Genomic DNA, 572,469 nt, shown 5'->3' with positions numbered 1-572,469 from the left:
GGGAGGATCACTTGAGCCCAGAAGTTTGAGGTTGCAGTGAGCTATGATCACACCACTGCACTCCAGCCTGGGTGACAGAGTGAGACCTTGTCTCAAATAAATAAATAAATAAATAAATAAATAAAACTAAATTAAATTAAAAGATCAGCTGGAGTATGGGCACGGTGGCTCACGCCTGTAATGCCAGCACTTTGGGAGGCCAAGGCGGGTGGATCACAAGGTCAGGAGTTCAAGATCAGCCTGGCCAAGATGATGAAACCTTGTCTCTACTAAAAATACAAAAATTAACTGGGCGTGGTGGCAGGCATCTGTAATCCCAGCTACTCGGAAGGCTGAGGCAGGGAATAGCTTGAACCCAGGAGGCGGAGGTTGTAGTGAGCTGAGATGGCACCACTGCACGCCAGCCTGGGTGACAGAGTGAGACTCCATCTCAAAAAAAAAAGGCCGGGCGTGGTGGCTCAAGCCTGTAATCCCAGCACTTTGGGAGGCCGAGACGGGCGGATCACGAGGTCAGGAGATCGAGACCATCCTGGCTAACACGGTGAAACCCCGTCTCTACTAAAAATACAAAAAACTAGCCAGGCGAGGTGGCGGGCGCCTGTAGTCCCAGCTACTCAGGAGGCTGAGGCAGGAGAATGGCGTAAACCTGGGAGGCGGAGTTTGCAGTGAGCTGAGATCCGGCCACTGCACTCCAGCTTGGGCGACAGAGCGAGACTCCGTCTCAAAAAAAAAAAAAAAAAGATCAGCTGGGCATGGTGGCACACACCTATAGTTCCAGCTAGTCAGGAGACTGAGGTGGGAGGATCACTTGAGCCCAGGAGGTGGAGACCAGTGAGTTGAGACCGTGCCACTGTATTTCAGCCTTCAGCCTGGGTAACAGCAAGACCCTGTCTCAAAAAAAAAAAAAAAAAAAAAAAATCAGTTGCAGATGTCCATACCTTAGGATGATTAGCCAGGGACTGGTGGCACACCTCATGGCTGATTGATGGCACATCAGGGTCGAGAACCAGTGGCTGAGGACAGCTCTGTGCTCAGACTTGTGTTTCCCCAGCGTGCTGTGCCCTCTGCAGCCCTCTTGCGCCCAGACACAGAGTAGGTAAAAACAGCAGTACAGAGGGCAAGACATGGAACTGCCTACATTTTTGCTCAGTGGGAAAAGTGCTTGGATGAGACAAGTGGCTGTCCATTGAAGGGGACAGCTAGGCTGACTGTGGGTTGGAAAATCTAGGCTGGCTGTCTTGCTGACTGTCCCCCGTTGGCTGGTTTGGTGCTTACAGTGGAGTCCCTTGTCTGCCTGTGTGTCTCCTAATGATTCTGATGTCATCTGTGTGAGGTCAGAGATTGGTTCCTGGGGCAGGCCCATCTTGCATCCTGGGGTTCAGATGGGCCCACCAGCAGCGTAGCACAGGGGGAAAGCACTTGAGCGCGTCGGCCTTGCACATCAACAAGTGAGGCCAGAACATGGAGTGCACCAGCCTTCTCAGAATTCTTGAGCTCTCTGTACCACCGCTAGGGGCTCCTCTGTAGCTCAAGACCCCTCCTGAGGCAGAGGGTGAGGAGGAGGCAGAAAGAAAAGAGAACCGGAGACCTGGAGTGGGCAGCGGCAGAGCAGAACCCAGCAGCCTGCATTTTTGGATTCCTCTGGGGGCTCTGGGGATGTGTGTTGTGGGAGTGGAGAGTGGTGACGAGCAGAGGAGGGACAGCTGCTGAAAGCGATCATTCCTCTCCTTGTGGGGCGTCCTGGGAAGAACATGGGTGATCTCTGCAGTCAGGCAGCACTGTCCTCGTGGGGCCTCATGGGGCGGCTCTGGGTGTCCGCATTCTAATCCCTGGCAACAAATGGGCCTGCAAGGCTGGGCTCCTGGTGGATGCTCAGGAAGGGTTGTTCCACTCCTCACCCCCTCCTGAGCTGCTTTCTGGCCTCACAGCCCCGTCTTTGGATCCCTGTTTGGCACTCTGCTGGGGTCAGAGCTTCCGTGGCAGGAGCAGAGGCTGCTCTCTCCTGGGTTCCTCTGGGAGCTACCGTGGAGCTTGGGCAGTTCCTTCTATTGTCGCGATTCTGGGTTCAAAGCCACAGGCTTCTTAGACAGCTGTGACTTCCCGGCAGGCAGTAGGGATGGGGTGGGGGTGGAGGCACTGGGGCCCTGCAGCTTCCCTTGCTTGCCTCGGTCCTTGCTAGGCAGTGAGTCGGAGGCGCCTGGGCTCAGCTGACGTTCTCCAAGGAGGACTTGGAATGAACCCGAGACACAGAGGGTGAGGTCAGTGGTTTGCTCAGCAAGAAGGCTGAGTTAGTGACAACCTGTCACAGCTCCCAGGATCCCTGGCTGCAGTCCTTGGCTCCGACTCCTCCCCCTGCTGGCCTTACGGGAGATGAAAATCAGTGATGTGAATCTACTGACTGAGTGTCTCCTGTGTGTCAGAGTGGGAGGCTTACGTTTATTTTATCCCAGTCACCAGGATGGCTTTCACATTCTTTTTCATCCATTACTCACTATGTGTGCTATGAGGTGCCTGAGTAAACTAAAGCCCAGAATGATTTAGTCACTGGTCACCCAGGCTAGTGAGTGGCGGATTTGAACCCATCCTCCTCACTGTTAGAAGGCCCATTCCTTCCACTCTACCACACTGCCATGCAGGCAGGATGCCAGGAGGGTGTCCAAAGAACTGTGTGACTGTCCCAGCTCCCAGCGATGCCAGACCAGCCAAATCTGTGATATGGGCAGGGTGGTTTTATGTGTGGACAGTGGGGGCTTTGTGGTGCTGCTTAAAATTGTTTGCTAAAAGTCCCCAAGAGCGTGAGCATGTGCAAAACGTCCTGTTATCTGGTTTTTTTTTTTTGGAGACAGAGTCTTGCTCTGTCGCCCAGGCTGGAGTGCAGTGGCGCAATCTCTGTCCACTGCAACCTCTGCCTCCTGCGTTTAAGCCGTTCTCCTGCCTCAGCCTCCCAAGAGGCTGGGATTACAGGCATGCACCACCATGCTCAGCTAAGTTTTGTATTTTTAGTAGAGATGAGGTTTCACCACCTTGGCCTGGCCAACATGGTTTCGAAGTTCTGGCCTCAAGCAATCTCCTTGCCTCCCAAAGTGCTGGGATTACAAGCATAAACCACCATGCAGGCCTTGAAGCCTCTCTTTTTACCTTACAATTTCACTTGTATTTTGCATTTGACTCGGTAATGTAGCTTTGTTTGTTTTAAGACAATGATTTACATTTCTTGCCCCTGAGTACATTTGATCCTCTAAGTGTTCTGGGTTTATCCTGAGGTGGCTTCCTGTGTCCCCTGGGGGTATGGATGTCCTTGTGTGAGAGTCTCAAACCAGGTGAAAGATGATAGAGGTAGTGGTGGGGCACATTCAGTATTGTGAAGAAAGGCACACGGCGAAAAGGGAAGCAGGGAGCCCAATTTGGCTAGAGACATGGGCTGCAGTGAGGGGGACCAAGGAAGCAGTGAAGGTTAGTTTGGGGCCATATTCTGAGAGCGTCAGGAACAGAATGGCATCCCCAGGGTTTCTGGCCTTGTTTTATAGGCAGAGAGGGCAACAGTGGGTGAGTATTATAACTCCGCCCCATGGTCTGCACACATTCATTCAAGCCCCTCTAAGAGGCCTGTGAGGGCTGGGCACAGTGGCTCATGCTTGTAATCCCAGCACTTTGGAATGCCGAGGCAGGTGGATCACTTGAAGTCAGGAGTTTGAGACAAGCCTGGCCAACAATGTGAAACCTCAGCTCTACTAAGAAAATACAAAAATTAGCCGGGCGTGGTGTGTACCTGTAGTCCCAGCTACTTGGGAGACTGAGGCGGGAGGATTGTTTGAACCCAGGAGGTGGAGGCTACAGTGAGCCGAGATCATGTCACTGCACTCCAGCCTGGTTGACAGAGCAAGACTCCATTTCAAAAAAAAAAAAAAAGGAGGCCTTTGAGGGTATCCATGCTGTGGGGATTCAGGAGTGGGAGGATGTTCCTGCCCACAGAGGGCCTGCAGTCTAGTGGGAGAGGCCAGAGTGAAGTGTGAGGCATGCCCCAAAAAGGCTGGGTGCCAAGAAGTTCGGGCCGATGGTGTCTGCAGGAAGGGTTAGATTGGGAGAACCCAGGGCAGGGGGCTGCAGTCAAGTTCAGGAAGGCACTGAGCATGGATTCGGATGCTAGTCCAAGTGGCTGGCTGTGTGTGATGAAAGGAAAGGAAGGCGAGTGATGACAGGGAGAGGCCCTGCGAGGGAAGAATTGATGTGACTTGGTGACCAGCTTAATGTGGGAGCTATTAAAGGGACTTAGAAGAACTGGGGAAGTCAGGCAAGTGAGAGCTGACTTCAGGGAAATGACCTTGCTGCCTGAAAAAAGGGGAAGGTGCTGGCTGGTTAGTGAGAACCCGACTAACAGAGTGGGTAACATGCTATGAAATCCACAAACATCGCAAAAAAAACTGCAGCTCATCTCAGGAACAGGCAAACTTTTGAACTTTTTGTTCGGGTCTCTGTGGGATGATGACTCACTTTGAGCCCCTCCTAACCTCTGTTGGTGATTAGCAGGGGTGAGAGGCCCAAGGAACCGCCCTGCTCTGCAACAGATCAACTTGCCTGGAAGAGCCCAGATTGCAGGAATGGGTTGGAGTAGATTTGGAACAGCTAAGAACCTTTCCAGCCCATGAGTCTCCTGGGTTTGAGGCTGTCTTTTTGTATGCGAATCTGGGTTTTACCCATTGAAGGAGCTGTGAGTTGGGCCTGGGATGGGGCCCTAGACTTGACCTTAAAAGGTCTAGCATCTCTGGGTGACCTAAAGAGGTGGATGACATCTGACCAATGAAATGTGTCCACAATGTTCTGGGACCTCTGGAGGAGGGAGGGGCCCACTGATTCTGGACAGGAGAGATGAGTCTCTTACAATATGAAAGAGGCTCTGGGGCCGGGCATGGTAGCTCATGTCTGTAATCTCTGCACTTTGGGAAGGCCCAGGCAGGAAGATGGCTTGAGGCCAGGAGTTCAAGACCAGCCTGGGCAACATAGCAAGACCCTGTCTCTACAAAAAAATTTTTAAAAGCTTTTAGTCCTAGCTACTTGGGAGGCTGAGGCAGGAAGATCCCTTGAGCCCGAGAATTCTAGGCTGCAATGAGCTATGATCAGGCCTCCAGCCTGAGTGACAGAACAAGACTTGTCTCAAAAAAAGAAAAAAAGAAGAGAAAGACTCTGGTATTCGGCCAGCCTGGCCTGAACTCCTGTGCCTGTAGCCCAGGGCAGATGCATACAGATGCTCAGAGTCAACCTGGGCGGCCTCAGCCTCGTCTCACCTGCTGTTGCTTAAGCTCCTGGAGCCCAATTTGATGGGGAAGTGGCGGCAGCCAGGAGCCTGATGGGTGGGCCCCGTGTGGGTGCCTGGTGCAGATGGGCCTGGCACAGTTGGGCTTCTGCCTGGAGCTCAGGGTGACTGCTGGAGTTGCCTTGCAGCCTTTATTCTCTCGGGTCTCCGGTTACCTGTGCCCTGTGACCTTGGGCACAAGCCAGGCAGCCAATAAAGCCAGCCTGCCTGCACACTCATATTGTGTCAGCCTCTGCAAGGAAGAGCTCGTCAGCACACAGGAAGCCACCCTCCTAAGCTAGGCCTGTAGGAAGCCACTTTATCCAAATGACCACCCCTCCTCCCCTGGCGGCTGACTGGAAGACTCCCGGGCCTTCTCCCCTGGCTTCCTGTGTGTCACCCCCCAGCCCACACTTCCTTCAGGGCTGTGAGGGTAAAATACAGTTCCTGTTGAGTGAGGTATGAGTCAGCGGAGGAGAATTGGTGGCTGAGTCTTTGTAACCTCCAGGCATGGCTATTAAATATTTACATGACACTATGGTATTGATCGTTTCTCATCCATCCTCTTAGGAGAGCAGTTCCTGTCTGGGATTCAAATAATAGCAGAATCTTGGATTTAGACTAACTCGGAAGAGCTCAAAGGTGCTATATAAATCTCACCCATAATCGTATTATCTCCTCCTCAGAGCGTGCTACTAGGAATGGGGACAAATTGGGTTCTGCCCATTTTCTTGATAGAGAAGACATCCAGAGAGGTTAGAGGATCCGCTGAGGGGCCCCCACTGATCCACTGGGCCCGGGATCAGGGCATCCCAGCCCCCCTCCTCTGCACTGGGCCTGGGATCAGGGCATCCCAGGTCCCCTCCTCTGCACTGGCTGTTTGCTCTGCTCACTGCTGCCTCCCCATCCTCCTCCTCTTCACAGCCCCTCTGTCATTCAGCCATTCATTCTAGCTGCTCGGGATATGGCGTCGAACAAGACTGACAAGGCCGCAGCTCTCTGGAGCTTAATTCTTGGAGAGGAGACAGTTGACAAGAACCCAAATTGGCAGGGAAGACCCCTCAAGGAGACTGAGTTCCTAGTCAGCGTCCAGGCCCTAGGTCCCTGGGCTGGGGGTGGGTGGGGCAGAGTGGATCTGGCCTAATTGTGGATTGGCCCTTACTGAGGACGGACGGTTATCAGGATAAATATACCCAGCTCACCATTCCTGGGGACTTACTCACCGAGTGAAAGCACCCCACTGCGGATTAGATTACCTCTGCTCTAACTGCTCATGTGCTCCGGGCTGGGGAAGGGGAGGGGAACTTGGAGCCGGGGGAGGGGGGAGACCCGCCTTCCCGTTCTGTTTTCCTTCCTAATCTGGAAGAGTCTCACCAAAGGGGCTGAGATGAGACCATCCCTGAGCTGGTCCTGCTGTTTACATAGCTCCTTCCTTAGGAAGGGCCAAGCCCCGCTCACTGCTCATATCCCTGAGCGTGGGCAACTGTAAAGAGGCCGCAGCTTCTCTGACACTCAGAGCTACCAAGGCTGCCCAGGTGGTCATCGGGGAGTTGGGACCCTCCCTTGTCCAGAGTTCTGGACCCAACAGGATAGATAAGCCATGAGACTGGGCTTCCCCAGACCCCCTAGGACAGGGACTTTTCTCTCTGGGAGTCTGGGTTTCCTATCGGATGGCAGGGAGGGACAGCTGGCCCAGGGCTGCGGGGAAGGCCCCTGTGCTATGGCAGCTGGTTGCTGCTGGTGCTGGTGCTTTCAGGGTGGTGTTTGCTGCTCCTTCCTTCGGCTTGTCAGCTCCTAAGGAAGCTGCACTGGCTTCTCCCTGCCTGGGGCAATGAAAGCTGAGTGAAATTGGCCTGCAGAAGAAGGTGGGTGAGGTGGCTGAAAAATACCTTGTTCTTACTGTGGGCCTCTCCTGGGCCAGGCCTCGAGAATACAAGGCGTGCTAAGGTGGGGCCGTGGCCTTAAGAATACAAGGTGGGTTCTGCCTGGGACTGCTGGTGGAGGAGTCCAGAATGGCAAAGGTGGGCAGGGACCACGGGGCCCTGGCGCTGGGGTTGGTGTGGCAGGGCAGCCTGTAAACTCCAGGAAGGGATGGAAAAGCTGGCTCCATGCCCCACATGCTTCCTGCTGATCTGGGACTAGAGGGCAGCACCCTTTGCCCTCAGGGATTGTATGGGACGGGGAGGTGATTTCTTTCCCCTCCTAGGGCTCAACACCTCTCTGGGAAGAAGCTCGTATCTACTTAGTAACTCCCATTTCCTGTGTGCTCTATTCCAGGCACTGTGCTAAGTCAGCACTTTATATCTGTTTTTCTCATGTAGTCCCAATCCTGTGAGTAAAATGGTGAAATTCCTATTGGGCAGACAAGGAAACTGAGGCACAAAAGCAGTTAAGCAGCCTCTCCGAGCAATTCAGTCATTGAGCAGAGTCCAGGTGACTCAGGATTCACCGTACACGTTGTCACACTGAAAATCCTCAGAGCCTGGGAGGAGAGAATGGAATGGCTCTGGGTCCTCCCTCCCCCTCAGAGAGATGGACCTTTATCTCCTCTCTCTTGGCGCCTGTCCAGCTCTAGGCCTCTGGTCTCGATAGTCTTTATCACACACTAAGAAGTGGCAGGGGCTTGGGTAGGAGGAAGAAGCCTGGCTTGTTTCTATGCTGCAGTTGGGGGTGGGGACGGAAGGGTTTCATTGATCCTCTTTAATCTGGTATTGAGTGCCATGTGTCAGAAGCCACGGTCTGGGGGACATCCCCATTGTAGGTACAAAGGGACCCAGGTTTCCTTCCGCCCTGAGCCCCTGGGTGGGTACAGGAATGTGAGGGGCGCAGCTGCAGCACTTGCTCTGGAATGCAGGCGAACCGGTCCCCTCCTCCTCGGAGCAGTGGGCTGAAGGTGTCTGCACCTTAACCCTCCAGCGGCTCCCACTGGAGGATTATGCGGCTCCAGCCAGCAGCTCCCACCGTAAGGATTATGCTCAGTCAGGTGCTGAGGCCCGGGGAAGGGCCTCTTCCTCTCAGCCTGGCGGTGGTGCGCTGTTTCTGCCCAGCCACCTGCCCCAGGGCGGCCTCCCGGCCCAGAGCTGCAGCTGCTCCATGCTGTTGCTCTGACCAGGTGCATCCATGGGGTACAGATGGGGGCCATACAGTGCTGCATTTGCACAGGGCCCTGGAAGCGAGGGCGTGCACCCCTCTGGTTCTCCAGAGCCCTGCATGTCACCCTTGGGTTGCGCCTTCAAGTGATAGCGTGTACCCAGGCCACCTGCGTTCCTCCTAGTAGCTTGCTGTGTTCCTCCAACTCAGCCTTGTTCTCTCAGGATTGAAACTTCCCCACTGCACCCATGGCCAGGGGCTCCCCGGTCTTCCCCTGCTAGAAAATTCTAAGATTGCACGAGGTTACCTTTGGTTACTCCCAGTGGCAGGAAGCCGACGGGCCAATGGTGCCCTCTGGTGGGCAGCAGCAGGCAGTCTGCACCCCTTCCTTGCCAGGGCGGAGCCAGGACATAGCTCCATGGCCTTTGCCCATGGCTCGCTGGGGACTTTGCACCTAGCCCGCCCCCAGCCTCGAGACAGCCTGGCCTACTCCTCATGTTGCATACTTTCGCTGGCCCAGAGAGACAGAAAACCTGCAGAATTCAGGGTGCGTTTCCTCCAGAAAGTGGTTGGGAAACCCCAGAGAGAGCTTCCTCCTTCAGGGTGACTTGGGTCTGGAGGGCCCCAAGCCTGGACCTGGAAACTTAGTAGAGTAATGCCAAGGAAGTTTGAGGCCTTCCTTAGCTTGGATGAGGGAACCTGTCCTCCCAGCATGTGGGAAGGGAGGGTGTATTCCTGGTCTCGAATGGTTTCAGTGGGTACCATTTTCTCTGAAGAGTGGATAGCCTGACACCTTCCTTGGGGTATGAGTAGAAGGAATATTTAGAGCGGAGGGAAAGGCTGGAGCTGGACACTGGGGGACCCTGCTGCGATGGGGCTCTGCCTTCAAGTGGACTCCTGCACAGTGTCTGCCGGCTCTTTGCTCAAGCCAGAGGGGACATTTGCTGACCTTGCAAGGGGACTTTGACACTTAACCATTTTGCAGCCTTGGGGAAGTCTCAGGTATTTGTACCCATTGGAAACCAAAGTAAAGCTAGGAGTCTGCTGTTGGCTTGCCTCCTATATTTCTGGTTCTTTCTTGAGGAGTTTGTTGAGGGGTTTGGAGGCACTAACCCCTACCCCTCTTGCCTAGTTCTTGCCTGTCCAAATCTCTAGGTGAGGATGAAGAGTTGAGAGAGAGGAGGAAGCCATACCAGAGACCCTGTGGCTGGTGGATGGACTTGCTGGGGTTTTTCTCTGTCCCTCAAATGGACAAATCTTTGGAGGAAACTGAATAATGATGTGCTTTCTCCCTGACATCTACACTCTATGGTTTGCTTGTTTTTTTTAAGATAGAGTCTCTCTCTGTCACCCCGGCTAGAGTGCAGTGGTGCAATTGTAGCTCACTGTAGCCTTGACCTCCAGGGCTCAAGCAGTCCTCCTGCCTCAGCCTCTTGAGTAACTGGGACTACAGGCTCCTATCACCACATCCAGCTAATTTTTAAATTTTTTGTAGAGATGGGGTCTCACTATGTTGCCCAGGCTGATCTCCAACTCCTGTTCTCAAGTGATCCTCTCACCTCAGCCTCCTGAGTAGCTGGGACTATAGGCATGCGCCACCACAGCCAGCTAATTTTTACATTGTTTGTAGAGACAGGCTGTCACTGTATTGCCCAGGCTGGGACATGCTGCACTTTGAATATTGCTTTATTACTTTCCTTTCCTTTTCAAGGTTGCCCTCTTTGCCATGTTTTGCTCGTATTCTACCCAGAAAAGACTTAGGAGACAGGAGAAGGCAGTACTTTGCATCCTACCTACACTGCTCTCCCTGGAGGAAGGCCTTCTTCTGGATTTTACAGAGCAAATCAGATCTGATGTTTGTAGCTTCCATTGTGCTATGGAGCTTCCTTCTGCAGAGTGACTTGGGTCTGGAGAGCCTGATATTTGCAGCTGATGTTTGCAGCTTCCAGTGTACCTGCTGGCCCTTATAAACCTCACACCAGTGCTTTGAGGTCAGAGTTATTCAAGAGCTTACTGAGAAAACAGGCCCTGAGAAGCTAAGCGATTTGCCATGTGGCATGGATAGTAGAGAGGGGAGCTGGCGCTTGAACTCAGGTGTGGCTCGACCTCAGAATGAGTGATCTTTTGTCTCTGTGCCCCAGGACTGCATCCTCTCACCAATACTCCACCAACCTAGGGATCTGTGCTCCCAAGAGTCTATTGACATCGTAAACCAGAATCCAATCCATAAACCAAAAGCCCAGGCTTAGAATCACATTGTGGTGGAGCGGGCGTTTGGTGGAGTCCCTGATTCAAAATGTTTGACAAGGAAGCCTGACCATTTGTCTTCTGTTGGGTGTTTGGAGTCCAAGAGACCTGAGTTCAGAGTCCAGCATTCTCACTTCAGCCAGCCGTGGCAGTGTGGGATGTGACTCTGCCTCTGAACCGCAGTTATGCCATCTGTGCTAGTGGCGTTGTGAGGAGGATGGCAGGTAACAAAGGTGAAGTTCCTGGCCCCAGTGGGCCTTCAAAGATGGCAGCTGCTCCTGCCCCTACCAGGGTTGCACTCATTGCCTGCTCTGGGGAGTCCTGTGGGGTTTCTTAGCTGGCCCTGCCCGTGGTGGAGAAAGAGGGACCCGCCCATTGCTGATTGGGCCCAGAGGAAATGAGGACACTGCGTGCAGCCAAGACAGCAGGTGTGGCGCTGGAGAGGCTGTGGGGATTGGCTGGACACTGGTTCCTTTTCTGCTGTTACCTAGATACCTGCCAACTCCTAGTTCCGGTTTGCTAGAGACAGGAAGCCAGGCCTCCTCCATGGGACCTGGAGGGGCGGGGCAGGCTGTAGGACCTGACCTTCTTTGGAGGTCAGCAGACAAGACCCAGGGTCTTAGGCCTTGGAACAGACATCCCCTCTGTTCTACACACCAGGGGTAGGTGTGGCCAGCCTTGAGGGTAGGAGATCAGGACAGGCAGCTGGGAGAAGGTGTGGCCCCATAAACCAAGGCCCTGGGTGAGGGCCTTGCTTCTCTCTTCCCTCCTCTGAACACAGGTTGGGGGACTGGGAGCAAGGCCACAAGGAAGGATCACACTGGCAGGCCTCACAGCTTGGGCTTCCAGCATTCAGGAAGTTGAACCCTTTAAGTGTGGTGTCATCTGGTAGTCATAGTGGTCTCTTACAGGCCAGGTTTTTGGGGTTTGGGGCTTCTGAGGAGTCAGACAATTGTGCCACTCACTGGCTTTGTTATTTGGAGCAAACACGTCTGACCTCTGCCTCTCCAAGCCAGCTTTTTTCATCCCTGTGGGGAGAATCAGAATTCCAACTACAGGGGGTATTAGGGGGATTAACGGAGACCTTGTACATGCCGCTAGAATGCCTAGCAGTGTGCCTGGTACTAATAAGTGGCAATAAACTAATAAGTGACCCAGCAGGTTACCAGGGAGCTGAGAGTGAGCAAGTTGTGAACGGGGCAGGAATGAGGGTGTGGCATCCAGGGCCAGGCTGTCTGAGCTGTGGGGCTGTTGAGGGTCCCAGGAGGGGATGGAGGAGGTGGGGGTCAGCAGGTCCTACCCCTGCCCCTCTATCTATATCCTCCTTTTCTGGAGACTGGGGAGACCTAGTGCCCCCTGTTGGCTGCCAGGTGCCAGGGTAATGGAAGCTTACACTGGAGGGCTGATTTGGCTCCTTTGCTGCTGTTAAAAGCAGAACAGTGGGGGCCTGGAGCCTCTGGGGTCGGGCTGCTTGCCAGACTTCTGCAGAAACAGCCAACGGAGCAGTCTTGCCCCCTGCTCACTGAGCGGGTGGGGACCGCTGCACCAGCCTCACTCCAGCCCCCACCTCCCCGCACACCTTACCCCATAAGCCTGGAGCCTCAGGAGGAACCTGGAGCCTGGGCTTCTGCTTCCACCTGGTCAGGAGGGCAGGGACTATTCTGTGTGCCCCTTCCAGTCGGGGGCTGAGAAAGCCTAAGCTCTTAGAAATCAAGTGAGGGCCTGGCACCGCCAGGGCCCCTCCCTGTGACGTGGGGCCCCTCCCGCCCATTCTCTCCGCGTTGCCCTGCAGATTCAGAGTTCCAGGCAGGCACTTCTCACTCGCAGCTGCGCGGCCCTGTCAGGAGGGAACGCAGCACCAGGTGCCTGACTCCCAGAGGTAGGAGATCCCACGGGGCAGCCCCAGAGCCCACCTATAGAGTACCTTCAGTCCTGGGTGGCCAGAAGAAGTCAGCTTTGGGAGCCGGCTCTTGGTTAGGCTGGTTCGCTTCCTGTCCCGAGGCTAGTCATTTCTCCCATGGGTGGGGCAGGTGCTAGAAGGCATTAACTCTTGAGGTGCAGGCAGGGAGGGCCCTGCCATGGGAGAGTCCCCAGGATCCCGGTTCTCACCTGCTCCCCTTGCCTTCTCTTTGCAGACGCCCTGCTGGCGGACTTGGAGTCCACCACCTCCCACATCTCCAAACGGCCTGTGTTCTTGTCGGAGGAGACCCCCTACTCATACCCAACTGGAAACCACACATACCAGGAGATCGCCGTGCCACCCCCCGTCCCCCCACCCCCGTCCAGCGAGGCCCTCAATGGCACAATCCTTGACCCTTTAGACCAGTGGCAGCCCAGTGGCTCCCGATTCATCCACCAGCAGGTGAGGCGGGGACAGGGACTGGGAAGGTGGAGGAGGCTGGGGGACAGAGGGAACTTACCTGGCAGGGGCTTAGGAAACCAGGGGATGGAATGGAATTGGGGCAGTCGACCCTTCTCAACCAGACACTGCTCTTTCTACTCACCACGTGAGTGGGGCAGTGACCAAGTGGTTAATCACAGGTCTCCTGGCCTGACTGTGGAAATTCCCTGGTGAGGCTGGCTGTGGGCAGGGGCCTCCTGGGGGTGACTCGAGCTGCTCCTGGCCCCTGTTCCTTTTTCTCCCCTTGGGGTAGCCTCTGAGTGTTCTCCTTCTCACAGCCTCAGTCCTCATCACCTGTGTACGGCTCCAGTGCCAAAACTTCCAGTGCCTCCAACCCTCAGGACAGCGTTGGCTCTCCATGCTCCCGAGTGGGTGAGGAGGAGCACGTCTACAGGTACTGCCCCAGTCTGCCCAGGGCACCTTTCCTCCTGCTTAGAAATCTCAGGAACCTGGCCAGGGTGGGAGGCAGCGGAGGCCCAGGAGCAGGCGTGGCGACTGGGCTGTGTGGGGTTCTTCTGGTTTAAGCTGCAGAAGGCCTCTCGATGGGCCCATCTGCCTCATCAGTGCCATCTCCATGCTGTGGACATTCTGGGCTGTCACAGCATCTCTGTGTAGCTGAGGAACTGAAGCAAGACTTCCTTCCTCCCCTCTTCTTACTAGTCCCTTCCCTACTCTCTGTCCTCTTGTGGGGGAAGACTTCACATCTCCTCTGCCTTATTCTCCTTGGGAATTTGGGAACTGCCAAGCCAGTACAAAGCCAGAGAGCATCTCTCACTGTCTTCTTTCCTTTGCCTCTCAAAGCTTCCCCAACAAGCAGAAATCAGCTGAGCCTTCACCCACCGTAATGAGCACGTCCCTGGGCAGCAACCTTTCTGAACTCGACCGCCTGCTGCTGGAACTGAATGCTGTGCAGCATAACCCACCAGGCTTCCCTGCAGGTATGACCGGGTCCCTGGGGCAGGGTCTACCAGGGCCCAGGGCCCAGGGCCCACCTGCTGACCTCTACATCCCAGGAGGGCTCAAGGGCTGAGCAGCCTTTTTCTCTCCTCTCTGCAAGATGAGGCCAACTCAAGCCCCCCGCTTCCTGGGGCCCTGAGCCCCCACTATGGTGTCCCAGAGACTAACAGCCCCCTGGGAGGCAAAGCTGGGCCCCTGACGAAAGAGAAGCCTAAGCGGAATGGGGGCCGGGGCCTGGAGGACGTGCGGCCCAGCGTGGAGAGTCTCTTGGATGAACTGGAGAGCTCCGTGCCCAGCCCCGTGTGAGTACCCACTGGGCTCTCCCCAGGTGGGGAAGGGCTGGTTCAGCCTGCCCTGGGTCCAGTGTCTGTCCCCTTAGTCCTGGTATCACCCATTCCCTCCAGTGTCTGCCGTTTGCCAGGCACTGGGGGGATAGTGGAGAGTCTCATGGACACCATCCCTGCCTTCAGTCAGTCACTACCAGTCAGAAAGGACAGATATTGTGCACGCCGAGGGTGCCTGGAGCTTAGCAGCTCTTAGCATAGGCTTTGGGGCCACACAGTAGGGTTTCACTTCTTGGCTCTGACAATTACTGTCAGCTCTCAAGCCTTAGTTTTCCCATCTGTAAAATGGGACAAGAGCTTATGGGATCACTGGAATAAGACCACCTACCTCAGTAAGGGTGAGAACCAGTAATCCATGTAAAGCGCTTAGTATGGTTTCTGGTGTGCAGTGCGTGGCACGCATGGTGAGTGCCCAACACGCGAGTTCTTACCAGCGCCGTTGTGTTACTGCAGTAGCCTCACCTCCACATCCGGTGTTGTGGAGGAAACATAGGGCGCTTGGGCTTGTTTCACAGGCCACCTTTCACTTGGGCTAGGGGCTAGAGGAGTCTTCCTGGCACTTCCTGGTGCCATTGAGCTGCCCTTTCTTCTGACCCAATGATGGGTCCCCAGGAGAGACTGGGAGCTGGTGGGCCTCCCTGGGCGTGGGGATGGTGAGACCCCATGTCCAAGCTGAGGGATCAATTTGATCCCTGGGAAGTGTGGGGCTGACTTTGGGCTCCCCACTGATGCCATGCCCACCCTGCAGCCCTGCCATCACTGTGAACCAGGGCGAGATGAGCAGCCCGCAGCGCGTCACCTCCACCCAGCAGCAGACGCGCATCTCAGCCTCCTCTGCCACCAGGGAGCTGGACGAGCTGATGGCTTCGCTGTCGGATTTCAAGGTGCCCTGTGAACCCTCCATCTTCCTTGCCCTGCTGCCCCTCCCTCATCCTTCTCCTCCCTTACCTCAGTGTGGGTAGCTAGACCTTGGTACCTCAGTGTTTGGGTGCCTTGCCCCTGAGCCAGGGACCCTGTCATGCCCTGGCCTTGCTGTGATGCCAAGAGATAGGGGAGGGAGGGCCGGGTGAGCCTGCCTGAGGATTGCAGTAGCCAGTGAAGGCAGACAAGCTGGAGAAGTGCTCAGCTGGGACATTCCTTCCTCCCCGGGTGCTCCCAGCCACTCAGGTCAAGGGGATCAGGAGGCTGGGACGCTGGGACAAAGAACCTTGTGTTGATGGCTGCTCTTGGTAGGGGAGGGCATTCTGTGCTGGGCCATGTGGGACTTGGGAGCCTGTGCCTGGGAGGTCATTTGCCCTGGAGCCCCATCTCCCACGCTAGCTGTCCTCAACACATCCTCTTTCTTTCTGCCTCTGCTCCTGAATCCACAAGCCTCCCTCGCTACCCTTCTCCCATCCTTCCCTCTCGCCCTCCAGGGCCTCTGAGTTCCCACGAGCATGTCTGTGGGAAACCGTGGGGCCAGCCTTGCACGAGGTACCTGCCCTTCCCCTCCCTTGCTGGATCTCCCCAGTCCTGTCAGGCCTGGGATGTTTAATTTGGAGGATACAGTGTTTCCATGGGGATTGATATTGACAGAACTCACCAGCAGTTGCTGACTTCACACTTCCACGTGGGTCAGCTGGAGACCTTTGGGGCATGACCTAGGGAATATGAGAGGGGAGTGAGCGGTCCCTGCACCCTTGGTCTTGATGGTGCCTCCTAGCCTCCCTCCAGTTGAGGTTTCATGGTGAGAGATGGGAGTGTGGCTGGGGTGGAGGGTTGAGCCTGGCCCTGTGACCCTTGCATGCTGTAGTTCTAACTCCAGGCCAGTGGTTCTGAGCCACCATAGTCAGAAGCAAGTAAGTTGGATTCAGGGCCTGGCCTGCGGGAGCTGTGCCCCGGTGCTTGTAAGACTGCCGTTTTCTCAGACAGCCTGTGTCCTGATGCCAGAAGCAGCAGTGGTTTTAGTCAGATCCCTGGAGCAAGGACTTGGAAGACGTAGAGGACTCGGGGTGGAGGAAAGCTGGGATTGTCCGGAGGGACATGGCTGAGGTGGGCCAGTGTCCGAGGCGGGCTTAGCAGCCCCCCGGGGCTGGCTCTCCCTCCAATTGTGCCTGGGGCTGTCTTCCCTAGCCACCTGGCTCCCCATTTGTCCACCTCACCATGGTCTTTTCTTTCTCATACCCTCCCGGGGTGGCTCCACAGGCATGACTCGGTGGCTGCTTTCTCTTGCTTGGGTTTGATAAGGGCTAAGCATGTGAAACCCAGGGAAGCCTTTTTGGGATCTGGGTCTCCTTCAAGGGTCAGTCCTGTGTGTCAGCTTTGCAGCCACCTTGGTTAGCCCTAAGGCCGAGCCCACCGCCTGCAGGACGCAGCCATCCTCACTCCCCTCATCTCTCTCTCTTCTCCTCTCTGCCTTTCTCTCTCCTCCTCCAGACCAGCTCCTCCACTGTGACTCTGAGTGCCCCGGGGCTGCTGCCCGGCTCTGCTCCATCCTCATACTGCTCCCTTCCTCCTTCTCCTCCTCCCATACCATCTGTATTCCTGCCACCCACCACTAAACCCTCCCCTCGAGGCCAGGGCCACACTCCGGAGTTCCCTTGTACTGAGCAGAGTGGACGAGACCTTCTGCCTCCTGTGGCCCCTAGCTGGCTTGATTTGGCTGGTCTTGGGGTGATGCCTGATATCCTCAACTCAAGGTCTCCCTCTGTGGAGGGTTCTTTGTGGGCAGTGGGCACAGAGAGCCAGGGTCGAGGTTGGAGGCACCTCCCGACCCTCACACGTGAGCTCTCTGGGGCTCCCCACGGCCACACTGTACCCTATGCTGGGAGCATAGGTCCCCAAGAGCCTGGGGAGCCCCAGGGGCCACCAGCCAGCCCTTCGTGCCCAGAGGAGGCCTTGGCTGCCACAAGGGAGCAGCCATGGGCTTCAGAGGTATTCAGGCCTGAGAGAATGCCCCTTTCTGGAGCTGCTCGAAGCTTCCAAGAAGTAATAGAGCCAGCTATGGTGGCAGTGGACCGGCAGGCTGTCTTCCCAGATACCTGGACTCTCACGGAGGAACGTGGCCTACAGCAGGAGAGGCCAAGGCCAGAGCCAGGGAGGCTGGGAAGCAGCTCCCCTGCCTCAGTTACCATGGAGCAGCTAGGTGCAAAGATGACTGAGAGGGGAAGTGTGGCCAGGCCAACCCAGGGACCTGAAACCCCAGGGAGCCCAGAGGGCACCACCAAAGCTGCCACCCAGGCCGGGAAGGAACAGCCAGAGCTTCCATGTGCCATGGCCACGAGCACACCCAGCACCACGGAGAGGATTTCCACCTCTGGCCAGGCAGGCGCCAGCTCGCATGCCTGCTGGGCATGACCCTTGGCGGGTCTGAGTGTGGGCTGCTCCTCGCTAACTGCATGCAGCCCCTCCCGCTCTGCGCGTGTCTGCTTGGGCAGAAAATTTGAGACACTGTGGCCGGACCTGACAGTCAGCACTTGGCAGTGGGCTTTGTGGACCTGGCATTTCTCATAGCGTCAACACACCTCTTGCTTTGTTAAGGCTTTTTCCTTTCAGATGAGCTAGCCTTGACATTCTGATGTGGTGAAATGGTTAGAAGCATGGACTTTGGAACCAGATAGACCTAGATCCAAACCACATCTCTAACACTTGCTACCTCTGTGACCTTGGGCAACCCCCTCCCTCAGCCTCAGTTTTCTCATCTATAAAGTGGGGAGAATAATAGGCCATTTCCATTAAGATTGTCCAGAGACCTAAATGAGATAATTCCTGGAAAGTATTTAGAACACAGCATGTGGTCCCTCAATAGGCCATGGCTGACAGTAGTTTTATTACTTGCTTTTTACTTAATTAAAACTATGCCGGGCCGGGCGTGGTGGCTCACGCCTGTAATCCCAGCACTTTGGGAAGCCGAGGCAGGTGGATCACCTGAGGTCGGGAGTTCGAGACCAGCCTGACCAACATGGAAAAACCCCGTCTCTACTAAAAATACAAAAAAATTAGCTGGGCATGGTGGCGCATGCCTGTAATCCCAGCTACTCGGGAGGCTGAGGCAGGAGAATCGCTTAAACCCGGATGACGGAGGTTGCGGTGAGCCAAAATTGCGCCATTGCACTCCAGCCTGGGCAACAAGAGCAAAACTCGGTCTCAAAAAACAAAAAAAAGAAAAACAAAACAAAAAACTTTATGCCCCACCCTGGCACAGTGGCTTATGCCTGTAATCTCAGAACTTTGGGAGGCTGAGGCAAGAGGATCGCTTGAGCCCAGGAGTTTGAGGCAAGCCTAGGCAACACAGCGAAACCCTGTCTCTACAAAAAAATTAAAAATTAGCTGGGTGTGGTGGCTCATGCCTATAGTCCCAGCTGCGGGGAAGGCTAAAACAGGAGGATCACTCGAGCCCAGGAGTTTGGGGCTGCAGTGAGTTGTGATCTCACCACTGCACTCAGCCTGAGCAACAGAGCAAGACACTGTCTCGAAAAAAAAACCAAAAATAAAATAACCCAAATCCCCCAAGTTTTATGCCTCTTTGGAAAACAAAACGAAACAATCAAAACCCCTCAAAACACTACCAACAAGTATAATAGCATAATATAAGTGTAATATTAGCATAATAATATAAATAAGAAAAAAACTAGTTAAAAAAGTTCCTGGCCAGCTGAGCACGGCGGCTCACGCCTGTAATCCCAGCACTTTGGGAGGCCAAGGCAGGCGGATCACAAGGTTAGAAGTTTGAGACCATCCTAACCAACATGGTGAAACCCCGTCTCTACTAAAAAAAGAAAAAAAAAAAAAAAAAAGAAAATATTAGCCAGGCGTGGTGGTACGCGCCTTTAATCCCAGCTACTCAGGAGGCTAAGGCAGGAGAATCTCTTGAACCCAGTAGGCGGAGGTTGCAGTGAGCCCAGATCGTGCCACTGCACTGCACCCTGGGCAACACAGTGAGACTCCGTACCCCCCAAAAAAAGTTCTTGGAAGGAAAGACTTTTTCTATTATAAATTAAAAAGAAGAATGGCATGAACCCAAGAGGAGGAGCTTGCAGTGAGCTGAGATCCGGCCACTGCACTCCAGCCTGGGTGACAGAGCAAGACTCCGTCTCAAAAAAAAAAAAAAAAAAAAAAAATTAGAAAGAAAGAAAAAGCCGTACGCCTTGTCAAGGGCATGCACTTACATCCTCTGGAATAATTCTTGCGCAAACCCTGTGTGGTAAGCTAAGAAAATCCTGTGGTTCCATTTTAAGGAAGGGGAAGCTGAGGCCCACGGCACTTAAGTGCCTTGCCTAAGGTCAGTGGCCAACTTGGAGGTGAATGCTGGATCAGAGGTCTCGCTGGCAGCCTGTGCTCCTGGAGCCAGTCCAATCTGCTCCCTCCCCGTGCCTCCACCCACCTCTGCTTGGCTCTTTGGTGGTTTTCTTTTGTGCTGCCTCTCCTGAGGCATCTGAGTGTGGCCTGAGCAGCGTGTGCAAGCTCGGAGTAGGACGGTGACAGCCTCCTCTCCCCTCCCCCTAGATCCGATCTGTGATCAGGAGGAGCCGGGAGACGGGCCACGCACACCCCATGTCCCGGGAGCCCTCCCCTCGCCGCCGGCTGGACCCTGCCACCCTGAGCAGGACCCCATCCCAGGAGCAGCTCATCGCGGAGCTGCAGGGGCGGCTAGGCATCCAGCCTGAGGCAGAGGAGCCGGCGGAGGCAGCGGGGCCCTCTGCCCAGGACTGGCTGACCGAGGGCATCGTCATCACCGTGCAGCCACGTGGGAAGCGGGCCGGGGGGCAGCTTGTAGAGAAGGTGGCGAGAAGATGCCCAGGGCTGGGGCTGGGCCAGAGCCAAGTACCTGGGGTCCAGGTTCTTCTGGCCCCAGTGCTGGCCGGAGGGGAGATCTGGGGAGGGTGGGAGTTTCTTGCCTCCTGTGACCTTGGAAGACTGGCCCCACTCTTGGTGCAGAGTGGGAAGGCCCAGGGGAAGCCTGGGGAGGTGCCCCCACCCCTGTGGGCTGAGCTGGCGATTTCTTCCTCATCGCTGTCCCTCCTTTCTTTTCCCCAGGTTGTCTTCCCTCCTGGCTCTCCCATTCCCCTGAGAAGAACCATCTCTGTCCTGGCTTCTCCTTCTGTCCCTTTGCTCCAGCATCGCACAGACGCCGCGGCCAGCAGCTCTTCTCCCCTGCCCAGCCTGCCCACCTCCTCCCCTCTGGGGCCCTCAGCTTACACCTGTGGTTCTTCTGGGGTCCAGAGTGCAGGGGAAGAGCCCCATGATGAGGGGGTGCAGGGCCCCACCCTTTCCACTCCTGCACCCTACACCATGAGGTCCGTGGGCTGCCAGACCAATGAGGACCCGCTCTTCCCCCCGATGCAGGCAGGCCTTAAAGGAGCCCCTCCCTTTCTGTCCCCTGTCCTAATGCCTGAGCCATCCCCCACTCTGCACACACACACATACACACTCAGATACCCTCCATCCCTCCATCCACTAGCCCCAGCACAGTAACCACAGTCCTGCCTTAAACCTTGACCCTGGTATTCCCCTACTTGGAAGGTCTGCCGCCCTCTTGCTTTCCTGTGGGTTCGCCTGTGTCCGCTCCTTCCTCGACTGGTCCTTGGTACTGCCCTGGGCTCACATCGAGGAAGGAAGCCACTCCAGAAGGAGACCAGAAACCTGTCTCCTCCCTTCCAGCCCCCAGGCCCAGTGCCCGGTGAGGCCTCCTCACTAAGTCTGGCCACCTCCCCTTGCCATGTCCTCTGCCTTTGGTTGACTCCCCTCCCTGTCCTCCTCCTTTTCTCCCTGGGCCTCTCTCTCAGGGCTCTTTTTCTCCAGATTTTTTTCCCCAATTTTGGTCCTGCCGGTGGGGGAGAAACCCTCAGATCTCATCCTAGATTCCCTTTTAGTCCAGTGACAAGGTCCCGTATTCGTTCTTTAATTTTTAAAAAAGATTTCTTATCCTCATCTCTTCCCCTATCTAAGATCCAGGGCCTGGAGCAAAGAGCGGATGGGGAGCGGTGCTGGGCGGCTGGCTGGCCTCGGGACAGCGGGCGGAGCAGCCCCGGAGGGCAGGACGAGGGAGGGGTCAGTGCCAAGGCTGGGCTGGGTGTCCTGCGTGTCGTGCTCTCCCTGGGCTTGGCCGTGCCTGCTGGGTGCCCTGAGCCTTTCTGACCCCAGTGGGCCCCTCCGACCATGAGTCCTGCTGATGTCACTCCCACTTTAGGGCTCCTGGTGGAGGAGGTTGTACTTCTTGTCTCCATCAGCTCATCTGTTCAGGAGGGAGAAAAGTACCCCCATCCCTTTGCTGCCAGACACCGTACCCTGAGCCTCAGGAGTCCTGACCAGCCCCTCCCTGTCTCCACAGTTCATGGCCCAGGGGAAGACAGGGAGCAGCTCCCCCCCTGGGGGGCCCCCGAAGCCCGGGAGCCAGCTAGACAGCATGCTGGGGAGCCTGCAGTCCGACCTCAACAAGCTGGGGGTCGCCACGGTCGCCAAAGGAGTCTGCGGGGCCTGCAAGAAGCCCATCGCCGGGCAGGTGATGAGGGGGAGTGGGCAGGGGTGTGTCCAGTGGACTCCTGCAGGGGTGGGGGTGCTCTGGGGCTGGCCTCGGCCCTGTGGGCTCCTCTGCAGGGGTGGGGGTGCTCTGGGGCTGGCCTCGGCCCTGGACCACATTCCATCTCCTCCTCAGGTTGTGACCGCCATGGGGAAGACGTGGCACCCCGAGCACTTCGTCTGCACCCACTGCCAGGAGGAGATCGGATCCCGGAACTTCTTCGAGCGGGATGGACAGCCCTACTGTGAAAAGGACTACCACAACCTCTTCTCCCCGCGCTGCTACTACTGCAACGGCCCCATCCTGGATGTGAGTTCCTTATCCACTCATTCCAGCTTCACTGCAGCCCTCTGAGGGTTCAGGGGGTGCCGTGGGAGACTCACAGGGCTAGGGAACAGTGAGGCTGGACTCACACCCACACCTGAACCACAGCCTGTCCCGATGTACATCAGGCAGCCCCACCTCCCTTCACCTCCCATCTCACTTCCCTTCTCTGGAGACTCCCAGGAGGTCCCAGGACTCAGGAGGCCTGAGGACATCCATGGAGTGGGACGACAGCGGCCTCACGCCCCCGCTCCGGGAACTCAGGAAATGCCTGGTCTCTCTGAGCCTGTGTCTTCACGTATAAAATGGGAGTCACAGTAGAACTTGTGCCCTCTGCTTGGGGTGAGGATTAGAGAGGGTGTGTGTGTGGCTTGTCCCATCCTCAGTAACTCTGAATTCTTAGAGGCGTTCACAGCACAGTTAGGGGAGACCCCCATGTTGGGAGTGTTTCGCTCTGTCTGTGGCTATGAGCTACGGGTGGAAGGCGGCCTTGCTGGGCATCTCAGTTGTGAGATCTGCCCAGTGGGGTGGAGCTCAGTCTTGATCCCACACTTGGCTTTCACAGAAAGTGGTGACAGCCCTTGACCGGACGTGGCACCCTGAACACTTCTTCTGTGCCCAGTGTGGAGCCTTCTTCGGTCCTGAAGGTACGGGCTGGACCAGCGGACTGACTCGCCGCCTCTCAGGAGGGCCGGGAGGTGGGGGTGGGAGACGCTGCTGAGGTTGCAGTCAGAGTGGCTCCACTTCTGGAAGCCGGAATGAACTGTGCCTCCAAAACCCCCGCTCCCCAGGGTTCCACGAGAAGGACGGCAAGGCCTACTGCCGCAAGGACTACTTCGACATGTTCGCACCAAAGTGTGGCGGCTGCGCCCGGGCCATCCTGGAGAACTATATCTCGGCCCTCAACACGCTGTGGCATCCTGAGTGCTTTGTGTGCCGGGTAAGGAGCCCCTGAACGCATCTGGAGGGGCTAGGAGCAGGCAGTGGGGAGAGAGGGGTGTTGCTCATTGTGCTCTCTGCATCCAGCTCGGAGGCCTCCCTTCGGGTTATTAAGCGGGGAGCAGGCAGGGGTCTCCTTCCTCCAGTCCAGGGCCAGGGTTTGTACTGAGGCTGGGACAAACCAGGAGCAAGGTAGACATGTCCCCCAGTCCAGCCCTGTGCAGCAGCCCTGGGCCATTCCTATTTGGGAGGTGAGTATGTGAGAATTAAATGAGATGATGCAAGTATTTAGCAGACTCGACAAAAGTGGGCCGTGGTTTCCAAAACCACTGCATTCTGGGGGCCCCACAGAGGTTATTAGGGATTCAACAAGGGCTCTGTGACCAAATGAGTTTGGGAAACACTGTTCCCTGCAGGACTTCTCAGAGCCTTTTCTTTTCTTTTCTTTTCTTTTCTTTTTTTTGTAGACGGAGTCTCACTCTGTTGCCCAGACTGGAGTGCAGTGGCACGATCTTGGCTCACTGCAACCTCCGCCTTCTGGGTTCCAGTGATTCTCCCACCTCAGCCTCCCAAGTAGCTGGGATTACAGGCATGCTCCACCATGCCTGGCTAATTTTTTGTATTTTTAGTAGAGATGGGGTTTCACCATGTTGGCCAGAGTGGTCTTGAACTCCTGACCTCAGGTGATCCGCCCCCCCCAACTTGGCCTCCCAAAGTGCTGGGATTACAGGTGTGAGCCACCATGCCCAGCCCCTCTCAGAGCCTTTTCTACCTATATGTGATGTGAACCTCCAATGAGAATCTAGGATGCAGAGTTTAACCACACACCAGTGTCACACCTGTGTTTCTGGGAACACTGTTGCAGCCACCTGGCTAAGTGCTCAGGAGTCAGACCTGTGTGTGAATCCAGGCTGTGAACTCAGTAGCTGCATGACCCTGGGCAAGTCACTTCACCTGTGTGCTTCAGTTGCTTCCCTTGTTGGAAGAATTAAAGAATCCCAGCTCTGCGGGAGGCGAGATGGGAGGATTGCTGGAGGCCGCGTTTGACCAGCATGGGCAATATAGTGAGACCCCCATTTCTACAAAAAAATTTTTTTTAATAAAAATTAAAAATAAGTGTTTAGGACAGCATGGCACATAGTAAATGCCTAGCAAGTAGGAGTCACTCCGAGTGTGCCAACCATGCCCATCTGGGCCCCATCGTACTGGGTGCTGCTCTAGCCCAAGGGACAGCCCTCTGAGCCCCTCTCTCCACCTGGCAGGAATGCTTCACGCCATTCGTCAACGGCAGCTTCTTTGAGCACGACGGGCAGCCCTACTGTGAGGTGCACTACCACGAGCGGCGCGGCTCGCTGTGCTCCGGCTGCCAGAAGCCCATCACTGGCCGCTGCATCACCGCCATGGCCAAGAAGTTCCACCCCGAGCACTTTGTCTGTGCCTTCTGCCTCAAGCAGCTCAACAAGGGCACCTTCAAGGAGCAGAACGACAAGCCTTACTGTCAGAACTGCTTCCTCAAGCTCTTCTGCTAGGCGCCCTGCCCTTGTCTCTGCCCCCCTTCCCCAGCCAGCATCCCCAACTGCTACTGTGACCCAGAGACTTCGCCCGGGGGTGAAGGGGTAAACTGGAACCCTCGTTCTCGGCTGGTGCAGGAGGGACAGGGCTGTGAGGGGTCCCCCTGATTGTCTTCACCCCTGCCGGAGCCTCTGGGCCCCCTCCTCCCTCCTGCAGCTCTCCCCAGGCTGCCCACTCCATCCTTTCCAGGGGTAGAGGCTGGGGGCCCCACCCCAGCCCATGTACGTCCCCATGAACTGGCCTGGCCAGCACCCCACACTGGAGCCATCTCTTCCTCATATTTCCACAGTGCAGCCGGAGGGCAGGGAAGGGCAGGCAGGGTCTGTTGGGGTCTCTTTTTACCCTTATTTCCCCCTGACCTAATTGTCTTCGTTCTGTGATTATTGGGGGACACCCGGCTCCCTCCAGACAATGCCAGCATAAATCCATCCATCCAAAGGCAGAGAACCCAAGGGGCCATGGAAGGTTCTCTGTGCTCCTCCTACCCTTCCAGTGCCCTAGGCCTGGTGACTGCCCCTGCCTTTACCCGCCCTCCCCTTTTATACCTGCTCTGGTTCTACTGAGAAAAGCCTCTCCAGCAATAATGTTTTCTAGTCACTTCCTCCGTCTCCGGGACGGCGTGCCTGGACACTGTACTGACTTTGATAGATTTCTACACTGAGGTTTGAATTCATATCGCCTGAGTTGCTTTTACTTCTCTATACAAAATGATTTTGAAGAGATTTTAAAGACGTTCCCTTTTGTATTCTCTTCTTTGTCCACCGCCACTGGGCCTGTCGCTGATGGTGGCCCTGGTGTGGAGTTTGCTTTGTACTGAGGGTCGGGGTGGGGAAGCAATTTGTATTTTATTTTTTCTTAGCACAAGCAGGTGAACTGGGAGCAGCTCTGTGACTCCCCCTCTTTCACTTCATAGCTCACCAGGACTGTTTTATAAACTGCTGTATTTGGAAACCCCTTCTTTACTTCCCAGGCCAGCAAGCTCTTCACTGAAACTGGTTGAAGGGTGTCGTACCCTTTTGGGCCTAGAATTCTGAACCTCATCTGTTCTGTTTCTGCGGGAGGAGAAGGGGAAAGTATGTTTTGGGGGGCTGCTTCCTGTCTGAGTAAGCCCTCAGGAGCCTCTGCTCCCCTGTGAACCCACTGAACCTTCTGAGCCCCCACCGCTTCTGTGGGGCTCTCTCTTCTGCCTTCTCAGGAAAGCTGGTGTCTGATTTTGGCCATCAGGACTCTGACGTCTCTTTGGTCTTGTTGATTTCCTCTGGGCATATCCCTTCGTCTGCTCCTCCCCTTTCACAGGTGGGATCGGCACTCAGGGGGTCTGGAAAGAAGGTCATAAGGGAGCATGATAGGATTTGGGGCAGAGGGACAGGCTCCTCTGGGGAAAGCCCCAGAGCTCTTTACCGAGGATGAAAGAGGAGCCAGGCCTTGGGCTCCTGATCAAGAGAAAGGGGCCCCACTGGGATCTAATGGTGAGAGTCCAAACCACTCCACTGGCCTCCTGGCAGAAGCCGAGTGTGCTGGGGTCTCCGAAGAGGGTCCCTCCTTTGTTTGTGGGGGAAGGTCAGCCTGGCCCCTCCAAAGGTCTGATGTCTCCACTTCCACCCACAGGCCTTACCGCTCTGTTTACAGTGACTCCCCCAGACTCTCCCCAAGAGGGACTGGGGTTTCTGGGGTCTACTCTCTGAGTCAATGGTTATTTGAAAATTTGATTTTGATTTTATTTTTTCTCTGTAAACTTCTAACCTGGCTTTTCCCATTTCAATTCCTGTGATTTATGCCAATAAAGTTTGCCCATGATTTTCACCTGTGCTAGTGCCATTTCTTGGTGGTCTGAGATAACCTCGTGGTCCCAGCAGAGAGCAAACCCACCCCAGATGCAGCTGGGTCACCAGATGGAGGGTAAATTCTGGATGTTTCCTTTCTTGAGGTCAAAATCCCTGGGGCTGGGGTCCGTGGTCCTTGCCTGTGGTCACAGGTCCTCCCTGTGGGCTTTGCTCTTGCCTGGGCAGTTGGTGAGGACAGGCTGGGAACAGCGGGATGGAGCCCTCGTGGGGCAGAGCCTGCCCAGGGTGTGATCACCTGCGTTTACCAAGGGCATCCTCACTCACAGGGGCCTGTGGGTGGCTTTCCACTCATTCAGAGGTGGGGAAAGAGGCTCCAAGGCAAGAACCTACATGTACAAGGCAGTCTGAGTGAGGGCAGAACCATGATGCGGACCCAGGGCTTGCCTCTGCCTGTATTCCTGCACTGAACCAGGCATGGCCATGCCTGAGCCCACACAACTTGGGTTAGTCCCTTCCCTGCCAAAGGCAGCTACTTAGAGTTGAGGATGGGTCTCTACTGCCTCCTCGTGGTCGTGTCCGGATTTGCATGCCTCCTCTTTGCTCCCGGTCAGATCCAGAGCTCCAGTCCTAGACCCTAGAGCAGGGGTGTCCAACCTTTTTTTTTTTTTTTTTTGAGATAGAGTCTCACTCTGCCCAGGCTGGAGTACAGTGGCATGATCTCGGTTCACTGCAACCTCCACTTCCCAGGTTCAAGCGATTCTCCTGCCTCAGCCTCCTGAGTAGCTGGGATTACAGGTACCCGCCACCACACCCTGCTAATTTTTGTATTTTTAGTAAAGCCAGGGTTTCACCATGTTGGCCAGGCTAGTTTTGAACTCCTGATCTCAAGTGATCTGCCTCGGCCTCCCAAAATGCTAGGATTACAGGCTTGAGCCACCACTCCTGGCATTTTTTTTTTTTTTTGAGATGGAGTCTCACTCTGTCATCCAAGCTAGAGTGTAGTGGCACGATCTTGGTTCACTGCAGCCTCTGCCTCCTGGGTTCAAGTAATTATCATGCCTCAGCCTCCCAAGTAGCTAGGATTACAGGTGTCCGTCACTACACCCAGGTAATTTTTGTATTTTTAGTAGAAATGAAATTTCACCATGTTGGCCAGGCTGGTCTCGAACTCCTGGCCTCAAGTGATCTGCCTGCCTCGACCTCCCAAAGTGCTAGGATTACAGGCGTGGGCTACTGCGCCTGTCTGAGTGTCCAATTTTTTGGCTTCCTGGGGCCATGTTGGAAAAAGAAGAATTGTCTTGGGCCACACATAAAATACACTGATGATAGCTGATGAACTTTAAAAAAAATAAAATCACAAATCTCATAATGTTTTAAGAAAGTTTACAAATTTGCATTAGGCCAAATTCAAAGCTGTCCTGGGCCGCATGTGGCCCACAGGCCACGGATTGGACAAGCTTGCCCTAGAGCTTCCTGGGCAGCTTCGTTTCACCCTGAGCTGTGTCTTCACCGCTTCTCCGTTGTTCGGAACGGTTCTCCAAAAGTAGCATGTTGAATTCTAGTCTAAACCCTTCCCATGCTACAGTGAGCTCAGAAGTGAAAATTACCTTCAACGCTCACCCAAAGAGAATGACGGGGCCAGGCTCTGTGGCTCATGCCTATAATCCTAGCATTTTGGGAGGCCAAGGTGGGAGGATCACTTGAGCCCAGGAGTTCGAGAGAATAACTTGGTTTATTCTTCCAGCCCATATTGGATTTATTTTATTTCTACAAAAGGGTATGGTATATTTCTTTTCTTTTCTTTTCTTTTTTTTTTTTTTTTTTTTTTTTGAGACGCAGCCTCACTCTGTCACCCAGGTTGGAGTGCAATGGCACGATCTTGGCTCACTGCAACCTCCGTCCCCCAGGTTCAAGCGATTCTCCTGCCTCAGACTCCTGAGTAGCTGGGATTACAGGCGCCCGCCACCACGCTAGGCTAATTTTTGTACTTTATTAGTAGAGACGGAGTTTATCCATGTTGGCCAGGCTGGTCTCAAACTCCTGACCTCAAGTAATCCACCCACCTCGACCTCCCAAAGTGCTGGGATTACAGGTGTGAGCCACCATGCCCGGCTGGGTATGGTATATTTCATTGTAATTTGCTTTTCACTTTGCTTTGTGGATATTTTCCCATGCCAATAAATATAGATCTGCACCATTTTCTAATGGCTTCATGGTATTCCATTATATTGATGTGCTACAATTAGAGATGATATTTATATCATCAGAGCCAGGAGGTCCTTGGAAATGTACCTTGTGCATATGTATATACTTGGAAAAGTGCATTCAGAGGGAGGCAGACTTAGGCTTTGGAAGGGACTGTATAGCGCAGTGAGGCCCAGGGGCTTTGAACTTCCTGCTAGATTTCAGTTCTGAAGCCATCACTTACTGGCTGAGAGAGCTGGGCAAATTATTTAACCTTCCTGTGAGTATTCTCATCGATAAAATGGGAGTACTGACAGTACTGTATCTCCTCAGAGGATTGTTGCAAAGATTAGCTTCAGAAATGTGCACAGAGTACTTAGGACAAAAGGAAGTGTGCACTAATACATTGCCATTAAAAAGATATCTCGGGTGTCCGCGAGTTGCCGAATGGAGCTGAGCATCTTGATGAAACCGGGGATCTCAGGGTGAAGACTGAAGCCCTAGGCTATGGTGGAAGTTGGGCACCTGAATTACATGTGGAAATATGCCAACTGAACATTGGACCACCACGGCCTGCCCTCGACTCAGCGCCTAGTGCCAACAGAACACCTTTCAGGATCCACAGCAATGCAGACAACAGAACCCACACAGGCTTCCGTTCTCAAGAGGCCATCAAAACATAACTGCTGGCCGGGCATGGTGGCTCATGCCTGTAACCCCAGCACTTTGGGAGGCCGAGGCAGACAGATCACTTGAGGCCAGGAGTTCAAGACTAGCCTGGCGAACATGGTGAAACCCCGTCTCTACTAAAAATACAAAAAACTAGCTGGGTGTGGTGGTGGGTGCCTCTAATCCCAGCTACTCTGGAGACTGAGGCAGAAGAATTACTTGAACCCAGGAGGTGGAGGTTGCAGTGAGCTGAGATTTCGCCACTGCACTCCAGCCTGGGTGACAGAGCGAGGCTCTGTCTCAAAAAAAAAATAAATAAATAAATAAATAAATAAATGAAATGAAATAAATAACTGCTGACGAGACAATTTACATTTCCTTCCCCTCACTACACTCCCTGATTGTTCTGGATCAGTGTGACTGACACCTTTGGATCTTACATGCTACTTGGGAAAGTTCTTTTTTTTTTTTTTTTTTTTTTTGAGACGGAGCCCCGCTCTGCCGCCCAGGCTGGAGTGCAGTGGCCGGATCTCAGCTCACTGCAAGCTCCGCCTCCCGGGTTCACGCCATTCTCCGGCCTCAGCCTCCCGAGTAGCTGGGACTACAGGCGCTGCCACCTCGCCCGGCTATTTTTTGTATTTCTTAGTAGAGACGGGGTTTCACCGGGTTAGCCAGGATGGTCTCGATCTCCTGACCTCGTGATCCGCCCATCTCGGCCTCCCAAAGTGCTGGGATTACAGGCTTGAGCCACCGCGCCCGGCCCACTTGGGAAAGTTCTATGGAGAAGGCAAAGATTTTGAAGGCGCAGGAGACTATCATAGATACTCACAATGATCATAGATAGTAGTATCATAGTACCATAGATACTCAAAGTGATCATAGATAGTAGTAGTATCATAGTACCATAGATACTCACAATGGCATCTACCTAAAGCATTCGAAAGCTTTGCATCAACCAAAGGAAAAGCACCAGTGAGAGTCAAGATACAGTTCCAGACAGGTGCTACTTCTTATTGTAAAGGTGTCCAGGTCTTGTGCTTATGATGTGTTCAGATCAGTGACGGAAACGATGAAGACAGAGAGACTGGAAGGAAGAACACGACAGTTTAGTAGTACTAAGTATGGTCAGTTAGATCGGGGTCCCTAACCCTCAGGCCAAGGACCGGTACTGGTCTGTGACCTGTTAGGAACTGGGCTGCACACCACGAGGCGAGCAGCAGGTGAGCGAGTGAGCTCCTCATCCTGTCAGATCAGCAGCAGCATTAGATTCCCACAGGAGTTCGAACCGTATTGCAAACTGCACACGAGGGATCTAGGTTGTGCACTCCTTACGAGAATCTAATGCCTGATGATCTGAGGTAGAAGTTTCATCCCCAAATCACTTTCCCCCCGACCCCTGGTGTCTGTGGAAAAATCGTCTTCCACAGAACTGGTCCCTGGTGCCAAAAAGGTTGGGGACTGCTGAGTTAGATCATAATACTTAATCCTGATAATAACTCTGTGAGGCAAGGTTTGTTCAGCCCAATAAACAGCAGAAATATGGGTCAAATCTAGGTTCAAAGTTGATGCTCATTCTATGATACATACTGCCTCTGATAACAGGTATCCTAATAAGTACCTTCCTGGAGAGTTTTGTTGCTATACGACTTTCTGTAGTTACTTTCTTTTCTTTTGTCTTTCTTTCTTTCTTTCTTTTTTATAGTTACAGAGTCTCGTTCTAAATAGTCGATATTTTAAGCTTTGGGGATCATACAGTCTCTGTTGCAACCACTCACTTGTGACAGCCATAGACAATGTGTAAATGAATAGGTGAGCAAGGCTATGTTCCAGTACAACTTTATGTACTTATGTACTTATTTATTTATTTATTGAGATAGAGTCTCGCTCTGTCCCGCAGGCTGGAGTGCAGTGGCGCGATCTCGGCTTACTGCAAGCTCAGCCTCCCAGGTTCACGCCATTCTCCTGCCTCAGCCTCCTGAGTAGCTGGGACTACAGGCGCCCACCACCACACCCAGCTAATTTTTAGCATTTTTAGTGGAGACGGGTTTCGCTGTGTTAGCCGGGATGGTCTTGATCTCCTGACCTCGTGATCCACCCACCTTGGCCTCCCAAAGTGCTGGGATTACAGGCATGAGCCACTGCACCTGGCCTATTTATTTATTTATTATTATTATTTTTGAGATGGAGTCTCACTCTGCCACCCAGGCTGGAGTACAGAGGCACAATCTTGGCTCACTGCAACCTCCACCCCTGGGTTCAAGCGATTCTCCAGCCTCAGCCTCCCGAGTAGCTGGGATTACAGGTGCCTGCCACCGCACCCGGCTAAGTTTTGTATTTTTAGTAGAGACAGGGGTTCACCATCTTGGCCAGGCTGGTCTTGAACTCCTGACCTCGTGATCCACCCGCCTCAGCCTCCCAAAGTGCTGGGATTAAAGCCGTGAGCCACTGCGCCCAGCCACAAATTTATTTACGGAAACAGACAGTAGCCGTATTTGGCCCATGAGCTATATAGTTCGGCCAATCCTTGTGATATACCAAAGATAGTCATTTTTTTTTTTTTTTTTTTTTTTTGAGACAGTCTCGCTCTGTCACCCAGGCTGGAGTGCAGTGGCCGGATCTCAGCTCACTTCAAGCCCCGCCTCCCGGGTTCACGCCATTCTCCTGCCTCAGCCTCCTGAGTGGCTGGGACTACAGGCGCGCCACCTCGCCCGGCTAGTTTTTTGTATTTTTTTTTTAGTAGAGACGGGGTTTCACCGTGTTCGCCAGGATGGTCTCGATCTCCTGACCTCGTGATCCGCCCGTCTTGGCCTCCCAAAGTGCTGGGATTACAGGCTTGAGCCACCGCGCCTGGCAAGATAGTCATTTTTGACATATTTTAGTCTACATAGTTTCAGAGAGCTTTGACTCCTGTAATTCTTGCAACTCCCTAGTTCTGTATCCTGCAGTGATTCCCCAGTGTCCCTCACCGTAGAAGCCTCCATGTTTTATTATAACAGAGCCTTGGAAACAAGGGTGTGAGCCAAGAACTCGAGCTTGTGCCCATCATGGTGAAATTTGCATCATTAGAAGAATATTTACAGCTGGGCGCGGTGGCTCATGCCTATAATCCCAGGACTTTGGGAGGCTGAGGCGGGCAGATCATCTGAAGTCAGGAGTTGGAGATCAGCCTGACCAACATGGAGAAACCCCGTCTCTACTGAAAATACAAAAAATTAGCTGGGTGTGGTGGTGCATGCCTGTAATCCCAGCTACTCGGGAGGCTGAAGCAGGAGAATCGCTTGAACTTGGTAGGTGGAGGTTGCAGTGAGCCAAGATCACACCATTGCACTCCAGCCTGGGCAACAAGAGTGAAACTCCATCTCAAAAAAAAAAAATTTTACAAAGGACTTTAGAGAAATCAGTCAGTACCCTACTGCCTGCAACAGAGCTAGCCCTGTGGTAGGAAATCTCATACAGTGGGGGGGCTCTAATTTCAGAGGATAAGAACCTGGCCTCCCATGGAGGTCTCAGTTGGAGCTATTGATTATATGGTGGAACAAGATGAGACTGACAGCACTTGAGCTACCCGTATCTAAATTCTGTTCAGGGAATTTTATGCCAGTCAGCTGCACCAATATACCCTGCCATGCTAGCAAGTGTCTTGGTTTTAAACCTGCTACCATCCCCACCCCCCACCCACAACTCTATCAAATTATTCATGTTGGCCTGATTTTCTTACTCTTCCATCTTTTCTGGCATTTTTTGGTGTGTGTTTGTGTGTATGTGTGTGTGTGGCTGCTTTAGAGACATTCTGCCACCTTTCTGGACTTAGCTACTTAGCTAGATCAGGGAGAGTAGGCAGGTTGTGATTGGAATCTTTTTTTTTTTTTTTTTTTTTGAGATGGAGTCTCGCTCTGTCACCCAGGCTGGAGTGCAGGGGCACAATCTCAGCTCACTGCAAGTTCCACCTCCCGGTTTCACACCATTCTCCTGCGTCAGCCTCCCAAGTAGCTGGGACTACAGGTGCCTGCCACCACACCTGGCTAATTTTTTGTATTTTTAGTAGGGATGGGGTTTCACTCTGTTAGCCAGGATCGTCTTGATCTCCTGACCTCGTGATCCTCCCACCTCAGCCTCCCAAATTGCTGGGATTACAGGCAAGAGCCACAGTGCCCAGCGTGATTGGAATCTTAATAACCTGTCAAAACAGAGCATTTAAATCCTATTCATGTTATTTTCTATTCTTCCCATGGAGCACAGACAGCCAAAAAGACAAATAAGAGAGGCCCCAGGCCAGGCACAGTGGCTCATGCTTGTAATTCCAGCATTTTGGGAGGCTGAGGCAGGCGGATCACCTGAGGTCGGGAGTTTGAGACCAGCACGACCAAAATGGAAAAACCCCATCTCCACTAAAAATACAAAATTAGCCGGGCAAGGTGGCACATGCCTGTAATCCCAGCTACTCGGGAGGCTGTGGCAGGAGAATCACTTGAACCCAGGAGGTGGAGGTTGCGATGAGCCAAGATCGCACCATTGCACTCTATCCTGGGCAACAAGAGTGAAATTCCATCTCAAAAAAAAAAAAAAGAAAAGAAAAGAAAAGAAATACAATACAGTAATGTGAAATCGGGCTACTTCTGACTTTTTTCTTTTTTTTTTTTTTGAGAGGGAATCTTGCTCTGTCACTCAGGCTGGAGTACATGGCGCGATCTCAGCTCACTGCAACCTCCGCCTCCTGGGTTCACACAATTCTGTCTTAGCCTCCCGAGTAGCTGGAATTACAGGCACATGCCACCATGCCTGGCTAATTTTTTGTATTTTTTAGTAGAGACGGGGTTTCACCATGTTAGCCAGGATGGTCTGGATCTCCTGACCTCGTGATCTGTCGGCCTCGGCCTCCCAAATTGCTGGGATTACAGGCATGAGCCCCTGCACCCTGCCTACTTCTGACAGTTTTATGGTGTGTGATATAGGATATAACATGATGTATGAAGCTCTTTGTGATAATTTTTAATTTTGAAATAGCTGATTCTTTGGGGATCATTTAATACATAATTCCACGGGTTTTTTTTTTTTTTTTGAGACGGAGTCTCGCTCTGCCGCCCAGGCTGGAGTGCAGTGGCCGGATCTCAGCTCACTGCAAGCTCCGCCTCCCGGGTTCACGCCATTCTCCTGCCTCAGCCTCCCGAGTAGCTGGGACTACAGGCGCCTGCCACCGCGCCCGGCTAGTTTTTTTGTATATTTTAGTAGAGACGGGGTTTCACCGTGTTAGCCAGGATGGTCTCGATCTCCTGACCTCGTGATCCGCCCGTCTCGGCCTCCCAAAGTGCTGGGATTACAGGCTTGAGCCACCGCGCCCGGCAATTCCACGGGTTTTAGTGAAAAAAAAAAAAAGAGATCTCAGGGTCGGGCAAGGTGCCTCATTCCTGAAATCCCAGCAATTTAGGAGGCCAGGGTGGGAGGATTGCTTGAGCCTAGGAGTTTGACATCAGCTTGGGCAACATGGCAAAACCCCGTCTATATAAAAAGTACAAAAAATTAGCCTGGTATGGTGGTGTGCACCTGTAGTCCTAGCTACTTGGGAGGCTGAGGTGGGAGGATCGCTTCAGCCTGGGAGGTCAAGGCTGCAATGAACTGAGATTGCTCCACTGCACTCTAGCTTGGGCAACGGAGTGGGACTCCTTCTCAAAAAAAGATTTGATGGAGGTGGAAAAAAAAAAAAAGATTTGATGGAGGTGAATTACTCTATGGATGTTTGTTGGCTAGTTTTCTAGGAAGAGGGAATGGCCAATGCAAAAGCCCCCAAGTTAAGCCTGCTCTGGAAAAGCAGCAGAGCATCATCGGGTGGAAAGCAAATAAGTCAGGAGGAAAACATCTGAGATGATCAGAGTGGGCGTGAGGGGCAGATAGGTAGGGCCTTGTAGGTAGTTTAGATTTTAGGTTTTTACTCTGGAGGAAATGGAAAGTTTTGAGCAGATAAGGAGATGAGTTGACTTAGGTTTTTGTTTGTTTGTTTGTTTGTTTTTTTGAGACGGAGTCTCTCTCTGTCACGCAGGCTAGAGTGTAATGGTGCGATCTCAGCTCACTGCAGAGCTCACGCTCCTGAGTTCAAGCAATTCTCCTGTCTCAGCCTCCTGAGCAGCTGGGATTACAGGCGTGCGCCACCCCCTCCCCCGGCTAATTTTTGTATTTTTAGTAGAGACGGGGTTTCGCCATGTTGGCCAGGCTGGTCTCGAACTCCTGACCTCCGATGATCCACTTGCCTCGTCCTTCCCAAGTGCTGGGAATATAGGCGTGAGCCACCGCGCCCGGCCAGATTTTAAAGATCCCTCTGTTTTGGTAGGAGGAAAAACAAACTAGAGAAGACAAGAGACCATTCGGTTTCTAAGCATGTGCAATTACGTCTCAGCTTCATCTCGTGCCTTTCAGTTTGCCGAGCTCGCCAGGTGGCAGAGGGAACTGGGGACTCCGAATTCGCAGCTCCAGCTCCAGCCCCGCAGGTGGCAGCAGCTCAGAGCAAGCTCCTCCAACGCGAGGCAGCGCCTTCCTTCACTACCCTACTTAAAGGCGGCTTTCCGTTGGTTCGAGTGGCAGCGACATTATCCAATGGTTGCCTGTGTTCGTTCAGCTTTGTCGGACGGGCGATGGCTCCAGCCAATAGACAGGAGCGCTATCCGCGGTTTCTGATTGGCTATTTTGTTCGTATATAAAACGCACGCGCGGGCGCGAGGCCCTTCTCTCGCCAGGCGTCCTCGTGGAAGGTTGGTACGCTGGCCAGATCGGCGTCTGGGGCGTCAGCGGGAAGCATGGAGGGGTCTTTGGGGGCTTTTGGGAACATGGAGTCCTATCCTGTTCCGCCTGGGGCCTCGGTGGCGGCTTGCACGCCCCGAGATGGCGGCGGCTGCCCTAGGGAGAGCCGGCGGGCGCTTGCGCGTGTTTTGCTCCTCGTAGGCCCAGGACCGGGGAATGGGTGTCGGGGTGACCAGGCCTGAGCTCCCTCTCTCTCCTCAGTGACATCGTCTTTAAACCCTGCGTGGCAATCCCTGACGCACCGCCGTGATGCCCAGGGAAGACAGGGCGACCTGGAAGTCCAACTACTTCCTTAAGATCATCGTAAGTGCAGGGTGGGTCGCCTCTGCCCTTCATGTTGCCCCAGCGCAAATAGGGACAGTCACCTGCTATGTGCTGAGGGTCTATTCAGTACCGGCTACTGAATTAGGCCATTTTCGGGAAAATCCTGTTTAGTTAACAATTTCCTGAGATAGGTCCCTTCTGTTGCAGATAAACAGGCTCAGGCAAGTTAAGTGGCTCCTAAGATGACAGCATTCATATCCAGGTCTGTCTGGCTTCCAAAAGAGCGCACGTTATACCTTTTTTGTTTTTTTTTTTAACGGAGTCTCGATGTGTTGTCCAGGCTGGAGTGCAGTGGCTTGATCTTGGCTCACTGTAATCTCTGCCTCCCAGGTTCAAGCGATTCTCCTGCTTCAGCCTCCCAAGTAGCTGGGATGACAGGGGCGCGCCACCACACCCAGCTAATTTTTGTATTTTCAGTAGAGACGGGGATTCACCACGTTGGCCAGGATGGTCTCGATCTCTTGATCTCATGGTCTGCCCGCCTCGGCCTCCCTAAGTGCTAGGATTATAGGTGTGAGCCACTGCGCCCAGCCGCACATTCTACTTTTACTGTATCTTTGAGAAGGTCTGAGGCCAGTAGTGACTCATTGTAAGGAAGCAAGTTGTTGCATATTTAGGACCTGTCAGTCAAGAAACTTAAGTGTCCAGTGACTTGGATGGCCTTTGAGGTGGGTCTTCCTTGCCCAGAAACGCTGACTGTACTGCGCTTAAGCAATTAGGCAGCATTGTAGAGCATAGCTTGTATTACATTTTCCCACACTTAAAAGGATTTCAGACACAAAACTCGAAAGAATTGTACAACAATCCGGATATACACGTCTAGATTCTTTTTACAAGTAATAACGTTGCTCTGTTTGCTTAACGTTGTGCTTTGAATGCTGTGAGTCTAGCCCTCTTGACCAGCTTATTTGGAACATTCCTTTTTTTATCCTGATAACCATTTTAGTGAATCGGAAACCTCCCTCGTAATTGGGAAAAATAAAAAAAAACTAAGTAAAAAAGGAAAGGCCGGGCGCGGTGGCTCAAGCCTGTAATCCCAGCACTTTGGGAGGCCGAGACGGGCGGATCACGAGGTCAGGAGATCGAGACCATCCTGGCTAACACAGTGAAACTCTGTCTTTACTAAAAAAGACGACAAAACTAGGCGGGCGAGGTGGCCGGCGCCTGTAGTCCCAGCTACTCGGGAGGCTGAGGCAGGAGAATGGCGTAAACCCGGGAGGCGGAGCTTGCAGTGAGCTGAGATCTGGCCACTGCACTCCAGCCTGGGTGACAGAGCGAGACTCCATCTCCAAAAAAAAAAAAAAAAAAATTAAAGGAAAAACTCCTTGATCGAATGTAGAAACCTGATTTTCAGCATTCATATCCAGCAAACCAGTCATCCAGTTTGGCAGTGTTACAACGTAGCTCCCACTCTCCCTCTGACTTCAAAAGCTTAGAAGAAAGGGAGTGAGAAGGAAACAAATTGTGGGGTTCAGTTTCTCCTGGCATTTTTTTCCCTCTTTCTTCCTGTTAAACTTGGCTCCTCTGACTTGTTTTTTGTAGCAACTATTGGATGATTATCCGAAATGTTTCATCGTGGGAGCAGACAATGTGGGCTCCAAGCAGATGCAGCAGATCCGCATGTCCCTTCGAGGGAAGGCCGTGGTGCTGATGGGCAAGAACACCATGATGCGCAAGGCCATCCGAGGGCACCTGGAAAACAACCCAGCTCTGGAGAAGTCAGTTCCACTGGCAGTTTTGTCCTCCCTCCCCAGTGCCCGTCTCCCTCTTCCTGGAGAATGGTGCTGAAAGGTGATTTTCTCCTGTAAACTTCTCTTTGCAGACTGCTGCCTCATATCCGGGGGAATGTGGGCTTTGTGTTCACCAAGGAGGACCTCACTGAGATCAGGGACATGTTGCTGGCCAATAAGGTAAGGGGACAATTGAGTTGGCTAAAGAGATTTTGTAGTTGCTTCTTAAAGCAAAATGGACCATTCTCAGGTTGTATGAGTGGAGAGGCTTTTCTCACTGTTTGTTGTCTTTGTCAGGTGCCAGCTGCTGCCCGTGCTGGTGCCATTGCTCCATGTGAAGTCACTGTGCCAGCCCAGAACACTGGACTCGGGCCCGAGAAGACCTCCTTTTTCCAGGCTTTAGGTATCACCACTAAAATCTCCAGGGGCACCATTGAAATCCTGGTGAGTGGACCTGGTTTGCCTGTGCTAACCAGGCAAATGGGGGGCTGCTTTTAGTGGCCATGGGTCTGTTGGTTGTCCAGGTGTTTACTGCCCCACTGTTACCTTGTTCAGAGTGATGTGCAGCTGATCAAGACTGGAGACAAAGTGGGAGCCAGCGAAGCCACGCTGCTGAACATGCTCAACATCTCCCCCTTCTCCTTTGGGCTGGTCATCCAGCAGGTGTTTGACAATGGCAGCATCTACAATCCTGAAGTGCTTGACATCACAGAGGAAACTCTGCATTCTCGCTTCCTGGAGGTACATGCTCTCAGCCTTGCCCCCTCTTACACTGATGGTTGAGAGCATGACAAGGGTCAGACTGAGTCCCTGTAACCAAGGACTGTGTTTTCATCTGTCTACCTGCCTCATCTGTACAATGTCAATAACAACATAAGATTGTTGAAGGATTTAATGAATTAATGGATGTAAAGTCTTAGAACAGTGCTGGGCTGTTATTCTAGGGCCAGGAATAAGACTGTCAAATTTTGCCATCAAAATGCCCTTTAAGAGGCGGAGGTTGCGGTGAGCCGACATGGTGCCACTGCACTCCAGCCTGAGTGACAGAGTGAGACTCTGTCTAAAAAAAAAAATGCCCTTTAAATAATGAATAATAGTGATAGAAAATTTTTTTCTTGGATAAACCATAAATTGAAATTAATGTATATAATTAGATATTATTAGCTACTCTGAGGTAGCTTCATTTACTTGTTGAAAGTTTGACTAGTGAATGAAATTCACATCTGGAAATAGTTGAACATTTTCGTTCATGGAACTCAATGGCGATGTTAGTCATTTATGCTTTTTGCTATGGTAGTGGCTTTGGAAGTAAATGCCATCAATAATGGTATACAGAACACCTGGGTTTGGAGTAAGGGCAAAATTCATTTGATGGGTCTGAATTGGTATGAGATGACGTGGCCTCTCGAGACTGAGCTGCCAACCTGGCAATTATTGTCTGCCAAGGGTTCTCTTTATTAAGCTTTACTTGGACTTCCTTTCCTGTAGGGAATCTCACGTAAAATGAAATCTTCCCTCCCCCAGGGTGTCCGCAATGTTGCCAGTGTCTGTCTGCAGATTGGCTACCCAACTGTTGCATCAGTACCCCATTCTATCATCAACGGGTACAAACGAGTCCTGGCCTTGTCTGTGGAGACGGATTACACCTTCCCACTTGCTGAAAAGGTAAAAGGATCCCACCAGGACCACAGTGGGCCTGACTGTGACAAATTAGGGTGACATATGGTGGCCTAAAGTGCCTTTACAGTTGTATTTTATATAGCAGATAATTTTGTGAGGATATTTGAGAAGTTGGGGGGCAGGGAAGGCGTTTCTCACTTGAGAAATGACAAGAGACCCAAAGGGGGTTAATGGGCAAGAGCTGGGCCTTAGGATTCCCCCCTCACTAGGCCATACCCAAGCTGTCCTGCTTGGGCCACTTGTGACAGGCAAGGCTTCACACTAACTGTGATATTGTTGCTCCTTAAACTCTACCATGGCAGGAGGGTGGGTAGTAGCGGAGTGTGGATGGCCATTTTGACCACTTCTCCCTCCCTTCAGGTCAAGGCCTTCTTGGCTGATCCATCTGCCTTTGTGGCTGCTGCCCCTGTGGCTGCTACCACCACAGCTGCTCCTGCTGCTGCTGCAGCCCCAGCTAAGGTTGAAGCCAAGGAAGAGTCGGAGGAGTCGGACGAGGATATGGGATTTGGTCTCTTTGACTAATCACCAAAAAGCAACCAACTTAGCCAGCTTTATTTGCAAAACAAGGAAATAAAGGCTTACTTCTTTAAAAAGTCTCTGGACTCTTAATTTTGTATTTTTTTTTTTCCTTTTTGATACAGGGTCTGGCTGTTGCCCAGGCTGGAGTGTGGTGGTGTAACTACAACTCACTGCACCCTCGAACTCTTGGGGTCAAGGGGATCCTCCTATCTCAGCCTTCCAAGTAGCTGGGACTACAGGCACACACCATGACGCTCAGCTACTAATTTTGTAGAGATGTTGCACAAGCTGGTCTCATTCCTGGCTTCAAGGAATCCTCCCGCCTCAGCCTCCCAAAGTGCTAGGATTATAGGCTTGAGCCACCGTGTGCCTGGCCCTTAATTTTGAGGCTTTATAGTGCCATATGCTAGAAACCAAAGCCATGGTGAAACCATAGAGCTTTGTATTTAGGTGTTGATGTTTGGGTAACCTCTTTGTATCTAAATGAAGCTACCGGTCAAACATCCTGTATGGTTTTCTAGACACAGTTGTAACTGTATTACACTAGAATTGCTATTTCCATGGTCACTGCAGTAGAGTAGGTTTAGTGCCAGCTGAGATAGGCACCTGGTGGATGCTAGGGCTAGTCCCATAGAGCAGTTTTTCAAACTGGATGGTGCTCCAACTCATTAGTAGGTGGTAAACAGTTTATTTTTGAGACAGTCTCACCCTGTTGCCCAGACGGGTGCAGTGGCTTGGTCTTCACTCAATGCAACCTCCGCCTCCTGGGTTCAAGCGATTCTCCTGCTTCAGCCTCCCAAGACGCTGGAATTACTACAGGCAGCTGCCACCATACCTGGCAAATAGCTCACTGCAAGCTCTGCCTCCCGGGTTCATGCCATTCTCCTGCCTCAGCCTCCGGAGTAGCTGGGACTACAGGCGCTACCACCATGCCCAGCTATTTTTTTTTTGTATTTTTAGTAGAGACGGGGTTTCACCGTGTTAGCCAGGATGGTCTCGATCTCCTGACCTCGTGATCCGCCCGTCTCGGCCTCCCAAAGTGCTGGGATTACAGGCTTGAGCCACCGCGCCCGGCCCGGCAAATTTTTTTTTTTTTTTGGTTTTTTTTTTTTGAGACAGTCTCACTCTGTCACCCAGGCTGGAGCACAATGGCGGTCTCAGCTCACTGCAACCTCTGCCTCCTAGGTTCAAGCTGTTCTCCCACCTCAGCCTCCCAAGTAGCTGGGACTACAGGCATGTGCCATCACACCTGGCTAATTTTTGTATTTTTAGTAGAGACAGGGTTTCACTATGTTGGCCAGGCTGGTCTTGAACTCCTGATCTTGTGATCCGCCTGCCTCGGCCTCCCAAAGTGCTGGGATTACAAGCGTGAGCCGCTGCACCTGGCTTTTTTTTTTTTTTGGTATTTTTAGTAGAGACAGTAGAGAGTCCTGTTGACAAGGCTGGTCAGGAAATCCTGACATCAGGTTGATCCACCCACTTCAGCCTACCAAAGTGCTGGGATTACAGGCGTGTGCCACCATGCTTGGCCCCAATATTTAAAGAGAAAGCATCTGCTGAGAACAGGTGCTTTGTTGTGATTCCTGTATTTCACTTACAGATCTGTCTGCCGGAACATGGTATGTTCATTCTAACTAGGTCTGTGTCAAAGGTTTGAAAGTCACTGCTAACAGGGCCGACAACTAAGCTGTGAGGACCCTATTCTCTAAATTGCAGCCACATCTGCAAGTAGCCTCCTGCCTCAAAACTCCCAGCCTGGGGCATCCAGCATTTCCCCAGGGCAGGGGCCTCCTTCAGTTCTGAACCTTCCCTGATCTCCGTATCTACCCATGTTTGCTAACCCTGTACAAGTCATCCGTCAACTGAACTACAAACTGAGGACAAAAGACTAGTTCGCTGACTCTTTTATCTAGTTTTTAGTTCCTGCTATCTAGGAAGCAACACTTGTTTTTCTAAAGAACGTAGTCATCACTCAGGAAAGGCCCATGTAAGGCTGGCCCTGCGGGCTGGAAGTGGGTCAGGGGCTGCAAGGCGGGCTCATAGCGTTACACCGCGGGCTCACCACGTTAAAAGCGCTAGTCTCCCACGAGGCGCCTGGGGCTGAAGAGAGGGCCCTGGGGAGGAGGCCTTGTGGCTCCGGCGCGGGCCAACTTCAAGCCCGTGATCCGGCTGCCCGGGCTGCAGCGGCCGCCGTCCCGCCCGGTGGCGCCAAGCCCGGGGCCCTGCCCCAGCTGTCTACCGGCCTCGCCCTGCCGCGTGGGCCTCGCTGTGACCCGGAAGCGCTCCGGAAGCGGTTCCGGAGTCAGCCCCGGCAGGATGGCGGCGGACACGCAGGTGAGGCGGGCGGCTGCGGGGCCAACGGGGCCAGGGACTGGGTGCGGACGGTGGCCGTCGGGTGGGGCGGCTCTCGCTCCTCGGCTTAGGGGCGCTGGGGGTGGTGGCCGTGGAGGGCGTAGTCTCGGGGCCGTCTCAGGCCGGACTCTCACGGCTGCGGGCTTGGCCCGGCCGGGGCGGCGCAGGCAGACCGCGAGCTCGAGGAGTCCGGGGCTCCCCTCTCGACTTCGGCAGCTGGAGCTCGGCGGGGCCTTTGCCCGACCCCGGAGTTGCAAAAGTTCACTTTACCGAGCCTCTGCTTCATCTCTCCAAACCCCTCCGCTGTGAGCCCCGGGCCAACGCCAAGTCTTCGTTAAACTTTGTATTCAGATGTTCTTTGAGTGTAGACTTTGGATTCATACAGATCTGGGCTTGAGTTCCTGCTCGTCGATTTCTGTGACATGCAAAACAAGTGACTTAACCCCGCCAAGTCTGCCTTTGCATCTATAAAATGAGGTTAAAACAATACTTACCTTAAAAGGTTGTTGTGAAGGTTCAGTGAGATAAAATAGGGATTGATATATGTTGGTTGTTATCAGATACGGGGTTAGTGAAAAGAACTGTGTCCTGCCCAGGAAGAGTCTTGTCACCCTTGAGTGTTACCTGTGGGTACCTTGTACTTCAGGAAGGACTTGGGAAAACCTTTTCCTCCACCCAGTTGTGGTTATGTTTTAAGGTGAAAAGACATTGTTATGGGGCAGGGGAAAAACAGGTGTGTAAAGGACAGCTGGGCTGATTTGGGGTCTCCAGGGTGATGGGATTGATTTTTATGAGTAGGCCCAGAAAATGACCACTTAACTTGAACATTCAAAAAGACATTTATTGAGACTCTGGTATGCAGGTGGCTGATGTTCAGATTATGTTGTGCTGAATCCTAGAAAGAAAAGCTTAGTATGAGCGGGTTAGGGGAATACATGCTGAATATTTAACACTGATACTCACTTGAGGAAGAATCTTCTCTAGAGCTGCAATGTCCAGTATGGCAGCCACATGGCTACTTAAGTTTGTTAAAATTAAATGAAATAAAAAAAAATTCAGTTTTTGGCTGGGCGTGGTGGCTCACCCTGTAATCCCAGCACTTTTGGAGGCCGAGGTGGATGGATCACCCTTGAGGTCAGGAGTTTTTGACCAGCCTGACCTATATGGCAAAACCCTGTCTCTACTAAAAATGCAAAAATTAGCCGGGTGTGGTGGTGCATGTCTGTAATTCCAGCTACTGAGGAGGCTGAGGCATGAGAATCGCTTGAACCGAGAGGCAGAGGTTGCAGTAAGCCAAGATTGCGCCACTGCGCTCCAGCCTGAGCAACAAGAGCGGGGATTCTGTCTCAAAAAAAAAAAAAAAAAATTCTTCACTTGTACCAGCCACATTTCAGTGCACAGTTAGCTGCATGTAGCCAGTAGCTACTGCATTGGGTGATGCATGATAATATTTCTGTGTTTTAGAATTTTTGTATTTTTAGTAGAGGGGGTTTCTCCATGTTGGCCAGGCTGGTCTCGATCTCCTGACCTCAGGTGATCCTCCCGCCTTGACCTCCCGAAGTGCTGGGATTACAGATGAGTCACCATGCCCGGCCTGAGATTATTTTATTTTGTTTTTTGAGATGGAATTCCTCTCTAGGCTGGAGTGCAATGGCACAATCTCAACTCACTGCAACCTCTGCCTCCCAGGTTCAAGCAATTCTCCTGCCTCAGCTTCCCGAGTAGCTGGGATTACAGGCATGCGCCACCACGCCCGGCTAATTTTTGTAGTTTTTGTAGAGACAGGTTTCACCATGTTGGGCGGGCTGGTCACAAAGTTCTGACCTCAAGCAGTCCGCCTGCCTCGGCCTCCCAAAGTGCTGGGATTATAGGCATGAGCCACCGTGCCTGGCATTGTCTTCAGTATTCTAAAGGAAAAGGATTTCAACCTAGAATTCTGTATTTGGCCAGAACATTTTCATACTTGCAAGGAGTTTACAAAATGGAGGATGTGCTTCACCTAAACACAAGAAAGTACATGTTCAGGGTGATAAACTGTGCCCCTGCTGTAGAGGACCACATGCCTAATTGGGGCAGGTCAGAAAACTGGGAGAGATTTCCTTAGGAAGGTGGAATTTGATGGAATACCTGATCTGACTAAATGTACTGAGATTTAGACAAATGGCAAAAAGCTTGGGGTTTAATTATTTATAAGAACACATTAAAAAAAAAAAAAAAGTCAAACTGAAGCATGGTGAGAAAGGGTAATTATTAACACCAGGGACATAAAAAAGCTGGGAAGAATAAGAGTTTATTAAATGGATGTTGAATGCCCTTTACATATAATGTAATCACTGACTACTTACCTAGCCTATATTACGAAACTGGGGATTTCCACTGGGGAAATGGGGAGAGTGTGCGATGGGGTCAGAGCAGGAAAGGGAGCTGTGGTGGAAAGGTAGCAAAACTGAAAAATCAAGAAGCACACGCAAGTTACCTCCGTAGTTAGAGATACTTAGATATATGGAGGTAACTACCCAAATACCCACTAGATCAACCTAAGGGTTGTCCATGGAGAGTGAGGGCAAGGGACTGGTTTTTATGGCAGACCTCTCAGAACTTTCTGGTTTTGACTTATGTGCATCTATGACAAAATACTTTTTTTTTTTTTTTGAGACAGAGTCTTGCTCTGTCACCCAGGCTGGGGTGCAGTGGTGCGATCTTGGCTCACTGCAACCTCCGCCTCCCGTGTTCACGCCATTCTCCTGCCTCAGCCTCTTGAGTAGCTGGGACTACAGGTGCCCGCCACCACGCCCGGCTAATTTTTTGTTTTTTTAGTAGAGACGGGGTTTCACCGTGTTAGCCAGGATGGTCTCAATCTCTTGACCTCGTGATCTGCCCGCCTCGGCCTCCCAAAGTGCTGGGATTACAAGCGTGAGCCACCACACCCAGCCAAAAACAAAAGACATTTTAAAGTTAAAACAATACATCATTTACGTAGAAGACAGTTTTGGACGTTGCCAATAGAATTATGGCAGGGATTTCAGCATGAAAAACTCAGCATTGTTTCATTTCTGCGTGTACACTTGCCTCTTATGTTACTGATAAGGCCTGCCTGTGAAATACCCTCAAAAGAAAAAGATGATGACCCCACTTTGTTAAGTTACATGAGCCTTATCATGCCCTGCTCTACGGCTTGTGAACCCACAGCCTGCCCACTTGGTAGCTTGTAGAATATTGCTTAGTAGCAGATTTTCAGGGATGTTTGCAAACTGCCCCCAGTCACTGGGTCTTATGCTTATGTCCCTACGCTGGGGACTGCATCTGTGGTAACTCGATGACTGTCGAAAGCCAAAGATTTGTTAGCTTCAGTTTATAGACCTGTTTGGTTTCAAGGTTAGTTTCAAAAACGCAGGTGCTATGGCTCTCAACTCCACTCTGAGCAGTGACTTCCTCTGTAAAGTGGGGATGCTGATGCCTCCCTTGCAGGCTTATTGGTAGTAGTAGCCAACTTTATGCTTGGGATGAGAGTAGACGCCCCTTATACACAATCTCATTTAATCTCTGTAGCAGTCATATGAGGTAACTGCTATTGTCCGCATCTCGTAGATGAAAAAACTAAAGATCAGGGGAGTGACATTATTTGACTAAGTTTCCACAGCTAGTAAAAGGCAGAGCTGGGATCCAATCTCATAACCTTTCACGTTTTAGCCAGTGTGCTTATCCTCTGCCAGCGAGTTGCCAGGATGCTGACATTCCCCTTACGGGGAGGTTAAAGTGAGATAACGTAAAGGGAACATGCTTGGCATGTACTAGGCCCTTGCTAGATTTTGGGTTGTTCTGAAGGGATATTTTCTGTTCAGAGGTCTTTGCTTTTCCTCTTATTGCCCAAGTTTAAGTAAGGTATATTGAGTTGTTGACTAGTTGAATTAAAGCAGTACATCTCAAGTGGGAGTGATTTTGCCTCCCAGGAGACATTTGACAGTGTCACAACTGGGGCGGGTGGGGGAGATGGGCTGCTACTGATGTCGAGTGGGTAGAGACCTGGAATGCTGCTGAAAACACGGCCCCCCACAACAAGAATTACCCGGCCCAAAATGTCTGAGTGGGGAGATTGAGAAACCCCAGGTTAGAGAGATCCCCGAATTCTACACCCACCCCTCAACACAAACATTGTTTTATAGTCTGACTGGTGAAATTTTCTCTGTCGCTTGGCCTTCACAGGTTTCTGAGACACTAAAGCGTTTTGCAGGGAAGGTGACAACAGCCAGTGTAAAGGAACGGAGAGAAATCCTCAGTGAACTTGGGAAGTGTGTTGCTGGAAAAGGTATTTATTTGTCATCCATGTACCCTGGACAATATTCTTTTTTTTCTTTTTCTTTTTTTTTTTTTAAGATGGAGTCTCGCTCTGTCGCCCAGGCTGGAGTGCAGGGACCGGATCTCAGGTCACTGCAAGCTCCGCCTTCCGGGTTTACGCCATTCTCCTGCCTCAGCCTCCCGAGTAGCTGGGATTACAGGCACCCACCACCTTGCCCGGCTAGTTTTTTGTATTTTTTTAGTAAAGACGGGGTTTCACCATGTTCGCCAGGATGGTCTCGATCTCCTGACCTCGTGATCCGCCCGTCTCGGCCTCCCAAAGTGCTGGGATTACAGGCTTGAGCCACGGGCCCGGCCTTTTTTTTCTTTTTTTTTGAGAGAGAGTCTCGCACTGTCGCCCTGGCTGAAGTGCAATGACATGATCTCAGCTCACTGCAACCTCCACCTCCTGGGTTCAAGCGATTCTTCTGCCCTCAGCCTCCCAAGTAGCTGGGATTACAGGTGCCCACCACCACACCTCGCTAATTTTTGTATTTTTAGTAGAGATGGGATTTCACTATGTTGGCCAGGCTGGTCTTGAATGACAGTGTTCCATATAAAAAATAAATTGCGTGTTTTTTTTTTCTTTTCTTCTTTTCGAGACAGAGTCTTATGATGTTGCCCAGGCTGGAGTGCAGTGGCATGCTCTCGGCCCACTACAACTGCCACCTTGCTGGTTCAGGTGATTCTCATGCTTCACTCTCCCCAGTAGCTGGGATTACAGGTGTGTACCATCACACCCAGCTAATTTTCGTATTTTTAATAGAGATAGGGTTTCACCATGTTGGCCAGGCTGGTCCTGAACTTCTGACCTCAAGTGATCCCCCTGCCTCGGCCTCTCAAGATGCTGGGATTTCAGGCATGAGCCACTGGGCCCAACTGAAATTGTTTCTTTAGAACCATGGCCTTGGCCAGGCACGGTGGCTCACGCCTGTAATCCTAGCACTTTGGGAGGCTGAGGTGGGCAGATCACAATGTCAGGGGTTCGAGACCAGCCTGGCCAACATGGTGAAACCCCGTCTCTACTAAAAAAAAAATACAAAAATTAGCCAGGTGTGGTGGTGTGCACCTGTAATCCCAGCTACTCGGGAGGCTGAGGCAGGAGAATTGCTTGAACCCAGGAGGTGGAGGTGGCAGTTAGCCAAGGTTGTGCCACCGCACTCCAGCCTGGGCAACAGAGTGAGACTCCGTCTCAAAAAAAAAAAAAAAAAAAGCCCAGGTGCAGTGGCTCACGCCTGTAATCCCAACACTTTGGGAGCTGAGGCGGGTGGATCATGAAGCCAGGAGTTCAAGACCAGCCTGACCAACATGGTGAAACCCTATCTCTACTAAGAACACAAAAATTAGCTGGGCATGGTGGCACGCATCTGTAATCCCAGCTACTCAGGAGGCTGAGGCAGGAGAATTGCTTGAACTTGGGAGGCAATGGAGGTTGCAGTGAGCTGAGATTGTGCTACTGCACTCCAGCCTGGGTGACAGAGCAAGACTCCGTCTCAAAAAAAAAGAACCATGGTCTTCTTCCCCTCTTCCTGCACAACTTCTGCCTTTACTTTATTTCCTTGCTATAACGTGAATTGAAGCAGTTAAAACTTTTGGGTTAGTGGAGAGTTTATCCATTCAGGTGTGAAAGCTATTTACACTTTTAACCATTTTCATTGGAAATATTTTAAAAAGATAGCTAAAATCTTTCTCAGGTAGTATACTGAGTATAACAATTTTTTTTTTTTTTGAGTCGGAGTCTCACTCTGTTGCCCAGGCTTGGGTGCAGTGGCGCGATCTCAGCTCACTGCAAGCTCTGCCTCCCAGGTTCACGCCATTCTGCCTCAGCCTCCTGAGTAGCTGGGACTACAGGTGCCTGCTAATTTTTTGTGTTTTTAGTAGAGATGGGGTTTCACTGTGTTAGCCAGGATGGTCTCGATCTCCTGAGCTCGTGATCTGCCCACCCCGGCCTCCCAAAGTGCTGGGATTACAGGTGTGAGCCACCGTCCCCGACCAAAAATATTTCATTTATGACTTGGGATATCATTTTTCCCAATCTGTGTTCCATGGAATTCAGCAACATGGTAGTAGGTGATTGTCCAATAAATAAAGGATTCCAAGATCAAATAAGTTGGGAGAGGTTTTTTGTTTTTTTTGTTTTTTTGTGAGACAGAGTCTTGCTCTGTCACCCAGCCTGGAGTGCTGTGGCGCAACTTCGGCTCACTGCAACCTCCGCCTCCTGGGTTCAAGTGATTCTCCTGCCTCAGCCTCCTGAGTAGTTGGGATTACAGGCACATGCCACCATGGCCAGCTAATATTTGTATTTTTAGTAGAGATGGGATTTCACCATGTTGGCCAGGCTGGTCTCGAACTCCTGACGCCAGGTGATCCGCCCGCCTCGGCCTCCAAAAGTGCTGGGATTACAGGCGTGAGGCACTGCACCCAGCCTAGAGGTCATGTTTTTGATGCCCTCTTGGAATATTCACAGCAGCGTGTTTTCATTTTATTAAGCTTCCTTGAATCCAATGTTTTCTTTGAACCTCTTTTTTGCTGAAAATCTGTTCAGGGTCCGGGGAACTCATTTTGGGGAATGCTGAATATATCTAAGTATCCTGATCTGCACCATAACCAAGGGATAGCTCTATGACTTATTAGAGTAAGACCATTTTACCTTCACTCAATAAATTCTAGGTTTTTTTTTTTTTTTTTTTTCATTTCTTTTGGTGTGTTTGTTTTTACTGTATAGCATTGGCTCTCAAAGTGTGGTTCCTGGACAGGCAACATCAGCATCATCTCGGAACTTGTTAGAGATAAAAATTCTCAGCTCCAATGGAGCACCTCAAATCAGAAATCCTGGAGGTGCTGCAATGCCAGCTACTTGGGAGGTTGAGAGGTCGGAGGATCGCTTGAGCCCGGGAGGTTGAGGCTGTGGTGGTCCATGATTGTGCCACTGCTTTCCAGCCTGGGTGACAGAGCGAGACCCTGTGTCTAAATAAATAAATAAATAAAAGGTTGAGCACAGAACCCAGTATCTGTGTTTTAACAAGTCCTTTAGGTGATTCCTATGTTGACTAAAGTTTGAAAATCATGGCCATGGCTGGGCTCGGTAGCTCACACCTATAATCCCAGCACTTTAGGAGGCCAAGGACGATGGATCACCTGAGGTCAGGAGTTTAAGACCAGCCTGGCCAACATGGTGAAACCCCATCTCAACTAAAAATACAAAAAAATTAGCTGGGCGTGGTGGTGGGCACCTGTAATCCCAGTTACTTAGGGAGGCTGAGGCAGGAGAACTGCTTGAACCCGGGAGGCGGAGGTTGCAGTGAGCTGAGATTGCGCCATTGCACTCCAGCCTGAGTGACAAGAGCGAAACTGTGTTTCGAAAAAAAGAGAAAGAAAATCGTGGTTGTATAAATTGGGCCTCCCTTTCTGTCCACTGTTACTTCCTATTTGTACCACTTCACCCAGCTTCTCATTTGCTGCTTCTGACCTACTTATGCCTAGTAAGATACCCAAGCTTGTAAACTTGCTGTTTGTGAGCGTCTCAGAGATCCTCTTGTGTGTTAATGCTTCAATGCATGAGTTTTATGGAATCCTCAAAGGTTTTTCTGGTCACTTTCCCAGCAGAGCTCCCTAGTTAGAAAAGACAGCCATGGGCCGGGCGCGGTGGCTCAAGCCTGTAATCCCAGCACTTTGGGAGGCCGAGACGGGCGGATCACGAGGTCAGGAGATCGAGACCATCCTGGCTAACCCGGTGAAACCCCGTCTCTATTAAAAAATACAAAAAACTAGCCGGGCGTAGTGGCAGGCGCCTGTAGTCCCAGCTGCTCGGGAGGCTGAGGCAGGAGAATGGCGTAAACCCGGGAGGCGGAGCTTGCAGTGAGCTGAGATCCGGCCACTGCACTCCAGCCTGGGCGACAGAGCGAGACTCCGTCTCCAGACTATAAAAAAAAAAAAAAAGAAAAGACAGCCATGTGATACCAATCTTTCCGGTCACAGGCCTCTAGTGCAGCAGTCAGGGATGAAGGGCTCAGACAGGCTGTGCCAGTTACAGGTTCTGTGACCTGCTTCAAGTTACTTCACCTCTCTGAGCCTGTTTTTTTTGCTTTAAACGTGGAGATAGCAGTAGTACTTCCCTGATAGGTTGGAGTAAATGTAACGCATTGTCTGGCTATGGTAAGCTCACAGTGTACATTAGCTGTTGTTATTGTCATTGTCTTAGCCACAGCCTGTTTCTGGCCCCAGTCATTCTTTTCCCCAGTTAGTGAAATAGCCCCAAATCACATGGACCAATGCAGTGGTCAGAGCCCTGGGGAAACTGCGTCCCTGTACCTCATTCATTTCCCTTCCATCATTCAGGTGCCTGAAGTGTGAGGAATGGTATGGACCTCCTGCTCTCAGGTTCCTCCTACACCCAGTATAAGTCTGTCTTACACTGCAGGTTAAATTTCCTCCTCCTCAGAAGCTTCTCCCTTTTGTTTGCATGCTTCACTGTGGCATGCAGTACTTGTCACAGGTTAACTTTCCAACATTATTGAGCACTCTTTTTTTTTTTTTTTGAGATGGGGCTCGCTCTGTCTCCCGGCCTGGAGTGCAGTGGCGCCATCTCTGCTCACTGCAGCCTCCACCTCCTGGTTCAAGCGATTCTCCTTCTTCAGTCTCTTGAGTAACTGGGATTACAGGCATGTGCCACCATGCCCAGGTAATTTTTGTATTTTTAGGAGAAACTGGGTTTCGCCGTGTTGGCCAGGCTGGTCTCAAACTCCTGGCCTCAAGTTATCCTCCCACCTTGGCCTCCCAAAGTGCTGGGATTGCAGGCGTGAGCCACTGTGCCCAGCCATATTAAACACTCTTGTTCAACCAAGAGTTGAACTCTTTCTACCCAGAGTTAGTGTATCTGTTTCACTCCAGAGTTAGGGTGTATCTATTTCACTCTGACTGGCTGGCTTGGTTTCCCGTTACTTGGTTTCTTCATTTAAAAATGGGCTTGATCCATGCGTCGTGGCTCACACCTGTAATACTAGCACTTTGGGAGGCTGAGGCGGGCGAATCACGAGATCAGGAGTTTGAGACCAGCACTGCCAACATGGTGAAACCCCGTCTCTACTAAAAATACAAAAATTAACTGGGCGTGGTGGTGTGCACTTGTAGTTGCAGCTACTCGGGAGGCTGAGGCAGAAGAATCGCTTGAACCTGGGAGGCGAGGTTGCAGTGAGCCAAGATCGCACCACTGCACTCCAGCCGGGGCGGTAGAGCGATACTCTGTCTGAAAAATAAAAGCGGCGGGGGGGGGGGGGGGCTTGATAACAGTGCCTACCTTATATGGATTAAGTGAGTTAATGTGTATGAATTATCTAGAGCAAGGTCTGGCATCTTGTTAGCACTAAGAGCTGGGGTGTTATTAGTCCTCCTCTTTTCTTCCTTATGTGTTCTGAATAGGTATTATGCCTTCTTAATCCTGCACTCCACATGTATCTCCCTCTCTCTCCATTTTTCCACAGCCTCCTAATCTGTCAGGCCAAGCTTATGTGTCCTTCAGACTTTCAGAAACTCTCCAGTTATAGGTGTTCTTCCCTCTTCTGGTCCCTCATAGTACTTCAATGTTGTACTGTTTTTACAACTGTTTATTAGAATGTGTGTAAAGAAAGGTACACCTCCTAATCAAACAGCTCACTGATTCATCACATACTAAACACCAGTATAACGAGCACCCAGTTCAAGTAGAATCATTCCAGCACTCCTGAACCTTCACTTGATGGCATGTGAGGTTTCAAGGCCACTTGTATTTTCTTAGTTTCATTCATTTAGCAAATGTCTACCCAAAGCTTTTCTGTGCCAGGCATTTTCCTAGAGTCCTGTTTTGTTGTTGCTTTTTCCTCTTGGGGAGGAAAGTCTTAAATATATGGGGAGTGCCCAGTGGGCTGAGATCATGTCTGACAGGATACCTGACTCCAGCAGCTTATCAAGTCATTTTTATTGACTAATCTCTGTGTAATCTTTGGTTTCAGATCTGCCAGAGGGAGCAGTGAAGGGGCTCTGCAAATTGTTCTGCTTGACTCTGCATCGATATAGGTGAGTCCCAGCCAAAGAGAGAGGGGATTTAGGGTAGTGGTTAGAGCCCAGGTTAGAGCCAGACGGCCTGGTGCCAAATCTGGGCTATATCACGTCCTAGCTGTTAGATCCTGGGCAAGTTACTTAACCTCTCTGTGCCTCAGTTTCCTTGTCTGCAGAATGGGGATGATGCCATTCTCTATCTCATGGGTGGTTGGTAGTAAGCGTGAGGTGCTTGGAACAGTTGCCTGCTGTGCCATAGTGGTCAGTGTGTGTATGCTGCCATTAGTCATGTGTGTTAAATCGCCTGGCCTACTTTGAGACCCTTATAACTGCTCCATAAATGTAGGTGCTGCCCTTACACACTCCATGGCTTATATGCGCTTATGAGATACTTTTAGAATTCTAGGAGGAGGTGAGTTTATCTAGTTATTTCCTAATCCCTCCTCTGTGATCCACTGAAATATGGTGTGATCACTTTCTCCTGAGAAAGACCAGTGCATGGCCTGAGCAACCTTGCCCCTGCCTCTGCCTGGGGTCTGCATGTTCACCTTTCCCTTTGCCTCTCCCCCTAGAGATGCAGCCTCCCGCAGGGCCTTGCAGGCAGCCATCCAGCAGTTGGCCGAGGCCCAGCCAGAAGCCACTGCTAAGAACCTTCTACACTCTCTGCAGTCTTGTGGTATAGGCTCCAAAGCAGGTGTTCCCAGGTAAGAGGTAAAAGTTGTGGCCCCTTGAGAATTGGTAGAGTCCTGCTCAGGAGAAGCTGATGCAGTTGACCGTGCCCCAGAGGGAGGAGCCAGGATGGCAAGCCTAGTGGAGAAAACCACTTTCCGGAGGAGCAGGGTTGGGAAACAGTGGAAGCAAGGCCATTTTGAGGGGAACCAGTTGCCCACCAGGTCCCTAATGGTAGAAGCCGTCTGTTTGTTTTATATAGTTGTCAGTGCCAAGAGATGGGAGTCTGGCCACTGAAACCTGGACTCCTTGTTCTGAATTGCCACAGATGGTTTGTGGGGAACTGGTTCCAGTTCTGTTCCATGAGGTCAAGGGAGGGTCCTGCATTACCAGGCGGGGCCTTAGGGACAGTGTTTGTCCTCAAAGTGGAGGCTGCTGCTCTGAACTCACCCCCTACTCTGCTCTGCAGTAAGAGCAGTGGCTCTGCCGCCTTGCTGGCCTTGACCTGGACCTGCCTCCTGGTGCGCATTGTCTTTCCGTCGAGAGCCAAGCGACAAGGAGACATCTGGAACAAACTGGTAGGTTCCCTGCGTCTCTGAAGTAGCAAGGATCAGCTTTCTGCCAGGAGTTAGGGCGTGTTTCAGCACCTTCTTGGTGCCAGGTGCTTTTCTGGGTGCTGGGTGACCAGACACTCTGAGTTGTTCCGAGTCGTGTGGATTTGGTGGATGGCCATGAGTGCTTCATAATCACATTCCTTGGTGTATTAGACATTTTGGAGCTTCTCTGTCAGGCATGGTGCTAGGCACTGGAATTGCAGTGATGGACAACAGAAGCGAGGCCCTTGATTTCATGGCATGTGTGGAAGCCGTGACAGGCCAGAGTTGGGAAGACAGTCAAAAAGCAACTAGACTAGAAAATATCATAGTATAGGCCGGGCGCGGTGGCTCAAGCCTGTAATCCCAGCACTTTGGGAGGCCGAGACGGGCGGATCACGAGGTCAGGAGATCGAGACCATCCTGGCTAACACGGTGAAACCCCGTCTCTACTAAAATACAAAAAAAATTAGCCGGGCGAGGTGGCGGGCGCCTGTAGTCCCAGCTACTTGGGAGGCTGAGGCAGGAGAATTGCGTGAACCCGGGAGGCGGGGCTTGCAGTGACCTGAGATTCGGCCACTGCAGTCCAGCCTGGGCAACAGAGCCAGACTCCGTCTCAAAAAAAAAAAAAAAAAAAAGAAAATATCATAGTATAAATCCTCTTGGTTTTTTTCTGGCTAATCATTCCATTCCCTGTGTTTGATTTCAGTGTTGAACTGGTGAATGGAATGGATTTCTTGTCTTGGTTTTGGTTCTTACATTCCCTCCTTCCATTCTCTACCTGCTTCTTCCACATTCTCTTTTTTTTCTTTCCACATGTCTGCTCAGCAGGTTGGGAGGTGAGCAGAGCAGACATGTGCCTGGATACCTGGATAGGCTTAGTGTAGGTCATGAGGAGTGCTTTTTTTTTTTTTGAGACGGAGTCTTGCTCTGTTGCCTAGGCTGGAGTGCAGTAGTGTAGTGTTGGCTCACTGCAAGCTCCACCTCCTGGGTTCAAGCGATTCTCCTGCCTCAGCCTCCCGAGTAGCTGGGATGACAGAAGCCTGCCACCCTGCCTGGCTAATTTTTTTGTATTTTTAGTGGAGACAGGGTTTTTCTTGAAGTCCTGACCTCAGATGATCCGCCTGCCTTGGCCTCCCAAAATGTTGGGATTACAGGTGTGAGCCACTTTGCCTGGCCTTGGATCTGATTCTTATCCATGAGACTTGACTGAGTCACTTAACTTCTGAGCCCATTTCCTCATTTGCAAAGTGGGAAAGAAAATACTACCCACCCTGTCCGCCTTGAAGAGTTGTTGTATAAGGCCAGGTTTAGTTGAGGGTTGAGATGGCTGTGGAAACTGGAGAGTCTCATGCAGGTAGGTGCCAGTGATGACCAGCCTTAGGAAACACATGAAGCAGCCTGCTAGTTAGATAGAGGGCGGCAACCCCAGTAGCTTAACCAGCACAGCTCTGGGGACAAGCATAGAGTGGCTATCAGTATAATTGATGAATGATGGATTAGAATGCTGAAACCTTGAGGGTCAAGGATTATGTATTATTGTGAGCTCGGACTCTCTTGGATCCCCTTCAGGGCATGGGTGTCATTGTTACCAAAAGCCTTCTTGTGAGAGGGGCAAGCTCATTGGCTTATCTCCACTGAGTGGTTTTTTTTTTTTTTTTTTGAGAAACTGAGTCTGATTCTGTCACTCAGGTTGGAATGTAATGGCGCAATCTCGGCTCACTGCAACCTCTGCCTCCTGGGTTCAAGCAATTCTCCACCCTCAGCCTCCTGAGTATAACTGGGACTATATGTGTATGCCACCACACCTGGCTAACTTTTGTATTTTTAGTAGAGTTTGGGTTTCGCCATGTTGGCCAGGCTAGTCTCAAACTCCTGACCTCAGGTGATCTGTCTGTCTCAGCCTCCCAAAGTGCAGGGATTACAGGTATACGCCATTGTGCCTAGTCTACTTTTAAAAAAATATGTTAAAAAAAATTTTTTTTACATACCATGATTCTGCATTTTTTTTTTTTTTTTTTTTGAGACAAAGATCTTGCTCTGTCACCCAGGCTGGAGCACAGTGGCATGATCTTGGCTCACTGCAGCCTTGACCTCCTGGGATCAAGTGATCCTTCTATTGCAGCCTCCTGAGTAGCTGGGGCTACAGGCATGCTGGTGTATGCCTGGCTAATTTTTGTGTTTTTTTAGAGATGGGGTTTTCTTTCGTTGCCCAGGTTGGTCTTGAACTCCTGGGCTCAAGGGAACCACCTGCTTTGGTCTTCCGAAGTGCTGGGTTTATAGGCGTCAGCCACCATGCCCAGCCAGTAATCCTTTCTATACCACACTGTATATAGGGAATCTTCTGTTGTTTATGGTTTTTTATCGTTACTAACAGTGCTGCAATGAATTACCTTGTACATATGCCATTTTGTATATATGCAAACAGAATTTATCAGCATTGGTTTCATTTTTTTTTAATTTTTTTTTTAAGATGTAGCCTCGCTCTGTCGCCCAAGCTGGAATGCAGTGGCACGATCTCGGCTCACTGCAAGCTCCGCCTCCCAGGTTCACGCCATTCTCCTGCCTCAGCCTCCCGAGTAGCTGGGACTACAGGCGCCCGCCACCACGTCCGGCTAATTTTTTGTATATTTAGTAGAGACGGGGTTTCACCGTATTAGCCAGGATGGTCTCAATCTCCTGACCTCGTGATCCGCCCACCTCGGCCTCCCAAAGTGCTGGGATTACAGGCGTGAGCCACCGCGCCCGGCCCGTTTTTTTATTGTTAACTAACAGTGCTGCAATGAATAACCTTGTACATATGCCATTTTGTATATATGCAGATGGAATTTATCAGCATTGCTTTCACAAGCGTATCTGTTTTCTTTTTTTTTTTTGAGACGGAGTCTCGCTCTGTCGCCCAGGCTGGAGTGCAGTGGCGCAATCTCGGCTCCCTGCAAGCGCCGCCTCCCGGGTTCACGCCATTCTCCTGCCTCAGCCTCCCGAGTAGCTGGGACTACAGGCGCCTGCCACCTTGCCTGGATAATTTTTTGTATTTTTAGTAGAGACGGGGTTTCACCGTGTTAGCCAGGATGGTCTCGATCTCCTGACTTCGTGATCTGCCCGTCTCAGCCTCCCGTGTAGCTGGGACTGTAGGCGCCCACCACCACGCCCAGCTAATTTTTGTATTTTTAGTAGCAATGGGGTTTCACCATGTTGGCCAGGATGGTCTCGATCTCTTGACCTTGTGATCCGCCCGCCTCAGCCTCCCAAAGTGTTGGAATTACAGGCGTGAACCATTGCACCTGGCCTTTTTTTTTTTTTTTTTTTTGTTTGAGGTGGAATTTCGCTCTTGTTGCCCAGGCTGGAGTGCAATGGTGTGATCTCGGCTGACCGCAACCTCCGCCTCCTGGGTTCAAGCGATTCTCCTGCCTCAGCCTCCCGAGTAGCTGGGATTACAGGCATGCGCCACCACGCCCGGCTAATTTTGTGTTTTTAGTAGAGACGGGGTTTCTCCATGTTGGTCAGGCTGATATCGAACTCCCAACCTCAGGTGATCCGCCTGCCTTGACCTCCCAAAGTGCTGGATTACAGGTGTGAGCCACTAGGTCCGGCAGCCTCTGAGATTTTTTTAGTCGAGGACCTATTATGTATGTCAATCTGGGTTGGATGGTGTGAACTCCATGCAGTTCGAATCGCCATATCAAGCTGCACTTCTGTATTCACAGTACTCAGCATAGAGCCTGCCATGTAGTCAGTGGTCAGTAAGTATTTGTGGAATTAATGAAGGACAGGTCAAGGCAGATATGAAGTAAATGAGACAGGACCCTTATTCTTTTCCTGGATGGCACTTAAACCTCACTGAAATTGTATATTCATTTGTGTATTTATTTGTTTAATATCATTTTTTTCCCTCTGAATTCTAAGGTACATGAAAGCAGGAACTGGCTGGGCACAGTGGCTCACGCCTGTAATCGCAGCACTTTGGGAGGCCAAGGCGGGCAGATCGCGAGGTCAAGAGATCGAGACTCTCATGGCCAACATGGTGAAACCTTGTCTCTACTAAAAATACAAAAATTAACTGAGCGTGGTGGCACGCATTTGTAGTCACAGCTACTTGGGAGACTGAGGCAGGAGAATCACTTGAACCCGGGAGGTGGAGGTTGTAGTGAGCTGAAATTGTGCCACTGCACTCCACCCTGGTGACATAGCGAGACTCTGTCTTAAAAAAAAAAAAAGCAGGGACCATATCTGTCTTACTCCCCTTGTGGCTTCATTGTCTGACTCATAATAGGTGATCACCAAATACTTATTAAATGAACCCTAGCGGGAACAGTGTCGTTAAAGGACAGAACTAAATGTGTGAGGTGGAGGGAGGAGGATCTGGCTGGAGTTGAGTGGGAGAAGCTGAGTGGAGATGAAGCCAGGATTTGGAGGGGCTGATGGAGGTCTTTGCAGGCTTTGAGGGCCATGGGACCCTCAATCTCGTGTCCCATCTTGACCTGAGTCTTTCCTGGTCCTGGCAGGTGGAAGTGCAGTGCCTGCTCTTGCTGGAGGTGCTGGGCGGCTCCCACAAGCACGCCGTGGATGGTGCTGTGAAGAAACTCACGAAGCTGTGGAAAGAGGTGACAGGACTGCAGGGGCTGGCGGGCATTGCTTCTTCCATGCCACTCCCCCACTGCCATCTTATACACCTGCCTGGCACTTTCCTCTTTAGAACCCCGGGCTGGTGGAACAGTACTTGTCAGCCATTCTCAGCCTAGAGCCCAACCAGAACTATGCCGGCATGCTGGGGCTGCTGGTGCAGTTCTGCACGAGCCACAAGGAGATGGACGTGGTCAGTCGGCACAAGGCAAGTGCCAAGGCAGAGTGACTGTGGGTTTGCTACGCTGGGAATGTTGGGAGTTCGCTGGAGGGAAGGAATAGGAACCTGCTTTGCTCTGGTGACCCTAGCTGTTGACCTCATCTGAAACTTGTTGATTTTCTCATGTAAGACTCTGGCCATTTGCCATGATACATGAACTTTTAGGAGCTGGAAAGTTTCCCTTCTGTTTCTGGCTTGGGTGATAGTTTGCTTGTTCATGCAGTCACTTATTTATCCCAGTTGAGTGGCTGCCATGTTCTAGGCACTGTGCCCGGTGTTGGGGGTATACCAGCGAGTAAGGGAGCTGTGACCCCTGCCCCCATGGAACTGAGTCTGAGAAACTGACATTAAACAGATAGTCTAGTTAATTATAACTAGTATGTGCTACAAAGGGAAAGTGTGAGAAGCTGTGAGACTCTACAACGGAAGGACCTGATTTAGGCTGTGGGTCAGAGAACACATCTCTCTAAAGAAGGAACTTTGAGAGTGAAGAGGAATTAGCAAGGTCAAGAGGTGAGGCAGAGCATTTTGGGCAGAGAAAGCCTGTGGGCAGGAACAGAGAGGAGGCGAGAGGAGTTGGAGTGGCGGGAATGGGTTAGAGTGACACAGCCAGCTGAGTGGTGGGCAGGGCCTTATAAGCCATACCAAGGACTTTGGACTTTATCCCAGAGGGCCATGGAAAGCTGTGGAAGGGTATTAAGTGGGGTTGCATGATCAGTGGGACCTCTATGCTTAACACTGAAATTTGGGGCATTGATTTGTATTTTTTGGAGGCACTCTAGCAAGAGGGACCCCTTAGGCCAGTGATGAGACATTTGAGAATGTCAGGATCTAACCAGAGCTTTGTGTTCTCTAGAGCGCCCTACTGGACTTTTACATGAAGAACATCCTGATGAGCAAAGTCAAGCCTCCGAAGTACCTGTTGGTGAGCGAGAGGTGGCCGTTACTCACCTGGACAACTGATCCCATTTTCAATTCTGGGATGCTGAACTCTTTTTCCTTCTTGGTCCGTTCCCATGAGGGCTAGGTGCCTTATTCCTTTTTCTTTGTAGGATAGCTGTGCCCCTCTGCTCCGATACCTGTCCCACTCAGAATTTAAGGATCTGATACTGCCCACCATACAGAAGTCCTTACTGAGGAGTCCAGAGAATGTTATTGAAAGTAGGTTGCTGTCAACCAGGATGGTGGGAGGGAGACGAGTTGCCTATATCTCTGTTCTCGATATTTGGCAACAAGAAGTGTGTGTGGTAGGGGCGAGGGAAGGGGGATGTATTCACTGTTTACCTGGTTGGGACCTTGGGAGAGAGATTGGGGACCCTTTTGAGATTATGTTGGAAGTCAGCCAGATGCATTGGCTCACACCTGTAATCTCAGCACTTTGGGAGGTGGTGGTGGGCAGATCACTTGAGCCCAGGAGCTCAACTTGGGAGGCCGATGTGGGAGGATAGCTTGAGCCCAGGAAGCGGAAGTTGCAGTGAGCCAAGATGGCAACACTGCACTCCATCCAGCCTGGGTGACATAGTGAGACCCCATCTCAAAAAACAAAAGAGAGGCCAGGCACGGTGGCTCATGCCTGTAATCCCAGCAGTTTGGGAGGCTGAGGCAGGTGGATTACCTGAGGTCAGGAATTTGAAACCAGCCCGACCAACTTGGTTAAACCCCGTCTCTAATAAAAACACACAAAAAAGTCAGACATGGTGGCATGTGCCTGTAGTCCCAGCTACTCGGGAGACTGAGGCAGGGGAATCACTTGAAACCGGAAGGTGGAGGTTCCAGTGAGGCAAGATCACTCCATTACACTCCAGCCTGGGCGACAGAGCCAGACTCTGTCCAAAAAAAAAAAGGGAAGAAAAGGAAAGTCATGGGCTATCTTTTTAGAAGAATGCACAAAAATATATCCACTAAGAATACTGCATATAATTTTAGGGGTTCAAGAACCCACTGGATCAGTTCATAGCTTTATTTAGGTGCTAGCTGTTGTTTTGATTCCCAGAAAATATCAAATGTTCACCTTCAGAGTTGAGTGGAAGAAAACAAAATATCCTCTCACCCCGCCACCTCCCCAAAAGAACTTTCTGGAGACCATTCAGGTTAAGAACCTCCTCTCTAGACATTCTGGACTTAGTATGGAGGTGGCACTTGAAATCATGAGATCTGAGTGTTGAGTCTCTGTCCCTGTGTATCTTAGTAAAATGTGTTGGTGGAATGTTGGAAAGGGAATTTTTGCTGATTGGGATGGGGAGGTATACAGCTTTTCAGCAGAGCTTTGGGACTACTCATGTAGCCTGTAGAGATGAAGGGTGGGCATGGTTCCATGTGGCCGGACAGCAGGCCAAGTGACATTTGCTGGGGAGTAGGGGAAAAAAATTATCTGTTGAATTTATTGCTGAGATTGACATGGTCAGTGCTTTCTGTCCCCCTTAGCTATTTCTAGTCTGCTGGCATCAGTGACGCTTGACCTCAGCCAGTATGCCATGGACATCGTGAAAGGACTGGCTGGTGAGTATCCCAGCCCCTCTTCAGCCCATAAGTGGCACCTTGGGTTTTGGTTGTACTTGTCCTAATTGTTGTAGCGGGGTAGGGGACAGCTCAAGGTAGTAATAAGGCCCTAACCTAAACTACATTGGCACTGGCAGTTTCTTTCTTGAGATTATTTGAATGAAAGCATACAGCTAGTTCTGAAGAGATGGCAGCATGGAAAAGACAAAGACGAAAGTCTGGATGCTCAGTTGTTGGCTGCTTCTGAGCAGTGGCTTTGTGTGTCCAGGTCACCTGAAATCCAACAGTCCCCGCCTCATGGATGAAGCTGTGCTGGCACTGCGTAACCTGGCACGCCAATGCAGTGACTCTTCGGCCATGGAATCCGTGACCAAGCACCTATTTGCTATCCTCGGAGGTGAGCAAGCCTTCTTGGCCATGGGAGTGGTTGAGGCATGGTCCCTGGTATTTCCTTCAACTGGGATCTGAAGGGGACTTGATGCTCCAAGTCTGCTCGTGGCGAGGCTGTGTGGCCAGGAGGACATCACACTGGAATGTGAATGTGTGTGAATGAACAAAACCCTGCACGGGTGGTGTAGATGGGGTGATCTCAGGTTTTTCGTTTTTAAGATGCACATTTTTATAGGCATAGCAGAAAAGACTAAAGGAAATACACCAGAAAAGAAATGTCTTTGAGTAGTGGAAACATGATTGCCTTTTAAATGTTTTTCTTTATATTTTTTCTGTTTCACAAGTTTTCTGTAGGAACATTCCTTCTTCAGTCAGAAAGCAAAAGGCTAGTAAATATTGTTTTAAACCCAGCTTCACAACACAAAGGCTACTTCTGGAATCACAAACCATATTGTGGCATCACACATGTGACTGCATTGTTCACTCTCTTGGGAGCTGTGGCATATGTAATGTGAATCTTTGCTGTCTCTCCTCTCAGGCTCGGAAGGAAAACTAACTGTTATAGCCCAGAAGATGAGTGTCCTCTCAGGTACAGGATTTCTTTCTTTTTTTTTTGAGAAGTCTTGCTCTGTCATCTAGGATGGAGTGTAGTGGTGCCATCTCAGCTTACTGCAACCTCTGCCTCCCAGGTTCAAGCAATCCTCGTGCCTCAGCCCCCTGTGTAGGTGGGATTACTGGTGCGCACCACCACGCCTGGCTAATTTTTTTGTATTTTTAGTAGCGATGGGATTTCACCATATTGGCCAGGCTGGTCTCGAACTCCATGTTCCTGGTGTCAAGTGATCTGCCCGCCTCAGCCTCCCAAAGTGCTGGGATTACAGGCAGATACAGGATTTCTCTGCTGGGAGTAGAGCTGTGATCTAGTAGTAGATAAGCTTTTTTTTTTTTTTTTTTTTTTTTTTTTTGAGATGGAGTCTTGCTCTGTCACCAGGCTGGAGTGCAGTGGCACAATCTTGTCTCACTGCAACCTCCACCTCCTGGGTTCAAGCACTCCTCCTGCCTCAGCCTCGTGAGTAGCTGGGACTACAGGCACGCACCACCACACCCAGCTAATTTTTTTTGTATTTTTAGTAGAGACGGGGTTTCACCATGTTGGCCAGGATGGTCTCGATCTCTTAACCTCATGATCCACCTGCCTCGGCCTCCCAAAGTGCTGGGATTACAGGCGTGAGCCACCACGCCTGGCCTAGTAGTAGATAAGCTTTAACGTAATTCTTAGGTGAGGCGAATCCTTCTTTGGATCTTGACTCCTGTGACCATCTTGGGTCCAGCCTGCCCCCTAGGACCCTGCTGCTTGCGTGCTTGGCAAGAGGGACTTGTTCAGGTCTAGCAGGAGGCTTGGCTTCTATAGAAGGCAGGAGGTGTAGAGGAGGCATTGAGGGAAGATCAATAATGGCCAAAGGAGAGGTATGCCTGCTGGAGACACCGAAGAGGCCTGTGACCCAGAGTGCAGAGGTGGCAGAAGTAGGAAAACTTCCCTCTTTGTGGTTTTGTGCTGATAAGGGACTGAACAGAGAATCTGCCTTTTAGGGATTGGGAGCGTCAGTCATCACGTGGTGTCTGGACCTTCCAGTCAGGTCCTGAACGGGATCGTGGCTGAGCTGTTCATCCCATTCCTTCAGCAGGAAGGTAATTCCATTCATCATGGTGAGCATGCGTTTTGTACTCATCCTTGACCGTGGTTTTTCACAATTAGAGCTTCGCTTCCATAAACCTCTCCTGAAGACACACCTCCCTCAGAGAGCACGGCTTGGAGCTGTCTGAAATATCACTGCTTCCTCCCCCTTGTACTCTGGCCTGTTTTTTGCGCTGCTTGCAATGATTTGACATGGTTATAAGACATTGGACTGACTGGACTTCTGCTTTTTGTCCTAGTTCACGAAGGGACCTTAGTACACGCTGTCTCAGTCCTGGCTCTCTGGTGTAACCGATTCACTACGGAAGTGCCCAAGAAGCTCACTGAATGGTTCAAAAAAGCTTTCAGCCTTAAAACCTCCACATCTGCGGTGAGGCACGCCTACCTGCAGTGCATGTTGGCCTCTTATCGGGGTAAGACACCTCCCAGGGCTAGTGTCCGGGTCTCCGTGCAGAGGTGACCGAGTCTTCAGGGTATTATTAGTGTTCCTGCTTTCCCTGTTAGTTCAGCTTATTTTGCACCATTTATTTCTTCCGGAAATAAATGAGAGCATTCGGCTTAGCTCAAAATCAGAATTCAGTCTTCACAACAAATTCTGACTTCTCCCCCTCGTCAGACTTTCGAAGTACAAAGTTTTATTCAGAGAGGACAAGAACCAGAACTTGTCACTACAGTATCTGAAATCATGGAGAAATGACTCAGATAAGACTGGTTTAAGGGGCCGGGCGCGGTGGCTCAAGCCTGTAATCCCAGCACTTTGGGAGGCCGAGACGGGCGGATCACGAGGTCAGGAGATCGAGACCATCCTGGCTAATACGGTGAAACCCCGTCTCTATTAAAAAATACAAAAAACTAGCCGGGCGAGGTGGCGGCGCCTGTAGTCCCAGCTACTCGGGAGGCTGAGGCAGGAGAATGGCGGGAACCCGGGAGGCGGAGCTTGCAGTGAGCCGAGATCCGGCCACTGCACTCCAGCCCGGGCGGCAGAGCGAGACTCCGTCTCAAAAAAAAAAAAAAAAAAAGACTGGTTTAAGGGCTGGGCATGGTGGCTCACACCTATAGTCCCAGCACTTTGGGAGGCCGAGGCGGGTGGATCACCTGAGGTCAGGAGTTTGAGACCAGCCTGGCCAACATGGTGTAACCTTGTCTCTACAAAAATACAAAAATTAGCCAAGCATGATGATAGGTGCTTGTAATCCCAGCTACTTGGAAGGCTGAGACAGAGTCGCTTGAGCCCGGGAGGCAGAGGTTGCAGTGAGCCGAGATCAAGCCATTGCACTCCTACCTGGGCAACAGAGTGATACTCTGTCTCAAAAAAGAAAAAGAAACATCTAGGAGATTCCAGGGCCTCCTCTTGAGAGGGGACACCCTTCTGTGTGAAATGCCTTGTCTGATGAACTTTGTACTCACTTATTTCTTTTAATGATAAGGGAAGAAAAATGTGACCACAAGAGGTTTTTGCACTGAGTTGAAAGCAATTAATCTTTTTCTGAAATACGTCTCTCAGCTCAGAATCATAGATCATCTTTGTGCAGTGGTTTGTGAGGTTTATTCAAACCGTAGTGCTGACTATGTGCTGACTGAAGTTGTAGATTTTCCATGGTGGAAATGTACAGGCAATACATTGTCAGCTGCCTTAGGATATAGTGAACTCACATCCATGACTTAAAAACAGTCTATGAGGCCAGGCAAGGTGGCTCGCGCTTGTAATCCCAGCACTTTGGGAGGCTGAGGTGGGAGGATTGCTTGAGCCCAGGAGTTTGAGAACAGCCTGGGCAACAAAGTGAGACCCCCCATCTCTACAAAAAATTAAAAAAATAGCTGGGCATGGTAGTACATGCCTGTGGTCCCAGCTACACAGGAGGCTGAGGCAGTGGGATTGCTTGAGCCCAGGAGTTCAAGGTCAGCCAGGGAAAATAGCAAGACTCTGTCTCTACCAAAAGTTATACAAAAAGTCTAGGTACTATATCAGTTTGCATTATTGCTGCATTGAATGACCGTCAGTTGTAGGTGGGACCTTGAATTGTAGATGGCAAAAACTTGGTTTTACCTAGTCTCTTCAGCTTGAGCTAGTTCTGCTCATTGCATTTATTTTTAATTTATTTTTTAAAAAAGGAATGCAGAGTGCCAGAACTCAATGCTCATTGCTTTTAAAATAAACATAAACCTTTTAAAAACCAAACAAAACCTTTATAATAAAAATTTTTTGGATTCGAATCCATAACATTGTCTGGAAAACTGCTTTCATTATAAAATGTACTGATGTGCCTGTTTAGTAGCTATGAAAACATGGAACAACAAACCCAGGTATGGAGGTGCAGGGGAAGAAAACATGGGCTTGAGCTATAGTTTTTTTTGAGATGGAGTTTCTCTCTGTCACCCAGGCTGAAGTGTAGTGGCGTGATCTTGGCTCACTGCAACCTTCGCCTCCCGGGTTTAAGCGATTCTCCAACCTCAGCTTCCTGAGTAGCTGGGATTACAGATGCCCACCACCATGCCTGGCTAATTTTTGTACCTTTTAATAGAGGCAGGGTTTCGCCATGTTGGCCAGGCTGGTCTTGACCTCCTGACCTTGGGTGATCTGCCCACCTCGGCCTGCCAAAGTGCTGGGATTATAGGCATGAGCCACTGCTCCTAGCTGAACTATAGTTTTAACTGGTTTCTCCTTTTTTTTTTCTTTTTTTTTGAGACAGAATCTCACTCTGTCGCCCAGGCTGGAGTGCAGTGGTGCGATCTGGGCTCACTGCAATCTCCGCCTCCCGAGCTCACGCCATTCTCCTGCCTCAGCCTCGCAAGCAGCTGGGACTACCGGCGCCCGCCACCACGACTGGCTAATTTTTTTGTATTTTTAGTAGAGACGGGGTTTCACTGTGTTTGCCAGGATGGTCTCCATCTCCTGACCTTGTGATCTGCCCACCCCGGCCTCCCAAAGTGCTGGGATTACAGGCTTGAGCCACTGCGCCCGGCCTTTTTTTTTCTTTTTTTTTTTTGAGACGGAGTCTCGCTCTGTCGCCCAGGCTGGAGTGCAATGGCGCGTCTCAGCTCACTGCAACCTCCGCCTCCTGGGTTCAAGCGATTCTCCTGCTTCAGCCTCCTGAGTAGCTGGGATTACAGGTGTGTGCCACCACACCCGGCTAATCTTTGTATTTTTAATAGAGACGGGGTTTCACCATGTTAGTCAGGCTGCTCTGGAATTCCTGGCCTGGTGATGCCCCCACCTCAGCCTCCCAAAGTGCTGGGATTACAGGCGTGAGCCACCGTGCTTGACTTCCTTTTTTTTTTTTTTTTAAACGAGTTTAGTTCAGAGGTCAGTGGATTGGTTCTGGTTTTAGAATTTGGGTCCGAAGGTCATCTGGTATGGGGGAAGAGTACCAGGTGGGAATTGATAGGATTGAGGGTGGCACTGACTTGCCTCAGCTAGCTGTGTGACCTTGAGCAACTCACTTAATGTCTCTGCTTATCCATCAATTGAATAACTGGACCACACCCGGCTAATTTTGTATTTTTAGTAGAGACGGGGTTTCTCCGTGTTGGTCAGGCTGGTCTCGAACTCCCAACCTCAGGTGATCCACCCGCCTTGGCCTCCCAAAGTGCTGGGATTACAGGTGTGAGCTACTGCACCCAGCCATAAGGATTATCTTTCTGCCTCTAATTTTGTGGCTGTAGACTTTAAGTTTTGATTTAACTGTACTTCTTTTTGAGATATTTGAAAAATTAACTGAAGGGTTTTAGTCATCTGGTTCACAGCTAGTTAGATAAATCCTTTCTCAGTCCTGTCATTTCCAAGAATCAGGATGTCCTTTAAGGTGCTTGTCCTCTCTCCACAGGTGACACACTGTTGCAGGCCCTGGACTTACTGCCCTTGCTCATCCAGACAGTGGAGAAGGCAGCCTCCCAAAGCACTCAGGTTCCCACAGTCACTGAAGGGGTTGCCGCAGCCTTGTTGCTTTTGAAGCTGTCAGTGGCTGACTCACAGGCTGGTATGAGTCCAGAGATGTCCAGGATGGTAGAGATAGAGACCTCTGACAAGAGTCCTTGGGAGGAGGGTCTTGATGTTCAGGGTTAGCTTGGTTCTGACCACACTGGATCAGCCACAGGTTTGCTTGTCATCTGCAGGATGAATCTTAGGGTTGCATGGGCAGTGGGAATGCAGTCAGGGGACTGTCATCGTCCCACTGTCCTTCTTCGTTCTGTTGCTCCAGTGCTACGTGGGCTTGTAGATGATACCCAGATGGACCAGGGTTTAGTATTGGGACTGTTTGTTTCAGTTGGTTATACATTCATACAGTACAAAATTCAAAAGGATATAACATGAGAAGCTACCCCTTAGCCCTGTCTTCTCCCTTAGCCGTTAAGTTTCCCTCCATAAACAGTGTTATCAGTTTTGCACTTCGGGAGGCCGAGGTGGGCGGGTCATGAAGTCAGGATTTCGAGACCATCCTGGCCAACATGGTGAAACCCCATCTTTACTAAAAATACAAAAATCAGCTGGATGTGGTGGCACTTGCCTGTAATCTCAGCTTCTTGGGAGGCTGAGGCAGGAGAATCACTTGAATCCGGGAGGTGTAGGTTGTAGTGAGCTAGGATCATGCCACTGCACTCCAACCTGGGTGACAGAGCGAGACTTTGTCTAAAAAAAAAAAAAATAAAAGACAAAAAAAAACTGGTATTACCAATTTTATGTCCAGAGATAGTGTGTTCATGTAATTGAACATATTGGGTAACATACTCTATATATCATATTAGATACTATATATATACTATATATCTTCGAAATGATTCCAAATCAGTACATCAAAAAGAGCTTTCTCATTTTTTTGTGGCTACATCGTATTTCAGGCTTTCTTTATTTCATCTCCCAGTCTCTGCACTGGGCCACACCTGAACTTACTTCTTTGGTTAGGAAGGGAGCTCAGCTCTCCTCATGTAGTATGGTGTGCCCACTGTGGCCATGCAAGGCACTAGGCTACCTGGGGGAATGCTAAGATGAACATGACCTTCTACAGCAAATTTCAGGGTGCTTACTTCATAGTAGGAGCGAGGAAATACAAAAATATATCCATAGCTTAAGACAAAATGTGGCATTAGAGCAGTTTTGAAGGAGAGATTGCTTTTAGTTGGGGGGATGGGTATTGGGAAGGGTTTCATGGAGAAAGCATTTGAACTAGTACCCTGAAGACTGGGAAGGATTTCATTATCCTGAAGGGAATGACCCAGCGTGAGTCCAAACAGACCCAGTCAGGGAAGGGCAGGGAAAGCCAGAGTCTGTAAACCTCAGGTATTCCAGCTTGGTGCCTGGGGTGGATGGGAATTCCGGGTGAGAAACAGTTTACCTAGGCTCCTGTAGGTAGCAGAGAACCACCGAAGAGTTTCATACAGGAAGTGATACCAGAAGGACTGAGGTCAGTTCCCCTAAAGAGCACTGAGCCTCCTGCTGCAGAGGAGGGTTTGCCAACAAAGCCCACCCCAGCAGCTTCAGGATGGAGTGGGTCAGCTCTGGGGGACATGATAAGCTGCGTCGTGGGGGTAACCTTTTGTTTCTTGCAGAGGCCAAACTGAGCAGTTTCTGGCAGCTGATTGTGGATGAGAAAAAGCAGGTTTTCACTTCTGAGAAATTCCTGCTTATGGCTTCAGAGGATGGTAAGTTACTCCACGCTTAGTTGAACTCAGGAGTCAGGCAAAGTCTCTGGAAAATCTTCAGAGAAGACCCTTTCTTGACCAGCCAGTCAGGTCTGCAAAAACCTGGGCCAGAGTGATCTGGCCAGCAGCTTAGCTGTTATGGGAATAATTTCATTCCTGTAGGGAATGTAAGGTTAGGGAAGTGGGACTTGGGAGATGTGTGGAGACAGAGCAGTAATGGCTGTGGAGCTACGATATGAGCTGTAATTATAGCTGATTGGGTAATTGGTGCTGTCTCCGAGGTTTTCTTGTGTTGAGGCAGCTGAGAAGCTCTTGTGGAGTCTGGCAGGCTCTACTCCCCCACCAAGAGACACAAAAACTACTGGTTTCTATCCTGGCAGAAAAGGAACAGTTGAATTTTAAATGTGTGTTTAAAATTCTACATTGCCTTAGGGGTGTCTGCCACTAATTGGTGATTTGAAAAGTCTTTTGACTCATAAATCGTAACATCCCATTAATGAGCTACAACTGTTAGTCATTTCCTGGTTTTAGAAAAATTTTTAGTTAAATTTTGAAAAGGAAATAGACTAATGTAATTCAGAAATAGATACAATAGGGTCTACATTGAAAATTATACCCCTGCTTTGATCTCTGGCTACCCAGTTCCTCGGCTATAGAAAACCAATTTTATTAGCTTCTTCTGTAGCCTTGATATTTTATATATATGCAAGTAAATACCTGTATATGTTTGTTCTCTATCTTTTTTACACAAATGGTAGTGTGCCTGCCGTATGTACTGTGCTTTCTAGACCTGGAAAGAGTCCATGTCAGTCTATAATGAGCTTCATCATTTTTTTTTTTTTGAGATAGAGTTTCGCTCTTGTTGCTCAGGCTGAAGTACAATGGTGTGATCTCAGCCCACCGCAACCTCTGCCCCCTGGGTTCAAACGATTCTCTTGCCTCAGCCTCCTGAGTAGCTAGGATTACAGGCATACGCCACTACCACCTGGCTAATTTTGTATATATATTTTTTTTTTTTTGAGACGGAGTCTCGCTCTGTCGCCCAGGCTGGAGTGCAGTGGCCGGATCTCAGCTCACTGCAAGCTCCGTCTCCCGGGTTCCTGCCATTCTCCTGCCTCAGCCTCCCGAGTAGCTGGGACTACAGGCGCCAGCCATCTCGCCCGGCTAGTTTTTTGTATTTTTTAGTAGAGACGGGGTTTCACCGTGTCAGCCAGGATGGTCTCGATCTCCTGACCTCGTGATCCGCCCGCCTCGGCCTCCCAAAGTGCTGGGATTACAGGCGTGGGCCACCACGCCCGGCCTTTTTTTTTTTTTATTAGTAGAGATGGAGTTTCTCCATGTTGGTCAGGCTGGTGTCGAACTCCTGACCTCAGGTAATCCGCCTGCCTCGGCCTTCCAAAGTGCTGGGATTACAGGCGTGAGCCACCATGCCTGGCCTCTTTTTAGAACTTCATAGTAATTTTCTATCGTTGCTGAGACAGGATCTCACTCTGTTGCCCAGGCTGGAGTGCAGTGGCACAGTCATGGCTCACTGCAGCCTCAGCCTGGTCTCAGGTGGTCCTCCCACCTCAGCTTCCTGAGTAGCTGGGACTATAGGTGCACACCACCCATCCAGCTAATTTCTGTTTTTTTTTTTTAAGAGATGGGGGTTTCACCATGTTGCCCAGGCTGATCTTGAACTCCTGGGCTTAAGTAATCCTCCTGCCTCAGCCTCCCAAAGTACTGGTATTATAGACGTGGGCCATGGTGCCTGGCCTTAGTCTTTTTTTTTTTTTTTTTTTTTTGAGACAGTCTCGCTCTATTGCCCAGGCTGTAGTGCAGTGGCACAATCTCTGCTCACTGCAAGCTCCACCTCCCGGGTTCAAGCAATTCTCCTGTCTCAGCCTCCTGAGTAGCTGGGACTACAGGTGTGCACCACCACACCTGGCTAGTTTTTGTATTTTTAGTAGAGACAGGGTTTTACCATGTTGGCCAGGCTGGTCTCAAACTCCTGACCTCGGGTGACCTGCCTGCTTTGGCCTCCCAGAGTGCTGGGATTACAGGCGTGAGCCACTGCGCCTGGCCAGTAATTTTTAATTATTAAAAAAAAGTAGGTTGGGGCTGGACACGGTGGCTCACGCCTGTAATCCCAGCACTTTGGGAGGCCAAGGCAGGTGGATCATGAGGTCAAGAGATCGAAACCCTGTCTCTACTAAAAATACAAAATTAAGCTGGGCAGGGTGGCAGGTGCCTGTAATCCCAGCTACTCAGGAGGCTGAGACAGGAGAATCACTGGAACTGGGAGGTGGAGGGTGTAATGAGCCAAGACTGTGCCACTGCACTCTGGCCTGGACAACAGAGCAAAACTCTGTCTCAAAAAAAGTAAAAATAGGCTAGGTGCAGTGGCTCACACCTGTAATCTTAGCACTTTGGGAGACTGAGGCAGGTGGATCACCTGAGGTCAGGAGTTCAAGACCAACCTGGCCAACTTGGTGAAACCTTGTCTCTACTAAAAATATAAAACTTAGCTGGGCGTGGTGGCCGGTGCCTGTAATCCCAGCTACTCAGGAGGCTGAGGCAGGAGAATCGTTTGAACCTGGGAGGCAGAGGTTGCAATCAGCCGAGATCGTGCCACTGCACTCCAGCCTGGGTGACAAGAGCGAAACTCCATCTCAAAAAAAAAAGAAAAAAAAAATATATATATATATTTAAAGTAAGTAAAAATAGTATATACTTTTCTTACTGCAAAATACATGTGTGCACAATAAGCAAAAAAGAAAAAAAAACTGTAATTTCAGTTCTAAGTGATAATCACATTTATATTTTGTGGTGAATTTTCAGTTCATTCCAGTTATTTCTGGGTATACATATGTGTGTGTACACTTAACTATTTTAAAAACACTTCCACTGCTTTTCTTCCCTCCTAGCCCTGTGTACTGTGTTGCATCTGACAGAGAGACTTTTCCTTGACCACCCGCATAGACTCACTGGCAACAAAGTTCAGTACGTGAGGCTGGCTTACCTTTTCTTTTGGGCCAAATGAGGCGAAGGCTGGCAGGAACCTGAGAAAGGGTGTGTGGCAGGTAGAAGGGTTGGCTGTGGAAGGCCTGCTCCCGGCCTTCCCCCAGACCTGTCTGTCCCTGTGCTTGTAGGCAGTACCACCGGGCTCTGGTCGCAGTGCTCCTGAGCCGCACCTGGCACGTCCGCAGGCAGGCTCAGCAGACGGTTCGGAAGCTGCTATCCTCTCTTGGGGGCTTTAAGCTGGCGCACGGACTCCTGGAGGAGCTGAAGACTGTCCTCAGTTCTCACAAGGTGAGGGCATCTGGGCTCTAGAACTGGGGCTTTTGGATCCCCTTAGCTGCCCCTGCTTATGCTGTGGGGTTTTGGCTGGGCCACTCCCTGACTGTTCTTTCTTACTCTGTGTGATGCCAGCATCTTCTGCTCTGCCGTTGAGCTCCAGTAACATCTTTCATAGGATTCCTTTTCCTTTTCAGAGACTTTTTTTCCACATGTAGCTTCTTAACCTTTTTTCCAGGGTCTTTTGGGTTTTTGTTTTGTTTTGTTTTGCTCACTGCAACCTCAACTTCCCAAGCTCGAACGATCCTTCCACCTCAGCCTCCCAAGTTGCTGGGACTATGGGTGCACATCACCTATAGTGGCCACTAATTTTTTTATTTTTTATTTTTTGTAGAGATGGGGTCTCGCCATGTTGCCCAGGCTGATCTCGAACTTCTAGGCTGAAGTGATCCTCCTACCTCGGCTTCCCAAAGTGTTGGGATTACACGCACAAGCCACCGTGCCCTCCCCCTTTATGCTTGATTAATTGAATAATACTTTATGTTTTTAAAGCACTTTGTACTTTTGAAGCATTTTCTACCCATTTTTTCTTTTGATTTTTTTTTTTAAACAATGCCTTTCAAAGGCAAATAGAGCTTGGTATTCTTGTGTCATGTGAATTGACCGGGGTTCCAGGAGCTCAAATGACTTGCACAGTGTCTCCCCCGATGGAGGGAGACCTCCAAAGACTTGGATTTTATTTCTGTGCTCTTTGTGCCGTGTTCCCCTGCTTTCCTTCCTCCCTACGCCTGTTGAGGAATGTGGGCCAGTGACAGACTTGCCATCACAGGCTGGGTCTCCTGGACCAGTTCCTGTTGCCTTCTTTACTCCCGTAGGCTTTTTAGATGCAAAGTCACAGGTGCTTCCTTCTTCCAGGCACATCTCACAGCCTGTGGGTCCCATTGCAGGAAGCTGGGTATCCATCTCCACTCCAGCAAGGACCCCAGGGAAGAACTGAGTGAGGAGACGCTGTGTCCATGGCATGTTTGGTTCCTGTGTTCCAAGCCTGCACAGGGCTCTTAGCAGTGGGGTTCTTATGTTTTATCTCACGTGTCTCCACACAGGTGCTGCCCTTAGAGGCTCTGGTGACTGATGCTGGAGAGGTGACTGAGGCGGGCAAGGCCTACGTACCTCCACGGGTCCTGCAGGAGGCTCTTTGTGTCATCTCCGGTGTGCCAGGGCTCAAGGGTGATGTCACTGACACCGAACAACTGGCCCAGGAGATGCTGATCATCTCCCACCACCCATCCTTAGGTCTGTGGCTGCAGTGGGTGAGGGAAAGCCTGGGGCTTTAGGGGATGGGGTAAGAGCAGGCCAGGCAGAAGGCCTCAAAGAGCTCCCTTCCCCTTCAGTGGCTGTGCAGTCTGGACTTTGGCCAGCACTTCTTGCCAGGATGAAGATCGATCCTGAAGCCTTTATCACCAGGCACCTGGATCAGATCATTCCCAGGATCACCACTCAGAGTCCCCTAAACCAGGTGATGGGCACATGAGCTGGTCTGGCCTCAGGTCGGGGAGGGGCCCTCTCATCACAGGGTATAGGAAGAGAGGATTCAAAGAAGCAGGTGAAGGTGGGTAAAATGTAGGCTTGGACCCTTGCACGTGACAGAAATGTAAACTGGTTTAAGCACAAAAGGGAACTTACTGCCTCATTTACCTGCAAAGTCCAAGGATATGACTGGCTTTAGCTAATGCTGACTATAGGGGTTCAGATGTTGCCCTTGGGACATTGTAGGTGATGTCTCTCTTACTCTGTCCCATCCATATTTGTCTCTTGGCTCTGTTTTTCACGATGTGGGCTCCATTCTCAGGCTTTCCCTTTCTGGTAGTACAAGAGCCGCTAAAGTTCCAGGCTTTGTCTCCCCATCCGCTCCTGGGGGAAGAGCTTGCATATTTCAATAATGTTTACTGGCTTGGGGTCGCTTTGACCCTGATTAATCTGACTTGGGAGCCATGCTCATCTCTGCGCCCCTCCTTCTGCTCTGGGTCACATGCCTACCTCTGAAAAAAGTGAGGGCAGCTCCACCTGAACCACGGAGATTGAGAATTGGGAAGGAGTGTATCGCCTCACGTCAGGTGCTGTGTCAGACAGAGGGGCACTGCTCGTTGAGGAAAGCAGACACAGACTCCAGCCGGCCGCTGTGATGGACAGCGCCCAGGAGTAACAAGGCAGTGGCATGAAGAAGGGGAGCCAGTGCCAGGGGCATTCAGGTGTGGTGGCCCTTTTGCCAGTGCCAGCCTTGGCACACACTGACCATGTCTGCATTTGTCTGGCAGTCCTCCATGAACGCCATGGGCTCCCTTTCCATCCTGTCACCGGACCGGGTCCTCCCACAGCTCATCAGCACCATCACCGCCTCCGTGCAGAACCCTGCACTGCGCCTGGTGACGCGGGAGGAGTTTGCCATTATGCAGACCCCTGCTGGGGAGCTGTATGACAAATCCATCATCCAGAGGTGAGACCTCACTTGTGGGCTCGGTTTCCTTTGCTCCCCAAGGGAATGCGTGTAGGATGGAGCCAGCACCTCTTGTGGGTCGAATGCAACAGCCTATCCATTCATTGGCTAAGGGCCTGCTGTGTCCCCGGCATGGTGCGTAGGTCCTGGGTACTAAAGTGTGTCCAGTATCCGGCACTTTGCTGGCGCACAGTGCTTAACAGCTAGTTGGAATTTCATGGCTGGCGGGAGACTGACAGGCCTTGCGGTTCTTTTCAAGCTGGCTGATGACCCACTCTGGTGTTTCAGTGCCCAGCAGGACAGCATAAAAAAGGCCAACATGAAGCGAGAGAACAAAGCTTATTCCTTCAAAGAGCAGATCATCGAGCTGGAGCTGAAGGAGGTGAGTACACGAAGGCACTCGCAGAAGGTGGCTGCTGAGCTTGGTGGCCTCAGGCTGGTGGCTTTCCCTACTGCATATATGCTGTTCACTTGGATCATCCTGAGGCCCATGGCACACTCCTCTGATGTCTCTGACCAGTGTCTGGTGCACCGGCACACTCTCCCTTCACCCTTGCTCCATAGCTTCTTCCACCCACAACTCAAATCCAGCTTCTTCCTCTGCTGGGTGCTGGCGGCAGTGCACATGTCTCCTCTGCTAAGTGGTGTTGCTGAATTCCATGTCTGTCCCCCAACTTCCTTAAAGGCTGGGACCCATCTAGACTCCTGATAGTAGGCACAGCGCCTGGTACAGTGGGACTTCTGGGGAATCCTGGCTTGATTGCTGAATTCAGCTTTGGGCAGAGCGGGTTCTGACAGGAGCAGAGCACATAGGACTCTTTCCTGTCTCAGCGTTGGCCCTTCTCTGTGTCTTCACAAGGCAGGATTCTTCTTGTCTTTCACATCTCAGTCCACATGTGCCCTTCTCAGAGAGGTGGCCAGCCTGTTCACTCTGTCGAAAGTAGACTCCACCCTTCCTCCCTGTGACTAAGCATCATATTTGTTTCTTTACTAACAGTCGTCGTGACCCAAAAGCATCTGGTTTATGTGTTGGTTTACTTGTTTATTGTCTATCTTCGCTGGCTAGATTGTGAGCTCCGTGAGGGCAGGGACTTGATCTTGTTCCCTCCGGTATTCCTGCCGTCTGGAACAGTGCCTGGCACAATGCAGGTGCTCACTAAATGTTTGCTGAATGAGTGAGTGAGTTCTGTGGCTTCTTGTTTTAGGCCACTATAGCAGGCCTTTTCTAGGCTCAGCTTATCCTGTGGGAGAGCTTACTTCTCTATTACTGTCTCCATTCTATAGAAACGAGGTGGCTCTGGACTTTGTGGGAGGTTGGGGGTGCACATGGTGGGTTCAGAGGCCCAACTCACAGACTTAGAGCTGGCGTGGTGCTGTTTGTGTGGAAGCAAGCTCGCCTTCCTCTGTGGGGGAGGGAGGTCTGTTCCCTGGAGATGAGATTGGTTGGTTTGCCCATCCCCTTTAGGAGATAAAGAAGAAGAAAGGCATCAAAGAGGAGGTGCAGCTGACCAGCAAGCAGAAGGAGATGCTGCAGGCCCAGCTGGACAGGGAGGCGCAGGTCCGGAGGCGGCTGCAGGAGGTGAGTGGCCACCCCCGCCACATACTCACGCCGGAAGAGTGCTGGGTAGCTTGGTCCCGCTCCTTGCTGTCACAAGCAGGGCCCTGCTGACCTGCCTCCTGGGCAACTCTGCTTGCAGCTGGATGGGGAGCTGGAGGCGGCACTTGGACTGCTGGACATCATCCTGGTCAAGAACCCATCCAGCCTGACCCAGTACATCCCTGTTTTGGTCGACTCTTTCCTGCCCTTGCTGAAGTCTCCCTTGGCTGCTCCCAGGATCAAGAACCCCTTCTTGTCCTTGGCTGCCTGTGTCATGCCCTCTAGGCTCAAGGCTTTGGGTTAGTCCTTGTTTGCTGGCTGCAGGGATGGTCCAGGGGTGCCCCTGAGTGCTTGTGGGGAGGTGGGTGGTGGCCTCAGCTGCTGAGTTTTGTTTTCTTGTGGAAGCAGCCTTGGAGGCTCAAGCTGGATGTGCTCAGGAGAGACGTGGTGCCTCCTCTTCTCTCCCACTTCACATCTGTGCCTTCCCTCTGAGGAGCAGATTTTAGATGCTAGTCAGTGTTCGATCTTTGTGTACCAGTTTTAAAACTAAGAAGTCAGAAGTTCAGTGGCAGCGAGGATGGTTTGGTGCAGTGTGGTGGCTCAGCCCAGCCCAGGTCTCCTGAGCAGCCACATGACAGCAGTGAACAGAGGACCCTGTGACCTTTAGCTTCCTGTTAGCTCTGGAGAAACAAACACCAGGCAGGGTGGCTGGCAGTTCTGGTGGCCTTGCTTTTGTGGGTTGGTTAATGGCCTTTAGCAGACTTCTATCCTGACCTAACGAGGATGTTCCCATGAGTGAGGCCAGAATCTGGGAACTGTTCTGAGTGGAAAAGTCAGCTGGTGCGTATGGAATCTGCCAGAAGTGTCACCTGGCTGTCTGGGCTTGTTGCTTAGAGGTGGAGGTGCTGCACAGATAGAGCTGTACTCTTGGCTGGATGACCCTTCCGGTGGCCCTTGTCTCCTGTCAGCGTAGTCATTGTTTGAATGTCCAAAGGGAGTTCCTACCTGCCCTCTGAGGTTGTCACAAAGATCAAGTAAGAAATTAGGTTGGGGACATTTTGGCGAAGCAGATTTTTTTAAGTCAGAAGAGTGAGGCACTGGGTCCCCTGTTTGAACCTGGGCTGGATTCTGCACCTCTGTGTGTGTCATCCCCTGCCGGGTCTCTCCTCTTCAACACAGGCACTTTGGTGAGCCACGTAACCCTGCGCCTGCTGAAGCCAGAGTGTGTCCTGGATAAGTCCTGGTGCCAGGAAGAGCTGTCGGTGGCTGTGAAGAGGGCAGTGACGCTGCTGCACACCCACACCATCACCAGCAGGGTGGGCAAGGGGGAGCCAGGTAAGGGCTGGGACGGGATCAGGGGCACCAGGCCGTGTGAGCTGGTGCCAGGAATGCTGCTCGAGGCACAGCGTCACCCAGGGCCTCCTGAGCCTGGGGGGGTTGGACCAGATGGAGAATTTCTGAGTTGAACCCTGGTAGTCTGTGAGTTGCTGTGAGCCCAGTTGAGTGTTTACTTTTTGTCACTGGCGTCCCCTTCTTTGTTTTAATGCTCACATCCTGGAACTGGGAAGTGTTTGGCAGTAGTAGCAGAACTGGTTTTAGACTGGACCACCAGCTGCTGTCTCCGTCCTCGTGCCCTGTGCTTCCAGGTGTCAGAACGGGCTTCTGGCCTATCCCTTCCCTACCTTCCCTGAGGATGGAAATAGGCAGCAGTGGCCCGGGTCCCTGCCCTGCCTGCAGGATCTTATCTGCTTCTCACTCTCACAGGTGCTGCGCCCTTGTCCGCGCCAGCCTTCTCCTTAGTCTTCCCGTTTCTGAAGATGGTGCTGACCGAGATGTCCCACCACAGTGAGGAGGAGGAGGAGCGGATGGCCCAGATTCTTCAGATCCTCACTGTCCACGCCCAACTGAGGGCTTCCCCCAGCACCCCACCCGGACGAGTGGACGAGGTTGGCAAGGAAGCTTTTCTCTCCCCTTGGTTTAAAGGAGATCAGGGAGGCAGGGCCTGTGGATACTTTCTGTCTCATGAACAGTTCTGGTGGGGAAATAGAGGGTGTATGTTTATACCAACAGCAGCCTCACACAGTGTTGTGGGTTTTTCAAGGCAAAAACGGGTCAGACTGCTTCTTTCACATGACTGTAGACTCTGGCTCTCCTGCCATCCCATTGCATATCAGTCCACCTGATTGAATTTGTTGGCTGCATGAGATTCTGCACTATGGATGTATCATGTTTTACTTAATTCTTTACCTGTTGATGAGTATCTTAAGGTTGTTTCTAACTTTTCCCTGTTTTGAGCAGCACTGTGATGTGCCCTCTGGTATATATATGCCGCTTACTTACCCAGTGTGAGCGTTTCTTTTTTTTTTTTTTTTGAGACGGAGTCTTGCTCTGTCGCCCAGGCTGGAGTGCTGTGGCCGGATCTCAGCTCACTGCAAGCTCCGCCTCCCGGGTTCCCGCCATTCTCCTGCCTCAGCCTCCCGAGTAGCTGGGACTACAGGCGCCCGCCACCTCACCCGGCTAGTTTTTTGTATTTTTTAGTAGAGACGGGGTTTCACCGTGTTAGCCAGGATGGTCTCGATCTCCTGACCTCGTGATCCGCCCGTCTCAGCCTCCCAAAGTGCTGGGATTACAGGCTTGAGCCACCGCGCCCGGCCGAGCGTTTCTTTAGGACAGGTTCATTGGACATGGAATTACTAGATTATATGGCATATTCTGAGCTATACTGTCACCAAGAGTTTTCTTTTTCTCAAAGCCTAATGCAACCTCGGATAGTATTAATATCGTCAGTGATGGGTGAAAGAATGATATCTCATTTTATTTTGCATTTCTTACAAAGTTGAATGTCTCTTCATATGTTTATGGTCTTTCTGGGTTTCGTAGTGTGAATTTCAAGCAAGTTTCAGAATTTAGTTTTTAGTTCCTGAGGATCATGGTTGACCGGGGTTAGCACCTGTGGACCTAACTGTAAACCTAATGAGGTTTCTATGGTGGGGCCGGTATGATCCAGAATGTTCCCCTGTGGGTGAGGGGATGCCCTGTCATTGGCCGCCTGGGTTACAGACCTCCCCACAGCCTCATCTCGACTTACCTGCCGTTCTTTCCTAGAATGGTCCAGAGTTGCTGCCTCGAGTGGCCATGCTGCGTCTTCTGACTTGGGTGATCGGGACGGGCTCGCCCCGCTTACAGGTGACCTGGTTTTCAGTTGGCTGTTGCTGTGACTCAGTTTGTGACCCAGACCTCAGGTCCCAGTATAAAGGGTGGAGTCCTAGTTTCCTTTCAGCCCTCACTTTTGGACTTTGGTAGAAAGACTGCTTTAGAGAGCCAGCCTGACTGTTGTTAGCTAGTGAGGGGTTTTGCCACTGGAGCTGGAGTCTTAGCCCTTGCAGTGCTGTAGGGGTGGCCATTCTCAGTGCATATCCCTCTCTGGCCCCATAGTAGTAAATGATTTGCCGACTGAACCAGTGGATTGGTGTTCTCCTTAGGTTCTGGCTTCAGACACCCTGACTACCCTGTGTGCCAGCAGCAGTGGTGATGATGGCTGTGCCTTTGCAGAGCAGGAGGAGGTGGACGTGCTGCTCTGTGCCTTGCAGTCCCCGTGTGCCAGCGTGCGGGAAACCGTGCTCCGGGTGTGTGCTCAGTCTCTCACAGAGCCTCTGCAGTGTCCCTTGTCACTCTATGCAAGTGCAAATTGCATGATGAGCATTTAAGAGAATGTCCCTCACCCTGGCGGGAGGCCTAGAGGCAAAGAGAAGAAGTCACTTGGTTGGGGTCTCTCTCAGAATCAGAAAACTAAGCAGTCATGATGTATCACTGTATTTTTTCCTTTACCTTGGAACACTTCACTTAATTTTTAAACTGGAATGTAGACTTTGGTGCTTCCACAGACAGACCTAACTTGCAGGAGGAGTTCATTTCTTTTTTTTTTTTTTTTTTTTGAGACAGAGTCTCGCGCTGTCGCCCGGGCTGGAGTGCAGTGGCCGGATCTCAGCTCACTGCAAGCTCCGCCTCCCGGGTTTGCGCCATTCTCCTGCCTCAGCCTCCCGAGTAGCTGGGACTACAGGCGCCCGCCACCTCGCCCGGCTAGTTTTTTGTAGTTTTTAGTAGAGACGGGGTTTCACTGTGTTAGGCAAGATGGTCTCGATCTCCTGACCTCATGATCCGCCCGTCTCGGCCTCCCAAAGTGCTGGGATTACAGGCTTGAGTCACCGCGCCCGGCCTCGAGGAGTTCATTTCTTTAGCCCGTTGCCATGTACTTGGCTTTTTTTCATGGCTTTTGGACCAAAAACTAGAGCATCCCCTTGGAGTGGTAAGACAGTGGTTCCTACCTGCTGATCCATAGCCTCCTGCTATTGATATGTGACAGTTTTCACTGGCTTTTGGTAAAATGTGAAAAATGATGACAATATGGTAACTTTTTCCTTAAAAATTATTTGAACTAAAGGAACACACTTTTTCTGAAGTTTTATCTGTCTGGTTTATTTAACGTTTTAATTTTCACATTAAAAAACATTTTACCACTTCACACCCTAAGGAACTTAGAGTTAATTTTAATTGATTTCACTTTAGCCACTTGTGGTTAGTGGCTCCATCTTGGACGGTACAGCCTAGAGAGAGGTGAGGAGGCAAGTCAGAGGCTCTTCGGAAAGATGGTGCCTCACGTGGTCCAATCCCACCCCTTCCAGGGGCTGATGGAACTCCACATGGTATTGCCAGCACCTGATACTGATGAGAAGAATGGCCTGAACCTTCTGCGGAGACTCTGGGTGGTCAAGTTTGACAAGGAAGAGGAGATCCGGAAGCTGGCTGAGAGGTGAGAGAGCCAGCATGTCATTTTCTCCTGCTCCATCCTCTCTTCCTTTAGGAAATAACGGAACCCAGCGTATTCAGCCTCCAGTGGGAAGAAGGGCCGGGCCGGCGGGGGGCTGGACCGGCAGGGGGCTGGGCCGGCGGGGGGCTGGGCTGGCGGGGCAGATGCTGCGAATCGTTGTCTAAGCAGTCCCCACTGTGCATCTCCCACAGGCTCTGGTCAATGATGGGCCTAGACCTGCAGCCAGACCTCTGCTCCTTGCTGATCGATGACGTGATCTATCATGAGGCGGCTGTAAGGCAGGCGGGGGCCGAAGCCCTTTCCCAAGCAGTGGCACGTTACCAGCGGCAGGCAGCGGAGGTTATGGGCAGGCTCATGGAGATTTACCAGGAGAAGCTCTACGTGAGTGACTGTGCAGCCCTGATGCAGTCTGGGTGTGTGTGGTTGGGTGGGTCTCTGCTCAGCCCCTTACTGCTCCAGACAGGAATCTCAGGGCTCACGGTGGCTCAGGGTAGCTGTGGCTAGTTTCCCACCTACAGTCCTGGTGCCCAGGTCATTGATCTGCCCGTTGCAAAGCATTTACCAACTTGTCTGTTGCAGCGGCCACCCCCAGTGCTGGATGCTTTGGGACGAGTTATTTCAGAATCTCCTCCAGATCAGTGGGAAGCCAGGTATAACAATTGTTCTAGCCTCGTTCTACTCCAACCTTTCTGAGATGTGGTAGGTTGGCTGGGTGGGTGCTGAGAGGAGGCAGCATGGGATAATGAAAGAGCAGGACCTCCCTCAGAGTCGAGGAGGCGTGAGTTCAAGTGTTGGCCCCTCCTGCGCTAGCTGCGTGACTGCGAGCATGTTTCTCCTTTTCCCCAGGCCTCTGTTTCCTCATCTGTATGCAGGGCACAATAACAGAAGCTACCAGCCTTTCTCCACAGAGCCCATGAGTAGCAGTTGGAGGATTAGACAGATGTCTGGGAGCAAGTGGGACCTTGAAAGACGCTTGCCTCCCACAGAGCAGGCACAAAATAGGCGAGGGTGTTAGTTTTCTGAATGGCTCATCCTGGCCATGTCCACTCCGTGAGGCCTTGTGTGTCAGTGTAGGGTGGTGTATGGGCCATCCTGGCTTATTTTTCATTCCAGACCATCAGCCAGGGATAGGACACAGATTCTTTGCTCCATGACTGGAAAGAATAATACCACTTTGCCCTTGGAGAGTGTGTTCACTTCCACAGGCCTCTGCATCTGGTTCCTTTACCTCTGTCTTCTCTTACGACCTGCCTTGCAGGTAGAGGGGTGAGCACTGCACTCACATTCCTCTCTGAGGGAACCGATGCAGGGCTGCTCACCCAGTAGGAGGTAAAATCAGGGCAGATGGCAGGTCCCCATATGACAAGCGGGTTGTTCCAGAACATTGGGTGAGCACTGGGTGGTGGGCTTCATGCTGTTCTCTGCCCGCAAAACAGTGTTTACCTCAGGCAAGCTCCCTGTCCTTACCATGCACCAGCAGAGGTTCCACTGGCGGAGGAGGCCCATTAGCTGTCCCTCCTGATGTGCTCCCACTTCTTTCCCAGGTGTGGCTTGGCATTGGCCCTCAACAAGCTCTCCCAGTATCTGGACAGCTCTCAGGTGAAGCCACTCTTTCAATTTTTTGTCCCTGATGCCCTCAACGACCGACACCCAGATGTCCGGAAGTGCATGTTGGATGCAGCCCTCGCAACGCTCAACACTCACGGAAAGGTAAGGGGGTCCCAGCCGGGGAACACCCACGGGAAGGTAAGGGGGTCCCAGCCTGCTAAGGAGACACGGGGGAGGCAGGCTCTAGGGCTGAGCAGGGGCCAGAGATGCTGAGTGCCAGGAGTCCTGGCAGAGCACTTTGAGCCAAAAAGACCACGATAGTATGTTAAATTCTTTTAAGTCTGTAGCAGTCCTGCCAGAAAACGGGAAGAGCCGCTGGCTGGCATGTCAGGATGCCTGTCCCGGAGCTAGACTTGGTCCTGGTCCTCAGGGCAGGGACTGTTGTCCCCAGATGCAGCCTATAGGGTTGACCTGAGGCTCTGAGGGGTTTGGCTTTCCAGGAGAACGTCAACTCACTGTTGCCAGTATTCGAGGAGTTCCTGAAGAACGCGCCCAATGATGCCAGCTACGATGCTGTGCGACAGAGTGTGGTGGTCCTGATGGGCTCTCTGGCCAAGCACCTGGACAAGAGTGACCCCAAAGTGAAGCCCATTGTTGCCAAGCTCATCGCTGCCCTCTCTACCCCCTCCCAGCAGGTACCTGCCATTTGACCTGGGACCCACATGCCAGTTAGAGAATTGGGACCCGGCTGTGGTTAGGCAGTGGGATACTAGGGGAGGAATCAGACAGTCAGGGCCTGGAAAGCCCAGTTCTTGGTAAGGATTCACCCGTTCTCCCAGGGGAGAGCCCGGTTTATAGTCAGGAACACTCCTGGAGAGGGAGTTTTTTGTTACTTTGTTCTAGTAGACCTCCCAGATAGTTTCATTTTTTTTCTACTCACCTGGTTTATAGTCAAGAATGCCCCTGGGGAGGGAGCTTCTTTGTTACTTTGTTCTAATAGACCTCCTAGATCTATTTTTTCTATTCACTAACATACACTGGGGATCCAAAGGGGGAAAAAAAATTAAAAGATCAGGCTTTGTCTTATGTCAAGCCTTTCCCTGGCCCTTTACATGTGTTGATTATGTGTTGCAGGTGCATTTTAATGTAGCCTCTAAGCTACAGTGCAAAGAAATTTATTTTTCTTTGTTTTGAGAAACATGCATATATATATATATATATATATATATATATGTATGTATTTTGTGTGTGTGTGTGTGTGTGTGGTTTGGGTTTTGGACCACTGAGAGTATCCTCATAAAATGAACAGTTGGCCTGGACGTGGTGGCTTATGCCTGTAATCCCAGTGCTTTAGGAGGGTGAGGTGGGTGCTTGAGGCCAGTAGTTCAAGACCAGCCTGGGCAACATAGTGAGATCATGTCTCTACAGAAACTTTAAAAATTAGCCAGAGGTGGAGGCCATGCCTGTGTTCCTAGCTCCTCAGGAGACTGAGGCAATAGGATTGCTTGAGTCCAGGAATTCAAGGTGATAGTGAATGAGGATCGTGCCACTGCCCTCTAGCCTGGGTGACAGGGTAAGACCCTATTTCTAAAAACAAAACAAAAAACTTTACCAAAAGAATGCACAGTTGAAAACCAGTTTCCAAAATTGTGGTCAAATACGGTGTCAGAAAGCCCAAACAACAAAAGAGTTGCATCTGGGCACCTGCCAGCGTGGCATCAGGGTTGCTGCTCCCAAGCTGGGCTTAGTGAGCTACAGCTGGGAGACAGGATTGTCTTCTGGTTCCGCTCAATTTGTGCCTGGTCCTGTAAGGCCCTGCCCAATTTCTCTGTGATTTTGACAAGTTTGGAAACAGAGACACGGGCTGTTTTTATGGAAGCAAAGCAGCACACTTTTCTGGAAGCTTGCTTTCTGAGTGGATTTAGTCTTTAGAATCCCCTCCTTGGCTGCCTACCCCGCTGCCCAGGCCTGGGTTTTCCATTCAGACCAGAAATGGGACTATATGGGCTGAAGCTTTTGTCGTCAGCAGATTGTAGTATGCACCCTGAGGGGTATACAACACGGTGTGTACCTGTTTGCTTCTCTGGTGTCCTGTGACACCTGCAGGCAGTGGCTGAGATGGGGCGTGGGACATATAGTTGTGGGTGCTGTGTAGGATGGTCAGACCCCATGAAACTGCTGCAGCAGAGCCACAGGATTGACAGGCAGGCCCTTCCCCAGGTCCAGGAGTCCGTGGCCAGCTGTTTGCCACCCCTTGTGCCAGCCATCAAGGAGGACGCTGGAGGGATGATCCAGAGGCTCATGCAGCAGCTCCTGGAGTCAGACAAGTACGCAGAGCGCAAAGGGGCCGCGTATGGGCTGGCAGGCCTGGTGAAGGGCCTGGGCATCCTCTCGCTGAAGCAACAGGAGATGATGGCAGCACTGACTGATGCCATCCAGGATAAGAAGAACTTCCGCCGGCGAGAGGGTGAGCATCTCTGAGCTTGGGGCTGCCCAGTATGGGAAGTCGGTCCCCAGGTTGCCAAAGGAATCTGACCCTGGCACCCCAAGTGGAGGCTGCTGCTTGTGTGTGTGTGCCCCTGGCGGAGGGGCCCCTGTGTGTGGCTGAACCAGCGGGTCCTTGCCTGCTTCCGTGGACTTGGAGGCTGCTCAGCAACACCCACCCTGCTAGAGAGGTTTGGCTTTTGGGGGCCGAGGTCCCACCACTACATAGCCGAAGTAGCGATCTTGGCTCACTACAATCTCTTCACCTCCCAGGTTCAAAGCGTTCCTCTCTACCTCAGCCTCCCTAGTAGCTGGGATTACAGGTGCCACCACCACACCAGCTAGGATTTTGTAAATTTTGAGGCCAGTCTTGCTCTGTTACCAGGCTGGGTGTAGTAGCCACATCTCGGCTCCTGCAAGCCCCGCCTCCCGGGTTCTACATGCAGTTCTCCTGCCTCAGCCTCCCGAGTAGCTGGGACTACAGGCATGTCCCATGCACCTGCAGCCAGCTAGTTTTTTGAGACTGGAGTCTGGCTCTGTCGCCCAGGCACAGATCTCGCGGTGGCGGATCTCAGCTCACTGCAAGCTCCGCCTCCGGGTTCCGCCATTCCTCCTGCCCCTCCAGCCTCCCGAGTAGCTGGGGACCACGGCCCGCCACTTTCCTTGGCTAGTTTTGTATTTTTAGTAGAGGCGGGGTTTCACCGTGTAGCCAGGATGGTCTCGATCCTGACCTGCGTGATCCGCCCGTCACCGGCCTCCCCTAAAGAGATGCTGGGATTACAGGCAGGCCACAGCGGCCTCGGCTAGTTTTGTAGTTTTTAGTAGAGCCCAGGGGTTTCACCCGGGTTAGGCAGGATGGTCTCGATCTCCACCGGCCTGCATTGATCCGCTCGTCGGCCTCCTGGTTCTGGGATTACTGGAAAACTGAGCCACCGCGCCCGGCCCGATTTTTGTATTTTTAGTAGAAACGGGGTTTCACCGTGTTGGCCAAGATGGTCTATATCTCCTGACCTCGTGATCTGCCCGCCTCAGCCTCCCAAAGTGTTGGGATTATGGGCGTGAGCCACCGTGCCCTGCCGAGGTTTGGCTTTTCTAACTGTAGTGAAGGCGGCTCCCCTGCACTGTCCTCCCTTCCGCCCAGCCACATTCCTGCTCTAGGGCTTCTTGAGCTGAGGCAGAGGGTGCTGCTTCCTCATGGGGCAGCCACTAGTCCCACGGCTGTCCTGCTTCTAGAGGGGTGGGAGGTGGCAGGGAGGTTGCTGTCCCTTCTGTTCTCTGTGGCTATCCCCAGGGGACATTCTCTTCCCAGCCGTCCCACCTTCTTTTACCCTAGGAGCCCTCTTTGCCTTTGAGATGCTCTGCACCATGCTGGGGAAGCTCTTTGAGCCGTACGTGGTTCACGTGCTGCCTCATCTGCTCCTGTGCTTTGGGGATGGAAACCAGTATGTGCGTGAGGTAAGTCCCCAGACTGCTTGGGAGAACAGCATCGACACTTTATGAGAGGTGTTCCCAACTGTGTTTGCAGGCCTTGGCACAGGGTCTGACATAGTAGAACTCCAGTAAGTGTTGGTCACAGGAGGAACACTAGGACTGGTGTCAGGCTTGCCCCTTGCTTGGGTGAGGAGGCCCCTGAACGTCTTTTCTCCTCCCTTGAGGCTGCAGATGACTGTGCCAAGGCTGTGATGAGCAACTTGAGTGCTCACGGGGTGAAGCTGGTGCTCCCCTCCTTACTGGCTGCCCTAGAGGAGGAATCCTGGCGGACCAAAGCTGGTAAGACTACTCCCTCTGTCTCTCTTCCCAGCTTCATGTTGTGAAAACCAGCCTCAGCAAGGATCCTGGGTAGCCACAGCTCTTGTCCTGTGAGTTCCCCATGCCAGGGATAGGGTTAAGACTGCCTTTGTTAACATTTGAGATGGAGTCTTGCTCTGTCCTCTAGGCTGATCTTGAACTTTGGGCCTCAAACCATTCTCACAGGAGCACGCCCCCACACCTGGCTAATTTTTGTATTTTTTTTTTGTAATGATGGAGTCTCGCTGTGTTTCCCAGACTGGCCTCGAATTCCTGGGTTCAAGTGATCCTCTTGCCTTGGGCTCCCGAAGCACTGGGATTGCAGTTGTGAGTCACCATGCCTGGCCAACTCTCCCTCTGGCACTTGGATCTTTCTATAGTTTGTGTGCTTTCATGCCAAGAAATAGGCCTCTGACAAGAGCCACAACCCTAAGTCAGGAATCTGAGAGCTGTAAAGCTCTTCTGTGGCTTTAAAGTTTCCCCCCTAGGAAAACTCTTTTTAAAAAGAACCTTAGGCAGGACAATATCTTGAGGGCAGGAGTTTAGACCAGCCTGGGCACTATAGCAAGACTCTACCTCTACAAAAAAAAAAAAAAGGCCAGGTGTGGTGGTGCATGCCTGTAGTCCGAGCTACTCAGGAGGCTGAAGTGGGAGGATCTCTTGAGCCCTGGAGTTTGAGGCTGCAGCGAGCTATCATCATGCCACCAAACCCCAACCTGGGCAGCAGCGTGAGACCCTGTCTTAAAAATAAATAATTAAAATACCTGGCACCCTATTAAGCAAACAGATAAAAGTAGAGCTGTTCTAGTTGGGGGAGGATCACCATCTAAGGCCCTCCCACTCAGCCTCCTTCTCAGTCCTTCAGGCTTCACCCTGTAGTTTGAAACAACACAAATCTAAATCAGTTTCCTCATTTGTGGATGAAGAAACAGTTGAGAGAAATTCAGTGAATTGGTCTTGAATCTCACTGTAAGGATTAAATCAGGTCTCCCCTATCCTGGTCTCTTTTCTCCCATACTGCCCTGCCTCTCACCTGGGATCCCACTGCTCAGCAGGCAGCAAGAGCTTTTTTGACCCCAACTCTGCTGGAGCCAGCCCCCTCTCCCCTCCTCCCAGTGACTGCTTTAGCACAGTCTGCAGGGGCCAGGGTAGCTGTCCCTTGCCCATGTAGCCAGCGCAGGTGAGTTGTTGGACTGTGCTCAGTGATTCAGTGCTGGGCTTGTGTCTGCTATCCACAGGGTCAGTGGAGCTTCTTGGGGCAATGGCGTACTGTGCTCCTAAGCAGCTGTCGTCCTGCCTACCCAACATCGTGCCCAAACTTACGGAGGTGCTGACCGACTCCCATGTCAAAGTCCAGAAGGCTGGACAGCAGGCGCTCAGGCAGATCGGCTCTGTCATCAGGAACCCGGAGATCCTGGGTAGGCCTCTGCCATGAGGGTGCTTGCCCTGGTCTGCTGCCAACCCCGCGGCCTTTGGACACTGCAGGGAACTTGCACCCATTCAGCTAAGATCTTTGCCTCTGAGGACAAATATGTTCACAGTGAAATAGCCTCTAAATCCTGGGAAGCCCTTTCCTAGAATAATTATTTGAAGGTAGTTTGGAAGCATTCATTCTGTCTTCCCACTGATCTGGGGCAGATGTCATTGGCTATACAGATAGGGACATTGAGTCATTGGCTCAGGAGCAGTTTGACTCCAAGAGATCCCTGTGCACGAAGCTGAGCATGAGGTCAACAGAACTGAATGACATTCTCTGGACCACATCAGCACCATTCAAAATGTTAGGGCCTATGAAAACTTTCTATTCCGTCTCACTCCATGAGGCCTTTGATAGAGCGGAGGGTAAAGGAAGGGTTAGGATTAACCTGACTTCTCTGGATGTGGTTCTTTCTTAGTACTGGGAAGAGGTCAGTCGCTAGGAACACAACCCAGCCAGGCACCTTGACCAGCGTGTCACTCGTTAAATTCTAAGCTTCACCTGCCAGCACCCAGTCAGTGTACTTCAGTCTGGAAAGTATGGAATAACCTCAAAATACATAAAACAAAATTCATAAAGCTACAGGGAGAAGTTAACAAATACATTATATTGTAGTGGGAGATTTCAGCACACTTCTCCATTACCGATAGGGCAAACCAGAAATTTACTAAGGATACGTGCTTTAAAAAAATTTTATTTCCGTGGCTCATTCCTGTAATCCAGCGCTTTGGGAGGTTGAGGCGGGCGGATCACCTGAGATCAGGAGTTGGAGTGAAAGAAGGATTGTTCTTTGTGGGTTGCCTGTCTTCCCCAGCTGGTGACTTGTGGGGCTTCAGGGAGGAGGTGCGCCAGACCCCCTTCTCTTCTGATCCATTCTAGTTCTGGGGGTCCAGGGCCTTGCTGCTGCATGGGTGCGCATCAGCCAGGCTCTCTTCTCTTGGGGTGTGCACAGCCATCGCCCCGGTCCTCCTGGATGCCCTGACGGACCCCTCCAGAAAGACCCAGAAGTGCTTGCAGACGCTGCTGGACACCAAGTTCGTCCACTTCATTGATGCCCCATCCCTGGCCCTCATCATGCCCATTGTCCAGAGAGCCTTCCAGGACCGTTCCACGGACACGCGGAAGATGGCAGCCCAGATTATTGGCAACATGTACTCCCTGACAGACCAGAAGGTAGCAACCCAGCTGGGGCTAGTGTGGGACAGACCAGAAAATGGCTGAGTGCAGAGTCAGAGGTGCAGAGTCCCCACATTAGACATGGAAAGAGAAGGGCGTTAGTCCCTAATTATTTTTATGGAGAGAAGTGAGCCATTTTGGGGTGGAAGTCTGGGCTCTCTTAGCATCTTAGAGAGTGCAGTGGTTCAAGTCCTTGTTAGCTTAGTTCTCAGCTGAGGCTCAGAAAGGCATGTCTTCTCTTTTGCCCTCTCACGAGTGTTGAAGTGCTTGCCACTTGGACTACTTGCTCTTGACAAGAATACACCTGTCTTCAGAAGAGCCTGTATTCTTGTCAGGAGAGCCTGGTTTGGAAGATTTGCTTTGTTTGTTTGTCTGCTCCCAAGAGCTTGTGTGTGTGGTCTCACTGTCTACCGTAGCTCTGCTTTGCTTACTGAGGCTGTGGGCAAAAAAATATATAAAGTGAAAAAGTTATATTAATCCTAGAAAATTTGGAAAATTAAAAAACCAGAAAAACAGACCAGGCTTGGTGGCTCATGCTTGTAATCCCAGGACTTTGAGAGGCTGTAATGGGAGGATTGCTTGAGCCCAGGAGCTGTGATAATACCACCGCACTCCAGCCTGGGGCGACAGAGCAAGACCCTGTTTTAAAAAGTAAATTAATTAATTAAAAAAATTAGAAAACCAAAATTTTTTTTTTTTTTTTTTTTTTTTGAGACGGAGTCTCGCTCTGTAGCCCAGGCTGGAGTGCAGTGGCCGGATCTCAGCTCACTGCAAGCTCCGCCTCCCGGGTTCATGCCATTCTCCGGCCTCAGCCTCCCGAGTAGCTGGGACTACAGGCGCCCGCCATCTCGCCCGGCTATTTTTTTGTATTTCTTAGTAGAGACGGGGTTTCACTGTGTTCGCCAGGATGGTCTCGATCTCCTGACCTCGTGATCCGCCCATCTCGGCCTCCCAAAGTGCTGGGATTACAGGCTTGAGCCACCGCGCCCGGCCTGAAAACCAAAATATTTTATCCACAGTTCCCCACCATGAAAATAGTTACTGTTAATTTTTTTTTTTCTTTTTTTTTGAGATGTAGTCTCACTCTGTTGCCCAGGCAGGAGGGCACTGGCACAGTCTCGGCTCACTGCAACCTCTGCCACCTGGGTTCAAGCGATTCTCCTGCCTCAGCCTCCCGAGTAGCTGGGATTACAGGCACCCACGACCACGCCTGGTTAATTTTTGTATTTTTAGTAGAGACAGGGTGAAACCATGTTGGCCAGGCTGATCTCGAACTCCTGACCTCAGGTGATCCACCCGCCTCGACCTCCCAAAGTGTTGGGATTACAGGTGTGAGCTACCGTGCCTGGCCAATTATTGTTAATTTTTTAAATTACATTTAAAAATGGCATTCCTAAACTTAAAACTTATTCCCAAGTTATAACAAGTTATTCACAAAACTGATTTTTAATAGTTACATAATATCCCGACAAGTTTATATACCATAACTTACATAATTCTATCATTGGTCATATAGTGTCCAAGGTTTTTGGCTATTTTAAGTGATGCTGCAGTGAACATAAGGCATTTTCTGTTTTTAAAATTATTTCCTAAAGCTGAATGCTCTATCGAGAGACATAAACACTTTGAGATGAATAAAGGGAAGATGTTAATAAAAATTCTGAAAGGAAAGTACCAGAAGTAATTTGCTAAAGATTCCAGAGTTGGACAGGCCTTGGTCCTAAGAGAAGGGTGGGAGGTGCAGGAGCATTGAACTCCTGTCTGTTGAGGATGGGCCTGAGGTCCCTTGTAGGAGTCCCTGAGCAATTGCACAGGGCCTTCAAGGAACCAGTTGGGGAGAGGACTTACTTGCCAGTTGCCCTTCCCTCCCTGTTCTGTGGGCAGTGAGGTTTGCATGCTAGGTGCCCCTGCTGAGCACTCCTTGCCAGCAGAATGGGGAGGTCAGGGTCCACAGTGGAATGGGCCTGGAGAAAGCAGGAGTTGGGCCTCACCTGAGCCACCTCCTGTGTTGTTGCAGGACTTGGCTCCATACCTGCCCAGCGTGACGCCTGGCCTGAAAGCATCGCTTTTGGACCCTGTGCCTGAGGTGAGTCTGAGGTAGGCTGGAGGATGAGCCAGGCCCCTCATCCAGTCCCCATAAATGGATTCCTGAGAATTCCCCAAAGCTGCTTTTGTGTCTGTTGGATAAAGGGAAGGAGGCCCTCCGTTCCCTTCCCTGCTCCCATGTGGCTACCGTGTTTTGAGCCTCATCTTCTCACACCATCTCTGTTCTCGGTTACCTGACAGGTGCGGACGGTATCTGCAAAGGCCCTTGGGGCCATGGTGAAGGGCATGGGGGAGTCATGCTTTGAGGACTTGCTGCCGTGGCTGATGGAGACACTGACCTATGAGCAGAGTTCTGTGGATCGCTCAGGCGCTGCACAGGGTAAGGCCAGAGCAGGTCCAGTGGCCAGACTGGGAATGCTCTATAAGAGGCCCTCAGATCCAGTGGGCTCATTCTGTCCTTTGTTGCAGGGTTGGCTGAGGTCATGGCCGGTTTAGGGGTGGAGAAGTTGGAGAAGCTGATGCCAGAAATCGTGGCTACAGCCAGCAAAGTGGATATTGCACCCCATGTCCGAGATGGCTACATTATGATGTTTAACTACCTGCCCATCACCTTTGGAGACAAGTTTACTCCTTATGTGGGGCCCATCATCCCCTGTATCCTCAAAGTAGGTACCATGACCTTGGCAAGGGTAGAGTCCATCAGGAGGGCAGGAGGCAAGTGCTCTCCTGGAGAGCTAGGGATCCCTGCTGGGTGGGGTCGGCTTGCACAGCGCTCGGCCTTCGGTGAGCCCCATATTTTTTGGGTTGGGGGCCTGGGAGTGGCAGCTCTGGCCGACCCACCCTCTGTGTGCCCAGGCTCTTGCTGATGAGAATGAGTTTGTGCGTGACACTGCCCTGCGCGCGGGCCAGCGGGTTATCTCCATGTATGCTGAGACAGCCATCGCCCTGCTGCTGCCCCAGCTAGAGCAAGGCCTCTTTGATGACCTTTGGAGAATCAGGTGAGAACTTGGGCAGAAAGACCCAGTGGGGATGATGTGTGGTGGCTCATGCCTATAATCCGATCACTCTGGGAAGCTGTGGCAGGAAGATTGCTTGAACCCAGGAGTTTGCAATAAGCGCTGGCAACATAGTGAGAACCTGTCTCTACAAAAAAATAAAAAATTAGCTGGGAATGGTGGTGCACACTTGTAATCCCAGCTACACAAGAGGCTGAGGCGGAAGGATCGCTTGAGCCCCAGAGGTGGAGGTTGTAGTGAGCTGAGATTGTGCCACTGCACTCCAACCTGGGCAACAAGAAGATGCTGTCTTTAAAAGGGAAAAAAAAAGATCCAAAGGGCTCAGCTTTGCATTTTGATAACTCCAATTGAGAAACGAAGAGCAGAATGTTGCCAAGAACTCTCTCAACTTTTTCCAGACCCTTGCTTTTAACCATTTTGTAACTTTTCCAGTTTCCTGTAGCCATGTCTTTATTCTTATTCTTTTTTAAAAAGTCCTCTCTATACAGGCTTCCAATTTGTGTTCAGATTTTCATGTTAAGGACTCTTTAAAAATTTCACTTTTGGGAATATATTTCAAGGATGTATTGAATGGTCAAGTGCTTAAAGCTGTTAGACATAAGGATGTTTGTTGCAGTATCGCTTACCATTTGAAAAATTGGAGATTGATTTAAAAATATAGCACATTCATACAGTGGTCTTTTTTTTTTTTTTTTTCCCCCTTTTTGAGACGGAGTCTCTCTCTGTCGCCCAGGCTGGAGTGCAGTGGCATGATCTCGGCTCACCGCAACCTCTGCCTCACGGGTTCAAGCGATTCTCCTGCCTCAGCCTCCCGAGTAGCTGGGATTACAGGCGTCCGCCACCATGCCTGGCTAATTTTGTATTTTTAGTAGAGATGTGGTTTCTCCATGTTGGTCAGGCTGGTCTCGAACCCCCGACCTCAGGTGATCTGCCTGCCTTGGCCTCCCAAAGTGCTGGGATTACAGGCGTGAGCCACTTCGCCCTGCCTGAAATAGTTTATCCTTCTAAGGCCTCTCCTGGTTCTTCCACTTCTGATGATCAGTCTTCCTACTTGCCTGTTAATGCTTCCCCTTTTGTACTCACTTTATTTTTTATAACCTTTGTTACAGAAATTTTTACGTTTTTTAAAAAAACTTTTTCCCCCAACATTAATGTATGTTCATTAGTAGAAAACCTGGAAAATATGTGGGCGAGTGTAAAGAAATGAAAACCGCCTGACTTCCCATTCCAAGATGACCGTCATGAGTATTTTGGGTGCACTACTTTCCATCTTCTGTGCAGTGCTCAGTTGTGCCGAGCCCACTCCTTGCAGCTGTGTGACTGTGTTGTTGGCCTCCTTCTCAGGTTCAGCTCTGTTCAGCTCCTTGGGGATCTCCTGTTTCACATCTCAGGAGTCACTGGGAAGATGACCACAGAAACTGCCTCCGAGGATGATAACTTTGGAACTGCCCAGTCCAACAAGGTGCCTGCCCTGCAGTGGCTTTCCTGCCCCTGCTGATGGCAGGGTGTGCCCTGATGCCCGTGCCCTAGAGGCTTCACTACTCTGTGTTCTCTGTCCTCTTCCACCGGCTGCAGGCGATCATCACTGCCCTGGGGGTAGAGCGGCGGAACCGGGTGTTGGCAGGGCTGTACATGGGCCGCTCAGACACCCAGCTGGTGGTGCGGCAGGCGTCCCTGCATGTCTGGAAGATTGTTGTCTCCAATACCCCCCGTACCTTGCGTGAGATCCTGCCCACTCTTTTTGGGCTCCTGCTGGGTTTCCTGGCCAGCACGTGTGCAGATAAGAGAACGGTGAGTTTCCTGGGCCTCGTTTTGGACCAGCAGTCCCAGTGCCTCCTTTCAGAGCCTAGAAAGCTGGGTCTGCAGAGCCTGGGAAAGTACCCATACACCCTGCCTAACAGAGGAACATTGTGTTCTTTACTTAGTCATTCTGCAAATTTTTTTAATTATTTTATTGTATTTATTTTTTTGAGATGGAGTCTTGCTCTGTTGCTTAGGCTGGAGTGCAGTGGCGTGATCTCGGCTTACTGCAAGCTCTGCCTCCTAGGTACACGCCATTCTCCTGCCTCAGCCTCCTGAGTAGCTGGGACTATAGGCATCCGCCACCATGCTCAGCTATTTTTTTGTATTTTCAGTAGAGATGGGGTTTCACCATGTTAGCCAGGATGGTCTCAATCTCCTGACCTTGTGATCCGCCCGCCTCCGCCTCCCAAAGTGCTGGGATTACAGGTGTAAGCCACCGTGCCCAGCCTCTGCAAATATTTATTAGCATCTACTGTGCACTAAGAGAGACCTAGCACCTGGGGACATAATGGAGAAGAAAGGCAGCCTCATTCCTTATCCTCGTAAGAGATAGTCTGGTCAAGGAGATGAATATTAATCAGCTAACCACACAAAGAGATGTAAAATACGACTGTGGCCAGTGTTGTGTGGCACTGCAAAGCTTATAATAGCTGCATTTGACCTGCTGGGGAGGGATGGGCCTGTGTTAGTGAACACTTCTCAGAAGAAATGATGCTTGAAGATGAAAGATAAGTAAGCACTAACCAGGTGAGGAGGTAGCGAAAGACCATTCCAGATAGAGGGAATAAATAATGCTTTAGATACAAAGACAGGATATGCAGAAGTCCCGTGGTGGGCAGGAACATAGCACCAGTAGGGGCTGAGCAAGGCCAGTGTAGCTGGAGTGAGGAGGCAGGGAGGAGCAGTGTGGCATGAGATAAGGCTGGCGCGCTGGCAGGGGCAGACAGGTCCGTGGTCCCAGAGGAGGTGCCCAGGCGGGCTGGTGATCATTTCTGCCCATCTACTTTGGCCTACTTCCAACGGCCATCCCTGGTAAGCAAATTGTGTATTTGGCTCTAAGGAAGGGTTTACATGAGGTCTCAGAAAGTAGATGGTTTTTTTTTCCTTAAAACTTTGTTCCAGATTCAGCTTGCGCTGAGCCACGGCACAGTGTTAAGGCTTCAGTCATCCAGGGAAATTGCCCTTGACTGTGCAGCAGCAGATGAATTGTTTTGTTCATGTGTAAGGTGCTGGCTCTTCATGTTAGGTTGTGTAGGTGTGTGTGAAACATAATTTTTTTAGTGTTTTGCAAGCACTACAGAGAGTATTTGGGGGCTCTTTAGCGGTAAGAGCATTTGGGGAAGTTAAGTCAGTGATTCAGATAAAGCCTGGGAGGTTTCAGGGCCCTCATTCTGGAGTCCTCCTCCAGGTGTCCTGGGCTTTGTAGGGACTTTACTTCCTGGCTTGGTCTTTGTTGACAGATTGCAGCGAGAACATTGGGAGATCTCGTGCGGAAGTTAGGGGAGAAAATCCTCCCCGAGATCATCCCCATCCTTGAGGAAGGCCTGAGGTCTCAGAAGAGCGACGAGAGGCAGGGTGTGTGCATTGGGCTAAGTGAGATCATGAAGTCCACCAGCCGGGACGCCGTGAGTATCTTGCAAGGACTGCAGGCGACCTGACCCAGAGGGCGGGGGATGGTTACTGGAGGAGCTTCACCTCTAGGGGGTTTGCGCTGCCCTCAGGGAGGAGTCAGCCTCACTCTGGGCCACATGGATTTGAGTCTCTGTCTTCTCAGGTTTTCTGTCAGTTTTGCAGACTAAGAGCTAAGTGATTTGGATGCCTCCTTGAGTGGCCTTTGGAAACGAGATGATCTCTCTCTCACAACTGTGGAGGTTGCTCGAGATCAGTCCCTTTTGTGATGCTTTATAAGTGCAGTTAAAAAGTGTGCACCTCCTTCTGGGAGAGGGGATGGACAGCTGTGTGAGTGGGTAGGGCAGGAGGGAGCAGGAGGGGTGTGCACTCACCCTTAGCAGGAGGGGAGCAGGTAAGAGTTCTGGTGTCCACTGGGAGGAAGCGTATTGTGTCTGGCAACAATACTGTTTCCATAACAGCAACATCGAAGGGGTGTGAAGTACATTACTTTTACTTGGTTCCTGAGGTAATTGATCCTGGAGACCCCCCTGGGGAGTAGGTTAGGAATACTTATAGGCACTGCCTTCATGTTTAGATGAAAACGCCAAAGCAGTTAAGTAGATGGCCCGCTAGAAATATAAGCGAGCAGCCAGTTGCTTGGCTTGGGCATCCTTGTCTGAATCCCTAGGATACCGGATCCCTCTTCTCCTGTATTGATGTTTGTCGTACGTTTGGTTTTTAAAATTTACATTTAGCAAGGAATCAAAAGAAATTCTGTCATTAAAAAGAGTTGTGATTCATTGGAGAGGCAGAGTTCCACAGAGGCTGAGTTCTTGCCTGCAAAGTCCCCACAGTCCGGCAGCGAGTCCCACATGCCAACCAGTCATTAGAATGCAGGATGGGTTTGCTGTGCTGGAATCGTTACCGAGGGAGCAGAGCCATTATTGGCTCCATTGTAGACCCAAGACTTCATAGAGCACAAAGTCTGGATTGAGACTTGAAGAAGGACTTGGAGTTTTCCAAGAGAATAAGCAAAAGAAAGAGTCCAGGGAGAGAGGGGGCCAGATGCCATGGGAAGGAGTTTGCTGTTCTTAGAGAAGATGGGAGGTATATTGAGAATTCACCTAAAAGATTCAAGCTGTTGATTATTAAGTCTCAGTGAAGGATACATGGGGGTGCATCATATCCTCTCTGCTTTTTTTTTTTTTAAATTGAGACAGGGTCTTATTCTGTCACCCAGACTGGAGTGCAGTGGTGCCATCATAGCTCAGTGTAACCTTGACCTTCTGGGCTCAAGTGATCCTCTTGCTATGGCCTCCTGAGTAGCTGGGGACTATAGGTGTGCACCACCACACCTGCCTAATTTTTGCATTTTTGGTAGAGATGAGGTCTCAATATGTTGCCCAGGCTGGTCTCAAACTGCTGGCCTCAAGTGATTCTCTTGCCTCTACCTCCCAAAGTGTTAGGACTACAGGCGTGAGCCACTGTGCTTGGCCCCTCTCTACTTTTTCATTTTTTAAAAAATTTTTATTTTAAGACAGTCTCCCTCTGCCGCCCAGGCAGGAGTACGGGGGTACCATTTCTGCTGGCTATAGGCTCTGCTTTCCGGGTTCAAGTGATTCTTGTGCCTCAGCCTCCTGAGTAGCTGGGATTACAGGTGTGCACCACCACCCCCAGCTAATTTTTGTATTTTTAGTAGAGATGGGGTTTTGCCATGTTGACCAGGCTGGTCTCGAACTGCTGGCCTCAAGTCATCTGCCCGCCTTGGCCTCCCAAAGTGCTAGGATTACAGGCATGAGGTACCGTGTCCGGCCCCTTCTCTCCTTTTTTAAAATTTCACAGTAAAGAGTTAAGTTAAAAGACAAGTCAGGCAAAGAGAGTTAGGGTGGACTAGCTGGGTCAGAGTCCCCTGCCTGTGCTTCTTGTCTGCTTCTGCTCCTTCTTTGCCTTTCCTGCATCTGGTACAGTTATAGCTTGCCATTGCAGGTGCTGTATTTCTCTGAATCCCTCGTGCCTACGGCAAGGAAGGCTTTGTGTGACCCACTGGAGGAGGTTAGAGAGGCGGCAGCCAAGACTTTCGAGCAGCTGCATTCCACCATTGGCCACCAGGCTCTGGAGGACATTCTCCCGTTTTTACTAAAGCAGCTGGTGAGTGGATCTACCACACACCTACCTACCAGTTTGGCTTTTGCTGTCTTTGTAGATGCAAAATGCAGGGCGATTATTCTGCCAAGGCAGTCGGAATGTGGGCCTTCCAGAGGGAGTGGGTACAGCAAGATCAGACTTGACTTTGTGCTTCGTCTTTGACAGTGAGGAAATGTGGGTGCAACAGGAGGGAGGGAAACAAGTGGAGAAGGAAGTTGGCGGTGGCTGGTTGAGACAGCAGAGATGCAGATTCCTCAGGGTTGTCCTCAACACCCTCTGCAGGATGATGAGGAGGTGTCAGAGTTTGCCTTGGATGGTCTGAAGCAAGTCATGGCTATTAAGAGTCGTGTGGTGCTACCCTACCTCGTGCCCAAGGTAAATCCCAACATGTGGTCAACACCTTCTGGCTCCAGGGCATTGACATTCCAGGGCCTGCAGTGAAGACCAGTTCTGAACGTAGATGTTGGGGGGCTGGGGGAGGAGGGTGCAGTGCAAGCATTGCACCCTTCCCCTGTTGTCCTCCAGGATATGCTGGAGTAGATGCTTGGCTCTGAGCAGTGGGCTTGGGCTCTCTTGCCCACCCATCTGTTCCCAGAGCCTAGCGCAGCACCTGGCACAGTATTCACTGAGTTAATGTTCGTCATTCCACCAGCTGACAACGCCACCTGTCAACACCCGGGTGCTGGCTTTCCTTTCGTCAGTGGCTGGTGATGCCCTCACCCGTCATCTTGGCGTGATCCTCCCAGCGGTCATGCTGGCCCTGAAGGAAAAGCTTGGGACTCCAGATGAGCAGCTGGTAAGGGGCAAGCCTGCTCCTGTTGCTTTCTTATGTCCCTTCTGTCCGGAGGATCCCTGCTCAGCACACATGGCCCTTGTGGTTTGCAGGAGATGGCCAATTGTCAGGCTGTGATCCTCTCCGTAGAGGATGACACAGGGCACCGGATCATCATTGAGGATCTGCTGGAGGCTACCCGCAGCCCTGAGGTGGGCATGAGGCAAGCTGCTGCCATCATCCTCAACATCTACTGTTCCCGCTCGAAGGCAGACTACACCAGCCACCTGCGGAGCCTGGTCTCGGGCCTGATCCGCCTCTTCAACGACTCTAGCCCTGTGGTTCTGGAGGAGAGCTGGGATGCCCTAAATGCCATCACTAAGGTGAGGGGACTGCTGACCCCACAGCCAACTTTTGCTTATAGAAAATTCCAGACGTTTACTGGAATAGACTTATAAGAATCCCCCACGTACCTGTCACTCAGCTTTGGCGTTTACCACCTCATGGCGAGTCTTGCTTATACTCCCACCCATGCTTTCCCCATATATTTTTTGGAAGCAGTCTTGAGAGGGCTCTACATCCTCTCGCTTTTTCCTGGATTCTTGCAGAAGCTGGATGCTGGCAACCAGCTGGCACTCATTGAAGAGCTGCACAAGGAAATCCGGCTTATAGGGAACGAGAGCAAAGGCGAGCATGTGCCAGGGTTCTGCCTCCCGAAGAAGGTAAGCCAGGGCCTCATGCAGGGGGCTGTGGGCATGCAGTCTGCTGTGCCCTTCTGGCCCTTACCCCTGTCCCAGGTCTGCAGTAGGGCAGCTGGAGCAGCAGCCGTGGTGGTTGGTTTCAGCACCTTTACAGACAGCGTGTTTTCTTCCATGGCAGCCAGATGGGGACAGGGTTCATGCTGCCTTTGGTTTAAGCTCTACAGGTCACCTTGGCCAGAGTGAGTGGGCCACAGGGTAATAGCACTGCATGTTCCGTCTGTGTGATAGGCCTGTTGGGGCCCTTGTCTTCTCGTTTCTGCCAAGACTGTTCCATAGCCAGCCCTCTCAGGCTGTGATCCTGAGATTCAGCCCGAATCAGTATCTCCCATGGAGTTGAGGGGAGGACAACTGTTAGGACCAGCTTGCTTGCATGGGAGACACCGGGGCCCAGGGTGTTTGAGATTTGACTCTTAGTTGTGGTTCTCTTGTCAGGGAGTGACCTCCATCCTTCCAGTGTTACGGGAAGGAGTCCTGACCGGTAGCCCTGAGCAGAAAGAGGAGGCAGCCAAAGCCTTAGGCTTGGTGATCCGCCTGACCTCGGCTGACGCCCTGAGGCCCTCCGTGGTCAGCATCACTGGCCCTCTGATCCGCATCCTGGGGGACAGGTTCAGCTGGAATGTGAAGGCGGCTCTGCTTGAGACACTCAGCCTCTTGTTGGCTAAGGTGAGTGGCTGATGAGTTTGTTCAGATCTTAGAGAACAGGATTTGTTACATCCTGTTCTGTCTGCAGGATTTGTTATAAGGTGTCATGTAGCAGCAGGGCAACAGGTTTATTGTGGAGAGCAGCATAGCAGAGGGAGATAAGACCTTGGACTCCAGACATGCTACACCATGGGTCAATTCCAAGTCCTTAGTAGCTGTGTGACCAGGATGACCTTGGGAAAGCCGTATAACCTGAGCCTGTTTCCTCACCTATAATGTGAGACTAATAATACCAGCTGCCTCATGAAGGGCTGCTAGATGTGGGGATTAGATGAGATTATGTCCGGCATGATGCCTGCTACATACTAAGCACTCAGTACATGTGAAATGCTATTATTTTGAAAAACTACTTTTTCAAAGGAAAAAATTCAGGACCACATAAATACAAGGAAAACATTGTTTAAAGATATTGCAGTTCTTCTTCTTTTTTTTTTTTTTTTTCCCGAGATGGAGTCTAGCTCTGTCGCCCAGAGCTGGAGTGCAGTGGTGCAATTTCGGCTCACTGCAACCTCCACCTCCTGGGTTCAAGCAATTCTCCTGCCTCAGCCTCCCAAGTAGCTGGGATTATAGGTGTCTGCCACCACACCCGGCTAATTTTTTTGTATTTTTAGTAGAAACAGGGTTTCACCAGGCTGGTCTCGAACTCCTGAACTCGCCCAGCTCAGATTTACCAGCTCCCCCTAGCCCCTTTGGGTGTCTGCCACAGCCTGCACACCCACCCAACTCCAGTATTTCCAGACCTTCATTGGCACTGAGCCTCCGAACAGCCACTCTGGTTTTCCTAATTAACAATAAGTAAGCCAGCTGGGCGCGGTGGCTCAAGCCTGTAACCCAAGCACTTTGGGAGGCCGAGACGGGTGGATCACGAGGTCAGGAGATCAAGACCATCCTGGCTAACACGGTGAAACCCCGTCTCTACTAAGAAATAATAAAAAACTAGCCGGGCGAGGTGGCAGGCGCCTGTAGTCCCAGTTACTCGGGAGGCTGAGGCAGGAGAATGGCGTGAACCCGGGAGGCGGAGCTTGCAGTGAGCTGAGATCCGGCCACTGCACTCTAGCCTGGGCGACAGAGTGAGACTCCGTCTCAAAAAAAAACAAAAAACAAAAAACAAAACCAATAAGTAAGCCGGGCATGGTTGCTCACGCCTATAATCCCAGCACTTTGGGAGGCCAAGGTGAGCGGATCACCTGAGGTCAGGAGTTCGAGACCAGCCTGACCAACATGGAGAAACCCTGTCTCTACTAAAAATATAAAATTAGCTGGATGTGGTGGCGGGTGCCTGTAATCCCAGCTACTTGGGAGGCTGAGGCAGGAGAATCGCTTGAACCTGGGAGGTGGAGGTTGCGGTGAGCTGAGATAGCGCCATTGCACTCTAGCCTGGGCAACAAGAGTGAAACTCCATCTCAAAAAAAAAAAAAAAAGTAAATCTTTACTCTTGGACCCACCTGTATTTTATCAGAAGTGTACCTGTGTTGCTGTATAGTCGGGTTGAACTGGATTTTTAGTTAGGTGGCTGCACATTGGTGCAGTGAGAACTCTCCAAGGTCATTTGTTTCACAGGCCTGTTCTGAGGGCTGAATGTGGAGTGTGTATCCCGCTGTCAGTTGCTCAGTAGATGGGCTCTGCTATTATACATTGAGTTTCTTTCCCTGTCTTGGCGTTAGAACTGTGCTTCAATACTGCCGACAGTCTGCCCTGCTCTTTAATGTATTCAGAGGAGGTTTTGAGTCACTTATCGATATGGATGGGTCTCCACTAAGCCAAACTGCAATGCAGCCAAGGCTTCGAGACAGCTCCCTCAGATCGCGGCTGCCGCCTCCTCAGCCTCCTGCTCCTCCAGTACATCACAGCATGCTGGATATGACCAGGAGGCCAAGCGAAACCTGTCTGTGCTCAGCCTCTCTGACGGGCTGTCTGTCTCTAGCCCTGTGTGAGAGCTGGACTCGTTGTGGTAGTTTGGGATTATCATTTGTTCTCATGCCTGTGGTACACTGTGGCTTTGGGTCCACCACAACTGTCTTTCACAGATGTGGGTTCCTCCCACAGGTTGGGATTGCCCTGAAGCCCTTCCTGCCCCAGCTGCAGACCACTTTCACCAAAGCCCTGCAGGACTCCAACCGGGGGGTGCGCCTGAAGGCCGCAGATGCTCTGGGGAAGCTCATTTCCATCCACATTAAGGTGGATCCCCTCTTCACAGAGCTGCTCAACGGCATCCGTGCCATGGAGGACCCAGGTGTCAGGTACGGCTTTAGCAAGGGAGCATTGTGGCCTCCAGGAGGCCAGGGGTTGCTCTGGGCCGAGCCTGCACTGGCAGGAGGGGTGGTGGTGGAGGCACCCAGGGCTTAAGTCGGTGCGTCGCTTCTGCAGGGACACCATGCTGCAGGCCCTGAGGTTTGTGATTCAGGGAGCAGGGGCCAAAGTGGATGCCGCCATCCGGAAAAACATCGTCTCGCTCCTGCTGAGCATGCTGGGACACGATGAGGTACGGCTGCAGGCAGGGCTAGTGGCACCACTGGTTTCCCTCCTCCTTAGGTTGAGTTCTTCACTTTGTGTTAGAACCAGTACAGCTCAGTAGGAATAAGCATTCCAGACATTTCTATCACCCTGTATGCTTCACCAACATTTCCTCAGGTTTCGAGGGAAACGGGGCAGGTATTGTGGATATATTGGTGGTTTGTTTTTTTTTGTTTTTTGTTTTTTTTGGCTGAGTCTGGTTCTGTCGCCCAGGCTGGAGTGCAGTGGCACAATCTCGGCTCACTGCAACCTCCTCTTCATAGGTTTAAGCGATTCTCCTGCCTCAGCCTCCTGAGTAGCTGGGATTACAGGCGTCCGCCACCATACCCAGCTAATATTTGTATTTTTAGTAGAGATAGGGTTTCACCCATGTTGGCCAGGCTGGTCTCAAACTCCTAACTTCAGGTGATCCACCCGCGTCAGCCTCCCAAAGTGCTGGGATTACAGGCGTGAGCCACCGCGCCCGGCCGGTTATTTGTTTTGTAGATGAGGCAAGTAAGCTTTGTAGAGTCCCAGACCTCTCACCAATTTGCTCTCTGATCTTTAAGAAGTCATTTTGTCTGTCTGCCTCTCATTTCCACTTTTGTAAAATGAAGAGGTTTATTGTTTTGTGAAACATTTGCCAAGCTAAAGGGTCTGTCCCAGAGGTGCATAGACCTCATGGTCACAGACCTCAAGAAACTTAGTGTGTAGTGGGATAAACGGTCTCCAGGGTGCATCCCAGTGGGAAGTCTTAGAGGTCTGTTTTCGAGGGTGAGACCTGTCTGGGCCATACCCAGCAAGCAGTAGAGTCCAAACCAGAAGCCCTGGACTCCTGCTTCTGTCCCAGTTCCATCAGCCTCACCCAGTCTGGAAGCATCTGTCAGATATTTGGCTGCCAGCACGGTGGGGCCAGTAGGGAGTTGAGTCTATGGAGAAGAGTTTTCTGTTCCCTTTCAGACAGCCTCTGTTGTAGCCTAATTTACATTTGTAGGGCCAATCTAGGAGGAGAGGGCCTTTGGGCTCACGTGGTTTTACACTTCATTGACACACACATATGCGCGCACACACACACACACACACTGCTCCTGCCCACACCCCTGACACACACTTGCTGCTGCACTTCCCATGGCTCCGAAGTCCTAGTTCTGGTCCCCAGGCGCCGGCTGTGGGACTCCAGCCCCAGCCTTCTCTGTGGGGACAGATGGGAAAGTCTGCTGTCTTGGTCACAGTCTGCCAGGGCTTCCACAGAGTCATGTACAGCGCAAGCAAAAGTTAGTATTGAAACATAATTTGCATTTCACCACAGTGCAGCTTAAAATAGATGAAGTTGGAGAGAGTGGGTGTCAGAGCCAGCTTTAGCTTGGCACCTGGGCTTCCGCTTCAGGCTCAGAGGCCCAAACTGCTGGCAGCCCATCCTCTTACCCTCTGAACCTCCACTCAGATTGAAGGTGGCAGTTCAGGATGCCAGCCTGGCATTAGCTTTTTGGGTTTGTTTGTTTTGGGGACATGTTGAGTTGGCACCTATAATAAGGAACATAACTTAAAATCCTTTCTTGGGGCCGGGCACGCTGGCTCAAGCCTGTAATCCCAGCACTTTGGGAGGGCGAGACGGGCAGATCACGAGGTCAGGAGATCGAGACCATCCTGGCGAACACGGTGAAACCCCGTCTCTATTAAAAAATACAAAAAACTAGCCGGGCAAGGTGGCGGGCGCCTGTAGTCCCAGCTACTCAGGAGGCTGAGGCAGGAGAATGGCGTAAACCCGGGAGGTGGAGCTTGCAGTGAGCTGAGATCCGGCCACTGCACTCCAGCCTGGGCGACAGAGTGAGACTCTGACTCAAAAAAAGAAAAATCCTTTCTTGGTATTCCATAGTTAGCTGGCCAGGGAGGAGCACGGAGCTGCTCGTGTACCTGGCTCTGATTTGAACAGGAAGTGCATGCCTTTCCTTATCTTCCTTGGCTTGATTAGTGGCTTTAGTTTGACTTCCTAGGATGAACCCAAGTACTTTTGGTGGCAGTGGGGCATTCATGCAGTAGGGAGATAGCAGGGGTCATTCTGGCCGCAAGATGACACAAGCTCTGTGGGAGAAAGGAGCTCAGAGTGGCCGTCTCTAGCCGGCTTCCCTGGTGGCTGTGGGCAGGTGCCACCCCTCCTGCCCCTCCCTGCCTCACAGGGCTGTTGATAGTAATTGAGATAATAAATATGAAACATTCAGCCTTCCTAAGAAGAAAGGTGCTATGTAAATACAGTTATTACTGCTATTACGAGGATGATTACCATATGCATACACACTGGGGTTTTCTATAATTAAGTGAAGTGCTGGGTGTGTAATGTTTAACTCCATACCAGTGGCAGTTTCAGTGAATGGCAGCCCCAATCTGGCAGGGGAGCACGAGTGCCTAGAGGAAGGACTGGATCTTAAGTCCCTGAGTTGGCTTGTTCCACCTTCTTTGTTGCTATCCTTCCTGGGCTCTAGAGCTGCCTGCCCTGGTTCCCCACAGAGCTCTTGCTGTTCCCTGCACCCCGTCACTCCCTTCTCTTTCCTGTCAGGACAACACTCGCATCTCCTCAGCCGGGTGCCTAGGGGAACTATGTGCCTTTTTGACCGAAGAGGAGCTTAGCGCCGTTCTACAGCAGTGCTTGCTGGGTAAATACACTGGAGAGTTCCTCTTCAGGGCCCTGGGCCTCTCAGCCCTAGCGAAGAGTTGATGGGCATCTCTCTCCCTCCCTCAGAGGATCTTTTAGGAACTGGACTGTCCTTTCCTTGGGAATTCAGCAGTTAAAGCAAAATCCAGGCCAGGTGTGGTGACACTCACCTGTAGTCCCAGCTCCTCAGGAGACTGAGGTGGGAGGATCATTTGAGCCCAAGAGTTCAAGGTTGCAGTGAGCCTTGATCACGCCCCTGCACTCCAGCCTGGGTGACAGAACAAGGCCCTGTCTCTAAAACCAACCAACCAAACAAACAATAATGAATTTGCAGTGGTCTTGTAGCCCTCAGTGTCTCTGCTCAAAGAACACAGCTGTAAGTGGTTCATGGGCAGGCTTTCCTTACTTAATGTGCCGCTTTGGGGAGCTTCTGCCAAGATAGCAAGGAGGTCCATGTGAGTGTGGCCTGGGTTTTCCTTGTGCTCCGGGTCAGCATGCTGGTCTCCAGTGGGGTGGGCTTATGGGCCTCATGGGTGCTGGGGACATGCTGGAAAATACCGGTTGATCCTAGTCGTGTCCTTCCACTCAGCGGACGTGTCCGGCATTGACTGGATGGTTCGGCACGGGCGGAGCCTGGCACTTTCCGTGGCTGTGAATGTGGCTCCTGGCAGACTCTGTGCTGGCAGATACAGCAGTGATGTTCAGGAAATGATCCTGAGCAGTGCCACGGCGGACAGGGTAAGGCATCTGGGCAGCCAGACCAGTCCTCTCCCTCCCCTAGGCCATATCCCATAGGCAGCACCTTGTGGACATAGCATGGGTGGACCCCAGACTGGGGCTTAAGAGACTTGGGTATAATTTTAGCTTTGCCGGTAACTTGCTGTGCCCTTGGACTAGCACTTGATCCCTTTGGGCCCCAGTTTCATCACCTAAACAAGGAATTTGGGTTGAAGAATCCAGATGCCCCTTCTGGGTCAGGACTTGGATCCCTGTTCCTGGGAACCAGTGACTATGCTCATCTGCCTCAGCTGGGGCAGCCTACCTGAGTGAGAGCTGTCATAGTGTCCCTGGTAGGGATAAGGGGTGACGTGGTGGAGGGTCCTGGAGATTACTAGGAACTGGGATTTCCCTGGCTCTGGGGAAGGGGCGGGGGGCCTCCCATCTAGCACTGTCTGTTCTCCACAGATCCCCATTGCGGTGAGCGGGGTCCGGGGCATGGGCTTTCTCATGAGATACCACATTGAGACAGGCGGAGGGCAGTTGCCGGCCAAACTCTCCAGCCTGTTCGTTAAGGTGAGTGGGGGCCAAGCACGTGTTTGACCCCTAACACCTGGCTTGTGAGGAGGCCCTAGGACCAGAGAACACCAGCAGTCTGCCCTCAACTAGTTGTGTGCTAGTTCTCCGTGGACGGCCTCCAGGAGATCGCTGAACCCTTAGGGATGGAATGTGAGGGGTTTCTGTGTGTGCTTTACACTGCAATGGAGCCTAACTTTTTGTCAGATTCTCAGATTGACCTGTGACTCTGAATCAAGTTAGGAATCGCTATTTTAGGCATTCTTTCTACGCACCCTAGTTTTGTAAAATTAGGTATAGACCTGGGTTCCCATCTTAATACCTCTCTCTTCCCACTTCCCTCTTCTAGCTGACCCAGCATTTCTTGGTGTGGTTATTGTGCTGTGTGCCAGGCCCTAGTTAGGAAAGCCAAGGAATGTGCCAGCAGGGCTCCTGTGGCCCGTGTGATATGGTGTGCTTCTGAAGCGTTACTGTGCACAGAAATCAGAGCCAGAGTGCATTTTAGTGAGATGGGGCCATGCCTGGGACTCTAACTAGCTATCAGGCAGTGTCAGTGGTGCTGTGCATGGACCTTGCCTTGAGTAATGAGGTTCCCAAGGGTGACTGCTTCCCCCCGCAGCACCGGGAACCCACGGAGTTTCTGAGGGGCCTGATTTGATTGAGCCTGGTCTGTGATGACATCAGCCTGCACCTGCTTGTTCACCTGGCACTGTCCTGAAGGTGTAGAGATGAACAAGGCAGACAGGATCCCTGGAGCCCATGGGGAGGACCCTGATATAGATAAGGTTGGCAGGGGGCACCTCTAAAGGATGACATGGGAGCTGAGAACTGCAGGATGAGAAGGAGCCAACCTAGAGAGGATCTGGGGCAAGCACCGCCCAGCTGGTGGGACCAGCCAGGGCAGAGGCCTGAGGCCCTAGGCCCTGGGATGTTCGAGGAAGTAAAAACGCATGCGGGCTGAGAGTAGTGAGCAAGGGGAGAGTGGCACAAGATGAGGGTGCAGGAAGCCAGGGCCAACTCATGCTGGGACCCTCCCACAGGAGCAGTGGGGTCAGTGTCCATGCTGTAGGCAAAGTGTCGAGGCTGGGCATTTGGGCTGCTTCAAGGAACAGATGATGTGCCTATCCAAAAGCCTGTTTGTGGTTCTTTTCACAGTGTCTGCAGAACCCATCCAGCGACATCAGGCTGGTGGCTGAGAAGATGATCTGGTGGGCAAATAAGGACCCGCTGCCTCCCCTGGATCCCCAGGCCATCAAGCCCATCCTGAAGGCTCTTCTTGACAACACCAAGGATAAGAACACTGTGGTCAGGGCCTACAGCGACCAGGCGATTGTCAACCTCCTCAAGATGCGGCAGGGCGAAGAGGTGTTTCAGGTAGGAGCCTGGGGGCCTCACCGGGGCATGCTGTGAGCATCTGTCTTTCAGCTCTTCTTCAGCACGGAAATATTTAAACCGCAGGTTCTTCTCTGCCACCGTGGATGTGCTAGCTTTCAGGAGCAGATTAAGATTTGGGTGACTGGGGCTGGGCGCGGTGGCTCACGCCTGTAATCCCAGCACTTTGGGAGGCTGAGGCGGGTGGATCATGAAGTCAGGAGATCGAGGCCAACATGGTGAAACCCCGTCTCTACTAAAAATACAAACAAATTAGCTGGGCGTGGTGGTGGGCGCCTATAGTCCCAACTATTAGGGAGGCTGAGGCAGGAGAATGGTGTGAACCTGGGAGGCGGAGGTTGTGTTGAGCTGAGATCGTGCCTTTACACTCCAGCATGAGTGACAAGAACAAAACTCCGTGTCCAAAAAGAAAAAAAAAAAGCCCAAAAGCTGCAACTCCCACTGCCTCGTCTCATGAAAAGCATGATGGGGCCAGGTGTGGTGGCTCATGCCTGTAATCCCAATACTTTGGGAAGCCGAGGTGGGAGGATCACTGGAGCCCAGGAGTTCAAGATCAGCCCGGGCAACACAGTGAGACCCTGATTCTATGAAAAAGGGAAAAATAGAAAAGCATGATGAGTGTTTTAATGGGCTTTCCCTGGATCCATCTGATTCCCTTATTTTGCCAAATTCCACCTCAGTGTCTCTAGTTCTGGGGTTAATTGATTTTTGTCTTTCTCCGATTGGAGAACGTGGCAGCTGTATTTTCTGACTATGTTTCCTCCCACTCATCCTTCCCCACAGTCCCTCTCCAAGATCCTGGATGTGGCCAGTCTGGAGGTGCTGAACGAGGTTAACCGAAGGTCCCTGAAGAAGCTGGCCAGCCAGGCCGACTCCATGGAGCAGGTGGACGACACCATCCTGACATGAGAAGCCTGGGCCCACAGCAGCATTTGCCGCTCCACATCTTTGCTCAATGTTTTCATTTTTGAAAATACATTTGTTCCGATGGGGAGCTTGGAAGATGGCGTTCCCAGAAAGTATTTTAATATATCAATAGACCACAGCCAAAGCCTTAAATCAAACCCACACACAACTGAAAATTGCCTCCTCCATCTCTCACCTTTTCCTGTGGAGAAGAGAAGGAAAAGCACACGCATGCGCCTCAGCAAATGGCAGCCCAGGAGCTGTTTGTCCAGTTTAGCATGGCTAGGTCTGGAACTATAATAGCAGGGTCAGACTGCGGGTTCCTCTTCTCCTGTGCCTGAGCTCTGGTTTGAGAGCGGGCGCTACCAACCTTTTGCCTAGATCCTGAGTGGGGCACAGACGGTGGACGTCTGCCCAGTGTGGTGTGTCTGGCTTGGCTTTTCAATATTGTGAGGTCTGATTGGATCTGACCCCTGTCAGATGAAAATGATCCACAGCTCTGGCAGTTCCCAAGTCTGGGGAGGGGTATAGGTTTGAAAGGCTGTTTGAAAGAGGAATGTTTAATAAAGGCTTTGATTTAATCTTGATATAAACAGATTTTTAAAAATCTCCAAACACCCATTAAACATGAAGCTTCCTGCATCAGGAATAAGGAAAGGTTTGCAACTGTTTTTGTAAGTATTCACAGTTCTCTGATTGCTGGGCATATCTCTCCCCTGCTTTCAAAAGTCTTAGGAATCCGTGTAGACTTCTGTCCTGTGGCTGGGTTTTGAGAGGTATGCAGCCCAGCCTATGATCTCCCTCAGTGTGGAGAATGCAAAGGTCAAATTAGCCACTTTCCTGTTCTGTTCTGACTTGGAAAGGTAGGGAGCTTCTGGTACTCAGGTTGTAAAGAGAAATCCAGCCCCCCTGTGAATAAGAGCCACATTCCTATAGTTGAAGGACTTGCAAGAGGAAACCAAAGTTGCATTTCAGCATCTGCCTCCTTTATGAATGACTTCCTTCCTCCTGATTCTTAGAAGGCTCGTGACACACACATTCTGTCTGATGAAGCACACCCCACTGGGCCTAGTGACGCAAGTTTTTCTGGGCTGTTCCCTGGCCACAATACAGGACAAACCTCTGTCAAAATTACTGGCCTGAACTGTAAAAGGAAGAGAAATAAAAAGTGGTGGTGGCAAACTCAGTTTATAAAAGGTATACAAATGCTATGCCAAAAAAAGCAAAACTTTGGTTATTAATAATGCAGCCAAGGTAGAAAGTAGGCCTGTGACTCAACACTTCTGATGAATAAGACAAGGTGACCTCTAAGGCACTTCTCACAAGCCCTATTTTCTTGCAGCAGACATGGTGTCAGCTGGCTCGAGGTAATTGTAGAATCCCAGGGCTGGAAGGAACCTTGAGAGGTCAGCTGAGTCCTCGTAGCCAAAACAGCCAATGGCTACAACTTTTGGTAGCCATGGTAACCGTTCTCTGCCTGTGAAATTCGGATGGTCATCAGCATCCTCCCAGCTGCCAAGGGCATGTGTCCATCAGGCTGTCTGCAAATGTGTTCCCCTCCACCGGTCAGCTGTGGGGAGAGACGGGCAGTTTCTGTTGAGGGCATGGGCTGGGAAACCTGTTAAGCCTGAGGCCATCTTCACTGTTTCCTCCAGGGTCTTGGATCAGATGCTGATATCCACCTGTGGCTTTTAGCCCCCATTCTGCAACTGGGAGGGGAACCTGACATACTTAGAGGTATCAGACACTCATTAAGCAAAATCCAAAGGAAAAACACCAGATTCCAGTTCCAGAAACTGGAGGAGGATGAGCGCTCTCTGTTCGGAATGGATGGAGCTTGACTGACAGTTGGGATGACTCAAAGGCTCCCAGAGCATATTGAGTTGCATTCCAAGTCTGGAAGGACAGTGTGAGCTCCCAGGAAGTGAGCCATGAAGGGCTGTTGTGGACATGCCAGGGGAGCCAGCAGAAAGGACCTCGTCAGCCCAAAGTCCTAGCAATCCTGAGAACAGCAGCCCAGACCAAGCACCCTGGGGACACTGAGGTTAGCAGCAGAGAAGCAGAAGCTATTTGTCCTGGAGGCTGGTACAGCTGTTTTCCCTTGGGCAAGTCATCTGACCTCCCTGGGCCAGTTTCCTCATTTGTACAATGAGGAATTTGGAAGAGAAGCTCTAAAAATTTATTCTCAAAGTTATTCTCTAGGTGGTGGTACTCTGTAGGTTAATGGTACTTAACAACAGATGACATTTGGTATCATTTCATTTAATCCTCTTAACAGTTCTATGAAGCAGGTTCTCAATACTATTTTCTGGAGGAGGAAACTGAGGCACAGAGAGGCCACTCACCCAGGGCCATATGGCTAGTAAATGGCAGTCTGTCCCCAGACCTCTATTTTTAGTCTTTCTCTTCTCCTATGACAGCTAGTTAGCCATCAGCATTTTTCATTCTTTAGAGCGGAGCCTCCAGAATTTTCCCATCCAGGTACATACAGGAAATGAGTATGTGTACAGCACACTAGGTGAACGGCTCCAGCTGCCTTGCCCAGGGACGCCACCCACCTCCAGCCCTACCCAGCTGCTCTGCAGGCTGTGGGGAGGACGACCTCACTCCATTTAACAGGACACTGGCTGGGAAAGTCTTTAGAGAAAGCAGAGTATTCTCAAAGACTCACAGTGATCTTCCAGAGGAGACTGTCCGTCTTTTCTCTTCCTTGAGTCTGAAAGTCAGTGATGAAGTCATATTCTCTTAACTAATCCAGAGAAAACTGAAAGAGTTATAAACTGAGCATTCCCAAACCTTCGCCTAACTCTGGGAGCCTCAGGAATCATGGGCAGCAAGATGATTTAAAAAGTAGGGGAATCAGGTCGAGGCGGGTGGATCACCTCAGGTCAGGAGCAAGACCAGTCTGACCAACATGGTGAAACCCTGTCTCTACTAAAAATACAAAAATTAGCTGGGCTTGGTGATGGGTGCCTGTAGTCCCAGCTACTCAGGAGGCTGAGGTAGGAGGCGGAGGTTGCAGTGAGCCAAGATTGCGCTACTACACTCCAGCCTGGACAGAGCGAGACTCCGTCTCAAAAAATAAAGGCGGTGGGGGGGTTATTGTTAAAACATGGTTCACGCAACCCTTCAAGGAACCAGACCTTCAGGTACATTCTCTTTGTCCAATACTGTGATGCTGGAAGACAGGAGAGTGGCAAGGAGGCTGCGGAGTTGACAGTTTTTGGGTGCAGGGATTGGAAACGTTATTTGACAGTAGATTTTTCTTTTTCTTTTTCTTTTTTTTTTTTTTTTGAGACGGAGTCTCGCTCTGTCGCCCAGGTTGGAGTGCAGTGGCCGGATCTCAGCTCACTGCAAGCTCCGCCTCCTGGGTTTATGCCATTCTCCTGCCTCAGCCTCCCGAGTAGCTGGGACTACAGGCGCCCGCCACCTCGTCCGGCTAGTTTTTTGCATTTTTAGTAGAGACGGGGTTTCACCATGTTAGCCAGGATGGTCTCGATCTCCTGACCTCGTGATCCGCCCGTCTCAGCCTCCCAAAGTGCTGGGATTACAGGCTTGAGCCACCGCGCCCGGCCGACAGTAGATTTTTAAACACAATTGGCAGTTAGCAATGTTTTTCCTCAATGTGTGGCTCTGTGGATGTGTTTCAATGAGGAAAAAGGAACCAATCTAACTTAAAAGGTCTAGGTTCTAAAATATTGTAAAGGAAATGTAGATATCGCTTTCAGGTTCTAGTGCAGGATAGTGCAGCCACAGGGACTTCCAGGACAGGTTGGAACCTTAATTTCTCTGCTTAATACTAAGCTGTGTGACCTAGACCATGTTCCTTAACCTCTGAGCGCATCTCCTCATCTTGACAGCTAAGTCTCACCGCGTTGTCATCTGCGTTGAATGACATAATGCACTTTGCACAGAGCCAGGCACACATAGGAGGTTCTGGATACATGGATGGTGACAGTGAAACAAGGATGATGGGGAATGAGATTTCTTTTTTTTTTTTTGAGACGGAGTCTCGCTCTGTCACCCAGGCTGGAGTGCAGTGGCCGGATCTCAGCTCACTGCAAGCTCCGCCTCCCGGGTTTACGCCATTCTCCTGCCTCAGCCTCCCGAGTAGCTGGGACTACAGGCGCCCGCCACCTCGCCCGGCTAAGTTTTTGTATTTTTAGTAGAGACGGGGTTTCACTGTGTTAGCCAGGATGGTCTCGATCTCCTGACCTCGTGATCCGCCCGTCTCGGCCTCCCAAAGTGCTGGGATTACAGGCTTGAGCCACCGCGCCCGGCCGAGATTTCTTTTGAGAAATTATGATGGTGGCTATGTCTGATTCTCCAAAATGCTGAGTGTACATACACCAGCACACAGATGGTCTCCACTGTGCATGGGCAGGAAGGCACGTTACCTCCACTGTTAGATCGGTGCTTCCTACAGTCGTGAGAGAGGCTGGCAGGACGTGGTCTTTATTTTATGAAGAGTAAAGGTGAGGTACAGGTGGAAAGGAGCATCTCTGAGGTCATGTTGGCAGAACTGGGAAAAACCCGTATTTCTTGATTCTCTGCTCACCAAGCCCCAGGGGCATGCTATAAAAATAATTTGGAAGGTGAATGTAACAAAAGAAACAAGTTCTTGGCATGTGACTGGGTTTCACTTTTTAAAGAGGTGGAGCCCAGTTATTTCACAGGGTGACTGAGTTGCCCCTAGGTTCTGTTAGGAGGGGTCCCTGCTGCCTGCCCCAGGGGAAGAGGTGTTGATGTCAACACAGTTCAAGAAACTGGAAAAACTGGTCCGAGGGATGATTGCCTTAGTGGGATTTCTAGGTGAGACCTTCCTGATTGTGCCTGAATGGATACCCCAGTCCCTGTCAGGTTCCCTCCTGTGAGCTGTTTCTCTAGTGAGATGGAGGCCTGGTCACAGGGACAATTAGTGCATGATAATTCCTCTGAGCTGTGCCCCGAGCTGTTCCCCGCAGTCCCACAAGAGAAAGCTGTGGGTTTTGAATGTATTTACATTAGCTCCTTCTTACCACTTAAGATTCCCACAAAAAAAGGGAGCTAGGAAGCTGGGGTGCTGCATTGAATCTAGTGTTTCACAAATATTTTGCCCTCAAGACTCCTTTATTTATTTACATTCATGGTACTGCTCTGTCACCGGGCTGGAGTGCAATGATGTGATCACAGCTCACTGCAACCTCGAGCTCTTGAGCTCAAGTGATCCTCCTGCCTCAGCCTCCTGAGCAGCTAGGACTACAGCCATGCACCACCACTCCTGGCTAATTTTGTTTTTGAGATGGAGTCTCACTCTTGTCGCCCAGGCTCTCCTCAGCCTTCCGAAGTACTGGGATTACAGGTGAGAGTCACTGTGCCCAGCCAGGATCCTTTTATATTTTGAATTTTTTTTTTGACAACACCAAAGAGCTCTTGTGTGTATCTATCTTACCAATTAATATTTAGCATCTTAGGAGTCAAAACCGGGCTAGGCATGGTGGCTCACGCCTATAATCCTGACACTTTGGGAGGCTGAGGTGGGAGGATGGTTTGAGGCCAGGAGTTCAAGACCAGCCTGGGCAACATAGTGAGACTGTTGTCTCTACAAAGAATTTAAAAATTAAAAAATAAAAATAATTAAAAAAAAAAGCAGCCAGATGCAGTGGCTCACACCTGTAATCCCAGCACTTTCGGAGGCCGAGGTGGGCAGATCACCTGAGGTCAGGAGTTCAAGACCAGCCTGGTCAACATGGCGAAACCCCGTCTCTACTAAAAACATAAAAATTAGCTGGGCATGGTGGCATATACCTATAATCCCAGCTACTCAGGAAGCTGAGGGAGGAGAATTACTTGAACCCAGGAGGCAGAGGATGCAATGAGCTGAGATCATGCCACTGCACTCCAGCTCCCGCCTGAGCAACAGAGTAAGACTCCATCTCAAAAAAAAAAAAAAAAAAAGCCAGGCATAGTGATGCATGCACCTGCAGTCCCAGCTACTCAGGAAGTTGAGGTGGGAGGTTCACTTCAGTCCAGGAGATCAAGGCTGCAGTGAGCCATGATCATACCACTGCACTCCCAGCTTGGGCAAGAGACCTAGTCTCAAAAACAAGCAACAATAGGCCGGGCGCGGTGGCTCAAGCCTGTAATCCCAGCACTTTGGGAGGCCGAGACGGGCGGATTACGAGGTCAGGAGATCGAGACCATCCTAGCTAACACGGTGAAACCCCGTCTCTACTAAAAAATACAAAAACTAGCCGGGTGAGGTGGCGGGCGCCTGTAGTCCCAGCTACTCGGGAGGCTGAGGCCGGAGAATGGCGGGAACCCGGGGGGCGGAGCTTGTAGTGAGCCGAGATCGGGCCACTGCACTCCAGCCTGGGCGACAGAGCGAGACTCCGTCTCAAAAAAAAAAAAAAAAAAAAAAAAAAAAAAAAACAAGCAACAACAACAAATCAAAACTGTTCAAGTGGCATTGTTGCACATTTTTTTCAGGTTTCTAATGTCTGGATTCGCATGTCAGCTCTGCATTTGGTCTGCTGTGATATCACGCGTCATGTAGGCTCTAGCAAACACTGTACACTGTAAGGAAATGAAAGTGAAAAAGGCAAATCACATCTTAGTACTGTGAACCTGTTTTGACTTTGCAGATCCTTTGAAAGGGTCTTAGGGAGCCCTGCGGTCCTGACAACACTTGCAAAACCACTGATCTAATAATATAAAAGTTGAGTGAGAAAATTTCTACTAAACGGTTTGAGGTCAGGGGAAGAAGTTGACCCTGAGTTAGACCCCAAGTTTGGCCCACACCCAAAAAGTGAACTCAAGAGAGGGTTCAACTAATTGTGTCTGACATTCTTTCCAACTCTCACGTTCTGTATGTGGCTTCACTTTAACTCAACAGGTATCAAACACCTACCAGGCACTGGGTCTCCAGAGGATACAAAGATAAAGAGATGGTCCCTGGAATCATGGCACTTACATTCATTTAATTTCTGGGAGCTACATAAGGGCAGGGCAAGGCCTGCTGCCAAGTTTCTTGGTGTGGCATCGGGCTTGCAGGTGTGGAAGGGGCCCATTTCCACTTCCATCAGAGGGAGAGACCAGGCGTCATATCTCCTTCCCTCTTGGACCAGTATGCTGAGTGGTCCCCATCTTGCTCCTAATTTAAAGTCCGTCAGCCGGTTTACCTGCCTTCTCTGAGTTCTGATTCACCAGCCACTGCTTCCTTCCTGGATGATCACAGCACACATTCCCTCCCTTGCTACCTAGCACTTAGCAGCTTTGAAGTCCATGTTGCTATCTGATACATGGATTTCACAGGTCCCTCCAATCTCCACTGTACTGACCTTCATCCCTGACACTGCTACCCTTGAGGGACTGAGGTTCCCCTCTCCTTGACCCACTTAGCCTTCTGGTTGGTGACACCTTACTTCCCAAAGCTCTTTGAAGTGCCCTTAGCTCATCTTCCCTCCAAATATTCACTCCTTATTTCCTGGCTGCTAATCCTCTGCTTCCACTATCCTGAAAAATACTTCATGAGCCCCACTGCTCTCACCACCAAGCATTGTTTCTCTTTTCATCCACTGCGAAACTTCCTGCCACCTCTGTGGCTCCACCCTCTGCTTCTGCAAACCTCAGTGTGCTCCCTGCTTTACTTTTCTCCTTGGACATACTTGGATATTCTCTATCAGAATGTAAGCTCTATGAAAGCTGGGATTTTAAAATTTTACTTACTGCTGAATCGTTAGCTCCTAGATCAATGTCTGGCATAACAGTAGGCCCTCAAGTATTTGTCGAATGAGCGAATGACTTGTTCCCCACTAAACTACAAACTCCATGAGGACAGGAGCTTTGTTTTGTTCAGGTTATAGCCTCGTGCTCGGCACAGTGCCTAACACCTAGTAACTGCAATTTTTTTTTTGAAATGGAGTCTTACTCTGTTGCCCAGGCTGGAGTGCAGTGATGCGATCTTGGCTCACTGCAACCTTCGCCTCCCGGGTTCAAGTGATTCTCCTGCCTCAGCCTCCCGAGTAGCTGGGACTACAGGCATGTGCCACCGCGCCCAGCTAATTTTTTTGTATTTTTAGTAGAGACGGGGTTTCACCATGTTAGCCAGGATAGTCTCAATCTTCTGACCTCATGATCCACCCGCCTCGGCCTCCCAAAGTGCTGGGATTACAGGCGTGAGCCACTGCACCAGGCCACTGTGCAAATATTTACTAAATTAAGGAATGAATCCAGTTACCAGGTAAATTATGTGATTTTTTTTTTGGAAGCTGCTTTGTCTGCTTTATAAGTTTGCATATTTTCTTTTGCATCTGTCCCTGTTACCTTACACCCAGTCTTCAGCAATAACCTTTAAAGCTCTGCAGCTGAAATCCATCCTGCATACTCCTGCCAGATTACTTCGCTAAAATATTTTGAGATTGCATCTTTGCTCAAAAACTTTCAATGCCTCCTCATCGTATTAACAGTTTCTAATGTGCAAACAGGTGGTGTTGCAAAAGTTCATCTGTAAGTTAGCTGTTCAGAGCAGTGGAACAGTTTCCCATTATGGGACACACTGATCCTTTAGGTCACAAGTTTACATATGTATATGGTGACAAAGAGAAAGACAGCTTAACATAATTCATCATTGAACTGTAGTTTAAATAAATGTATAACAATGTTTCCAGAGGAAAATGTGCTGAAAGATTCATTTTGAGATGCCAGGCACATACCCTGGCCTGCAGGGAATTCCCCCTCCAAGCCAAATGATTCTCATAGGCTGTGACAGGGACTGTCTAAATAAACACTCAAAGCTCTCCTATTCCAGCGCCATCATGATATTTTTATGATGAAATCATCTCCCCATCATTCTAACTAAAAGCTATAGCTTTCCTCCTCTGAAGTCTAGACTACATATTTGACAGCTTTTCTATCTACTGTATTGTCTTACACTTTCAATTTCCTCATGAGTATGTCTTAACTCTGATGAGGCTGTAAACTAGAGGGAAAAGGCTGTTTCTTTTTTTTTTTTTTTTTGAGACGGAGTCTTGCTGTGTCACCCAGGCTGGAGTGCAGTGGTGCGATCTTGGCTCACCGCAACCTCTGCCACCCGGGTTCAAGACATTCTCCTGCCTTAGCGTCCCGAGTAGCTGGGATTACTGGCACCTGCCACCGAGCCTGGCTAATTTTTGTATTTTTAGTAGAAACGGGGTTTCACCATCTTGGCCAGGCTGGTCTTGAACTCCTGACCTCGTGATCCTCCCGCCTTGGCCTCCCAAAGTGCTGGGATTACAGGCGTGAGCCACCGCGTCCGGCCTAAGGCTCTGTTCTTATACCCTCTGCAATCCGTGGCACATAAGTACTCATTAAATAGTTACCAAAGAAATGAAGGAATTCATGCAGATTGCTTTCCAGATGACACATCCAGGCAAAGTCAGGAATCTGGTTTTAATGGCCAATTTGGATTTATTTCCCAAAAATATCCCACAACCCTATTATCAGGAAGCTACCTTGAAAATGTGTCCGAGTCTACAGTAGGAAATGGCTCAAAGTATGAATCAGTGCAAAATGACCTTGAGTAACATTGGTTACAGTCTGTCACATGCCTGTATGTGCCAGGTAATTTACCAACATAACTCTAAAACAACCATTCTGTGAGGAACCGGGGACTCTGAGATAGTGTGATGTGACTTACCTAAGATCACAAAGCTTTTAAGGGATGGAGGCCAGGATTCCAAAGCTAGCACTGGAACAAAAGTCTTCCCCACTCCAGCCCAGGTTGTGAAGATGAGCTGGGAGGACCACTGGCTGGTCAGGGCTGGGTGTGCCTCCCTGGTGGCTCCACTGAGGCTTCCTTCTCAGTTTCCTAAAATTGCTGAGTCAGAGGATAGCCCTAACCTTACAGACCAAGGGGGACTTTCTATTGGGAGCACATGAGCAGCTCTTCCCCCCTGGCCACTACCTTCAGATTCCAAGTTCGTCTTCTTTCCACATCACACTGATTCTTAGCTCCTGAAAAAACAACTCAAAGGCTTGAGTCAGACACTCCATGTGTTGTTCAATGATCTCGCCTGCAACAATGTTTATAATAACCAAAAAATACAAACAACATGAATGTCTATTAATAGCGGAGTGATTAAATAATAATATAACCATCGGATGGAATACTATACCACGCAGATGTTAAATGATAAAAGTGTGCTGTTAAACAGAAAAAGCAAGGTATGTACATATATGTTTGTAACGGCAAAGGAAATTCACTGAGGAGCATTTATTCATTCAACAATTACGTGTTTTAAGCATTTTAAGGTTACCTGTAAGGAGTACTTCAGAAGGAAAAATAGTAACTTGTACTTTTCAGTAAGCTTCTGCACATAATTTTAAGGACGAGCATTTTTTTTTCTTTTTTTTTTTGAGACAGAGTTTCGCTCTTCTTGCCCAGACTGGAGTGCAATGACGAGATCTCAGCTCACTGCAACCTCCGTCTCCCGGGTTCAAGCGATTCTCCTGCCTCAGCCTCCCGGCATTGCTTTTTATAAAGTCAAAAGAAAAGGAAGTTTGATAAAACAAGTAGAAATATCCAATAAATACTCGCCTGGAAAGGGACAGGGTTATAAGAAACAGGTAATAAGGAGCTTAAAACCCTCTGCAGTTCTGCAGTGAGGACAGCCGTGGGGGCATACAACTTTCCGTTTCAGGTCAGTTTAGGTAGGGCAGGTGGGAACTCACTCTAAAACGAGAAACCAAGGGCCGATGATAAAATGCACACGCTTAGCTTCTGGAGGCCCAGGTCTTCCTAGCCGCGGATTCTGAGATGTGTATCTGCAGGTGGTGTGAAATTGAAGCCGGGGGAGCGGTTGCTTTCTGTCTCCGAGGTGCGCCTTGCACACTGGGTCATTCAGCTCCCAGACTCCGCTCCGAACTGCAAGGGACTCTGAATCTGGACCACTCCCTCCCCTCCACCAAAGAGGAAACGTGGGCTCCAAGAGGTCACAGCGCTGGGATGGGATTTCGACCCCGCGCTGCCCTCAAAGGCCATCTCCTCGCAGCTCCGCTCCCGCCGGCAGCTTCCGTGCTGCCCAACTCGGCAGCCGCCCGCCGCACTCGGGGTCCAGTCCACAGGCCTGGGGCCTGGACCAGCTCCGCGGGGGAGGGGTCAGTGCGGAAGGGGCGGGGTACCGGGCCTTCCCCGCGCGACTCTGCCTTTCACGGCCCCGGCCCGGCCCCGGACTCGAGAAACCCGGAGCTCGCGCGAGCACCGCCCCACGGTCACGGCGTGCCTGTCATTTCCTCTCCGTAGGGCGTGCGGGTCTCGAAGATGAGGGAGCAAGAACGTCCACGACTGGGCTTCTCCGGCACCTTGGGCTTCTTTCAGCTGGGACTCGACAGCAGCTCGGCTCCGCAAGCTCTCAGCGCCGAGGGCAGCGGCGGCGATGCTCCCGGAGGAGACGCGAGGAAGACGGGCCCGCGCTCCCCAGGACTCCGTCAGGGCGCGTGCGCGACGCGCGTGCGCGGCGAGGGCGCGGCTGGCTCGGGCTGCGGCTGCGCAAGGCGGTGCCAGACGCTGCGCCTGCGCAGTGGTGGGGCGGGGCGGGAAGGAGGGAGGCGGTGGTAGCAGCGGCGGCTGCTGAGGAGGAGGAGGAGGGGGAGCGGAGGGAGGTGTTTCTGTCAGTTCCGGCTGTTTGTTCGGGAAGTGGATCCGCCGCTGCCGGAGCAGCCCGGAGGGAGCTGCGGATCGCGAGGCCAGTACCGACCCCGCCCGCCCGCGCGCACCGCCCCCGCCCGCCATGGCCCGGGACTACGACCACCTCTTCAAGCTGCTCATCATCGGCGACAGCGGTGAGGGCCGCAGCGGCCGGGAGGCGGCGCGGGCCCTGCCGGGCGCGGCCCGCGGGGGCCTCGGGGTGGCGGGCGGGCGGGGAGGTGCCGGCCCGCGCGGGGCGGGCGGGCGGGGCAGCCCGGCGGTCTGGGCCCCAGGGGTGCGCCGAGGGGCTCCGGGCCGCGCCGAGGGGAGGTTGGGCGCGGGGCGGAGGGGCGGAGGGGCCGAGCGCGCCGGGTCCAGTCATCGCGCCTGCCCGTGCCTCACGTGTGACCTTGGTCAAGTCGCGCGATCGCTGGAGTTGGAGAGACCTGGGTTCGAGTCTCAGGACTAACACCTGCCGCGCGCTGACCTTGGGCAAGTTGCTTCGCCGTCCTGAGCCTCAGTACCCTAATCTGAGAAGTGGGGACGTGCCTTGCTGGGTGGTGTGAGGATTCGATGGGATAAAGAAGGAAAAGTGCTTAGCGCCCTACTCGGTAAAGTAAGCTCTAAGTAAATGTTCACAATTGTCGTTATCATCAGTATCCTTTGTAAGCGTCAGTTTCTTCCCATCTAAAATGAGGACGTTCTCAGAACCTGCCTCATGGGATTGCCCTGAGTTTTAAATGAGGTAAGTCGGATAAAGGGCTTTGCACAAGGCCTGGCATATTCCCGCTGAATTATTATATCTCTGCATGGTTCAGTTTCCTCATCTGTAAAATGGAATGATAGTTGGATCTGCCTTATGGAGTTGATGTGAGTATTAAGTGAGATTGTGCAGTGTTGCGCACAGCTCCTGGCACATAGTGAGTTGTCTCTGTTTGCTGTTACACTACTATATACAGAGGGGTCCTGGGGATGGGACAGCCAAAATTATAAAAGCGCTTTGGCCACACACACACACACACACACACACACACACACACATATTGCTTGAGGGCTCCTAGCCCTGATCACTGCTCTAGCACCAGTGCCTAGAACAGTGCCTGGCACCCAGTAAGTGCTTAAGACGTATTTGCAGAATGAATGAATGAATATTAAGTGTGCTTCGAAAAGGTAGACTGGTTTCTGGGAAAATGTGGAGGGTTTTAGAGCTGTTTGGAGTGTGGCAGGTGAGCAGGTTTATGGAGTGACCAAGAGGTCAGGGAGGCAGGCCCCAGAACGTTTATGGGAGCGAAGCTGAGATGCTGGGGTTATACGATGTTCATGAAACAGTCTTGGGAGCATGCTCAGTTTGTAGACCAGACCTGAGCTGAGTGTGGGGAGGATGTCTTGTGATTGGGAGCAGAGGCCAGGCTCATGGTAGAGCCCATGGACTGTTAAGGGAAAGGGATCAAATCAAGTGAGCAGTAAGACTTGGATGTAGAAGTGTTGGGTAGCAATGTCAGAACAGGGTCAGGGAGGTGGGTGGTTTTGGCCTCACTTGTAAAGCTGGATGGAGATGTGGTTGGTGGTTTGGATCAGGTGAAGGATGGCTGAGGTTTCCGTGGTTGCTGGAGGAGGGGAGAGGTAAGGGGGAAAGTTGGGGGCTAACCAGGGAGATAGAAGATTAACTGAGGTTGGGGAAAGAGGTAGAAAGGTGGAGGACTGATTGGTTATGGTTTGAATGAAGGGAAACCAGGCAAGCTGTGGAATGTTCTCTTGGAGATGGCCTTTGGCATTCTTCAGGGTCTTGAGGCTTCTTCCTTTACATGATTTCCTTGCAGCCCTGGCCTGGGTTCTGAGGGACTGGCACTGGGGCCATTTCTGTCTTTTTGGAGTGACAGTCAGCCCGCCGTGGTCAGGAGCCTTTATCCCTCTGCAAGACATCTTGGACCTCTGTGTTGATGCCCAACTGTGAAAAGCCTAAACTCAGCAGGAAGATGCAGCTTTTTGGTTCTTCTCCTCTGTAAAGCCCAGGGGATGGGTTGGCCCGCTTTCCAACAGTACTTTTTTTGTGATGAATTGATTTTTCTCTCCAAAGTCAGGTGTGGGAGAAGACTCATTGGGTCGAGATTGATGTGGTCTAGCTCCTAGGTCAGCCATGTAGGTGTAGGTTGTTCAGTGGAGATAGATACTGTGCTCTTTGATTTCTCCCGACATTGAGATACTCAAAGCTGGGAGATGGTAGCCATGGAAGTCCAGACTAAGCTTTGGCAGCTGAGCACAGAGACTGACATCACACACTCCTGAACTGGGCTCCTTCTGTGAATGCCTCCTTAAGAACGATTTCACAGACGCTTATTTTCACCCGCGGCCTGTGTGTTTTGTCAAATAAGGAAACTAAGGCTTAAGGCCCGGCATGGTGGTTCACACCTGTAATCCCAGCACTTTGGGAGGCTGAGGCCGGCGGATTACCTGAAGTCAGGAGTTTGAGACCAACTTGGGCAACATGATGAAACCTCGTCTCTGCTAAAAATACAAAAGTAGTGGGGCATGGTGGAATGTGCCTGTAATCCCAGCTACTTGGGAGACTGAGGTGGGAGAATCACTTGAACCTGGTAGGCGGAAGTTGTAGTGAACCAAGATCGCACCATTGTACTCCAGCCTGGGCGACAAGAATGAAACTCTAAAAGAAGGAAACTGAGGCTCAGAGGAGGTGACTTACTTGCCCCAAATCACACAACTCAGCAGGGGCAAAGCTGGGAGCTACTGCACCTCAGTGCTAATACGTGTGCGAGCAGCTGGTGTCAGGGCTGGCAAACAATAGGCCCTCCATGAATGCTGGTTTCTTTCTTCATAAATCTAGAGTTCTGCCCACTCTGCACATTGTGGATGCTTCTGCAATGGATTCCCTCGACCTCTGCATCCCTTCGTTATGCTGGAGGTTCTATATTTTCTTTTCTTTTTTTTTTTTTGAGACGGAGTCTCGCTTTGTCACCCAGGCTAGAGTACAGTGGTGTGATCTCACTGCCGACCGCGCCTCCCGGGTTCACACTGTTCTCCTGCCTCAGCCTCCCGAGTAGCTGGGTCTACAGGCGCCCGCCACCACGCCTGGCTAATTTTTTGTATTTTTAGTAGAGACCGGGTTTCACCGTGTTAGCCGGGATGGTCTCGATCTCCTGACCTCGTGATCCGCCCGCCTCGGCCTCCCAAAGTGCTGGGATTACAGACGTGAGCCACCGTGCCCGGCCAGTTCTGTATTTTCTGTACTTTCCCTTACACTCTCTGACACTGGCTTTGATTTGTAACAGCATTTCGTCTGCATCCCTCAGGCCAGCCATCCTCATTAGGAGATGGAGTTAGCCCTTCACTTGACAGATGAGTAAACTGAGGCTCAGAGAGAGGGTGTGACTTGCATGAGTTTATACAGTGAAGTAGTTGCTGAGGCAGGATTAAAATTGAGAACATGGCCGGGGACAGTAGCTCATCCCAGTGCTTTGGGAGGATGAGGCGGGAGGAACACTTGAACTCGAGACCATAGTGAGAGCAACATAGTGATAGTGAGACCCCATCTCTTAAAAAAAAAAAAAAAATCAGTTGGGCATGGTGGTGCACATCTATAGTCCCAGCTACGTGGGAGGCTGAGAAAGGAAGATTGTTTTAAGCCAGGAGTTCAAAGTTACAGGGAGTTAGGATCACACAGCTGCACTCCAGCCTGGGTGACAGAGTGAGACACTGTCTCAAAAAAAAAAAAAAAAAAAGTCCAGGCACGGTGGCTCACACCTGTAATCCCAGCACTTTGGGAGGCCAACGTGGAGGATCGCTTGAGCCCAGGAGTCTGAGACCAGCCTGGGCAACGCAGGGAGGCCCTGTCTCAACAAAAAATAAGAAAATTAGCAGGGCATGGTGGTGCACGCCTGTGGTCTCAGCTACTTGGGAGGCTGAGGTGGGAGGATCTCTTGAGTCTGGGAGGTTGAGACTGCAGTGAGCTGTGATCATGCTGCTGCACTTTAGCCTGAGCAACAGAGCAAGTCCCTGTTTCAAAAAAAATAGAGAACACTTCACTGAAAGGTCTGGGGCTCTTCAGGAGGTGGAACTGAAGCCGACAGGAGTGAGGGGCCAGAGCCCAGGCAGGAGCAGGGGGAAGGGAAGACGTGTGTGTGGCTTGCGTGGTGGGGACCAGACAGCAGCCAGGGATAAAAGGCTGGGCGCAGTGGCTCGCTTCTATAATCCCAGCACTTTGAGAGGCCGAGGCAGGCAGATTACTTGAGGTCAGGAGCTCGAGACCAGCTTGGCCAACGTGGTGAAACCCTGTCTCTACTAACAATACAAAAAATTAGCTGGGTATGATGGTGGGCGCCTGGAATCCCAGCTACTCGGGAGGCTGAGGCAGGAGAATCGCTTGAATCTGGGAGGTAGAGGTTGCAGCCAAGATCGCGCCACTGCACTCCAGCCTGGGCGACAGAGTGAGACTCCATCTCAAAAAAAAAAAAAAAGAAAAAGAACGACGGGCTGGACTGGTTGGGGTCACACTGATGTGGCCCTTGGGCAGCCTCGCGGTGGCTATGGTGAAGGTTGACTGGTGCCCTCTGCCTCTGCCCTGACACTGGTGGTGTGGGTAATGGCTGCAGCTTGTATTTCTGAGAAAGCCTCTTTCGGGAATATTTAGGAGGTAGCATTTCTTGGGGTGGGTTTCTGTTCCTCTCAAAGGGAGAGCAGTGTCAGAGGTTGATGTCAGGTCCAAAGCAGCAGATAATGTGGTGATGGTTGTGGTCTTTCTGCAGCCTAGTGGCTTTTTTTTTGAGATGGAGTCTGGCTCTGTTGCCCATACTGGAGTACAGTGGCATGATCTCAGTTCACTGCAACCTCTGCCTCCTGGGTTCCAGCAGTTCTCCTGCCTCAGCCTCCCAAGTAGCTGGGATTACAGGCGTGTGCCACCACACCTGGCTAATTTTTGTATTTTTAGTAGTGATAGAGTTTCATCATATCGGTCAGGCTGGTCTGGAACTCCTGACCTCGTGATCTGCCTGCCTCGGCCTCCCAATTTTTTTTCTTTTTTTTTTTTGAGACGGAGTCTCACTGTGACACCAGTCTCTAGTGCAGTGGCACTATCTTGGCTCACTGCAACCTCCACCTCCTGGGTTCAAGCAATTCTCCTGCCTCAGCCTCCCGAGTAGCTGGGACTACAGGTGCATGCCACCACGCCCGGCTAATTTTTGTGTTTTTAGTAGAGATGGGGTGTTCACCATGTTGGCCAGGATGGTCTCGATCTCTTGACCTCGTGATCGGCCCACCTCGGCCTCCCAAAGTGCTGGGATTACAGGCGTGAGCCACTGCACCTGGCCAGCCTGGTGGCTTTTAACTGCTCTGCTGAGATACCTGGGGACAGTGTGTGGGGACCTGGAGACGCCAAGCTAGAGGGGATACTGCTGTGTCATTGCAGAGAGAGCTGTTTTAGACATGGGATTTGGGTAAAGCTTGGATGAAGAAAAGGATTCTGCTGCCCTGCAGAAGTTTGGAAACCCCTGCTTAGGCGCCTGCTGTGTTGCAGTGGTAGCGCTAGATAGCAGAGCTGTCAGTGTGGCGGACGTTTGTTTAGGCAGAAATTCATTAAGCAGTGTTTGGTTGGCACCTACTAAGTGCTGGGCCTGGCTTACAGCACTGTGAATGCACAGGGCGGGTGAGGAGAGGGCTCTGTCCTAGAGAAACTCCCAGATTCAAGCTTTTAGCTGAGTAAGCTGGACCCAGAAGGCTCCAGGAGGAAGCAGAGGAGGCGGCGAGGCCAGTGGGGTGCTGGTGTTGGGCACAGTGCCGTGAAGGACCCAGCCGGGGACTCGGGCTCTCCTTGGGCTCAGCAGGAAGCCTTACGGCGGAGCAAGGAGGAAGTGGCCCTGAGCATGAGCACTGCAGGCCCGGGGCTGAGCAGCATTTGCCTGCCCAGGAGAGCCTCACCCTGGCCTGTCTTTAGGAAAGTAAGACTCAGGCTTACTCAGTGAAACAAGTTCTTCTGGGCATCTCGGGGCAGCTCACTCACCAGGAGAAGCTCCCAGAAAGGGGTGTTTAGAGGATTTCCCAGAGAGGATGCTGGGCTTCGGCTTAGGGAAATATAGCTGCAACAGTGGTTTGCCACTTTGGTTACTTGGCAGAGTGGGGGTGGAGGCAGTGCCCTTCTTGAGAATCTATTAAAAGTTGTGGGGCCAAATGCAGTGGCTCAGGCCTGTTAGCCCAGCACCTTGGGAGGCGGAAGCGGGCAGATTGCTTGAGGCCAGGAGTTTGAGACCACGAGTTTGAGACCAGCCTGGGCAACGTAGTGAGAGGCCATCTCTACAAAAAATTTTTAAAAAGTTTGCTGGGTGTGGTGGCGCATGCCTGTAGTCCTAGGTACTTGGGGATTTCAAGGTTAGAATGAGTTATGATCACACAACTGCACTCCAGCCTGAGAGACAGAGTAAGACCCTGTCTCTCAAAAAGAAAAAAAAAATGCTGTGGGCTTCTCCCATGAATAGACACCTCGGCTCAAATCTGCACTTTGTGTCAGGGGGTTTCATAGCTGTCATTGCATTTTCATTAAAAATCGAACAGGAGTGAGATGCAGGAGCCCCCGCGGGCCATTTTTTCCCCTCCTGAACCAGACGCAAGACTCCCAGCAGTGTGCACTGGGAAGAGTGTTACCACTCTGGAGGAGTCGGGCCTGGCTGCGGATCTCAGCTTTCCGGCTGCTCGCAGAGGCACTTAGGCCGGCCACTGTGGGCCTGGGCTTCCTCATCTCAAGAGATGTGGCCAGAATTATCATCAAAGAGGCATCCAAGGGCTCACCACACACACAGCCCGATGCCTGTGAATTCTTTGTGGTCAGTTAACCTGGGTGGCCTCAGGGGTGTTGAAGATTGGGGACAGGATAGGAGGACATGGAACAGGTGCACTTGGCAGGCTGAAAGCACTGTGAGTTGAAGTCAAGGGGAGAGGTCCGGGCACAATGGCTCATGCCTGTAATCCCAGCACTTCAGGAGGCCCAGGCGAGAGGGTTGCTTGAGGCCAGAAGTTTGAGACCAACTTGGGCAACATAGCAAGACCTCGTCTCTACAAAAGTTAAAAAAAAAATAAGCCTGGGCAACATAGCAAGACTCTGTCCCTACTAAAAATAAAAAAAATTAGCTGGGCATGGTGGTGTGCACGTGTGGTCCCAGCTACTCAGGAGGCTGAGGCCGGAGGATCACTTGAGCCTAGGAGTTGGAGGCTGCAGGGAGACATGATTGCACCATTGCACTCCAGCCTGAGTGACTGAATGAAACCCCATTTCTTTACAAAAAAAAGTGGGGGAGGCCAGATGTGTACCTGTTTGTGCTCTAAGTAGCCAGGAGCTGCTGTGGCTGGTGCACGGTCTGAGCACATGTGGGCTGCTGCCCTGATGGATATAAGGCAGACCCTCCACTCCACCAGTCCACCCAGTGGGGATATCAGCCAGAAAGATGGTGGCCATTAAGTTCTAGCTATGTGGGCCTCGGTTTCCTCACCTGCAAGATAGCCCTGATGATCTCAAGGGTGCTTTCATGCTCCACAGCTCTGCATTTTGGGCAGCTCCCTAACCGATGGGCCGTAACATGCTGCGCACTTTTCTAGGGACTGTGTTGTAGACGGACTTGGGGGCTGTTTCGTGTGGTTGACCTTCATTCTGCTTTGTCGTCTGGCATCTCCCTTTGGGCCAGCCCTCAGCCCAGGACCTGGGCACCAGTCCCTTTCTCATCTCTCCCTCAGGGGATTTGGAAACAGCTTGTCTTACACAAGGACGAAGGAAAAGGTCAGGGATCCAGTGGAAGAGATGTTCTTGGTGTGCGGCCTCTCAGGGAGGTGGAAAGAGCATTGAGAAGTGAGCTGGGTCCCACTAAGCTTCTTAAAAATTGGTACTGAGGCATCCTGTCCCGGAAGAAGGGCCGGGACTGGAGGGAGGGGACCCACCTGCCCCCCTCATCACAGTGCTTTCTCTCTTGCAGGTGTGGGCAAGAGCAGTTTACTGTTGCGTTTTGCAGACAACACTTTCTCAGGTGAGTCCTCCCCTGCAGTGCTGCTGTGGTGTCATTTTTGTTTGTTTGTTGACATCCCCTCCCTGGCACTGGAGCACAGTTGCCTCTGCCTAATGTTGGGAACGGTCTCATTCTGTTTGCCAGAGGAGGGAAGAAGATGGAGGGGGGCTTAGGACCTTGTGGCATTTCTGTCAGAAGCCTCTGTGGTCTGTCGAACGCACCTGCTCACCAAAACCCTTCGGCTGGGCCATCATTTTCCCACCCAGGGTCCAAACAGGAAGATTCCCATAACAGCATCTATGGTGCCACCCAGGATACAGTCCCTGCTCCTGCCCCCTGTGCCTCCCTGGCAGCCTGTGGTCAGCGTGTGTCTTTCCGATTTCTGTCTGCACTCCACATGTAGCCTTTGTGGCTCATTTGAGTGTGGTGGGGCTTTCTGTGCTTGGATGCACCACGTGGTGCATTGACGCTGCTGTTACTTCGTGCCTGGCTTCTGGTTGTGTTTTCAGTGATGCTTAGCTACTTGCAGGCGATACTTATTCTTTTTTTTTTTTTTTTTGAGATGGAGTCACGTTCTGTTACCCAGGCTGGAGTGCAATGGTGCGATTTCAGCTCACTGCAACCTCCACCTCCTGGGTTCAAGCAATTCTCCTGTCTCAGCCTCCCGAGTAGTTGGGACTACAGGCGCCCGCCACCACGCCTGGCTAATTTTTGTATTTTTAATAGAGATAGGATTTCACCATGTTGGTCAGGCTGGTCTCGAATGCCTGACCTCAGGTGATCCACCCACCTGGGCCTCCCAAAGTGCTGGGATTACAGGCGTGAGCCACCGCGCCCAGCTGATATTTATTGTGCACTTCTGTAGAAGTGGGGTTACTGGCTTACAGGGTGTATGCACTGAGAATTTTCTTTTTTTTTTTTTTTTTTTTTTTTTTGAGACGGAGTCTCGCTCTGTCGCCCAGGCTGGAGTGCAGTGGCGCGATCTCGGCTCACTGCAAGCTCCGCCTCCTGGGTTCACGCCATTCTCCCGCCTCAGCCTCCGAGTAGCTGGGACTACAGGCGCCCGCCACCACGCCCGGCTAGTTTTTTGTATTTTTAGTAGAGACGGGGTTTCACCATGTTAGCCAGGATGGTCTCGATCTCCTGACCTCGTGATCCACCCGCCTCGGCCTCCCAAAGTGCTGGGATTACAGGCTTGAGCCACCGCGCCCGGCCGAGAATTTTCACAGGTACTGCCAACCTGCTTTTCAAAGAAGCTGAAGTCATTTGATCCACAGTCCCACTGAAGGGTGGAAAGTGCCCCTTGTCAACCCTGATCAATGCTGGATCTTAGTAGCTGTCTTCATTCTTGCTGAGCTGATAGGCAAAAAGGGCTAACTTGTTTATATTTGTATTTCCCTCATCACTGGAAAGATTGAACACATTTTTGTTTGTGAAATACATTAGGTTTAGCCGGGCACGGTGGCTCACGCCTGTAATCCCAGCACTTTGGGAGGCCGAGGTGGGTGGATCATGAGGTCAGGAGTTCAAGACCAGCCTGACCAACATGGTGAAACCCCATCTCTACTAAAAATACAAAAATTAGCTGGGCGTGGTGGTACACGCCTGTAATCATAGCGACTCGGTAGGCTGAGGCAGGAGAGTTGCTTGAACCTGGGAGGGGAGGTTGCAGTGAGCTGAGATTGTGCCACTGCACTCCAGCCTGAGCGACAGAGCGAGACTCCATCTCAAAAAACGGCTCAAGCCTGTAATCCCAGCACTTTGGGAGGCCAAGGCAGGTGGATCACGAGGTCAGGAGATCAAGACCATCCTGGCTAACATGGTGAAACCCCGTCTCTACTAAAAATACAAAAAAAAACTAGCCGGGCGTGGTGGCGGGCGCCTGTAGTCCCAGCTACTCGGAGGCTGAGGCAGGAGAATGGCGTGAACCTGGGAGGCGGAGCTTGCAGTGAGCCGAGATCGCGCCACTGCACTCCAGCCTGGGTGACACAGCGCGAGACTCCGTCTCAAAAAAAAAAGACAAACAAACAAAACAATCAGGTTCATTACAGATGCTTTGGGTGGGGTTGGCATCTCTGATTATCTTGTGGAGAATTCCCTCTGACATGGCTGGGCTGCCTTTAGAAAGTGATTCCATTGGCCGGGCGCGGTGGCTCATGCCTGTAATCCCAGCACTTTGGGAGCCTGAGCCGGGTGGATCACAAGGTCAGGAGATTGAGACCATCCTGGCCAATATGGTGAAACTCTGTCTTTACTAAAAAAAAAAAAAAAAAAAAAAATTAGCCGGGCGTGGTGGTGCGTGCCTGTAGTCCCAGCTACTCGGGAGGCTGAGGCAGGAGAGTCTCTTCAACCAGGGAGTCGGAGGTTGCAGTGAGCCGAGATCGTGCCACAGCATTCCAGCCTGGCGACAGAGCGAGACTCAGTATCAAAAAAAAAAAAAGAAAAAAAAAAGAAAGTGATTCCATAGCTGATGTCTGTCTTGGTGGAGAAGTGGGTTTTGCCCCCTTTGTTTCCTTGATACTGGCCCTGCAGTCTCACTGTTGGTGTGGTGTTGGAAGGAGATGGCTTCTCTGTGTGACCTTGAGCCAGTTCATGTGTAAAGTAGAAATCATAATGGGCCTTTCCCCATGGGGTTGTTATATAGGATTACCTGAGATAGTGCAGGTTGCAGCGCCTCGGACTAAGTGTTCAATAAATACCAGCTATTTGTTGCGACTGGCTGTTAACCTTCTGTTCAAGAATGATAGCTGATTAACAGCCTCTAATTATGTTGAAAAATGTTCATTTTCCTCCGTAATGGCCCCCTCCCTCCCCATCCCAATCAGTGTTCAATGCTTGGACGACTCATTGTTGCAATCTCTTCCCACCTTGCCATTTCTACTACCAGCATCTCAGTTTACTGTTGGTTCTACCTGGAAGCATTACGGCAACCCCTACCCACCCTGAACAGCTCATGTGTGTGTCTGGCAGGGTCTTTTCTCTAGTTAAAAACTTCAGTGGCCCCTCTCACCTACACAGAGTTTACAGTAAGATTTCTTCACTTGGACACTGTTGACTCTTTGGGCACTGTGATTTTTTTTTTTTTTTTTTTTTTTTGAGACGGAGTCTGGCTCTGGCGCCCAGGCTAGAGTACAGTGGCGCGATCTCGGCTCACTGCAAGCTCCGCCTCCAAGGTTCACGCCTCAGCCTCCGGGTAGCTGGGACTATGGCCTACACCATGCCCGGCTGTTTTTGTATTTTAGTGGGGTGGAGTTTCGTGTTACTCCAGGATAGTCACCGATCTGACCTCGTCCGCCTGCCCTTAACCTCCCAAAGTGCTTTCCGGATTACAGGCGTGGGCACGCTTTTGACCTGGGCCCTCGGTGGCCTGGGCCCACAATGGTTTTGGGGGCGGAGTCTTGCTCTGTGCCCCAGGCTGGAGTGCAGTGGCTGATCTCGGCTCACTGCAAGCTCCATCCCAGTTCCGCGCCATTCCTCCTGCCTCAGCCTCCTGAGTAGCTGGGACTACAGGCATGCATGCCTGCGCCCGGCTAATTTTCTTGTATTTTTAGTAGAGACAGGGTTTCCACAGTATTGTAGGATGGTCTCGATCCTCCTGACCTCGTGATCCAATGCGTCGGCCTCCCAAAGTGCTGCTGGGATTACAGGCAGGCCGCGCCCGGCGGCCCGACCCTGTGGTTTGTTGTGGGGCTATCCTGCGTTTTGAAGGATATTGAGCAGCATCCTTGGCCTCCACCCACTAAATGCCAGCAACACTTCCCCTCCTCCTGCTATGACAACTAAAAATGCCTCCAGACATTGCTGAGTGTCCTTTGGAGGGACAGTCATTCCGGCTGAGAACCACTGAGGACCACTGCGCTCGTAGTCTGTTTTCAGTTCACCTTTCTGGCTTCCTCCTACCCCCTGGTCATTCTTTTGTTCTTTGGCTTACTGGTTCGTTAGCCACCAGCTGTTTCTGGAGAGCCTAACTGTGCTAGGCGGTGGGCCGCACTCCTTGGCGTTCCCCTGGCTGGAAGAGCCCGGGTGCCAGCTGGTTTTCTGAATGTGTTCTGGTTGCATGTTGTCCTCAGCTATTTGCTTTTGAGTGGGATGTGGTTCCCCCACCTAATCTCAACCTTTTGAAGTCTTACCTGTTCCTTCAAGCTAGGCCCAGATGTGACGTCCTCCCTGAAGCCTGCCTTGTTCCGCACCCCATCTTGGAATTTGACCTTTCCTACGCCCTTGCCACATTTCACATAATTGTGTGTGTGTGTGTGTGTGTGTCTCCTGCACTGTTACAGTGTAAGCCCCAAATGGAGTGATAAGCTGTGCTCTTCCTAGTGTCAGGCTTTGGAAGACTGGACTGGACAATTACGCCAGCTAGAAATTCTCCTCAGATCCATCTTTCAGGCCAGGCACAGTGGCTTGTGCCTGTAATCCCAGCACTTTGGGAGGCTGAGACAGGTGGATCACTTGAGGTCAGGAGTTTGAGACCAGCCTGGGCAGCATGGTGAAACCCCATCTCTACTAAAAATACAAAAATTAGCTGGGTGTGGTGGCGTGTGCCTGTAATCCCAGCTGCTCGGGAGGCCGACGTGGGAGGATTATCAGACCCTGGGGAGGGCTAAAGGTGCAATCCCACTTCACTCCAGCCTGGGTGACAGAATGAGATGCTGTCCCCACCTCCCCAAAAAAACAATTTTTTCCCACAGATGCTGCAAGAGAGCCATTTAATATGCAGGAGCTCATGCCCCGATCAAAACTGTTTGGTGCCTCCCCAGCACACACGAGAGAAAGTCCACGTTCTTGGAAGTGGCACACTGATCCAAGATCTGGCCTCACCACGTTCTGTCTGCCTTGGGCCCTGGGCTTGAGCTCACGCGACCACCCCCACCCACGGCTGTTTTTGCTACTATCTCCCCTGCCTAGAGCAGTGGTTTTTGGACTGTAGCTCATGACCTATTTGTGTGTTTTGAAGTGAATTTTGAGGGCCCTAAAATTTCTTTGAATTGAAAAGAAAAACCCAGAGTGCCTGTAGGTCTACCATTCTCAGACATAGCTGGTGTGTCCCCACCTAGCCACTCTAAAGGAGCCTGTCCCGCTCCCACCAGTCCCATCCCATGTTATTTCCTATGTGTCACTATTCACTCTTGGAAATTGTCCCCTTTGTTTGTTTCCTTGCATCCTGTCTCCCTCCTTCACTTGTGTGTGGAGGGACCTTGTGAACAAGGATGTTCAGGGCTGTGTCCCTGGGACCTAGAATGTGCCAGGCACATGTAATGAGTCGGGAGAGTGGGGGAGCCTGGGGGTGTGTTGTGTGCAGTGTGGGGCTCGGGGCCTGGGAGGATACCGCCTCGGGCCTCATTAACTGCCCTGTGTGTGCAGGCAGCTACATCACCACGATCGGAGTGGATTTCAAGATCCGGACCGTGGAGATCAATGGGGAGAAGGTGAAGCTGCAGATCTGGGACACAGCGGGGCAGGAGCGCTTCCGCACCATCACCTCCACGTGAGTCTGCCCGCTCACTCCCACCCAACCCACGCCACTGACCTGTGCCCGCCCACTCCCACTCAACCCACATCACTGACCTGTGCCCGCCCCCTCCCACCCAACCCGTGCCACCGACCTGTGCCCGCCCCCGCCCGACTGGTGCCTGCATGGTGGAAATGTCACTGAGGGTCCCTGAGGCTGTCGGGAAGTGAGCCTGTTGTTGGCTGTAGTAGATGGCGTTTGGTTGCACCCTTCCCAGTCCTGAAGGTGTGAGGGGAATGCTGTAGGGGGAGTCGCTGAGCACCCTGGCTGGAGTCTGGCCGGATGGCCGGACAGTGGCCATGTTCAGCCTCCTTGGAGAGTCAGCCGACCCTCCAGCCCACTGCGCCGTCACCTTACAGAGGGAGCAGAATAGCGTTTGCCTTACTAGGGGGTTGCAGAGTGCCCTGCCCGCCCAGGACTTAGTCACTGACAGTTCCTCTTGGTAGGTGTCAGTTATGGCAGCTGGAGTTGGCCTGTGCAGGCTCCCGTCACCCACCCTGATGCCTTGGAGGTGACGCTGTCCAGAGACCTGTTGGTGCATGTCAGCAGGCCCTTCCCTCCCCTTAAAGCTGTTCCTGGGAAATCTGGCCGCCCACCAGTTGCCCGCCGTTGTGGCTAAGCTGCAGGCCGGGGGAAGCTGGGCTCCAGCGCAGATGGGCAGTGTCCTTCGGAGCAGCTCCTGGTTATTGCGTTGTTAATGGAGTAGGTTTTAGGGAAGAGCGGGGTCTGAAGGGACCGATTTGGAACTGTTGGACTGTGTGTCCTTAGGCAAGTTGCCGAAGCTCTCTGCGCTCGTTTCCTGGAGGGACTGCCTCTGGGATTGGCTTCCATGTGGAGGGTGCTGGGTGCTCTGCCGCAGCCGTCAACGTGCGTGGCCGGGGTTTGGTGTCTGCAGCTCCGTGTGCTTGGTGCTGCTGTCATCCCATTTGACAGAGGGTGCCCTGGAGGGGTCCCTCCCATCGGCCGAGCCTGTGCTCCACACAGTAGCCTGTGAAGAGTGAGGGGCGCTGTCTGGCTCCAGAGACACCTCCTCAGCTCTCTCTGGAAGTGACCTCAGGAAGGCGAATGAGGAAGTCCCGGCCAGCGGTCCCCTCCCTCCCCACAGCATGAAAGCTGGGTACTCCCCAGGCTGGCTGCCCACCCCGGACCCCTCGGCATCTCCCGAGGGCGGGAAGTGTGGGGTGCAGCGCCCCCATGGGTGGCTGGGAGTGTGGGGGAGAGCAGGGCTGCTGGAGGAGGGACAGGTGCACTGGGCGAGCAGCTCTTGGGGCTGGAGTCGAGGCAGAGGGCTTGTCACTGGGTTCACCCTATGCTGAGCGCATTTGTGCTGCGGCCTGTGATGCCCCGAATCCCTGGGAGCTCCCAGTCCTGGGGTCGCCCGGGTGTGGTGCTGTGTGGTGACTGTTGATGAGTCCCGTGAGCGAGGGCTCTGTGGCCTGCATGTCTTGGCAGCTGCCAGTGAGAACCTGCGGAGGACGCTGGGGCAGGGCTGGCATCAGTGCTTTGGGCAGCGCAGACCCAGGCGAGACAAGCCCTCATGCTCTGGCCAGGGCTGGTCTGGGTGCTGACCTCTTGCATCCTTGCTCTGGGTTGGGCCTGTCGCTAGGATTTCAGCTGCTTTATTTCGGTTAATCCCGGTAGAGAGACCTGTGACTATCTCCATTTTATGGACAGGAAAACAGGCCCAGGGAGGAAGAAGCCTCCTAACTCGGGGGGCGGGGGTTGGGGGCACTCAGGATTGGCCCTGAGGCTGCCGAGGCCCTGCACCAGCTGGTCAGGTGGTACCCCTGCTTTCCCGCCCCATCCTGTGCCTTCAAACCAGGTGGAGGTCAGGGCAGCAGAGGTTTGGAGGCCCGTGGCCATGAGGAATGAACCCTTTGGGCAGGGCTGTGGGGCCTGGGGGGGTCTGAGGCTCTTTCAGCAGGAGGAACCACAGCCCCTCCCTGTCACCATGCAGTCAGCTGCTTTCCAGGCTGGGCAGGGCGCGAAGAGGGTGAACTGGTTCCTCCATCTGTGGGGAGGTGGGGAGGAGTCACTCGGCTTCTTGGGAGCAACATGGGTTTTCCCAGGAGGCTTGGGAAGGGGCAGCCTGTGGGCAGCTGCTGGGCCCCAGACGGAGTCCCACCTGTCTGGGGAAGCAGAGAGGTAGCTCCATCTTGGAGTCCCACTCTGGCCCTCATGAGGCAGGAGGCCCAGCAGGGCGCACTGAGGGGCCCCTGGAAGTCTCGATGCCCTTTGATGGTCACTGGCAAAGAAGGAAGGAGTTTTGGGGAGATGAGGAGTTTTCAGGAATGGGGCAGTCAGGATGTAGTAGCGTGACTTTTTCCGATGCAGGGCATTCAAAGAGAAACCGAAACCGCATCCTGTTAGCCTGGCGAGAAAGAGCCCTGTGGTCACCCCCTCTCGAGTTCTTGCTCTCAGAAGCTGAGGTTTGCCGGCCCTGAGAGGTGCGGGTGGGGTGGAGGTGAGGGGAGAAGTGACAAGGAAGGCAAGGCCCTGGCATTGGGCCTGGGAGTCAGCCCTGAGCGCCAGGACTTCCAGCTGGCCGCCGCACTCAGCCTCACGTCCTCGCTGGTCACATGGCCAACCTGAGGTCTGCTGGATCAGGTGGCTGCAGAGATTAATAAGGTCATGGATCCCAAGCCCCCAGCTCTGTGCCTGGCCTAGAGCAGAGTCCCCATGAGTGAAGGCGATTCCTGGTGGCCATGGGAAGCCTCGGTGCTCTGGTTCCTCCTAGCCAGAACTCTGAGCCCCTGACTTCATCCCCAGACACATTTTCTGCTCTTACATAAAGCCCCTGTCCTGGGCCCCAGATGAGGCGGAGGCGCCCAGGGAGCCGCGGGGGCTCTGTGCCGGGGCCATGGTTGTAGGCGTTTCTTGGCATCTCTGATCATCTTCAGCAAAGGAGAGTCTGCAGAGCCATCCACTCCTTGGGCTTCCTCTGCTGGCAGGGGACAGTCGCCTGTTCCTGTGGCTCTGGCGCGCCCTCGCTCTGGAAGGCGTCTGACACGCCGTGCTGTGTGCTGACCCGGCGCTCTCAGCAGCAGCTGCCAAGGCTAGAGCTAGTTCTTGGGCTCAGTGCCAAGACAGCTACCCCAAAGCCAAGGAGCGATGCTGCCCTGGAAGCAAAACTGTGGGCAGGATGAAGTCCTGGGAAGAGATCCCAGCGGTCGTGTTGAGGGTGGAGCAAGGATGGGGCAGGGGAAGGGGCAGGGGTAGGGGCAGGGGCAGTGGCAGGGGCAGGTTGGGCTTTGCCCCAGGCCTGGGCAGGAGGAGCTCCTCCAGCTCCACAGCCTCAGGGAAGATGCTCAGGGCCGCCCCCAAGCTGCCTCTGGGTTTCCTTCCGCCACCTCTGTCTGGGACCACAGATTGTCCTTGAAGGCATATTGATGATGCTGAAGAACTGATACTGTTTACTGCTCCCCGCCCTTGGGGGAATGCTTAGCTCCTTTCTTCCTCCTGACCGCCCCAGCTAAGGACCAGCCACCTGCACTCCGCAATTGTTGAAGCTGCGAGGTGTGGCAGGGTGAATGCAGGCGCCCTCTAGCCTTTCAGAGGTGGAGCCAGGGGTGGGCTTTTCTCCTTGGATCAGGCCTCAGATGTGAAGCATTGGCCGGAGAGCTGATAGGCAGGTGGACAGGAACGGAGCCGCAGCCACCGGCCTGGCTGCCCCATTCTCGCTCAGCCTGTGCTGACTTGGGCTGTTCCTGAACTGGGGCTTGGGCTGTCCCCATGAACCTCATGGGGGTGGAGGTAATTAGGGCTGGGGCAGGTGGCAGCCAGAAGGCCTGGAGGAAGCAGCCTGTCCACTCATGGTTTGTCTGTGTGGTGTCCTGAGGAGCCCTGGGGTGGAGGTCCCTGTGGCTTTGGGGAGAGGGGACAGAGGGATAGCTCTGGCTGATTGCACAGTGCGGGGCGGGGCTGCTGCCTGGCCTCTGGCTCTGTGACAGCTCTCGGGGAAGTGAAGAGGCGGAGGCTGTGGTCCCCCTCTTCCCCCGGGGACTGATGTCCTCCTGCGCCATTGGGATGAATGGGGACCTGGGGTCTGGAGAGGAGAATTGGGCGTCCCCTTCCTTCCGGTCCTCCTGGCTGACCCTGGGCTCTGCATGTTCAGGTGGTGGCTTTGCTGGGCACCCTCTCCCCAGCCATCCCTGGATGCTTGTGTGGCTTCCACGCTTTTCCTGCCACCTGCACAGATAAGCCAAGAGTAGCAGGAAGGGAGGGGCCTACCTGCCCCGGGGGAGGGACACAGACTTTGCCAGGGCGTCATGATGGTGTGGCTTGTTGGAAAGGCGTTCCTCTAAAACAGGTTTGAGGAGAAAATATTTTTTTTGAACGTTCAAAGACAGTGATAACATGATGTCAAATACAAAAACTGCCTGAGTTCCCAAAATAAAGCAAGAACTTCAAAGATGTTTCAAGCCCGCAGCAGACTCTCAACAGCACGAGAGGACTCCTCAGACCTGCTCTGCTGCCCGGGGGCTGGTCCTCCCGTCCTGCTGGTGCTCCAGGCAGGCAGGGGGAGCCAGTGCTGCCGCAGTAGCCTCTCCTGCTGGCCTGGCGTGGCTCGGGCGTCTGCCGCGGCTGAGTGAGAGTCCAGGCTCTAGGGCCACCCTCACCTTTTCCGGTCACTGTCCTAACGGGGGCAGGCGGGTTCTGGCAAGGAGGCAACTCCTGCTGGGGTTGACGTGCTGCTGCACACTCTGGCCCTGCAGGTATTATCGGGGGACCCACGGGGTCATTGTGGTTTACGACGTCACCAGTGCCGAGTCATTCGTCAACGTCAAGCGGTGGCTTCACGAAATCAACCAGAACTGTGATGATGTGTGCCGAATATTAGGTGAGGCTGCACCCAGGGCCGGGGTGGGGGTGGGGTGGGGGAGAGGGGCAGCCGGCTCCGCCCCTCAGGGCTGCGCTGACTCTGCCTTGCTTTGAAGTGGGTAATAAGAATGACGACCCTGAGCGGAAGGTGGTGGAGACAGAAGATGCCTACAAATTTGCCGGGCAGATGGGCATCCAGTTGTTTGAGACCAGCGCCAAGGAGAATGTCAACGTGGAGGAGGTGAGGCCCCGGGCCGCTAGCTCTGCCACATACCTGTGGCCGTCTTCTCCCTGCTGCTGACCTGCTTGAGGCATCTAAATGACCGACAGAAAATGTCATAGTAACTGCCATTTATTGAGTGCCTACTGTGTGCCAGGCCCTTTAATGATCTTAGTTGATAGCACAACAGTCCTCTGAGGTAGGTACAATTATTCCCACATTTCAAATAGGGAAACTGAGGCTCCAAGTGTTGAAGTCACTCAAGGACCACCACCCAGCTAGTGAGAGACTGAGTAAACCTCTGTCCCACACCAAAGGCAAGCACAGTTTCCACTCCAGTCCTCTGCCTCATTGGCCACCTTGTGGTGTGTGGAGCCCAGAGGCCTATGGGAAGTTGAGGATCCCACTGCTTCAGGGCAAATGGGCCACACAGTGGCAGGGAGCACAGGCTCCTTTGTAAGTCAGGCTGGTGTCCTGATGCTGGCCTATCCACCTGGGCCTGTGGGCAAGGCTGGTATGACCTTGGGTGGTGACTTCACCTCTCATGCCATGAGGTGGCGTGGAGCAGGCAGACCGCGGGTCACCTATGTCCATGAACAGCAGGGGCACTTTCATCTGTCATGTCATAAGACTCCAGCTGGGCCAGGCGTGGTGGCACACGCCTGTAATCCCAGCACTTTGGAAGGCCTAGGCGGGTGGATCACGAGGTCAGGAGATCGAGACCATCCTGGCTAATACAGTGAAACTCCGTGTCTACTAAAAATACAAAAAAATTAGCCGGGCGCCTGTCGTCCCAGCTACTCGGGAGGCTGAGGTAGGAGAATGGTGTGAACCAGGGAGGCGGAGTTTGCAGTGAGCCGAGATTGCACCATTGCACTGCAGCCTGGGCGATAGAGCGAGACTCCGTCTCAAAAAAAAAAAAAAAAGATTCCAGCTGAAGGAAAGGGGTTGGTCTCTCTATATAAAAGAAGGACTGGAAAACCCCTGTGAGTTTGACTTCCCCAAGTCCACACAGCTCATGGGCCTCTGATGGTGTTCCTTTTTTCAGACTTATTTATTTGTTGAGTCAGTGTCTAACTCTGTCATCCAGGTTGGAGTACAGTGGTGTGTTCACAGCCCACTGTAGGCTTGATCTCCTGGGCTCAAGTGATCTTCCACCTTAGCCTCTCAAGTAGCTGGGACTACAGTGTGCACCACCACTCCCAGCTAATTTTTGTATTTTTTTTGTAGAGGTGGGGTTTTAGCAATGCTGTTCGTTTTTGACCTTTAAATAAAATAATTCACCACCTCCTTCTGGAACAGGCTTTAGAGACATACATGCCAAAAATTCCAGGTAGAAAGACCCAGGTAGAAACAGCTGGGCCCCGGAAGGCAGGGAGGCGGCCGTGCAGGCCAGCAGGGGCCTCCTGGCCAGGTCTGAGGCTGGCCCTTCCTCTTTCCTCTCCACAGATGTTCAACTGCATCACGGAGCTGGTCCTCCGAGCAAAGAAAGACAACCTGGCAAAACAGCAGCAGCAGCAACAGAACGATGTGGTGAAGCTCACGAAGAACAGTAAACGAAAGAAACGCTGCTGCTAATGGCGCCCAGTCCACTGCAGAGACTGCACTGCGGTCCCTCCCCCAGCCCGAGGCCCGTGGAGGTTCCTCGGGGGACAGTCTCAGTTTCGTGCCGTTATTTAAAGAATTCTCTTCATGTTTTTGTATCGGGAGGTGCCATCGGCACTTCCTCCCCCGCCCTCCTCGAGTGCCAAGAAGGTGTTGGACCAGCCCGCTCTTCCCTATTGGTGCCCCCTTCTCCCTGGCCAAGGCGCCTGGACCTGGCGAGGACGCTGCCCGCCGAGCGGACTGATTCGCAGAGTCTGTACATAGTGTATATTGCTCTATCCGGCCGCACACCACGTCCTGCTCTGGCTTTTGCCTCCTTGGTGCCAGCCTGCTGCAGCGGACTCTCCCCGCGCCCCTCCCCAGCCCATCTTACTGCAAGCAGCGTCCTGAGGAGACAGTGTCACTAGCTGCGTCTTCGGCCAGCCTGTGCCAATGGAGTGGGCTCCACGTTGCTCATTCTCTCCGACAGGCTGTCAGCTTCTGTCCCTGGCACGCAGGGTCTTGCCCCTTCTCCGGGGCCTGCGCCAGCTCCCTTCCCTCCCTGTTCTGCCCCCACAGCCATTCTGGGAGCTGGGGAACCCGGTCTCGAGGCAGGCCCTGCAGTTCCACAGAGGTGGCCAGTCTTGCCCTTTGGCCAACAGATTTCTTGTCCTGCCTTCTAGATGCCTCTGAACTCCAAACCCAGGGGAGCCATGGCTTCTCATTTCTATCGACGGTTTTCAGTTCCAACAGAAAGGTCGGGGTAGGTTCGTGCAGAGACGGGGCTGGCAGGGGGGCTATGGGAGCATTATTTTAACAGATCAAGAAAATGAAGCCAAATCAAGTGAATTAAATTCCTCACAATTATTTTCTTTCCCTGAGGTTTGATTGGCACAGCAGCAAAAGTTGAGGCCACCCCACTTTGTGTCCACTGTTTTTAGAAAAAAATGAATGGCTTCCTGCCATTGTGGGGCTGGGCTCTTTGGCTTTTCTTGGTGGGAACGGAGAAGGGGCCTCCCACCCTTGTCCGAGTTGCCTCCCACTGGAGGTCAGGAGTCTATGCTGCAGCCTCAGGCACCTGTGGGGAGTGCATGCCTGGGGCCTCTGGGCTGGGACCGTGGACAGGCCTTGGTCACTGTCCTAACCTTTGTCAGGACAAAGGTAGCAAGAGGATTTCCTAGTGGGTGGGAAGGAATGGCTGGGGCGGCCAGTTTTGACACGCCCCAGTCCCCTGGAGAAAAACCAGGGTCAGTCATCTGCGCTTGATGACTGCTGCCCTGCCCCCAGCCCGGACACCTCATTCCCCTCCCCCTACAGGGATCAAGTGACCTGGGAAGAACTGAGTTCAACACCAGGACGTGTTTCCTTAGATTTCCTTTCCTAGGCGATTTCCAGGGAGAGCCCTGATCGGACAATCACATCACAGATCACACTGCAGTTTCCATGTTAGCACTGTGGATGGATTTTTAATCAATAAAAACGGGGTTTCTTCTCACCCGTCTCTCCACTTGCCCAAACTGCCAAAGGCCGGTGGTTCTGGGACAGGCCTTCACTTTGGAGCCACAGGATGGGGTGGGGGAGCTCCGTGGGCCTGGGAAGGAAGGTGCTGTGGAGGGGGCTGCAGGGCTGACCAGCAGGCAGCCTCATCTGGTCGGTGGGGTCAGCAGGAGCAGAAGCAGGGTCTCTGTCTTTGGGACTGTCCTGGTTGGCCATGGGCCCTGTGAGGATGCACGGTGCTTGGGGCTCCTGTGCCATTGGGTGTGGGGCATGCTGGCCTCTGAGCGATCAGGTGAGGCCAGCAAGGGTGTGCTTGCAAATTCAAGCAATAAGAAGGGGGGAGGGGTCCCTGGGAGCTTCCAGCCCAGGCTAGAAGCCCCCATGGCTTCTGGCAGCTGGACATCAGCCCCAGGTGTTGGGGTGATTTTGGTCATGACAGTGTGCCTGTCCCACTGTTACACGCATGAATGGGGGTTATGGGGTGGGGGTGGGGACTCAGGGCTGGACCGATGTCCTAGTGGACCTGATGTGAAATTCCTGTCAAACACACACCACTTTTAAATGGTTTGCTAGGAGTATTTCTGTATTGAAAGTTTCTAATTATGCTTTTTAAAAAAATACTAAAAATAAAGGTTCAAGCTGCCAAATTTTCTTCCAGGATCTGTTTGCTCTCCCTCCCGCGATGTGCTGAGTGGGCGTGGCTTCTTCCCACTCACTGTGTCCAGCTCTTCCCTGTTCTTGGCCTAAGCCTTGCACAGGAGCCTGTCGAGGCCCTGGGACACTTCCAGAAGCCAGGTCCATTTTCTCCATGAACAGGTGGTCCAGGGTTGAGTTTCCCCCTAGTTGGACTGGGAGCACATGTGGTAAGATGCCAGGGGAAGCGCCATGTTTATCCTCCACATGCCCGGAAGGATGCAGTGGAAGCCTCTGCCTGGAGCGGTTTCTTTCTGGCTTGAAGTTTCTGCGAAGCTTTAGGGCCCTGCTAGCCTGGGAAGCAGCGCTGGCAGGCCTGCCTTGCGGATGGCACGCTGCAGCACTGGCAGAGGGCAGTGCCAGGCGGGAGGGGCAGGGCAGGATACCCTTCCTGGCCAAATCCCTTGGTTAAGTACCAGCATCTGCGGTGGCCCAGGTGCAGGGGCACCACTATTGCTACCTCTCCAGCAGCAGCCAGTGGTGAGTCTGATATGTCAGTGGCATTCAGACCAAACCCGCCCCCGCAAATACCCAGAGACTGAGGCAGGAAGCTCTGTAGAAATTCATTTTATTCTTATTTGGACTATTTTCAAAAGAAGCAGTGGTGTGCTGTTTTTCTAAAAATATGCCTTTATAATTTTTATATATGTATATTATAAAATCCATACATGTATTTACATGATTGCTACATACAAAATTACAGCACTGTGGTATGTACACATCTACAGGTACATTCTTGCCGCGCATCCCTGCTGTGCTTTCCCCATGTGAGGGAGGGAGACTGAATCAGTTGTGAGCAGCTGAGGGCTGGCCGGCTGCAAAGCCTCTGAGGTGGGGCCTGGGTGGAAGAGGTGGGGCAGCTGCAGAGGCAGGAGCAGCAGCTGCTACAGGTTTGTCCTGCAGGCCAGCAGGCATCTGGAGGCTTCCAGCAGCTTCCCCCTCTCTTCCACCCTGTGGTGCCTGTGCTGCCCTCAGGGTGGGGTGGCTGATCAGACCCCTCTGGTTCCATTCTGTGGCCTGGGCTTGTTTGGCTGGGCCAAAAAGATATGTATGTGAGGAGTGGAGGAGAGAACTGTGGGAGGAGGAGACCCCATCCAGCCCCAGCCCTGAGCAGGGGAAAGGGTTGGATGGCTAAAGCCTGCAGATGACTGGTGACAACATTCTGCCTGGCCCGGCCCTGCTAAGGGGCAGAGACTGGAGGCTGGGAGGGAGAGCAGTGGCGACCGGGGGACAGGGCCTTCTTCCTCCCTGGGGCTCGGGTGGCCTCAGCTGAGCTTGGGTAAGCGCCAGCTCTTAGACCTTGCGGCCAGAGGCTTGGCCTCCTGCCAGCCGAGGTGCATGCACGCAGGGGAGGGGCTGCCATCTCCCCTTCCACCCTGGGCCAGGGGCTGGGGAAGGAATGGAGGCTTAGGCCTGGCCCACTGCCCCCACAGGACTAGGCCCCCGGGGCTCGGGCCTCCTGAGGCATGCAGAGAAGGGCCTCCATTCCTTCTGTTCCCCATTTGCTAAAATCGAGGAGGCAGCAGTGCCTGGGGGTGGGCTGCGATCTGTTAGGGATGAGCGGCAAAGCCCAACACCACAGGGCCCCTCTGGGAGGTGGCCTAACCCTGCTCAAGCAGGGGATCCTGGAGAAGCCCAGGCGTGGGCTTGGCCAGGCGGTGGGCCGAGGGAAGCCTTCAGTGGCCAAGGCGGGCCCCCACCTCTAGGTCTCCATTCTCACCAATGAAAGGGAGCAGGCCCTCCCAGACCCATGGGGCCCCAGTATGAGGGGGAGGGCAGCTGCTGAGGTGTGAGCCGCAGGGGAGGCCTCGCCAGCACTGCCTTTCCAGCTGCCTCCAGTCCACCCATCTTTGGTGGCCTCACTCCTCCCAACTTAAATTTTCCTGAAGAATGAGAAGAGTCGTTTGCCTTCAGCGGTGCTGGGCTCATCCCCCCGCCCAGCGCTGTGGCCCCTGCAGAGGGCAGCAGCTGGCTGGCTCCGTTCCTTCAGGTGCGTGTCCATCAGCTGCCGGTCAATGACCCTGTGCATGTCATCCTGCAGAGGGGAGGGGACAGTGGCCAGGACTGAGTAGCTGCTCTCACCTAGCCCTGGGGGTGGACAGGGAGGTGGCAACGTCAGACAGATGAGAGATGAGGATGTGATGAGAGGCTGCAGCTAGGACTGCCCTGACCAAGAAAGCGGTGAGCGTGGGCAAGACACCAGGCGCACGCAGGAGCCGCATGGCACCTCCAGCCTCCTCAGGCTCGGGCTGGGGTCTCCTCAACAGTGTTACCCTGCTGGCCTGCCTCGGTCCTCAGCTGACGGCTTGGGTGGTCTGTCCCTGCCGTCTTCACACTAGCACTCCACCTGCTCTAACCAGGCCTCACAGCTCTGCCTCCCGTGTCCTGTGGGCCTGGCTGGTGCCTCCAGTGTGGCTTGCCACCCCCAGCCCCAGCAGGCCCTAGGGCCACCTCGGCTTACCAGCTGCCCAGCCCAGTGGCCTGGCCTCGGGGGTTCCTCCTGCCTTTTCCAATCATTGCAGCCTGAGTTGCTGATGCCCAGGCACCAACAGCAGCCCCACGTGGCAAGGATGCCCTGGGTGCTGCCCTAGACCCCGCTGCTGAGGCTCCCATCTGCACCAGAGGCCAGGGGCCGCACGGTCTTCAGGGGCTGTCCCGCACCAAATCAGGCCCATTTCTTCAGCCTCCTCACTGGGGCGGGGCCGTCCCCAACTCGAATTCATTCACGTGGCCCAGAAAATGCCCCCCGACAGCCCGCCCCGCCATGTTTTACAGAGCAGCAGCCTCTCCCATAGAGGAGTCTGCGGACAGGGCAGCTCCACTCTGGTGGCTAGACTCTGACCCTGGGTAAGACTCCATTTGACAAAACAGTTCTGCCACTAAAAAGGTTTGAAGGCCGGGCGCGGTGGCTCACGCCTGTAATCCCAGCACTTTGGGAGGCCGAGGCGGGCGGATCACGAGGTCAGGAGATCGAGACCATCCTGGCTAACACGGTGAAACCCCGTCTCTACTAAAAATACAAAAAATTAGCCGGGCGTGGTGGCGGGCGCCTGTAGTCCCAGCTACTCAGAAGGCTGAGGCAGGAGAATGGTGTGAACCCGGGAGGTGGAGCTTGCAGTGAGCCGAGATGGCGCCACTGCAGTCCAGCCTGGGCAACAGAGCGAGACTCTGTCTCAAAAAGAAAAAAAAAAAGAAATATGCGCAGCCTGTGTAATTAGTATCATCCATAAACATAACACGCGTCTGCTCAATTCCTCCATGACTTGAACCTGGCAGGCTCTGCGGCATCCTGGTAAGACCCCAAGCTTTTCTGGCTAAACCCTAGAGTGAGTCAACCTGCGGTGTCCAAGCACAGGACAGGTGAGGCCTGCGTTCAGGGCAGGCTCCCTGTGGCCGGGGCAGATGACCTCTTTGGTTCCGAGCAGCCACTCATGAGATGAGGGCATGAAGTTGGGCTGGCCAGGCCCCTCCATCTGAGCAGCTTGTCCACTCCTCCTCCCTCCCACCCGTGGGTGTCATTCTAGTATCTCTGCAGGTTTCAGCATGAAACGAAGGGGCCTTCTGGAGTCATCATGGCGTCGCAGTGAGTGTGGACCCCTCAGGCTCTCCGGCTCAGGGCCTGCTCTCCAGCCTCCCCATCCTCTCAACCCTGTCCTTCAGACTCAGCTTGTTCCTGGTCTTCTCCTTGCCGTTGTCTTCTTCCCTTCTCTTCCAACCCCTTTTCTGCTCGCCCCTCAGAGCTGACACCGTGCCAGGTATTTGCCAACACACGGTCCCTACTTATCAGGTTCCAGCGTATGGTCCTTGGCACGGTGCCCTGCAGTCACGACGCGCTTGATAAAATCTACGTTAAATCCAACGTGGGAATGCTAAAGGGCCTTTCAAAAACCAACCTTTCAAAGCTGCCAGTGTTTTGTTTGGCACACTGAAAACTGCATTTTTAAACTTTAAGCAATCAGGTCTATCCAGGTCGCCCTTTAGTTTCCCAGACACATGCTGCTCATCATTCCATGCCTGCTGGTCCCTCAGTGGACGGAACAGCCATCTATGAGAAGATGGCACCAGCTGTCAACACTGGGCCACATGCTGCCGAGGAGCTCACTGGACGCGCCTGTGATGGAGGAGGGAGCTGGGACTCAAGGGCATGTCACACTGCACAGAGATGACGCCAGGCTCCAGCACACAGAACACAGTGGGCCATGAGGGGAGGCGGTGGGGCGGCACAGCGATGGCAGGGCGAGAGGGTGGATGGGGTGCAGGGCTCAGGCTCACCTCAAAGGCAGGAGGGGTGTACAACTAAAGCTGTTGATACGGGAACTGAGAAAGGCCACTAGATCAGAAACCAAAGGAGCCAGATAGTAAAAAGCCCTGAGGAAGCAAACTGTAGCCGGGAGAGAAGAGAGAGAACGGCGGTCAGCCAGGGCGCGGCCAGCTGGCTGCTGTGCAGGAGCTGATGAGCCAGGGACGGGCACCCTGCGGTGGGGCCAGTGCTCTGGCTGCCAGCCCCATGGGGCCCTGGGAGGAATGGTCACCAAGAACCTGCCCTCCACGGGGGGCTTACCTTGTAAAGCCACAGACAGCTTTTCATCTGTCTAGATGAGAATTCTTGGGGAGAAATATTAATGTTTATACCCATATCCTAAAACTGTGCTACCTAAACCTCACCAACAAAACCCAGCCAGCCACAGCCCGGCCCAGTGAGGAGCCATGCTGGACTGTGCAAACAGTGGGCCTAGAGAGGGGCCCACTGATCCCTCTTCCCCAGGGCCTGCACCAGCACAGTGCTCTTTGGAAAAAGGAGGCTGGCCCTTGAGAAGGGGAAGGGCGGCAGCTGCTGGCTGCAGGAGGGTTGCTGAGCCGCATCCAGCTGTGAATTTTCATGCAATTATATTGAGCTTCCTGGGCTTCCATGTTAACCAGTTGTTTCTTTCCAGCTTAATGCCCAGACAACCAGCTGAAAGGGGAGCCCCACTCCAAGTCTGGAGATCACTACATCTCCAGACAGCAGCAGCCTGGGCACTGCCGCTCAAGAGCATCCTTAAGCGTTCTTCCCCAAGGACTCAGGGACGTGAGCTCTGGATCTTGCCAGGTGAAGACTGGGATGCGCTGCTCACCCAGTCACATGGGACCCTGCAGTGACAAACTCCTTACTCTGCCTGGCTCAGAGATTCCTCTCGGAGTCTCCTCTCGCCCTGGATCTCAGGCTCTGGTTTACCTGCCAAGCTTCCAGCTGCTGCGAGAGGTTCAGTTTCTGCTGAATGGCATCCAGCAACTGGCTGTTCAGAGACATCATATCCATCCTGCACTTGGCGAGTTCCAGCTCCACAGCGTTCTTCCTGAGAACAGACAAGCCAGGGTAAACATGAACACCTTGTGCCAGAGGCATCTGGGTCTTTACTTGGGGTACCTGGAGTCCACAGGATGAGGAAACAGGCTCTGATCCTGAACTCACAACAAACAGCAGCTGCAACAATAACTATGATGTTGCCTGTAGAGGGCTAGTTTGCAACATGTTTTCACATATATTCTCTCAGTTTTCATGACCAACCTGTAGGTGAAAGGAGTATTTGTCATCCCCACCTCACAGATAAAGAAACAGAAGTTGAGGGTGGGCGTGGTGGCTCATGCCTGTAATCCCAGCACTTTGGGAGGCCGAGGCGGGTGGATCACCTGAGGTCAGGAGTTCGAGACCAGCCTGACCAACATGGAGAAACCCTGTCTCTACTAAAAATACAAAATTAGCTGGGCATGGTGGCACATGTCTGTACTCCCAGGTACTCAGGCTGAGGCAGGAGAATTGCTTGAACCCGGGAGGAGGAGGTTGCAGTGAGCCGAGATCGTGCCATTGTACTCCAGCCTGGGCAAAAAGAGCAAAGCTCCGTCTCTCTCACACACACACACACGCACACACACAAGTACACACACAAATAGAAGTTGAAAAAGCACAATACTAAAATGAGGACTGGAACCCAGAGGGGATCAAAGGCCTCACACAGCATAAAGGAGCTACTCATCCTTCCCCAAAATGGCCCATTCCCCACTGGAAGACAGGAACCTTGTCCTGCTGGTATAGAAGGGATTCCTTGTAGTTAGCAACCTCCCTTAGGGGAACTGTCCTGAAGATACAGAGGTGTGCAAAGGTAGCCACACAGTGGTGATCATCACAGCTTAGCTAATCAGAGTAGCCAAGCGGTCATAAATGATATAATGGAATACAGTCACCAGTAAACACCATAACGTGTGGCCGGGCGTGGTGGCTCATGCCTGTAATCCCAGCACTTTGGGAGGCCGAGGTGGAAGGATTACCTGAGATCAAGAGTTTGAGATCAGCCTGGCCAACATGGCAAAACCCCATCTCTGCTAAAAATACAAAAATTAGCTGGGTGTGGTGGCAGGTGCCTGTAATCCCAGCTACTCAGGAGGCTGAGGCAGGAGAATCGCTTGAACCTGGGAGGCGGAGGTTGCAGTGAGCCAAGATCACGCCACTGCACTCCAGCCTGGGCAACAGAGCAAGACACTGTCTCAAAAAAAAAAAAAAAAAAAAAACAACAAAACCCCACAAAAAACCCATGAGGTAGAATATTGACAGTTCATAACATATTGCTGAGTGGAAAAGCACCAGAAAACAGGATCTAGTATAACACTAGTTTTGTAAAACAAAAACTGCCTGTGTCCACTGGGTGCAGTGGCTCACGCCTCTAATCCCAGCACTTTGGGAGGCCAAGGTGGGCGGATCACTTGAGGTCGGGAGTTCGAGACCAGCCTCACCAACATGGAGAAACCCTGCCTCTACTAAAGATACAAAAATTAGCCGGGCGTGATCCCAGCTACTCCGGAGGCTGAGGCAGGAGAATCACTTGAATCCGGGAGGCGGAGGTTGCAATGAGCCGAGATAGTGTCATTGCACTATCTTGTTGCCAGCTTGGGCAACAAGAGCGAAACTCTGTCTCAAAACAAAACAAAACAAAAAACTGCCGGTGCGTTCAATGGATATGCACAAAAATGTCTAGCTGGTTATCTCTGGGTGATTACTGATGGGTAACTCCTCTGACATAATTTTGCATTTTTTATTATCACATTTGTATTTCACGTATTACTTTGTTCACCTTTCCCAACATTCCTAAATCACAGCTGTTCAATGCAAAAGAAAATTAATTTTTTTCGAGGGCAGGGGAACGAGAATAAAGGCGGAAGGACCTCTGCAGAGGCAGCCCTGGTTGCCCAACTGCAGAAACGTGTATTATTTAGCCCTTGCCTTCATTAATCGCTCCCTCAAGGACTCGAAACAGCAAAGCTAACAAAAGCGTGCCCCTTGTACAGGGCCAGCGACTAATGTGCAGGACTCAAGGGCAGCTAGAGGATCCGCCTGCAGGGGCCGCCTAGCTCCAGCTTCACAACACCGACTGCATTAACCGAAGTGCGGCCGGAAAAAGGAACAGGTGGATCCCACTCGCAAAGTGCTCAGGCCACTGCTGCGACCAGCACTTCTTCTTTGGTTTCAGGTCTACCGAGCAATTAGCCACCTGTGCCGACACCGCAAAGGGCGCCCCGCCCGCCTTCCCTAGAGAAACCGCTCCAGACAGCTCAGCCACCGCATCAGCCCCGCCCACTGCGACAGCGATAGGACTCGAGCCCCGTCCAATGGATGCTAAGGACTCAGATGCCAAAGGCTGCCTCCGTCACACCACTGCTATTGGCTGGCAGCAAGCAGCGGAAATCCTCACGCGGCATGGGTTGCCATGGACACCCGTCCAGCAGCGTCAGAACCCCTGGTGCCGCACGGCAGCCGCTGCCTCCTGAGCTTTCGGCGTCCCCCGGCAGGTGGCGCCCAGAGCAACGGGAGCCCCAAGAATGTGCTGACTAACGCTGCCGCCGAGGGGCCGAGCGGCCGAGGGCTACAGCGGCGGCGCAGCGCCGGGCATGGTAGGGTTCCCTTCCTTCCCAAAAAGGCCCTGAGGCAGGGTCTGTCTGGACGACCTCCAATCCTGGCCACACGCTGCACCCTTGGGACATTTGCTCACCAAGGAATAAGTGCTTGTCATTCATGGGAAACCCCAGACCAGGATCAACACATTAATCACATTTTAAAAATAGGAATATTTCCAAGGGCTCGAATAATTCCTTTTTACAAATGAAACCACCACTAACTGAGTTGTTTTTGTAAGGCAGATTGCTAGCGCAAGATTTTTTTTTTTTGGTTTTAGTGAAGGCCTTTCACCTGCAAGGAGATAAAAAAATTGCTACTTAATTTTCCTGAAACTCATTTATTGTATAGGAGAAGGTGCACCTTAAGGTTTCTGCAGCCCAGTGACGAGAAGGAAGTTATTTTTCTTAGGGATTCTCACCCCTCACTACACATTAAAATCAACGGGGAAAGAAGTGGGCCCCAACTGACCCCACCCAGTGATTTCAACTGTATTGTTCTGGTGAGGTTCCTGGTGTCTCAGAGCTTCCCAGATGATTGTAATGTGTGGCCAGGATGGAGAATCAGAGATAATGTATATGGAAGAAGTATCTGGTAAAACCAAGGTCCTACACAAATGGAGGGTGTGGTTTCCTCTTTAAATGATTCCTTAGGCTTGTTGTCTCAATTCTTGTGTAACAAAAATTCATTTCTAAGGTATAGGAAAAGAACTGTCCTCCCAGAGTAACCTAACTGCCCAGCCAGCCCTGTTCTATAGGAGTCCAGGAAGGACAGGACCCTTACTCTAGAGTTCTCCCTACTGGTGGAATCTTTCCAGAGGGGAGGATTTGCAAGTCTAATCAGGCTCCTGGATAGTAACTGGGCCTCCTTTGAAAGCAGGCAAGGGCATACATTTCAAGGTTTCATGTAGATTTGCTCACCTAGGTGGCAGAGCTAGGTTTTACTTTTTTTTTTAAAGGGAAGAAGACTGGACAACTTGCTTCTTCTCTCCTGCACCCTGATACTTTCTGTTTGTATCCCCCACCTTCCATCCCACCTTCCATGCTGATGACAGAATATGATCTTAATGTTCAGCTTCTTGTCTGAGAGAAGGTAACCAATCCATGTGTACTTCTATCTTCATTCTGCCTTTTGTTTTGTTTTGAGGCCGGATCTTGCTCTGTCATCCAGGCTGGAGTGCAGTGGCATGATCACAGCTCACTGCAGCCTCAACCTTCTGGGCTCAAGTGATCCTCCCACCTCAGCCTCTTGAGTATCTGGGACTCCAAGAGTGTACCACCACACTCAGCTAATTTTTTTATTTGTATTTTTAGTAGAGACAGGGTCTCGCTATGTTGCCCAGGCTGGTCTTGAACTCCTAGGCTTAAGCAATCCTCCCATCTTGGCCTCCCAAAGTGCTAGGATTACAGGTGCCTTGCCTGGCCTCCTTCTGCTTTTGATTTCTAATGGACTTCCATGATTAGCATCTTCACTTTACCATTTTATTCCATCACACAATTTCACTGTTATTCATAAAGGTATGCTGCCTCCTCTATCACACTGTTACTTTTTTTCGAGGCAGGGCCTCACTCTGTCACCCAAGCTGGAGGGCAGTGGCAATCTTGGCTCACTGCAACCTCCGTCTCCTGAATTTGTGATCCTCCAACCTGGCTACTTTTTTTTTTTTTTTTTGGTAGAGATGGGGTTTCACCATGTTGGCCAGGTTGGTCTCCGACGCCTGACCTCAAGTGATCCACCTGCCTCAGCCTCCCAAAGTGCTGGGATTGCAGGCCTGAGCTGCCGCACCCCAGCCTCATCACACTGTTTACTTAAGTATCCATTAACTAAATATAATGGAAATCCAAGCAGCAAAGATACATCCTTATGTGGACTTCACCAAGAACAATTTCTAAAATGAACTACAAACTGACAGACACCACGACATGAGGTTCTGACCAGAAAGAAAAGGGGACCCAAAAGTAAAACAGAAATGGAGATAATCAAAATGATGAAAGAGAACAGAAGGGAGGGGAAAGTGTGTGTGGAAATGAGAAGGTTAGAGTATGAGTAATTTTTTTTTTTTTTTGAGACAGAGTCCCCATTCTGTTGCCCAGGCTGGAGTGCAGTGGCGCGATCTTGGCTCACTACAACCTCTGCCTCCCGGGTTCAAGTGATTCTCCTGCCTCAGCCTCCCAAGTAGCTGGGATTACAGGCGCCAGCCACCATGCTCGGCTAATTGTTGTAGTTTTAGTAGAGACGGGGTTTCATTATGTTGGCCAGGCTGGCCTCAAACTCCTGACCTTAGGTGATCTGCCTGCCTCGGCCTCCCATAGCGCTGGGATTACAGGTGTGAGCCACTGCAACCGGTCTGAGTATAAGGAATTTTAAAGTCAGAAGTGAAAATGTATGTCATACTATTTTTTTTACAAAGGCATATAGTATCTTATTTACAAATTGTTTCCAAGGAGCTCATTTTAGCTTCCCAACAAGTAGCAGTGTAGCAGAGGGAAAAGGGTGTCAGGAAGATGGGAATCAGAAGACCTGAGGTGGAGGCTCATGAGTCACTGCTGGCTGTGGCCCTGGCAAAGTATTTCTTAGTTTCCTCATCTGTAAAATTGGGATTAAAAATTTTTACTTCTTACTGTGGCTGGGAGGATTAAAGAATAAAAGTGTTGGCAGGGTACTGTGGCTCATGCCTATAATCCCAGCACTTTGGGAGACCAGGGCGGGTGGTTCACAAGGTCAGGAGATCAAGACCATCCTGGCTGACGTGGTGAAACCCCATCTCTACTAAAAATACAAAAAATTAGCCAGGCATGGTGGCACATGCCTGTAGTCCCAGCTACTCGGGAGGCTGAGGCAGGAGAATCGTTTGAACCTGGGAAGCGGAGTTTGCAGTGAGCCGAGATTATGCCATTGCACTCCAGCCTGGGCAACTGAGTGAGACTCCGTCTCAAAAAAAAAAAAAAAAAAAAAAAAAAGAATAAAAGTTATTTGTAAACTATAAAGTGATGTATAAATATTACTATTGGCTGGGCACAGTGGCTCACACCTGTAATCCCAGCACTTTGGGAGGCTGAGGCAGGTGGATCACTTGAGGTCAGGAGTTTGAGACCAGCCTGACCAACATGGTGAAACCCTGTCTCTACTAATACAAAAATTAGCCAAGCATAGGCGGCGGGCGCATGTAATCCCAGCTACTTGGGAGGCTAAGGCAGGAGAATCGCTTGAACCTGGGAGGTGGAGGTTGCAGTGAGCCGAGGTCGTGCCATTGCTCTCCAGCCTAGGCGACAGAGCAAGACTCCATCTCAAAAAAAATAAGCAAAATAAAGAAATATTACTATTAATATGTTGTAAATGACCCCAAAGTAGATACATTTTTGGTAACTATCTCCTCACACTCCTTGAACAGGGTGGGGCTTGGCACACTGACTCATGCTTATAATCTCAGCACTGTGGGCAGATCCCTGGAGCCCATGAGTTCAAGACTAGCCTGAGCAACAGGGCAAAACTTCGTCTCTACAAAAAACAAAAACAAAAACTAGCCAGGTGTGTGGTGTGCACCTGTAGTCCCAGCTACTCGGGAGGCTAAGAGATGAGAGTATTGCTCCAGCCCAGGAGGTCAAGGATGCAGTGAGCTGTGACTGGGCCACTATAATCCAGCCTGGGTGGCAGAGTAAGACCCTGTCGCAAAAAAATAAATACATAAAAAGTAATTCACAGGGGGATGGGGGATATGTAAGTATGTTTGTGTCCAAAGATTCTGAATGTAAGATAATGCATTTATGAAGAAAATGTGGCCAGGCCGGGCGTGGTGGCTCATGTTTGTAATCCTAACACTTTGAGAGGTAAAGGTGGGCAGATCACTTGAGGCCAGGAGTTCGAGAGTAGCCTGGCCAACATAGTAAAACCCCAACTCTACTAAAAATACAAAAATTAGCCAGGCGTGGTGGTGTGTGCCTGTAATCCCAGCTACTCGGGAGGCTGAGGCACGAGAATAGCTTGAACCCAAGAGGCGGAGGTTGCAGTGAGCTGTGAGCATGGGTGACAGAGTGAGACTTTCTCTCAAAAAAATAAAGTAAAATAAAAGAAACACAGCTGGGTGCAGTAGCTCACACCTATAATCTCAGCATTTTGGGAGGCTAAGGTGGGTGGATCACTTGAACCTGGGAGTTCAAGACCAGCCTGGGTAACACGGTAAAAACCCATATCTACAAAAAAATACAAAAATTAGCCCGGCATGGTGACACAGCTACTTGGGAGGCTGAGGAGGGAAGATCACTTGAGCCCAGGAGGTGGAAGCTGCAGTGAGTTATGATGGTGTCACTGCACTCCAGCCTGGGTGACAAAGAGAGACCCTGTCTCAAACAAACAAACAAACAAAAAAACACAAAACATTTTTAAAAAGACCTAGTTGGCTGGGCACAGTGGCTCACGCCTGTAATCCCAGGACTTTGGGAGCCTGAGGTAGAAGGATTGCTTGAGCCCAGGAGTTCAAGACCATCCCCGGCAACATGGCAAAACCCTGTCTCTAACAAAAATACAAAAAATTAGCCAAGTGTGGTAGTGTGTACCTGAGGTCCCAGCTACTCGGGAGGTTGAGGTGGGAGGATCGCTTGAGACCAGGATGGGGAGGCTGCAGTGAGCCAAGATCATGCCACTGCACTCCAGCCTGGGTGACAGAGTGACACCCTGTCTCAAAAAAAAAAAGAAAAAAGAAAAAAAAAGACCTAGTTTATTGGAAATATGAGGGACAGAGGAAAATGCTAAATGACGCTATGGTATGCAATCAAACCCAGAATGCAGCAAATCTATGAGACAAATGATCCAGTTTCTTCAACAAATAAATATAATATGAAAAAGAAAAAAGAGGAGATGTTACAGACTTCTGGGACACATCAGTTAAATAGAATATGTAGGCTTTGGAGTCTGACTCTAAATCAGTTATAAAAAGATATTTATGGGCCAACTGGGGAAATTCTAACATCAACTGGATACTGATGTTATTAAGAATTATTTTTTTCAAGTGTGATCACTGTATTGTGGGTTTTTTTTTGTTTTTTTTTTTTAAAGTCTTTGTGGTAGAGATGTATACTGAAGTGTTTATGGAGGAGATGACACTATGTCTTGTGATTTAACATAATCCAACAGGGAGGTGGAGGAAGTGGGTGAGGATATAGATGAAATAACACTGACCATATGCTGATTAGTATTGAGACTGAGAGATGAAGTCGTCTTACATCTTCTATTTTTGTGTTTGCTTAAAAATGTCCATAATAAAAAAATAGAAACAAAAAACAAAAAAAACTAAAAAAAAAAAACATGAGGTAGACGTATACATGCGATAAAATTGGAGGCCGGGCGTGGTGGCTCATGCCTATAATCCCAGCACTTTGGGAGGCCAAGGTGGGTGGATCACCTGAGGTCAGGAGTTTGAGACCAGCCTGGCCAATATGGTGAAACCCTGTCTCTACTAAAAATACAAAAATTACCTGGGCATGGTGGCAGGCACCTGTAATCCCAGCTACTTAGGAGGCTGACAGGAGAATTGCTTGAACCCAGAGGCAGAGGTTGCAGTGAGCCAAGATGGCACCATTGCACTCCAGCCTGGACAAGAAAGGCGAAACTCCTTCTCAAAAAAAAAAAAAAAAAAAAAGGAAAGTTCTTTAAGATATAAGTGCAAAAGAAGGCAAGACATGTAGAGTATCATCCTATTGATGTCTAAAAACACCTAACAACTACATTGCCTATATACCTACATATGCATAAGAAAAAGAGCTGCAAAAAATGCACACTTAACTTTCAATACTAGCATGTGTCTGGGGAGGAGAATGGGAATGGGGGTGGGGGTGGGTAGTGTGGAAACTCTAACTTTTACTTTCGTATTCTTTTGTATAATTTAATTTAAAAAATTGAGCATATGCTCAATTCTATATACTCAACTTTATCTTAAGAATAAAGTGAAGCCATCCCTACTCACTTTGCAATGGCCTCGTCACGGTCCTTGATGGCCTTCTGAAGCTGCTCCTTTGGCTCCTTGTCCTCAGATGTGACTCTGAGTCGGTCTCTCTCCTCTTTTAGGGCAGTCATCTCCACACTCAGCAGTGTCACCTAACAGGAGAATGAACATGGTATCACTGCTGCTATCCTGGGTGGTTTTCCCTCCAAGAGGGAAAAAGGAACAAAGAGACCCCAGGCAGACCCAGGGTACATGTGCGGGGGTGCAGCTGGTAGCATTCCACTGCCATCTTGCTCCAAGGAAGGGCCTGTCTCTCTTGAAGAAAGGGTACCACATCACATGCTAGGTTTCAGCTCCGCAGCAAGGGAGCTGTGGGAGTTCAGCCCTGGGCCTGCAGCTGTAGGCCAGATCCCCTTTGCACTCAGCACAGCATACTACCTCCTCCATCTCCAGGCACTCCAGGTAACAAGTGAACGAAGACCATAAGTCATCATGACACACATTTTTTAGGGTAGGGAATCCCGTTTCCTTTCCCACCATCTCTCACTCAACATGGATGCTGCTATCAACAGAGCCCTGGATGGTTCCAAAGCTGGAGACCCTGCTCCCCCGTGACAGCCCTTGGCACAGCCCAGCTCTCTTTTGTTCTTCCTCATTCAGCTCTCCAGGTGAAAGCCACAGGGAACTTAGACACCTAAGTGACATTATCATCTTTCACCTCAAACCTGTTACCTTTTCTGTGGCCCATGCTTCAGCAAAGGGCACCACTGCCTTCTCAGGTCCTCGTGCCCCAGCTGGGAGTCAACCTTTGACAGTGAGACACCCCTCCAGTGGCTCTGTCAGGGACCACAGCTTACCCTGCTCCACAGTACGGTAACCCTGTGTATACCATGATCTGTGTGATGGCAGGAAGCATGTCACATCCATCTGTGCATCCCAGAGCCTGGCCGTGTAGGGTGCTTAATCCCAAAGCAGTAGACAATTGTCATTTTTTGGCTAGTCATCATCCAAAATCTCTTCCCATTTTGGGGGCACTCCTGGTTGTGTGAGACTCTGGTGTGACACAAGGCTCGACCTCCAACTAAAGAAGCCAACAGGTGATAGACATTTCCTTTCCCAGGCAGCCTGGGCACAGGCCTGTGACCAAACTTGCCAGTTACAACCCCTTCCAGGGACTGCAGCTCTGAGCACAGCAAAGCCCCAGGCAAGTGGGGAATTAGTGACAAGGGTGGCAGTTTGTTTCTATTGTCCCTTTTCTCATGGCCCTTTCTTGTTTTGGAGCCGAGTTCTCCTACTTTCCTGTTGATTCTCTAAGCTATCAGGTCTAATACATTCTCTTTCGGCTTACATTAAGCGGAGTACATTTTTTGCTGTTTGCAACTAGAAACCCTGCCTGGTAGAGCTTTCAATAAATATTTATTGGAAAATTGAATAATGAAAGGGTGGGAGCCCCTTCTTCTCAGTTGGTAAGATCAGACATGAGTCAGGATGCCTAACCCTGCCTTCATGTTAAATATGACACATACTTTGACATTTTTCCAAGGGAGGATCCATCCATACAGGTCTGCCTCCCTCCCACAAGGGGACAGATGCCACCTTTCAGTATACTCCTCTGTTCTTCAAGTCCCAGGTCTAATCCTCTTCAGCTAGAATGAAACTGAGCAAAGGCCCCAGGTGTAAGGCTGAAGATCAAGCTTCCCTTGAAGTGTCTGAAAATCAATACACTTCAGACATTCCCCAGAATGAGACGGCAGAGCTGCCAGCCCCTGGGGTAGCAGCCACTCTGGAGGAATTCAGAGGACACCCAACAGTGAAGAGGGATAGAAGGACAATTTGTTGCCACCATAAGCAATGGGTTTTATACTCTGCACAGTCTGGCAGGAAACATCAGGGCCAGATGCTCCGTACTGAGAACAGCCCAAAGCGGCAGCTTTCCTGGTAGGGACAGCTGGGTGAGGAGGGCAGAATTCTCGGGGAAGAACAGGCTGGAGCACCTGCGGCTACCCAGCACACATATGCATCCAGCCCTGAGGCACACAAGGCACCAGGGCAGAGCCCAGCCCCCCTCTATTTAGCAGCAGGCTCTGCAGCCTGGTAGGCCAGGACTCAATACCCACAAAGCACCCAGTAGAAACAGCCAGACCTCCTCTTAGACCAAATGAGCCCTGACATGGCTTTGGGCCAGCTGTGGGCCAGTCAGACGTTCTTACCTATAAGGGACAGGTAAAACTACATGCTAGGCAGGAAAAGCCAAAATTTAATATGCTCCAAATAAAACTCCAGAAGAACTTTTTACTTTGGCCCAAAAAACCTGGTCGAGTTACAGCCTACCAGACATGTGCCTTAGGAGAGGTGACAAGGCACTTGCCATCTTTGAGCTATACATACTTTTCATAAAAAGCAGGAATAAAAACAACTATTTCTCACCACTAAGTTGTCGTTGAGGATTATGAGATAAATGATATCAAGGGCTCAATGCAGTGCCTGGTGTATGGCTGTAAGCTCTACTCTCTCCTCCCTCCTGCAAGATGGGACCTAATCACTGCTGTCGTGATAACTGATCTGGCTTGTTTATACAAATACTTAGGTTACATCCACCCCCAAATCCACTTTTCCCAAATAAGGTGGGTGTCCCCGCAATTAAATAGCAAAGAAAACATTCAAAAGTCAGATATTGAGGGCTTAATTTGCTCTTTTGTTCAACAACATCTGAGTGCTTATTCTCAGCAAGGCACTGTGCTAGATGCTTTAGGAGAGGACACAGCTAGATCAGACCTTGAGCTTATCCTCCTGGGGTCTGGGGTTTGACTGAGAAGATGAGATGTGAGCAGGGTGACTGTGACAAGACAGAGCCAGGGGTGCTCCATGAGGAAGGAAATCAAGAGGGTTTCAGGAGGAAGTGACACTAGATTGGGAACTTGAAGGCTGAATAGCATGGAGATATGAGTAGGTGGGAGGGAAGGCCTTCTGGGCACAGAGAAAGCTGGGGAGAAGGCCCAGATGTGGGTAGCATGGGGTGCATGTGCCACCGCCCTTTATATCCTATGTTCAGTTCTGCTAAAGCAAAGGGGGCAAGAGGGAAACCAGAGGGATGGAGGCTGTGCAACAGGAATGCAGCCAGACTGCACAGCCACAAGGGCTCAAGGCTTCCTGCCATTTGATAATGGGAACCCACCCAGAACTTGTAAGGGGCGTCCCACTTTCAAGTCACGCTTCAGGAAGATCAATCCAAAGCATGTGAGGGTGGGCGGGCTGGGGGAAGGCAGATAAATTGGGAAGTGGTGACCACAGCCAGGGTGTGAAAGGATGCAGGTCTTGAAATAGGGCAGAAGCTAAGAGGATGGAGGATGGAAGAGAGGGCCATGCTGAGATTTCCGAGGAGAGGCACCCAGATTTGGCGAGTGAAGCCCACAGGCTCCCAGCACTCTCTGAATGTTCATGCCCTTTCTGGAGTAACAAGTGTGCACTCGAGTCAAGCATGAAGGATCCAAACAACAGAAATGGGATGCTTCTGACTGAGCCTCCTGCGACCTGGGTGACAGGCCTGAGAACTGGCTGAGGGCCTCACCGATAATGTGTTCATATTCTACAGACTAATCGCAGAAGACCCCCCTGCATCCTAGCAGCTGCTCCACGCATACCAGAGGTGAGGGGCGGGCCACATGGGGAACAGAGAAGGAGGCAGTTCCTTGCCACTGATGGGGGTAGGGTAGGAGGGGGCACAACACCACATGAAGGACTTTGTTCCTTAAGAACAGTAACGGGTGCCAGCAAGTCTTCAGGTCTGGCTATGGATTTTGCTTCTAAAAAATAATTACCAGTCAAATTAAACCACCTTCCTTTATTTAAAAGTTTGGGTAGGCTTCCAGCCCCCACACCTTTGACCTTTGGCCTAGTTTTCAAGAGAGAAAAGAACACTCTCAGGTAACAGGCTCAGAGACTGGGTCAGCCATCAGATGAGGTTTGAGCCCAGTCCAGGAGCTGTGTGCTAGAACCTTGGTCCCACCTAACTACATCTGGGTCCTGCTTCCAAAAGGGCTCAGAGATGGCTCTGACTGTCCTCACGGCACTGTGGGGTCCTGGAGAGCAGGGGCCCTGCACATCCATCTGTTGCTTCTCAGGATCTAGTGCAGCACTAGGCACACAGTGAGTGTCAGTGGATGCTGAACCAACCTTGCATGCAGAACGCCATGCCTGCTGTGATGGCTGCAATTTCTGCAGTCATTCTGGGACTCAGTCTGCACCCTACCCCTGCCTTGGGAGGCCAGTGTTACTTCCTGTGAGGTGGCTGGCTTTGCTAGGTTCAGTGCGGCTGAGGGGTTTTCTGCTTTGACTGAGCATTTGGGAGGAGACGGCCTACAGGAGAAGTCCAATTCTATACCCCGTGTGGGACGTGAGTACAACCTTCCACTTGGTGAACCATTTGTAAGAGAATCCATAGGAATTGGCCTAAATCATTATCAGCTGAACTTCTAAGAAAAATTTCCACGTGGAAATGGGTTCCTAAATATTCTACAATAGAATCTTGGCAACCTACAATTTGCTTATGTTTCTGAATAAAATAATGCTCCCCCCGCATCCACTGTGGAGTTCTAGTTTTACATTTCTGAGAAACAAAACAACAAAACCAGTTAATATTAAAGAACTCATAAACAGAAGCACCCTATGGAAATTTAAATAGGCTTTAAAATAAACAAAACTTTTATTAATCCAAAGACCTTACAGATCCAACGTTCTCCTGCATTTTATTTTTCCAGTTTAGAAGATCTGTCTCTGAGTCTGAATCACTCTCTGGCCAAATTACCTGCTGAAGAACTTAGGTTTCAGGCGGGCGAATGTCTGTGGCTGCCTAAGCCAAGTCTCCAGCGTTTGGCTGCAAGCAAGCCACAGCTTTATGAGACAGAGTCTCACTCTCTCATCCAGGCTTGAGCACGATCTTGGCTCATTGCAACCTCTGCCTCCTGGGTTCAAGCAATTCTCCTGCCTTAGCCTCCCGAGTAGCTGGGATTATAGGCGTGTGCCATCACACTGGGCTACTTTTTCTATTTTTAGTAGAGACAGGGTTTTGCTATGTTGGCCAGGCTGGTCTTGAACTCCCGATCTCAAGTGATCAACCTGCCTTGGCCTCCCAAAGTGCTGGGATTACAGGTGTGAGCCACCATGCCTGGCCAAGCTACAGATTGAAATGGCATCTTTGTGTCCTTGTTATCTGGTCACTCACAGAAGGAAGAGGACAGTAGATGGCTGAAGGTGGGTCTCCTGATATTTTCCAAGAAAATATTAGGAAGACTAATGGGATGACCCCCCAAAAAGGGGAGTTTCTTTCTATAAAGATATTTCAAATGTAGGAAATACTGACTGGGGCCGCATGTGGTGGCTCACACCTGTAATCACAGCACTTTGAGAGTCCGAGTTGAGTGGTTCTCTTGAGCCCAGGAGTTCGGGACCAGCCTAGGCAACATGGCGAACCCTCATCTCTACAAAAAAATGAGTTGGGCATGGTGGCGTACGCCTGTAGTCCCAGCTACTTGGGCAGCTGAGGTGGAAGGATTGCTTGAGCCTAGAAGTCAAGGCTGCAATGAGCTGTGACTGCGCCACTCTAGCCTGGGCGACAGAATGAAACCCTGTCTCAAAAAGAAAAAAAAAAAAAGAGGAAATACTGACTGAAGTGAAAGGCAGACTTAAATTCCATCTCAAAGAAACCTCATGCAGCAGCAAGGAATGAACAGCTTTGAGCCAGGGAAGGAGAGGGGCAGGAGCAAGGTTTAGATGCTACTTGTTTGGTGCGACCCCAGCCCCTACTCCCAAGCAGCACAGAACCTCTACACATGACCACAGTCAACAGGAAGAGTCTTTATTTATCTCCTAGGACAGATTTTAGAAGCTCCGTTTTGAGTGGAGCTGCCTATAAGTCCTTTAAAGTTTCTCAGATCAGAATATAAATGTCTTTCTTCAGTGTTCTCTAGAAAGATGAAATCATGATCAAATGAGAAAGGAACAGCAAGGGTAGCAGTAAGTTCTTCTAAAGCTGAAGAACAGGCTGAGAGAAGTGACGGCACTTACAAAAGGGAACTGTACGGTAAAGATCAATTGTTCCTTGGTTTGCAAACTTCCCTGCCCAGCAGCTGCTGGAAAAGCACCCACAAGTAGCCCAGGGGCTGTCAGCATCTATCAGTCAGATTAACTTTGGCTCTGTATAAGGCAGAGTGTCACTGGAGGAAACGGAGGACCAGCTGTTCTTATCCTTGCCAATTTTACTTCAGGCTAAACTAAAGGACTGGGTTCTTCTCTTGAAGACACTCAGTTTACCTCAACTTCAGGTCACCATTCCCTGATGATTTGACGAAGGCGAGCCACTTCTCATACAGAAATGGGAGAGAGAAACTCACAAGGGTCCCAAGGAAGCCAGGGGCAGGTGCACATGCCCTGCACTGGACTGAAGGTGGGGGTGCTCACCTGACTGTGGAGTCGCTGCAGCTCTTCTAGGCTTTGCCTCAGTTTACCCCTCTCTCCCTCCATGAGCTCCCTTAGGGCTCTCGAGTCCTCACTGGTCTGCCTTATCTGTTCTTCTAAGGAGTCATCATCAAGTCTCCGGGAGCTCTGACAGCAAAAGAAAGACAGCCACAGATATGGTAAGGGTACAGAAGACATGGGGCGGCAGGAGAGAGATGGTTAGTCGGGGGAGAGAAGTAGAGGAGAAACGGGGGAGAGTGGAGGAATGATGTGGTGAAAGATAGTAGGGAAGATGGAGGGAAGGAGAAAAAGGAGGAGAGAAGAGACAAAACGTGCAAGGAAAGAAGGGGTCAAGAAGAGAGACTGCTCAATTTCAACCTGCAAGCAGATGTTCCCTTTTGTTTCAGGCTTGAGGGAAAGGAAGCAGTGTGGCGCGAATAGCACACCACACTCTGACAGTTCTCTTCTCCCACAATGACCTGGCCTCATATTACGATACCGCCCACAAATCAATACAGCATGGTCAGACAGAACAGCTGCCCTTCATATTACTTTACCCAATACAGGTAGAAAGACACAACTTTTCTGTAGGAGGATGAAACGTGGGGAGAAATAATAGCCCAAAAGCTGGGAGTGTGAGTGGAGGGGAAGTCAGGGAGAAATGTATCATGAAGCTGGAAGAAATGCCAGACTGCCCAGGATGCCATTGGGAACAGTCCTCTCCTCCACAGGTGGCCACATGTGGGATTCTAAAAGGCCCTTAGAGCTGATCTTCCCAACTTCCTGTGCTCACTTACATTCTTTTGGCGGAAGCTTCAGATCTTTTACTTTTGCCAATTCACAGCTAACCCTACCACTAGGACCAAAGGGCTACAGAATAGCAACTTACAGTTTTAACTTAGATACAAACTTCTATATGCAAAGTTTCCAAAGAAAGCCCTTAAACTGGAAGCCCCCATTGTCTGTACATCACTACCTGGAGAAAAAGGCTCCATGTGTACCTGGTGTGTGCAGGAAGCTGACTTTGGAGCCCTGGCACTTGGCCCCTCTGCCTCATCACGGCTGTAGTTGGTGTTCTCAAATAAGGGTTCATGGCCAGGCGCGGTGACTCACGCCTGCAATACCAGCACTTTAGGAGGCTGAGATGGGTGTATCACTTGAGGTCAAGAGTCAAAACTAGCCTGGCCAACATGGTAAAACCCTGTCTCTACTAAAACTACAAAAATTAGCTGGGTGTGGTTGATGGTGCATGCCCGTAATCCCAGTTACTCAGGAAGCTGAGGCACAAGAATCACTTGAACCTGGGAGGCAGAGGTTGCAGTGAGCCGAGACTGTGCCACTGCACTCCAGCCGGGGTATCAGAGCGAGACTGTCTCAAAAACAAAATCCAAAAAAATCAGTAAGGGCTCAGAAGAATTTTTGCAGATATTTTATAGGGTTCCAGTTCCAGGGCTGACCTCACCCTATGCACTGGGTTCTAACCCCCCACTGGCCAGCTCCTGTGGGGTAAGGACCATCTCAGACTGGCCTCTTACCGTGGGCTCCATGCCATCCACAATGCTCTGTATCAGTCTCTTGAGCTCATTGAGGGCAGTGCGCAAGCTGCCGGCTGGCACATCCTTGGCGGATGAGGTTTCTGAAGATTCGTCCATGGAGGAGTCCGTGGAGACGGCTGAGTCAGCGCTGTCATTGCCTCGAAGGTGTGAGCACAGGTAGCGAACCTGGCAGTAGGCTTCCCAGAGCTGCAGTCTCAGCTGTTCCACAGAGAATTACTATTCATTACAGACTCTAGAGAAGACTGCTACCCGGCCATCTTTTTCTAGCATCTGAACCCAAAATACTGATACCCAAGACACCAGTTCTAGGAGAAAGGGTTTTTTGTTCTGTTGTTGTTGTTTTTTTTTTTAACTCATTGGTCCCAAGAAATAATACTTATTCTGAACCAAGTACATCTATACAGACTCCAAATTCTTATTCTCCCTGTTCTCTAGCTGCTTCCATTTGCAATATAAAGCACTTCTTTATGTAATCAGTTACTTTGGTGGGAGTCAGAAACCATTCAGGGGAATGAATGGTTCTGGGTATTATGAAAAGTGTGAAAAGAAACCAATTAGATGGAGAAGATGGATCATGACGGCTCTGGAACTCTGTCAATATAACAGGTATGGAGCTGATGGCACAAGCATTTCCTAAGAGGAATTGGGGTGACAATGAGTGGGAATTGGCTGTGCCTATGATACTCTGTCCTCTAGCAATTCTGCTCAATGCCTTAATGGATAAGGTGGGTGGAAAATGGAGGGCCAGGGACATGCTCCATCAGGGCCTGCTTCACGACACTCTAGCCAGCAGGCCAAGGGGCTAACACAGGCACAGGGGCACAGCCTTGCCAGGATGGCAGCTGAGTGCTAGGGAGGAGGACAGGCCCTGAGCAACCCCAGGTAGCCTCGCCTGTGGGGTGACAGGCAGGTCAGCACCTGTTCTCGCTCTTGCTCCAGCTCCTCAGCCTCCATGCTCTGCTCGATCTCTGACAGGAGGGATGTGCTGGTGGCGGCAGAGCTCTGCAGACTCCTCTCCTCAGTGAGTTCTTCCACCTTCACCTGCAGCTGTCGGCAGGAGAGACGCACCTCCTGAAGCTCCAGGTGGCTTTGGTGCAGCTTTCAAAGAAAGAGCAAATGGTTTGAGGTTTACGAAACACAAAAACCAAGACAAACTGACCCCTCAACCTGATCATGCTTCTGGGTCCAACCACCAATTTACAGAAAAATAAAAAGGAGAGAGGAATATGTTAAACTACATCATGAGACGCACTCAGCAAAATCCAGATCTAGAAAATTCTGACCGGGCACAGTGGCTCATGCCTGTAATCCTAGCACTTTGGGAGGCCGAGGCAGGCAGATCACCTACGGTCAGGAGTATGAGACCAGCCTGGCCAACATGAGGAAACCCTGCCTCTACTAAAAATACAAAAATTAACTGAGTGTGGTGGCGGGCGCCTGAAATCCCAGCTACGTGGGGAATGAGGCAGGAGAATCGCTTGAACCCAGGAGGCGGAGGTTGCAATGAGCCGAGATCACACCACTGCACTCCAGCCTGGGTGACAGTGTGAGACTCCATCTCAAAAAAAAAAAAAAAAAAGAAAAAAGAAAATTCTACAGGACAAACAACTCCATTTCCTTAACAAAAACATTGCAAGGGGAAAAAAAGATAGAGGAGGAACACAGAAATAAAAAAAGACTTGAGTTATACCAACCAGGCCAGGCGTGGTGGCTCACGCCTGTAACACCAGCATTTTGGAAGGCCAAAGCGGGCAGATCATCTGAGATCAGGAGTTCAAGACCAACCTGGCCAACATAGTGAAATCTGTCTTTATTAAAGTACAAAAATTAGCTGGGCATGGTGGCGGGCGCCTGTAATCCCAGCTACTCAGGAGGCTGAGGGAGGAGAATCACTCGAACCCAGGAGGCAGAGGTTACAGTGAGCCGAGATCACCCCATTGCACTCCACCCTGGGCGACAAGAATGAAACTCCGTCTAAAAAAAAAAAAAAAAAAAAAGAGTTATACTAACCAATCGCACTGTGTAGGCCCATTTTAATCTGTATCTTGATTCAAACAAAAATGTGAAAAAATTATGACATTTATAAGACAAGTGAAAATCTGAACACTCACTGGGCATTTTATAGTATTAAGAAAATATGCTATTTTTTTGGTATAATAGTACTGGAGTTACATTTTTTAAAGTTCTTATCTTTTAGAGGTTAGTACTTTTTATTTCTAGATGAACTTATTAAAATCTGAGATTTACTTCAAAATAACGTGAGAGAAAAGGAAATGGATGTTATGAAGATGGGGCAGCACTGGGCAGGGACTGGTGGTTTTCAGAGCTGGACTTCATTACACTGTGCCACTGTGGAATGTTTGAAATCCTTTGCAATAAAAAATCAAACACACACAGGCACACAAAGTGAGATACCATTAGAGTCTCACCAAGATGGCTAACATAAATAATACAAATAATATCAAGTGTTGATGAAGATGTGGGGCAATGCTGGTGGGAGTAGAAAATGTACGAATACTTTGGAAAATTGGCAGTTTCTAATAAAATTAAATATATATTCTATGATCCAGCAATTCCACTTTCAGCTGTAGACCCAACAAAAACGAAATGTGCACAACAGACACACACAGGATGTTCAAATAACCACAAATGGGAAACAATCCAAATGCCAATAAAAATAGAATAAGTAAATTGTGGTATGTTCACATGTTGGAATACTACACAGCAACAAAAGAATATACTACTACCATATGCCACAACATGGTTAAATTTCACAGACACAATGTTAAACAAAAGCCAGACATAAAAAGTATACATGAGTCTATTTATAAAACGTTCCCAAACTTCACTGAGGTAGAAAAAAGTTGGAGTAGAGGTTTGCTTTTGAGGAAGTGGCAAGTATTCTTTTTAGGGTGCTGATCGTGGTCTGTAGATTGATCTCCATGATGGTTACACAGGTATGTATTTGTAAAAATTAATTGGGCTGTCCCCTTAAGATTTGTATGCTTTACTATATATATTTTTTCATGAAAAAAAATTAAGGGAAAAAAGAATAGCTTGGAAAGGAGCTGGAGGTGGAAACGGGAGTAGCATCTGGATAGTAATACCAAGAGTTTCTACCCCAACCCAACCGTTAGAGGCAAGGCCCTAGGCTGGCCCCTCGCTTCCACATCAGGTAGTTGAGCCACAGGTGAAAAGTGACTTTCCTAAAACCCTTGTGAAGCAGAACTGGTCTGATGACTCCCAGTCCAGGGGTCTTTCCGGTTTCCACATACCTTATTTGTTCCAGAGAGACATTAACAGATGAGATAGTAACTTATTTTGAAGATCTCTAAGGGAGGAAGTCCCACAGCTTCAGTTCTAACTCTCATGGGCAGACATGTCCACAGTTTTGCCATGTCTAACATCAGTCCTTCATCCTGCACGTTCACCTGTTTGTTCTCTCTCAGTCCTTTTCTGAAGACTGAAAAGAGCTAATTACTTGAGAGACATTCCTTTTCGATAGCTTTCCAAATAGCTCTATTCTGCAAGCCAAATATTATATATATTATATGTCCTTTAGACTTTTCCCAGCCTCTCTATCTTGATTTTTAAATGATCTCAGAGATTTTCACATAAGCCTACATTTTTAGAGCTAGCAGAGCCACAGAGATCAATGAGTCCAACTATGTCAGGATAAAACTGAAGCTTAGAAAAGGGGAATGGTGCCAGTGGTAGAGAGGAGACAGCCGCACAGGGGTCAGGAATTGTGGGCAGTACTCTTTCCTTCTCTCTCCATGCTGCGACTTCACCCCCTCCACCCCACTGCATTCTCCATGGCCCCTTCTGTGTGGAGTTCACAACAGGGCACAACTCTCTGGGGAGGTCACTAATGCTGAATATAAGGGGATGACCCAGCCACAACTGCTAAATGCTATTTTTTGAGTCTCTGTCGCCCAGGCTGGAGTGCAGTGGCGTGATCTTGGCTCACTGCAACCTCTGCGCCCTGGGTTCAAGCAATTCTCCTGCCTCAGCCTCCCTAGTAGCTGGGACCACAGGCATGCGCCACCACATCCAGCTAAATTTTGTATTTTTAGTAGAGATGGGGTTTCCCTACATTGGCCAGGCTGGTCTCGAACTCCTGACCTCAAGTGATCTGCCCATCCTGGCTTCCCAAAGTGCTGGGATTATAGGCATGAGCCACCACGCCCGGCCTAAATGCTATCTTCTCATCTGTGCACTCCATCACTAACCTGCTTTTAATACAGCAGACTCTAATTGTGGAATTGTCATCAGTTTGCTAGCAGTTAGGAACATGGCCACATGCCACATGCCACATCTGCCCAGAAGCAATGTTTCCCACTCTTCATATCTGTGGACTGCAACACCCCACTCCAGGTCCTTAGAAGACTTTCAGGAAGTGGTGGTGGAGGGGAGAACTTCTTGGGATTTAAATTAAGCTAATTTATTCTGTTATAAAACAGCATTTCTGGGGTCACCTCTGTTCCATTAAAAAGAAAGTAGATACTGCACTGGTCTTTTCCAGACTCATGGCTGAGTTGGCTTGTGGCTCCTGCAGAAGTGCAGACTGGGGTGGCTGGCAGCCACTTAGAGCTCTGTAGTTCTCATGAAGGAAGCTGCCTTGCAGAGCCTTTGACCAATCACTTAGGTGTCCCGGGAGTCTCACCTTCACCATCAGCACTTGGAAATGATTGACTAACGGCACCAGTGATCTGGAATAGCCCTAACTAGGAAGGGTTTGGAGCCTGGCTGCCCAGAGAATGAAGAAAGGATTGGCAAGCCTGCTCTGCATAGTTCTGGTGGATCAGCAATACCTGCTGGTCCAGTGGGAACTTCTCCAACCTGTTTTGAGGAGACTCAGAAAGAAAAACATCAGGGTTACAGGAAAAAAGGAGACATTCCTAGGAAGCATTTGGCACAATTACAAATGGCATATTAAATTGGCAAAATGCTTCATAATTATTTTTTTAGACAACTCCACACACATCGCAGCAGGAGGAAGTTAGGCACAGACAAGTACAAGTTCTTACATACTGGACAAAATTAGTTCAATTACTCATGCACACTCAAAGGTGCTTAATTAATGATAACAGCAAGGGAACAAAAGACCAGGAGAGGTCTGCACTCTCCAGTCAACAACTGATTCACCAACTGGATAGACACAAGAAGAAAAACCAAACCAAACAAGGGAAGTCTATTACATTTAAGAGGCCTTTAAAATAAGAAACATCATTCTTTATATGACAAAGGTGACACTAAGTATACTTGTATGTATGAATGAGAATGACACCAAGTGCTTTGTGTTTGTATAGTACACTACATTTACGCTCATCTGAGGGAACTGGGATGGTGTGATGTTACGTGATTTGCCTAAGGGTACACAGTCAGCATTAGAGCAAGGTCTAGGCTCCAGGTCACCTGCTTCCTGGGTTGCCCCACAGTGAGCAGGGCCTGTGCTCTGCTGATGGAATCCACCCAGTCGCTGGGACTAGGCCCTGCACACATCTGTAAAATGCCCAGCTCAGTATGAGACAGGGCAGTGAACTGGCCCTTAGAGGAACAGACAGATTTCCTTTACTGGATAGTAAGAGTTTGGCAAAATACTTGATATATACTCGGTGCTCAATAAACAATAATTTTTATGCTTATTCTCAGGTCTGAAAAAACTCAGAGTTGGATTTGATCAGTTGTTTAAAAATCTGTTTTTGACAGCAGGACCCCAATTATATGGTGAAAGAGATCAAAAGGGGGCTCCTCTGGTTGTGACAGGCCTGTTGCCTTGCCTGCTCAGCCATCCCTCACCCTTGTCTGAGGATTTAAAATCAAGGGATTAAGTACATTCCAAGGCCACTAGCTTTACATTTTACAAGTATGGTTTAGGATCATTCAGCTGCTACCTGAGCAAGCTGTATTTTTTATTTCTGTATCAGTACAGGCCATTTTAGCAACAGAAAGGACTTTCTGGAGGACACTGGTAATTAGTGGCAACTTGAGAGTTTCACATGAACTGAAGGACTATAATGATAAATTGTTAGGGAAGATGAGAATTCAGCCTGTAAATGAAGATTTTCCAAATCAACTGAGTACTGCCTGACCTGCTGCAGGTCCTTAGGTGAATGACACCTTCTCAGTCTTGAAGTTCAACAGGAAGACAGTGGATGTGCACATGGTGAGCAAGTGCATGTGGCATGATGGGATTCTCGCTGCTAGAGAATGTACAGCCCACAGTGCTGGTCAGGCCTCTGATGGCCTACTAGTCCTTCCTCTTTCCTGCTACCTAGGCCCCTAATTTTTGATTTGAAATAAGGACTTTTCACTGTAAATTCATGCTGAACTGAAAGTTTCTTTTAGGCAAGGGCCATTTTTCTTTCTCCATACTTATATTCCTTCTCCTCCCATACTGTATGTCAGCAACCCTCAGGAAAGCAGCCTGATAGGGTAATAAATGCTGGTCAGGAACTGACTTTCGGAGGTCAGTGATACCAGGAAGTTATTACTGAGCTACAGGTAAAGCAGATGAGAGGGTTCCAGTCTCGATTCTACCAAAGACTCACTACATGACTTTGGAGAAATGATTCAGTTTTTCTCAATATCAGCTTTATGACGTATGCTAAAAGCACCCTGTATGCCAAAGAGGCACGCAAATGTTCACTGCTATTATCATCATCAACCTTGAAAAATCAGCAAACTCTTTTCCATCTTGAAAACTTCTGTAAAGCTTTAGCCAGCACCATTTTCTACTCAACACTTACTGAGGCACTACTATCAATATATGAAAAGTTACTAGCTGAAGATACTAAAAACATGGAGAGAGAAAAGCCATTCATTTTCCCTCAAAGAGGTTCATCACTCAGGTGTCAGCCTAGCTGATGGTGGCAAGGACAAGTAATCTTAGCCCAAGATACTATATTTCCTTATCCCATACCCCAAGGCTTTCAAACGGCCTACCTATGAGCCCAGTGGGACCTTCTGTGGCCTAGCCTTTGGGTGGAGACCCATCTGGTGCTTGAGTACACCTGGATGACCACCTCTGCACAAATATCACTGTTGCAATCTAGTGCACTCCCTGGCATGAACAGAGAATGCCAAAGGGAAGCAATGCACTCTGAGTTTCTGACCCCGGTCCTCCTAGGCCAGCCCAGCAAAGCATCTTGGTAGCAGATGCTGTACTCTATTTCTGGGAAGACTGGAGTGATGATATCTTTTTGTTTTGGGAGTTGTTTCTTGTCAAGCGTGAGCTTGGGGATTCAGCTGAGGCCCGGTAGCAGTTCCCAAATAAGAACAAATATGGCCATGAAGCAATTTCCTTCGGGAAGGAAAAAAAGAGACTGATTAGGTTCACAAAGGGTTCAGTCTATGCCTTTTCTGGCAACTGGCAGAAGCAGAATATAAACCTTGCTGTGTTCAGTGGGCAGCTTCGGGTTTCTGCTCCATGCCAACCAACTAAATCCATGAGCTTGGGAAGACAGCAGCAGAGAGCATTATGAGCTGAGTCAGAGAGTCACAGGCTCTCTCTGAAACCTTTTAGCAGATTTCACAAATGCTAGGAGGCCAGAATAGCACTCCTGGTGTTCCAGTCATGTTAACCCAGAGAGAACTCTGTGAAACTGCTCCATGGGCCAGTGGCTCAGAACACATTGGAGAAATGATCTGTGGGTAGCAGTGCACTTCCTTTAGGCAGAGTCAGAAGAGTCAAGTTAGTGAATGCCTCAGGCCCCACCGTGAGACCTAGGCATCATCCACTCCTGGCTTACCCCAGCAGTGATGCTGGCCTCCCAGCCTTTTCTTTTTGGCTAAGTGCTCCTTTTATCTGGCTCTAGTCCTGCAGGACAGCTTCTCTACCCCAGTACCTGTAGGTCCTTGTCATGGCCCTGCCTCTCCAGGATTAGCACCCGGTCCTGTAGCTCCTCCACGGTCCCTTGGAGCAGGTCATTTTCCTCTAAAGTAGCGCTGAGACGATGCTCCAGCTCCCGTTTCCGATCTGACAGCATCTTGATCTGAAAGGGTTGGAGAGCCACAGGGGTGGTGTGGAGTTACACCTGGGCTGACAAGTAGGAACTAGGGACTAGCCCCAAAACATGAAGGCAAGTATCTTTCAGTGTTCTGCCCAATGTCACGGTACCCCCATCTCTGAGAGAATAACTATGAAACTCTAAGCTGAAGAGAAAACCCCTCCCCTCTAGAAACCTGTCTGGGAAGGGGTGGGAGTTGATCTCTGGGGAAGCTGGAATGTGGGATGCCAGGCAGAGGAAGGGAAGGCTAGTGCTCTGGAAATTCCAGAGATAAGATAAAAAAGGGCTCCACCTTGCCTGCTCTCAACTTTACCCCATCCTTACAATTGGCAGGAGGAGTGGAACCTAACCTGCTGCACTGCTTCTCCTCCTCAAGTCACGAGCACAAGAAAATGCCCAGGAAATCCTCTGGAGCGCCATGTTTTCACACCCCAGGATTCGTCTCTGTCTTCCTTTCCCCGCTCCTGGCTCCAATGGCACTAGAGGTCACAGCTCAGACCCAGTGCCTTGAGTTAAGGGAAGAGCTCCCAGGGTACAAAAAGCAAAGTAGTGCCTGCATCAGCCTATGTCCTGGGACAGAGCAGGACACAGATACAAGTGAATGCTGACTTTACTCAGAATAACTTTTACCTGAGGGAGTCATTCGTGAAGAGGCGCAAATTCTTTTCATGAAACAGGTTGATGTGTTTGTATACACTGAATACCTAGTCAGTCTCCACATACATAAATCTTTTAGGAAGGTCTGCCTAATCTCTTCAGTGTCAGTGAGAAAACAGAGGCAAAGAGGAAAGAAATGCCAAGTCTCCTCTGGCCTCATGGTTTGTAGGGTGAGAAGCTGAGCCAGTGCTCCCAAGGCCAGGGATGCTTCATTCAAAAAACCATCACCCTGGCTCAGGGGCTCCAGAAAGCCTTGCCAATTGGATCTGACTCTTAGGGGACCTTCTGGAATCCTGAGGTCCTCGTGGATCCTCCCATTTATTTAGCAGTGCCCCGCTGGACTGATTCTCAACCAGCTTCTTGCTTGTAAATATTTTCTTGACATGGTTAAAATATTCTCCAGGCTCTCCATTCCAGCTTTGATAACAATTCCTTAAAGCTTTTACTTGGGCAAGTTTTGGGGACCAATCTTAGAACTTTTCCAGGGGAAATCCTGAAATGAATGTCTAGCTTGTTTCAAGTCCTATGAAATACAATTTTCCCTTTACTTTTTAGCTGTTCTCACTCTCTGAACTAGAATTCTGCTCGCAGGGCACAGATCTTCTCTGGCCACCAATCCAATCAGATAGGATGTTGTCCTGGAGAAACAAAGTATGTGGCCTTTGTCCAGAGAGATCAGGTATCTGGCCAAACAAAGAAATATTGTCTCTCAAGTGTGCACCTGGGTAGGGGACCAAAAGGAGCAAGCCCCTTTTGTGAATGGGTCCACTATTTCCTACACTGAAGCAAAGTCACCCATGTGAAGAGAATTCTTACTCTAGTTGATTTTCATTTAAATACCCTCTGACCTTTAAATTTTCCTTCCCATGAATCATTTCTGTTTCCCAAGTTTCACTCAGTGAGGTGATGGGGTAATAAGATTCTGATACACAACTGACCCTAAAAAAACTTAGTTCGGAGCGGCCGGGCGTGGTGGCTCAAGCCTGTAATCCCAGCACTTTGGGAGGCCAACGCGGGAGGATCACAAGGTCAGGAGACCGAGACTATCCTGGCTAACACTGTGAAACCCAGTCTCTACTAAACATACAAAAAAAAAAATTAGCCGGGCGTGGTGGCAGGCGCCTGTAGTCCCAGATATTCGGGAGGTTGAGGCAGGGGAATGGCATGAACCTGGGAGGTGGAGCTTGCAGTGAGCCAAGATCTTGCCACTGCACTTCAGCCTGGGAGACAAAGCGAGACTCCATCTCAAAAAAAAACAAACAAACAAAAACAAACAAAAAAACACACACACACTTAGTTTGGAGCTACACAAAGTAACTTACTTGAAACAAACAATTTTCATAGCTTGCCTTTTAAAGGTAGCAGTGTTCACGGACAAAGCAGGGAATCAGCGTTAGGCCACTAACTCCCTCACCCAACCCTACACACCCTGAAACTTCTGAACAAATCTGGCAATAAACATTCCTGGGGATGACCCGGTTCATGAGGGTCTAGAAAAAGTGAACGCATGGGGGAAAGAGGAAGACAGAAAACTTGAAGGAGTCAGAGGCTGGCAGAGGCAGGTGAATGGCAAGTCATGCACACAAATGGTCACATACAGGCATGCCAAACCCCACTGGAACAAACTCTACTTACTTCAAGGACCTGCTGCTCAATACCAGTAGGCATTCCAAGGGAAAGGGGGAAGGAAGGGAATGGGAGGCAGGAGAAAACAGAAGATATTGACAGACTTTAGGAAAAACATCCTCAGGTCATTTACCAAGCAGGTGAGCAGGCTATCTGGGTTTCTCTGGCCTGACCATGATGGCTGATTGCTTCATCACAGTGGAAGGTTACTTGTTCAACCTGGCTCTAGACTGTCCTTCAAACTCTGACTTAGCAAAGGGGCTGCTGTCCAGATACTTGGCTAAAGGGTCCTCAAAAGCAGACCAGGTGGAAGCCTCCCCCGGGGGCAGGCCTGGTTTGGGCTGGTGATAAGATCCTTACCCTCTCTTCACCTTCCACAACCAGATTCTCACAGTATTGTTCCCCTGCCGATACTTTCTTTTTCCCCTCATCTTGGCCCTCACGTTCTGGCCTCCCTTATGGTTTCAATAACATCACTGTGTTCCAGGTATCATATAAAGTGCCTCGTATGCATTAACCCATAATATCCTTGCAAAAACCTGTGAAGTAGAAACTTCTATTTCTCTCATTTTGCAGATGAGAGTAACAGCAGACCTTAGTAAGATGGACTGAACTGGGCCTAAATGGAATAGAGAAAGGCGAGATGTCCTTTCCCACCTCCTATTTCGGATTGGCAAGGATATTTTGAGAGAGATCAACATATTCAGTAAAATGTAGGTCATCTGTGATTTCAATACACCCGGCAGTAACTCTGAGCAACTTCATTTTTCCAGACAACGACCTACCCAAAGAAATATAGATCAAATGTTCCCCATTTAGTTTTGCACAGAAATGTCTTTCTGTAGAGATTTTAGTCCCTTTTACATAGAGCAGTTTTTTGTCTCTCAGTGAGAAAAGCATTCCACCTTCCAGCACTGCTGTGTGGGGAGGCTCACCTCAGCCTGAAGACTCTCCAGCCGGATGATGTGCTGGTTGGTTGACGAGTTTTTCTCCCGAAAGTCTTCTCTGAGGGCGTGGACCTGCATGGAGAGTTGTCTCTCAACTTCTGACGCCTGAAACAGAGGAGACCTGCAGAGCTGATTCAGAGGTTATGCAAAGAAGTCTGCTAAGATTTCTGTCTTTCAGGCCGGGCGCGGTGGCTCAAGCCTGTAATCCCAGCACTTTGGGAGGCCGAGACGGGCGGATCACGAGGTCAGGAGATCGAGACCATCCTGGCTAACACGGTGAAACCCCGTCTCTACTAAAAAATACAAAAAAACTAGCCGGGCGAGGTGGCGGGCGCCTGTAGTCCCAGCTACTCTGGAGGCTGAGGCAGGAGAATGGCGTAAACCCGGGAGGCGGAGCTTGCAGTGAGCTGAGATCCGGCCACTGCACTCCAGCCTGGGCGACAGAGCCAGACTCCATCTCAAAAAAAAAAAAAAAAAAAGATTTCTGTCTTTCATTTATCAAGCATCTCTTTGCACTTTCCATTCTATAAGGAGCACTAGATGAGATGCTGGTTTCCCACGCACCATTTATTTGTTCTCTAGTGCTAAAACAGGACAAACTCCCACCCCCACCTCCACCATTAATGACTCTGTCTAGGTCCAAGACCACTTGACTGATCAGAAGAAACAGCCCTAGGAAATAGTATGCTCTCAAATGTTAGTTATCATTATTACTCTACATATAGAAGAAACTCAGCAAATATCTACTAAATTGAAAGTCTGAATATTTTACATGAAAGAATAAGATGGTTATACCTACTGCCTTAGAAATTCCTTCATTTCTCCCATCAATTTCCTCAAGTGGGCTCAGTCAAATCACACGCATCTGCATTTCTCTCCTCTACTTAACACGGGCACTATTTGAAATTGCTTGTCATACCTGTTAAGATTTTTGCCACTCATTCCTCAAGGACATTTTTGCAACTTTTAATTCTTTGGGGAGTGCCAGCAGAGGTGCCTATTTCCCACCTCAATCCATTTATGATCTAATGCTAAAATACATTAGCTCATAACCATAACATAACACCAAAATATCATTTGGTGTTGTAGGAGGCTAACTTGGTAACAAAAATTCCAGCCCTCCTCCTGAGGGTCCCAGGCCAGACCCTGCTGAGGGAGCGCTGCTCACTGTCCTGTGGAGAGGAGAGCCATGGGATAAATTAAGTAACTGCCTCAATGCTTTTTTGAGGCCAAATGGGGTCAGTAAGCTTTATGGGTTCTTGGGAGAGATCACCGTGTGCTGGAACGGCCAGGAAAGACTTTCCAAGGAGGTGGGACGGTAATAATGTTGAAATGGTAGACTAGCTGTTCAATGAGGCTCTCATAGTAATGGTTACATGTTCAATAGTTCTTTTTATCTTCAAGTACTCTATAGTCAATTGTCCATCTTTTTTATTTTTGGTTCCACATATTCAACAAATGTTACCTCACTGGACTACAGAGCCACAGAAGATTCTTAACCTACTTGCTATTTTTAAAACAATTACAAAACACAGAACAAAATAAAATAAAACCATACTCTAGCTGATTTTCATTTAAATACCCTCTAACCTTTAAATTTTCCTTCCTATGAATCATCTTTGTTTCCCAAGTTTCAGTCAGTGAAGTAATGAGCTAATAAGATTCTGATATACAACTGACTCCTTAAAAAACTTAGAAGTTCAGAGCTGCATGAAGTAACTTACTTGAAATGAACAATTTCATAGCTTGGCTTTATGATGCAAGGAATCAGCATTAGGCCGCCAACTCCCTCACCCCACCCTACACACCCTGAAACCTGTGAACAATTCTGGCAATAAACATTCCTGGGAATGTTTCCCCTATATTATTTCTCCTTCATATTCTAAATTTAATTTCAGATACCCACTAGGCTGTTTTAGACTTCTCAATCACTCAGAAACACAATTAGTCATTCACTCTTGCCGAAGAATCACATTAGTAATATTTACTGAGTACATACTATGTGTCAAGAACTGTGCTAAATGCTTTCAACGCATTATCTTGATTGTTACCCCCAATTTACCAACAAGGAAATTGGCTCAGGAAAGTGAAGGAACTTGTCCAACATCTCAGTGACAGAATCAGGATGGTAAAAACCTTGGGCTAGGCTGGGTACGCTGGCTCATGCGTGTAATCCCAGCACTTTGGGAGGCTGAGGTGGGCGGACTGCTTGAGCCCAGGAGCTTGAGACCAGCCTAGCCAACATGGTGAAACCCAGTCTCTAGAAAAAATACAAAAATTAGCCAGGCATGGTGGCATGTGCCTGTAGTCCCAGCTACTTGGGAGGCTGAGGTGGGAGGATCACCTGAGCCCAGGGAGGTCGAGGCTACAGTGAGCCATGATTGTGCCACCACTGTACTACAGCCTGGGCAAAAGAGTTTGAAAGCCTGTCTCAAAAATAAATAAATAGGCTGGACAGGGTGGCTCACGTCTGTACTCCCAGCACTTTGGGAGCCTGAGGCACCTGGATCACCTGAGGTCAGGAGTTCGAGACCAGCCAGGCCAATATGGCAAAACCCCATCTCTACTAAAAATACAAAAATTAGGCCGGGCATGGTGGCTAACACCTGTAATCCCAACACTTTAGGAGCCAAGGTGGGCGGATCACAAAGTCAGGAGTTCAAGACCAGCTTGGCCAACATGGTGAAACCCCATGTCTACCAAAAGTACAAAAATCAGCTGGGCATCATGGGGTGTGCCTGTAATCCCAGCTACTCAGGAGGCTAAGGCAGGAGAATTGCTTGAACCAGGACACAGGAGGTGGAGGTTGCAGTGAGTTGAGATTGCGCCACTTACACTCCAGTCCGGGCTACAGAGCGAGACTCAATCTCAAAAAACAAACAAACAAACAAAAAAATTAACCAGGCATGGTGGTGCGTGCCTATAGTCCCAGCTATTGGGAGGCTGAGGCAGGAGAATCGCTTGAACCTTGGAGGCAGAAGTTGCAGTGAGCCAAGATCACACCACTGCACTCCAGCCTGGGCGACAGAGTGAGACTACATCTCAGAGAGAAAAAAACTTTAAAAAAATTAAATAAACCGCCCGTCTCGGCCTCCCAAAGTGCTGGGATTACAGGCTTGAGCCACCGCGCCCGGCTTGAAATAGTTTTTCATATGTATTCTCACTACTAAAACCAAACTTTACACAAGTCCAATTTAGCAAGGCTTTTCTTCTTTCCTTTTTTTTTTTTTAATGCTAGGCATTTCATTTCAGACTCTTAAAATTTCTTCTAAGGCCAGCTGCAGTGGCTCATGCCTATAATCCCGGCACTTTGGGAGGCCGAGGCGGGTGGATCACCTGAGGTCAGGAGTTTGAGACCAGCCTGTCCAACACGGTGAAACCCCACCTCTACTAAAAATACAAAAAGTAGCCAGGCGAGGTAGCGGGCGCCTGTAGTCCCAGCTACTTGGGAGGCTGAGGCAGGAGAATGGCGTAAACCTGGGAGGCGGAGCTTGCAGGAGCCGAGATCTGGCCACTGCACTCCAGCCTGGGCAACAGAGCGAGACTCCATCTCAAAAAAAAAAAAAGATACCAAAATTAGCCAGGCGTGGTGGCGGATGCCAGTAGTCCCAGTTACTTGTTAGGCTGAGGCAGGAGAATCGCCTGAACCCAGGAGGGGGAGATTGCAGTGAGCCGAGATCGCGCCACTGCACTCCAGCCTGGGCGACAGGGCAAGACTCTGTCTCAAAAATAAAATAAAATAAAATAAGATAAGATAAAATAAATAAAATCTTCTAATAGAAGGTAGGGCCCATCAGGAAACCATATGCTGTAGTTTGAGTGCCTGTACTGAATTCAGTTGACTGTTGAGATTTCAAACATACTTAGATTTGCAGAGCACTGGGTAATTCAGGTAGCTGATCTTATTCTTAGCATCACCACTTTGACATGAATCACTCAACAACGAAGCCACAGAGATGCACCGAGGGCTGCAAATCTAGTCCAGCTGGTAAGAAATGCTCCTGCAGACTATCTCCTCTCAAAGCGATCTTCTTAGAAATAGAAATTTGTCTCTTCCTACCAGAAAGTTAAACTCTAGAGCCTGAGCTGTTAAGCACTAAGCTATAATGTTCCCTTTAAATGTCTGACTCCTCAACTATGCCTAGGGATATGCACAGCAAAAGCTTTTAACCTCCATTTCTCATCTGAATTTACAATAGCCTTAAGGCTATTGTAGAAGCAGGAATCACTGGCCTCCCTTTGCAGGCAGGGAGATAGAGGCTCCAAGGGTGTGTATGGCACTGGCCTTTGGCCACCACACCACAGTCACCTCCCAGCCAGGGGGGCACCAATCAATTGCCTGTGACGGTGATGGAGGGGATGGATCAATCTGAGTTATAAACCCACCCTTTGCAAGGAGCTAATGCACCTTCCAAAGTAAATTGTTTTCTTCTTTTTCAGAGACAGACTCTGGTTCACACCTTGGACTTGACTAACACAATGAATATTAGCTATTTCTGCACATAAATTAAATAATAACCACTTAAGTTTATATGTAACTCTTATGTTCTAAATGCTTTCTGGAAGTTAAATGCTAAATAAGGAAGCCTTAGCTCTGGAATGAATTTCAGAGGTTCTTTGAAGAACCTCTGAAGAAATGGGAGCGTTAGCTAGGGTAACTAACAGCAGTCTCTCTGAAGGGATACACTGTGCTCCTGAGAGGAGGGATATCGTGGAAAGATAAAAAAATTGAGTCAAATGGGCCAGGCGCAGTGTAATCCCAGCACTTTGAGAGGCCAAGGTGGGAGGATCACTTGAGCTCAGGAGTTCGAGACCATCCTGGAGAATCTGGTGAAACCCTGTCTCTACAAACTTCAAACTCCTAGTAGTACTTGTCCATGAAACTTCTCTGTAATAATTGGGAACCTGTCATCCATGATAATGTCCTCTAAATATACAACCACAGCATCAAATTCTGCATCAGAGGTGGAGGAGGAGAGCCCGAAGCTCTCTTCCTCTAAGGCATCCATTGCTGTTACCGTTCCCACCTGTGTGGGTGAGAAGACCACTGGGCTCCTATCCAACCCAGGGCTTGGCGCAGGGCCCAGCCTCCCCTCTGCTCTGTGGAGCCCTAACCTGCATTAAGGGCAGGCGGTTGGCTGGGAGGAGGCATTGCTGCCCAGGCCACAGACTGCTCACTCACTGCTCAGCAAGGTCACTGCTTATGCTCGAGGCCTGGCCGCAGGCTCCCCAGCTGCAACCAGTCGCCTGTCAGGTCCCCACATCCATCTAGGACACTCTGCCCAAATCTTTCTTTCTTTCTTTCTCTCTCTCTCTCTTTTTTTTTTGTTTGAGATGGAGTCTCGCTCTGTCACCCAGGCTGGAGTGCAGTAGTGTGATCTCGGCTAACTGCAACCTCCACCTCCCAGGTTCAAGCGATTCTCCTGCCTGAGCCTCCGAGTAGCTGGGATTACAAGCGCACTACCATGCCCAGCTAATTTTTGTATTTTTAGTAGAGATGGGGTTTCACCATGTTGGTCAGGCTGGTCTCGAACTTCTGACCTCATGATCCGCCCGCCTTGGCCTCCCAAAGTGTTAGGATTACAGGTGTGAGCCACTGCTCCCAGCCTCAATTCATTCTTATAGCAGAAAATGGCAGACACAAGTCTTATAGTTCACTTATCAAAATGATGAGTTTTGGCTACCATGCCTAACTAAGCAGCCAGTAATTAGTTGTGGCAAAAAACATTTGAAATCATAGGTGAATATAAACTAGATGGCAAGACTTTAATTAAAGCATTTTTCTTTCCATTTTAAACTCAGGTTTTTTTCTATGATAAAAGTTACAAATGTTCAAAGTAAAAACAAAAAAAAAGTAAAGAAAACTGAAGAATTAAAATGATAAAATCTCTACTTACTCCTAGTATTACTGCCACCCACCAGAGGTAATCACTATTAGATCTTTCTTGGGAGTCCTTCTAGAAATTTTCTATTCATATATATGTATCTATGTAGATCTACCTTATTCTTTTTAATGGTTATCTAGTATTTATATCATAACTTAACTAGTCCCTACTGATGAGCATTTTGAGTCTCCCAATTTTTTGGCTATTATAAACATTGCTTCAAAAAATATCTTTGTTCACCCATCTTTGTGCTTGTGGGTAATTTTCCATAAGTGGAATCACTGGGTAAAAGAATATGCACATTCACTCTGAACAAGGTATTGCAAAACAGTCATCTAAAAAGGTTGCATCAATTTATATCTCTATCAACAGTACAAATACACCTGATGCCTGTTTCTCAATACTCTGCCACCATTGGGTATTATGAAATGTTTTAATCTTTAGATACTTCTTTTTTGTTTGTAGATACTTATTTCTAATATCCTCAAAAACTTAAGTCTCTTTTACTTTCACTGAATACAGACTGCATGATGAAACAAGACATTTGAAAAATATCTCTAGTTCTGTTACAGAATACTAAAAATTTTAACGCACACTCCCCAAACTATCTGAAATAAACTCTTTTTATAACTTGCTTGGGCTACTATTATTTAATGAATCCTCAAGTTGGCAAAACAAAGTAACAGTGTGTTCCTTTCCCTGTTGGTCAGAGTACCATCTAGGACAGATTACTTCCTCCCCACTGGGCAAAGCTGTTCCATCCTTACTTTGGTTATGGACATGATTAGTAACATATGAACATTTCCCCAAACTAGAACTTTTAGATTAAGCTTGTTTAAACTTGCCAAAGCAGAACCGTTTACTATACACTTTCTTGTTAAATGGAGGGAAAGAAATTGCACTAGTTACACGTGAGTATCCATTTTACTTATTTGTTGAAAGGAAACAAATGAACTAATAAACTTATAAATTATCATAGGAAAGATCTACTATTTTCATATTCTGCCTGAATAATTGAGTTTTACCTTAAGAGAGAAATTCTCAAACTGTCTTCTGCCAGGGCATGATGGATAATGGGCACCTTTTGGGGTGGCAGTGACAGTGACAATAAGGATGATGACATTTATTTTAAAATTTAAATGTAACAAAATCCCACAGCAGAATATGGGTATTTTTTAAATGCTGCTAGCCTTTATTTTTTCCCCAATCTTTCTACATATGTGTGTGTGTACAATTACTTACAATCCTACTGTTATAATTTTTTACTTAGCATTATATCAACAGCATTTCTACATTATTATTATTATTTGAGATGAAGTCTTGCTCTGCTGCCAAGACTGGAGAGTGGTCGTGCGATCTCGGCTCACTGCAACCTCTGCCTCCTGTGTTCAAATGATTCTCCTGCCTCAGCCTTTCGAGTAGCTGGGATCACAGGTGTGTACCACCATGCCTGGCTAATTTTTTTTGCATTTTTAGTAGAGATGGAGTTTCGCCATGTTGGCCAGGCTGGTCTCGAACTCCTGATCTCAAGTGATCCACCCGCCTCAGCCTCCCAAAGTGCTGGAATTAGGCGTGAGCCACCATGCCCGGCCTATTATTATTAATAGGCATTTTATGTGGCTGTAATATTCCATCAAGTATTTCCTTTACCATTCCCTTATTATTAGGCACATGGGATTTCCCCATATTTTGCAACTATAATGCATCGATGAAGACATGTCACTAGCATAGTGGTAGAAGAACTTACCTGAGTAGAAGTAGACTGGACAAGCTTACTATGTCAGCAAGGTAGATTAATACTCTTCAGAAAAGAAAACCTGGCCAGGTGGCTCATGCTTGTAATCCCAGCACCAATTTGGGAGGCTGAGGCGGGCGGATCACTTGAGGTCAGGAGTTCCAGACCACCCTGGCCAACATGGCAAAACTCTATCTCTACTAAAAATGCAATAAAATTAGCCAGGGGTGCTGGTGCACACCTGTGGTCCCAGCCCAGCTACTCGGGAGGCTGAGGCAGGAGATTCGCTTGAACCTGGAAGGTGGAGGTTGCAGTGAGTTGAGATCATACCACTGCACTCCAGCCTGGGCAACAGAGCAAGACTCTGTCTCAAAAAAAAAAAAAAAAAAGAAAGTTACGATTTTTTTTAGGATTATAGGTGCCCGCCACCAAGCCTGGCTAATTTTTTTGTATTTTTAGTAGAGACAGGGTTTCACCATGTTAGTCAGGCTGGTTTCAAACTCCTGACCTCAGGTGATCCGCCCACCTCGGCCCCACAAAGTGCTGGGATTACAGAGGTGAGCCACTACGCCTGGCCTTACAATGTTTTATATATACAAATGAGGAGTCTGATAAACATACATGCGTTTATGAGCATACATATACTTATTCCCTAGCTCTGTCCTCTGAGAGCACCTAAATACAATGACACTCTAGTAGCAATACACACATAGCGCTCAAATCTTGCTTTCCAAATACCATTCTCTAATAAATGAACAAAGGCTCCTTGGAGAAAAGGCTAGTTTCAGGGTTGGGGCAGGAAAAATACAGGATGAGCCTAGAACATCTCATGGTACTGGAAAGTAAGAAAGTGCTTAAAAAATGATGGTGGCACATGAAAAAATGATGGTTGACATAGTAGTCAATCTGAAGGAGCTCCTAATGGCTAAGGCAAGGACCATTTAATCAATAAACAAATAATGACAGTAATGGATTATAACATATAGGATAAACATTCATGAGTCTACACTGATAAACAATTCAATCAGCAAACCGGGGGGGAAGGGCTCTTCTCCCTTACCAAATAAAGAAGAAATGATGAAAATAGAAGGCGCAGTAGCCCACGCTCTAATCCCAGCACTTTGGGAGGCTGAGGCGGGTGGATCACCTGAGGTCAGGAGTTCAGACCAGCCTGACCAATATGGCGAAACCCTGTCTCCATTAAAAATACAAAATTAGCTGGGCGTGGTGGCGCATGCATGTAATCCCAGCTACTCGGGAGGCTGAGGCAGGAGAATCGCTTCGCTTGAACCCAGGAGGCAGAGGTTGAGGTTAGCCGAGATTGTGCCACTGCGCTCTAGCCTGGGCAACAAGAGCGAAACTCCACCTTAAAAAAAAGAAATGAAAATCAGGTTGGCTGCAGTAGCTCATGCCTGTAATCCCAGCACTTTGGGAGGCCAAGGTGGGCAGATCACAAGCTCAGGAGTTCAAGACCAGCCTGGCCAACATAGTGAAACCCCGCCTCTACTAAAAATGCAAAAAAAATTAGCTGGGTGTGGTGGCAGGTGACTGTAGTCCCAGCTACTTGGGAGGCTGAGGCAGGAGACTCGCATGAACCCGGGAGGTAGAGGTTGCAGTGAGCCGAGATCGTGCCACTGCACTCCAATCTGGGCAACACAGTGAGACTCTGTCTCAACAACAACAGCAACAACAACAAAACAAAACAAAACCCAACAACAACAAAGACTGAGAAACTGGCAGAGATTGGAGGAGAAAAAAGAAACATGACAACTAAGTGCAACATGGAAGCCTGAACTGGATTCTGGAGCAGAAAAAGAACATTTGTGGGAAAACTGACAAAATTCCAATAGGTATGTAGATTAGTTAATAGTAGTGTCTCAATATTAATTTCCTGGTTTTGATAACCGCACTATGATTACAAAAGATGTAAACATTAGGGGGAGCTGGATGAAGGGTATTTGAGAATCCATATTATTTTTGTAGCTTCTTTTTAAGTCTAACTTTTTAAAATCCCAGACTAGTTGTGCCCCCAAGACACTTAACAGAAGAAAACACAAATCCTCTTTGGAGGATGGTACCTTCAATCCAAAGATCAAATAATCTCCGTGAATAATTTTCTAATAAAAACAAGATTATAGTAAAAAAATTAAAAACATGTACCCATGGAAACAAGGACTCATTAGGAAGTACTGGTAGAAACAGATTCATAAAAACTTCAGATCCTGATATTATCAGATACAGATTTTAAGACAATGCTGCTATGTTTAGAGAAATAAAATATTAAAAATATCTCCAGGGGGCTGGGCTCAGTGGCTCACGCCTGTAATCCCAGCACTTTGGGAGGCTGAGGCAGGCAGATCACAAGTCAGGAGCTCAAGACCAGCCTTGCCAACATGGTGAAATCCTGTCTCTACTAAAAATACAAAAATTAGCTGGGTGTGGTGGTGCACGTCTGTAATCCCAACTACTTGGGAAGCTGAGGCAGGAGAATTGCTTGAACCTGGGAGGTGGAGGTTGCAGTGAGCTGAGATCACGCCATTGAACTCCAGCTCTGGGCAACAGAGCAAGACTCTGTCTCGGGGAAAAAGAAAAAAAATCTCCAGGGAAGAGGAAAATGTAAAATACAATCTTCTCAGATTTGGAAAAGATCCAAGATATCTAGAAATACAAAATACTAACTTAAAATTAAAAACCCAGGCCAGGTGCAGTGGCTCACGCCTGTAATCCCAGCACTTTGGGAGGCCAAGGTGGGAAGATCACTTGAGGCCAGGAGTTCAAGACTAGCCTAGGCAACATTGAAAAACTCTGTCTCTAATAAAAATTTAAAAATTAGCTGCACGTGGTAGCACACAACTGTTAATCCCAGCTACTTGGGAGGCTGAAGCACGAGAATTGCTTGAACCTGGGAGGCAGAGGTTGCAGTGAGCCAAGATCATGCCACTGCACTCCAGCCTGGGCAACAGAGTAAGACTCTGTCTCAAGCAAACAAAAACAAAAAATGTCACAAAACCCAACAGGTAGTAGCAAAATTAAAGACTTCTAAGCATTAGAAGACATCATTAAGAAAATAGATCTAGGCCAGGCGAGGTGGTTCACACCTGTAATTCTAGCACTTTGGGAGACCAAGGCAGGTGGATCATGAGGTCAGGAGATCGAGACCATCCTGGCTAACACAGTGAAACCCTGTCTCTACCAAAAAACACAAAAAAATTAGCCAGGCGTGGGAGCGGGCGCCTGTAGTCCCAGCTACTCAGGAGGCTGAGGCAGGAGAATGGCGCGAACCCAGGAAGTGGAGCTTGCAGTGAGCCGAGATCACGCCACTGCACTTCAGCCTGGGTGACAGAGACTCCGTCTAAAAAAAAAAAAAAAAGAAAGAAAATAGATCTCTAAAGCTCAGACTGGGAGAAAATGTTTATAACACATATATCTGACTTGTATTCAGAATATATAAAAACCTCTAACTCAATAAAAAGACATAATTTTTTATGAGCAAAACATTTGAACAAATACTTCAAAGACAAAAATAAATGAATGGCCAATAGGCAAATGAAGAAATGCTCCACATCTTTAGTGACCAGAGAAATGTAAATTAAAACCGCAATGAGATACCACTACATACTCACAAGAAGGCTACAATTAGAAAGAACAACAACACAAAATACTGGGAATGTCAACAACTGGAATTCCCACACACTGTTGGTGGGAGTGTAAAATGGCATAACCTACTTTGGAGGAATAAAAAGCTTTGCAGTTTCTTCTTAACTTAATGGACAGAGTTTAAGAACACAAGTGACAACTGAAGAGAAAATTACCAAATTAGAAGACTAGTCAGAAGGAACTATCTACACTACAATACAAAGACAAAGATGGAAAAGAGAAGCGCTATGTTAGTATAGTCCCCGTAAGTTTAAACTGCAGTTCCAGAAAGGACAGAGTGAATGTGACTGAGGCAATACTTTATGAGGTAATGGCTGATAATCTCCTAACAATGAAAGACACCAATTCACAAACTCAAGATGCCCAATGAACCCAAAGAAATAAAAAGAAATCCACACCTAGATATATCATAAAGAAACTGCAGAACGCCAAAGACTAAGTAAGATGATCTTAGAAGATAAAAGATGACCTTTCCAGAGAAAACACTTGGTTCCCCTAATGACCACGAATAGGGCCCATATTAGCAGATCGCTTTAAAATAAAAAGACACATATAAAAATGTAATATGAAAAGATATTTTCTTGCTGAAATCTTTTAGTAGTTCCCTATTACAAACAGGCACAAAAAGCCTTCCAAGGCCAGTCCCCTGCCAACCTTCTATCTCCTGTAACTCTGTTCCCTTTATCCTTGTTCTTTCCCTAGGCATGCTTCTTCCCTATTTTTCACAGGACTAACTCTGTCTTTCTAGACTTAGCTATAGCATAATTTCTTCCCAGAAGCTTTCTGTGCTCCTAGGCATTCCAGAGTGACCCTCCTTTGCGTTCTCATAGCACCCCAGGTACAAACTCTAGCAGAGGACATATTACATTTTATGAGTTATCTTCTTATGAGTCCTTCACCTCATCTGAAGCTTTTTAAGGATAGTGACAGTGTCTAATTCATTTTTGCACTCCCAGTAGCTAGTCCAGTGCCTGGCCAAGAAATGCCTGAACTGAACTGAATGAAGGATCTTTCAAGGCTGAAACAAACTGTCCTTGAGAAATAAAAGTTTAAATGTACAGTAGGTAGCTACAGAATGAAAATAAGAAAAAAAATCCAAGAAACTAGAGTAGACACACAGACCTCAAATTTAAAATAAATGTCAACAAAAGTTTAATAAGCCTTTCTGTGTGACTAGATTTATCCTAGGTACTGGGGATGAAACAGAGAAGACAGATCTGGTACCATCTTAGATTTCAAGAATGTCAGAGCTGGACCTTACCAAAATAAAAGAAAATCAGTTATCTGAACTCCTTCATTACACAGATGAAGAAACTGAGGCCCAGAGGAGATGCCTTGGTCACAGAGCAAGTGAGGGATAGGTAACCAAATAAGATACCAATTTAGGGAGAAAGGGAAAAAATGGAAAAGCAAATCACAGGAAACAAGAACCTGTAATTTTTTCTTCCCACATCAGACAGGTAATATGCTGACATTATAATAAGGTTTGAGGAAGGCACACCTCAAACAAATGTGAAAGCCCAATCATTATGTTTATGAACTACAAAAATATCAAGGACCTGTAATTTTAACAGCAATGCACTTGACAGTGAAAGGCTAAAGAAGGAGAAGAAACTACAACAAAACTTAGGCTGAGCAGAATCCAGATGTTTGCAAATATGTATTTACAGGAAAACATTTTCTTTTCCTGTTCTCTCATCCTAGGCTTCAATTAGTTTGAAACTTATTTTATTACTTTAATTTCTCAACTGCTAGACTTTGAGCTCAAGCATTCAGGACATTTACTTAGCACATCATTGGTACTCAATGCATATTTGGAGAGTAAATGATTAACTTTTTTTTATTAGAATAAGTCCATTTTCCTTTCGAGTTCTATCTTCATTTAAAAAAACAGGTCATCTTCTTTAGACTGTGCACAGCACTACTTTGCTACCAAACGAAAGCAAACACATAAACAACAATTTGTTCAGCTGAAAAATTTGAGATTTTAACAAAACAATGCTTTGCATTGTTCAAGCTTATTTTATTTTTGTGTTTAACAAGTATCTGTTTTCTGAACAACCCAAAGTTTGAAGCCCGAGAAGGCAGACATTTGCCACATAGCCCACACTGAGTTCCTGGGTTCCTGCACCTTTATGCTGCTATGTGAGAATGGCTGTGACTGTGGGCATCTGCTGTGCTACCTTACTAATGCTACCTTAGTCCAGACATGAGATGCAGGCACATGAAACCCACCCTGTGCCCAAGATGTGTGTACAGGTATGTTCACTGAAGCAATGCTTCTGATAGTGAAAAACTGGAGGCAATCTAAATGTTCACTGTTAGCAGACTGGATTAAAAACATTATGGTGTATCAGTGCAATGAAAATGCTACACACATTTACCCCAACATGGAAGGACTTCAACAATGTAATGTTAAGTAAAAAAAAAAAAAGCACGTTTGCTCCCACTTACATGCTATTATGTGCTTATATTTATTTAGGTGTATACATGCATAGAAGAATGCTTGTAAGGCTATTCATCAAAATGTAATCAGTAATATCACCTCTGGGGGATAAGATTCCTAGGAATTTTTACTTTGGATAAGTTACTTTTTAAATAATAGTTATTATTATAAATAATATTTTAAAATTACTGTTTAAATAATGTTTGAGGCCAGGTGCTCACGCCTATAATCCCAGCACTTTGGGGGGCCGAGGTGGGAGGATTGCCTGAGGTCAGGAGTTCAAGACCAGCCTGGCCAACATGGTGAAACCCCATCTCTACCAAAAACACAAAAATTAGCCAGGCATGGTGGCACATGCTGTAATCCCAGCTACTCAGGAGGCTGAGGCAGGAGAATCACCTGAACCATGCAGTGGAGGTTGCAGTGAGCCGAGATCACACCACTGCACTCCAGCCTGGGCGACAGAGCAAGACCCTGTCTCAAAAAAAGAAAGAAAAGAAAGAAAGAAAAGAAAGAAAAACACCCCCAAAAAACTAAAAAACAAACAAACAAAAATAATGTTTGAATATTCTACTGAAGTACGTATTATCTTTTTTTTATTTTTTCTTTCTGAGATAGGGTTGCACCCTGTCACCAGGCTGGACTGTGCAGTGGTGTGATCATGGCTCACTGCAGTCTTGACCTCCCAGGTCTCAGATGGTCCTCCCCTCTCAGGCCCACAAGCAGCTGGGACTACAGGCACACGCCACCACACTTGGCTAATTTTTGTTTTTTGTTTTTGGTAGAGACGGGGTTTCACCAGGCTGTTCTCAAACTCCTGGGCTCAAGCAATCTGCCGCCTCAGCCTCCCAAAGTGTTGGGATTACAGGCATGAGCCACCACGTGCAGCCTGTCTCATTTTTTGATGCAAAATATTTCTTTATTTTTCCATCAGACTACTGATTCATTTGGTATGCTTTTGGCTGGAGGTTGTATTTCTTAATAATCAGAAGAAATAAAGCCTAAAGTTCAAGGCTACGGCAAGCTATTATCGTGCCTGCAAATAGCTACCATACTCCAACCTGGGTGACACAGTGAGACCTCCGCCTCTTCAAAAAAGGCAAATTTGGCCGGGCGCGGTGGCTCACGCCTGTAATCCCAGCACTTTGGGAGGCCGGTAGGCGGATCACAAAGGTCAGGAGATCGAGACCCATGGTGAAACCCGTCTCTACTAAAACTCTAAAAATTGGCAGGCTGTGATTTGTGAGCCTGTAGTCCCAGCTACTGGGAGGCTGAGGCAGGAGAATGGTAGGAACCAGGTGAGCCTGCAGTGAAGCTGAGATCAGCCACCGCCAAGCCTAGGCTGACAAATGAGACTCAAATCTCAAAAAAAAAAAAAAAAAAAAGGCAAATTGATAAGACATCAACATCTACGGAGAAAGTCGAAAGAAAAAAATTGTGTTGGTAACATCAAACAAAGATCAGGAATTTCAGTAATAATGAGGCTGGGGAGAGTGATATAATAATCACAACAAATTTCAGAAAGTATAAGCTTAGAAAGATTGAGGGAAGAAAGGACTCATTTGTTTTTTTTCTTTTTTCTTTTTTAAAGGCCTTCAATTTTGAAAATGTACAAAGTTTCATGTCCCTGTGAGAGATATAAAGAATAAGACAAAATCTTCTTTAGATTTTGAGAAGGAGTCTCGCTCTGTCACCCAGGCTGGAGTGCAGTGGCGCAATCTCGGCTCACTGCAAGCTCCGCTTTCCGGATTCACACCATTCTCCTGCCTCAGCTTCCCCAGTAGCTGGGACTACCGGTGCCCGCCTCTGTGCCCAGCTAATTTTTTGTATTTTTAGTAGAGACAGGGTTTCACTGTGGTCTTGATCTCCTGACCTCGTGATCCATCCGCCTCGGCCTCCCAAAGTGTTGGGATTACAGGCGTAAGCCACCACACCTGGCCCGAGAGTGATATAATAATCAAAACAAATTTCACAAAGTGTAAGCTTAGAAAGATTGAGGGAGGAAAGGAGTCATTTGCTTTTTTTTTTTAATTTTTAAAAGACCTTCAATTTTGAACATGTACAGTTTCATGTCCCTGTGAGAGATATAAAGTATGAGACACAATCTTCATTCTTAAGTAGCTGAAGATGAGATGAACCCTTATGAAGCAGCCAATATAAAGCAAGAATAAATATTTGTATAAACTGGCAAGTGATTTGAGAAGTACACAAATAAGGCAAAAATATAGTAATTATTTTAAGGGAAATAAAGTACATACCTGTACGACCTTCAAAAAATTATCTAACCACTCTATACCTCAGTTTCCTCATCTGAAAGATGGTGATTAAAAAAAACTACCTTTCAAGTTATGCTAGCATTAAAATGCAATAATATATATGAAATGTTTAGCACAGGTTAACTATGTAATATACTACAGCTAATAATTATTTATGATAAAGTGAAAATTCCAAATAGAATATTGGCTTTAGCTCAAAGGAAAACATGCAATTTGAGAGCTGAAACTTCAGAGATAATCTGGTTCAAAGCCCTAACTTTGCAGGTGATGAAACTGAGGCATGGGTCAACAAAGTTCAACCTGTAAAGATACAATTTGCATGAAGGTCCCTGCCCAAGATCACAGAACTTGTTAGCTCCTGACTCCCATTTCAGTTTCTTTCCATTTCATTACCCCTTTTTAAGTCAAAAACAAATAGTCACATATTGGATGATTTCCAGGCATGACAAAAACTCATCCCCTGGAATGAGGAAGGTCTGATGCTCTAACAATGTTATTAATCATGTGAGGGAATGCCTGATAAAGTCAATGTTTTCCTGGTCATACTGTTTACAGGAGGCATGTATACAAGCTACTATGTGACATTCAGATGGTATACATCCACTAGATAGGGCCATGTTTAATTTTGTTTTATTTGAACTAATGTCTAAATTAGAGCACAATGAAAGTTTTGTTATTATCCTTTCGGTCACTATCAGAAACTTAATCCCCCAGCATCAAAGACCAGCAAGTCCAGCAGCACCAACTTTAATTGAAAAAGAAAAAAGGACAAATGTTAATACTGCTTTTGTTTCTGGAAGAGGACTGTTATTCAATGTCAGATCCCCACTGCTGGTTAATAAAAACATTTCAGAAGTCAGAATAGATCTTTTAATTTTCTTTTTAAATGTTCTATCAGGACTCATAATAAAACAGGCCCCAGATACTTCCAATACACTACACTGTACTCGCAATTGGAGCTTTTCATTCAGTCTTTTTTTTTTTTTTTTTGAGATGGAGTCTTGCTCTGTCGCCCAGGCTGGAGTGCAGTGGCCGGATCTCAGCTCACTGTAAGCTCCGCCTCCCGGGTTTACGCCATTCTCCTGCCTCAGCCTCCCGAGTAGCTGGGACTACAGGCGTCCGTCACCTCACCCGGCTAGTTTTTTGTATTTTTTAGTAGAGACGGGGTTTCACCGTGTTAGCCAGGATGGTCTCGATCTCCTGACCTCGTGATCTGCCCGTCTCGGCCTCCCAAAGTGCTGGGATTACAGGCTTGAGCCACTGCGCCCGGCCCAGTCTTTCTTTTTTCTTAACCAAAATGACACTATTCCCTATGTTAACTTAATGGCCTGGCACCTTGCACTAATTCCAACATGGATGGAACACTACTATGCTTTGAACTGAGGATACAAAGACAAAGAAGACATAGTTCTTGTGGAAAACTCAAGGTCTAAAAAGAACATAGTCTCTTCTCTATCAGTTACTGTACTGTGTGACCACAGGCAAACTGCTTAATTCTCTGTGTCTTAGGTTCTTCCCTTACATTTAAGAGAAAGTAGTACCTACCTCACAAGGTTGTATGACTGAAATAAATATATGTAAAGTGCTTGGAACAGTGTCTGGGGCACAGTAGGCAGTACATGTGTTAGCTGTTGCCATTACTGTATTCACCTTCATCATTATTATAAGCCAGCTCTAATAACCTGAAAGATCAACTCTGACTTTAGAGCTGATGTTTAAGTCACTGGCACAGAAAAGTCTAACAGATTAAATGTAAATAAGAGCAGACCTTAAAGAGCCTGAAGACAGAGCTTAAGAAAATCTGGCACAAGGACTGATGGAGGGTGGAGAGAAGGACACCCGTAACAGGCAGAGCTGTAAGGAATTTAGGCACTTGCTTTCATCCATGAATGGTAGTTAGTAGTAACAGAGAGGACTTAAAAGGTCTTGCAGCTAAATGGAGAGAGTAGATATGAAAATGCAGCCAAGCTAAAATGATTACCACCCAGCTAAACTGAGGCACTGCATAGTTCCTAAGAACATGTCCACCTTGGAAGGGGCTTCGGTTTCTTCAAGGGTGGAAATACTATGACTATCTTGGGCTTCCTGGAATGTGAAATGTTTATACTTTCAAAAGGAGATTTCATGAAAATTTTTGGAAAAGAAATTGAGAACCTTTTCATAATAAACAGGAAGGCTAGGGGAAGATGGGCAGTTGGAATGACATTCTACTTAACAAACTTTAACTTAGAACAGGGATAGAAATAGACTGGGGTGTACCCTGAGGAGCCCTTCATTGGAGACAAGTGATGACACAGGGACATATTCAGCATTCTCTCAGGAAAGAGCAGTCATGTCTAATCCTAATAAAGAAAACTGTAGCATTTTTAATACTTCCCCCGCTACATCCCGCCATCACCTGTTTTGGTCACATGGCTCACCAGGAGACTTCTTAGACCTAAAAAGAAGGTTACAAAGTTAAAATGTTCTTGTTTGGAACTGGAGAGGGTTAGAGAAAAACTGTTTTCCAAACTGGTGGTCACTTTCTTCTTCCCACCACCATAAAAACAAGACTATTAATCAAAGTATGGCTTTTTCTTCCCTGAACGTGCCTCTTTTACTTTGTTCACAATATACCCTCTTTTGGAATGACTTTCCTCAAATTTTCACCTGATAAATTCTTAACCTTAACAGCCCAGTTCAGACATAACTTCTATATCGCCATTGTAAGATCCCAGGGTAAAATGACTACATTATTTGCAGTGCTGCAATACTCTTATTAGAGAACTTATCACACACTCTGTTTAGTTGTCTGTTTTCTCTTAGACTGGAAAGGATTTAAGGGCAGAAATTATATCTCCTATTTATCTTTGTTTCCCTAATAAAGTACATGGCACATGGCAGGTATTCAAATGCGTACTGTATGAGATAAAATCTGAACACCTTAAGTGAGGGCTTCTTGCAAAAGTCAAGCTATGACTGTAGAAAATAGAAGTGGGATTAACTTTAAGCCCACAAGTGCCTCTTTAGCAAGGTTCCACCAGGATCACCAGAGAATTAATGAGATAATTCCCTTTGATTTACATAGCCCATCCCTAGGAAAGGGCACTATTTCCTCCTATAGGTCATCTCCATGGCTCAAGTAGATTTACTTAGCCTTTGATGTAAATTACACATGACTGATCCATGGATTTGCTGCTCAGTGTTTCTACCTATACCTCACCCTGCTTTTGCATGTGGAATCTTTTAATACTCAGAACCCAGGACTATTTTCCCCGTTCCCTTTACAAACCTCACTAAAGTCTTTTCTTTTATAAAGTCATTCTCATTTGATAAAGAGATGGATTTGAAATTCTTTTTTTTTTTTTTTTGGAGCTTATCATTAAATAGGCACGCCCCAAAAAACATGTACATGGGAGTAGGCTGTAAATTCAGACTTCTTTCATCCTGGAAGAGAAGCTCTTCTTCTGTTAGTCTGGGTTGAATTCAACAAACTAAACCCAAGGAAAAGGAAGATGAGTATTATTTAGCATTTTCTAAGTCCAAGCACTGCTCTAGGTAACATACATATGCTATTTCATTTTATCTTAAGAATGCTGCAGGATAAAGAAACTGAAGCTAGCCCAGATTAGGTCACATAATTGAGGTCACTTAGCTAGTAAATGATGGAACTAGAATTCAAATGTAGGTCTGATCCCAAAGCCAATGAGAGTGCGTGCTACTATACCACCACACCCAAGATAAAACACAGGTCTTTTGTCCACTTCTGGTTAGGTTTAGCAGAAAAATAGATACCAGGTTGGTACTTCTTCCTGAATGCTTTGAGATCTCGTTTGTAATTTATCTCCAGCCCTCAGCCCTGACCACTCCTCTGACTTAGGTTCTTCGTCTTTTTTTTTTTTTTTTTTGAGGTGGAGTCTCGCTCTGTCGCACAGGCTGGAGTGCAGTGGCACAATCTCGGCTCACTGCAACCTCTGCCTTTCGGGTTCAAACAATTCTCCTTCCTCAGCATCCTGAGTAGCTGGGGTTACAGGAACCCACCACTAAATGCAGCTAATTTTTGTATTTTTAGTAGAGATAGGATTTCATCATGTTGGCCAGACTGGTCTCAAACTCCTGACCTCAGGTGACCCGCCTGCCTTGGCCTCCCAAAGTCCTGGGATTACAGACATGAGAGACCGCACCTGGCCTGACTTAGGTTCTTAGTATCTAACTGCCTACTTACCACATCCACTTGAAACACTAATGTGCGTCACACTCAACATGTCCAAACCTGAACTCCTGATTTGAGGGCCTCCACCCAAACACGCTCCTCCTTGACTCTTCCCTTCTCAGGAGATGGCAACTTCATTCTTAGGAGTTTTGGTCCCCAAACAGGAATCATCTTTGATTTTCCCCTCACAACCCACATCCAACCCAGCCACATATCCTGTGGAAATAGGTGCTATATGATATTTATTAAAATTAATATCCAGGATGTTAGCATTTCCCCCCACCTCCACTCTCCCATCCTAGTCCCAGCCAGCATCGCCACCCACGAAGACTACTGACTATGCAGCCACCTACTTGGTCTCCTGCTCCTACCCTTGCCCTCCTATAGCCTACTTTTTGCAGCAGAACAATCCTCAGAAACCCAAGTCAGACTGTGTCATTGCTCAAAACCCTCTAGAAGCTTTCTTACTCAGAATAAAATATAATAAAGTCCTTACCATGACTTCTAAGATTCTACAGGATTCCTCCCTGCATCCCAATCTTATCTCAGATCTCCTCTTTTCTCTGCTACATTCTCTTTGTTCCACTCACACTGGCCTCCTTGCTGCCCTCAGACCTGCTGAGCAGCCTCTTATTTCAAAATCTGTGCATATGATTCCCCTCTGCCTCGAACTGCTTTCCTCAGGCATTCACGAGGCCTGTTTCTGCACTCCACTTGGGTCTCTTCTCAAATGTCATCTTATCAGAGAGGCCTCCTTTGTTCGCCCTAACCCTACCTGTGCCGACCTCCATTCCTTTCCCCTGTTTAATTTTTCTCTGTAGCACTTATTACACCTGACAGATAGTTCTTTGTTAATCGAGCTGTTGCCCCTCCCTCTGCCCTTGATGTAAGTTCCAAAAGGTCTGGGCCTTTGTTTTGTTTGTTGCCATAACCCCAGTACTCGGAAGTGAGCCAGGCACATAGCAGACAAATTTGAATACAGGAAAAACATGTCTATATTAACTCATTTTTGGCCTAAGGTTGTCTGTAACAGGGAACAAAACAAAGCCTGTAAAACCCCCATATTACATAATAAGTTCAGGTTTCAGTGGTAAAATTTAAATATTAAGAATTTTATCTTTCAATCTTCCCTTTAGAGTAAAACTGACAGAAGAGGAATCACGTTGATTTTTGGCCCTTGCCCCTAACTATTACCAACAGTCACAAATTCTACATAATTAGCTATAAAACCTTTCTCCTCTCTCTCAGTTTTACCTTATTTGTTATGTCCACTTTATACAAACTACTCAACAAGAATTCAAGCATAATGCTATTTCCTTACAGAAAAAATTCATGGCAAGGTTTTTTCTTAAAGTATTTCCTGCTGGCTGGGAGCGGTGGCTCACACCTGTAATCTCAGCACTTTGGGAGGGTGAGGCAGGTGGATGACTTGAGGTCAGGAGTTTGAGACCAGCCTGGCCAACATGGCAAAACCCTGCCTCTACTAAAAATACAAAAATTAGCCAAGTGTGGTGCACATGCCTGTAATCCAAGCTACTCGTGAGGCTGTGGCACAAGAATTGCTTGAAACTGCGAGAGAGAGGTTGAAGTGAGCTGGGATCATGCCACTGCACTCCAGCCTGAGCGACAGAGTGAGACTGTCTCAAAAAACAAAACAAAACAAAAAAAGCATTTCCTATTAAATGTTACAACATGAAAATATGGGGCCAGGTGTGGTGGCTCACACCTGTAATCCCAGCACTTTGGGAGGCTGAGGCAAGGCAGATGGCTTGAGCTCAGTAGTTCAAGACCAGCCTGGGCAACATGGCAAAACTCTGTCTCTACAAGAAATACAAAAAAATTAGCCGGGTGTGGTAGTGTATCCCTGTAGTCTCAGCTACTCAGGAGGCTGAGGTAGGAGGATGGCTTGAGCCTGGGAGGTGAAGGTTGCAGTGAGCCAAGATGATGCCACTGCATTGCAGCCTGGGCGATAGAGCCAGACCCTGTCTCCAAAAAAAAAAAAAAAAAGGAAAAGAAAAAGGCCAGGCCCGGTGGCTCACACTTGTTAATCCCAGCACTTTGGGAGGCCAAGGTGGGGGATCACCTGATGTCAGGAGTTCAAGACCAGCCTGACCAACATGGTGAAACCCTGTCTCTACTAAAAATACAAAAATTAGCCGGGCGTGGTGGTACCTGTAATCCCAGCTACTTGAGAGGCTGAGGCAGGAGGATGGCTTGAACCCAGGAGGCGGAGGCTGAAGTGAGCAGAGATTACACCACTGCACTCCAGTGTGGGTGACAGAGCAAGACTCTGTCTCAGAAGAAAAAAAAAAAGGAAAAGAAAAGAAAGAAAAAGAAATATGGAATAGCAGAGTTTAGATTTTGGATATAGCAGCTAGGTAGTCTGGTAATGTCCCAGGGGGACATTCTACCAGTAAAATTGGGTATTTGTTGATGAAAATGCTTCTTACATTCTGCCTTACTATAAGGTTCTGGATTGGCTGATGGTTGCCATGGAAAGAGTTGTAATGCTAATATGGATTAGCCCCATAGGGTTTTACCACTGGTTACAAAATTATTTTTTGTGAAGTCACTGAAAAGGTAACATGGTATGTGGGGCTAAAAAATTGGTGACACTCCCTGAAAGTGGGGGAGGACGGAAGAGCCCAAACTCCTCCTCCAGGCCAGAATCTGTCCATTCCTTTTCCTTATAATACCTACAGTTTGATAAACTAAGTTCTAGAGCCTCTTTAAATCGTACATCCTCCATGAAGCCTCTTTTTTTTGGAGACAGAGTCTCGCTCTGTCACCCAGGCTGGAGTGCAATGGCGCGATCTTTGCTCACTGCAACCTTCACCTCCTGGGTTCAAGCAATTCTCCTGCCTCAGCCTCCCGAGTAGCTGGGATTACAGGCACATGCCACCACACCGGCTAATTTTTGTATTTTTAGTAGAGACAGGGTTTCACCATGTTGGTCAGGCTGGACTTGAACTCCTGACGTCATGATCCACCCACCTTGGCCTCCCAAAGTGCTGGGATTACAGGCATGAGCCACTGTGCTCAGCCCATGAAGCCTTTTCTAATAAACTCCAGCTCTCAGTTCTTATTTTCTTTTTTTTTTTTTTTGAGATGGAGTCTCACTCTGTCGCCCAGGCAGGAGTGCAGTGGCGCTATCTTGGCTCATTGCAACCTCCTCCTCCCAAGTTCAAGCGATTCTCCTGCCTTAGCCTCACGAGTAGCTGGGACTATAGGCGTGTGCCACCAAGCCTGGCTAATTTTTGTATTTTTAGTAGAGACAGGGTTTCACCGTGTTGGCCAGGTTGCTCTCAAACTCCCGACCTTAGGTGATCCGCCCGCTTCTGCCTCCCAAAGTGCTGGGTTTACAGGCATGAGCCACCACGCCCAGCCTTGTTTTCATCTTCTAATTCATATTTTTTAAAAGCAGCTTTCGGCCGGGCGCGGTGGCTCAAGCCTGTAATCCCAGCACTTTGGGAGGCCGAGGCGGGTGGATCACGAGGTCAGGAGATCGAGACCATCCTGGCTAACATGGTGAAACCCCGTCTCTACTAAAAATACAAAAAAAAAACCTAGCCGGGCGTGGTGGCGGGCGCCTGTAGTCTCAGCTACTCGGGAGGCTGAGGCGGGAGAATGGCGTGAACCCGGGAGGCGGAGCTTGCAGTGAGCTGAGATCACGCCACTGCACTCCAGCCTGGGAGCACAGCGAGACTCCGTCTCAAAAAAAAAAAAAAAAAGCAGCCTTCATATATTTTAAGAATCTAATGAGTCTCTTGCATGGTTCTCTAGATGCAAGTGGAATTAACAACTGCACTGAGTACCCACCCTGAGCCAGGCACCAGTGCCAACTGGTGTCACATGAACTATTTCATTAAATCCTCAAAATAATCCTTTAGACAGGTATTATTAACCTACTCTTTAGATGAGGAAACTGAACTTCAAAGAGGTTGTGACTTTCCCAATACAGTAAGTTATCTCCCTAAAATAAACCTTAATACTAGCATTAAACTCAGACTCCTCAAAGGAAAGGGTTGCTCAACTTCTGCAACCTCTCCAGCATTCAGAAAAGTCTTGGCTCACAACAGTCAATCAACCAAAACATGATTTAAAGAAAAAAATCAACATACTGATTTAAAGAAAACCAACAATGAAAAAAATTCACTACATTTAATGTGAGCAGGTGGGATGGGAGAGACTTTTTAAAAAAGAAATCAAACATATTAAGAGACTTCTAACAATGCCCACGTACTGTTTTGAAAAAAAAATTACGAACACTTATATAAAGCTCTAACTATGAACACACTGATGTTTGGTCATAATCAACTGTGAGATGTGTTATAAGTCATTTCTTATTACTGATAAAGTAATACAATAAATCCTTTACTTCAAAAAATAGCACTAAGAACAAATTCAAAATGCTCACTATGTTTTCTCAGGCGGAAGGGAAAAGGTGGTTATGGCTAGCCCTTTGGGCAAACTGAAAGCAACAGAAGCATTTGAGCATGTGTCTTGATAGAAAATAGGTTAGGAACCACTGATTTAGGAGTAAGTATTGGGACAGGGATCACCTATTTTTGGACTCCATTCCCAACTGCTGCTGGCTCATTGGATGGACATGAGCAATGCATGAAGAAACCTGGCCTCTGTCTACTCAGGGCTTCAAAAGCATGGGACAAACTACCCACTGCCAGGTCGCCCTTCTGGGGCAATTAGACACTGCTTAATGTTCTGAGCAGGCATCTGTTTTCTTGTTTCTCCAGGATAGTGAGGGAGCAAGAGTAGTTTGCTACTTCTGGAAACTGCCAAGTGAATTGGCTTGTGGAAATGAAACCAGTAGACTTTGAAGTTGATTAACTCAGTTGCCTACTTCTGAGAAGGAAGGAAGGTCAAAGGACGAGTCTGTTAAAACAAACTCATATTTTTAAAAAGTAGGAATGTATTATGTAGACAAGGTTACAAAGAGTGTCTTTATGATTTTAAACAAATACAGTTGCTTCTAAGTGATCATCAACGTAAGAGTTAGGAGATTAAAAGCATATTCCATTTGCTCAGCTATTAAATACATAATAAAAATCTATTTCCTACTTCTCCAAGGTGTTGGAAATCGATTAATGTCTGTGGAAGCTTTCAAGTATAAAGTTCTCCCTCACTGCTGAGCACTATTCTATTTAAACTCCTCTCTGCTTGCTTACTGTCAGTCAACTTCTTATGTCTATCTGGGATGCCAGGATGGAGAATATCAATGAACTGCACGCAATCTTATAAGCCTGAAAATTCTCGGGAGCAGGAAAGCTTAAAAAGACAGAAATGAAAATGTGAAACCTCCAGACCAAGGTTTATTTAAATGCCAGAAAAATTATTTCAAGCAAAAAAGAACCAGTTCCAAATAACCTGTCTCCTCAGATCCCTAGGTGAGAGAGAAGGTGCTTTAGAAACCAAAATGAACATTTATTAATAAAACATACCAGAGAAGAGCACAAATACAACAAAGACAATAATTCCAAATAATGCTGTACCCATTTCATTCAACATACGATTACTGAACACCTACTACAGGCAAGACAACATGTTAGGCACTGAGTAACTTGTAGCACTGCATTCAAGCAGGACATGAAACCCAAGTGAAACAAATTAGGCATCACACTTGCTAATGTAAAAGCAACAACACAGAAACACACATGTTAAAACACTCAACTGATAGAACTTAAGTTCTGGAAAGTGAATCCTCAAAGCATACTGAATTAATTCCTTCATTATAGATTTGATTTTGGTAAACTTTGATATACGTCTATGCGATAAGATTCATCAATAGTTGTTTGTTTGTTCTGTTTTTTGAGACAGAGTCTCGCTCTGTCACCCAGGCTGGAGCGCAGTGGTATGATCTCGGCTCACTGCAACCTCCGCCTCCCGGGTTCAAGTGATTCTTCTGTCTCAGCCTCCTGAGTAGCTGAGACTACAGGAGCACACCACCACGCCCGGCTAATTTTTGTATTTTTAGTAGAGATGGGGTTTCACCATGTTGGCCAGGATGGCCTTAAATTCCTGACCTCAGGTGATCCTCCCACCTCAGTCTTCCAGACTGCTGGGATTACAGGCACGAGCCACTGTGCCTGGCCTAAGATTCACCAATAGTTTTACGCTTTCCAGCCAATCAGCCATAATCACTACCTAAACCCAAAGAACAGGCTTTAGACCAGATGAAAGAAATATAATTCCAGAAAAAATTTAAAGAAGTCTAAACAAGTCTAACACTCCCAGTACAAGGAAATGGCTTACTGATTCTATAGCTTGTTTCCACAGACTGAACAAAGTATAGCTGGTTTACACTGCAGCAGAAAGAATTAAACTAGAATAAAGGCTATCCCATGGATAACTGAGTGAATTCATAAAAGTCTTGAAATCACCTTCCATGGTTACACCTTCTGATCCATTAATTTTATGCTAGGAATCTATCCTTAGAAAATAATTGGAGAAGCTGTCAAAGATATATGTACCCAACAATTCCCTAGGTGTGTATCCCATAGTAATGTGTGCTTATTTGCACCAGACTGTATGTCCAAGACTGTTTATAGCAGCATTATTTGTTAATAGCTAAAACCTATAAACCATCACCAGTGAAACAGATCTGTTAATATTCATACAATGAAATATCATACACCAAAGCAAAAGAATTTACTAAGCTACATGCATAAACAAATTGTAAAAACTAAATGTTAAGTGAAAGAAGACACAAAATAATTCACAATGTATGATTCCATTTATATAAAATTCCAGAAAGGCAAAAAAAAAATGGTATTATTTATGAACATATACTTAGCAGGTAAAACTCACTATAAAGCAAAGGAAAGGAATGATTACTATAAAAGTCAGGTTAGTGGTTCCTCTGCGGGGAAGAAGAGGTTGTGCTTACAGAGGGGAAATACAGTTGTGCTGGCAACACTATTTCTTAACCTGGGTGGTGGTTACACAGGTTTTTCTTTTATTATAACATTTCATTAATATGTATATTTATGTTTTATACTCCTCTGTATATTCTTTTGAAAAATTTTAAAAAAAGATTTTTGAGACGGAGTCTCGGCTCTGCTTCAGGCTGGAGGCAGGGCCGATCTCAGCTCACTGCAAGCTCCGGGCCTCCCGGTTCACGCCCATTCTCCTGCCTCAGCCTCCCGGTAGCTGGGACTACAGGCTTCTGCCACCGCTACCGCTGTTTTTTTGTATATTTTAGTAGAGACGGGTTTCACTGGGTGAAAGCTAGCTGTGGGATGGTCTCGGGATCTCCCTGACCTCGCGGATCCGGCCTGCCTCGGCCTCCCAAAGTGCTGGGATTACAGGCTTGAGCCACCGCTACCGCCTTTTTTTTTGAGACGGGAGTCTCGGCTGTGTCGCCCCAGGCTGGAGTGCGGTGGCTGACACGGCTCACTGTAAAGCCTCCTGGCCCTGGGTTTACGCCATTCTCCGCCAGCCTCCGCAGCTGACTACAGGCGCCCGCCACCTCGCCCGGCTAGTTTTTTGTATTTTTAGTAGAGACGGGGTTTCACCGTGTTAGCCAGGATGGTCTCGATCTCCTGACCTCGTGATCCGCCCGTCTCAGCCTCCCAAAGTGCTGGGATTACAGGCTTGAGCCACCGCGCCCGGCCTAAAAAAAGATTTTGACACAAGGGCATTTCTCAGAGCTCCATTTACAGTAAGTAGTTTAGCAGGGGTTTAAGAGCAGGATTTTAGAGTCAGCTGCCTTTGATGTGAATCCCAGTTCAGCCACTTGTTCACTATACGTGGTGACCTTAGGTGATAAATTTAGCATCTCTGAGCTTCATTTTTCTCATTTCAAAGAAATAAGATAAGGCTACATATCACATAGGGTTAACATGCGATCGAATGACAGAAAGTGGTGTCTTGCATAATGCTTGGTACACAATAAGCAGTCAATACTTTTTCTCTATTTATTTATTTATTGAGATGGAGTCTCACTCTGTTACCTAGGTTGGAGTGCGGTGGCACGATCTCGGCTCACTGCAACCTTCACCTCTCGGGTTCCAGCAATTCTCCTGCCTCAGCCTCCCGAGTAGCTGGAATTACAGGCGCATACCACCACATCTGGCTAATTTTTGTATTTTTAGTAGAGATGGGGTTTTGCCATGTCGGCCAGGCTGGTCTTGAACTCCTGACCTCAAGTGATCCACCTGCTTTGGCCTTCCGAAGTGCTAGGTTTACAGGCCTGAACCACCATGCGCAGCCTCTCCTTTTATTCTTACTCTGGAGCAACAATTACGAAACAATCTAACTCTTAAGTATCTTTTTGTGCATAACACAGTTATACTAAGAGCTATGGGGGAAAAATACACAGCAAGTGGAGCTAAGACAGACAATCATAAAAAATAAAAATTTAAAGGTTACATAAAACAGAGACTGGAAGTGGCAGGGGTGCACTGCTGCTGGCCTTGAGGAGGCAATCAGCTGTGTTGTGAACTGCCTATGGACAGGGTCAATGTCTAGGCGCCACAGGCCTCAGTCCCATGGCAACAAGAAATGGGATTTGGCCAACACCCTGAATGAGCTTCCAAGAGGACACTGAGCTCCAGATGAGAACCTGGCCTGGCCAACACCTTGCATGCAGAATTGTGAGACCCTGAGCAGAGAACTCAGTTAAGCCATGCTAACTCCTGATCCTTGGCAATGGTGAGATAATAATTAGCTGACCCCTGCATCCCTCGAAAGAAACTGGCATGTGAAGCCAAATCCCAGTAAGGGAATTTCTGGGATGATCTTACATCCCAAACAGGGTCATAAAGTCACATGTCCTGCCCTCTCCAGGGATTAACTGCCCAAGACCAGATGCCTCTGTTCAAGCTCAGTGCCCCACTCCAAGGAAGGAGACCCACTTGCTAGACAGCCGCTCTCAAACCCCTCTGTGTTAATTTTGGTATCATAATTTTAGTTATAAAAATAGTCCAGTTACGCCTTCTTGAGTTACACTCAAGTAACCTTGATTGTATTTTGCATGTTCCTAAATCTGTACTCATTAAAAGACAATTCTTAGTTTGTTATTTCTACAGATGGCAGATCTCATCCATATTTGCAGCCTTCCTAATTTCATTCGTAGGGATAAAGTATCATTTCTTTTTTTTTTTTTTTTTTTTGAGACGGAGTCTTGCTCAGTCGCCCAGGCTGGAGTGCACTGGCACAATCTTGGCTCACTGCAAGCTGCGCCTCCCGGGTTCACGCCATTCTCCTGCCTCAGCCTCCCAAGTAGCTGGGACTACAGGTGCCGGCACCCATGCCTGGCTAATTTTTTGCATTTTTAGTAGAGACAGGGTTTCACCGTGTTAGCCAGGATGGTCTCGATCTCCTGACCTCATGATCCTCCCGCCTCGGCCTCCCAAAGTGCTGGGATTACAGGTGTGAGCTACCGTGCCCGGCTGGGATAAAGTATCATTTCTATTAGTCTATAACTAAACTACTTCATTTTCCAAAATGAGAACGGCAAGTTTATGAACCAAAAACCATGTTGTAAAGTTACTTGTGAAAACTTTCATCAAAATGCTCAATGACTACAAAAGATGAGAAATTATATGCCTGTATCTGGTTGTGTTGAAATAAGTATCTTCCAAAAGCCAATGCCTGAACACTCCATAGATTACTTTCCTTGTCAATGGGGAGAAAAAACTGAGTAAGGAGGATCTCACATCACCACCACAGTCCAGGGGTCTCAGCACTGGTGACAGAGGGATGCCAGCTATGTGTCATCTGATGTAATACATCAGAAGTGCACATCTAGCCAAAAATGTTTGACCTAAATCTATCAAGCTTTTATATGTATAGTCTCCAGTTAATAGGAAATATCAGGGAATAGAAGAAGGAGCTAAACGTCATTATGAGGAAGCAACCAGGTAAATCTAAAAGCAAGAACTCTCGGCCGGCCGCGGTGGCTCACGCCTGTAATTCCAGCACTTTGGGAGGCCGAGGTGAGCGGATCATGAGGTCAGGAGCAGGAGATGGAGACCATCCTGGCTAACACAGTGAAACCCCGTTTCTACTAAAAATATAAAAACAAAATTAGCCGGGAGTGGAGGTGGGTACCTGTAGTCCCAGCTACTTGGGAAGCTGAGGCGGGAGAATGGCGTGAACCCGGGAGGCGGAGTTTGCAGTGAGCCAAGATTGTGCCAGTGCACTCCAGCCTGGGCGACAGAGCGAGACTCCGTCTCCCCCACCCCCACCAAAAAAAGCAAGAACTCTCCACAGGAAAACTGGCCCAGTTTCTTCAACATGTCATTGGCATAAAAAAGGAAAAGGATTATAATAAAATAAATAACACTTAAAGGACCAGGCATAATGCACCAGACATAGAACATAGTCCTGGTTTGGGTCTTGATATGTGAACCAGTTGTAAAGGACATCTTTTGAGGTTCACTGGGGAAATTTCAATTTGACTTGGAATTACAATAATGAAAAATTACTGAAGTGGAAAGGTGTAGATCACTGATCTAAAAAGCAGGTTACAAAGTAATACATGCAGCATATTATATGATTTTGGCTTAAAAAAATTATAGGCCGGGCGTGGTGGCTCACACCTGTAATCTCAGCACTTTGGGAAGCCGAAGCCAGTGAATCACGAGGTCAGGAGATCGAGACCATCCTGGCTAACATGGTGAAACCCTATCTCTACTAAAAATACAAAAAATTAGCCGGCATGGTGGCGCCCGCCTATAGTCCCAGCTACTTGGGAGGCTGAGGCAGGAGAATCACTTGAACCCGGGGGGCGGTGGTTGCAGTAAGGCAAGATTGCGCCACTGACTCCAGCCTGGGTGACTCCATCTCAAAAAAAAAAAAAATTATAGACGTATTTAGGTATACCTAGAAGAAGGTCCCTAAAGATTTGTACTAGGCTATTTTCAGTAGCAATCTCTGGAAGGTAGAAATATGATGTTTTAAAATTATTTGGCTTGCCTCTATTTTTAATTTTTCTTCAGTGCACATGTACTGCTTTTGTAATAAAAGGTTAAAAATAAGTTAAATAAAACAAAATCTCCCAAGGCAGTGCCATATAAATGATAGTGACTTCAGAAAGTGAAAGAATGGTGAGGAAAGCCTTCATGGAATTAATTCATCAGCTGGTCTTAGAAAATGGGACAGGCAGAAACTGTCAATTCTTTAACCCACCAGTCAGCCTAAGAGGGATAGGGCTGTGACAACTTGGCTAGGCCATAAGATACTTAGGCCAAAAACCAAAATTTTTTTTTAAAAATCTCCCTTTAAATCCTAGCTAGTTGCTCCTTGTTTCTGTCATTCTTCAGGACTCCAAAGCTACCCAATTCATCCCCACCAGGAGAGGAGCACCAACTTATTCTGGACTCATTTTCTCAAAAACATTCTTTCTTCCTGACTTCTGAGAATGGAATGTTCTAACACAGGTATGTGTGAGGTCCTGTATACACATAATGGGGTGAAGGGAAGATACAGTAGGAAGTATTTTATTTTTGAAATAGGATCTCACTCTATCGCCTAGGCTGGAGTGCAGTAGTGTGATCATAGCTCACTGCAGCCTCAAACTCCTGGGCTCAAGCAATCTTCCCACACCTAAGCCTCCCAAGTAGCTGGGACTACAGGCACACACCACCATGCCTGGCTAATTTTTTTTATTTGTAGAGACAGGGTCTCATTATATGGCCCAAGCTGGTCTCAAACTCCTGGGCTCAACCAATCCTCCTGCCTCGACCTTCTGAAGGCTGGGATTACAGGTGTGAGCCAATGCACCCAGCCAGGAATTTTCTTTTGAGACTGTCAAGACAGCAGACAAAAATGGCCTTTTCGAATTACACAGGGATCTACCACTCTCATGAATGTGCAGACTCTAGTCTTGATCTTGTTTTTTGATCTGATTAAGCCATTTATGCATTCAACAGACATTTGCTAAGTACCTATCAAGTGCTTGGTGCACAAAGAGCTACACACACAAAAAGGAAACTGAAGTATGTAGGAATAAAGTACACTGACTGATACCTTCAACTTACTTTGAAACAATTAAAAAATAAGATGAAGTGATTGAAGAATACAGATGGATAGATGTGTGATAAAAATAATAAAGTAACATGTTAATTATAAAATACAGGTGATAGGTATATGGTGCTCATTGAATGGTTCTTTCAACTTTTCCATAAGCTTGAAAAATGTTTTAAGAAAATGTTGGGGAAAAATATGTATACCTTGGTGCTTTCCTGTAGCTGGTGATCAATTCTCAGTAAATGTTGGTTGAATTTATGAAAACCAAAAGAGGTTAAACACAGCAGGTTCTAAACTCATATCTGGAAACATGTTCTATAAGAGAAATTTTAAATTTGGTCAAATCCAAGGTTTTTGATCCTCTGAGGCCAAAACTCATGCCTTGAGGCAAACTGGTTATTTGTCATGCCCAGGCTGTGCTCTTCACTCAGTTACTGTTGAAAGTAGCAAAGACAAAAATAGCCCAGGGGTAGAAAAGTAACTTCAAGTATTATAAAGAAGAAAAATAAAGTGAATAGGAGATGTGCATATTTCTATAAAAGAAACACTCATTAGCATATAGCTCTAGGCAACTACTTTAGTGATGTGGGTCATCCTGCACTTGCAACCTGAAGCCCAGGGTTCCAGACAACCAGTCTTGCTACTTATCAATCATGTCATGTGACCTTGGACAAGTCATTTAGTTTGAGGTTCCTCTTTTGTAAAACAGGAGACAATATAAGCCTTTCTACTTCTCGGGGTTCTAATCACGGAAATGCACATTTTGTAAATCTTAAAGCACAATACAAATGTGAGGTGTCTTCATCAACCTGTTAGCTTCAAGTGATGCAAGCCTGTCTCACTTTCCAAAATACACCCATCTCTTCAGGAAAATAGAGCAGATAGTCATTATTAGGCTCTTTCTTGGGTTGAATGAAGGGTTGACCTTTCCTCTAAATAATGGGGCTACATTAATAATCTACACCTCTCCTCATTTCCAGATCAATCCACTTATCATATAGCTATTATTTCCAGGAGTATGTTCTGCCCCAACAGTTGTTTACTAAATATAGTTACTAATACAGTATTGTTTACTTGAAATTTGCTTACAGATGATTTTAAGTGTCCTTACCACTCACTCACAAAAATGGTAACTAAGTGTAGTGATAGATGTGTTAATTAGATTGTGGTAATCATTTTGCAATGCATACATCTATCAACTAATCACATTGTACACTGACTATCTACAATTTTTGCCAGTTATCTTTCAATAAAACTGGAAGAAAAAATACTACTTTAAAAGAAGGTTGATGGGTATTAGCAACAAAAAACAAAACTCTGGGCCAGGCAAGGTGGCTCACTCCTGTAATTCCAGCACATTGGGAGGCCAAGGCGGGCAGATCACCTGAGGTCAGGAGTTTGAGGCCTGCCTGGCCAATGTGGCGAAACCCCATCTCTACTAAAAACACAAAAATTAGCCAGGTGTGGTGACGGATGCCTGTAATCCCAGCTACTTGGGAGGCTGAGGCAGGATAATTACTTGAACTGGCAGGTGGAGGCTGCAGTGAGATTGCAACACTGTACTCCAGCCTGGGCCACAAAGCAAGACTCTGTCTCAAAAATAATAATAATAATTCTGGGGTCAAAAAAATTTGGGAAACACCGGGTTAAACAGATTTCCTTACTACTAAAACTTACAAAAGCTTTTAGTGTACTAATATATCCTGCAAATCTTCAAGAGATCAATTTATTTGACCATAAGACATTTTTAATTCTAGGATACACTTGACATTGATACTATTAAAAAAAACTGCTGTAAATACTTTGGAAAATTCTAAATCGATCTACATTTCAATTCAGGGTCCATGAATGGCAACCAAGTTAAAAATAAAAAAGAACACGAAGTTATAATAATCAGAAAGTCACAGACTGTGTTCTATAGAATGAAGCTGAAGGGTCTTTGTCCTATTGAGGGGGAAAAAATGGTGCTAACCTTTAGGTAAAATTATAGCCCTACAATTCAGGGCACAGAGCAGAATACCGCCCTGGGGTTGCATAGTACATTCTGTTCATACCTGTGGAGATCTCAACACGTCTTCCCTTGTATTACTTAGAACAGGGTACACTTTGGGCCTCTAACCACATGCATTAGAAGCCATGAGTCTAAAGACCCTGCACCTTCAAGCTCAGGGCCTGCGTTTGCTCAGCAGGCAACGTTAGAGGCTCCTCACTGACTTCTTGGATCACCACCACCTCAATGATCATTGTTACCTGCCTGCTTTTTTCTAAGTTGGCTGCCCTCCAATCTGACTCCTTGCTTACCTATAACTTAAGGGATCTGCAGATTCTGCCTAAATAGCTAGCTTTCTGGCCAGTCTTAACTCTTTGTGGCCTATTTCATAAAATAATACATTTTCTTGGTTTTTTCTTTTTTGTTTAGAGACAGGGTCTCACTATGTTGTCCAAGCTAGACTTGAACTCCTGGGCTCCAGTCAGAAGCTCCTGTAGCCTTAGCCTTACAAGTAGCTGGGACTACAAGTGTACAACACCACATTCAGCTATTTTCTCGCTAATTTTCAATATCTCTTATTTTATTTATGATGATTATTATTATTATTGAGTCTGAGTATCACTCTGTTGCCCAGGCTGGAGTGTGCAGTGGGCGATCTCGTCTCACTGCAACCTCCACCTCCCAGGTTCAAGTGATTCTCCTGCCTCAGCCTCCAGAGTGGCTGGGATTACAGGCACCTGCCAGCACGCCTGGCTAATGTTTTGTATTTTTAGTAGATACAAGGTTTCAGCATGTTGGCCAGACTGGTCTCACACTCCTGACCTCAAGTGATCTGCCTGCCTGGGCCTCCTAAGGTGTTGGGATTACAGGCGTGAGCCACCGTGCCCAGCCAATATCTATCTTTTTTTTGGAAACCAGTTCTGGGATACGTGATTGACAATGGGCCTTTGTAAAGGCCAATGAAAGAGAAAAGCCTAAGAAGTAGAGAACAAAACAAAATTAGAGATACTTTCTTATGTATTAAAACTCGAGTGAAAATGAAACTTGAAGATCTACCAAACCAGTGTTTCCAATAAAGTGTGTAGTCCCAGATCATGACAGAGCTACATTCCAATTCTAGATCCCTGATTAAATTGGTAGTCATGACCCTGATGATCAGACATTGTGAGAAAAACAAAGGCATTTAATAGCTAGCTTTCAAAATAGCCAATTTCCCAAAGAATTCTGAATCATTAACAGCATAAGGGTATGGTAATGCAGAGTGAGATTAATACCCACCATTACCTCAATTAAAACTCTTGCCTTAAAAACACCCATTTAGGAACATGACAGTCAATGTTGTGGTGCCTCTGGACTGAATCTTCTTGCTGTTGGCCTATCTTGTACTGCACTATAATTGCAAATTAAGAGTAAACAGATCTGTTAATTAGGAATGATGGTGTTAAGTGATGTTAGCCTCTGTCTTAAGATGAAAATAGCTAACCTAGTTCTGTGGGGACCAAACATATTTTGGATGCTTACTACACTATACCCAAGAGAAAATTCTAGTACATAAATTGTTCTACAAGAAAAGTCATATTTTCATCATCACCTGCAGAGTGCAAATGGGATTTTTAAAGATCTCAAAGAAATGTGAGGAAAAACAGATGACAGAACACAAGAGACAACAGTATGAGTTTGCACAGGATCCGGATGATCAACTTTGGGCAAATCACAGCCTCTCTGGGTCTCGGTTTCCTAACCTGTAAAACTGGGATAACAACACCTAATTCAATCTCCTTACCTGTAAAAGGGTAGTATCTAATACCACCATTGTCAGTCTCAAATGAGATTAAATATATGAAAATAAAAATGTTATTATTCCTAACCATTTTCAAGGTAAAGTGGTACCTCAAGAGGAATAGGGTGAGATTCAACTTTATTTCACAAAGGGATGTGAAATTACACCATTATTCCTGGCTGGGCGTGGTGGCTCACATCTGTAATCCCAGCACTTTGGGAGGCCCAGGCAGGCGGATCACGAGGTCAGGAGTTCGAGACCAGCCTTGCCAACAAAGTGAAACCCGATCTCTACTAAAAATACAAAAAATTTGCCAGGTGTGGTAGTGTGCACCTGCAATCCCAGTTACTCAGGAGGCTGAGGCAGGAGAATTACATGAACCCAGGAGGCGGAGGTGGCAGAGGTTGCAGTGAGCTGAGATCGCGCCATTGCACTCCAGCCTGGGTGACAGTGCAAGAACTCACCTCAAAAAAAAAAAAAAAAAGAAAAGAAAAGAAATTACATCATTATTCTCATTCTTATTTCAGGTACTGGAATAGCCAATAATTCATATTCTTTCTATGATCCCAGTTTTCCCATGAAATTCCCACTTCAGTTTAATACCAACTCCAATTCAGTTGAATGTGGTGGTGGGGTAAACCAACTTCCTATACTGCCAAGTCTTTGTCATGCCACAGCACCGAGGCCTCACAGTAATGCTGGGCAGATTAGTGGAACACATCCACAGACGCAGTAAAGAGAGCAAAAAAGATGGCTGACAAGCTAAAGCCTATTACACTGCAGCAGAAAACTCCTGCTCACAACCCATACCAATAAGTGCTGGGAAGCTGCATCAGGCAATGGTCCTTCCTGCCACAGAAACCCATAGAACCCTCTGAGCTGAAGCAGCCCTTCGCCTCCATTATTAGTGTATTTCCTTGTTATAGGTGCTTTAAATAAATCTTCTGTAGTTTTGTCCTTTTCCCTCAATAGTGATTAGCTCCTGTTGGTCTAGACTTGGCAAAGCCTTCTGTTTCATTTTATCTTCCATGTTCTTATCTACCTAGCTTCTCATCCACTGCTCTAAATGACAATATTATTTTTTTAGAACTTCACTTAAAAACTTTTGTTAGGAAGAAAACTTAGGCCTACAGGAAAGTAAATATTATACGATACAAAAGACCATATGTCCATCACCTAAAAGTGTTAATGTTAACATTTTCCTCCATTTGCTTTGTAAATTTTTTCTAAAGTATTTTAAAATAAATCACAGACATTAGGATAATCTTCTCTATAAATGCATACTTATATGCATTTCCATGTAAATTTCAGAATAAATTGATGAACTGCACCTGTCGATTTCTACAAAAAATACTTCAATATGAAACTCTAAATAAATAAATGTGGGCTGGGCACGGTGGCTCACATCTGTAATTCCAGCACTTTGGGAGGCCAAGGTGGGTGGATTGCTTGAGGCCAGGAGTTCGAGACCAGCCTGGCCAACATGGCGAAACCTCATCTCTAATAAAAATACAAAAATTAGCTGGGTGTACTGGTGCACACCTGTAATCCCAGCTACTCAGGATGCTGAGGCAAGAGAATCGCTTGAACCCTGGAGGTGGAGGTTGCAGTGAGCTGAGGCTGAGCCACTGCACTCTAGCCTAGGTGACAGAATAAAACTCTGTCTCAAAAAAAAAAAAAGTAGTAAAGGGCTGTGGTATATATAGAAATACATACCACAATACTATTAATATTTCACATACAAAAATGAAAAAGAATTCCTTAATATCTGATACCCAGTGAAGATTAAAATTCCAACTATACTATACCTCATTTTGAAAATAGCTTTACTGATGTATAATTGATATATGGTAACCTGTACATATTTAAAGTATACAGTCTGGAGTGAAGGTGATCGGCAGTCAATGCTATGCAGTAGGGAGTCTGAGTGCCAGTGGGAAAAGGAAGCCTTCAGAGTATAGGGTCATGTGGAAGCCCCGCGGGACAGGTTGAGCGAGCTGAAGAGAGAACAAGGGTACAAACACTGCATAGGGACCATGTTCTGGGGCAGGCTCCATGGGGTGTCCTCATACCCACAACTCTGACCCCCTGGTCTACACCAGAAACAAGAGCTTCTGTCTCCTACATTGTCCCTCCAGTTCCCTGTACTAACAAAGTATAATATCACACACACTTTAAAGAAGAAGGACTCGGCTGGGTGCGGTGGCTCACGCCTGTAATCCCAGCATTTTGGGAGGCTGAGGTGGCAAGATCATTTGAGGTCAGAAGTTCGAGACCAGTCTGGTCAACGTGGTGAAAACCCATTTTTACAAAAAAAAAAAAAAAAAAAAAGCCAGGCATGGTGGTACATGCCTGTCAATTGCTTGAACCTGGGAGGCAGAGGTTGCAGTGAGCCAAGTTCGTGCTACTGCACTCCACCCTGGCCAATGGAGTGAGACTCTGTTAAAAAAAAGAGGACTTAAAGAAATTACTGTATTTGAGAGTGCATACTGAAGGGTACACTGGACGGTGAGAAGCAATAAACTTAGATAAATGACACAGTGTAGTTTTCTTCATGTTTCTTGTGTTTGGCATTCAATGAACTTGGATCTGTGGGTTTACACATACCTTTGTATAATTTTCAGCCATTATTTGTTCAAAAGTTGTTTCACAGCTCATTGCTAGATGTTTTTTTCTTTTCTGTGTTTCACTGTGGATAATTTCTATCACTATGTCCTCAAATTCATGAAATCTTTTCTCTTGTAATGTCTAATCTGCTATTAATGACATTTAGTGCATTTTTCATCTCAGACATTGTCATTTTCATTTCTAGAAGTTCGATTTAGGTCTGTGTTTTTTGTTTTGTTTTGTTTTGAGATGGAGTCTTGCTCTGTTGCCCCGGCTGGAGTGCAGTGGTGCAATCTCAGCTCACTGCAACCTTTCCATCCCAGGTTCAAGTGATTCTCCTGTCTTAAGTCTCCTGAGTAGCTGGGATTACAGGCATGCACCACTATGCCCAGCTAATTTTTGTATTTTTAAGCAGAGATAGGGTTTCATCATGCTGTCCAAGCTTGTCTCAAACGCCTGACCTCAGGTGATCCGCCTGCCTTGGCCTCCCAAAGTGCTGGGATTACAGGTGTGAGCCACCACGCCTGGCCTTAGGTCTGTGTTTTAGATCTTCCACGTTTCTACTTAAGTTTTGAACACACAAAGTACAGTTATAAGAACTCTCCTGATGTTCTTCTATGCTAAGTCTAACATGTGTGTCAGCTCTGCATCAATTTCAACAGATTGATTATTCTCTTTATTACAGACCATATTTTCCTGCCTCTTTGCATACCTGGGAATCTTTATTTTTTTGTTTGTTTGTTTTTCTATATGGAATTTCACTCTGTCACCCAGGCTGGAGTGCAGTAGTACGATCTCAGCTCACTGCAACCTCTGCCTCCCAGACTCAAGTGATTCTCCTACCTCAGCCTCCCGAGTAGCTGGGATTACAGGTGCCTGCTCAGCACGCTAATTTTTTGTATTTTTAGTAGAGACGGGGTTCACCATGTTGGCCAGGCTGATCTTGAACTCCTGACCTCAAGTTATCCATCCAGCTCAGCCTCCCAAAGTGCTGGGATTACAGACATAAGCCACTGTGTTGGGCCCATACTTGAGGATCTTTGATTGGATGTCAGACCTTTTGAATTTTACCTCGTTAGGTGTTAAATATTTTTGTGTTCCCATAGCCCTTTTTGATCTTTATTATGGGATAGAGTTAAATTACCTGGATATAGTTTGATACTTTTGAATTCTGCTTTTAAGATTTGTTAGGTAGGCCCAGAGAAGTATTGTTTAGACGCAAGCTTGCCCAACCCGTGGCCCATAGGCTTTGTACAGCCCAGGATGGCTTTGAAAGTGGCCCAACATAAATTCATAAACTTTCTTAAAACACTTTGAGGGCCGGGCGCGGTGGCTCAAGCCTATAATCCCAGCACTTTGGGAGGCCGAGACGGGCGGATCATGAGGTCAGGAGATCAAGACCATCCTGGCTAACACGGTGAAACCCTGTCTACTAAAAAATATAAAAAACTAGCCGGGCGAGGTGGCGGGCGCCTGTAGTCTCAGCTACTTGGGAGGCTGAGGCAGGAGAATGGCGTAAACCCGGGAGGCGGAGCTTGCAGTGAGCTGAGATCCGGCCACTGCACTCCAGCCTGGGCGACAGAGCGAGACTCTGTCTCAAAAAAAAAAAAAAGCTTTTGAGATTTTTTTGCAATTTACTTTTTAGTTTTTATTTTTATTTTTTTAGCTCATTAGCTGTTAAGTGTATTTTATATGTGGTCCTAGACAATTCTTCTTTTGATGTGGCCCAGGGAAGTCAAAAGATTGGATACCCCTGGTCCTGAGCTAATTATTCACTACTACTAAGGCAACACCTTGCCAAGTACTGGCCGGTAGTAACAATCACTGTGCAACTACTGTCTGAGCATGGGACCCATTCCTTCAAATCCCCAATTCCACACATGTTTATGTTGGTCAGTCTGATGAATATTCAAGAGACCTACAGATCTCCGGGGTTCTCTCTGTATATCTTTCTTCTTTCTGCTACTCCCTCCTATGAACTGTAGCTGCACTGGTCTCACTGGATTCACTGTACCATGTCAACGTAGAGAGTTCACCAGGCTCTGCTTCATTTTCTGCTTCTGGTGCTACAGCTTTGAAAGTAAAGGCAGTTTGGGGGCAATTGTAGGCCTCACCTCTTTTGTTTCCCCGTTTCTCAGGGATCACTGTCCTGTATTACCTGATATCCAGTGTCTTGAAAACACTGTTTCATATAGTTTGTGTATGTTTTTATAAGTGGGAAAGTAAACCTGGTCTCCGTTATTCCAGCTTCACTGGAAGCAGAAGGCCCCAATATACCTTCTAAAGCTAATTTGTTTACACTAAGATCCACACATTGCATTTGCTTTTTATGCCTCTTAAGTCTCCTTTAATATATATATATAACATATAAATATATAATATATGCAATACATATATATAATACGTAAAATAAATATATATATATATTTTTTTAAGAGACAGGGTCTCACTATGTTGCCTAGGGTGGTCTGGAACTCCTGAGCTCAAGCAATCCTCCTGCTCCAGCATCCCAAAGTGCAGAAATTACAGGCATGAGCCACTGTGCCCAGGCTTTTCTAATCTTTAACAAATTTCCATCCCATATATTTCTGCTTTTCTGTGAAGCTGAATAGACCTAGCTAGTTTTCCTACAGGTTGTCCACTTTCTGGATTTATCTGATGTGGCTTCCTCATTAAGTCAATTAACTTGTTCCTCCAACCCAGAGGCTGACAAACCTTCTGTAAAGAGCCAGAAAGCAAAACTGTGGTTTTTGTGAGCCACATACTACCTCTGTCATATACTCTTCTTTGGTTTTTGGCTTTTTGTTTTTTTTGTAAAAGTCCTTTATTTTATTTTATTTTAATTTTTTTGAGACAGAGTCTCGCTCTGTCGCCCAGGCTGGAGTGCAGTGGTGCAATCTCGGTTCACTGCAACCTCTACCTCCCGGGTTCAAGCAAATTTCCTGCCTCAGCCTCCCGAGTAGCTGGGATTACAGGCATGCGCCACCACGCCCAGCTAATTTTAGTATTTTTAGTGGGGACAGGGTTTTACCATGTTAGCTAGGTTGGTCTCCAGTTGGAGACCTGACCTCAGGTGATCTGCCCACCTCAGCCTCCCAAAGTGCTGGGGCTACAGGCATGAGCCACCACGCCCAGCCGATTCTTTTTGTTTGTTTGTTTGTTTTTTGAGACGGAGTCTCGCTCTGTCGCGGCCCACGCTGGAGCGCAGTGGCCGGATCTCAGCTCACTGCAAGCTCCGCCTTCCGGGTTTACGCCATTCTCCTGCCTCAGACTCCCAAGTAGCTGGGACTAGAGGCGCCCGCCACCTCACCCGGCTAGTTTTTTGTATTTTTTTTTTAGTAGAGACGGGGTTTCACCGTGTTAGCCAGGATAGTCTCGATCTCTTGACCTTGTGATCCGCCCATCTCGGCCTCCCAAAGTGCTGGGATTACAGGCTTGAGCCACCGTGCCCGGCCTTTTTTTTTCTTTGAGACGGAGTCTCGTTCTGTCGCCCAGGCTGGAGTGCAGTGGCACAATCTTGGCTCACTGCAACCTCTGCCTTCTGGGTTCAAGCAATTCTCTTGCCTCAGCCTCCCTAGCAGCTGGGACTACAGGTGCGTGCCACCACGCCCAGCTAATTTTTGTATTTTTAGTAGAGATGGGGTTTCACCATGTTACCCAGGCTGGTCTCCAACTCCTGACCTCAGGCAATCCACCTGCCTTGGCCTCCCAAAGTGCTGGGATTACAGGTGTGAGCCACTGTGCCCCGCCTATTCTCTTTTTTTGAGATGGAGTCTTTCTCTGTTGCCCAGTCTGGAGTGCTCTGGTGCCATCTCTGCTCACTGCAACCTCTGCCTTCTGGGTTCAAGCAATTCTTATGCTTCACCCTCCCAAGTAGCTGGGACTACAGGCGCACGCCACCACACCTGGCTAATTTTTTGTATTTTTAGTAGAGACAGGGTTTTGCCATATTGACCTCGCTGGTTTCAAACTCCTGGCCTCAGGTGATCCGCCTGCCTTGGCCTCCCAAAGTGTTGGGATTACAGGTGTGAGACACACGAGACCAGTGGGTTTTTCTGTAAAAGTCCTTTAGAAATGTAAAAACTATTCTTGGCTCAAGGGCCAAAGATGGCCAAATCCAGCACAAGGCCTATCTAAAGCCTTTAATAGATCCAGGTGAAATAATTTTCACAAGAACACAGCATAGATGAGTTGTTTACTTCATACTGCCTGGTTGTCCCCACCATTCATGATGCCAAGATGGAGCACTACGTTAAGGTAACCCCTCCCATTGTAAAGCTGTGTCTCTCCTTGTAATCATCGAATGATCTTGGGATATGTCCAGTTCTCCATCTACTCTTCACCTAATAGTTTTACCATCTGTAGATGATTTTTGCCTGAATCAGTTATTTTATTAGGAGTTGAAATGGTTATTCTCCAATCGTATCATTACTTCTATAAATATGAGCAGGCATTCTTATGTAAAGAAGATCATACCCTCATCACCCAGAGTTATTTGGTTACCTTAAAAAAAAAAGGTTGCTCCTGGAAAAATGCTTAATTTTTTTCTTTTTATCAATATTTAGAGTAAGGAGTTAATGTTTAAGTAATTTTTAGTGCTGACAACTGTGGGGGAAGCTTTCTCTTTTCTGAGTATTATTATAGCAGACTCTGGAGTTCTATATATTCATGTGTTTAAACCAATTGCAGCCAATTCTCCAACTGTCCCACCTTTGGCCAATTAAGAGTCCCTTCCAACTGGCTTCTCTGTCCTTTTGACACAATTCCATTAGTTCATCTGTTTTAAACTGCGGTATAATTATTCCATTAGATTTTAATAGTGTTCTTATTTCTGGCACAAGACAATGTGTCAGGCTCGCCCTATCAAGTTCCTGTTTCAGACTTGGAATTAGTCATTTCTCCAGGGAGTCCTGGTTATTTAGAAATTAAAATATGGGCACTGGGGGTGCTCACTACTACTAGTATTTCATTGCTTCTAAGCCCTTTGAGAAGTGAACTAAGAAAAAAAAGACATATGAACAGCACTTCTATATTCTGATACTAGTTTGCCTATACATCCTAACCTCTTTTGACCTCTCTCTCATTGCTTGCCTGGTGGTTCTTCTGGTTTGAGGAGGAGCTGCTCCTCAAACCCATTCCCTTGCTTACATCATACTTGCTATAATTACTGAAGCCTCTCTTGCTAAACACTAAGGTGCTACTATATTTGTTCTTGGGTTGTATGATATTGCATGACTTTGACCATGAATCTTAGTAGACAAAAATGAAGGGATATTGCCATTAAAATAATGTGTCTGCCAGTTGCAGTGGTGGACACCTGTAGTTCCAACTACTTGGGAGGCTGAGGCAGAGGCATCTGTTGAGCCCAGGAGTGCCAAGTCAGCCTGGGCAACACAGAGAGACTCCCAGACTCCATCTCAAAAAAACAAACTAACAAAAAACAATGTGTAGCAAGATTTACTTGCTGAGCACTAATGATATAATGCCACATCTCTGTTATTTACCTATGAAATCAGCAAAATTTTTTAAAAATATTAAATTTTCTGTTTTCTGAATCATCAAACTTTATAACCTTCTGCACACAGGGCACTATTATAGGCACTGGAGATATAAATGACTCTAAAACACAATCTCTAACTTCATAGTCCTTTCAGCTTTAACACCCAGGTGATGAGACACAATATGAGTTACAGTAGAGTCAGAGGATAAAAAGAAAAAGATAAATAAATGAGTAACAGTACAAATGCAGTTACAATTTACTAAGCCAGATAAAGACTTTTTTTTTTTTTTTTTTGCCAAAGAGACAGAGTCTCACTATGTTGCCCAGGTTCGAGTGCAGTGGCTTTTCATAGGCACAATCACACTACTAATCAGCATGCAAGTTTTGAGCTGCTCTGTTTCCAACCTGGGCTGGTTCGCTCCACCTTAAGCAAGCTGGTGGTCCCGCACTCCTGAGAGGACACCATATTAAGGCCATGGACACAAGACATAAGACTTTTTTATTATTTATTTATTTATTTATTTGAGACAAAGTCTTGCTCTGTCACCAGGCTGGAGTGCAATGGTGCAATCTCAGCTCACCGCAACCTCTGCCTCCCGGGTTCAAGCAATTCCCCTGCCTCAGCCTCCCAAGTAGCTGGGATTACAGGCATGTGCCACCATGCCCAGCTAATTTTTTGTATTTTTAGTAGAGAAGGGGTTTCACTATGTTGGCCAAGAAGGTCTCGATCTCCTGACCTCATGATCCACCCGCCTCAGCCTCCCAAAGTGCTGGGATTACATGCGTGAGCCACCACGCCCGGCCAACACAAGACTTCATATGTAGTCTACAACCCTAACAACCCTGTAAGGTGTATAGTATGATTTTTTTTTTTTAAACAATGCCTATTTTCCAGATGAGGAAAATGTGCAACTGCAAACTTTCTGAACCACAACCAACACAACCAGTAATCAACAGAGCCAAAATAAACCCAGGTTCATCTAGTGCCAAAACCTGCATCCATTTCACTATAGCATGCAGCCTCCTGGAAACAGTGATGGATGAAATATAGCCTGACTTCAAGATTTAAAGCTTTTGCTTTCATTCCATACAATCTCCTTCTCAGACACTGACTGTGCTACTTAGGTGGAAGACAGGCTTACCGGAAAGGTTCCTCCAGTGCCTTGCAACTCTCAGATTTTAATAGAGAATCTGAGAGAGTCCCTTTTGTTCAATTTCCTTACCGATGAAGGAATTAACTTGTAACATTGGCTACTGATACTAAATTAGGCAAGAACAGCTGTCTCCAATCCTGGTTTCACATTAGAATGGTAATTCTCATCTTTGCCTACACATTATAATCACCTGTTTTTAAAAATCTAGATGCCCAGATCACATCCCAGAGCAGTTAAGTCAAATCTCTGAGGGTGGGACCCAGACATCAGTATCCAGAGCAAAAGCTGCCCAGGTGATTCTAATATGCAATCAGTGATGAGAATTACAGCTTTAGAATACAGGATTAGCATTTACTAAATGACTGTGACAGATTGCTGGTGGGGAGGAGAAGGTTCCTATCCAAAAAGATGAAACCAAAGGAAAGGAGTAGATATAAACAGCAATCTGAAGTCAGCAAGAATCAAGCACGGAAACAGGTGTTTGCAAGTAGCCATACAGTCCCCATTTCAAAAAAGTTTGCGAAAAAGCAGACTACAATTAATTTCACCTAATTTAGGTTAAGTTAGAATTCTCGGCCGGGCGCGGTGGCTCAAGCCTGTAATCCCAGCACTTTGGGAGGCCGAGACGGGCGGATCACGAGGTCAGGAGATCGAGACCATCCTGGCTGACACGGTGAAACCCCGTCTCTACTAAAAAATCCAAAAAAACTAGCCGGGCGAGGTGGCGGGCGCCTGTAGTCCCAGCTACTCGGGAGGCTGAGGCAGGAGAATGGCATGAACCCGGGAGGCGGAGCTTGCAGTGAGCCAAGATCACGCCACTGCACTCCAGCCTGGGCGGCAGAGCGAGACTCTGTCTCAAAAAAAAAAAAAAAAAAAAAAATTCTCAGCTGTTGGTTCCACGGCCTATACTCTATTAAATCACAGAGCTTTCTACTAATACTAGCTACCACTAAATGAGCAACTATTATGGGGTCAAATCTTGACATATTTTCTTTTTCTTTTTTTTTCAGGCAGGTTCTCACTCTGTCACCCAGGCTGGAGTACAGTGGCGTAATCATAGCCTACTGCAACCTTGAACTCCTGGGCTCAAGTGACCCTCTTGCCTCAGTCACCCAAGTAGCTACAACTATAGGCCTGTGCCACCATGCCCAGCTTATTTTTTAAAAAATTTTTGTAGAGACAAGTCTTGCTATGTTGCCCAGGCTGTTCTCAGACTCCTGGGCTCAAGCTGTCTTCCTGCCTTGGGATATATTTTCATTTAGTCTTCAAACAACTTTATGAGGCAGGTCTCCCTTTTACAGATGATGCATAAAAAGACACAAAATAACTTACATTTATTTCTAAACAAGTCATCTGGACCAGTGGCTCCCAACTTATAAACCATGAATCCTTTGGGGACACTGAGTTGCTTTAACAGCATCGCCTGTATACTGAACACATCATGTTAATACATGGTGTTGTGATTCTAGAATATAAATCCTTTTAGAAGTATTACTCAATCCCTGTGTCATTTTATCAATCTGCTGATATTAAAACATCTAGGCCGGGCACGGTGGCTCATGCCTGTAATCCCAGCACTTTGGGAGGCCAAGGCGGGCAGATCACAAGGTCAGATCTAGACCATCCTGGCTAACACAGAGAAACCCCGTCTCTACTAAAAATACAAAAAATTAGCCGGGTGAGGTGGCGTGTGCCTGTAGTCCCAGCTACTTGGGAGGCTGAGGCAGGAGAATGGCGTGAACCCGGGAGGCAGAACTTGCACTGAGCCGAGATCGCGCCATTGCATTCCAGACTGGGAGAGAGAGAGAGAGTCCGTCTGAAAAAAAAATTAAAAAAAAAAAAATCTATGACCATGTGAAGGTCTACAATTTTTTTTTTTTTACATAATAAAAAGGAGTCCTCTTGTGGAGAAACTGGAACCCTCATGCATTGTTGGCAGGAATATAAACTGGTACAAGATTCTTTGAAAATGTTTGGCAGTTTCTTAAGAAGTTACAGAGAGGCCAAGTGTAATGGTTCATACCTGTAATCCCAGCACTTTGGAAGGCTAAGATGGGCAAACTGCTTGAGCCCAGGAGTTCAAGACCAGCCTGGGCAACAGGGCAAAACTGTCTCTACAAAAAATACAAAAATGAGCTGGGCATGGTGGCGCATGCCTGTAGTCCCGGCTACTTGGGAGGCTGAGGTGGGAGAATCACCAGAGCAGTGAGCCATGATCACACCACTGTACTCCAGCATGGGTGACAGAGTGAGACCCTGTCTCAAAAAACAAAAAACAAAACAAATAAAAAAAAAGTTAGACATACCATATAGCAATTCCACTCCTAAATATCTACCCAAAAGAAATGAAAGTGTAAGTCCAAAGACTTGTACATGAATGTTCCTAACAGCACTATTCATAATAGTTGAAAATTGGAAACAATCCAAATCTCCATTAACTGGTTATGGATAAACAAAATGCAGTATATTCACACAATGGAATACTAAAAAAGGAACTATTATGTGCTATAACATGAGTGAACCTCACAAACGTGATGCTAAGTGAAAGAAGCCAGACACAAAAATTATACATTGCCTGATTCCATCTATATGAAATATCCAGAAAAGGAAAATCAAAAGAAAGAAAAAACAGACAAAGCAGATCAGTGTTTTCCTGGGGCTGTGGGTGGGGACAGGAGTTAAGACTGAATGCAGAAAGATATGAGGGAACTTTTTGGGGTAGCAAAAATGTTCTAAAATTGGGTTATGGTGATGGTTGCACAACTCCATACATATGCTAAAAATTGAATTATACATTTACAGTGGGTGAATTGATAAACTGTAAATTATACTTCAGTAAGGCTGTTTCAAAATATTGTAGAAGGTCCTTGGATTAGGTTTTTAAAAGGGGATTCCTTATACTAAAAGACTGGGAACCAGTGATCTGGACAATGGAAAAGGAATTCAGCAAGAGCAAGTATATATTAAGAGAAGTGAAATAATTCTCTGGGTGAGTTAAACCTTTTAGTAAATGGTTAAGTTTGCTATACATTTGAATCACAGAACTAAGTAACATATGCTTAGCTGGCTTGTGAATCTAGTTCTAACACATACGAAGTTTCCAGATAAGGTGCTCAGCCCTGTAGGGGAGGTACCCTGAGTGCATAGTCCTTGACTCAACGGAGTCAAATATATGAATTAACCCTAGGAGATGACAGAATGTGAATGACAAGAAGAAAGGTACTAAAGCACTCTAGTTGGTAAGTAGGAGAGATCAAAGTTGGTGGGAGAAGAACTGCAAAGTTCTCATGAAGGAAGCGGCAACTGAGCCTGGCCTTCAGGACTGGGGGAAATTCCAACAGGTAGTACAAGTAGGAAGCAAGAGAGACAGGGCTGGAAATGTGTGCTAGGTCCAGAAGGTACAGGGCTTTGAATGCCATACCCTTTCTTAACTATTTCTTATGCCAAGGGGGTCCCCTAAAGGCAGTAAGAGCTGTTTAGAGCTTCCAAGGAGGAAGGTATCTGACAATGGGAAAAAATGGAGGAGCAGAGCTTAAAGGCAGGGAGATGTTTCAGGTATTGCATAAAGTTAAGAAAGCAACAAGGCAAGTCGCAGTGGGAAGGGAAAGGAAGGGGCAGACTCTTCAATTCTCCCGTCCTGGGGCAAGGGAGGGAAGATGTATCTTGAATTACCTGTTCTCTCCTGAGGGCTTCAGCTTTGTCACTTTCCCTGACTCTCATGAGACTTGTCTGTCTCTCCCACTGACAGTTAAAAGTCCAAAACCTATAACTTTAGCAGGCTGTATTTTCAGAAGACATGTTTTCACTCATTTTTTTTTTTTTCCAAACAAAGGATTTTCTTTGGTAAATAAATTCCTTTCATTTTAGGGAAGTACCATGACATACAAATAATGTATTTTTATTTTTAATTATTTTTTAGAGATGGGGTTCCCACCATGTTGCCCAGGGTGGTCTCGAACTTCTGGGATCAATCCTCCCACCTTGGCCTCCCAAGTGTTGAGATTACAGGTGTAAGCCAGCATGCCCAGCCAAGAATGGTTTGCTCTTTTTTTTTTTTTTTTTTGAGATGGAGTCTCACTCTGTGGCAGGCTGTAGTGCAGTGATGCCATCTCGGCTCACTGCAACCTCTGCCTCCAAGGTTCCAGCAATTCTCTTGCCTCAGCCTCCTGAGTAGCTGGGATTAAAGGCACGCGCCACCACACTGGGCTAATTTTTGTATTTTTAGTAAAGATAGGGTTTCACCACGTTGACCAGGATGGTCTTGATCTCTTGACTTTGTGATCCACCTGGTTCAGCCTCCCAAAGTGCTGGGATTGCAGGCGTGAGCCACTGCGCTGGTGCAAAAATGGTTTTTTAATTCAAATTCTGCTGGTTTTCAAAACGGATGTTACTTTTGAAAGATGCCTCAATCCAATGCACATTAAATTTTAATTTGGTTTTTGAGGAGTAATTCAAATACTAAGTAGAATGCAAGGCTTCGAGTTTAACTGGTAGGTAGGCTCTATGCAGGGCTCCTTTTAAATACTGAAGTTCCTCTTTAATAATAGCTGTCTGTCTGCTAAGTTTTTAAGTAAACAGACTGCATAAAACAAAACACAATTGTTTAAGTAAAGAGAATCACTTTGCAAAGATTTTTACACCTTGTTTTTCACAAAGATTTTTTATAACACGCATTTACCTAAACCACAGTTTTACTGGCTGTGACTTTAGATGAGTCACATCCTCTTACGGCCTTAGTGCTTTCTTCAACTGTGAGATCAAAGGGTCACACTAGACAAGAACTAAATAAATTACATGGGTTAACCTTGCCCTTCAACAACTGTAATATGCAGGGGTTTGCACTATCTTAAAACACTATGCTAGAAATCTAAAGTCTAATGTAGTTATTACCTACATTTCAGTCTTCAGAACAAATCAATGAGACTTCTCTGGATCCCTGCCATGTGCATGGCACTAAGTGTTGTTGGGGATAAAAACTGGTTCAAGGCTGGATACGGTGGCTCCATCCCAGCACTATAATCCCAGCACTTTGGGAGGCCAAGGCAGGTGGATCACTTGAGGCCAGGAGTTCGAGACCAGCCTGACCAACATGGCAAAACCCTGTCTCTACTAAAAATACAAAAATTAGCTGGGTGTGATGGCGTGTGCCTATAATCCCAGCTACTCGGGAGGCTGAGGGAGAAGAATCACCTGAACCCGGAAGGCGGAGGTTGCAGTGAGCCGAGACGCGCCACCACACTCCAGCCTGGGCGACAGAGTGAGAATCTGTCTCAAAAAACAAAAACAAAAACAAACACACACACACACACACACACACACACACACACACAAACACAAAACTGGTTAAAGACACAGTCCCTGCAATTCATGGTGTCTAAAACCTAGCAGAAAAAGAAATATAATCATGTGACATTAAATGACAATAACATTTAGACCACAGGCTTTATAATTCTTTTTTTTTTTTTTTTTTTTTAATGGAGTCTTGCTCTATCCCCCAGGCTGGAGTGCAGTGGCGTGATCTTGGCTCACTGCAACCTCTGCCTCCCAGGTTCAAACGATTATCCTGCCTCAGCCTCCTGAGTAGCTGGGACTACAGGCATCTGCCACCAGACCCGGCTAATTTTGTTTGTATTTTTAGTAGAGACAGGGTTTCGCCATGTTGGCCAGGCTGGTCTTGAACTTCTGACCTTAGGTGATCCACCCGCCTCGGCCTCCCAAAGTGCTGGGATTACAGGCGTGAGCCACCGTGACCGGCCCACAGGCTTTATAATTTAGATAAATTAAGAGTTTGACAAAAAGCATTCCCAAATGTTCCTACCATTGAAGGCAATGTCAAGGATAATGATATTCCATGTATAGCCCACCCTATAGGAGGTGGGGTGCTGGTCTGTGTAGGGAATGAGCTGGACACAGTATAGCAGGTCTTATATTCATATTTTATAACCTGTTAGTTCCATTTCTGCAGAATAACAATGGAATAAAGGCTTTCCCCTTCCTTTCCCTTCCCTTTCCTTTAAAAAAGAAAAAAAAAATACATAATGGAATAAAGGTTCTGAGTGGGGGACTATTTGAGGGATTCAGCTAATACCTCATGTCCTTAATTCACACATGAGAACACATAGAATTGGTATCTATTACTTAGATCTTATCATTAATGTAGAGAAAGACATATGCCAAAACATCTCTGACATCATAGTTACGTCTTGCCTGCCCTCTGAGCCTGACCAGAACAGTGTCATAGGAGGAGGAATAACTGGGTATCCATGGCAACATCACCAGACTGGGACAATGTGAAAAGCTGTAACCTAGCAATTGATGACGAGAGGTGTGTATAGGGGGAATTCTTACAGTTCTGCAAATGACAAACATGCAGCACTGAATGCAAATAATCACACGAGGGCAATGCGGAAAATCTGACTTATTCGTGGAGAATTACAGAATGTCAACCTCATAAAACCTTAGTACTATGATGCATAATTTTAAATAGGAAAAGCACATAAACACCTCCTCACTCCCCACACCGTCAGTCGTGTGCAGGGAAAGTACCTTATGTGTCATGACTGGAATGGAAAATACATTTTGTTGTGGCACCAATCATCTCAACCTCTATTTCTCATTACACAGAGGAGTAAATTTGGGTGAGAGGAGAAGCCGCCCCCGGTCCCAGAGAAGGATGAATATGTTCTGCATGCAAAGAAGGCAGCATTACAAAACTACCAGACATGATATACCACATCATGTGAGAACATCTCCCTAATAATTTTCTTTCCAACAGAGATCGCATATGTACATGTGGACATTTAGAGAGTGAAGGAATCATCTCGTTCAATCTCTGTGTTTTACTGACAAACTGAAACCCAGAGTGAGGATTTATTCAAGGTCAGAAAGTTAGTGACAGAACATGGGCTAGAACCTAGGTCTTCTGTTTTCCAGGCCAATTTGTTCCATTAAAACACAATGCTATTTTTCCTCATGTTTAAACAGAAATGCTGATTGGACTTTATGGGAATGAGAAAAAAACCTCTATTATGTAAAGCCATTGAGAGCTTAGAGTTTATGTATTATAACAGTTAATGTTATTCTACCTAATATAACCATGAAAGGGTCTATCCCACCCTAAGGCAATCCCTGAAAAAGATACCAACTTTCTTTATTTTGGGGATTCTGGATCAAGTTATAACTTCAAAGGAATTTACCCAACTCTGTGATTATCAAAGATACTACTTGAGTACAAAAAGACCAAACAGCTTCTCTATTTGGGATAGAATGGTGAATATGTACCAAAAAAAGGTGATACTGTTACAACTATAACTGCCTTGGAATTCTACCTAGTTAGAATTGGAAGGATCTTAGCAATCAGCCACTCTAATCGCTTCAGAAAATTGAAGCCCAGAAAAGGAGAGTCCAGGACTCTTTCTACTGACTCCATTATGGCTGACACTGGCTAGTTGTTCACCAACCCATTTCTTCTCCTCCCTGGGCACAAAGCTGGTCTACATTTCCCAGGTTTTCTTGTAACTGAGTATGGCCATGTGACTGAGCTCTGACCAGCAAATGAGCGGAAAAAACAGGCACCATTTCCAGGCATGGCCCACAGAAATCTTCCAGGTGCTTTTCCTTCTGCTAGGACCTTAGAAGTCACCTGTTGAAAACAGCCGAGTCACAAGATGGAAGATGGCTGGAGGAGAACTGAATCACTGCCTGAATTGCGAGCCACTGACCACTCATGAATACCAGCTTTTAACTCTGGTTAGGCTACTAAAATTTGGTGATTGATCTGTCACAACAACTTCAGTATTAATGAATAAAACTGTAACTAGGGTTACTCTTCCACAAATAATGAATACCACACCCTTTTTCTTAATCAGTATAATATCATTTATCACCAAAGGGATGGCTTGTTTTACTTGTTAAGTCAGTAACAGCCCCACTGGAAGCAGAGGACTGGGACCGCAGACTTGGGCAAATCACAACTTCCCCGGGGCTCAGCTTCCTCAACTAGTTGTAGATTAGTGACTGCAAATCATTTTTCCGTAAACACAGATTAAAAAACCACTTTTCCCTCAAATAAAATATTAAACAGAACTTCAATACATAAAACATTAAAATGCTCAGGGTGAAGTGCAAATGGGGAAGGGGACAGGAATCCACCAGATTAACAATTCCTTCAGCTCTTCCTTGCATCTATTCCCTAAGGCACCTCTTAGAGACCTATGGCTCCTCAGAATATAGTTTGAGAAAAGCTGATTTAAACCAATGGTTTTCCAAATTATATGGGATTTTTTTGTTGGCACCCACAGCCCTTTTCCATATGAAATTTAATGTGACGCCTCAATAAACAGAACAGATAAACAGAACAGATAATCTTTTATTAAGTATTTTATAAATGTAAATGTATAAAATTTATAAACTCAAGAACAATTAGACCTTTTCAAAATAATTTGAAATTGGAGGACAAGGATGATGGTGGCAATCTTACTCAGTATTGATGTATTTATGAATTTAGTTGATTTTAAATATTGAAAACAAATTGTTTTATTCACCCAGTGAAGCAGTTACAAATCCAACCAGTTTTACTCAGTCCACCTTACAACTGCATAATACTCTTTAGTTAATAGAAGTGGCATGGAGGCTGCAGGCTGGCGTCTCCACACATTCAGGTAAAGCTGACAGCACAGGCTGAGGCACTGGTGGTCTCGTGCGTGTTCTATATGACATCTATCTCAAGAGGGTCCATGATGACTCTTTTGGTAATGGTTGTTTGGAGTGTTACAAATTTTAGAAACACATTTAAATTTGCAGAATCCCTGAAGAGCAAACATTTCACAAACCACTGGTCCAGATAGACCAGAAGTTCTCTTTTAGCTCTAAAACACATATAATAGCACTGGACTATTGGCCCAGACGCCAATGAAGAGAAATGGAGAAGATGCTATCAGTGTCAAAACATTACTTGCTTTTCTGTTGACAGTTCATTCACTGGATACAGATACTTTGTTTTTCAAAGCAACAGTACTTAGGAACCAGAACTATGGGCTAACCAGCGTAAGGAACCAAAGAGTGTAGAGTATGCTGCCAACTTTTTGTCTGCCTGTCAACTCCAACCTTCCTACCATCTGCAACCTTCTTACCATTTGCCAAGGACAAAATTTGGGGGCCCCACCTCACATCAGGCAAGGGTAGCTCATTAAACTCTGTTTTTATCTCTCCTACACAATATACCAGGCTGTCTACAGGGATTAAGTGAATCCAGATTTCAAGGTAAAAGGAAAGAATGACTGCCACATTAAGCTAAATCTAGAAGCATTAAAAAGATCTACCCCTACAGTAATTAATCCGAATCTTGGGCCTTACAACCTCCAAAATTTAGGCCCAATATACTAGAACTTTAGGCGTTCCTCTTTTGAAAAAGAAAACCAGAACTATTGGGAGGCCGAGACGGGCAGATCACGAGGTCAGGAGATCGAGACCACCCTGGCTAACACGGTGAAACCCCGTCTCTAATAAAAAATACAAAAAACTAGCTGGGCGATGTGGCGGGTGCCTGTAGTCCCAGCTACTCGGGAGGCTGAGGGAGGAGAATGGCATAAACCCAGGAGGCGGAGTTTGCAGTGAGCTGAGATCCGGCCACTGCACTCCAGCCTGGGCTACAGAGCGAGACTCCGTCTCAAAAAAAAAAAAAAAAAAGTGGCCGGGCGCGGTGGCTCAAGCCTGTAATCCCAGCACTTTGGGAGGCTGAGACGGGCGGATCACGAGGTCAGGAGATTGAGACCATCCTGGCTAACACGGTGAAACCCTGTCTCTACTAAAAAATACAGAAAACTAGCCGGGCGAGGTGGCGAGTGCCTGTAGTCCCAGCTACTCGGGAGGCTGAGGCCGGAGAATGGCGTGAACCTGGGAGGCGGAGCTTGCAGTGAGCGAGATCCGGCCACTGCACTCCAGCCTGGGACACAGAGCCAGACTCCATCTCAAAAAAAAAAAAAAAAGAAAGAAAGAAAGAAAACCAGAACCAGATACTTGTAGCCCACACAACCAACCTAAGACTCTTGAATCAGGCATGGCTCTTGGTAAATAACTAAGAACAGGCTCAGCCGGGCACGGTGGCTCATGTCTATAATCCCAGCACTTTGGGAGGCCGAGGAGGGTGGATCACAAAGTCAGAAGATCGAGACCATCCTGGCCAACATGGTGAAACCCCATCTCTACTAAAAATACAAAAATTAGCTGGGTACGATGGCCTGTGCCTGTAATTGCAGCTACTCAGGAGGCTGAGGCACGAGAATTACTTGGACCCAGGAGGAGGAGATTTCAGTGAGCCGAGATTGCACCACTGCACTCCAGCCTGGCAACAGAGGAGCAAGACTCCATCTCAAAAAAAAAAAAACAAAACAGGCTCAACTAATCAATACCAAGAATCTACCAAAAAAAAAACAACCCTATGCTAGAAGAATAAGCAACTACCACCCTAATGTGTTTAATCTACTAATTAGCAACAGTACAATCTGGACATGCTGGAAAATCTGTCTTCACAGAAGAGAGTTCCTATGTAAAAGGCCCTTTTCTGTTTTAGCTGAAGTGGTCCTCTCAACATACCATTTTTAATCCTACTAGTACATCCTGAATATAACAAACATTGCTAAAAATGAATTCCAAACCTTTGGATTCATTTTACCTAGTGATGTAAAAGGCATCCAAAACAATACCACCCAGCAAATATCAACCAAAAAATCAACCAAATCAATGAGATAGAAATACATATGAAGTGGTTTTTATTTCCGATTGACTACCCATCCTGGAAAATGTACAAAAAGCCAATCCTCAAGCCAGTGGTTAACACGTAACCTTTGCAAGGCCTTGAGCAAGTGTCACCAAACTTCTGTCTGACTCTCAGTTTTCTTATCTGCCAAATAAAGAGTAATTATTGGCTGGGCACAGTGGCTCACGCCTATAATCCCAGCATTTTGTGAGGTCGAGGCAGGCGGATTGCTTGAGCCCAGGAGTTCAAGACCAGCCTGGGCAGCATGGTGAAAGTCATCTCTACAAAAACTATAAAAAATTAGCCAAGCTAATTTTGTGTGTGTGTGTGTGTGTGGTGGCGTACAGCCATAGTCCCAGCCACCTGGGAGGCTGAGGTGGGAGAATCACCTGAGCCCAGGAGGTCAAGGCTACAGTGAGCCACGATGGTGCTGCTGCACTCCAGCCTGGACAACAGTGTGAGACCCTGTTTCAAAAAAAAAAAAAAAGAAAGAAAGAAAGAAAGAAAGAAAAAAGAAAGAGTAATTATCTTGACTTCCATCATAGGCGGGAATGGGATCAGAAGAGGTCACATATGAGAACATCCTTTGGAAATTTAAATTGCTGTTATTTGGTTGAGAAATTATCTTGTTTTCATAACCTCTTTCAAGAATAGGATGACTAAAAATCACCAGCTTCTGTAAATGAAGCAGACTTTTAAGAAAAAAACAAGTAATACAGACCCCACCTCAAAAGAAACAAAAGCCCATTCAGCAATTAAAACTTCTGATGCGTAGCTGTTGCTCACCGTAGTGTCCTAGAAACAAAAATGGTTCTGCATCACTCAACAGAGGCAGAGTGGCGGTGACACTTATGGACACTGTCTTTAACTTCAAGAAAGGAACCTGGGAGAAATTTGCTTCAAGAAGTGTACCAGACGCAGAGCTGCTAATCCAAAATGAGCTGTTTAAAGAACAAGGATCTGTTTACCCTTCAGAGGAAAATTAGTCTTTTCAGAGAAGATTAGTTTCAGCTAGTATGCAAACTGTATTCTTTGTGTGTGGATAAGGCATTAGAGGCTGACTGAGGAAAACAGCTCCAAACAGGCAGGAAACAGAAAAAGCACCTGTTTGCATTAACTTCCTCCTACACATCTCACCTCACAGACATGAACTCAGAAGGTGGTTCTTCTAGGAGCTGAGTGTGTGTACGTGGGGCGGGTGGGGGACACTCTTGTCTGAATTCAGCTTCTGTCACTATGAATGAGGAAATTCTTGGTGACAACCTCACGAAAGGTACTAGAACAGAGTCTCAGGTCCTGAGAGACCTCAGAAGGCTGCAGAAATTTAACTCAGTATTTCATCTCAATACAACAGAATTCTCATTTGTTCTACTTATGTGAAACTAATATGGATATGTAAAGTGCATCTCAACCTTAATTATCCACACAGTCTAAGATGAATTATTTGACTTTAAATTCCAATCTATCCCTTTCTTTCCTCTAGCCTTTGGTCTCTCAAGTTAATGATGCCACTATTCCAGTAGCTCAAGACAAAAACCTAGGAGTCACATTTGATTATTTTTTCTTTAACCTTCCTTCCCACAACCATTTATTCCATTAGTAAGTCTTGTTGGTTCTACCTTCAAAACATATATCCAACCTAACCCGTTTCAACACTTCCATAATCAAAGCTACTATCAATTCTACCTGGGGAGTCACTTCTTCATCCATCTGTATCCCTCCACCCTCAGCCCAATAATCCATCCTCCTAGAGTAACTAGAGTAACCTTTTAAAAGTTGTTATCAATCAGGTCATGATGCTCCCCTGCCAAAAACATATCACTGGCTTCCCAGCACACTGAATAAAACCCCTGGTAGCTGGCAAGGTCCTATGAGATCTGGCTGCTGATTACCTCTCTGATCTCATCTCCTAACCCTTCCCAAGCTGACCACACCCCAGTCACAGCATCCTTCTTTCCACTGTTCCTAGGCTTTTACATGTTTTTTTTTTTTTTGCCGGGAATACTCTTTTGCTCCTTTTTATCCTGCTCAAACTTCACCTCCCCAAAGGTTCCTTCCTGAGAATCCTATCAAATATTGAGTTGTCTCTACAGCTACCACTTTCTTCTCCTTTCCTGGTTTTATTTTATTCATAGTACTATCACTAGCTGATTTGTCTGTTTACGTATTTCCTTCTTCACTGTCAACCTCCTGCATTATTTTCAGACAGGGAATTCACCTTGTTCACTGCAGTATCACTTACTCAGAACAGTGACTTCACATATAGTAGGTGAACATTATAAGTATTTGTTGAATGAATTAATGATTTTTAAAATTGTGAAATATAACATATATAAAGATAAATACATAAAACAAATATGTCTTGCTTAACAAATAATTATAAAGCAAACACCCACATAATTCCCACCAAGGTCAAGAAACAGAACACTGCCAGCTTTCCAGAAGCCTCCTCTCCAGGCACCATTCCATGACGACAGGCATCCTCCCTCTCAACCACACACATTCCCCAGGTAACCATTATCTTGACTTTTGTGATGATAATTACCTCAGTTTTCTTTATAGTTGTACTATGTATGCATACAGAATGACAGGTTTTGCACTCTTGATGAAGGTAGATATGAGGAGAGTATAGACTATTAAAACATTCTCAGAGCGATATGATAGTATCTGATAAAACTTTAAATGGACATACCCTTTGACCTAGCCATCCTGTTTGTAGCAATCTATCCTAGAAAAATGTTAAGAGTGCAAAAATATATGAACAAGGATGTTCACTGCAGCAGTGTTTGTAACACTAAATCAGTATAACCAATACATATGGCCTTCAATAGCACAGCTGTTACATTAGCCATGGTACCTCCATATGTGCTATATGGAATACTATATCAACCATTTTAAATGCTTTAAAAAAAAAGTCCAAGATATAGTAAGTGAAAAAAAAATTTTAAAAACCTTTTGTTTAAAATGAAAGCAAAAACAGCTGGGCGTGGTGGCTCACACCTGTAATCCCAGTACTTTGGGAGGCTGAGGTGGGAGGATCACGTCTTGAAGCCAGGAGTTTGAGACCAGTCTGCCAACATGGCAAAACCCCATCTCTACTAAAAACACAGAAATCAGCCAGGCATGGTGGCACTCGCCTGTAATCCCAGCTACTTGGGAGGCTGAGACACAAGAATCATTTAAACCCAGGAGGCAGAGGTTGCAGTGAGCCGAGATTGTGCCACTACACTCCAGCCACTGTACTCTGGGAGACAGAGCAAGACTCTGTCTCAAAAACAAACAAAAAGAAAGCAAAATAAGTAGAAAAGTTATGTATAACGTGTGTGTGTGTGTGTGTGTATCACATATGAAAAAATACAAAACAAAAAACTAACACCAAACTGTGGCTAGTATTTTATTCGGAAGAGGATCATGGGAGATTTTCACTGTTTACACTGAATATTTCGCTATTGTCTCAATATTATTTCCCAGTGAACATGAATTCTTTTTGCCATCAGGAAACACAATAAACGTTTTTTAAATTTAAAAATCTATAGGCCAGGTATGGTGGCTCATGCTTATAATCCCAGCACTTTTTGAGGCCAAGGCGGGCAGATCACCTGAGGTCAGGAGTTTGAGACTAGCCTGGCCAACATGGTGAAATCCCGCCTCTACTAAAAATACCAAAAATTAGCCGGATGTAGTGGCGGGCGCCTGTAATCCCAGCTACTCAGGAGGGTGAGACAGGAGAATCCCTTGAACCCAGGAGGCTGAGGCTGCAGTGAGCTGAGATTGTGCCGTCGCACTCCAGCCTGGGCAACAAGAGCGAAAATCCTTCTCGAAAACAAACAAACAAACAAACAAATCTATAAAACTTAAACTTAGGATACAGGCAAAACTAGAATTTCTGAATATCTGCTAAGGAATATTCAGTAAAGCTAAGTTCCTTAAGAAGCCGACCCTATCCTAGCCAGATAAATCAAAGTTCATAAAAAGAACACCCCATTGGGAGCCAATCTTTCATAAACATAGATTTCAAACTTCCTGGCTTCACCTAACTATAACCGATCTTTGTTTCTTTATTTCAGTCTCTCCTTCACCAATCTTTAGACCATTTCTCCAGGTATCTCTTGGTCTAATTCCTTCTAGTTTAAAGTACAGGCTTTGGATTCTCCTGGCCTTGGACCTAGGCCTAACTTCCTGTTGAATGCTCTTTATCACCCACCCTATCTCAGTGACTCTGTAGTAGAAATCCATCTTGGCAAGGCCGGGCACGGCTCACGCCTGTAATCCCAGCACTTTGGGAGGCCAAGATGGGTGGATCACGAGGTCAGGCGATCGAGATCATCCTGGCTAACACGGTGAAACCCCGTCTCTACTAAAAAATACAAAAAAAACTAGCTGGGCGAGGTGGCGGGCGCCTGTAGTCCCAGCTACTTGGGAGGCTGAGGCAGGAGAATGGCGTAAACCCGGGAGGCGGAGCTTGCAGTGAGCTGAGATCCGGCCACTGCACTCCAGCCTGGGCGACAGAGCAAGACTCCGTCTCAAAAAAAAAAAAAAAAAAAAGAAATCCATCTTGGCTTCATTCAACCTTTGAAACAGCCCCTTTTATACACTGCTACCAATACAGCTTCTCCTTTTGGGTATTAGGTAGTAATACCCAAAGCCATAGTGACAAGGCACATGACCCCAATTCTGGATGTGAGAAATTGGGGAGAGGTTTGTTAGAGACACTTGTAGCACTGTGATGAGAGGAAAGGGATAAATGGAGGGGGCTCTGGGAAAACAAATGCAAAAAGGATATAACACAATACCTAAATAAATAATAAAAGAAAAAAATAATTATTTTAAGGTGAATTCTCAAGAGTTTCACTCTTGAAGAAGCCATCAGGGCTGTACAGTGAGCAATCATATATCCTACATGAGGCTCTGCTCAGATGCAATCACCATTCAGCTTTCCAAAAGAGAACCTCTGGCTGCCTCCTTCTCCATACTACAGACCATTTGGAGCATGAGAACAGATGAGATGACACAGAGTTGGAGACAGGGAGTTTTTTTGTCCAGTGTACGCTCCCAGGAAGGACAGGAAAGCCATAATGACACCTAAACCCAAATAATGGCCAGTCATCCCATGAGACAAGAATTTTTTGTAAAAGCTGAAAGGCTCATTTCCATACCTATCAGCAGAGTCAGAGAACTACAGAACCAGTCTCTCTGTAACTGACCAACCTGCAGACCATGGAGAAGCACAGTGCAATGCAAAAGGACCTGCAGACTTTAAATCAATGCACAAAAGCTCTGTCCATTCTCATATGTAGTCACTCTTCTCAATTCATTGAAGACTGGCTTTTTATGCAATTCCAGGAATATCTATGATAATAATATTAGGTCTCTAGGCAACTGAGTCACCATTAGCTATGGGTTGCCTGTCAAAGCATTGACATTCATGGCATCTTTTGACAACTGGTTTTCAAACAGTATACACACAGCCTAAGACTGAGTGTGAAAGTCAGGCGTGCACTTCTACAGAGTACATGGAGGGGTAGTGTATTCTTGACAGTTCCTTATTGGGTATTTTAGATAATCATTTAACAACAACCACAAAACCAACCATCTTTTATTGAATGCCCACTCTGCTAGATACCTGTTTATAACAATAAACAAGACAGATGGAGTCCCTGTTCTCATAGAGTTTACAATCTAACAGTATTCATCAAAGAATGCTGTTCCCCTGGCTCTTCCACAGCTGGCTCCTCACCCGTGGGGTCTCATCTCAGATACTGTCTCCCCACAGAAGCCTTCCCTACCGACTTTTTTTTTTTTTTTTTAGGATGTGGTCTTGCTCTGTTGCCCAGGCTGAAGTGCAGTGGAGCAATATCGGCTCACTGCAGCCTTTGCCTCCCAGGTTCCAGCAATTCTCCTGCCTCAGACTCCCGGGTAGCTGGGGATTACAGGCTCACGATACCATGCCCAACTAATTTGTGTATTTTTAGTAGAGACGGGGTTTCACCATGTTGGCCAGGCTGGTCTCGAACGCCTGACCTCAGGTGATCCACCCACCTTGGCCTCTCAAAATGCTAGGATTACAGGTGTAAGCCACCATGCCCTGCCCCCTACCGACTCTTTCTAAGGTAGAAAAAGCTCCCTGCTTTCTAGTCAGTCTCCATCAAATCACCCTTCATAGTACCTAATGCAATCTGCATCTTGTGGATTGTTCAGTTATTTATACATCTTCTCCTACTAGCTTCGTAAAACAGAGGACTTGTGTTCTCCACTGTATTCCCAGTGCCTTGACCAATAAATATTTGCTGAATGTTGAATTAAAGAAGATCTAAAAAAATAATAAAGGCTTTCATATTTTACTCTAAGGAATAGAATGCAGGTTAGTCATTAGAGGAGGGTAATGAGAGAGGTGGATTGGGACTTTCTCAAAGAATAAAATTAAAGGTTCTAAGTATCTTCCCATGAACCATGGCAGCTCTTAGTCATATGGCCAAAGGCTTATGTATCTTTGGTATGTAAATATGTTATTAAGTGTATGGAATCCCCAAGAAAATTAACACTACTGTGAACACCTCCCACAGACAGCACTGATTAAGATCCAAGGGTTGTATCTGTTGGTAAGAAAACCCCAACACATTTCTTATGGATTGAATTATGTTCCCCTTCCCCTATCCATATATTGAAGTTCAAACCCCAGTACCTCAGAATGTGACCTTATTTAGAGACAGGGTCTTTACATAGGTAATCAAATTAAAATGAAGTCATTAGGGTGGGTCTAATGCAATATGGCTGGCGTCCTTATAAGGTTAGGAGAAATGAGTGACTGCTATGGGTACAGGGTTTCTTTTGGGGAGGGTGACATGTTCTGTAATTAGATAATGGTGATGGTGGTACAGCTCTGTAAATAACTAAATCTATCTAATTATACGCTTTTAAAAGTTTTTTTTTAAGAGACAAGGTCTCACTCTGTCACTCAGGCTGCAGTGCAGTGGTGTGATCATAGCTCATTGCAGCTTCAGATTCCCAAGCTCAAGCAATCAGCTAGGACTACAGACAGGCACGCACCACTACACATGGAGAATTAAACATTTTTTTTTGTAGAGATAGGGTCTTACTGTATAGTTCAGGCTAGTCTCAAGCTCCTGGCCTCAAGTGATCCTCTTGCCTCAACCTCCTGAAGTGCTGGGATTACAGATATGAGCCACTGCACTAAGTCCCAAATTGTACCTTTTAAAAGGTAAACTCTATGGTATGTGAATTATATCTCAATAAAGCTGTTATTAATAAAGAGAAGAGCAGCCTTGGAGGCCAAGGAAGCCAATGAGATGTATGTAAACTCTGGATGAAGGTATCAAAGAAATATTGTACTACATTTTAGATATTAGATATTATACATTTCATATTTATAAAAACACATTATAAACACTACAAGAAAAGTACAGCCTTCTACTACCTCTGTTGATTATGTTGTCCTAGGAGAATCTTAATTCACTTCAAAATATTTAACTCCTCTAGTTCCTGGATACTCAGTTAATAAAAAGCTATCTAAACTTGCTGCTGATAGAAACCCCAGGGGCTGGTCCTGCTTGAAAAAAGGGAAAAAGCTATAAAACCCAACAAGGGCCTATATTCAAGGCCAGAGAGAAAAACAAAAATCTAGATTTAGTAGAAATGTTATCCTCCTACATTCTTTTAGGAGCAGCTTATCAGGATTTTCTATAAAAAATTAGGCAAAGTGAACAAATTATAAAGACACTGCTTTAGTAAAATAACCAACAACACTGAAACAAATCCTTACCTTCACACACTGTTTAACATAAACACATTATCTCATTTTTCATTTCAACAGTACTTGTATGAGGCATAAATTTTTATACCCATTTTAAAGAAAAGGAAACTGAGGCACAAACAACGTCACCCCGTTAATGAGTACCAGAGTCAGATTCCAAGCTCCATGAGCTTTTGCTATGTCACGCTGAGATCTGCTTTTTCCCTTCATCTCTCTTGGTCACCTATCTTTCACAGGGCTGAGTCTGCTTTAGCTCATGTTATTTTGTAACATGAACTTAGCCCCGAAGAAATTTTAAATTCCCCTTTAATTTTTCTGGTTTGTGGCATTCATTCTATAAGTCTCCATAAGAAACACTTACTCAAAGTATGTATTAAATGTTTTTGAACAAACAAATCAATCTAGCCAGGCCTCTCTGGTTGAATCTTTCATAAATAATGAAAGAAAATAGTCAAAAACAAACATTTTTACAAGGATAGAGATTCCATTCCCAGTTGCTGAAAAAAGGTTTTAGAACTGAATCAGATTCGAGCCCACCCAGGGACGCTATGGTTTTGGCCGGGCGCGGTGGCTCAAGCCTGTAATCCCAGCACTTTGGGAGGCCGAGACGGGTGGATCACGAGGTCAGGAGATCGAGACCATCCTGGCTAACACGGTGAAACCCCGTCTCTACTAAAAACATACAAAAAAACTAGCCAGGCGAGGTGGCGGGCGCCTGTAGTCCCAGTTACTCGGGAGGCTGAGGCAGGAGAATGGCGTGAACCCGGGAGGCGGAGCTTGCAGTGAGCTGAGATCCGGCCACTGCACTCCAGCCTGGGCGGCACAGCGAGACTCCGTCTCAAAAAAAATAAATAAATAAAAATAAAAAAAAAATAAAAAAGAACTGAATCAGAAATCCTGTTACTGAGCTGGCTCTGTGAAGTGACTTCCTGAGCTGTCCAATTCCTACTTCCCAGACAAGCAAACGGCGACTGGATTCTCCAGATGGGAAACCTGCAGGCGAGATCTTTAGCTCTACCTATTGCCTGAATCCTCACCTCTCACAAACATTCTGGTATTTCCCTGCAACTATTTTCCTATAACTAAGCATCATTTTCCTTCTTTCTTTCTCCCTCTCCTCTACCTTTCCTTCTTCTCCTCCCTTCCCTACTGTTGGCATTTACTTCCCATATTCTTGTGAGACGTGTTTTTTCACTGGCCTCAGAATAACTACAGGAAGCAACTACAACACAAACTAGTGAAATAACTTCATACAGCATCACCCATCAAATTAGTGGAAGATCCAGGAATTTATGAAATGCTGCCCTATTTACACTTTTCCCTAAGACCAAAGCACCAAACACTAACCATGCAGACACGGCACTGCTCCCATGAGAACATCAGCACTGAGGGATGATATCAGAGAAGTTCTTTTTTCTCTGGTAACTGAAGAGTTGGTTGTTTTATTTTCAATATACAAGAAGGGCTGAGGAACAATAGTAAATCCAAGTCTTAATTTTCTAAAATAAGTGGATTTATAGACCAGGGTATTAATAACCTTCCTGCATTTGTTTAAAAGGTATGTTCTGTATTTAAATTAGATTTCCACCTATTCTGCCTCAACCTCCTTCCTTGAAATTATTTTACAGCCTTGACTTTGGTTAATACTTCCACGACACCACCTTAGAAAGGTACAAATAAAGAATGTTTACTAAATGTGGAAAAAAACAAATTTTCAATACAGATACACATTTCTTTTCATATTTAAACAATACAAAAAATGTACATTCACAAATGCAACATCAATAAAACTCAATTGTTCTAGAAATTTTCCCTAAGCTTAAAAAGTTTAAAGACAGTACCTTTTAATATTTTAACTAAACATAATTTTGCCAGTGATAGACTTTCTGTAGGTAAAGTAATCATGAACTTTCATAGCTATAAAAATGTCAGAAGTCATTCAGCACAACCCCTTCATTTTAAAAATGAGAAAACTCCCAAGTTAAGTGATTGTTGAAGTCTGTTAACCACAAGCATGCATCTTGGCTCCTGACCCCTAGTTCAGTAATACCAAAGTTCTTGTAGATAGAAATACTAAACTTTGTTAAAAACAAAGGCATACAAAATTAGAATTGTTCTTATCATCTATATGACTGACATTACACAGAAGCTGTATTTCAACTTTTTGTTTTTTTCGAGACAGGTTCTCACTCTGTCGCCCAGGCTGGAGGGCAGTGGCATGACTGATCACAGCTCACTGCAGCCTTGACATCCCGGGCTCAAGTGATCCCCCCACCTCAGCCTCCCAAGTAGCTGGGACCACAGGCAGGTGCCACCATGCCTGGCTAATTTTTAAAAAACTTTTGTAGAGATGAGGTCTCCTTATGTTGCCCAAATTGGTCTAAAGTGCTTCTCCCGCCTCGGCCTCCCAAAGTGCTGGGGTCACGGGCATGAGCCTCCATGCCCGGCCTATTTCAACTTTTAGTATTTTACATCTTAAATTCTTAATTTGTGACTCACCCTGCTGAGCTGATCCAATAGCCTTTGGTTCTGTTCCGACAGTTCCTGGACAGCCCGTGTTTTTTCTCGATCTGCTTCCCGCAGATGAACCTGCTGCCTCTCCAACTCATCCTGCAGCTGCTTCACATCACTCTCCAGCTCTGACACGCGGCCTTCCCACTCCCCTTCTCGGTTCTCAAATCGTCTTCTCAATTCATGTTTCTCTTGTTCTAAGTGCTGGGTGAAAAGTAAAGAGGATTTAAACATTGATAAAAATTCCACAGCTTTTTATTTTAATCTCCACACTCTCCTAACTTCTTTTTCCGAGTTAGTCGACACAATAAAACACCCTACCACGTAGGACAAGTTACCCAATTCACAGCTACAAAGATATTCCTTCTTCCACATCAGGGAAGAAGCTGGCTTCACAAAGAGAACGCCATTCTTACTGAAAATACTTAAAGTTATTATGTTTATTCTTATCCTTAGGCATGAGGTTCTAGACTAGGGAGTTCACTTGAAATTTGCCAGTCATCTAATCAACTGGTGAACTACACATTTAAACAACTAAAAATGAGTCCCATAACTAAAATCCTTTTTGATTTTTTTGAGGTGGAGTCTTGCTCTGTCCTCCAGGCTGGAGTGCAGTGGTAAGATCTTGGCTCGCTGCAACCTCTGCCTCTCAGGTTCAAGCAATTCTCCTGCCTCAGCCTCTCAAGCAGCTGGAATTACAGGAACGCACCATGACACCAGGCTACTTTTTGTTTTTTTTTTTTTTTTTTTTTGAGATGGTGTCTCGCTCTGTGGCCCAGGCTGGAGTGCAGTGGCCGGATCTCAGCTCACTGCAAGCTCCGCCTCCCGGGTTCACGCCATTCTCCTGCCTCAGCCTCCCGAGTACCTGGGACTACTTTTTGTATTTTTAGTAGAGATGGGGTTTTACAATGCTGCCCAGGTTGGTCTCCATTTCTTGACCTCGTGATCCCCCCGGCCCGGCCTCCCAAAGTGCTGAGATTACAGGTGTGAGCCACCGTGCCCCGCACCCTCCCTACTTTTTATAAGGAGGCTTCCTATTATCCATGGAGTCACCTATTATCCATGGCATAATATCAGGCTCTTACTATCACAGAATTTTTCAGAGATAAAAAGAACTCCAGATATCTTTTCAATTAACCATCTCTTCTTACAAATGAAGCAACAGAAGAGGTTAAGTGACAATCTCAAGGTCAGTACTAGTAAATGGCAAAGCAGGGCTTGTCTAAGTCAGTTGACTCTGTCTGGTTCTCTAAGTCACAGCTCAATAAATACGTGCTGCTATATAGAGTAATGTAATTCAAAATCATTAGGGCAAGTTCAGGTTCAGGGCTACTTTAAATCATGGCCCATTAAGCCTTGCATATTTATTTCTGGTACATTCATTCATTCTTGAGCACCTACTATGGGCCAAGCACTGTCCTAGGGACATTCTTTTTTTTTTTTTTGAGACGGAGTCTCTCGCTCTGTAGCCCAGGTTGGAGTGCAGTGGTGCGATCTACGCTCACTGCAAGCTCCGCCGCCTCCCAGGTTCACGCCATTCTCCTGCCTCAGCCTCCCTAGAAGCTGGGATTACAGGCGCCCACCACCACGCCCAGCTAATTTTTTTGTATTTTTAGTAGAGACAGGGTTTCACCGTATTCGCCAGGATGGTCTCGATCTCCTGACCTCGTGATCCGCCCGCCTCGGCCTCCCAAAGTGCTGGGATTACAGGTGTAAGCCACCGCACCCGGCCCCTAGGGACGTTCTAATAAGCAAAACAGACATGGTCCTTGCCTGTACACAGTTTTCATTCTAGTGGGAGAGATTGATAAAACAAATTGCATATGAAAGATGGTATGCAGGAAAAGTACATATGGTCTAATGTAGCAGCTCAATAAAACAAGATTCCTTTGGATTGAGGGAAATAAAAACATCTTTTTGTGGCCGGGCACAGTGGCTCACGCCTGTAGTCCCAGCACTTTGGGAGGCTGAGGCAGGCGGATCATGAGGTCACAGGATCGAGACCATCCTCGCTAACACGGTGAAACCTCATCTCCACTAAAAATACAAAAAACAAAATTAGCCAGGCTTGGTGGCAGGCACCTGTAGTCCCAGCAACTCAGGAGACTGAGGCGGGAAAATGGCACGAACCTGGGAAGCAGAGCTTGCAGTGAGCTGAGATCGCACCACTGCACTCTAGCCTGGGCGACAGAGCAAGACTCTATCTCAAAAAAAACCAAAAAAACAAAAAAAACCTTTCTGTCTCTGAGATAAATATGCACGCCTCTGAAAAGAGTATGTTCTCCTACTTAAAAAGCACAGTATGTACAACAGCCAAATCTATACTTCAAAGACTCTAGGAAATCTAAGTGAAAGTAATGGTCCTGAACTTTTGGTGCTCTCAGAAACATTCTCATGTAACTATTCAAAATACACCCTGGACCCCAATTCCTGAGATTGTGATTCAATAAATAATAGACTGAAGTCTAAGGCATCTACGCATGTGTGTGTGTGTATATCTGTATATGTATATATACTGAGTTCTACAGGAAATTCTGACACACTGAAGGTTGACATCAAGCACTGAGATTGTTTGAATGAGCTAAAATGCACATATGAATCTTCTCTTTCAGACTATTCAGTCATCTCCTTATCTTGAGAGGCTATACTCTCACTCTACTGAAGTTCTCACCATTCAAAATATCTTTCAGAATGCTTCTTTTGGAAAGCCATAAGGGACAGCTTACAGTCATGCAAGAAAATAAGTTCCATTACTTCACATCTGGGGTGTGTCTAAAAAATGATATTAGCCTCCTTCATCCTGCCATCTTATTCTCCTTACTTTGTTGAGTGACTTTTGAATCATTCTGAAAGTCATTAACCCCAAAAAGATGAAAATTTGCCATGACTGAGAGCAGTCAAAAGAATGTGCCAAAAGATAAAAACAGCAATCGAAAATTAACATTCTGAGCACACTGGCAAAGGCAGTTTTCACCGAAAACTCCCAAGTTGACAACTTTAAGGGGACAACTCATTTGGAAATAGCCACTCGAATGTACCTGTTGAAAAAGACACATTATATTCTATACAGTCTGTTTGGAGCAATGTGGGAAAAGAAATGACAAGGGAGGGCCTTCTCATCAGTATGAGAATTTTTTGCTCTATGCATCCCTTGTAGTGCTTAACTTCCAAAAATGAGAATGTTTTAGTCACTGTAGAAACTTCAGCAAGATGGAACGCAGGAACAAATGCTAATTGCAATCCTAAAATTGTGATACTTGGTTTTATTCAATTTTTTCAAAACGAAAAAGATTGAGCAGAAGGCAATGGCAAGAACTCAGTAATCACAGTGTTACTGAGAGGCCAGATAAATTAGGCTTGTGTTCTAAAAGAACAGAGTGATTTAAAAATATTCAGCAAACAGCTGTTAGTGAAGAGCCCAACCAAGCAACTAAAACAATCCAATCCACTTGGGGGCAGGGCTGAGGACAGGTGGTGCTGATCAGTCTATTCAGTTCTTGTATTTCTTTGGACATGAGACAAACTTCCTATTTCGTGTTTCCCAATCCTGTGAAAATTCCAGGCTTTCCTATTAATAAACATACAGAATTTACCACTTTGTACAGAATTTAGCATCTGCCCCGAGAAAAGTTTCTCCTAGAATTATATTTTCAATTAAGTGCTAAATTAACCAGAAAACTCTAGGGAGACTGTCAGGAAGTGTGAAGGTCAAGTTCTGCTTATGCTCTCCTTCGTTTCTCAGGGTTATATAGTATTTTAGAAAGTTAATATCAAAATTGTCAAGGTTATCAAAAATAAGGTTAAGAAACTGCCAGTTACAGCTAAGAGGAGCCTAAAGTGACACAAAAACTAAATGTAATATGGTATCCTGGAACAGAAAAAGGTATTAGATAAATGCTAAGATAATCTGAATAAATTGAAGACTTTAGTTAGTAATCACATGAGTACTGGTTCAATAATTATGGCAAAGGTACCATACTATTGTAAGATGTTAGTAAGAGGAAGCTGGGTGCAGGGTATATGCAAACTCTCTGTACTATCTTTCCAGCTCTTCTGGAAACCTAAAACCATTTTAAAAAATAGTCTATGGCTGGGCGCAGTGGTTCATGCCTGTAATCCCAGCATTTTGGGAGGCCCAGGTGGGCGGATCATGAGCTCAGGAGTTTAAGACCAGTCCGACCAATATGGTGAAACCCTGTCTCTACCAAAAATACAACAATTAGTCAGGCATGGTGCACACCTATAGTCCCAGCTACTCAGGAGGCTGAGGCAGAAGAATCGCTTGAACCTGGGAGGCAGAGGTTGCAGTGAGCCAAGATGGTGCCACTGCACTCCAGCCTGGGTAACAGAGTGAGACTCTGTCTCAAAAAAAAAAAAAAAAGTCTATTTAAAACTAAAAAAAAAACCCCACCACCCAAAATTAAGATCATTAGCCTACATAAAACAGGTCTTTACAGAAATGGATTTCTGCAAAAAAAAAAAGAAAAAAAGAAAAAACCAAAAAAGTGACAATATGCTCAGAAGTCCAGTGCATGGTTCTGAAAAGTACTGTTATTTAAAAGGTCCAAGTACTGAATGCAAATCAGAACCTCTGGGTTTTCTTCCCTAAATCTACTAGTGACTCCCATTATATATTCATTTTCATCTTTTGTTTTTCCTTTAAAAAAAAATAGTACTGGACTAATGAGAATTGGCCTGGCTTAGGGAAGGAGGACGAAAATATAACTGAGGGAAGAGGACAATCTCTGCAGTAAAGGGATAATCCACTCAGCCATGATGGAAAAAAGGAAGATCCTGTACATTAACAACAAATATTTAATTCCTGAAGAAAAAAAGTATATAAATACAAGTTACTGTCTTACTTCATATTTTGGGGAAAAAGCTAAGGACATGACTGGATATAAGTTTTAAAAGCAAAAGGGCTAATTGTAGATGAAAAGAAAAGAAATTTTTAAAAATGCCTTCAGAACGTTAAGCATCTGGGCTGGGTGCAGTGGCTCATGCCTGTAATCCCAGCACTTTGGGAGGCTGAGGTGGGAGGATCACCTGAGGTCGGAGGATCACCTGAGGTCAGGAGTTCAAGACCAGCCTGGCAAACATGGTGAAACCCCATCTCTAAAAAATACAAAAATTAGCCATGCCTGATGGTGGGTGGGTATAATCCCAGCTACTTGGGAGCCTGAGGCGGGAGAATCGCTTGAATCCGGGAGGCAGAGGTTGCAGTGAGCTGAGATCATGCTATTGCACTCCAGCCTGGGCAACAGAGCAAGACTCTGTCTCAAAGGAAAAAAAAAAAAAAAAAAAGAACTTTAAGCATCTGATTCAGTGAATGAGTAATAAAATACAGTCAACTCAAGAGCGGAAAAAAGTGCCCAAACCTTACAGTTTTTCCAATTAACCTGAATTTTCATTTTAACCCCAAGAGGCATATAACTAAAAAACTTCTATGTTAACCTTTAAACCACTGAAGACTTTAAATATTAATAGTATGGCTTTAATGACACAAAAGTGTAGCATCAAGTACTTTAACGTTTGAAACGAAAAAAACAAAATCTTGGGCTTAGCACACAGAACCAGAGAGGTATTTAATATTAACTAATGAATACGTAGAAAAGATCTTGAAAATGCCTTGTTTGTCCCGAAATTAGAAAGGTGCCGGCCGGGCAGGGTGGCTCACGCCTGTAATCCCAGCACTTTGGGAGGCCGAGGCAGGCAGATCATGAGGTCAGGAGATTGAGACCACCTTGGCTAACACGGTGAAACCCCGTCTCTACTAAAAATACACACACAAAAAAATTGCCAGGCGTGGTGGCAGGCGCCTGTAGTCCCAGCTGCACGGGAGGCTGAAGCAGGAGAATGGCATAAACCTGGGAGGCATAGCTTGCAGTGAGCCGAGATCGCACCATTACACTCCAGTCTGGGCAACAGAGCGAGACTCCATCTCAAAAAAAAAAAAAAAAAAAAGAGAAAGGTGCCGATTTTGTAGTAGTGGAGAAGATGGGACTAAAATAAAACCATTCTTATTTTCAATAGTGAAAGTGGCATTCTCTCAGTCCACTCACATGTTTCTCTCTCAAACCACCCTGTAAGAAAAAGTGTTTGAGTCCAAATGTCTGACGGTTTGTGGAATATTATAAATGTTTTTTTTCTGGTCAAGTTCTCTCGTGAATAAATGTGTCTTAAAGTATTGGTTTTATACTCCTAAGTGTTTGATTTAATTGAAAATACACGCCAGGCTCAATGGTTCAATCCTGTAATCCCACCATTTTGGAAGGCCAGGGTAAGAGGACTGCTTGAGCCCTCTAGTTTGAGACCAGCCTGGGCAACATAGTGAGGCCCCATCTCTAGGAAACATTTTTACAAAATTAGCCAGGCGTGTAATATGCGCCTGTAGTCCCAGCTACTCAGGAGGCTGAGTGGGAGGGTCACTTGAGGGTGCAGTAAGCCAAGATCAGCCTGGGGGATACAGTGAGATCTTGTCTAAAAAAAAAAAAAGAGAGAGAGAGAAAGAAAAAGGTACAATGTACAGTAGTTTGCACTAAATGTTAGAAAGTACTTTGTCTAAACAGACATTCTAAAACTTAGGTTGTTCAAAAAATGTACTGTGGGGAAAACTAAACTGGAGGTGTCAAATAAAACAGTACTCTGTAAACCAGGTCTGTCACTCACATTAATACTAGAAGAATTAACAAGCAACTAAAAGTACTCTCTTAGTATCTTTAATGTACGTTTTTAAAACTTTAAAATTTTTTGTAATTGTCAAACATACCTAGAAGAAATAATATAACTGACTCCCCTCATTACTGAATTTTAACAATGATCAATATTTGGCCTTTAAGTATATGTTAAGTATATGTTAGTTATATTCACATTGTTGTGTGACTATCTCCAGAACTTAAAATTGAACTTTTAAAACTAGAGTTCATATGCTGACCTGCAGAGGAATGAAGATTTTAAAAAATAGTTTGAGTGTTAAACTATTGTTGTCCATTAAGTAAATAAAATATCAAAGATAACTTATTCTTTTACAATACAACCTTTTTTTTGTTACAATTCTGAAATCTTTGCCCTCTGTTGAAGAAAGGTATAAAGGCTCCACATGGAACCCAGGATGTATGTAACTGCACACTCAGGATTACTATGAAATCTGGCACTAATCAAACTGATATGGTGTTCCTTTCAAGTTAGCTGTCCCTTCAATGAAGTCCTTCACAGAAGAAATTTCAAATCACAAGTATAAATCTCTGTAGTTGTGCTTCTTTACAAAGTCGTATAATTGAATCTCTTTATATATATATAAAAAAAAGGCGGCTTTTTATTTCTAGACCTCTACTTCAAGTGAAAATTAAACAATTCAATTCATTAGGCTGCTTTTTGGCAGTCTAAATATAGGTTTCACAAACGACTTTTCAGAGAGGTATCTCAGGAGTTCATCGACTGGCAGACCTAGTTAACAGGCCAACCAAACTACAGGGCACTCACAGGTTTCCTTTTTATATCCTGGATTTACTTTTATGTCGCTGGACTACAGGTATACTTAAATCTTACTATGTAATATTTCTGAATTTACATTCTGACTGTTCAACCAGTAGCAGTGATATGGAACCTGATTAGGGTCAATTTCAAACCTCATTCAGGTCTGTAGTATTCTCTTGCTGTAATAAGAATGAAAAGAGCTAGTTGCAACTAAACTAGGTAACAATAATAGTAAATGCACAGGCAGAAAAGGTAAGTCACAGGTGACTCCCTTTCCCCACCCCCCGCCCCTTTTTTGGCAATCTAATTTTTAGAAATGCTGGCATTCTGTACTGCATTCAAGGCCCTTTTCTAGTTAAGGGCAAGAAAACAAACAACTCTTAAAGACTGGCCCAGGGAATTGGCAGAAATATTACAGATACCTTAAGAGGTATTTTATAACAGAAGTTAAAGTAATATGGTTCTCATAGGTTGCATTTGGTCATTCAACTGCAAGCCTGAGACCCAGAACACAGAAAAGTACTGTTCAAATACATATAAATACTGAGGCCCAAATTAAATCCACTACCAGCGGTCACATGTTGAGCCCTGGCTCGCCTGATTTCTGCAATGGAACCACAATTCCTAATCCCTGAGCATCTGAAGGCTATATAAAGCTCCTTTAGAGGCACTTGTTTCCCACAACTCTGAGCTGCCAGGAAGTTAAGACAAGGGCATCTAGAGGCCTTAACGCCCAAACTGGAAAGCTTTAGGCTAACACCCTGATTAGAGATTAACTACTCTGAAAACCTGGAGCATATTTTAAATGCTTCCCGACTTTCTCATTTCTCTGTATGCAGACATCACCTCAGTGCTGTATAAATTAGTCATACTGTAAGCTCTATTTTAGATGCTGGATACAGTACGTATATAGAACGGCCCACAGCGGCTGGAGCCATGCATGGACCCATTTGCTGTGAGCAGGGTGGGGAAGTCAAGTGGGTTCAATGAAATCTGATAATCCTCCATCCTCCCTCCCCCATTCATTCCAGATTTTCTGCGAGGTAGGATGAGCAATGAAGTGGGGGTGAGTGGCTCCCAAAACTGCCCGGGGCCGGGCGCGTGCCTGGGCGGCCCCTGCTCCCCACCCATCCCGGGCGGGAGGTCCTCACCTCAAGCTTGTCTGTCAGCTCCTTATGCATCTGCTCGTACTGCCGGCTCATGTCCTGGTTCCTCTCAAGCAGCGCCTTGCCCAGCCGGGCCGCCAACACCAGATCCTTCTCCTTCTGCCGGATCACCGACAGCAGCTCGGGGTCCTGGGAGGGCGGCGGCTGCGGTCCGGCCCCTTCGGCCAGAGACCCAGGCTCGGCCTGAGGGTGTTCCCCGGGGTCCGACGGCCGCTCCCCGGCCGCCAGCAGCGCCAGCTCCTCCTCTAACGCCAGTTCTAGTTCCCCGGAGCCCCCGGGGAAGGAGATGAGGGCGGCGGCGGCGGCGGGACTCTGGACTGCGTCCCGGGCCGCGGCGGGCAGCTCCATGCAGCAGGCGCTGTCCGGCTCGGCGGGTGCTGAAGCGCGGCCGGCCAAGCCCAGGCAGAAGGCGGACATGGCCCGCGCGCGCGGAGCCCGCAGCGGTGCGCGGGCTCCGGCCGGCGCGCGCCAGGCTGCAGGGGAGGGCCCCGCCGCGCCGCCCCGCGCCCCGCGCCTCGCGCCTCGCCTCGCCGCGGCACGCGCCCCCGGGTCCCCGCGAGCCCTGGCGCGGCGCGCGCCGGCCCGCCCCTCCCTCGCGCCGGCGGCACGCGCCCCCTCCCCCGCCCCCGGGCTCAGCTGCTCACGCGCGCGCGGGAGGAGAGGATGGGGATGGGGGTGGAGGCGGAGGAGGTGATGGAACGGGAAGGCTGGGGAAGGAGACTCGCGGAACGGAGGCTGAGGAGAAGCAAAGGGGAAGCTGAAGCGAGGAGGAACGCCGCCGCCGGGTTCTCAGCCGCCCTGTTGCCGCTGCCGCTGCTGTTGCTGCCGCCGCCGGCCGGGCAGCCCCTCACGGGGCGGGCTGCGCCCTACCAGTCGCCGAAGTGACGCTCAGCGTTGCTGCTGTTGGCGCTGCCGGCGGGCTGCCTCTCGCAGCCGCGCTCCATGACCCTCGGCTCGGCGGCAGCCCCAGCAGCAGCGGCGGCGACGGCGGCTGCTGCTGCAGGGGCCGAAGCGGCGGCTCCACATCGCGCGCCGTGCAACCCGGCGAGCTCCTTCCTGACTTCCCCGGCTCCTCCCGGCTCACCGGGCCGGCAGAGCCCCGCCCCGGGCTTCCGGCCGCGTCCCCTCGCCCCGCCCCTTGCCGCCGCCTGACGCGCGAGGGCACCTGTTCGCCCCGCCCGCGCGGGATTCGCCGGCTCGCGGGTCTCCTCAGCGACGCCCAGGTGACGCCGGCGGCCTTAACCCCTGCGCTGCCTCACGCCTTGCGGGCGGCTGCGCGCGCCGCCTACGGGGCGGCTGGCGCATCTAACGGTCCTGGCCGCCTCACGGGCGCGGCCACGCCCCCAGCCTCGTACCCACTTCGGGGCGCGGTTCCGCCCTCAGCCTAGCTCTCAACACGGGTGTGGCCACGCCCTCAGCTCTCGTACCTCGGGGTGTGGCCTCGCGCCCGGCCTCGCTCCCACCTCAGAAGGAGCGCGGCCCCGCCCACCGCCTGCTGCTCACCTCCGGGCGCGGCCCTATCTCCAGCTACTTGGAAGCCAGGGCGCGCCTCGGAGTCCTGTCGCCGCCTGCCTGGTGGTCTCTGGGTCAAAGGGGACTGAGGACATTCCTCCAAGACTGGTGGCCCGGCCGCGAGAAAGACATGCCGTCACGAAATTTAGGTCTGGGCCCCCAGGAGAACTAAGCAGTCAGGAGAGGGAGCCCTAGAGAGCAGTAGGAGGAGGGAGGACTTCGGAAACCCGGCATCTTCATGCTGATGACTCAGGGATATGAAGGACCAGATGCTTCGCATATCAGCAGCCCGGAGAGAAAGGGTTTCTGCGGAGAAATAACGGAAAAAAACTGCTCACAGATGGGAATACGAAGCAAAGAATCTCCCTAATAATAACTACCGTTTATTCGGCACTCATTGTGTGCCATGTCCTATGTTAAGTGTTTGATAGTCATTATTTTAGATAAACCTCATAGGAACCTTATAAAATCAGTACTGCCGCTTGTCATTTTAACAGAGAAGGAAATTAAAGCCTGAGAGATGGCATCGTCTGCCCAGGTCATTACAATTGGTAGAGTCAGGATTGAGATCTAGCCAGGCCGACTTCAGGGATCACGTGAATCATTATTCTTTATTTTCTTCACATAGGAGCAGTCTTGAGGAAGCTAAATGGTGTTTTGTGACCAAGATGGATTGGGTGGATGTGGAAGGAACACTTTCTCAATGATTAAAGGAAGGTTTGGAGAGCCTACTGGGTGACTTCCACTCATTCCTTGGCGTTGACCTTGGTGGTGCTTCGTGTCGCCTATTTCCAGAAACAATCCCATCTAAAGCTAGAATTCATCCCTATTGCTTCCTTTTCCTGTTGGACAGACAACGCATTTTTTACTTGGATCATGCCTTTCTTCTTTTCATCTCGGTGAGATGGAAATTTCAGGCCATCAAGAGGCTGAAATGGGTCAAATAGTTTCTCACGGTTTTTATTGCTTATTAAATTCAGAGCCTAAACAATATTCAAGTTTTAACATCGTTACCCTTAGACTGAAGGCCAGAATCTGAAAAGCTCCTGGGCCTCAGGGCTGGCATTGTTCACTTGTTGACTGGAAAGGAGACAGACAGTTGGGGGGTTCCCACATCAATCTTAGAGCTAAATTTCTGCAGTTGACCATGGTACCATTCCAGCAAGGAAATGTTCTAACAGTCTTTATTATGACCTCCCACCTTGAGCTGGAATTGTGGGCCGGAGGTGAGATCCAATTGCCATCCCCTTTTGTCTTATTTGAATCACAGAAGGACAAATTTCTCCCTAATCTGTCTGGAGACACATCAGGAACAAACAGGGCCAGGCTCTGTGACTCATGCCTGTAATCTCAGCACTTTGGGAGGCTGAGGCAGGAGGATTGCTTGAGCCCAGGAGTTCAAGACCAGCTTGAGCAATGTAGCAAGTAAAAAGTTTCCTCCTCAAAGTTTCCCTTATTGTTAAAGAATAAATAGTAAGTGTTTGAAATAATAGTTTCTTTTAAAGACTAACTTCCTTCAAGCCACCTTACTTCATGCTAATAACTCTTTGTTTAGCCCTTTCCTATGTAGCTGTTAGATCTAAGGGAATGAGTACATTCTATGTCCGTGTACTTTAACCAATATGTATATGCTGGACGTGCTCACAGGCATGTCCCAGCTTGCAGCCTACGCCCCCTCCTTATTTGGGAATGTTACTACTTTTCTAAGCCTTTTCATAAATAATTTTCTCTTTTCCTTTGTTCTCCATTGCTTTTACCTATTTAGAAAAGTTTTAAGTTGTTAGCCTATCAGGTTCAGTTTAAATTGTAAGGTCTGGCTGCAGCCAATGTAGAGAAGACACAGTAACAGGGTCAAACTGTGTAAGGGATAAAAATTGCTTCCTTCCTTTATTCAGGTATGCTCTCACCATTGCTCCATCTGTGAGGAGCACCCTTTCTGCAGAAAGTAAAATTGTCTTGCTGAGAAAAATTTTGTCTAAATGCTGATTTTTCCATGCAGTACGGAGGAACAAGCATTCTGTTTCTAAATAAACTTTTTTTTTTTTTTTTGAGATGGAGTCTCGCTCTATCACCCAGGCTGGAGTGCAGTGGCTGGAGTACAGTGGCTGGATCTCAGCTCACTGCAAGCTCTGTCTCCCGGGTTCACGCCATTCTCTTGCCTCAGCCTCCTGAGTAGCTGGGACTACAGGCGCCCACCACCTCGCCCGGCTAGTTTTTTTGTATTTTTTTAGTAGAGACGGGGTTTCACCATGTTAGCCAGGATGGTCTCGATCTCCTGACCTCGTGATCCACCCGTCTCGGCCTCCCAAAGTGCTGGGATTCTAAATAAACATTTTACTTATAACAGGCAACATGGCAAGATCCTGTCTCTCCACTGGCTGGGTGGCTCATGCCTATAATCCCAGCACTTTGGGAGGCCAAAGTGGGAGGATCGTGTAAGCCCAGGAGTTTGAGACCAGCCTGGACAACATGGCCAAAACCCCATCTCTACAAAAAATACAAAAAAATTGGCCAGGCCTGGTGGTGTGTGCCTATAGTTCCAGCTACTCAGGAGGCTGAGATGGGAGGATCAGTTGAGCCTGGGAGATCAAGGGTGCAGTGAGCCCTGATCACACTATTGCACTCCAGCCTGGGTGACAGAGCAATAACTTGTCAAAAAAAAAAAAAAAAAAAAAAAGCAATGTTTCAGTTCTTTTTCCTTAATGCAGACATGCAACCTATCTTTCAAAAAAGGACTTTGTTTGCCTTCTTGAGCCCAACGGTCCTGATCTATTCCACTTATCTGTTACTGTGAAAATGAACTGTTACAATACTAACTCCAGCTTCTGAGTTTCCTCCCTAACAATGTTCCATTACTGAACCTTACTAGGAAATGATCACTTCTTACAGTAGGTTTGGCTCTAAGTACTGTCTTTCTGGGAGAACCAGACCAACTTTGCAGAACTATTTAAAATAGTGGTTCTTAAACTTTTTGGTCTCAGAATCTCATTACACTCTTGGGCCGGGTGCGGTGGCTCATGCTTGTAATCCCAGCACTTTGGGAGGTTGAGGCGGGCAGATCACTTGAGATAAGGAGTTCAAGACCAGCCTGGCCAACATGGCAAAACCCCGTCTCTACTACAAATACAAAATTAGCTGGGCATGTTAAGCCACACATTATAGAGCTTTACAAAAATGAAGAATAATGCCATTCTTCTCACTAGTTTTTTTTACATTTAGGACCATATAGTTACTGTTCATAAAAATTCATTATAGTTACATATAATAGGTTTATTATAAATATTTAAAATGAATTATTAAAAAAAATTTTTTGGAGATGGAGTCTCACTCTGTCACCGAGGCTGGAGTGCAGTGTCGTGACCTTGGCTCACTTCAACCTCCGCCTCCCAGGTTCAAACGATTCTTCCGCCTCAGCCTCCAGAGTAGCTGGGACTACAGCATACGCCCCCACACTTGGCTAATTTTTGTATTTTTACAAAATTAGGGGTTTCACTATGTTGGCCAGGCTGGTCTTGAACTCCTGACCTCAGGTAGTCCACTCACCTCAGCCTCCCAAAGTGCTGGGATTACAGGCGTGAGCCACCATGCCCGGCCAACAAGTTGCAGTTTCTTAAAGGTTAGTTGCAATGTGAAATCTAAAATCATGTCAAGGAAATCCCATTGATCTATTTTTCACTTTGAATGGATTTTTTTACATATGTATGATTGATTGTATTAACAGCATGTATTTTCATTTGGAACATATCTGAGTTATTCAGATCTTACAAATATTGTCACATGTCATTACACAATATCAGCCTAATCACATTCATTAATATCACCACCATTGATCTCATCATGAAAGTCTTTAAGTATTGAGAAGCTATAAAGCTTGAGTTTTTTCATTCAGACATACTTCATTAATTCTTGAGAAAATGTCTGCCAAATACCCAAATCTGAATACCACAGTTTGTGTCATTCATTCAAGTAAAAACAGTGTTCTGTGAAAAATGTGGCTAGTTAATTCCCAACTCAAACGGAGGAACAAGTGCTTCACCTCAAGATAACCGTCATACTTCAGTACACAGCAGAAGTGCTTAATGGGTACTTCCCATTTCATCACATGAAATATTAAAAAGATGTACACTCAAGGGTCTGGACTTAATAGAAGTACTGCTTCGTCAGGGACATTGGTTAATGAAACTAGCTTCTGTTTTTTCTATGAACACATGAAAGTGACGACTACTGTGTGTACCAGCACAGCTGGGTAACACTGCCTTGACTCATGCTAAGGTATCAGTGGTGTTACCTACCATTGCTTTTGCACTATCAGTGCAAATGTCAACATAATTGCAAACGAAAATAGTATTAGACAATTAGCATTATTATGAAATTCTTTGTTATTGTTAATAACATTAGAATGATAATCGTTACACTTATTATGAAAATAGTTATTTTCTTGGTAGCCCTCTGAAGGTAGGACCTTTAGGCGCTGGGGCACCACGCTCTGGGAATTGCTGATTCAACTCCATTAGGTCAGCCTTGAGGTAACAGAATGAGTATATACCTGCCTACATGGAAATTAGCACCAGGATTTAAAACTCATTAAAGCCAAGTCAGGAAAACCCTCAGACTTCTAAGAAGGTTATTAAATTTATTATTATTCATGCTAGAACAATAGCCGCTAAGATATATTTAGCACGGTGCTCCTTAAATCCTTTATGTAACACTATCTCATTTAATCCTCACAAGAACTCTATAATGGTAATGTGTTACACCAATATATACTAATACATAATACTATGATGCTGGTGTTTTAGACCTGTCTGTCTCTAACGGACTTGCTCTTAGTTACTCTGCTGCACTTCACATTTTATCACTTACGTATTCCTTTAAAATATATTTTCATTATTGTTAGTTTTAGTACCTGGATAGTACTGGTAAACTTGAGTATTACCACAGTTTACATACTTAACATACTGTGGGTGAATTTCCACATAAGTGCTATTACATCACTAAGGGTAAAACATGACATTTCTCCTTCTTAGAGATCCTGATATTTACAAATATGACAACACTCATCTGATTTCCCCAAGTTGTTTACTTTTATTAACATCTTGGTCTGTGAAAACTGGAAAGTGTAAAAGACAAAACATGTCCCAAAAATTTGTTTTTGTAAAGCCAAGTGTTGAAGAAACATGAGGTGCTGGCAAAATGTGTGGTAAAGCAGTTCTATGCTTGGTATTTTCATTTAGCTATGATGTGTATGTGTGTGTGTGTTTGTGCACTAGGAGATCACGTGTGTTTTAAGTTGTATATTTTGTCTATGAACTAGTCGTGGAAACATACAAGTCTTGAAAATTCATAAAATGTTACCCAAAGCACTTTATATTTTTCAGAGAGGAGTGATCTCAACATTTTGCAAAATGTGGTGGTTCTCAAGTTGGTTTTTAGGGAAAAATATTAACATCAGTGGCTGGTGCTCACTGGTATCAGTCTTCAGCAGAGACCCTGCCCCTGCCTGGTGTCGGGAAGTTCCTTTTCTGCTACTCAGAAGGTCAATAGAAGCCTCATCTTGTCCCTACATGGATACACTGTGTGAGTTCCCAACTTCCTCTCCTCCAGCTTCTAGCCTTTCCTACCAACATCCCTGCCCAACTTTTCCCTTCCGGGTGAGAACTCCCCTCTCCCAAGGATTTGCCTAATACCCCAGGTCTAGCTGCCCTGTTACCTCAGCCAGTTATTCTCTAATCACTGTCATTTCCAGCCTCTGACCCATTTTTCCTCCCTTCTGATTCGGCATCTTCAGTCTTTCCCCTTAATGATCATGAAGCAGACTTCCTGGGCTGCATCACTCCAGCTCCCATACTTAGGAGTTGACACCTTTGACCTCACATGCCTCCAGCGCTCTTCATTTATAAAATGGGGATAAAGGTATAATTTCTACCTGGCTTGGGCTGTGGTTCACGCCTCTGTAATCCCAGCACTTTGGGAGGCCGAGCGGCTGATCACACGGAGGATCGACCACGTGAAACCCCTGGCTCACTAAAAATAATAAAATTAGGCCGGGCGCTGCTAGGGCGCCTGTAGTCCCAGCTACTCGGGAGGCTGAGGGTGGAGAATGGCGCGGAACCGGAGGCGGAGCTTGCATAGAGCCGAGACTGCCGCACTGCACCCAGCCTGGCGACAGGAGTTTGCGACCTGGCCCCAAAAAAAAAAAAAAAAAAGGTAGTACTTACCTGATAAGGTTGGTCTTAAGACAGAAAGATTTCAGATACATACAGCTCTTAAAAATGAAGCCTGGGCCGGGCACGGTGGCTCAAGCCTGTAATCCCAGCACTTTGGGAGGCCGAGACGGGCGGATCATGAGGTCAGGAGATCGAGACCATCCTGGCTAACACAGTGAAACCCTGTCTCTACTAAAAATACAAAAAAAAGAAATTAGCCAGATGTGGTGGCGGGCGCCTATAGTCTCAGCTACTTGGGAGGCTGAGGCAGGAGAATGGCGTAAACCCGGGAGGCGGAGCTTGCAGTGAGCTGAGATCTGGCCACTGTACTCCAGCCCGGGCGACAGAGCGAGACTCCGTCTCAAAAAAAAAAAAAAAAAAAAAAAGAAGCCTGACAGGCCAGGTGTGGTGGCTGACTCCCATAATCCTAACACTTTGAGAGGCCGAGGTGAGCCAATTGCTTGAGCCCAGGAGTTCAAGACCAGCCTGGGTAACATGACAAAACCCTGTCTCTACAAAAAAAATAAAAATAAAATTAGCCAGGCATGGTGGTGTGTGCCTTTCATCTCAGCTACTGGAGAGGCTGAGGTGGGAGGATCACCTGAGCCCAGGAGGTTGAGGCTTTAGTGAGCTGTGCACCTGCACTCCAGCCTGGGTGACAGAGCAAGACCCTGTCTCTAATAATAATAATAATAAGTAATACTTACCTAGTAAGGTCAGTCTTAAGACAAAAAGATTTCAGATATGTAAAGCTTTTACAATGGAGCCTGGCAGGCCAGGTGCAGTGGCTCACTCCTGTAATTTCAGCACTTTGGAAGGCTGAGGCTGGAAGATCACTTGAGGCCAGGAGTTTGAGACCATCTTGGGCAACACAGAGAGATCCTCTGTCTCCCACCTGTAGTCTTAGCTACTCCTGAGGCTGAGGCATGGAGTTTGAGGATGCAGCGAGGCAGTGAGCTACAGTCGTGCCTCTGCACTCCAGCCTGGGTCACAGAGCAAGACACTGTCTCTAAAACAAACAAAGAAACAAACAATCTGGACTTTCTGAATTAGATCTGTCATTAACCAGCTGTGCAGCTGTGTACAATTGAACAAGGCATTTAATGTGCCTAGCCTTTGACTTCCTTATCTGTATGGTACGAAGTTGGCCTGGTAATCACCCCATTACGCTCTAAACCAGTAGTTCTCAACTGGGGGTGATTTTTTTTTTTTTTTTTAAGATGGCATCTCACTCTGTCACCCAGGCTGGAGTGCAGTGGCGTGATCTTGGCTCACTGCAACCTCCAGCTCCTGGGTTCAAGCGATTCTCCTGCCTCAGCCTCTCGAGTAGCTGGGATTTCAGGTACATGCCACCATGCGCAGCTCATTTTTGTATTTTTAGTAGAGACAGGGTTTCACCACGTTGGCTAGGCTGTTCTCGAACTCCTGACCTCACATGATCGGCCTGCCTCGACTTCCCAGAGTGCTGGGATTACAAACACGAGCCACCGTGCTTGGTCTGGGGGTGATTTTGACCTCCTCCTAATACCCTAGGGATATTGGGCAATGTTTGGAGACATTTGGGGTTGTCATAACTGGGAGGAAGGAGGTATTATTGGCATCTAATGGATGGAGACTAGAGATGCTGCCAAACATCTTTTAATGTCCAGGACAGCCTGTGTGGCCCCAAATGTCAATAGTGCAGAGTTGAGAAACCCTAGTTTAAAATGACAGGCTTTGGGACAGGCGCAGTGGCTTATGCTTGTAATCCCAGCACTTTGGGAGGCTGAGGTAGGCAGATCACTTAAGGTCAGGAGTTTGAGACCAGCCTGGCCAACATGAAGAAACTTCATCTCAACATGAAGACAAATACAGAAATTAGCCGGCGTGGTGTATGCACCTGCAGTCTTAGCTACTTGGGAGGCCGAGGCAGGAGAATCATCTAAACCCGGTAGGCAGAAGTTGGCAGTGAGCCAAGATTGGGCCACTGCACTCCAACTTCAGTGACAGAGACTCTGTCTCAAAAAAAAAAAAAAAAAAAGGGAGAAAAAGAAAAAGAAAGAATGACAGGCTTCGGCTGGGCATGGTGGCTCACGCCTATAATCCTAGCACTTTGGTAGGTCGAGGTGGGTGGATCACTTAAGCCCAGGAGTTTAAGACCAGCCTGGGCAATGTGGCGAAACCCCGCCTCTACAGAAAATCCAAAAATTAGTCTAGCACAGTAGCTCGAGCCTATAGTCTCAGCTACTATGGAGGCTGAGGTGGGAGGATCACATGAGTACGGGGAGGTTGATGCTGAAGTGAGCTGTGATCACGCTACTGCACTTTAGCCTGGATGACAGAGCAAGACCCTGTCTCAAACAAACAAACAAATAAACAAATAAATAAATAAAATAAAATGACAGGCTTCTACAACTTAACCATGAGGTTTGTTGCCTGAGAAAGATATAAATGGGCTACACACATGATGGGCTATGATGCAAACCCAAGGGTGCTTCGGCTGCTTTTAGGGATTCTCTTCTGGAAAACCAGCCCATAACACAGCCATACCACTTAGGCAAATAAATAACCAAAAAGCTCCTCTGCTTTGAGGCGATTGCTGCCAACATTAACTAAATTGCTTTCTACTCTCCCCTACCCTCTTAGAATGATTTGGCTGTCGCCGTTGCCCAAACTCATCAGAAAATGACTGCTTTATGCTCAGGTTGGCTATTTTTGGTTCTTCCAGTGCCCACATCTAGAAAGATTTGTGGTTTCATTTTCTATGTGCTCATGTTTTCCTGCTTCTTTTCAATGATCTTGGCTTTAAATACATTGTTGATGTGTTTTGCTACATGTATCATTCATCTCCAGCTATGTTAAAACATTTCCTAGTTTTTTTTCATCTCAAGAATTTGCCAAACATTTGTTATATCTTATTCCTTCCACATTACATTCTGGTTTAATCTGTTGGCAGGCAAGTTATTTATACCTATTGATACTGCTCATACTAACACTGTTTCTTAAGTGAATTTCCTCCCATTAGTGTTCTTTGTCAATTTCAGAGTAAACTGATTATGGACATTGTATCTCATCCAGGTCCCAGGATAACTAAAAACTTTTGCTGGTGGGTAGGTAAAATGTCCTGTGAATCTGTTTTCCATGGTTTTGTTAGCATTGCTACTGCTACCCTTCTAACTTTATGTAAAAAGGCTCTATGGGTTTCATGGTGCCTTCCTATGATCAGAGGAATTGTCATCTTCTAAAGGGTCAAAATTTAATCGCATGTCCTAGAAAATGTAGCTATGTTTGTGTGGGGGGCACATGTGTAGGTGTGGGATATATATGCATATTAAATGTTCTGTAAAGATAGTTGGTGTAATGGAACTATCTTAATAGTTAATTTTCCCATTAAGTAATGTGTGTGTGTGTATGTATATATATATGTGTGTGTGTGTGTATATATATATATATATATATATACACACACATTTTTTTTCTTTTCCTTTTTTCTTTTTTTTTTGAGATGGAGTCTCGCTCTTATTGCCCAGGCTGGAGGGCAGTGGCACGATCTCAGCTCGCTGCAACCTCCGCCTCCTGGGTTCAAGCGATTCTCCTGCCTCAGCCTCACAAGTAGCTGGGACTACAGGTGTGCGCCACCACACCTGGCTAATTTTTTGTATTTTAAGTAGAGACAAGGTTTCACCATGTTGGCCAGGATGGTCTTGATCTCCTGACCTCTTGATCCGCCTGCCTCAGCCTCCCAAAATGCTGGGATTACAGGCTTGAGCCACCTCGCCCAGCCTATACTTATATTTTTTAGAGACAGGGTCTTGCTCTGTTGCCCAGGCTGGAGTATAGTGGCTTAATCATAGCTCACTGCAGCTGTGAACTCCTCAGCTCAACCAGTCCTCCTGCCTTAGCCTCCCAAGTAACTGAAACTGCAGGCATGTGCCACCACACCCAATTAATTTTAAAATATTTTTTGTAGAGATAGGGTCTCACTATGTTGACCAGGCAGGTCCCAAACGACTGGCTTCAAACAATCTTCCCACTTTGGCCTCCCAAAGCACTGGGATTATAGGCATGAGCTGCCACACCCAGCCAGCAAAATAATTTTTTAAAGTTTCTAAACTATAAAGAAATATATTGAATTATATAGTTACCAAGGCAGTTGACCAGTATTTATTGAGACACCATTGAAGGTTGGTGGGGTTTGGTATTATTATATCATTATATGAGAATTTCAAGATTTTAGAAAATTTTAGAAAACATGCTGGGCACGGTGGCTCACGCCTATAATCCCAGCACTTTGGGAGGCCAAGGTGGGCAGATCACTTGAGGTCAGGAGCTCAAGACCAGCCTGGTCAACGTGGTGAAACCTGTCTTTACAAAAAAACACAAAAATTAGCCAAGTGTGGTGGCTCATGACTGTAGTCCCAACTACTCGGGAGGCTGAGGTAGGAGAATCACTTGAGCCTGGGAGGCAGAGGTTGCATTGATCCGAGTTTGTACCACTGCACTCCTGCCTGGGTGACAGAGTGAGTCTCCATCAAAAAAAAAAAAAAAATTTTAGAAAACACGATTTCTCATCCTCAAGGAGTATTCCATCAGTGTTTGTGTAAGAGTGTGGGCCGAGCACAGTGGCTCACACCTGAGCGTGACTCTGTCTCAAAAAAAAAAAAAAAAAGAGTATGGGCAAAATGAACATGGCCTCACCAAGACATGTCCATAATTCACACAACAGGAAATTTAATATAGTGGTTAAGAACATGGTTTCTAGAGTAAGCTCTGGTTTCAAGTCAAGGCTCCCTCAGTGACTAGCCAAAATAACCCTAGGAAAGTTAGTTAACCTTTCTATGCACTATGTAAATCAATAATTTTGTCACTAGTGGGTCTTAAGGTCCAGCACAGTTCCTAACATATAATAGGAACTTGATACTTTTTTTGGAGATAGAGTCTTACTCTGACATCCAGGCTGGAGTGCAATGGCACAATCATTGTTTACTGCAACCTCTGCCTACCAGGCTCAAGCCATGCTCCCACCTCAGCCTCCTGAGTAGCTGGTGCTAGAGACAGGCACCATCACACCTGGCTAATTTTTGTATTTTTTGTAGAGGTGGGGTTCACCATGTTGTCCAGGCTGGTAGGAACTTGATACATTTTTATGATGATTAATAATGTGTCTAAAGCACTTAGTACATTGCTAAGACACAGTCAGAGGTTACTCAATAAGATGTTAAAGACAGAAAACCAACAATGGTTTTTTATTACAATAGTTTGTATTAACCTCTATACTCATACAGAACATTTATCACATAGAGGCTATTATGTGATAAGTTGAACAGTATGTGGGGGAAACAAATATGTGTACACTGTGATCCTTACCCTCGAAATGTTTATAATTTAGTAAACAATAGAAAACATAAACCAGAATTAGCTGGCCATGGTGGTGCACACCTGTAGTTCTAGCTACTTGGAGGCTGAGGCAGGAGGATCGCTTGAGCCCGGGAGGCAAAGGCTGCAGTGAGCCGAGATCACACCACTGCACTCCAGAATGAGACCCTGTCTCAAAAGGAAAAAAGAAGAAGAAGAAGAACAACAACAACAACAAAAACATAAACAGGACCGGGGGCAATGGTTCATGCTTGAAATCCCAGCACTTTGGGAGGCTGAGGCAGGAGGATTGCTTGAGCCCACGAGTTCAAGACCAGTGTGGGCAAGATGGCAAAATCCCGTATCTTATTTATTTATTTATCTGTTTATTTTTTGAGAGAGTCTTACTCTGTCACCCAGGCTGGAGTGCAATGGTGCAATCTTGGCTCACTTCGAACTCTATTTCCCACGTTCAAGCTATTCTCTTGCCTCAACCTTCTGAGTAGTTTGGATTACACGTGCGTGCCACCACGCCTGACTAATTTTTGTATTTTTAGTAGAGATGGGGTTTCACCATGTTGGCCAGGCTCGTCTTGAACTCCTGACTTCAAGTAATCCACCCGCCTTGGCCTTCCAAAGTGCTGGGATTACAGGCATGAGCCGCCACACCCAACCTGTGAAACCCTATCTCTACAAAAAATACAAAATTAGTTGGGCATGGTGGCATGTACCTGTAGTCTCCACTATACAGGAGGCTGAGATGAGAGGACTGCTTGAGCCCAGGAGGTGGAGGCTGCCGTGAGCTGAGATCTTGCCACTGCATTTCAGCCTGGAAGACAGAGTGAGACCCTTCCTCTAAATAAATAAATAAATTAATTAATTAATTAATTCAGAGAAGGGAGATAGTGGTAGACATAATGGGGAGCCACTGGACATGCTGAAACTGTGAGGAAAGCTGAATAAATCTGTACTTCAGGAAGACTAACCTGGCACTGGTGTGAAAGATAGATTCAAGGTGAGAGTCAGGAGTCAGGGAGAACAATTACAACACTGCTGGAAGAATCTAGATGGAAGTTCTGATGGAAATGGAAAAAAGAGGTCAGAGATGTTATAAACAAGAGAAATAATTGCTAATTTTGGAGTCTGATTGGTCACTACACAGTGAGAGTGAAGAAAAAGGAAGATTCAGAGATGCCTCTGAGGTTACCAATGTGGACAACACACAGAATGATGGTGTCTTGCCAGAAACAGGAAAACTGGAAAAATAGCGAGAATCAGATAATTAGGACCTTTGATTTGGCTATGGCCAAGGACCTCTCACCTATATAGGAAAATAAGGCAAGCGTGAAATCAATATACACAGCAATGATGAGAGTGAGCTGTTCAGACAGACGCGGTGGCTCATGCCTGTAATCCCAGTACTTTGAGAAGCTGAGGTGGGAGGATCATTTGAGCCCAGGAGGTCGAGGCTGCAGTGAGCAGAGGTTGTACCAGTGCACTCCTGCCTGGGTGACAGAATGAGACCCTGCCTCAACAAAACAAAACAAAACAAACAAAAAAAGAGTGAGTTGATGACAAATATATCAGTGGAATTGAAAATGTAAAGTTCTTCCTCATCTAGCAGAAAGCATCCTAGAGAAAGCTACAATTGACACAGGAGAAGAAATGAGAATACTTGACAGGAGGAGGAAGATCGTCCTCTGTGTTTGGAAAACCATTGGGGTAGGCCTGGCAGTGGAACAGGGAACTAAACAGGGTTCCATGCCTGTGGGTCAAGTGACCATTTCCCCATTTTCCTCAACTCCCATCTATAGCAAAGTGCATAGGACTCCTGTTCCTGACAGCCAGTTTCTCCCACCCACTCCCTATCTAATAAAGGAAGGGATTATGCAAAGAAGCAGGCCTTCCTGATGGGTTTAGAAAATAATTGCATAGAACAAAGCTATATGCGTGTTTTATTATGCATTTGCATTTACAGAAAATCAAAACTTTGAGAAGGCTTATATTCAAGAAGGCATATGAAATCACCCAATTAAAAGAAAGATGGCAAAGACTCAAAAACTGATTATAGAATTTAATTTAAGAAAAATCAGGAAATACATCAAAGGTATAAATCTGCATTTCCCTGGGGTCTCAATTTAGTGATTCAGCTTCTTTTTAGTAAGTGGGTCAGAAAACTGCTAATCCTGTAATGATTTTGTTCAACTGCACCCAGCTGGTAGATGTATTTCTTGCAAATCTAAAAAAAAAACCAAGTATGTTAAAATTGTCAAAGTTAATATCAACCCAATATCCAATTGCTTTGTTTATCAACCATGAAACTTGATTGAAAGTCTGTTCTTTTAATTGGCAAGTAGTAATGTTGTTTGTAGTGTATTTTTGAGATGCTGTGTTCCATGTTGCACATTTCTATGGTATAGCTGATACAATGACACCACATAATAGGAAGTCTCAGGCAGGGCGTGGTGGCTGATGCCTGTAATCCCAGCACTTTGGGAGGTCGAGGCGGGTAGATCACAAGGTCAGGAGTTCGAGACTGGCCTGGCCAATATGGTGAAACCCCATCTCTACTAAAAATACAAAAATTAGCTGAGCGTGGTGGCGCATACCTGTAGTCCCTAGTCCCAGCTGCTTGGGAGACTGAGGAAGGAGAATCGCTCGAACCCAGGAGGCAGAGGTTGCAGTGAGCCGAGATCACGCCACTGCACTCTAGCCTGGGTGACAGAGCAAACTCTGCCTCAAAAAAAAAAAAAAAAAAAAAAGGGAGTCTCAGATTGGATGAAATTCAACAGGACAAACCAGTTGCACTACAATACGAGGGCAAATATAGGAGCTGATGTATTGGCCTTGCAAAAACAGCTCAGGATTAAAAACAAAAAACAAAAGGCATAAGTCAACATAGAGAAGCTTTTTTTTTTTTTTTTTTTTTTTTTCTGTGCAGTGGCCTGATCTCGGCTCACTGCAGCCTCTGCCTCCCAGGTTCAGGGATTCTCCTGCCTCAGCCTCCCGAGTAGCTGGGATTACAGGCATGCACCACTATGCCCTGCTAATTTTTTTGTATTTTTGGTAGAGATGGGGTTTCACCATGTTGGCCAGGCTGGTCTCGAATTCCTGACCTTGTGATCTGCCCGCCTCAAACTCCCAAAGTGCTGGAATTACAGTAGTGAGCCACCGTACCCGGCCTTTTTTCTCCCCCCTTCTTTCTTTCTCTTCCTTCCTTCTGGCCTTTTTTTGCCGCTTCCCTTCCCTCCCTCCCTCCCTTCTTTCCCTCCCTCCTTCCCTCTCTCCCTTCCTCCCTTCCTTCCTTCCTTCCTGTTTTTCTTTTTTTTGTTTTTTTTTTTTGAAATGGAGTCTCACTCTGTTGCCCAGGCTGGAGTGCAATGGCATGATCTCGGCTCACTACAACCTCTGCCTCCCAGGTTCAGGCAATTCTCCTGCCTCAGCTTCCTGAGTAGCTGGGATTACAGGCGCCTGCCACCATGCCTGGCTAATTTTTTTTTGTATTTTTAGTAGAGACAGGGTTTCACCATGTTTATCAGGCTGGTCTCGAACACCTGACCTCGTGATCCGCCTGCCTTGGCCTTCCAAAGTGTTGGGATTACAGGCGTGAGCCACCGTGCCTGGCCCCTGTTTTTGTTTTTGAGATGAAGTCTCATTGTGTCACCCAGGCTGGAGTGCAGTGGCACAATCTCGACTCACTGAAGCCTTTGCCTCCCGGGTTCAAGCGATTCCCCTGCCTCAGCCTCCCGGGTAGCTGGGACTATAGGCATGCGCCACCACACCCAGCTAATTTTTGCATTTAAAATTACCCCAGTGATGGGATTTCACCGTGCTGGCCAGGCGTGGTCTTGAACTCCTGAACTCAAGTGATCCACCTGCCTCAGGCATTAGCCACTGCGCCTGGCCCCATCTTAACCATTTTTAAGTGGAATTAATTAGTTAGGAATATTCACATTGTTGTGCTACTGTTACCAAAATTCATACACAGAACTCTTTTCATATTGAAAAACTGAAATTCTGGCCGGGCGCGGTGACTCACGCCTGTAATCCCAGCACTTTGGGAGGCTGAGGCGGTCGGATCATCTGAGGTCAGGAGTTGGTGACCAGCCTGGTCAACGTGGTGAAACCCAGTTTCCACTAAAAGTACAAAAATTAGCCAGGCATGGTGGTGTGTGCCTATAGTCTCAGCTACTTGGGAGTCTGAGGCAGGAGAAGCACCTAAACCTGGGAGGCGGAGGTTACATTGAGCTGAGATGCCTCCATTGCACTTCAGCCTGGGTGACAAGAGCAAAACTCCATCTCAAAAAAAAAAAAAAGAAAGAAAGAAAGAAACCTGAAATTCTGTCCCCATTAAACAATAACTCCCCTTTTCCCTTTCCCTCCAGCCCTGACAACTGCCATTCTACTTTCTGTCTCTAGGAATTTGATTCTAGGTGCCTCATGTAAGTGGAATTATACAGTATTTGCCCTTTTGTGACTGGCTTATTTCTTTGGTTGTTTTTTTTTTTTTTTGAGGCAGAGTCTCGCTCTGTCTCCCGGGCTGGAGTGCAGTGGCCAGATCTCAGCTCACTGCAAGCTCCGCCTCCCGGGTTCACGCTATTCTCCTGCCTCAGCCTCCTGAGTAGCTGGGACTACAGGCGCCCGCCGCCACCTCGCGCGGCTAGTTTTTTGTATTTTTTAGTAGAGACGGGGTTTCACCGTCTTAGGCCCATGTCAGAAAGAGAGTTTTATGCCATTTTCAGGAGTTTGGGTGAGACTGGGGAAATTCTGGGGCTAAATTAGGGGCTCAGGCATGGGTGATAACCACTCTATAAGATATTTCAGGGCTTAGTGGGGCAGAAATAATAACATGAAATAAAGCTGATCAAAGCCTGGGACAGGTACTGACTGTTTCTTCTGGAGCAAAATTAGGCTTAGCCCAGGGGAACTGAAGCAGGGAGCTGGACTAGTTGCCATTTATTTTCTAGTTACTTTCTAATTATGTGTTAATAGTTATTTTCTAATTATGTGTTAATACATACACCAAGGCCGGGCGCGGTGGCTCAAGCCTGTAATCCCAGCACTTTGGGAGGCCGAGGCGGGCGGATCACGAGGTCAGGAGATCGAGACCATCCTGGCTAACACGGTGAAACCCCGTCTCTACTAAAAAATACAAAAAACTAGCCGGGCGAGGTGGCGGGCGCCTGTAGTCCCAGCTACTCGGGAGGCTGAGGCAGGAGAATGGCGTGAACCCGGGAGGCGGGGCTTGCAGTGAGCTGAGATCCAGCCACTGCACTCCAGCCTGGGCAACAGAGCGAGACTCCATCTCAAAAAAAAAAAAAAAAAGAAAGAAAATGTGAGTGAATAGGATTATCTAACCTGAGAGAAGTAATAACATACTCTGCTATTTTACAGAAGGTGGTGATCAATTACTCTTTCTTTTTTTTTTTAGATGAAGTCTCGCTCTGTCGCCCAAGCTGGAATGCAGTGGCCTGAGCTCGGCTCACTGCAACCTCCACCTCCTGGGTTCAAGCAATTTCCAGCTAATTTTTTGTATTTTTAGTAGAGACAGGGTTTCACCATGTTGACCAGGCTGGTCTTGAACTACTGGGTTCAAGCGATCCACCTACCTTGGCATCCCAGAGTACTGGGATTACAGGCATGAGCCACTGCCAGCCCAGACACCAGAATTATTTACCAACTTTACAGGCTCTGGGCTGCTTTAAAAATTTAAAAATTGCTAGAATGTGGTTTAAATAGGATGGTTTGGGTGTGGTTCTGATGAACATCCAGATTTGAATGAATGATACACAAATGAGTTTATCATTCTATTATAATTAACCATAAAAGCAGAATTTAATCTGTGATGACTTAAGCTCATCTGCTATATTGGTAATTTATGTCAACCTGTAGTAACAATATTTACAGAAAGTTCTTGCCTTTAATTTAACACTTAGGTTATTATGGTAACTGGGCTTCTTTGAGATATCTAAAAATAAATCTGGATGGTTTGTTTCAGTGAGAGGAAGTTTTGAAAGTGAAAAGTGAAGGGTACAATTTTATATCAAAGACAGCTGCAACTTCCATGATAAAAATTACTTTTCTTTTTATACAAATGGAATTTGACTTAAAGGCTAAGATTAAGTCTCCAGGACTCAAGCTAGGTTGTGGAATCTCATTAGACTCTTGTGTTCCAAATTTGGTATGACCACAAACTGTTACTATAGGAAACCAACCTCTGACAATTTCCTAAGGAAGGAAGGAGCTTTTTGTTTTATTTTTTTGTTTGTTTGTTTGTTTGTTTTAAGACAGGGTCTCACTCTGTCGCCCAGCCTGTAGTACAGTGGTGAGGTCAAAGTCCACCGCGGCCTCAGCCTCCCGGGCTCAAGCGATCCTCCCACCTCAGCTTCCTGAGTAGCTGGGGCTGCAGGTTCGAGGGAAACTTTTCTGTTTTGAAGCTACCTGGAGAAGAGTGAAGAGTACATTACTTGTATGGGCCCGGGCTGCCAACCTCACTTGCTTTTCGTTCACTTTTCCCCTGAAGTTCTCCATGACTGGCACCCACTTTTGGGTGGTTGCAAATACAGGAATCAAAGGAGAAAGAGCAGAAAGATTCAATGAGGGAATTGTTTGAGTAGGATGTCAAATCAGCAGCAACTGTCTCAGTAAGCTAGGAAGCTTTCACAAGATCAGAAACTCAGAAACCTAAATTTTTCAACCTGGCTTTTTTTTTTTTCCTTGCTTTTAGTTATTTCATTTGTTTACTGGAATAGCTTCTTTTGAAAATGACAGATGATCTCATTTTTGCTAAAGGGAATATTTTATGTTTGTCCATGGTTAGACCAATGTTGAAAGGGAGAACTGTGGAGAAAGAGATGTACTGGGTTTGTTTGTGTTTTATTATTATTTGCCAATTTCTTTTTCTTACTGAAATGAACCTCGGGCAAATCATCTAAGGTACAGAACCCTGATACAATACAGAACAGGTACAGCAGCACACACAATTGCTCTCACAAAAATGGATATCCCAAGAAGATAATTTTACCAAAGTTGGTATCCTACAGCTCACTAAAAATTGAAACCCAACAATGTAACCTTTAGGGTTGACTGATCTTTTCAGAACACATTCTTGAGAGGTCCAGCATAGTCATCTAGTATCATTACAAATGCTGGTTAAAAATTAGTCTTTTACCAGCCTCAGTAACATGGCAAAACTGTCTCTACAAAAAAATAGAAAATATTAGCCAGGCATGCTGGTATGTGCCTGTAGTTCCAGCTACTTTGGGTACTGAGGTGGGAGGACTGCTTGAGCCCAGGAGGTTGAGGCTGCAGTGAGCTGTGTTCGTGCCACTGCACTGCAGCCTGGGTGGCAAAGTGAGACCCTGTCTCACAAAACAAATTTGTTTTTTAGCTGGCTGGCTAAAAAAGCTGGTGGTTCGTTGTTGTAATCCCAGCTACTCGGGAGGCTGGGGCAGGAGGATCACTTGAGGCCAGAAGTTTAAGACCATCCTGGGCAACATAATTAGACTCCTCATCTAAAAAGAAAAAGAAAAAAAAAAAGGGTAAAAAATAATTATCCCAGAGAACTGCCATGCGCCTGTAGTCCCAGCTACTCAGGAGGCTGAGGCAGGAGGATTGTACCACCACACCCTAGCCTGGACGATAGAGTGAGACCCTGTCTCTAAAAAAAAATGAGTCTTTTGCGGTATGAAGATCTTTCTGTTATTTATTTTTTAGGCTTCTTTCCAACTACCCATGGTACAATTCTGCTATTTTAGGAAGCATGAAGACAATTTTGCCATTAATGTATTCAGTATCAATTATCCACTCGCACATAGCTCTGTGTGGGTGAATTTCCGAGTTAAGAATTTCCTTAAGAAAATGAATTCTAAGGTTTTAAGTTTACTTTGATCACTTTCCCATTCCAGCTGGCTACCTGCAGTGAAGTAAAACTCAAAAGACCTGACGCCTCTTTCAACTTTTGGTTTGAGTCATGCCGATTAGGTTTAACCTTAACAAAAAAGAGAAGAAATAAACCCTGACGTGTATGTGTTCTTCCAAATTTAAAGATCCTAGACCGGAAGCCTGAGTTGTTTTTTAGAAATTCATAAGGAGCACACTTTTCATTTTTTTGCTATTTGAAATCTGAGGCTGGCTGGGTGCAGTGGCTCATGCCTGTAATCCCAACACTGGGAGGCCAAGGCAAGTGGATCGCTTGAGGTCAGGAGTTCAAAACCAGCCTGGCCAAAATGGTAAAACCCCATCTCTACTAAAAATACAAAAATTAGCCAGCTGTGGTGGCACAGGCCTTTATTTATTTATTTATTTATTTATTTTGAGACAGGGTCTTGCTGTGTTGCCTCGGTTGGAGTGCAGTGGTGCAATCTCAGTTTATTGCAGCCTGAACCTCCTGGGCTCAGGCAATCCTCCCACTTCAGACTTTCAAGTAGCTGAGACTACAGGCTTATGCCAACACACCCAGCTAATTTTTGTATTTTTTTGTAGAGATGGGGTTTCACTGTGTTGCCCAGACCCATCTTGAACTTCTGGGCTGAAGTGATACACCAGTCTTGGCCTCCCAAAGTGCTGGGATTACAGGTGTGAGCCACTGCGCCAGGCCTAATGTCTCATTTAATGAGCCTGTCTCTTAGCCTTATTTTCTTTCATCATAAAGGCTGTTTCTCAAAGTTCTGTTTGTGATTAACTAACCTTGGGAGTTGGGATAACAAAAGGTGAAGAAGGTTGCAGCAGCATGTGGGAAATTTCCTTTACGGGTGGTTTCTTTTTCTTTGGTGGATAAAACAGAAACTATTGGATGGCATATGCTGGCTCAAAATTAATCATGAACCAGGTTTTATATTGATCAACTTGACCCAACTAGGGTGTTCACTTTTTTTGTAGAGACACGGTCTTGTTATATTGTCCAGGCTGGTTTCAAACTCCTGGCCTTAAGTGATCCTATTGCCTCAGCCTCCCAAATTGCTGGGATTACAGGTATGAGCCACTGCGCCTGGCCCAGAGTGTTCTGATTTATCAGACTTGCCTCTCTACGGAAACAGTAGACAGTTCATCCTCACCTCTATCTGGGCCTAAAATAAATTAAGCCAATGACAGATAAACCCATCTTGGATAGAAACATTGTCGATAAAGGAATATCCAAAGGAGTTGAAAGCAGGAACTGGAAGAGATATGTATTCATGTTCATAACAGCATTATTCACAGTAGCTGAAAGGTGGAAAATTTTAACAAGTACAATATGGATGAAACTTCATGTCATTATGGTGAGGAAATAAGCCATTCTCAAAAATATTACTACAGTAGGATTCCACTTACATGAGGTATGAAGAGTGGTCAAAATCATAGAGACACAAAGTAGAATGGCGGTTGCCAGACTCTGGGGGGAGGGAGATTGGGGGGTTCTTGTTAATGGGCGTGGAGTTTCAGATTTGCAAGATGAAAGCACTCTGAAGGCTTATTTCATAGCAATGTGAATTCACATAATACCACTGAACCGTACACTTACGAATGGCTAAGATGGGCTGGGCATGGTGGCTCACACCTGTAATCCTAGCACTTCGGGAGGTCAAGGTGAAAGGATTGCTTGAGCCCAGGAGTTCAGGACCAGCCTGAGCAACATAGTGAGACCCTGTGTCTACAAAAAATACAAAAATTCCCCGGGCTTGGTGGCTTGTGCCTGTAGTCCCAGCTACTTGGGAGGCTGAAGTGGGAGAATTGTTTGAGCCCAGGTGATTGAAGCTGCAGTGAGCTGTGATTGTAACACTTCACTGCAGCCTGGGCAATAGGGAGAGACCCTGTCTCAAAAAAGTAAATAAGGCCGGGCGCTGTGGCTCACGCCTGTAATCCCAGCACTTTGGGAGGCCAAGGCAGTTGGATCACTTGAGGTCAGGAGTTCGAGACCAGCCTGGCCAACATGGTGAAACTCCGTTTGGTGAAATCCCAGCTACTCGGGAGGCTGAGGCAGGAGAATCACTTGAACCTGGGAGGCAGAGATTGCAGTGAACTGAGATAATGCCACTGCACCCCAGCCTGGGTGATAGAGCAAGACCCTATCTCAAAAAAAAGTAAATACATTAAAAAAAAATGACTAAGATGGTACATTTTATGTTATGTGTATTTTACCACAATAAAAAAGAAATCTGGAAAGAGGAGTTAGTGAGGGACAACTCCGATAAGGAGCTGGAGAGGCAAAGAAAGACAAGAATTGAGTCATGGATGTGGATGGAATTTATTGTGGTTGGCGCCACTCCAATCTCCCCTTTAGGACTGAAGGACTTTTGCCCTAGCCTCTGGGAATGCTGCTGGCAGATGCCACAGTTGCCAGTCTCAGCTGTCAGCCCTTTCTGGAAATTGCCCTTGGCTGAAGAAAGGCATCACACCCAGCATCACATTCAATCTCCCATGGCAGCCTGTATTTAAGGAGAGGCTGAGGCAGAGATAATCAAAGCCTGGTCCTCTTGTCCCAGCAGAGACAGCTCTGATAGATGAGCACAGCTTCAAAGCTCCCTGTGGTGTCAGCTGAAATCTACTTGTGATATATCCCAACTTCTCTTTCTGTCCAATCCTGCTTCCTTCACTTCCCCCACAGATGTTGATGCTGAGAATGCTCCCTAAAAAATGTCCTGCTTGTTAAGCTCTAGAGATGAGAGTTTGAATCATATCACCAGCTAAGACACTAAATCCAGCAAAGGTAGTAGCTGAGGCTTGGGGAGGCATCTAGAATGGGTAGTAGAGGAAAGAGAGAATAAATGTGAATTGCAACCTTGAGACCAATCGCAGTGGCAAAGGCTGTGGTTCATCCCAGTAATCTTTGTCTGAGTTCTTCCTTAGGAAGAGGGGCCCATAGCCGGGCACAGTGGCTCACATCTGTAATCCCAGCACTTAGGGAGGCTGAGGCAGGTGGATCACTTGAGATCAGGAGTTCAAGACCAGCCTGGCCAACATGGTGAAACCCCATCTCTACTAAAAACACAAAAATTAGCCAGGCATGGTGGCACACACCTATAGTCTCAGCTACTCAGGAGGCTGAGGCAGGAGAATCGCTTGAACCCGGGAGGCAGAGGTTGCAATGAGCTGAGATTGTGCTACTGCACTCCAGCCTGGGTGACACAGCGAGACTCCATCTCAAAAAAAAAAAAAAAAAAAAGGAAGAAGGGCCCACTGGACCCATGGAAGGGAGGGGCTGGTCCCTGAAAGTATATGGAGGCCTGGATCTGTGCATAGCAAGAGGTGGACTCTGGTAGACACAGACATATACTACTCAAATCCTTTAAGGAAGAACTTGCCACCCAGCTGTGGGGAGTGTGGTCAGGAGATGGCCTCCAGCTGGCAGTTCCTTTAGGGTCAGCCTCATTTAAGGTTAGGCCCTTCCTAGGGCAGCCTACATCTGGACTGAAGGATGAGGGCATATAAAGAGATGGCTAGGCTGTGCGCAGTGGCTCATGCCTGTAATCCCAGCATTTTGGGAGGCCAAGGTGGGAAGATTGCTTGAGCCCAGGAGTTCAGAACCAGCCTGGGCAACGTAACGATATCCTGTCACTACAAAAAATTAAAAAAATTAGCCAAGCGTGGAGGTGCACGCCTTAGTCCTAGCTACTCGAGAGGCTGAGGTGGGAGGATTGCTTGAACCCCAGAGTTCAAGGCTGCAGTGATCTGTGATTGTGCCACTGCATGCCAGCCTAGGCAACAGAGTGAAACCTTGTCTCAGGGAAAAAAAAAAAAAAAGTTAAAAAAAAAAAAAGAGAGAGATGGCTATCTTGCCCCAGGAGTTTCCTGCTGGGTTGACCAATACTCTGTTAGGCTTGCATTGCAGACTGACTTCTGCCTCTTTCCATTCTTTAAACACCTTGTCCCCCAAACTCCTTCTCAGTGTCTGTGTCCAGAGACCCCAACCTGCAACACAGGACAGATACTTTAGTTGGTATATATATATTTTTTATTTTGTTTTATTTTGTTTTGCATTAACATCTGAGCAAACCAAGTTGGTATTCTTTTTTTTTTTTTTTTTTTTCTGAGACGGAGTCTTGCTCTGTCACCCAGGCTGGAGTACAGTGGTGTGCTCTTGGGTCACTGCAACCTCTGCCTACCGGGTTCTAGCAATTCTCCTGCCTCAGCCTCCTGAGTAGCTGGGATTACAGGCACACGCCGCCACGCCTGGCTAATTTTTTGTATTTTAGTAGAGACGGGGTTTCACCATGTTGCCCAGGCTGGTCTCAAACTCCTGAACTCAGGCGATCCCCCCGCCTTGGCCTCCCAAAGCAAGTTGGTATTCTTAACCTATCTCATTGTCTATCACATTGTAGGAGTTCAACAAATGTTGAATAAATAAATCAAATTCAAAAATATTTATTGAGTAACCACTATGTAAAAGGCCACATACTGGTTAAACAAAAAGAATAAGATATTCACACACACTGGGGTCTGTTGTGGGGTGGGGGAAGAGGGGAGAGGTAGCATTAGGAGAAATACCTAATGTAAATGACGAGTTAATGGGTGCAGCACACCAACATGGCACATGTATCCATATGTAACAAACCTGCATGTTGTGCATATGTACCCTAGAACTTAAAGTATAATAATAATTAAAAAAAAAATTTGGCCGGGCGCGGTGGCTCAAGCCTGTAATCCCAGCACTTTGGGAGGCCGAGACGGGCAGATCACGAGGTCAGGAGTTTGAGACCATCCTGGCTAACACGGTGAAACCCCGTCTCTACTAAAAAATACAAAAAACTAGCCGGGCGAGGTGGTGGGCGCCTGTAGTCCCAGCTACTCGGGAGGCTGAGGCAGGAGAATGGCATAAAAACCCAGGAGGCGGAGCTTGCAATGAGCTGAGATCCGGCCACTGCACTCCAGCCTGGGCGACACAGCGAGACTCCGTCTCAAAAAAAAAAAAAAAAAAATTAGACATTCTATCTCCAATGGATCTGACTGTCTGACGCCCTCACAGCTTGCAATGTGGGCCCATGAACAAAGTGGCCATGATGGGAGGGATAGAGACTATGTGTGGATCCAACAACATGGGTCCACCAAGGATGCTCTAGGTTTGCCATTGCTAAGTATCCAACTGTTGGCAGGAGGGATCAATATGGCCCCAATCTTCAGAGAGATCAGCATGGCCACCAGGTGGTAGGTCCAGGACATCTGTCTGCCCCTCTCACTTTGGAGAATTAGAAATTTATCCTTTTAAGCTTTAAATTGATCCCTTAAGCAGGTTTGCCTCCCCTTTCCAAGTGTCTCTACTAGCACCAGCATCTGGTGGTCTGCAGATGTCATATAGTGGCATACTATCTATATTAGTCTGTTCTCACACTGCTAATAAAAACATACCCAAGACTGGGTAATTTATAAAGGAAAGAGGTTTAATGGACTCACAGTTCCACATGGCTGGGGAGGCCTCACAATCACGATGGAAGGCAAAGGAGGAGCAAAGTCACGTCTTACATGGTGGCAGGCAACAGAGAAAATGTGCAGGGGAACTACCATTTATAAAACCATCAGATCAGCCAGGCGCAATGGCTCATGCCTGTAATCACAGCACTTTGGGAGGCCGAGGTGGACAGATCACCTGATGTCAGGAGATCCAGACTATTGTGGCCAACATGGAGAAATCCTGTCTCTACTAAAAATACACAATTAGCCGGGTGTGGTGGTGTGTGCCTGTAATCCCAGCTACTCTGGAGACTGAGGCAGGAGAATCACTTGAACCTGGGAGGCAGAGGTTGCAGTGAGCTGAGATCTTACCACTGCACTCCAGACTGGATGACAGAGCAAGACTCTGTCTCAAAAAAAAAAAGAAAAGAAAAGAAAAGGAAAAAAGCTAGGCACAGTGGCTCATGCCTGGAATCCCAGCACTTTGGGAGGCCGAGGTGGGCGGATCACCTGAGGTCGGGAGTTCGAGACCAGCCTGACCAATATGGAGAAAACCTCTCTCTACAAAAAATACAAAAAAAAAATTAGCCGGGCGTGGTGGCACATGCCTGTAATCCCAGCTACTTGGGAGGCTGAGGCAGGAGAATCACTTGAACACAGGAGGCAGAGGTTGCAGTGAGCCGAGATCGCACCATCGCACTCCATCCTTGGCAACAAGAGTGAAACTCTGTCTCAAAAATAAAAATGAAAATAAAAACAAACAAAACCATCATATCTCATAAGACTTACTCACTACTATGAGAACAGTATGTGTGAAACTCCCCTCATGATTCAATTATTTCCACCTGCCCCTGCCCTTGACACTTGAGGATTATCACAATTCAAAGTGAGATTTGGGTGGGAACACAGCCAAACCATATCACTATCACACACAATCTTGGGAACCAAGAGACTCCTTTTACAGCAAAGAAAGTGTGGTGTGGCATGATAATGGGCCTATGGCCATGGGCTTCACTGATCTTACCATGTACCTATCATTCAGAAATAACTGGTCTGATAGAATAATGGGACGGCCTGTTATATTAACTGTATGTTTCCGATTTTTTTTTTACAAGAGCACAAATCCACTTTTATTTAATTTTCATTAGTTTAAATACTTGAAGGGTACAGCATCACATGGACTCCGTGTCCAGTGGCCTTAGCAGGAAGATTGCTTTGGAATTTGGCACAAACTATGCCACTGTTTCCAAAGGTCTGAGTTACCTTTCCCCAGATTACTCTGGTTTGGTTCGGTTTGCCACCAGGAGTCACTGTGTTATTCTTTGCTTTGTATAAATAAGCAGATCTCTTGCCCAAACAGAATTCAGTTTCATCTTGGGCATAAACATCTTCAGTTTTAAGGAGAGCTGTGTGCTTCCTTTGGTTCCAGAGACCCCGCTTATAGCCAGCAAAAAGGGCCTTAGGACCACAGCCTTCCAGACATATTTGCCTTTTAGAAGTCCTGTTCCCAGGCAGAGCACAGTGGCTCATGCCTGTAACCCCAGCACTTTGGGAGGCCGAGGCGGGCAGATCACCTGAGGTCAGGAGTTCGAGACCAGCCTGACCAATATGGAGAAACCCCATGTCTACTAAAAATACAAAAATTAGCTGAGCGTGGTGGTGCACGCCTGTAGTCCCAGCTACTCGGGAGGCAGAGGCAGGAGAATCGCTTGAACCTGCGGAGGCGAAGTTTGCAGTGAGCCGAGATTGTGCCACTGCACTCCAGCCTGGGCAACAGAGTGAGACTGTCTCAAAAAAAAAAAAAAGATTGAGTCACTCTGGTTCAAATGCCTCTGACACTGGTGCTTCCCCTATGTGGCCATGCATGGCCTGGTGTGCCCCCTCCTCTTGGGCATAGTAAGATACTATCTTTTCAATGTCAACTGCCTCCTATATTGGCCTCACTGTATCTGCATAATAATAAAATGTACATTTAATAGCATCTGTTGAAGGCCCAGTTAATGTGCTGGAAAAGTATATCTTGCAGGATAGGTGCCTTTTTTTTTTTTTTTTTTTTTTTTGACACAGAGTCTCACTCTGCCACCCAGGCTAGAGTACAGTGGTGGGATCTTGGCTTACTGCAACCACTACCTCCCAGGCTCAAACGATTCTCATGCTTCAGCCTCCCAAGTAGCTGGGATTACAGGCATGTGCCACCACGCCCGGCTGATTTTTGTATTTTTAGTAAAGATGGGGTTTCGCCACTTTGGCCAAGTTGGTCTCAAACTCCTGGCCTCAAGTGATCTCCCTGCCTCGGCCTCCCAATGTGTTGGGATTACAGGTGTGAGCCAATGCACGCAGCTATGGCCTATCTTGAAGGATGTGGCTTATTCCTTGAGCTAAGAAGTGATATACTGTACTATGCCTCTCTAGTTAGTATACTGGGGTTGGGAAACAGGGGCTGACCTTTCTCACAACTGCACCCAGTGACCCACTTGCAGATTTTGCGCTTCTCATCCCTGTAACCTTGGGCTCTGTAGGATAAGAGTTTCTAATTTCTGGAAGAACTCTTAGGCCTGGGGACACAGTAAGCATTCCACTGAATTGGATATTGTGACTATATAGTACTTAGTTTGAGTTCCTTGTATTATTGAAGTGACAAGCAGAGAAGGGAGTTACTGCACTGCCTGGGATAATCATTTCTGATTGTTCTGGGAAATTAAGGTAGCTGCTTCTCAACAGGTGCAGCAGACAAAATGTCTGGAACCCAGAAGATTCATTGTGTGTCATTTGATACTTTCATGCTTGGGATGACTATTAATGGGCAGTTACAACTGTGACCTGGCAAGGGTCCCTAAACACCTATACTCCTTGGGGATGAAGGTCTGGGTAACCCCAGTTGGGTCATGAAAGAGAGGGATGATAAATTTCAATCCTGAAACACCTTTGCAAAAATTATAGCAGTGAGAAAATTATGACAGTGAAAGAGATCTGATCTAACCAACCCCCATCTTGCCTTTAACCTCCGAACTGCCCTTAATCATTCCTGGGATTGGGTCAAGCTAACTTTGGGAGACATTTAGTTTATTGTTTAAATGGCAATTGCCTTCTCCCAGACTGAACCACTTTGTAAAGCTAATGAAAGACCACTAGCATAGGAGCATGAGGGGAGCCTGAATTCTGCTAAGATCTATGTGTAAATGATTGCTGGCCATTATTCCAGAGGTCACAAGATTTGCCACTTCCCCAATGACTCCTGCAGATAACATCACTATTGTTGAATCTAAGATTGGCCTTTTGAGATGTATTTTCAGGTTTTTGGATTTTCGGTAACGAATAGTTCCACCCAGACCTGCCAAACAGTCCTGTGGCCCCACCCAGAAGTGGACTTGGTGCACAAGGACCATTTTCCACACCCCTATGTTTGCATCCCCAAATAATCAGTAGCACCCATTCCCTGGCCAACCAAACTATCCTTGAAAAACCAAAACCTCCAAATCTTTGGAGAGATTGATTTGAGTAATAAAACTCTAGTCTCTTATTCAGCTGGCTCTGTGTGAATTAAACTCTTTCTCTATTGCAATTCCCCTGTATTGATAAATTGGCTCTATTTGGGCAGAGGGTAAAATGAACCCACAGAGTGGTTACAATTGTGGCCCTAGAACTAGCTATAGTAGTAGAGACTGTGTATCAATTTCCTCTTGGTGCTATAACAAATTACCATAACTTAATGACTTAAAACAATGCACATTAATTTTCTTCTAGTTCTATAGTCCAGAAGTTCAACATAGATTTCACTGGACTAAAATCAAGGTGCCATTAGGGCTGTATTTCTTTCTGGAGGCTCTAGTGGAGAATCTGTTTCCTTGCCTTTTCCAGCTTCTAAAGGCTACCCCCATCCTTTGGCTAGTGGCCCCTTCTCCTTCTGCAAAGCCAGCAATGAAGCATCACTCTGGCCCTTCTGTTGTCATGTCTGTCTCTGACCACAGCTGGGAAAGGTTCTCTGATTTTAGGGACTAATGTGATTAGATTGGGCCCACCTTGATAATTCAGACTATTCTTCCCTAGGTACAGTGGCTCATGCCTATAATCCCAGCACTTTGGGAGGCCGAGGCAGTCAAATCACCTGAGGTCAGGAGTTTGAGACCAACCTGACCAACATGGAGAAACCCTGTCTCTACTAAAAATACTAAATTAGCCAAGCGTGGTGGCACATGCCTGTAATCCCAGCTACTCAGTAGGCTGAGGTTGCAGTGAGCTGAGATCACGCCAGTGCACTCCAGCCTGGCCAACAAGAGCGAAACTCTGTCAAAAAAAAAAAAAAGAATAAAAAGAAATAAATCTTCCCAGATTCCTTCGATTATCTTCTTTCTTCTCTACTAGTCAGCACCCTAATTCAGCATACTGAATTACCTCTCTACTTCTGGATTTGTAATGCTATGCCATTGGAATTTGCCAGCCTGGATGGCTGTAAGGTGCTAGGTTACACAACCAAAGAGTATAGCGGAGTTAGTTTCCCCAGGGATGAATCTTCGCCACTGAGAAATGGAAGATGGGAGAGAACTAAGCAAATACATTCCTTCTCCTTTCTCACTTTTGAGGACTTGTTCCTAGATGTGGCTCCTCCTCGTGGTCTCCCTGGAAAAGACTATGCGCCAAGCAAACAAGGCTGGTGAGCAACCTGCTGTGCAAGATTGGGATTGGTGGCCAGTATGGCAACATTATACGACCAACAGACTCATGTGCCTGATGTACAGTAACACACCAATTACACTGAGACAGCAGGGCTTGCAGCAGAGAAAGAGTGTAATGGTTGCATGGCAGCCAAGGAAGGAGATGAAAGGAGACACAAATCCATCTCCTCAAGGAGTTCTGGGCCGGAGTTCTTAAGGGGATCATGGAAATTGGAGTCATTGATCAGGGTAAGGGGGATAAAATCATCAGGACATAGAAACTGAATTCTTTTGTGACTCAGCTTCAAAGGGATCCTTCAATACAGCTGATGTCAGTAATTTCACTGGTATGCAGGACCTGAAATATCTCAAAGGCAGAACTTAACATTTCACCATGTTCAAGTTGTTACAGCAGTTAAGGGGAACTATACACACACACACACACACACACACACACACACACACACACATATATATATATATAAAACCTCTGCCTCCTGGGCTCAAGCAATTCTCCTGACTCAGTCTCCCGAGTAGCTGACATTACAGGTGTGCACCACCACTCCTGGCTAATTTTTGTATTTTTAGTAGAGATGGGATTTCACCATATTGGCCAGGCTGGTCTTGAACTCCTGACCTCAGGTAATCTACCCACCTCGGCCTCCCAAAGTGCTGGGATTACAGGTGTGAGTCACCGTGCCCAGCTGGGAACTATAATCTTTTAACTGGGTATATATGATTCTAGGACAATAGGAGACAAACAGCTATGAGGAAGCAGGTCAGAGACCAAGCTACCTAATGATTAGTGCTGAGTGTGCTGCAAGCTTGGTTTATTTTCTTTTCTTTTCTTTTTTTTTTTTGAGACGGAGTCTTGCTCTGTAGCCCGGGCTGGAGTGCAGTGGCCGGATCTCAGCTCACTGCAAGCTCCACCTCCCGGGTTTACGCCATTCTCCTGGCTCAGCCTCCGGAGTAGCTGGGACTACAGGCACCCGCCACCTCGCCTGGCTAGTTTTTTGTATTTTTAGTAGAGACGGGGTTTCACCATGTTAGCCAGGATGGTCTCGATCTCCTGACCTCGTGATCCGCCTGTCTCGGCCTCCCAAAGTGCTGGGATTACAGGCTTGAGCCACCGCGCCCGGCCGCTTGGTTTATTTTCATCTTTCCTTCTCTCTCCCTGACTAAATTTTTTTTTTTTTTGAGACAGAGTCTTGCTCTGTTGCCGAGGCTGGAGTGCAGTGGCGCGATCTCGGCTCACTGCAACCTCTGCCTCCCGAGTTCACGCCATTCTCCTGCCTCAGCCTCCCACATAGCTGGGACTACAGGCACCTGCCATTGCGCCTGGCTTTTTTTTTTTTTTTGTACTTTTATTAGAGATGGGGTTTCACCATGTTAGTCAGGATGGTCTCGATCTCCTGACCTCGGGATTTGCCCGCCTCAGCCTCCCAAAGTGTTGGGATTACAGGAGAGCCACTGCACCCAGCCTGATTAAATCTTTTTTTTGGAACAGGGTCCCCCTCTGTTACCCAGGCTGTAGTGCAGTGGCACCATCATGGCTTACTGCAGCCTTGACCTCCCAGGCTCAAGTGATCCTCCCACCTCAGCTTCCCAAGTAGCTGGGACTACAGGTGTGAGCCACCATGCTCAACTAATTTTTTAATTTGTTGTAGAGATGGAGTCTCCCTCTGTTGCCCAGGCTGGTTTTGAACTCTTGGGTTCAAGCAATTCTGTCTTGACCTCCCAAAAGTGCTGGGATTATAGGTGCGAGCCACTCCATCTGGTCCCTTGATTAATTTTATAACGTTCACAGGGAAAGTTTTGGAAACACATCACTTTTTTTTTTTTTTTTTTTTTTTTGGAGACAGAGTCTACCTCTGTCTCCCAGGCTGGAATGCAATGATGCAATCTTGGCTCACTGCAACCTCCGCCTCCCAGGTTCAAGCAATTCTCCTGCCTCAGACTCCTGAGTAGCTGGGATTACAGGCACACGCCACCACACACGGCTAATTTTTGTGTTATTAGTAGAGACAGGGTTTCACCATGTTGGTCAGGTTGGTTTCAAACTCCTGACCTCAAGTGATCCCTCTGGCTTGGCCTCCCAAAGTGCTGGGACTATAGGCATGAACCACCGTGCCTGGCCAACACATCACATTGGTTTGTATTTCACCTCACCTCTTTCCTCTTTTCTTCCTCATTCTCACCTCTATAGGCTTTCAACTCCTAAATAAAGTGTTATCACTTTAATCTGTCTCAGGCTCTGTTTTCTAATCAGGCTAGCAAAGTAGGTCCGAGAAAAACAGAGTATGATAAAGGAAAGGTCTATAGTATTAGGCTTCTAGATGCTTAGAAAGAGGGTTGTAAGATTGTAGAGACCACTAACAAGAAAGGTCCTAAAGACATACCCCTATAACCTCACACTTCTGTTGAGGTATGCCTCTAGAGTGGAGGTGAAAATAGGGAGGTGGCTCAGTCATATGTGACAGTGACACAGAGAAAGTCAGGATAGTAGGAATTCAGAGCCTGGAGAGAGAAGTTCCATGAAGCCTTCCCTCCTATAACCTACAACTAGTTTTATTATTTTCTTTTTTCCCATCTATTCATCCATCCACTCATCCTTCCCTCCCTCCCTCCCTCCATCCCCTATTTGTTGGGATACCTTCTACGTGTTGGGCATCACACTAGGTTCTAAAGACACAGCATGGAAAGATAAACGATGATGCTTTTCTTCCTGGAGCTCACTGTTTAGCAGAGAAGACAGAAAGGATGCAACTAAATGAGAAGTGCAGGATGTAAGGGGAGAGTTTGTTTTAGGAGTTTTTGGTGCCAAGAAACAGATGGTCTCTTATTACCGTAAGGATATTAATGGAAATAAGGAAGGCAGGGATTTCAAAAGGCTGCCAGGCCTCATGGGAACTCAGGTACTAAGTGTGCAATTCAGCCTCCCTCAGTGTATCAAACCTGAATCCTGCTGGGTTTCTGAATGACTACATCCTGGGCAGGAACCACACAGCCCTTCAGATCCAACACAGCAATCCCAGCTCTATTATTTCATAGATAAGCTACTGCAACAGACTCCAAAATACAGGGGCTTAAACAAGTTAGAAATTTCTTTCTTTTTTATGTGCTAGTCCATAGACAGCGGATGGTTGAAGGAGATTAGGCTGCTTTTATGGTTTGAATATTTGTTCTCTTCAAAACTCATGTTGAAATTGAATCCCCAAAGTGGCAGTATTGAGAGGTGAGGTCTTTAAGCGATTCTTAGGTCCGATTAATCCTTTCACAGATTAATAAATTAATGGGTTAACGGGTTATCATGGGAGTGGAACTGATGACTTTATTTTATTATTATTATTATTTAGACAGAGTCTCGCTCCGTCGCCCAGGCTGGAGTGCAGTGGCATGATCTCGGCTCACTGCAACCTCTGCCTCTTGGGTTTAAGTGATTCTCCTGCCTCAGCCTCCTGAGTAGCTGGGATTACAGGCATACGCCACCATGCCTGGCTAATTTTTTTATTTTTACAAAATACAAAATTTCACCATGTTGGTCAGGCTGGTCTCAAACTCCTGACCTCGTGATCCGCCCACCTCAGCTTCCCAAAGTGCTGGGATTACAGGTGTGAGCCACCGCACCCGGCCTATTTATGTTATTTATTTATTTATTTATTTTTGAAGTGGAGTTTCTCTCTGTCATCCAGGCTGGAGTGCAGTGGGATGATCTCTGCTCACCGCAACCTCTGCCTCCCAGGTTCAACAGATTCTCCTGCCTCAGTCTTCCAAGTAGCTGGGATTACAGGCACCTGCCACCACGCCTAATTTTTTTTTTTTTTTTTTTTGAGAGACAGAGTCTCGCTCTGTCACCCAGGCTAGAATGCAGTGGTGCGATCTTGGCTCACTGCAACCTCTGCCTCCTGGGTTCAAGTGATTCTCCTGCCTCAGTCTCCTGAGTAGCTGGGATTACAGGTGTGTACTACCATGCCTGGCTAATTTTTGTATTTTTAGTAGACCCGGGGCTTCACCGTGTTGGCCAGGCTGGTCTCGAACTCCTGACCTCAGGTGATCTGCCCACCTCAGTCTCCCAAAATGCTAGGGTTACAGGTATGAGCCACCGTGCCTGGCCTAGTTTCTTCCTTTTCAAGGAAAGTTTAGTTGTCCAACTCTTCCTTTGCTTCCATAAAATGCCTCCAATATCCTTTCATTAACTTCCTCCTTCCTTCCCTCCCTTCTTCCCTCCCCTCCCCTCTCCCCCTTTCCCTTCCCCTCCTCTGTCTTCCCTTCCCTTCCCTTTCTTTCCTTATGCTAGCCATAGGACATTTCCATTACTTGCAATCAAAAACTTGCAAACAAAATATTGCATACAGCCAAGTTTAACCTTGAAATAGGCATAAATGACAGCAACTCTTTTGGGAGTATGTGTCATTTCTTTTGAAGCATCTATAAAAGCCATCACTTTCATCAGCAACAGGATTGAATGTGCTACCATGGTTTGTATTTTATTGTTGTTCTTGTTTTTAAAGAAACTACCCAAGGCCTATGTTATGAATAAGTAAGAGAGGTATAGATTTATGCTGATAGCTCTCACCTCAGTAAGGCAGAATTTTTTTTTTTTTTTTTTTGAGACATTGTCTCACTCTATCACTCAGGCTGGAGTGCAGTGGTGCAGTCTTGACTCATTGCAACCTCGGCCTCCCAGGTTCAAGTGATTATAGGCATGTGCCACCACACCCACCTAATTTTTATATTTTTTAGTAAAGATGGGGTTTTGCCATGTTGCCCAGGCTGATCTTGAACTCCTTAGCTCATGCAATCCGCCCACCTCATCCTCCCAAAGTGCTAGGATTACAGGCATGAGCCACTGCTCCCGACCAGAAAGGCATAATTTGAGTACATTTCTACTATTGGGCTGGCCAAGAAAAAAGTGGCAAATGGAAATTTTATTTTACTCTTCTCTCCGATCTGATAAAGGAGAGAGCCCGGCAGAGAGAGGCCAAGGTGTGTGGAACACCTGAGGCCAGGAGTTTGGGACCAGCCTGGCCAACATGTTGAAACCCCATCTCTACTAAAAATACAAAAATTAGCTGGGCATGGTGGCGGGCGTCTGTAATCCCAGCTACTCAGGAGGCTGAGGCAGGAGAATCACTTGAACCCCGGAGGCGGAGGTTGCAGTGAGCCAAGATTGCACCACTGCACTCCAGCCTGGACGACAGAGTGAGACTCCATCTGAAGAATAAAAATAAAAATCACAAAGGAGAGAGGGGAAAAAATGTAAAGGGCAAGCAAGAAAGAAGAACAAGGAGAAACAACCAGGCAATTTACAAATTGGATAATTATTATTATTTTTTCTTTGAGATGGAGTTTTGCTCTTGTTACCCAGGCTGAAGTGCAATGGTGCCATCTCAGCTCACCGCAAACTCCGCCACCTGGGTTCAAGCGATTCACCTGCCTCAGCCTCCCGAGTAGCTGGGATTACAGGCACCTGCCACCATGCCCAGCTAATTTTTGTAGTTTTAGTAGAGATGGGGTTTCTCCATGTTGGTCAGGCTGGTCTCGAACTCCCGACCTCAGATGATCTGCCTGCCTCCTCAGCCTCCCAAAGTGCTAGGATTACAGGTTTGAGCCACCATGCCCAGCCACAAATTGGATAATTATATTGAGATGTAGAAGCATCAAGAATGAGAAAATACTAAAGAGTTATTTCCAGGTAAAAGGCCCTGACATTCAGGGAGCAGCCATCATTAAATGATATCTGACTTAGCAGAGAGGTTTGAAAGATCAACTAATAAGAGAGGTTTGGATAAGACTTAGAGAAACACTTCTTGACACCCGAGAGGTAGGATTCAGTGCAATGAGAAAACAAGGGCTGTTGTGGATCGTTATCTCTTGGGAGTTGAAAGAAAATGGCAAATTGCTTTTATTCATCCGGGATGGACCAGGTGAGCTCATCAGATACTTCAGAGTCTAATGAACTATCCTTGGGGTTCTTAAGGTTTGACGTCCCTAATCATTTTAACTGCTCTTTTTATATGTCTTACTACCAGCACGGTCCCTCTGTGTGAGCTCATTCCTCTTCTCCTATTCTGCAGCTCTCTAGAGGCGAGAGCTTCAGGGAAACATGATATGTCGCTTCTTGAGAGACAGACCACTGGCTGCTTCTTTTTCTTTTTTTGTAGAGACGGGGTCTCATCATGTTGCCCAGGCTGGTCTCAACCTCCTGGGCTCAAGCGATTCTCCTGCCTCAGCCTCCTGAGTAGCTGGGACTACAGGCGTGTACCACCACGCCTGACTAATTTTTTTGGCGAGATGGGGTCTCCCTATGTTGCCCAGGCTGGTCTTCAATCCTTGGGCTCCAGTGGTCCTTCCACCTTGGCCTCCCAAAGTGCTGGGATTATAGGCATGAGCCACTGCACCCGGCCCAGGCCAGTAGCTTCTTGATGCTTCATGCCCTTCAGAAAAAACGATTACAGAATCACAACCTGCTCAGAAATGTGGCAAACCCAACAGTCTGTCACTCCAAACGTGCTAATCATGTGGAACAGTAGCAATCAGATTCATGGCTAGCTCTTGTGAAACAGAAACGTGATACTTCGGTGGCTGCCAGGTGGTGCTTAAACTGGGACACTTCACCTTGAAAGCTTTTGGCAAGTGCTGGGAAGTCAAAACAGAAATAAATGATTTAAAAAGCTATACACGTTGCATAGGAATAGTCAAGTCACGTGTCCTGTAATGCCATAGCCTAGTGCTATTGAGCACGTGGACTGGGGCTACATTGTGACTAAGAAACTGAGGTTGGAATTTTATTTAAATTTTATTAATTTTAAGTTTTATTTTACATATATATATATTTTGAGACAGAGTCTCACTTTGTTACCCAGGCTGCAGTGCAGTGGCATGATCTCTGCTCACTGCAACCTCTGCCTCCCGGGTTCAAGCGATTCTCCTGCCTCAACCTACTGAGTAGCTGGGATTACAGGTGCCTGCCACCACGACCAGCTAATTTTTGTATTTTTAGTAGAGATGGGGTTTCAACATGTTGGCCAGGCTGGTCTCAAACTCCTGGCCTCAGGTGATCTGCCCACCTTGGCCTCCTAAAGTGCTGGGATTATAGGCATGAGCCACCGAGCCACTGCGTCTGGCCTATTTTTTATATTTTTTTAGAGACAGGGTCTCACTCTGTCACCCAGGCTGGACTGCAGTGGTGGATCAAGGCTCACTACAGCCTTGACGTCCCAGGCTCAAGTGATCCTCTGGCCTCAGCCTCCTGAGTAGCTGAGACTACAGGCATGTGCTATCACGTCAGGCTAATTTTGGAATTTTTTTTGTAGAGATAGGGTCTCACTAAGTTGCCCAGGCTGGTCTTGAACTCCTAGGCTCCAGAGATCTTCCCACCTCAGGCTCCCAAAGTGCTGGGATTATAGGCCTGAGGCACATGCCTGGCCCAGAACAAACTTTTATATTATGTTATGCTATGTTATGTTATGTTACGTTATGTTATGTTATGTTATTTTTTAACTTTTTTGAGACAGAGTCTCGCTCTGTCACCCAGGCTGGAGTGCAGTAGTGCAATCACGGCTCACCGCAACATCTGTCTCCCGGGTTCAACCAATGCTTGTGCCTCAGCCTCCCAAGTAGGTGGGATTACAGGCATGTGCCACCATACCCGGCTAATTTTTGTATTTTCAGTAGAGAAGGGGTTTTGCCATGTTGGCCAGGCTGGTCTCAAACTCCTGACCTCAAGTGATCTGCCCTCCTTGGCCTCCCATAATGTTGGGATTACAGGCGTGAGCCACTACACCTGGCCACAAAATGAACCATTTTAAAATGAACAATTTAGGCCGGGCGTGGTGGCTCACACCTGTAATCCCGGCACTTTGGGAGGCCGAGACGGGTGGATCACGAGGTCAGGAGATCGAGACCATCCTGGCTAACATGGTGAAACCCCGTCTCTACTAAAAATACAAAAAAAAAAAAAAAAAAAAATTAGCCTCATGTGGTGGTAGGCACCTGTAGTCCCAGCTACACGGGAGGCTCAGGCAGGAGAACGGAGTGAACCCAGGGGGCGGAGCTTGCAGTGAGCCGAGATTGCGCCACTGCACTCCAGCCTGGGCGACACAGCGAGGCTCCGTCTCGAAAATAAATAAATAAATAAATAAAACAAAACAAAATAAAATAAAATAAAATGAACAACTTTATGACATTTAGTACATTCACAATGTCATGTAACCACTGCCTTTGTCTAGTTCCAAAACATTTTTATCACCCCAAAAGAAAAACCCCATACTTATTAAACAGTTGCTCCCCATTCTCCTCTCCTTCCAGCCCCTGGCAACCACCAATCTGCATCTTGTCTCTATGGATTTACCAATGGATATTTCATATAAATGAAATCATACAATATGTGATATTTTGTATCTGGCATCTTAGGTTTAACATATTGTAATTAATTTCCATTTTAAATTACAAAACCTAGGCTGGGCGCGATGCCTCACGACTGAGGTCAGGCGTTCAAGACCAGCCTGCCAACATGATGAAACCCTGTCTCTACTAAAAATATAAAAATTAGCTGGGTGTGGTGGCGTGTGCCTACAGTCCCAGCTACTTGGGAAGCTGAGGCAAGAGAATGTCTTGAACCCAGGAGACAGAGATCAGATCTCAGTGAGCTGAGATCATGCCATTGCACTCCATCCTGGGCAACAGAAGGAGACCTTGTCTCAAAAACAAACAAACAAACCAAAAAAACCACCAAGACTTATTTGGCTAAGTTTGAATGAGTGATGTTTGAGGACAGTGGGGTAGCTATCACTCAGATTAATTATCAGGACCATTCCTTATTGCCTAACCCATGCTTGAGTTTTATGTGATTATGGCTATAAGTTAAAACTACAGGAATTTTAGGGGTTATTTAATGAAAATAGGATTGCTTAATGAAGACCACATTTTGGCCCCCAAGCAATGTTGTTCTGTCATCTTGTCCAAATGGCAGAACACAGTATGGGTACCCTCTACTGAACATCACCATCGAATGTCATATAGCTTTGGCATCTTGGGCCAGTCAGTACCCAGTAAAAGCCAACAGTGCCTGATATCAAAGACGGTACCCAATGGTACGAGGTGGAGATGTTCTTTGGATAAAGTGGAAGTCAACCAAGATAGTCAAAACCAGCAGAAATAGGCCAGGCATGGTGGCTCATGCCTGTAATCCCAGCACTTTGGGAGGCTGAGGTAGGCAGATCACTTGAGGTCAGGAGCTCAAGACCAGCCTGGCCAACATGGTGAAACACTATCTCTACTAAAAATACAAAATTACAAAACTTAGCAGTGCGTGGTGGTGGGTGCCTGTAATCCCAGCTACTCTGGAAGCTGAGGCAGGAGAATCACTTCAACCTGGGAAGTGGAGGTTGCAGTGAACTGAGATTGCACCACATCACTCCAGCCTGGGTGACAGAGTGAGACTCTGTCTCAAAAAAAAACAAAAAACAAGAGAAACAAACAAACAAAAACACCCAGCAAAAATAGCAGCATGCCTGGTTAATGTTGGTGTATCCAGAACAGGAAGAAAGGAGGAAAAACCCACAAACCTGCAGCTGACGAGACTCGTTTCTATGTGTGATCCTCTCCTGTGCATTCCTGGAAATTCTGACAGCGAACAAGCTGCAGGAGCCTGGAGTGCTCCATTAAATAGCAGATGAGGGCATAGTGCATTGTCTTGGGTTGGGTTTCCCAGGAATCCTTGCCGAGACAATAATTCAATTACAGGTTGTTTATTTGGGAGGTGATCCCAAACAACAGTGCGGGGACGGAGAAATGGAGACAGAGAAAGAAGACAGCCAACAAAACGTGTGTTACCAAGCAGGTTACCACTGTGGGCAGCAGGAGCTCACTGGGGAGCCCTGGAAGACTGTATAGAACATGCCTGAGGGTTATCTCAATGGAGGATAAAAACAGAGCTGTTTTGTTTTTTTTTCCTTTTTCTTTCTTGAGATTGAGTCTGGCTCTGTCGCCCAGGCTGGAGTGCAATGGCACGATCTCAGCTCACTGCAACCTCCGCCTCCTGGGTTCAAGTGATTCTCTTGCCTCAGCCTCCTGCGTAGCTGGGATTAAAGGCACCCACAACCATACCTGGCTAATTTTTGTAATTTTAGTAGAGACGGGTTTCACCATGTTGGTCAGGCTGGTCTCAAACTCCTAACCTCAAGTGATCCACCCACCTTGGCCTCTCAAAGTGCTGGGATTATAGGCATGAGCCACCGCGCCTGGCCAGGAGCTGGCGTATTTATCTAACAACTCCCATCCCTCACTGGGTAGGGTTATTTCTAGGGACTTGAACTTTCTGGGACTTCTAGGCTATCCTGCTTGCAGACCAGGTGTGTGTCCATAATCAGAACAAAGCCTTCATTCAGAGTCACAAGGAACATCCTTTGGCATTTAGAAATGAGTGTTTAGAGCTCTGGGCAGGGCCTTAATAGCATCCTCCACACCCGTGATTGCACCAGGCTATGAACACAGAGGAACTGATCATATTTATCCCTGTGTTAGTCTCATCTCTGGCCTCATTTCAATCCTCACTCTTGTTTTGTTTTTCTCCTTCCTTCTCTCTTATGTATAATTTATGCTGTCTGGCTATGTTTTATGTATCCCTGTAAGCTGCCTTCAATTTTTTCTGGAACACAGCAGGGTATAAATAAATAAATACCAGTGAGGAGTAACATTTTTCCTTTATTTTTGACCATTGCCTCCCATTAAGTGTCTTCTTGGAACAGAGCCTTATTCATCTATGCCTAGCATTGTGTTAAGCACATTGAAAGCATTTGATACTGTTCTGTAAAATAACAGGTAGCACAAAGATACACAGAATGGTTTATAAGCTGACCTATGACCAGATGCAGATACAGAGGCACAGTCCTCTCTGCCTCTGACTTCTTAAACTCAGTGCCTAGAACAGTGTTTGCCACATAGTATACATGTCCAGAAAATACGTGTTGAATGAATTAATGAGACTTATAGGACCTACATTGTATTAGTCCATTTTCATACTGCTGTGAAGAAATGCCCAAGACTGGGTAATTTGTAAAGAAAAAGAGGCTTAATGGATTCACAGTTCCACATGGTTGGGGAGGCCTCACAATCATGGCAGAAGGTGAAGGAGAAGCAAAGGCATGTCTTACATGGCAGCTGGCAAGAGAGTGTGTGCAGGGGAACTGCCTTTTATAAATCCATCAGATTGGCCAGGTGCAGTGGCTCACACCTGTAATCCTAGCACTTTGGTAGGCCAAGGTGTGCAGATTGCCTGAGTTCAGGAGTTCAAGACCAGCCTGGGCAACATGGTGAAACTCCATCTCTACTAAAAATACAAAAAATTTGCCAGGTATGGTGGCACATACCTGCAATCCCAGCTACTCAGGAGGTTGAGGCACGAGAAGCGCTTGAGCCTGGGAGGTGGAGGTTGCAGCAAGCCAAAATTGCACTATGGCACTCCAGCCTGGGTGATAAAGTGAGACCCTGTATCAATCAATAAATAATGTATTTATTTATATTATTATATTTGTTACACATAAATAAAAATAATACAACTATCAGATCTCATGAGACTTATTCACTATCATGAGAACAGCATGGGAAAAACCCGGCCCCATTATTTAATTACTTCTCACTGGGTCCCTCCCACATCACATGGGGATTGTAGGAGCTACGATTCAAGATGAGATGTGGGTGGGGACACAGCCAGAGCATACCATACACACAGTAAGGCCTCTCTTAGACCACCAATTAGAAATCCATCAACATACTGGAATAGTGTTGCGTTTTTGTTTGTTTGATACAGGGTCTCACTCTGTCACCCAGTCTGAAGTGCAGTGGCATGATCACAGCTCACTGCAGCCTTAACCTCCTGGGTTCAAGTGATCCTCCCACCTCAGCCTCCTGAGTAGATGGGACAATAGGCATGCGCCACCACATCTAATTTTTTTTTTTTTTGGTCGAGACAAGATCTCACTATGTTGCCCAGGCTGGTCTCAAACTCCTTAGCTCAGATGATTCACCTGCCTTGGCCTCCCAAAGTGCTGGAACTACAGGCATGAGCCACTGTGCCTGGCCGGAATTGCATTTTTTGCAAGGTCAAGGTTGCCCTTGAAATTACTATCATGTGGATGTACTTAATTTCATGAGCACAAGCTGAGGGGTAAGGACTAAAGATAGATCTAGAGATGGTGCTTTAAAATGTATACCCAGCAGGCTATGTGCATCTAAGAACACCCAATGGCAATTCAGAGGCAGTCTGTTTATGAGCCCTAATCTTTGCTTGTAGATGTCTTGGCAAATTGTTCTTAATAACACCCCTATTGAGCAAAGAATTACCAGCAATGCTGGAAAGTGAGCTCCCCAGGAATCTCATATGCTAGAAATTGAGGGATTGCTTTACATTCCATGAATCTCTGAGGAACATGTTCTATTTAACTCCCTGTTTCCCCACAGGCATGGTTTGGGGCTAGGTCCTCTAGAAGCAGATGCTTACATGGAGTTTGGGGTACAAAATGCTCATTAGGAATCAATCAGGCCAGGTGCGGAGGCTCACGCCTGTAATCCCAGCACTTTGGGACTCTGAAGGGGAAGGATCTTTTTTTTTTTTTTTTTTTGAGACGGAGTTTTGCTCTTGTTGCCCAGGCTGGAGTGCAATGGTGCAATCTCGGCTCACCGCAACCTCCACCTCCTGGGTTCAAGCAATTAACCTGCCTCAGCCTCCTGAGTAGCTGGGATTACAGGCATGTATCACCACGCCCAGCTAATTTTGTATTTTTAGTAGAGACGGGGTTTCTCCATGTAGGGGGTGGATCTCTTGAGTCCAGGAGTTCAAGAGCAGTCTGGGCAACATGATGAGACTCTGCAAAAAATACAAAAATTAGCCAGGCATGGTGGTGTGCATGTGTAATCCCAGCTACTTGCGAGGCAGGAGTGGGAGGATCACCTGAGCCTGGCTGGCAGATCAAGGCTGCAGTGAGTTGAGATACCACTGCTCACTCTAGCCTGGGCAACAGAGCAGGACCCGATCTCAAAAATAAATAAGTAAATAAAGGAATCAGTCCCTATGAAAAAAATGAGAAGAAGCAGGATTGGGCAGAGAGAAATATCCAGCTACAGTGCAGGCTTGACCAAGGTTTGGCTAACCCAGAGGGGAGCTTCAGAGCAAGGACTGCCTGTCAAAGTGTTCCAAGTCAGGTGGAATCGGTGACCTTTATAAATGACTTTCCTGGCCAGGTGTGGTGGCTCACACCTGTAATCCCAGGACTTTGGAAGGCCAAGGTGGTCGGATCACTTGAGGTCAGGAGTTTGAGACCAGCCTGGCCAACATGGGCGAAACCCCATCTCTACTAAAAATACAAAATTAACTGCATGTGGTGGTGAGTGCCTGTAAGCCCAGCTACTCGGGAGGCTGAGATAGGAGAATCACTTGAATCTGGGAGGTGGAGGTTGCAGTGAGCCGAAATCATGCCACTGCACTCCAGCCTGGGTGACAGAGCGAGACTCCATCTCAAAAAACAAAACAAAAGAAAACAGACTTTCCTTGCTCAGTCAACAGATGCAGACTACCCCAGGAAGGGCATGGCCTTGGGCTGGACAGGGTTCTGCAGCTGAGGCTGACCTTGAAGGAGGTGACAGCTGTAGTCCGTCTGCTGACTGCACTCCCTGCAGTCCCTGGACAGCAAGTCCTCCCTTGAGGGGGCATGTGGGTGGCCCAGCTCTGTGGCCAGCACAGGGATCATGTGGTGGTTGCCCATAGTAACAGCTAGCTTGATAACACTCTTTTTTTTTTTTCTGAGACAGTTTCACTCTTGTTGCCCAGGCTGGAGCACAATGGCATGATCTCAGCTCACCGCAACCTCTGCCTCCTGGGTTCAAGCGATTCTCCTGCCTTAGCCTCCCAAGTAGCTGGGATTACAGGCACGTGCCACCACACCCGGCTAATCTTTCTATTTTTAGTAGAGACAGGGTTTCTCCATGTTGGTCAGGCTGGTGTCGAACTCCCGACCTCAGGTGATCTGCTGCCTCGGCCTCCCAAAGTGCTGGGACTACAGGCGTGAGCCACACTCTTATTGGCTGCCTTTCTTTCCTTATCTTACTTTCCTACTCCCCTACAAGGTGCTTCCTTCACTTCCCAAATTAACCCAAATCCTTGTCTCAGGATCTGCTTCTGGGGGAGCTGAAACCAAGACCTATCTTGCCTTCAGAATCGTTCCTAGGGGCAGGGCTGTCAGTTTCTGGTTTTGTAAATTTACTTTTCTTGAGTTGCACAGACTTAGAGTAACTTAAGTACTGTTTTACTCAACACAATTCCTGTTTAATATGTGGCCTTGGTGTTCCATTCCCTAGATGTTCCCTTTTGCCTTAAGAGTATCCTGGTTTGGCTGGGCACGGTGGCTCATGCCTGTCATCCTATCACTTTGGGAGGCTGAGGCGGGCGGATCGCTTGAGCTCAGGAGTTCAAGACTAGCATGGGCAACGTGGTAAAACCCTGTCTCTAGCCAGGCATGGTGGTGAACGCCTATGGTCCCAGCTACTTGGGAGGCTGAGACAGGAGGATTACTTGAGCCCAGGGGATCAAGGCTGCAGTAAGCTGAGATTATACCACTGCACTCCAGCCTGGGCAACATAGCAAGATGCTGTCTCAAAAAAAACCACATTTTTCCCCCTTTCTTTCCAGATGACACTTTCTTCTTCTTCTTTTTTTAGACGGAGTTTTCGCTCTTGTTGTCCAGGCTGGAGTACAGTGGGGCGATCTAGGCTCATGGCAACCTCCACTACCTGGGTTCAAGCAATTCTCCTGCCTCAGCCTCCCGAGTACTTGTGATTGCAGGGGCCTACTACCACTCCCAGCTAATTTTTGTATTTTCAGTAGAGGCGGGGTTTCACCATGTTGGCCAGACTGGTCTTGAACTCCTGACCTCAGGTGATCCGTCTGCCTCAGCCTCCCAAAGTGGTGGGATTACAGGCATGAGCCACTGAGCCTGGCCCCGATGACACATTTTATAATCATCCTACAACTGTTTGAAGTGAGTGATCCTTGGTCAGATACGTGGACAGGGAAAAGTGGTTAGTTTTGATCTGAATGCCATCAACTCATTGTTTGCTTTGGGTGAATCATCCCATTTTAGAGCTGGAAGCAGTTTTCGGAACTGGCTATTCTATGGACTCTCCACCTTTTTTTCGGTTGCGCTGCACATGGTCAGGCATTCATATGCATAACACTCCCAGGGGAAGTCTCAATACACCAGCTGTAACTCTGCTCCTTTTTCTCCCAGTAGGGAAAGCATATTAAATGGTGGCAAGAATTAGGTTGTTATAGGGATGATGTATTATTTAAAAATATATGAATCGTCCTCCAGCTAATGGTACTTTAACCATTAGCATCAGATCACTCATGGCACAGGTCATGACCGATCGAATTTGAGAATGGCTGATCTCTTCCCAAATCCTTGAATTACATAAAAAAATCATCTACCCTCATGGTGTCCTCATTTTCTCACCTGGAAATGGGGATGGTAAAATCTCCTTCTCTGTCTGGTTGGGATGTGGTGGAAGGCAAATGAGATAATGATCGTGAAAGCCTGGGGAAGTATAAAACCTTAAAGGAGTGGACGCGGTGTGGTGGCTGTCTGGGTATGCCACAAGGCAAATGTATCTACTAAGTTTGCAAGCGTCACACCAGGATTTACACAGTAGGCTCTCAGGGGAATTGGATCCATCTAGTTTGCACAGGGATTCTTTCCTCAAGACATTTACAAGTCAAAATTTTACCAGTGCTCCTGGTCATTACAAAAATTATCTACATTTTTGTCAAGATGTGTTAGTCAGTGGCCAGGCGCGGTGGCTCATGCCTATAATCCCAGCACTTTGGGAGGCCGAGGCAGGTGGATCACGAGGTCAAGAGATCAAGACCATCCTGGCCAACATGGTGAAACCTCGTCTCTACTAAAAATACAAAAATTAGCTGGGCGTGGTGGTGCATGCCTGTAGTCCCAGCTACTCTGGAGGTTGAGGCGGGAGGCAGAGATTGCAGTGAGCCAAGATTGCGCCACTGTACTCCAGCCTGGCAGCAGAGCGAGACTCCGTCTCAAAAAAAAAAAAAAAAAGTGTTAGTCAGAACCCAACTGTTGCAAGATACAGAAATCCAATATAATTTAGCTTGAATAAAAAGTGAGAATTGGGGCCAGGAGCAGTGGCTTGTGCCTGTGATCCCAGCACTTTGGGAGGCTGAGGGGGAGGACTGCTTGAGGAGTTTGAGACCAACCTGGGCAACATAGCAAGACCCCATCTCTACAAACATATTTTTTTAATTAGCTGGGCTTGGTGGCATGCACCTGCAGTCCTAGCCACTAAGGAAGCTAAGTTGGGAGGATCGCTTGAGCCCATGAGCTTGAGGCTGCAGTGAGCCATGATCGTGCCACTTCACTCCGTCCTGGGTGACAAAGTAAGACCCTGCCTATTAACAAAAAGAGGAGGTGGGGTTATTTATTGGCTTGCACGAAGAAACTATGGGAATGTCCCGGTTGGAGCTAGCCACAGATCGCCAAACTCCAGACTTGAACATCGCAAGGATTTTCTGTGCCACTTACCCATCTTGCTGTCTGTATACTGGTTTCATTTTTCTTAGAACAACTTCTTTCTTAGGTAGGGGCATGGCTCTTGGACGCTGGGCTTCCATCTTTATAGCCTTGTGACCAGGGAGAAAAGATACCCTTTTCTCTGACCCTAATCCCTCAGGTTAAACTAGAAGAACTCTAGGGAAGCACTCTGATTGGCTCATCCTTGGACCAATCACTGCAGTCTGAGCCAGTTGAGCCTGATGCCAACACCTCAAATGAATTATCCAGTTTCTCACGTACGAAGCTACTTCGAGGACTGTCGGGAGCTGGCAGCTATCACATCTGTGTCTATCACTTGGGGAAACTACAGTCTTATACATCATCAAACCTTTATTCCTAATGAATCTATTACACTTCCAGGGCTATAAATAATAAATTCTCTCCCATTCCTCCAATGCAAATATTTTGAATATTTTAATGATTGCTTTCCAAAGCCTACTTTCAAAATCACCCCTCTAAGATTTGTGCCAATATATACTCCCACAAACAGATGGTGGTGGGCATCCTTGAACTATAAGCTGTCATTGATCTATACTGGTGGTTCTCAACTGAGGATTTTGCCTCCCCAGGGCACAGTGGCACTGACTGCAGACTTTTTTTTTTTTTTGAGGCAGTTTCTCTCCGTCGCCCAGGCTGGAGTGCAATGGCGCGATCTCGGCTCACTGCAACCTCCATCTCCTGGGTTCAAGCAGTTCTCGTGCCTCAGCCTCCCAAGTAGCTGGGATTACAGGCCTGCACCACCATGCCCAGCTTTTTTTTTTTTTTTTTTTTTGAGACAGAGTCTTACTCTGTCACCCAGGCTGGAGTGCAGTGGTGCGATCTTGCCTCACTGCAACCTCCGCCTCCCAGGTTCAAGTGATTCTTCTGTCTCAGCCTCCTGAGTAACTGGGATTGTATGAATGCACCATTATGCTCATCTAATTTTTGTATTTTTAGTAGAAACGGGGTTTTGCCATGTTAGCTAGGCTTGTCTTGAACTCCTGGCCTCAAGTGATCCGCCCGCATCAGTCTCCCAAAGTGTTGGGATTACAGGTGTAATCCCAGTTACTTGGGAGGCTGTGACAGGAATCCCTTGAATCCAGGAGGTGAAGGTTGCAGTGAGCCAAGATTGGGCCACTGCATTTTAGCCTGGGTGACAGAGCGAGACTCCGTCTCAAAAAAAGAAAATGCCTCATTGTTGGTAAAGGAATATAAAAATGTAAGAAATTATTTACAGGTTGCCTGGTACAGAACCTTGAACACAGTAGGTGCCACATAACTGTTGGATAGAAATTTTTCCGGTGAGAACTGCTCCAATAACATCCACCAGATGGCAGCAAAGAGTAAGTTTCCCCTCAGAAGTTCCCGCTGGTTAGCCCATGGGGTTCGAAAGGGGGAAGAAAGTGATTGATTTCTTTTCTTTGCATTTTCTTTTATTGTTGTTGTTGTTTTTTGTTTTTGAGATAGAGTCTCGCTCTGTTGCCCAGGCTGGAGTACAGTGGCACAATCTGGGTTCACTGCAACCTCCGCCTCCCGGGTTCAAGCAATTCTCCTGCCTCAGCCTCCCGAGTAGCTGAGATTATAGGTCACCATGACCAGCTATTTCATATCTTTAGTAGAGACGGGGTTTCACTATGTTGGCCAGGATGGTCTCGAACTCCTGACCTCAAGAGATCCACCCGCCTCCGCCTCCCAAAGTGCTGGGATTACAGGCGTAAATCACAGCGCTCGGCCATAAATTTTTTGTAGAGAGGTGGTCTTCCTATGTTGCTCAGGCTGGTCACAAACTCCTGGGCTCAAGTGATCTTGCCTCGGCCTCCCCAAGGGCTAGGATTACAGGCGTGAGCCACCATGCCTGGCCCCTCCCTGATGCTATCAAATTGATTCTCCACCGCTCTCTCCTCCCCTTCTCCTCAATACTTCCCTACCTCAAACCCACTTGTGTGTGTGTGTGTGTGTGTGTGTGTGTTTCTTTCTTTCTCCCAATTTCTACCATGGGAATGATTTATTTAAAATGCACTGAGGGGCAAATTGAAAGTGACAACAATCTTTGTGTTCAGAGCCTGACGTTAATGTGGTCTGGCAATGGGGATTAAACCTGGGGAATTCACAAAACATGTTTCAGGCAAAATGAGTGAAAATGGATGAAGCGATGGGAAAGAATGAAAATATTTAAACAGATTACTTATGCTCTAAGTGCCTGTCCCAGGTGGGCCTTCCATCCACCCATCATCCGTTCTGCAAATATTTATTCCTGACTTGGGAATACAGATACAGTCTTAATCCTCATGGAGAAAGGGAAGACAAATATTAGAGAAGTAATTAATTACACATGTGATGTAGGCTAGCCTGGGGAGGGGACCGGGACCATGGTGAATGTAATGGGGTGACCTAATTTTTGGACAGAGTCAAGACAGGCCTCCCTGGGAAAGTGATGTTTAAGGTGAGACTCAAGTATGAGTAAGAGTTGGCAAAGAAGGAGGGGGAGGGGGAGGCTAAGCCCTCTTGGCTGAGGGAACAGGGCACTTGAAGGTCCAATGATTTCCACGTAATTTTAGAGCACTCTGGTTGAGAAAATACATGACTAAAAGCTACCATGATTTAAGGACTCTTCAGATTCCTGTTTTATTTATTATAACATCATTTACACATTTTGAAAAATTCTTGGCTGGGTGCAGTGGCTCATGCATGTAATCACACTTTGGGAGGCCAAGGCTAGAGGACTGCTTGAGCCTAGGAGTTCGAGACCAGCCTGGGCAACGTAGCAAGGCCTTGTCTCTACTAAAAATAAAAAATTAGCCAGGTGTGATGACGTGCTCCTGTAGTCCCAAATACTCGGGAGGCTGAGGTGGGAAGATCACTTAAGCCCAGGAGTTTGAGGTTGCAGTGAGCCGTGATCACGCTGCTGTAGTCCAGCCTGGGCAACAGAGTGAGATCCTTTCTCACACAAAAAAAGAAAAAGAAAAAAGAAAAAGTCTTATGTGGGTGTGCAGGAGGCAACATTGATTCAGTCTATGAATAGATGTGGTGATGGGTTGCATTGATTTCATAGGGTCCTTTTGACTCTACAACCCCAGTCCGTGGAATACACAGGACACAATCCCTGTCCTTAAGGGGCTGATAGTTTAGTCGGGACAATGGTTGCCCCTCCATGCACTCCCTTTGTCCTAACACTTCAGGGCATCTCTTATGAAACATTTGCATGTTTGGTCACGTTTTTCTTGGATCTGTCCCTATTCCTCTGATCACTCTCTGTCACCTCATCTCCAACACTCATTAAACTAGAAGTTCCTAATTCAGATCCATGAACCCCCAAAAGGGGACAGTGGATAGAATTCAGACATCCAGGGCCGGGCACGGAGGCTCACGCCTGTAATCCCAGCACTTTTGGAGGCCGAGGCAGGCGGATCACGAGGTCAGGAGATCGAGACCATCCGGAGCTTGTAGTGAGCCAAGATCGTGCCACTGCACTCCAGCCTGGGTGACAGAGCGAGACTCCATCTCAAAAAAAAAAAAAAAAAAAAAAATTCAGACATCCAAGAACGTGGGAAAATCACTTCTCTATTTTCACCAAGTTCTAACTTAAAGACAGCATTTCTCTTCCATTGTGAATGCAGACAGCAAACCACGCCTATGATTTTTTTTCTTTTTTTTTTCTGGACATGGTCTTTCTCTGTTGCCCAGGCTGAAGCACAGTGGTGTGATCACAGCTCACTGCAGCCTCCACCTCCTGGGCTCAAGTGATCCTCCCACCTCAGCCTCCCGAATAGCTCGGATCACAAGCACACACCACCACACCCAGATAATGTTTTAATTTGTTGTAGAGACAGGGGTCTCACTATGTTTCCAGGGCTGGTCTGGAACTCCTGGCAGTGCCTGTGATTTTGTCACCAGTAGAAGTCACAGATATTTGTACACTGCATGTACAGCTGCTGTTGATGTCTCAAAATTAATGCTCATAGCTACTTTAAAATCATGGCAGTTTTTAGACTTGCTGCTAGATCTTGTTATTTCATTCGTTAATAGAGACACATATTGCTATAAAATGTGTTTATAGCAATATAAAAACCATGTTGCTATATCCCAAATTGGTTTTGTAAGTATTTTGATAACTTGTATTTCAATATAATTGGTTCCTTTGTAATCCTGTGTGTTTTCTTTTGGGCATTTAAAGCTGTTATTCTGACCAGGAGTGGGTGAGGTGGCTCACATCTGTATTCCCAGCACTTTGGGAGGCCGAGGTGGGTTGATCATCTGAGGTTAAGCGTTTAAGACCAGCCTGGCCAATATGGTGAAACCCCATCTCTACCAAAAATACAAAAAATTAGCTGGGCCTCATGGCAGGCACCTGGAATCCCAGCTACTCGGAGGCTGAGGCAGGAGAATCGCTTAAACCCGGAGTGGAGCGTGTTAGTCTGTTTTCATGCTGCTAATAAAGACATACCCGGAAGTGGGAAGAAAAAGAGGTTTAATTGGACTTACAGTTCCCCGTGGCTGGGGAGGCCTCAGAATCATGGCGGGAGGCAAAAGGCACTTCTTACGTGGCAGCGACAAGTGAAAAATGAGGAAGAAGCACCAGCGGAAACCCCCGATAAACCCATCGGATCTCGCGAGACTTATTCACCATCACGAGAATAGCAGGAGAAAGACCAGCCCCCATGATTCAGTTATCTCCCTTGGGTCCTTCTCACAACACGTGAAAATTCTGGGAGATATAATGCAGTTGAGATTTGGGTGAGGACACAGCCAAACCATATCGCGGAGGTTGCAGTGAGCTGAGATCGCACCACCGCACTCCAGCCTGGGTGGGAGACTGAGACTCCGTCTCAAAAAAACAAAAACAAAAACCAAAAAACACACGAAAAACCCATTATTCTGAGAAGAGTCCTTCAGCTTCACAGGGTTGCCAAAGGGAATTCACACATAGAAAATGCAAGAAAACCCTGCGAAACTCAAGAGTTCTTTGAGGTACGTTTTGATTCTTCTCTCTTTGGGTGGACTCAAGGTTCCATTATGACTTTTGTGGGCCTGAAGCACTTTTGTTGCCTCTGTGAACCCATCTTCTGTAAAAGATACTAAAAATTATATTTTAGCCAGACAAGGTGACTCATGCCTGCAATCCCAGCACTTTGAGAGGCCAAGGCAGGAGGATCACTTGATCCCAGGAGTTCAAGACCAGCCTGGGCAATGTAGTGAGACCCTATCTCTATTGTTTTAAATAAAAATAAAAAAAAAAAATAAGCCCGGTGGGGTGGCTTATCCCTATAATCCCAGCACTTTGGGAGGCCGAGACGGGCAGACCACTTGAGACCAGGAGTTTGAGACCAGCCTGGCCAACATGGTGAAACCCCGTCTCTACTAAAAATACAAAAATTAGCCAGGTGTAGTGGCGGGTGCCTGTAATCCCAGCTACTCAGGAGGCTGAGGCAGGAGAATCACTTGAACCCGGAAGGCAGAGGCTTCAGTGAGCCAAGATCACGCCACTGCACTCTAGCCTGGGCAACGCAAGACTCCATCTCAAAAAAATATTAAAAAAAAATTTATAACTGCATTGTAATCTGGACTGGATTCATTCTTCTTCTATTTATTTGTTTTCTTCTGCTTTCAAAAGCAAAACATTTTTGTGCCAGGCACGGTGGCTCACGCCTGTAATCCCAGCACTCAAGGTGGGTGGGTCACTTGAGCCTAGGAATTTGAGACTAGTCTGGGCAACATAATGAGATCCTGTCTCTACAAAAAATACAAAAATTAGCCAGGCGTTTTTTTGGTGCGCGCCTGTAGTCCCAGCTCCTTGGGAGGCTGAGGTAGGAGGATTTCTTGAGCCTGGGAGGTTGAGGCTGCAGTGAGCCATGATCTTGCCACTGCACTCCAGCCTAAGCAACAGAGTGAGACCTTATCTCAAAAAAAAAAAAAAAAAAAAAAAGTACAGATTTCTGGGTCCCACCGCAGAGATGGGCTTTTCTCATTTACTGTCAGACGGAGAGATCTGCAATCGAGGCTGGAGTGCCGTGGTGCAATCATGGCTTAATATAACCTTGAACTCCTGGGCTCAAGCAATCCTCCTCCCTCAGCCTCCTGAGTAGCTGGAATCACAGGTAGGCACCACCACTCCTGGCTAATTTTTAAATTTTAGTAGAGATGAGGTTGCCCAGGTTGGTCTCAAACTCCTGGGCTCAAGTGATTGTCCCACCTTGGCCTCCCAAAGTGCTGGAGTTATATATGCGAGCCACTAGGCCCAGCCTGGAATCTGTCTTTTAAGCCAGCACTCAGGTAATTCTTTGTTAGGTCATTCTTAGACCATATGTTGAGAAACAGTGTAATACTGGCTAAATACAGCATGACATTCAATTTTCTTGCAGACCTGGCTGCAATCCACCTTTTAGACCTTTTTCTTGTCCCACACTGTAATGACATCATAGTACCCACCCCCTCGTCCCTACTGTTTACCCCTCTCTATCTTTGCTCATTCTTCATGTCTAAAATGCCTTTATTTTCCTTACCTAGTCAGAGCCCCTTATCTTTTGGGGTTTACTTTAAGGCTACTTACTTTTCAAATCCTTCTTTGACCCCTCCAGGTAGAATCAATCATTCTCTTCTCTATATTTTCATACTGCTGTGTGCAAACATCCAGCATGAAAAATTTGTTACAGAGAGCAATGGGTGGGTTATATTTTCTTTCTATTTTTTTGAGATGAACTCTCACTCTTGTCACCCAGGCTGGAGTGCAGTGGCACAATCATGACTCATTGAAGCCTCAAACTCCTGGATTCAAGAGATCCTCCTTCCTCAGCCTCCTGAGTAGCTGAGACTACAGGTGTGTGCCACCACTCCCAGCAAATTAAAAAATATATATTTTTTGTAGAGACAGAGTCTCACTATGTTGTTCAGGCTGGTCTTCAAATCCTGGGATCAAGCTATCCTCCCACCTCAGCCTCCCTAAGTACTAGAATTGCAGGTATGAGCCACCACACCCGGCCAAGGGAAATTTATTTATTTGTTGGGAGATGGAGTCTCGCTCTGTCGCCAAGGCCGGAGTGCAGTGAGCTTGGGTCACTGCAACCTCCACCTCCTGGTTTCAAGCAATTCTCCTGCTTCAGCCTCCCAAATAGCTGGAACTATAGGCATAAGCCACCACACCTGGCTAATTTTTGTGTTTTTTCGTAGAGACAGGGTTTCTCCAAGTTGGCCAGGCTGGTCTCGAATTCCTGGCCTCAAGTGACCAGCCTGCTTCACCCTCCCAAAGTGCTGGGATTACAGGCACGAGACACTGCGCTCAGCCTCAAGGGCCATTTAAAATATTTAGCAACAGTATGGCTCAATGACCAGACCCGTGAGAACTTAGAAGATTGAGATGCTCTTGTGCCTGGTTTGTGGGGAGAGTCCTTCCACGGAGGGACTGAGTAGTCCTGGCATGGAAGTGGATAGGGAGGAATAAGGTCTTGAAAGTAGCAGCTATTGACTGGGTGCGGTGGCTTACACCTGTAATCCCAGCACTTTGGGAGGCCGAGGTGGCCAGATCAGAGGTCAGGAGTTTGAGACCAGCCTGACCAACATGGAGGAACCCCGTCTCTACTAAAAATACAAAATTAGCCTGTCGTGGTGGCACGTGCCTGTAATTCCAGCTACTCGGGAGGCTGAGGCAGGAGAATCGCTTGAACCCGGGAGGCGGAGGTTGCAGTGAGCTGAGATCGTGCCATTGCACTCCAGCCTGGGCAAACAACAGCAAAACTCTGTCTCAAAAAAAAAAAAAAAAAAAAAGAAAGAAAGAAAGTAGCAGCTATTTATTAGTTGGTATGGACGTATTTCTGCATTTTAACAATCATCAGTACGAACATACTGGGTGAATGTAGCCACTCATGTAGAAGCATGTGTGCATGTCCATTTGTGTCTGTGTCCTGCTAGGTTGAGAGCATGGATAAGTGCAATCGTCCCAAACCTCTTCATAGTCAATAGCTTCACCTAGCTAGCTCCCTCAATGTGTTTTGGCATGTCTGCAAAACTAATAGATTCAAATGTCAACTCCTTTTCCTCTCTGTTGCAACTATGACTCGGTACGTTAAAACAAACAAACAATCACCTTAAAGTAACAGAAGAAGAGGGCATTAGAATATTTGGACTGGTTGTTTAAAATGCGTATTCCAGGGCTCCTACACCAAACCCACCAAATTTGACTCTCTGGGTGGGAACCAGAGCCTCACATTAAAATTCCTCCAAATGATTTGAACTCACATTAAAGTTTTCAGGCTTTGTTGCACATTAGAACTACCTAGAGAGTTAAAAAAAATACAGATTACTAGACCCCATTCAAACCACTTAAAGTAGAATTCTGTGAGTGCGGCTTAGGCATTTGCAATTTTTTTTTTTTTTTTGAGACATGGTCTCAGTCTGTCACCCAGGTTGGAGTACAGTGGCATGATCTTGGCTCACTGCAACCTCCCACTGCAACCTCTGCCTCCCAGGCTCAAGTGATCCTCCCACCTCAGCCTCCATAGTAGCTGGGACCACAGGTGTGCGCCTGTGTTGTATTTTTGGTAGAGATGGGGTTTCGCCATGTTGCCCAGGCTGGTCTCAAACTCCTGAGCTCAGGCAATACACCGCACTCGGCCTCCCAAAGGGCTGGGATCATAGGTGGGAGCCACCGCACCCAGCCGGCATGTACATATTTTTTGTTTGTTTGTTTGAGACAGAGATTTGCTCTCATTGCCCAGGCTGGAGTGCAATGGCGTGATCTCGGCTCACTACAACCTCCGCTTCCCAGGTTCAAGCCATTCTCCTGCCTCAGCCTCGCGAGTAGCTGGGATTACACGTGTGTGCCACCACGTCTGGCTAATTTTTGTGTTTTTTTTTTTTTTTTTTTGAGACAGAGTCTCGCTCTGTCGCCCAGGCTGGAGTGCAGTGGCGCAATCTCGGCTCACTGCAAGCTCCGACTCCCGGGTTCACGCCATTCTCCTGCCTCAGCCTCCCGAGTAGCTGGGACTACAGGCGCCCGCCACTGCGCCCGGCTAATTTTTTCTATTTTTAGTGGAGACGGGGTTTCACCATGGTCTCGATCTCCTGACCTTGTGATCCGCCCGCCTCGGCCTCCCAAAGTGCTGGGATTACAGGCGTGAGCCACCGCGCCCGGCCAATTTTTGTGTTTTTAGTAGAGATGGGGTTTCGCCATGTTGGTCAGGTTAGTCTCGAACTCCTGAACTTAGGCAATACACCCACCTCGACCTCCCAAAGTGCTGGGATCGTAGGCGGGAGCCACTGCGTCCAGCCGGCATCTACATTTTTAAAAACTTCCCTAGGTGATTCTAGTTTGCATTCAGGTTTGAGAACTACTGGTTTAGGAAATTCTTACACTGGTTAAACAGTCCCTGAACAATGGAGTAGAATGTTTACTGGAGTTAATAGGCAGTTTTCTCTCTGGAACCTGATCTCATATGTTGCTTTTTTATTGGGAAGGAGAACTCATTCTTATTTTTACTGCTATCAGTAGGAAACTGCATAGACAGTCACATCACGCATTTCTATTCTGTGCTAGGCACGATGATTATTAAGGTCTTGAGATTGTCTTGAGTGTTGGCAGAACTGGAGTCTGCGACTTAAATTCAGTGACTTCTTGTTAATCAGGAGGGCAGATGGCTCTGAGCCTTTCTGCAGGGCCTGATGTGCATGGACTGCTTTGCACAGCCCCCTTGTGAAATAATATACCTCTTCTCCTGCCCAGTTCATGAAAGAAAAACAAGGCACAGAAATTTAAGGGAGCTGCTCAAGGCTGCAAGCGCCATAGTGAAGGATAGTGTCTGACATTAGGTTATACAACACGAAATGGTGTGCTGATAAAATTCGAGGCAGCTGGGCATTCAGGATAGTATTTTGGGTGACATAGTCTCTTGCTTTCACCTGTTATCCTTGCTCCCTTTCAACATTTTTATTATACAAGTTGAACTCATAGGCAAATTTATGACTCGTTTGTTGCCCACTTTGTTAACATAGACCAAATTTAATGAGAATAGGTTAAGTTCTCACCATCAGATGTAGAACTTGGAGGCTGGACATGGTGGCTCATGCCTGTAATCCCAGCACTTTGGGAGGCCAAGGCGGGAGGATTACTTGAGGTCAGGAGTTCGAAACCAGCCTGACTAACACAGTGAAATCCCATCTCTTCTAAAATTACAAAAATTAAGTGGGTGTGGTGGCAGGCACCTGTAATCCCAGCTACATGGCGGGCTGAGGTAGGAGAATTGCTTGAACCCAGGAGACGGAGCTTGCAGTGAGCTGAGAATGTGCCATTGCATTGCAGCCTGGGAGACAGAGTGAGACTCCGTCTCCAAAAAGTAAAAATAAAATAAAAACATAATCAAACTCACTAACGATTAGAGAGATGCAGGCTAGGGGCAGTGGCTCAAAAAAAAAAAAAAAAAAAAAAAGGAACAATGAGGGAGATACCATGGAATATAACTTTTCACCTTTTAGATTAATGAATATTTTAAAAAACTTATACTACCCAGTGTTGACAAAACAGTAGAAAAATAGGCACTGTCATACTCTTGGTGAAAGTGAAAGCTGGCACCTACTTTTGGAGGGCAATTTGGCAGTATCTAACAAAATTAAAAATGTGTTATTAAATTTGTATTTTATCAACTTATTAATTTTGTACCTAAAAATTTACAGATTTGCAAAGTATTCATAATTAAGTCAAAGGAAATATGCAATTTAAATTTTGGTAGATATTGCCAGTTTTTTTGTTTTTTGTTTTTGAGATGGCGTCTCACTCTGTCGCCGAGGCTGGAGTGCAGTGGTGCAATCTCAGCTCACTGCAACCTCCATCTCCTGGGTTCAAGCGATTCTCCTGCCTCAGCCTCCCGAGTAGCTGGCACTACAGTTGTGCACCACCAGGCCTGGCTAATTTTTGTATTTTTAGTAGAGACGGAGTTTCGTTATGTTGGCCAGGCTGGTCTCGAACTCCTGACCTCAACTGATCTGCCTGCCTCAGCCTCCCAAAGTGCTGGGATTACAGGCATGAGCCACCGCGCCCAGTCGATATTGCCAAATTGATCATCTCCATATATATATTACCTATAAATACATATGAAGAAGTACACACACACACAGAACGTTACTATATGTGAGCACTGTTCTAAGCATTTTACAAGTTATACATATATATGTATGTTTAATATATGTGTGTATAGCGAGAGACAGAGTGAGAGCGCAAACATTGCATAACTGTATGTAATATCAAAGAATTAAGAAATATGAATTTTTCATCAAGTTTCCAGGCATGGTGGTTCATATCCTGTAATTTCAGCACTTTGGAAGCCTGAGGCAGGAGGATCACTTGAGCTCAGGAGTTCAGGTCCAGATTGGCAACAAAGCAAGAGCCTGTCTATTTATAAAAATAATAATAATAAAAAAATATATTGCATACTTACATAACAGAACACCATACAGTCATAGAAATATATTTACAATGTGTTATTACGTTAAATAATTAGTCGAACAATAATATTGTGTGATTCCCTTTGTGTATATAAAAGCCTAGAATATTCTGGAAAGATATACAATGCAAGAAACCTTTAGTGATAGAAGTGTTATGAAGTTTATTTTTCCTTCCTGCTCTTCTGTTATGTAATAGTTTTTACCATGATGTTTTTATATAATTTAAAAGTATTTAACTAGATTATAATATATAAATATTTTATAGAAAAATATTAAATAAATAATATCCATCATATGCCACTAAGTGAAAAATTCTACTCCGAAATATTTTATATGATACAAATTCATTTTTAAGGCATTCATAGAAATAGACTGGAAAGTACCCGCATCAGAATATTTCACTGTTTGGAAGATTAGTGTTTCCTTTTGTGCTTGTCTTTATTTTCCAAATTTTCTGCAATGAGCTTGTGATTCTTCTGAAATTAGAAATTCTAAAAACCTACAATAAATGTTATTTTCTTCCTGAAAGCACTTCTACACATGACTACAAGGATATTGTGCACAGTTCTAGTGTAGTAATGTGCAAAAATAATGTGGCCGTTTGTACAATATTTTGCTAGGCAACTGCAGTGAGGTTGCAAAGTATATCAGCTGAAACAGTGACCCTGTAAGTCCTTTGTTAAAAATGGCACTTCCTCGCCACATGGTTGCCAGATACACTTCATTTCTGGATCTGTTGATTTCATGTGGAAAATGTGGCTGCTGCAGAAATTGTTATCTTAATTTATAAAGAAGGTGTTTTCCTCCCACAGAGCACAGTGTCAATATCTCAAAAGAGAAGCAGAGCCCTAAGCCCTTCATTCAACATACACTTATAGGGTGCAGATGTATACTTCGGGCATTGTTCTAGGGCATTAGGTTCCAGGGATAAAGGAGACATATAAGGTCCCTCCTCTTAGGAAGATGACGTTCTGTAGGTGGTGAACAAGACTTCCTGGTTCATAGACAGCCATCTTCTCACTGCATCCTCACATGGTGGAAGGGGCAAGAGAGCTCTGTGGGGTTTGTTTTCTCTTCCCTCTCTTCTCCTCTCCTCTCCCCTCCCCTCCCCTCCCCTCCCCTCTTCTCTTCTTTTCTTTCTTTTTTTTTTGACGAAGTCTCGCTCTTGTCCCCAGGCTGGAGTGCAATGGTGCGATCTTGGCTCACTGCAACCTCCGTCTCCCAGATTCAAGTGATTCTTCTGCCTCAGCCTCCCAAGTAGCTGGGATTACAGGCTCACGCCACCCCTCTCCACCCCCACACCTGGCTAATTTTTGTATTTTTAGTAGAGACAGGGTTTCACCAAGTTGGCCAGGCTGGTCTGAAACTCCTGACTTCAAGTGATCCTCCTGCCTAGGCCTCCCAAGGTGCTGGGATTATAGGCGTGAGCCACTGCACCCGGCCAGGGAGTTTCTTTTCTAAGGGCACAAATCCTAGGCTGGGCGCAGTGGCTCACGCCTGTAATCTCAGCACTTTGGTAGGCTGAGATGGATGGATCACTTGAGGTGTTGGAGACCAGCGTGGTCAACATGGTGAAACCCCATCTCTACTAAAAATACAACAACAACAAAAAAATTAGCCAGATGTGGTGGTGGGCGCCTGTAGTCCCAGCTACTTGGGAGGCTGAGGAGGGAGAATCGCTTGAACCGGGGAGGCTGAGGCTACAGGGAGCCAAGATTGTGCCACTGTACTCCAGCCTCGGGCGACAGAGGTAGACTTTGTCTCAAAAACAAAACAAAACAAAACAAAAAGCCTCTTCATGAGAGCTCCATCCTGTGACCGTGTCACCTCCAGAGACCCCACTTCCAAATACCATCACATTGGGGATTAGGTTTCAACATATAGATTGGGGGGAACGCAGACCTTCAGCCTATAGCACAGTGAATGTTGAACCCCTTCTCTACAATTCCTGATTCAGCAGGTTTGGGGTAGAGTCCAATAAATTGTATTTCTAGCAAGTTCCTGGGTGCTGCTACTGCTGTGGCTAGTATCAGATTATCACTTTGGGAATCATGACCTATCCCACCCTTACCAATTCAGTATTATGTCAAGGGAATCAAAGCTTAGGCAAAGCTTTTTCCTTCCTTCATGTGCTCAGGGAATATTTATTTATTTATTATTTTTTAGACGGAGTCCTGCCCTGTCACCCAGGCTGGAGTACAGTGGCGCAATCTCGCCTCACTGCAACCTCTACTTCCTGGGCTGAAGTGATTCTTATGCCTCAGCTTCCCAAGTAGCTGGGACTACAGGTGCGTGCCATCATGCCGGCTAATTTTTGTAATTTTAGTAGAGACAGGGTTTTGCCATGTTGACCAGGTTGGTCTCGAACTCTTGAGCTCAAGTGATCCACCCGCCCTGGGTGGATTGCTTGCTAGGATTACAGATGTGAGCCACTGTACCCAGCCAGGGGAATCTTTATTTAAAGCCTGCTTTGTGCAAGGAACTATCCTAGGTGCTCCATAATCGGTGATAAAACAAAGTTCTTTCCCCCATTCTTAGAGACTAGTGATTTGCTTGAGGTAGCACTAGCACTTGAATTTGCGGCTTCTTACTCAAAATCCGGTACTCATTCCATTATGCAACGAGCAGCATTAACAAACACCTTGGTTGCTATTAATTACTCCCTTTGGAATCGCTTGAACTTGGGAGGCGGAGGTTGCAGTGAGGCGAGATTGCACTGCCGCACTCCAGCCTGGTCGAGAGAGCAAGATTTTGTCTCTAAATAAATAAATAAATAAATACTCCGTTTGCTGTCTTCTAAGGAGATGTCCTTGGAGGTGACCTCAGAGGTGGCGTGCAGGCATTTTCTTTGTAGATAGGTTTGCATTTATAAGTGTGGAGAAAAAAGCTTCAATGGGAGCAAGGAATGTGAGGGTGCCTTAGCACTCTGAAGAGGCAAGAGAAAAAGGGAACTCTCCCTTCTGACAACTGTGGGAGAGAAATGACTAAGAAAAGGAATGACTAAGGAGGTGCTGAAGACACCATGATGTCCTACCCAGATCACCCTTCAAGGATACAGGACTTATTCTGCCAGATACTGGAAGTGTTGCAGGCTGGCAGCCTCCTCTGGGGACTGCCTTTACTAAATAAATAGAGTGGTTTCACTCAAGTTCACACTCCCTTCCTGGGAGGCCCACAGCCAGTAATCAATGGGGGACATAAATCTCTCAGGTTCAAGCAATCCCCCTGCGTCAGCCCCCCAAGTAGCTAAGACTACAGGCGTGCGCCACCAAGCCCAGCTAATTTTTGTACTTATTTTTTGTAGAGATGTGGGTCTTTCCATGTTGTCCAGGCTGGTGTTGAACTCCTGGACTCAAGTGATCCACCCGCCTTAGCCTGCCAAAGTGCTAGGATTACAGGCGTGGGCCACCATGCCCAGCCTTCTAGAGCTTTTTGAGGGGTCATCTAAGACCTTTGGTGCGGCTGCATCACAGCTCAACTTTCCCCTGTAAGTCCTGCTTCCTTCCTCAACCTTCCCAAGGACTGGGATTCCACAGTACTCCCTAATAAACATCCTGCATGCTAATCTCCATCTCAGAGTCAGCTTCCCAGGAACCCAACCCACAACAGGGATTTCAAGGTGTCTAGGGTGGGTTGAGTAACTTCAACCTTCTCTTCCTTCCTTTCAAAAACATCCGTGAAATTGACGTTGCTCACTCATGTTTTGTGACACAGTATTTGTAGTGGATTAAATAGTGTCCACCAGGAACTCCGAAATATGGCCTTGTTTGGAAATAGGGTCTTGGTAGACGAAACTTAAGGATCTCAAGGTGAAATTATGACAGGGTCTCACTCTTTCACCCAGGCTGGAGGGCAGAGGCATGATCATGGCTCACTGTAGCCTCAAACTCTCATGCTCGAGCAATCCACCCGCCTCAGCCTCCTAAGCAGCTGGGACTACAGGCATGCACCACCATGCCTGGCTATTTTTTTTTTCCCTTTGTAGAGACAGGGTCTCAATATGTTGCCCAGACTGGTTTTGAACTCCTGGCCTCAAGTGGTCCTCCTGCCTCAGTCTCCCAAAGTGCTGGGATTACAGATATAAGCCACCGTGCCCGGCCCAGTATCTTATAAGGAGTAGAGAGACACACACAGATGATGATCATGTGAAGACATAAGGAGAGATTGTTGAAGTGATGCAGACACAAGTTAAGGAACAGCTAGCACCACCAGAAGCTGGAAAAGCCAAGTAACGATCCTCCCCTAGAGCCTTCAGAGGAAGCCTCCCCTGGTGACACCTTGATTTGGGACTTCCAGCCTCCAGAACTGTGAGAGAATAAAATTCCATTATTTAAGCCACCCAGCTTGTGCTACTTTGTTATGGCAGCCTTAGGAAATGAATACAGTATTTTATTTGGAAGCGCTTAAAGGGGAAAATGAGGTGACAGCTGACCATCATGCAAATGGAAATGCAATGCCCAGTGCACGTCATGTAGCAAGCATTCAAAAAGTGCTTGTTGAACTCAACTGAACTGAATGCTAATAAAGGGAAAAGCAAAGTTTATTGGAAGTCATCTTAGGATAGCTGCTTGATTTATTTTCTTTAGACCCTGGGCCTGTGGGCACCTGCTAATTTGCATACTTACTCATGGTATTTGATTCTATGCGTGGAACTGTGGAGGGAACAGTCTTCATTTCTGGACAATTTTAGTACCTCTTTAGAAGTCAGTCACTAATGAGGTCCCTGCACTGTATCACTATAATCCATGTCCTGATCATTTAAACTAGATTTATAATTTTAAAATGCTCCTGGCCTTTTTTCCTCTGTTTTGGGCTGCTCCTCTTGGCTTCTGAGGAGCCCCCAGTTCTATTTTTAGGTGTCTATGTAGGTAAATAATATGTGATTTACAAAAGTGATTTAAGAGCTCAGCAGAGCATCAGATGTGAGTGTCCTCGCTAGTTCTTTGTTTTTTCTTTTTTATAATCAAAACTTTTAAATTTTCTTTTCTCTTAAAGACAGGGTCTTGCTATATCACCAAGGCTGGAGTGCAATGGTGTGCTTATAGCTCACTGCAGCCTCAAACTCCTGGACTCAGTTGATCCTCCCACCTCAGTCTCCCAAGTAACTGGAACTACAGGCGTGCACCATCATTCTTGGCTGATATGTTATTTTTTGTAGAGACAGGGGTCTCACCATGTTGCCCAGGCTGGTCTCGAACTCCTGGCCTCAAGTGATCCTCCTGCCTCACCCTCCCAAAGTGCTGGGATTACAGGTGTGAGCCACCGCCTTTGCTGGTTCTTATCTTGTCACTGTAGCTGATAAATCACCACCATAAGCCTCAATTTGTCTTATCTATAAGATGGAGCTCTCATTGCTTTTTTTAAAAGTTACCAATAGCAGGAGGTGTTCCTCGGATCACATTTGAGGTCCAAAATCACTTTTGAATCCTGCAGGTTGAGCCTTTGGATCAGCATTGTGCAGAGGAGAGTTGCGTTTTTTTTTTTTTTTTTTGAGACAGAGTCTCGCTCTGTCGCCAGGCTAGAGTGCAGTGGCACAATCTCGGCTCACTGCAAGCTCTGCCTCCCGGGTTTAAGCGATTCTTTTGCCTCAGCCTCCTAAGTAGCTGGGATTACAGGCGCCTGCCACCACGCCTGGCTAACTTTTGTATTTTTACTAGAGATAGGGTTTCACCAAGTTGGCCAGGATGGTCTCGATCTCCTGACCTCGTGATCCGCCTGCCTTGGCCTCCCAAAGTGCTGGGATTATAGGCGTGAGCCACCGCACCCGGCCGAGAGTTGTGTCTATCCATGGCCAGGGGTACAAAAAAAATGAGTTCTGAGCTTTATATATTGGTTTTTTTTTTTCAATGTTTTTTTGAGACAGGGTCTCAGTCTGTCACCCAGGCTGGAGTGCAGTGGCATGATCACGGTTCACTGCAACCTCTGCCTCCCGGTCTCAAGTGATTCTCATGCCTCAGCCTCCCAAGTAGCTGGGACTACAGGCTTGTGCTGCCACATCCAGCTAATTTTTTGTATTTTTAGTAGAGACGGGATTTTGATATGTTGGCCAAGCTGGTCTTGAATTCCTGGTCTCAAGTGATCCGCCCACCTTAGCCTCCCCAAATGGTGGGATTACAGGTGTGAGTCACCAAGCCCAGCTCTGGCCTCTCCATTCTAACTCCCATACTGCTGGCATCATCTTCACAGTCCACCCAGTGGTCTTACGGCTGCTCCAGATTTTACTTTTTTTTTTTTTTGAGATGGAGTCTCACTCTGTCACCCAGGCCGGAGTGCAGTGATGCAATCTCGGCTCACTTCAACCTCCGCCTCCTGGGTTCAAGAGATTCTGGTGTCTCGGCTTCCTGAGTAGCTGGGACTACAGGTGCGCACCACCACACCCAGGTAAGCTTTTGTATTTTTTGTACAGATGGGGTTTCACCATGTTGGCCCGGCTGGTCTCCAACTCCTAACCTCAGGTGACCCAGTCACCTCTACCAGACTATCCAGGGGAAGAAATAATGTATTTTCTGGTATCTCTTATGTTAGTCCTAGGATTCAGTCTCTCTTCTTGACCTGAATGCAGCCATTTGCTGATTCCTGAACCAATTGCTGTGGCCAGGAGACAAGAACTAGGGATCAGAAAGCTCTCAGGAGTAAACATCTCTCAGGCTTCCTTTTTTATTTTATTTTATTATTATTATTTTGAGAGAGAGTCTTGCTCTGTCACCCAGTCTGGAGTGCACTGGTGCCATCTCGGCTCACTGCAACCTCTACCCCTGAGGTTCAAGCGATTCTCCTGCCTCCCGAGTAGCTGGGATTACAGGTGTGCACCACCACACTCGGCTAATTTTTTGTATTTTTAGTAGAGACGGGTTTTCCCCATGTTGACCAGGCTGGTCTCAAACTCCTAACCTCAAATGATCTGCCTGCTTCAGCCTCCCAAAGTGCTGGGATTACAGAGGTGAACCACTGCACCTGGCCAGCTTCTTTTCTTAGATGCCACGCCATCTCTCATTTCTATTCTCTCAGCATCTCTGCTCCTTCCTTCTGCATATCAACCATCTCTATTTTTCTCTGCATAGGGTGGAAAGTGACCATCCTCAGTCTCTGAGTTTATGTCGCCTCATTCAAGGGATAGTATAGTCTGACAGATTCTCATGTTCTGATTTTAAATCCTGGGGGAAGTAATCTGATTGGGCTTAGTAGGATTAGTTTCTTTTTTCTTTTTTCGAGACAGAGTCTCACTCTGTCATCCAGGCTGGAGTGCCAGTGGCATGATATCAGCTCATTGTAACCTCCACCTTCCAAGTTCAAGCAATTCTCCTGCCTCAGCCTCCCTAGTAGCTGGGGTTACAGAAGTGCGCCACCACACCTGGATAATTTTTTGTATTTTTAGTAGAGACGGGGTTTCACCATGTTAGCCAGGCTGGTCTTGAACTGCTGACCTCTGGTGATCTGCCTGCTTCACCCCCCGAAGTGCTGGGATTACAGGCGTTCGCCACCAGGCCCGGCCAGTAGGATTAGTTTCAACTCTGATCCTAACAAGTATGGTCAAGGAGTTGGGATTACATTGTCCAGACATGGCCAAAAGGAGCCACCATTGGAGTTGGGAATGGGGATAAGACAGGTCTCAGGGACTTGGTGTTGGTCCCTTATCTCCAATGAGAAGAAGTAAATGTATACCCTGATATGCCAAAACCTGAGAAAGGCCTTCTACTCGATAGACCTGATACGTGTATCAGTTATTTTGGTTGTAAGTGACACAGAAATCAACTCCGGCCAACTCAAACCAAATATTTATACATATATGTATATATATACACATGAACACTCGTACACACATGTATGTATCTGGAATCAATCCCAACAGACAGTGTCTAATTGGAGTGGCCTGGGGCACATGATGTGCCAGATCATTATAATAATGGCTCTCTGCAGTGTTTTTTTTTTTTTTTTTTAACTTCCCTTGGGTAATCTCAGCCCGTAATCTCAGCACTTTGGGAGGCCGAGGCAGGAGGATTGCTTGAACCCAGGAGTTCAAGACCAGCCTGGGCAACATGGTGTAACCCATTTCTACAAAAAATGCAAAAGTTGGCCAAGTGTGGTGGTGTGCACCTTGTAGTGCTAGGTACTTGGGAGGCCGAGATGGGAGGATCACTTGAGCCTGGGAGGTTGAGGCTACAGTGAGCTTATGATTGCATCACTGCACTGCAGTCTAAGAGGCAGAGTGAGACCCTGCTCAAAAAGAAAAGTAAACAAATAATGGCCCTTTACCCACCCCTCTTTGCAATGTGATGTTGCTGTTCCTCCCTTCAAGAAGTAGACTCAATTTTTCTACTCCCTTGAATTGATAGTGGCCTCATGGCTCACATTGACCAACAGAATGTGGCAGACTTGATGCTGTTTGAGCTTCAGAGCTCAGGTTTTAAGAAACTTTGCAGCTTCTGCCTGGCCTCCTGGGGGACGAGCAGTCACACGGAGGAAAACTGAGGCTCCTCAGGGCACAGTCAGCACCCACTGCCAGATACTGAGGGAGACGGTCTTGAATCTTCTAGCCCAGCCAAACTTCCAGTTGAATGTAGCTGTGTGGACAAGCCCAGGCAAGACCAGCAAATTTGCCCACATGGCCAACCCTAGAATCATAAGAAATTAACAATGATCATTTTAAGCCTCTGAGTTTGATGTTGTTTATTACACAGCATCAATAATTGGAACACATGCCCATCCCCCCTGGGCCTGGAGAGAAAGGATCTGCTAGGAAAAGCCTCTAGAAACCTCTTTTGGCTTCCACAGTGTGAGGGCTGCATACTTAGACTCCCTGCCCTGTGAATTTCCCACAGCCAGGCAGAAGCAGTTCTTCAAAATGCAAGCAGGGTGCTGTTTGGAAGAGAAAAATATACATACCTGGCAGCTCAAAAACAACAAATATCCACTCTATTTTGCTTTGAGCTTCTTGTAAGCACAGCTGTATAAACACTCCAAATACCTATTACATGTTGTCTTAAACTCATACTTTTGAAAATAAATACCACCAGGATGGGCTGATCTGAATTAAATAGACAAGAGACTACAGTTTGTACCATCTGCAGTCCCCCACTTCTCTTGGCCCAATTTGAGAACAAACACATACACACCGAACCACAAGAGAACGACTGATTTAGAACAAATTAAATAAAGTAACATGTAGGATGTCAACGCCACACGCTCCAAGACAGGACCCAGCACACCTACTCTGAGTGTGGAAGACGGGCCAAGCCATATGCTAAACCACCAGATACCCCCAGGTCAGAAGCAGGATTGGCACCGCTTCCACTTACTGAGTGAATTCAAACTCTGTGATTCTCATCCAGGGGTGACTTTGCTCCCGAGGGGACATTTGACAATGTCTGAAGACATTTTTTTAAAAAAAGTTTTTTAAAGGCAGAGTCTTGTTCTGTCGCCAAGGCTGGAGTACAATGGCATGATCTTGGCTCACTGCAACCTCCACCTCCCGGGTTCAAGTGATTCTCCTGCCTCAGCCTCCCCAGTAGCTGGGACTACAGGTGCCTGCCACCACACCCAGCTAATTTTTGTATTTTTAGTAGAGATGGGGTTTCACTGTGTTGGCCAGGCTGGTCTTGAACTCCTGACCTCAGGTGATCCGCCCACCTCAGGTGATCGGTCTGCCTCAGCCTCCCAAAGTGCTGGGATTGCCAGCGTGAGCCACGGCGCCCGGCCTTGAGACCGTTTTGGTTGTCACAACTAGGCAGCGGGTGGGAGTGCTACTGGCATCTAGTGGGCTAAGGCCAGGGGGGCTCCTCAATGCCCAGGGCATCCCCCCACAACGAGGAATTATCTGACTTAAAATAGCAATGGTACTGAGGTTGAGAAACCCTGATTTAATAGAAATAGAATTTCCAGAGGGAACAAGAGTCATAACCACATCCCTGGATGTCAGAATAATCATGGATGAATACAAGCCCTGTTATTCAACCCAGCATTGTGTATAACACCCTACAAGGTTCTGGAATATTGCTGCCCACCAGCGATCCCACTCCTAGGTATTTACCCAAGAGAAGTGAAAACATACCTCCATACAAAGCTTTGCGTGTGAATGTTCATAGCAACATTATTCATAAAAGCCCATATGTGGAAGCAACTCAAAATGTTTACTGTGTAAACAAAATGTGGTCTCCCCTTACCACTCAGCTATAAAAAGAAATGAAGTACTGATATACGCTACATCGTGCCTGGGCCTCAAAGACGTTATGCTCAGTGAAAGAAGCCAGATGCAAACGACCACATAGTATATGATTGCTTTTATATGACATGCCCAGAAAAAGCAAATTATAAAGACAGAAAGTAGAGTCGTGGTTGCCTGGAGCTGGCGGCAGAAATGGGGATTAATTGTAAATGGGCATGAGAGACCTTATTGGGGTGATAAACATATTCTGGCCGGGTGCAGTGGCTCATGCCTGTAATCCCAGCACTTGGGAGGCCGAGGTGAGCAGATCACTTGAGGTCAGGAGTTTGAGACCAGCCTGGCCAATATGGTGAAACCTTGTCTGTACTAAAAATAGAAAAAATTAGCCAGGCATGGTGGTGCGCACCTGTAGGCCCAGCTGCTTGGGAGGCTGAGGCACGAGAATCGCTTGAACCTGGGAGGCGGAAGCTGCAGTGAGTGGAGATTGCACTGCTGCACTCCAGCCTGGGAGACAGAGCAAGCTTCTGTCTCAAAAAAAAAAAAGAAAAAAAAATTCTAAACCTGGGTTTCAGTCATGATTGCATAAACAAACTTCCCAAAATATATTAAACTGTACACCCAGGATGGGTCAATTCATCTCTTGGTGTTCTTTGTTGCATCATCTATAAAACGGAACTGACATATAGTACTTACCTCACAAGACTGTTTTAAGAAATAAAATTTATTTTCCAGGTATAAACATAATGGCCAACCCTTCTTCTTTTTTTTTTTTCTCTAGAGACAGGGTCTTGCTATGTGGCCCAGGCTGGTCTTGAATTCCTGAGCTCAAGTAATCTGCCCGTCTTGGCCTCCCAAAATGCTGGGATTACAGGTGTGAGCTACTGTACCTGGCCTGGCCAACCCTTCTTGAATCTAAGTTTAAGTTGCATCAGAGATGCTCTCCTTCTACATTTTGCTGGGATCAGCAGGCAATACTCCTGGGTCCTATTATGATATGGATAGGAGTCATTCTTGCTCAAAGTTATGATTGGAATGGATTTGCCCCCACATAATTCAACCAAAACAGAATTGGAAAAAAAAAAAAAGTTTTTGGGAGGTTATGTTCTGTAACAAAAACCCTCTCTCTAAACAGACCCAACTGGTTTAGGTGACATTCCAGGACTTGATTCCTTCCTATAAGTGCCCCCTTGCACTTAAAGAAACTCTGCCATGTTCTACTGAGTATGGTAAGAAACTTCTCTCAACTCTGTGCTGACAGAATTATTTGAATACGATAATACACGCTCATTATTAAATAAATCAGGCGGGGCGCATGGTGGCTCACTCCTGTACTCCCAGCACTTTGGGAAGCCGAGGTGGAAAGATTGCTTGAGTCAAGACGTTTGAGACAAGGCTGGGCAACATAGTGAGACCTTGTTTTTACAAAAATTAAGATGTTAGCCAGGTATGGTGGCACATGCTTGTGGTCCCAGCTATTGGGGAGGCTGAGACAGGAGGATCACTGGAGCCCAGGAGTTTGAGGCTGCAGTGAACTGGGTAACAGTGTCTCTAAAAATAAATAAATAAATAATTAAATAAATAAATAAACAAATAATTTTTAAAAAATCAAACATGACTAAAATATGTATAACCTAAATGCAGCAAGGCTCCCAGCGTAGCCACAGCTCTTTTCTTGGGTCCACTTTGAGGCTACATTCAGCACTTAATTGCAAATTCGAGGAAACCGGGTCCCAGTTCCCTAGACATCACTAAGAATTATGGCTTTTGCTGAAGATTTTTTGAAAAAGTAGGGAAGAAAGTTTACAATGCATACAACATGAAAAACTTTATAGTAATTCCCTTTAAACATCTTTGTTCTGCTAAAATTTCCCCTCTAAATGTCAGCCTTCTCTCCCGCCTCGGCTCCCTTCTTCCTTGTCTCTGACTTTGTTGCCCCATCACAATCTCAATTCTCCTCAATTCTCTGGAACAACTCAGTTCTGGCTCTCAACTTGCCTATTCCACTCAAAAAGATAAAAGCTCAGTAGATGACTGATCTTACTCTGACCTTTTTAAAATGGAAAGCTCAATATCAATCAATTATTTGTCAGAATCGCTGAAAAGGCTGGGCACAGTGGCTCACGCCTGTAATCCAACCACTTTGGGAGGCTGGGGTGGGCGGATCACTTGAGGTCAGGAGTTCAAGACCAGCCTGGACAACATGGTGAAACCCCATCCGTACTGAAAATACAAAAAGTAGCTGGGTGTGGTGGCATGTGCCTGTAATCCCAGCTACTCGGGAGGCTGAGGCAGGAAAATCACTTGAAACTGGGAGGTTGTGGTGAGCCAAGATCTCACCACTGCACTCCAGCCTGGGTGACAGAGCAGGAGTCTGTCTCCGAAAAAAAAGAATGTCTGGAGATGGGTGTGGAAACTGGCTCCTCAGGCTTAGGAGACCTAATTGGGTGCTTCTTTCCAGTTCCACATTCAGTGAAATCATGCCGATAGCTTGAAATTGGCTGTGATTGGAATATTTATACCCCAGGAATTGGTAAGCACTACAAATTAGGTCTTTAAAAAAAGAAGACAGTGAATTATTATTATTATTTTTCTTTCGAGACTGAGTCTCACTCTGTTGCCCAGGCTGGAGTGCAGTGGCACGATCTCAGCTCACTGCAAGCTCTGCCTCCCGGGTTCATGCCATTCTCCTGCCTCAGCCTCCCGAGTAGCTGGGACTATGGGCACCCACCATCACGCCCGGCTAATTTTTTGTATTTTTTTTTTTTTTTTTGAGACGGAGTCTCGCGCTGTGTCACCCAGGCTGGAGTGCAGTGGCGCGATCTCGGCTCACTGCAAGCTCCGCCTCCCAGGTTCAGGCCATTCTCCTGCCTCAGCCTCCGAGTAGCTGGGACTACAGGCGCCCGCCACCACGCCCGGCTAGTTTTTTGTATTTTTAGTAGAGACGGGGTTTCACCATGTTAGCCAGGATGGTCTCGATCTCCTGACCTCGTGATCCGCCCGCCTCGGCCTCCCAAAGTGCTGGGATTACAGGCTTGAGCCACCGCGCCCGGCCAATTTTTTGTATTTTTTAGTAGAGACAGGGTTTCACCGTGTTAGCCAGGGTGGTCTCGATCTCCTGACCTCGTGATCTGCCCGCCTCGGCCTCCCAAAGTGCTGGGATTACAGGCATGAGCCACCGTGCCCGGCCTGAGTTACTTCTTAAACAATTACCAGCATACAACTGACTCACTCTGCAAGATGTACACCAAAGTCTTTTTTTCATTTCTGTGGAGAATGGGGTCTTGCTATGTTGTCCAGGCTGGACTGAAACTCCTGGGCTCAAGCTCTCCTTTTGCATCTGCCTCTCTAAGTATTGGGATGCAAGTGTGAGCCAATGCACCCCGCCCAAAGTTTTTACCGAACAAATAGGTCCTGTTCTGCAGAAGTCAGTGCCAGGGGCTTGGGTGGGTAATAATTTTTGATGCCAAGCTTAAATAATTGGAAGCATCAGAATCTAGTCTTAAAGAGTTTATTCAAGTGAAGAGCTGGGAACAGCCAATCTGGGAGACAAAGACTCGAGAGAAATGAGATGAGAGTTCCGAAGTCGAAGTCGAAAGTTAAGTTCTTGCTTATAAGTGGAAAACAGAGTCTAGTAGAATGGCAACATTTTCTACACAAGCCTGGTTTATGAGTTACAACAATTTAATTAGTTACAGTTTGTTTTCTTTTCCTTAAGGCTTGTTTTCTTTTCTTTACAGCTGGCTTGCATTTCCTTTCCAATTTAAAAGTGTATTTAGCATTCCATCTTAAGACAGTGTGACAGCTATGAAGTCTTTGTGTGAGAAAGGTAAGCAGGAAGCTAATCTATAATGAAAATCAACAGTAAAGAGGGAAAGAGTCTTTTCTGGTGCCCTTTAGTCATTTGCAACATTTTACAAACAACATAGGTTAGGAAGATGGCTAATCTGGCTGGGCACTGGGGAGCAGTGGCTCATGCCTGTAATCCCAGCACTTTGGGAGGCCGAGGAGGGCAGATCACAAGGTCAAGAAATCAAGACCATCCTGGCCAACATGGGAAAACCCCATCTTTACAAAAGTTAGCTGGATGTGGTGGTGTGTGCCTGTAATCCCAGCTACTCGGGAGGCTGAGGCAGAAGAATCACTTGAATCCATGAGGCAGAGGTTGCAGTGAGCTGAGATTGCATCACTGCACTCCAGCCTGGTGACAGAGTGAGATTCCGTCTCAAAAACAAAACAAAAAGGCCTGGCACGGTGGCTTATGCCTGTAATCCTAGCACTTTGGGAGGCCGAGGCGGGCGGATCACAAGGTTAGGAGATCGAGACCATCCTGGCTAACATGGTGAAACTTGGTCTCTACTAAAAATACAAAAAATTAGCCAGAGGTGGTGGCAGGCGCCTGTAGTCCTAGCTACTCGGGAGGCTGAGGCAGGAGAATAGCGTGAACCCAGGAGGCGGAGCTTGCAGTGAGCTGAGATCCGGCCACTGCACTCCAGCCTGGGTGACAGAGCGAGACTCCATCTCAAAAAGAAAAAAACTAAAAAACAAAAACAAAAAAAGAAGATGGCTAATCTATAATCACAAAAACAAAGGTTACAGCTGTCTAGGTTACAGCTGCCTATCACATGACTCAGGCTCCATAATCACATTCCTTTAAGGATCAAAATAGAGTTTCAATGGCTTAGATTTTGAATTACTTATTTTTACATTTTGTACATAACGGATAGAGTGTAATCCTCATTTGTTTCCCATACCACAGTATGCATTTCACCCAAGATAACCACTGATACATTTTATATATATTTCCCTAATTTTTCCCAAGTATATATCAATAGATCTTTATCTTATCTGTAAGGGATGACACTATACATCCCATAAGATACCCTGGTGTATGTATCTTAGATATTTTTCTTTGTACACACAGAGTCTTTATTTATTTATTTATTTATTTATTTATTTATTTATTTATTTATTTATTGAGATGGAGTCTTGCTCCGTTGCCCAGGCTGGAGTACCGTGGCAGGATCTTGACCCAGTTATTATTATGATGTTAGGAAAAGTTTTTTACTGTAAAGCAAATTTCTAGAGGAAGAATTGTTGGGACAAAAGGTTAAAACATTTCTTATTTTCATAGATGTTGCCAAATTGCTCTCCAAAAAGGTTTGTGCCAATTTTGGTTTCTACCAACAGTGTATGATAAGAATTTAAAAAATATATGTATATTTTTAGGCCAGGTGTAGTGGCTCAGCCTGTGACCCCAGCCTTTTGGGAGGCTAAAGCAGAAGGATTAAGGCCAGGAGTTTGAGACAAGCCTGGACAACAAAGTGAGACCCCATCTCTAAGAAAATATTTTAAAAAATGATTTTCTAGATAAGATTTAATGCTCTAACGGTTGTTGGCAACCATAGCTGAGACTTAGTAGTGATGATGATTGATTTCCTCATGAGCCTTTTGTTCTCTTTCCCCGGTACCTTTATTCATATAATTATCTCTACTCAAAATTCCTTTCCCACATCAGTACATCCCACCAAGTCTTGCAGATTTATTACAAATACCACCTCTAACACAGTGGCTTTCAACTGGGGACATCTGGAAATATTTGAAGACCCCTTTGGTTGTCAGAACCAGAGGGTAGAGGGTGTTGCTGGCATGTAGTGGGTAGAGGCCAGGGATGTTGCTAAGCATCCCACAATGTGCAGGACAGCCCCACCAGAATTATGCAGCCCAAAATGTCAAAAGTGCTGAGGTTGAGAAACCCTGCTACAATTTTTTTTTTTAAATAGGGTCTCGCTATGTTGCCCAGGCTAGTCTCAAGTTGATTTATCCTTTCTCTGCACACTTGATGCTTACTGTCCATTCTTCAGTTTTGGCATATAATAAATTGCTTTATATTATTGATCACTCTCTGTGTCAGTTCAGATTCTTTTGTCGGAAGTGATAGGACAACATTTAAACAGTGATAGGATACATTTAAACAGTAAATTGAGCTTACTGGCTCACATAACTGAGTTTCTGAGGTCATGCCGATTTCAAGTGCAGCTTGATCCAGTGACTCCAATGATGTCAGTGAGGACCCAGTTCTTTTTTTCCCATTAGTTGTGGTCAGTTTCATCCTAAAGTCCTCCTTTTCCACCTACTTGTGCTATGGGTAAAGAAGATCAAGTTTCATATTCTTATGTTTTACTGTCCAGGGCTTCACAGTAGCCACTAGTCACACGTGGTTCTTGAGAAATCTGTTTAGGTCTGATTTGAGATGTGCTGTAGGTATAAAATACACATGTCAGATTTCAAAGACTCACTATGAAAAAAAAGAATGTAAAATATTGATTTTTTTCTACCATTGACATACTGAAATGATAATATTTTGGTTTAATGGTTTAAATAAAATATATTATTAAAATTAATTTCACCTTTTCCTTTTCCTTTTTAAAATGCAGCCAATAGAAAATTGAAATCTACATATGAGGCTCACATTATATTTCTATTGGATAGCACTGGTATAAGAGATCTTATTGAGATAGAGTCTCACTCTCTGAAATCTTCCTCAAAAGAGAGGAGGCGTTTCTTTCCCAAAGACCACAGCAAGCATCTCTTTACCTATCGTTGGCTTTGGTTGAGTTTCTGCTTCAATAGTGAACCAATCACCATAGGGAAAATGTATGGATAAGTTGATTGGCTGATGCTGGATACAGGCCCACCCCTGGAGGAGGAGTTGGATCAATATCACCTAAAATTTATGGTTGCGAAGATGAGGGAGGGAGGGAGGGAGGGAGGGAGGGGGTTTCACACAGGATTTGATTTTTTTTCTTTTTGGGATGGAGTCTCCATCTGTTGCCCAGGCTGGAGTGCAGTGACACGATCTCGGCTCACTGCAACCTCCACCTCCCGGGTTCAAGTGATTCTCCTGCCTCAGCCTCCTGAGTAGCTGGGCTTACAGACGTGCGCCACCATGCCCAGCTAATTTTTGTATTTTTAGTAGAGACGGGGTTTCACCATGTTGGCCAGTCTGGTCTCGAACTCCCGACCTCAGGCGATCTGCCCACTTCCGCCTCCCAAAGTGCTGGGATTACAGGCGTGAGCCACCGCGCCCGGCCCACACAGGGTATTTTTGATTCTGTTTCAGAAGGTAGGATAAAGGACGTCGACTCTCAGCTCCTAGCTTATGCTCTCAGTTGCAAGTAATTTATAAAAAAAAAGTTTTTGTTATTATACAAATGATGTATGTGGATTATTTATAACTTCAAGAGCTGTCCACTGTGCCCTTTAGGTTCACAGTTCTCCCTTGAGTAAGACTGTAAAGCAGTTTTCATCTGATTGTATATGTCTTGAGTACCATGTCTCATTATTCTTTGTGTCACTGTTCATGTCTGACACTGTGCTTTGGCCCCGTGGAGCCAATGAGCAGTAATGGTGATGAACCTGGCGATGGTGGGGACCTCCACGTGCATAGTTAACATTTCTAGAGTTGGGTGCACCCCCACTGGGAAGCATCCAAGCAATGCTCAGGGAGCTGTGCCCACCAGAGCAGCAGTGTGGATTCCTGGTATTTGGAGGGGAGGAAAGAGGGGAGCAGATAAGAAAATACAATCATCCAAGATCGTCCTCAATTTGGGGTAAATGCTATATGGGAATTAAAGGATTCATGGCAGAGGATGGTATATCTGTCAGCCAGGGGATGGAGATCTTGGCATTTATGCTAAAGTGATGTTGGCAACCAGTTTGGACAGTGTAGAGGACGGGTTGTAAGGTGGCCAAGGTTGTCCCCATGATCCTCATCTCCTGGTGTTTATATCCTGTGTGATCCCTTCCCCTTGAGTGTGGGCAGGACCTGTGACTTGCTTCTAACCAGGTGACTATGGCAAAGGTGATGGGTTATCACGTTACATAAGATTGTCATGTGTGTCTTGCTGAGAGATTCTGTCCCTTGCAAGCTGCCATCTTGTGAGATGCTCTCTGGACAGGGCCACAGGGCAAAGGGAACTGGGAGTGGCCTCCACTGACAGTGAGCAAGAAGCTACAGCTACAGCCTTCCAGGAACTGAATGTTGCCGGCAATCATGTGGGCTTAAAAGCAGATTCTTCCCCAGTCAGACCTTGATATGAGACCCCACTGCCCTGGCTGGGACTTGGATTGCAGCTTTGCAGAGCACCTACCTAGGCTATGCCTGGACTCCAGACTCACAGAAGCTACCAGATGATAAATGCAGGTCGTTTTATGCTGCTAAGTTTTGGAAATATTGTTACATAGCCATAGATAATGAATACAGATAGATCTGACTCGGAGTGGCAGCTCATGCCTGTAATCCCAGCACTTTGGGGGGCTGAGGTGAGAGGAGTGCTTGATCTCAGGAGTTCAAGCCCAGCCAGGACAACACAGCAAGATCCCATCTCTTAAAAAAATTTAAAAATTAGCCGGGCATGGTGGTGTGCACCTGTAGTCCCAGCTACTCAAGAGGCTGAGGTGGGAGGATGACTTGAGCCCAGGAGCTCGAGATTACAGTTAGCTATGATCATGCCACTGCACTCCAGCCTGGGAAACAGGATGAGGGCCTGTCTAAAAACAATAACAAACAGACCTGAGTGATATGTCCATTTAATTTTCAGCAGGGATTCAGAGCACCTTATAGGGTTGTTCTCATTTTATTGACTAGTATCAGTGAATAGAGAGACACTCTAGTAGCTTAGAAAACACAAGACTCTCTCCATATGTTATTTTATGATGGAGCGACCCCAATATCTGTCATTGATTGGCTGTCATAAATATTTCCAAAAGATGTTCAATCTTAATGATTTCTTGTTCCTTGAAGAATCTTAGTTACACAGAGTGAAAAACTGGTGGAGAATCTTAGGTGAATACCCTTTTGTTAGTGATAGAATTAGTTTTTACTTGGCAAAGGAAAGGGAGCTAGAAATTGTGCTCTTGAAGGCACACAACCTGAATTTTCAAAGGCTGTTTTTTCAGATCCTGCTAATGGGGAACAGAGAGAAAACTGCCTTGGAAGGGCAATCAGCTTCAAACCACACCACCCCCGAAGGAGAAATTTCAATTCTAAAAATATACTACCAAGCACGCCAATTGAAAGAGAAATGCCTAATGGTTGTGGAAAATCTTTATGCCTAGAGAAACTGGTCACATTAAGGTTCTGTCTTGCTTTTATCTGCTGTGAACACAATGTATGTTGATGCATCAACCCATTGTTCTCCCTTTTCAGGAGTTTCATCTTAGATAACATCAAACCGTGGGAGTTCACAAAATCAATGCATTGCTGTTCTCTTATTTCCTATTTAGTATGTGCTAGAATCTGCCCTACCATCTAAGGTTCGCACATTGCTGCTTTTAAATTTTTAGAATTTATTTTGCTTTTTTTATTTTTTTGAGACAGGATCTCACCCTGTTGCCCAGGCTGGAATGCAATGGTGCGATCTCGGCTCACTGCAACCTCCCCCTCCAAGGTTCAAGTGATTCTCCTGCCTCAGCTCCCCGAGTAGCTGGGATTACAGACACCCACCACCACGCCCAGCTAATTTTTGTATTTTTGGTAGAGATGGGGTTTCACCATGTTTGCCAGGCTGGTCTCGAACTCTGGACCTCAGTTGATTCATCTGCCTTGGCCTCCTAAAGTGCTGGGATCACAGGCGTGAACCGCCACACCTGGCCTATTTAACTTTGTTTTTGTTTTACAGACAAGGTCTCGCTGTGTCACCCAGGCTGGAGTGCAGTGGCACGATCATAGCTCACTGCAGCCTTAAACTCCTGGGTTCATGCGATCCTCCCTCCTCAGCCTCATGAGTACCTGAGACTACAGATGTGTACCACTAGGCCTAGCTAATTAAAAAAAAATTTTTTTTGTAGAGATAGGGTCTTGCCATGTTGCTCAAGCTGGTCTCAAACTCCCTGACTCAAATGATCCTCCTGCCTGGGCCTCCCAAAGCACTGGGATTACAGGTGTGAGCCACTGCAGTCAGTCCATGTTTTTATACCATGAAATGATATATTCTTGAAGACCTCCATGATATAAGGTGCATGCCAAAGGAGTTTGATCTTTTTTCTTGCCTTTTATGACATAACAACTCTGGAGGAGGCAGCCAGGGCTCAAAAGCTGATAAAAAAGCTTCATGGGCTCCATGTTCCAAAGAAAGAAGAAAATAACTGGAGTCCCCTCTTCCATTAAGAAGTAATCAAATAGGCCAGGCATGGTGGCTCATGCCTATAATCCTAGCACTTTGGGAGGCCGAGGCGGGCAGATCACTTGAGGTCAGGAGTTCAAGACCAGCCTGGCCAACATGGAGAAACCCCGTCTTTACTAAAAATACAAAAAAGTTAGCTGAATGTGATGGCATGCACCTGTAATCCCAGCTCCTCAAGAGGCTAAGGCAGGAGAATCGCCTGAACCCAGGAGGCAGAGGTTACAGTGAGCCAAGATTGCGCCATTGCACACCAGCCTGGGCTACAGAGTGAGACTCAGTCTCAACAACAACAACAACAACAAAAGTAACCAAACTACTTTGCTATCCACAGCCTCACTGTATCCCATCCTGCACCCCCGCCTGTGTACTGGGGGAGGGAAGATGTTATCAAACCGAACTGAGTTCTGCTCGCCTGCACAGTAAGGCCAGATATCCACACGGAGGTTTGCAGCAGGAGAAGGGAAGGCATTTATATGCAGGGTGCCAAGCAAGGAGAATTGAGAAGCTAATGCTTACGTCCTGACCTCCCTGATGGCTTGCAGCTAAGGGTTTTTAAAAGCAGGGGTAAATTTTAAGAAAGAAGTTATGGGCTAAATCGTAAATCAGTACATGGAGGGTACACCTTGGTGTTTGGCCTAAAAAGGCAGGATACCTTGAAGTGGGGGCCCACAGGTTATAGGCAGATTCAAAGATTTTCTGATTTGCAATTGGTTAATGAAGAGAAGCTTTGTTTCTAAACTTGGGGTCAGCAGAAAAGAACGTTAGCTTCTGGCTTCCTCCAGGCCCTTCAGGAAGAAATTTAGAACAAAGAGTGGTGGTCAGAGGTTGGTCACCAGTCTCCCCTCATCTGAGGTCTGTGTGCCTCTGGATTCATTTGGTAGGGGTCTCGGTTTTTGAAAAACAACTCTGGGATGTATGTTTTTTATTTTATTTTTTTCTGTTTTTTTGTTTTTTTGAGATAGGGTCTCACTCTGTCGCCCAGGCTGGAGTGCAGTGGCGTGATCTTGGTTCACTGCAACCTCTGCCTCGTGGGTTCAAGTGATTCTCCTGCCTCAGCCTCCCAAGTAGCTGGGATTACAGACATGAGCCACCGGGCCTGACCTTTTTGTTTTCTTTTCAATTGAGATAGAGTCTCACTCTGTTGCCCAGACTGGAGTACAATGGTGCGATCTCAGCTCACTGCAACCTCCACCTTCCAGGTTCAAGCGATTCTCATGCTTCCACCTTCTGAGTAGCTGAGACTACAGGCATGAGCCACCACTCCCAGGTAATTTTTGTATTTTTAGTAGAGATGGGGTTTCACCAGGTTGGCCAGGCTGGTCTCGAACTCCTGACCCCAGGTGATCTGCCTGCCTCGGCCTCCCAAAGTGCTGGGATTACAGGCATGAGCCACTATGCCCAGCCACATTTCAATTGGAATTACATTTTATTTTTTCCCACTTTATTCAGCCATAATTTACATACAATAAAGTATACCATTTTAGGGCTATATTTAGATAAGTTTTGACAAATGCATACACCATGTCAATTAAGCTATAGAACATTCTTGTTAGACCCCCCAGAGATCCTTTTGCAATTAATCCTTACCTTCATCTCCAACCCTAGCTGCTGTCATTGTTTCCCTTCTCTAGAATTTTATATAAATGCAATCATACAGCATGTATTCTTTTGTTGTTTGTTGTTATTGTTGTTTTGAGACAGAGCCTTGCTTTGGCTCCCCAGGTTGGAGTACAGTGGTGTGATCACAGCTTACTGCCATCTCGACCTCCCAGGCCCAAGGGATCCTCTTACCTCACCCTCCTGAGCAGCTGGGACTACAAGTGCATGCCACCATGCCCAGCTAATTTTTATTTTATTTTTTGTAGATACGGAGTCTCACAATATTGCCCATGCTAGTCTCAAACTCCCGGGCTCAAGCAATCCTCCTGCCTTGGCCTCCCAAAGTGGTAGGATTACAAGCATCAGCCACTGCCTTCAGTTTCGTGCTCTCTTCTCAATCTGGCTTCTTTCACTGAGCATAATGGTTTTAAGATTCATTTAATTTCACTTATTTTATTGTTTGTATCAATAGCACATACCTTCTTTTTTTTTTTTGAGACGGTCTCACTCTGTCACCCAGGCTGGAGTGCAGTGGTACAATCTCAGCTCACTGCAACCTGCACCTCCAGTGTTTATGTGATTCTTCTGCCTCAGCCTCCTGAGTAGCTGGGATTACAAGCGTACACCACCATGCCTGGCTAATTTTTGTATTTTTAGTAGAGATTGGGCTTCACCATGTTGGCCAGGCTGGTTTCGAACTCCTAATCTCGGGTGATCCGCCTGCCTTGGCCTCCCAAAGTGCTAGGAGTATAGGCGTGAGCCACCATGCCCGGCCGCACATACCTTCTGATTGTTGAGTAGAACTCCACTGTATGGATAGACCACCATTTATTTATTCTGCTTTTCCTTTTTATGTTAAATTGGGAAGAAAAGGAATTCTTACAACAGTGGCACTTATTATTTAGAAACAGGTCATCCCTGTCTTTTCTTACTCAGGCCTTGTTTTTAAGTCTGCAGTCAAGCTCTTTACAGTTTTCTTTATGAGCCCCCTTGCTCTTTTCTTATTGTGTTGATTTCTAGGAACTTGATAGTTTGTTAGTGGAAGAGAATAATTTCTCTTTAACATTAGCTTAATGGTTGTTGCTAGTATAATGGGAAGCTATTGATTTTGTGTGTATGTGCATTCATCTTATATTGGGCTATAATTTGGAATGCTTGGTGGTTCTAATACCTTTTTTAGTTGAGTCTCTTGGATTTTGGGGGATTTACAGTCTCATCACCTGTAAATAATGACGACGTGACCTCTTTTCTATTTTTTTTTTTTTTTTTTTTGAGACGGAGTCTCACTCACCCAGGCTGGAGTGCAATGGTGTGATCTCAGCTGACTGCAACCTCCGCCTCCCAGGTTCAAGTCATTCTCCTGCCTCAGCTTCCCGAGTAGCTGGGAATACAGGTGCATGCCACCACGCCAGGCTAATTTTTGTATTTTTTAGTAGAGATGGGGTTTCACCATGTTGGGCAGGCTGGTCTTGAACTCCTAACCTCAGGTGATCCACCTGCCTCAATCTCCCAAAGTGCTGGGATTACAGGTGTGAACCACTGTGCCTGGCCTTCTTTTCTTTTTTTTTTTGACACACTATCTCGCTCTGTCATCTAAGCTGGAGTGCAGTGGTATGATCATGGCCACTGCAAACTCAACCTCCCAGGCTGAAGTGATCCTCCTACAGCAGACTCCCGAGTACCCAAGTAGCTGGGACTACAAGTGCATGCCACCACATCTGGCTCATTTTTAATTTTTTTTGTAGAGAAGGTGAGGGGTGGGGGGTGGTCTCACTTTGTTGCACAGGCTGGTCTCGAACTTCTGGACTCAAGCAGTCCTCCTGCTTCAGCTTCCCCGGGCTGTGATCTTCTTTTCTAAGAGTGACACTTACTCCTTTTTCTTACATGTGTAATCTCTGAGGAAAGGGAGAAAAATGGGAGGAGATGGTTGGGGTGCAGTTGTAGAGAGACAAAGAGAAGAGGCAAAATGAAGCAGCTTGAACTCCTGATGTTGGGTGGGACAAGAATGAATTAAGTGGACTCCCTGGAGCTTAGTTGACAGAAGGGTAGTTGGAAAAGTCCAAGCAAGAGTCCATTTCCTATGTCAGTAAATTGTATAAGGTGTGGCCCTTTTCCTTTATTTCTAGTCTCTGCCCCAAGCATCAGAGGAGCTTTGAACAAAGGAGGGAGGGGGCAGCATGTAAGAGCAGACCACTCCCCACAGATCAATCTTTCTCCCCACTCCAAAGCTGGTCCTATCGGGGAGGGGAGTAGGAGATGATGCATCAGAGTCCAGGCACTATCAGGGACTGTGGGGCTGGGCGCAGTGGCTCATGCCGGTAATCTCAGCACTTTGGGAGGCTGAGGCAGAAGATCGCTTGAGCCCAGGAGTTCTAGATCAGCCTGGGTAACAAAGTGAGATCCCATTTCTACAAAAAATATTAAAAAATTAGCTGGGAGTGGTGGCGTGTGCCTGTAGTCCCATCTACTCGGGAGGCTGAGAGGAGAGAATTATTTGAGCCTTGGGAGGTCAAGGCTGCAGTGAGCTGTGATCACACCACTGCATTCCAACTTGAGCAACAGAGCACTATCGTATCTCAAATAAAGGGGTTGGGGTGGAGGGACTTTGGGAAAACTGAGGACATGAAAGCCACGGGGTTTGCTAGGGATATCTCTTTTTTTTTTTGAGACGGAGTCTTCTGTCGCCCAGGCTGGAGTGCAGTGACCTGGATCTCAGCTCACTGCAAGCTCCTCACTTCCCCGGCTCACTTATTCTCTGCCTCAGCCTCCCGAGTAGCTGGGACTACAGGCGCCTCAGCCTCGCCCGGTAGTTGTATTTTTAGTAGAGACGGGGTTTCACCGTGTTAGCCAGGATGGTCTTGATCTCCTGACCTCGTGATCCACCCGTCTCGGCCTCCCAAGGGATGTCTCTTAATGGTGGAAAAGTAAGGTTCAATAGAGAGTGGTTGAAGGAAGAGACTGGAAAAATAATAAATCGGGTTTTTTTTTTTTTTTTTTTGGACATAATGTTTAACCAGTTGCTTTTACAATGTCAACTGTATTTCTATCATCCCTGTTTTAGGAAGGGTGCAGTTAAGACTAGAGAAGACATTGTCATTTGGGGCAAAAGGCCATCTATCTCATCATTGTAGAGACATCCTTCTCTGAGTCAGACTTGGATTTTGACTTTCTTGGCACTACCAGATGGGCAGCACCAGATAGAGCATATCAAGGACCTTGTTACTAAGACAGGCACTAGTGAAAATGGGGGCTGCCCCTGCAGCTACTCTATTGGGCCACTAGATAGCGCTTCTGCTTCGAGGAGGTAAAATGCTAAACCAAGCAATGGTGCTTTAGATGGTTTAAAGATAAGGAAACAACTAATGGAAGTAATTTCCGGGGCAGGACTCTAAAAAGCCTATTTGGAAGAGAAGTATAGGCGCTCATTAGGCAGTGTGGAATGAGTATGGTCTAGAAAATTGCTTGTATTCCATATGAAAAATTTATATTGCTAAACAAGGAAATTAAAGACACAATGAGATACCACTTCATCCCTATTAGGATGGATATTATATATAATATAGATATTAAGTGGAAAAATATACATTATTTATTTATAATATATAATATATAAAATTTATAATACATTTATTATTATATAATATAATGTATTTATTACATATATTTTTATATATAAAATGGAAAATAATGTAAATGTTGGTTAGAATGTGGAGAATTTGGAGCCCTGATTCATTGCTGGTGGGAATTTCAAATGGTGCAGCCACTTTGAGAAACAGTTTGGTGGTTCTTCAAAAAGTGAAACAGAATTGATGTATGATTCACTCCTATGTATATAAATATACCCAAAAGAATGGAAATCAGGGACTCAGACATTTGTACACCAACATTCTTTCAAAAAACAGAAGCAACCCACGTGTCTATCAACAGATGAATGGATAAACAACATGTGGTATATACATGCAATGAAATATTCAGTCATACATGGAATGAAGTTCTAATACATGCTACAACATGGATGAACCTTGAAAACATGCTAAGTGAAATATGCCAGGCACAAAAGGCTGCTGTATGATATCATTCCACTTATATGAGGTACCTAAAATGGGCAAATTCATAGAGACAGAAAGTAGAACAGAGGTTAATAAAGCAGAGGCTGGGTGCAGTGGCTCACAACTGTAGTCTCAGCACTTTGGGAGGCCAAGACAAGCAGATCACTTGAGGTCAGGGGTTCGAGACCAGCCTGGCCAACATGGTGAAACCCCATCTCTACTACTACTAAAAATACAAAAATTAGCTGGAGGTGTTGGTACATGCCTGGAATCCCAGCTACTTGGGGGGCTGAGGCAGGAGAATCACTTGAACCCACAAGGCGGAGATTGCAGTGAGCCAAGATTGTGACACTGCACTCCAGCCTGGGTGACAGAGTGAGAGCGAGACTCCATTTCAAAAAACAAACCAACCAACCAAAAAACGGAAAGCAGAACAGATGTTGCCAAGGGAAAATGAAAAGATGTAGTTTAATAGGTCCAGAGTTTGTTTGGGATGATGACAAAGTTCTGAAAATGGGCAGTGGTCATGATTCATTGCACAACATTATGAATGTACCTAATGCTACTGAGCTGTATGCTAAAGAATAGTTAAATAGGCCAGGCGCAGTGGCTCACGCCTAATCTCAGCACTTTGGTAGGCTGAGGAGGGCGAATCATCTGAGGTCAGAGTTCCAGACCAGCCTGGTGAAACCACGTCTATACAAAAAAATACAAAAATTAGCTGGGCATGGTGGCATGTGCCTGTAATCCCAGCTACTCAGGAGGCTGAGGCAGGGGAATTGCTTGAACCCGGGAGGCAGAGCTTGCAGTGAGCCTAGATCGCTCCATTGCACTCCAGCCGGGGAAAAAGAAAAAAACTTTGTAAAAAAAAAAAAAAAAAAAAAAAAAAAAAAAGAATAGTTAAATGGAAAAAATTATGCTGTGTATATTTTACCACAATAAAAATAAATAAATAGCTGGCCAACATGGTGAAACCCTGTCTCTACTGAAAATAAAAAATACAGGCCAGGTGCGGTGGCTCACGCCTGTAATCCCAGCACTTTGGGAGACCAAGGCGGGCAGATCACGAGGTCAGGAGATGGAGACCATCCTGCTAACATGGTGAAACCCCGTCTCTACTAAAAGTACAAAAAATTAGCCAGGTGTGGTGGCCGGCACCTGTAGTCCCAGCTACTCAGGAAGCTGAGGCAGGAGAATGGTGTGAACCCGGGAGGTGGAGCTTGCAGTGAGCCGAGATGGGCCACTGCACTCCAGCCTGGGCAGCAGAGCAAGACTGCGTCTCAGAAACAACAACAACAATAACAACAACAAAATTAGTCAGGTGTGGTGCCACATGCCTGTAATCCCAGCTACTTGGGAGGCTGAGGCAGGAGAATCACTTGAACCTGGGTGGTGGAGGTTGCAGTGAGCCGAGATCGCACTGCTGCATTCCAGCCTGGGCAACAAGTGAGACTCCATTTAAAAAAAAAAAAGAAAAATATTTATTAATAAAGCTATGCCCTCTGATATTTGTTTTTGGCCAAGAAAGCTGCTCTTGACATTTTATTAGCTAACTTGCAGTTGGATGTAAAGGCCTATAATCAAAATATACCAAGGTGGGCAGATCACTTGAGCCAGGAGTTCAAGACCAGCCTGGGCAATATGGTGAAACCTCATCTCTACAAAAAGTACAACATTTAGCCGGCCCTGGTTGTGTGTGCCTGTAGTTCAAGCTACTTGGGAGGCTGAGGCATGAGGATCACCTGAGCATGGGAAGTCGAGGCTGCAGTAAACTGAGATTATGCCACTGCATTCCTGCCTGGGTGACAGACCAAGACCCTGTCTTAAAAAACAAACAATCAAAACAATAAAAGACAAAGATAAAAGAAATACAAATGGCTTTTAAATACATGAAAAGATGTTCAACTAAAACTATACTGAGATAGCATTTTTTTCATCTATCACATAGCATAGACAACACATTTAAATAACATGCTGCATCAGTAAAGGTGAATAAAAGGCACCTTTGTACAACTCTAGTAGGGCTATAAACTAGTACTGCCCCTCTGGAGGGCATTTTAATCTACCAAACTATGCTGTAAGAGAACATTTGACCCAACGAAATTGCACTTAAAAATTTATCATACAGATAAACTTGCAGGTGTGAAACATATACATAAAAGTCACTCTTTGCAGCATTGTTTGATGTAGCGATACATTAGAGACAACCTAAATGTCCATCATTTGGGGGCTGATTAAATAAAGTTTGATATAGCCATTCCATGGAATACTATGCAGCTATAAAAGATACATAAATTGTAGCACTATCAGAGGCAGGAGGATCGCTTGAGTCCAAGAGTTCAAGACTAGCCTCAGTAACATAACAAGACCTTGCTGCCACAAAAAAAAAAACACAAAAAAACAAAAAAAACCCACAAAAATTATTCGGTTGTAGTGGCAGGTGCCTGAAGTCCCAGCTACTCAGGAGGCTGAGGTAGGTGGATTGCATGAGCCCAGGAGGTCGCAGTGAGCCATTATCATGCCTCTGCACTCCAGCCTGGGTGACAGAGAGAGACCGTGACCACCCCAAAACAAAAAAAAGAAGGAAATAAAGCAGGAAGAAAGTTAGAAGCTCTTTACGTAATGATACAGTTGCCATATCTCTATGTATAGATTCTGAGTCAGGGTCTCCCTCTGTCGCCCAGGTTGAAGTGCAATGGCATGATCATAGCTCAATGCAGACTCCAACTGTTAACTCAAGCAATCCTCCTCCACCTCAGCCTCCTGAGTAGCTGGGTCTACAGGCGCATGCCACCATGCCTGGCTAATTTTTGCATTTTTAGTAGAGACAGGGTTTCACCATGTTGGCCAGACTGGTCTCAAACTCCTGGCCTCAAGCGATCCTCCTTGGCCTCCCCAAGTACTTATAGATGTGAACCATCATGCCCGGCCCAGATTGCCATATATATATATATATATATTTTTTTTTTTTTTTGAGACAGAGTTTCGCTCTTGTCACCCAGGCTGGAGTGCAATGGTGCAATCTCGGCTCACTGAAACTTCTGCCTCCCAGGTTCCAGGGATTCTCCTGCCTCAGCCTCCTGAGTAACTGGGATTATAGGCGAAAGCCACCACACCTGGCTATTTTTTTTGTATTTTTAGTAGAGACGGGGTTTCACCATGTTGATCGGGCGGCTCTTAATCCCGGGCCCTAGGGTGCTCCCCCCCCTGCCCCCCCAAAGTGCTGAGATTATAGGCATGAGCCACCATCCCCCTCCTGTTTTCAATACATTTTTACTACAAATTATAGTACACAGTATAATGTGTACTATAATTTGTAGTAAAAATGTATTGAAAACAGGAGGGGGATGGTGGCTCATGCCTATAATCTCAGCACTTTGGGAGGCCAAGGCAGGAAGATCACTTGAGCCCAGGAGTTCGAGACCAGCCTGGGCAATATAGTGAGACCTTATCTCTACAAAAATAAAAATAAAAAAATTAGCCTGGCATGGTGCTATGTACTTGTAGTTCCAGCTACTTCGGTGGCTGAGGTGGGAGGATCACTTGAGTCCAATGGGTTGAAGTTGCAGTGAGCCATGATTGAGCCACTGCACTCTAGCTTGGGTGACAGAGTAAGACCCTGTCTCTTAAAAAATGTATTAAAAACAATATATAAATATGTGCTTTTTACTTTTATTTATTCATTTAGAGATAGTGTCTCGATCTCGGCTCACTGCAATGTCTGCCTCCCAGGTTCAAGCGATTCCCCTGCCTCAGCCTTCCAAGTAGCTGGGATTACAGGTGCCTGCCACTATGCCTGGCTAATTTTAGGGGGGAGATTTTTAGTAGAAATGGAGTCTCACCATGTTGGCCAGCTGGTCTCAAACTCCTGACCTCAAGTGATCCACCCACCTTGGCCTCCCAAAGTGCTGGGATTACAGGGGTGAGCCGCTGTGCCTGGTCGCAAACTTCTGGTTTAATGAGTGTTAAGGATGAGGTGATGGGGAGTGATCAGAGCAATAGAGACTGATCAAAGAAAGGCGTGACCAAACGTGCAAATGTTTCATAAGGGATGCCCTGAAGTGTTAAGACAAAGGGAGTGCACGGAGGGACAACCATTGTCTTGACTAAACTATCAGCCCCTTGAGGACAGGGATTATGTCCTATGTAATCCAGGGATTGGGGCTGTAGAGTCATACGAACTCTATGAAATCAAGGCAAGTCATCACCAGCTATAGACTGAATAAGTGTTGCCTCCTGCATACACACAGGAGAATTTTCTTTTTTTTTTTTTTTCTTTTAAGACAGGGTCTCTTTCTGTTGCCGAGGCTGGAGTACAGTGGCACAATCACAGTTCATTGCAACCTCGAACTCCTGGGCTCAAGAGATCCTCCCATCTCAGCCTCCCAAGTAGCTGGCAGTATAGGAGCACATCACCATGCCTGGCTACTTTTTTTATTTTTAGTAGAGATGAGGTCTTGGTATGTTGCCCAGGCTGGTCTCAAACTCCTAGGCTCAAGCAGTCCTCCCTCCCCGGCCTCTCAAAGTGCTGGGATTACAGGCATGAGACACTGTGCCTGGTCAAATATGTTTTTCTGTGGAACATAATTCTGGGAAGAATCACATAAAAGTCGCTCATTGATACTTCCATGAAGAGGAAATGGTAGTCTGGAGGGAGATATTCTCTTTGGAGGTGCCTTTTGAGTTTCAACTATGTAAATGTACATTTTGCCCAAAAATAAGTAAATAAATCAAAAAGCAGATGACTAATCCCTAAAATTTTGCTCAAGGCTATTTGCGTGGAGTTAAGGTAAAAAGGCAAACAAGATATCTTAGACAGTAATGATTTTGACATTGGTAATGATACTAGTAGCCAATATTCAATGCTTTCTGTATGCCAGGCCTTGATTATAAAGTGCATTTTTATGTGGTAGGCTGCAGAATAGTCCCTCAAAGGATGGCCATGTCCTAATCCCTGTAAATGTTACCTTATTTAGAAAAAGGGTCTTTGAATGGCCGGGCGCAGTGGCTTACACCTGTAATACTAATACTTTGGGAGGCCGAGGCGGGTGGATTGCCTGAGCTCAAGAGTCTTAGACCAATCTGGGCAACACGGTGAAACCCCGTCTCTACTAAAAAAATACAAAAAATTAGCCAGGCATGGCGGTGCGTGCCTGTATCCCCCACCTATTCAGGAGGCTGAGGCAGAAGAATGGCTTGAACCTGGGAAGCGGAAGTTGCAGTGAACCTTGATCGTGCCACTGCACTCCAGACAGGGTGACAGAGCCAAACTCCGTCTCCGAAAAAAAAAAAGAAAGAAAGAAAGAAAGAAAGAAAAAGGGTCTTTGAAGATGTGATTAAGGATTTTGAGATGGCCAGGTGTGGTGGCTTATGCCTGTAATCCCCGCACTTTGGGAGGCCGAGGAGGGTGGATCACCAAAGGTAAGGAGTTCGAGACAAGCCTAGCCAACATGGCGAAACCCTGTCTCTTTTAAAAATACAAAAATTAGCTGGGCGTGGTGGCAGGTGCCTATAATCCCAGCTATTCAGGAGGCTGAGGCAGGAGAATGGCTTGAACCTGGGAGGCAGAGGTTACAATGAGCCGAGATCTCACCACTGCACTCCAGCCTGGGCAACGAGTGAGACTCTGTCTCCAAAAAAAAAAAAAAAGGTCTTGAGATGGGGAGATTATTCTGGATTCTATCATGTATATTCTTTTTTTTTTTTTTTGAGACACAACCTTGCTCAGCCATCCAGGCAGGAGTGCACTGGTGCAATCATGGCTCACTGCAGCCTCCACCTTCTGGGCTCAAGCAATCCTCCCACCTCAGCCTAGTAAGTAGCTGGGACCACAGGCATGCACCCCCAAGCCCAGCTAATTTTTTGATTTTTTGTAGATAAGGTCTCACCATGTTGCCCAGGCTGCTCTCGAACTCCTGGGCTCAAGTAATCCTCCCAAAGTGCAGGATTAGAGGCATGAACCATCATGTCCAGCCACATATATTCTTTTAAGAGGGAGGCAGAGGGAGAATGGACAACATACAGAGAAGGTGACATGAAGACAGAGCAGAGGGAGACTTGAAGATGCTAGGCTTGAAGAGTGCAGTGAAATGGCCACAAGCTAAGGAATGCTGGCAGCTACCAGAAGCTGAGGGAGGAAAGGCAAAGATTCTCCTGCTGGAGCCTCCGGAGGGAGTGCATCGCCTGCTGACGTGTTGACTTCGGCCCAGCAATAGTGATTTCATATTCCTAGCCTCTAGAACTAGGAGGGAATAAACTTCATTTGCTTTTAGCCACCACGTTGCTGAAAATTTGTTATAGCACCATTGGAAGTGGACACGCATTTCAAAACCAGAGTATTCAACTAAGTCCTCATCTTCATCCTTCACTGTGTTCAGAGCTTTAGGGACACTGCTTTCTTTCAATTTGATACTCAGGGCTCTCTTGCCCCTCCTCCTCCAGCTTTATTAAGGTATAATCAACAAATACAAATTGTGTACATTTACAGTGTGCAACATGAGGTTTTGATGTATGTATACATTGTGAAATGATTAAATCAAGCTACTTAATATATTCATCACTTCACCTTTATTTGTGGTGAGAACATTTAAAATCTATTTTTTTTTTTTTGAGACGGAACCTTGCTCTGTCACCCAGGCTGGATTGCAGTGGTGCGATCTCAGCTCACTGCAATCTCCAACTCCTGGGTTCAAGTGATTCTCATGCCTCAGCCTCCTGAGTAGCTGGGATTACAGGAGCCCACCACAATGCCTGGCTCATTTTTGTATTTTTAGTAGAGACGGGGTTTCACCAGGATGGACCAGGCTGGTCTTGAACCCCTGCCCTCGGCCTCCCAAAGTGCTGGGATTACAGGCATGAGCCACCGCACCTAGCCAACATCTACTTTTTTAGCCAATTTCAAGCATACAATACATTGTTATTAACTAGAGTCACCACACAGTATAATAGCTCTCCTGAATTTATTCATCCTATCAACTGAAACTTTTTACCCTTTGACCAACATCATCCTGTCAGGGCTCCTTTTCGCTACTGGGTCTTTGAATGTGCTGTTCCCTCTGCCTGGAATATTTTCTCCCACTCTTTCCCTGGTTAACTCCCACCATTCCTTCTGATATCAGCTCAGAGAGCACTTTCCCAGAAAAACTTTTACAGCTTTATTTCCTAGCTTTGGGTTTGTATACTTCCAGATGGACATTCTCTAAGATAAAGACCCCTGGAAGAAACCCAGGTCGGAGGCAAATTATGTAACATATTTCTTACAACAGCCCAGGGAGGTAGGTGTTATGATCTTATTTTATAGATGACGAAATGGAGACAAAAAGAGGTTACATAATTTGCCTACACACAGGTAATAAGGGGCATAGCTAGAAGTTAAACCCAGGTCTGCCAACTTCAGAGATGTGTGCGTGTATAGGTGTGTATGTATATTGTGTATGTGTGTATATATGTGTATGTATATAGGTGTGTACGTATGTGTGTATAGATGTTTATATGTATATGTGTGTGTGTATATGTGTGTATGTATATATTGTGTATGTGTATATGTGTATATGTATATTTGTGTATATGTGTGTATAAATATGTATGTGTGTATACATGTATGTATACACATATGTATATGTGTATATATGTGTATGCATGCATGCATATGTGTTTCTGTATATGTGTGTATGTATATATGGGTATATATGTGTGCATATGTGTATGTGTGTATATATGTGTGTATGTGTATGTATGTGTGTATACATGTGTATGTATGTGTGTAAGTATATGGATATGTATGCATGTGTGTGTGCATATGCATATGTTTGTGTGTGTGTATATATATGGGTGTGTATGTATAATGTATGTATGTATATATATGGGTGTGTAAAAAAGGATGCTCTTTTAAAATTATTTGAACATTTAGAAATATTAAAATAAATATTATTTTTAAATAAAATAAAATAATAGAACCAGGTGCTGTGACATGCATCTGTAGCCCCAGTTACTAGGGAGGCTGAGGCAGGAGGATTGCCCAGGAGTTCAATGCTGCAGTGAGCTATGATCATTCCTGTGGATAGCCACCATACTCCAGCCTGGGCAATATAGAGAGGCTCTGTCTTTAAATAAAACAAAATAAAATATTATAAAACAAAAATATTATAAAATAACATTAAACATTAAAAAAAGTTCTTATTTTGCAAAATAAGTCGTTGCAATCCTATATCAGTCACACACACACGCACGCATGCACACACACACGCATGCACACACACACATTTGGAAATTTGATCATCTGTAAAGTCTCCTAGCCTAGCTTGGGAACCAGCTGGCTTAAACCTGTTTCCTTGTGCTTCATTTTGGAGAACATCACGGCTCCTTCAGTTTCTGTCCAGTTCTCCCTGGGTAGACCAGGAAATGGAAGTCAGGAGTTCAGAATTAAGGCTATGGAGGGCATATGCTGGCACTCTCCCTTTATGTAATATGTGGGAAGTAAAGGGCTGATGTGACAGCTTCAAAGAACTATGCAAGGAGATGCCACTTCCCACCCATTAGGACGCCTACTGCCAAACAGAAAACAACAAGTGTTGACGAGGATGTAGATAAATTGGAGCCCTGGTGCATGGCTGGGAATGTAAAATGATGCAGCTACTGTGGGAAACAGAATGGTGGTTCCTTAAATAACTCAAAATAGAATTTCCTTATGATCCAGCAATTCCACTTCTGGAGATATATTCAAAATAATTGAAATCAGGGATTCAAAGAGATATTTGTACCTATTATTCACAATAGCCAAAAGGTAGAAGTAAACTCAAGTGCTCATCAACAGATGAATGGGGGCCAGGCACAGTGGCTTGCACCTGTAATCCCAGCACTTTGGGAGGCCCAGGTGGGTGGATCACCTGAGGTCAGGAGTTCGAAACCAGCCTTGTCAACATGGTGAAATCCCCATCTCTACTGAAAATACAAAAATTAGCTGGGCATAGTAGTGCGGACCTGTAATCCCAGCTACTTGGGAGGCTGAGGCATGAGAATTGCTTGAACCTGGGAGGCAGAGGTTTCAGTGAGCCAAGATCACACCATTGCCCTCCAGCCTGAGCAACAGAGTGAGACCTTGTCTCAAAAAAAAAAAAAAAAAAAAAAAAGCACAAAAAACAAAACAATGTGGTGGTGTGTGCCTGCCATCCCAGCTACTCAGGGGGCTGAGGTGGGAGAATTGCTTGAGCCCAAAAGTTGGAGCTTGCAGTGAGCCCTGATCACACCCCTGCACTCCAGCCTGAGTGACAGAGCAACACCCTTTCTCATACAATAGACTATTATTCAGTCTTTAAAAGGAAGGAAATTCTGACACATGCTACAACATGGATGAACTTGTGTTAAGGGAAACAAATCAGTCACAAAAGAACAAATACTATATGATTCCACTTATATGAGATACCTATAGTAGTCAAAATTCCAGAGACAGAAAGTAGAATGGTAGTTTCCAGGAGTTTGGGGAGTGGAGAATGGGGAGTTTGTGTTTAATGGGGATGGGGTTTTAGTTTTGCAAGATGAAAAGAGTTCTGTGTACGGAGGGTGGTGATGGTTGTACAACCATATGAATGCATTTACTACCACTGAACTGTACACTTAAAAATGGTTTAGATGGCATGGCGTGGTGGCTCACCCCTGTAATCCCAGTACTTTGGGAGGCGGAGGCAGGTGGAGGACCTAAGGTCAGGAGTTTGAGATCAGCCTGGCCAACATGGCCAAACCCTGTCTCTACTAAAAATACAAAAATTAGCTGGGCATGGTGGTGAGTGCCTGTAATCCCAGCTACTACGGGGGCTGAGGCAGGAGGATGGCTTGAACCTGGGAGGCGGAGGTTGCGGTGAGCTGAGGTCATACCACTGCACTCCAGCCTGGGCAACACGGTGAGACCCTGTCTCAAAAAAAAAAAAAAAAATTTAAGGAAAGAGCTATGCAAGACTGGACAGTGTTTTTGCCAATATATACATGCCCCAAATAGAAATATTTGGGTTCTGTAGATCTTTCTCACACAGAAAGCTGAACTAATGCCTCTTGCAGTCAGCCTCTCCAAGTGTCTTCACTTTATTAGAAGTTGGGAAATAGAGAAAACATTACAAAAGCAGCCTAAAAGCAAAAAGAGTAGAAAAGTGCAACCCAATATCATTGATCATGGAAAAGGCCAATTCAGTTAGTCTTAAAGAATGAAATTGCAAAGATAGTTCTTTGTAACGCATAAGCGTTTAGTCATTAAAAAGGAATGTCTTTGACCTCACCTATTCTTGCCTGCACTAACTTTTCTTCAACCTTTCTGGTAGGCCCAATAGCAGTGCCTCAAAGGTATCCACATTCCATTCCCTAGAATACAATTTCTTCTGCTATGGTGCTAGAGGTCAAAAGGGTATATTACCTTGTAGCAAAAGGGACTTTGCAAATGTGATTAAATTTAAAATCTTGAGATGGGGGAGTTATTCGGGATTATCTAGATACAGAGATACAAGAGTCTTTATAAGAGGGAAGGAGGGACTGGGCACAGTGGCTCACGCCTTTAATCCCAGCACTTTGGGAGGCTGAGGTGGGTGGATTACTTGAGGTCAGGAGTTCGAGACCAGCGTGGTCAATCATCTCTACTAAAAATACAAAAATTAGCTGGGTGTAGTGGCGCATGCCTGTAATCCCAGCAATTTGGGAGGCTGAGGCACAAGAATTGCTTGAACCCAGTAGGCAGAGGTTGCAGTGAGCTGAGATAGTGCTACTGCACTCCAGTCTGGGTGACAGAGTGAGATTCTCAGAAAAAAAATTTAAAAATATAAAAAATATTTTTAAGAAAGAAGAAAGGAAGAAGGCCAGAAAGATAAGGAAATGTGAATGTGATAAATAAAGGAGTCAGAAAGAGAGAGGAAACAGGAGAGAAGGAGAGAATCAAGATGCTCCATTTGCTACATTATTTGCTTTGAAGATGGCAAATGAAGCCATGAATCAAAGAATGTAGGTGGCTTCTAAAAGCTGAAAAAGGCAAGGATAACGACTTTCTCTGAGAGACTCCAATAATTTGACCTTAGTATGTGATACCTGTGTCAGTCTTTTGACCTCTAGCACCATAACAGAAGAAATTGTATTCTTATAGGCTGGATATGGTGGCTTATGCCTGTAATCCTAGCCCTTTGGGAGGCCGAGGCAGGAGGATTAAATGAAGCCAGGAGTTCAAGATCAGCCTGGGAAACATAGCAAGACCCTTCCTCTAAGGGAGGAGACCACCCCGTCTTATGCCCAGTTTCTGCCTCCAAAGAAAGAAGAAGTAAAAACTGAAAGGCAGAAATGAAATCCACAGGCAGATAGCCCTGCACGCCCTGGGTCTGGTAGTTAAAAATCAACCCCTGATCTAACTGCTTGTGTTATCTATAGATTCCAGACATCGTATGGAAAAGCATTGTGAAAATCCCTGTCCTGTTCTGCTTCCCAGATTCAAGCTATTCTCCTGCCTCAGCTTCCTGAGTAGCTGGGATTACAGGTACCCACCAACGTGCTCAGTTAATTTTTGTATTTTTAGTGGAGACAGGGTTTCACAATGTTGGCCAGGCTGGTCTCGAACTCCTGACCTCAAGTCATCCACCTGCCTTGGCTTCCCAAAGTGCTGGGATTACAGGTTGAGCCACCGAGCCTGGCCTCTATTTGTCTCTTGAAAGGCTTTTACTGATGTCTTTCTGTGTTTTTTTGTTCTTCCCCAGGATGACTGCTTCTAGATATTTATTCCATGTTTTGATTCAAACCCATCAACGGTCACAAAATTCTTACATGAAAACTTAAAGCAGAGTGGCTTTTACACCTGACCTTTATATCTAGCACTTTATTGAATTATAGGTGCATGGATTCATTTATTCACACATTAATTCAGAGAATACAAATTTATTGAGAGCCTACCAAAGGCCAGGCACTGTGTAAGATATTGAGGATTGTCACCTGCACCAAGAGAGGCATGATTCTTGCTCTTGATCAGGCGAGGTGGCTCATGTCTGTAACCCTAGCACTTTGGGAGACTGAGGTGGGAGATCACTTGAGCTCAGGAGTTTGACACCAGCCTGGGCAACATAGTGAGATCCTGTCTCTGAAAAGAAAAGAAAAGAAAAGAAAAAAGAAAAGAGAAAAGAAAAAGATTACCCTGTGCAGCTCGAGTGCGTGGGCATAGGAGAGGGACTTGAAAAATAAATATTAGGGGCCAGGTGCAGTGGCTCACGCCTGTAATCCCAGCACTTTGGGAGGCCAAGGCTGGCAGATCACGAGGTCAGGAGATCGAGACCATCCTGGCTAACATGGTGAAACCCCATCTCTGCTAAAAATACAAAAAATTAGCTGGATGTGGTGGTGGGTGCCTGTAGTCCCAGCTACTCGGGAGGCTGAGGCAGGAGAATGGTGTGAACCTGGGAGGCGGAGCTTGCAGTGAGCCGAGATTGTGCCATTGCACCCCAGCCTGGGTAACAGAGCGAGACTGTCTCAAAAAATAAATAAATAAATAAAGATAATAAATATTAGGTTGACAGGAAAGGTTGAGGGTCAATTAAATTAATTAATTAATTAATTAATTTTTTGAGACAGAGTCTCACTCTGTCTCCCAGACTGGAGTGCAGTGGCCTGATCTCGGCTCACTGCAAGCTCTGCCTCCCAGGTTCACGCCATTCTCCTGCCTCAGCCTCCCGAGTAGCTGGGACTACAGGTGCCTGCCACCACGCCGGGCTAATTTTTTGTATTTTCAGTAGAGATGGGGTTTCACTGTGTTAGCCAGGATGGTCTCGATCTCCTGACCTCGTGATCCGCCCGTCTCAGCCTCCCAAAGTGCTGGGATTACAGGCGTGAGCCACCGCGCCCGGCCTATTGTTTTGAGATGAAGTCTCACTCTGTCACCCAGGCTGGAGTGCAGTAGCGCAATCTCGGCTTACTGCAACCTCTGCCTCCTGGGTTCAAGTGATTCTCCTGCCTCAGCCTTCCAAGTAGCTTGTATTATAGGTGCCTGCCACCACACACAGCTACTTTTTTTTTTGTATTTTAGTAAAGGGGGTTTTCCCCATGTTGGCCAGGCGGGTCTTGAACTCCTCACCTCAAGTGATCCACCCGCCCTGGCCTCCTAAAGTGCTGGGATTACAAGTGTGAGCCACCACGCCTGACTGAGAGTCAATTTTATTAAAAAGTTATTATTATATGCAGGCCTAAGATAAGCCCAGATGAAAGATATAAGGCATACATATGTGTGTATGTGTGTATACATATATACACACACATATATATGTGTATATATATACATAATTTTTTATTATTTTTGAAATTATATATATATAATTAAAAAAATTTTTTTTAGACAGAGTCTTGCTTTGTCACCCAGGCTTGAGTGCAGCTCACTGCAGCCTCCCCCTCTGGGGCTCAAGCAATAGTCTCACCTCAGTCCCCCAAGTAGCTGGGACTATAGGCACACACTACCATGCCTGGCTAAATTTTGTATTTTTTTGTAGACATGGCGTTTTGCCATGTTGCCCAGGCTGGTCTGAAGCTCCTTGCCTCAAGTGATCTGCCCACCTTGTCTTCCAAAGTGCTGAGATTACAGGTGTGAGGCACCGTGCCCGTCCGACGTAGGGCATGTTTAATCATATTCCTACGACAAGATATTTGGCTTCTTGGAGCTTAGCCAAGGCATGAGACACAGTTTCCAATAAGTATATGCTTTGCATCAATTTTGAGAGATTGACATTAATCTAGTCTCTTTCTAGTAGATTAGACATCAGTAACAATTATGTTAAGTATACAGAGCGGGGACCTGGACCACTGTACGAATTTGATGCCTCTTTTTTAAGCTGTCCTTAGAGAATAGTTGGTGTGAATCAGGTGCCTGAGTTTCTCGCATTATAAATGGATTGGGAATTATAAAACACTCCTGAAGTCAGTGGGCTGAAGAATTAGAGGTATGTTTTTATACCTTATAACATTTTGAAGAAACACAATTAATGAACATATCCAAGCACCGTAGAAAAATTGCCTAAATCAAATGGCAGGGAGGCTAATTACTATTTAATTGCGTTTTGAAAATTTAGCTTTTCTCGTTAAAAGCTTTGTCTCAGGTCAAGGAGGGAAAAAACCATTGGAAATCATTTGTTCAAACTTGGAGAAAACACTGGGAAAGTGATGGGATCAGAATGAAAGTTCTAATAATCAGTTAAAATTGTCATAATACTTAAAAACTGAGCGACGTATTTTGGTTGTTTTGTGAGCTCTGCCGGCTTAATTAAAGTATATTTAATGAATTCATTGAGAATGTTCACATCATACAGTTATAGCAGGTGCTTTTCAATCCCGGGTGATTTTGTCCTCCAGGGGATATTTGACAATGTCTAGACATTGCCATGGCTGGGGTGTGTGTGCTAGTGGGTGGAGGCCAGGGATACTACAATGCACAGGACAGAGCCTCGACAACAAAGAATTATCTAGCCCCAAATATCAACAATCCCGGGGCTGAGAAACCCTGAGTTACAATGATGTTTCACATTTATATACTGGCTTTAGAAATTTTTTTACATTACAAAAATTGAGGCCAGGCACAGTGGCTCATGCTTGTAATCCCAATGTTCTGGGAGGATCCCTTGAGGCCAGGAGTTCAAGACCAGCCTGGGCAACAAAGCGAGATCTTCTCTCTACAAAAACAAACGAACAAACAACAAACAAACTGGGTATAGTGGCATGCACCTGTAGTCCTAGCGGTTTTGGAGGCCGAGGCGGGAAGATCACTTGAGCCCAGGAGTTCGAGGTCACAGAGAGCTATGATTGTGCCACTGCACTCCAGCCTGGGTGACAGAGTGAGACCCTATCTCTAAAAATATTTTCAAAATTGAGATATAATTCACATACCACAAATTTTAATCTCAAAAAGTGTACAATTCAGTAAGTTTTAGTATATTTACAAAGTTGTGTAATCATCACTACTATCTAATTCCAGAACATTTTTGTCACCCCAAAAAGAAACTCTGTACATACCTATTAGAATGGACAAAATCCAGAACACCGACAATATCAAGTGCTGGCAAGGATGTGGAGCAACAGGAACTTTCCTTCATTGCTGGTGGGAATGCAAAATGGTACAGCCACTTGGAAGACAGTTATGTGTTTTCTTATTAAAAAAAGTGCCAGGCGCAATGGCTCACGCCTGTAATCCTAGCACTTTGGGAGCCTGAGGCAGGCAGATTACAAGGTCAGGAGATCAAGACCATCCTGGCTAACACAATGAAACCCCGTCTCTACTAAAAATACAAAAACCAGCCAGGCGTGGTGGTGGGCGCCTATAGTCCCAGCTACTCAGGAGGCTGAGGCAGGAGAATGGCATGAACCTGGGAGGTGGAGCTTGCAGTAAGCAGAGATCGTGCCACTGCATTTCAACCTGGGCGACAGACCAAGACAACATCTCAAAAAAAAAAAAAAAAAAAAGTAAACATATTCTTACAATATAATCTGGCAATCACACTCCTTGGTATTTATCCAGAGGAACTGAAAACATGTCCACACAAAAACCTGTGCATGGCTCTCTATAACAGCTTTATTCACATCTGCCAAAACTTGGAAGAAAACAAGAGGTCCTTCAGCAGGTCACGAATAAATAAATTGTGGTATATCCAGACAATGGAATATTATTCAGTGTTAAACAGAAATGAGGTATCAACTCATGTAAAAAACACAGAGGAAACTTAAATGCGTATTCCTGAGTGAAAGACACCAATCTGAAACGACTACCTACTGATTCCAACTATATGACATTCTGGAAAAGGTAAAACTATGGAGACAGTAAAAATATCAGTGGTTGCCAGGGATTGGAGAAACGAAAGAATGAATCAATAGGCAAAGCACAGAGGATTTTTAGGGCAGTGAAAAGACTTTGTATGATACTATATTGGTGGATACATGTCATTATACACCTGTTCAAACCCACAGAATGTATAATACCAAGAGTGTAAACCATGGATTTTGAGTGATAATAATGTTTCTTCCTCTTTCTCTCCTTTCTTTCCCTTTCTCTTTTTTCTGTCTTTCTTTCTCCCTCTCTTTCTCCTTCTCCCTTTTCCCTACTTCCTTCCTTCCTCTTTCCTCTCTCTTTTCCCTCCCTCCCTCCCTCTCTTTCCTTTCTTTTTTGATAGGCTCCTGCTCTGTTGCCCAGGTTGGAGTGCAGTGATGCAATCATAGCTCACTGCAGTCTTGACCTCCCAGGCTCAAGCGATCCTCCCATCTCAGTCACCAGAGTAGCTGGGACTACAGGTGTGTGCCGCCATGCCTCAGTTAATTAAAAACAATTTTTTTTATACAGACAGGGTCTTGCTATGTTGTCCAGGCTGGTTTTGAACTCCTTAGCTCAAGCAATCCTCCCACCTCAGCCTCCCAAATTGCTGGGAGATAATAAAGGTTCATTCAATTAATCAATTATAACAAATGTACCATCCTGATGGAGGACAGTGATAATGGGGCAGGGTACGTCTGTGTGGGGACAGGGGATATAAGGGACATCTTTGTACCTTCCTCTCAATTTTGCTGTGAACCTAAAACTTCTCTAAAAGAATAAAATCTGAAAACAAAAACCACAGTGGATCCACTAGACACCCATTGACGTCGCTAAAATAAAATACACTGACAATACAGGAAAAAAAAGAAAGAAGGAAACTCTGTACCCAGTACCCATTAGTAATCACTTCGTATTTCCCTGTCTCAACAGCCCACTAATCTACCTTTCGTCTCTACGGATTTACATACTCTTAGATATTTCATGCAAATGGAATCTTACAATATGTGGCCTTTTGCATCTGCATTCTTTCACTGAGCATAATGTTTTTGAGGCTCATCCACATCTTAGCATGTTTAAGTGGTTCATTCCTTTTTATGGTCAAATAATACTCCATTGCATGGTGATACCATCTTTTGTTTATCCTTTCATCAGTTGATGGACATTTGGTTAGTTTCCACTTTTTGGCTATTGTGAATAGTGCTGTTAGGACCACATGTATACAAGTTTTTGTGTGAATATATGTTTTTATTTCTTTTTTTTTTTTTTTTTTTTTTTGAGATGGAATCTCACTCTGTTGCCCAGGCTGGAGAGCGGTGGCGCAATCTTGGCTCACTGCAAGCTCCGCCTCCCGGGTTCACGCCATTCTCCTGCCTCAGCCTCCCAAGTAGCTGGGACTACAGGCGCCCGCCATCATCCCCGCCTAATTTTTTTGTATTTTTAGTAGAGACGGGGTTTCACCGTGTTAGCCAGGATGGTCTCGATCTCCTGACCTTGTGATCCGCCCGCCTCAGCCTCCCAAAGTGCTGGGATTACAGGCGTGTGCCACCCCGCCCAGCCATGTTTTTATTTCTTTTGGTTATATGCCTAGGGAGGAAATTGTTGGGTCATATGGTTGCTCTATGTTTAACTTTTTGAGGAACTGCCAAACTGTTTTCCAAAGTGGCTCATCATTTTACCTTCCCACCAGCAGCTTAGGAGGGATTGATTTTCTTACACCCTCACCAGTACTTGTTATTGTCTTTCTGTTTATTTATAACTATCCTAGGGGACATGAAGTGTTATTGTGATTTTGATTTGCATTTCCCTCATGACTAATGTTGCTGGGCATCTTTTCACGTGCTTTTTGGCTATTGGCATATACTTTTTGGAGAATTGTCTCTTCACATCTTTTGCTTGTTTTTAACTTGGGCTATTTGTTTTTTATTGTCAGATTGTAGGAATTCTTTATACATAATGGATGCTAGTTTCTCATTAGATATTAGATTTACAAATTTTTCTCCCAGTTTGTGAGTTGCTGGCTTTAGATTTTACAAAGTGTTTCACATCTCTTAACTTCTAAATCTCACAATAGCTAGGCATAAATTTAGGCTCAAAGAGGTTAAATAATGTGTGTAGAATCAGAAGTTTGTTCATATGTGAATTCAATAAACTTTTACTGAGAGCCTACAAAGTTGACTGTTGCTAGGCTAGAAAGAAGATCAAGTGTCTAGAATTTGATTTCCATTTCAGTTTATTTTAATTTTTAAGTTTAATGTTTAATTTTATTTAAAAAATAAAAATAAAATAAAAATGTCACCCAGGCTGGAGTGCAATGGTGAGATCTTGGCTCACTGCAACCTCTGCCTCCTGGGTTCAAGTGATTCTCTTGCCTCAGCCTCCTGAGTAGCTGGGATTACAGGTGTGTGCCACCCTGCCTGGCCGATTTTTTTACATTTTTAGTAGAGACGGGGTTTCACCATCTTGGCCAAGTTGATCTTGAACTCCTGACCAACCTCAGGTGATCCTTATGCCTTGGCTTCCCAAAATGCCAGGATTACAGGCTGAGCCACCATGCCTGGCCTCCATTTCAGTTTAAAACCTCAAATGGAACCCCACTGGGATGAGAGAAAGTGAGGGGAAAGAAGAGAAAAGGAGAGAAGAAAGAGGAGAGGAAACCAAGTTGCATGTCTTTTGCTTGTGTGTACTGCTTGGGAATCTCTTCGTTTTGTATACCCATCTTCACTTAAGGCTCCAAATATGAAAACATGAAACACTTATTTTAGAATTCAATCCTTACTTAAGCTGAACATAACCCATACTCCCTGGTCTCCTTCTGTTAAATTACTTAGCCATCACTCTCTTTGGTTTCACTGTGGTGGATCACAGAGCAAGGACTGGAAGGCCCATTCTGAGGTCTCCACTTTACATCTGAGCCAGCATGAGAGTGGGTCCTCTCCATAGGGGCAGACTCTTGTTAACAAAGACTGATAATAAAGTCATATTGTCAATTTGTTAAATTACAATGAAAAATACAGTTTGACATTTAGTTAGTAGTATATTCGCCCTTTCTGGGCAAGTAGTTCATGACATTGGCTGCACAGTGGAGTCACTTGGTGTATTAGTCTGTTTTCACACTGCTGATAAGGACATACCTGAGACCGGGCATTTACAAAAGAAAGAAGTTTAATGGACTTGCAGTTCCACATGGCTGGGGAAGCCTCACAATCGTGGCAGAAGGCAAGGAGGAGCAACTCACATCTTACGTGGATGGCGGCAGACAAGAGAAGAGAGCTTGGGCAGGGAATCTCCCCCTTATAAAACCATCAGATCTCGTAAAACTTATTCACTATCACGAGAGCAGCACAGGAAAGACCTGCCACCATGATTCGACTATCTCCCACTCAGTCCCTCCCACAACAGGTGGGAATTCAAGATAAGATTTGGGTGGGGACACTGCCAAACCGTATCACTTGGGCAGCTTGACCAACTCCCAATTCCTAGGCTTGATTCTGGAACAATGAAATGAGGATCGCCAAGGATGGGGCCCAGGTGTCAATGTTCTTTTAAAGCTTCCCAGGTGATCTCAATGTGAATGCAAGGTTGTGAACCACTGCTTCTGGAATACCTGCACCCTGAGAAGGTATAATCAGTAGTGTGTAGAATCAGAAGGCAATTCATTTGTAAATTTAATACACTTCTATGGAGAGCCTACAAAGTTGATTGTTGGTAGGCTGGAAAGAAGTAATTAAATTGTAATCAAATAGACATGGAGTTAGAGTTCATCATTTAGTCCACAAATATTTATAAATATTATGTGCTAGGTGCTGGGATAAACATAAGTCGATACAGTTTGGTGGTTATCAAAATGGGCTTTAGAATGAAATTTCAGGTCCTGGCTCCACTGTTTACTAGTATGTGACTTTATTTCTCTAAGCTTGAATTTCTCTGCTGGTAAAATGGGGTTGCTAACAATAGTGCCTACTTCAGAGACTTGCTTGAGAATTATGTCAAATGATGCGGTGTTTCCAAAATTTCAAGATTTGTTCTAAAGCTATACCCATGTGCAACCTGTACTACTGATTACTTAATATTTCATTTACTGGCTCATTTTTTCTTCTTAAATATTTCCTTTGGTCTCACTCCAAGTGGTATCATCTATAAAATACTTGGTTTGATGGGCTAGCTATAGTTTTTCCTAACACATAGTAAAATATATAATTTAACAAATAAGTGACTTTTGTTTGCCACCTGAAAGTGTTGCTCATATCAGTTGTGGGAACACATCTTTGGGAAACAAGGAATATCTGGGATATTTGCATCTGAGCCAGCATGAGAGTGGCTCCTTTCCATAGAGGCAGATGCTAATAATAGTGCCTACTTCAGGGGCTATTGAAGGAATATGGTTCGCACCTAGAAAGCTCTCAGCTCACTCAGCTGATGATAATTTTTTTTTTTTTTTTTTTTTTTTAAAGACAGAGTCTCACTCTCTCACCCAGACTGGAGTGCAGTGGTGAGCGACATCTCGGCTCACTGCAACCTCCACCTCTCAGGTTCAAGTGATTCTCCTGTCTTACCCTCCTGAGTAGGTGGGATTACAGGTGTTTGCCACCATGCCAGACTAATTTTTGTATTTTTAGTAGAGATGGGGTTTCACCACATTGGCCAGGCTGGTCTCAAATTTCTGACCTCAAGTGATCCGCCCACCTTGGCCTCCCAAAATGTTGGGATTACAGGCACGAGCCATTGGGTCCGGTCAGTTATTTTCTTTATATAGAAGTTTCTGGTGCAGTAGCTCACACCTTAATTCCAGCACTTTGGGAGGTTGGACAGGATGATTGCTTGAGTCCAGGAGTTTGAGATCAGCTTGGGCAACACAGGGAGACTCCATCTCTCCAAAAAAAAAAAAAAAAATAATTAGCCAGGCATGGTGGTACATGCCTGTGGTTCCAACTACTGGGAGGGCTGAGGTGGGATGATCACTTGAGCCTGGAGAGGTGGAAGCTGCAGTAAGTCGTGATTGTGCCACTGAACTCCAGCCTGGGTGACAGAGTGAGATTCTGTCTAAGAGAAAAAAAAAAAAAAGAGGTGCTTGATAAATAGTAGCTATCCTTTATTGGCCCCGGGAACAAGAAGTAAGTTATGTTTAGCGAAGGAAAACAAACAAACAAATGTGTACTAAGCAAGCCTGTAGCTTTAATCAAGTGCTGGTGTGTGTGTGTGTGTGTGTGTGTGAGTTGTGAGAGAACACATCTCCAGTTCTATCTACTATAGAATTAGGAGCGTACGAAAAAGACTTTACATTTATAAACAGAACATACACATACACACATGTGTGCACAATTATACACACAATTTAATCATTATAAAACCACATCCATATTGTTGCTACCTAGGTTAAGAAATAGATCATAGCAGCACCCCAACACGCTGAAAGGCCTCCATCAGGTAACTACTATTCTGACTTTTGCTTTCTTTATGGGTTTGCCATTACTTTTAAAAATGGCAAAAACCTCAATGATTTGCATCAACCTAAATACATCCCTCCTTAAACTACGTTGTTTTGTTTTGTCCGCTTTTGGAATTTATATGAATGGAATCATATGTCATTGTCTTGCTTCCTTCATTAGGCCTTGTTTTGAGACTCATTATGCCATTGTGGTTAGTTGCAGTTTATTCTTGTTCCTTGTTTATGAAAACACTGCAATATACAATTTTGTCTTTTCTACTGCTGATGGACATTTATGTCGCTTCCAGTTTTTTGCCAACACTATTTTGTATTCTTATACACATCTCTTGGTGTACATAAGTAGGAGTTTCTCGCTGGGAGCGGTGGCTAAGGCCTGTAATCTCAGCACTTTGGGAGGCAGAGGTGGGCGGATCACTTGAGGTCAGGAGTTCAAGACCAGCCTGGCCAACATGGTGAAACCCCATCTTTACTAAAAATACAAACAATTGGGCATGGTGGTGTGTGCCTGTAATCCCAGTTACTTGGAAGGGTGAGACAAGAGAATAGCTTGAACCTGGGAGGCGGAGGTTGCAGTGAGGCGAGATCGTGCCATTGCACTCTAGCCTGGGAGACAGAGCAACACTTCGCCTCAAAATAAATAAATAAATAAATAAATAGGAGTTTTTCTTAGGTAGAGAAACTACTCCTAGCAATAGTCATAGAATGCACAAATCTTCAATGTTAGCAAATAGTGCCATACTTTTTTTTTTTAAATTTCAGAGATTGTGTCCATTTACACGTCTACGGGTACTGTATAAATGTGTGTACCTCCACATCTTCGCAAACACTGTCACATCCTTTTTTTGTTGTTGTTCTCGAATTTGAGTGTTATTGTTTCTCATTGTGACTTTATTTTTCATTTTTTCTGATTATGAACGAGGTTGACACCTTTCATACATTTGTTGGTCATCTGGATTTCCGTTTTGGTGACGTGCCTGTTTTAAGTATCTCTTCTATAATTTATTTTAAAGTGTCCTTTCAGACAGCCTCAATGACTTTCATCAACTCCTTGCAGGGCAGTCAGCCGGGAGATAGAGTAATCAAGGTAGGTTGAAGTCAACCTCAAAACATTCGCCGCCTCAGCTGTAGCAGAGAACCATTGGGTTTCCCCAGGTGACAAGTACTTCTACCTTAGCCGCATGAGAGAGAAAGAAGACCAGGCTGAGTAGCCTGGCTGCCTACCTCCTCGCAGGTGGCCGAGAGCAGGGGACAGCGCCCAGGCGACTTCCTCAGGGATCCTAGATAAACAGTCGCGTCCCCAAACGCAGCATCCTGCTTAACCGCCAATTTCAAACTTCCAAGACCTGCCCAGCCGACTTTGCCCTTCCCTTTATCCCATTGGTCGCGAGTCAAAGGAAGATGCAATTTGATTGGCTCTCCTTTTCACTTTCTCCATCACTTTAAAGACGTGGGCGGGGCCTGGTTGAGAAGCCCATGTCTATCATAGGAACGGGCACGCTGATTGGTCCAGACACGGCTGAGACCCGCCCGCGCCGTTCCTCTGGTTCAAACGCGGCGGCGGGAGGCGCGGGGCGGAGCAGATCGCAGACCAGCCGGGTCCGCAGAGCGTGAGTCTGAGCCCCTAGACCCAATTCTACCGCACCCTGCTCCGCAAGGCCAGGGGAAGGCCGCCTCCACCCACACCAGTCCCGGCTTTCCCTCCCGCCGCGGGGAGGGCGGTGCTTCCACCCCTAGGGCTGCGGGAGGCCTGGAGGGTCTTCCCAGGCTGGCTGTGCGCGCGCCCACCCTCCTCAGGAGCCGAGGGGTCTGCCGGGTGGTGCCGGGGCGGGAGGCTTGCTCCTCCCCTAAACCAGGAGGAGCCCTATGTCTCTTCAGCTCTGCCTCCTGTCAGTACTAACTGCTTTATTCTGCCCAGTGTAGTCAGCCAGTTCCTTATTATCTGCGTGATAGCAATTTTCTTAACCTGTCTGTTTCAGTGTCTTCATACCTCGTGCCCATCCCACCACCTCCTGATGCCCCCGCCTCCTGATGCCTCCCTGTTATTGTTGGAGAGGCCAGGTCCTGCCTCAGTGCTTTTGGCTTGGCTGTTTCCTTTGCCACGGATATCTTTCTTTCCCCAGATATCAACATGGCTTGCTGGTCACCCGCTTCAGGTCTTCAAGTCTTGGGTCAAATGGTGTCTTCTCTGTGAAGTCTGGCTTGACCACACTAAAGATTGCACCGTCTCACCCCCATTGCCCTTATCTTACTTGGTTTTGTTTTTACCTCATAGCACTTAACACTTTCCAACAAACTATATATAGTTTGCTTATTTCAGTCATTCATTTAATAACTATTTATTCACACCTATTTATGTGCCAGGCTATGTGTGCCCCCACTGCGTGGGGGCAAAAATCTCTGCCCTTGTGGAGCTTCCATTCTAAGGGGGGAGATAATAGACACATTGATAAGTAAGAGAGTATGTCAGATAAGTGTATCACCTCCTGTTACGGTGAGTTAAAAATCTGGTGTTTAATCTCCATGATTAGACTGAGCTTCCTAAAACTGTAGTGGTAGCTAATTTTCATCTCCTTGTCCCTGATACCTTGAGGGAGATCAGGATCTCTCAAGCCCTTCCTGCTCAAAACATAGGACATACTTGACTTTTCTGATATCCTTTCAGCACCAATGGGGAGATGTTGAAGTTCAAATATGGAGCGCGGAATCCTTTGGATGCTGGTGCTGCTGAACCCATTGCCAGCCGGGCCTCCAGGCTGAATCTATTCTTCCAGGTAACAGGCTACCCTGCCAACTTTGCTCACCTGTGTGTTTCCTTGGAATCTCCTTGTCACTCACCTTTGCTTTTATTTTATTTATTTATTTAGAGTCTCACTCTGTTGCTCAGGCTGGAGTACAGTGGTGCAATCTCAGCTCACTGCAACCTCTGCCTCCTGGGTTCAAGCGATTCTCCTGCCTCCGCCTCCAGAGTAGCTGGGACTATAGGCGCCTGCCACCACACCCGACTAAGTTTTGTATTTTTTTTTTTTTTTTTTAGTAGAGACGGGTTTCACCATGTTGGCCAGGCTGGAGTCAAACTCCTGACCTCAAGTGATCCTCCTGCCTTGGCCTCCCAAAGTGTTGGGATTACAGGCATGAAATGCGCCAGGCTTGCTTTCATTATAGGACCAAGGATAATATTTTAGGAGAAATTCTGTTTTGTTTTGCTTGAAACAAGGTCTTCTGTCGACTCTAGGCCTGTGCCACCATGCCCAGCTAATTTTTAAATTTTTTGTAGGGATGGGGTCTCACTATGTTGTCCAGGCTAATATTGAACACCTGACTTCAAGTGAGCCTCCTGCCTTGGCCTCCCAAAGCACTGGGGTTATAGGTGTGAGCCACTGCACTGGCCTTCTATTTGGAGTTTTATATGCACTGATTATTTTGGAAAAAGGACACTGTGCAGAAGTAGATAGCTGAACTTGCCTTAGGAGGGAGATCTTTTCATGTTTCTCACACTTTACACTTCTGTACTAAAGTTCATTAATTGATTGATTGACAGGGTCTTGCTCTGTCGCTCAGGCTGGAGTGCGTTGGCACAATCATGGCTCACTGTAGCCTTGACCTCCCGGGCTCAAGCGATCCTCCCACTTCAGCTTTCCAAGTAGCTGGGACCACAGGTGTGTGCCACCACACCTGGCTAATTTTTGTATTTTTTGTAGAGATGAGGTTTCACCATGTTGCCCAGGCAGGTCTCGAATTCCTGGGCTCAAGTGATCCACCTGTCGCAGCCTCTGAAAGTGTTGGGCTTACAGGCGTAAGTCACTGCACCAGGGTAAGTTTGCCCTTTTATTGGAGAAAGAAAAATAAATGAACAAAGATGCTTTTTAAAACTACAATTTCTGTGGGTATCATCCTATTCATTTTCATTGCAGGGATGTTTATTTTTTAAGATTTAAAAAAAAGTTTTGATGAATATCACACCTGTTTAACCCTCATTCCTCTGAAGATAACACATTTCCATCACCCCAGGTGTGTTAAAACTTAATGTCATAAGATTACTTCCAAATAGATTTTTAATTCTTTTGTTTCTGATGTATATGGAACACTGGTGAAGTAGAAATCCTTGTTTGATTTATGTATTCATAAGTCAGGGGGACAATAGAGACTGTGAAGATTTAGAATTGAATCCCAGTCCCAGCACTAGTTAGCTGTGTTACTCTGGGTGAGTCAGTTACCTTTTCTGAGTCCATTTGCTGTTCTTTAAAATAGGTTGTAGCCTGTAATCCCAGTATTTTGAGAGGCTGAGGTGGGTGGATTACTTGAGGTCACGAGTTTGAGACCAGCCTGGCCAACATAGTGAAACCCCATCTCTACTAAAAATATTGAAAATTAGCTGGGCGTGGTGGTGGCATGCACCTGTAATCCCAGCTACTTGAAAGGCTGAAGCAGGAGAATTGTTTGGACCCGGGAGGCGGAGGTTGCAGTGAGCTGAGATCGTGCCACTGCACTCCAGCCTGGGCAGCAGAGTGGGTGAGACTCCATCTCAAAACAAAACAAAAGAAAACAAAAAAATAACGTAGAGATTGTAGTACCTAATCCACAGGGTTGTTGTGAGGATTAAATGAGATTACATATAAAGCATTTAGCACCTTGCCTGGCTGTTAGTAAACCCCTTATAAAAAATGGTAAGTATTGTTAATACTCAGCATAGAATAGTATTAGTTATAATATTAATACTAAATTTCTGTATCCTTAATAGGAATTATGTTTAGGAAGGTAGTTGTGTAGGATACCTGTAAGATGATGAACAATGAAGTATTCTTGATATCTTTTTGTTTTTTCCAAAATATTAGTATTGGGTGTTTAAACAGATCAGAGTGGAAACAAATTGAAAGCTTAGGTTGTTCTGTGGGACCATCGCCATCAGCATTTTAAGTCTTGACATATTTTTTACAAATGAATAGTCTGTCTTTAGCCTTAGATGGCTGGAGTGCTGCTACTTTTCAGCCCCTTTATCATGCTACTTCAAAATATCTCTAACTTGCTGGGCGTAGTGGCTCACGCCTGTAATCCTTGCACTTTGGAAGGCTGAGGCGGGCGGATTGCTTGAGGTCAGGAGTTTGAGACCAGCCTGGGCAACATGGTGAGACCCCTTCTCTACTAAAAACACAAAAAATAGCTGACTGTGATGGCGGGTGCCTGTAGTCCCAGCTACTTGGGAGGCTGAGGTGGGAGGATCGCTTGAGCCCTGGAAGCAGAGGTTGCAGTGAGTTAAGATCGTGCCATTGTACTTCAGCTTGGGCGACAGAGCAAGACCTTGTATCTTAAAAAAAAAAAAAGAAAAAAACATTTCCACCTTACTTATTAAGGGCTTATAATGTGCTGAGTATGTAATAGTTATGGCTTCCAATGTGTCTGGTATAGAACTGGCATGTTTCTGAGTATCCCACTTCAGCCTCGTAACAGAGGTAAGGACTATTTTTATTTAAACTTTAAATAAAAAGTTTTTATTTAGGAGACAACAGGCCAGGTGTGGTGGCTCACACCTGTAATCCTAGTACTTCAGGAGGCTGAGGCAGGTGGATTGCTTGAATCCAAGAGTTCAAGACTAGCCTGGACGGCCGGGCGCGGTGGCTCAAGCCTGTAATCCCAGCACTTTGGGAGGCCGAGACGGGCGGATCACGAGGTCAGGAGATCGAGACCATCCTGGCTAACACGGTGAAACCCCGTCTCTACTAAAAATACAAGAAAATTAGCCGGGCGAGGTGGTGGGCGCCTGTAGTCCCAGCTACTTGGGAGGCTGAGGCAGGAGAATGGCGTGAACCCGGGGGGGCGGAGCTTGCAGTGAGCCGAGATCGCGCCACTGCACTCCAGCCTGGGGCACAGAGCAAGACTCCGTCTCAAAAAAAAAAAAAAAAAAAAAAAAAAAAAAAAAAGACTAGCCTGGGCAAAATAGTGAAACCCCATCTCTACAAAAAATATAAATAATTAGCCAGGCATGGTGGTGTGTGCCTGTAGTCCCAGCTACTCAGGAGGCTGAGGTGGGGGCATAGCTGGGGCCCCGGAGGCAGAGGTTGCAGTGAGCTGAGATTGTGACACTGCACTCCAGCCTGGGTGACAGAACGAGGTCCTGTTTCTAAATAAATACATAAATAGGAAGCAACAGATATAGACATATATGGAGGTAGACAAGGCCTTGCCCAAGATCATACACGTTGAGCTTTGCAGATGGAGCCAAGATCAGACTCCATCTTTGGTTGGTCCGACTCCAAAGGCTGACCACATAGCCATTGGGCCATACCGTCTGTGCACGTCAGAGTTTATTAAGTATGTCTTGTATTTTGTCATTATAACAGGAAGAATTATAGGTAAACCCTCAGTTCATCTCTTTTTAATGCTGAGTTCCCCCCACCCAGTAAAGCTATTATTGCAAGTGTATTATATATCTGTCATTTGCCTTGAGTGATCAGGTAAGGATGCTGTTTGTTCTTTTCCCATATAGTGCTGTTTGAATGAGATTGAGATACAGTAGCAATTTTGTTTCCCATTCAGGTGAGTACTTTACACTGAGTGTCATTTTGTCTTTTTTACTTCTACTCAACAGGATTTCCTAACATGTTCGAGGTCAGTGATTGTCAGACTTTCAGAGCCAGCAAAATTTCCCAAATTGCTGGGTAGACACAGGTTTTCTTATTTTGCCAAGTAAGGATATTTAAAAAAAATAATAAAAAGAAAAACCTATTATTTTCTTGCCCTTTTATTTCATAAAGGGCATTTTAAGAAACAACAAGACAGGAAGAACATCATCTCAGAATAAAGGACCATTTTTAAATTTGAATACATTTAGTTTTATGAAAAAAGATATCATGTGGCATTCATTTTTTCTCATTTCACTGCAGGCTGTTGAAAACTTTGTTAAGACCTAGTACTGCATTTGGGAACCCCTGCTTTAGTTGGTCTAAACTCTTGAAGAATACAAGAAACAAAGCGTTTTATTTTCCTGAGTTAGTGGCAACTATTACTAAAGTGACAGATATGGTGGCCTTGAATGCAGTGCTTCCCAAACCTGACTGAGGTCTGACTCTCTTGGGGACCAGGGTCTTATTCCGTTGCCCAGGCTGGAGTGTGGCAGCACAATCTTGGCTCACTACAGCCTTGACTTCTTGGGCTCCAGTGATCCTCCTACCTCAGTCTCACGAGTGGCTAGGACTACAGGATCATGCCATTACACCTGGCTAATTTTTTTTGTTTGTTTGCAGAGATGGGGTCTCGCTGTATTGCCCAGGCTGGTCTTGAACTCCTGGGCTCAAGTGATCCTCCCACCTTGGCCTCCCAAAGTGCTAGGATTCCAGGTGGGAGCCACCTCGCCCTGCTGGGGAACTTGTTAATAAAACAGATCCCAGGCTACAGTCTGGAAAATTCTAATTCAATAGGTTGTGGGGGAGGGGAGGCATAGGACCAGATAATGTGTGTGTGTGTTTTTTTTCCTTAAATTCTCCAGTGCTCTTGTGATTCAAATGCAGCAGTCCGTTTCTGTTATCAAGTGCTGTGTAACAAAGCACTCATGACGTTTAAAGCAACAATGATTTATTTTTCTTAGGATTCTGTGGATTGGCTGGACTCAGCTAGGTGGTTCTTCTGCTTCATCCTGTGATGTCAGCTGGGGTTACTTGTGGGGCTACATTCAGCTGGGATTATGTCTGGGACTGGAACATGTGGGTGCTGACTGCTGGCTGGGGCACCTTAGTGTTTCTTACGTGGCCTCTCTTCTCCATGAGGTCTTTCAGTAGTGTAGCCCAGGACTCGTAACTTTTGTTTTTTTTTTAAGACAGAGTCTCGACCCGTTGCCCAGGCTGGAGTGCAGTGGCATGATCTCTGCTCACTGCAACCTCTGCCTCTTGGGTTCAAGCGATTCTCCTGCCCCAGCCTCCTGAGTAGCTGGGATTACAGGCGCTTACCTCCACGCCCGGCCAATTTTTGCATTTTTAGTAGAGACGGGGTTTCACCACGTTGGTCATGTGGGTCTCCAACTTCTGACCTCGTGAGCTGCCTGCCTTGGCCTCCCAAAATGTTGGGATTACAGGCGTGAGCCACCGCTCCTGGCTGACTTGTAACTTTTTTTTTAAGTAATAAATATTTTAGGCTTTGTGGGTCCTGTAGTCTCTGTTGCAACCACTCAACTTGGCCATGGTAGCACAAAAGCAGTTAAAAACAATATGTAAATGATGGATGTGGCTGTGTTCCAGTAAAACTTATAAAAAGTCCGTGGGCTGGATTTGGTCCAAGGGCTATAGATTGTACACCCGTGGTCTAGCCCAAGCATCTTTGCATGGTGGCTGGCTTCCCAAAAGTGGAAACTGGTAAGCTGCTTTTTTTTTGAGAGGGAGTCTTTCTTTGTTGCCCAGGCTGGAGTGCAGTGGTGTGATCTCGGCTCACTGCAACCTCCGACTCCCGGGTCCAAGCAATTCTCATGCCTCAGCCTCCCAAGTGGTTGGGATTACAGGCACCCACCACCATGACCGGCTAATTTTTGTATTTTAATAGAGACAGGGTTTCACCATGTTAGCCAGGGTAGTCTCAAACTCCTGACCTCAAGTGATCCACCTGCCTTGGCCTCCCAAAGTGCTGGGATGACAGACATGAGCCACCATGCCTGGCCGCTTGACAAGCTTCTTAAAGGCACTGCCCTGAACTGGCACAGTATCTCTTGTGTCACATTCTTTTGGTTGAAGAGCATCTCAGAGATGGCACAGATTCAAAGATAGGAGAAATAGACGCCAGCGCTTAAAGGAAGGAATAGCATGTGCCTACCGAATTGGAGGAACTGTTGGAGGCCATCTTTGCAGCGAGACCACACTATTCATGGCTTGGCACGTGGGACTCACTGCTCTACACCAGGGTCGCAGACTCATGTCTTTGGGGGCCGGGCAGTGAGTATAAATGAGTTAGGTGGGCCAGTTGGAAGATGGAGTCAGACCTGCAGTGAACTCCGGAACACATCTGCTACCGGGAGGGGCAGCATTACTCAGCTCCAGCTCAGCGTCATCAGGCAGGAAGGCGAGGCAGGAAGACGAGGCAGTGTTGCTGGATCTGCCAGTGTTTCAAGAGAAGCCAGAGACTCCATTTTTATTTTTTTGTATGGAATCTCCTGATTTTGAAATATTGGCAGATAATTCAAATTATCTTAAACACTACAGGCCAAACAAAACATATCTGTGGGCTAGAGACAGTCTGCCAGTTTGTAACTATTTCTCCAGATCATGAGTAAATTTGGCTTTATGATAGTCACTCAGTTCTCATTACTCTAGGTTGTTCAAATGAATTAAAAAAGCTGAAATTATATGAATAAACCCCTGGGCACACGTGAAAGAAGTGAAAAACCCATGTTTCCTATTGTAGAAACATGGAAGCATGTCAGAGCCAGAGGATCCAGAGGAAGTATTCTCACTAGCCTCAGACCCTCAGGAGTGAGGGACCTTTTCTTGTTAATGGCCATGCTTGTGCAGTTTTCCCTCCCAGGTGCTGGTGAAAGAAACCCACAGTCCTGGAATCATGGAAGTGATACCATAATGACTGTCAGTTGACGCTGCTTTAAAGAATGAAGCCACAGAATTGTGCTGTTAGCATGTCGTGAGCAGTTAGTTGAGTTGGTGGCTTGTAATTTACTCTGTGTGGATGTTATTGATCAAAGCTTTTCATTATTGACAGTGTCTCCATCTGCTGTTTGCTGTTTTTAGGGGAAACCACCCTTTATGACTCAACAGCAGATGTCTCCTCTTTCCCGAGAAGGGATATTAGATGCCCTCTTTGTTCTCTTTGAAGAATGCAGTCAGCCTGCTCTGATGAAGATTAAGCATGTGAGCAACTTTGTCCGGAAGTGTAAGTTTGGGGAACTTTTTCTTGAAAACCATCCTGAGAGAGAAAAGTAGAAAGATGCTTGAGGCAGAATGAGTTACTGGTTGATAGTAGTGGGTAAGAACTCTGGTTCTATATAGGACAGATCTAGGTTCAAGTTCAGGCTGCACCTTTTATAGCTGGGAGACCAGGTAAGTTGGGCTACTTGGTTGCAAGTGACAAACTCAATTCAAAGACTGAATTTAGGACAGGTGCAGTGGCTCATACCTATAATCTCAGCCCTTTGGGAAGCTGAGGTGGGTGAATCGCTTGAGCCTGGGAGTTCAAGACCAGCTTGGGCAACATGGTGAAACCCTGTCTCTACAAAAAATACAAAAATTAACTGGGTATGGTGGCTTGCACCCGTGATCCCAGCTGCTCAGGAGGCTGAGGTGGGAGGATCACTGGAGCCCGAGAGGTCAAGGCTCAATGAACCATGATTGTGCCATTGCATTCCAGTCTGGGTGACAGAGTGAGACCCTGTGTGAATAAAAGAGTGAATTTATTGGCTTATGAAACTGAGAAATCCAGGAATGAGTTAAGTTTTAACTTTAGGCATAGCTGGTTCCAGAAACCTCAATAATACCCTGTGACCTCATGCTTATACTCACTCAGGACTGACTTTCTATTAGGCAATGTAGGCACGGTGCTTAGGACCTGTGATATTTAATTTTAATGAATTTAATTAGTTTTAATTAACTGAATTAAATTTTAATTTGTTTTAAAATTACAGGAAAAATGAATGTAATAATGAATAATGATTCTGGATTACATTCATCTTTATACCAATGTAGTCATAGAATAAAATTTTTGTTTTTTTTGGAGACAAGGTCTTGCTCTATTACCCAGACTGGAGTGCAGTGGTATATCACAGCTTATTGCAGTTTCAACCTTCTAGGCTCAAGCAATCGTTCTACCTCAGTGGCTGGGACTACAGGCTCACACTACCATGCCCAGCTAATTTTTGCTTTTTTCTGTAGAGATAGGGTCTTACTATGTTACCCAGGCTGGTCTCAAACTCCAGGCTTTAAGCAGTCTTCCTGCCTCAGCCTCCCAAAGCTTTGGGATTACAGGCATTGAGCCACCATGCCTGGCCCCATGAAACATAATTTTCGAATTCTTTTTTGTTTTTAATGGAGGAAGGGGCTGAGGAAGGCAAAAGTACCTAGGGCCTATGAAGTCATATATCGGCCTTGCCTTCACCCTGTTTCTGACTTTGCTTGACTTCCATGTGATGGGGCAGTTGACTGGTGGTGTCCCAGTTTCATACTCTCACATTAGTGTTTTTCAACCAGTGGGTGACTTTGCCCCCTAGATGTTTTCGGTTGTCAGAGCTGGCTGGGGATGGTGGTGTGTGAGGTTGGGGGGAGGGTCCTAGTGTCAGTTAATGGGTGAGGCCAGAGATGCTGCCAAACACCTTACAGTGCACAAAGCAGCCCCTGTAACACAGAATTATGTAGCCCACAATGCCAGTAGTGCTGAATTTGAGAAACCCCGCCTTGTACAACATTGCTGTGCAACCAACCACCCTAAATATTAGTGACTTAAAACAATAGTCATTGTGGCTGGGCGCGGTGGCTCATGCCTGTAGTCCCAGCACTTTGGGAGACTGAGGCGACGGATCACGTGAGGTCAGGAGTTTAAGACCAGCCTGGCCAACATGGTGAAACCTTGTCTCTACTAAAAATACAAGAATTAACTGAGCGTGGTGGTGGGCGCCTGTAATCCCAGCTACTTGGGAGGCTGAGGCAGGAGAATCATTTGAATCTGGGAGGTGGAGGTTGCAGTGAGCCAAGATCTCACCATCGCACTCCAGCCTGGGCAATGAGTGAGACTCTGTCTTAAAAAAAAAAAAAAAAAAGAAGTTATTGTATTACCTCTCGTGTGTGTAGGTTGATTGGACTCAGCTGGGAATTCCTCTGCTCTGTATTACATTGGCCAGGATTGCCGTCACCTGGGACTCTCCTGGGCTGGAATGTGTGAGCGGGCTTACTCACTGTTTGGTGCCCTGGCTGGGAGACTGGGCCCAGCTGGGCCAGTCTCTCTTCATGAAGTCTCAGGGCCTTTTGCTGTCTACATGGCAGCTCTATGTGGTCTCTACATCAGAAGTCAAGGAACTACAGCCTGTGATGCCTATTTTGTAAACAAAGTTTTACTGGAACAGCCACACCCATGTGTTTGTACAGTGCCTATGGCTGCTTTCACATTATAACAGCATTTTATTTCATTTTATTTATTGTTTTAGAGACAAAGTCTCACTCTGGCTGGAGTACAGCAGCACAATCATAGCTCACTGCAGCCTCCAACTCCTGGGCTCAGGCAATCCTCCTGTCTCAGCCTCCTCAGTAGCTAGAACTACAGGCCCATGCCACCGTTAACGGCTAATTTTTAAATTTTATGCAGCGATGGGATCTTGCGAGATTGCCTAGGCTGGTCTTGAACTCCTGGCCTCAAGAAATCCTCCCACCTTGGCCTCCCAAAATGCTTGGATTACAGGCATGAGCCACTGTGCCCAGCCCACAACAGCATTTGAGTAGTTGTGATAGAGATCAAATGGCCTACAAAGCCCAAAATAATTCCTGTTTGGCCCATTTCGAAAAGGCTTGCTGACCTCTGAGCTACATGGTCTTTCTAGTAGGACAGCCTCGATGGTAGCTCAGGGTTTCCAAAACACAAAAGTGGAAGCTGCCAGGCTTTCTTAGGGGTTATCCTAGGAGGAACATAGGATCTCTTTGGCTGCATTCTATTGTTTGATGCATGCTCTGGGGCCGCTCAAATTCCACCTGAGAGGAAACTACACAAGGGCATGAATCCCAAGAGGACTGGGGTATTGGGTGCTATTTTTGGAGACTGGCTACCACACCCTGCCCAATGGTTATCTTCCCTTGTCTAGGTTAATACAATCCCAGGGAAGATTCTAACTTGGCTCTGCGTTGGGTCATTTGCCTCCCTGGAGGTGAAGTATTGTGATCGGTTTTGTTGGAGTGCCCAAAGGGGTCAGGGCAGTGTGATTACTAGCACCTCATGGGATGGGGGATGCGTGGTTATGCAAAGGAGCCGGGGATGCTGAGTAGAAAAGAATCAGCATATGTTCACTATAGTGCCCTTCGGTATTTTACATGTACTTTGTTCTTAGTTTTCTCATCTGCAAAATGAGAATAATGTATATCCTTTTTTTGGAGTCTTGCTCTGTTGCCCAGGCTGGAGTACAGTGGCACAATCTCAGCTCACTGCAATCTCCACATCCCGGGTTCAAGTGGTTCTCCTGCCTCAGCCTCCTGAGTAGCTGGGACTACAGGGGTGCACCACCACACTCAGCTAGTTTTTTTATTTTTAGTAGAGATGGGGTTTTGCCATGTTGGCCAGGCTGGTCTCAAACTCCTGACTTCAAGTGATCCGCCTGCTTTAGCCTCCGGAAGTGCTGGAATTACGGGCATGAACCACCGCACCCGGTGGGAATAATGTATATCTAGTGAGGCTGTGTTGGGATTGAGTGAGTTAATGCACAGACCAGACTTGTCATGTTGCCTGTCCCATAGGAGACAATAAATGGTACCCAGTAATCATAACTCTGAACCTCAACAACATTTAATATATTGTATATCTTCAAAATGTACTTGAGATATTTGTTCATCATTCTGTTTTTGTTTGAATAAGCTCCCGCCTTCTTTTTTGAATATTTAAATTTATAAGTAGGGAGTGGGAGGGGAAGGAAATTATGCGACGAGGCTAGCTTACTGAGCCATCTGCAGGCACCTTCATTAGTCTTGAGGCTGTCCTCTGGTTACTTAACAGCAGTGAATTATCTAGAACCATATAGTGATCAGAAGACTTGGTTTAGTGGAATGTAGATGTTTTTCTAATAGAACTCTCTTCCAGGGAAATGTTTCATATGTTCGAAGAAGTTTCCTGGGGAGTGGTTAAGAGGCCATGATTGAAAATGGGTGATTACATTATGTTTTTTTTCCTCCCCTTTTTGAGTGTCTGTTTTGGAATGTAAGCTTTGTTTTTCCATGTGGAGAAGGGTCCATCAGCTGCTTCTGCCCAGGTTTTTTGAATCTTCCTATAGGGATGGAGATTTTCTTTGGGGACTGTTAGAGAAAATGGAACAGAGAGTAGTTCTGAAGGATGTCTCCAGCAGAAGTACCCCTAGCCTTGGGCCAAGGGAGGGAAGGGAAGGGATTTTTGTCTTTCTTAATTTCTCTTACATCCCCAGTACCTAAAATAGTATCTGGCATATGTTAAGTACTTAATAAATACTTGTTGAATGAGTGTATTGCTCAGTGAACAAAATAAATGTCAAACATTAAGCACAGTATCAGATAATTTGTGTAAAAAATATACAGCAGTGTGATATTAAAACTTGCACAGAGGCCAGGTGCAGTGGCTCATGCCTATAAGCCCAGCACTTTGGGAGACCGAGGTGGGCGGATCTTTGAGCTCGGGAGTTCGAGACCAACCTGGGCAACATGGTGAAACCCTGTCTGTACAAAAAAATGCAAAAATTAGCCGGGGCATGGGGGCACACGTCTGTGGTCCCAGCTACTTGGGAGGCTGAGGCTGGAGAATTGCTTGAAGCTGGGAGGTGGAGGTTGCAGTGAGCCAAAATTGTGCCTAGCCTGGGTGACAGAGTGCCAGGTTGCAGTGAGCCTGTGCCAGGTTGCAGTGAGCCAAGATTGTGCCCAGCCTGGGTGACAGAGTAAGACCCTGTCTCAAAACACAAAACAACACCCCCTTCAAAAAAAAAAAAAATCCAAAACCACCACCACAACAAAAAAACTTACACAGAAAAGTGTTGATAATTGTGAAAGTTGGGGCTGTTACTGGCAATTTGACAGTAGCTGAATTACTACCATTTCAGCTATATCCACTATAGATAACACCTTCAATATATTTACAGCTTTAGTTCCAATAGCAAATGATAACTTTTGAAAAGTTGTTTTTTTTTTTTCGTCCTTTTTGCAAACATAATATGCAATACAATGTTAAATATAGAAGGTTAAATATGTATCTGAGTCTGTTCGGGCTGTGATAATAGATACCTTAGACTTGGTAATTTATAAAGAATAGAAATTTGTTGCTCGCAGTTGTGAAGACTGGGAGGTCCAAGATCAAGGCACTGGCGAATCTGGTGTCTGGTGATGGCTCCCTGCTTCAAAGATGGCGCCTTCTTGCTGCATCTTCACCTGGCAGAGGGGACAAACATGATTCCTTCAGCCTGTGGTTTTATTTATTTATTTATTTTTAATGTTTAAAACTTTTGGCCTGGCGTGGTGGCTCACGCCTGTAATCCCAGCACTTTGGGAGGTCGAGGAGGGCGGATCACGAGGTCAAGAGATTGAGACCATCCTGGCCAGCATGGTGAAACCTTGTCTGTATACTAAAAATACAAAAATTCGCCAGGTGTGGTGGCTTGCACCTGTAGTCCCAGCTACTCAGGAGGCTGAGGCAGGAGAATTGCTTGAACCTGGGAGGCGGAGGTGGCAGTGAGCCAAGATTGCGCCACTGCACTCTAGCCTGGCAACAGAGTGAGACTCTGTCTCAAAAACAAACAAGCAAACAAAAAACAAAAAACCTTTTATTTTAGGTCCACAGGTAAATGTACAGGTTTGTTATGTAGGTAAACTTGTCTTGGGGTTCGTTATAGATTATTTTGTCACCTAGGTACTAAGCCTAGTAACCAATAGTTATTTTTTCAGATTGTCTCCCTCCTCCCTTCCTCTGTCCTCTACTAGGCTCCAGTGTCTGTTGTTTCCTTCTTTGTGTCCTTGTGTTCTCATCCTTTAGCTCTCATTTATACGTGAGAACATGTGGTATTTGCTTTTCTGTTCCTGCATTAGTTTGCTACGGATAATGTCAGCCTCTTTTTTTTTTTTTTTTTTTTGATACAGAGTCTTGCTCTGTCGCCTAGGCTGGAGTGCAGTAGCGCAGTCTTTGCTCACTGCAACCTCTGCCTCCCTGGTTCAAGTGATTCTCTTGCCTTAGCTTCCTGAGTAGCTGGGACTACAGGTGTGCACCACCATGCCAGGCTAGTTTTTCTATTTTAGTAGAGACAGGGTTTCACCATGCTGGCCACGCTGGCTTCCAACTCCTGACCTCGTGATCCACCTACCTTGTCCTCCCAAAGTGCTGGGATTACAGGTGTGAGTCACTACGCCCGACCCAATGTCAGCCTCTTTTTTAAGGGGACTAATCCCATTCATGGGGATGGAGCCCTCATGATTTAACCACTTCCCTAAAGGTCCTACCTCTTTTTTTTTTTTTTTCGAGACAGAGTCTTGGTCTGTCACCCAGGCTGGAGTGCAGTGGTGCAGTATTGGCTCACTGCAACCTCCGCCTCCCAGGTTCAGGTGATTCTCCTGCCTCAACCTCCCGAGTAGCTGGGATTACAGGTGCCTGCCACCATGCCCGGCTAATTTTTTTGTATTTTTAGTAGAGTAGCGGTTTCACCATGTTAGCCAGTCTGGTCTTGAACTCCTGACCTCAAGTGATCCGCCCAAAATGCTGGCATTACAGGTGTGAGCCACTGTGGCCAGCCCCTAAAAGTCCTACCTCGTAATAGTATTACACTGGGGATTACGTTTCAACATGAATTTTGCGGGGGCAAGGGGCACAAACATTTAGATTATAGCACATCACATACATAGTAAGAGAAAAATCCCTCCAAATCTTACCTGAGATAATCACTGCTAACAGATTGCTGTATAGTATTCCAATTTTGTGTGTGCCTTAAAAATATTTATTATGGAAATTTAAAAACATACCCCAAGGTGGCCAGGTGTGGTGGCTCACGCCTGTAATCCTGGCACTTTGGGAGCCCGAGGTGGGTGTATTACTTGAGGTCAGGAATTTGAGACCAGCCTGGCCAAAATGGTGAAACCCAGTCTCCTAAAAATACAAAAATTAGCCGGGTGCGGTGGGCACTTGTAGTTCCAGCTACTCGGGAGACCAAAGCATGAGAATTGCTTGAACCCTGGAGGCGGAGGTTGCAGTGAGCCAAGACCACGCCACTGCACTCCAGCCAGGGTGACAGAGTGAGACTGCATCCCAGAAACAAACAAACAAACAAACGTTATTTTTTCAAATAGTTATTTTTTTCAAATTGTCTCCCTCCTCTCATCTTGGTTTGTTTAAACCAGAGAAAACTCCCTGCCTGTAAGGAATATGTGTTCTAATGGAGACTGAGCCGTCTTGTTATGGGCAGACTTGTAGGCTGTGTCAACTTTCCTCTTGATAAACCTTTAGGTGGTTTCTGATTATTTTTCTGTTACAACAGTTTTTATCGTGCACATCTTTGTATACATCTTTTTTGAGCACATGTGCAAGTATTTCTGTAGACAATGGATGATTCCTAGAAATTGAAAGGTTGAATTACCATGTTCCAAAAAAGGAAGCAATACACCCCGCTATGTTGGCTTTTGCTCTTGGGTCCAGATGATATCTGACAGAATTATTCTCTGATTGCATTTTCTTTTCTTTTCTTTTTTTTTTTTGAGACGGAGTCGGAGTTTCGCTCTTGTTGCCTAGGCTGGAGTGCAATGGCGTGATCTCAGCTCACTGCAGCCTCTGCCTCCCAGGTTCAAGTGATTCTCCTGCCTCAGCCTCCTAAGTAGCTGGGATTACAGGCATGCACCACTACACCTGGCTAATTTTTTGTATTTTCCATAGAGATGGGGTTTCACCATGTTAGCCAGGATGGTCTTGAACTTCTGACCTCAGGTGATCCACCTGCCTCAGCCTCCCAAAGTGCTGGGATTACAGGCGTGAGCCATGGCGCCTGGCTCTATGACTGCATTTTCACAGTGCTTTGGGTCCTTATCTCTACCTCAGTACCTCAATATTCAATGCCCACTGGGCCCTTAGATACTGCAGCTAAAAGTGCACAGGGGTGAAGAGTGATGTGACGGTTTTAGGGTCACAGAAGTAGCTGGTATAGAGAGAAGTTGTGAAGTTCTTTTTTTTTTTTGGAGACAAAATCTCACTCTATCCCCCAGGCTGGAGTGCAGTGGCTCGATCTCAGCTCATCACAACCTCTGTCTCCCTGGTTCAAGTGATTCTTATGCCTCAGCCTCCCGACTAGCTGGGATTATAGGCATGTGCCACCACACCTAGCCAATTTTTTGTATTTGGTAGAGATGGGGTTTCACCATGTTGGCCAGGCTGATCTCGAACTCCTGACCTCAGGTGATCCACCCACCTGGGCTTCCCAAAGTGCTGGGATTACAGGCCTGAGCCATTGTACTGGTCTTTTTTTTTTTTTTTTTAATAATCATAGGCTTGAATGTAGCCTCTCATCTGTTTGCCTTAATAATCCAAAAGTCTTTAGATAAAGAAATGGAGATTTGAAATGGCTTCTCAGAATTCCAAGATAGTATTGTCGTGGTTTTGCCTGCAAAGCAACGTGGTCTGTCTCCTTGTGCAGTTGAGATACCTGGTGGTCGCCAGTGACAGACCCAGTTATTAAGTTGGACACCGCTGTAAGCAACTTTGTAAACAATCCAAGCCATAATGAAGAATTAGGAGAGATTGACTTTGTGTATGAGCAATAAGAAAATCCAGTTCAATCCAGCAAGTTTTTGGGGAATTATAATTCAAAACTCAAATACTTGATCTGAAAGAAACTTGGAAAGAGACAGGGAAGGAAGACGGGCTTGTTACAGCATTGTCAGGGCAAAAGGAAAATACTGTATAGCTTTTAATTTTGCTTCTTCATGGCGTTCCCCATGTAGATGCCCTAGATTTGTTTTTTACAGTGGTCACGACTTCATGTGGATCCACCCAGCACTCTTGCCTGGTTCCCCAAGGGACCAAGGGAAGGTGTATTCAGGATGACTGCTGAAGTGAGGGGTGGGGTCTGTGGCTTAGAAGACTCTAATACTGTGGCACTCATTATATATGCCTTTGACCCAAGAGATTTCAACTCTACCCGTGCAACAAAGGAAGAGGGTGGGCAAGACCAGTTACAGTTGCAGGCTGAGTGTGATAGTTCATGCCTGTAATCCTAGTGCTTTGGGAAGCCAAGTTGGGAGGATTGCTTCAGTCCAGGAGTTTGAGACCAGCCTGGGCAGCATAATGAGACCCTACCTGTACATATGGTAGTGTGCACTATAGTCCCAGCTACTCGGGAGAATGAGGTGGCTGAAGATCCCTTGAGTCCAGGAGTTCGAGGCTGCAGTGAGCTATGATTCTATGATTTCACCACTGCATTCCAGGCTGGGCAACAGAGCAAGATCATGTTTTTTTTTTTGTTTTTTTTTTTTGAGATGGAGTCTCACTCTGTCACCCAAGCTGAAGTGCAATGGTGCGATCTCTGCTCACTGCAACCTGCACCTCCCAGGTTAAAGTGATTCTCCTGCCTCAGCCTCCTGAGCAGCTGGGATTACAAGCAGCCACTCGTGCACAGCTAATTTTTGTATTGTTAGTAGAGATGGGAGTTTCACCATGTTGAACTCCTGACCTCAGGTGATCCACCCACCTCGGCCTCCCAAAGTGTTGGGATTACAGGTGTGAGCTACTATGCCTGGCCAATTGTGTCTCTTAAAAAAAAAAAAAAAGAAAGAAAATGAAAAAAATGACATTGGCCAACTCATTAAAATGCCAGTCACTGACTGTGGTATGAAATGGCTTTTCCCTTTGATGGACCAAGTCCGTCTCATTGAGTGAGCCACTTGCAGGGCTGAGTATGACTCTAGAATGTAACTGCTAACCTTATCTGCTGCCCAGCCATTGAAATGGCCATCCCTTCCAGTTCCCAGAAGATTCCAGTGTGTGTTTGGGATTTTAAGACAGTCCCGTGGTCTTTAGTGTGGCATCATTCTGCCGGATTCTCCAGGGTAATTTTGATTATAAGAATTGCTTGCCTGCCCATGTTGTGTAATGCCTGTATATGATGCTGTTCCCTTGTAATGTACAGGATTAAATTTTTGGGTCAGCCACTGCTGCTCCCCTTCATTCCTGCAGGTCATTAGGGTCATCGCACATCTAGCGATGTATCAGATCAGTGTATCTAGAGTGTTAATAAACATGTTAGATTCCAAATCTGCTGTCCATTTAGTCCATACTTCATACGTTGAGGATCTCTGACTGAAAGATTAGACTTGGAAAAAGAATGAGACTGTATGGTAAGAAAAAGATAGTTGCAAATCCATTTGGACATGTGGCATGTCAGCCCTGCAGAGCAGATGTCAGGGCCCCATTTGGTTCTCTGAGTGCTAAGCCCTTCTGCCTACCACGCTTTTTTTTTTTTTTTTTAAATTTTTATTTATTTATTTATTTTTGGAGATGGAGTCTTGCTCTGTCGCCCAGGCTGTGATGCAGTGGCAAAATCTCGGCTCACTGCAAGCTCTGCCTCCTGGGTTCACACCATCCTCCTGCCTCAGCCTCCCGAGTAGCTGGGACTACAGGTGCCCGCCACCACACCTGGCTTATTTTTTTTAGTAGCGATGGGGTTTCACCATGTTAGCCAGGATGGTCTTGATCTCCTGACCTCGTGATCCGCCCACCTCAACCTCCCAAAGTGCTGGGATTACAGGTGTGAACCACCGCGACCGGCCTCCATGCTTTGTTTTTTTAGAGACAGAGTTTCACTCTGTCACCCAGATTGGAGTGCAGTGACACGATCTCAGCTCATTGCATCCTCTGCCTCCCAGGTTCAAGTGTTTCTTGTGCTTCAGCCCCGAGTAGCTGGAATTACGGGCATGCACCACCACACCTGGCTAATTTTTGTATTTTTAGTAGAGATGGGGTTTCACCATGTTGGCCAGGCTGGTCTTGAACTCCTGACCTCCAGTGATCCACCTGCCTAGGCCTCCCAAAGTGTTGGGATTACAGGTGTCAGCCACCATGCCCAGCCCCCTCTGCCCCTTTAAGCACTGCCACATATTAAATCTACGAAGGCATTACTGATACAATCCAAGGAAGGTGAACCTTGGGCTAGTGGGATAAAACTAAGCACATGTAGTTTGAATGGAATGACCTGGAAGCCAGGTCCCAAGTTGGTCTAAATTAGACTCTTGTTGACTATGTCACACTGTAAACCAGTCTAAATGCTGATAAGCATGCTTGACCAAACACTGCCCTGCAGCCTTCAGAGAGGAAGAAGGAAAACATAATTTGTATCCTCTCTCCCTATTTTCTGAGTCTATGGGATTCAAATTGTAGCTGCCATGGAAACTGTACTTTGGAATTTCTGGAGCCCTTAATTTTAACTTAACATATAAAAACACTTTTGTACTGATTTTATAATTATTCATGATGGATGAGAAAGTGAATGTCTTTGACAGTGAGGGAAGCTATCCGAACGCTATTTTCTTTTTTTTTTTTCTTTCATAAAGATGCATATATTTGCATGCTTTATTTACCTGGGGATAACTCTTGCATCTTTTGCAGATTCCGACACCATAGCTGAGTTACAGGAGCTCCAGCCTTCGGCAAAGGACTTTGAAGTCAGAAGTCTTGTAGGTTGTGGTCACTTTGCTGAAGTGCAGGTGGTGAGAGAGAAGGCAACCGGGGACATCCATGCTATGAAAGTGATGAAGAAGAAGGCTTTATTGGCCCAGGAGCAGGTAGGAGGATTTTAACATCATGCTTGTCCACTTTCTGTACCGGAGTGTTCATTGCAAAGACGAGAATCTGCTGCACTGGCGTCTAGGATCGAGCACGTTTTCCTCTGTGACTATATTTAATGATGGTTGGGGCAAAAAGGGCTCTTGTGTTCTTAGCTCATCTTCTTGAACTGATGTTGGCTAATTTTGAAGGCTCACAAATTCCTCTTGATGTATCATGTTTCTATAGTTGTGATTTATTTCAGTACCAAGTTGGCCTTTTAACTAATGAATTTAAGATGATCTTTTATGACCGCTAGCTGGGGACTCAGGATATACATATGGTGGGGTGAATCGCATTGCTTTTGTACACGCTTTAGATATTTGTGTTGTGGGCATATGGATTTGGTTTTAAAACAGGCCTTTGAAGAAATCAAATAAAATTCTTTGTTATGTGGCTAGGGAGTTGCTTGTTTGAGAGCAGGTAGAACGTTATCTTTTTTGTTGTGGTATTTTTCTTTCTTTTAAACAAGGCTACTGTCTCTCGACATTGATTCTTTTGCTGTGTTTTAGAGAGATGGCCATCAGCCTTGGAATTCAGAGAGTAATTTATTACTTACAGACATTTTAGTGCACATGATATGTCTGATAATGTACCCAGCTCTGCAGGAAGCTCGCAAAAGGAATAGAAGTCCCATGGCTGTTATTTTCAGGGTTTAAAAACAACCTTGGAAAGTGGAGGAAAAATGCAAATGTATAAAGCAGGTGCTTACCAGCTAAAGTATCACAGAAGCGGGAGAGCAATTAGCAAATTAATTAATGATGATGTGAGGGGAGATGTTGTGGGTGAGCAAGGGACAGTTAGGGACAGTTCTCACTGATGGGGGGAAATGTAGGTTCTGGGCAGAGAGAAGTGATGAGAACATGTTGGGTAGAAGTGTGACATTCTGGAGTACTAGAATGCTATGCAAGTGTGTGTGTGTGGGTGTGTGTGTGTGTTCAGTGGTTCAGAACAGACTGGGAAATGGCGAAATGAGGACATTTGGGTGGGGAGGGGGAAATGGGTGGGAAACTCAAGAACCTTTTTTTAAAAAATTGTGGTAAAATATATATAACATAAAGTGTACCATTTTAACCATTTTTAAATGTGCAACTGAGTGGTATTCAATGCATTCATGATGTTGTACAACCATGACCACTATCCATTTCTAGAACTTTTCTATCCCAAACAGAAACTCTCTATCCATTATACAATACCTCCCCATTCCCCCAAGAACCAGTTTTTGAATTGCAGTTTACTTTGTGAGGCTGTTGGGGATTATTTAGACCTCTGGAAGGAGGAGGTTGGGATCAGAGTCTGGCCCTGTGGACTTCAGTGACTTTGTGTGCCCTCCAATCAGAGAAGTGGTGGAGGGCAGGAAGCTGCTTGTCAGGATCTGAGAGTGGCTTCTGTGTTTAGCAATAAAATGTGAGCAACATAATAGAAAGGAAAAGTGACGACATGGCAGATAATTTGGAAGAGAGGAGTGGAAGATGCTCACTCAGCCTCCCAGCTCCTGAGAAAGAACTGTGTCTCATCAGTTCACACTACCTGAGCATCTGCTGTGTCTGGTATGTTTCTAGGTCCTGGGGAAGAGGCATTACATGTAGCCCTGACCTTGTGGTACTTATGTTTTTGATGGGAAATAGTGCATGTAAAAAGAAAATAATCCAATAGACCACACGGCAGGCAAACAATAGAGACATTCAAATAGGTATGCCTTCCTCCAGGCGAATGGCCTGAAATGACCGTGTGGAAGTGTGGGCTGGGGGCTTATAAAATTATACACATACAGGCGCTAACTAAAGCCGCCTATTCATTCCTTAAGAGGATGCATAGAAAAGAAAAGTAGGGTCCTTAACTGAGCCATTTGGAATTTAAGGGCATGAGAGGAGAGAAGCTAGCACAAGGAGCAAAGGAAAAGAAGTGCCCGAGAGGAGGGAGGGATGCTGTTCTGCAGACAAGTCCGAGGCCTCTCCTGGGAGAGGCCCGCACACCTGCCCAGGTTCTCTGATAGCTGGAAGGGGTCCTCAGAGACTGTTTATTTATTTATTTATTTAGAGACGGAGTCTTGCTCTGTCGCCCAGGCTGGAGTGTGGTGGCACGATCTCGGCTCACTGCAAGCTCCGCCTCCCGGGTTCACACCATTCTCCTGCCTCAGCCTCCCAAGTAGCTGGGACTACAGGTGCCCACCACCACGCCCAGCTAATTTTTTTGTATTTTTAGTAGAGACGGGGTTTCACCATGTTAGCCAGGATGGTCTCCATCTCCTGACCTCGTGATTCCCCCGCCTTGGCCTCCCAAAGTGTTGGGATTACAGGCGTGAGCCACCACGCCTGGCCGACTGTTTCTATTATTTTAGAGACAGAGTCTCACTGTCATCTGTGCCGGAATGCAGTCGTGCGGTCATAGCTCACTGTATCTTCAAACTTCTGGGCTTAAGGGACCCTCCCGCCTCAGCCTCTCAAGTAGCTGGGACCATAGGCATGTGCTGCCACACCCAGTTCACTTTATTATTTATTTATTTATTTATTTATTTATTTATTTAGAGAATGAGTCTCACTCTGTTGCCCAGGCTAGAGTGCAGTGGTGCAAACTCGGCTCACTGCAACCTCTGCCTTCCAGGTTCAAGTGATTCTCCTGGCTCAGCCTCCTGAGTAGCTGGGATTACAGGTGCCTGCCACCACACCTGGCTAATTTTTGTATTTTTAGTAGAGGGGGGAGTTTCACCATGTTGGTCAGGTGGCTGGTCTCGAACTTCTGACCTTGTGGTCTGCCTGCCTTGGCCTCCCAAAGTGCTGGGATTACAGGTGTGAGCCACTGCGCCCGGCCCACTTTATTATTTTAAAAACTCTTTTTATTTTTATTTTTTTGAGACAGAGTCCACTGGAGTTCAGTGGCTCGATCTCACTCACCGCACCCTCTGCCTCCTGGGTTCAAGTGATTCTTGTGCTTCAGCCTCCCTAGTAGCTGGGACTACAGGCGGGCACCACCATGTCTGGCTAATGTTTTTTGTATTTTTCAGTAGAGACAGAGTTTTGCCATGTTGGCCAGGCTGGTCTCGAACTCCTGACCTCAAGTGATCTGGCCACTTCAGCCTCTCAAAGTACTGGGATTACAGGCGTGAGCCACTGTGCCCAGCCCCCAACTAACTTTAAAAGAAAATTTTGTGAGCCAGGCGCGGTGGCTCACACCTGTAATCCCAGCACTTTGGGAGGCCGAAGCAGGCAGATTACTTGAGGTTGGGAGTTCGGGACCAGCCTGACCAACATGGAGAAACCCCATCTCTACTAAAAATACAAAAAATTAGCTGGGTGTGGTGGCACATGCCTGTAATCCCAGCTACTCGGGAGCTGAGGCAGGAGAATCGCTTGAACCTGGGAGGCAGAGGTTGCAGTGAGCTTAGATCATGCCATGCACTCCAGCCTGGGCAACAAGAGCAAACGCTCCATCTCAAAAAAAAAAAAAAGAAAAATTGTGTAGAGGTGGGATCTCCGTATGTTGCCCAGGCTAGTCTTGAACTCCTGGCCTCAAGTGATCCTTCCATCTCCCCCTCCCAAAGTGTTGGGATTACAGGCATGAGCCACGCCTCCTGGCTGAGACTGCTTATTTTATTTATTTTTAATTTTTTTTTTTGTTTGGAGACTGCTTATTTTAATGGAAGCTTCAGGGGTCAGACAGAGTCAGTGGTGAGCAAGCAAAGGTGTAGACTGTTCAGTTCAGCCTTCCTTGGACACCTTTTATGTGCCAGACAAAAGAAGGATCAGCATCAGGTGTAGTAAATTACTGGGGTTAGGTTGCTGTTTCCCAAATGCGTTAGATTTATCTCTGGTAGTGTTAAATCTCATGATTTTAGGTAGTACGTGGACAACCTATGTAAAAATATTTAATAGTTTAATATTAACTAACATATCAAAACCTGTAACTTTGCTCACACCTGTAATCCCAGCACTTTGGGAGGCCAAGGCGGGAGGATGGTTTGGGCCCAGGAGTTTGAGACCAGCTTAGGTAACACGGCAAGACCCTGTCTCTAAACAAAACAAAACAAACAAACAAACAAATAAACAAATCCCCTGTAACTTGTTCTAACAATAACCTAAACAATTTTTTAAATTTAAAATTAAATAAAAAAAATTGAAACAGTAACCATTTTTTTTGTTTTTTTTTTGGAGACAGAGTCTTGCTTTGTCACCTAGGCTGGAGTGCAGGGGCACAGTGTCTGCTCACTGCAACCTCTGCCTCCTGGGTTCAAATGATTCTCCTGTCTCAGCCTTCTGAATAGGTGGGATTACAGGTTCTCTCCACCATGCCCGGCTAATTTTTGTATTTTTAGTAGAGACGGTGTTTCACCACGTTGGCTAGGCTAGTCTTGAACTCCTGACCTCAAGTGATCTGCCTGCCTTGGCCTCCCAAAGTATTGGGATTACAGGCGTGAGCCACCACGCCTGGCCAACAATCACAAATTTATAGAAAAGTTGCAAGTACAGTATAGTCAGGGTTCTTAAGGGAAATGGAACCAGTAGGAGATAGATATGTAATCATCTAGGATTATAAGTTGACACAAGACTAACCATCACATACAGTATAAACAACTTTTTTTCTTAAACCATTTGATAGATACACAATGAATATATATGTAGAATATATATATACACACACAGAATGTATATACACATAGAATATATATTGCATACAGAATATATATACACAGAAATATATATGTACACATGCATAGAATATATTTACATATATATGCATATATATAATTTATTTATTTTAAGCAGTTGATTTACACAGTTTTTTTTTTTTTTTTTTTAAGACACAGTCTCGCTTAGTCACCCAGGCTAGAGTGCAGTGGTGAGATTTCAGCTCACCGCAACCTCCGCCTCCTGGGTTCAAGTGATTCTCCTGCCTCAGCCCCACAAGTAGCATGCCACCACACCCAGCTAGTTTTTGTATTTTTTAGTAGAGACGGAGTTTCACCATGTTGGCTAGGCTGGCCTCGAACTCCTGACCTCAAGTGATCTGCCCGCCTCGGCCTCCCAAAGTGCTGGGATTTCAGGCACGAGCCACCATGCCCAGCCCCCATAATGTCTTTTAGAATAAAACAATCGAGTTGAGGATCACACGTGACACTTAATTGTCCTGTCTCTTTAGTCTCCTTCAATCTGGAGCAGTTCTTTGATTTTTCCTGGACTCTCATGACCTTGACAATTCTGATGATTATAGGCCAGTTATTTTGTAAAGTTTGAATTTGTCTGATGTTGCTCATATTTAGATTCAGGGTCTTGATCTTTGGCTGGAATATCACAGACAAGATGCTCTGTTCTTTTTTTTTTTTTTTTTTTTTGAGATGGTGTCTTGCTCTGTCGCCCAGGCTGGAGGGCAGTGGCCGGATCTCACCTCACTGCAAGCTCTGCCTCCCGGGTTTACGCCATTCTCCTGCCTCAGCCTCCTGACAAGATCCTCTGTTCTTATTGCATCCAAGCAGGCGACTCTCAGTTTCAATTTATCATATTCATGTTGATGCTCACTTTGATCACTTGATTAACGTGATGCCAGTTATGCTTTTCTGCTTGTGGAGTTACTCCTTCCTCCTTCGTAATTTTATTTATTTTATTTTTCTTAGAGACAGGGTCTTGCTTGGTTGCCCAAGCTGGAGTGCACTGGTGCGATCTTGACTCACTGTAGCGTTGAACTCCTGGGCTCAAGTAATCCACCTGCCACAGCCTCCTGAGTAACTGGGACTATAAGCACACATCACCACACCCAGCTAATCTTTGTATTGTAGAGATGGGGTCTCACTATGTTGTCCATGCTGGTCTCTAACTCCTGGCCTCAAGCAGTCCTCCTGCCTTGGCCTCCCAAAGCGCTGGGATGATAGGCATGAGCCACTGCACCCAGCCTCCTTTGTAATTAAAAAAGTGTTTTTTGGAGAGTTACTTTCAAATGATGGAAATATTTTGTATCTATGTGGACTTGCATTTTCCTATTTCAGTCAGTGAGTTATAATCCATTTCTGTCACGAGTTTTATACTTAAATTGTTCCCAGTTTGGCCACTGAGAACCTTTTTAGGTTAGCTTTTGTGTCCTTTTCACTTGTCCCCAAGATTCATTGAATACTTTCCTGCTTTCTGGTATAGCAAGATGTTCAGGTTCTTTTGGTAATTTTACTTTCTCTGCCCTGGCTCTGGCATCAGTCATTTCTCAGAGGAGCCCTGTTCCTTTCAGTGGACAATGGTGTTTAGAGGCCGAGATCTGGACATTGGGTATTTTCATTGCTACTGGGGTGTCACTACTCCCAGACCCCTTTCAGTGGACAGCACTAAGGAATATACATATGTATATACAGTATATATCCACCTACACGTGCACGTGTGCACACACGCACACACACACGCACATACATTTACATCTATATTTGTGTATCTATGTCTATATATTGAAAACTGTGGCTGGGCACAGTGGCTCATGCCTTTAATCTCAGCATTTTGGGAGGCTGAGACAAGAGGATCACTTGAAGCCAGGAGTTCAAGACCAGCTTGGGAAACATAGAGACTCTGTCTCTACAAAAATAAAAAGGGAAAACCATGAGTTCACACCAGTACCCCCAGTTCCAATCCAACTTCACAGGGTTCATTTTAGTTTTCACCCTTTCCATGTTTGTAATTCTCTTCTCTGACAGTATACCCTTAATATGTTCACTTATTTTATGCATCTGTGTGCATCCAATCTACTGTCTTTGTTGGTATCCCACCTCCCCTTGGTGGGTCCAGATAATCTGCTCTGTCCAGATAAGTTGCCCTTTCACGTGGATGTCTTCTTCACCCTGTGTGGGCCTGTGGTATTGGGCTGCGCCCACACGTGGGTGCCGCCCTCCTCACGTTGCTTGGGACTGGCACCCTGTCCTGGGCCACCGTGACTCTCCCCATAACCAGTATGGATGCTTACCTTGTTCCATACCAGCGAGTGGCTTTAGGACTGAATTGTTCAGAAACAGAAAAGGAAGAGAAAAATATTTACATTTAAAGAAAGGGAGTTTAAAGAAATATGTTAAAGAGTTGAGCAGGTAATATATGGAGCTGGCAAAAATTGTGACCAAAGTAGGTGAATGATTGAGATTTATGCAATTCTGGGCTAAGTGACAGCCCCTTCCTTGCCTCCTTCCCTCCCTCCCTCCCTTCCTTCCTCCCTCGTTTCCTCCTTCCTTCCTTCTTCTTTCTTTTCTTTTCTTTTTCTTTTTTGTTTTTTAAGCTAGAAATATCTGTTTAGGCATAAAGACAGAGGAAAATACTTTTTTCTCCCTCTCACACTTAATTCTTTATAATTTTCTAAGCAGTTTCTTTTTTTCCTAGGTTTCATTTTTTGAGGAAGAGCGGAACATACTATCTCGAAGCACAAGCCCGTGGATCCCCCAATTACAGTATGCCTTTCAGGACAAAAATCACCTTTATCTGGTGAGTCTTTACATCTGTCTCTCTGGAATTAGCCTAACACTCTGACACTCAGATGCCTGTGGTAAAACTGAATGTGGTTCTTGCCCATGTGGTCTCATTCATTCAAAGGCTTTCTTGCCTTACAGGTGTCTCCCTGGTTTCCTCTTTATAAAGATCAAGAGCTAACCCATTTAGAAACAGCCTCATTGATTGTTGCATATTGTAGCTGTGGCTTTAAGGCAATAATAGGAAATCATTTATTGGGGGAATAGTCTGTTATTACGTATAAGAGAATGTTGCTTTAATTTTTAAAAACTTCCTGTGTTAGCTTGCTTAGGATAAAAAAAAAAAGATAATAATTCATGGTTGTGATAAGAAAATGCAAACACTGTAGAAATGCATGAAGTTGAAGGGAAAGCCCCCCATTTTCTTTTCTCTTCTTTTTTTATTGACACAGAGTCTCGCTCTGTCACTCAGGCTGGAGTTCAGTGGCGCAATCTCGGCTCACTGCAATCTCCGCCTCCTAGGTTCAAGTGATTCTTCTGCCTCAGCCTCCCAAGTAGCTGGGATTACAGGTGCGTGTCACCACGCCCAACTAATTTTTGTATTTTTAGTAGAGATGGGATTTTATCACATTGACCGGGCTGGCCGCAAACTCCTGACCTTAAATGATCCACCTGCCTCAGCCTCCCAAAGTGTTGGGGTTATAGGCGTGAGCCACTCTGCCCAGTCCCTCTGTTTTATTTTCTAATCCTCTTCCCTAGGGGAAGAAATGTTAAATGGTTACATAAACTCTTCCCTTCTGACCCTTAACTATGCTCTGTGGGAGCATGGTGGGGATATTTTTCTTTTCTTCTTTTTTTGAGACCAGGTCTCGCTTTGCCACCCAGGCTGGAGTTCAGTGGCATGAACATGGCTCACTGCAGCCTTAACTTCCTGGGCTCCAACAATCCTCCCACCTCAGCCTCCTGGGTGTACACCACTGCACCTGGCTAATTTTTTTTTTTTTTTTGAGATGGAGTCTCGCTCTGTCGCCCAGGCTGGAGTGCAGTGGCCGGATCTCAGCTCACTGCAAGCTCTGCCTCCCGGGTTTATGCCATTCTCCTGCCTCAGCCTCCCGAGTAGCTGGGACCACAGGCGCCCGCCACCTCACCCAGCTAGTTTTTTGTATTTTTTAGTAGAGACGGGGTTTCACCGTGTTAGCCAGGATGGTCTCGATCTCCTGACCTTGTGATCTGCCCGTCTCAGCCTCCCAAAGTGCTGGGATTACAGGCTTGAGCCACCGCGCCCGGCCAATTTTTGTATTTTTAGTAGAGACGGAGTTTTGCCATGTTGCCCAGGCTGGTTTTGATCTCTTGAGCTCAAGCGATCTTCCTGCCTTGGCCTTCCAAAGTGCTGGGATTACAGGTGTGAGCCACCGTGCCCAGCCCCGGTGGGGGATACTTCTATATCCTCATGTGTATAGTTGCTTTATAAAAATGGTATGTCACCCTATGCTTGGCTCTCCAGCTTGCTGTTGCCTTTCACCAGTGTATCCCAGACATCCTTTCTTCCTTGTCAGTCATGCAGGTCTACTTTATTCTTTGAGCAGTGACATAATTTTCCCTGATGTGTATATATCATAAGTAATAAAATGCTAAAATTCATTTTGGGGCCTTGTTTAGGTTCTTGAGGGATTAAATTCCTAAATTTAAAGAGTGTATCCTAGAAACAATTTTTGTTCCTGATTCAGCCCTCAAAAGAAGACTGTCATGTTACCCTGAATGGAGATAAACAGGCTCACGTGAGAGAAAAGGTACGCGAGAGATGAACTCCCACGTATCTTAAACTTCTACTGGCCAGTTTTTGAGGAATTTGCTGCTTTTATTTCTGACCTAAAATAAATAAGTTTATTTGTCTTGGTTTCATATTAGTTGAGAACCCAGTGCCTGGAGAGAAGTTTTCCTTGTCCTCTGAGTGAGGACATTCACATACGAATCTATTGGAAGACTGGCTTTGACTGACCACATGTGCCTTCAGAACCAATGCCATGGCTCTTAGGTGTATGGCCTGAAACACCCTTTCTTAAATATTGCCTTAGAAGCTTTCCTTCTTTGAGACTTGGGACATGGAACCCTCATCTTCACAGATGACTTTAGTGTGTTTCTAGGGTTGCTGGTGTTCCAGGACATTTGTTGCAGATGCAATATTTACCTTGTGCTCTCTGCATCTTAGGGAGCTTCTCATGTTTGAATGTATTAACGCACTTTTTTTTTTTTTTTGAGACAAAGTCTCGCTCTGTCACCCAGGCTGGTGTCACCCAGACTGGAGTGCAATGGCTCAGTCTCAGCTCACTGCAACCTCCACCTCCTGGGTTCAAGTGATTCTCTTGCCTCAGCCTCCCAAGTAGTTGGGATTACAGGTGCATGCCACCATACCCTGCTAATTTTTGTATTTTTAGTAGAGACAGGGTTTCGCTATGTTGGTGGGGCTGATCTCAAACTCCTGACCTCAGGTGATCCTCCCGCCTCAGCCTCCCAAAGTGCTGGGATTACAGGTGTGAGCCACTGCGCCTTTTCTTTTTTTCTTTTCTTTTTCTGAGACGGAATCTTTCTCTGTCACCCAGGCTTGAGTGCAGTCGTGCATTCTCGGCTCACTACAACCTCCACTTCCCGGGTTCAAGTGATCCTCCTGTCTTAGCCTCCTGTGTAGCTGAGACTACAGGCGCATGCCACCACGCCCAGCTAATTTTTGTATTTTTAGTAGAGACGGGGTTTCGCCATGTGGGTTAGGCTGGTCTTGAACTCCTGACCTCAGTTGATCCACCCATCTTGGCCTCCCAAAGTGCTGGGATTACAGGCGTGAGCCATTGTGCCTAGCCTCAGGCTTCTTTATTAAGAAAAGAAGTTTGGGCCAGGCGTGATGGCTCACACCTGTAATCCCAGCACTTTGGGAGGCCGAGGTGGGTGGATCATGAGATCAGAAGATCGAGACCATCCTGGCTAACATGGTGAAACCCTGTCTCTACTAAAAATATAAAAAATTAGCCAGACACGGTGGCGGGTGCCTATAGTCCCAGCTACTTGGGAGGTTGAAGCAGGACAATGGTGTGAACCCAGAAGGCGGAGCTTGCAGTAAGCCGAGATTATGCCACTGCACTCTAGCCTGGGCGACAGAGTGAGACGCCCTATCAAAAAAAAAAAAAAAAAAGAAAAAAAAGAAAAGAAGTTCCCTTGAAACAATAGGGCTTTTGTTTGTTTTGGTTCATGTTTGTTTGTTATTGTTGTTTTAGGTACGTATTTTTTTTTAAGCGATGAGGTCTCTGTTACAGTGGCATGATCATAGCTCACTGTAACCTCAAATTCCAGGGCTCAAGTGATTCTCCTGCTTTTGCCGCCTGATTAGCTAGGACAACAGGTACAAACCACCATGCCTAGCTAATTTTTAAATTTTTCAGAGACTGGGGTCTCACTAGGTTACCTAGGCTGGTTTTGAACTCCTGGCCCCAGGCCATCCTCCTGCCTTGGCTTCCCAAATTGTTGGGATCACAGGCGTGAGCCACGACGCCCAGCCTGTTTTAGAAATTTTAATTAGAGCTCTGCAAGAGGTTTAGAACACTAACTTGTGAAGATAAACTTCATTTTCAATGCCACACAGAATCTAAGAGGTCCTGGAATTAGGAAGGGCTTTGCTTTTTGAACCAAAGTTGAGAGTCCACAGTTTTCTGGTCTACCTTGCAGTGTTCAATAAACTCATATTTCTCTTCTCTGAGTTGAAGAGCTCCTCTTCTTGGTGTCTAGTCTCAGGCAGCTTATTCTTCTTAAAAGTAAGCATTATTGAAATGCTTTGGGATTTTCATACCATCAAGGTCCATTTTGGTAGAGGCGTTGACAAATTTTCAGTGTTCTGTGTAAAGGAACTCAGTTGAGGATTTAGTGGTCTGTGTGGCAGGCTACTGCTCAGTAGCTTCAGGGAAACCACTGCTTGCCTCCCCTGTGGCCAGTGAGGTTGATCAGAGGAGCCCCAGCAGGGATGCCCAAATGTAGTTTTCTTACATGTTGATGGTAGTGCTTTGTTTCATGTCTGAACAGTTCTCAAATCACATCTTCAGGAGAGTACTGTCTAGGCATTTTGATAATTTCTCACTTTGATGTCACCATTCTTATTACCACCACCTAGCTTTGTCATAGTAGAAAGAACTTTCCTTTTTCTTCCGTGTGTGTGTGTGTGTGTGTGTGTTTGAGATGGAGTCTCATCCTGTCACCCAGGCTGGAGTGCAATGGCGTGATCTCGGCTCACTGCAACCTCCGCCTCCCAGGTTATCCCGTTTCAGCCTCCCGAGTAGCTGGGATTACAGGCGTGTGCCACCACGCCTGGCTCATTTTTATATTTTTTAGTAGAGGTGGGGTTTCACCACGTTGGCCAGGCTGGTCTTGAATTCCTGACCTCGTGATCCACCCGCCTCCACCTCCCAAAGTGCTGGGATTGCAGGCGTGAGCCACTGTGCCTGGATTTTTTTTTTTTGAGACAGAGTCTTGCTCTGTTGCCCAGGATGGAGTGCAGTGGCGGGATCTTGGCTCACTGTAGCCTCCACCTTCTAGGTTCAAGCAATTCTTCTGCTTCAGCCTCCTGAGTAGCTGGGATTTTCAGGTGCCCACAACCATGTCTGGCTACTTTTTGCATTTTTAGTAGAGACAGAGTTTCACCATGTTGGCCAGGCTGGTTTGTGGCTCCTGACCCCAGGTGATCTGCCCGCCTCAGCCTCCCAAAGTGCTGGGATGAGCACTTGGGAGGCATGAGCCACCGCGTCCGGCCACCTTTGTCTTCTTAATTGTGGATTTAACGGCTCGGCTGTGGACATCTGCTTGGGCATAGTCTTCCTGGAGTACCTCTCGGATTGGGACTCTGCAGATTTCTATGCTAGGACAGGCTCCCAGATGTAGGGGGCTTCCCCATTGATCTCACCACTGGCATCAGCATCCTTAGCTTCTACTCAGCTTTTCCATCCGCCATCTTGCAAGATGGAAGTCTTTTTTTTTTTTTTTTGAGACCGAGTCTCGCTCTGTCGCCAAGGCTGGAGTGCAGTGTTGTGATCTCGGCTCACCACAGCCTCCGCCTCCTGGGTTCAAGCGATTCTCCTGCCTCAGCCTCCGGAGTAGCTGGGATTATAGATAGGCGCGCACCACCACGCTCGTTTAATTTTTTGTGTTTTTAGTAGAGATGGAGCTTCACCGTGTTAGCCAGGATGGTCTCTATCTTCTGACCTCATCATCCGCCCGCTTCGGCCTCGCAAAGTGCTGGGATTACGGATGTGAGCCACCGTGCCCAGCCTGGGAGGGTTCTTAATGCAGCTGTTTTTCGGAGTTCTGGTTGCCTCAGCACATTGCCACTTGGGTCAATGACATTTTTACTCCCTTCTTTTGTAGCTCAATTGGGTATTACTGATGGGATTTTGTAATTATTAATATTTTCTTGTCTCCATTTTCTTCTCAAGTACTTTGTTGCTTTAGAGTAAAATGCTTGCTAAGGGTATAGTTTTCACATAAAAGCACAAACTTAGCTTGGAAATTAAGATATGATCATACCTCTGCCATCCCTTATGTGTAATTCTGAAATACCTAGAGTTCTGAATAACCTCAAGTTCTTTCATTACTTGTTTATCAACAAAATCTGACTTGAACTCAGTTTTTGGCAAAACTTGATCCAAGCTGTCTTAAGGCTCTTTTTAGTCTTTATTCATTCCCTTTAGAGTGACTTCACATTTTACTATAAAATTATGAATGTGTTTGATTACGAGGTGATGTCCCAGACCCTACTGAGGGTGTTACATAATATAAAGTGTATGTATGGCTGGGCACGGTGGCTCACGCCTATAATCCCAGCACTTTGGGAGGCCGAGGCGGGTGAATAACCTGAGTTCAGGAGTTCAAGACCAGCCTGGCCAACATGGTGAAACCACATCTCTACTAAGAATACAAAAATTAGCCAGGTGTGATGGTGGGTGCCTGTAATCCCAGCTACTCCTTAGGCTGAGGCAGGAGAATCACTTGAACCCAGGAGGTGAAGGTTGCAGTGAGCCAAGATCATGCCAGTGCACTGCAGCCTGGGTAACAGAGCAAGACTCTGTCTCAAAAAAAAAAAAAAAAAAAAGTGTATGTACCACTTTACCTTTACTTTTCTGAAATCTGAAAAATTCTGAATCTGGAAGCCTATTCTGTTGCAAGATAAAGGGATCCTAGATTTATATTGGTACTGTACAGTCCTGAAATTCCATCCTATCTATTGGCCACTTTTACATCAACAAACATTTGAAGTTTGGGGAAACTTACATATCATGCTCCCCTGGCAGTTGAACATTATTTTATTTTATTTTTTTTTTTTTGAGACGGAGTCTCGCTCTGCCCAGGCTGGAGTGCAGTGGCGTGATCTCGGCTCATTGCAACCTCTGCCTCCTGGGTTCAAGCAATTCTCCTGCCTCAGCCTCCTGAGTAGTTGGGATTACAGGCGTGCACCACCATGCCTGGCTAGTTTTTGTCTTTTTAGTAGAGATGAGGTTTCTCCATGTTGACCAGGCTGGTCTCGAACTCCTGACCTTGTGATCTGCCTGCCTCGACCTCCCAAAGTGTTGGAATTACAGGCGTGAGCCACCGCGCCTGGCCTTGAAGACACATTTTAAATCAGTGAAAAAAACAACAGGATTCTGCCTCCTATGGTCTATCCCTCCTGGCTGTCTCTTCTCTCCATTCTTGCCCCTGCTGTGTGGGTTTCAGGCCTCCATCTTCTCTACCCTGCATTGCTGTGATAACCTCTGAAGTATTCTCGCTGCCATCTGTCTGGCCCTCCTCCCAGGTCTTCCACATACTGCAGCCAAGACATCCCACTATTGAAACCCTTCAAGACTCCCTGCTGTCCTCTGGATGAAGTCCACCCTCTTTCACGTGACTTACCAGGCCTTTCTTGCCCTTGCCTCCAGCCTCGTCACTTACTATTTCTCTTTCTACTTTACATCCATCCTGAACTTCCTTTGGTTCTTTGACCTTGCCTCTGACCTTTTTGCATGCCGTTCACTCTTTCCCTGTTCACCTTGCTAACTCCTCTTTCTCTTTCTGGGTTGGATCAGATTTCACTTCTTCCAGAAGCCCCTCCTAGAACCTGTACTTCTGGGACGGCGCCTTTTGACTGTACTCTCATTGCACCCTGTACTTCTCCTTCATGAGTGGGTGCTGCTCTGTCCCAGTAGGCGACTTCATCCTTAAGGGGTGAGCTTTACCAAGTCAATGCTTAAACAATATTTATTGGATGAATGTGTGATTAATTTCATAGAAATTTGATGTATGTTCAAATTTACTTACTGTATTACAGAATTTGCATTATATTCTCAGCAGAGTTATTTTCTTTAACGTGTGTAATTCAAGATAGACTCAGTGAGATTTTCAAAATTTGGAATGCGGTGCAAAGAAATTGAACTTGAGTTCTTTTGCATTTTGATGGCTAAACATTTCCCATTTGTGGTGACATACCAGTGAGTTTGGTTTACTGTTTTCTGGTCTATAGAAAATTGTCACAAACTCCGTCATAATATCTGGTTCTATATAACAAGGCTAATCCTGTATTCTGCAGGTGGCTCATGGAAACAGTGCTCTGTTGATCTGGTTCATGAAGAAGTCTGTTCAATTCTGCATAACAGATGCCTTTATCAGTGTCCTTCCATGAAGGAGCTGATCTTCACAAAGAACACGTAGTTTTGCATCCCACCACTTGTAGTATTTTTTTTTGTTGTTGTTGAGACGGAGTCTCGCTGTGTCACCCAGGCTAGAGTACAGTGGCGCGATCTCAGCTCAGTGCATCCTCCACCTCCTGGGTTCAAGTGATTCTCCTACCTCAGCCCCCTGAGTAGCTGGGATTACAGGCGTGCGCCACCATGCCCGGCTAATTTTTGTATTTTTAGTAGAGACGGGGTTTCACCATATTGATCAGGCTGTTCTCAAACTCTTGACCTCATGATCCGCCCACCTCGGCCTCTCAGAGTGCTGAGATTACAGGCGTGAGCCACTGAACCCTGCCAGTGTTGTTTTGTCTAAATTCTTTGTGCTAATGTTTTTCCTGCTGTGGTTTTCTTCAAGTTACCCTTGCTCTGAGCCTGCAATTGACCCATGAAATCCTTTTCTGTGCTGTAACCTTACAGTGACTTCCTTATGTTCACTCCAAATGTTTTTCCCTAGTTGCATGTAGAGATATATCAGCTAAAGTACACGCTTAGCTGCTGTATCAAAGAGACCCTAATGTACAGCCCAGGCTGGCAGAGCAGCTCTGCTGTGTGTGTTAATTCAGGGATCCGGGTTCCTTCCGTGTTGTGACTCCCCCATTCCTTAGGATGTTGTCTTCTTTTACACGGCTGAAGTTGGGCCATTTCATGTCTCTGTTCCAGCTGGCTGGTAGGAAAAAAGAACAGAAATTCAGAGTAAGCAAATTCTTTCTCCATAGATTGATGTGGAAGTTGGACACATCATTTCCTCTCACATTTTCTTGGCCAGAACGTAGTCATGTGACTGCGCATCTAACTGCTAAGGAGACTGGGAATTTACTGTCGGCTGTGTGACCTCTGTCAAGCTAAAATTCTTATTACTGTGGAATAAGGGAAGGATGGATTGGGGGACACAATTAATAGTCTGTCACAGAGGCTAAAACAGCTGCTTTTGTCTGGGCACGGTGGCTCACACATGTAATTTCAGCCCTTTGGGAGGCTGAGGCGAGTGGATCACTTGAGATCAGGAGTTCCAGACCAGCCTGGCCAACATGGTGAAACGCTGTCTCTACTAAAAATACAGAAATTAGCCGGGCATGGTGGCTGGCACCTGTAATCTGAGCTACTCCAGAGGTTGAGACAGGAGAATTGCTTGAACCTGGAAGGCAGAGGTTGTAGTGAGCCAAGATGGTGCCACTGCACTCCAGCCTGGGCGACAGAGTGAGACTCCATCTCAAAAAAAAAAAAAAAGCAAAATAAACAGCTGCTTTTATAGGTGATACAAGGTACAGCTGAGTTTTGAAGCCAGGCCTGTGGTTTCACCTTCCATATTCTTACTCAAGGCATTATACTTCTGGATCTGAAACCACTGCTACTAGGATGCCCTGCTTGAGATGAGTTCTTTATATTTCTTATCTTGCTTTCAACCCACACCTGTGCAATTTTATGGGCAGTGTTTGTTTCCTATGTAGGAACAATTTGAAAGTGGGCTGTTTCTAGGCTTTCATGAATAGCAGCCTATGCTGTCATTGGGAATCTGGAGGGAGTTAATGAACACAACTTCATTGTTTACTTTAGTGAAATGTGGCAGCTTATGATAGTTTTGACAGTGAGACATGTGCTGTTTTGATCTCTCGGCTAAGATTATCTGATTTTTCAGGCATGTCTCAAAACTCACCAGGCCTGTTCACATGCTGCTGCTTCTGAAGCCAGGGTTTGGAAGCCAGCTGCCCATCAGAATGAGGCTGTGACTTAGAATATTGGTTCTTGTTTTATTACCATTCCTTGTTTGGTCTCTCCAGAGTCACTGGCCTTTTCGGCTTCAATTTTCTTATTGGTGAAATGAGATATTAATTCCTCTTATTGACTTCAATTGCTGAGTGTATTGTTGCCTTTGGGAGGTTCTTTGAGTTTTCTGTGCCTTTCAAATAGTTTTTTAAAAATTTTTTTAGATTTTTTTTTATTCTGGTGTTTTGAGGCATGTAAAAGTGCATTTACACTTTTACCATTTTAGGAGCCACAATTTAATTATGTCGTCCCAGCTTGCTTGGCCTTATCCCCAGAGTTTCTGATTCAGTAGGTCTGGGGTGGGGCCCAGAAATTTGCATTTCTTCTTCTATTTTCGAGACAGAGTCTTATTGTGTCATTTAAGCTGGAATGCAGTGGCACAATCATAGCTCACTGTAGCCTCAAACTCCTGGGCTCAGGCCGTCCTCCTACCTCACCCTCCTGAGTAACTGGGACTACAGGCATACACTACCATGCCCGGCTACCTTTTTCATTTTTTGTAGAGATGGGGGTCTCCCTGTGTTGCTCAGGCTGGTCTTGAATTCCTGGGCTGAAGCAATCCTCCTGCTTCAGCCTCCCAAAATGCCGGCATTCCAGGCATGAACCACCACACTTGGCCAAGACTTTGCATTTCTAGCTAGTTTCCAAGTAATGCTGCTGCTGGTGTGCGGACCTCATTCTGAGAACCATTGTCCTATAACTGTAGCTATAGTTAGTTTCTGGTTATAGCTTCTTCCTTTTGTCCCTTCAGTAATAGCGTACACATCCAAAATCCCTGTACTTGCTCTTTCAGGCCCAGGCATGGTGTCTGGTCCCCTTCTGTTGCTAGCCCTGGGGTGCTTCATCACCCCAAATTTATTTTTCTTCTCCTAACCCGAACCTTTGTAAATAGCCCCTTCCCTAATGAATGTCCTCAATTCCCTGGTTTGCATGTCCTGTCTGTTTCTTGGCAAGACTTTGGATGATCCAGTACTCAATGAGGATTTTTTTCATAGATGGATGAATCAGGCTGGGTTTCATTTTTTCTAAGATAAAGGGCCTTCTCTCTTTTTCTCTTGATGACTTTGACCAAGAAGAAAATAACAGTTTTTATTCTAAAGAATAATAATATCGGGGCCCCTCTGCTCAGAGGCCACTCTGCTTTAAGGACCCCTTCTCTCCTCCCTCATGCCAAAGATCAGGAACACTGGGCAGAGCGGATAATGATGCCGCTGGCACCATTACATTTTCATGGTACTTTCAGTTGTGCTGAGCGTGCAAGCATTTCAAGGAGACATTTCTAAGAGGTGGCTAGCACAGCATGCCTCTAATGCCCTATGTGAATTGGAATAGAGTACTAAAGAACTGTTCAATATTCACCCCATCCCCACATATGCAAGCATGCACGTGGGTGCATTGCATATGTGTGTGTGCACACGTGCACACACACATTTGTCCTTTGTTTCAAATGCAACACAATGGATGGAAATTGCCTTCCTAGTACTGGGGTATGGATGCAAACACCAACAGAGAAGCAGCCGCTACTTCCAAACTGAACACATGTGAGATTTGCCCTTTAATTAGCATCTGCAGCTGCTGCCATCAGAAGGGTCTGTCTCTGTTGGCCTGAAAGTCTTTGCTTTAAAAGAGCAAGTCCATTATAGCTCCAAGCTAGGCTCGTCTGTCAGCTGCTGTGCTTTCTCTGCCATCAGCGGGGTTGCCACATTGTTTTGGGCTGTTTCACTCTAGGACTCTTTCCTCCTCCTGTGCCCGCAGCCTCTGATTACTATGCCTTGGTGATCATCATTTGGGTGACCTGCAGCTGCTCATTGTGTGTGCAGGAGACATCTCCAGTCCTTGCAAGGAGGGAAGATCACTGGCTTCAGTGCTGATGGACTGGTTATTTTCCAGCTCTTTGTTGTCAGTGATCTTGTCTTGATATGCAGAAAGGCTCCAGGTAGTCACTGAAAAAAATACAAGCAGCAGAGGTGATGGCTATATGAAAGCCATGTTTCATCAAGGGCATTGCTGCTATAGAAACTTTTAATTCACTTGGAGAAGGGAGCCATATTTGTTCCACAGCCTCCTCAGCAGTGGGTCACACGGTGCTGGGCTGGCTGCATCTAAATCACCCCAGTAGCTCCTTAAAACTGTAGATTCCCATCCATGGAGTGTGATCCATGAAGTCTGGGCTTATTCCCTGGAATCCTTTAAGCTCCCTAAGTAGTTGGGATGGGAAAGAGATACGCTTTACCTTACTATACTGCTTATTATTATCATTTTAAAATTTTTGCCGGGCACAGTGGCTCACACCTGTAATCCCAGCACATTGGGAGACCGAGGTGGGTGGATCACTTGAGGTCAGGAGTTCGAGTCCAGCCTGGCCAACATGATGAAATCCCATCTCTACTAAAAATACAAAAATTAGCCGGGCATGGTGGCGCGTGCCTGTAGTCCTACTCTGGAGGCTGAGGCAGGAGAATTGCTTGAACCCGAGAGGCAGAGGTTGCAGTGAGCCGAGATCGTAGCACTGCACTCCAGCCTGGGCAACAGAGCGAGACTTCATCTCAAAAAAAGAAAAAAAAAAAGAAAAAAAAAGAAAAAACAGAACTCTTTTTCATTATACCAGAACGTCAGCTGTATGGAGGTGGAGATTTTTTCTGTTTTATTCACTGCTGTTTCCCTAGTATCTAGAATAGTGGCTGGCACATGATAGGCACTCAAATATTGATTTAGATGAGTCTATCTTATTTTCTTTTAAATTTTTTGTTTTTATTAGAGGTGGGGTCTCGCTTTATTGCCCAGCCTGGTCTCAAAACTCCTGACCTCAAGTGATTCTACTGCCTCAGTCTCCCAAAGGGCTAGGATAGGCATGAGCCATCATGCCTGGCTTGTCTTATTTTTAAGAAACACTTCTCCTGGTGATTCTGATGGACAATCAGGCTTGGGAAGTTCTAACCTAGAGGACCTATAGTTGTCTTGGGGTAGAAGTCAAGGCTATCCTGGTTTTGAGGATCAGTGCCTTACTGAGCATCTCTGAATAGTAAAAGTCAGGGACAGAGTTACATTTTTGGACAAAACCAGATGCTGTGAATGGACTCTCGGTCACAACCTGGGTGGCGACTTTGTCCTTAACTTCTTCATCATTTTCTGCTGACCCTGGTCTTTGGTTCACAGCAAGTCACCTGGTAAGAAGAATTGAAGACGCCTAGTTTGTTACTTTAGATGATGCTTTTGGAACCTCTTGGTACCATTTTAACAATCCAAATGTATTTTCTGAAAGCACTGAAGTCCTGGGTCTGTATTGTATCTTTAAGCTCTAACAGCATGATGATTGAATAAGCCTTGGTTGGCCACACACAAGCCATCTTCCCCGTGGGCTCCATTCATACTAGAATGAGCAGCTATACCCAGTAGTATAGTTTTGGGATATGGGTAACATCTTGGGATAGCCACATTGACTCAGTAAATGTCTGAACTACATTCTTCTAATGGTGCACTGTTGGAATTTTTGGTGTGGTAACCTGGAATGGTGGGTCAAGTTTGATTAGCATCTTTGATAAAGACCCGGTCTATTTAGAGGTTTGTCATTGAGTGTGTCTGTTTTGGCCTCATGTTGTGATGCATGCTGTGTAGCAGCTGTGGTAATTTTTGTTGCTTGTTTTCTCAATCAACCCTGGTTTTGAAGAAATGGAAAGTTGTTCCACTCTTAGACTGATCTGATTTGGGAGGGGATTTTCAGTCAGGAAGTTGGATCTTCTGAATAGAAGCAAAGAATACATGTCTTTCTGCCTCTTTACGAGCTGGCTCTTGTTTTCTGAACTATTTTACTGGTCACTGCAAATAGAATGTCAGGAGTAGCTGCCAAATACTAAGTTGTGTTCAGTTTGTCAGTTCTTAAGAGTTGCCGGTGGCTGCTCTGCTATGCATATGACTTTCTCAGCCTTAAACTCACAAGCCATACTGTTTTTTTCACATCTTTAATACAGCCATAGGAAATTTATAACTGTGGTGTGTCGTCATAAATATGCATTGTTGTTATTTTAAGACATTTCAGTACTAAAAGTATAAGTACTTCTGTTATTATCTGTGAATTTCTTTCCTTTTTCTTTTTTTGGATATTTAAGACCTTTTTAATGGCAATATATATTTAAAACAGACATATAAATTAGCATTCACCCACATACCCAGGGCCTGTGGAGAACCAGGTTGGGATGAGTGGGTGAGCTAAAGGCAGCCAGGTGGCTCCCGTGGGCTCCTCGAGGACTGGGGTGAGTAACTAATGTCTGCTAGGAACTTGGGGGAAAGAAAGTGCGTATGTGAGGTGCTGCCCCTTCTAAGTGTTCCTCTTGTTCATAAATCATATATATATATATATATATATATATATATATTTTTTTTTTTTTTTTTTTTTTTTGAGACGGAGTCTCGCTCTGTCGCCAGGCTGGAGTGCAGTGGTGTGATCTCAGCTCACTGCAACCTCCGCCTCCCAGGTTCAAGCGACTCTCTTGCCTCAGCCTCCCGAGTAGCTGGGACTACAGGCATGCACCACCATGCCCAGCTAATTTTTGTATTTTTAGTAAAGATGAGGTTTCACCATGTTGGCCAGGGTGGTCTCGATCTCTTGACCTCGTAATCTGCCTGCCTCAGCCTCCCAAAGTGCTGGGATTACAGGCATGAGCCACTGTGCCCAGTCCATAAATCAAAATTTTTTCAGCAATTGTTGTGCAAATGGAACCTTACTCTTCAAATGCAATTGTCCGGTGTCTGGCTTAATGTCTGCTGTTGTCAGAAACCATGTGAATGGAGTAGACTCCCAGGTTATAAGGAGCCCTTGGGGAGGATGCGCGAGTCACTGGCTTCTCCAGGGGTCTCTGGTTTGGGGTTGCCTTGGTGCTGGGCACACTTGCTGGAGATTTTACTAGACCAGCCTGAGGCCTTTGGGGCTCTGTGCAGATGCTCTACTTCTGACTTGTCTAGAGCTTTCTTCTAATTCTGGACTAAAAGCAAGCAGGAGTTTGGAGGATGATGGTGAGAATTCACATCCCCGAGTTGGCTTTTGGAATGCAGTAGTTTGTGAGATTTAGTGTTTTTTTAAGAAGTATATTCAGATCTTGCCTTTTCCCAGAAAGCATATGAGACAACTTCCAAGACATTTATAGCATGGCTAATAAAATGGGAAATCAGGGCGAAGGACAGGAGAACTCAATAAGGGTTAACATGGCTACGGCGATTGTCTCAACGGGTTCTTTTTGCTGGACAGAGCAGAAAGGATCATGCAGTAAAGTAGTGGGGAAGGATCGGAATTGAATGGTAGGTGAAGACTTCATGTTGGTGCCAGGCACTGTGCCAGGCCCTCAGAGGACCTTGTCTTACTTAATCCTCACACAGTGCTGCAAGGGGATTAGTCTTTTCCCTGTTTTGGAGAGGATGAAACTGAAAGGCAGAGAGGTGAAGTCACCAGCAGGAGGCTGAAGCCACCCAGGCTAACTGGCCTTATAGCCACCTGGGGACTCAGGAATATCACAACTGTTTATCATCAAAAGGAGAAAGGATTTCAGTTCCTTGGGGTAGAGGAGTTTCTTTTTGCTAATCAAACATTTTACTTGAGGCTTAATATTCTTCTTCAAGATTTTTTTCCTGTGTATGTACAAACACATGTAATAATTCCTTATTTATTACAAAAAAGGGGTTGTACTTTCTTCTTTACAGGATTTCACTTTATATTGTCATGGACAATTTTCCATGGCAGTATGAATAAATGGAATCCATTTGTTTTTAATATCTTCGTCTTATCCCATTGTTTACATATGTCATATTTTAGCCTGTCTTTGATGGATAGCTGAATGATTTCCATGGCTTTTTCTCCTGTTACAAACAATGCTGCAAAGAATCTATTTATCTTTCTATTTATCTGCAAACTATTGTAAGTACCTGTAAAGTAAATTGTTAGAAGTGAAATTACTAGGTCAAAGGGGATATTTTCACATTTAAATTTTGAATAGAGGCTGTCAGTTGCCTTCCACACTGACTATAAAAGGAAAAGATTGTATCACATTTATTGCAAGCCTTCTGAATTCTGCTGGGTGCTGAGGGGAATACAGAAAGGATATAAGAGAGTGGTTGCCCTCTAGGAATATCCGTCTACACTGTACCTAATCCTAGGGAATGTCTGGGGTGTCAACTTGTGGGTGGGGAAGTGGGTGGATTTAATTCAACTTTTCAAGCTTGCCTTGCAAACACTGTGCATGGTGTCTGGGACTAGTCTTTCATTATATTGATTCCCCTGAGTAACAGATGTAATTTTCTTAGGGCAGGGACTTCATCCTATGTGACTTACAGTGTGCCTTACACATCTTCTTTGTTTTGTGGAGACCTTGTTATTGTAACATGTCAGGTGATATTTGAGGATCTAATTGAGGCATTCCCTATTTTTGGGTGTGTGAATAATTAATAACTTTGGCATTCTATACAGGTCATGGAATATCAGCCTGGAGGGGACTTGCTGTCACTTTTGAATAGATATGAGGACCAGTTAGATGAAAACCTGATTCAGTTTTACCTAGCTGAACTGATTTTGGCTGTTCACAGTGTTCATCAGATGGGATATGTGCATCGGTAAGTGAGACTCTGGTAGCATTTTTATGCTGAGGATTTTTCTGTGTTGCATAAGAGTTCCTGCATGGAAATGAGTGGATGAATGATTTCAGGATCAAGATAACGCTCCATCCAATTTTTAGCCAGTCTACCAATAACTGGCTGAAAGCAGACTTTCCAAAAGGGAGGACATTTCAGCTTGCCCATCCAGCAGTGCAATAGATCTAGAATTGTAATGTGCTCAGGTTTGCTAGTAAGATCTGGTAATGTAGCTAAGTAAGACTGGGAACTCTTGCATGGGTTATTTGGATTATATGATAGAAGAACTGAATTTGGTTTGCAGAAGGAAATGTCATACCACACAGTAGTGTAAGACCATGGAGCTGTACTTCTGTAACTCTGCACGTTAGAATTTACAAAGATTTTTTTTTTTTTTTTGAGATGGAGTCTAACTCTCTTACCAGGCTGGAGTGCAATGGTGCCATCTCGGCTCACTGCAACCTCTGCCTCCTGGGTTCAAGTGATTCTTCTGTGTCAGCCTCCCAAGTAGCTGGGATTACAGGCACGTGCCGCCACACCCAGCTAATTTTTGTATTTTTAGTAGAGACAGCGTTTCACCATGTTGGTCAGGATGGTCTCAATCACCTGACCTCGTGATCCTCCCACCTCGGCCTCCCAAAGTGCTGGGATTAGAGGCATGAGCCACCGCACCTGGTTTACAGAATCTTCAGTTGATAAGTAGTTCTTCATGTCTTCACTCATCTGTTGTTTTGTGTACATCTGAGAATGTTGTGGGAATACAACGATTGTTAGGCCAGGAATCACAAAATCTGAGATAGAGTCTCAGCTTTTCCATTGGCTAGCTACATAACCTTGGGAAAATTTCATAGCTCCTTTTGGCCTTAGTTTTCCTAATGTAAAATGTGTGTCTCTAGGAGAAATAATCCATTGAATAATATGTGTTTCATTTCTCTTTTCTTTCCCTCCTATTCTTCCTCTCCCCCTCCCTCCCTCCCTCCCTCTCTCTCTCCTTGCCTTTTGGTTAACTTTGTTTCGCAAAATGTATGCTAATCGTTTATATCCATCAATAGAGGAGGTCTATATAGCAGAATACATAAACAAAGATTTTTGGCTCAATTGAAATTCTAGTTTAGCAGTTGCTTGCTGATTGGGATGGAGGAGGCAATTCATGGTCCTGATTTTCTTACAGAGACATCAAGCCCGAGAACATTCTCATTGACCGCACAGGACACATCAAGCTGGTGGATTTTGGATCTGCTGCAAAAATGAATTCAAACAAGATGGTAACAAAATGGAATAAGATAGCTTAATAGAGTTAATACTAAAAAGTATTCTTGGTCCTCCTAAGTTTGGGAAGTGTTGGGATAAAATGGTGAACAACGTTCACCTTTGGCAGTGTATGGGGGTCGGGAGGGGACACAGAACTATTTCCCAGATGGTGGCACCTTTTCATTTATAGTGCCTGTTAATACCCTACAGGACATTTTTAGGAGCATTCTTATAGTTTGGTTAGAAATAAAGGAAAAAGCTTATTTTGTTTCTCCCTTCATTTTCCTTGCCTGTTACAGACTGTCTTCTGTTATGTTATCTTTTTTACTTTAAAATATTTCGATGAAACGGAAACTCCTGTATGTCAAATCCTCTATTTCCTATGCAGCAAAATTGAAATTAATCACTGGAGCATTTGAACCAAATATCCTTAAGTGTTAAGAACCAAGTGCTCAAAATGTCATTTTTAAGTCTTGGATCTTTGGTAGAAATTGCACTCTATTCCACATGCTAAGTAGGACGGCAGGAGGGTAGCTACTGAGATCAAGAGCGAGAATACTTTAGGAAAAAGATGACAAAGTAAAAAAAGATTAGAGTTTAAAAATCGTCTAATAAAGTTGGTATGTACTAAAATATGAATTTTGAAGTCAACTCTGCAAAAAAGGATATGTCTAAGAGAAAATCGACTTAGGTTTTAAGACTGATTTTACAACTGAACCACTTGGTGACCTAGACAAATCCTTGGGAACTTGATCTTTTATACTTTCTCTACAAAAAACTGATGCTAGTTAAAATGCACAATTTAAGAGGTTAGAGAAGCTGCTCTTCAAAACGCCCCTCAAGTCTGAGAGTTAAATCCTTTATATAAAGGACAATATGTAAAATTTTCTTTTTTTCTTAAACTGCTTTCAGAAAGGTGGGTATTGTTAGGCTGATGTTAAGAAAAGGCTTGGAGTTGCGTGAACTTTTTGCTCTCTAGCATGTGGCCTGTGTGTTCTGCAGACCTGAGACCTACCTGAGAGAATTTTCTTGGTGTTCAGGCCCTTGGAAAAATAAGTTCCCCATGTTGTCCAGTGTCAGAGTTTCTCAACCTCAGCACTATTCTTTATTTCAGGTTATTTTCTTGTAATCTGTTCACTTGATCATTACATTAAAAATTAGATTATATTGCTATAACTACAAAGCATTTTATGTTTTAAAAATTATGTACAATTTAGAAACAGGCATGAAAACTTAGGTATTAATCTTAGTGGAATAAAGCACAGAACAAAAGTTAAAATAATGCAAAGTTTTATCACTTAGGATTAAAAAATTTATATGGGCCGGTAGAGTGCCTCACACCTGTAATCCCAGCACGTTGGGAGGTCGAGGCGGGAGGATTACTTGAGTTTGAGAACAGCCTGGGCAACGAAATGAGACCTAGTCTCTACAAAAAATAAAAAAATTAGCCAGACGTGGTGGTACATGCTTGTGGCCCCAGCCACATGGGAGGCCAAGACAGGAGGATCACTGGAGCCCACGAGGTTGAGGCTGCAACGAGCCATGTTTGCACCACTGCATTCCAGCGTGGGTGACAGAACCAAGACCCTGTCTTAAAACAAATTTATATGCTGCATTCGTGAAATTAAAAAAAATCATGAATTTAGAAATAAATTGAAGCATAGGTACATTGACGATGTAACCTCAGCACTACTGACATTTTGATCTGAATAATTTTTTGTTGTGGGGCCTGCCCTGTATAAGATATTTAGCTGCATCCCTGACCCCTTCCTCCTAGATGCCATTAGCACTCTCCCCTCCAGTTGAGAAAACCAAAAATGTCTCTAGACATTGCCAGATGTGCCTGGGATGGGATGATTGGGGGAAGTGGGATTTGAGAACCCTTAGTTGATCATGCCTGCAGTAGGTTGAGAAGCATCAGAAAGCTAATTAATTAGACAGGAATATGCGTTTGCAGTAAGAAAACCTGCTCAGAAAACTAATCAAGATCCAAAGTTACTGCTTGGTAAATAAAGAGGAATTAAGAATAAGACCCTATCTCTGTATCTGAGGTCATTCTCTTCAGAGCTTTTGATGGAGAGACAGGGTTCCCAGTTTCTATTTTTCAGTGCTTCAAACCGCCCTTTTCAGTTATAATTGTAACAACCTTCACTCCAGGTGAGGAGCCTCCCGGGTTTATTTGCAACAAAGGCTCAATCTCTGATTATTTTGGTCAAGGAGATATGACACTCAATACCACACACTTGAGAATATTGCCTCTCTTTTTTCCCTTGTGCTTTTAGGGTTGGAACGTGACAAGCAGATAAAAAGGAATTTTTTGCATTAAGTACAAAGTCCCTTTTGTTATAGAAGAGCAATAATCTGCACACTAGATCAAGTCAAGTGTGGATATAAAATTATGATTTTTGGGGGGATATTTTTAATAGTGGTATTGGGTTAAACATATTTCCTTTGAATGAAATGTCTGTAGGCCTAAAGTAGGTTCTAAATGTTACCTGTACTCATAGTATACCGTATAAAATATAATCCACATTTACTGAAACTATCATATATTACTTACCCCAAATCAATCAGTCCCTTGCCTATTACCCCCACATATTATCTTTGTATTTTGGATACCTGTGAATCTTAGATCTGTTCGGTTTTCCATTATCCATTGTCTTATTTCAAGCTTCTCATTCAGAACGTTGCTTTGGAGTATTTTCTGTTAGTAAACACAGGGCCTAGTGACTGTAGGACCTGCTGTGTGACTTAGGTCACCCACTTCTCTTTATTAGAATCTCAAAGAATGGTGAACAGCTGAGTTCCAATCTATCTCATTTGGCTATCATGAAAATGGTCGTAAGGAGATTGTAGATAAACCACATTATATAGCATGGTAAGTGATAACCCCATTTAGCAGTTGCAACCCCAGAAGAGATAGCCCTTTTTAGATTTATGTGGGAGTCAAAAGCTTTATTTTCCATAAGAGGAACAACGTAGTGAGAACTCCTTTTCCCCCTGCTTCTGCAGGTATACACTTATGCCCTAGGCAGCTTGATGGGTAAAGCTAGGTTTAAATAGTTTTATGTTTAAGCATTTCTTTTTTTTTTTTTTTTCTTTTTCGAGACAGAGTCTTGCTCTGTCCCCCAGGCTGGAGTGCAGTGGGCGATCTTGGCTCACTGCAACCTCCGCCTCCTGGGTGCAAGCGATGCTCCTGCCTCAGCTCCCCAGGTAGCTGGGATTACAGGTGCCTGCCACCATGCCCGGCTAATTTTTGTATTTTTAGTAGAGATGGGGTTTCACCATGTTGAATGAAGCATTTTATGGAAAGGAGTTAGGAGGAGAAAGACACTGGTTTTCTTTCATCCTCATCTGCTTTTTGTTAGTAAAAGAATCTGCTAAGTTCACTCTTTTCTTTCTCCTTCCCTCTCTCCCTCTTTCAGTTCTCCCCCGCTTTCCTTCCTTCCTTCCTTTCTTCTCCTTCTCCCCCTTTCTCCCAAAATATGGCAGACTCTTCTGTTCCCTAGTCATTCTCATATAGTCTTCTGAACTTGTTTATTTTCTTCCCTGTCAATACAGTAAAAATTAACTAAGTTGGCCAGGCACGGTGGCTCATGCGCTTTGGGAGGCTGAGGCGAGCGGATCACCTGAGGTCAGGAGTTTAAGACCAGCCTGGCCAATGTGGTGAAACCCTGTCTCTACTAAAAAAAAAAAATACAAAAATTAGCTGGGTGTGCGTGCCTGTAGTCCCAGCTATTCAACAGGCTGAGTCAGGACAATTACTTGAATCCGGGGGGTGGAGGTTGCAGTATGCTGAGATTGCACTTGCACTTCAGCCTGGGTGACAGAGCAACACTCTGTCTAAAAAAAAATTAACTAAGTTAAGTAGTACCTGGGCCCTATCAGATAGTGTCCTCCTGCAGGCAGGCTGGGCCCCTACTATAGGTTCACTTTTAACATCTCACTCAGATTAACTGGCTGAATTGCTACCAGAGGAGAGTGAAAGCATATTGCAAAATCATAATCAGGACATGTGAGATTACATGTTGAACAGGTTTAATGTGCTTGGGGGTCAGTGACTAATGGGAACTTAGCAGTCATTAACTGTCATTACAAGCCTTTGTTAATTACTATTACACACTTAGAGATTTGTTAATTAACAAAGAGTAATGCCTTTGCTAATCACTATTATGCACTTAAAGAGTAAGCCAGTGGGTATTTTTCCCTTTATAGCTTTCTAGTACAAATTAATAAAATGTAGAAAATTAGAAAATGATTGTGCGTAAATGTGTATAATCATGTATCTGTTAGGGGGCAAAAATTCGTTGGGGAATTATCTTTCTTTGATAAGTCTCATCGTTAGTTTGAAAATGAGGCATTGGCAATTCATACTGTTTGGCTGGGTCATCCTGAGAAACGTGCCCCAGTCAATTCTGTTTTTGCAATTCTTTGGTTGTGAACAAGTGACTGTGCCCTGTGAGCTGCAAATAAGGAGAACTGAATATTCCTGAACAGTCTGTGGCAATAAAACAAAATCCAATAAATGCAAATGGTATGTATTGGACAATTGTGTAGTTAGGTCCTGCAAGGTCATTAGACATAAAGGATAAGTATTTAATCAACAATATAGTAGCATTTTCATTACCTAGTCAAATCAAGATGTTATAGTTTTCCTTCTCTTGTTTTGTTATTTAAAAAGTATCTATTGCGGCCAGGCTCCATGGCTCACATCTGTAGTCCCAGCACTTTGGGAGGCCGAGATGGCTGGATCACGAGGTCAAGAGATCGAGACCATCCTGGTCAAACATGGTGAAACCCCATCTCTACTAAAAATACAAAAATTATCTGGGTATGGTGGCACGCACCTGTAGTCCCAGCTACTTGAGAGGCTGAGGCAAGAGAATTGCTTGAACCTGGGAGGCGGAGGTTGCAGTGAGCTGAGATCACGCCATTGCACTCCAGCCTGGCGACAGAGAGAGACTCCATTTCAAAAAAAAAACAACAAAAAAACCCAAAAACTATTGCTTATTGTCAGTGCATTTTAACCAAAATCCTTTAGTTTAATCCTAATCCTGTGCTGAGCTCTTTAGCATTTACATACATATTAAAAAAACAATATCAGCCCAGATTTCCCAACATATTAAGGCTTCTCCTTGACTTAACCTATTTTCAGTTCTTCAAGCTTAAGTCACCCTGTGGTTTTGTCTTAGACCAAATATTTTCCCCTTTGTCTCCCCTTCTGTTCATCAAGCCAAACCTGCTTGTAGGTTTCTTGGATGGTGTGACCATCTGACTTTCTTGAAGGGGCATTTATAGTGGAAGTTTTATTGCCCAAAGCAGTGGACAATCTATGTCAGGAATGGTCGTATCACACTGCTGTCTGAGTTTAGGGCTTGGTAAAACCTATATCAGAATGTGGGCCCGAGGGAAGGGGTGAAAAGAGAGGAGAGGGAAGAATAGGTCTGTTTCATATAATGAGAAAGTCTCATGGTTGAGGAATGGACGAGATTCAAGTTACAGGCTGGAAGAGCTTCATCCAGAATCAGCCCTGGGGAGAGGAGACCTCATCATGTCCTCACTAAACATTCACTTTCCTTTCCACACCCGGTTAAAGCAAAGCAAATTTACTTTCTTGGTGTAAAGCCCAGCCTTCGAGGTATGTGGCCTTACCCACAAAATCTCTTGGCTCACTCAGGGGCACTTACTATCGTTTAATGAGGAAAGAGTTCTTTTGCACCATATATACTGCTGACCTGAGAGAAGCCCATTATGATAGAGAGTTATAGGACAGCTGGTCAACATACTATATAACTAAAATCAGGGCCTCTCTGTTTTGATGGGGAGAAAAGTTAGAGAAAGAATCTCTAGACTTCAAATTTCATGGCTCAGTAAAACGTCAAAATAATTTTGAAGACCAAAGGGGTTGCCAGCTTACTAAGCTGCGTAGACAGGGGTGGGTATGAGGGGAAGAAAATCTACTACTTTCATCAACAGCATATCAAGAAACAAAGGACATTTAAACACTAAAAAAGTCAGAAGGACAAAGTCTCAGAAAAAAAGGTCGGTCCTTTAAATGGATTATATTTAGCTTTATAAAATGCCCTCCTGTATTGTCCTAACCTTTCTTTGCCAAGGTCAAGTGCTTGGGTGTCATTGAATTATAAGCCCCTGGGTTCTGAACAGTGGGGGAGGGAATCATAGGAACAAGCATTAGGGATGAGGAAAAGGAACTCATTAACCTTGGGCCCTGGGTGGAAGTTAATTATCATGTCTTGCCCTGTGGGTGGGTTGAAGTAGGAACATTAATTCCAAAGGCAGTTTTCCAAATTTTTGAACTTGAGATTTGTAATATTATATTGCCAGTTAGCCACCAGTTTTGTTTTGTTTTGTTTTCTTTAACAGTCTCGTTGTCACCCAGGCTGGAGTGCAATGGCTCAATCTTGGCTCACTGCAACCTCCGCCTCCTGGGTTCAAGCGATTCTTGTGCCTTAGTCTCCCGAGTAGCTGGGAACCACAGGTTTGCACCACCACGCCTGGCTAATTTTTGTATTTTTAGTAGAGATGGAGCTTCACCATGTTGGCCATGTTGGTCTCGACCTCCTGGCCTCAAATGATCCACCCACCTTGGCCTCCCAAAGTGCTGGGATTACAGGCATGGGCCACTGCACCTGGCCAACCACCAGTTTTCTAGTAACGGTTAGGTTGATCTTTTAGATTCATTTTTTGAGTTTATTATCATTTTGCTGTTATCATAAGAGAAGTTCTATTATATCAAAAACTTATATTAGAAAAGACATCTTCCATTCCCGGTACGTATCCAACTCTCATTCGTATCACCAAAGGGTGTATGTGTATCATCCACAACTCTTGCCCTTTTGCCCTTGGATTGCATTATATGCTTTGTGCTTTTTTTTTTTTTTTTTAAATTAGTAAAGCATTTGCATTTCCTGACAGTGTGCCACTTGACAGCAGGTTTCAGTGCCTGGGAGAATAGTAATCAGTGGCAAATCAGCTTGTGTCTGAAATGTGGCTGTTGGCAGTCTACTTGAGGATAATTGAAAGTTTGCTGTATTCGTTTTATTGATGGGATTCTAGGTGAATGCCAGACTCCCAATTGGGACCCCGGATTACATGGCTCCTGAAGTGCTGACTGTGATGAATGCGGACGGAAAAGGCACCTACGGCCTGGAATGTGACTGGTGGTCAGTGGGCGTGATTGCCTATGAGATGATTTATGGGAGATCCCCCTTCGCAGAGGGAACCTCTGCCAGAACCTTCAATAACATCATGAATTTCCAGGTAAAGAGTTCTTAGAAGATTTCGAGGTCATATTGAGAGACGCTATTTAAAAATTGTGCAAATGAGGCTGGGCGCGGTGGCTCACACCTGTAATCCCAGCACTTTGGGAGGCCGAGGCGGGTGGATCACAATGTCAGGAGATGGAGACCATCATGGCTAACAGGGTGAAACCCTGTCTCTACTAAAAAAAAATACAAAAAATTAGCCGGGCGTGGTGGCGGGTGCCTGTAGTCCCAGCTACTCGGGAGGCTGAGGCAGGAGAATGGTGTGAACCCGGGAGGCAGAGCTTGTAGTGAGCCAGGATCGCACCACTGCACTCCAGCCTGGGCAACAGAGTGAGACTCCACAAAAAAAAAAAAAAAAAAAAAAAATTGTGTGAGTGAATGTTTATAGAATGTTGTTTAAAAATTGTGTGTGTGAATATTTTATAGGTATCGTGTGAATTAATGTTTATAGAATGTTAGATGTTATTTAAAAATTGTGTGAATGAGGGTTTCAGCAGTGCTAGAAAATAATAATAGCAAATACTTATATAGCACTTAACTCTGTGCCAAAGGCTATTCTAAGCATTTTATTAATTGTATTTCACGGAATCTCAGCTGCCAGTAATGATAAGACTACACCATTATTTTATGTACTGCTAAGAAAGAAAAACTGCTGCCAGTGAGTCTATGATACTTTTATTGATTATAAAATACATCTTGATTTCAGTGCTGTTAACTGTGAATAACTGTGAGTCTTAGAATTGAGGAGATATAGTGTTAGTTAGTTAATCTTCAAGCAACCCTGTGAGGTAAGTATTATTATTTTCATTTATAGATGAGAAAACCAAAGCACTGAAGGTAAAGTAACTTGCCCAAAATAACATAGGCAGTCTGGCTCTGAAGTCCATGCTCTTGATTTTTCAATATACTCCTTCTTAGTACTAACTATTGAATATGGTATTAAAATTGAGGAAATGAATTAGAAATACAATTATATATAGATATGTGTTTTACTCTGTGTATGTATATATATACATATATAGTAAAACTATTTTCTAATAACTGTACTTTCTACTACATTAAGCCTATTTATTTATTTATTTTTTTGAGATGGAGTCTCGCTCTGTTACCCAGGCTGGAGTACAGTGGCACAATATCAGCTCACTGCAATTCCTGCCTCCTGGGTTCAAGCGATTCTCCTGCCTCAGACTCCTGAGTAGCTGGGATCACAGGTGCCCACCACCATGCCTGGCTAATTTTTGTATTTTTAGTAGAGATGGGGTTTCACCATGTTGGCTAGGCTGGTCTTGAACTCTTGACCTCAGGTGATCCGCCTGCCTTGGCCTCCCAAAGTATTGGGATTACAGGCATGAGCCACTGTGCCCAGCTCATGAAGCTCATTTCTTAAGGCTCTGATAAATGTGTATTTTTTAGTTTCAACTAAAAGGAAAAGGAACGTATTTCCTAGGTTTTTGTATCTCACCCAGTTTTCATCTTTTGGGAACGCTTAATACATATTTTTATGTAAATACATTATTAGTTATTCTTGTGCCTCCTCTTGAGTGAAAATTTCCCCTTAGATGACTCTTGGAGCTAATTTATTTCCTTCCCTTTAGCTCACTCACTCATTCAATCATTCAATAACGAGTGCATTATCATACCATGCACTGTTAGGTACCAGGTTTACAGGGATGAGCAGAAGAAGCAGGCCCTCTCTGCCTTCTTTATTTTTCATCACACTGAAATCACAGCACAATATGTAGGTGCAAAAGTAGAGTGCAGAGGGAACATGCAGAAAGGAGTTATAGGATAGAAAAGGTAGCCAAGGAAAGCAGCGAGAACAGCGTGATTTGTTCAGGGAGCTTTAAATAGCTCATCATTGTTGGACAGCAAAGAGAGAGATGGGGAGCGTGGCGAGATGAGATGGGAAGGGGAGCCGGGGTCAAGCCATGGAGGATGCTGAACCCCTACAAAGGAACTAAGCCTATTGATGTGAACAGGCCACTTATTTTGGGAACAGGCCTTTGGTCCAGAGGGAAGAGGGCACGAAACTTCCTTCTCTAAAAAACAACAACAAAAAAAGAAACTTGCATATATGAGAAATACTTTCTTCACTTTGAGGCATGAGAAATGGAATCCCTGCTAAGGAAATTCTTTTGTTTTTTTGGAACAGCGGTTTTTGAAGTTTCCAGATGACCCCAAAGTGAGCAGTGACTTTCTTGATCTGATTCAAAGTTTGTTGTGTGGCCAGAAAGAGAGACTGAAGTTTGAAGGTCTCTGCTGCCATCCTTTCTTCTCTAAAATCGACTGGAATAACATTCGTAACTGTAAGTAGGGCTATTTTCCTTAATTTGGGATGTTGGGATTATGAAACACTCAAGAGAGATCTGAGATTATTCTGGCCCAAAGAAGCTTCGGTAAATTATATAAATAAAGGCTGTAATTATCTACACGAGTAGTAAAGGCTAATGATATAGCCGTCTTTGAGTAATAATTCTGCTTTAAAATTGTTTATGTAGAACTGGGTCATTTATCAAACTCCGTGTTTATGTGGCCTTTAGAATATTATCCCTCAGTAAGTTAGAGGCACAGATTAATGGAGTTTGAAGGTTATCACTTGGTTTGACACAATTTCTTCCAAAAAAGTGGATATAGATATTTCATTCACATATCAGGAAAAAGACTCAGATTAGGCAACATGCCCAGGTTGTTCTGCTAATGGCTGAGTTTAAACGAAAACCATAAACACCTCCCTGTGTTTATTCATTTGTTTCCCTCGATAATATTTGTCTTTGCTCACAAGCATGTAAAACCTATAATGTATATGCACAGTAGATTCATTCATACATCACTTTTTATAATCAGTTAGTGCACACTGAATGAATTCATTAAAAACGAAGACTGGGTTTATTATCAACAGAAACCACACAATGCTCTTTTTTTCTTTTACCAGTTGGTGATCTTTTAAAAATCTTTTAAATTCTTGGATGTGTTGTTGATTGAATGTCTTCTAATAACTGGACCCAATGATCAACATGGATTAGAGCCAGTAGGAAAGCAGTTTGAGTATGTGTTTTGTTTTTGGTGATGGAGGGAGGTTGGGAAATGGAATCTGTTTCTAGGTGTCAAAACCAGGCTTCTGATTGGAGATGTGTTATAATTGCTTGCACCTTCAGCTAGGACATAGTATGGTAAAAATTCAGTATTGTCCAGTTGTAAGCCATTTTGATGATTTCTCTAACCTGCTGAAATATTTAAGTAGGTCGCATTTCCATAAATCTTTCTTGGCAAATGTTTTTATTATTCGGGTGGCCACATTGCTTTATTTTTCTAAATAAATAGACATCTCCCCCCAAATCTCCAAGGTTCAGACCTTTTAATCAGTAATATATTTTCAGGGCATTCTTCCTTTTATGCTTTTGGAAAGATCTGATAGACTTTCTTTTAGATGCTATTCAAGTACTTAACCTTTTCTTGTCTTGCCTTTTTATCTCTGTAATCTTCTTGAATAAGCACTTAATTTTTTTTATTCATGAACTTGCTGATCATGCCTAAGAATATATCTCCACCTAAGTAAGTCAGTGAATGGTGATTACCTGAGTAAAGTTATAGTAGTTCCCCACCCTCCTATCTGTGTTGCATATGTTCCAAGACTCCCAGTGGGTGTGTGAAACTGATGATAGGACTGAAACCCAGTGACACTGTTATGTATAACACTGGGGGCCGGGCGCAGTCACTTACGCCTGTAATCCCAGCACTTTGGGAGGCCGAGGTAGGCGGATCATCTGAGGCCAGGAGCTCGAGACCAGCCTGGCCAACATGGTGAAACCCTGTCTCTACTGAAAATACAAAAAGTAGCTGGGCATGGTGGCGCATGCCTGTGGTCCCAGCTACTCGGAGGATGTGCATACATATCTGTGTTATATAAAGTTTAACTTATAAATTAGGCATAATGTATTTGACTCCCAGCTTCCAGTGTAGTGACTCTGAAGACTCACAAAATGTATTTTCTTTACAAAAATTTTTTTTTTGAGACGGAGTTTTGCTCTTGCTGCCCAGGCTGGACTGCAGAGGTGCGATCTCAGCTCACTGCAACCTCTGCCTCCCGGGTTCAAGTGATTCTTCTGCCTCAGCCTCCCAAGTAGCTGGGACTACAGGCGCTGCCACCTCGCCTGGCTAGTTTTTTGTATTTTTGTAGAGATGGGGTTTCACCGTGTTAGCCAGGATGGTCTCGATCTCCTGACCTTGTGATCCGCCCGTCTCGGCCTCCCAAAGTGCTGGGATTACAGGCTTGAGCCACCGCGCCCGGCCATGCCTGGCTAATTTTCTATTTTTAGTAGAGACAGGGTTTCTCCGTGTTGGTCAGGCTGGCCTTGAACTCCTGACCTCAGGTGATCCACCCGCATTGGCCTTCCAAAGTGCTGGGATTACAGGCGTGAGCCACCGCGCCCAGACCCCAATGTTAACTCTTACATAACAGTGTCACTGTCAAACTAAGTGTTTGAAAAACTATTTGTCAAAACTAATATTGGTACATTACTGCTAACTACACTTGAGACTTTTTTTGGATTTTACCAGTTCTCCCACTCATGTCCCGTTTCTGTTCCAGGAATCAATCCATGGTACCATATTGCAGTTAGGGTATTTATATTTGATGGGACTACTCCTAGTTTAGATACTTAGTGTAGCTCAGTCAGCAGGTGGGATCTTCGTGCCCACTGAGGATTGGTAGTGCGTTTTCCTGGTGGTTTTATGGAGTTTCCGACTATGCAGAGAGGCATGGTATTAACTTCACTGTCTCCTAGCAAATTTTCCTGTTTTTCACCAACCTCTGGTCCCTGCGTTATTTGCAATCAACTCAGAGATTTGTGATTGAAAACATTGCTTGAGTCCATGCTCTGTAAGCTATTTTCTAACTAGATAACTGTAACATAAATTATGCTTTTATCTAGTATGGTTTTTCATAAACACATGTGGAGTGATTTTCATCAACCAAAATACTTTGAATCATTAAGTTTCCCAAGTTCATGGTTGCTGCTTAAATGCCTGGTAGTTCCAGGCTGTTGAATATTTCCGCCTTTTGCAATAAGAGATTGTCCCTTGTTAAAAGCAACATTAGCCTTTGTGCGGTTTCACCCCCAATTCTTCTTTTTCTTGTTGTAACCAATGAAAGGAAGTACTGCTTAACACAGCAGGTAATAATCTTCTAAAACTCATTATCTCAAGAGGTGGTCTCGGCAGGATATATAAATATAATTTAAGAAAGGTCTCGGCAAATTTATGAATGACAGAACTGGGTGTGGCTACCAAGAGAAACTAGGATGTGCCTTTGTATTGACACTGAGGTCAGGTGTAGCTTCTGTACCCTCTTGGGTCCTGCCCTTTGGGGTTGCTGCAGGCAGCACCCCATGAACCAGGCATCTGACCCAGTTCCAGGATACTTATTCTTCCAGCAAGTCGAACACTGTGATGAGTGACTGCCACGCTCATGGGTCACCAGGCTCTCATTATTCTGTTTCATTTCCAGCCTCCCACAAGATTGGTTTTTCAGCTGCTTATTTATTATTATCATTATTTCAAGGCTGCTTTCCAAGTTTCAGTGGGGGGTTTCCTAAGCGTACCAGCTGCCCTGGCTGTGCCGTTCCGGCGATGTTTCAGATGCTGGGCCGGATTCTGGCTGTAACCAGCCTGATCTTTCTGGGCTTCAGGAAAGCTGAAGCCAATCAGAACTCCTCTTTCTTCCCTTTGGGATTATGCCTACCTTGCCTGGCATCGTGTACCTGCTCCCATCCATGGGAAAGTTTTGCTATCTTCTGTCAACGTCTTTTAAAATATCTTCCCCCAAGGCATCGCGACGTCAACGGAACCAGCACACTTGTACCTTTTATCCGAGACTGCCATACCTCAACAGTGAGAAACACATAATGCAAGTGGTGATCACAGATTATTTCCTAGGACATTTATGGCTAACGTGCTAGAGAACTCAGATGGTCTGTTGCGTCTGACATGGGCTTTTTCTCTTGAGTTGTCTTTCTTTTGCTATTCTCAGAAAGACAGAAATGATCCTGATTTTTCAGGTCTTCAGCATTTGTTAGCAGAAAATACATTTTGTTTCCATCTGGCAGTGACTCAGTGGTGGTCCCATGCTGATGAAACGCTGAGATAGTCTTCTTCCAAATAGGTGTCGTTTTGATTGTTGCTGCTTATTTGCTAACTGGCCCTGAATGGTGCAGATGAAACCTCAAGTCTATAATATGGTTGCTCAGTAATCCTGAGGGAAGACAGTCTTTGGTTTAGGGGAGAGGGATTCTGTGCCTACTTAGCTTCAGGTGAAATTCGTTTTTTTAATCTATATATATTTTTTATTATACTTTAAGTTCTAGGGTACATGTGCACAATGTGCGGGTTTGTTACATATGTATACATGTACCATGTTGGTGTGCTGCACCCGTTAACTCGTCATTTACATTAGGTATGTCTCCTAATGCTATCCCTCCCCCCACCCCATGACAGGCCCTGGTGTGTGATATTCCCCTTCCTGTGTCCAAGTGTTCTCATTGTTCAATTCCCACCTATGAGTGAGAACATGCGGTGTTTGGTTTTTGTCCTTGTGATAGTTTGCTGAGAATGATGGTTTCCAGCTTCATCCATGTCCCTACAAAGGACATGAACTCATCCTTTTTTATGGCTGCATAGTATTCCATGGTGTATATGTGCCACATTTTCTTAATCCAGTCTATCATTGTTGGACATTTGGGTTGGTTCCAAGTCTTTGCTATTGTGAATAGTGCCGCAATAAACATATGTGTGCATGTGTCTTTACAGCGGCTTGATTTATAATCCTTTGGGTATGTACCCAGTAATGGGATGGCTGGGTCAAATGGTATTTCTAGTCCTAGATCCCTGAGGAATCGCCACACTGTTTTCCACAACAGTTGAACTAGTTTACAGTCCCACCAACAGTGTAAAAGCATTCCTATTTCTTCACATCCTCTCCAGCACCTGTTGTTTCCTGACTTTTTAATGATTGCCATTCTAACTGGTGTGAGATGATATTTCATTGTGGTTTTGAGTTGCATTTCTCTGATGGCAACTGATGATGAGCATTTTTTCATGTGTCTGTTGGCTGCATAAATGCCTTTTTTTTGAGAAGTGTCTGTTCATATCCTTCGCCCACTAAACAATATTGCCGACCATACTAAAGGACTAGAAAAAAAAACCCAAGGAGCTACATGGTGCTTAATTCTACATACAAAAATTTGTAAGAATTTCACCTGAAGCTGTTACAGATTTTTATGTGTGGAATTAAGCACCATGTAGCTCCTTGGGGTTTTTTTTTTCTAGTGCTTTAGTATGGTCGGCAATATTATTTAGGGAGTACGTATTCTGTGCTATCCACTAGTCATTCAAGTACATTACACTATACTCCTTCAAAACACTTCTGTCAAATGTAAGGATTATTATACCCATTTTACAGATGTGGATACCGTGGTAACTTGGTCAAGGTCATATGGCAGGTAAATAAGGGATTCTGGATTTGGGTGGAGGTCTGTGTGATTCCAAAGCCCATACTCTTTCTATAATACCATATATGTCTTTGCATAAATCATTGTTATAAGTAATAATATTTGTGATGATGGCAAATAATAAACCATGTCACACTAGGGAGTAATTTAATTTCTAGGTCTATTTAAGAACATTTGGAATGGCAGGAATTGAATTTTTTTTTTTTTTTTTTTTAAGTGATGGAGTCTTGCCATCTTTGCCCAGGCTGGTCTCAAACTCGTAGGCTCAAGTGATCATCCTCCCTCGGCCTCCCAAAGTGATGGGATTACAGGCATGAGCCACCATGCCCAGCCTAGAATTGCAGGAATTTTTGAATTGATGATTCATTCTGATATTTGAATTTCCACAGTATGTTAAGTGCAGTGTCAGGTGCTGTGGCTCCATTGATGAACACATTTGGGTATGGCCCTACCTTCACTGAATTTAGAGTCTAAGAGCCTAACTGGTCTTTTGCTTGAATAGAGCTGTGGTCCTGTTAAATTGCTGTACCTCCAAATGATGGGAAGTTTAATGCTTCGTAGGCCTCCCCTCACTGGTTTACTGAACCACATGTGCTTGATTTTAAGCAAAATACAGACCATAGGCTGTGACCTGGTGATCCCTTCCCCACATACAGCATCCTGCTAACCTATAACACTCTGCATGTCTCAGATCTAGTCTGGGAAAGGACAATGTTGGATCAATGGCCCACTTCTAATCTTGGGATTCCTAGTCTTAAGATGAATTGAGAAGACTCAGGATGTGTCCTGTTTTCTGTTTATTTAGAACAGGGTTTCTCAACCTTGGCACTGTTGACATTTGGGGACAGATAATTCTTTGCTGTGGGGGCTGTTGTGTGGATTGCAGGACGTTGAACAGTATCCCTGTCCTTTCTCCATGGATACCAGTAGCACCCTCTCCCTGCAGTTGCAACAACCAAAAATGACTCTAGACATTGCCCGGTCTCCCCTGGGGGCTACAGTCACCTTCACTTGAGAACTGTTGATTTAGAAGAATTGGCCAGGTTATTATCAGGAGAGGGAACATCACAGTAATCTGAATCTGTCAATACTGCCACTGTTAACAAACAGCGAAACTATTACGTGGAGGCAGTAGGACCTTGCTACTCAGAGTGTGGTCCCTGGACCAGCAGCATTGGCATCACCTAGGAGCTTGTTAGAGCTCCAGAGACTCAGGCCTGCTGAGTCAGAAGCTGCATTTTAATAAGGATCCCGAGGGGATTTCTGTGCATATTAGAGTTGCATAGCCCTGCCAGAAGAAGAGATTAGATGCTAGCCTCAGAGTTTCTTGCTCATCTTTGTGGGTCTTCCTTGTTTTGTCTTCGGGCTTAAGGTATAGGGAGGCCACTTTTTGGCTCAGGAGTCCTATGGGTGAATGGGACTACTTAGAACTGCTGGGTTTTAGGCCTTGCTTTGAGGAATTTAAAGATTTTCTCTTAGACAGACATTACATCCTTCATATCCTTCAAAATGGTGGTTTGACCTAATGTCTGCCTTATGATAGCAAAAAGACATTTCCTTGACTCTCCGAACCCCACTTTACTGTTGTCCCATATTGGCTTTTAATTAAGGATGGAATAAGTGTTCTTCACTAACATGTTTATACAGGTATGATATTACCATGCCATTTATTGAGTGCCTACTATGTGCCAAGAGCTCTGCAAAGTGCTTTATGCTTACTATTGTTCCATTTATTCTTCCCAAAACCTCTGTGAGGTAGGTTCTATCACTAGTCCACAATACAGATGAGGTCATGGAGCCCGAAGTTGGCAGTGATAGGAGTCAAACTCAGGTCTCCCTGACTCCAAATTCTCTTTGCTTTTATTTGAAAAAGTGGTATAGCCCATAGCAGAAAATTCACATTATACAGAAGGTTATACAGTGAAAAATGCCTCCTTCCCACCCCACACCCAACCCCTCTCCCTCAAGCAAACCACTATTGTTAATTTCTCATAGAACTTTCCAGAATATTCTATGCTCCTATAACACTAGCACAACCTATCCTGTTAACAACATCTTTATGCTGCCTCCCCAAGAATTCAGTAATTTTTTTTTTTTTTGAGACGGAGTCTCGCTCTTGTTGCCCAGGCTGTAGTGCAATGGCGTGATCTCGGCTCACTGCAACCTCTGTCTCCTGGGTTCAAGGGATTCTCCTGCCTCAGCCTCCCGAGTAGCTGGGATTACAGGCATGCACCACCACGCTTGGCTAATTTTGTATTTTTAGTAGAGATGGGGTTTCTCCATGTTGATCAGGCTGGTCTTGAACTCCCAGCCTCAGGTAGTCCACCCACCTCAGCCTCCCAAAGTGCTGGGATTACAAGCTTGAGCCACCGTACCCAGCCAAATTGAATGAAGCAGTCTTTATACTTCATTCATTTAAGCATGGCCCTGCCATGCTTATCCTTCGAATCTGCCACTCTACCATTGGTTTCTGATACGCAGTGCTCTTCTTCCCAAATGAAAACCCCTCATGGCTTTTTTTGTTTTAAACAAGGCCACAGCTAATATCATGATTTTAACATTAGTTTTTCGTTTATTTTATTTAGTGTCCTGCCTGTAGAATTGCATTATCTCAATGGCTTGTGCATTGTGTGTGTGTGTGTGTGGTGTGTAAGCACGCACGTATTTGTTTTGGGCCTTTTTTTTTTTTTTTTGAGACAGACTCTCGCTCTGTCAGCCAGGCTGGAGTGCAGCGGCATGATCTCGGCTCACTGCAACCTCTGCCTCCTGGGCTCAAGCAATTCTGCCTCAGCCTCCCGAGTAGCTAGGATTACAGGCATGCACCACCACACCTGGCTAATTTTTTGTATTTTTAGTAGAGACGGGGTTTCACCATGTTGGCCAGGCTGGTCTTGAACTCCTGACCTCAGGTAATCCGCCTGCCTTGGCCTCCCAAAGTGCTGGGATTACAGGCGTGATGTTTTGGGCCTTTAAAAGTTCATCTTGTTTGTGTATTCATTTGTTTGGGGCCTTTTAAAGTTCTTCTTGTTTGGGGCTTCCTGTCATTTGAGCAGTTATCTGGTCATGTTTTGTTTTCTAAGCTAGTTCCATGAGGATGGTAGATATGCTTCTCTGTTAGGCTTGGTTGGCCCTTAAATGTATCTTCCTTTTGGACACTCACTTACTTCAGAGGCAGGAGGAAGTGAGGAAGAGGAGTTGAGTCTGGACTATCAGCGTGGACGGGAAGGGGAGCAAGAGGGGTGGGGTGGTAAAGTAGTGATGGTAGAAATTCAACTTACTAGACCAGGAGTGTGTGGGCACCACCTACTAAAACAAAAAAGGAATAATGAAGAGATATAGTCAGTAGCTCTTATTATCTCTCATGGGATATGTAGGCAAATATTTGTGTGTCTCTTGGGGGCTGTTCTGTTTTTAGAAGGCAAATTATTGATAAGAAAAAATAGGCCAAAAAGAGCTAAATGCTTATGAATTGGGATTACAGGATTTTCCCCCTCTAGTCTGAATTTAGAAGCTACTTCTGGAGATGTTAAAAATATGTAATATTCTACTTTATTCCAAGATAAATTGAGGACAACTTATTCTAGAGATAATTGCAATATTAAAAATATAACAATGAATAAATAGAGAAATCTAGATGAAAGGAGTATGAGGATAGGGAAATAAAGTCAGGGTTAAAAGTAAAAACAAGGAAGTTTCTGTCAAGTTGCCAAAGGAAGAATGATTTGGGACTCTCAGTCTCCCAGTGACCAAAACAGAAAGGAGAATATTAACAGTTACAAGAGCCCCAGTCCCATGAGAAAAAAGTCCAGAATGCTTTGCTCAGAGGAGACGCAATTTTCTGAATACTGAGCCCTGAGGAATTTCACCACTGGGTTTCCCATAAATGAGACCCCCTGTCACCTGGTGGGCCCCATCCTTTGGAAACGTACCCTGGCAATTTCCATAGGACTGCTTCCTTCCGGGCCTCTTAGTGCAAGCCAACAGTGCAATGCCAAATCCAAGTTTGGTAAATCATTTCTAAGTGAGATAAATTAATGCCTTTTTTGGGGGAATATGGGAAACAGAGAGTGGGTTTGTTGGAGAGCCCATAAATTGGAGTCTTCAACCCTTAAATTCTCACTTGCGGGAAAACCTTTCACAACCAAGCAAACGTGGAAATGATTTGGCCAAAGATTCAAAATTGTATTAAACATCTGGGACTATATTCAGCAGCCAACTTTCTAATCAATTCTGTGAGTATGGTGATTGCAGTTATGCTCATTTTCTGAGGGTGAAGTTTGGATAGAACTAAAGAGGGCGGTTGGCAGGAATCAAAAGAGATGAAAGCCTCAGGACAAAGAGTTAGAGGCCCAGGTGGTTCATGACTGAGAATTTGGAAATGATTTCTGGTGTCTCACTTCAGAGAAAATAAATATAGCCAACTCTGTTCATCTGTGGTGATGGAACATTCAGCTACAGCATTGGCAGTTTGGGATCTAAGACCACCCTTCCAGCACTTCAAAATTCTGACTTATAAAGGACACACACAAAGAACAGATAGCCAGATAGGGACCAAAATACCCACTTTATTCTTGGCAAGGCAAGCACTCAGTAAGCTCTGATGCAGGGCTCTGGTAAATTTGCCCATCCTACCGACAGAAAAGAATGGTGGCCTTCCTTCATGAACGGGGGGGGCCTTGCCACAACAGGGGGCCTGATGGTAATAAGGAGGACAAGGCTGGTTGGTTGAGTGCCTGCTACGCCTGTGCCTAGGCAGTAAAAGAGGAAGTTTTAAGTTTGGCCCTTACTTTCAAGACAGAGTAATTCTGCCTTCTACTATAACATGGCCAAATAAATGTCTACTTTTCATGAGCCAGATAACCTCCTTCTTCCTTATTGGAGGAGTGAGTAGAAGGGTGAGACCTAGCCAGGTGCGATGGCTCACGCCTGTAGTCCCAGCACTTTGGGAGGCTAAGGTGGCCAGGTCACCTGAGGTCAGGAGTTCGAAACCAGCCTGGCCAACATGGCAAAACCCCATCTCTACTAAAAGTACAAAAGTTAGCTGGATGTGGTGGCATGTACCTGTAATCCCAGCTACTCGGGAGGGAGGCTGAGGCAGGAAAATCTCTTGAACCTGGGAGGTGGAGGTTGCAGTGAGCAGAGATCTCACCCCTGCACTCCCACCTGGGCAACAGAGCGAGACTCCATTAAAAACAAAACAAAACAAAACCAAAACAACAACAACAACAAAAAAAAACAGAAGGATGAGACTAAATGTGTGTGTTTCTTCAACACTAATGCCTTTTGGAGTGAAGGAACCTGAGTGTAAGCTCCTTAGACCACAGAAGGATTGGGGACAAAATATCTCACTTCCCAACAGTTGCAAACAAATTTGTTGAGGAATAATAGACATATAATATGTCACATGTATGTTAAGTTTGACATGAACCTGTGAGATTATCACTAGGCTCAAGATAATGAACATATTTGTTCATCACCCCAAAGAGTTTCCTTCTGCCCCTTCTGCTCCTCCCCATCCCTTCCCTCATCCCCAGGCAATGACTGATACCCTTCTTCTTACTGTAGTTTGTATTTTCTAAATTTCAACATACATTGAAGCATACAGTATTTACTTATTTTGTCTGTCTTCTTTCACTCAACATTATTCTGTGATTCATCCATACTGTGGGAGGTATCACAGTTCATTTCTTTTGATTGCTGAGTAGTATTCCATTGAATGGATATACCACAATTTGTTTATCCAGTCCCCTGCTGATAAACAATTTGGGTTGTTTATAGCTTTTGGCTATTTGAAACAAAGTTGCATTTATCATTCCTGTACAAGTCTCTGGACATGTGCATTCATTCCTCTTGGGTAAGCATCTAGGGGTGAAATGGCTACATCATGGGGTAGGCATATGTTCAACTTTTCAAGAAACTACCAAACGTTTCCCGAGTGGTTGTCCCATTTTATATTCCCAGCAACGGTGTATATGTAAGAGATCTTCCTCTACTTCCTTGCCAACACTCCTCAACAGTTGGATTTAAAGTCACTCATATTCTGGAGTATAGTCAGCTATGGAGATAGGCTTAAGCTTTTTCAAATGAGAAAATTTGGAACATTCATATATATATATGTTTGTGTGTGTGTGTGTGTGTATATATATTTATAAAATGTGTGTGTATATATATATATATATATTTTTTTTCATGCCATTGACTTGATGAAGAAGCTAGGTCATTGTCCTTTAGAATATCATCCACCTCCTGGATATGTCTCTTAGCTTTCTCAGTAGGGGGTGGTGGTGGTGGGTTTGTATTTTTTCTTTTAGCCCCTGTAAACCAGAAAACAGCTCCAAAGGCTAAGATAGATTCTGACTTTGCTGGTTTTCGGTAAGAATATTTGGTAGAGGGGCTTCCACTGGCCTAAGAGGGAACAGTTTTTTTGGTTGTTGTTTTTTTGGTTTTTTTTTTTGAGATGGAGTCTTGCTCTGTTGCCCAGGCTGGAGTGCAATGGCATGATCTCGGCTCACTGCAACCTTTGCTTCCCAGGTTCAAGTGATTCTCTTGCCTCAGCCTCCTGAGTAGGTGGGATTACAGGCTTGTGCCACCACACCCGGCTAATTTTTTGTATTTTTAGTCGAGATGAGGTTTCACCATGTTGGCCAGGCTGGTCTCCAACTCCTGACCTCAAGTGATCTGCTCACCTCGGCCCCCCAAAGTGCTGGAATTACAGGTGTGAGCAACCGCAATGGACCAGGGAACAGTTTGAGCAGCAGAAAGATTACAGTGGCTTGGAGCATATCAAATATATAAAAATTCATGAGTCTATAATGATGCCGAAAAGACATCTCATTGATCACTCCTGAAGGTTGCTGAGGCCCCAACTCATTACTCAGAATGTTGCTAAATACAGGGAAAGCACCAAGCATTTATCCTGCCTTTCTATTTGAGTTGTATGCTAGGGTATCCAAATTGTTGATGTGCTAATAAAGGTAGAAGGAATGATTAAATTAGAAAAACCACCGTTAAACCACCGTTTTGCAGCCTTAATGAAATAATAGCTTTGGACAATGATCATAAATGGCTGCTGAATCCATTAAGTGATTGGAGGGAACTTTATGTCAGAGGGATCAGGCTGATACGGTTGGAACCTGTGAATCACTCAGTATCACAGGAAAGAAGACAGGCAGATATTGTATGTCCCCTAATGTCATGCAGTAGGAAGCAGAGAGCACATCCTGGGCAATATCCTTGCCAAAAGAATTCTACATGAATGCCCGGAAGGCCTTGCATTTAACTGCCAATTCAACAGAAAACACAGGGGACAGAGAAACGTGTTAAATGATGCCACAAGGTTGCAATCAACCAAGTCCAGAATGTGGGAAATTCTATGAGAATGCATGATCCAGTTTCTTAAACCAATGAATGACATTAGAGAGAGAGACAGAGAGAGAGACAGAGAGAGATAGTGTTATAGGTTAAAAGAGACATATGAACCAAAACATTGTGTGGACCTTGGTTGGATCCTGATTTAAGAAACCAATTATAAAGAGACATTTTTGGGACACTTGGAGAAAACCAAACACAGGCATGGTATTAGATAATGTTAAGGAGTTACTGTTAATTTTGTTAAGTGTGATGAGAGTTTTTAAAAAGCGGTTATGTTTTTAAAAAAGTCATTATATATATATATATGATGTGTTTTATATGTTAGAGCAGTAGATCTCAACTGGGAATGATTTGGCCCCACAGGGGACATCTGGCAATGTCTGGAGACTTTTTTTTTTTTTGAGATGGAATCTCGCTCTATTGCCCAGGCTGGGATACAGTGTGGCATGGTCTCGGCTAACCGCAACTTCCAATTCTGGGTTCAAGCTATTCTCTGGAGATATTTTTGATTGTCATGACTTGGGGGTACTATTAGCATCTAGTGGGTAGGTAGAGGCCAGGGATGCTGTTAAACACCCTGTAATACACATGACAGTGCGCCACAACAAATAATTTTCCAATCCTAAATGCCAGTAGTGCCACAGCTGAGAAATCCTATATTAGAAGTACTTATTGCAGTTGTTATGGGCGAAGTGATATGATGTCTGATTTTAATAATGAACAAACAAGCAAACAAGGCAGGGATGGGTGTGGATGAAATGAGAGTGGGCGTGGCTAGTTGTCGAGGCCAATGATGGGCACGTGAGAGTTAATTTTATATTACTACTTTGGTGCATGTAAAAATTTTCGTAATAAAAATTTAAGAATAAATCTTCTCGCTGTTGGAGGAAAGTTTTGAGAGGCCGAGGCGAGAGATCACTTGAGGCCAGGAGTTCGAGACTAGCCTGGGCAACATAGCAAGACCCCTGTCTCTACCAAAAAAAAAAAAAAAAAACAAAAACCTAGCTAGGTATGGTGGTGTGCACCTGTAATCGCAGCTACTTGGGAGGCTGAGGTGGGAGGATTGCTTGAGCCCAGGAGTTCAAGCTTTTAGTGAGCTATGATTGTACCCCTGCACTCCCTCCTGGGCGTCAGAGTGAGACCCTGTCTCTAAAAAAAAAAAAAGCTTGGAGAAAAAGATACTAAAGAGATTGGGAAGGCAGCAAAGAATGAATCTAGTCTGATATGTTATTGGGTATAGGTAATTCATGGGGGAAGGTGCTGAAAGGGAAGGTTGCCTGGGCCTACAGCAAGCAGGTGCTGATAAGCTAGCTCCTTTGCTATTATTTAAATGTGTCCTGGTTGGGCCAGGTGTGGTGGCTTACGCCTGTAATCCCAGCACTTTGGGAGGCCAAGGTGGGCGGATCACTTGAGGTCAGGAGTTTGAGACCAGCTTGGCCAACATGGTAAAACCCCATCTCTACTAAAAATACAAAAAAAGTATCTGGGCATGGTGACGCACACTTGTAATACCAGCTACATGGGAGGCTGAAGCATGAGAATTCCTTGAACCCAGGAGGCAGAGGTTGCAGTGAGCCGAGATTGTGCCACTGCACTCCAGCCTGGGCAAAAATAGCAAGACTCAGTCTCAAAAAAAAAAAAAAAAAAAAATTCCCTGGGGAATATCCACTGGGGTGAAAAACTGGGTATATCCAAATTCAGCTTTGCAAAGAAATGCACTCATGACTAGTTGCAATTTGAAATGTTCCTCTTCTGAGTATTTCTAGCCTATGTAGGTGTTTCACAGATTGCTGAGTACCTAGACTGAGAGGGAGAGAAAAAACAAAGTAAAGCTAAAATGTTAAGAAGTCTGGTTAAAGTGCTATCCAGAAGTGAGGGAAAGCATCTCTAAAAGTATGAAATCTGTGGGGAAGTGTAAGTTGATTACCAAAAATTTAATATTAAGCAGCTTCATTGGGACATGGCTTTTGAGTATGGCGAGAGTCAGCTAGAGCTCACATCTCCATTGAAATCCACCACCAGAGAGGTTATCTGCTTAGCTGTTGGCAGCCAGACCCTGACATTGTTTAGACTGATTGATGGAAGACTACTTTGGGAATGCTGGCTTCTTTATTCATTGACTTTGAAGACAGCATTGTAAAAATTGATCACCAGCCCAAATCGATGTTACCCTGAAGTATTTTTATGACTTTTTGGGGAGGCAAAGATATGGGATAATTTTTAATTTATTTAAGTCTATTGCAAACTGGATCTACTTTATCTTCTTTTTGAACTACCTTTTTTTGGTTTTTTGAGAGAGAGTCTTACTTTGTTACCCAGGCTAGAATGCAGTGACACACTCACAGCTGACTGCAGCCTTGACCTCCCAGGCTTAGATGATCCTCCCGTCTCAGTCTCCCTGGTAGCTGGGACTACAGGTGTGCATCACCACCCCTGGCTAATTTTTTAATATTTTTTGTAGAGACAGGGTTTTGCCATGTTGCCCAGACTGGTCTTGAACTCCTAGACTCAAGTGATCCACCCGCTTTGGCCTCCTAAAATGCTGGGATTACAGATGTTAGCCACCAGGTGCAGCCTTGAACTTCTTATATGCAATGTGTCGTGTGGGCAAGTCATACCTGACCACTTCCCAGTGGAAGGGGAGAAACTAGGGGGCTTGGCTGAGGCCTTGGCTGAGGCCTTAGGCAATGTAATCTGTTTTCATGGGATCAATTACTTACGTGTATTTAGTAGCCAGCTCTATTTGCTGATCCCTAATCTGTTCTCTTGGTTCATTCCCATGAGACTTCAATATGGGATATCTTCCTCTTCTTCCCATTGCAGCCTTTTCTCTCAGAGTTGTTCCCATGATTAGAGCTCCCATCAGAATCTCTGCTCTAACATCAGTTGTCACATTTTGCCACTCTTTTTTTTTGAGATGATGGAATCTCACTCTGTTGCCCAGGCTGGAGCCAGTGCCACCACCTCAGCTCATTGCAACCTCTGTCTGTTGGGTTCAGGGAATTCTCCTGCCTCAGCTTCCCGAGTAGCTGAGATTACAGGAGCACACTCCAGGCCAATTTTTGTATTTTTTTTAGTAGAGATGGGCTTTCACCATGTTGGCCAGGTTGCTCTCGAACTCCTGACCTTAAATGATCTGTCTGTCTCTGCCTCCCAAAGTGCTGGGATTACAGGTGTGAGCCACTATGCCCAGCCACATTTTGCCACTTCTTTCTATAACCTGAATGTGGAAAAACTCAAATTGTCTTTCCTCCACTCTCACACCACAACCGTCAATACCACAGAAGACTTCTGTGACCAGATGTGTGGGGGCTTTCTCTCCACCACCAAGCAAGCAGTCAGTTCTGCAGTGGACACCACTGGGCGTCCTCCCGTTCAGTCCCGGCACTATCCGCCTGGAGGTAGGGCTCAATCCCACAGGCGGGGGGCTCAGTCCCCAAGAATGTCCCCTCTTCAGACACCAGTTGCAAGTCCAGGCCTCTGGAACTTCTCACTGACTGGTTTCAAATTGGGGTTCCTGCAACCCCCTCTTTGAGTTCAATTAATTGGCTAGAGCTGCTGACAGAACTTGGGAAAACACATTTACTGGTTTATTCTAAAGGACATTGCAAAGGATAAAGATGAAGAAATGCATAGGGTGAGGTATGGGGGAAGAGTTGCAAGCTCCACGCCCTCCCTGGTCACCCTCCAGGAACCTCCACGTGTTCAGCTATTCGGAAGCTCTCCGAACCTTGTCCTCTTGGGGCCTTTCATGGAGACTCCATTGGATAGGCATGATCAACAACCATGTAGAAATGGGATTGCACAAAAAGGCTATCATCTAATCCTCATAGACTGAGTGGGGGATCCCAGCAAGGCCTGTCTGTTCAGATCCTTCTTGGCCTCTTTGTGTAGCATTCATTCCTCCAGGTTATGGGGAAGGACCCCTTCAGAAATAGGGTCTTCTGACCTGTAATCAGATAAGGCAGAGGAAATTTCTTTATGGCCAGCTCCAAGTCAGAAAGGTGAGGGAAGATTAGAGTCCTGCCTTGAGCAGATGAAAGGAGGGCAGGAGGAGGTCAGAGAGAGAGAGATTCTGTTTTTCAAGGCCTGCTTCTAAATCCTGGAGTGCCCCTAAATAACAAAAGATTGTAACAAGGACTATGGGAGTCATGAGCCAGGAACTGTGGATGAAAACCTATATATATCTCTCTCATAGTATTACAAACGTGTCTCCTGTTAATCCCATCCTCTCTGTTTCTGTTATCAGTTCCTTAGTGTAGAATTTGTCATGTTGACTATTGTAGACTTGTCTTTTGGAGGTTTCTAGCACCAGCCTCTTCCACTCATCACTATCGAAATGATTATATCTGTCTCAGTACTGACACTAACCCAGCACTCTATAACTCTCTGGTCTTACCTCTGTCAATCCACCAATACTTCACTTTCACTTTCTTCCCTGCCTCATTATTCACTCTGCTCTTGGGCCACTGCTCTGGCTTCTGGGGCTTTTCTAAAGTAGCACTTTTCCCCACTCCATCCCACGAAGATACCTTTTAACCAGCTCTTGAGATTAAATCCCCTTCGTGACACTTCCCTGCAGGAACTCGCAAAAAACTGCATTCCCCATTGGCAAAACTTGCCATCAGTCAGTTTATGTATTCTCTGCTTTTCACACCCATATCTTGACCTCTAAACAACACAAATATTCTCCTCTTCATTTATTTCACAGTTCTGTCTTCATAACATTGATAAGTATGATCACATTAGTGCTCCAGATTTTAAGCAACTGGAAGATAGCTGTTTTTTTGGGTAATCTTCCTTTAAATTTGAACATAGTGTCTAATTAGTCAATTAACATTTTTTTAAAAGGGTGAGGGACATCATGGTAGGGAGAATGAAGTTGAACGTGTTTTTGGTTGAATATTAGCACGTGCCCACTGTATTCTAGGCACAGTCCTGATTCATTATATCATCACACAATAATTATTTATGTGCCTTCATCCTTTGTGACACAGTGCTGGCTCTTATTCATCTCCCACTTCTGCCATCCGTGGTGATGATTAAAAGTCTTAGAGGAGTTTTACTAGGCTCAGGTTTGTTTGTTTGTTTGTTTTTAATATGCTAGTTCTTCATGAAGAAATTGGGTACTCTGAAGCATATCATTTCCTGGGTTTCCTAAAGTGGCATGTTGTGTGGAATGGCACATTAGGTCTGACTAATTATTCTCCATGTAAGGTTCTTGCTTTTCATTCATTCTCTTAAAAAAATAGATATTAAACATTGAATGAGGACAGCCAGGTATTGTTTGAGGTGTTAGTGGGCTATGCTGAAAAATCAAAATCAAAGGTGGGAATGAGGCAGCTGGAGCTCAAAGGAGCATGTTAGAAGGAGTCCCAGGAGGACAAATCCATTTGGTTTTTCTTTCCTTGTTTTTTTCGCATATTTTTGAGGATGATAATTTTTTCCCCCAAAAGCTTTTAGTGAATGTTAGGATTAAAAAAGAGAGAGAGAGAGAATTTATAGAAGAGAAATTATCTACAGCTCCTAAAATAGCTCTTTGTTTCTGAAAGCCTTGATTCTGCTATCAGTCTTATAACTGGAAAAAAAAAAAAAAAACAACAACCTCAAGAAGTTACTTGTATATATAGCCTGTGCCACTAAGGAGACCGTGTTCTGATGTTACCTCAAACAGGCTGATTTATTTAATTAAAAAAAAAAAAATATATATATATATATGGAAATATTTTTTTCTCTTTTTTTAGTGGCTTTTCCCAGTGAACAATAGATCTTACTATGTGATTTCTTATTTGTCGTTAGTGAATGTGGTGGGTATGTGGCAGCAGCGGGAGCTGATGATTTCATAATACTGTATCAGAAATGATTAGTGTAGGTACTCATTAACATATTTCTCAGACAGAGCAATCTCAATTTTTAAAACCTCTTCATTTAATTCAAACATCAAGTACCCTGTTTGTGGCCTGTGTTATGTTAGTGCTGTCTTTACAAGACCTATTTTTTTGGCCATTTAATTATATATTTGCTTAGCAAATATTTACTGTGTACCTACTATGTACCTGTCACTGTGCTGCGTACTGAGGAGCCATGTGTACCTCCATCAGCATAGACTCAAGATCAATATGATTTCGGTGAACTAAAAATACCTTTATTGAAGCAAAAAAAAATCACACTTTGTAAGGATCAAAAAAGAGACATTTTATATAAGGTATAAGAAATAGAAGAATTATATCCCCAAGATATATGTGATCACATACTTGTTAGTTTTTGGATGTGACCAGATTTTACACAATCCTTAAAAAATGCAGCATCCAGATTTTAAAGTAGTTCTCTAATTTCTCTTTCTGTGCCCCATTAGATGAGTATTGGATCTTCTCATTCTGTCTTTGTCTTCTGACCTCTCATGTTTTCCATCTCTTTGTCTCTGTGTGTTGCATTGTATACAAATGCTTCTTGAACTGTGGTGTGCCCATGAATCACCTGGGGACCTCGTTAGAATGTAGGTTCTGATTCCGTGGGTATGGGGCAGGGCCTGGGATTCTTAAAGAATTAAATTCTAACCAGTTCCTGAGTGATGGTGATAATGCCAGTGTACAGATCATAGCTTAAGTATCAAGCGTCTATGTGATTCCCTCAGCTCTAACTGCTAGTTCATTAAGTTTCTCTTCAGCTGTATCTAGTCTGCTGTTTAACACATTCAGTGAACTTTTAACCTTAAATTCAAGAACAAGACTTTTTATTTATGGAAGTTCAGTTTGGTTCCTTTCAAATGTACCTGGTTCTTTTTCAAAGTGTCATGTTCTTTCATTAGAATTTCTACTAATTTACCTTGATAATAAAATTTTATTTTATGGCTCATTTTAGATTGTTCTTTTATCTGCAGTTTTTGGAGGGCTAATTCTCCCCATTTCTTGTATCTGTTGTTGCACCCGTAAAGTGTAGTTGTTGATTTTTACTTTTTAATTGTGAATTTATTTCTGGTAGGGATTGGAAGGAGGGTGTTGGGGTGGGGCCGGGGGTGGGGAGAAAATCCTGTGTGCCCTGGGTTGCAAAAATGCCCCTACAAGTTGTTCTCCACTTGTATCTGCCAGTGCTCCAAGGGCTCAGTGATCCTGGACCAGTATTCATGTTCATTTCTTGAACTGTAACAGGATACTATAAATGTGGACACTCTACCTGAGGTTACTGTTTCTTCCTATCTGCTTTATTTCTTTCCTACTGAAGGGTCCTGGACAAGGGTAAACATCCTCATCACTTTCTGGAGGGCAGAATATTTCCAGTTTCCCCACTTCTTTCTGGCTTAAGGCTGTGGCTTTTTCCTCTGCCTGAATGTGGCCCTAAGAAGCCCTTCTTTTCAAACTTTCCTGTTGTACTTGACTGACTAGCTGTCCAGAGGTTTATATCCCTAGCTTTTAATCTTTGCTGTGAATATCTTACCTGTTACCAGCTAGTATATTTCACATTGACTTCTCTTTCCTTTTTTTTTTTTTGAGACAGAGTTTTGCTCTTGTTCCCCAGGCTGGAGTGCAATGGCACGATCTCGACTCACTGCAACCTCCACCTCCCAGGTTCAAGCGATTCTCCTGCCTCAGTCTCCCAAGTAGCTGGAACTACAGGCATGTGCCACGTCTGGCTAATTTTGTTGTATTTTTAGTAGAGATGGGGTTTCACCATGTTGGCCAGGCTGGCCTTGAACTCCTGACCTCAGGTGATCTACCTGCCTCACCCTCCCAAGGTGCTGGATTACAGGCATGAGCCACTGTGCCTGGCCTATTTCTTCTTCCTTTTAACTTGAAGATTATCTGCCCCTTTTTCTAATCTCAACCACATTAAGCTAGCTTTGAGCATGGCAAGAGTTTTATAGACAAACCTTATTTTATCACCGAGGGTGGCTTTTACCCTCCATTAGTTATACTTCTCACTCAGAAATTGAATTCTATTTTGGTCTCCTAAAGATAAATTAGAATATAATGGAAAGGAATTAAAGTTCTACTAGGAATTAAATGATATTAACACAAACATCCACATGGATGTGTCTCTGCCCTGCGCAGGGAAGACGAACATTCAATACAGATTCTGCTGTATCTCACTAGCCTTCAAGAACTGCAGGTTCTGTCTTAAACATGCAGCTCCTGTGAGCAGCAGCAATAATAGCAGGTCATCTTTGTGGAGTGATTATTGTATGCTAAGAACTGTGCTAAACACTTTATATGGATTATTTTATCTAAACCTCCTAATAGTCCATTGAAATAGATATTGCCATGTTGAAAACTGAGGTTCAGAGAGGTTAAGTGACTTACCCAGTGTCCCACAACTAGTAAATGGTGGAGCTTGGATTTGAACTCAGATGTCAGAACAATTGCCATTAACCACTTTGCTTCCATATTAGTATCATCTGCAAATCTCTCTCCATAAATCTCCTCAGTTGTTATCTCAGTTTCCTTATTTCAGGAAGGAAAACTTCTCTTTTTGATCCTTATGAAATACAATTTCCATTAAAACTTTTTTTTGCTATTAAAAAATGTACTGGATAATTGAAATCAGATTGGATTTGAGCCTATGTTGTTGGAAGTACACATGGGATGTGGGCTGAAGCGTTCAATCTAATTTTTCTTTCCATCAGCTAATTTTTAAAGTATTAAGCAAGTAGATTCTACACTAACAGGGAAGATTTAAATTCTCTTGAGAGGCTGGAGGTGTTAAATAATTTTCTAGTAGTGCACATTTTACATCTTAAATCTTCCTCACTCTCCCACCTCATCTCAATGTACCTGAAGCTCTGAGAATGTTCTTTTGTACTTCTCAGGAACAGCCAGACCTCTGGCTTCATCTCCTTTCCCCTCCACATCCCTTCCCTGCTCCAATTACTTCCCAGCGCCACTTCGGATGTTGTTGTCATCGGGGAACTTTGGAAACAGCCAGATTTTTTGGAGTCTGTAAGCAGAAAACAGACTGCTTGCTGCTCATATCTGGCACCCAGCTTTGTCCAGAAAACGAGGAGTTAAAAAGAAGTCTGAGCTGTGAAGGGCTGTGACAACTGTCCTAGGGGGAGCTCTAGCGAGCCCTGGCGGGCAGTGACTCATGCTGCTCTGTCACTGGGATCAGCACTGGCCCCTGGCACGCAGGCGGCAGCCAGGTGGGGTTACAGCCAGAGCACGCACGCCGGGAGCATGCAGCCTGCACTGCGGGGGATGTGATGCTCGGCTCTCCAACTCGCCTGGCTGGCCCGCCACGGACGCCTCAGCCCGCAGCCATGGTAACGCTTCTGGCTGGGGACACCCCCGGGAGCCCACCGCGATGGGCAGCCTCCTGGTGACTGATGGACGAGTGTCCACCTCCCTGACCGAGAGCGCTTAGTAGGTCGGCAGGAAGTGGAGAGGATGTAACACGCCCCCAGCCGGGAGTGAAGCCCTTAAGGAGGTAGGAGCCGCATACGTCCATCCGTGCATTCCCACCGTCAGCGCGCAGGGGTGCTGTAGATCACCGGTAGGAACTTTATTTGGCTGGTGCTTCATCATGCTGATTAAACTGCAGTGGATTTGATGGGCATGATTGCGCTGGGGAAGAGGCATAATGAACTTAAAAAAAAAAAAAAAAAACAGTGGTTAATAAGATCTCGGAGTCGACTTGTCCGGGTATGAATGAAGTAGACTGCAGTGGTATCCTAACAGGAGTTCCAGAACCTCACACATCCCTTTTCTTGGTCCTTCCTGTTATCCCGGTTAATCCACAAAATGTAGAAGTTCCATCTTATTTCAACAATTAATGCTAATCGTTAATAATTTAGACCTGTCTGGAGGAGTGAATCCATAGGTTTAGGTCACCTAGCATCCCGGCACTAGCCAGCAGCTGCTCTGTTAGGAGCCTTCTGGAAACAGCAGGAAGGAGCAGCTTCCCCAGGAGTTCCCCAAGTGCTTTCGTTGGCCCAAGTGACCTGTTTGAGTTTGCTCTTCAGTTTACCCCAGGCGGGAAGGCAGCCTGTCTGCGGGTTGGTGGCCATGTTGGCAGAGAAGGGGTTAATCTCTTGTTGCTGTAGGAGCCGAGGTTGCGAGCTAGATTGAAAGCAGGCGCTGCAGTGCCATCGCCAGCGCCGAAGGAGTAAGAGGATCTTCTCCGCAACAGTGTTGAATCCGGCTGAAATTTTTTTCCTCCCCCCCTCCTTTCTTGTTTTTCTTTAACCAGCTCCTCCCCCCTTCGTTCCCACCCTCAAGTCTGACGATGACACCTCCAATTTTGATGAACCAGAGAAGAATTCGTGGGTTTCATCCTCTCCGTGCCAGCTGAGCCCCTCAGGTTTCTTGGGTGAAGAACTGCCGTTTGTGGGGTTTTCGTACAGCAAGGCACTGGGGATTCTTGGTAGATCTGAGTAAGTGAACGTTTGACTTTTTAAGGGTACCTGCATTGATGCAAGGCTTTTGGAGCCAAAGGTGGTGGTGGGGGGTGGGGAAATAGGTGGGGGGAGTACAGTGGAGCCAAGCTGCTAGTCGCCTGCATTGGGAAAGCAGTCTACCTGTTAGGGCTTTGCCGGGGTAGCGTGTTAATATTCTCATTTTGCAGTGTGTAAGGTACCTGTTCCTGTCTGTGGTATCATAATTGTCAATTGGGTACTTTGGGTTAGTTTTCCAATCTTTGGTCTTCTTTAGAGGGGAGACAGTGCGAGATTTCCAGCAGTGCAGATCCCCGGTCAAAGGAGAAATGTGCAGGAGTTAAGATGAGCTGCCCATCTCTCTAACCATCTATGTATCTGTCTCTCAAGTGGGTGGATGGGGGTTGCTATCTTGGCTGTATCGAAAGAATCCTAAAAACCTTGTCTCATAAGCTAGAGGTTTCCTGATGGGTTTAACTGAGCTGCAAGTGGCTGAACCAGAGCTCTAGCAGAGAGATGGTGCTCGGCTCCTCTCCAAGTATGCTGCAAGATCAGGGATCTGGCAGCTGAGCCTCTCTGAGCTGGTAGAGCTCTGGCGGCCAGAGAAAGCCCGGTTACTGTGAGCCACCAGGAGGGAGTGTGATGTAGCCGAGTCATTGATTCACAGAAACTGGGCTTCATAGGGGGAAAAAAACAGGAGACTAGAAAATTGAAATATAAATATCACTGTAAACCTCTTGACCTGGTAGGTCTTTCTCCATTCTCATAAAAGCTATTGAAAAATGCATTAACATAGCACTTGGAATTAGAGGGTCCAGGCTTCCAGGAGCCTCCTGGAATTTCTGTAAAATGCAGTAGCTTCTGTGGATGTGGGAGGTCAGTATCTTGCCTCATTCTCTCATGATACAATGACATTCTGTTTTCAGAGGAGTGAGTTCCCCAGAAGATCTGGGACTGGTGGTGTTATTCCCCAGCCACCCTGGTCCCTGCACTTTCAGGTTCTCAGAGGGTAATGTTGGGTTAGTTGCTGCCCACTTAGGAGACGAGCAGAATTTGATATTCTTCTTGGCAGCATCTTTCCCTCCTTGTGGTATTTGTAGCTTAGATATTGATTTATAGGGATGTTATGTTGGTTCCTGGATGGTGTCTCCCCATGGGTGCTATTTTGACAGTAACGTTCCTGAAAAGATTTCAGAGTATTGTGGGGAATTGGGCATTTGATATGAAATAAGGTCGTGGGCTGTGGTTGAATGTGAGAGAGGTTTTTATGTTGCAAGATGTTGAAGTTGTCTTTCTTGATCCCCTCCCTGGGGGCTGGGTTTCAAATTCGGGTTGGATTTTGGTAGTGTTAGATGTGCCTCTCTGTCTGATTTGCTCCACAACCCCAAAGCAGTCTGGATGGTGGTGGTAGAGGCAGAGAGCTAACTAGCTGTTGAATGTGCCATCAGATGGGTTTGAAATGGCTCAGCAGGATTGGGAGGTTTTGCCATTGGCATCAAAGAGCAGGGCAGAAGTAGAGGCCTGATGCTGAAGGATGCATGGTTAGTGGGCAGCATAACCTTGACACACGCAGCACACTGAAGGTCACACATCAGACTGGAAGGACATGTGTGGAGAGTTCTAGTTCTGGTTAGCAGTGGGCTGGCTGGGTCAGAATGCAAGCTTGCTTTGGGTATTAGTCAGTGATCTGAAAGGCCAGGGAGGATTCGAGGGAGTTAGATTTCAGGGGAAAAGGCAGAATGATGTGGGAGATCTTAGGCATTGCAATTAATCTGAAGCAGTGTATGATTAATTGCTTATTTTTTGAGAAGACTCGAATGACATCTTTCTGTTTCTCACAGAAAGCTCAGTTTAGGGAGCTCTCTGACAGGGACATCACAGTATTAAGGCTGAGGCACTCGATAAATATTTGTTGATTTAATTTACTCATGATCTTTTCCTCCAGAAGTGTTTATATTGCTTATTGTATTTGAAGATGTGCTTTCTCACCTCTGGTAGTTTAAACTATATCCTTAGAGTACAAAACGAGCTGCTGTTTCTGACCCAAGAGAATGTTTAATAAGATTCTTATTTCACAAAAGGTCCATGCACATAAAACTGTGTATTTCTTATTTGGATGATGGCATCAGAGTATTCCTATTGTTGGGGAACTTTAATGTTTTTTCAAAGCTGGCAGCGGGGTTGGAATCCAAAAAATTTGCTTTCATCTTGCGTCTTGTTATGTGATGTTGCTATTGGACTTGGCTACTCTGCTGTCGGCAACCCTGTGAGTGATACCTACAAGCATCATTTTAGAAATTCATCCACCTGTTGGATGTAGATGACCCTGGACATATCAGATTGTAATTAATTAGAAATCTAATAAAAGAGAGGCAGTGATGAAATTACTTAGCAGCTCCTGCAGTTTTATTGACAACATTTACTTGGAGAGAGGGGGAGACATTTTCTGGGGGTACCACCTTTGCCGCCAGCGACCCTGTGTTTCTTCCTGAGTTTCTTTTTCTTTTCTCACCGTTTTCAGCATCACAGGTTATTATTTACACACACTGATTACCTGTACTGTTACTCATTCTTCACACCACTGAGGAAATTGCAGATGCTGCTGTACTGTGCTAGGTAAATTGACCTCAGATTTGTTACCAATGAATTGAATGAAATGTTCAGAGGTGGAGCTGAATGAATGAGGAGTTTTCGTGGAGAAATTGGCAGTGAGAATGATTTAAATTCTGTGATAACTCCTCATTTTTTAGGATCCTTATTTTGGGACCCCAGACTATTTTTAAGCCATTGAGTACATCATTATTTTAGGCTGAGCAAGAATCTTGATGACAGCGTTTCAATGGCTGAGGCGTAGTGGGAGTTCCTTACAGCTTGAGTTGGTGGGAGCCAGAGAGTTTCTAGAGAACTAGGTTTGGTTGTCTTTGGGGTGGGGTTATGGTGAAGTTAGTCTTGGAGAGTGAGTATCTGTCTGGTGCCTCTTTTCCTTTTTAACCAGCAAGAACCCAAACCGAATCCCCAAACGCTGAATGCCTGGCTGTTCCTCTGAGCCTTTCTTTGCTTAAACTTGACAATAGTAAGGTAGTAACAGGAAACAGCATGTTAAAGTTTTAAAAATAAAAAGATCTCAGCTCTCTTCCTTCCCCTGTTAGCAAGGGGTACATTTCTGTAGGTTTTTCCTTCTAGATTGAGGCACTACCTCATTTAAGTTCTTGGTGAAGCCGTGCATTTCTGCAAACCGTAAGTATAAACTCTAAAACAGGGGTGTCCCATCTTTTGGCTTCCCTGGGCCACGCTGGAAGAAGAATTGTCTTGAGCCACACATAAAATACACTAATGATAGCTGATGAACTAAAAAAAAACAAAAAAAAAAAAAAAAAAAAAAAAACAAAATAAAAAACCTCATAATGTTTTAATAAAACTTACAAACTTGTAAATTTTGAGCCACATTAAAAGCCATCCTGGGCTGCATGCAGCCCCCGGGCCCATGGGTTGGACAAGCTTGCTGTAGAAGGTAAAAATCATTTGGTTTTATGTTTTTGTTTTAAACATGCTGGTTGTATGCTTTTGGAAGAGTTGGAGAACATTGAGGGTAATGGGATCTTAATGGAGCTGGAATTTGTGGAAAGATGGTGTCTGGGTAGGCTGTTTTTAGGAAGCGGCGTTCTCTTCCTTTTGATTCAGGGATTTTTCCTTTCTTTTTGGGTGGTTCTGAAGACACAGTGATGGATCCAGCCATTCAAACACCATGGAGGAAGGAAGAGTGGCTGTTGCCATTGCTTCCCAAATTTTCAGAGAACCAGTTTTTGGTGTCTCTTCCTTGCTCTATTGGGGCTTCTCTGCATGTCAGGTTCCTCAACTGTGAAGTGGAGTGACAGCGATACTTTTCTTACAGGACTTTCCGGGGGATGAATGAAATATGTAAAACACTTGATCTAGCACCTGGCACATGAAACCTTGACAAACGTTCACTGTTGTTATTTTTGTTATTATTAATACACTAGTCCATGTATGTATAGTGTCCTTCTATATACACCATGAGAATATGGAAAGGACTCAGCAATGATTAGGTAGTCCAAAGTCATACCAGATTGGAAACCAAGCTTCCCAGGCCCTGGGACTTTTCTGCTGGAGACACTTCACTGTTCTGACCAACTACAAAGGGTTAATATGCAGTTGCCAAATACCTGTTGGTAAAAGGTGGTTGTTGGGGAGGAGTGGATTGGGGAACAGAATTAGAAGGTCCAGTCCCAGAATGGGTACCTTTCGATCAAGTTAAACAAGTCAGAGCAGGTTATGTTGAAACAATGGAGAGAAAACAAAGCAAACACCATTGCAGCAGAATATCATGGTACAAATTGGACATCTTTGGGAGTTAGGAGAGTAAGGCAAAATCCAATGAGGGACACTTAATGAGTAATGCCAATTCACAGTGCTTGTTAAATTACTGATTCATCGGCAATGAAGATCATTGCTGGTCTTCCTTGGAATGTCTGTCCATTCCCCCAGGTAGACTGTGATCTCAAGGCAAGGCTGGGTCTTATTCATCCTGGTTTTCCTGGAGCAGTAAATACATGTACTGGGACTGGGCTTATAAGCATACTAATGGAAAGTAAAATATTTGGGTTGGCTTTTTAAAAAGACAGTGGATTTGGATCAGTGGAGAGGAAGGTAGGGGGAATTTCAGGAGGGCAGGGTGCCAAAAACAGCCCATCCTTACAGGGCACCAACTCCGTACTAGGCTCTGTTCCAACCACTTTACACAGATTAACTCATTTAAATTGCACAACCAGCCCAAGAGGAAGGTACCATCATTATTCTCATTTTACATGTGAGGAAACTGAGGCGTGGTGAGATCAAGCAACTTGCCTAAAGTTATGTAGCTTTGAGTGACTTAGCTGAGATTTGAACCCTGTGGGTATAAACACCACAGATGGGAAAAGTTAGGAAATTTTTGTGGGGTACCCGGGTTCATGTGCTTGTCAGAAGCAGAAGCCATTTGTGAATCACGAATGATGAGGTTGGGGCAGGGTGTGATGGGAGCTGACAGGCAGGTCTAAATGCTGGGATTCATTTTCAGTCTCTGTGAGTTTATTGAGTAGGTAGACTGTATAGCTCTTAGATTTCTCAGATTTTTTCCTCTTTTCATTTAGAGACTTTTATCTGGTGTGTGTGTGTGTGCCCGTGCACATACATAAACCCACGTGTATATACTCTTTCCCTGAATGTTCTTATTTGCTAAAGCTTAAGCTCGGGAAAGAGAGGAAACTGCACTGACCTTACTCTCCACCTTATCTTCAGGCTGATCATACACAAGTTGCTTAATAAGCATTTGGTTAATCCAGCTAAATCATTTTTGTGGCTGCAACTCTCATTTTGTTGATGACTCTACCATTTATGTCTATTTACATCTACATTTTGTACTTTTGTTTGCCTCCCATCTATCTTGGGATGGCTGATTCCAGTGGAAGACAGCCTGAACTCTCCTATCAGTCCTGTTTCCTTTTTATGAAATACTTGGAGACTGGAGGATCTTCCCTTAAAAAGTATTTTCTTTTCTACCTCCAGCCAAAGGCTCTTGGTCCTTGTGTTTGCTACCTAGATCCCTATTGGAAAGAGTCTTGCCTGCAATTTGATTTTTTAAATAGCAGCAATAACAGAGTCTTCTCTGGTACACGAAGGCATGCATCTGCTGTATTTCCCAAACAAGTTCAAAAACCTTAACTAGCTTCTGCCCATGGTTATTGCTGTCAAGTGCCTTGTTTTGTTCCCATCCCATCATTTTCTGGATTAGATGTTTAACATTCGCCTCTGTGTGTTGTGTTGGATTTTCTCCTCTCCTCTTGCTCATTCAATTTCTTCTTTCTCTTAGTCAAGCACAGCTTGTTCTCCTACTTGCCTTATTCTGTTCTCTATTTAGACTGTGCGTGCCTGCCTTGCAGCCCTGGCAGGACCATTCCACCGCCTTCTCATTTGTCTTAAAGATACCTTGAGGAAATCTAATCCAGACGATCCTAGCCCAGTCCTGAAGATTAGGCTCCAGAAGATCTGTCAAGTGTGTTTTTTGCTGGCCTACACATGCTAATTTGCATGGTTGCCTGGGATCCCTTAAGAAGACAGTCATTGACTAAATGGCGCTACATGTTCCCAAGCTCTGCGCCAGTCTGGCAACTTTTCCTTTGCCTACGTGAATTTCTCCCAGTTCTCTTTGCTTTGCTTGCTGTTCATCTCCCGACCTCTCTCCGACAAACTTCCTGAAAGAAGAGCCTGCACTCAACACCTCTTTTTTCCACCTCTTCAGCGATACTGAAATGACTGTCTCAGAAGCCATTGATTGTACCTAACCACCAAATCTGGTGATTTCCATCTCAGCACGTGTTACCATTAATTACTGCATTTCTTTGGGACAACCTTCTACTTTCTTCTCTTCTGTATTATGGACACTTGGTTTCCCTCCTACCTCTCTGTCATTCTCACTCTTTTGTGGCTGCCATCAGGCTCTTGCAATGTACGCACCATCCCCTCAAGTTCCATCCTCAGTTCTCTTTCTAGTTGGTTCTTGGTGATCTCATTCAGTTCCTTGACTTTAGTTCTAAACCCCTTTGGCCTCCTCCCGTCGTACACTGTGTTCCTCATCACCAGGATGTTTTACCAGTTTCTCACCATCCCTTCCTCTGTTCCCTTCCTACATAGACAGACCCACTCGCTCCCTCAGTAAGCCACTAGGTGCTAGTTTTGGCTTCCTCATTTTATGTAAGAAACTACCACCTTCCCTACCCTTCTAGGCAAGAAAGCTGAGTCATCGTAAATTCTTTTCTGCCTCCCCCGCCATCCCATCAGTTGCCAATTTCTCCAAGTGGTGCCTCTAGGATGACACTTGCATCCATGCCCATCTTTCTGTCCTCACTGACACCCATCATGGACTCTTGCTTGGACTATTGCAGTAGCCTCCTCACTGATTCCCTTGCCTCTGGTTTTCCTGGCTGTAATCCCTTCTCCACAAAGGATGGAATTCTTCCAAAGCACAGGTTGGATGATGTCATTCGCCGGCTTACACCTGCAACAGCATCCCAGTGTGCTCAGAATTAATGGCTGCTCCTGAACTTGGTATTCAGTCCTGGTATGCCAAGACCCCAGCCTGCCCTCTCATTTGTGTCTCCTTCTTGTTGCCTACTGAATCACTTCAATAGTGTTGTCTGGCCAAGCTATTCAAGGCTCATTAAGGACAGGACCAGGTCTTCCTTCTTTTGCCTGAAACAGTGCCTTGCCCCTGGCAGGTCTTCAGTGAACATTTGTTGAATTGAATTAGACTAAAATGGCCAGGGATTATACCAATTCCATCTGCACAGTTTAGACAACTGCTAATGGAACCTGTTTTCTGTAGAGCACTTCTTGTATTCCCAGAACTATGTGAGTACTTTATGTGCATTAGCTCATTAAATCCTCACAATCTCACTGTAACTCTACGAGGTAGCTGGTATTATCCCCATTTTACAAATGAAGACACTGACTCAGGAAGGTTAGATTATTTTCCTGAGGTTCTGAAGGTAGAAACAAATCTAAGACTTGGAGCAATATCTGGTTGCCTCTAGACCACTGTACTACCTATCCTGCCTCTAAGAGTCATGACTTTGCTAGATTATGCAGGAATTATGGACTTGTCTAATAATAAAGGTGAAAGAATTAGTTTCACTGAGAATCTACTCTTCCAGATACTATTCTGAGTGCCTGACAAGCATTCTTACGTAGCCCCAGCAATAACGCATTATTTTACAGGTAAAGAAAATGATGATCGGCCGGGCGCGGTGGCTCAAGCCTGTAATCCCAGCACTTTGGGAGGCCGAGACGGGCGGATCACGAGGTCAGGAGATCGAGACCATCCTGGCTAACACGGTGAAACCCCGTCTCTACTAAAAAATACAAAAAACTAGCCGGGCGAGGTGGCGGGCGCCTGTAGTCCCAGCTACTCGGGAGGCTGAGGCAGGAGAATGGCGGGAACCCGGGAGGCGGAGCTTGCAGTGAGCTGAGATCCGGCCACAGCACTCCATCCTGGGCGCCAGAGCGAGACTCCGTCTCAAAAAAAAAAAAAAAAAAAAAAAAAGAAAATGATGATCGTGATGCTTGGGTTACTTCTTAGGTTCACTCAGCTCACACCTGGCAGAGGGTGGTCAACTTTTCCCAGTTTTAACTTATTTATTTATTTATTTATTTATTTACTTATTCTGAGACAGAGTCTCATTCTGTTGCCCATGCTGGAGTACAGTGGTACAATCTCGGCTTACTGCAACCTCGCCTCCCAGGTTCAAGCAATTTTTGCGCCTCAGCTTACTGTGTAGTTGGGATTACAGGCGCCTGCCATGACTCCCAGCTAATTTTTTTTTTTGTAGTTTTAGTAGAGGCCAGGTTTCATCATGTTGGCCAGGCCTGTCTTGAACTCCTGACCTCAAGTGATCCACTGGCCTCGCCCTCCCAACGTGTTGGGATTACAGGTGTGAGCCACCATGCCTGGCTCAACTTTTAACTTTAGAGCTGATATAAACATGTTATTTTTTTGGGACTGACTGTAGCATACCCGTTCAAAGTCCAGGCTTTGGAATCAGATAGACGTGGGCTCAACTCTGGGTTTCACCCCTTGCTTGTTGTGTGAATGAGACATTTAACTGCTTTCAGCCACAATTCCCTCATCTGTAAAGTGGAAGGTGTAAGGTCACCTATCTGATAGGTTTGCCATGGGAACACGAAGCGCACTTAGTGTTGGTGCCATGATCTGAGTGAGTGTTCATTTCATATTTGTTACTGTTATTTAGGTCTGAGGACGGGTATGGGGTGCTTTTAACTCTGTTTTTCTCCCTGCTTCCACCTTATAAAGACATCTTGCTGGTTTCTGCCCATTGAGAGAATCCAGCTCCACGTGGGGGGCCTGACAGATGTCCTAATATCTCCATCCAATTTTTTACTCTGAATGGAGTCTGTGATGTATCACTTAAACCTGCACTTTCTATAAAATGCTCTCCAGGCTTCTGGTAGGATCCAGTGCCAGTGGGAAGTGTGCATGTTCCCAGCCTAGATGTCACATGCTCCCACCCACCTTGGAAGCACTTGGGTATCCCCTGGGTGGGTAAGTCTGTGTGTCATTGTGACATTCCTGTCTCAGAACCAATGCTGGGCGTCTCTACTGCAGGTGCTGGAAAGCTTTTTCATGCCAGCATACATGCAGCACACTTCTCATTTTGGATTCCTTTATCCCACGGTGACCTTTAAACTGGCTGCGTGGGGGCACAGAAGTACTGGCACACCATTCATTCATTCATTTGTTCATTCATTCATCCATTCATTCACTCAACAAATATATTGTTCTAGTCCTTAAGGCACAACTCTGAGCAAGCCAGGTAAGGTCTTTACTCTCAAGAAGCTAGGATTTGGTGGGGAGAAACAAAGGAGAAATAACTACTGTACACACGTGAGGCAATTGCAGACGGTGGTCAGGGCTCTGAAGGAATCTGAACTGGGATTGGGACTGCCTGGGGGTGGCCACTTTAGACTGGGTCCCCAAGGAAAGGTTCTCTGAGCTGAGCATGAGTATTTATTCAAGAAGGTTGAGTTGCATCCCAAGGTGACACAGCTTTTAAGCCCACACTGAGCAGCTCTGAGGTCCTAGAGGCTGTTCGAGAAGCTGGGATATAGCACTGACTATGCGACAAAAATCCCTGTCTTCGTGGAGTTTACATGATGGGACAGATTCACATTCATTTATTTGTTCATTCATTCATTCATTCATTCATTCATTCATTCATTCATTCATTCGGCTGTTTGAGAGCCTACTATGTGCCAAGCACTTTCTAGGCACTGGAGAAGTAACAGTGAATGCGAAGAAGCAAGCATCCCTGCCCACACAGAGTGCATTCTTTCAGAATGTCAATAAGGAGTCGGTTAGCAGAAATAAGTGGGAAGAGTACTCCGGAGAGGGGAAAAAAGGACAAAGGTCCTGAGGCTGCCACTAACCTATGGGTGCTCAGTGCACAGAGGGCATGTTTGGGTAGGGGGAACTTAAGGATACACAAGGAACGTGGTCTGAGTTGAGGTCATCAGGGCCTTTAGGTTTGGACTTTGCTCTAAATTGCACTGAGTAGGAAACTTTTGCAGGATTTTGAATAGGGACATGGAATATCTGGGTCTTATTTCACAAAGGGTGCCTCTGACCATTGTGTGGAGGGTGGATAGTGAGGGACAAGAGTTGGATCCAGGGAGGTAAGTGTGGTTATTGCAGTCATCCAGGCGAGAGGCAATGAAATTAACCTGCAAAGTGGGGCACTGGCTTAGAGGTGGGAACTGAATTAAAAATCATGGGAGTAGCTATTGTTTTATTAATAGCATGATTTTTGATAAATGATTCTAGAGCTACATATTAATCATTTCAAAGCAAATGCTCTAATTTAACTAGAGACCACTGCTGGTTGTGTGTGTGAGTGCATATGTGTGTATGTATATGAGTACGTGTGGTGTGTGTCAGTATGTGTGTGTGTGTGGTATATATATAAATATATATTTTGTGTGTGTGTGTGTTTGTGTCGGGGGGTGCCCCAAAGCTAGACAGACTCTGACTGTCTTTAGGAGAATAGTGTTTTTGATATTTCCAAGTGTTCCTGATGGGCACCATTGTGTATTTTATTTTATTTTTATTTTATTTTTGAGGTGGAGTCTCCCTCTGTCGCCCAGGCTGGAGTGCAGTGGCATGATCTTGGCTCACTGCAACCTCTGCCTCCCAGGTTCAAGCAATTCTCCTGCCTCAGGCTCCCGAGTAGCTAGGACTACAGGTGCGTGCCACCACACCCGGCCACCATTGTGTATTTTTAAGTGTGCTTATAAAATTAGTTCAGAGGCCAGATGCGGTGGCCCATGCCTGTAATCCCAGCACTTTGGGAGGCTGAGGCGGGTGGATCATGAGGTCAGGAGACCAAGACCATGCTTGCCAACATGTGTTGAAACCCCGTCTCTACTAAAAATACAAAAAAATTAGCTGGGTATGGTGGTGGTCACCTGTAGTCCCAACTACTCCAGAGGCTGAGGCAGGAGAATGGCTTGAACCTGGGAGGCAGAGGTTTCAGTGAGTTGAGATCGCACCACTGCAGTCCAGCCTGGCGACAGAGCAAGACTCCATCTCAAAATAAATAAATAAACAAACAAATAAATAAATAAAAAGTTCACAAATTTCGGAATGCTCAATCTTAAAAGCCAGTATATTTTCGGAAACAGAATGCTGATGAGTTTTCTACTTTTTGCAGTGTATTACATCTTGCAGTTGCATGTATTTTTAGTGCTGTTGGCCAGCACTAAAGGTGGGGCCCTCAGCTGAGCTAATTTGGAGTCCCCTCATTTTAGCTTCAAGTTCCCATCCTTGGTTATCCCAAGAACATCTGGGATTTGTGATCTGATGTGTTATCTGTGGTTTGGTGGCATATTTTGCAGGCATAGGGTCCTATTCCTAAGGGAATAAATGGATGGCTTGATGCTTAAGCATGAACTTAATCATCACAGTAGTGATTAGAGAGTATTCAACACATACCCTTGCTTGTAGGATGGAGTACACATTGTATTCTGTTTTGATATGCAATATTCTATTCATAGCCCTATGAAGTGATTTTTTTTTTTAACAAAGTTATATGGATTATTTACAGGCACATCATTGGGAAAACTGCATTTTATCATGTTCACTTAAATGTTGAGGTTACATGTAAAGCAATTTTTAGGTCACATCTAATACGTTTTAAGAAAACATGTCTTCCTGTTATAGCGGTAATGACCAAGTCCACTCTTTCTTCTGTGTCATATACCATTATCCCTATTAATACTCTTTGGGCTTCTATAATTATAAAGCAGATGTGTATATCAGGAAGAGATGTTGATTTCAGAGTAAATTTTTCTAGAAAATAGAAGCTGGAGAAAAAGGAAAACCCAAACTTGGCTTCGTGCTTGAAGAGACAGCACTGCTGTGTGTGGGCGGGTGGCTGCGTGCACCCGCTGCTCAGAAGTGCCTTTTCTCTCCATGGGGATAACTGGCTGTGTATCCAAGATGTGGCCAGGAGTAGGCAAGCAACGTGTGGGCAGGCTGCATGTTCTTTTATTAGCATCTTCATTGTACTGCATCTTGTCGAGCCCAGAGCATGAACTGCCCTGGGTTTCTAATGTCTACCCTGCTTCCCACCTAATTACTCCCCTGAACCCTAAAGTGAGGGAAGGAGAGTTGCTCTTGTGGGGTGAGCTTTTCCTGGGGTGGCTGTGAACCAACCTGGCATGTGGATGTTCTTGGGTACCCAGAGCTGTCCTGGGCTCAGGCTTGGAGTCAGCTTTTTAGCACCGAGTGCAGCCAGTCATGGATGGAGGTCACTGTGTCTCACATGTTCCATTCTCCCTTTCCTCCATGACCTTGCCCCTCTGAGTCTCTGTAGCACTTTTCTTGAGTGTGTCCAAGGCCATTTTGCCAAGAAGTAGCAGAACTGGGATTTGAAGCCATGACTGTTCGGTTACAGAGCCTTAGCTTTAAACTGGGGTTCTACTGCCTGGCACCCCTGCACAAATCATGGTAACGTGGTAGGAGGCAAGCCCCTCCTTAGTGCCATTAATAACACCCATCTTATAGGATTGTGTGGAGGACTCAGTGAAGTAATCCGTGAAGCACTAAACACGTGCCTGACACAGAGTACATGCTCAATAAATGAGCACTTGTACTGATGACAAAGGTCGTGGCATTAATTCTCTCTCCTAGATTGTTCCTTCCTTGAGGACAGGAATTGTGGCTTCCTTAATAGCCTGTACAGCAGAGTTTCTCAACTTGGCACTATTGACATTTTGGGCTGGATAATTCTTGTTGTGGGAGCTGTCCTGTGGATTGTAGAATGTTGAGCAGCATCTCTGGCCTCTACCTACTACATATTAATAGCACCCCTAGTCATGAAAATAAAATGTCTAGACGTTGCCAAATTGCCCCGGTTGAGAACCACTGGTCTGCAGGTATCTCTCATGGGGATCACAGGGCTTTTATATTCTCTTCTCTGTCTCTGCCTCTCTCTGTGTGTGTGTCTCTCTCACACACACACGCTCAGAGAAGGTGGTTAAAACAAATTTGTTGCAGTTTGAGAATTTTGAGAACAAAGGAAAAATTTTGGAAGACATTTTAATAAACAGATAGACTCTGTCCCATTCCAGGGTCAACAGAACTTCATAATTAAATAGTTTCTTTACTGCAACCCTGCACCCCATTGCCCATCGTTTTAGAGTTCCAACCAGTTAGAGGATTTTTCTTGCAAACTTTCCTTAAAGCAGTGATAGTATCAGCTCTTTAAATAATACTACGCGTGATGAAGTGGTACTTTTTGGGATAATTTTAGACCAGCAGACTTGCTGCTTGAAGGGGACAGGGCTATATTTGGTAATAATATATATGTGATAATATGTATGTGATATTATTATAATGTAATATGCAATAATATTTGGTGTATCTGGTGGCTCTCAGGCCAGTCTTTGATCGAACCTCTCAAGCTATGATTTATATTATGGTCAATATTAGCATAATGCAATTATCGGCAATCACTTGCAGTTGCTTTGAAAGTCAGAAGGATGGCTAATAAAAATCTTAGAAAACAGGCCGGGCATGGTGGCTCAGCCTGTAATCCCAGCGCTTTGGGAGGCCGAGGCAGGTGGATCATGAGGTCAGGAGAACAAGACCATCCTGGCCAACATGGTGAAACCCTGTCTGTACTAGAATACAAAAAAAAAAAAAAAAAAAAAAGAGTTACCCGGCGTGGTGGCGCGCGCCTGTAGTCCCTGCTACTTGGGAGCTGAGGCAGAGGAACTGCTTGAATCTGGGAAGTGGAGGTTGCAGTGAGCCAAGATCGTGCCACTGTACTCCAGCCTGGTAACGGAGTGAGACTCCGTCTCAAAAAAAAAAAAAAAAAAAAAAAAAGAAAGAAGAAAAAAAGAAAAGAAAATATTTGAAAAAGAAGAAAATTGTAATATTTCAGAATATTTGTTGGGGAGGATATATGTGCTCAAGAAATACATACTGAGAACTTTGCTAGAGATTGAATTGCCCCATGTCTATATGAAAAATGAATAGAATATAAACATTTTAAATTGAGCCATGTCTCTCTGTAGTATATTTCTTTTATAGAAATTCATGGAAATGGTATCTTTTAACTGAATTATTAACATTGGGGGCAATAGGCTTTAATCATTATCTAATACCTGTACGTTGTTTTGAAATTCATAGCCCACCACCATTAGTTTCAAAATTGGGTTCTTACTCAAAGAGTGACGAAAAAGCACCAGTACCAAATGGTCTGGCTAAAATGCCACATGGAACTAAATGCTGGGGATGGTCATACAATGAGTTTTAAGTGGCTAGACCCTAAATCAGAAGCACTTTCTTCTAATTAGCACCATGGTTCTTAATCCTGTCTATGCATTACAATCACTCAGTAGCTTAATACAAATGTTGCTCCCCGGGGCCACACTCCAAATTTGTCTGACTCTCTGATTTAGTTGGTCTGAATGGGGCCTACACATCTGGTATTTTTTAAAAGGTCTCCAAGCGATTCTAATGTGTACCTCCATTGAGGACCAGGGAAGGTGCAGGAAGCCTGATAACCTTTACTCTCCAGCCTCATCCTCCAATCGCATGATTGTTTATGGGATTGTTGCTGTACACCCAGCTTAGTCATAGCATTCTTACTCTAGCTTTTTTTTAGATGCGATGTTTATTTATTCTTTAAAAAAAAAGATTTCTTTAGCACCTTTATTCTGAAGAGCTCTTAATTGCTGTACTTAGAACTTCTAAACAGTGAGCATTTGTCAAACATAGAATAGCAGAATAAAGGGGTTGGACCTGGGGTGAGGAGGGCTGTCTCATGGTCTCCTTCGAGTGCTGGCGGGTGGGGGCTGCACGTCTCCTTACTTCTGGGCCCATTGATAACTGACCTAAAAGTGCCTTTCTTTTTTTTCGGTGGGGGGTGAAAAAGTAATCTGTTTTGTACCCACAGCAGTGCACTTTAAACAGGAAGCCCCACTGGGGCCAGCCTTCTATGTGTCATTAAGTTTTTCAAGCTACATCCTACTTATCATCATGCACCCATGTCATCGTTCTTTTAAAAGGGTGCTAGTTGTGTGCTTAAGGACAAGGAGCTGTGACCTGTGTTGTCATCCCTGACACATGTCCTGTGTGTGACTTCGTGACATGTGGATGACTTTTGATCTCTGAAGGATCAGGAACCCAGTCTGTGGATCTTCACTCCCTCCCTGGGTGGTTTGGGTCTTATTCTCTAGCCCACCCACCCAGGTGCGATTAGGAATAAAGGAAAGAGAAAAGGAATTTTCCTCAAGGCCATGCCAAGCATTTCATCTTATATGAAAAAGAAAAGAGAGTGAGTGTGTGTGTGTGTGTGTGTGTGTGTGTGTGTGTGTGTATGTGTTGGCTACATTTAGGTAGAAAACAGGCTGGTGAGAAGCGTAGAACTTGGTTAAAATTTCTAGCCAAAAGTAAGATTTTTAAAAAGATTTATTTCTGGATCCAATCCCTGTTGCCCATTTCTATGAATAATCACCATTTGTTTTAATGTGAATAATAGCACAGAGCAAATTCAGCCCCCTGAGTTTTACCATTTTAAGCGATTGCTTTAGGCCCGTGAGGCATGTACTATTTATGAAGTTGCATGGGTAGTAATGGAAAAAACAACAATGACAGTAGTAACAGGTGACATTTATTGAAACTTGCAATGTGCCAGGCACTGTGCTGAGGGCATTACTTGCATTATTTCATTTAATCCTTACAAGAACTCTTTGAATTAGGTTGGTAATTATGCCCATTTTACAATTGAGGAAACTGAGGTTTGGAGAGGTCAAATAACTAGTCAGTGGAGGGGTCAGATTTTTCTTTTTAAAAAATTTATTTGTTTTTTTTTTTAAGAGACAGGGTCTTGCTCTGTTACCCAGGCTGGAGTGCAGTGGTACAATCATGGCTCACTGTAGCCTTGAACTCCTGGGCTCAGGCAATCCTCCCAGCCTAGCCTCCCATGTAGCTGGGACTAGAGGCATGAGCCACTATGCCCGACTCATTTTTAAATGTTTTTTATAGAGATGACTGGGTGTGGTACCTGTAATCCCAGCACTTTGGGAGGCTGAGGTGGGCAGATTGCTTGAGCCCAGGAATTCAAGACCATCCTGGGCAACATGGAGAAACCCTGTGTCTACAAAAAATACAAAAATCAGCTGGGATGTGGTGGTGCGTGCCTATGGTTCCACTTACTTGGGAGGCTGAGGTAGGAGAATCACTTGAGCCCGGGAAGTTGAGGCTGCAGTGACCTGTGACCACCGCACTCTAGCCTGGGCATCGGAGTGAGACTGTCTTTCAAAAAATTATTTATGTATTTTTTAAAATAGAGACAGGGTATTGCTGTGTTGCCCAGGCCCTTCTTGAACTTTTGGCCTCAAGTGATCCTCCTGACTCAACCTCCCGAAGTGTTGAGATTGTAGGCATGTGCCACTGTGCCCAGCCTGAGATTTTGATCAGAGGAGCATGACTCTAGGGGTTGACTCATTTGGCTGTCCTACAGTGTGAGTGTGGAAAGCTGTCACTGGAGTACAGCAAGTCAGCACTATCAAGCCAGCCCTTGTCATTGTCAGGAGCTGCGGGAAGAGAGGTATTTTGCATTGCTGCAGGGAACTGACCTCTTTTAGTCAGGGAAGTAGTTTGGGGCAGCAGAAAGCAGAACTTGCACCTGCTGGTAAGATCTGAGTGGTCACTGACAACCACCTCCGCAACCCCGTTACCAGGGCAACAAAGATGGGCCCGGTAGTAGTGGTGGGCTCTGCCACATCTCTCTGTGCATAAGAACCTTTGGCCACTGTTGCTCTGGCTTTGTCTTTCACCAATCCTAGTGTTCATATCCAGTGTACCAACCACTGAGGGCAGCTGTCCTGGAATCTCTCTCTCATCTCTGCCCATAATTAACTGTTTCTGGGCACAGTGCATGAGTTACATAGGTGAGTGTGGGTAACTTTCTCCTTTCTGTGGGGGGAGCATCCTTCTGGTCCACTCTCAGGAGGGCATCCTATGTTATTTTTGTGATATTTTCCTAAGAGTTGTATAGCAAGTGCATCAAGCCAACTTGTCTACCCCAGCTCCCTCTTGAGACCAGCAGAAACCATTTATCAACTGGCAGTTTACGTAACCTCTCTGGGCCTCAATTTCCTCATATAAAATGAGGATAATAAATCATATCTGCCTCATAGAGTTGCTGTGGGGAGTAAAGAGTTCAAATATATCTGTCAGTGAAGGAAAACAAAAACAAAAACAAAAACAAAGAGTTCAAATATATCTAGCATTTAGACAGAACCAGGTATGCAGCCAGTGCCCAATAGGTGTGTGAGTTTCTGTGGCCACTGTAACAAATGACCACAAACTTAGTGGCTTAAAACAACACACATTTATTATTTTACAGTTCTGGAGGTCAGAAGTCTAAGATGAGGTCAGGCGTGGTGGCTGAAGCCTGTAATCTCAGCACTTTGGGAGGCCGAGGTGGCAGGATCACTTGAGGTCAGAAGTTCCAGAGCAGCCTAGCCAACATGATGAAACCCCGTCTCTACTGAAAATACAAAAATTAACCAGGCATGGTTGTGAGCGCCTGTAATCTCAGCTCCTCAGGAGACTGAGGTAGGAGAATCGCTTGAACCCAGGAGGTGGAGGTTGCAGTGAGCTGAGATCGTACCACTGCACTCCAGCCTGGGCAACAGAACACGACCCTGTTTCCAAAAAAGTAAAGTCCGTGATGAGTTTTACTGGGCTGAGATCAGTGTAGACAAGGCTGCACTCTCTGGAGGCTCTAGGGCAGAATCTGTTTCCTTGCCTTTTCTACCTTCTAGAGGTTGCCTGCATTCCTTGGCTTGTGGCCCCTTCCTCTGTGTTCAAAGCCATTGGTGTAACATCTTCAGATCTCTGTGACTCCGATCCTTGCTTCCATCTTATAAGGATCCTTGTGATTTCATTGTACCCATCCAAATATCCCAGAAGAATCTTTCCATCCTAAGATCCATAACTTAAATCCCATCTGCAAAGTCCCTTTGCCATGTGTGGTAATATATTCACAGCTTCCAGAGATTAGGACATGGGCATCTTTGGAAAGGGGAAGGGGGCATTATTTGATCTAACATCAAAAGCATGAGATGTTTTTGTAAAATGAAACAAATGTTGCAGCTTCCTAATGCAGCTTCTTAGGCCCACCTGCTGGCCCCCTTGACGTTGGTTTTTCTCTACCTAGGTCTGTTGTGTCGGGTCTGGACTCCCCTGCCAAGACTAGCTCCATGGAAAAGAAACTTCTCATCAAAAGCAAAGAGCTACAAGACTCTCAGGACAAGTGTCACAAGGTATTTATTTCCGCAGCCGGCCTCCTTCTTTGCTCCAGGATCCTCCCGTCAGTATATGCCAAGGGATCCGCCCGGGGCCGCTGCTGGCTCTGAGCCGCCTGATCCGTAGAGAGTGAGGCGCTCCTGCCCTCGCTGAAGTCGTGCCTCCAGCAGCTCAGAGGGAGATGAATTCGGGCCTTGCCGTTGCTGTAGATCCTTTAAATCTAAACCAGAGGAGGCCCTGGATTTAAACGGCCCGTTTCTCAGCATGACCCAGCCAGATGTCTGCTTCTTCCGGCAGGTGGCCTGGGTCCTCACCTGTGGCTGAGATACATCCCATCTGCTTTGAGTGATGCGAAGTCTCTCTTCCTAGTCTTTTAAAACTCCTGCTAATGTCACTGCGGCCACTGTGTTGATTACGCTCAACGTCTCTTAACATTCACTGTTCCTGCCCAGAGGCAACGCTCTGGAAACTAATAAGTCACTGCTTGCCTGGGACTCCTAAGAGTGCAGACGAATAAATATCTCCTTGCCCTATCCTGGATTTGTCCTCTAGATCTTTGCAAGGAGATGGGGGGGGATCAAGATGGATTTGGGATAAAATTAAAGTGACGTCTGCAAAACAAAACAAAAACAAAAGCAAACAGGTGAAAAATGATGATTGTGGCTTCCTTGCTAACTGGGTTAGAGAAGTGATCAAGTGTGAACCGGGACTTGAATGAGAGGAGTGACTTAGCATTTGGTGACTGTCCTTAACGAAGAACTGTGCGCTCCTGGGCGAAGAAACAATGGTATTTCCATCCCAACTTAACTTTTGGCGAATTAGCCTTAGCCCAGACCACCAGGTGGTTTCGGAGGCTACTTGAGATGTGATTGCTCCTAACGAACCTCCATGGGCCTTTTTAACCTGTCGATGTGTTTATTTCAGATGGAGCAGGAAATGACCCGGTTACATCGGAGAGTGTCAGAGGTGGAGGCTGTGCTTAGTCAGAAGGAGGTGGAGCTGAAGGCCTCTGAGACTCAGAGATCCCTCCTGGAGCAGGACCTTGCTACCTACATCACAGAATGCAGTGTGAGCCTTCCCTGAAGCCCCCTTCCCTTGGAGGTGGCACTTCTTGTTGTGTGTGTCTCATCCTGTTTCATGATGGCTCCATGAGGCACATCACAGCCAATGGCAGAGAGTAGAGAGAGAGAGAGCACAAAAGCAAGATCTGTGTTTTGCAGAGTAGTGACAGCCAGGCGTGAGGTCCCCAGGAAATGAGATTGGACTCATTTCCAGCAGAAAGTGCAGGTAGACGGCTGGTACCACGGAGTCTGGAGATGGGGGTAATCCATCTTTGCCGCGGGTTGCAAAAGATCTTAACATCTCCCATCCCAACCTCTCTGGTCTGCGTTGTGTCTGACATGAGCAGCTTTGAGAACCAGACTCCCAACTATGTACAAGAAAACTTACTTTCAATCTTCCTGACATCAGATTTTCCATTGGCCAGAACCAGTGTAGCGACAAGAAAATAGCCTTGAAAACCCAAACCCTCTGTCATTATTTACCATGTGACTTTCGTTTTTTCTTTCCTTCACAAGAGTAGACTGTCTTCTTCTCCATTGTCTTGTTAAATTTTTCATTCAGGTGTTTTTTTAATGTGCCCAATTAAACAGTCTTAAGAAGTTGAATCACACATTTCTAAAGTTTTTTTCACAAGGGAGAGGAAATCTATAGAACGTGGCTGATTAAGAATAACTGCTATGTTTCCATTCCAGACTTGGCTGCCTTTCAGTGGTGGGTGAAGTTATTCAGCTATGTATTTCAGATATAGATTTCAGTGCCATTGAAGCATTAAGGGATTCTTATGGATGAAAGGTGTCCAGGAAAAATAAGCCAAGAGGTAGAAATAGACCACTTGGAGTCTTAAATGACAACTGGGCAGAGGATATGAAGTCATTGCTACTTTGAAAGAGGCATATGTACTTCAGGGCCCACAAATAACTGTAGAAAACACTTTGTAGCCATCCACATGGTGATTGTAATAGCTACTGGGTCTTAATAGGTTTTAATTCTGAACATGCAAGTAAGTATCTCCTAGGACAGTAGATGGTGGCAGGAGACAGGCTGATGCAGTTTCCGGCTGGATCCCTAAGGTCACCAGGTTGGGATGATGTTTCTTGAACCAAGGGGTTTTACAGGATGGAAACCGGAATCGGCAACGAACTGGAAGTTGTCAACTGTGGTCCGTCACTCGAAATCGTCCTGGTGTCTGCGAAGCAGCTTGCAGCTCTCTTAATGAGTCTTTTCAAACAAAGCAGGATCCACAGGGCATCCCTATTAAAATTTTTGCTTTCTGCAGAGCTTAAAGCGAAGTTTGGAGCAAGCACGGATGGAGGTGTCCCAGGAGGATGACAAAGCACTGCAGCTTCTCCATGATATCAGAGAGCAGAGCCGGAAGCTCCAAGAAATCAAAGAGCAGGTAGGCCTGCTTGCCTGGGAGCACAGCGGCATCTCGGCTCGCTCGGACCTCTAATTTCAGGAGAGGCATGTTTGAGACAGAAACAGGAAGAAAGGGAGAGAGGAGCAGAGTGGAAGAGAGGCAGGTATATAGGTCATTCAGAAACTTTAAGTTTCTCATAATTTATATACATCATAGAGTGCTTGTTCCAGCTCCTTTTGAAGCTGATACCCCATAATGTCCGCTTTTAAAAATAAAGATGTAGGTTTAGAGCAAGAGTGGGCAAACTTCAGCCTGTGGGGCAAAGCCGGTCCAACACCTATTTTCTGTGACCCACAAACTAAGAATGGGGTTTACATTTTTAAACAGTTGGGAAAAAAATCAAAAGAAAAACAGTATTTCATGACATTTGAAATTTATATGAAATTCAAATTTCAGTCTCCATAAATAAAGTGTTTTTTTTTTTTTTTTTTGGAACACAGCCATGCTTGGTAATTTACATATTGGCCCTGGCTGCTTTCAGGCTACACAGTCAGAGGTGAGTGGTTGTTACGGAGACCACGTGGCCTGCAACACTGAAACTACTTACTGTCTCTTTTTACAGCAAAAGTTTGCCAATCCCTGCTTTAGATGGTTAAAAAAATTAAATGTTTTCATAGCTTTTCAGATGCACTTTAAGTTTTTGAGCGAAGCCAGGCTAATTCATAGTTTTACTTGTAGAAAGAAATATTCTACAAGAGAAGTTCGAACCATTCTGGTTGAGTCAGGATTGACACTGCGTATCTGAGTGCAGAAAGCTGTCCCCTGTGTTTTCAGAAAGGAAAAGCGAGACCTTTAAAAACCCCACTCTTTTTTTTTTCTTTCTAAATGGGTTTTCTTTCTAAATGGCTCATTTTCGTATTGCCTCATTGTTTCCTTTTTAGCATGGATTTTTGTGTCTTTTGAAAAACCGTAAATAGAGATTTTAATGAAGAGATGGCAATGAGCAATTGGAGAGCTGAACTATCAGCTGCCAGGCAACTCTCATTCACTTCAGAAAATCTAATGGAAACATTGATGGAAATGAACATTTCTGTCTCTGGGTAGCACAAACTTAGCCATCTGGCTGGAGCTAACGCAAGAAACTCCTGCAAATAACTCTATCCATTAATTACTCTTTATAAAAAGAATTACTGTCTTTAGAGTTTTGTTGGCATAATATATTTATCATCTGAATATTTTAAAGTTGTGATTGGTTAATATCCTGTTGCTTGATAAAAACATTATAAATAAATGTGCATAGGAAGGAAACCCTGTAAAGGATTATCAGATCTCTGAATAATGCAGTCTTAAGAGGTTTTGAAGGCTGCACATGGGCTTTGAGAAATCTGCTTTGACAGTTGACTCATGCTCCTTTTATCAACATAGTTTTCATCCTAAAAGGTTCAAGAGGTAGGAATCATTTTCTCCCATTAGTTCAACATACCTGGAAATTTACTTTTGGTGACATCCTGGGGAAATGAAAGCTGTGTTTGGCCACCAGAGGGAGCAGCTGGTGTCCATAGATTCCTTAGAAACGGAATTATCAGGACATTTTGAAAAGGTATGTTGGTGGCCGAGTTCAAAGAAATGCCTTTTATGATTCCTACCACAGCTGGTATGCATGTGGAGTCTTAGATTTAATGACTGCTAAAAGTTCCATTGTGGGGAAGAAAACTTCATGGTTTCAGATTTGATTTTTCATGGGAACAAGGATTTATTTTATGACTTTTGGTAAGTTTTGTGAGAGCAGGATGTTTGCAGACCAGGAGAAAGCTTTTAATGCTTGCAATAAACTTTCAGTATTTGGTTTGTGGCATATTGATTTTTTCCAGACTTGGGATTTAATCCCTGATCTTTCTCTTAAAAATCTAATTTTCTATATGGCTCTTTATTTTTATTTTTTTTGAGATGGAGTCTCGCTCTGTCGCTCAGGCTGGAGTGCAGTGGTGCGATTTCAGCTCACTGCAGCCCCCATCTCCCGGGTTCAAGTGATTCTCCTGCCTCAGCCTCCTGAGTAGCTGGGACTACAGGTGCTCACCACCACGCCCGGCTAATTTTTGTATTTTTAGTAGAGATGGGGTTTTACCATGTTGGTCACGCTTGAACTCCTGATCTCGTGATCTGCCCGCCTTGGTCTCCCAAAGTGCTGGGATTACAGGCGTGAGCCACCGGACCTGGCCGGCTCTTTATTTTTTTCAAAAATATTTTACTTCCACCTAGCTACCCCCTCTAGAGTATTTAGATTTGGTTTAAAGAAAAACACCGCAAAGTCTCATGTGAAATTTTGATTCCTAGATCATTACTAGCAATTTCAGCTTCTTCCTTGCTCCTCTACTCAGGAAAGGAAATAAAAGTGTGGGTAACACAGAAGTCACTTGTGTTCCAGGGTTTCTGCGTGAATAGGATCATACCTGATCCTTCCTCCCCACAAAATTCTGAAGCTCCATTCAGAACACTTGTGTTAGGTGGGCCTTGAAACCTGTCTGCGTTTCCCCATCCTGAGATACCACAGCTATCTCTCAGCTGGTCGTGCAAACAGACCCGATGATCACCTTTCAGGTTTTTCCTGAAGCAGGGATTTGGTTAGCTGCTAAATTTACAGGATTTCCTTGAAGTATCCAGTACAATATCAAAGGATCCACAAATGAGTTAGAATTCTCTTCTGATGCTTGTAGCAGGCTGGGTGCCCCGAGAGCTTGGAGAGCTGACAGAGTGGTTGCCTGGTTCCTGCCTTCCTCCCTCTTACGTGCTGACAGCTCAGGGAAGAGAGATGTTGGGAGGAAAGGAACAGACACTCTGTCCTCGCTCTTGACAAAACACAAAATTTACATTCCCTTCTCGCCGACATAAATTCAAGAAAGAAAAGGGAGCTTGAGGACAAAAGAAACTCAAGATTTGGTGTCGACGCCTGTAGCTAGGACTGGCTTTCCCATTAGCTCTAGCAGGCATGGTAGCTAGGGACCACTGTACTTTTAGGGTCTCATAACATGGTTTAATTTTTTCATCAGAAGAAAAAAGTTGGGCTTAGGTCAAAGACACTGTTTTCATAGATGATATTAATATTTTTGTATTTATAAGAGCACAATTGTAAAATGTAATTTTTATTTTTATGGAGGAAGTCAAGGAAGGCTCAGTGCTCACAGCTATGAAAGCCATAATATGGCTCTGGTTGAGGGGGTCCAGAAAAACCGATGTTCCATTTCACCTACAGCTCATGTTCTGCCCTGTGAATTTATTTATTTGAGATGGAGTCTTGCTCTGTCACCCAGGCTGGAGGGCAGTGGCGTAATCTCAGCTCACTGCAACCTCTGCCTCCCAGGTTCAAGCAATTCTCCTGTCTCAGCCTTCCAAGTAACTGGGATTACAGGCGCCCACCATCATGACCAGCTAATTTTTGTATATTTTGTAGAGATGGGGTTTCACCATGTTGGCCAGGCTGGTCTCGAACTCTTAACCTCAAGTGATCTGCCCACCTTGGGCTCCCAAAGTGCTGGGATTACAGGCATGAACCACTGTGCCCGGCCTGCCCTGTGAGTTTAGATAATTGGGAGCAGGTTATAAAGACGTTTGGTTATATAATCCAGCATCGCCTGCTTAGTATGCATGACCCAGGAAACCTGTGTGCCCCAAGATTCTGAGGACTGACCTTCAGTAACAAATGCTTTTGGGTGGGAGAGAGTGAAATGAGACCCGTGTTCCATTTTGGGCTGTTTTTTCCTTTCTCCTTTACAGATAATATAGGGAGAGGTGTACTTGCATGGAAACCATCCAGTTTTCATAAGAGCAGCAGTTCCCCTTTAATATGCTCTGGGGGGGGGGTCACCTGCTACAATAGGATAAAAGGTTTCCTTTATACCCTGTTATTTAAAAATTACAATTTATCAGTTAAAAGAATATCCTTGCTCAATCGATTATTTCTTGGGAGAAATACTCAAATATTCCTCACCAATTATTTCTTGGGAGAATGGATCTCAGAGATGTTACTGAATATTGTGATTTTCAAAGACTTCTTGATGCAATTCCTTGTTCATTTCATTTTGTATCTCTCTCGTCCTCACCCCACAAGTCACCTTGGATTACATAAGTGCTCATTCATAATCCTTATACTTAGCCTTGATTTTTGCTAACACAGAATGTTTTTATACTTTGTCCAAAAGTTTTCAAAATCACTGGCCGTTTCTTCTGGTAAACCCAGTTCTGAGAAACTTGAATGTAAATGTTTTGATTTTAGAAATGCATTTTGGAAAAGGTTGGGCCGTTTGGATCACTTAAAGGGTTTGCCCAAGGGAACAGGAGAGTTCTTTCCTTGGAATTTTTCTCACAAGTTATTTTGACCGAAGCCAGTGTTTTGTGACTCTTCCAAATTTCAGGGTGACTTGCATTGCAGGAGCGATGTTACGGTCATCATTCAGTTTTGGGCCCAGAAAAATTAATGGTGAGAAACTGACATGATGAGTTTCACCTTCCAGAATTCTTTCCACTGAGATTTTCAATTACCCTCTTGTGCTGTCTGAAAGGTTAATTTGAAAACTAGTACCATATCTAATTTGTGTTAGGAGCACATGACTTCTAAAGGACAAATCTATATAAATGATTACCCTTGGCGGAAAACTACACGTAAGCGGTTTATCCTTGTTGTTTAAAGAACATCCCTTTCGGCTCTCCTGTTAGGCCTTAAGGGTCTGTGCATATTGTATGGTGTGATTTGCATGTGTGTTCCCAGTGGTTTTATTAATGACATATGCTCTACATTGAAACAGTCTTTTGTTTTGTTTTTGTTTTTGTTTTTTGTTTTTTCTTTTGAGACAGAGTCTTGCTCTGTCACCCAGGCTGGAGTGCAGTGGTGTGATCTCAGCTCACTGCAACCTCTGCCTCCTGGGTCCAAGCGATTCATCTGCCTCAGCCTCCTGAGTAGCTGGGATTACAGGCACCCACCACCATGCCCGGCTAATTTTTGTATTTTTAGTAGAGACGGATATCACCATGTTGGCCATGCTGGTCTCGAATTCCTGACCCCGTGATCTGCCCGCCTCAGCCTCCCTAAGTGCTGAGATTACAGGCATGAGCCACCACACCCAGCCAAAACAGTTTTAAGGTTTAATTTTTTTTCTTCCTCGTCTTCACCCCACACTTCTCGCCTTTGCCTACTTGGTGCCTCATTCTGGGTCCATCTTTCTACTCCCCTCGTCTCTAGGTCTGTAGGTCTTTTCTTTTTCTTTTTCTTTTATTTTTTTAATTTTTGAGATGGAATCTTGCCCTGTTACCCAGGCTAGAGTGCAGTGGCGCGATCTCGGCTCACTGCAACCTCTGCCTCCCAGGTTCAAGCGATTCTCCTGCCTCAGCCTGCTGAGTAGCTGGGACTTTAGGCCCGCACCACCACACCCAGCTAATTTTTATATTTTGAGTAGAGACAGGATTTCACCATGTTGACCAGGCTGGTTTTGAACTCCTGACCTCAGGTGATCCACCCACCTTGGCCTCCCAAAGTTTTGGGATTACAGGTGTGAGCCACCTTGCCCGGCCAGGTCTTTTTTTGCCAATCTCTCTTCACTGTGCATCTTCCCTGTGTGGTTAATACTCTTCCATCCTCACTGCCTGTCTATTCTTTTCAGAGTTCTAAAGTTCACTTTTATTCCATTGCCTGCTCTTTAGGAGTACCAGGCTCAAGTGGAAGAAATGAGGTTGATGATGAATCAGTTGGAAGAGGACCTTGTCTCAGCAAGAAGACGGAGTGATCTCTACGAATCTGAGCTGAGAGAGTCTCGGCTCGCTGCTGAAGAATTCAAGCGGAAAGCGACAGAATGTCAGCATAAACTGTTGAAGGTAGTCAGCCACCCTCCAGGAGGGTGCTTTTTGGGTAAAATCATACATGATCTTAGCAAGAAAAAGGAGAACCTAGTTTAATGAGAAACAACCTAGTTTGAGAAATAGTAGGATACCTTGGAAAACCCTTGGTCTTTATTTACAGAAGATAACATTCTTATTTAGTATTATTATCTTGGTCACAGAGACCAAGTAGTCTACATGACTTTTAGGTTGTTGAGATTTCCCAATATGTTGTGTCTTTTTAATTACAGGCTAAGGATCAAGGGAAGCCTGAAGTGGGAGAATATGCGAAACTGGAGAAGGTATACTTTCCATGATTGGTTTTGCTATTAATATTTTGGGTAGATAACATTTTTCATGTTGTTATCAGTGGCCCATCATTGATGAAGAGTATTCTTAATGAATAGAGACCTCTCTTCGAGGATTATTTTGATAGTCCACCTTTGGGTGACAACATTTAACTATGGCTCTAAAAGAGGTAAAAGGCAGCTCATTTTTGTCATGCCTGCCCACAGCAACAAACCCAGACACTTAGTAAAACATACATGAAAATTGTTATTGTCTTAAAGCACTGAGTGACTTTCTCTTTTTGCCATTTGTATGTTGCTGGTCCTACGTACATCGTCAACATGGAGCTTTGCACTGGGACAAAGTCTTCCCTGAGAGGCCACTGTTCTTCCTCTTCCTTAGTAGGTTCTGGAAACCCAAAGAAAAAGACCCCATAGAAACCTCAAGAGAATAGGACTGCAATAAATGTAGCAAGATGTTAATGCTGATTTGCCTTTTGCTTTATTTCCTGGAATTTTAATTATAGATCAATGCTGAGCAGCAGCTCAAAATTCAGGAGCTCCAAGAGAAACTGGAGAAGGTAAGCCCGAGGTGATTTTTCAGGAACTTATCCCCCCACCCCACCTCCTTTCCAAACGTCTTTCTTTGCCTTGTCCCAGAGCACGAAAGATGAAAGAAACAGAATTAGTCACCCAGCACTGAGGAAAATGAAGGGGGAGTGAGCGATTACCTGAAAATATCAGAGTTCTGAATATAGTTTTTCCTTTTGAGACATGTCAGCAGTGTTTATTTTTAAAAACCAAGCTGTGTGAGACTCTCAAGTAAAAGTTCTAATTATACTACGACAGAACCCAAGAGGCCTGCATCTCTCGCCTCAGGGGGCCTGGCACCTCATTTATGCACATTTGTAAGAGAAGCAGTTCCCCACCCAGACTGCTTTCCGCCAGCAGGAGGCCTGCCCTGCAGAAGACTGGAGGAGCCTTGGGGTTGTCACGTGATTGGGAAGGGGCGTGAGTTTGGTTTATAGCATCCTGCAAAGTTTGTGCTAATGGCCCTCCTTTTATTTAATTGTTTAATTATTTAAGTAAAAAAAATTTTTTTTGAGACGGAGTCTTGCTCTGTTGCCCAGGCTGGAGTGCAGTGGTACGATCTTGGCTCACTGCAACCTCTGCCTCCCGGGTTCAAGGGATCCTCCTGCCTCAGCCCCCAGAATAGCTGGGATTACAGGCATGCACCACCACACCCTGCTAATTTTTGTATTTTTAGTAGACACAGGGTTTCACCATGTTGGTCAGGCTGGTCTCGAACTCCTGACCTCAGGTGATCTGCGTGCCTTGGCCTCCCAAAGTGCTGGGATTATAGGCACCAGCCACTGCACCTGGCCAACTTATTTAACTTTTTTGAGACAGGGTCTCACTCTTTCACCCAGGTTGGAGTGCAGGGCATGATCATGGCTCACTGCAGCCTTGACTTCATAGGCTCAGGTGATCCTCCCACCTATGCCTCCAGAGTAGCTGGGACCACAGGTGTGCACCACTATGCCCAGCTGATTTTCTGTATTTTCTGTAGAGATAGGATTTTGCCATGGTGCCTAGGCTGGTCTCAAACACCTGGACTCAAGTGATCCACCTGCCATTGCTTCCCAAGATGCTGGGATTACAGGCATGAACCACTGTACCTGACCATTTTATCTTGTTTTTAAAATTTTTATTAATTTTTCCCCTAGTTTCATTAAGGTATAGTTGGCAAATAATAATTGCATAAACTTATGGTATGCAATGTGATGTATACACACACACACACACACACATTGTGAAGTGATTAAGTCAAGCCAGCTGACAGATCCATCACCTCACATTCTTCTTATGTTTTTTGTGGTGAGAACATTTAAGAGCAATTTTCAAGCCCTTCCTTTAGTTGAACACTGGAAATGCTTAATGGAAGGGCCAGAATGAATGTGGCTGTGGAACATACCTTTGGCATTGAGAATGTTTGTGAATGTGTTTGCTGGCTTGGTTTAATAGAGTTCCTCCTCCTCCTCTTTTTTTAAAATTGTGATAAAAAACCCACATAACGTTAAATTACCATCTTAACCATTTTTAAGTGTACAGTTCAGTTGTGCTACGTTTATTACCATTATGGGCAGTGGATCTCTGGATCGTTTTTGTCTTGTTACACTGAAACTCTATAACCACCAAATATGAATTCCTCTCATCCCCCCCACCTTTCTATTTTCTGTTTCTATGATTTTGACTACTTTATGTACCTCTCATAACTGGAATCATACAGTGTTTGTCCTTTTGTGATTGGCTTATTTCATTTAGCATAATGTCCTAAAGTTGCATTCATGTGGTAGCATGTATCAGAATTTCCTTTCTTCTTAAGGTGGAATCATATTCTAGTTTATAGATATACTGCTTTTTGCTTATCCACTGTTTGCCCCCTGCTTCCTTATTCTTGAGCTCTCTAATAAAAGCCCTCATGGCCCTCTTTAGCCAGAAGCTTGTGAGAGGATGCACGTCTCCATCTAGAACTGTGCTCTCCAATCAAAGTGTGAGGGAGCCACAAATATTACTCACAGATGTAATTTAAAATTTTCCAGTAGCCATATTTAAAAACAGCAAAAACAGGCCAGCCCTGGTGGCTCACGCCTATAATCCCAGCACTTTGGGAGGCTGAGGCGGGCAGATCACCTGAGGTCAGGAGTTCGAGACCAGCCTGACCAACATGGTGAAACCCTGTCTCTACTAAAAATACAAAATTAGCTGGACGTGGTGGCGCATGCCTGTAATCCTAGCTACTTGGGAGCTGAGGCAGGAGAATCACTTGAACCTCAGGAGGCGGAGGTTGCGGCGAGCCGAGATTGCGCCATTGTACTCCAGCCTGGGCAACAAGAGCAAAACTCTGTCTCAAAAAAAAAAACCAAAACAAACAAACAATAAAAACAGCAAAAACAGGCGAAGTCATTTGAATGATATATTTGTTTTTAACCCAGTGTATCTCAATATTTCCCATAGAAAAATTAACAAATGAGATAATTAAAATAAGGAGAAAATTAATGCTTCAAGGCAAATACATTGATATCTGGGTAGATCAGTCCATTTAGATCTTTCTATTTCCATTCACTATCTTGCATCGAATCGAAGATGCTAATGATTTTCAGATACACCATTATCTTACATACCCCAAGAAAGAAAAATGCATCAATTTTAATTGTAGGATGCATTTCAAATTCAGTGATGTTAAAAAATGTGCACCTTAGAATAATGAAATACAGAATTAAATGATTGTGTATTTGTTTTGACAAATGGTAAACTCAGTATTACCTGCTTTTTTTATTTAGGACACTGTGACTATCTTTTTTTTTTTTTTTTTTTTTAGATGATACTTTAAGTTCTGGGATACATGTGCAGAATGTACTGTCACCATCTTTTTACATGAATAAATTTGGCCACTTACCTCCTTTTCCTCCTCTCTTCCTAGGCTGTAAAAGCCAGCACCGAGGCCACCGAGCTGCTGCAAAATATCCGCCAGGCAAAGGAGCGAGCCGAGAGGGAGCTGGAGAAGCTGCAGAACCGAGAGGATTCTTCTGAAGGCATTAGAAAGAAGCTGGTGGAAGCCGAGGTGAGCAGGGAACCTCCAGCCCAGGCCCCAGCGGCCTCGGCCTTTGGCTGTGCCCAAGGAAAGAAACTGCCAGACTATCCCTTGCTTATGTTTGACCAAGCTGCTTTCCCTTCTGAAGATCCCTTTGAAACCTGAGAGGCTGGGAATCATTTCCCCCCAGGGGAAAGTAAGATTTGTCAGAGCAGCTTCAAGTAGAAAGATGTCTTCATAGAAGCTTTTTCTTTCTGTTTATTTTCCTCTGACCTACTCACTAATCTGGGACAATTTTTATTTTTATAGGTTAACCGAAGCTCCATCACTGGGTTTTTCTTTCTCTTCCCTCTGTTTTTTCCTCGTCTTTCCCCTCCGTGATATTAATAGCATATTAATTTTCAAGACTTCACCTATTACCTGCGTGTCAATGACTCTCAGATCTATATTTTTAGGCCTCTTCTCTACTTTAAATTCTTTGTTGTTGTTGTTGTTGTTGAAATCATTTGTATAATTTTACCAGAACCACATGAGTGCCTTTTCATTGTAAAAAACTTAGTACAGAAGAATACAGGATAAAAAGCAATTCTTCGCCTTTACTCATATCTGCCTCCTCTGCCCCTTGGTGTTTGTCCCACAGAAGGGGCATGCCATAGTTGATTTCACCCTCCTCCTATTGCTGGGTCTTTTGCTTTTCCCTGTTACATTCTTGATGTGAACCTCCTGGTACATGTCTCTTTCGGGCCATCCTCACCCACATTTGTCTGCATATCCCCCAGCTCCTCTACATTCCAACTGAGTGTCTGAATGGTGCATCAGATTTAGAACGAACTCAGTCTCTTCCCCGGCAAGCTTGGTTTCCCTTCTCACCTTCCTCATGCCAGGCAGGGCCACCATCATTCATCTGGTCATTCCAGGCTTCAAACCTTGGTGTCCTTTCCTTTTCTCTGGACCCTGCTATTCAGTGAGTCCCTCCGTCCTATAAATGCAACCATACATCTCCTGTTCATCTCCTGCTTCCCATTTCTGTAGCCCTCCTTGTAGTCTAAGCCCTCCCCTCTTAGCTGAGCAAATCTAATAATTTCTCGGCCATCTGCCTCCAGCTTCTCCTTCCTTCCAGCTAGTTCCCACAGTGAAAGATTCATGGACCTCAAGAACCAGATTTCTCAGAATTCCCTGCCCCATCCCAAACCTTTCAGGGTTCCATAATGCCCAGGTGTACCCCTGAGCCTGGTACCTGAAACCCTCAACCTTTGACCTTTCTGCTTTTCACCTGCCCTTCCCCTGAACACGTGCTGTGCTGTAGCCATTCCAGGCTTCGCTTGGGGCCCAAACTGGCTCTTGACCACTGCTGTGTTTCTGCTAGTGTGTCTCCTTTTGTCTGAAACATTTCCCCCTCCTCTCCTGTCCTTCCTACTGCAAAACACCATATACCACCCCCCTCCAGAGCTCACACCTCTCTGATGTCTCTGCTCAACTGTCCAATTAAAAGTCCTCTGTCCTGCCTGCAACCTCCTGCGGCACTTTGTACCTCTTTGCTTTATGGTTCTTCCTCATCTTAACCTATATTATGATTATTTATGTTTATCTTATCTCCTCCAAGGGCAGGAATGATGCCATCTTCCTCTGTATTTTCCGTGATGCCTAGCGTGGCACTTTGCAGATAGTAGGTGCTTGGTAAATATTTGAATGAATGAATGCACTCTTGTAACCTACACAACTGAGTACCTGGATTATAGAGTCTTATTTTCTCTACTGTTGCTTCGGGTGCCTGAGGCTTTTCTTCCTGACTCGAGTGTATGCTTCTTGAGGGCTCTTTCCCTCGGTGCAGCTGTTATGCCCATAGCGGTTACTCCATTAAAACTCTCTGATTGATTCATGATCTACAGGAACGTCGCCATTCTCTGGAGAACAAGGTAAAGAGACTAGAGACCATGGAGCGTAGAGAAAACAGACTGAAGGATGACATCCAGACAAAATCCCAACAGATCCAGCAGATGGCTGATAAAATTCTGGTGAGCAGGAATGAAAGTTGCAAAGTTAAAAGATAACAGGTTAGAGGTTGCAAAGGGAAGGGGGTTAGAAGAAGAATTAACCACCACAATAAGGGAGGTATCTCCAAGTAGATGAATTAAGTGAGGTGGTTTCAGCATATACCACATCGTAGAGTAGTATGAATAACCAAATAACGGACATTTCAGCGCTGGTAACAGATCCGTAAATATCATTTTTTTGCTCTTTTTGCTACAGCCTGGCTTTTTTTTTTCTAAAGTAGAACGTGCATCTATCATTTTCAGTACATTTTTATAGGAGTGTTGACATATTTCTATCAGCAGAGCTTTGAATAGCCGTCAACTTTGCAATGACAATTTAAAAAGCTGTAGGGGTTTAGAACTTTAAGACCGAAATTCAGATTCTTGCTTTTAGAGAAGAAAGCAATTAGTCATACAGAATTGTTTTGCTAGGAGTAGTATTTGTCATAGATCCATGTTCACCCACTCACTTTCTCTGCTACAGTTGGTTATTATTATTATTATTTTTTCAATTTCCTTAGATATAGCAGGTCTTTTTTTAGGGTCTATAGTCATCCTGATTCTGTCTCAGGCTCTGATGACCAAATTAACTTGATCAAGGAAGACTCGGGTGGTATTTGCAGATGTGTTGACGTTTTGCCCCTGCCAGGGTGGAAGACAGCACCTCCTTTGAAGGGCTCTCCTTGGACCTCAGTCCCACAGCCAGAAATTTGACATCATGTTTGAGACTCAAGGATGACTTGGAGTCCATTCCTATCCCACCTGGGGAGAGACTCTGAAGTCATTGGTCATTCCTCTCCACCCTAAGGAGGCAAGGTGGTGAGCAGGGTACTTCATCTCTCTCTCTTCACATCACTTCTGGGAAATGAGTCACCAGCAACTGTTGGAATTCCAGAGTGGCCAACTTATAGGTCTATACTTAATACCAAATCAAACTGTTTACAACTTTACATTTCTGTTTGTGTATATTTATAAATATATGGATGTTCTCGAATCAACAGGTAAAAGAAAAATGGGTTAAATTGTTTTGCTATGACACCCAGTCTTTGTATATATGTCTGCACACAAAGACAGATGTGACTGTTAGTCTGCCCTTTCTGTTCTCTTGTTCCGTCATCAAAGTTTCTCTTGGCTATTGTCAAGTGTTTGAATTTTATCATAAATATAAAATCAGATCCCGCTGAGATCCCACCGCTGCTATCCCTTGCTTGGTATAAACAAAGTGGTTAACTCTCTTGTGGTTGCAAAGTGTTTCTCTGTTTAATGGTGATGTGTTCATTCATTCATTCAACAAATATTTAATGAGCTTCTACTATGTGCCAGGCACTGTTCTAGGAGCTGGAAATTTAGCAGCAAACAACAGTATTTGCATAACAGGACTGAAGAGTTGATCCAATACATCTAGAAAATATCTGTTTAAAAAATGACAACAACAACAAAAAATGCCAAACCACCAAGAAGTCAGATTTGTAGAAGATCTGCTCTTCCTAAGGTTCACTTACAATTAAAATGGAGGAGTAGAGAGTTCTGCATTCTTGGATTACGTGTCATAAACTCCCGTTCACAAATAGACCAGAAATTTGGTCTTAAAGTTGTCAGTGTCAGATACCTGAGTTTTTTTTTTCCATCTAATTTTAGATTCTGATTTCCATTCCTGTGCTATCTTATGAAGACTGAAACTGGAAAAAAAATAAAAAAGATGATTATCAAATGATTTCTAACATAAAGGAAAAATAAGCCGATTTCTTTGTCCGAGTGTATCTTGCCACCTGCCGGAGTACCTTTGTGGTTGTGACTTCATTTATTAGAAGGTGCCTTTTGCTCAAGAACCCTGTGCTTAGGCTGCAAAGTATCTAGGACGTGGGCAAAGAGTGGTCCTTAGTACCATTATGTAATGATGATGACTGAGCATAGATCCCCAAATGTCATTGCCTTTAAAATATTTGCTATTCTGATAAGAACTTTCAAAACAGATAATGGTACACTCATTACAGTAGAGTCTTTGGCCTTAATAAAAGAAGTTATTGCAAGAGATCCTTTAGCCAAGTACATACAGAACCTTTTAAAATAGGTTTTTATTAATCCTGTTTATTTTCAACTCTTCAAGATCACATCTGTTGAATTGCGGGAGATCTTGTGCACCTGGTCTTAAGACTGAACTTTAATTGCCCTCAAAGCAAATCCAATGCTTGTAGACTTTAGAATTTCGAAAGCTTAATCACTAACATTTTAAGTGCATGTGAATCTCTAAGTAACTTTTTCACCCCCATTTTATGAACATATCCTATATAATTTCCTCATTCTTCAAAACCCTCATAATTGCTTCCACTTCAAAGAAAAATTTCATAGTAGTATAAAGAGTTGAAAACTTGGAGTAATGACTCGGTATTAGTAATTAACTGATGGGTCCAGATTCATAAGAATTAATATAGATGCAGCTATCTGTACATTTACAGAATGTTTTAGTGAATTGAATGCTGCCTTTTATAAGGTCAGTTTATAAAATATTGGCAAATGAACTGCTATAATTTTCAAGTGAATTACAATTTTGTTTAAAAGCTAGAAACTTGGCCAGGCATGGTGGCTCATGCCTGTAATCCCAGCACTTTGGGAGGCCGAGGCGGGTGGATCACCTGAGGTCAGGAGTTTGAAACCAGCCTGACCAACATGGTGAAACCCTGTCTCTACTAAAAATACAAAAATTAGCCGGGCATGTTGGTGCATGCCTGTAATCCCAGCTACTTGGGAGACTGAGACATATGAGAATTGCTTGAACCCGGGAGGCGAAGGTTGCAGTGAGCCAAGATCGTGTCAGTGCACTCTAGCCTGGGCAACAAGAGCAAAACGCTGTTAAAAAAAAAAAAAAAAAAAAAAAAAAAAAGCTGGACACTTAATAATAAAAGAATTAAGAGAACATTAAATGTAGGCTATTTATATTACTCCAGATTCTCTTCTAATCTTTAATATGTCTGTGTACATTTTTATGTCATTATCAGTGTATTGTATGTTTGTCTTTGTCCCCATTTGCATTGTATCATATGAGCATCACGTCACATGCACATCTACAGATAGTTACATACACCACTTGGTGTCAGTTAAAATAATCATTCAAAACTTGAAGTGCTTGGATTGTAACATTAGTTTTCCTTTTTAGCTAGGGTTCTTGAGCAATAATTCTGTTAATGAGGAAAATACAACGTATTTTTTAAAATCATAATCATATATTAAAATGACTTTTCTCATTTAAGCCTGTCATCACAGTGAAAATGGCCTGAGGTTCAAGATAGTGGTCAGGGCTTTGTCCTGTACTAAACTTTCCAATATTACCTTGTTACTCTTATTTCTCTATGCAAAGATGAAGAGCTGCCTTTGTTTGACCTGTCACACTGACGTATTTGTGGTCTCAGGCCTTACAGCCCACCAGCTATGTGTGTATGTGTGTGCGAATACTTGGACTTGGAAAACCCAGGGCCAAGGCACAGTGGTGGTTTCCTTCCCAAGAGCCTTAGGCTAGTAATGGAGGACCAGATGCCTGTTACCTGTGGTACCTGTACCAAAGTCATATTTCCTGTGAATGTCTAATGTGCATTGGCGGTGTCCTGCCCTCTGCACACCTGACTGTTTTTTCTTTTGTGTCTAGGAACTCGAAGAGAAACATCGGGAGGCCCAAGTCTCAGCCCAGCACCTAGAAGTGCACCTGAAACAGAAAGAGCAGCACTATGAGGAAAAGATTAAAGTAAAGACATTTTCTGATCTTCCCTGGCCTTCCTCTTATAGTAGCATGTAGCTCCCATCTCTTCCTGGGCCCTTGTGGCCACTTCTTGCTAGACCAAAGTTCTGTTTGGGGTGAATACTGTCCTTATTCCATGGTGGGAGATTTCAGAGTGTTACTTACGTGAAGGATTGGAAATATGAAGTTCCAAAAAAAACCTATTTTTTTTTTTTAAAATGTGGTCATCATTTATCTCAATTTCATCTTTAAAATGATTTTTAAACTAATTGTCATTTAATCCGTGATCATTTCTATAATCCTTTTCTTTTTATAATTTTTAATTTTTGTGGGTACATAGTAGGTGTATATATTTGTGGGGTACATGAGATGTTTTGATACAGGCCTGCAATGTGAAATAAGCACATCATAGAGAATGGGGTAGCCTCTCCCCTCAAGCATTTATCCTTTGAGTTACAAATAATCCAATTACATTCTTTAAGTTATTTTAAAATACACAATTAAGTTACTGTTGACTATAGTCACCCTATTGTACTCTCAAATACTAGGTCTTGTTCATTCTATTTTTTTGTGGCCATTGACCATCCCCACCTTTCCTACAACCCCTTCTACGCTTCCCAACCTCTGTTAACCATCCTTCTATACTCTATGTCCGTGAGTTTAATTAAGTTGATTTTTAGGTCCCATAAATAAGTGAGAATATGGGATGTTTGTCCTTCTGTGCCTGGCTTATTTCAGTTAATATAATGATCTCCAGTTCCATCCATGTTGTTGCAAATGACTGGATCTCATTCCTTTTTATGGTTGAATAGTACTCCATTGCTGTATCTGTACCACATTTTCTTTCTTTTTTTTTTTCCCTTCAACTTTTAAGTTCTGGGGTACATGTTCAGGATGTGCAGGTTTGTTACACAGGTGAACAACATGTGCCATGGTGACTGGCTGCACAGATCAACCCATCACCTAGGTCTTAAGCCCAGCATGCATTAGCTATTCTTCCTATCTTTCTGATGCTCCCCCTACCCCAGCCCTGCCGACAGGGTTTGTGTTGTTCCCTGCCCTGTGTCCATATACCACATTTTCTTTATCCATTCATCCGCTGATGGACACTTGGGGGGGTCGTTTCCAAATCTTAGCTATTTTAAATAGTACTGCAGCAAACATGGGAGTGCAGATATCTCTTTGATATACTGATTTCCTTTTCTTTCCTTTCCAGCAGTGGGATTGCTTGATCATATGGTAGTTCGATTTTTCTTTGGCTTTTTCTTTAAAATTTTACTTTACCTTTAATTTTTCTGAGGCTTACTGTATTGTGTCCAAATGTGGATTTCTTGGCTAGGTGTGGTGGCTCATGCCTATAATCCTAGCACTTTGGGACTTTGGGAGGCCGAGACGGGTGAATCACTTGAGTCTAGGAATTTAAGACTAGCCTGGGCAACTTGGTGAGACTCCTGTCTCTACAAAAAATACAAAAACTAGCTGGGTGTGGTGGCACGCACCTGTAGTTCCAGCTACTTGGGAGGCTGGGATGGGAGAATTGCTTGAACTTGGGAGGTGGAGGTTGCAGTGAGCTGAGATTGCACCACTTCACTCCAGCCTGGGGGACAGAGTGAGACCCTGTCTCAAAGAACAAAAAAAAAAAAAAAAAAAAAAAAAAAAATTTTTTTTTTCTTATCTTACTCTGCTTGAGATTTACTGGACTTTAAAATATATATATTATTATTATTATTTTTTTTAGAGACACAGTCTTGCTCAGCACAGTAGACTCAGGTGATCTTTCCACCTCAGCCACCCAAGTAGCTGGGACCATAGGCAACATGACACCATACCTGGCTATTTAAAAAATATTTTTTTGTAGAGATGGGGCCTCCTAGGCTTTTGAATAGATTCATATCTTTTTATTTACTCTAGAAAGTTAGTGGTCATTATATCTCAAATATTGTCTCTTCCCCTTCTCTCTTTTCCTTTTAAGAATTTGATTGGGGTTGGGTGCAGTGACTCACGCCTGTAATCCCAGCACTTGGGTGGCAGAGGCGGGTGGATCACCTGAGGTCAGGAGTTCAAGACCAGCCTGGCCAACATGGTGAAATCCCGCTTCTATTGGGTGGCAGAGGCGGGTGGATCACCTGAAGTCAGGAGTTCAAGACCAGCCTGGCCAACATGGTGAAACCCCGCCTCTACTAAAAATACAAAAATAATTATCCAGGCGTGGTGGCGTGCACCTGTAGTCCCAGCTACTTGGGAGGCTGAGACAGGAGAATCTCTTGAACCCAGTGAGGAGAGGTTGCAGTGAGCCGAGATTTCACCACTGCACTCCAGCCTGGGCGACAGAGTGAGACTCTGTCTCAAAAAAGAAAAAAAAAGAATTTGTTTGGGCATCAGTTAGATCAGCTTCAATTTAGCCTTTTAAAATATTTTCTATTTCTTTGTTTCTTTGTGCTACATTTTGGGTAGGTTCTTCTGACATATTTTCCAATTTGTGAATTCTTTCTTAGCTGTGTCTAATCTGCTGTTCCACTCAGTTTTTTTCTTTTCTTTCTTTTTTTTTTTTTTTTTTTGAGACAGGATCTCACTCTGTTACCCAGGCTGGAGTGCAGTGGTGCAGTCATAGCTCACTGCAACCTGGGCTTAAGCAATCCTCCCACCTCAGCCTCCTGAGTAGCTGGGACTATAGGTGCATGCCACCATGCCTGGGTAATTTTAAAATTTTCTGTTGAGTTTTAATTTCGGTTGTTATATTTTTTACTTCTAGACATTCTATTTGGGTCATTCCCAAGTTTGCTAGATTATTTAAAACAATCATCTTCTGTTCTGTGCATTCATTTTCAAGCCTAACTTTTCTTTCTTTAAATGTATTGAGCATAGTTATTTTATCATCTGTACCTGACAACTCCACTATGTGAAGTATTTGAAGGTCTGTTTCTGCTCTGTTGTTTCTCTTGGTTCTTTGTCATGGTGACTGTTTTATTTTCCTTGGAGAATTATTAATGGAAATTCTTTGAGGCCTTGGATGAAATGTGTGCCCACCTTGGTGGGTGATCGGGGGCTCTCATTGCTGCCTTTTCTTGACCACTGAGGCTATAAAAACTGAAACTCAAGTTCATTTGTTTCAGTAAATACCTCAGGTTAAACCCTTCTTACTTCTCCCTGCTTCTGTTTTACTTAGTTTTTGGTAATTTCTTACTCTCTTGCCAACTTGTAGGTGCTTTTGGGAAAATGTTTTTTATATTTTATTTAGCATTTTTAATCATTTTCAAGAGAAGGGCTGGCCTGACATGTAGCCCACTATGCTGTTAGAAATGGTTGCCACTCCATCAATTTCCTTTTAAAATCACATCTCATTTTCATTATGATTTGGATCAAGCCTTTAATTCATTCTTATGTTCTTGAGAATCAGATGCTGTTTATTATATCTTGAATATTGTCACTTCCCCTTTCCAACCAGACATTGAAGGGGGATTTCAATTTTTGTGGTGATCTTGTTATTGATTTGGTTGGTATTCTCAAAGAGTTGAGTGGTCCTTTCTCGGAGAATCTAACATGTACATGCTTACACAGCATCATCACCATCACCACCCTGGCATCTTTTACCCCAGTGTTATTTTTGGTTGTTTTTCAGTAAAAGAAATATAGGAGGCCAGGCACGGTGGTTCACATCTGTAATTTCAGCACTTTGAGGGGCCGGGGTGGGCAGATCACTTGAGTCCAGGAATTCGAGACCAGCCTGTGTAACAAAGTGAGACATCCTTCTCATCTTGTCTACAAAAAATACAAAAATTAGCCGGGCAGGTGGTACACACCTGTAGTCCCAGCTACTTGGGAGGCTGAGGTGGGAGGATCGGTTGTGATCAGGAGGTTGAGGCTGCAGTGAGCCACGGAAAGACATATGGGGAAACAACCCAGAAATGACCCCAAAGTGTTCTCCTGTGACCCCTAGTACTTCAATTTTTAGAAAATTATGAGAATGTATACAGTAGTCCACTGGCATCTTTGCATGATGAAATTAACCCTTTGTAAAACATATTCTACGATTTGGTGATGATATTGATGTTCCTATCAAAAGCCATATTCTATCTTAAATTGATTTAGATGTCTTTAGTGGAATCTCTTATTTCAAATAAATGTTTTGCTCCCCTTCTCCCCCATACATCTTGTTCATCTTTCTGCCAGTTGAACACTATGAAAGCTAAGAGAGATCCATATGTTCCTTTATTTATCTGTTTATTGTTTTGAGACAGGTTCTTACTCCATCACCCAGGGTAGAGTGCGGTGGCGTGATCATAGCTCAGTGGGACTTTGAACCCCCGGGCTCAAGCAATCCTCCCATCTTATCCTCCTGAGTAGCTGGGATTACAGGTGCACAACACCATGCCCAGCTAATTACTATTTTTTATACTTTTTGTAGAAATGGGGTCTTGCTATGTTGCCCAGGCTGGTCTCAGAGTTCTGTCCCCAAGCGATCTCTACCCGTGTCAGCCTCCCAAAGTGCTGTAGTTACAGACATGAGCCACCATGCCTGGCCTAATGCATACATTCTTGATGGAAGCCTATCCCTTCTAGCTCATACTTACCTCTTATCGGTATCCTTCTTGACCAAAGTTGAGGTCTTATTTTGAGCAGAGCCATCCTGAAAATGTATTTCATTGCTTTAGCACCTCAAAAAAATAAAGAGCATATGTGGTCTAGATATTATGTGGTCTCTGCTAACTTCTAGATGGAAAGAAATTTGTTTTATAGATCCCGAGGAATGTCAGGGAAAGATCTTTCTTCCCTACTGGAATCTTTATGAAACCATTTCTTTTTAGCCTGTTCTGCTTTGTGTTTCCTGTTCCAGCCTCTATCAGGCCATTTTAGTAATAATTATGATCATACCCTTGATTCTACCCTGTTCTTGCTCGTAATTTTAGAATCATGCTCAGACATCCAAGAGAGTATCGTTTTGAGCTTCTTCCTTTCTCTCATGACCCTGTTCCCACCTTTTGGTCTTCTCTCTCAACTTCCATTCTATTTTTTTTCATCAGTCAGTTCTAGTTTAAAGACCTCTTTGAAATCTGCTCTTTCCTTTCTTTCTCCTGTGGACTCCCTCCCCGCTGACTGGCTCTTTTTAGGGGTGATGTCCCCATGAGCTGTGACAGTCCTTTCACAATAGACATTGTGGGAAAGGCAGATTTTAGCCCTATATGTGACCCCAGCTCTTTCAGCTTTATTCCCAGGATCCTGTTGTCCTTCTTGATGTCATTGGCGTTCTTTGGAAAAGCAGAATGGAGCCTCTGTGGTGAGAAATGTAGGGCTGTGGTCAAAGGCTCGGGCATGTTATGATGTTGTCTTCTTTTTTCCTTCCTTTTTGCTTGTTGTTTTGGCAACTCGTAGAGCTGTGTGTGCCCCAAAGAACATTAGATCAGGTTGGCAATTGGTGATACCATTACTGTTTTATGTTTCCTCTTGGGAACAGTAGGTGCTTACAGTGGCATTCTGAGCCCTGAGAACACATGATCTCTCTTCCCCTGGGAAAGGTTTCTTTTCCCAGTGTCTTTTCTTTTCTCCCCCTAGTTGGATCAGAGGAAAGAACCAGGGAAAGAGGCATTTTTTTTCTTTCTTTTATGTTGTCTTTTTAATCTGTTGACCGTCCACTTACGTTATTGGTGGCCACAGTCCTCTTGTCCCTGGTTGTTTCTGAGCATCATCCTTGGTCACATAGACTTCCTCTGTCTTCGGCTTCTCTCCCGCTTGCACACAGCCCAGGAGTGTCTAGAATTAATTTGTATAAATTAGGAGTGAGGAATATTCTGAAAACTACGGGTGTACTGGCGAAGAAAAAGTTGTCCCCAGGTAATATCTGCAGATTATAAGAAATTTATTCTCTAGGTCTGGATCTAGAGCAACCTTGTTTCCCCCTCCTCTCTCATTCTGGAGTCTGCCTCATTTTGAATGTATCTCTCTGGTCTTTGGGCTGCTGATTTTAAAATAAATTCTTAGTTCAAGTCAATGTGTTACTTGCCATTGGATGGTAATATTTGACTTTTTAATCTTATCCTGGTTGATAAGCGGACTCCCAGTTTTTGCCTTCTCTTTGCCCCAGAATTTGGAGACCTCGGGCCTCTCTCCTGCTTTTCTCCTCTTTCCTAGATTTTCTCAAGTGTCCCCGTTTAGTCTTCCCTGCTCAGCTTGGCTCCTGAGAACATTTGCTTCTTCTTTTGTTTTTGTAGGTGTTGGACAATCAGATAAAGAAAGACCTGGCCGACAAGGAGACGCTGGAGAACATGATGCAGAGACACGAGGAGGAGGCCCATGAGAAGGGCAAAATTCTCAGCGAACAGAAGGCGGTAGGTAGAAGGAGTTGCCAAGCCAGTGTTCAAAGAAGGGTTTTTGAAATATGCCAAGAATCACACCCCTGATAAGACTCTATTTCACCTGGTGAAATTCCTTCTGTTGAATCCTGTGGAGTTGTTGGTAATAGGATGCTTTCTTTGAAACTGTTTGCTTTCCTAAAAGCAACCAAGGTGGTGGCTGTGGATGGCCCGTTTTGTGTTTTTCAAGAACTCATGCGATTCTACTATCTGCTAAAATACTGTCCTTCTAAATGCCCCTGAGAAAATGGCCAGTGGCTCTTGGTCTTCCTGCATTTTTTTTTTTTTTTTTTTTTTTTTGAGGTGGGGTTTTGCTCCGAAGCCCAGGCTGCAATGTGGTGGTGCAGTCATGGCTCACTGCAGCCTCCAACTCCTGGGCTCAAGTGATCCTTCTACCTCAGCTTCCCAAGTAGCTGGGACTACAGGTGCGTGCCCCCATGCTCAGCAAATTTTTAAGTTTTCTGTAGAGACAAGATCTTGCTGTGTTGCCCAGGCTGGTCTCAAACTTCTGGCCTCAAGCAATCCTCCTATCTTGGTCTCCCAAAGTGCTGGGATTATAGGCCACCACTCCTTGCCCTACACTTCTGTTCTTTTTACTTGCCTGTTTATCTCTTTTCTAATCCACATAGGCAGTTGTTTCAGAAACTTGTTGCCCCTAAGGTTTACCTGTGGTGCTTATCTATCTGCACCCCACCAAGACTTACCATATCAGAATCTTTTTTTTTTTTTTTTTTTTTGAGATGGAGTCACCCAGGCTAGAGTTCAGTGGCATGATTTCAGCTCGCTGCAACCTCTGCCTCCCAGGTTCAAGTGATTCTCCTGCCTCAGCCTCCCGAGTAGCTGGGATGACAGGCGTGTGCCACCGCACCCGGCTCATTTTTGTATTTCTAGTAGAGACAGGGTTTCACTATGTTGACCAGGCCAGTCTTGAACTCCTGACCTCAAGTGATCTGCCCACCTCCGCCTCCCAAAGTGCTGGGATTACAGGTGTGAGCCACTGCACCCAACCCCACATCAGGATCTCTGAGGGAAGATCCTAGGATATTAAATTTTTAGTCAGTACCCCCACACCCCAATTCTTATGATTCATTAAGTTGGGAAAACTTTGCTGCAGAGCAGCTGTCCCCCACCTTTTTAGCACCAGGGACCAGTTTTGTGGAAGACAGTTTTTCCACAGGGGTGGGGGGATGGTTTTGAGATAAAACTGTACCACCTCAGACTATCAGGCATTAAGGCATTAAATTCTTTTTTTGTTTTGTTTGTTTGTTTGTTTGTTTGTTTTTGAGATGGAGTCTTGCTCTGTCGCACAGGCTGGAGTGCAGTGGCGCGATATCTGCTCACTGCAACCTCCACCTCCTGAGTTCAAGCGACTCTCCTGCCTCAGCCTCCTGAGTAGCTGGAATTACAGGCATGCGCCACTGCACCCGGCTAATTTTTGTATTTTTGGTAAAGACAGCGTTTCTCCATGTTGGCCAGGCTGGTCTCGAATTCCTGACCTCAGGTGACCCGCCTGCCTCGGCCTCCCAAAGTGCTGGAATTACAGGCTAAGCCACTGTGCCCGGCCCGAGGCATTCGATTCTCGTTAGGAGTGCGTAACCTCGATCCCTCGCTTGTGCAGGTCATGATGGGGCTCACACTCCGAGGAGAATCTAATGCCACTGATCCCATAGGAGGTAGGGCTCAGGCAGTAATGCTCACTCACTGGCTGCTCACCTCATGCTGTGCAGACTGGTTCATAACAGGTGGCAGACCGATAATGGGGTACTGGTCTGTGGCCCCCGGGGTTGGAGACCCCTGCTGTGGAGTCTAGAGCAATAGTGGCTGGGTGACAAGGAATCACTCAGAAAATGACAGTCCTCGGGGTGATGATAAATACGAATGTGCAGATTTGAGTTAGAGACTCTTGCAGGCCCAGGTCACATGCAGATGAGATGGGGTTTAACAAGGCTTGATTACTCACAGGACGTTAGGTTCCTGAATAGGTCCTTATGTCTGTTTTAAATGCAAGCCACTTAACCAGTGTGGGGAGATTTCATCACTGAAAAAACAACCAAGTACCATCCATTTGAGTGGTACCATCTGTGATCCTCAGAGTACAGACGAGTTGAGAGCCTTGTTAGCTCTAGTCAAATTGCCGTCATTTCAGGTGAAACTTTTACCCTGGCCTGCACTGCCCCTATTACTCCTGTTCTGGTATAACTGTGTGTGAGGTTTCATAGGTGCCCTGTGTTTCAGATGATCAATGCTATGGATTCCAAGATCAGATCCCTGGAACAGAGGATTGTGGAACTGTCTGAAGCCAATAAACTTGCAGCAAATAGCAGTCTTTTTACCCAAAGGAACATGTAAGTATTCAAATTCTAACTGCCTACGTTATTATACTTTGGTCTTCTCTCCTGTGGCATAAACTGCCTTCTTCTGTCTGATGGAGCTGGAGTGGATTGAATGACTTCTGTAGCTCAGCCCAGCCCTCGGATACATCATTTTGCCCCGTCTTAAGTGGTCTCACTCTGCCACTTTTGAGTCGGGTTTTCTTAAATGCCTTCAATTACCATCACATTATAGAGTGTTTTGCTCTCTCTAATGAGGTTATTTATAATTTGCTTGTGGAAAGCTGAGTTCTTGTTCCCCAGACTTGCGTCCTGTAATTAGTAAGAGGTGAAATTGTGTGTGTCCAGTTGGGCCATCCATTTAGTTGTCACTAGGTTAGACCCTTGGGAAGGAAGTTTGGGGTTCAGCAAGGACTGTGTTCCAGGAGCACTTTGATCTGAATCTTTTTCCCCGAAGAATTACAATCTCCAGGACTTTTTGTCCCCCTTGGGTTTCTCTCTTCAGAGAGCTCCCAAAATAGTCCCATCTTAATCTAAACCAGCTTAGTAGGCTGTGTTTTGGGTCTTTGAGTCGTTCTAGTTTTGATACTTCTAAGCAGTTTGCTGGAGAGGTGAGGAAGATCTACAGAGAACTAGAAGGAATACCACTCTTTCTCCTTGTTGCTCCTTTTTCTCCAGGGCCTGCCTTCATGAGTTACTGCGGTGCCCTTGTACAGTAATCTATGGAGGCCCCTTTCTGTCCCTACATAGACTCAAAGAAGAAATAAACAGGCCTGTCAAAGGAGTGAAATGTTAGTATCTCTTGCATCCCCCTGGACATTACTTAATCCCATATGTGAGGGACTGACACTGAGTGGTGATGAGTAAATGGTCCCCACGTTCATCATGCCAGGATCGTGCTTATGAGGACAGATCAGGAGACAGCTAACCCAGGAAGGCCCTAGTCCACTTAGTGAGGACACATGTCTAACTCCATGTCCATCTACCTTCCACGGAAACAGGCTCAACTCTAACGAGACTGTGATTTTGTTTGGATCCTCCCACCACCCCCACTAGGAAGGCTCAAGAAGAGATGATTTCTGAACTCAGGCAACAGAAATTTTACCTGGAGACCCAGGCTGGGAAATTGGAGGCCCAGAACCGAAAGCTGGAGGAGCAGCTGGAGAAGATCAGCCACCAAGACCACAGTGACAAGAATCGGCTGCTGGAACTGGAGACAAGACTGCGGGAGGTGAGAGCGGGGGTGATCTCCTGGGAGGATTTGCTGGGCAATTCGGGCTCTGAACAAGCCAGCTTTCAAGCACAAATCAATATGTATACAAGAGACATTGTGCTTGGTGGTTAAGGGGGCAGACTTGAGGCAGGAAAAGGGTCTGGAGGCAAGGAACCTAAGGCCAATTCATGCTGAATCAAGGAAAAACACCAAGCTTTAGGGGCAGGGAATCTGAGGCCCTTGTGCTAACCTCTTTTTTTTTTTTTTTTTGTGAGAGAGAGAGTCGTGCTCTGTTGTCCAGGCTGGAGTGCAGTGGTGCAATCTTGGTTCACTTCAGCCTCCGCCTCCCGGGTTCAAGCAATTCTCGTGCCTCAGCTTCTCAAGTAGCTGGGACTACAGGCTCCTGGCACCACACTCAGCCAATTTTTGTAGAGACAGGGTTTTGCCATGTTGGCCAGGTTGGTCTTGAACTCCTGACCTCAAGTGATCCACCCGCCTCAGCTTCCCAAAGTGTCGGGGTTACAGGTGTGAGCCACTGCACCTGGCCAATTTGTGCTAGCTTTCTAAAAGAGAAGACACCAGGGTCCGCGGGCAGGGAACCCAAGGCCCATTCCTGCTGACTTCCCAGAGCTGGATCAAAAGGAAAACACTTGGGGCTAGGGACAGGCAACCTAAGGCCAATTAATGCAAACTTCCTAAAGCTGAACCAAAAGGAAAATCCGAGCCCCCACCCCATCTCCCCACGCCCCAGTAGCAAAAGATGGAAGAGGCTCCTCTCCCTGCAATGCTCTCCTTTCCACCATTGCTCAGATGGAAAGGGAGAGCACCTTGGATGGGCCAAGGAGGGAGTATCCCTTCGTCTGCATAGGGCGCCAGTTCACCTCAGCCTTTAATTAGCCACAGACCAAATCCTTTATTCAGATAAGGAGTAACCAGTAGGAACCCCAAAAGGAGTACTTAAAACCCAGAAAACTTTGTAACTGGGTCCTGAGCCACTTGCTGGGGCCGCTCCCACCCTGCGGAGTGCTTTCTTGCTTTCATAGATACCTGTTTTCGCTGCTTCATGCCTGTGTTTTGTTCCTTTGTTGCTTTGTGCATTTTGTCCAATTCTTTGTTCAAAATAGACAAATTAGACCCCAGGCCCTCCTTCTGGTAACAGACTGGGCCATGGGGATCTGGGTTAGAATTCCACCTCAACTTCTTACTGGTTTTGTGACCTCTTACTAGTTCTGCAAGCTGCCTCATCTCTGCTGGGCTTCAGTTTCCTCATCTGTAAAATGTCAGTGATAATGTATCTCCTTTATAGGGTCCCGTGGGGAGTGTGTCAGTTTGTGACTCTGTCAAATGGGAGCAGGGCAATTCCTCCTTTATCAAGACGTAATGACAGCCCCGTGACCTAGTCAGAGCTTAGCCGTGGTGGCCCAGTGCTGGTGGCAGAGGTCTGTCTCAAGTGACAGTGGGAGATTAAAAGACAAAACCAAATTCAGGTGTGATTGATGAAAGGTAGCTCTCTTCAAAAGAACCAGGAAGCTGGGAAGAGTGACCAGGTTCTGGAAAGGAAAATATAACAAACTGGGTTGTAGACATGTTGAGGTTGATGGAAGCCATAAGGTTACATTTATGTAGTCACTGTATATTTGTCAAATGCCTGCTGTGTGCCGATTTGTAGCCTGGGTCTACAGTGGTGACAAGACAGACCTGTTCCTGACATGAGGGCTTTCAGCCTAGCGGCAGGGTTTGCTGGCACCAGCAGAGAGACAGCTGGAGTTCAGGAGAGTGGTTGTTGGAAGCTGGACACCCAGGCTGGGAGGGAAGACAGAGTGTCTCATGTAAAATAGTTGCTCAAATATTTGTGATGGAGTTCTTCAAAAAGCAGATGATCTTTCTTAAGGAAGGTCGTGTTAAGCAGACAGTGGTCTGAGGTCTAAGCCTTGGGTAATACTCATGTTTATGCATGTCTTTATTTGTCTTGGAGTATTAAAATGAAGTCATTTCTCCAAGGGGCAGTAAAAATGTGTTATCTCATGTTTTTTAGGGGTTGTCAAGGTGTGGACTCCTCTATTAGGGTCAGCTGGAGTGTCTGGTTTTATTTTTCATTTTTTGTAGTGATGGGGTCTTGCTATGTTGCCCAGGCTGGTCTTGGGCTCCTGGCTTTATTTATTTATTTATTTATTTATTTTTCTTTTATTATTTCTTAGGTCAGGATATCTCAGAAGGAGGACACCTGACTTTAAGCAGTCCTCCCTCCTTGGCCTCCAAAGTGCTGGGATTACAGGCATGAGCCTGAAGCCTTAGGCGACGGTTCAACTTTTATTATCCAGGCTATACTTTTACTCTTCTGTAAGTTTAACAGCAAGATCACGGGAGAGTTGCCCTTAAGGTTGTGAGTCTAAACAATCCAGATGGACTTCTCTAGCTTGGGGGCCTTGACTGGCTGTCTCTTGCCTTCCCTTTGCACAAATGTTCCTCTTAGGAGCCTGCTCTGCTGCTGTAGCTCATCTGGGCTATTAAAGTGTCCCAGGGAAGCTGTTGTTTTTCACTTGAATCAGTAGAGCCAGCCCCTCAAGGATGGTAGGAGAAACTTCAGACGTTTCACGAGAGGTTCAGGCTCTATATTCTCCCTGGGAATTTTGGAGTTTAGCTCTAAATATAATGAGATCAGTTCCTCTTCTTTTGGCCACATGCTGCTACTGAGATTGAGGGCAGAGGCCTCCACCTGGAGTTTGATCCACCTTAAAGGACCCTGGGCCTTCCCCCAACTTTGTGTGCGCAGCATTAGCTCTTCTCTAGCCAGGTGTGTGGAGTTGCAAAGATGCAGGCTCCTGGGTTCTTCCTTCATTGTATAGCATCCGGCTCCCGCTCTTCCTATTGAGTCACTGTCACCTGCCTCTCTTGGTTTTGCCAAGTGGTGTCAGAAGAATTTTCAGGCTTGCTAGTAGAGGCCCACCCTGCTGTGACTGCTGGTGTTTTAGTAAGACAGAAGGGTTCAGTGTTTACCCTGTACATGGTCAAGTGCAATGGTCAGGACACGTAGGGATGTTGCAGGAATGTAGCAACATGTTACATGGACTCTTGAGCCAGACTTTCTGAGTTTGAATGTCAGTCTTGCCTTTTTTATAGCTTTTTACAACTGTGTGACATTTGCTCAGTTACCTAATCTCTCAGTGCCACAGTTTGCTTATCTGTAAAATGGAGGTAATGTAGTACCTCCTTCAGTGAGTTGTTCTGAAACTGAAATGAGTTAATGCAGGGCCCAGTGTGTTGTGAGGACCGTATTTGCTGCTGTCACATCGTCATCATCACCATCATCACTAGAGAGAGATAATAGCCGTGGCTTCAGCTGTCACTGATTTGTTAAGGCTTCCCGGATCTAGGTTGCCAATCCAGACCTTTCTTTTGAGTTTCTGACCTGTTGTCTTAGTAGACATTAGACATCTCCATTTGGATGTCTCCCACGGGGCTCAATTTCAACATGTCAAGACAGAATTTCTTATCTTTTGCCTCAAACTGGCTCTTTCTCTCCTATTCCATCATAGCAATGGTCTCATTCTTTGTGTAATTCACCTGTCCAGAAATGTGGGAGTAATCTTTTTTTTCTTTTTTTTTTTGAGATAGAGTCTCACTCTGTCACCCAGGCTAGAGTACAATGGTGCAGTCTCAGCTCACTGCAACCTCTGCCTGCCAGGTTCAAGTGATTCTCCTGCCTCAGCCTCCCAAGTAGCTGGGACTACAGGCGTGCGCCACCATGTCCAGCTAATTTTTTGTTATTTTTAGTAGAGACGGGGTTTCACCCTGCTGGCCAGACTGGTCTCGAACTCCTGACCTCGTGATCTGCCCGCCTCAGCCTCCCAAAGTGCTGGGATTACAGGTGTGAGCCGTTGCACCCGGCCGGGAGTCATCTTTGACTCCCTTATGTCCTTTGTTCTCTACCCCACATCAAATTAACCACTAAATCCTGTTGGTTTTCCAGGTTACATGTTTTGCAAGTGTTTCTTCTCTTCACCCCATGGGCTGTGGGATGTGGGTGCCACCTTTTCTAGGGAGCCTTCTCCAACCCTCTGAAGCTGATGAAAAGGAGGTCTCCTTTTTATTCCCATGGCTTTCAGGGCACAGCTCATCACAGTGTGTTCTTCTTGGCAGTCCCGTTAGACAGTGAGCTCTCTGAGGGCAGCCAGCATCTCTGAGTTGCTTGACATTCATCTTTAGGACCACACTGTCCGTGTTTGTCAGGTCTATAGATGTGCCGTGATCTCCCTCACCCCCATACCTTTGGATGTCTTGCTTCCCCTGCCTGGAATTTTCTTTCTCCTCTTACCTGCTTGTTTGACTCCTGCATATTCTTCAACAGAATTTAACAGATCCAGAGTTAGCTCCTCTGCCCGCGTGCTGTATTCCTGCAACATCCCTGCATGTCCTGACCGTTGCACTTGACCATGATATATGGTCATGGTTGCTTTTCATTTTTCTCCCCACTTGAAGGCAGAGACTGTTTTCATCTCCATATTCCATTTTCCACAGACATTGCTGAGTAAATTTTTGTTAGATGAATGGATGAAAGATTGAATAGATAGGTGGATGGATGAGCAGATGGAGGGAAGAATGATTAACTTCTAATGTGACATTAAAGCAGATTACCTAATGAGGACACATCAGAGAAAGCGTGTTTAAAATAACTAGAATTCAGTCTGTTATTCCATTTACAATAAAATTGAAAAGATGTCCTTGTTACTAATATGATGTTTTTTATATCTGCTTAGCTTTAAATGTTTTTCTAATAAGAGTAATCGTCATCATTTTCATTCGTGATTCTTGCTGTGTGGCTTTTCCTTTTAAAGTCTTCCCAGGCATTTGAATATATGTAAGTAAGGGGTGGTTAGGAGATATAGCCCTTACCTGTTCTTACTCCTGTTGAATTCGGAGATGCATGGAAGTCAGGCCCATTTTGTTGCATTTTCCTCTCCTCTATGGAGTGCTGAGAAGGTGGTTCCAAGACCAGGTTTCAGCTCCAGGTTGAGTAGCAGGTCATGTCTTCACTTTCTCTTTTGTTCAAGCCAACCAAGGGTTTATCTCTCTGTCTCTCTCAGGTCAGTCTAGAGCACGAGGAGCAGAAACTGGAGCTCAAGCGCCAGCTCACAGAGCTACAGCTCTCCCTGCAGGAGCGTGAGTCACAGTTGACAGCCCTGCAGGCTGCCCGGGCGGCCCTGGAAAGCCAGCTTCGCCAGGCAAAGACAGAGCTGGAAGAGACCACAGCAGAAGCCGAAGAGGAGATCCAGGCGCTCACGGTAGGTCTAGGGAGCAACATCTTCAGGTTACTAAAGGCCTCAACTAGAATGAGTGTGGCACTGAGGATATTGGCTCACCCTTAGAAATTCCAGGAGAGAAAACATGATCCACAAAGATATTCAATGGCCAGGAAATTGGCTTACGTAGGCTGCTTCTTCATTGGAAGTAATAGTTAGTATCTTGAAAAGTTCCTCCTTTAGTTATGTATTTTCCTTCTTTTAAAAAAAAAAATCATCATTGTATTTTAAAGTTTGTTTTCAGCCAAAGTCTGTTTACCTTGGTCTTCTACTTTAGTTTTCAATAATCATTTAAAATAATAATAATAATCTTATATCTTACAGTAGTCTTTCTACCATATTTTTATTTTTTGTTTTGGTTTACCTCACCTGTGTTACTTCTTTTTTTTTTTTCAAGCTGTAGGTTCTGCTTCCTGTCTTTTGTATGCATCTGGTATGATCTGGATGGGAAAAATTCTACTGAATGATTCTTTCTCTAAAGGGGACCTGGCTTCCTTGCTCTTTCTGAGAGACTAGTTTACTCAGCTGGAGAGTATTCTCAGGAGGTAGAACTTGGAGCGGGGGTGTTACTGGATTTAAATCTTAGTTCTTTTTAGAAGTCTGAAATGGAATTTTTGTGGGGCCATTTTCCCCACATTTGATCGTTCCCACAGAGACTGACCCAGAATAACAAAACTCACAAAAATCTGGCATGTGAAATGCCAACTTATCAACTTTAAGGGGGAAGTGCAGCTGCCAAGTTGACTAGGGTACTCTGGGTGGCCAATGTTCACATTTTCTTTTTCCCATTCAGGGAAGTATACTTAGAAAACCCTGTTAGTCTTGGAAGGCTCTCTGGAGGACCTAGACTGTGAGCATAGAAGGCCAAATGAGTTTTAATGGCTGGTATCAACCAAGCTCATACATTTCTCATAGTATCATACTGTATCTGCCAAGCAGACAGGCACACACCTGCCTGCTGGTCAGGGTGCCCTCTCCTGTGGGCCATGCACAATACAGCTGATTGGGTTTAGTGTTTCTTTAATAAGCCTTCTAAATAGGTACCTTATTCATTCTGACTCAACTTGGATGCTGTCCCCATTTCCATCAGTGAACATCTCTAAACCTCTCTGATTGGGGTTGCTTCTATAGAATGAATGGCTGTGTACATTCATTGCTTACAATTTACCTAGATGTCATGCACATGTACATCTCTCTCTATCTATCTATCTATCTATCTATCTATCTATCTATCTATCTATCTATCTATCTAACATAGTTTCATTCTTAGAAGTTATTGCCTGTTGTTGCGTTTGGGGATCCCAGTATCTGAACCAAACTGGGAATGTGATCTGACAATGCCAGGGTCTGTATAGGACCAGTCCAAGTATAGTGGCTTCCAGTATGTTTGTGCATCCTAGATTTTCTAGGACTTACACCAAGTTCAGATATTGACTGCACATTTAGGTTCCATAGTCTCTATGAGAACACTTGTTAAATGATGCCACATGCCCCCAATATTTGCTTTGGCAAAAAATAACCACAGTGTGTCTTTGTGTATACTGTCTTGTTTCACAGTGGACTGAAAACCATTTGAAAAGATGCAACACAGTAAAACAGAACAAAATAAGAAACAAAAGGCAAAGAAAAAATAAGTCTGTAGAAGAAAAAATGGAGCTAGGAATGAAGTTGATCTATAAGAGTTCATGCCAACAAGGCCTATAGACTTGCTGGAGTTGGGTGGGTGGAGAGAGAGAGAGAGACAGATAACATTTCTTAGCTTTTAAAGGGAGGCACGTAAATTTCAACCACTATTATATTTAACGCATCGTATATTAATATTTTTCTCCTGTATGAATACCCAACCTCTGAAAGAAAAAGAGCCATCGGTAATTTAATCCATATTTATTAAGCCCTTGCTATGGGCCCAATGCTGTGTCTTTAGCCTTTTCTCCCCAGGGGATTGGTCTGTAATTCCTCAAATCCGTTTATTCCTGAGCAGCTGAGAAGGACACATTTATCTTGCTGCTCCGTTGGAATTGGGAAGGAGGGGTGACTGTGTATCTTATCCTGGCCCTGTTTGGAAGGAAGAGGGCATAAAATAGAGCACGTGTCACTGCTCTTTATCTATGGGGAAATTAGTCCTTTAAATCCTTTCTTGCTGCTGGTTGGAATGTGCTGTGTCTGATGGCTGCTGGAAGCTGAGCACAGCAGCAAGTCACGACTTAATTTAGTTAGATGAGATCACTGCCTCAAAGCATCTTCTTAAAAAAAAAAAAAAGAAACAAACCTCCCTTGGTTTAGAAACTAGGGCTCTATTGCTCTTGCAGATGAAGATGCTGTGGAAAAAACAGGGCTTCTTCAAATGATGGCAGAAGTGCCTTCCTCCAACAGCTGTTTGCAAACCCATCATACGGAAATCCAAACGCCATTTCCATTTGCTTCCGTTCAGTTTCAAGGCTGTGGGCTTTTCCTTCCGCCTTCCCTTGATTATGTTCCATAAACCTGGTTATTGACACCATGTGTTTGTTGCCTGAATGGGTTAGTTGAATTTGTTCTGAAAAACGTCTTTTCCAAGAAAAAGAGAAAATGGTCCCCAAATACCATACTTTTCAGCTTTCTCATTGTTTGAGACCCAAGTTGAGACCATGCACAATCATCAGTCAGATGAAATCAGCTGGATCTCAGATGATCTCCTAGGAGATTTGTGAGTTTCACAGCAGACCGTTTTATCAATAAAAGGGAATAGTCAAATGTGCTATTATTGTTTAATTTTAAGAGGCAGCCATCTCCTAGGCTGTGAAAGGGAGCAGTTACCTTGTTTGGCCTCCATCCCTGGGCCGAATTAGATGGAGCACAGTTAAATTAAAGCTCTCCATTGAAGGGCCTTGGCGGTGCAGCTGGGAGGCCTTTGTTGCCCTTTCTAATGCTTGCCTTTTCTCCACTTTCACTTTACCCATCCTATCAAATTTAAACACAAACATGCTTTTAAGATACTTCAGTACTTATTGCTGGAAAAGAGACATTTCCACCTGAACTTGATATTTAAGACTCCATCTCAAGGGAGAGAATTTGAGTCTGCACACCTTATCGCACACGATGTGTGATGTGGTAGAAGCATCACTCTGAAGAGGACCACTAGGCAAGAGGCATGCTGTGTGCTCTGTATACACCAGCCAGGCCTCACGAACACGTTTTGTGTTTTCGCTTCTCTGTTTTTTTACTGATTCTGTCAAGTGACTAATGTTGAATAATCAAGAGTTGAAACCTCAAGACACTGATGAAAGGAATCCTTCTCCCTGCATAGCGTGATGATGGGATCCCAAAGTCATCCTCTTTGATTTGTTAAAATCATGAGTCAGTGCACGTTCTCATTCTCGTACATAAATATCAAGCCCTCTGTTTAATTAATTAGTAAGCCGACGGCATGATAGCCAAGATGTGAAATCGGGGCATGTAAGGTGACATTCTTGCCTGGTGCCTGTCTTCACCTAGAAAGGGGGTAGGTGCACAGAAGCCGAAGCGTTCTAGAATCCTGACCATGGATCCCAGAAGGTGGTCAGACGTCTACACGCTTGTTTCCTTTCTTCAGTTCTGCAGGTATTTCCTCCCTCAAGGCTACATTGTAATTTACTCTTCTTTCTTCTTCTTGTAACTTTCCTTAAAATTAAGGCATAAATACTTCCAAAAGAAAGTATCTCTCTGGTCTTAGGGCCAGACTGGCTGCAGCCTGTCAGTCCACATTTTTGCCACCCAACTCCTAGGTTAGTGGTTCCTAAAGTGGGTCTGTGGACTCCTGGGTTTCCCAAGATCAGATGGTTTTTTTTCTTTTTTTTTTTTTGAGACAGGGTCTTACTCTGTCACCCAGGCTGGAGTGCAGTGGTGCAATGTCAGCGCACTGCAGCCTTGACTCCCACGCTCAAGAGTGATCCTCCCACCTCAGCCTCCCAAGTAGCTGGGAGTATAGGTGCACGCCACATGCCTGGTTAACTTTTGTATATTTTTGTGAAGAAGAGGTTTCACCATGTTTCCAAAGCTGGTCTTGAACTCCTGGGCTCAAGCGATTTGCCTGCCTTGGTCTCTTAAATAAGTGCTGGGATTTACAGACATGAGCCATTAAGCCTGGCTGTCAGACTGTTTTCTTAACAATACTAAGATGTCATTTGACACTTTTCACTGTGTTAATATTTGCACTGATGGTGCAAAAGCAATGTTAGTGTTATTTTAAGAGAAATAAAAAATAAATATTTGAAAAATATCTTAGTCTTAATTTTTTTTTTTTTCTGAGATGGAGTCTCCCTCTGCCTCCCAAGCTGGAGTGCAATGGCGTGATCTCGGCTCACTGAAACCTCCACCTCCTGGGTTCAAGCAATTTTTCTGCCTCAGCCTCCTGAGTAGCTGGGATTGCAGGCGTGCGCCACCGTTCCAAGCTAATTTTTTAATTTTTAGTAGAGATGGGGTTTCACCATGTTGGTCAGGCTAGTCTTGAACTCCTGATTTCGTGATCCACCTGCTTCAGCCTCCCAAAGTGCTGGGATTATAGGTGTGAGCCACTGTGCCTGGCCATCTCAGTCTTAATTTCTAATGTTGCAAGTGTAGGTGAATACTACGTAAACAAGAGCTCTTTGGGATCCTCAGAAATTTTTAAGAGTGTAGGTATTTATTCCCTGTAGCACCTGATATCTAATTAACACTCATACATTTCATTGAGAGCATCCAAAGCTTGTCTTATATGTTTTGCTGTCTTTATGTATATATTCTATTGCATGATCTTTTGCTTTTTTGTGTATTTGTTTTACAACTTATTTCAAAAAAACATAAAGCATATGACTTACCATTTTATTACTGTGACTAGTTCGGTAGTTAAGTGCTTACTGTATGTCTGACATCCACAACAGGGACAGTTCTACATTTTGTATTTATATTTCATAAACAGTAATAAATCAAAAGCCATAATGACTGTAGTTCATTATATTAACCCTTGGAGAGGATTGCTTGACATGATCCAAAGGCCCCATAATGGTTAATTTTAATGGAAATGGATCAGTATTAATGACTGAAATTTCAGACTCCAGTGGGGGAGTTAAATGAGTTTTTAATGGTGCTGTGTCATTTGAAATTTTGCTATTATTAAGAAAGTGCAATAGGGCTTCTGTCCCTGTGTATAAGCCAGTGAGCTTTTTTATGGTCACCACTTATGCTTTGAAGGAGCTAACTCCACTCTCAGCTTCCTGTTTCTGTCTTTGAGAGATTTCACACCAAATGGTCATTTAGAGCAGAGACTGGCAAATTACAGGCCAAATTTTAGTCTGTCACCTGTTTTCTGTAAATGAAGTTTTATTAGAACACATTAGAAACAAACATGCCCGTTTGTTTACCTATTGTTTGTGGCTGCTTTTGCTCTAGAAAGATAGAGTTAAGTAATTCTAACCAAGACTGAATGCTCTGGAAATTTTAAGGAAATTTCCTTATCTGGCATTTTAAGGAAAAAATGTGCTGATTCCTGACCAAGAGTCTATTAACATAAGGGCCTTATTCTTCCTCTAGGACAAATCCTTGCCTTTGGTTTTTGGTGATCATGGAATGCACTAAAGGGGGTTGTGTGGTCCTTGGATCTAGGCTGCTGCTTGGTCACAGATGAGATTTTGACATAGTGCAGATAGCCGTAGTCTTACTTTGGATAAGTAGTATTCTTATCTTAACAAAATAATAAATCTCTCATTATTGCTGGGCAAAAAGCAGATAGAGTTTTAGAAAAACAATTAAGATCTGTTAAATTAGGCCATAGAATATAGGCTAGTTATTTAGGAAGTCAATTCTAAATAATAACTTTTTATTTATAAATCTGTCTGTGATTCTATCTATGCAACTATCTATTTTTTGGTATTTTTTATATTTTTTAATTGATATATCACAGTTGTACATATTTTTGAGATACATATGATATTTCGATACATGCCTACAATGTGTAGTGATCAAATCAGGGTAATTGGGATATCCCTCACCTCAAACATTTATCTTTTCTTTGTATTGAGAACATTATAATTCTCTTCTGGCTATTCTGAGCAACTAATCTATTTTTGGTTTGTTTTATTTTACCGTCTCTCCAGGGCTCTTCATTCGTTTGTGTAGATCCAAATTTCTGGTTGCCATTTTCCATCTGCCAGAAGGACTTCCTTTAACATTTCTTATAGCACAGGTCTGCTGGTGTTAAATTCCTTCAACTTTTGTTATGTTTGAAAAAGTTTTTATATTACCTTCATTTTTTAAGAGATATTTTTGCTGGGTATAGAATTCTGTGTGGACAGGTTTTTTTTAAATTTCAGCACTTTGAAGATATTGCTTTACTGTGTTCTAGCTGTTCATGCCCCCTTCTTCTCCCCATCTTGGTGAGAAATCTTTCTCATTTTTGTTTCTCTTAATGTGACATGTATTTTTCTCTGGCTGTGTTTTTTTTTTTTTTAAATGTTTTCTTTTTGTTTTTGGATTTAAACTGTTTCATTATAGTGTGCTTTAGGTTAATTTTCTTCACATTTCTCATGCTTGGGACTTGTTGAATATTTTGCATCTGTGGGTTTATGGCTTTTGTCAACTTTGGAAAATTTGTGGCCATTATTTCTTCAAATATTTTTTCTGTCTCCTATACTCTTTCTGGGACTCTAATTACATGTACGTTAGGCTACTTGAAGTTGTCTTACAACTCCCTGATGCTCTGCATTTTTTGAAAATGCCTTTTTCTTTTCTCATTGTGTTTCATTTTGGTTTCTACTTCTTGTCTTCCACTTCTTTGTTTCTATTTGTCTTCAAGTTCACTAATCTTTTCTTCTAAAGTATCTAATCTGCCGTTATAAACTTACAATAGTATTTATAGAAAAATAGACATGTTAGAGAAAACATCACAACTCTAAAATATTTGACTTAGTTATCTTATAGGCTTTTTTTTTTTGAGACGGAGTTTCTCCCTGTCACCCAGGCTGGAGTGCAGTGGCGTGATCTCGGCTCACTGTAAGCTCTGCCTTCTGGGTTCACACCATTCTCCTGCCTCAGCCTCCTCAGTAGCTGGGACTACAGGCGCCCGCCACCATGCCCAGCTAATTTTTTGTATTTTTTAGTGGGGACCATCCTTTTAGCCAGGATGGTCTTGATCTCCTCACCTCGTGATCTGCCCACCTCAGCTTCCCAAAGTGCTGGGATTACAGGCGTGAGCCACTGTGCCCGGCCTTTTATAGACCTTCTTATGGAGACTTTTTTTTAAAAAAAAATTAAATAGAAGAAGCACTCTTACATCTGCCCTAAACTGGGTTCTGGGTTCTTATTTGGGTTTTCATGTGTAAGCAAATGGGACCATATCCACTTTGTCTAACAAGTGAAAAGTCTATTAGGGCATTGTTGACTCCTCTTTCCTCTGGGCCACACATCTATCAGTAAGTCCTTTTCCTTATGTTTTCAAAGGAGCTCTCAGTTTCATCCACGTTCTCTGTTTTTGTTTTTGTTTTTTTGCCACCATCCTTCTCCAAGCCACCATCATCTCTCACTTGAATGGCAATAACAATACCTTCAGTGGTTTCCCTACTATGTTCTACCTTTGTTCCATTTTGATCCTCTTCTCCCTATAGCATCTACAGTGATCTTAAAACAACAGTAAAATCCGTCACTTTCTTTCTTAAAATTTTCCATTGGTTTTCAATTAATTGAATTTTGAATGAAACCTAAATTCTTTACTGGACCTTCAAGATTCTTGGTCTCTGCCTTGGTCCTTATCATCATCTTGGGCTACTTTTTTTTCTTCATTGCTGTGCTTTTTCAAAAGTTGACCACAGCCCACAGAATACATTTTATTTGCAATCCAATAGAAGGGAGTATATTTACTGTATTTCACTGATTCTAAGGTATCTGAAATCATGGTGCATATTACAGTCATATACAGACATAAACATGTCATAGTTTGATAGCACTTTTTCTTCCTTAATGTTACATAAAATAGTCATAGGTTTTACAATGGAAAGTACCTTAAATTTGATGAGTTATAGTATCTAAAGCAGAAGTTTCCTATAACAGAGCTCATGTTTACTACTCAAGGCACATTCTGATGTTTTCAATTCTATCTTTTTTATTCTACTTCATTGGATACAACGAACCAAAAATCCCGACTTGTCATGCTTGCTGTTGGATTACAGCTTGCAATTTGAAAAACTCTGCTGTAGCCACTCAGTTTTTTTGGTGGTTGTTGTTCATCAAATGCACCAGACCCTTTCCTGCCTCAGGGTCTTTGCAAATGCTGCTCCTTCTGCCGTCTCCTGTCCATTGCATGGCTGGCTCCTCATCATCCTATAGGTTTCAGCTTGCATGCCACCTCCTCAGAGAAGCCCTCCTTGACCACCCCATCTAAGTAAGTTTCTACCTACCTTTCTTATTCTTTTTTTTTTTTTTTTTAAACTGGTCCCTATTTGTTTTCTTTGTAGCATTTGTCCCAATCTGTAATCACGCACTTATTCATTTCTGATCTTCCCTCACCAGAATGAAGGCACAGGTCATGGGTGCCTATATCCTTCCACAGTGTCAAGCATATAGTATGCGCTAAAAAATAATCCTTGTCAACTGAACAAATGCTGCTGGTTTAAGGCAGCTTTGTCCTGGAGAAAGCCTATATATATTTATTTCAAGGCCGATGTAGAGTTTTCTGAATGTCAGCAGCTTTTAATGAAAAAACAACACACACACAAAGTCCCTTTGTCCTGGCTGTTGTCCTGTGTGTGCATTTCTGTGTGTATGTATGTGTCAGGGAGTAGGCTGGGGAGGAGTTAGTTGGAGGGAAGAGGGAAAATTACTCATCTTTTCAGAATGGGAATAGGACAAATGAAGGAGAGTAAAACTTCATCCTTTATTGCTTTTTTTCCCCCTTTTCTCCTAATAGTCTCTAGATGTTAATATAAATGTTAAAAATATTTGTACAGGGTGTGCATGTGTGGTCTAAAGAGTTAATTGTTATTAACACAGCATTGTGTATTCCTGTAACTTATTTCTGGTGTTGGGGATGATTTGATTAATTCGTTCTTTGAAAAACAGATGCTAGTGCCGCATTCTCAGCTTTCCAGGCAAATTGCTATTCTCTATATTTGACCCGTAGCATGTAGAATTGTATTCTACCCTATGAAAAATTTATAATCAACTTCTTACCTTTTAGGCACATAGAGATGAAATCCAGCGCAAATTTGATGCTCTTCGTAACAGCTGTACTGTGAGTATTAATTAACCAAAGATGATTAAAATAACATGAAACTAACAGAGAAGGAAAAGGGGACAGCTCTTTAAAATATTGGTGACGAGTTTTGATTCGAACTTGCAGCTTGAAGAAGATAATGCAGTCAACCTTATTTGGAGTTTTTGAGCCCTGGATAACCTGTTTTTTTGGGGTTCTTCCAGTTTTGAAAAACTGAAACCATTCTTCCTGTTTGGGGGAAGAGGATAGTTGGAAGGGTCAAAATAATTCTCACTTGTGGAAGCACTAATAGGTTTCAGCAGCTGCAATGAAAATCCCAAGGCAGCTCCCCCTCCTACCCCAATGTAGACGGTTTCATGGCTCTCCCAGCTCAGAGACTCTCCTGTCACCAAGGTAGTTGTATCTGTGAGACTTCTCCAGATTGCTACCCCTGCAGAGGAAGAACCAATGAGCTCTTCTCCTGGAGACCTAGAAATTGTAACTTCCTACCAGGCAGAATTTGGCTTTCTAACATGCAAATTCAAAATCTAGGACTCTTTGGGAGATGTTATTTATATTGAGAGAAATAAATGCTATGAGTGGATAAGCATCTTCCATAGGTTATATAATAGAGTAGGGTCGGTGGGAATTCAGTCTATTTTTGATCAGAGTGAAGGACTGAAATAGGCCCCTTTCAGAAGATGGGGATGTTCTCCTTATTCATGTGCCCTCTCTTTTCTTTGGCCTTTTTGTCACTTTATTACCTTCTTAGTCCTCAGTGATCTTGTCCTTGTTTGTATTATTTGCATTTGTGAATTTCCAGAAACACCTTCCAGCCTCCACACACATACATATTTTATTTTCTTGTTATGAGCTCTTTATTTCCTCTTTAGCTACTATAAATGAGATATTAAGTCCTAACGGTATTTTTTTTCTTAATTTAGGTATAAAATGTATCTAGTAAAGCACATAAAAATGTAGTAATTTTAAGTATACAGCTCAATAAAATTTTTATACAGATAGACAACTAGGTAACCCCAATGTAGATCAAGGTACAGAACTTTCTCAGCCCCTGAAGGCTCCCTCTTGTTCCCTTCCCATCATCATCCTTCACCCAAAGGGTAACCCCTATGCTGACCTCTGATACCATAGTTTAGTCTTGCCTGTTCTTGAATGTCATATAAATGGAATCACAGAGGATGTGCTCTTTGGGGCTTAGCTTTTTTTTTTTTTTTTCGCTTAAATGGTTTGTGAGGTTCCTCCACGTTGCCGTACCTATCAATAATTTGTTCTTTTTTTAATCACTGTATGGTGTTTCTGGTGTATGAATAGAACTACAGTTTGTTTATCCATTCTCCTTGTTGGTAGACATTTGGATTGTTTCCGTAATGGATCAATCTGTTAGGAAACCCTGTTGCACAAAGCCTTTGGTGGCTGTGAGCACTTACTTCTGGTGAGCATTTCCCAAGAATTACTAGGTCATGATATTTGCCTCTGTTTGACTTTAGTGGGGAACTGACAGACCAGTTTTTTGGTCTGCATTTCCTGATATGATGGTGGATTGGGATGGGCCTGCCTTAAAATGTCTGTGGATTTCCTCCATCCCTCCTCCCTTCCTTGAGTAGTTGGGGGGTGACATTCTGGTAGTTTTCTGCCCTAGGATTTTAGTTTCTTGTTGCCTTTCTTTCTTCTTTTACACACGAGTTATTTGCTTATATTACATACGTGTGCGTGAATGATCACTGAATAAAATGTAGATCATTTTATGACTGGAATTTTTTATATTACCATTTTTTCCTTATATAAGCTTGGATTTTTAAAAATGTGTGCATTAGTAATCCTGTTCCATTGATCTGGAGTTCTTTTTTCCTTTTTTAGTCTTTTGGCATAAGAACTTTCTAAAAAACATTTTTTTTACAGTTTTACTGAGGTATAATTGGTGTACTATAATCTGATGCATTTTAAAACGTGTATATAACTGTGAAACAGCAAAACAATCAAAATAATGAATTTTATTATTATTTTGGATAAGATTATCCAAATTTCATTCTTGAGCAATAAAAACAAAATATTTATTGTATTCATCACCCTCAAAAGTTTCCTTATACCCCTTTGTAATTCATCTTGTCCCCCATTTTAAAAATTGAAAGTTCAGTTTTAGTGGAATACACTAGTATGTAGACCGCATTTGGTTACTTTTGCATGTAACTCTAATGCTCTCCAAATTTGCGTTTTCTGGAACGGTGACTTCTGATCTTTGCGTCATTTACCTCTGTGTTCTGTGGCGAAGCCTCTGGGGGCCTTCCCAAGTGTGTGTGTGTGAACCTGAGAGAGATGCCCTCCACCCACATTTCAGCCAGAGCAGCTGGGTAACTTAGTAGTCTAAGCCATGGGCTCTGGAATCAGACAGAGTTCAGATTATAAATTGGCCTCTTAGTAACCTATGCTTATTATCCTACGAAGCCCCTCTTTCTTTGTCTGTAAAATGGAGATGACATTGTATACCCTCAGTTCCAGTCAGTACCCTCATTGATTGTAGGATACGTAATTAATTTAATAACTGCTCTTTGGGGGCTGGGTGAGGGAAGAGAGAGAGCTTCTGGTTCCAGTATACCACGTATCCACATTTCAGACAGTACAACTTACGGAACACTGAGTCATGGGATTTGGTAGTAGTACCTCCCTCATAAGGTTGCTGCGAGAATTAAATGAGATACGTGCAAACTGCTTGCACAGGGCCTGATCCATAGAAAGTGCTAAACAACATTGGTTACTATTAATATTTTTTTATCCTGGGCTTATAATATAATCTTTTGTTTGGAAAATGGCTCTGCTGCTACTTTAAAAAGTTTGAAAACCACTACTTTAGAACAACATTTAGCCACAATAGTAGGTCTCAATTATACTTTTCCAAGTTCAAGACCGCTTTAAAGACACTTCAGAGGAATGTGTTGGAGGTTCCTTTCTTTTTTGGCATTGCTGAAGATTGTCTCCGCTAGGAAATGTCATCTTTGTCATTTAAAAATGAGTTATTATGGGAGTTCCCACAATTCCCATAATAACTCAATTGATAGGAGCTCTCTTCAGCTTTCAAAAAGCTCATGCACAGTAAGATTTTCAAGCTCAGACCATTTCTATATTTTGAAGACATTTAAAAAGGATTTGATTCAATCTGGCACCTAAAACCCTACCTAAGTCTGTTTCAGAGGGGAGTTGGTGGGCAAACATATGACACAGTTTTAATTATGAATCAATCTGTCAGCTATAAGATTAAAAATAAATAATATGCAAATAGCTGCCTTCAGAAGAGAACCAGGCATTAAAATAGGATTTCAGTCCTGTGTCTTTTTAGCCTGATGCTCATTATCTGACTGGTTTCTTCACCCCTAACGTGCCATTGGACATTTACCTGGTAATTTTCCTCTGCTGGTCTTCCAGTTAGGTGTGAGAGGTCCATGTCTTCTTCTCAGAACCATGATAGCATTGAAAAACAACAGATCAGATCAGCCCAAAGTTCTTTCTTTTTTTTCTTTTTGACACTGAGAGTAGATCTTTTTTTTTTTTTTTTTGAGACGGAGTTTCGCTCTTGTTGCCCAGGCTGGAGTACAATGGCACGATCTCCGCTCACCACAACCTCCACCTCCCGGGTTCAAGCGATTCTCCTGCCTCAGCCTTCTGGGTAACTGGGATTACAGGCATGTGCCACCATGCCTGGCTAATTTTGTATTTTCAGTAGAGATGGGGTTTCTCCATGTTGGTCAGACTAGTCTTGAACTCTCAGACTCAGGTGATCCACCCACCTCAGCCTCCCAAAAGTGCTGAGATTACAAGTGTGAGCCACCATGTCCAGCTTAGATCATTTTTTTTAATCTTCCCTTCTTTCTTCGAACTGTACCAAGACCTGTTATCTGTAAAAACAGCATGTAAGAAAGCTCTGCTGGCCCCTGCGTTGTGAAGATATATTGCCCATCTTTTTTTACTGCTAAGATGGAATCAGCCTTTCAGTTTCTCTTTTTTACCCTCTATCTTTGGGGTTAAAAGGTTAACAGACTCATAGTAAACAAATCATTTGACCTTGGTGGAGAGAGAATATACCCAGGACCAGAAAGTAGACCTACCAATTTTCCTTCCATATTCCCTGGATCGAAATCAAGAAGGGTTGTCCTGAATGGTAAATATATTTTACCTGCATTATTTCAGTTTTCAAAGATCTGAATAAAAAAATTGAATAAACACTTCTATCCCTATTTTAGAGAGGCAGTATAGTTTAGGGGGCAAGAATGTAGATTCTTGAGTTTCAGTGTTGGGTTCGAATTCTGGTTTTGTTATTTACTAGCAGTGACCTTGGGCAAGTTACCTAGCATCTCTGTTGCCCCAATTTCCCCATCCATAAAATAGAAATAAAATAATACCTACTTCAAAGGACAGTAGTGAACATTGCCTGTTACTATGCCTTTTTAAAAAAACTCACAAAGACCATTAATTTACTACCTATGTCATAAGTCAGTTTAATATCTGTAAACTCAGTAACATATGTGTGTGTGTGCATGGGTGTGTCCCACATTTAATATCATGACTCCAGCAACTTGAAACAAGGTCACAAGCTAACTGTGTTACGGCTTGGGTAGATAGAATATGTGTATAAAAAGTCCAAATCAATTAAAATGCCTTAAATCTCAGTATGGGTACTTTACAAAAACATGTAACACTTCTCTTGTCAAATGGGCAAAATAGAGATGATGACCAAATATAGAACCAGCAATCACAAACCAGAAATACAATCAGAGCCACAAGAACCCTTGTAGACTGGATGACAACAGGGAAATAGAAAGACCCTTCTTACTCCAATGGGCCCATCTCAACTGAGTGATACCAAATTGCCCTTTTCCAAGTGTTTCTTCTTTAGCATTTTATAATATAATTTTGGGAGAAAAAGAAAAGGTGGCAGAAATGGGCTACTATCACAAATGATAAATTGCATTTTTTTCATGAATCAAAGAAAGCAGGTACCCAAAGTCTTAACTACATCCTTGAATGACAAGTAAATTATTTTGGCAATGATGTGTTTTCAAGTGAGTAGACTTTCTGTAGTCTGGTCTGTTTATTCCCCAAGAGGCTTTTTTTTTTTTTTTTTGAGACGGAGTCTTGCTCTGTCACCCAGGCTGGAGTGCAGTGGTGCAATCTTGGCTCACTGCAAGCTCCGCCTCCTGGGTTTACGCCATTCTCCTGCCTCAGCCTCCCGAGTACCTGGGACTACAGGTGCCTGCCACCACGCCTGGCTACTTTTTTGTATTTTTAGTAGAGACGGGGTTTCACTGTGTTAGCCAGGATGGTCTCGATTTCCTGACCTCGTGTTCACATGATACATTAAGGTCAAATAACATGCAAGAAAATTCAAAACATTAAAAGAGTAAGAGCAGATGAGTAAATATAGTGTTCACTCCCATGTCACAGATGGAGAAACCAACCCAGCAAAGGTCAGATGGCTTATTTGGGGTTCCAGAATCCATTTTATATTTTCCAAGCCAGCCTGCCTGTCTTACTTTTCTTTGGGAAGGAGGTAGGGGGAGGCATAGTAGTTAAATGGAGACATTACGAAAAACATCTTAAGGAATAGGTTTACTACGTACAGGAAGGAGACCAGTTGAACTAGTGGGCATTGTTATTCATTGTTTCTGGTTTCAGGAGATTTAACATGTCACAGAAAGGGAAAGGCAGGGACCCTACAAGTCATAAGTGTCTGCTAGAAATGGCAAATGTGCAGATTTTCCTTATTTGTCTTCCTTGATAAAGAAGGTATCTGAGCTAAGAACCTGACCAGATAACTTTTATTCCCCTTCTTGTAGCTGACAGTGTATCTCAAAACAGTACATTATGAATTAATGTGGCTTTTGACATTAAAAAGCAAATCACTAGACCATTAGACCATACACTAAAAGGTTATCAGCTCAGTTAACAAAATGAAAAGTTGTATCTCTTCTGAGTACATTTGTGGACAAATGTACTTAATTGATGTTCTTTAATTCCATGTGCCTGGGAGATTTTTTTAAAAACTGATAATCAAAGAGGGTTAAAATAGGAAATTAGTCATGAAAGCAATGGCAACATTTCATAAACGAAATCGACTCTAGGTTTGAAAATTGGAAACAATTAATAACTGTAGGCTTAATGGCATTTCCTTTTAATTTCCTTCTTTTTGTTACATAAAATTTAATTTACTGCCTGTGTGCCTCAGTCCAACTATTATTAGAAAATTGCCCTTAAACTTCTAAAGTATTATACATGAAAGCTCTCTGCAAGCAGTAATTCTAAACCTTAGCAAAGAGAATAGGAAAGCTAAATGTTCTGAAATTGAAGTCATTCTGCTACTGAGCAGGAAAGTAACGTAGCAAACCCCGATTAAATCTCTCAATAAAATGACAGTTTCATATACATGGCTTCCCATTGTCTGATAGCCAACTGTATAGTAAAATACGTTAAAGTGATGGTATAGTACAGTATTGTATTTTCAGGGTTTTTCTGAGTTTCCCTTAAGTTTTTTTTCCTTGGTTGTATGAAATTAAATTTATTGCTTGTGATATTATTGAAATAACTCCTGGTGCCCTTCCCTGTCAGTCTTCCTTGATAAGAACTTCATTTTGCTTTCTAAGACTGTGGCCATCTCTAATAATAAGGTCCTAGAGATAGTGTCATGGGCATTTTTAGCTTAATTAGCAGATTGTGATACCAGTCTATTATTAATTTGCATTTTCCTTCCATATTGTATTATTTCTGTCAACTTGATCTCATTCAAAGTCGTCTGTTTCATGCAGTGATTACTTTTGATTGCTTTTGCTATATTTCTTAGATGTGTCCTGAGTTAGAAACTGGGTCTTTTTCTATGACTGCTCGTGTTTAGAGTTAAGTGGGTGGGCGTGGGAGCTTGGACGTGACTCTCAAGCGGCACTCATGTGACTCATGAGCGGCACATTGATTGCCAGTGTCACATGAGTTCAGAAATCCATAGCCCTAGAAGCAAATTTCTCATTTGAAATGAATGTGCTTGGCGTGTAACTGGATTCCTTTCCTCTTTTAGGTAATCACAGACCTGGAGGAGCAGCTAAACCAGCTGACCGAGGATAACGCTGAACTCAACAACCAAAACTTCTACTTGTCCAAACAACTTGATGAGGCTTCCGGCGCCAACGATGAGATTGTACAACTGCGAAGTGAAGTGGACCACCTTCGCCGGGAGATCACAGAACGAGAGATGCAGCTTACCAGCCAGAAGCAAGTAAGGAGGGTTAACAAGGTCATGAGATCCTTGGAGGACTTTTAGAAGAATTTTAGGAGGAGTGCTTGGTGCATTCTCCCAAGGGTTCCAACACTAAACTTCATACCCAACTTCACTGGGCTCTTTTTAGAATCATGTCTTGTTTCTAAGTCTTTAGGGTTTTAAAAATGGCTTTTAAAAGTGTGTAGTTCTTATTAATTTTGATTTTAAAAAATTGGGCCGGTGTGGCAGCTCTTCCCTGTTATCCAGACACTTTGGGAGGTAGAGGTGATAAGATCACTTGAGCCCAGGAGACCCCATCCCTTAAAACAAAAAAGATAAAAATTAGCTGGGCTTGGTGGTGCATGCCAGTAGTTCCAGCTTTTTAGAAAGCTGAGGCGGGAGGAATGCTTGAACCCAGGAGCTCGAGGCTGCAGTGAACTGTGATCATGCCACTGTACTCCAGCCTGGGTGACAGAGCTGGACCCTGCCTCGAAAAAATAAATGTAGATAAAAACAAAATCAAATGCTTTGGGAGATCAACGTAAATGGCTTGATTTTAAGCTTAGTCGCTTCCCCTGGCTTTGCTTTGGGTTCTGCCTCTAAGGTGGCTGCAGCACTGGCCCTTCGTCCATTCTTGCCTGGTCCCCTCGGGCTGCAGAGGAAAAAGACAAGCTGCATTTCAAACTGTAGTTAGAAACTTGTGCTTTTCTGAAACTGACCTGACCAAAGTAATCTCCAGGAAATCCTTGTTTAAAGATAAGGCACAAATCCGTGGTACTGATTTGCAGACGATGGAGGCTCTGAAGACCACGTGTACCATGCTGGAGGAACAGGTCATGGATTTGGAGGCCCTAAACGACGAGCTGCTAGAAAAAGAGCGGCAGTGGGAGGCCTGGAGGAGTGTCCTGGGTGACGAGAAATCCCAGTTTGAGTGTCGGGTTCGAGAGCTGCAGAGGATGTTGGACACCGAGAAACAGAGCAGGTGGGGTTTTGTGTTTGTGGAAAGCTCATGACAGGTGACCGCAGGAGGATCAGCCTGAGAGTTGTGAACAGGGTGATCAGCTTTCCCAGCTGAGACTGAGAAGCTTCCTGGGGCACAAGCCTCCTGGTGCTTAAAACCAGGAGACTCTTGGGCAAACCAGGATGGGGTGGTCACCCTAGTTGTAAACGTAGATAGTGTGAGTTGGATTCTGTGGCTGTGGCTGGTATCTGTTTTCCCCATGCAGAGGCCTGGGCATCAGGGCAAATACCTCTGTTTTCTGTGTAGAAACACTCTCATGAGGTTTCTTATCAGAGTAACCATAGCAAGAACATTACCATTTTAATCCTGGTCATGTGCAGTGCTAGTCTTCCCTCCACCCCAGGATTCCTCAACCTTGGCACTATTGACATGTCAGGCTGGGTCATTCTTTGTTATGGGGGCTGTCCTGTGCATTGTAGGATATTGAGCAGCATCCCTCGTCTCTGCTCACTAGATGCCACCAACAACCCCCTTCCCAAGTTGTGACAACAAGTATGTCTCTGGACATTGCCCCCAGTATTCCCAGTGTCTCCATTTTCCCCAATGGAGAACCACTGCTTTACAAGAATAGTTTAGTGTTTTTTTTTTCCTTTTCTTTGAGACAGAGTCTGACTCTGTCACCCAGGCTGGAGAGCAGTGGCACCATCTCAGTTCACTGCAACCTCCACCTCCAGGGTTCAAGAGATTCTCCTTCCTCAGCCTCCCAAGTAGCTAGGAATACAGGTGCGCGCCACTATGCCCGGCTAATTTTTTTTGTATTTTTAGTAGAGATGGGTTTTCACTGTGTTGGCCAGGCTGGTCTTGAACTCTTGACCTCAAGTAATCCACCTGCCTTGGTCTCCCAGAGTGCTGGGATTACAGGCATGAGCCACCATGCCTGCCTGTTTTTTCTTTTTTTTCCTTTCTTAGTAGGAAGTGATAATAATCAGTTCAGGTAGTGTCGTTCCTCTGCTTTCTCACTTTTGTTTCCACAGTTCACCTAGTATAGATTTCCCTTCCTGCGGGGCCACAGTGGTGCAATTGTGTACTCCATAGCTCTGAGGGTTGCTGGTCACATTGAAGATGTCATAGACTGGAAGAGTTGTTATGACAGATTTACAGCTCATGGCAGGAAACTGTTTTGTTTCTGACAAAATTGGTACGTGATGACGTTTCACAGATGGAAAGAAATGGCCTAGAAGGACGGGTGCCGCTTTCCAGTTTGTACAAAGGCACGATATGGGCTAGTGTGTACCCCGTGACTTCCTGTCTACACAGCTAGTTGGATCCATTTTTCATAACCTTGCTCATGTCACCTTCCTCTGAAACTTACCTTCCTGTGATTCTCTGAACTCCTTAAGCAAGATAAGCTATCCGTAGAAATATCAATCAATGAATTAATCTGTGTCACACTCTTTTGGGTATCTCTCACATTTACTGGGCCATAGTAGGCTCAACTAAATATATCAGATGGATTATGCAAAGTTCAGCTGAGCTTCAAAAGTTTGGAGGTAAAAGATGAGAACCCTTACATTTCAAGAGAAATGGTAGAAACAGTTCCTTTTTGTGGATCCTCCCAGCTTCTACACTCAGGGTATTTGTTGATGTGAGGGACTGCTGTTTAAGTCTCCTGTTCCAGCTTCCTTCTGAATCCTTAGACTCTGCCATCCTCACTATAAGTTCTGGTTGTTTTCTCACAGACCCCTTCCCTCCCGCCCTCAAGTGCAGCTCCTATCCTAGCTGTTTCTAGGGACCTACGGAGATCATTTTTGGGGTAGGATCTGGCTTCAGCATCAAGAAATACATGATCATACATGGAAGGTATAATTATGAACTGTTCTCAGGAAGACTAGCATTAGTCTGCTTTCATTTCATGTCTGCTTTCAGGGCAATTGTGGAAGATCGTGCCTTTCTTTTCTTTTTTTTTTCTTTTTTCTGTTTTGGTATTATGTGGGATACTGAGATGAGTAAAATATAATTGTTAATCCGTGTTCTCAAGAGCCTAAGAGTCTACTGGAAGAGATATGGATTCAGATATTTAGGAGAGATGGGGAGGCCGAAGTGGGTGGATCACTTGAGGTCAGGAGTCTGAGACCAACCTGGCCAACATGGCGAAATCCTGTCTTTACAAAAAATACAAAAATTAGCCGGGTGTGGTGGCATGCGCCTGTAGTCCAAGCTACTTGGGAGGCTGAGGCAGGAGACTTGCTTGATTCTTGGAGGTGGAGGTTGCAGTGAGCTGAGATCGCGCCACTGAACTCCAGCCTGGGCGACAGAGTGAGACTCCATCTCAAATATGTATATATATATTTAGAGAGAAATACAGTTATGCTTTGGATACAGAACAAGGTGACATTGCTTCTGAGAAGAGAAAGTGGAAACAGTTTAATGGAGATCATAGCATTTGAATTTATCCTTGAAGGCTGAGTAAGATTTGAGTTTGCAGAGTAGCAAAGGAGGGGATGGCCAGTGGAGGAGATTGTATAAGCCAAAGTGTGGAAGTAGGAAGCATGATACCTAAATGGGGAAGGGGAAGTGATTTTTTTTTTTTCCCAGTTTGCTTCTGATTTTTCTGTTCTTTAGCATTATTTATGGAGGCACTCAACAGATTCAAGTTTCACTTTCGTTTTTTCTTTCTTTTTTGAGATGGAGTCTTGCTCTGTTGCCCAGGGTGGAGTGCAGTGGCACCATCTTGGCTCACTGCAACCTCTGCCTCCCAAGTTCAAGCAGTTCTTCTGCCTCAGCCTCCTGAGTAGCTGGGATTGCAGGCACGCGCCACCATGCCTGACTAATTTTTTGTATTTGTTGTAGAGATGGGGTTTCACCATGTTGGCCAGGCTGGTCTCGAACTCTTGACCTTAGGTGATCCGCCCACCTCAGCCTCCCAAAGTGTTGGGATTAAGACGTGAGCCACCACACCCAGCCTCAAGTTTCAGTTTCTTGATGAGTGCCCAAAAACATTTAACTTTTTTTTGTTGTTTGTTTGTTTTTTTTTTTGAGATGGAGTCTTGCTCTGTCACCCAGGCTGGAGTGCGGTGGTGTGATCTTGGCTCACTGCAACTTCCACCTCCTGGGTTCAACTGATTCTCCTGCCTCAGCCTCCTGAGTAGCTGGGATTAGGGGTGCACACCACCACACCCGGCTAATTTTGTATTTTTAGTAAAGATGGGATTTCACCATGTTGGCCAGGCTGGTCTGGGACTCCTGACCTCAGGTAATCCACTCACCTTGGCCTCCCAAACTGTTGGGATTACAGGTGTGAGCCACTGCGCCTGGCCTGTTTTGTTTTTTCTCACCCAAACCTAACATGGGTCAAATCTTTGCTTGGTAAGCTGTTAGAAAGGAAGACAGTTTGGAACTAGGAGTCAAGGTTGGGCATCTCTCTGGCCTGCAGCCTGTTTAGTTGCTTGTCAGGATTAGAGATGGACCAGCCTTCTTTCAGCAGGTCAGCTGTTGGGGGGCTTCCAAAAGCTGACCTGTGTTTTTCTGGCAGGGCGAGAGCCGATCAGCGGATCACCGAGTCTCGCCAGGTGGTGGAGCTGGCAGTGAAGGAGCACAAGGCGGAGATTCTCGCTCTGCAGCAGGCTCTCAAAGAGCAGAAGCTGAAGGCCGAGAGCCTCTCTGACAAGGTCAGCGCCCACCCCTTCTGCTTTTTAGGAAAACATTTTCGTTTCCTTCTTTTAAAGGCACGCTTGATAAAAATTCAAATGCAATCCATGGCAAACATATTTCATAAACATATGTTCATGCACTCCAAAAATGTCCCATGGTTTTGCCTTACCATGGGACATTTTTGGTTGGCAGTAGCGTGGGTGGGTGTGGTGGGTGCCCAGTGATCACAGTCGGCCAGTGACTTTTTAAAATCTGTGTATCTAGGCCCTTGAAGTTCGAATTTTGATCTGGGTGTTCTACTCTCTGGTTGTCTGGCATCTTATTTCCAGAAGGCTTTATGGATTGAATGCTGTGCATCTTTGGGAAGTTCTTGGTGGCAGTGACTAATGCTCATCCCATTGCTGCAGTAATAGGTAGCTCAGCTTCTCCTTGTTCCAAGTTCAGGGTCATGATAGGGTCTGATGACGCATTCCAGTTCTCAGTATTTCACATGGGAAATACACGTGTTCCATCCATGTGCCTCTCCATATTACATTTATAGTCATAACCAATGTTTTAGAGATTTTAGCTAATAATCTTGAGAGAGATACAGAATAGGTACTTCAGTGTTACAGATCACCAAGGTGAAGATCAGAGGAATTTTATGTATAAACACACAGATGCATACATAGACACTCTTTTTCATGCACATACACACACAAAATAACAATCTGATTTTATATTTTCTACAACTTTGTTATTTCATGATAGAAAAATAGTTATTTGGGTCATTGTGGAAAATATAGAAACCACAGAAAAGTAAAGGAAATAATGGCTGGTCACCCATTGCTATTGTTTTATTCGTGAATTTATTTGCAGTCTCTGTGCTTATGTTTATGCATATACACACATACATAGACATACGTATGTATTTTTATAAATTAGATTCTCATGTGTACAGCTTTACATGTTTTTATTAAAAATCATTTAACTGCAGGTTTTTTCTGAGTTGAGTATTTTTTGAACATGTGATTCTAAAAAAAAAAAAATAAATTCCATGGAAGTACCTACTTTAATCATTATACTTGTATTGGAAATTTGAGCTTCCAGTATTTTGCCATATAAATAACAGTGTGATAAATATGAATCTTTATGGACATCATGATTATTTTCTTACCAGATACTTATATTAATAGAAACAGAATTATTAGATTTAAGGCCAGAGCTCTCTAGTGAGGAACACTCCTGAGTTCCCTGAAACTGGGTTACCACTTTTTTTTTAGCATGAGGAAACTAGATTTATTAGAGATATGTGAGGCTTTTTATGTTTAATGTGAAAAATATTTTTTTCTAGTTGACTGCTCTTAAAGTATTAAGCAGCAAAGTCCTTTGTATCTTTTAAAGCTCCAGACTTTGCAATACCTTATTGTCTTGATCTTCTCCTAATTGGGATGAGTTTCTCCTTCCTAAGCCTTTCTTATCAAACTTAAAATCTGACAAAACAGTCATTATTTGCGTACGTGTCTAGTTATGGGCCTTTCTGACTTGATGTAAGATCCTTGAGAGCTTAGTTATCCTTTCATCCTAAAAGCCATAATGCAGGTAGTAAGCATTCAGCATATGATTATTTAATTAAATTCAGCCAAAGCATGTCAGATAAATAAATCCTTGAGCAGTCATCTCCTAGAACTTGTCATGGCTATATTTAAGAGCCATCCCTTAGAAATAATTTCCATCCTCATTTAATAACCTATGGAAGACTCACCAGTGACATGGACTTCTGTATTTAGAAAAAAGCAACCTTTACGTTCTGACCTTTAGAACTCAATATTCTTTCTTCGTGAAGGTTCGTGGACATTCATAAAAGTTGTCAGCATCTAACATTCCTAAATGTGGCATTATGCCAATCTTTCCAAATGTCTAGCTCAATGACCTGGAGAAGAAGCATGCTATGCTTGAAATGAATGCCCGAAGCTTACAGCAGAAGCTGGAGACTGAACGAGAGCTCAAACAGAGGCTTCTGGAAGAGGTGAGTGTGAAACACCTGGGATAAGGGCCAAGTAGAATTTTTTTCTTTTAATAGGCTTTATTCTTTGGAGCAGCTTTAGGTTCACAGCAAAATTGAGCAGAAAGCACAGAGAGTTCCCACATACTCCCTGCCCCCTCCTCCCACAACGTCCCCAGCTGTCAACACCCTGTTCCAGAGTGGTCCATTTGTTACAATCAATGGGCCTGCACTGACACATCATCATCACCCCAAATGCATACTTTAAATTAGGTTTGCTCTTGGTGTTGTACATTCTATGGGTTTTGACAAATGTATAGTGACAGTTATCCACCTTTACCATATCATACAGGATAGTTTCACTGCCCTAAAAACCCTCTGTGCTCTGCCTGTTCATCCCTCCCCACCCTCAACTCCTGGCAGCCACTGATCTTTTGCTGTCTCCATAGTTTTCCCTTTTCCAGAATGTTGCATATCTGGAATCACACAGTATGTAGCCTTTCAGATTAGCTGCTTTCACTTAGTCATATGCATCCAGGTTTCCTCCATGTCTTTTCACGGCTGGTAGCTCATTTCTCTCTGGAGTCTTTTTTTTTTTTTTTTGGTCTTGCTCTGTTGCCCAGGTTAAGGTGCAGTGGTGCAATTACTACTTACGGCAGCCTTGACTTCCTGGTTTCAGGTCGTCCTCCCACTCAGCCTCCTGAGTAGCTGGGACTACAGGTATATGCCACCATGCTCGAGTAATTTTTGTATTGTTTTGTAGAGACGGGGTTTCCCCCTGTTTCCCAGGCTGGCTGGTTTTGAACCCCTGGGCTCAAGTGATCTACCTGTCTTGGCCTCCCAAAGTGTTGGGGTTACAGGCATGAGTCCCCGTGCCCTGCCTGAACTTTTAAACAAATTTCTTAAAAATATTTTTTTATTTCAATAGCTTTAGGGGTACAAGTGTTTTTTTGGTGACATGGATGAATTGTGTGGTGGTGAAGTCTAGGCTTTTCGTGTACCTGTGACCCAAATAGTGTATATCGTACCTGATAGGTAATTTTTCATCCCTCACTCCCCTCCTTGCCTTCCCCCTTCTGAGTCCACAGTGTCTATTATACCACTTTGTATGCCTTTGCATACTCATAGCTTAGCTCCCACTTGTAAGTGAGAACATGCAGTAGTTAGCTTTCCATTCCAGGTGGAATTTTGAAAATGACAATTTGTCAGATCCAAATTAGACATTTTGAAATTAGAATTTTCAAGTAAGAGTATGGGGGTCATATAATGCTTGTCTTAAGGTATTTAATGCATTAAAAATATGTCATGAAGGCCAGAGGGTCTCTGTCATTTTTATCCTTCTACGTGAAGCTTAATAGAGTGTCAAGCACATAGCGTATGCCAAATAGAAGTTTATTAAATACATGGGTGAGTGAATATTGAGTTAAATTGTTCTTTAGAGCTAATATCCAAAGTATATTAAGTTTCATGCCGATAGGATATCCATGCAAATTAGCTTCCTGCATAGGGCAGAATTTTATCAGATTATTCTGAGTACCAAATTTCATGGAGGCTTTTGAACATTGGGTAATTTAGTTAAAAATAATGTGTGCCCTGCTTTTGAAGCATAAAAGACAAGCTCAGACTGATCTCCTAAACCCGTCCCTTACGTGATGGCTGGTACCTTGTCACAGAACTCTGAGAATCGCTATTTAAATTGATGACTACCTCCGACACCCCAGCCAGAGCCCTCTATGTTGAATCACTGATGATTCTGCTTTGTTCTTTAGGATTGACCTGCAAGGACAAATGCACTTTATAATGAAAAACTGGACTCCAAAGAGTATTCTGTTTAACCCTTAGTGAGCCTGACAGTTTAATTAACCAGAATGCCCTGTTCTGGCTGATGAGGTTTTGTCACATGATACTCATAGCTCCTGAGGCACTTTGCTGATAGAAGTAATACTGTTGTGCTATTAAGTTTGAAAAGTGTAGTGAAATTTTTGCAGGTGAGTATAAAATATTTTATTGAATGATAATTTTAAAAATATGGGTGGCTGAGGCATGAGGATTGCTTGAGGCCGAGAGTTTGAGACCAGTCTAGGCAGTATAGTGAGACCCCGCCTCTACCAAAAAAAAAAAAAAAAAAAATCAGCCAAGTGTGGTGGTGTGTACTTCTAGTCCCAGCTACTCAGGAGGCTGAGGTGGGAGGACCACTTGAGCCCAGGTGTTTGAGGCTGCATTGAGCTTTGATGGTACCACTGCACTGTAGCCTGGGTGTGAGAGAGTGAGAACCTGTCTCAAAATAAAAATTAAAATGAAATATGGGTGGGAGTTTGGGAAAGTTCTAGAAATGGATGGTGGTGATGGTTACACAATAATATGAGTGTACTTAATGCCTCTGAACTATACACTTAAAAATGGTTAAAATGGTAAATTTTATCTGTATTTTGCCTCTGTAAACAATTTAAAAAATAAAATTTAATACTAAACACACATACACACACACACATTTGGTGAACACACACAGGAATTCACCCTATGGCCTTATGAACGACACTACAATGGGAATGTTAAATGTACCTCGTGGTCAAATAGAGAATTAGGGTCTTTTATCTGGGATGAATAGACAGTGTTCCCACTTTAGGCACATCCTGGAGACAGAAAGAACAGAAATAATCAATGCTCATGCCTGTCCTATTTTCCTTCTGAGAAGGCGAGTTGGCCCTGACAGCTCAGTACTTTGGTCCAAGGTTATGTGGTGAGTCAGTGACGACTCTAGGAATAGAGTGCCGGGATCCCGATCCAGTTCCCTCCTTCTCACTTCTAAACCTACATGAGAACATCTCCAGTTTCTCAGGATGTTCCTCACAGAAAGATTTTTGAGCACAGACATCTGGCTGACATTGAGCCTGAGGCGGATTTCTGCGACAGTTGAAGCCATTCTGGAACAAAGAATGCTCTTTATTGCCCACATTGTGATTGGGCCTCCTGGTTGGTGTGTGCTGTATAAGCATATGTGCCCAAGGTTTCCACCTCAGTGTCCTCTTCGTAGGTACGGAGACTTTTATTTTTTATTTTATTTTATTTTATTTTTTTGAGACGGAGTCTTGCTGTGTCGCCCAGGCTGGAGTGCAGTGGCATGCTCTTGGTTCCCTGCAACCTCCACCTCCGAGGGTCAAGTGATTTTCCTGCCTCAGCCTCCTGAGTAGCTGAGATTATGGGTATACACCACCACTCCTGGCTAATTTTTTGTATTTTTAGTAGAGATGAGGTTTCACGATGTTGGCCCAGCTGATCTTGAACTTCTGGGCTCAAATGATCCGCCCACCTCAGCCTCCCAATGTGCTAGGATTATTGCATGAGCCACCATGCCCAGCCTATAAGGAGACTTTTAAATGGAGCCAGAATCAAAGTCTCAGAATTGAAATAATTTTTATATTATGCAGTCTGAATTTCCAGCACTGTTCCCTTTATCTCTGCTCCTGACAAACTTTACTAATGGATCTTTCTTTCACATTTTTCCTCCTGGGCCCAAAATGACTTCAGAAGCTTTCTCAACATGACACTTTATAGCCACTCTCAGTTCATTGGAAGTAACACCAGTGATCAAAGTCCAGTTGCTAGTCCTGGTCAAATTCATCTCTCATCCAAGGTAGAAGATGCCTTCCTCAACACTCCTCATAGATAGGCCCCGTTGAACCTCGGCCTAAATACTTACAATGACTTTGGACATCCCAACCCATTTTCCAGCAACTCTCATTCTTAGAACATTCTTATTTGGAACTGAAACCTTGCACTTTAAAAAACCACGGGTTCCATTACGTTGAAACACATGAAATTAGAAAGTAGTCTGATATCTCCAACCAAAATGAGAGATTAATATTGATTAATAGTCAGATTACTTGATTAATTATTAAAATAACTAAGGTTTAATTAGCACTTACCATGTGACTGACTCTCTGAGTACTTTACGTGAATTAACTCTTACGGTCCTTGCAACGTTCCTGCAAGATAACTAGTTTTATTATCTCTATGATAGTCAACTAGCTATCCAAATAGCTCTCCCACTCCAAATTGCCTTCTCTTTTATTTTTTCAAGTTTTTTTTGTATAGACGGGGGCTCCCTATGTTGCCTAGGCTGGCCTCAAACTCCTAGGCTCAAGTGATCCTCCCGCCTTGACCTCCCAAAGTGCTGGGATTACAAGAGTGAGCCACTGCGCCCGGCCACCTTCTTTTTTTTAAGTGAAACATTTTAGATCCCCTCAAGCTTTGGATGTTCTTTTCTGGTAGATTTGTCTTTCCACAGAGAGTTTCTACAAGTCTATGTGGTCTGAAAGCACTGAATACATTGGGATCTTTCCATCTCCATACTGGGCTCTAAACCTCTGCCAATTACCTGGGCCCTTTGGGTAGTTTTGATCACATCACTGACACCATTGGTCTGTTAAATCATTACCTACCTTTCCACAAGTTTGCTTTTTCTTAAAAACATCTTTATGTTCTATATTTATTCTGTTGACAATTTAAAAATTACCATCCTACTGAAGTTTTCCTTGTTGGTCTTGATCCATTCTTCCAGCCCACTGGGATTGTTTCACGCTCTTATTCTGTCATACAGCCCCTTTCTTTTTCCTGCCAGTTTCCTGTCACCCTTGTAAAATTGTTGGACAGGTCTAAACACACAGCTAAGGCCCCCCTTTCAGTCTCACACTGGCCCATGAATATACCTCCGTTTGCTTCTTTCTGGGAAGCAGGTAAATGCTTCTGAAAAACATTTTCATAGAGTACAAATGCCCCGCTTACTTTAACCAGCCTATTTCTTGGAAAGCCAATGGACAGTTGATGCGTTTATTCTAGAAAAATATTTTGGGCTTGGCTGTCACCAAACAGATTCTCGTCCGCAGCACTTGTTTCTCTGGTTTCTGCCTAGTAATTAATGTTGTCCTAAAATAGTGGGAAGAAACTAAAGAGGGTAATTTGCAGAAGAAATCACTCATGCTGCGGAGGAGGGTATCTTAGCTGTTTCTTTCCTTTCTTCCTGTATTTTAGGGGGCTCTGTGGTTTGATTGAGAAATTCCAGGTTACGCACATGGGCCAAATGGTTTTTTTAATTTTAATTTTAATTTTAATTTTTTTAGAGACAGGGTCTTGCTCTGTCATCCAGGCTGGAATGCAGTGGCATAATCATAGCTCATTGCCACTTTGAACTCATGGGCTCAAGCAGTCCTCCCACCTCAGCCTCCCAGAGTCCTGGGATTTCAGGCGTGAGCCACTGTGCCCGGCCCCAAGTGATCTTTAGTTGGTAGCTCTTGGTTTATGGCAGTGTTGTTAGCGAAAGGCAGATGGGAGGATGAGAGGGAGCACCTTAACTGAATGGAGGGAAGAAAGAAGGACAAAGGAGATGGAGAGGACAAACATTCAGTAAGCACCTGCTGTATACTGGGCACTGTGTTCAATATGTCATCCAGCGAGGCAAGCTAGTATACCCACTTTCAGATGAAGAAACTGAGGCTCCGAGAGGTGATAAATACAGACTTTAACAGATATCAGTGATGTGGGAAGTGTAAAAGTCAGGATTTAAACCAGGGTCTGTAAGAATCTATCATCCAGGTCTTTCTACTGCAGCACGATGCCTTAGGGAATCAGCTACCTGTTAAGAGGAAGGGCAGGTGAGGAATATAAATGGAAAGAAAAACAGAGGTTTTTCCTCTCTGTCCAGAGGAAATTCTGAGGGCCAGGAAATTCTGAGATTATCATTGCCCCTGGGCCTGCTGGGATGGAGGAGTTTGGGGGCTGCCATAGGCCTTTTGGAATCTCCAGTGGTGATGTTTATTGCTTTGAGTAGCTCTCTGTCCCTAAGTCTGCAGAGGACCCAGGCTACCAGGGAAGAGATTATTTGGGCCACAGTAAGTGTTGTTAAGCTATAATCCAGGGTTTGAATAAAATCAAGCACCGTCTCATCAGTATGCCTGCTCTCTCCTGCTTTTTTAGAAACGGATGCGTTTTAGGAAAAAGAACCACAAAACCAGCGTCTTTATAGCCTGTCCTGTTTTCTGTTAACTTCCATTATAAAAATTGGAGCGAGATTTACAGCACAAAACTATTCTCAATATACTCAATGGAATTTCTTTTCTGGGTTTTACCAACACTCTGTACTTCTGGGATCTTCTTCTTCTTTTCCCCCAGTGTTGTGGAAATATCTCCCGTGATTGTGGCTATTCATGTACTTGTTGGGGTCTCTCACCCTGATGGGACACTTATTAAGTAAGGGATGATATGATTTCTCTCTGTGTATACCACACTGCATGCAAGGAGTAATTTCTCATAGCAACAATTAAGATCTTGAAAACAAAAAATAAAGACACATTGGACCTTAGTTGTCATGGCACTGAGTCGAATCCTTAGATGTCAACTCGGATGGCTCATGCCATCCAAAATATCCTCACCTTAATGTACCAAAATATCCTCAGTTGGAACTCTGGGAAGGCCAACCCTGCAGCCTGGACTTCCTGTAACGGCAAGGATCTTGGGACTTGTTGGCTGGCAGAGGTTTCTGTGCAAATTCATTTTAACTGTGCTTGCATCCTTTTGGAATAGATGACAATTGGTAATTCTGAATTGAGATGATTTCGAAAGCTGTACTTCTGGTGCCATGCCTGAAATTAGTTTGAAATAGGAACAGCGGGGGAACAAATTGTATTGTGTGCAGTATCAAGCATTTCCCTGGCCCTTCTCCCCACTAGCAAGCCAAATTACAGCAGCAGATGGACCTGCAGAAAAATCACATTTTCCGTCTGACTCAAGGACTGCAAGAAGCTCTAGATCGGGCTGATCTGCTGAAGACAGAAAGAAGTGACCTGGAGTATCAGCTGGAAAACATTCAGGTGAGGACTGGCAGAGGGAATCTGCTTAAAAATGGTCTGCACGGCTGGGCTCAGTGGCTCATGCCTGTAATCCCAGCACTTTGGGAGGCTGAGGTGGGCAGATCACCTGAGGTCAGGAGTTCGAGACCAGCCTGGCCAACATGGTAAAACTGCGTCTCTACTAAAAATACAAAAATTAGCTGGGCGTGGTGGCGGGTACTTGTAGTCCCAGCTACTTGGGAGACTGAGGAAGGAGAATGGCTTGAACCCAGGAGGTGGAGGTTGCAGTGGGCTGAGATCACGCCACTGCACTCCAGCCTGGGCAACAGAACAAGACTGTCTCAAGAAAATAAATAAATAAACAAATAAGTAAATAAATAAATAAAATGGTCTGCAGAGGCAAAGCACGATGGTAGAGTCATCTGGTAAAACTGTCGGTATCTTTGTGCTGCATATTGTGTGTATTTTCCCCAAGATTTTATTTTCAAAGATTTCAAACATTCAGAGAAGTTGGAAGATTTCTATAGTGACCATGACCTACAATGAACCTGTTGCTATTTTTACTTTTTCACGTATTTATCTATAAATACATCTTTTTTTCTCCTCTGCAGTAAAATTGGGACTAAATAAATACCGACTCAGTACTGTTTGTGTTGAATTTTCATATGTTAGCATCCTAACAGCTTCACTGTTTAGTTTCTTAAAGTACCAACTTTAAAAGTAGACTTCTGTCTGGGTTTGAGGTTAGTGTGTTTTCTTGAATTTTAGGTTCTCTATTCTCATGAAAAGGTGAAAATGGAAGGCACTATTTCTCAACAAACCAAACTCATCGATTTTCTGCAAGCCAAAATGGACCAACCTGCTAAAAAGAAAAAGGTGAGTCAAAGTGTTTGAAAAGTGGGAGTTGTCAGTTTCACTCATCATTCATGGCTCAGTGCACACCACTGCGATATATCATCATAGAAACATAGAAGAAAACAAAGTACACTTCTTTTTTATTTTTGGTTTTATTTTGGGTTGAAAAATAGATTTTGAGATAATTATAATAGGTCTTATCGAAAGATATCATTAATCAAATGTAACAAACTACTTTTTGTTTATGGCCGTTCAAATCGTAGTATCTTTCGCTGTTAAAGAAGTCATCCCTTTCCAGCCCACACACATAGCAGCTGGAGCAGAGGGGGTGTATGCAGAGAGAAAGATTTATACCTAAGTCATGCATACATGACTCCAGAGGGGGTTAGCAAGTCACGAGTATGCAGCTTCAGCAGTTCAGGTCTATCATACCACACTCCAGAAAGGACTTGAACAGTGATCTAGTCCAGTCCTTTTGACTGGCTCACAAAGAGACAAGAACTCAGGGCGTTGGAGTGACCTCCCTGAAGTGTCTGACTGGACACTTCCCCGCTCTGCCAAGTACTGAACATCCCTTTTAGATTGTAAGAGACGAATTACAAACTAGGGGCAGGGTTATACGTCGTGCACATGAGAAGATTGTTTTTCATAAGCCCAATCTATACATGCTTTTCCCACTAAAGCCTTCACACTAGGTTTGGCCAGGTGTTCCCAGTTCCAAGAAAAGTTTCAAAGGAGCTTGCAGTTTCCTTCCAAATGCAGAAGCCTACCATAGTGGCAGTGGCAGTGGTTTTACAGGAGAGGCCTTGATGACTTAGAATACCTAGGAGGGAGGAGTGGAGGGCTGAAGTTGACAGTTATCTCAGTATTTCCAATGCTGTCTTCACTGTAAGGGGATGAGCACAACATTCAAAGGCCGCCTCCCACTAGACGTTGGCTGCATGGGAAGGATTTTCTTGCATGCTGCGTGACTGTAAATGGTTATTATGCTTATGATATTTAATCTTTTTTATTTTAGCAGTGAACTGTTATCTGGTTATGTCACTTGATTTAGTTAGGGTGTTTCCATTTGTTATTTTTTTTTTAGTTAACTTTTTTTAAGTTGCATTATTCTGTTTTCCTTTTTTTCCATGTGTAGTAAATATTTTCATTTGCCTTTTTTTTTTTTCGAGTAAGCCCCTTGTTTTGACCTCATTTTAGCATTCTTTTTAAAATTTTGCTTCCTTTTACAAAACACTCATCTCTGTGTCTTGTAACTGAGCATCATGAGACATATTTCAAGGCAAGAGTGACCTCTGAACCATCTCTCCTGACTCCATACTCCATACTCTCCTGATTCCATTTTTTGAATGGGAAAGACTCAGGACATGACTCTCCTGTCTTGGCAATGCTAAAGGAAGAGGTGGTGGCCATTCAAGCATCTTTAATCCTCTTGGTGAAAACTTCCGCACCCCTATTTTTTTCAGCCGACTGGAACGGGCTGTGGCTCAGCCTACCCTTCCCCCAATTCACATGCCATTTTTACTAAATACACTTACAGTGAGTATGCTCCTGGCTTTTGTGGTTTGCTCCTCCCGAGTCAGATTTCCTTTAGCTAGTTTCAAGTGCCAGTTTCCAGGAGTTAGGAGATATCTCTGTTTCCATTGCTAGGGTTTATTTAGTCGACGGAAAGAGGACCCTGCTTTGCCCACACAGGTTCCTCTGCAGTACAATGAACTGAAGCTGGCCCTGGAGAAGGAGAAAGCTCGCTGTGCAGAGCTAGAGGAAGCCCTTCAGAAGACCCGCATCGAGCTTCGGTCCGCCCGGGAGGAAGGTAGGGGCTCACTCTCTCCAAAGTGCTCAAGGCTGTGGAAAAGGCAGAGGATTGATCTCAGTGAGATCAGCCAAGACTAACTAGTTCAGTGTCTGTTTATGGCCCATATGCTTTCAAACCAGACATCCCATGTCTGAAAAACGTATAGCCCCTGTGTGTTGCCAAGTTGATGTGACGCATATTCTTTTGGTCTTGGGTCCTTGAAAGACAGCCTAGGGACAGTCCGCTTGGTTTGGTTCTCTAGGCTACCCAGCTAACCAAAAGGCATTGTCCTGGTCTCTCTGCAGCTGCCCACCGCAAAGCGACGGACCACCCACACCCATCCACGCCAGCCACCGCGAGGCAGCAGATCGCCATGTCCGCCATCGTGCGGTCACCAGAGCACCAGCCCAGTGCCATGAGCCTGCTGGCCCCGCCATCCAGCCGCAGAAAGGAGTCTTCAACTCCAGAGGGTACGTTCTCAAGGGGCCGTTGTTGTTGTATGGAAATTTCTTTTTAGTTGACTAAGACATGCAGGCATATGGTAAAAATTACAAGTAATACTAGGGGATAAAGATTAAAAAGTCAGTCTTGGCTGGGCGCGGTGGCTCACGCCTATAATCCCAGCACTTTGGGAGGCCCAAGTGGGTAGATTATCTGAGGTCAGGAGTTCAAGACCAGTCTGGCCAACATGGTGAAATGCTGTCTCTACTAAAAATACAAAAATTAGCCAGGCGCAGTGACTCATGCCTGTAATCCCAGCACTTTGGGAGGCCGAGGTGAGCGGATCACCTGAGGTTGGGAGTTCAAGACCAGCCTGACCAACATGGAGAAACCCCATCTCTACTAAAAATGCAAAATTAGCTGGGTAGTAATCCAGCTACTCAGGAGGCTGAGGCAGGAGAATCGCTTGAACCTGGGAGGCAGAGGTTGTGGTGAGCCGAGATCGTGCCATTGCACTCCAGCCTGGGCAACAAGAGTAAAACTCCGTCTCAAAAAAAAAAAAAAAAAAAAAAAAACGAAGTCAGTCTTCTGGCTCCCCATCCTCAGATCCCTTACCCAGACTCAACCATTGCTTTCAGCCATTGTATCCTTCCAGTGATGGTTCATGTATGTGACCACATGTCTGTATCATTCATGTATCTTACATTGTGTGATTATATTTAAAGAATATGAGGAAATAGGCTGGGCGTGGTGGCTCACGCCTGTAATCCCAGCACTTTAGGACGCTGAGGCAGGCGGATCACCTGAGGTCAGGAGTTTGAGACCAGCCTGGCCAACATGGTGAAACCTCGTTTGTAGTAAAAATACAAAAATTAGCTGGGTGTGGTAGCACGCTCCTGAAGTCCCAGCTACTTGGGAGGCTAAGGCAGTAGAATCGTTTGAACCCAGCAGATGGAAGTTGCAGTGAGCCGAGATCACCCCACTGCACTGCAGCCTGGGTGATAAAGCGAGACTCCATCTCAAAAAAAAAAAAAAGAAAAAAAAAAGAATATGAAAAAATAAGCACATCTCTCTCTCAGGCCTTTTTTCTTTTATAAATATCATAGTGGTGGCTCACGCCTGTAATCCCAACACTTTGGGAGGCTGAGGTGGGCGGATCACCTGAGGTTGGGAGTTCAAGACCAGCCTGACCAACATGGAGAAACCCCATCTCTACTAAAATGCAAAATTAGCCGGGCGTGGTGGCACATGCCTGTAATCCCAGTTACCTGGGAGTCTGAGGCAGGAGAACTGTTTGAACCTGGGAGGCGGAGGTTGCAGTGAGCCGAGATCAAGCCATTGCACTCCAGCCTGGGCAGCAAGAGTGAAACTCCATCTCAGAAACAAAAACAAGAAAAAATAAGCACATCTCTCAGGACTTTTTTCTTTTATAAGTATCATAGCCCACTACAGTATACACTGCAAGACACCTTCATTTCATTAAAGTGCTATCATAGAGGTTTCACGTTAGTACGTAAGGACCAACCCCATTCTTTCAGAGAACCACACAGTATTCTGTAGTGTGAGCATGCAATTCACCTGTTAAACCAGGCTCCTGTTGATGGCCATTTAGGTTGTTTCCAATCCCCTGTTACTGTAAACACCTTGCAGAGGACATCCTGTGCCTCTGTGGGTGTTGTGCTTGGAGAAATTCCTGGGAAATGAATCATTGGGTTAAAGGTCATGTACATTTTGAATATTGGTAGTTTGTGCCAATCTATATTTCTACCAGTGTGAGGAGTTCTCTTTCTGGTCTCAAATGTACTCTGTTTACCTAGAGATTAAAAGGACTTAAGAAAAGGCCAAGGAAGCTGGTTTGGAATGTCTTAAGAACACTAGGGTAGAGCTGTGGTTTAGCATCATGGCATTGCAATCAATCCTGTTTTGGTTGTAAACCAGATGGTGTTTTCTTGTTGCTGTTGTTTTTCTTTAGCCAGAAGTTATTTTCTTCCTCCTGTGTATATATAACTCCTTGGATCACAGAGCTTTTTGGTTTTTTTTTTTTTTTTTTTTTTGAGACAGAGTTTTGCTCTATCGCCCAGGCTTGGAGAGCAGTGGCATGATCTCAGCACGCTGCAACCTCTGCCTCCCAGGCTCAAGCGATTCTCATGCCTCAGCCTCCTGAGTAGCCGGGATTATAGGCATGAGCCACCATGCCCGGCTAATGTTTTTATGTTTTTAGTAGAGATAGGATTTCACCATGTCGGCCAGGCTAGTCTTGAACTCCTGACCCTAAGCGATCCAACTGCCTTGGCCTCCCAAAGTGCTGGGATTACAGGTTTCAGCCACTGTGCCCAGCCAAAGAGCTTTAATCTTAAAGTCATTAAAATGGTGGTGACAAGATAGAGGAAAGCATTGCTTCTGGCTGTGGTGTCCACTGAAACTTCCCTGAATAGTGATAATATGATAATACTACAGTATATTGCTCCTTCACGTATATTGCACCAAACAGTTTCAAAGTGCATTCCTGTTATTTATTCCTTGCACGTTTCCAAGAAAGGAAGGGGGGTGATGTTGTAAGGAGAGCCTACCATCGTATAGTCAGTCAGTCTCCTACCAGTAACATGTTCTTAAACAAAGCCTGATTCCTAATCACTGGATAATGGAGATTTTAAGTTGAGCCTTATAAATCTAGAAGCATCTGTTAATGTTAAAATAGTATCACAATCTGTAACTCACCTGTTCTAATGGTTCTACCAGAGTTGGATTCAGAAATGTGGATCCTGACATTTTCTTTCCATAGTAGTCCCCTATTATCCAGGGCTTCACTTCCTGTGGTTTCAGTTATGTGGTTATCTGTGCTCTAAAAATATTAAATGAAAAATTCCAGAAATAAACAATTATTAGGTTTTAAATTGAGTGCCGTTCCGAGTTGCATGAGGAAATTGCACACAGTCCTGCTCCATCCTGCCTGGGATGCAAATCATCCCTTTGTCCCGCATATCCACACTGTATTCGCTCCCTGTCCATTAGTCACTTAGTAGCTCTCTTGGTTATCAGATTGAAAAAACAGTATATACAGGGTTCAGTACCATCTGTGGTTTCCGGCATCCACTGGGGTCTTGGAATGTATCACCTGAGCATAAGCGGGGATTACTATATTGAAAGCTGCTTCTAATTAGTTAGGTCACTGTTGAGAGGGTGCCTATTACATGGAAAAAAATCAATCTTGTTAATTTTTTTTCCTCTTTGTGGAGAACAGGGTCTCGCTATGTTGCCCAGGCTGGTCTTGAACTCCTGGGCTCAAGCAGTCCTCCCGCCTCTGCCTTCCTAAGTGCTGGGATTACAGGCATGAGCCACCGCACCCAGCTAATCTTCTTAATTTTAACAGTCTGGAATACAAATGTAAGAATCTGTTCTTATATTTACATTTCATCCATAAATTCTTATATTCATAAAAGTTGTATTTTGAACAAAAGGAATTTACTCGTGGAAAAACTTGACATAAAAGAATTCTTCAGTTGTTTAATATATTTGATAATTAGAAATTCTATAATTCATAATAGTGATTTTTAAATTGGATTCTGAAAAGCTCTAGATATATGATTTCATCTGGAAAACAAAGCTTTCACAACTAAAATATTTACAAACAATTGATTTAAAAGCTAATGTTTCTTTATGCCCACAGACATCTACACCATTATATAGTCAGTCAATCTCCTACCAGTAACATGTTCTTAAACAAAGCCTGATTCCTAATAACTGGATAATGGAGATTTTAAGTTGAGTCTTATAAATCTAGACGCATCTGTTAGTGTTAATAGCTTCAAAATCTGTAACCTGTTCTAATGGTTTTAACAGTTTTATTGAGATGTAATTTGCATACCATACAGTTCACTCATTAAAAATGTACAATTCAGTCTTTTCCAGTAAGTTTATAGGGTCGTGTAACCCTCATCACATTCCAACTTTTGAACAATTTTGGCACCCCTCACCCAAAAAATACTCCATACACATTATCGGTCCCCCCATTCTCCTTCCACTAATGTTCCTCTTGGCAACCACCAATCTACTTTCTGTCTCTGTCGATCTGCTCTCTTAGACATTTCATATAGATGAATCATACTGCATGTGGCCTTTTGTGTCTGGCTTGTTTCATGGAATGTAATGTTTTCAAGGTTCACCCATGTTGTAGCATGTATCAGAACTTCATTCCTTTCTTGGCTGAATAATATTCCATTGTGTAGATGGCACATTTGATTATCCATTAATTCATTAGTCCATTTTCACACTGCTGATAAAGACATACCCGAGACTGTGTAATTTATACAGAAAAAGAGGTGTAATATACTCACAGTTCCATGTGGCTGGGGAGGCCTCACAATCATGGTGGAAGGCAAAAGGCATGTCTCATATGGCAGCGGCAAAATAGAATAAGAACCAAGCGAGAGGGGTTTCCCCTTATAAAACCATCAGATCTCATAAGACTTATTCGTCACCACAAGAACGGTATGGGGGAAACTGCCTGCATGATTCTGTTATCTCCCACCAGGTCCCTCCCAACACATGAGAATTATGGCAGCTGCAATTCAAGATGAGATTTGGGTGGGGACACAGCCAAACCATATCACCATTGATGGACATTTGGGTTGTTTCCACTTTTTAGCTGTCATAAATTATGCTGCTGGGAACAATTTATGTACAGATTTTTGTGGGTACATATGTTTTCAGTCCCCTTCGGTCTATAGCTAGGAGTGGAACTGCTGGTTCCTGGGGTAACTATGTTTAACCTTTTACGGAACTACCAGACTGACTTTCACCAGGAATGTGCGAGGGTTCCAGTTTCTCCACATCCTCAGCAACACTTACCTTCCTTTTTTTAGACTGTAGACATCCTAGTGGTTGTGACGTGGTGTCTGCTTGGGGTTTTGATTTGCATCTCTCTAATGACTAATAATGTTGAGCATCTTTTCATGTGCTCGTTGGCCATTTATCCTCTTTGGGGAGGTGTCTATTTAAATTCTTGGCCCATTTAAAAATTGGGTTGTCTTTTTATTATTGAGTTGTAAGAGTTCTTTATATATTCTAGATATGAGTCCCTTATCAGAGATTTGATTTGCAAGTATTTTTTCCCTTTCTGTGGGTTGTCTTTTCACTTTCCTGATGGGATCGTTTGCAGTACTCTAATGATTTTTTAAAACATTTTCCTCCAGAATTTAGTCGGCGTCTTAAGGAACGCATGCACCACAATATTCCTCACCGATTCAACGTAGGACTGAACATGCGAGCCACAAAGTGTGCTGTGTGTCTGGATACCGTGCACTTTGGACGCCAAGCATCCAAATGTCTCGGTAAGATCAGCAGTTGTGCATCTGTGCTGGGCACCTGTGTGTCTCCAGCTAAAAAAAGTCTATCAGGTGGAGGTGATTTTTTTCTAACTCATCATGTAGTGCATTCATTTTCGAGCTTCTTATTTCAGTGGGAGGATGCTATTTCCCCCTTTTGAAGCTGTGAGTTTATATATGTCTGCAGCTCATGACTCCAACCTGCTGCTCAAAGTGCCTTAGGCTTTGCTAATTTCCAGCCCCTTTTTGTCAGGCTGGTCTCTCCCTACCTTTCTGCTGGCTCCAACTGAAACATGCAAGTATGTTCTTTACACACCTGTTTGTGGGTGGCCTGGATTGAAGCCTGGAAAACTGGATCAAGAGCACTTGGCACTTTTGTTTCCCCTTTCTGCAGGGGCCTGGCACAGGGGAAGCTCAGGAGACTACCTGCAAGTCAGGGCCAGATTCTCTGGGCCTGGCTGGGATGGAGAAGCCCAGGGGTTGGCTGGCAGAGGAAGGGAAGGGTCCGGGGTCAGCTGAGCATGCCCTCACGTTGCTCACTGTTCTTCCCTAGAATGTCAGGTGATGTGTCACCCCAAGTGCTCCACGTGCTTGCCAGCCACCTGCGGCCTGCCTGCCGAATACGCCACACACTTCACTGAGGCCTTCTGCCGCGACAAAATGAACTCCCCGGGTCTCCAGACCAAGGAGCCCAGCAGCAGCTTGCACCTGGAAGGGTGGATGAAGGTGCCCAGGTACCGTGGCAGGGTGGCTTGGGCTGGAGCAGGTGCTGGCACAAGCCACTTCTGTCCCTGATGTTTTCTGGGGAAGTGTCTTTTCTAGGAATTCTGCCACCCCCTCATCCCATCCTCCAGCCTGATGATTCTTCTGAGTTCAGACATTTTTCTTTTCCATCTTGCTTTCCCCAGGAATAACAAACGAGGACAGCAAGGCTGGGACAGGAAGTACATTGTCCTGGAGGGATCAAAAGTCCTTATTTATGACAATGAAGCCAGAGAAGGTAAATTAATAATTCAGGGGGAAGGTCATTGCACGTGGCTAACCCAGGTCTCCCCAGTGCTGGCGCGAAGGCTTTGTTTTTTGGACTGCCTTGCAAGCCTTCTACGCTTTTCCATTTTTGAAACTTACAAACTAAATGACTTCTCTAAAGGTTATTGGTGCGATACTCACATCTATAGGTCTCCCCCCTGAAGAACCCGCAGGGCGCTGCCCTGAAGATTCCACCTGCTAATACACCTTCCGAGAACTTCTGCCTCAGTCAACTAACCCATAAATCCGCATCGTCATCAGAAATTTGACTGTGCTACTCATCTGACACACTTTATTTTTTTTTTATCTTCCCTCTCTGCCTTCTCTGCACACCTCTGTCCCTTCCTTGTTCTCGTGCGCCTCTCTTTACACACGTATCCTGTCTCTCTCTCCCTTGCTGTCTCTCTCGCTGTCTCTTCTCCTCTCTTCTCCCCTTGTTCTTGTTCCTGTTCTTTTGTTTTTCTTTCTGCCCTTCCTCTTTGCACCAAGCTGGACAGAGGCCGGTGGAAGAATTTGAGCTGTGCCTTCCCGACGGGGATGTATCTATTCATGGTGCCGTTGGTGCTTCCGAACTCGCAAATACAGCCAAAGCAGGTGAGGAGGAGCCGGAGGAGCCCCGCCCTGGAGGTGGGCCGGGCTTGGCCAATCAGCAGGGACAGAAGGGGTGGTACAGGGAAGATTGGCTCTGCAAAGGAGGCCCATCTTCCTCCGCTCCCCGCCTTGGTGGTAACTGGGATTTGCGTGGTTTGGTGGGAGCTTTGATCTCTCAGAGCCGTCCCTCCCAGTGGGAACGGGGGGAAATCCACACCCAATCCTGTGCTCTCTGTGAAATCTCCTAGATGTCCCATACATACTGAAGATGGAATCTCACCCGCACACCACCTGCTGGCCCGGGAGAACCCTCTACTTGCTAGCTCCCAGCTTCCCTGACAAACAGCGCTGGGTCACCGCCTTAGAATCAGTTGTCGCAGGTGGGAGAGTTTCTAGGGAAAAAGCAGAAGCCGATGCTGTGAGTATGAAAACGGGCCCTGGAGGTTGTCTTTGTAAAGGGGGCTGACTTGGTAACTGGTGTTAACGACGAGAATCCCATTGGCCCTCTTGATTCCCCTCGGGCTCCCTCTCTGAGAGCTGATGGCTTTAGACTGTGTCATGGCCAGGAGTCTGGTGATGATGAAGGCACAAGTGCCAAGGTAGCTTGTGTGGCATCATGAGCCATTTAGAATGTGGGAATCAGGGATGCGGTGGCTCATGCCTGTGGTCCCAGTGACCCAGGAGGCCAAGGCGGGAGGATCACCTGAGTCCAGGAGTTTAAAACCAGACTGGGCAAGATAGCAAGATCCCATCTCTTATAAAAAGAAAGAAAGCAAGCCAGGTGTGGTGACATGCACCTGTAGTTCCAGCTAGTAGGGAGACTGAGGCTGGAGGATCGCCCAGGAGTTTGAGGCTGCAGTGAGCTATGATTGTGCCACTGTACTCCAGCCTGGGCAACAGAGTGAGACATGGACTGTGAAAACAAAACAAAGGAAAAAGAATGGGGGAATTGGCATCGGTAGTCTGCTCTGGTGGCATTGTAGACCTTGGTTGTGGCGATGCAACAGCAAATGTACTTATAAGGAAATCCTCTCTCCTGTTTACTCAAATGAGTTTGTCTGGTTTGAAGACTTGAGTTAGAAACACTTTGGCCACGAAGCAGCACAATGGGCTGCTGGCAGCTGCGTCCCCTCCAGGAAGGCTTTTCATAAGCATCTCAGTTGTTTTTGCAGTATTTGCTCTTCCGTAGGCAGGTTTGGAGTCCTACTTATCCTTAAGCTGTTAGAAACGTAGGTGTGCTGTGATTGGCATCACCCCACCTAGAATGTTCCAGGATACAAACAGTGCTCATTGCTCATGGGCGTTTGCTCCAGCGAAGACCAAACAGCTCTTTTCAGACTCTTCACTCCTAATAAACACTTTATGTGTTAGCAGTTGGAGGATTCTTAACCACGAGCCTCCTGAAAAGAACTTTACTCAGTGGTTAGACCTGTTTGGATGACTTGTTTGTCGTTACACACGTGAGCCTTTTACTGAAATCCTTGTTAATATGTGTACAATAGGCCCGAGTCTGTGTTTCTTACGAGCTTCTGCCTGCCTGGGTTCAGGTAAAGAGATGCAGAGGCGTGCTGGCTCGCTGCTAACACTGCGCCTTTGCACTTCTGCTGCAGCCTTATGAGGGAGGGAGTCTTTCATGTGTCTTATTAACCCTGCGCAGATGAAATCTCCTTAGCTTCAGCTTATTTCTTATCACAGAATAGCTTTCCATGTCTACTATACTCCCTTATTTCTGCATCCCAGCCAAGTTATAACTCAGATGCTAATTAACAACTGCCCCAGAGATAACAATAGCACTCACATTTTGCATTTGGAGCTCAGATCAAAATATGGGGTGAGCTAAGAGCATATGTGTGTTTCTGAGCATTTCCAGGAATGACTTGGCCTTAACCTTCTCTTGATCTCTCTGGATGGCTTGGTCATAAACAGATCAGCCTCACGACGTCTTCTTTTTTTCTTTTCTTTCACCTATGAAAAGAAATTGCTTGGAAACTCCCTGCTGAAACTGGAAGGTGATGACCGTCTAGACATGAACTGCACACTGCCCTTCAGTGACCAGGTAATGCTTGTGTGGGCATGGCCAGCTGGTGTCTGGTTACAGTCACACCCCATCAAGAAAGAAAAGGCTGTGGAGGCCTTGTTGCTCTTAGTAGAGATTGTTCTGGTGATGTGACCATGCTTATGCTCTGCCTTCGGACTTCTGCCCTTGCAGGTGGTGTTGGTGGGCACTGAGGAAGGGCTCTACGCCCTGAATGTCTTGAAAAACTCCCTAACGCACGTCCCAGGAATTGGAGCAGTCTTCCAAATTTATATTATCAAGGACCTGGAGAAGCTACTCATGATAGCAGGTGTGAGACCAAGGACATGGTGTTTTTTCTTTACTTTCAAGGAAGCCAATATGTTGAAGCCAAGTTTCATGCTTGTAAAACACGAAATAGTAGACGGGAGCCATCGTAGCTCTTATCTCTGTGTCCCCATAGATGCCCAAGCTTCAGTTAATGGACCCCCTCTGTCCAGATTTAATTCCCTTCTAGTATCCAGTTTAGCACAGTCTGACATTCCCAAAGAACATCCCACTGTTAGGCCAAGTGAAGAGTGCTAAGCCTCAAAGACTCACTAAAGCCAAACCCATTGTCCCGATTGCAAGAAAACCACCGTGGGTCATGACCTTCTGAGAGTTTGCTTGCTCTGTTACTCTGTGATCTCTTTCGAGTCATCGTTTGCTAATATTTTGTCATAATTTTTTTCCTCTCTTCTTAACACACACACACTTTCCTGAACCATTTGAGAGTTAGTTGCAGGTATGACGCCAAGTTCTTCAGTATATCAACCTAATGATTGAAAGCATTCTGTCACATAACCAGGGCACAATTTATTTCTCTCTGTCTGTGTTGCTGACATTATTTTTAAAGGGGGTAAACAATAATATATCGATTCAGTGTTTAAAACATCAACAGTTAGGTCTTGTTTCAGGCATGGCTGGATCCAGGGACTGACATACTGTGGTCAAGAACTGGCCTTTCTTAATCTCAGCTCTTTTTCCTCCCTCTCTTCCTTATTTTATTCTTTAGAGAAGTTTTAGATTCACAGCAAAATTGAAAGGTACAGAGAGTTCCCATATACCCCCGTTCTTATACATGCATAGCCTCCTCCACTACCAACATCCCCCACCAGAGTGACACGTTTGTTACAGTCAGTGAACCTACATTGACACATTGACACTGACACATCGTTGTCACCCCAAGCCTATGGTTTACATTAGAGTTCTCTCTTGGTGGTATACATTCTGTTGGTTTTGAAAAATGTATAATGACATGTATCCACATGTAGAGTATCATATAGAATAGTTTCACATACTATAATTTTTGCATTTAGGAAATTTACCCTTACTATAATACACGTATCCACTATGCTGCCCGTAGTTGGATTTTACTCATGGCTCCTATAATGTCCCAGAATTTGTATTGCATTTAATCATGCCTCTCTAGTCTCCTTTAATCTGGAACAGTTCCTCAGCCTTTTGTCTCTCCTGACATCCACATATTTGGATAGTCTAAGCCTGTTTTTTCATAGAATGCCCCCTCATTCCTCCCTCACACATTCTTTCTTTACTTTGCTGGGGAGCATGTTTGAAAGTACAGTTCACATTCTCCAATTTTATGTCTGCAGAATTCCACCCTCCTCAGAATCTTGACTAAAAGGCCAAATGTTTTTGTCTTAGATTTAAATCATGGACCTGGGCCAGGCACGGTGGCTCACGCCTGTAATCCCAGCACTTTGGGAGGCTGAGGCAGGTGGATCACAAGGTCAGGAGTTCGAGACCAGCCTGACCAACGTGGTGAAACCCCGTCTCTACTAAAAATACAAAAAAAAAATTAGCCAGGTGTGGTGGCACGCGCCTGTAATCCCAGCTACTCAGGAGGCTGAGGCAGGAGAATCGCTTGAACCCGGGAGGCACAGGTTGTAGTGAGCCGAGATCGCACCATTACACTCCAGCCTGGGCAACAGAGCAAGACTCCGTCTCAAAAATAAAAATAAATAAATAAATAAATCATGGACCTAAAATATGTTTATAGGGATTTGTGGAAAACTCAGATCATCTGTGTGGCCTCTTGTGACTATTACTTGTGCCTAGAACTAGAACCACCATCCCGTATCTTTACTTAACGGCTTCACGCTGACGAGAGGTTGTTCCTTTTCCCGTTCAGGAGAAGAGCGGGCACTGTGTCTTGTGGACGTGAAGAAAGTGAAGCAGTCCCTGGCGCAGTCCCACCTGCCCGCCCAGCCCGACATCTCACCCAACATTTTTGAAGCTGTCAAGGGCTGCCACTTGTTTGGGGCTGGCAAGGTAAGCTCCCCTCAGAGTCTCAGCTGGTGGAATGTTCTGGAAATTGGCACTACCTCTCTTCCCACAGAGCTCATTGATTTGACCTGCAAGATAGTGTCAACTTAACAAACAGAGGGGCTCTCTAAAAGAAAAGAGATTGATTTGGGAACAGGGCTTTGCAATGGGAATACACGTGCCATTGTAAACTATGTGGGTATCTAGGGAGATAAAGGAAGACAGAGGTTTGTAAGTGAGGATTCCATAATCTTTTTGAAATAATTATCCTTGGCTTCAAAGATTAATAACAAGACTGATGCTTGTCTGAGGTTGGACAGGTAGTCACTGGACAGATGTCCTTGCAGAAGTATTTTTTGTGTAAGATTGCAGTGACCTGGCAGGGCGCAGTGGCTCATGCTTGTAATCCTAGCACTTTGGGAGGCTGAGGCGGGCAGATCACTTGAGGTCAGGAGTTCAAGACCATCCTGGCCAACATGGTGAAACCCACTGTCTACTAAAAATACAAAAATTAGCCGGGCATGGTGGCACGTGCCTGTAATCCCAGCTACTCGGGAGGCTAAGGGAGGAGAATGGCTTGAACCCAGGAGGTGGAGGTTGCAGTGAGCCGAGAGCGCACAACTGCACTCCAGCCTGGCGGCAGAGGAAAAAAAAAAAAAAAGATTGCAATGGCCTTTGTGGTTTTTGTCGAGTCTCTTTTTTTATCAGGTATACAAGTATGAGAACCCTCTCTTCATGGCCTCTTCCTGCTCTAATGTCAGGGTTTTCTTAACATTGGTGACTCCATTTTGATTTTGACAACGTTCACAATTGTACATCCTCAAACTAGGTTAAATTTCTTTTGCCTTCTTTAGGCACGTGAAATAATTTGTGTAGCCATGAAATTTGTACAAGTTTTGAATCTAAAATGAATGAGAGCAAAATGGGAATAAAATTAACAAAACTAGAAGGATGATCCATAATTTAAAAATAAGTGTGTGTGCATGTGCGTGTGTGTGTCTGCTGTGTCTGTGAGTGAGAGATGAACCTTAAAAAAAACTAACATGGATCTCCATGTCTCAACTCAATGAAAGTATGTTTCATTGCTAGAAATTTAAAAATTCAAAATTTATGACATTTACATAACAATCGGTTCATGAGAACTCAAGTTGATTCATTTGTAGCTTCTGGCATATTGAAAAGTGACACATAAAATACCTTTGTTTGCTTCTTTAATCAAAAAGTCAAAAAATAACAGATGCTAGTGAGGTTGTGGAGAAAAAGGAACACTTATACGCTGTTGGTGGGAGTGTAAATTAGTTCAACCACTGTGGAAGACAGTGTGGTGATTCCTCAAAAACCTAAAAACAGAAATACCTTTCAACCCATCAATCCCATCACTGGGTACATACCCAAAGGAATATAAATCATTCTGTTATAAAGTCACATGCATGCGTATGTTGATTGCAGCCCACTCATAATAGCAAAGACAGGGAATCAACCTAAATGCCCATCAGTGATAGACTGGACAAAGAAAACGTGGCACATATATACCATGGAATACTATGCAGCCATAAAAAAGAATGAGATCATGTCCTTTGCAGGAACATGGATGGAGCTGTAGGCCATTATCCTTAGCAAACTAACACAGGAACAGAAGATCAAATACCGCATGTTTTCACTTATAAGTAGGAGATGAATGATGAGAACACATGGACATATAGAAGGTCACAATACATACTGGGGCCCCTCAGAGGGTGGAGGGTGGGAGGAGAGAGGGGATTGGGAAAAATAGCTAATGGATACTAGGCTTAATACGTGGGTGATGAAATAACCTTTACAACAAACCCCCATACCATGAGTTTATTGATACAACAAACCTACACATGTGCACCTGAACTAAGTAGAAAATAATAAAAAAGAGTATTTGCGGTACATGTATAACTTTAATGAAGTCTGAATCAGGTGTTTATAGACCCCCTGAGGCTACTGGCATTCTGCTGTTGAAAACCATTGCGTTTTGCCCCTCAGAAGACAGCACACTGCACATTTGTTCATTCAGTTGCTGGATCAACTTTTTTTTTTTTTTTTTTTTTGACACAGAGTCTTGCTCTGTTATCCAGGTTGGAGCACAGCGGTGCGATCTCAGCTCACTGTAGCCTCCACCTCCTGGCTTTAAGCGATTCTCCCCCCTCAGCCTCCCAAGTAGCTGGGACTACAGGTGCGCACCATCATGGCAGGCCAATTTTTGTATTTTTAGTAGAGATGGGGGTTCATCATGTTGGCCAGGCTAGTCTTGAACTCCTGGCCTCAAGTGATCCACCCGCCGCGGTCTCCCAAAGTGTTGGGATTACAGGCATGAGCCACTGCACCTGGCCAAAAATTTGTTTTTTTGTTTTTTTTTTTGAGACAGTCTCACTCTGTCGCCCAGGCTGGAGTGCAGCGGTATGATCTTGGCTCACTGCAACCTCTGCCTCCTGGGTTTAAGTGATTCTCCTGCCTCAGCCTCCTGAGTAACTGGGATTACAGGCGTGCGCCACCATGCCCAGCTAATAAAAATTTGTTTTTTAAATTAGAAATTATTTTCATTCTAATATCTGAACTGTTCAAAAAATGTATGGAACATATATGTAAACTATAAAGCCTAATAATGTCATAAGCATCCACACACTCACTACCCAGTCCAAGAAATAGAACATTGCTAACAATTTCCCTTTTCCTGTGTATTCCTCCCTTATCCCGGCCCATCTTCATTCACCCACTGTACCAGCTGCTGACTTTCATGCCAGGACTGATTTGAGCAGTCAGCCTCATTTGGTGAATGATAAACTTCTGGTTGTAGCAGGAGAAGTAAAAGGGTTTCAGCTGTTCTAGAAAAAGAGCGTTTTGATGTAGAACTCTGCACATGTATGAGTTCTTAGCTAAGAACTTTTCCCTTTGGATTGAAATTTTCTCTAAATTTGGGTGGGGTGTGGTGGCTCACACTTGTAATCCCAGCACTTTGGGAGGCTGAGGCAGGTGGATCATTTGAGACCAGGAGTTCGAGACCAGCCTGGCCAACATGGCGAAACCCCATCTGTACTAAAAATACAAAAATCTGCCAGGCACGGTGGTGCGCGCCTGTAGTCCCAGCTACTTGGCAGGCTGAGGTGGCAGAATCGCTTGAAGCCGGGAGGTAGAGGCTGCAGTGAGCTGAGATCACACCACTGCACTCCAGCCTGGGCAACAGAGTGAGACTCCGTCTCAAAAAAAAGAAATTTTCTCTAAATTCGTTTAGCACCTCTCCCCTCTCTCATTCTGTCTCCTCCCCATCCCCACAAGGTAAGTTTGTCAACAGATTCTGTCTCCAGCAGAAGGCACATGAGTGGGAAAGGTATGTGGTGTCAGGTGCTTCCCTGAGGCCTTCTCTGGATCCCAGGTAAAAGCCTTGGTTCTCGACCAGGGGTAATTCTGCCTTACCAGGGGACATTTGGTAATGGCTCGAGATGTTTTTGATTGTCACAGATAGAAGTGCTGCGGGCATCTAGTGGGTCAAGGCCAGGGATACTGCTCATATCCTGCAGTGTGCAGGACAGCCCTCCCCCCACCACACAGAATGATCTGGTCTGAATCATCAATAGCACCGAGCTTGAGAGCTTTTCCTAGTTTTGCCCCACAGCTGGTATCACACTGGTGACAGTCTTTTTCTTTTCTTGGTTGCTTTTCAGATTGAGAACGGGCTCTGCATCTGTGCAGCCATGCCCAGCAAAGTCGTCATTCTCCGCTACAACGAAAACCTCAGCAAATACTGCATTCGGAAAGTAAGTCCTGGGCCTTGCCTTGGTTGAACGTGGGAAAGCCAGTCCTGCTCTCTCAGCGAGCCAGTGTGGAAAGTGCACTGTCTTGGGACACAGCCTGTACCGGGTTCTTTCCACCCTGCAGGCCTTCAGCCTGGGGTGACCTCTGTCGTGAGCGAGATCCTTCCTTTGTGGAGGATCCTCCAGGGCCACTAGTAGCTGCGGTTTCCCTCCTCGCTTTTCTCCTCCCATTTGCGAACTGCCTCCCCATTGAGCCTGGTGAATTCAGCCTTTTGTTAGAACAGAAAGTTGACTGGTAGGAAAAAACAGTGGGGGGAAAAAGGGGGCACTTTCCAAGACGCTAGCAGTCCCAGGTAGCACTTTTCAGAATCTTTCTCAAATTCTAGAAGTTTCTATTAATATAACCTTCTGGACTAACCAGTGCTAGCACTATTTTGGTATATAATTAGGGAGCTGCTTCTCCTCAGAGCAGAGTGAGTTGTGATGATGACTGCAGTGTGGATGAGATGTGTGTTAGATCCTTAAATCTGCCTGGCTTCTGGAGAATGCTGTCTGATGTCCCTACCTAGGAGTGTCCCACTCCTTCTAAGCCTGATATATTTCTGGTGCTTTCATGATTAGTTTCAAAAATAAAATGAGGCTTGGCACTGTGGCTCACATCTATAATCCCAGCACTTTGGGAGGCCAAAGAGGGCAGATCGCTTGAGGTTGGGAGTTTGAGACCTGCCTGGCTAACATGGTGAAACTCCATCTCTACTCAAAATACAAAAATTAGCTGGGCATGGTGGCGGGTGCTTGTTATCCCAGCTACTTGGGAGGCAGAGGCAGGAGAATTGCATGAACCTGGGAGGCGAAAGTTGCGGTGAACCAAGATTGTGCCATTGCACTCCAGCCTGGGCAACAGAGCAAGACTCCATCTCAAAAACAAAACAAAAAAAAATTGAAATGAAGGGTGAATAATATATACGGGTCATTACCTGTTAGAGAAACTGTTCCATTCTGGGCAGGGTGGTGTTAGTTTAGTCTGTGTGTTCATTGAGTGCCCACCCTGTCAGGGACTGAACGGGCTGTTTTATAAGCACCTTTCCCCACAGTTCTGAAAAGCAGGGACAGTTATTCCCAATTTTCAGGTAAGACAACTGAAGCTGGCAGAAGATCCTCAGTTACAAAGTTGAGACCAAAACTGACGTTTGATTTTGTTTTTCTACCATTTCACTATATCATGCTTCCTCAAAGTTTTCCCATACTTAGTAGGTGACCAAGAAATATTCAGTGATGATGATAATGCTCACTAAATTCTCAGAAATCATTGCTTCTTTATGATTCCCAGCCACACATTTTGAATAGGTGTGTCTGGTTTTTTGATGACATTAGGATTGGCCTAAAAACAACTAAAAATAATCAGGAAGCAGATAATTAAGATGACAATAATGATGATCATGATGATGACTGCATAGGTAATATAGGTTCGAACTAGAAACTTTAGAAGCTAGCAAAAAGAAGGAAACCCAAACCATTACTGTTGACCACCAATGTTTTTTTTTTTTTTTTTTTTTTGAGACAGAGTCTCGCTTAGTCGCCCAGGCTGGAGTGCAGTGGCGCGATCTCGGCTCACTGCAAGCTCCGCCTCCCAGGTTCACGCCATTCTCCTGCCTCAGCCTCCCGAGTAGCTGGGACTACAGGCGCCCGCCGCCTCGCCCGGCTAATTTTTTGCATTTTTAGTAGAGACGGAGTTTCACCGTGTTAGCCAGGATGGTCTCGATCTCCTGACCTCGGGATCCGCCCGCCTCGGCCTCCCAAAGTGCTGGGATTACAGGCGTGAGCCACCGCGCCCGGCCGACCACCAATGTTAATAGTTGGTGTATTTTTCCTGTCTTTTTTTTCCTTCTGATAAGAATGTTGTATTGTTCAAGTTCTGTCTCTTCATTGGAATGCTGTTTGTTTCTTTTCTTTTTTTTTGAGACGGGGTTTTGCTCTTGTCACCCAGGCTGTAGTGCAATGGCACGATCTCAGCCCACTGCATCCTCTGCCTCCCGGGTTTGAGTGATTCTCCTGCCTCAGTCAGCCTTCTGAGTAGCTGGGATCACAGGCGTGCACCACCACACCTGGCTAATTTTTTGTATTTTTAGTAGAGACAGAGTTTCACCATGTTGGCCACACTGGTCTCGAACTCCTGACCTCAGGTGATCCACCCACCTCAGCCTCCCAAAGTGCTGGGATTACAGGTGTGAGCCACTGTGCCCAGCCTGGAATGGTGTTTCTGACCCTGCCTTTTTCTGGCTGCAGTTTGACCTTATTTTCTTGGTTTTGGGTTGCGTGGAACAATAGGAAGAGATAACAAATGGATCACTGTTCATCCTGAGAGGCATGAAAGGTGAATGGGGCGTGTGCAGTGGCTCACGCTTGTAACTCTAATGCTTTGGGAGGCTGAGGTGGGAGGATTGCTTGAGCCCAGGAGTTTGAGGCTGCAGTGAGCTATGATCGCCACTGCACTCTAACCTAGGCGACAGAGCGAGACCTTGTCTCCAAAAAAAAAAAAAAAGATGAATGGCTTTTTATGACAACATGAACAAGCTTGGTGACAATGTTCTCCAGGGCTTGGCTAGATGCTGTAGGCAGAAGCAGAACAGCTGTGGACCTTGGCTGCCCTGTGTTACCTCTCACATCCTTCTCTTCTACTTTCATGTCTCAGGAGATAGAGACCTCAGAGCCTTGCAGCTGTATCCACTTCACCAATTACAGTATCCTCATTGGAACCAATAAATTCTACGAAATCGACATGAAGCAGTACACCCTGGAGGGTAGGGACCGCCTTCTCTTTCCCACCCACTCATGGCTCAGGCCGCACTGAGACTCAGAACTCATTCCTGAAGCCCGCTTCTCGCCTGCCTTTACAGAATTCCTGGATAAGAATGACCATTCCTTGGCACCTGCTGTGTTTGCCGCCTCTTCCAACAGCTTCCCTGTCTCTATCGTGCAGGTGAACAGTGCAGGGCAGCGAGAGGAGTACTTGCTATGTTTCCACGGTGAGTCGTGGCTGCGCCCGCTGCCCTTTTGGGTCCTCATGGACACTAGGGACCCATGAGGGGTTGGAGGAGGGTATGTGGAGTTCTGGGGCAGGATAGGTTTGACTGGGGGTACAGAGACTGTCTTTCCAGAACCACCAGGTCCCCTTGGGGAGTCTCCTCTCCACCACCAGATACTAGCGTGGTCAAACTCTATCACATTCTCTCCAAAGAGCAGGCAGTTTTTTTCCTCGTCCATCCCTTGCTCTTTCTTTCCCTTTCCTTTCTCTTCCTCTCTCCTCATTTCATACCCCCTCCCCTCCCCTCCCTTCCCATCCTTCCATTTGTCTTTTTCTTTGTTTACTTCTTTCTTTTCTTTCTTTCTTGGGTCCTCTCCTCCTCCCTCTTCCCCTCCCTTCCCCTCCCCCTCCACCTCCCCTTCTTTCCTGAGTCTTTCCGTCTTTCCCTGTCTGTCCTTCCTCCTGATCGCTTCATTCCCCCCTCTCTCTCTGTCTTTCTCTTCCCTCTCCTCCTCTTATTCCTTTCCTTCTTTTCACTTGAGTTCTCTTTCTTTAATAAAATTTAATAAATTAAAATAAATTAATTTTTAAAAGTCCCTCATTTTTAATAAAGCTGAGAGCTGGCTCAGCAGAGGGCCCCCGGTTTTCACAGTCAGTCCTATCTGGTCAGGGGTCCCTGGGCTCTGCTTCTTGTTCTTCCATCACCATGTGTGTCACTGATGCCCCTGCCCTTGGCTGTGCTAATGCCCGCATGCTGTTGACACCTTGCAGAGTTTGGAGTGTTCGTGGATTCTTACGGAAGACGTAGCCGCACAGATGACCTCAAGTGGAGTCGCTTACCTTTGGCCTTTGGTACGTGAGGTTCAGTGTGGGGGCTTCTCTTTTGCCAGCAGCTGGTGTCCTGGAAAAGAATTGCAGCCGGGCGCGGTGGCTCACGCCTGTAATCCCAACACTTTGGGAGGCCGAGGTGGGTGGATCATGAGGTCAGGAGTTTGAGACCAGCCTGACCAACATGGTGAAACCCCATTTCTACTAAAAATACAAAAATTAGCCGGGCGTGGTGGCGTGTGCCTGTAGTCCCAGCTACTCAGGAAGCTGAGGCAGAAGAATTGCTTGAACCTAGGAGTTGGAGGTTGCAGTGAGCCGAGATTGTGCCACTGCACTCCAGCCTGGGTGACAGAGTAAGACTCTGTCTCAAAAAACCAAAAAAAAAAAAAAAAAAACCGCAATTGCATGTGGAAATTTTTTTTTTTTTTGGTCTAAGCACTGTGCATGTGAATTCCATTAGATACCAAGCACAATGTGTAACAGTCATCCAGAGAACTGTTCATGGAAAGATTCTGAGGCTCGATGAAGAGCTGCCTATGCCAGATTCACCAGCCCACAGTCCCAGCCCTGGGAAATATTTGCTAGGCTCTCATGATAGAAAGGAGCCCAATTCCCTGTGGATTTATTTCAGTCATTTCCAAAGGCTGCAGAGTGTCCCATGGCATAGCTGAACACCTGTTCACTTAACCAGTTCTAATTAGGCAAAGCAGTAAGGCCATGCCTGTTTTGTTTGTAAGTGTAGACAACACTGTGATGAACATCCTTGTACTACTCTTTTTTGCACTTGTCAGATAGCACCCCCTGATTATAAGCTCCTAAAAGTGGAACTGGTGGATCAAAGACTAAACACACACATACATACAAATATGTACATATGTATCTGTGTGAATGTTCTGAAATGCTGTCGTGACCCAAATACCCTTCGAGGCTATTTTGTTTCTCTCTTGCTGCATATTAAGCCATCTGAAAGCGTAGTGACTTCAAACAACAGCTTATCATCGGCCCTGACTCCGCGGCTTGACTGGACAGTTCTGCTTCATGTGGTATCAGCAGGGCCACTAGGACAACTAGAAAGCCCAAGACAGGCTCGCAAACATGGCCCACAATGAGTGCTGGCCATAATGTGGGTGCTCAGCTGCGGCTGTTGGCTGGCGGCCTTGTTGCTTTCCACACTGGCTTCTTCCAAGAATACAGAAGCAGAAGCTGGCAAGCCTGCTCACTTCCACCACACTCTACTGGTTAGAGCAGACTGCAGAGTCAGCCCAGATTCCAGGCCAGGGAACTGCACCAGGGCATGCATACCAGAACCCGTGATTTAAAAAGTCTAATACCAAGTTTTGTCATAAAGAATAATAGTGCTTTTCCCCTTTAAGGCAGAAGACATTTCCAGTCCTGTCTGCTCTAGTTGCAGTGACACTGTCATACAGAGATAGAGTATTAAGAAGACCAGCAATGTCTAAATATCTGTGAACCCAGTCTTTTTTTTTTTTGAGTTGGATTTTCGTTCTTGTTGCCCAGGCTAGAGTGCAATGGCGCAATCTCAGCTCACTGCAACCTCCGCCTCCCGGGTTCAAGCGATTCTCCTGCCTCAGCCTCCCAAGTAGCTGGGATTACAGGCGCCTGCCACAACACCCGGCTAATTTTTTGTATTTTTGATAGAGACAGGGTTTCACCATGTTGACCAGGCTGGTCTCGAACTCCTGATCTCAGGTGATCCACCTGCCTTGGCCTCCCAAAGTGCTGGGATTACAGGCATGAGCCACTGCGCTCAGCCCGAACCCAGTCTTTTTTAAAATCAAATTCTTTGATGTTTACAATCAGTTTTAAAAGGTACAATGAAAAGTCTCACCCAGTGTGTCCATCTCCCAAATTCTCCATCCCTGTTCCTTCAAAGAAAAAAAAAGCTCTTATGAGTTTCTTGTCCTTCCAGTACTTTATGCAAATACTAGCACATAAAATATATATATTCTTTTTCCACCTTTTAAAAAATCAGTAAGGTAGCATACTTCCCACATGATTCTGAACCTTGCTTTTTGCACTGAGCAGTGTACCTTGGGCATTCTTTCATATCTGTACGAAGACAGCCTTTTCATGCATGTTTACAGCTGTGCAGAATTCCATAGATGTATTATAATTTTTTTTTTTTGAGACGGAGTCTCCCTCTGTTGCCCAAGCCGGAGTGCAGTGGTGCCATCTCAGCTCACTGCCACCTCTGCCTCTTGGGTTCAAGTGATTCTCGTGCCTCAGCCTCCTGAGTAGCTGGGATTACAGGCATACACCACCATGCCTGGCTAATTTTTGTGTTTTTAATAGAGATAGGGTTTCACCATGTTGGCCAGGCTGGTCTCGAACTCCTGACTTCAGGTGATCCACCCGCCTTGGACTCCCAAAGTGTTGGGATTACAGGCGTGAGCCACCACGCCCGGCCAGATGTATTATAATTTATTTAGCCAATCCTTACACTGTACACTTGAGTTGTTTTACATCTTCTGCTGTAACAAACCACATGGCAGTGAATATCCTCGAACATGCATGACTATTCTGGCACATAGATAGGTATTTGTGGGGTGAATTGCTTTACAAAGGATTGCTGGGTCAAAGAATGCATTGCAGCCAGATTTTGATTTTCCCTCTTTTCACCATTCTTTGGCCCACACTGTGCCTGCATGGTGATCACACAGCCTACAGAGAACCCTATCTGTTTGTGACACACTTCAACTCACTCGAAGTAATTGAGATCCAGGCACGCTCCTCGGCAGGGTAAGCATTATCCTACCATGCTTGGAAAACCTCAGCTGTTGGGGTAGGTGTTGGGGCTGGCTGCATGTTCCTTCCTAACCTGCCTAGCAATAGAGGTAGCCTGCAATGAAGGTAACTGGAACTCTGGGACTCTGCAGGACCCCTGCCCGAGCGTACCTGGACATCCCGAACCCACGCTACCTGGGCCCTGCCATTTCCTCGGGAGCGATTTACTTGGCATCCTCATACCAGGATAAATTAAGGGTCATTTGCTGCAAGGGAAACCTCGTGAAGGAGTCTGGCACTGAACACCACCGGGGCCCGTCCACCTCCCGCAGGTAACCAGCTTCTCCTCTTCCTCAGTACTGGGGGCAACGTGCTTTTCTGCAAGGCAGAAGGAAATGATACTAAACCAGTAGAATGTTTCCCAATCTTCACTTTGTCCTTAAGCTCAAACCACTCATTTCTTTGCAATCTGCAGCAGTGAAATGACACAGACCTTTATGAGCATCAGGAGAATTCAAAAATACCACCTTGTAAAAGTCAGAGGGGAGAGGTCTGATCTATCTCTCACGGGTATTTTCATTGGATTGGTGAAAAATGGAGCACAAATTAGGCATTTATTGCTTTAGCAGGTATTTTGTGGTGCTAGTTGGGCTTGTAGGGGAGGGAGAATGGTGAATAAAACAGACACAGCCCCTCCGTGATGGCACTCACAGCTCAGTGGGAGAGATGCTGGCAATCATAGATTAGAGCATGGAAGGATGAGGCTCTGGTGGGGTGATTTAAAGCCTGGGCGTGGAGGTGAGGGAGGATTTCCCATCAGATATGAGGTGGGGGCAGGGGGACCAGTGACGGATGCTCAGGCAGGAAGGAAGGCAAGCCATGCCTGGAGGTCCAGAGGTGTGAGGTCGTGAGAGCAGGTCAGGGACTCCGGACAGCCTGGTGCCTTCCCTGGAATGCGAGACCTCCTGGACAGGACTGGACTCAAATAGCCATTGATAAAGAAGCAGTTAAATAAATTAAAGTACAGCCCTGGGAAGGAATGTTGTGCAGGCATCTGGGGAAAAATGAATGAAGAACTCACACTGACATGGAGCAATCGCCAGGACACATCAAGGTACAGGAGAGTATACAGAATATGCTGCCACTTGTATTAAAAAGGAGGGGAGGTGGTGCAGTGACTCACGCCTGTAATCCCAGCACTTTGGGAGGCCAGGGCGGGCAGATCACTTGATCCCAGGAGTTCAAGACCAGCCTGGGCAACGTGGTAAAACCCCATCTCTACTAAAAATACAAAAATTAGCCAGGTATGGTGTGTGCTTGTAATCCCAGCTACTCTGGAGGCTGAGGTGGCGGGGATTGCTTGAGCCCAGGAGGCGAAGGTTAAAGTGAGCCGAGATCACGCCACTATACTCCAGCCTGGGCAGAGTGAGACCCTATCTCAAAACCAAAAAAGGAGGGAAAGGGCACTTCCAGAATGCCAGAGTAAGGACCTCTGACAATGTGTTTCTCCATAAAAGCAACGGGACCACTGGCAGTTATAAAAATCAACTTTTCAGAGCTCTGGAAATTAACCCTTTGAGCGGCCACTCTCAGGCAGGGTCAAACCAAAAGAGTCAGGAGCACATGATTATTTGACACCTTTGCTTTTCCTGCAAGTTCCTGGGATCAAAACCATGCTGAACAAGCATGTTGCAGAAAAGGCCTCTTCTTAAAAGGCATTCTTTTTAAATTTTATTTTTTAAATTTTACTTGTTTTTGAATTGATAATCTAATCACAGGGCACAGAATTCAAAGGATAAAAAAGGTATACAGTACAGAGCCTCTCTTCTGGATCTCTCTTGCCTCCTAACTCTCCTCACCCCCTCTCTCCAGGTCCCCAACTGGGAAGGAACCAATTTTGTGAAGTTTTTGTGTTTCCATTTAGGAATCCTTTATGCTGATACAGCCAGCCCTCTCTGTCTATAGGTTATGCCTCTGTAGATTCAACACACCATGGATTGAAAATATTTGAAAAAATAATTTTGTTTGTACTGCACATGTTCAGGCTTTTACAAATTGTCATTATTCCCTAAACAATACAGTATAACAGCTATTTACAGAGCATTTACATTGTATTAGGTGTTATAAGTAATCTAGAGATGATTTAAAGTGTACAACAGGATGTGTGTAGGTTATATGCAAATACACCCCCCCCTACTTTTTTTTTGGGACAGGGTCTCTGTCGTCTAGGCTGGACTGCAGTGGTACGATCACAGCTCACTGCAGCCTCGACCTCCCTGGGCTCAGATGATCCTCCTACCTCAGCCTACTGAGTAGCTGGGATTACAGGCATGCACCACCACACTCGGCTAATTTTTGTATTTTTTGTAGAGATGGGGTTTTACCATGTTGCCCAGGCTGGTCTCAAACTCCTAGGCTCAAGTGATCTGCCCACCTGGGCCTCCCAAAGTGCTAGGTTTATAGGCCTGAAGCACTGCGTCTGGCCCTACACCATTGAATATAAGAGATGTGAGCATCCACAGATTTTGGTATCCACAGGAAGTCCTGGAACCAGTCCCCCAGGCCACCAAGGGATGGCTGTACAACCAAATGTACAGAGTCAGATCCACTGCCCTGATAATGGGCCTTTTCCAGGGAGCGTAGCTAGGCAGGTCAGATAGCGACAGGTTTCTGGGGATGGGGCTTTTTGGGGAGCTTCAGTCCTGATCTGCTCCCTCCAGTGGCTACTAGACTGCTGGTTTTCACAGCTACTGTGGTTCTAGGGACATGGTTTCAACTCTTCCACAGATCTGGGGAGAGGGGAGTGGGTATAGGGCAAGTTGAAATGTCACAAAACATTCGGTTCTTGCTGAGATTCCTTTTTCTTGCATAAATACTCTTTGAATTGTTGCAGGCCTTTTTTGCAACATGCTTGTTCAGCGTGGTTTTGATCCCAGGAACTTGCTGGAAAAGCAGAGGTGCCAAATACCTATGTGCTCCTGACTCTTTTGGTTTGACCCTGCCTCGAGAGTGGCCTCTTAAAGGGCTAGGGTTAATTTCCAGAGCTCTGAAAAGTTGATTTTGACAATTGCCAGTGATCTTGTTGCTTTTATGGAGAAGCAGGTTGTCAGAGGTCCTTACTCTGGCATTCTGGAAGTGCCCTTCCCCTCCTTGTGTTTTTTTTTTTGTTACGGTCTCACTCTGTGCCCAGGCTGGAGTACAGTGGCGTGATCTCGGCTCACTGCAACCTCCGCCTCCTGGGCTCAAGAGAGCCCCTGACTTCAGCCTCCCGCGGAGTAGCTGGGACTACAGGCGCCCGCCACACCTGGCTAATTTTTGTATTTTTTGTAGAGACAAGGTTTTACCACGTTGCCCAGGCTGGTCTTGAACTCCTGGGCTCGAGCACTTTGCCCGCCCTGGCCTTCCAAAGTGCTGGGATTACAGGCGTGAGCCACTGCACGCGACCACCCCTCCTTTTTAACACAAGTGGCAGCATATTCTGCATACTCTCCTGTACCTTGATGTGTCTTGGTAATTGCTCCATATCATTGTGAGAGGTAGTTCTTCATTCATTTCTCCCCAGATGCCTGCACAACCTTCCTTATCAGAGCTGTACCTTAATTCGTTTAACTGCTTCTTCATCAATGGCTGTTTGTCTCCAGTCTGTTGCTGCAATAAATGACTTTCTCCTTACGCCATTTTACATGCTGAGGAGTCTATCTGTAGGATAAATTCCAAGAGAAGGAATGAATGGGTGATGGCTGAGGTGCATTTGTAAATCTGATGGACAGTGTGGAGTTTTCTGCCCTGAAGGCTTCTCCCATTTACAGCCCCACCAACTGCATGTGGAAGTGGGGCTGGCCTCGTCTTGACACAGTGCTGGGAGCTAGATCCAGCTTGAGGTGTAGGAAGTTTGAAACCTTGGCCTGCAAAGAAGGTCTGAGATTATTTAACCCAGGGAATAAATGGCCTAAGATAATCTTCTGGACTGATTTACCAGCCCTGTGTGTCTACCTTATAAATAGTTATGTGGACCCCATACCATATGCCTGACATAATGTCTATGGCTGGGGATACAGAGATGTAGAAAGCATTGTTCTTATATTCCAGGGGCCCATAATTTGGTGGAAGAACCACAACTAATATTACAAAATACCGAGATCTTAGGCAAGACTGTCCTAATGAATGGTCTCTCTTTTGATGTATAGGAGCTAATTATTCTGAAATGTTTAGTTAGTGTGGTTTTAACCTGAGGAACTTGCTGAAAAACCAGAAGTGCCAATAATTAAATGCTCCTAACTCTTGGCTTGGCCCTGCTTCAAGAGTGACTGCTTAGTGTGCCACAGTCCTCCCCTGAAAATGTCTAGATCTTCTTTAAGTAGTTCCCAAGTCATGCCAGAAACATATTGAAATATTGTAATTAGATTTTTTTCCTCTGTTGCCTCACTAGATAGGTACCCAGGCACCTTGCTTTTGAGACTATATAGTCTCTCAAAGGAATTGCTTACTATGTGATCAAAACAGTTCCAGTTCCTGTGAATGACGGGCAGAAAAGTGTTTGCTTTCCTGTGTTATGTCTGGAAAATCAGTAGTTGGTTATCTCTTGGCTTATAGAATGATCTTTTGGTCGCTGACTTCTTTGGGCAGTTGAAGGTTGGCTTTCTGGGTCTGATTCACTGCAGGCTTCGTTGCCCTGGTCTGTTTAGCAGAGCAGGAAATGTAACTCCTTGCCAAAAAGACCATAAAATTGATGTGGTAGATTATGGGTCATTAATGGATAAGGAGATGGAAGACTGCCCACTTGGCTTGAAATGACGGGTGTGTTCCTCCCTCCTGTTAATCTCAGCTGACGTCCTGAATGGCCTTCCCTTGAGCAATCCTTCTTCCCCTGGGCAGTGAGCACCCTCTCATTTGTTTTACGATGGTTCCCTGTGGACACATCTTATCATTTCTTTTCCATTACAAGTAGGCTTAATGTAGTTCTCCTACTCGGAATTTATTTTTTTATTTGTCTTCCAGATTTCAAAGCCATATGGCTAGAGATGAATATAAACCTTGATTTCAAGATGTTGAAATCTGCATTATCTTAAATCTTACTGCTGCACAGACAGGGGTTCTGGTCTTCTGAGCATTTGCTGTCTGAATCTCCAAACATTACAGTCACATGAGAAAGCAAGAGCATGGCATGAAACTATTCACTATGAACTGAGCCCTTATGAAATTATCTCTGCACACCAACCTCTCTGTTACATTGTAGAGGAGGAACTGGCAAACTTTTTCTGCACAGGTCTAGATGGTAAATATTTTCGGCTTTGTGAGCCATATGGTCTCTGTCTCAGCTGCTCAGCCCTGTTGTGGTCATGCGGAAGCAGCTGTAAGACAATGCATAACCAGATGGGCATGGCTTCATTCCAATAAAACTTTATTTATAAAAACAAGCATCTTCCGGATTTGGCCCTCAAGCCTGTTCTAGAGTCTCTCCTTCCACAGTAAATGCTGTCTTTGCTGTCGCTTCTCAATTATGGACGTTGACAGAGGAGGTTCTGATATAGTTAGACCAGTAATTGAAAAAAGAAATGAACAAGTTGATAAAATGATAGCCTCTTCCAATGAGAAGGATTTAAATATCAAGGACTAAGATAGTCCTTTGGGAAAACCAATGATGCTCTACACTTCTCTTTTTCTAATTTTTAGTTTTAGTTTTTTAGCAGTGGGGTCTTGCCATATTGCCTGGGCTGGTCTCGAACTCCTGGGCTCAAGTGATTTTCCTTCCTTAGCCTTCCTAATAGCTAGGACTACAGGCATCCATCACTGTGCCTGGCTTTTTCGAATATTTTCGAAGAGCCTTCTTTAGGATCTTACTGCAAAAGTCCAACGTGTTCAACGTTGATGTCAGAGCATGTTAGCAACAATTTTGTTGAGAGAATTAGCACAAAACAAATCATTCTGTGATTCATACTGGATTCATTTTTGGAATCAGCTGCATTGTAATTTAAATACTAAAAAATATCTAGCATAAAATAAGTTTATATTCCAAGATAAAGCCTCAATCAAACAAAATATGTTTTCAAGTAATATTCACTATAATTTTTTCCCCCATTTTAAGTAGGGCCTTTTCCAAGCATGAATTATGCTGAGATAACAGGGACTCTAGTACTTTTTGAGCTGATCGAGGGTGGGAAAGAATTGACTCAGAAGGCTACATTTCAGTTCTCTCTGTGTTTCTGGGTCTTACTACATCTTCAGAGAGGGAGTTTGGGCCCCGGGTCTGCTGAAATCTTCATTTGAAATATCCAGGCCAGGAATGGGTGGAGGGTTGGGTTGGGTGGTACAAAAAGGCCCCAGTGTTTTCAACTGTTTGGTTACTAATTATCAACGTTTGAGGCCTGGGATGTTTTCTGAGCCTGCTCTACTGTTTTTGTCTGCCCTGCTTAGTTTCCTGACTCTATCAGGCCTGATCCCTACACCTCTCGGTCATCTTATTGCCATGACTGAGAACCACCAACCTTCTGAGCATCTGCATTCACATCAGGTGTCAGAGAGACTCTTGGAAAGCCACCTGGGGCGAGAGGTGACCAAACACCAGACCCAGGAGTGGGACAGACATGGCAGTTAACAGTGATGAGTACAGGGTTTCCCCAAACTGCTCCCTTGTACTGAGGGCCTTTGTGGGCCCCTGACTTCTGGGTCTTAGCAGGCTGACCTCCTAGATGAAGACTTCCTTGTGTGCCTTCTAGGCTCTGGGAAATACTAGGTCAGTAGGATATAGTATGGGGCTTATGACATCAAACTGGTCTTTTTTTTGTTTTTGAGACGGAGTCTCGCTTTGTCACCCAGGCTGGAATGCAGTGGCTCGATCTTGACTCACTGCAACCTCCGCCTCCTGGGTTCAAGTAATTCTCCTGCCTCAGCCTCCTGAGTAGCTGGGACTACAGGTGCATGCCACCACGCCTGGCTAATTTTTGTATTTTTAGTAGAGATGGGGTTTCACCATGTTGGCCAGGCTGGTCTCGAACTCCTGACCTCGTGATCCACCTGCCTCGGCCTCCCAAAGTGCTGGGATTACAGGTGTGTGTCACTGCACCCGACCTATCCAACTGGTCTTTATTGGAATCCCAGCTTTACCACTCATTAGCTCAGGTGAGTCACCTAACTCCTGTCTGTCCCCATTTTCTTGCTTGTACAGTGAGGGTCATGCTTGTTCCTAGCTCAAGAGCTGCTGTGATGGTTTAATGAGATGATGAGAGATGGCAGGTGAAGAGCTTAGCACAGGCCTGGCACACAGTATGTGCTCAGTAAATGAAAGCCTGCACTGAGGAAGGTGGGTTGTCTTTTGTTGCCATCTTTGCTGTCTTCCCTGTCTTTGCTGCCAAAAATCAAACGCAGGCAAAGTCCAAAGAACTCCAGGTCTAATCTGTTGATAATCAGTGGTGAGGCCGGGTCAAGCCGGGGGTTCCGCAGGGAAGAAGGAAAATGCCCCTCTGGGATTGTGGCCTCGCAGCTCCCTACGTTCCTCTTTTGTCGCCAGCAGCCCCAACAAGCGAGGCCCGCCCACGTACAACGAGCACATCACCAAGCGCGTGGCCTCCAGCCCGGCGCCGCCCGAAGGCCCCAGCCACCCCCGAGAGCCAAGCACACCCCACCGCTACCGCGAGGGGCGGACCGAGCTGCGCAGGGACAAGTCTCCTGGCCGCCCCCTGGAGCGGGAGAAGTCCCCGGGCCGGATGCTCAGCACGCGGAGAGAGCGGTCCCCTGGGAGGCTGTTTGAAGACAGCAGCAGGGGCCGGCTGCCTGCGGGAGCCGTGAGGACCCCGCTGTCCCAGGTGAACAAGGTGAGGCAACGTCCCGAGGCCTGTGTGTCTGTTGCAGAGGCCAAGAGTGACTTGGGGAACTGGGACCCCCACGGGGCCACTGTTGTTTAAAAAAGGAACTCCATGACTGTAATTCAGACTTTGTGAGACACAAGAGTTTAGGAAGAAAATGTACTCTAAGAAATAGCTTCCTGGCCGGGTGAGGTGGCTCACGCCTGCAATCCCAGCACTTTGGGAGGCTGAGGCGGGCGAATCACGAGGTCAGGAGATCCAGACCATCCTAACATGGTGAAACCCCGTCTCTACTAAAAAAAAATAGAAAAAATTAGCCAAGCGTGGTGACAGGCGCCTGTAGTCCCAGCTACTCGGGAGGCTGAGGCAGGAGAATGGTGTGAACCCGGGAGGCGGAGCTTGCAGGGAGCCGAGATCGTGCCACTGCACTCCAGCCTGGGCGACAGAGCAAGACTCTGTCTCAAAAAAAAAAAAAAAAAAAAAAAAAGAAAAAAGAAATAGCTTCCTAAGCAAATGGATAACGTGTGTGTGATTAAAAAGGAAAATATGTATGTGTATAACTCAAAATATAATAGCTACCAAAAAATCTGTTTTCCTTTCTCCAGAGACAAGTGGTAGCAGTTTCTAGAGATAGTCTGTGCATACAAGCAAATATGTGTGCTCTCCTTTTTAAAACCCGAATGATAGCATCCTATATGAAATGTTCCATGCTTTGCTATACATACAGATTCATACACATACACACATATGCTTTTTTTTTTTTTTTTTTTGAGAGAGTGTCTTGCTCTGTTACCCAGGCTGGAGTGCAGTGGCGTGATTATAGCTCACGGCAGCCTCGAACTCCTGGGCTCAAGCGATCCTCTCACTTCAGCCTCCTGAGTAGTTGGGAATATGGGCTGTAGCTACCATGTCTGGCTTTTCCCCCCACTTTTTGTTTGTTTTTGTTTTTGGTTGTTTTAGAGACACGGTCTTACTGTGTTGCCCAGGCTGGAGTGCAGTGGTGTGATCATAGCTCAGCACGGCGTTGAACTCCTGGGCTCAAGTGATCCTCCAGCCTCAGCCTCCTGAATAGCTGGGACTACAGGCTTAAGCCACCATCTGTCTAATTCCCACCCCCACCCCCCTTTTTATTTTTTTTAGAGACAGAATGTCGCTATGTGCCCAGGCTGGTCTTGAACTCCTAAGCTCAAGCAGTCCTCGCACCTTGGCCTCCCAAAATGCTGGGATTACAGGCATGAGTCACCACGCTCGGCCCACTCATGTGTATATATAAATTGTTTTTCTGGAAGGCTACACAGAAAAGTGTTCACAGTGGTTGCCTTCCAGAAGAACTTTGAACTTTTATAAATGTTTAAATCATGGGCATGAATGATCTGTGTAATTTTTAGGTTCGCGATCGAGGAGAGGGATAGGTGTTGAAGACCAGGGGCTCCCCCAGGCAGGGGATGGCTCAAGTGCTTGGTGCCTCCTCAGCAGGCTAAGCAGGCCAAGGAGCCACCTTTCTGCCATTTGGGGCTGATTTTCTGGGTGGCATTCTCCTTCTGATGCCACGTGCAGTTCACCTGCTGGTAAAGAAAGAAGGAAACACCATCCATGTGGCTTCTTATCCCTCCCAATTGACCGATGAAACTGTGTATGTGCGTGTGTGTGCGTTAACATGCTTACAGCAACACAGGTACACACACGGCTTTCGGATTTTCCAGTGAGTTTCACTCCCTGGCTTTCCCAGGCTCTGGAGCGGGTGCTGCCCTGCTGAGTACTCACTGCTAACTGCTGAAGGGGATAGCCCAGGGGCTGCAGAGTCCCATTTGCATTGTGCAAGGTGAGCACAGCAACTTCTGGCCTCGGATGGCTAACACTCCTCCTCCTTATTTCACTCCTAGGTCTGGGACCAGTCTTCAGTATAAATCTCAGCCAGAAAAGCCAACTCCTCATCTCGATCTGCAGGAAACACCAAACACACCATGGAACTCTGCTGATGGGGACCCAAGCGCCCACGTTCTCAGCCACCCTCTGGCTCAGTGGGGCCCAGACCCACCTCAGCACGGACACCCCTGTCTCCAGGAGGGGCAGGTGGCTGAGGCTCTTCGGAGCTGTCAGGCCCGGTGCCTGCCCTGGGCACCTCCCTGCAGCCATCTCTTTGCACTTTGTTACTCTTTCAAAGCATTCACAAACTTTTGTACCTAGCTCTAGCCTGTACCAGTTAGTTCATCAAAGGAAACCAACCGGGATGCTGACTACGACGTGGTTAGAATCCTAATTAGCTACTTTAATATCCTAGGATTGGTTGGTTTTTTTTTTTTTCCTTTGTTTCTTTCTTTTTTTTTTTTTTTTTAAGACAACAGAATTCTTAATAGATTTGAATAGCAACGTATTTCCTGTTGTAGTCATTTTTAGCTAGATCACATCATCAGGTCTTTGCTACCGAGGCGTAGTATAGAAGAGTCCCGGTCAGTTGGCCAACCTCCTGCAGCCACGTAGGTTCATCCTTGTTCCTGTTCATTCTCATAGATGGCCCTGCTTTCCCCAGGGTGACATCATAGCCAAATGTTTACTGTTTTCATTGCCTTTTATGGCCTTGACGACTTCCCCTCCCACCAGCTGAGAATGTACGGAGGTCATCGGGCCTCAGCTCGGAGGCAGTGACTTGAGGTCATTGGGCCTCAGCTCGGAGGCAGTGACTTGGGGCCAAGGGACCTCGAGACGCTTTCCTTCCCCGCCCCCCAGCGTCATCTCCCCAGCCTGCTGTTCCCCGCTTGCCATATAGCTTTGGCCAGGAAAGCATGCAATAGACTTGCTCGGAGCCCAGCACTCCTGGGTCTCGGGGTCGGGGAGGGGCGGGGGCACCCACCTCCTGTCTGTGACGGTGTGGTGTTCCCCACTGTGGGATGGGGAAGAGGCCCGTCGGGAGTTCTGCATGGCGGTTTACTGCATGTGCTGCCCCCTTGGGTTGCTCTGCCAATGTATTAACACCATCCCATAGCTCCTGCCGAATCGAGACCCTCTGACGACTTGCCGACTAACTGGCCACCACAAGCTGCAGTCTGTAGCACTGAACAAACAAAAAAAAACAAAACGCTCAAGCCTTACGACCAGAGAAGGATTTCAGCAAACCACCACCTCCCACTCAGTGTCCCCTCCGAGCTTCACACTTCCCTGCCTGCCGAGGATGACTCTGTTCACACCCAATCCAGCGCGGTTCTACCCCACGAAACTGTGACTTCCCAAATGAGCCTTTCCCTAGGGCTAGGGGACCTGAGACCAGGAAGTGTGAGAAAGCAGCCGCAGCTCAACTCTTCCAGCTCCGCCCGGGTTGGGAAGTCCTTAGGTGCAGTGCGGCTCCCACTGGGTCTCCGGACCCTCCTATTTGAGTATGAAATTCCTGGCAACTGGTATAGAACCAACCTAGAGGCTTTGCAGTTGGCAAGCTAACTCGCGGCCTTATTTCTGCCTTTAATCTCCCACAAGGCATCTGTTGCTTTGGGTCCTCCACGACTCTTAGGCCCGCCTCAACAACCCAGGCACCTCCTAGGTAGGCTCAAAGGTAGACCCGTTTCCACCGCAGCAGGTGAACACGACCGTGTTTTCAACCATGTGTCCACAGTTCAGATCCCTTTCCAGATCGCAACCTGGCCTGCATCCCAGCTCCTTCCTGCTCGTGTCTTAACCTAAGTGCTTTCTTGTTTGAAACGCCTACAAACCTCCATGTGGTAGCTCCTTTGGCAAATGTCCTGCTGTCGCGTTTCATGTGTTGCTTGGAGTCTGTGGGGTCGCACTCCCTCCCCTCCCGTCCCCAGGGCAGATTTGATTGAATGTTTGCTGAAGTTTTTGTCTCTTGGTCCACAGTATTTGGAAAGGTCACTGAAAATTGGTCTTTCAGTCTTGGCATTTCATTTAGGATCTCCATGAGAAACGGGCTTCCTGAGCCCTGAAAATGTATATTGTGTGTCTCATCTGTGAACTGCTTCCTGCTATATAGAACTAGCTCAAAAGACTGTACATATTTACAAGAAACTTTATATTCGTAAAAAAAAAAAAAAGAGGAAATTGAATTGGTTTCTACTTTTTTATTGTAAAAGGTGCATTTTCAACACTTTCTTTTGGTTTCAGTGGTGGTAGTTGTGGACAGCCATCTTCACTGGAGGGTGGGGAGCCCCGTGAGACCACCAAGATGCCAGCAGGAAATATCGTAACACGAAATTGCTGTCAAAAGCTTATTAGCATCAATCAAGATTCTAGGTCTCCAAAAGTACAGGCTTTTTCTTCATTACCTTTTTTATTCAGAACGAGGAAGAGAACACAAGGAATGATTCAAGATCCACCTTGAGAGGAATGAACTTTGTTGTTGAACAATTAGTGAAATAAAGCAATGATCTAAAAATGTGTGCTTTAGTGCAATGACCTCTTCTTTTTTTGAGACTATGAAAGAAAAACTATCACCAGCGTGTCAGTGTAGGTGTATTGTCATGGATGGGACCTTCTTTACGTTGTGGGGAGGGTTTTCCTCTGGAGTGGGATAGAGGAAGCCACGTGGTGGTTAGGGCACACTGCTATCCTGGAGTTAAGCAATTGGCGGCATTCTCTACCAAGAGTGTGACATTGTGGAAATTCGGTCAGTACTTCCAGTGAACCATGAATTGGCTATTAAGGTCATATTACAGGACTGCAGAGCTGGAAAGCTCTTTAAGCTGTCACAAAGGCCATTTGGAAAGGATGACTCAAGAACGGATTACCCACTTCCATAATCAGCTAACCAGGAACAGGTCAGCTCAAGATTTCTTTCATCTATTATGATAAGGCCAACTACAATTTAGTAATGTAGATTTCTTTGTAGGGAAGAATTCAAATCAAAGGTAATTCAAAATGAAAATACTCCCATTTTTAACTAGATGAACTTTTACAGTCTGCAAGATAAATTTTTTCTCATTCTTTAGTTTGTTAGTATAAACTTGCTCCATCCAGACAGACAGGGGTTTTGGCAAATGGTGATGTTTTTGTTTTCATGGCTCCTGTGGGTTGTAGTCTTTGAATTTTTATTTTCTAATGAAGTCGTCTGACCACAGTCAAAATTGGGCTCACAGAGTCGTATCTGTCATTCGTTGCTTGTGATGGGACCCACAGACGCAGTTCTGTTCTTTTTGGTGTTACTGTTGGGCATGAAAATCCACCACAAGGTCATAATTATAAGAATGAAAATAATTCAGAAGCTGAAGCAGTGAAATGTGGAACCTTTCTTTCCTTGTAGCATTAGGAAAATGTCTGTTAAATATCAACCAACTATTTCAGCGATTGTCCTGAGAATTGTGGGAGGCCACAGAAAACTTCCAAAGCTAAGTCAACATAGTTTGATTTCAAAAGGAAGTGCCAAGGAAAAGTGTTTGAACCCGAAAGAATAGCCTGAAAGAAACAACCAATTCCGCAGCCACACCGCAAAATGAGGCCTAACCCTTCGTGCTGGCCACTCCTGTTTCATAAGCACAAAATTAGGTGTCATGTTTTCTGCACTTACTACTTAATTGTCACCAGATGAAAGAGGCTGATTGCATAGCAAATTCCATAACCATGTAACTTTAGGATTTGGAGGGTTAGACCAAAAGAGAGAATTTTGCTTAACAGGACTGTCTTCAGAATTGGACCTCTTGAATGTGATTTGCCGTAGAAAACATTCGTGGGGGCCAGCTCAGCTTCCATTCTCAGAATACAATGGTTTCACTGGCTTGTTCCACTGGTTCTAAGCCATGGGGAGATTTTGCTTCCCTCCTCCCAGAAGACATTTGACAATGCCTGGAGACATTTTTGGTTGTCACAACTGGGAGGTACTACTGGTATCCAATGGGTGGAGGTCAGAGATGCTGCTCAACATCCTACAATGCAAAGGACAGCCCCCCACTGTAAAGCAGGCCCAAAGCCTCAATAGTGCCAAGGTTGAGAAACCTTGGTCTGTTCTAGTTTTAGTCCCATGTCTTCCTTGGCAATTTAAATACTGCTAATGATGTCTAAAGCATGTAGACCGTGGCTCTAGGCCTACAGTGTTATATGAGAAAAATAGTTTCTCATTTGCCCACTCAAATGCTGAAGCTGTTTCCTGAAGCTGGGAAGGGTGGGGGTAGTGGAAATAGAGTCCAGTGTTGATCACTTTGTTTTCCCTTGAGTCTATTAATGATGAACGGAACTCTATTTACCCTAGAGGGATTGTTAGAGGTAGACGAAAAAACCTTGAAAATGACTTTATTACTCTGCATAACTCAGGCTGTGTTTCAGAAAGCCACAAAAAAGGAAACATAAAATCGACCAAGGGTATACACATCTTGGCCTGTTCTCACTGGCCAGTGAGTATTTCAGATGGCCTGGGCGAATTCACTCTAGGGGGAGGTAGCAGTTAAGAGCTGGCATCCTCATCTGGGGAAAGGCCCTTTAGTTGTATGAAAGACAAGACAATGTAGTTGTGGGAGCCAACCCTGAGGGCAGAGCCCAGTGGCTCATCCTAGAGCCAGTGGCTGGGGTCCCAGAGACAGGGCTCCGGCTGCTGCTCCAGCTTTCGGGATCTTCTCCAAATGTCTGGCTCACTACAGTGACGATGACTCTTAGGAGGACCCTGTGGATGTTTTTACAATTCTAATAGGGATGACTGGGGTTTTAGAAGAAATGTGTATGTATCTACAACTTCCGTGTTTTCTCCTGAAGACAATTATAGCTGGCATACCAGGGCAGAAGGCTCTAGTTTGTTTCTCCACTAATTTGCTGGTCAAGAGAAGTGCTGAAGCTTTATTCCTCAGAAACATTATGATTTGATGAGTGGTCCATGTCTTGGGTCTTCATCAATTCATTCAAACCATTTGTAAACACTGGTGGATGTCTTAGCCCATTCAGTGCTGCTTTAACAAAATACCTGACAGTGGGTAATTTATAAAGAACAAAAATTCATTTGCTCAGAGTTCTGGAGGCTGGAAGTCCAAGATTAAGGCATGGGCAGGTTTGCTTGTCTAGTGAGGGCTACTCTCTGCTTCCAAGATGGCGCCTTGTGCTTGGGTGCTCTGGAAGGGAGAAAAGCTGCGTGTCCTCATGTGGCAGAAGGTGCCAGGGCACATGAGCTGAATGCTGCCTGGAGCCTCTTTGATAAGAACCTTAATTTCATTCATGAGAAGAGGGGCTCTCATGACCTAATCTCTTCTTAAAGGCCCTACCTCTTAGTACTATCGCACTGGGGACATTTGAATTTTGAAGGTGACATAATAGCAGGGGAGGATCAGATATGGGAAGTAAATGCTTGAAAGTGAAATTGTGCTCATACAGAAGGAACTGAATTAAAATGAAATTTTGTTCTTTCCTAGAATGGCTCGTTCAGTCTCTGACCTCAGCCATAGATCGTATCATGATGTTCCAGGTTTTTCCTCTCAGCCTTAGGAGCCTTGGAGATTTCCTAATTGAGCTAGTTGAGGTGCAGGCGCAATTTTCTTGTCTGGCTTTTTGACTTCCTGTTGTGGCCCTGGCCCTGCAATACTGATTTACATTTTAGTAATTTTTAGGCTTTAATTTGGCTCTATAAATTCACCTATCAGTTTCTAGAGGGAAAAATATATCTTCATTGAAAAGCAATTTGAGTTAAGCTTTAACTAACTGTAAGTCCTCACCCATAAAGGAAATGCTAATGGAGAAAGGATTACTTGGTCATAGGACACAATTTGACATATGGTTTTGCCCCTGCGATTTGGGCAAAACAAGGTCTCCTTTTCCACCTTTGTAAAATCACTGTTAACCTTTAGCTTCTTGGGTATGCAGGCTTTCACTTGGTGGGCAGGCTTTCCGACTATAATGTGCTTTTTAAAGAAAATGAAATCCTTTGAATATGCACACACGTGTTGTCTCTGACCACGTCCTCTTGTTTTGCGTCTCCTCCATCTCAGCAGTGACCTCACCTGGAAGTTCCCTGTGGCCCCAGGGCTTGGCGAACTCACGGGGTGACCGGCTCCAGTACACGAGTCTTATTTTACATAGCATTTTCAGCTTGGATTTTCTGCACCAGTGGGTAGAGCTCATTAGCATGCTTTCCTGCTAAATTTAAAATGTTCCCTGATAACCTGAGAAGGCTTAAAGGGACACCCATAACCTTCCACCTTTTTGGAGGAAGGACATAGCCTTTTTTAGTGGATGAAAATAGCTCTGACTCCACAAATGTCCTGGTATCTCACACACCAGGGTCACAATCCCAGGCTGTCCCGTAGGGCTTGTTTAGGAGTAAAAGGAAACAAACCGTCTAGCCTGGGGACACCACCAACTTGCCGAAGCCAGGGGCCTCAGCTGTTACCCTCCTTCAGCTTTCCCTTGTGACTCGAGCTGTTCAGAGGGGCTCAGTTATAGGGGTCCCTTAACAGGCTTCCAAACTGTGTGAATGGGTGGGTCACAGGAATGGTTCTCAGGCCTGGGCAGCTGGAGTAGCCCTGTCCACTCAGAGCCACAAGAATGGTACTGAAACGCAACTCTGGAAGAGTCATCTCTTCTCCAAGGGACTGAGTAAAATCAGAGCTCCTCCAGGCACATGTCTAATTATTTTTACAAAGTTTTATTGAAACTTGTACATCAAGGTGACAGTAATTCACTGTTTTGAAAACAGTAAAAAAAAGGGTACCCCCAAACTCAGGTATACCAAGTAAATACTGGAACCCAGGGAGCTCACTCCTCCCTCTCCCACCAGAAGCAAAGGGTGTAACAGGAGCTTCCGCTGACTCACAGGAACCTAGGATAGTGGGCACATCTGTGGCGACTCCTGGGAAACAGCTGCGTGTAAAGGAGTCTGCTTTGGTCCAAAGGACATCTTCCTGACCCAAACTCAGAAGGCTGCTGTCAAGTTCTACATTCCTTTCAGAATCAGCAGCAACTGCTACCGTCTTGCTTGCTAACTAGGGGCAGAGGTCCTGAGCAAGGTGCCACGGGACCTTGTAAAATCACACTGTGTTGATTTTACAGGGAGGAGGGTAGAGTGCCTCTCAAGTTTTCACGGTTAACACCGTCATCTATTATGACTGAAATAAAAAGCTGGACGACCTGCCAGCTAACTGGTTGGTCCTCAGGATCATCCAGCTGAATGGAGAAATCCGGCAGTGGGTTGAGAGGTCTGTTCTGAGAACAGATTATTGCTGAGCAGAGTTCATATGACTTCCAGTCGTGGTGACTTAAAAAATTGCCTTAAGGCTGCACAGCCAGTCACCTCTGCTTACAGAGTACTTAGTGCACGCGACTATAAGAAACAATTGTAAAACTTCATCTAGAAATCAGACGGCTTCTAATTTCTATAGAAATGACACCTCCCTGGAGCCGAGAGACAATCTATTGCTGATTTGGAAGGAGAGGCAAGACCAACACTGTACTTAGTTCCACAGCCAGGCCTCAACACGGACAAGTGGCTGTCAAAAACACACAGACGACTGGAAACGATGTGTGGCTTCAGTCCCTGTTTCCCAGAATTTTACTGGCAAAGGAGTTAGCGTTCATTTTTGGCTTAAGAAGAATCGAGAATGCGGGTTTAGAGCTGCACCTGGCCTCACGCACCCAGGGGCCAGGGCTGCAGATACTCTGCTGCCCCTCCCCTCTTTTCTTGGCCTTGATGAATCCCGGAGGCTCAAAGCCATGGGGGTGCTAGGAGGACTGTCACAGACCGAGGTGCTGCAGGAGCTGCTCTGCCTGGACAAACCTTCAAGGAGGACCAGGGCAAGTATGAAATGTCTTCTAAAGAGTGTGAAATGAGCAATGTACAGTCCGCCCCCTCTTGGGAAAGCATGCACGCGTGGAGCCTGGCAGTGCACTGTCTCCTGGGCCACCATCGGCCCCCAGCTCTTCATATGGGCTTGTATAACAAGGTGGTGACGTACTTCTTCTTGTACCGGTGGGTTGCGCTGAGCACCATCACTCCATCCTAAGGAACAAGGTGGAAATGATCAAAGGCTGGACTAAGGGGCTCGAGCCTCAGAGTACATGAGAATCATTAAGGGCTTCATAAAACCACAAATTCCCGGGCCATCTTCAGAACCTGAGCCTGAGGGCCTGTGTCAGACCCTGGAAGCTGCCCTTTAAGTCAGTTCCCCCAGGTCATTCCACTGCTGGGGGTCCTCAGAGCACACACTGGGCAACACAGCTCTCACGGGAACAGACATGGCATTACCTTGATAGACAGTGCATACAGGTGGTTCAGCATGACATGATTGGGCTCAGGGAGCAAAGCTGGATCACACTGTGAGGGAACAAAGGCAGTGGTGAGCATTTGGGATTTGGAAAAAAAGATTCTCCCCTTTATTTCACAGCGCCAGCAAAGGACAGGAGGCGGCACTCAGGCCGACCTCTCTTCCCAAGTCAGGCAGCGCAAGGGCTTGTCCAAGACGACAGGTGAGATGAAGGTCATGCCTTCTGACCTGAAGGGAGCTCCCTGCGTGCCTGCTGGAGGCATTTACCCTGGCCCCTTTGAAGTGTGGGCCACGGCCCTGTCCTCTTGTGGAGGGAGGGGCAGGAAGAAAGTGGCTGTCTGTTAAAAGAACTTTCAGAGAACACAGGAAGAGACCGTCTGCACTAAACGCTCCTGAGCAATGGATTCGAAACTTGTATCTGTAAGACTCAGACAATAACCTGAAGAATGAAACGGACACCTGGGCAAGACACCACTACTCTGGAAAAGTTCCCACCGGGCTGGCACTCAGAACTGCCCGCCGCGCCTTCCTGTGTTTTAAGAGAAGCCAGAAACTGGGATTTATTTTTTCACTGTATACCCCCAACTTTTATAAACGCAATTCAAATGGAAAAAAGTGTAGAACAACTGCTGTAGGCTTAGGATCCCAGAGACTGGGCCAATCATTGTGTCAACAAATACTGAGCAAGCTCCTGCTGGGAGGCCGTTCGGGGTGGCTGCTGAGAGCACCAACTACCGGCCAGCCTGATGTGAATGCTGGCTCGGCCAGTTACTGTGTGAACTTAAGAGGTGTTTTTTAAAAAAGTAATCAATTTCAAAGATTGACAGATAAAATTGTGTATATTTACCATGTACAATATGTTGTTTTGAAATATGGATATGTTGTGGAATGGCTAAATCAAGCTCATTAACACACACATAACATGCTTACCATTTTTTTGTGGTGAGAACACTTAAAAGCTACTTTTAGTGCAGTGCTGATGGGCATGTAAATTAGTACAACCATTATGGAAAATGGTATGAAGGTTCCTCAAAAATCATAACTAAAATTACCACATGATCTAGCAATCCCACTACAGGGCAGATACTCCAAGGAAGTGAAATCAGCATGTCAGAGATATCTGTACTCCCACGTTCACTGCAGCTCTATTCATAATAGCCAAGACGTGGAATCAACGTAGGTGTCCACCAGTGGATGAATGGATAAAGAAATGAGGTACCGAGATACACAATGGAGTACTGCTGAGCCTTAAAGGAATCCTGTCATTTGTGACAGCATGGATAAACCTGGAGGACATTAAGTGAAATAAGCTAGGCACAGAAAGACAAATCCCATATGATGTCACTTAAGTGGAATCTAAGAAAGTCAAACTCACAGAAGTAGACAGTGGAGTGGTGGTTGCCAGCAGCTAGGAGTGGGGGGGGTAGGGAGATGCTGGTCAAAGAACACAACATTTCAGTTAGACAGGAGGAGTAAGTTCAAGAGATCGTCTGTGCAACACGGTGACTATTAATAACCACGTATTACATTCCTGCAAATCTCTAAGAGAGTAGATTGTAAGTGTTTTCCCTACTTCTCTGTGCTTGTTTCCCCATCCCTAAAATGGGGGTAATAGCAGCACCTACTTCACATAGTGGTTGTGAGGCTTAAATACATGAAAAGCACTTAAGATTAGTTTGGGGCAAAATAAATGTTAACGCTTTAGTAATGACAACTGTAACCACAGTTTACATTAGAGCTTGGTGCTACCTTGGACAGACGGGTCCTGACATTCTCATATTCACAGCCCCCTGGGCCACTCTCAGCTCGTCTATTCCCAGCAGCAGTCTCCATCAGAGAAGATGGCTAGTGATGCCTCCCTTTTCTAGAAAAAACAAAACCTTACTAGCTTAGGAGGGCACTGAAAGTCATCTAACCCACCAACCTTTGTAAAGTTAGAGCTAAGGGAAGCAGTGTCGACTAAGCGCTTCTAAGGCAGAAGCTACATGTCCTTGAAACTCTTCACCTGTGGCCTATTTGAGACTGTTGCCAACTCAGCGCTGGAGAGACGGTGGGTCCTGCTTACCACTGGCCTCTTCTGGGCCTCCCTTCTGACCTGAAGGGAGCTCCCTGCATGCCTGCTGGAGGCATCGGTGTGTGTCTCTGGCCAGGCATTTACCCCGGCCTCTTTGAAGTGTGGGCCACGGCCCTGTCCTCTTATGGAGGGGCAGGATGGCCACCCAGCTGCAGGGGCACTCCCAGCACAGGAGGTGACCTGAGAAAGGCAAGTCCTGTTGGAGTAGGGTAACAAGCACTGAGACCCTGTCCTGGCAGCCCGGCAGGGACCGCTGTAGGGACGCCTGCACGTGTACATGTTCCCTCCTCATCTCGGCACACGTGCCCTCCACTTCAGGGTGGGGTGTTCAGTAGCAGCATGGTCACTTTAAGCGCCTCAGAAACAGTGTCTCTTATGACGTAATTTGGGCCAAGCTGAATTCCTGGATTCCTAAGAATTATGGCTGTGCCATACATTCCAGAGCGAGGTGGACTGGGCAGGCAATCCAAGTTAGATGGGACAGAAAACAGAATCACAACAGAATTGGCTGTTCTTCAGGATCCAGGACGACACACACTTCTTTTCTGCAGGTAATGATTTCCCGGAGGAGAAATGTGTGTTACCTAGATACCCCAAATTTTGATCCAGGAATACAGATATTTCTAAAAGCAATTTAATGATTAAAACTAGATTCTAAAATGTGGGGGCCAGAGCATGAGTTCCAGTATGTAGCTTACTAAGAAGGGATGGTATTACAATTTGTCGTGAAATTTAAATGGAACAGGGCTCAGGCTGAAGCAGGAGTGAAGGACAAGGAAGAAAAGTGCAGAAAGGCTTTGTAAGACGAGGCGGCGGCATCCACACTCGGCGTCCACACTCTTGCTATCAGCCCATCCCCACAGCAGAGGTGAACGGCACAGTTCACACAAGGAGGCGACGCTGAGCTTGCTCACCTGCTGCTTTGCAAAAGGTGGACACAGGAAAGAAAGCAACTGAACATGACCCATGGAGGACGGTCCAGGCAGACGCCCACCTACTTACGGAAATCCCTGTGTCCTTGTTTAGGATGACCTGGAGGAGATGCGGGGGGAGAATGGGTGGCGCCCGAAAGCGCTCTTCGGGTTTGCAGACGTATGGCTCCTGATGGTAGGGTCCCGGCGGGGAGCTGGACAGCTCTGTTGGGAGATGGTAACAGGACATTTACTTGGAAAATCAGGCATTCTAGCAGCAGCCTTATTTATGTTGTCATCATCTTGTCTTCCTTTTCTCTTGTTCCCTCAATGCAGATTTACGTTCTCTTGAAGGATGCACTGGTTCCAAGAGTGCAGAACAGAGAGGAGAAAACCCTTTTGGAATCTGGGTGACTAGCATACAACTCAGTAGTCAACTCAGATGCCCTAGTGGAAGACGTGGCCCAGCCAGTGAGTCTGGGTCAGATCACAAGGAGGCTGTTCTCGATAACGTAATCCCACATGCACGGCAGAATAATACTTCCTTCTCCCTTCAGGCTGGGCTGGCAAAACCACAAAGAAGCTGGAGACTAAGTGAGGATTAAGTGGCTAAGTCCAAGTTATGGACACCGCCAGCCGCAATACAACAGAAGATAAGGCAGTCTGTTTAGACAGAGGCAGTGGAGAAAACAGGTTAAACGAGGCGTATTTCAAAATGGTGGGGGGGGGGATTGAAAGCCCAATTTCTGACGGCTCTTTAACTCCATTACACTCGAGTTCCTTCCAAACTCTTGCTTGAGTATCTGGATTATTCAGATACACTGAGAAGCTTCTACAAGAGCAAGATTTCATAATGCTAGCACAGCTGGACAGTGACGTCTGGCCAGCCGGAAGGTACCAAGCCATCATCCAAAGAATGCATGGGATGATTCTGGTGGCCAGATCCTGGGGCTCGTCCAGAGAAAATCTGCTATGCCCCAGCTCTGCCAATTCCCTCAATGTCATTTTTTAGGGGACAAGCCCCTTTTATGTGACCCAACCATATTACAGCAAGAAACTGAGAAAAGCATTAAGTGCAGAAAACTGAGCCATAAGGAGTAGATAACATTTTGAGGAAGTAAGTGTCGAAATAGAAGTCTGTAGAGAACGCGGAATTAGCTTCTTATCAGTGAGGGCTCCGTTTTCTTTCCCTAGGTGGAAACTTGACTAGAAAGCTTGTAAGTGGCCGAAAATTACATGTACCAGTAAGTTACACATTTCGGAGGATATCTGGGCACACTTCCTCCATTCCCTGATTCCCAACTATCTGTAAAAAACCTACATTATCTCTAAAAGACTAATTATCCAGATAAAAGCACACTGAATTTGATTTCCAAGTCCTGCTCAACAAACTGTCAACCACAGTGAGCCCAGTGTGGTCATTCTACCCCTGTGATTTCTGAACTGGTAACAAGAAATCCTGGTGGCAGAACTTCCAGGCCCAACTAGACAATGACGAAGAACTGTCAGCTGAACGGCATCTGTTCTCTTAGTGCGCCAGATGTTCTTCTGGGGCATCTTTCCACTGCCTCCCTCAGGGTCCAGGAATTGTTAAGCCCCCGCCTCCAAGAAGGGGAAGTGTGGTTGGCACCAACACCTCAGATCGCAGCCCTCCTCCCCCTGAACTGTACGAACCATGTTCCAGCTCGTTTCTTCCCGGGGGGCTTGGAAGGAAAGCAATTTACTAAAACCTCGATGCCTGAAACGCTCTTAGAAGATGGGGAAGTTTTACTGGGTCTGTATTTCTGTACCAAATAGCTTCCCATCAAGGAGACCTGCACTGTGCAGGCTGTTTCCCATGGGGAGCCGCCTCCTCCCTGAAGGGATTCTCACAAGGTACCAATGTACCACACAAGTGACCGCTAAGGTCACTGAGGTGTCCCTTCACCACCGTCAGGCTGAAATGCTTCAGGCACCACAAGTGGGATGAGACACAGGCTTCCCCAGCCCTGGGCTGTCACTGACTCAGTGCGACCCTCCAGGGCCTCTTCAGCCCTGCCCTTGGCGTGAGATCAACCTATGGTTCCATTTCCGCTGTCTGCTTTCTGTAGCCAAGGAGACCTACTGAATACCTGAGAGGACCAGGGAAATGACTTATACCTCCCTTGCGGCTAAATTTCAACAACTTGACAGTTAGGAATTAAGTTCTGTGGCCTTTAAGGGGGGGCCACAAATGCCTATCTGATTGGGCAGCTTCAGCTCAAGAGAGGCAAGAGAAACAAGAGTATTTCTAGACTGTACAGCCCCCACCTGCACGCATGTGGTATAAAATAACTGTGTTCATACCAGACACATCGGAGCACTTTTGGGAATCCACCATTAAAGCATCAAATACTTCAAAGTCAGTTTTCTTCACTTGAATGATGTTGTTAACTGTGCCAAGCTGGCTGGTTACTATGGGCTGGGAAGAGACAGACAGGCAGAAATCATAACGTGGAAGGTCTGCGGAGTTCTTCTTCAGAGGACTTGGAGTTCCTGGCTGGAAGGCCTCATCTCCTGGCTAGCCACCCTGCTCATCTTGGTCAAGTATGCCAACTGTCTGACAGTTACAGCTGCTGTCCAGCTCTGCCACACACAGGAACTTTTACTAGCTCGGCAAAGGGACCTGGCGGCAATCCCTTGGGAAGGTGATTTGTTTGGATTGTGCGGGCGCCCAGAGGACCAGAGGTGGGAGGAAGAGTACCTCGGAAGGGTCGTGGGTCCACTGGCCATCCACAAAGAACTTGTACTGATGCTCTCCTTCCGGCAGATCCAGGATGGCTACAAAGTTATTGTGGCTGCGAGGAAAAAGGAAGCAGAGGAATTCAGTGGGATGGGCTGCCTCCTGAGCTTACTTGCCAAACCAGCTACAGAACAAAACGTTTCCACATAAAACCAAGAGTTCAGCTGCAGAACAAACATTTTTAGCCCATTTAGACAATTCAGCATAATGATCTCAAACTGGAAAGGCCATAAGGAAGCAGCAGTGTGACACACTTTCCTGAAAACGCACCTTGCTCAAATACCAGGAAACCACAGCCCCAACGTGAAAAGGTCAACAGTCAGGCATTTGTGCTTCTCAAGCTAGAAAGGCTCCTGGATGCCAAGGAGGATAACACCACAAGACAAACAGCAAGCTGCCTCGTTTTACCCTTTGTCACTTTGCCTTGGGCAGGAGAAGGGATCAACTGAAAAGGAAGCTCAGATGTTCTCTAAAGAAACTTGCCTAACAACGAAAAACCACACTCTGGAAGAGCCCTTTCATTGGGTTGTTTTGTCCCGACTTGAACTGACTTGTGACTGCTGGGCTGAGTGGCTCCCTCCTTCTCCAACGGAACCGCTGGAAAGCAGGCAGTGCCCGACAGTAGGCCTGACACTTTCTCCCTCATTTTCTCAGGAATACTCACTAAAGGTGTTCTCTCACTGACAACTTAAGACAGAAGTCCATGCTGGGGTTCCTGATAAAATGTCTTACTATAATCCTTGCTAATGATGCCTACATAGTATGTATTTTTTCTTTTTGGAGACAAAGTCTTGCTCTGTTGTCCAGGCTGGAGTGCAGTGCTGCAACCACTGCTCACTACAGTACTGACCTCTCAAACAATCCTCCCATCTCAGCCTCCTGAGTAGCTGGGGCTACAGGTGCACACCACCATGCCCAGCCAATTTTTATTGTTTTTGTAGAAATGGGGGTCTCACTATGTTGCCCAGGCTGGTCTTGAACTCCTAGCCTCAAGCAATCCTCCTGCCTCAGCCTCCAAAAGTGCTGGGATTATAGGCATGAGCCACCATGCCCAGCCAACATGTACTTTTCAAACAAAGTATTACACAGAGTCAAAGTCAGATGAACCCTCAGAGATCATCTGGTCCAATATTCCCTCTTTACAGAAAGGAACGCTGAGGCTCAGGTGTTAGGCCATGTCAGCGTGGCCAATGTGGGCTCAAATGTGGGTTTCTAAGATTCCCAGGCCAGTGCCCCCTTACTGCATTAGGAATAGATTTTTGTGTTTCTGTGGAAAAGTCCTGACTGAACAGATAGGTGAGGATCTGAAGTGAAAGATGTCTGTGAAACAGAAATAGTCTCTTTCTTCTGTACTCTAAACCTAGAGACCACTAAGGTTTAACATTTGAACCTTAAGACTTATTAAGCAAAATCATTTTTCTACTAGCCATCCATTTTATACAAACATCCGTTTTCTATTCTCCCACAGATGTTTCAGAAAGAAGAGAATTTATGTTAAGACAAATAAGTGAACACTCCCCAGGCAATTACCTTCTGGTGAGGGGAAGTTTACTCCAGTTGTTGAAAGACCCAGATAAGTAAACTTCCTTTCCGCCCCCCGTCCACCGAAACACAGTTGGCCGAGCCTGGGCGGGGGCTTTATCATTCACTTCCAGATCATGCTGCCAGGCCAGGAATTCCTCCTTCTCCGGTGCCTAGAAGCAGAGCAGTTTACTCAGAAAGCCATAAGCGAGCTCCCTACAACAGACGATATTGACAATTTTTTCTAAAGAGGCAGCTGTTACCACCTAGGTTCATAGGATTGGAAACTTACTAGTGGTGCCTCAGTTTCCCTGCCTGCAAAACAGAAATATATTTTTTAAGGTTGTGAAGACTGAGACAGTCCATGTAAGTGCTCTGCATAGTGTCTGACACAGCGAGTGCTTACTAATTAGCTTTGTTGTCATTAAAGAGGTTGACATCAAAATTCTAGGAGAAGCTATAAAACCCACTTGGAAGGGGCAACTATGAATCCAAGACTAGCTTAATAAATGTCATGTTCCTTCCTTAATTAAGCAAGATTTGAAGTACACTCATGTGCACGATGTCTTAGTCAACAATGGACTGTATATATGGTAGTCCCATAAGATTATACCATATTTTTGTTGTATCTTTTCTATGTTTAGATATACTAAAATACACAAATCCTTAAATACACTTGTAGAATAAGTGTCTACAGTATTCAGTAGAATAACATTCTATACAGGTTTACAGCCCATGAGCAATAGGTTACACCGTATAGACTAGGTGATATGGTTTGGCTCCTCGTCCCCACCCAAATCTCACCTTGAATTGTAATCCCCATAATCCCCACGTGTCAAGGGCAGGGCCAGGTGGAGGTAATCAATCATGGGGGCGGTTTCCCCCATGCTGTTCTCTGACAGTGAGTGAATCTCATGAGATCTGATGGTTTTATAAGTGTCTGGCATTTCCCCTGCTTGCTCTCATTCTCTCTTCTGCTGCCCTGTGAAGAGGTGCCTTTTACCATGATTTTAAGTTTCCTAAGGCCTCCCCAGCTATGCGGAACTGAGTCAATTAAACTTCTTTTCTTCATAAATTACCCAGTCTCGGGTATGTCTACATAGCAGCCTGAGAATAGACTAGCAGACTAGGTTTGTGTAAGTACACTCTACGATGTTCACACAATGATAAAATCACCTAATGATGTATTTCTCAGAACATGTCCCTGTCATTAAGTGATGTATGACTGTACATGAAAATTTAAGAGGAACAATTCTAGAGCTGTCAACCTGAAAATGGGCAAATTCAGATTTTGAGGATGGGGAAAAACTGCTCACAAAGTTCTGTCTAGGGACTGGGGAATAAAGCAAGACAAAGACTGAAGCCTCATTAGGATAAAGGATAACCTCGTGTGGTAAGTTCCATATAACTGAGGTATTCCAGAATAAGAAACTCATCCAACTCTACCTGGATGACATATGTAGTCATGCACCTTTTCGATTTTTTCCTAGTCAGGAGCCAAAGACTTAAAAAGAGCAGAGGGTTCTGGTTGGAAGACTCTTTAGGGAGTTAAGCAGGCTTCCAGCCCCTTCCTTTCAAATACCTCAGCTTATCCAAATGATGCCTGCATTCGCTGAATTCTAACAAGATCTACATATTAAATAACAGACTGGAATCACTTCACACTAAGAATAACTATACCCAAAATAGCGCACTAGTGTAATTAAAAGAATTCACGACTTTTTTTGGTATCTGGGGATTTCAGTAACTTCTAATGAAGTGAGAATGGACGCTGCTTGAAATCATTCCCCATAGATTATGTGTGTGCTCAACATTTGCTGGAGGAGTTTTGGAATAGTAAAAGAACAAATACTTCTTGAAGAAAGTAGTTCTTTCTTTGGTGAAGAAAGACACCAAAGTAGTTTGATTCTTTTGGTGTCTTAAATAGCCTTCTTGGGACCAGGGACCAAAATTACTTCCTGGGGAAAGGACGTCAAGTCATTAGAGAAACATGATTCTAAAGTTCACTTTGCACACAGCTCTTCAAGAATGCAACAAATTCAGAAAGCAAGTTCAAACCACAGGTTGCAGGCCCACATAAAAGCAGGCTTCTTGTAGTTAGGCTCAAAACAGATCCAAAAGAAGGTGTGAGATGTGATCACCTCGCTCAACATGAGGACAAACACAGATGGAATGAGTTGCCAGGCAATTAAATGGATGATGATTAACATGAAATTGGATACTAACAGGTATGTTGGGCAGAGGGCAGCTTTATCTTTCCTAAACCTACTTTGTTCCTTGAAACAATTAGTTCCTTTCGGACATAACACATAAATACCATTAAATGTCCTTGGACTGAACCCTGAGGCTGGAAATATCCACCATATGAAGGTGGTTAACAGGAGTGTGGCTGAAGCAGGAGTCAAATCACCTGAGCTTTTGATGAATTTAAACAGGCTGCAGCAGGAAGAAAAATGTTTGCACTGGCCTACTTAAGCGCGATTAAGTCATATTTAAACAACACTAGAGGGAAGTTCAGTAGCTGCTGGCTGCCTCCTTCCAACAGACCCTCATTACCCACTGACCTCTGTAAGTCGAAAGACTTTTCTGTGTACGCTTTAAAAAAAAAAAAAGCAGGGTGAGGCTGGGAGTGGTGGCTCATGCCTGTAATCCCAGCACTTCGAGCGGCCCACGCGGGCGGATCGCTTGAGGTCAGGAGTTCAAGACCAACCTGGGCAACATGGTGAAACCCCGCCTCTACCAAAAATACACAAAATTAGCCGGGCATGGTGGCTCACACCTGTAGTCCCAGCTACTCGGGAGGCTGAGGCAGGATGGCTTGAGCCCAGGAGACGAAGGTTGCAGTGCGCTGAGATTGTGGTTCTACCCTCCAGCCTGGGCAAGAGAGCGAGACTCCGTCTCAAAATAAATAAATAAATAAATAAATAAATAAATAAAAATAACTAGGGCGAATCAAGTGTTGGGCAGAACTAAACACCTCTGGCAACCGCCGTCAGCTGTTCCACTCAACTTTCAGCTTGTGTATGTACCTGGTTTGCCTCCAAAATGGATAATAAACTCCCAAACTAACTTTTACAAAAGCTCCAGTTTGTGTAAAGGTGAGGGAATTTGTCTCAAAGCGGTGAAATTAATTACACCTAAGAGAAAAGCAGAAGCTAGGTTCAACTACTGTTAGCTGACTCTGAATTAATTAAGAATTTGAAACTGTCCCAGAGCTGCTTTCTCCTTAATGATGTTAAACGAAGTGAGTGCCTCCTCCCTCAGGGTGACTTTCTCATATTGGTAATTAGACTTAGGTTCTTGGACCGCTAAGAGGACTCTTACAGGACCATCTGGCTTTTAAGTGCACCGGGTAATGTACCACCTCCCTCCCCGTTCTGGTGGTTTTCGAAAAGATGTGACGGTAATCTAGTGGAGGGTTTCTCTCCTCAACATTAGTCAAGGGGAATCGGATTCCTGCACACTGCTCGCACCTTGATTTCCTCGGAGTGGAAGAGGTCGGCGTCTTCGGGGCTGTCCATCAGGATCTTGGGCCTGTCCCCGTCCTTGGTGCCCCCCGAGCTGTCCCTCCGAGGCGTCTTATGGCCACCATGCCGCTCCAACGCGGCGCGCTCACTGCTCGTGTTGCCCATGATGAGGGTCTGCGGGGACACTGGGAAGCCGGACGGAGCCCCACTGCAGGAAAGGGACCCTGTGCAAGGGACTCCCAGAACCGCGGGTCCCAAGGAGCCTGCGGAAGGGAATCGGAGCACCGGGATACCACGCCCCTCGGGCTCGGGCCGGGAGCCGGTTCTAGCCGAGTCAGCAGCGTTGCCGAGTTCTCGCAATCGCGCTTTACCTGCCCAGGCAACCTGTGGCGAGAACGCAAGGAGCGCGAAAATAAACCGACACTTTCCCAACCGCTCCACCACCCCTCAGCGACTTCCGCTTCCGGCGACTCCTTAAGTCGGCCCGGCCTAGGGCGTGGTGGTGGCGGCGGCCGGCTAAACGCGCGAGGCTATCTAGATTCCATTTCCGCTTCCGGTCTTGAGCGGTGCGGTAACAGGTGCCCCGAGGCTGTCTCTGCAGGCCTCGGAGCGCGCAGTCGCAGTCGGCAGCCGGCTGCTCAGGGCCCGGCCCGGGACGAGGCGCTGCCGAGTGCCGGCAGGGGTCACCCCAGCGCGCCGGCAACCTGAGCCGTTCAAGCGCTGGGCTGAATAATGCCATTTAGATATATTTGCCCACTTTTAGTTGATTCTACACTCTACAGCCAGAGGGATCTTTCTAAAATGCAAATCTGATTCAGAAACTCCTCTTCTTAAAGCCCTTTTAGTGCACGTGCTCTCACGCTTTACAGTGCA

General features: G+C 46.0%; 7 protein-coding genes, 2 long non-coding RNA genes, 1 other non-coding gene and 1 pseudogene across 46 annotated transcripts in view; 5 read left to right on the top strand and 6 right to left on the bottom strand.

Annotated features, from left to right (window-relative positions):
* The window catches only part of PXN (paxillin), a 59,630-nt gene extending 33,165 nt beyond the window's left edge, over positions 1–26,465 (top strand). For 4 of the 9 annotated variants that reach the window (XM_009181822.3, XM_031650818.1, XM_009181825.3 and 1 more), the window contains 14 exons: positions 12,763–12,989; positions 13,307–13,422; positions 13,830–13,966; positions 14,086–14,287; positions 15,078–15,213; positions 16,745–17,632; positions 19,814–20,089; positions 20,345–20,653; positions 21,257–21,358; positions 21,639–21,809; positions 21,963–22,136; positions 22,717–22,798; positions 22,943–23,091; positions 24,353–26,465. In XM_009181822.3, coding sequence (XP_009180086.2) covers positions 12,763–12,989; positions 13,307–13,422; positions 13,830–13,966; positions 14,086–14,287; positions 15,078–15,213; positions 16,745–17,632; positions 19,814–20,089; positions 20,345–20,653; positions 21,257–21,358; positions 21,639–21,809; positions 21,963–22,136; positions 22,717–22,798; positions 22,943–23,091; positions 24,353–24,619 — 3,236 coding nt within the window. In that variant the 3' untranslated portion in view covers positions 24,620–26,465. Of the gene's footprint in view, positions 1–10,002; positions 12,507–12,762; positions 12,990–13,306; positions 13,423–13,829; positions 13,967–14,085; positions 14,288–15,077; positions 15,214–16,744; positions 17,633–19,813; positions 20,090–20,344; positions 20,654–21,256; positions 21,359–21,638; positions 21,810–21,962; positions 22,137–22,716; positions 22,799–22,942; positions 23,092–24,352 lie in introns of those variants that run through there. The other 5 variants (XM_009181823.4, XM_031650819.1, XM_009181828.3 and 2 more) reach the window with 5 other exon arrangements.
* A 9,452-nt stretch (positions 26,466–35,917) lies between these two features.
* RPLP0 (ribosomal protein lateral stalk subunit P0) lies at positions 35,918–40,418 on the top strand. Its single transcript, XM_003907242.3, has 8 exons — positions 35,918–36,039; positions 36,290–36,391; positions 37,955–38,130; positions 38,235–38,322; positions 38,440–38,586; positions 38,698–38,883; positions 39,667–39,807; positions 40,183–40,418. The coding sequence occupies exons 2-8, from the start codon at positions 36,338–36,340 to the stop codon at positions 40,342–40,344; spliced, it is 954 nt and encodes a 317-aa protein (XP_003907291.1). The 5' UTR covers positions 35,918–36,039; positions 36,290–36,337; the 3' UTR covers positions 40,345–40,418.
* Positions 40,419–42,555: 2,137 nt separating this feature from the next.
* On the top strand, positions 42,556–110,233 carry GCN1 (GCN1 activator of EIF2AK4). Of its 6 annotated transcripts, none has more exons than XM_031650812.1 (58): positions 42,557–42,675; positions 46,897–46,999; positions 53,016–53,079; positions 53,634–53,765; positions 54,200–54,308; positions 58,829–58,927; positions 59,020–59,154; positions 60,023–60,091; positions 60,219–60,327; positions 61,591–61,665; positions 61,934–62,062; positions 62,594–62,644; positions 63,646–63,762; positions 63,991–64,164; positions 67,576–67,728; positions 69,296–69,388; positions 72,295–72,370; positions 72,520–72,679; positions 73,768–73,957; positions 74,038–74,180; positions 74,980–75,158; positions 75,447–75,540; positions 76,624–76,737; positions 76,856–77,054; positions 77,935–78,090; positions 78,520–78,701; positions 79,861–79,941; positions 80,238–80,381; positions 81,438–81,565; positions 81,775–81,964; positions 82,163–82,233; positions 83,128–83,293; positions 83,632–83,826; positions 85,352–85,598; positions 86,949–87,070; positions 87,271–87,385; positions 88,642–88,821; positions 89,833–90,053; positions 92,074–92,142; positions 92,343–92,481; positions 92,571–92,767; positions 92,958–93,100; positions 94,463–94,580; positions 94,694–94,909; positions 96,382–96,546; positions 98,519–98,680; positions 98,960–99,052; positions 99,330–99,473; positions 99,563–99,832; positions 100,058–100,171; positions 100,643–100,873; positions 102,959–103,152; positions 103,280–103,394; positions 105,960–106,056; positions 106,645–106,793; positions 107,241–107,348; positions 108,504–108,722; positions 109,524–110,233. In XM_031650812.1, the coding sequence occupies exons 1-58, from the start codon at positions 42,658–42,660 to the stop codon at positions 109,647–109,649; spliced, it is 8,052 nt and encodes a 2,683-aa protein (XP_031506672.1). In that variant the 5' UTR covers positions 42,557–42,657; the 3' UTR covers positions 109,650–110,233. The 6 variants fall into 6 exon arrangements, 4 of the variants coding, with proteins under 4 accessions (XP_031506672.1, XP_031506674.1, XP_031506675.1 ...); XM_031650813.1 differs by having other exon boundaries at positions 42,646–42,675; positions 63,646–63,744; positions 74,056–74,180; XR_004176217.1 differs by lacking the exon at positions 105,960–106,056 and having other exon boundaries at positions 42,556–42,675; positions 109,524–110,227.
* Positions 110,234–110,815: 582 nt separating this feature from the next.
* Positions 110,816–121,072, bottom strand: LOC116268941. 7 transcript variants are annotated; one of them, XR_004176221.1, is made up of 4 exons: positions 119,302–121,072; positions 114,044–114,221; positions 112,318–112,410; positions 110,816–111,216 (listed from the first exon to the last, which is right to left on the bottom strand). It is a non-coding gene; the product is annotated as an uncharacterized LOC116268941 (long non-coding RNA). The 7 variants fall into 7 exon arrangements; XR_004176223.1 differs by having other exon boundaries at positions 112,318–112,395; XR_004176219.1 differs by having other exon boundaries at positions 112,318–112,362.
* Positions 121,073–121,201: 129 nt separating this feature from the next.
* On the top strand, positions 121,202–143,568 carry RAB35 (RAB35, member RAS oncogene family). 2 transcript variants are annotated; one of them, XM_031650816.1, is made up of 6 exons: positions 121,202–121,445; positions 129,258–129,308; positions 134,652–134,775; positions 139,515–139,639; positions 139,737–139,861; positions 141,290–143,568. In XM_031650816.1, the coding sequence occupies exons 1-6, from the start codon at positions 121,394–121,396 to the stop codon at positions 141,416–141,418; spliced, it is 606 nt and encodes a 201-aa protein (XP_031506676.1). In that variant the 5' UTR covers positions 121,202–121,393; the 3' UTR covers positions 141,419–143,568. The 2 variants fall into 2 exon arrangements, with proteins under 2 accessions (XP_031506676.1, XP_031506677.1); XM_031650817.1 differs by lacking the exon at positions 139,737–139,861 and having other exon boundaries at positions 141,290–141,396.
* A 597-nt stretch (positions 143,569–144,165) lies between these two features.
* BICDL1 (BICD family like cargo adaptor 1) lies at positions 144,166–252,702 on the bottom strand. Of its 7 annotated transcripts, XR_635205.3 has the most exons (13): positions 251,606–252,163; positions 242,967–243,182; positions 176,716–176,832; positions 175,790–175,801; positions 173,336–173,482; positions 166,404–166,583; positions 165,465–165,683; positions 163,933–164,076; positions 157,498–157,628; positions 148,830–148,950; positions 147,887–147,995; positions 147,508–147,725; positions 144,166–145,649 (listed from the first exon to the last, which is right to left on the bottom strand). XR_635205.3 is itself a non-coding variant. In XM_009181816.3 (11 exons), exons 1-11 carry the CDS (start codon positions 252,035–252,037, stop codon positions 145,488–145,490), a joined length of 1,881 nt encoding a protein of 626 aa, XP_009180080.1. In that variant the 5' UTR covers positions 252,038–252,163; the 3' UTR covers positions 144,166–145,487. The 7 variants fall into 7 exon arrangements, 4 of the variants coding, with proteins under 4 accessions (XP_009180080.1, XP_009180081.1, XP_009180082.1 ...); XR_635204.3 differs by lacking the exon at positions 147,508–147,725; XR_002515892.2 differs by lacking the exons at positions 147,508–147,725; positions 163,933–164,076.
* Positions 189,455–189,556, bottom strand: LOC116269081. The gene has a single exon (XR_004176397.1). It is a non-coding gene; the product is annotated as a small nucleolar RNA U13 (small nucleolar RNA).
* Positions 252,703–278,913: 26,211 nt separating the features above from the next.
* On the bottom strand, positions 278,914–279,626 carry LOC108581141 (annotated as a pseudogene).
* A 46,554-nt stretch (positions 279,627–326,180) lies between these two features.
* On the bottom strand, positions 326,181–359,413 carry LOC103876113. The gene is made up of 3 exons (XR_635202.4): positions 359,178–359,413; positions 334,443–334,563; positions 326,181–327,140 (listed from the first exon to the last, which is right to left on the bottom strand). It is a non-coding gene; the product is annotated as an uncharacterized LOC103876113 (long non-coding RNA).
* A 46-nt stretch (positions 359,414–359,459) lies between these two features.
* On the top strand, positions 359,460–555,072 carry CIT (citron rho-interacting serine/threonine kinase). Of its 10 annotated transcripts, none has more exons than XM_017946242.3 (49): positions 359,461–359,563; positions 360,619–360,727; positions 367,673–367,814; positions 379,218–379,393; positions 386,768–386,869; positions 402,814–402,956; positions 404,146–404,239; positions 411,303–411,506; positions 413,664–413,817; positions 436,567–436,750; positions 455,056–455,161; positions 456,069–456,212; positions 457,483–457,602; positions 463,255–463,425; positions 463,680–463,730; positions 464,243–464,296; positions 467,200–467,340; positions 469,200–469,325; positions 472,984–473,079; positions 479,280–479,396; positions 481,656–481,765; positions 482,807–482,981; positions 488,048–488,245; positions 497,427–497,480; positions 504,517–504,714; positions 505,485–505,678; positions 509,190–509,325; positions 511,212–511,316; positions 518,018–518,158; positions 518,906–519,013; positions 520,688–520,805; positions 521,093–521,257; positions 526,421–526,558; positions 527,106–527,286; positions 527,461–527,552; positions 528,071–528,175; positions 528,421–528,590; positions 529,675–529,719; positions 530,148–530,228; positions 530,382–530,517; positions 532,378–532,517; positions 536,198–536,290; positions 538,980–539,088; positions 539,185–539,313; positions 540,084–540,164; positions 542,822–542,900; positions 543,038–543,217; positions 550,393–550,696; positions 552,571–555,072. In XM_017946242.3, the coding sequence occupies exons 2-49, from the start codon at positions 360,632–360,634 to the stop codon at positions 552,592–552,594; spliced, it is 6,210 nt and encodes a 2,069-aa protein (XP_017801731.1). In that variant the 5' UTR covers positions 359,461–359,563; positions 360,619–360,631; the 3' UTR covers positions 552,595–555,072. The 10 variants fall into 10 exon arrangements, with proteins under 10 accessions (XP_009180075.1, XP_009180074.1, XP_009180076.1 ...); XM_009181809.4 differs by having other exon boundaries at positions 520,643–520,805; positions 550,396–550,696; XM_009181808.4 differs by having other exon boundaries at positions 520,643–520,805.
* Positions 555,073–556,899: 1,827 nt separating this feature from the next.
* PRKAB1 (protein kinase AMP-activated non-catalytic subunit beta 1) lies at positions 556,900–572,256 on the bottom strand. 2 transcript variants are annotated; one of them, XM_009181807.4, is made up of 7 exons: positions 571,603–572,256; positions 568,139–568,302; positions 566,570–566,663; positions 566,173–566,287; positions 563,931–564,072; positions 560,844–560,912; positions 556,900–560,597 (listed from the first exon to the last, which is right to left on the bottom strand). In XM_009181807.4, the coding sequence occupies exons 1-6, from the start codon at positions 571,759–571,761 to the stop codon at positions 560,870–560,872; spliced, it is 717 nt and encodes a 238-aa protein (XP_009180071.1). In that variant the 5' UTR covers positions 571,762–572,256; the 3' UTR covers positions 556,900–560,597; positions 560,844–560,869. The 2 variants fall into 2 exon arrangements, with proteins under 2 accessions (XP_009180071.1, XP_003907287.1); XM_003907238.5 differs by having other exon boundaries at positions 557,425–560,597; positions 563,939–564,072.
* Positions 572,257–572,469: the final 213 nt, after the last annotated feature.

Source organism: Papio anubis, chromosome 9 (assembly GCF_008728515.1).
Source record: "Papio anubis isolate 15944 chromosome 9, Panubis1.0, whole genome shotgun sequence".
NCBI lineage: Eukaryota > Metazoa > Chordata > Mammalia > Primates > Cercopithecidae > Papio > Papio anubis.
The sequence above is the reverse complement of the archived record's forward strand: the minus strand, read 5'-3'. Positions and strand labels throughout refer to the sequence as shown.

Excerpts from the sequence above, each read along its gene's own strand:
- CIT (XM_009181808.4), top strand. The coding sequence starts at position 360,632 with ATGTTGAAGTTCAAATATGGAGCGCGGAATCCTTTGGATGCTGGTGCT. Across the intron at positions 436,751-455,055 it reads GGGATTCTTGGTAGATCTGA|GTCTGTTGTGTCGGGTCTGG; the intron begins GTAAGTGAACGT and ends TTCTCTACCTAG. Across the intron at positions 481,766-482,806 it reads CTTTTTACCCAAAGGAACAT|GAAGGCTCAAGAAGAGATGA; the intron begins GTAAGTATTCAA and ends CACCCCCACTAG.
- GCN1 (XM_031650812.1), top strand. Across the intron at positions 59,155-60,022 it reads ACGTGGTCAGTCGGCACAAG|AGCGCCCTACTGGACTTTTA; the intron begins GCAAGTGCCAAG and ends TGTGTTCTCTAG. Across the intron at positions 100,874-102,958 it reads TCAGCCTCTTGTTGGCTAAG|GTTGGGATTGCCCTGAAGCC; the intron begins GTGAGTGGCTGA and ends TTCCTCCCACAG.
- PRKAB1 (XM_003907238.5), bottom strand. The coding sequence starts at position 571,761 with ATGGGCAACACGAGCAGTGAGCGCGCCGCGTTGGAGCGGCATGGTGGC. Across the intron at positions 566,664-568,138 it reads AAACTTCCCCTCACCAGAAG|CCACAATAACTTTGTAGCCA; the intron begins GTAATTGCCTGG and ends TTTTCCTCGCAG. Across the intron at positions 560,913-563,938 it reads ACAAGGACACAGGGATTTCC|TGTGATCCAGCTTTGCTCCC; the intron begins GTAAGTAGGTGG and ends GTTCCCTCACAG.
- RPLP0 (XM_003907242.3), top strand. The coding sequence starts at position 36,338 with ATGCCCAGGGAAGACAGGGCGACCTGGAAGTCCAACTACTTCCTTAAG. Across the intron at positions 38,131-38,234 it reads AACAACCCAGCTCTGGAGAA|ACTGCTGCCTCATATCCGGG; the intron begins GTCAGTTCCACT and ends TTCTCTTTGCAG. Across the intron at positions 38,884-39,666 it reads TGCATTCTCGCTTCCTGGAG|GGTGTCCGCAATGTTGCCAG; the intron begins GTACATGCTCTC and ends TCCCTCCCCCAG.
- BICDL1 (XM_009181816.3), bottom strand. The coding sequence starts at position 252,037 with ATGTCCGCCTTCTGCCTGGGCTTGGCCGGCCGCGCTTCAGCACCCGCC. Across the intron at positions 243,183-251,605 it reads AGCTGACAGACAAGCTTGAG|CACTTAGAACAAGAGAAACA; the intron begins GTGAGGACCTCC and ends CTTTTCACCCAG. Across the intron at positions 157,629-163,932 it reads TGCAGCGACTCCACAGTCAG|GTGACACTGCTGAGTGTGGA; the intron begins GTGAGCACCCCC and ends TTCTCCTGTTAG.
- RAB35 (XM_031650816.1), top strand. The coding sequence starts at position 121,394 with ATGGCCCGGGACTACGACCACCTCTTCAAGCTGCTCATCATCGGCGAC. Across the intron at positions 134,776-139,514 it reads TTCCGCACCATCACCTCCAC|GTATTATCGGGGGACCCACG; the intron begins GTGAGTCTGCCC and ends CTGGCCCTGCAG. Across the intron at positions 139,862-141,289 it reads AGAATGTCAACGTGGAGGAG|ATGTTCAACTGCATCACGGA; the intron begins GTGAGGCCCCGG and ends TCCTCTCCACAG.